General features: G+C 38.1%; 11 protein-coding genes and 1 non-coding gene across 16 annotated transcripts; 6 read left to right on the plus strand and 6 right to left on the minus strand.

Moving 5' to 3' along the window:
• Window positions 1-15,183: 15,183 nt before the first annotated feature.
• LOC125226779 (protein spire-like) lies at window positions 15,184-262,080 on the minus strand. Its single transcript, XM_048130863.1, has 9 exons — window positions 261,639-262,080; window positions 180,433-180,470; window positions 93,854-93,980; window positions 40,710-40,861; window positions 22,329-22,529; window positions 20,322-20,494; window positions 19,335-19,398; window positions 18,512-18,626; window positions 15,184-15,339 (listed from the first exon to the last, which is right to left on the minus strand). The coding sequence occupies exons 1-9, from the start codon at window positions 261,892-261,894 to the stop codon at window positions 15,308-15,310; spliced, it is 1,158 nt and encodes a 385-aa protein (XP_047986820.1). The 5' UTR covers window positions 261,895-262,080; the 3' UTR covers window positions 15,184-15,307.
• Window positions 30,403-30,475, minus strand: Trnas-cga. Its single transcript has one exon. It is a non-coding gene; the product is annotated as a tRNA-Ser (tRNA).
• Window positions 262,081-286,205: 24,125 nt separating the features above from the next.
• On the minus strand, window positions 286,206-315,514 carry LOC125226999 (tyrosine-protein phosphatase non-receptor type 23). The gene is made up of 21 exons (XM_048131189.1): window positions 315,332-315,514; window positions 315,049-315,251; window positions 314,524-314,846; window positions 313,849-314,022; window positions 312,359-312,645; window positions 309,143-309,333; window positions 307,349-307,493; window positions 306,567-306,798; window positions 305,628-305,827; window positions 304,556-304,688; window positions 302,327-302,506; window positions 301,066-301,209; window positions 300,252-300,338; window positions 298,041-299,681; window positions 297,329-297,774; window positions 296,300-296,431; window positions 294,641-294,769; window positions 293,086-293,264; window positions 292,431-292,615; window positions 290,203-290,325; window positions 286,206-288,429 (listed from the first exon to the last, which is right to left on the minus strand). The coding sequence occupies exons 1-21, from the start codon at window positions 315,416-315,418 to the stop codon at window positions 288,218-288,220; spliced, it is 5,433 nt and encodes a 1,810-aa protein (XP_047987146.1). The 5' UTR covers window positions 315,419-315,514; the 3' UTR covers window positions 286,206-288,217.
• Window positions 315,515-317,453: 1,939 nt separating this feature from the next.
• On the plus strand, window positions 317,454-358,850 carry LOC125227212. Of its 2 annotated transcripts, none has more exons than XM_048131470.1 (21): window positions 317,454-317,620; window positions 317,703-317,962; window positions 319,824-319,927; window positions 321,256-321,426; window positions 322,559-322,723; window positions 323,682-323,891; window positions 324,323-324,540; window positions 325,272-325,454; window positions 325,938-326,266; window positions 327,129-327,273; window positions 328,715-328,870; window positions 329,442-329,693; window positions 330,318-330,542; window positions 334,695-334,874; window positions 335,595-335,727; window positions 350,758-350,849; window positions 351,105-351,241; window positions 354,082-354,239; window positions 355,875-355,996; window positions 356,954-357,067; window positions 357,939-358,850. In XM_048131470.1, exons 1-21 carry the CDS (start codon window positions 317,588-317,590, stop codon window positions 358,074-358,076), a joined length of 3,525 nt encoding a protein of 1,174 aa, XP_047987427.1. In that variant the 5' UTR covers window positions 317,454-317,587; the 3' UTR covers window positions 358,077-358,850. The 2 variants fall into 2 exon arrangements, with proteins under 2 accessions (XP_047987427.1, XP_047987428.1); XM_048131471.1 differs by having other exon boundaries at window positions 356,957-357,067.
• A 1,503-nt stretch (window positions 358,851-360,353) lies between these two features.
• On the minus strand, window positions 360,354-373,309 carry LOC125227514 (signal transducing adapter molecule 1). The gene is made up of 9 exons (XM_048131849.1): window positions 373,094-373,309; window positions 370,479-370,630; window positions 368,893-369,118; window positions 368,212-368,505; window positions 367,755-367,862; window positions 366,854-367,029; window positions 362,901-363,096; window positions 361,878-362,013; window positions 360,354-361,102 (listed from the first exon to the last, which is right to left on the minus strand). The coding sequence occupies exons 1-9, from the start codon at window positions 373,134-373,136 to the stop codon at window positions 361,096-361,098; spliced, it is 1,338 nt and encodes a 445-aa protein (XP_047987806.1). The 5' UTR covers window positions 373,137-373,309; the 3' UTR covers window positions 360,354-361,095.
• A 17,018-nt stretch (window positions 373,310-390,327) lies between these two features.
• Window positions 390,328-423,218, plus strand: LOC125227154 (putative mediator of RNA polymerase II transcription subunit 26). The gene is made up of 6 exons (XM_048131376.1): window positions 390,328-390,455; window positions 414,098-414,221; window positions 419,472-419,675; window positions 420,608-420,847; window positions 421,330-421,539; window positions 422,028-423,218. The coding sequence occupies exons 1-6, from the start codon at window positions 390,445-390,447 to the stop codon at window positions 422,187-422,189; spliced, it is 951 nt and encodes a 316-aa protein (XP_047987333.1). The 5' UTR covers window positions 390,328-390,444; the 3' UTR covers window positions 422,190-423,218.
• A 2,811-nt stretch (window positions 423,219-426,029) lies between these two features.
• LOC125227066 (phosphatidylinositol-glycan biosynthesis class W protein-like) lies at window positions 426,030-428,736 on the plus strand. Its single transcript, XM_048131257.1, has 2 exons — window positions 426,030-426,059; window positions 426,568-428,736. The coding sequence occupies exons 1-2, from the start codon at window positions 426,030-426,032 to the stop codon at window positions 427,303-427,305; spliced, it is 768 nt and encodes a 255-aa protein (XP_047987214.1). The 3' UTR covers window positions 427,306-428,736.
• Window positions 428,737-428,949: 213 nt separating this feature from the next.
• LOC125227067 lies at window positions 428,950-435,297 on the minus strand. The gene is made up of 5 exons (XM_048131259.1): window positions 435,276-435,297; window positions 433,704-433,848; window positions 432,564-432,678; window positions 431,969-432,188; window positions 428,950-429,446 (listed from the first exon to the last, which is right to left on the minus strand). The coding sequence occupies exons 1-5, from the start codon at window positions 435,295-435,297 to the stop codon at window positions 429,268-429,270; spliced, it is 681 nt and encodes a 226-aa protein (XP_047987216.1). The 3' UTR covers window positions 428,950-429,267.
• A 420-nt stretch (window positions 435,298-435,717) lies between these two features.
• Window positions 435,718-460,379, plus strand: LOC125227371. 3 transcript variants are annotated; one of them, XM_048131674.1, is made up of 5 exons: window positions 435,718-435,736; window positions 435,874-436,057; window positions 456,851-456,962; window positions 458,505-458,683; window positions 458,986-460,379. In XM_048131674.1, exons 2-5 carry the CDS (start codon window positions 435,951-435,953, stop codon window positions 459,293-459,295), a joined length of 708 nt encoding a protein of 235 aa, XP_047987631.1. In that variant the 5' UTR covers window positions 435,718-435,736; window positions 435,874-435,950; the 3' UTR covers window positions 459,296-460,379. The 3 variants fall into 3 exon arrangements, with proteins under 3 accessions (XP_047987631.1, XP_047987632.1, XP_047987633.1); XM_048131675.1 differs by lacking the exons at window positions 435,718-435,736; window positions 435,874-436,057 and adding an exon at window positions 436,100-436,294; XM_048131676.1 differs by lacking the exons at window positions 435,718-435,736; window positions 435,874-436,057 and adding an exon at window positions 452,572-452,599.
• Window positions 460,380-467,593: 7,214 nt separating this feature from the next.
• Window positions 467,594-477,924, minus strand: LOC125227240 (G2/mitotic-specific cyclin-B3). 2 transcript variants are annotated; one of them, XM_048131503.1, is made up of 8 exons: window positions 477,768-477,924; window positions 477,295-477,555; window positions 476,651-476,937; window positions 475,780-475,999; window positions 474,630-474,884; window positions 469,549-469,704; window positions 468,541-468,715; window positions 467,594-468,100 (listed from the first exon to the last, which is right to left on the minus strand). In XM_048131503.1, exons 2-8 carry the CDS (start codon window positions 477,547-477,549, stop codon window positions 467,937-467,939), a joined length of 1,512 nt encoding a protein of 503 aa, XP_047987460.1. In that variant the 5' UTR covers window positions 477,550-477,555; window positions 477,768-477,924; the 3' UTR covers window positions 467,594-467,936. The 2 variants fall into 2 exon arrangements, with proteins under 2 accessions (XP_047987460.1, XP_047987459.1); XM_048131502.1 differs by having other exon boundaries at window positions 477,259-477,555.
• Window positions 477,925-480,790: 2,866 nt separating this feature from the next.
• LOC125227084 (peroxisome biogenesis factor 1-like) lies at window positions 480,791-507,931 on the plus strand. Its single transcript, XM_048131275.1, has 16 exons — window positions 480,791-480,800; window positions 483,342-483,347; window positions 489,824-489,832; window positions 493,790-494,012; window positions 494,524-494,715; window positions 495,404-496,313; window positions 496,919-497,159; window positions 497,529-497,682; window positions 500,156-500,324; window positions 500,985-501,133; window positions 501,950-502,137; window positions 502,218-502,277; window positions 502,466-502,652; window positions 505,524-505,682; window positions 507,066-507,184; window positions 507,589-507,931. The coding sequence occupies exons 6-16, from the start codon at window positions 495,482-495,484 to the stop codon at window positions 507,674-507,676; spliced, it is 2,346 nt and encodes a 781-aa protein (XP_047987232.1). The 5' UTR covers window positions 480,791-480,800; window positions 483,342-483,347; window positions 489,824-489,832; window positions 493,790-494,012; window positions 494,524-494,715; window positions 495,404-495,481; the 3' UTR covers window positions 507,677-507,931.
• A 2,903-nt stretch (window positions 507,932-510,834) lies between these two features.
• On the plus strand, window positions 510,835-533,540 carry LOC125227148 (C-type mannose receptor 2). The gene is made up of 8 exons (XM_048131372.1): window positions 510,835-510,973; window positions 511,268-511,402; window positions 512,117-512,251; window positions 528,924-529,049; window positions 529,860-529,994; window positions 532,020-532,193; window positions 532,349-532,576; window positions 533,069-533,540. The coding sequence occupies exons 1-8, from the start codon at window positions 510,937-510,939 to the stop codon at window positions 533,221-533,223; spliced, it is 1,125 nt and encodes a 374-aa protein (XP_047987329.1). The 5' UTR covers window positions 510,835-510,936; the 3' UTR covers window positions 533,224-533,540.
• The last annotated feature ends 43,176 nt before the right edge of the window (window positions 533,541-576,716 follow it).

Below are 576,716 nucleotides of genomic sequence, written 5' to 3' on the forward strand. Positions count from 1 at the left end.
TTGGTAAACATTAATTTTGACGGAGTTCATAACACGGACATAAACTCTCTTTCGAATGTCCCTGACTCCGAGAATCGCACGCGAGGTAGTTGTTGATGAGACATCATTTCTAAGAATCAAATGTGGACCATCTAAAGCTTATATATGTATACCTACATGCTATACATGTTCCATCAAGAACTAGAAATCACATGACTATTTATTCGACATAAGCAGGACATTTTTTGTCTAATTAACACTTATGGAGGGGAGGAGAAACTTTAAGTACCTATTACGACTACTTATAAGTGCATATACCTACTGTACGATACGATTTTACGCTAAGTCGTCTCGTAGTAAACATCAAACATACTATGCAAATTTATGCAAAGTTATGTAGAAGTTTATATGATACACATTACGCGATGTCATACATGAGAAATCTGTTTGTTTGTCCGTCTTTCAGGGCTAAACGGAGCTACGAATTGACGCGGTTTTTTTAAGTGGAGATAGTTGAAGGGATGGTAAGTGACATAGGCTACTGTTTGTCCTTTATAACCCCCACTTCCCTAAAACGGGGAGTGGAAGTTTGTACGGAGCATTCAGCAATTTTAGAATTTAACGCGAGCGAAGCCGCGGGCAAAAGCTAGTATGTATTATTATACAGATAAAACCGAAGTTGTCAGAGTTTGTACTTAACAGTCCGTTTGTCTTAGTAGTCCGGTCTGGCTCAGTCGGTAGTGACCCTGCCTGCTAAGCCACGGTCCCGGGTTCGAATCCCGGTAAGAGCATTTATTTGTGTGATGAGCACAGATATTTGTTTCTGAGTCATGGATGTTTTCTATGTACTGTATTTATATATTATATATATCGTTGTCTGAGTACCCATAACACAAACCTTCTTGAGCTTACCGTGGGCCTCAGTCAATCTGTGTAAGAATGTCCTATAATATTTATTTATTTATTTATTAAATGGAAAATTGAAAATGATTAATTTTGTTGAAGAAATATGTGTAAAATTAGCATGTACCTACTTATATTCGTATCATAATCATAAAGTAAATATTAAATAGTTTATGAGTTCTATCACTTGGATACCTATTTACTACTGCAGTACTACCAACATAAAACAATTATTGTAGTCCATGCAATTTAGTCTAGTATGTTCTCAAGTATCAAGTACCGTTAGCAGACGAGCAATGCCACAATAAAGTACCAAGCCTGTTTCTCGACACGTCCTACATGGACCAAGAGTAGGCGGCACAACTGTACCATATGTAGACCTTATGACCTTGAAATTAAGGTTTACCAATGGTTAGTTGCGTTGGTGTTTACACGGACCACTTTTTAATTGTTTGTGTGCTAGATAAACAATTCTTGTGAAATGAGCTGTGTTGTTATGTTTAGCCTATTTAGAGGTATGTATTATATATTCTGCGGTTCAACTAGCGTATTAAATATGTGCTAATCAAAAAATAACGCTTTTCATAACATTTTTGAAGACAAAAAAACTCTGTGATACTGATAAAATAGTTATTTGTTTTACAAGGGGCAAAGTTGTTGTTCGATATTGATACCCACGTGCCGATATTGATACCCGAGTAAGCGAAAGATTCCAATATTGAACCGCGAGCGTAGCGAGTTGGTGTGGTGAAAATGTATTTTAACTACGGTACCCATCTACTTTTCACTAAGAATATAACACATTTATTTTAGTTTATTCAACTTTAATATACTTAAGGTATATAATATCATTATAAAGCTAAAATAATTGGTGTTATTTCACAATATTGTTGACGTATCTTCATTGATGAAACACCTGCGAGCCGTTGAAACGTGACGTACATAAATTTTTAAAGAACAATACATACTTCGAATTAATCAGTCCAAGAAAGGCATTTTATTAACAAGAGTTTAAAAGTCAAATATAAACATTAATCGTCTTTATGTTTAATTTAACCAATATCTTCTTCAATCAACGCAACAAGGCCATACTGTTGTAAATACAAATACGTATCAAACATATTGTAGCACTTGTAGCAAATATTCGCAAGGAAACAATAGCAAAGTCGTTATTGTTGTTGCAACATTATAAAAATTGACATAATTGAACAGTCGCTATGTATTTGTAAATAGTCTACAAATAAAGCGCTGATATTTCTTAAGCCTTTATTATTGTGGCAATTTTGCAAAGTCAGAAATAATAAGTTATTTGGCGATTTGAGCCATACTTGTTAAGTTTATTTAGCAAATACTGTATTTTTATCCCCCGACACAAAAACGACGGGGTTTTATAAGTTTGACTTGTCTGTCTGTGTGTGTGTCTGTCTGTTTGTCTGTCTGTCTGTGTGTGTGCGTCTGTCTGTGGCATCGTAGTTCCTGAACGGATGAACTGATTTGGATTTAGTTTTTTTACTAAATGCATTTGGTTAATAAAACATTTTCAGTTTTTTATACTTTTTTACTTTACTTTCTAGGTGCCATTTGCAAAACAGAAACAATTAGTACTAAAAGACTCAATCTGACTTGATTCACTAAACTATAAATCTTCTCCAAACTTCCAATTAGTCTTTTCTAATTAGCTAAGTGTTGCCAGAAGGTTTTAAACCTATGTCCCTAACGAATAGCCTTAGCTCTATTTAAGTTAGACTTGAAATATGGGGACGTAGAATACTTGTGTCTGTAGGTTATCTGGCTGGAGCTTGGCTAGCGTCCAAAGTTCGAGCACTCTTGGCAAAGCATTAGCAGTATATCAAGGGATTTTATGGTTTTAGCGATGACCCTGGACACTAACGCTAAGATTGGATGTTGGTAAGGTAAGATGGGGTGAGAAAAACACTGGTGAAAGACCAACCCTCTTATTCATCAAAAAGTTACTGTAGTTAAAAAGTTTATGGTCCCTTTCTCACAAAGACATACGTCATCATGTCAGAAAGGGCCATTTTTTTAACTAATCAGGGAGTAAGATTTTTATATACTATGAGCTAGGAAGATTACAAAGGAGTCTATCTCCATATACTACATACCGTACCTACTCCGTTAGCATCGGTCTAAGTCGCTAGAAGTCACTAAGAATGTAATTCGAATTTAAATATCGTTATTATAAACTTTTTATGCGCGCGGAAACTTGAAGTCAACATAGATGAAATCATAACATCCGCGCGGCTGTTGATCTAATAAAATTGTCCTTTGAAAATAAAATAAGGAATTAGTAGACATAGCTTAGGCATAGCTTTCTATACTAGCCGCAAATCGCAAGCAAATGAGACTTATCAAAAAAAGTCCTTCAAAGTGGCAAGCGGAGTTACTTCTAAAATCGTGAAGTCGTGACATGTCCAGCCCGTAAAATTCCTCAGACCCTCTACCACGAGATTTTACATTTTAGAGATACATTACTCGATAGAAAAACCTCACGGAAAATCTTCTTGTCGTTCCCTCAATGCTGAGGATCGTGACATCATGTGATTCTGTTGAAGACTAGGTCTCTCCATAGGCATCTGTTCCTCGCCAAGCGCATGGCCTCGTGCAGTTTTAATTGCATGGACAAGGAAAATGTACCTTCCTATATAAGTTTTCGGTTCTAGTAAGTTAGTGTTTGAAGACGCAGTGCACATTTTGACAGATACAGATAAAAGGCAGTCATTTTACAAGTCAATTTTTAAACTTATGCTATAGACAAAGTTTGCATGCAAGTTTAACATTTTGCTATACATAGTTACTACATTATATATTACATGAATTTCGTTAGGGTTCGTGATGATACTTTACTACGAGTTAAAATAATCATCAGTACTGTAAAATGCCTTATCTAAAAGATATGCTTTAAGATGTTTTAAAAACATTGCATCATTTGGTTGGTTTTTTATATGTAGCGGAAGCAATCATCGCATTATATATTTGAACTCCGAACACAGCGAGCGACCAATTCGATAAATATAACTTTTTGCATTTGCGATATCGAATAACGTATCAAATAAGACAAATTCTCATGGTAGAGATGCTTATAAGTATATGTATACAAGAATATGTATGCAAGTATATGTATAGTGATATTAGTAATCTACAAGTCTACGTATCTAATAGTTCAGTTGAACTACTTGAAGTGTGCTAGAGAACTAGTTGAGTTCAATTTAATCCGATGCAGAACTTTGAGAGCGTTCAGGTACAATCATGCTATCCTTGGAACAGGTAACTAAATCTTCTGTTGCTGTTGTTTGATACTTGAACTAGGTAAATATACGTAGTATTTAATTAGCCTAGGCATATAATTATGTACATAGTACATACAGTCGCGAAGACCTTAGACACTATAATAAAGAGTAGATACTATCGTACAGTATGGCCACTCCCGCTCCCCGCTGAAAGTGCCGCCCACCCCTCTCGGTTACCTCACAGTTACCGCCTGTCAAAAACGCAAACAGTCGACCTGTCATATCTCACACATACAAGCATGGTACGCGTTCACCTACACGACCTTAGAATGTGTGCTAGGAACGCGTGTCTATATTTCTCATATATTTGATCGCCACATCGCCAGTGTCCGAGATGTGCCTTAGACATATGTATTTAGAATCATGAAACTACTAATGCCATTTAGAGACCAGACAGGCAAGCACGGTCGCGTGATAAACGAACTAAACGATATAACGTCAGGCCGTTCTTTTCGTACTATTTGTAAGTGCGATAGGGACGCACCAATTCGATAAAGTTTATCCAACTAGTGTGCTACACCCGCTGCTGATATAGGTGGGCATTTTCGCGAAAAGAGATTAAAAAAAATTGTTACTACTTAAAAAACAAATCAAAAAAATATTTAATAAAATAATTTGATTTGTTCCCTATACATCGAAAGATTTAAAAACTTTTTTCTAAAACAGGTATATTTAATGATTTTCCTACTCAGAATCATCTTCCCTTTCCATCCTACTAGGCGGAAAAAAAAGAGTCCCAAATTTAAATTTTCACTTCGATACTATTTTTCAAACACCTTGTACAGCTGTCACAAAGTGGAAGGTCATGCAAAATAATAGAAAATTTTGGGATCATTTTTTCTCTTGTTTTTTGTCCTAGATCGAAAGGGCTCGTGGTTTTGAGTAGGAAAAACATAAACAACCAACCTTAGAAAATAATTTTTTGGTGATTCTTCTCGCGAAAATGCCCAGGAGGGCGATTTTTTAATCTCGCATACGGGATTTTGTCACTAACTAAAATACCGGCTGAAAACGGTGACTTGCTTATTATTTTCAGTGACAATTTTCTGAATTTGAACGCGTGAGACTCAAAATCGGTCCGCAGGTAAGCGGTAACCTCTAACGAAACATACCTGATAACTGATTAGTTTAATCTAAATTTCCATTCACGTTGAAGAATGTTACAGCTGTCTGTCTGTCCAATTTCGTAACCCGTCAAGGGGGGAAAGGACAGATTGATCACGACCCGAGAAAAAACTAGACATTGCGGTATCACGAATAAAATATACGATGGAAATAGAAAAAGTTTTCACTTCAGTCAGTGTCAACAACATAAGAAGTATGAGGAAAAGTTACAGTAGGCTTTATATCTACGCAGTTATAATCATTTTCTGCTATACCATACCTGACATGAGGTATTTCGAAAGAAGTGCCTATAGTTATTAAGCGTTTATAAAAATAGAACTATAACATAAAATATTCCTACTTATGTGGTTAAACAAATCTTGGACAGCCTGTATTTAATATATTGATTTAGACTAACACGATTTGCACTCATAATTTAAATGCCAAATATAAATGTAAGTGTTTACACGATTAAGTCCCGTTTTGTTCTAAAATTATGAGCCTGTATTTAAGTTTAAAATTTCTTCGAAAATGTTAAGGTTGATAAAAATCAACCATAAGCCACGCCAGTACCTATAAAATAAATACATAAAATGAGAAGTCTTTTCATCTGAGACCTGAGATATCAATCAATACCCACTTGAACACATTACGTGGTCATTACTCGCGATTTCGACAAAGAATTGATCGTTCCGACCTTCCGATCAAATGTCGAGCGGTCGACTCCAAACATTCACTTGCACCATTTACTCAATCAACTGTCAATATGTTATGAAAATTATTTCTATTGGATAATCTATCTATTATTAGGTTCGTTAAAAAATATCGGGCGACTAATTATATGAAATTAAATTAAATTCGTAAGTATCTTAATCGACAACAACCCGAACCCTCCTTGGAACTCGTACACTCCTTTTTGATGTGTACTTAATACAGAAAAAGGGAGTGTACAAGTTTCTAATGGGTTGGCAACGCGCATGTGACACTCCTTGAGTTGCAGGCGTCCATAGGTTACGGTGACCGCTTTCCATCAGGTGGAGTGCGAAAATTTTCTATTAATTATAACAGCAAACCAAAGCCTAAAGCAATTAATTAACAACTACAGCTACAAGACTAACGAAGTTTGTTAGAAATTAATAGTCTGCTTGCTAGTTTAATCAAATAGTTTAATCAAATAAGTTTAAGACTGGGTTATGACAGAAATAGAGATTCAAATATTTCAAATTCAATATACGATAGGTTTTACGTTTTAGAACGTTTGTAAATTATGAGCCCAAAAGAAAGGAAGACTCAGTGCTGACTGTCATCAAACATAGGTATTGTAGCAGTCAAGTTGACCAAACAGTTCATCACATATATTATACATAGTACATACGGCGTGAGAATTGATATGAAACGACATTTAATGATGAGATGATGGGCGATAGAGATATATGGAAGAGGAAGACATGCTGCGCCGATCCCAAGTGACTGCGAAAAGGGTGAGCGAACTATGGTGATGGTATTGATGATGATTGATGATGACGATGATGATCGTGATTATTGATGAACTATTGGCCATTTTGGCCGCTAAATGTGATGTGGACTTGTGGACTGTACTAAGAATTATCACACAATGACAAAAAAGTGTCAAAAATTGCGAAACCAAAGCGGCAGGTGTGCTTTCCATTGTTTTCTCCGTATCGGTGCCCGAGGAAAGTCGGTGTCGAATCTCAATTCGTTCTCGGTTTCCACCAAAATCGAATTAGCGCCAGTTCATAATGACGCGAAACCAAGCAGCTGGTAGAGATTAAAAGGAACAGCAGATCATCATCCTCCTGGCGTTATCCCGGCATTTGCATAGGCTCATGGGAACCTGGGGTCCGCTTCGACAACTAATCCCAAGATTTGGCGTAGGCACTAGCTTTTACGAAAGCGACTGCCATCTGACCTTCCAACCCGAAGGGTAAACTAGACCTTATTGGAATTAGTCCGGTTTCCTCACGATGTTTTCCTTCACCGAAAAGCGACTGGTAAATATCAAGTGAGAGTGACATTTCGCACATAAATTGCGAAAAACTCATTGGTGCGAGCCGGGTTCGAACCCGCGACCTCCGGAACGAAAGTCGCACGCTTGGCTACCAGCGCTTCAAAATGTACAGCAGATAAACAAATAAAAAAACTATTATCGAATAATAAGGTTTGAAAATTACCATAATAACTTTAACTAGTAACTGAAGCTGGTCTGATATGAAATTTCACTTACTTTTCAAGACCTAATATACCCCAAAATTGCCTCCTAATACCAGATTGCCCTACTTCTTCCAAAGAGCACGTGAATTTGACTCTGAAGTGCCAATTCCAAGCATCTAGTACAGGCCCGTGCGGCACTTGAATATTAAATTGAATTTCGTTGGACTAGGTACCGTAGCGTATCTTAGGCACTTTGAAGGATCTTTTTTAAAGGATATTTCAGCACGTATAGTTATAAGGCTATTTGATTATTTATATACTACGCCGGTGGCAAACAAGCATAAGGTCCACCTGATGGAAAGCGGTCACCGTAACCTATGGTCGCCTGCAACTCAAGGAATGTCACGTGCGCGTTGCCAATCCATTAGAAAGTTCTAAGGAGGATGATTGATTTATATTATTTGATTAAATATATATTCAAATTAAAGGAAAAATGGAAAAATACACACCTCCGGCAGGACTCAGAACCTGCGACCAACTGGGTTACCGATCCTGCCGCTTTGACCAACTGAGCCACGGAGGTCTCCGGAGCAGCTAGGCTGGCAATCCAGATGGTCGTAGGTTCGATTCCTGCCAGCGCTGTTTCAGTAAATAATGAGCCACACTCTTAAAAGTTTAAAACATTATTTTGTATTGTATACTTTTTAGTTTTGCGTAACCTATCAGATTGTCGCAAAAATCACCCACAAGATTCTCCTTTCGTTTTTCATCTGATTTTCCGCAGTGCTCTCATTTTTCTCGGCGGTGTAGGAAAACCGGTTTATTTTTAGCCCATTGTCTTACTACTGGGAAATTCTCGTCCCAAGTCAAATACCGAGTGCATAGTTTGCTTAAGGCTTACGGAATAGATGATTGCGTTTAATTAGGGTTTATCATGTGAATGGGGTACATACATTACTTGTTTCCTACATGTTTGATCTAACCTAGTAATGTAACGTCTTGTATCGTATAGGCACTGGTGTGTCATAGGCACAGATGAAGTGCGAAAAGGGTTTACTTCGTATTTTTCCGGAAAAGTTCGTCTTTGTATTGTTTAGAGAGTGTCAGTACATCTTGTACTGAAACTGACTACACATACGAAAGCAAATCTTTTCGCAGTACCTATATCTGTACTTGTTTTCACCATTTTTGATCTAACTTAGTAATGTAATGTCTTGACTCTTGTATCGTATAGGTATTCTGTATTTTTTTATATACCTTGTCGGTGGTAAATATGCATAAGGTCCTCCTAATGGAGAGCGGTCACCGTAAGCTATGCACGTCTGCAACACAAGTGGTGTGACATGCGCGTTGCCGACCCATTAGAAACTTGTACACTCCTTTTTGCTGTGTAAGTACTTATTTCTAAGGAGGGTTCGGGGTGCCGACGAAACAAAGGAGAATAGACGGAACAACGTTTGTTTACGAAGCAGTGCAAATGCCTTATTTATAGTATTTATTTTCATAAACACTGCTGAAAGTTGACAAATACACTCAAGAATTTTCTCGTTTTTCCGATTCATACTTAAAGCACAGTAGGTATAATAAAGAGTACTAGCGTACAGTATGGCCACTCCAGCTCCCCGCTGAAAGTGACGCCCACCCGCTCTCGGTTACCTCACAGTTACCACCTGTCAAAAACGCGCCTCTTTTATATATTTGATCGCAATTGTCCGAGGTGTGATACAATATTTCACGTGTATGATCACTATGATGATGACGATTCAGTATGTAAATCTAAATCGTATATCAATTACCACCTTCCATAATAGACCAATGAACCTTATTGAAAACAAAAATCTATTTCAACACTCACTACAGTTAGGCAAAGTGTTAAACGAAACCTTACACACGCTGTAAAACTACAGAGATAACAGTTCTTTAAAATCAAGGCTATAATGTTCAATTTAGAGTAAATGGGTAAATGTAGTAAATCTTATCAATGCGTAATCAGTTTAGTATTAGTACCCACGTTTACGTCATATCATAAAACTAGAGAGTCCTTTAAGTGATTTCATCACACGTGCGAAAATAATCTTAGACAACTTTGTCAGAAGATGAAAATTTGTACAAAAATACTTACGACTTATCTCCATGGCCAAACTGTTGGTTATACAGACTCCCATGGTCACAGTAAAAGTTAACACTGGTCAATTAAATTTGGAACACGAAAAAAAACTAAGCACTGGCCGTTTTTTCAACCACTGGCAGTATGCAACTGAGTCTAAATTAAAAAAAACACGTCCTAGGGCTGGGATTTCCGTACTGCGCCGGACATTGATAGAGAAAATCCAGTTAGTGCAACCTCCATTAAGGGTTGAAGCCCCTGCAGTGATACACGCACTTGTCACAATCCAATTAAGGACCACTTCCTTAACTTTTTAAATTATTACTTTTTACAAACTTTTAACTCTTTTTTTTTTTAAATATGTCTTCTTAATTTTTTTAAATAGTTTAAGTATAAAATATAGTGAGAATAGCGCGGGCGTACCGCGCGAATGACAAGTACGGACTGCGGTATGGCAAGTACGCGGTTGTATCCAGCGCTTGCCAGCGGTTCTCAAACTATTGACGTGTATGATTTTTAACAAGTTCTGATTTATTTTATTGAGATATAACATAGTGTTATTTTAAAGGGCAGTGTTTATTATTAATACCTACCCCTGAGTTTAGTTATGTTTGTTACAAATAAATTCTCCTATAAAATTTACATTTTTAATCGTTTCTTCTGTCAACACGAGTATGATTACAATACAAATAATGGGTAAATTAATAATTTTAAACTATAACATAACTAATTTCTGCTTTCTTATAATTTAATTATCTCTTCATCAAACAATTATCACTTCAGTAGTATAGTAGCTACAGCTACCTACTTAAACGTTAATGTTAAAAATGGTTTTTACACTTTTAACTAATGTTTCTAACTTTCACACATTCAATTCGTGAAGTAAAATTTAACCGCCGTTCAAAATAGGCATATATTTTATAGTTTGTTTTATCACATTAATGAGCTGACATTAAATTAATTGCTAAATGAATGGTAAAGCAGTTTAGAAAAGTTCATCGAAAAAACACCCATAAGTGAATGAAGACGGATCTCTAATAGTGAGCGTTTCCGATATTGCATCATTAAAAAATGCAAACTACAAAATTAAATAAAAAACAAAAGTTGTCGAACCGCAGTCTATTGAGTCGAGTTGAGTAACTTGCTCGTTGCCGCTCGCCACATTGTGCTCAACACTTTATACTTTTAGTTCAGAACTATGCTTTTTACGATGAACTAGATTTGTTATAGAAAAAATGTATTATTGAACTGATTTCATGTAAGGTGACCTTTAGATACGTAAATGCGTCACTTGGTGAAACCAATGCATCTCTTTTTAACCCCCGACGCAAAAACGACGGGGTGTTATAAGTTTGACGTGTCTGTCTGTCTGTCTCATTATCTGTTTGTCTGTCTGTGTGTGTGTGTGTGTGTGTGTGTCTGTGGCATAGCTCCCGAACGGATAAATCGATTTAGATTCAGCTTTTTTTTTTGTTTGAAAGGTGAGTTAGTCGGGAGTGTTCTTAGCCATGTTTCATGAAAATCGGTCCACTATGTCGGAGGTTTTTCAAAATTTTAATTTTGTGGTTAGGTTATGAAGATACATAATCATAAAAACAAATCATGAAATAACTATTATCATCATCTACATTAAAACTTCGGTGAACATAATTTGACCAAGCGGCTCATTAACTAGTAATAGTATGACAGAATTATGGGAAGTTGTCGAGAAGTACCTAGCTTTATATGTTGGAGTTACATCGAAATTAAGAAAGTCCGTGTGAGTTTGAGAGAATCCGTCCTTAAATATTTAAGTTAATTTGACTCTTCAAGCTGAACCAGGTCGGTCCCTAAAAGCTGAATTAAGAAAAAAACTGTTGAGAAACGCTGCTCTCAACAGAACGTGATATTTTTTGCATATTTTTATAAAATTCTTTAGAGTTCATACTTGACACAGTTACACGTTAAATTAATTATACCAAGCCAACATAAATATGTCTCAAACGACCTACGTGAGCATTTTACCCCAACACACATAGCAGACATTTAATTCCTTATGTACTTTAAAATTAAGCAGAAAAATACATTTTTTTCCTGGTATGCGTGATGGTAGGGTAGATTCAAATGAAATGAAATGAAAAATTTATTGATAACAATGGTAACAAGTCGGTTGTGAAGAGTTTAGTTTGACCAAATACTATATACTATAATACGTGCAGCTTCTGACGTTTCCCATACAATTGAGCGGCAACAATTTTACTAGCGCCATCTAGCGGTTCGAGTTGATCAAAGTAGTTGTTCAGACTTTTATTTGAGTAAATTAAAATAGAAAATGCTATTACTTGATCTACTTTAACATTTTTAGACGGAATAAAACAAAAAAATAAGAATTTGTAATTTTTTTTTATTTTATGCTGTATGAAACTAAACTATTTTGATCAACTCATGCCGCTAGGAGCGCTAGTGTGCCTGTTGCCAACTTTGGCACCGAGCTGCACGTATTAACTCGTAGAGTTTACATTATGGAGTATTTGGTTTGACTAATCTTTTGCATAGTACATGTACACTAAGAGGTGTGTGTAAAATAAGGACGATATTACATTATTTAGCATTATTTACAAGTTTCATTATTTTACTTTGTTATTATGCAACCGTTTCCTAAATTATTGAGAAACGAGCCGCGAGACTGTAATAAAATCCTGTAACATACCCTTTAATACCATTTATGTAGGAGTTCATATTCAAAATGACTTCTCTATGAAATCCATACAAAAATATACATTTTCGAAGTGAAAATCTTTATTTGCTGAAACTAAGATAGCTCTTTTTTCCACAGTATTATCATGTTTATGTAAATACAGATCCTCCCCTTATCATAACCCGTCAGCGCCCGTGACGTCATCGCCGCATTGAAGAGGACTATTATGACTATTATGTATATAATCTGTGGACCCAGACGGCCTGGCGTCGGATCTCGTCTGCATATTGACCTACATTTGTTTGGTCTGACATATCGGCTACCCCGTTTCACTGAGGGCACGTGCTGGAAAACAGCCCTATTTTTAGCAAGCAATTTTTAAATCGTCATAAATACAAATACAATAGAATACAAATTCTCTTTATTGCACACCTCAATACAATACAGTAAAACATAGGAAAGTAGCAACACAAACAAAGGTAAACAACAGGCGGTCTTATCGCTGAAGAGCCATACCTATTACCTATCAGCAGCGGCTGGTCCATACAAGCAGATTCCCACCGGCTTGCCAAAAATTGATTACTTGTAAAGTACCTATTATGTTAAGGTAGGTTTCATGTTATTTTCACCAGCCGCCACTGTTACCTATACTATTCTGAATGGCCCTGTATGGTTCTTAGTCTCACTAAGATACTGAAGATACGGAATAATTGCCAAACTGTCACCTTTTGTGCAAGTCATACTTAATATGCATCTGAGAACAGAGTGAATTTGCAATTCAGGTCATTTGATGAATAAAGTAGCATTTTTATAGTAAGTTACTGCAAAACAATGAAGCAATGTTAACGATCCTTACAAAATAAGTTTCAATTTCATAACCATTCCAATAACGTCTAGATTATCCTTCGGGTTGGAAGGTCAGATGGCAGTCGCTTTCGTAAAAACTAGTGCCAACGCCAAATCTTGGGATTAGTTGTCAAAGCGGACCCCATGCTCCCATGAGCCGTGGCAAATGCCGGGATAACGCAAGGAGGGTGATGATGATGAACCATTTGATGATTTTGTTTGCTTATTAGCTGTATCCTTGTATACCTACTTAGGTTGTTAGGTAGACCACATTGTTAGAGTCAAACAAAGTTGGCCACTATTTTGTTAGCAGATACTATAAATGTGTTATGTAAAGATTGTAAAATCAAGATTTCACAGAAGTGTATCGTTTAAAATAAAACCACATAAAACTTGCAAAGCCTATCTACGACATTAAAACTGCTGCCAACTTTTTTAAATTTATTTTTTTATAAAAAAAACTTACGATTATATTTTAAATTTATCTGCCAAACTGCATAGCAGTCTTAGCATGGTCCGACACTATTAGGGTCAACCCTGAGGATAAGAAGAGTGTTAGTTATATTTATTTTTAACGCATGTACGAGACAGTCATGCATGAAGTTATATTGTTTAGTAATTCCTAAATGATTTAAGCAATGTAACTTTAAACTCAAATCACGCTTATAAATCTAGGCACCCGCCGATTACATTGTTGTGAATAGATCGTCAATAGATAGTAGATTGCGACAGCGCAGTGATATCAGACGATCTAGTTTCGTCACCAGCGCTCAGCGCATGATGCTGTCATATCATGAGACCTGTGTGGTCATCAGACATTGTAACTTTTCCAGCAATTTCGGTGCATTTATGTATCCCATAAAGGGCAAGAGCACATGAACTACTAAGTTTCAGCGCTACTCTTGGCAAAAAGGGGTTGAAAGAAATCCAAATTGTGACATTCAGTGACAGGTTGCCAGCCTCTCGCCTACACCACAATTTAACCCATATCCCACAGTCGACTTCTACGACGCCCACGGGAAGAAAGGGGGTGGTGAAATTCTTAACCACCCGTCATCACACGGGGCATGGTAGTATTTAATAATGGGATTCATACATGTGTTTCTAGGTACATTCTCAATTTTCACTCTAGGTACTTCTTTATTTTACGACATTTACTTTATTTTACGATGTCTCTCTCTTCATTGTATTTTTTTTTTTGTTTTATTAGGATCTTAAATTAGTTATAGAATTTTGAAAATTTTGAAGTAATTAGGATCGCATGAACACACTACTTCAGGCTGTCAATTTTTTTATTATACTAGAACATACATAAATGGTGCCCTAATCACTTCTTTATGATTAATCATTTGTATAACTCGTGAGAAAAAACATTTGAGAACCTTTGGTCTAAATAAATCAAGTACCAGCTCCACTTTGAATATTATCTTGTTCGCACGCTATTGGTATAAGTTTTTCTTAATATATTCATTTTAGATATTATCTATTCAGCAACATCACTGTGATGTAATATCCAGAGTCAGACTATCTATCATCTGATAAGTAACAATCTTTTTGTATCTACGCAATTCTATGAGAAAAATCTGTAATACCATTCACGTTCAATGTAATTCGTATGTGTAAAAATGTACTTACAAAAACTCGATTATTATACGTAGGTATATACTTACTCACTTTAAATTTAAAATATCTCCGTAATGAAGATATTTTAAAATTGACCCTTCACCATTTACCCCGACTAAAAATAGCTTTACACAGGAGTTTCAATTCAAGCATATGCAAAACACTGCTCTATTTCCTAACAAAGAAGATGTATAGTGAAACAATACCGACGACCTCCCGGTCACTTGCTCCAGCATACGCCTACGTCACATCACACGTCACTTTTCTCTCTACAACATTGCTATTATTTCTTCCGCAGGCGCTTTTTACGCGCTTTTTACTCATAGTGGCAATCATTGTAATTCTTCTTCTGTTCTCCTGCCGCTGTTATGCGAATTGCAATTAATTTTAAATACTACATAATATATAAAGTGAAATACGTATATGTTTTTTATTTTTTATTTTAATATGAGCACAAAATAATTTATTAAACTCACATATGTTTTAAAACGCAATCAATACTCTTGAAATTTGTCCAAGTCCAAAAAAGGTTTCACATTTTCGTAGCCAAATAATTTCGAGGGTTGTAAGGATAGGACACTTTGAGGGCTAGGTGACTAAGCTTGTTCTGGAGCGATGGTCTGAAATCAAAACGAACTATGTACACGGGAAAGGATAGAGGAAAGTTTGGGAAACCCTGTCCTAAATCTGTTTTAATGGATACATGACACATGGCTACTTTCATGGTATTTTGAGATACATAAATAAATCGTATATTCATGACCATCGTTGATACGTGCGATTTGTAATAGCATCATTCAATCTATTAATTAGCTACATCTTGCTTTAAAACGGCACAAAATTATATTTAATCATCTGATGATAAATCATAAACCATGCGGTTTAAAACAACTTGCGCGCGCGAGTCCACACTTCAAGTCGAGCTTCATGTAAAATAAAAAAATATTGGGGACATCTTACACAGATCAACTTAGCCCCAAACTAAGCAAGGCTTGTACTATGGGTACTAAGCGAGCGACGATATACGTACTTAAATAGATAAATACATACCTACTTATATATCGTCACTACTTTAAAAAAAACTTGTATCGTCGTCTGTCAATGAAAAGAAAATTGTAGTAAGTATGTATGGAATGCCTATAGACTTACTGCGTTTTAACTTTGAGGAACAGCGTGAGATACGAGATTTTTTAAAAGCAGTGACGATATATAGAAAACATCCATAACTCAGGAACAAATATCTGTGCTTATTACACAAATGCCCTTACCGGGATTCGAACCCAGGGCCGCCGCTCAGCAGGCAGGGTCACTACCGACTGAGCCAGACCGGTCGTCTGTAGGTAATAAATCATAACCCAGGCGGTTTAACACAACTTCGTGCGCGAGTCTACAGTTCAAGTCGAGCTTGATGTATGAATATGAACTCGCACGCGAAACACAAGCTATGCTAATATGTCAGCAGGGTTAGCACATGTTTGGCGCGAGATATACTCCCGTCTTTCAAATTTAAATCATCCAATCCATGCAATCATGTGCTAGGCCTAGTACTTAGGCAGCGTTCCCACTTATGCGTCGCGTGTCTCGGGGCGCGCAAAGGGCGTCCGCGCCACGCCACCTGAGTGTAATTCAAAAGCGTCTCCTCAGTACATTTTGTATAGGAAGGACGTAAGGCGCGCCGCCAAGCGGCGCGGCGCGCGCCCTGCCGCCGCCACGCCACCTGGGGCGCGTCTTACGTCTTTCCTATACAAAATGTACTGAGGAGACGTTTTTTGAATTACACTTAAGCGGCGTGGCGCGGACGCCCCTTGCGCGCCCCGAGACACGCGACGCATAAGTGGGAACGCTGCCTTAGGGCCCTCTCACATCTAGCGTCTCGCGAGCGTAGCGTCGGATCAACTGTATAGAAAAAGACGCCGCGTCGTCGCGGCGTCAGCTTTGCCATACAGTTGGCCCGACGCTACGCTCGCGAGACGCTAGATGTGAGGGGCCCTTACGCACAATGTTGAACTTTGAAGGTGACCGTAACTTTCGTTTATCCTTCTCAGATTAAAATGTTTACAACTTCAACAAGAGCCTAAAGGCTTACGGAGTTGTTAGAAGAAAATAAAAACATGCTAATATTTTTGTTTCACGTCAGTAATGTTGAAACAGGTTCGTTATTTCGTATTCAGCGTGGGTGTGCTGGGGGTTATAAAAATACAAGGTAGTAAAATATTTGATAAAGCTCAGAGTACCTACATTATATTTTCGGAGAATACTTATAAGGATTAGGTGTAGTACAGTCATAATGGAAAATTGATTCTTTTTGCAAGACTGCCCGAAAAAAATAATGTATTATTTCGTACATTTATTACTATATATAGCCAGTTGAACACACGACTACAAGTTTTTTTATACCACGTCGGTGGCAAACAGGCATACGGTCCGCCTGATGGAAATATGTATCAAACGATCACGTAACAGCTTTAACCCGTAAATGCATGAATTTTTCTTTTAACGAGATATGAATATATGTGATAGACAATGGTTTTCTGACTCTGGGAAAAATAATAAAAAAAATATTTGAGATCGATTTTTATACTAAATCAGTGTTAGAATTTAAATAGGCCAAATCTTATTTATATAAATACTAGCTTTTTCCCGCGGCTTCGCTCGCGTTAGAAAGAGACAAAAAGTAGCCTATGTCACTCTCCATCCCTTCAATTATCTCCACTTGAAAAATCATGACAATTCGTCGCTCCGTTTTGCCGTGAAGGACGGACAAACAAACAGACACACACACTTTCCCATTTATAATATTAGTATGGATATCGTTATTGGTAAGTTTTATTAAAAAAAATGACTATTATTAAAAAGGTACACTATTTGTGAAACCCCTATGATAAAATGTTTAAACATAAACTAATTACTAACTTCGAAAAAATCAGCCTAAATCACATACTAAAAATCGCCATCATCCTGTTTTTTTACACTTTTCCGCCATTTCATCTTAATCCTTAAATAATAAATAGTAAATCATTATATTATTTAATTTATTTAATTGTTCATTAAATAGTAATAAATAATGAATAATAATTAAGCAATAAATGTGATTGTGGATAGCTACATATCGAGCCACGGGCCATCAAATATATGATGCATATATACATACATCACCATGCATTTAAGGGTTAAGGTTATCAAAGCAAGTTTTGCCTTATTTTTTTCAGTGCTTTTCTAATTTACAAATTCAGCACGCCAAACAAATATTTCAGTGACGAAACTTGCATGCTAGTTTTCGCAACGTTTAAATAGCGGGTCTATTTAAACGGTCGCACGCTATGCTTAAACCGCACGATGATTTCCCTCCCTCTGACGCTCCGGCTGTGGACTGAGACCAAGGATTCCCCAGACAGGCAAGCACGGTCGCGTGATAAATGATATAGCGTCAGGCCGTCCTTTTCGCACTATTTGTAAGTGCGATGGGGACGCACCGATGCGTTAAAGTTTATCCAAATAGTATTGGTATACAATCGTAACAGAACTGTTAAGAGCTACACACGCATGCATATTTTCATTCACTCGTTCGTTCCATTCGTGCCAGGTCCCGTAGGCGAATGGCATTTCTGCGAAACGATACGCCGCAGAAATGTAGTCTGGCTCTGTCGCGCCAATACGCAAGAGCGATAGAGATAGATAGCTACGAAAGATATATTATCGTGAGCGTTTCGTGAGCGTTTGTTCATTCGGTTATACACACAGATCTTGTAAATCGACCTGTTCTACTTATTCATTTATAAAATAAGTACTTACATAATCTCCTGGAGTAGGGCGTGGGCCTGAGCTGCCTGCCGACCTGGATGGAGGCCAGCAGCTTCTCCCGAGGGGTCGCTTCTCGCCGTGGTGGGGGTAGTTTGCGTTCTGATGCCTGTGCACATGAACATTATAAACATTATTCTCTTATAATCACAGAATAGGTTGTCTGTAGGTACCAAGCTATATACGAGTACTAAGTATAGGAAATGTGTATAATCAAGGATCGGGCAAACGCCAGTCATTTTGAAAACACAACCCTGTTACGTTCAACGGTTATTTCCTAACCCCAATGTAAATGATAGTATGTTTTAGGGTTCCGTACCAAAAAGGTACAAAAGGAACCCTTATTTAATAACGCCGTGGCTTGCGTGGGCGACGGTCGCGCGATGGTCGCGCGACGGCGATGCGACACATACGAAATCAAACCTTATCGATCATAATCATAATCATAATATTTATTTCTAAGAATATGGTAGGTACAATTGAGATGTCGATATGGAAGTATGAGACGCGACGGCGACGGTCGCGCGACCGTCGCCCACGCAAGACACGGCGTAATAATAATGCCCATAGGCGGCATAGGCAATGAATGAAATTTTTAGAATCATACATTTCTTTGCTTATGCCAACATGGACTATTAGGTGCGTTTCAATAATATGCGAATACTATTCTCCCACGTAAGCAGTTACGAGGCCAAAATATACCAAAATTAGACTTCAGTACAGCCCCTGCAAATATCCTGAATGTAGGCATGTGAGAATATGTGCATGGGGATAAGACGATATTTTTGGGGAAGTGAACTCAATATTCATATCTTACCTTTCTTAGTGGCGGCCTACTTCTAATAAATTCGAGAATCATTGCGTGTGCGTCTTTCTTTACACTGTAAAAAAAGAAATCATTTAGTGGCCAGTCCTAATGGATTAGAAAATATAACGCATTTATTCATTTAGACTTAGGGCCCATTTAGACGGTACGAGAACTCGCATACGAGATTTATTACATTGCGGTATTTGATGGCTGCGCAGAATTGTGTGTACCCTCAACAGCCCGCAATGTAACTAAAATCGCAAGCGAGTTCGCACGCCGTCTAAATCAGGTCTTAGTTTGTTTCATACAAGATTTTGTAATGAAGAAATGTTTTAGTCCATACACACAAAAGCAATATAGTTTAGTATTTAAAGTCACACACAGGTCGAACGCGATTAATTAACATTATTTTTACCTTTTTTCCCAACGTTTCGGCCAGGTTGCACTGGCCGTGGTCGCGGACGACTGACGTCCCAGCAAAGTGTCACCGGAGATGTAAACAACACAAAACTACCCGATATTAATTTATATAAATGTAACACATGTATGTCTTTAACAGGGAAGACGGGTATAGATTATCGCCAACATGGGGACCAGTGATTCAAATGTTCAAACCAAAAGATCTATCTTCGGACCAGTGCGCGGATGTTGTGAGTGCTGTGTGTCGTGCGGTGGGAAATAAACAATAACTAAAAGCGGGTAGATTATATTTATTTGTCTACCCCGAACATTTATATAAATTAATGTCGGGTAGTTTTGTGTTGTTTACATCTCCGGTGACACTTTGCTGGGACGTCAGTCGTCCGCGACCACGGCCAGTGCAACCTGGCCGAAACGTTGGGAAAAAGGTAAAAATAATGTTAATTAATCGCGTTCGACCTGTGTGTGACTTTAAATATGTGTACAAAGCGCGAGAACTTAAAGTGTAATATAGTTTAGTATTCGGAGAGTAAAAGAGTTCATTTTCAATTATCATGGTCTTGAGTTTGAACTTGCCTCGGTGGTATCGCGCCGTCAACCTTTCTTAAAGTATATCTCCTGGATCTGATATCATCCATGAGGATCTCGTACGGGGTCAACTCGTACTCGATTGGTGTCCGTGAATAACTGACTTTCTTTAACTTAACACCCATTCTCAACTCTCCGATGACTTGCATCCAAAACCGCGCCTGGAAAAACAAAATAGCAATCAGTTTAATACGATAAGACACTTTGCTATGAGAAAAGCGGCAGGAGCTCAAATTACGGGGAAGAAAATAAACACACTATTATGGAAGTAGTTAAAGCTGGTCGTCCAAAAGTAACACTGAACTTATTTTACCAAGCTCTTACTGCAGATTCTGTTTATAATTTGGGTATAAGCAGGTGCCAATTACAGTTTAGCCCTATTTATTAGGTATTTAAGCTGTCTGACGAACAACTTTATTAATATAAAAAGAAAAGTGACATCTTGTAACATGCATTAATTTTCGTTCACTAAAAAAACAATATTTTATAATATTTTCAAACGTAACACCTAAGAGGGAGTTCAAAGCTATAAATTTAAACAATAAATATTGAACAACGCATCATTTTTATTTGTTTTGTCTACATACTTGAAGGGCTCTCCAAATCCTTCGGTTTGACTACAAACGGAAAGTTGATATAATGTTAGTCAATTTCCACATACCTAATAAAGGAAATAAATTAACAGGTACGAAGTAGGGTCCTTTTATTACAATATTTATAATTATAACTCTGTTACGCATAAGCACATTAAGATGCATTATATTGTGGATTTATCATGTCTGTATTTTTTTGGAATATAATTATGTATTGGAATATTTCACCCCTATGGCAATTTTGCGCATATGGTATGAAATATCTTTACTAAGCAAGTCTAATAACTAACCGAGACATTACTTGGCCAAACTGACATATTGAAAATACCTTTATTTCTTACGTTTTCTCAAAGACATATATAACTCCGTTTAGACAGAAAAAAACGTACCTCAGTACCATACGGAAAAAGGGACGGTGGCCTAGATGGCATTACACCTTTGGGGTACGCTCAGCTAGATGGCGCTAATATTAATATTTGACATTTTAAAACATATCAAGCTAAGAATATGGACCAAATTGTCAAAACTGAGGTTCAAAAGTTTTAAGCCTATGTCAAGAGATGGCAGTCTATGCACTGTGATTACACATTTTACTTCAACGGTAACTCTCTATAATACTCGATCCTCTTTGGTTTACTAAATCGTTTATTAACCATCGATAAAAGCAACTATAATGTTAATTCATTTCACGCCACGGTTAATAATTTAACTTGTATTCAATAAGACCAATAAATAATCAACGGCATGGCTGGCTGGTGAAATTTCCGGGAAAGTCATTAATATTGCGTAGGACACCTAGGCGGCACGCAGCGCATACCAGTTTCAGAGGTATTCCCTTCATTAGGGATACTCAGCGGGTGTAATGTGACGTCAATGATGTCATCACTTTAAAACAAATATTTAGATACTTATGGAAACAGACTTTACACGAAACTAACATATTTTCTGAAATTGAAATATTTTTTGCATTAAATTTGCCGTACCGTCTATTATTTTGAACTTATATGTTACTTTAAGTTCTCAATTATGCCTAAGGTTGCCGTGTCGAAATACGCATATCATTTCTGATCCCTGACATCAAAACCTGTAGGATAACCTATTCATTATTCAACGTTGTTATAACTGTTAGAATTTTGTAACGTATAACAGAAATCTTTAGTTTTGAAGCTGATGCTGATTGATGCCTTGCATTCTATTAATTATATACACCAGGCAGCATGATAAAATATCAGGCCGTCCCAGATGTTTTATCATTTACCGCGCGACCTTACTCGCTTGCCTGTACTCATGCTATAACAGAAGAGGTTTTCATCTGGGGTTCAAGTGGTTCTGTAGTTATTTTTCTGGATTCTAAAGAACTGCTTTTAAAATTTCAAAAGTGTTTGTCTAATTCTCAACTCACCCAATCAGAGAACTGCAGGGTATCCAGGTGCGTGACGGACTCCTCAGCGGCGCCCAGGTCCCTGGCGCCGCCGACGCGCACCCGCGCGAGGAAGGACGCCAGCTCCAGAGCCTCCGCGACCAACGCGCGGCACACAGCGCGATAGTGCGCCGCGGCTGTGTCGCGGGAGCGATGGCCGCCGCCGCAGTGCCAGACGCAACGCTGTAAAGAGATGTTCGCACGTTAGTTAGTATGTAGGTGTACGACAGGAGATCTAATGCCAGAGGCAGTGCTGGGAAGAAAGATGTTCCTATGTTACGAGTGATCTAGGTTTGACGACCAGCGCATGGCACACGGCGCGATAGTGCGCCGCGGCTGTGTCGCGGGAGCGATGGCCGCCGCCGCAGTGCCAGACGCAACGCTGGGGAGAAAGAAATTTCTCTATTAGTATATGACAACCGTCTAGACCAGTGTTTGATCACGTATCACCGAGGAGAGACATGAGACTACATTAGAATGTGACAGGTCTAAGGCTATGCAACCAGCGCTCGGCACATGGCACGGTAGTGCGCTGCGCTGCGGCAGAGTCTGCCTGTGCCCGCCGCCATAGTAAACGCAGCAGAGCTAAAGGAAGACAATGGCAATTGAGGATCAGGACTGTTTGTGTCGTTATTCATCGAGTCAGCTTCAGCCAGCAGTTGCCGTGTCATATCTACGCAGGTTCCCCTTGTTTTGGCATAATTTTACAATCACGAATTCTTTTTGGCATAATCTATATTGGCATAATTCACCTTTCGCATAATCTGTTATGGCATAGTATAGTTACGCATAATTAGTTTAGGCATATTTTTGTTTGTCCGAATATATTTCGTGCATAAAGGTTATTCGCCGAATGGTTTTTATGCATAAATTATTTCTGCATAACATGGTTTAGTCTAAATTTACCACGCAGAACTTTTATCATAGGTAATACTACTTTATTAATGTTGCAGTTCTAACCTTTGTCAAGAATTTGTCTTTGAAATTCTTGTCAAGATGTTGTATTTCTTGAGGTCGCAGTTCTAACCTAACCAAACCGACTCTCTTGACATCATTTAGTATGGGCCGATATTCTGATTTTAACACTTTCGAAACCGGGCTCTACGCGGCGCTACGACATTTTCGCTACATACGGGGAAACCCATGTAATCGGCTACGCTTCTACGAGCGGTGTGCCCGACAGTCGGGTTCTTGGTAGCGAAAGTGTTAATAAATATGCCAAATGCAATTATGTGAATTAGTTTTATTCATTAAAACAATCGGCGTAAACTGAATTATGCGAACTTATTTTCGGACAAAGTAATATTCGTATTATATTATTTTAGATTATGACAAATACGTTTTGTGCCAGATTAACATTCGGCGAAAATCGATTATGCGAAGTCTGTTATGCGAAAATTGTTTCGGACAATTAAAGTTATGCCAAATAGAGGGAACCCATCTACGCATCGTTTAGGATTACAAAAAAATGACTTCGAAACGCTAAGGCTGCGGGATTAGTAAACATTCAAAGCTGGTCGTTTTTAGTAAAACCTGCATGTAAACGTTGATGTTCCCATAGCATCAACTAAGGGTTATTAATCTTTTTCTACTCCCGTGTTGTTATTCGTCATTTACCGTGTCGTGCATAGATCGTTAAAACCCTACATAAAAGATGCCCGCCCCCGGCCGGCGCCCCGCGCGCCCACGCATACGATATAACTCTTACAGCATTGTGAGGATGCCTTTAAGGGATATAGCGGGCCGCGGGGCGCCGGCCGGGGGCGGGCGGCGGCGCGGGGGAGTGCGAGCGACAGGGTGAGTGCAGAAACATTGCAGAGGACAAGTCAAAATACTTATAGGAAACAGTGCGAATTTCAAGAAAGTTATTCTAGAAAACTATTTAAAAGTAAGTGCATGGTCGTAGAAAAAGTATTGTATGCAACGGTGTTTAACTGAGTCAAAAAATACTCGCCTTCGCCTCAAATTGTTACCCACGCCACTCGTCTTTTTTGACCTCATTTAAACGCCTGTTGCATAAAATACTATTTGATTAGATGAGATGCCACAATCCTTACTGAGTTTGTACAGAGGTAGTTGTAATTTGATGTAAATTTTCTCAATTCGCAGAATGTAGACATAGATAATGGATATTATTATTACGCACTATCAGTGTATAATAATTTAACCTAGTGGTAAGATCATTCGCATGCAAATCGACTAATTCAAGCTGATTTCTTGATTGAAAATGATGATTTCGATACGCATTGCAATCCCCATCACCGCACAGACTAATAAAAGACAGATTGCATTACGCTTAATACAGAACCGCTCCAGATAACATCCTTTCAATTTTCATTATAACTTGCCGCAAAATTATGTGGCGATTGGCATATAGCAATATGACTATGCCGCCCGGCTTGCCATTCCTATCAAACTTTAGCAAACTCGTATACCATCAAATCCTTCTGGTTCATTCTCAACTTTACTTCATGGTAGTATAATTCAATTTGCAAAAAGTGTATCAGAGAGATATAAGTGTCAATATATTTGCATGTCTGATTAGAATATTGCTCGCTGCATATCGTTCCACGCATTTTGTTCATTACGATCGAATGGCTTGGCAATTGTTAAACGTATCATAAAATAACAATAAAGACTTGAATAAATTATAGAGGGAATTAAAGAAAGTGCCGAGGCCGCTCGTAATTAGATCTAAGAAACGATATGGGTTACGAAGTAAGTATGTTATAATGAGTAATGGCGTAACGGCAAGAAGGTCTATACCTCTATACCTTGTTGCCATACCATAAAAAAAAATCTACACTATGAGCAAGGACGATTATAAAGGACCAGCAGAGTCCATACTAAATGCCGTACCCCGTTGGCAGCCGTAAATCTATGTCACTAGATGTCACTAAGAGTGTCATTTGAATAAAAATGTCGTTTTTTTTTAAAAATACGCACGCGGTAGTTCAACGGCATTACAAGTGATACAGTGAAAAGTATATAGATGACGCAAGGGGCCCGTGTCATGTTTCAGTCCCTGTTTACAACGCAAGCCATCGTTCTTATTTTGAATTATGACAATCATGCAAAAGAGTACCATACTGTCAAATTTTCTATCTCTTTCATTTTGAGCGTGACGTCAATGATTAGTAATATTACTTTCAATATATTTAAAATTTAGATTTTAATGAGGCCATTTCGAACGGTGTTTATGATAGATATCATGTTGACAATCAATCTCCTGACCGTCTCGCTCATACCAATCCTATCCTATATTTGAACGAGTGCGACCGAAACAGTTGAGTATTATTGAAGATTTTTGAATGTCTAAAATCTTATTGGTAGTTGTCGAAAACCCGCTTTTTCCATAAAGTGTTGGCGCGACGTCAAGTGGGTGATAGGCGTACGAGCAAGTACGCGTTGGATGGTCGACTACTATGCGCAGCGGTTTTTACGCGTACTTACGGTGACACACAATCGAAAAAGGTCGTCGAGCCATAAGTACGCATACCTGCTCGTATCGTACGTTTATCACCCACTTCAGACTGCGTTTCGATCGGCGTTTAGCGACAATGATTATCAGCTCGGCTTCATGGCTTTACGAACCTTAGCTCGGACCATCGAATATGAAACTTATAAACTTCTTTATACACAAGGGTATAAAGAAGTTTATAACCAGGTGCTCCATGACACCATTGCACCAATCTGTCGCCAGCACTACTACACTTCAACGGCCAAGTCACACAACATCCATACTAATATTATAAATGGGAAAGTGTGTGTGTCTGTTTGTTTGTCCATCTTTCACGGCAAAACGGAGCGACGTATTGACGTGATTTTTTAAGTGGAGATAGTTGAAGGGATGGAAAGTGACATAGGCTACTTTTTGTCTCTTTTTATATCCCCCCACTTCCTTATAATGGAGGATGGAAGTTTGTGGAGAGATTTTCGAATTTAACGCGAGCGAAGCCGCGGGCGAAGGCTAGTTAACTATAATAATAAAGAAATCGCAGTAAGGAACTTTATGTAGATTTCATTACTTTTTAGAGATAAACAAGCAGCTCCATCGAGACGGCTATTTTTTACAGAATGTTTTTGGTGGGATATACATAGGCATAGGTATATATCACTAACAAGGTATCTATTGTCTTAGTCCGTTTTCACATTATCCGATCCGATATCGGATGTCGGAAGGATTTAAATGGAAAAAATCCAAGATAGCGCCTGTAATGTATGGGTATCAGTCCTACATCCGATATCGGATCGGATAATGTGAAAATGCATTTAGTCTCATTAATTATTACTTATGTCAGAGTTTCACTAATTATTTCCTTTTATTCATTTATTATCTCAGTTTAGGTTTATACGAGTACCAAACGAGTAGTATACGAGTAGAAAATATATTACCAAAACAATACAAACTATCATTAATTTATTATAAAAACGTAATCCAAAGTGCCACACCTGGCGGCCTAACTATCCGCGTTGTGTCCAAGACGAAGCCTGACCGACGAAGCTAGCAAGTCTCTTTACGTGTTAGCTGAAATACTGTCAAACCATTCACTGTGATTACTCAGATTATTATAAGCAAAATGAACTTTCTGGACAATGGAGATGCATGGGCGCAGTCGAAACCAGCTCGCCCCTTCAGCCGTGTCCCGTTGAAAATCGGAAAGATTCTTTTCCTTAGCACATTTAATGTTTACAAATTGGATTCGCCTTCTGTCACCTAAACTGGTAATTTTATGTATGAGGTCATTGGTCATACAATTATTAATTTATACAGTTATTAATTCTGTATCTCTACTCGCATTGCTGCTGCGATTCTAAAATATTTAATATCCATATTATGAATATTCAATAAATCATACACACACATCCATGTCACATTTGTGATGTGACATGGATGTCAGATGTCACATCTGTTGGCACAATGATTGCGTTTTGTTGACCGTATTTGAGCTCAACATATAGGTTTATTATCACTAAGTATATTATATTAATGAACAACGAAACGGATGTGACATTTTCCTAGTCCACCAACGTCATCTAGTAATTTTATTTGGCAATAATTAGACAACATGCGAACAAACTTAGCCAGCGAAGCGATCACAACTACGTCGAGGCCGACCAAAAAATATAATTTGTAAAAATTGTGTTTTAAGCCAATATTTTGATATTAAAATAAAGTTTTTTGATAGTTATTCATAGTATAATATAAAAACAAGTAAAAATATGTGTGAAAATATGTTTTTTTCCACTCCCGGGTTACGAAACAACGCCATCTAGTTTTAAAGCAAAAACTAAGCTTTTTTCAGGGGTACGCTTTTTTGTATGGGCTATATCAGTCTAGTATTAAATGGTCCTTGCTATGAGGGAATTACAAATTATAATGAACTAGCTTTTGCTTTCACTCGCGTTAGAAAGAGACAAAAAGTAGCCTATGTCACTCTCCATCCCTTCAACTATCTCCACTTCAAAATCACGTAAATTCGTTTAGCGTGAAAGACGGACAAACAAATAGACACACACACTTTCCCATTTATAATATTAGTATGGATTATTATAATATTAAATAGTATTGTCGCTATGTAAGTTTTAAGTGTGAATTGTTTTAGTTTTTTAAGTCTTAGCATTAGGTAAATGTCTTACTAACACTAATATTAGTTCTTTAGTGTTTTAATGTTCTACTAACCATTTATGGACCTCGAGTCTGAAATAAATGATTTTTATTTTATTTATTTAATTTTTTTCTTACAAAGTACAATTTTTAATCCCACCCAAAAACGACGGGGTGTTATAAGTTTGACGTGTCTGTCTGTCTGTGACATCGTAGGTTTCGAAAGGATGAGTCGGGATCGGGAGTGTTAATTTTTAGCCATGTTTGATGAAAATCGGTCCATAGGGGGTTTTATCACAATTTAATTTTTTACAAATGAGTTATAATTCGAAAACGTCCCGTTTCATTTTCGAATGAAGTCTTTTAGATACATAAAGCCTGACAAGTTTTTATTTGACCCTGAAACAGTGTCGCTATAAACCGCTTTCATATGGCAATAATGTGCCGACGTCATATGTAATGGGGACAGCGTGTACTGGTTACCCGTTAATATTTATAGAAAATTAAAACATGGTTTTAGAGAATCAAAATTTAATAAGCAAGGTTTTAAGACTCGCTACTTCTTTTCACATAGCCTAAAATCCATGAATCTTGTGCCTTAATCGAAGTTGTCGAGGTTTATTTTCTTTTTGCGTGGGGCCTTGTTCTGTACTGGTGGCAATTATGGAACGGCTTCCTTATTTCTACAAATATTTTCCACGGCAGAGCTACAGACACCATCAATAAGAACAAAAAATATACCTGAGCTAAATCGAAACCAACTAATCAATACAGGAGAACCGCACTATAAACCGTCAGTACCGGACATGTCAACAACCGATCTCGGAACATTGTTATCGAAATGCTGTGAAATCCTTCATCCTTTTTTGTTGTACGTAATTTATCACGTTCAGCATAATTATTTTCACTTTTTTTTATATTATTTGGGCATATTTGCGATGAAACCGTTAGAAATTTTAAAATATTTACTTCTAGTTTACATCACTGACATTCGATGACTTTCGATGACGGGTGTCGAAAAAATCCTTGCCAGTAAAAGAAATTAGTTCAGCTGAAAATCCGCAACGCGGTGAGGGTCAAATAAAAACTTGTCAGGCTATACATTGTTTCCAAAACGTTCCGCTAAGGCGCGCTGTTTTAAATCTCATACAAAATAGTTTATCGAAAGGTTGAAGTTGTGAAATGGACACTAAAGGTACAGGTAATTCTTTACCAGTTTCAGTAATTATTTAACTTAGTCCAGTTTCTCGTGTGGCCGGATTTGCTCGGTAACTTTACCAAAATGGGTAAATGTCAAAGTGTGGCGTGACACAAACTCGGGAGGCGTAACCGAACGCAAAAGGACTAGTGGTGCAACTTGCATGTTTTGAAATTTCGGTTTCCGGTATGAATGAGAATGACCTCAATACCTTGATATAAATGATGGTATAATTTGTCAATCTCCAAAAAGTGGGCCATTTTTTTGGAGAGGGACAAATCATACCTACAGAAACAAATCGTACATATAATATTGTGTGATTTTTGTCATGCCCATTGGCAACGATGAAAAAATCACAGGCATATGCAGTTGTGCAACGTTTCCAAAAACTTTAAAAACATCTCAGATTGAAAATGTCCTTCAAATCTTTTAACTTTTGTAGTGTTCCAAAGTAGATATCTAAAAACATAATGTAGGCATCTCTGGCATTATGCAAGCATAGGTTTTTAATTATCACAAAACCAATGACGCACAATGTTTTTCTCCGAGAATTTTCCAAACACATGTTAGAATGTCAGTTGGGATAACAGATCACTGCGACGTCAGCGATATTCAGCTCAGATTACAATATGGCTTTTCAGAAAAACATCCTTATGTACGTAGAACCCTGCCTCATTGACACCGTGCTGTATTTATCATAGAAGTAACTTCGACGTTTACTGTGTAAAGGTTCTACAGTGGCCTAGGATTCAAATTGGTTGACTGCACATGAAGCATAAGAATTATTTTCTAAACGAAAGACGCGTATAATTTCGTTGCCAACAGTATCATGTAATTCGTTGATAAAAGAAGAGATTTAATTGCTAAGATAAACTTGTTGGAACTTGGAATATAATATAAGAAAAGCAAATTAATAGAAACGAAGGGGAAGATATTACAAGTTATTCCGTTAACCTTGTAGGGAAAATGGTAGGGAGAAAATTTCTTCGGGTATCCCATATTTTATATGATATGACCGCGGGGGTGGTATGGGTGGTAAGTAATATCTATTAGATGAATAAAATAAAGAATATTAGCTATGTTTTCTTGATCATGAAGATTGTTATTGCCCGATTGGCGACATATTGTAAATACGGAGTTTTATTTTATTAGGAATAAGTAAGTTTTGAACTTTGCGAATATTTTATAAACTGAAATAGATACCATACACTAAAGAAAAAGCGATCAAGCCCACTGGTGGCGAAGCCGGGAATCGAAGCCGGGAATCGAACCCGGGTCTCCAGCTATCGCGGCTGTCGTGATAAACCGCTACACCACCTCGACCGCCGTGGTACCCGTCGAAATTTCTCTAGTGTATGTTATCTCTGAAGACTATTAGGCGCCATAGACCAACTCTAAGGGCGAGCAATTTGTGCTTGCACCTCCTATATGAATCCTTTTGCAGGATTACGATATAGCGAATATTTATTTGTAAAAAGAGCCAAGCAGTGAGCTCTACAAGTTTTGTTTCTCTAAAGCTACTGCCTTAAAGCGAATAGTCAACTCAGATGAGTTCTGCCACATAAGTTGGCAATAGACAATAAATCTATGTCAAAAGGATAATAATAAACGCCGACACCTTTTCAGATCCCGTACGTCATTTAGCAAAACAGTGATCTTTCACAACCACCATAACCCACGCTTCTGCAAGGTGCGACCAAACTGTCAACTACATAAACCAACTCCCAATTTACTGTGATCAATTATAGACGCAATACTCTCGAACTAAGGCACATAATCGCCATTTCACAATAACTTTTATGACATTTACGAACATGAACTGAAAATTCATAATGCCCGTTTTGGAATTTGATGCATGTAATTGTCACAGCGCACCTTAAACGGAGTGTTTGACGCGAAACGCTAAGGAAATTGGTCACGGATTAAGCGCTCGATCTGAGTTAATTGTTTCTTTCGTAATTTTATTAACAATCATTTATTATTATGTGGTGGCGAATAGGCCAATCGTCTTCCTTTTAAGGTTCTTGTTTTAGTTTTAACAGAGTGTGGTATTTATAGCGCTTTTCCTGAAGCTTTTGTTTACACAATTCGATGTAGGCGAGGGTTTACAACAGACGAAACAAGGTTCGTAATAAGATTGTGTAGTTCACAGATCAAAGTTCAAATGGCAGTTAATAAACGGAAATTATTCCTTCAAAATTAATTAGCTGTTGCTCAACAATTGTGTTCAATGATCACAAAGGCGGCAGCCCTAATTGACGCTAACCAAATAACAACAAAGCATTTATGATTCAACGTGTCAAGGCAAAGGGGAGACGGGGGCAACACGGACACTTTCGCAAGTCGGATGTGGACCGAGCGCGGACAATCGACACCCACAACAGCCGGCCTAGCCGAATGACAGTCGTTGATGCTAGACGCCAATCGAAACGCAGCCTGGCTCTGTCGCGCCAACACGGAATAGCGATGGAAATAGCTACGATAGAGATAATATCGTAAGCGTATGTAAATTTGGTTACGTACCCCGGTCATTACCGTGCCTCTGCCCGCTATCTATAAATCTAGAATAAACAGTGACTTATGGCTTGCCGCTTTTGAATTATTTGAACCAAAGTTAAGGAGATATTTTATCAGCATGGCCGACGCGTTTGTCGGCCGATCGGAATGAAATCTCACAGAGCGAGGTGTCGCAAATCAATGTGTAATTTACTGGGACGGGGCCGTAACTAGGCTTAATTGTAATTTATATTTCACTGCGTGAAATTGTTGCCTCCGTACGCGAAAAGACTAAACCGACAGACATTCTTACAAAGATACTCCTATTTCATTGAGCGGAGCTGGAATAATCTTTGCATATTAATTTATTACAGTTACTTATTTGTACGGTAGCTGTGATGAATGGTAGGTGCGTGCTACGCGCACCACTTTTCATGTTCCTGACGGGGATGGAGAAAAACTAAAACTGCTATATTATTGATGAGATGCCCCGGTGACCCACTTTGCCCGCGGTCCCTGGTAAAGGCGTTTGGGTAAAGAAAACAGCGAAGGAAATTGTGCCGGAAAATTTCTTTGAGAATGTGAGAAGGCTTAAATTACATTGGCTTCCACTAACTTTTACTTTTTTCTTTCAATTTTATTGCGTGCCATCCATATCCATTATCCATTTGATCCACGTATCAGTCTCATTTCAATCCATCCAATCGATTTTTTTTTCCTTCTGCAAATATACTGACATAGCGCATAATAGTATTTAGTACTACCTGAGCGAAAATATTTATGAAAAATTTGTACTACTACTAATACTGAGGAGCTCTGGGACAATAACTGGATGCTTTTACTCACAAAGACTTAGAAAATAGAACATAAAACCATTTTTCAACAAATCGAACAATAATCTTGAACAAAGTATATAAAGATTTCATTACACTCAACAATATATAAAGCTTTCCATAGCTGGGCACCGTTAATCAAATAGTTAACTTCGATAATCGTTAATCCGTTACTTAAAAAATTAACTTCGTTAATAGTTAAAGCGATACATTTTGGTAGATTTAACGGAAGTTAAAGTTAATCGATAATCCGTTAACACGTCATAAAAATAGGACTTCAGTGTAGGTATTATGTATTTGTATTTACTAAGTATCCACCAAAAACCATTAAAACACGTGACGCCAATCTGTAAAAAACCGAAACGTAACAATTACGGTCTCTTCGGGCTTTTACCACCGTTGGTTGGCTAAATCCTAGGTTTTACTTCGGAATGGTTAATTATTGGGTCATTCATGCGGTCGCGATCGTGGTGCGTCGGTTCTTCACATTGAGATTTGAGATGACAACTCGATGCTGTGGGCCACGATAATTTAGAAGAGTAATCTAAGGCCCGCCGGACTCGATGCGTCGGTTGTGCGATTTGTCTGTCATGCATGATGATTGCACTCTATTCCCAGGTTAGTGATCGATCTAGCACGCCTAATAAGATTTAGAAGATCTCGAATAGGTGATCCAATTATTGGTCTTTAGACTGTTTATAACCGAAGGATCTGCTTTTACCGATAAATCCTAGGTTTTGCCGTACTACGGGATTTAACAGTAGCAGTCAGAACGTGGTTTTCGCGGCCCAGCGAGCCGCTTGGGGTGCTGGATTAACGATTAAGGGACTCGATGAAATTTAACGGAAGTTAACGAATCCGTTAACAGTTTTTAAAGTTAACTTAAAAGTTAATCCGTTAATCGAAATGTTAACTTCGTTAATTAACGATTAACGGATTAACGAGTTAATGCCCACCTATGAAGCTTTCTAACGAAGATAAGGCACAAGTAAGAACTCAAACTCATACAACATCGTAAAATTTCACAAGAATTATACTTTCTTCTAATACCGTCATACTTAACAAAGCCCTTAAAGAGAGAATTGTGAAATAAATCAAAACCGCCGTAATGATAACACGTAAGTAAATTACTAACGACCGGCGTATCGTCCCATTATGTCCACTTACGCTTGAGATTCACTTAGCAAGAGCATCAAAAGGCCATAAGCTTCAAATCGTAACAGCTTTCCCACAGAAATAAGTATAAACACATACAAGTTACAATGTATGTTTAAACATGCTTAATTTATTCAGGTTTTATAGGAAAGTGCTAATGGGTGAAAGGTTTAGCTGGCACTGGCACGGAACTGACACCTTGATTTAATAGGTAGGTTTTAATAATTGAATACTTACAATACAACAGTCCAAAAACGAACTCCTACAGACTATAATAACGGGAAAAGTGGCTGGAAAAGGGCGTTCGTAGGAAGAAATCGTGGCTACGTAACATCCTTGAATGGACTAGAATCGGGGATGCCGATTTCATTTCATTCATTCATTTCATTTCATTTCATTAACTTGAAAACAATCGACCACGTCATGCAAGTAGGTTAAATCCACATGAATACATCGCATCAAGGACACTTAACTTATGTACGCCTAATGCTATTTTGATACCGAACTTACATAGTAGGTATTATGTGTGAGGCAATTAAAAACATTTTTGCAATATTTGTGTTATCGCATATTTCTGTTCTGACTTATGTATTAGTAATTTACTTCATTTACTTGCTATGTAAAGCTTGAACGACAAAGAGTTCAAGTCTATAAGATGGTTGCTTAAGTTTTCATTTTCATAGTAGAACCTAGTTAGGTAGTAATAAGTTTTAGTGGGCATTTTCCGCATCAAGTATATTTAGTATATCTTTCTGATGAGTCGCAGTTATTTTGGCGATTTCAGGATTTTGAAATTTTACACCAAACAAATCTACACTTACCCCTTTCGCATTCTTGAACGCATTATCATTTGTGTGGCAGCCGCCTCGCCCTTGCACCTGATCTCAGTCATGCAGTGAAAGCAGATGTCATCGCATCGCAGCGCCCACGGTGACGCAATGTAAGGCAGCGCGCTCATTGTAGGGGCGGGGACTGACAGGACCCACGTGATGATCTGAATATTCTAAATTAGATTTACTTATGAGGTCTGGCATACTATACCGGTGTCTGAGGATATTCTTCGAACTGAAGAGCATTCCACTCCAAGAGATGTCCAGTAAAAACTCATGTTATTTCGTGTATTTGAACAATTTTTTGGCGGCCCATGATTATTTTTTTGTCGTCATTCTACCCTCCCAAAAAACTCCCCGTCCTTTTTTTCTTTACAAAATATGCTTTGGTCAGTAGACTGTTTCGTGGATTGCTCCAATAATTTTAATAGTCCAGTCGTTTTGGTTTATCATCTGTACGAGCAGAGCCTCGAATGGTACCCAAAAATCGGGTCTATATTAATTCGCATAACTGAATACTCCTAATATGAATTGGCATACCGTTTATTACGCATAACGTTTAATACGCATATCATTATTTCGCATAACAGATTTCGTATAATGCTAATGCGCATAATGTAAATTGTTATAACAATGAATTGGTATAAGTATAATAAGCATAACTTTGTTTCGTAGAATGTTTAAATGGCATACAAGAAAATTATATTTTCACCACACTAACGGGTAACGGCTTACTTTTCTGTTCGAAAGCAGATAGCAAAATTGCATTTTATCCACAAGAGTGCAAAGTAATTTCATACAAATTTTACCTTGATGTCTTAAGCTAGCTGATAGAATTTTACCTATAAATGATGATTCTAAATCATAAATATTGAAGAAATCGATGGATTTGATTTAGTTTGATGTTTTATAGTCAGTATTTTTTTCGTGTTGGGGTGGTGAAAAATTTGGTTTTCAAACTCGGTGGCAACGTACGAAGGTTAATGTGCCTTGAAACCCTCGCAACGCTCAAGATTCCACTTGTTGAACCACTCGCTACGCTCGCGGTTCAATATTGGAATCTTCCGCTTGCTCGGGTATCAGTATCGGCACGTGCGATCTGTGAAAATCTGAACGATGAAATGATATTATTTAAATACTATCTATTTTCAATTTCTTTAGTAAGGTACAGCGGGGCAAATCTAGACTAAAAGGCAATTGTAACTAATCCATTTTTTCCATTATTACACTATTTCCATTATTCCATTATTACATGTAGGTACCCACTGAACACGCTTACTACATAACTGGTAGACACTCTATTTTCTGAAAAACACTTATGAAAAACGAAAAAACTTAATAAGTAATGTATAAATAAAATAAAGACTCCTTAACTCAAATAATCTTTTTAATTTAAGATTAGCAGATAAGTTCATAGTTGCATGTAGGTATGTTTCTTAAAAATAAACAGTTTTTTTTAATAATGCAAACATTGTAAAAAATGGAAGAAATTGACCAGTTAAATTTCCCCCCCACTCGAGATTTGCCCCGCTGTACCTTACTTACCCCTATTTTTTTCATGCTTAATAAGTGAGACAGAATAAAATTAAACACTCAAAATCGAGCGCTCGAAATTGGAAAATCAGCCCCTGATTGATCCAATCGCTTGCTCCATACTGTTAGTATGACAATTCATTTTAGGATAATTAAAGTTATACGAAATAATAGTATGCAAATTTCAATTATGCAGATTCATTGTTATGCGAAATAAGAATTATGCATTTTTAATATTATGCTTATTCAATGTTATGAACAATTATGTTATGCCAAATCTGTTATGCGAATTCAAATTATGCGAATTAATGATAGGCGAAATAGAGGGCACCCCCAAAAATTAAAGTGATTGTGTTGCCAGCCTGAAGATATAGCTTTTTTTTCTAGAATATTTTTATAGGTATTATAGGTTGTTGGGGCTCCCGCGTTATTGCAGTGCCTCGGCCATGTTTGCGCACGCGCGAACGGAGGGATTCGGCGCGGTGATCCGTCACCGCATCGCATCACTCCAGCGCAGAGTACGCGGGAGCCGCAACAACATCCTGAGGGTCATCAGTGACAGGGTGGACTGCCCCATTCAGGGTCACTGGATACGAACGCACACGCACGTACCGGGTGTCCCTGAGGGCGGCAGATATTTAAATTAAAATAATAATAATAATAATTTAAGTCACTAATATAGCTTAAGTGTTATATGTAATATGTTACTAATAATATTATATGGGCCCTGCCTGAAATAAACACATTTTATTTTATTTTATTTTTTTATTTTTATTTTTTTATTTATTATCGAAAATAACTAAACAATGAGATTCGTAGTCATCAATTGATAACACCCGCTAATATTGGTTCATAACCATCATTTTAGCCGTGAATCTCCCACTGCTGAGCATAGCCCTCCCTTCGTGTACGCGCCACTTATCCCGGTCAAGGGCTAGTCTCACCCAGATGTGCCAAACAGTTTTTCGAATACCGTCCACCCAAGGAGCCAACGGATGCCAGGCGCTTCTTACATCCGAAAGAGGCCACCACTCTGTCAACATTTTGGTCCACCATCACTTAATATTGGTTATACTTAATAAACCTTTTTGTCCGTGTACACTCGCCTTAGCTCATCTTATTCTTACATATTCGGATAAGGATCATCTCGTAAGAGCCGTAAGTGAAAGTTGTATAAAATGGAGAGCGGCTGATATTCCCACATTACGTATCTATCTCGCCCGAATTTATGAGAATTCTTTAATTACCTCCACTTTTTAATGTGTTGTTACAAAAGACCGTTTCAATGTTTATAAGACGTTTATAAGACAACAATGTATTGGTTTGAAAATATTCAAATTTTATTGATATTTGTAAACCATTATTTGTGTATCATCAGTATCCCCTCGTACGTAACTAAGTTGTAGTTTTGAAGAGTCTCTTACAGTTTAAGTTTCAGTGCCAGTGCCACTCTTAGAAAAATAGCGATTAAAGGGTTGAAAGAAAACTAAATCGCCTAAAACAGAAGTTACATAACTATCGAACCTATATCTCACAGTCAACTTCTACGAGACCCACGACGTCACCACACGGGATTGATGGTTAGATATTTTGGCAACTGAGTGTAAATTTAATAATTAATCAAACAATACGTCCAAGTTCAAAAAAAAACGTATCTAATAATTAACCGACCAATAACAGACACGTTAAATTCAATTCACTGTAATTAACTCTGAGGTCTTGTCAGCATGTTGACAAAGTCCAATTAAGATCATAATCATTCAATCGATACATTCATTATGCAGATTCATTGTTATGCGAAATAAGAATTATGCATTTTTAATATTATGCTTATTCAATGTTATGAACAATTATGTTATGCCAAATCTGTTATGCGAATTCAAATTATGCGAATTAATGATAGGCGAAATAGAGGGCACCCCCAAAAATTAAAGTGATTGTGTTGCCAGCCTGAAGATATAGCTTTTTTTTCTAGAATATTTTTATAGGTATTATAGGTTGTTGGGGCTCCCGCGTTATTGCAGTGCCTCGGCCATGTTTGCGCACGCGCGAACGGAGGGATTCGGCGCGGTGATCCGTCACCGCATCGCATCACTCCAGCGCAGAGTACGCGGGAGCCGCAACAACATCCTGAGGGTCATCAGTGACAGGGTGGACTGCCCCATTCAGGGTCACTGGATACGAACGCACACGCACGTACCGGGTGTCCCTGAGGGCGGCAGATATTTAAATTAAAATAATAATAATAATAATTTAAGTCACTAATATAGCTTAAGTGTTATATGTAATATGTTACTAATAATATTATATGGGCCCTGCCTGAAATAAACACATTTTATTTTATTTTATTTTTTTATTTTTATTTTTTTATTTATTATCGAAAATAACTAAACAATGAGATTCGTAGTCATCAATTGATAACACCCGCTAATATTGGTTCATAACCATCATTTTAGCCGTGAATCTCCCACTGCTGAGCATAGCCCTCCCTTCGTGTACGCGCCACTTATCCCGGTCAAGGGCTAGTCTCACCCAGATGTGCCAAACAGTTTTTCGAATACCGTCCACCCAAGGAGCCAACGGATGCCAGGCGCTTCTTACATCCGAAAGAGGCCACCACTCTGTCAACATTTTGGTCCACCATCACTTAATATTGGTTATACTTAATAAACCTTTTTGTCCGTGTACACTCGCCTTAGCTCATCTTATTCTTACATATTCGGATAAGGATCATCTCGTAAGAGCCGTAAGTGAAAGTTGTATAAAATGGAGAGCGGCTGATATTCCCACATTACGTATCTATCTCGCCCGAATTTATGAGAATTCTTTAATTACCTCCACTTTTTAATGTGTTGTTACAAAAGACCGTTTCAATGTTTATAAGACGTTTATAAGACAACAATGTATTGGTTTGAAAATATTCAAATTTTATTGATATTTGTAAACCATTATTTGTGTATCATCAGTATCCCCTCGTACGTAACTAAGTTGTAGTTTTGAAGAGTCTCTTACAGTTTAAGTTTCAGTGCCAGTGCCACTCTTAGAAAAATAGCGATTAAAGGGTTGAAAGAAAACTAAATCGCCTAAAACAGAAGTTACATAACTATCGAACCTATATCTCACAGTCAACTTCTACGAGACCCACGACGTCACCACACGGGATTGATGGTTAGATATTTTGGCAACTGAGTGTAAATTTAATAATTAATCAAACAATACGTCCAAGTTCAAAAAAAAACGTATCTAATAATTAACCGACCAATAACAGACACGTTAAATTCAATTCACTGTAATTAACTCTGAGGTCTTGTCAGCATGTTGACAAAGTCCAATTAAGATCATAATCATTCAATCGATACATTCACGTGTTCGGTCGTGAACGAGTGAATGAAGTTAGCCGATCACGCGCGAACCCTAACGAGACAAGTTCTGTGAAACATTCTGTGGCTAGTGTTAGCCGAAATAGAAACTCGAATCTTTTGAGTCTAATTTGAAGAAATCGACCGGGGTTCTCGCGATTTGTGTTTAAAAAACTTTGGAGTATTTTAATTCTCGAGTCACAATTAAGTATTTTAGAAAAAACATCGTCAAACATTTCGTGGCTTTCATCTTATTCTAAATGAACACCCTGCAAACTAGGGTAATTGAGAAAATCCTTTTATTACTTAGGTAAGTATTTCTTTCTTACTTTCGAGGTCTCGATAATTACTCATACTGAAGTTTCAGCTTGATTCTTGAAGACCGTGACGAAATTAATCGAACCTAAGAAGCAGAAAACCTTCCCTTCGTCCTTCTCCTTCGTCCTTCGTCGTTCTTCGTCGTTTTTTCTTCGTTCTTTCCTTCGTCCTTGAAGTCTTAACCAAGAGACCAACACTATGTACCTATGTCTCCGTTCCGTGAAACAATGTGTGGCATGGGGCATACAATTACGAGTACATTAGGGCATGACACAAGCACATGAAGCTTGTCATGGCCGTGCGATCTGGAATGCAAGTGGCGACGGTTGTGAAACTTTGAGCACATGACGCTTTAATCTCATAATGTAAGTACAGCTTTGTAAATTATAATTGTTCAAATAATAAAGCTGTGTTACTAATATATGCAACTGTCGGAGAACTTGTTCATTCATATCTATGAAGGCACACGGATACCTACCGGCGTGCTGATGATGGATCCACGTAGCACCCGATGCCTTCGTCATTCGTGTCCATCCTCCGTCTCTCTGCATGGCACTCCACCCCATGGCATCACACGACTTCGTCGTTTGTGTAATCCGTGTCCATCCTCCTCCGATGAGCACTTACTATTTATACACACTTCTCAACCACTTTTCTCATGAACTGCTTTCGCACCGGGGCGTAGAGCTTTAAGACCGTTTTCACATTATCCGATCCGATATCGGATCTCGGAAGGATTTCAATAGAAAAAATCCAAGATGGCGCCTGTAATGTATGGGATATCGGTCCGACATCCGATATCGGATCGGATAATGTGAAAACGCACTAACGTCTCAATGCCTCCGTTGTTTATGTCCATCTATAGAGTGTAGACACTCACCTCAACAACATCTCGCAGCACGAACCGCCGTCGCCTCCGGCGGCGTGGCGCTGGATCCGCGTCTCGCTCGATGCCTTCGTCGTCCGTGTCCGCGCGTCCACGTTCCGACGACCTTCAGACTACATACCCAGTCATGCATCTGTAGACACTCACCTCAACAACATCTCGCAGCATGAACCGCCGTCGCCGCCGGCGGCGTGGCGCTGGATCCGCGTCTCGCTCGATGCCTTCGTCGTCTGTGTCCGCGCGTCCGCCTTCTGATGTCTCTGAACCTTCGGATAGGATACCGAGCTCTTCTTCGTCATCTGTGGACAAACGGGAAACTATTATTAGTTTTCAAGACAATTAGGTTGAGTTCCACGAATTGTGGTATAACTCTTAAGCTTTTGAAGACATCTTATTTCTTGTACGTATGTAGGTACTAAAAGAATGATAGCAACAAGAAATAAGATGAAAGTCACATTTTTTTACCCTGCTTTATAAGTAACCCAAACCTTACGAAGAACGTATTTTATGATTATGTTATGGCAATAAACAGTGAAAGCAACACCTATGAATAAATTCCTTCCTGCTGAATGGTTTCATTATTTACCTAACATCTCGATTACCACGTTTAATCTTCCAATTTATCTCACATTTTCCTACCTAATAATCATAAGCAACAACTCAACAAGTATTTAATTACTAAACAACTGAAGCGGCAAACTCCGATGATCTCATTGAGGTACTGAACACTAGGTGCGCCGAATTCTCACTTCAAAACGTACGGAATGCCGCACAAATGTACGTAACTTTGCACTTTATTCCTTACAAGTAAGGCCGAGAAGTGTTTATATTCTGATGTAAATAAAGCGTAAATAATTCCCTTCGGAGCATGAAATTGTAACGTAAACTTGCCGCTTTGCTGGGTGGGAACATTCAAAATTCGAACACTCGCGAATTCAAGTTAACTTTGTAAACAGCGGGGCTATGATGCTTTTAATTTTATCACCTATCTCTAAGGATAAAGCATCCGTCACGCTCTGACCAGTATGTCAGTGTGAGAGTGACAAATATCTTATCCAGCCGATAAGTGATAAAATGGCAAGCATCATAGGCCTGCTGTTCGAAAGGCAGGCATTATGTACATTGAACATGCGGGTCTTGTTTTAGTAAGACCGAAAGCGAAACATTACATATTCAATGTAATTTACATAATATAATATGTATTACGTTAGTATTCATAAGATTACTTTGGCTTGAATAATATAGATAAATGACATCTATCTATTAGCATTATGCTCATGTATATCAAATCTAATATGATTCATGTATTGTGATGATTATAATTGGCGTGGCTTTATAGTATAAGCCTACATATGTATAAGGGCCTTCAGAATCACTAACAGTTGAGAACAAAGCAGTTGCCAATCATCTTGTAGATACCTATGTTAACATATGGTTCTAAATAACCCAAAAGCCTACAATGTTGCACTATCTTGTACGTCATCGCACGTGTGGTCCATTTGCGATGCTCACGATTTAGATCCATCTCAACCATAATGTCATAACCACCTTTAAAAGTTAAATATAGCACCTTTTCAATAGTTTCCTTGTCAACTACAGGCGTTAAATATTACGTCCTTTCGTGATTGGCGTCAAAATTGCGCTTTCTTAGTTCTTACCTACGCACAAATAAAATAAAACCCTAATTTTTTGCCCGCGCTCCTGATTCACCCACACTAAAACCCTGTTTACTACCGGCGTGAAGTTAGCAGCCAAAGTTAGCAGCCGCCGATAACCCGACCAAATTAAGAAGTAAAATTTTTTTTTCACAATTTGGTGCATAAAAGCTACTAATTTGTTCCAAATAACATTATTTATGAAGTAAATATAAAAGAATACACTCAAAATCAGAAAATCATAACATTTGAGCTCGGCTGCTAACTTTTATTATCAGCGGCCAAACAAGTTATATTAACTCATATATTGTAACCTTAGGACTACCTTAAGGGGAAATAACGTGTAATCCGTAAGAAAGACTATACCTACGACAAAAACAAATCTTAAGTGATACCGATTTTCAAGGTGCCAGAAATTAACATAATCAATAAATACCTAGTATGAAACTTTTCCTCATTAAATCATTATCATCTCCATTTAATACGAATAAATAAACCTTTTCTAAATATAAACCGTATATCCAGTGAGTCACACTATACGACAAAAATAAGCCTAAAATGGTACCTGATTAGTAGTAGACAGAAAAATAAAATGAAAAGAAATAACGAGTTTTTGGAATAAATTCGGCTGCTAAGTGATAGCGTTCAAAGTAAACAAGGTACAGCACTACTAAAAACAGATTCAAATAGCCAGTTAGAAGTCAAATAAAACTTATATTATAATGTTGCGAAACCAATCATACACCTAGACCTAAAAATTAAAAGATTAATGAAATAAATTCGGCCATTGAGTGAAAGCGTAAACTGAATGAGGTAGAGTTTCGGCATAAATGAACTATTCTAGACGCAAATCGTATATCTTATTATTAGGACTATACGACAACAGAAAACCTGAAGTGAGACCAAATTTGAAGTAACCAGAAAATGTACATGAAAGACATGGAATTGAAACTATTCCAAATCCCCATTCAAAAATTACTATCTCCAAGTTAAACGGAAAAAGTGAACTTTTTTAGGCATGAAACATATAGCCTATTAGCCAAGCTACACGCAACTACTAAGCCTGATGTGATACCGAATTTGTAGTAGCCACAAAATGTACATGAAAAACATGGAATTGAATACCATTCCAAATCGCCATTCAAAAATTATTATCTCCAAGCTAAACGGCAACACTGAACTTTTTAAGGCATGAAACATAAAGCCTATTAGCCAACCTAAACGACACTACTAAGCCTGTTGTGATACCGAATTTGTAGTAGCCAGAAAATATACATGAAGGAAATGGAATTGAAACTATTCCAAATCCCCATTCAAAAATTACTACCTCCAAGTTAAACGGCAAAAAAAGAACATTTTTAGGCATGAAACATATAGCATATTAGCCAAGCTATATGACACTACTAAGTCTGATGTGATACCGAATTTGTAGTAGCCAGAAAATGTACATGAATGAAATGGAATTGAAACTATTCCAAATCCCCATTCAAAAATTATTATCTCTAAGTTAAACGGCAAAAGTTAACGTTTTTAGGCACGTAATATATAGACTATTAGCCAAGCTACATGACACTATTAAGCCTTACTTGATACCGAATTTGTAGCAGCCAGAAAATGTACTTGAAGGAAATGGAATTGAAGCTATTCCAAATCCCCATTAAAAAATTATTATCTCCAAGTCAAACGGCAAAAATGAACTTTTTCAGGCATGTGACATATAGCTTACTAGCCAAGATACACGACCCTACTAAGCCTTACGTGATACCAAATTTGTAGTAGCCAGAAAATGTACTTGAAGGAAATGGAATTGAAACTATTCCAAATCCCCATTCAAAAATTACTACCTCCAAGTTAAACGGCAAAAAAGAACATATTTAGGCATGAAACATATAGCATATTTGCCAAGCTATATGACACTACTAAGTCAGATGTGATACCCAATTTGTAGTAGCCAGAAAATGTGCATGAAGGAAATGGAATTGAAACAATTCCAAATCCCCATTCAAAAATCATTTTCTCCAAGTTAAACGGCAAAAATGAACTTTTTCAGGCATGTAACATATAGCCTATGAGCCAAGCTACACGACACTACTAAGCTTTACGTGATACCGAATTTGTAGTAGCCAGAAAATGTACTTGAAGGAAATGGAATTGAAACTATTCCAAATCCCCATTCATAAATTATTATCTCCAAGTCAAACGGCAAACATGAACTTTTTCAGGCATGTGACATATAGCCTATTAGCCAAGCTACACGACACTACTAAGCCTTACGTGATACCGAATTTGCAGTAGCCAGAAAATATACATGAAGGAAATGGAATTGAAACAATTCCTAATCCCCATTCAAAAATTCTTATCGCCAGGTCACACGGCAAAAATAAACTTTTTCAGGCATGTGACATATAGCCTATTAGCCAACCTACACGACACTACTAAGCCTTACGTGATACCGAATTTGTAGTAGCCAGAAAATGTACTTGAAGGAAATGGAATTGAAACTATTCCAAATCCCCATTCAAAAATCATTATTTCCAAGTCAAACGGCAAAAATGAACTTTTTCAGGCATGTGACATATAGCCTATTAGCCAAGCTATACGACACTACTAAGCCTTACGTGATACCGAATTTGCAGTAGCCAGAAAATATACATGAAGGAAATGGAATTGAAACAATTCCTAATCCCCATTCAAAAATTCTTATCGCCAGGTCACACGGCAAAAATAAACTTTTTCAGGCATGTAACATATAGCCTATTAGCCAAGTTACACGAAACTACAAAACTTGACGTGAAACCGAATTTGTAGTAGCCAGAAAATGTACATGAAGGAAATGGAATTGAAACAATTCCTAATCCCCATTCAAAAATTCTTATCGCCAGGTCACACGGCAAAAATAAACATTTTCAGGCATGTGACATATAGCCTATTAGCCAAGCTACACGACACTACTAAGCCTTACGTGATACCGAATTTGTAGTAGCCAGAAAATGTACATGAAGGAAATGGAATTGACTCTATTCCAAATCCCCATTCAAAAATTATTATCTCCAAGTTAAACGGCAAAACTGAACTTTTTCAGGAATGTAACGTATAGCCTATTAGCCAAGCTACACGACACTACTAAGCCTTACGTGATACCGAATTTGTAGTAGCCAGAATATGTATGTACTTGAAGGAAAAAGAATTGAAACTATTCCAAATCCCCATTCAAAAATTATTATCTCTAAGTTAAACGGCAAAAGTGAACGTTTTTAGGCACGGAATATATAGCCTATTAGCCAAGCTACATGACACTATTAAGCCTTACTTGATACCGAATTTGTAGTAGCCAGAAAATGTACTTGAAGGAAATAGAATTGAAGCTATTCCAAATCCTCATTCAAAAATCATTATCTCCAAGTCAAACAGCAAAAATGAACATTTTCAGGCATGTGACATATAGCCTATTAGCCAAGCTACACGACACTACTAAGCCTTACGTGATACCGAATTTGCAGTAGCCAGAAAATATACATGAAGGAAATGGAATTGAAACAATTCCTAATCCCCATTCAAAAATTCTTATCGCCAGGTCACACGGCAAAAATAAACTTTTTCAGGCATTAGTCATATAGCCTATTAGCCAAGCTACACGAGACTACTAAACCTGACGTGATACTGAATTTGTAGTAGCCAAATGTACATGAAAGAAAATGGAATTGAAACTATTCCAAATCCCCATTTGGAATGAATTCGGCTGCTAAGTGATTGCGTTCAAAGTAAACAAGGTACAGCTGTACTAAAAACAGATTTAAATAGCCAGTTAGAAGCTTAATAAAACTTACAGTATAAAGTTGTGATAACGAATTTGTAGTATCCACAAAATGTACATGAAAAACATGGAATTGAAACCATTCCAAATCGCCATTCAAAAATTATTATCTCCAAGATAAACGGCAAAAGTGAACTTTTTTAGGCATGAAAAATATAGCCTATTAGCCAAGCTATACGACACTGCTAAGTCTATTGTGATACCGAATGTGTAGTAGCCAGAAAATGTACATGAAGGAAATGAAATTGAAACGATTCCAAATCCCCATTCAAAAATTATTATCTCCAAGTTAAACGGCAAAACTGAACTTTATCAGGCATGAAACATATAGCTTATTAGCCAAGCTATACGACACTATTAAGCTCGTTGTGATACCGAATTTGTAGTAGCCAGAAAATGTACTTGAAGGAAATGAAATTGAAACGATTCCAAATCCCCATTCAAAAATTATTATCTCCAAGTCAAACGGCAAAAATGAATTTTTTCAGGCATGTAACATATAGCCTATGAGCCAAGCTACACGACACTACTAAGCCTTACGTGATACCCAATTTGTAGTAGCCAGAAAATGTACTTGAAGGAAATGGAATTGAAACTATTCCAAATCCCCATTCAAAAATCATTATCTCCAAGTCAAACGGCAAAAATGAACTTTTTCAGGCATGTGACATATAGCCTATTAGTCAAGCTACACGACACTACTAAGCCTTACGTGATACCGAATTTGTAGTAGCCAGAAAATATACATGAAGGAAATGGAATTGAAACAATTCCTAATCCCCATTCAAAAATTCTTATCGCCAGGTCACACGGCAAAAATAAACTTTTTCAGGCATGTGACATATAGCCTATTAGCCAAGATACACGACACTACTAAGCCTTACGTGATACCGAATTTGTAGTAGCCAGAAAATGTACTTGAAGGAAATGGAATTGACTCTATTCCAAATCCCCATTCAAAAATTATTATCTCCAAGTTAAACGGCAAAACTGAACTTTTCCAGGAATGTAACGTATAGCCTATTAGCCAAGTTACACGACACTACTAAGCCTTACGTGATACCGAATTCGTAGTAGCCAGAATATGTACTTGAAGGAAATGGAATTGAAACTATTCCAAATCCCCATTCAAAAATTATTATCTCTAAGTTAAACGGCAAAAGTGAACGTTTTTAGGCACGTAATATATAGCCTATTAGCCATGCTACATGACACTGTTAAGCCTTACTTGATACCGAATTTGTAGTAGCCAGAAAATGTACTTGAAGGAAATGGAATTGAAGCTATTCCAAATCCCCATTCAAAAATTATTATCTCCAAGTCAAACGGCAAAAATGAACTTTTTCAGGCATGTGACATATAGCCTACTAGCCAAGCTACACGACACTACTAAGCCTAACGTGATACCTAATTTGTAGTAGCCAGAAAATGTACTTGAAGGAAATGGAATTGAAACTATTCCAAATCCCCATTCAAAAATCATTATCTCCAAGTCAAACGGCAAAAATGAACTTTTTCAGGCATGTGATAAATAGCATATTAGCTAAGCTACACGACACTACTAAGCCTTACGTGATACCGAATTTGTAGTAGCCAGAAAATGTACATGAAGGAAATGGAATTGACTCTATTCCAAATCCCCATTCAAAAATTATTATCTCCAAGTTAAACGGCAAAACTGAACTTTTTCAGGAATGTAACGTATAGCCTATTAGCCAAGCTACACGACACTACTAATCCTTACGTGATACCTAATTTGTAGTAGCCAGAAAATGTACTTGAAGGAAATGCAATTGAAACTATTCCAAATCCCCATTCAAAAATTATTATCTCCAAGTCAGACGTCAAAAATGAACTTTTTCAGGCATGTGACATATAGCCTACTAGCCAAGCTACACGACACTACTAAGCCTGACGTGATACCTAATTTGTAGTAGCCAGAAAATGTACTTGAAGGAAATGGAATTGAAACTATTCCAAATCCCCATTCAAAAATTACTACCTCCAAGTTAAACGGCAAAAGTGAACATTTTTAGGCATGAAACATATAGCGTATTAGTCAAGCTATATGACACTACTAAGTCTGATGTGATACCGAATTTGTAGTAGCCAGAAAATGTGCATGAAGGAAATGGAATTGAAACAATTCCAAATCCCCATTCAAAAATTATTTTCTCCAAGTTAAACGGCAAAAATGAACTTTTACAGGCATGTAACATATAGCCTATGAGCCAAGCTACACGACACTACTAAGCCTTACGAGATACCCAATTTGTAGTAGCCAGAAAATGTACTTGAAGGAAATGGAATTGAAACTATTCCAAATCCCCATTCAAAAATCATTATCTCCAAGTCAAACGGCAAAATTGAACTTTTTCAGGCATGTGACAAATAGCATATTAGCCAAGCTACACGACACTACTAAGCCTTACGTGATACCGAATTTGTAGTAGCCAGAAAATATACATGAAGGAAATGGAATTGAAACAATTCCTAATCCTCATTCAAAAATTCTTATCACCAAGTCAAACGGAAAAATGAACTTTTTCAGGCATTAGTCATATAGCCTATTAGCCAAGCTACACGACACTACTAAACCTGACGTGATACTGTATTTGTAGTAGCCAGAAAATGTACATGAAAGAAAATGGAATTGAAACTATTCCAAATCCCCATTTGGAATGAATTCGGCTGCTAAGTGATTGCGTTCAAAGTAAACAAGGTACAGCTGTACTAAAAACAGATTTAAATAGCCAGTTAGAAGCTTAATAAAACTTATAGTATAAAGTTGTGATAACGAATTTGTAGTATCCACAAAATGTACATGAAAAACATGGAATTGAAACCATTCCAAATCGCCATTCAAAAATTATTATCTCCAAGATAAACGGCAAAAGTGAACTTTTTTAGGCATGAAACATATAGCCTATTAGCCAAGCTATACGACACTGCTAAGTCTATTGTGATACCGAATGTGTAGTAGCCAGAAAATGTACATGAAGGAAATGAAATTGAAACGATTCCAAATCCCCATTCAAAAATTATTATCTCCAAGTTAAACGGCAAAACTGAACTTTATCAGGCATGAAACATATAGCTTATTAGGCAAGCTATACGACACTACTAAGCCCGTTGTGATACCGAATTTGTAGTAGCCATAAAATGTACATGAAGGAAATGGAATTGAAGCTATTCCAAATCCCCATTCAAAAATTACTACCTCCAAGTTAAACGGCAAAAGTGAATTATTTTAGGAATGAAACCTCTAGCCTATTAGCTAAGCTACAATACAGTACTAAGCCTGATGTGATACCGAATTTGTAGTAGCCAGAAAATGTACTTGAAGGAAATGAAATTGAAACGATTCCAAATCCCCATTCAAAAATTATTATCTCCAAGTCAAACGGCAAAAATGAATTTTTTCAGGCATGTAACATATAGCCTATGAGCCAAGCTACACGACACTACTAAGCTTTACGTGATAGCCAATTTGTAGTAGCCAGAAAATGTACTTGAAGGAAATGGAATTGAAACTATTCCAAATCCCCATTCAAAAATCATTATCTCCAAGTCAAACGGCAAAAATGAACTTTTTCAGGCATGTGACATATAGCCTATTAGCCAAGCTACACGACACTACTAAGCCTTACGTGATACCGAATTTGTAGTAGCCAGAAAATATACATGAAGGAAATGGAATTGAAACAATTCCTAATCCCCATTCAAAAATTCTTATCGCCAGGTCACACGGCAAAAATAAACTTTTTCAGGCATGTGACATATAGCCTATTAGCCAAGCTACACGACACTACTAAGCCTTACGTGATACCGAATTTGTAGTAGCCAGAATATGTACTTGAAGGAAATGGAATTGACTCTATTCCAAATCCCCATTCAAAAATTATTATCTCCAAGTTAAACGGCAAAACTGAACTTTTCCAGGAATGTACCGTATAGCCTATTAGCCAAACTACACGACACTACTAAGCCTTACGTGATACCGAATTTGTAGTAGGCAGAATATGTACTTGAAGGAAATGGAATTGAAACTATTCCAAATCCCCATTCAAAAATTATTATCTCTAAGTTAAACGGCAAAAGTGAACGTTTTTAGGCACGTAATATATAGCCTATTAGCCAAGCTACATGACACTGTTAAGCCTTACTTGATACCGAATTTGTAGTAGCCAGAAAATGTACTTGAAGGAAATGGAATTGAAGCTATTCCAAATCCCCATTCAAAAATTATTATCTCCAAGTCAAATGGCAAAAATGAACTTTTTCAGGCATGTGACATATAGCCTACTAGCCAAGCTACTAGACACTACTAAGCCTTACGTGATACCTAATTTGTAGTAGCCAGAAAATGTACTTGAAGGAAATGGAATTGAAACTATTCCAAATCCCCATTCAAAAATTACTACCTCCAAGTTAAACGGCAAAAGTGAACATTTTTAGGCATGAAACATATAGCATATTAGCCAAGCTATATGACACTACTAAGTCTGATGTGATACCCAATTTGTAGTAGCCAGAAAATGTGCATGAAGGAAATGGAATTGAAACAATTCCAAATCCCCATTCAAAAATTATTTTCTCCAAGTTAAACGGCAAAAATGAACTTTTACAGGCATGTAACATATAGCCTATGAGCCAAGCTACACGACACTACTAAGCCTTACGTGATACCCAATTTGTAGTAGCCAGAAAATGTACTTGAAGGAAATGGAATTGAAACTATTCCAAATCCCCATTCAAAAATCATTATCTCCAAGTCAAAAGGCAAAAATGAACTTTTTCAGGCATGTGACAAATAGCATATTAGCCAAGCTACACGACACTACTAAGCCTTACGTGATACCGAATTTGTAGTAGCCAGAAAATATACATGAAGGAAATGGAATTGAAACAATTCCTAATCCCCATTCAAAAATTCTTATCTCCAAGTCAAACGGAAAAATTAACTTTTTCAGGGATTAGTCATATAGCCTATTAGCCAAGCTACACGACACTACTAAACCTGACGTGATACTGAATTTGTAGTAGCCAGAAAATGTACATGAAAGAAAATGGAATTGAAACTATTCCAAATCCCCATTTGGAATGAATTCGGCTGCTAAGTGATTGCGTACAAAGTAAGCAAGGTACAGCTGTACTAAAAACAAATTTAAATAGCCAGTTAGAAGCTTAATAAAACTTATAGTATAAAGTTGTGATAACGAATTTGTAGTATCCACAAAATGTACATGAAAAACATGGAATTGAAACCATTCCAAATCGCCATTCAAAAATTATTATCCTCAAGATAAACGGCAAAAGTGAACTTTTTTAGGCATGAAACATATAGCCTATTAGCCAAGCTATACGACACTGCTAAGCCTATTGTGATACCGAATTTGTAGTAGCCAGAAAATGTACATGAAGGAAATGAAATTGAAACGATTCCAAATCCCCATTCAAAAATTATTATCTCCAAGTTAAACGGCAAAACTGAACTTTATCAGGCATGAAACAAATAGCTTATTAGCCAAGCTATACGACACTACTAAGCCCGTTGTGATACCGAATTTATAGTAGCCATAAAATGTACATGAAGGAAATGGAATTGAAGCTATTCCAAATCCCCATTCAAAAATTACTACCTCCAAGTTAAACGGCAAAAGTGAACTATTTTAGGAATGAAACCTCTAGCCTATTAGCTAAGCTACAGGACACTACTAAGTCTGATGTGATAACGAATTTGTAGTAGCCAGAAAATGTACTTGAAGGAAATGGAATTGAAACTATTCCAAATCCCCATTCATAAATTATTATCTCCAAGTCAAACGGCAAACATGAACTTTTTCAGGCATGTGACATATAGCCTATTAGCCAAGCTACATGACACTATTAAGCCATACTTGATACCGAATTTGTAGTAGCCAGAAAATGTACTTGAAGGATATGGAATTGAAGCTATTCCAAATTCTCATTCAAAAATCATTATCTCCAAGTCAAACGGCAAAAATGAACTTTTTCAGGCATGTGACATATAGCCTATTAGCCAAGCTACACGACACTACTAAGCCTTACGTGATACCGAATTTGTAGTAGCCAGAAAATATACATGAAGGAAATGGAATTGAAACAATTCCTAATCCCCATTCAAAAATTCTTATCGCCAGGTCACACGGCAAAAATAAACGTTTTCAGGCATGTAACATATAGCCTATTAGCCAAGCCACACGACACTACTAAGCCTCTCGTGATACCGAATTTTTAGTAGCCAGAAAATGTACATGAAGGAAATGGAATTGAAACAATTCCTAATCCCCATTCAAAAATTATTATCTCCAAGTCAAACGGCAAAAATGAACTTTTTCAGGCATTAGTCATATAGCCTATTAGCCAAGCTACACGACACTACTAAACCTGACGTGATACTGAATTTGTAGTAGCCAGAAAATGTACATGAAAGAAAATGGAATTGAAACTATTCCAAATCCCCATTTGGAATGAATTCGGCTGCTAAGTGATTGCGTTCAAAGTAAACAAGGTACAGCTGTACTAAAAACAGATTTAAATAGCCAGTTAGAAGCTTAATAAAACTTATAGTATAAAGTTGTGATAACGAATTTGTAGTATCCACCAAATATACATGAAAAACATGGAATTGAAACCATTCCAAATCGCCATTCAAAAATTATTATCTCCAAGATAAACGGCAAAAGTGAACTTTTTTAGGCATGAAACTTATAGCCTATTAGCCAAGCTATACGACACTGCTAAGTCTATTGTGATACCCAATGTGTAGTAGCCAGAAAATGTACATGAAGGAAATGGAATTGAAACGATTCCAAATCCCCATTCAAAAATTATTATCTCCAAGTTAAACGGCAAAACTGAACTTTATCTGGCATGAAATATATAGCTTATTAGCCTCGCTATACGACACTACTAAGCGCGTTGTGATACCGAATTTGTAGTAGCCAGAAAATGTACATGAAGGAAATGGAATTGACTCTATTCCAAATCCCCATTCAAAAATTATTATCTCCAAGTTAAACGGCAAAACTGAACTTTTTCAGGAATGTAACGTATAGCCTATTAGCCAATCTACACGACACTACTAAGCCTTACGTGATACCCAATTTGTAGTAGCCAAAATATGTACTTGAAGGAAATGGAATTGAAACTATTCCAAATCCCCATTCAAAAATTCGGTATCACGTAAGGCTTAGTAGTGTCGTGTAGCTTAGCTAATATGCTATTTATCACATGCCTGAAAAAGTTCATTTTTGCCGTTTGACTTGGAGATAATGATTTTTGAATGGGGATTTGGAATAGTTTCAATTCCATTTCCTTCAAGTACATTTTCTGGCTACTACAAATTGGCTATCACGTAAGGCTTAGTAGTGTCGTGTAGCTTGGCTCATAGGCTATATGTTACATGCCTGAAAAAATTCATTTTTGCCGTTTGACTTGGAGATAATAATTTTTGAATGGGGATTTGGAATCGTTTCAATTTCATTTCCTTCAAGTACATTTTCTGGCTACTACAAATTCGGTATCACATCAGGCTTAGTATTGTATTGTAGCTTAGCTAATAGGCTAGAGGTTTCATTCCTAAAATAGTTCACTTTTGCCGTTTAACTTGGAGGTAGTAATTTTTGAATGGGGATTTGGAATAGCTTCAATTCCATTTCCTTCATGTACATTTTATGGCTACTACAAATTCGGTATCACAACGGGCTTAGTAGTGTCGTATAGCTTGGCTAATAAGCTATATGGTTCATGCCTGAAAAAGTTCAGTTTTTTCGTTTAACTTGGAGATAATAATTATTGAATGGGGATTTGGAATCGTTTCAATTTCATTTACTTCATGTACATTTTCTGGCTACTACAAATTCGGTATCACAATAGACTTAGCAGTGTCGTATAGCTTGGCTAATAGGCTATATGTTTCATGCCTAAAAAAGTTCACTTTTGCCGTTTATCTTGGAGATAATAATTTTTGAATGGCGATTTGGAATGGTTACAATTCCATGTTTTTCATGTACATTTTGTGGCTACTAAAAATTCGTTATCACAACTTTATACTATAAGTTTTATTAAGCTTCTAACTGGCTATTTAAATCTGTTTTTAGTACAGCTGTACCTTGTTTACTTTGAACGCAATCACTTAGCAGCCGAATTCATTCCAAATGGGGATTCGGAATAGTTTCAATTCCATTTTCTTTCATGTACATTTTCTGGCTACTACAAATTCAGTATCACGTCAGGTTTAGTAGTGTCGTGTAGCTTTGCTAATAGGCTATATGACAAATGCCTGAAAAAGTTCATTTTTGCCGTTTGAATTGGAGATAATAATTTTTGAATGGGGATTAGGAATTGTTTCAATTCCATTTCCTTCATGTACATTTTCTGGCTACTACAAATTCGGTATCACGTAAGGCTTAGTAGTGTCGTGTAGCTTGGCTAATAGGCTATATGTTACATGCCTGAAAATGTTTATTTTTGCCGTGTGACCTGGCGATAAGAATTTTTGAATGGGGATTTGGAATTGTTTCAATTCCATTTCCTTCATGCACATTTTCTGGCTACTACAAATTGGGTATCACATCAGACTTAGTAGTGTCATATAGCTTGGCTAATATGCTATATGTTTCATGCCTAAAAATGTTCACTTTTGCCGTTTAACTTGGAGGTAGTAATTTTTGAATGGGGATTTGGAATAGTTTCAATTCCATTTCCTTCAAGTACATTTTCTGGCTACTACAAATTAGGTATCACGTAAGGCTTAGTAGTGTCGTGTAGCTTGGCTAGTAGGCTATATGTCACATGCCTGAAAAAGTTCATTTTTGCCGTTTGACTTGGAGATAATAATTTTTGAATGGGGATTTGGAATAGCTTCAATTCCATTTACTTCAAGTACATTTTCTGGCTACTACAAATTCGGTATCACGTAAAGCTTAGTAGTGTCGTGTAGCTTGGCTAATAGGCTATATGTTACATGGCTGAAAAAGTTCATTTTTGTCGTTTAACTTCGAGATAATAATTTCTGAATGGGGATTAGGAATTGTTTCAATTCCATTTCCTTCATGTACATTTTCTGTCTACTACAAATTCGGTATCACATCAGACTTAGTAATGTCATATAGCTTGGCTAATATGCTATATGTTTTATGCCTAAAAATGTTCACTTTTGCCGTTTAACTTGGAGGTAGTAATTTTTGAATGGGGATTTGGAATAGTTTCAATTCCATTTCCTTCAAGTACATTTTGTGGCTACTACAAATTCGGTATCACGTAAGGCTTAGTAGTGTCGTGTAGCTTGGCTAATAGGCTATACGTTACAATCCTGAAAAAGTTCAGTTTTGCCGTTTAACTTGGAGATAATAATTTTTGAATGGGGATTTGGAATAGAGTCAATTCCGTTTCCTTCATGTACATTTTCTGGCTACTACAAATTCGGTATCACGTAAGGCTTAGTAGTGTCGTGTATCTTGGCTAACAGGCTATATGTCACATGCCTGAAAATATTCATTTTTGCCGTTTGACTTGGAGATAATAATTTTTGAATGGGGATTTGGAATAGCTTTAATTCCATTTCTTTTAAGTACATTTTCTGGCTACTACAAATTCGGTATCACATCAGGCTTAGTATTGTATTGTAGCTTAGCTAATAGGCTAGAGGTTTCATTCCTGAAAACGTTCACTTTTGCCGTTTAACTTAGAGATAATAATTTTTGAATGGGGATTTGGAATAGTTTCAATTCCATTTCCTTCAAGTACATATTCTGGCTACTACAAATTCGGTATCACGTAAGGCTTAGTAGTGTCGTGTAGATTGTCTAATAGGCTATACGTTACATTCCTGAAAAAGTTCAGTTTTGCCGTTTAACTTGGAGATAATAATTTTTGAATGGGGATTTGGAATCGTTTCAATTTCATTTCCTTCAAGTACATATTCTGGCTACTACAAATTCGGTATCACATCAGGCTTAGTATTGTATTGTAGCTTAGCTAATAGGCTAGAGGTTTTATTCCTAAAATAGTTCACTTTTGCCGTTTAACTTGGAGGTAGTAATTTTTGAATGGGGATTTGGAATAGCTTCAATTCCATTTCCTTCATGTACATTTTATGGCTACTACAAATTCGGTATCACAACAAGCTTAGTAGTGTCGTATAGCTTGGCTAATAAGCTATATGTTTCATGCCTGAAAAAGTTCAGTTTTTCCGTTTAACTTGGAGATAATAATTTTTGAATGGGGATTTCGAATCGTTTCAATTTGATTTACTTCATGTACATTTTCTGGCTACTACAAATTCGGTATCACAATATACTTAGCAGTGTCGTATAGCTTGGCTAATAGGCTATATGTTTCATGCCTAAAAAAGTTCACTTTTGCCGTTTATCTTGGAGATAATAATTTTTGAATGGCGATTTGGAATGGTTTCAATTCCATGTTTTTCATGTACATTTTGTGGCTACTACAAATTCGTTATCACAACTATATACTATAAGTTTTATTAAGCTTCTAACTGGCTATTTAAATCTGTTTTTAGTACAGCTGTACCTTGTTTACTTTGAACGCAATCACTTAGCAGCCGAATTCATTCCAAATGGGGATTAGGAATTGTTTCAATTCCATTTCCTTCATGTACATTTTCTGGCTACTACAAATTCGGTATCACGTAAGGCTTAGTAGTATCGTGTAGCTTGGCTTATAGGCTATATGTCACATGCCTGAAAAAATTCATTTTTGCCGTTTGACTTGGAGATAATAATTTTTGAATGGGGATTTGGAATCGTTTCAATTTCATTTCCTTCAAGTACATTTTCTGGCTACTACAAATTCGGTATCACATCAGGCTTAGTATTGTATTGTAGCTTAGCTAATAGGCTAGAGGTTTCATTCCTAAAATAGTTCACTTTTGCCGTTTAACTTGGAGGTAGTAATTTTTGAATGGGGATTTGGAATAGCTTCAATTCCATTTCCTTCATGTACATTTTATGGCTACTACAAATTCGGTATCACAACGGGCTTAGTAGTGTCGTATAGCTTGGCTAATAAGCTATATGCTTCATGCCTGAAAAAGTTCAGTTTTTCCGTTTAACTTGGAGATAATAATTTTTGAATGGGGATTTGGAATCGTTTCAATTTCATTTACTTCATGTACATTTTCTGGCTACTACAAATTCGGTATCACAATATACTTAGCAGTGTCGTATAGCTTGGCTAATAGGCTATATGTTTCATGCCTAAAAAAGTTCACTTTTGCCGTTTATCTTGGAGATAATAATTTTTGAATGGGGATTTGGAATCGTTTCAATTTGATTTACTTCATGTACATTTTCTGGCTACTGCAAATTCGGTATCACATCAGTCTTAGTATTGTATTGTAGCTTAGCTAATAGGCTAGAGGTGTCATGCCTAAAAAAGTTCACTTTTGCCGTTTAAATAACTTGGAGGTAGTAATTTTTGAATGGGGATTTGGAATAGTTTCAATTCCATTTCCTTCATGTACATTTTCTGGCTACTACAAATTCGGTATCACGTAAGGCTTAGTAGTGTCGTGTAGCTTGGCTAATAGGCTATATGTTACATGCCTGAAATAGTTCATTTTTGCCGTCTGACTTGGAGATAATAATTTTTGAATGGGGATTTGGAATTGTTTCAATTCCATTTCCTACATGTACATTTACTGGCTACTACAAATTCGGTATCACATCAGACTTAGTAGTGTCATATAGCTTGGCTAATATGCTATATGCTTCATGCCTTAAAATGTTCTCTTTTGCCGTTTAGCTTGGAGGTAGTAATTTTTGAATGGGGATTTGGAATAGTTTCAATTCCATTTCCTTCAAGTACATATTCTGGCTACTACAAATTCGGTATCACGTAAGGCTTAGTAGTGTCGTGTAGCTTGGCTATTAGGCTATACGTTACAATCCTGAAAAAGTTCAGTTTTGCCGTTTAACTTGGAGATAATAATTTTTGAATGGGGATTTGGAATAGAGTCAATTCCGTTTCCTTCATGTACATTTTCTGGCTACTACAAATTCGGTATCACGTAAGGCTTAGTAGTGTCGTGTATCTTGGCTAATAGGCTATATGTCACATGCCTGAAAATATTCATTTTTGCCGTTTGACTTGGAGATAATAATTTTTGAATGGGGATTTGGAATCGTTTCAATTTCATTTCCTTCAAGTACATATTCTGGCTACTACAAATTCGGTATCACATCAGGCTTAGTATTGTATTGTAGCTTAGCTAATAGGCTAGAGGTTTTATTCCTAAAATAGTTCACTTTTGCCGTTTAACTTGGAGGTAGTAATTTTTGAATGGGGATTTGGAATAGCTTCAATTCCATTTCCTTCATGTACATTTTATGGCTACTACAAATTCGGTATCACAACGGGCTTAGTAGTGTCGTATAGCTTGGCTAATAAGCTATATGTTTCATGCCTGAAAAAGTTCAGTTTTTCCGTTTAACTTGGAGATAATAATTTTTGAATGGGGATTTGGAATCGTTTCAATTTGATTTACTTCATGTACATTTTCTGGCTACTACAAATTCGGTATCACAATATACTTAGCAGTGTCGTATAGATTGGCTAATAGGCTATATGTTTCATGCCTAAAAAGTTCACTTTTGCCGTTTATCTTGGAGATAATAATTTTTGAATGGCGATTTGGAATGGTTTCAGTTCCATGTTTTTCATGTACATTTTGTGGCTACTACAAATTCGTTATCACAATTATATACTATAAGTTTTATTAAGCTTCTAACTGGCTATTTAAATCTGTTTTTAGTACAGCTGTACCTTGTTTACTTTGAACGCAATCACTTAGCAGCCGAATTCATTCCAAATGGGGATTTGGAATAGTTTCAATTCCATTTTCTTTCATGTACATTTTCTGGCTACTACAAATTCAGTATCACGTCAGGTTTAGTAGTGTCGTGTAGCTTGGCTAATAGGCTATATGACTAATGCCTGAAAAAGTTCATTTTTGCCGTTTGAATTGGAGATAATAATTTTTGAATGGGGATTAGGAATTGTTTCAATTCCATTTCCTTCATGTACATTTTCTGGCTACTACAAATTCGGTATCACGTAAGGCTTAGTAGTATCGTGTAGCTTGGCTAATAGGCTATATGTCACATGCCTGAAAAAATTCATTTTTGCCGTTTGACTTGGAGATAATAATTTTTGAATGGGGATTTGGAATCGTTTCAATTTCATTTCCTTCAAGTACATTTTCTGGCTACTACAAATTCGGTATCACATCAGGCTTAGTATTGTATTGTAGCTTAGCTAATAGGCTAGAGGTTTTATTCCTAAAATAGTTCACTTTTGCCGTTTAACTTGGAGGTAGTAATTTTTGAATGGGGATTTGGAATAGCTTCAATTCCATTTCCTTCATGTACATTTTATGGCTACTACAAATTCGGTATCACAACGGGCTTAGTAGTGTCGTATAGCTTGGCTAATAAGCTATATGTTTCATGCCTGAAAAAGTTCAGTTTTTCCGTTTAACTTGGAGATAATAATTTTTGAATGGGGATTTGGAATCGTTTCAATTTGATTTACTTCATGTACATTTTCTGGCTACTACAAATTCGGTATCACAATATACTTAGCAGTGTCGTATAGATTGGCTAATAGGCTATATGTTTCATGCCTAAAAAAGTTCACTTTTGCCGTTTATCTTGGAGATAATAATTTTTGAATGGCGATTTGGAATGGTTTCAGTTCCATGTTTTTCATGTACATTTTGTGGCTACTACAAATTCGTTATCACAATTATATACTATAAGTTTTATTAAGCTTCTAACTGGCTATTTAAATCTGTTTTTAGTACAGCTGTACCTTGTTTACTTTGAACGCAATCACTTAGCAGCCGAATTCATTCCAAATGGGGATTTGGAATAGTTTCAATTCCATTTTCTTTCATGTACATTTTCTGGCTACTACAAATTCAGTATCACGTCAGGTTTAGTAGTGTCGTGTAGCTTGGCTAATAGGCTATATGACTAATGCCTGAAAAAGTTCATTTTTGCCGTTTGAATTGGAGATAATAATTTTTGAATGGGGATTAGGAATTGTTTCAATTCCATTTCCTTCATGTACATTTTCTGGCTACTACAAATTCGGTATCACGTAAGGCTTAGTAGTATCGTGTAGCTTGGCTAATAGGCTATATGTCACATGCCTGAAAAAATTCATTTTTGCCGTTTGACTTGGAGATAATAATTTTTGAATGGGGATTTGGAATCGTTTCAATTTCATTTCCTTCAAGTACATTTTCTGGCTACTACAAATTCGGTATCACATCAGGCTTAGTATTATATTGTAGCTTAGCTAATAGGCTAGCGGTTTCATTCCTAAAATAGTTCACTTTTGCCGTTTAACTTGGAGGTAGTAATTTTTGAATGGGGATTTGGAATAGCTTCAATTCCATTTCCTTCATGTACATTTTATGGCTACTACAAATTCGGTATCACAACGGGCTTAGTAGTGTCGTATAGCTTGGCTAATAAGCTATATGTTTCATGCCTGAAAAAGTTCAGTTTTTCCGTTTAACTTGGAGATAATAATTTTTGAATGGGGATTTGGAATCGTTTCAATTTCATTTACTTCATGTACATTTTCTGGCTACTACAAATTCGGTATCACAATATACTTAGCAGTGTCGTATAGCTTGGCTAATAGGCTATATGTTTCATGCCTAAAAAAGTTCACTTTTGCCGTTTATCTTGGAGATAATAATTTTTGAATGGCGATTTGGAATGGTTTCAATTCCATGTTTTTCATGTACATTTTGTGGCTACTATAAATTCGTTATCACAACTATATACTATAAGTTTTATTAAGCTTCTAACTGGCTATTTAAATCTGTTTTTAGTACAGCTGTACCTTGTTTACTTTGAACGCAATCACTTAGCAGCCGAATTCATTCCAAATGGGGATTTGGAATAGTTTCAATTCCATTTTCTTTCATGTACATTTTCTGGCTACTACAAATTCAGTATCACGTCAGGTTTAGTAGTGTCGTGTAGCTTGGCTAATAGGCTATATGACTAATGCCTGAAAAAGTTCATTTTTGCCGTTTGAATTGGAGATAATAATTTTTGAATGGGGATTAGGAATTGTTTCAATTCCATTTCCTTCATGTACATTTTCTGGCTACTACAAATTCGGTATCACGTAAGGCTTAGTAGTATCGTGTAGCTTGGCTAATAGGCTATATGTCACATGCCTGAAAAAATTCATTTTTGCCGTTTGAATTGGAGATAATAATTTTTGAATGGGGATTTGGAATCGTTTCAATTTCATTTCCTTCAAGTACATTTTCTGGCTACTACAAATTCGGTATCACATCAGGCTTAGTATTGTATTGTAGCTTAGCTAATAGGCTAGAGGTTTCATTCCTAAAATAGTTCACTTTTGCTGTTTAACTTGGAGGTAGTAATTTTTGAATGGGGATTTGGAATAGCTTCAATTCCATTTCCTTCATGTACATTTTATGGCTACTACAAATTCGGTATCACAACGGGCTTAGTAGTGTCGTATAGCTTGGCTAATAAGCTATACGTTTCATGCCTGAAAAAGTTCAGTTTTTCCGTTTAACTTGGAGATAATAATTTTTGAATGGGGATTTGGAATCGTTTCAATTTCATTTCCTTCATGTACATTTTCTGGCTACTACACATTCGGTATCACAATAGACTTAGCAGTTTCGTATAGCTTGGCTAATAGGCTATATGTTTCATGCCTAAAAAAGTTCACTTTTGCCGTTTATCTTGGAGATAATAATTTTTGAATGGCGATTTGGAATGGTTTCAATTCCATGTTTTTCATGTACATTTTGTGGCTACTACAAATTCGTTATCACAACTATATACTATAAGTTTTATTAAGCTTCTAACTGGCTATTTAAATCTGTTTTTAGTACAGCTGTACCTTGTTTACTTTGAACGCAATCACTTAGCAGCCGAATTCATTCCAAATGGGGATTTGGAATAGTTTCAATTCAATTTTCTTTCATGTACATTTTCTGGCTACTACAAATTCAGTATCACGTCAGGTTTAGTAGTATCGTGTAGCTTGGCTAATAGGCTATATGACTAATGCCTGAAAAAGTTCATTTTTGCCGTTTGAATTGGAGATAATAATTTTTGAATGGGGATTAGGAATTGTTTCAATTCCATTTCCTTCATGTACATTTTCTGGCTACTACAAATTCGGTATCACGTAAGGCTTAGTAGTGTCGTGTAGCTTGGCTCATAGGCTATATGTTGCATGCCTGAAAAAGTTCATTTTTGCCGTTTAACTTGGAGAAAATAATTTTTGAATGGGGATTTGGAATTGTTTCAATTCCATTTCCTTCATGCACATTTTCTGGCTACTACAAATTGGGTATCACATCAGACTTAGTAGTGTCATATAGCTTGGCTAATATGCTATATGTTTCATGCCTAAAAATGTTCACTTTTGCCGTTTAACTTGGAGGTAGTAATTTTTGAATGGGGATTTGGAATAGTTTCGATTCCATTTCCTTCAAGTACATTTTCTGGCTACTACAAATTAGGTATCACGTAAGGCTTAAAAGTTTCGTGTAGCTTGGCTAGTAGGCTATATGTCACTTGCCTGAAAAAGTTCATTTTTGCCGTTTGACTTGGAGATAATAATTTTTGAATGGGGATTTGGAATAGCTTCAATTCCATTTCCTTCAAGTACATTTTCTGGCTACTACAAATTCGGTATCACGTAAGGCTTAGTAGTGACGTGTAGCTTGGCTAATAGGCTATATGTTACATGGCTGAAAAAGTTCATTTTTGCCGTCTAACTTCGAGATAATAATTTCTGAATGGGGATTAGGAATTGTTTCAATTCCATTTCCTTCATGTACATTTTCTGTCTACTACAAATTCGGTATCACATCAGACTTAGTAGTGTCATATAGCTTGGCTAATATGCTATATGTTTCATGCCTAAAAATGTTCACTTTTGCCGTTTAACTTGGAGGTAGTAATTTTTGAATGGGGATTTGGAATAGCTTCAATTCCATTTCCTTTAAGTACATATTCTGGCTACTACAAATTCGGTATCAAGTAAGGCTTAATAGTATCATGTAGCTTGGCTAATAAGCTATATATTACGTGCCTAAAAACGTTGACTTTTGCCGTTTAACTTAGAGATAATAATTTTTTAATGGGGATTTGGAATAGTTTCAATTCCATTTCCTTCAAGTACATATTCTGGCTACTACAAATTCGGTATCACGTAAGGCTTAGTAGTGTCGTGTAGCTGAGCTAATAGGCTATATGTTTCATTCCTGAAAAAGTTCATTTTTGCCGTTTAACTTGGAGATAATAATTTTTGAATGGGGATTTGGAATAGAGTCAATTACATTTCCTTCATGTACATTTTCTGGCTACTACAAATTCGGTATCACATCAGTCTTAGTATTGTATTGTAGCTTAGCTAATAGGCTAGAGGTGTCATGCCTAAAAAAGTTCACTTTTGCCGTTTAAATAACTTGGAGGTAGTAATTTTTGAATGGGGATTTGGAATAGTTTCAATTCCATTTCCTTCATGTACATTTTCTGGCTACTACAAATTCAGTATCACGTCAGGTTTAGTAGTGTCGTGTAGCTTGGCTAATAGGCTATATGACTAATGCCTGAAAAAGTTCATTTTTGCCGTTTGAATTGGAGATAATAATTTTTGAATGGGGATTAGGAATTGTTTCAATTCCATTTCCTTCATGTATATTTTCTGGCTACTACAAATTCGGTATCACGTAAGGCTTAATAGTGTCGTGTAGCTTGGCTAATAGGCTATATGTCACATGCCTGAAAAAGTTCATTTTTGCCGTTTGACTTGGAGATAATGATTTTTGAATGGGGATTTGGAATAGTTTCAATTCCATTTCCTTTAAGTACATTTTCTGGCTACTACAAATTCGGTATCACGTAAGGCTTAGTAGTGTCGTGTAGCTTGGCTCATAGGCTATATGTTGCATGCCTGAAAAAGTTCATTTTTGCCGTTTAACTTGGAGAAAATAATTTTTGAATGGGGATTTGGAATTGTTTCAATTCCATTTCCTTCATGCACATTTTCTGGCTACTACAAATTGGGTATCACATCAGACTTAGTAGTGTCATATAGCTTGGCTAATATGCTATATGTTTCATGCCTAAAAATGTTCACTTTTGCCGTTTAACTTGGAGGTAGTAATTTTTGAATGGGGATTTGGAATAGTTTCAATTCCATTTCCTTCAAGTATATTTTCTGGCTACTACAAATTAGGTATCACGTAAGGCTTAAAAGTTTCGTGTAGCTTGGCTAGTAGGCTATATGTCACTTGCCTGAAAAAGTTCATTTTTGCCGTTTGACTTGGAGATAATAATTTTTGAATGGGGATTTGGAATAGCTTCAATTCCATTTCCTTCAAGTACATTTTCTGGCTACTACAAATTCGGTATCACGTAAGGCTTAGTAGTGTCGTGTAGCGTGGCTAATAGGCTATATATTACATGGCTGAAAAAGTTCATTTTTGCCGTTTAACTTCGAGATAATAATTTCTGAATGGGGATTAGGAATTGTTTCAATTCCATTTCCTTCATGTACATTTTCTGTCTACTACAAATTCGGTATCACATCAGACTTAGTAGTGTCATATAGCTTGGCTAATATGCTATATGTTTCATGCCTAAAAATGTTCACTTTTGCCGTTTAACTTGGAGGTAGTAATTTTTGAATGGGGATTTGGAATAGCTTCAATTCCATTTCCTTTAAGTACATATTCTGGCTACTACAAATTCGGTATCAAGTAAGGCTTAATAGTATCATGTAGCTTGGCTAATAAGCTATATATTACGTGCCTAAAAACGTTGACTTTTGCCGTTTAACTTAGAGATAATAATTTTTTAATGGGGATTTGGAATAGTTTCAATTCCATTTCCTTCAAGTACATATTCTGGCTACTACAAATTCGGTATCACGTAAGGCTTAGTAGTGTCGTGTAGCTTAGCTAATAGGCTATATGTTTCATTCCTGAAAAAGTTCATTTTTGCCGTTTAACTTGGAGATAATAATTTTTGAATGGGGATTTGGAATAGAGTCAATTACATTTCCTTCATGTACATTTTCTGGCTACTACAAATTCGGTATCACATCAGTCTTAGTATTGTATTGTAGCTTAGCTAATAGGCTAGAGGTGTCATGCCTAAAAAAGTTCACTTTTGCCGTTTAAATAACTTGGAGGTAGTAATTTTTGAATGGGGATTTGGAATAGTTTCAATTCCATTTCCTTCATGTACATTTTCTGGCTACTACAAATTCGGTATCACGTAAGGCTTAGTAGTGTCGTGTAGCTTGGCTAATAGGCTATATGTTACATGCCTGAAATAGTTCATTTTTGCCGTCTGACTTGGAGATAATAATTTTTGAATGGGGATTTGGAATTGTTTCAATTCCATTTCCTACATGTACATTTTCTGGCTACTACAAATTCGGTATCACATCAGACTTAGTAGTGTCATATAGCTTGGCTAATATGCTATATGCTTCATGCCTTAAAATGTTCTCTTTTGCCGTTTAGCTTGGAGGTAGTAATTTTTGAATGGGGATTTGGAATAGTTTCAATTCCATTTCCTTCAAGTACATTTTCTGGCTACTACAAATTCGGTATCACGTAAGGCTTAGTAGTGTCGTGTAGCTTGGCTAGTAGGCTATATGTCACATGCCTGAAAAAGTTCATTTTTGCCGTTTGACTTGGAGATAATAATTTTTGAATGGGGATTTGGACTAGCTTCAATTCCATTTCCTTCAAGTACATTTTCTGGCTACTACAAATTCGGTATCAAGTAAGGCTTAATAGTATCATGTAGCTTGGCTAATAGGCTATATATTACGTGCCTAAAAACGTTCACTTTTGCCGTTTAACTTAGAGATACTAATTTTTTAATGGGGATTTGGAATAGTTTCAATTCCATTTCCTTTAAGTACATATTCTGGCTACTACAAATTCGGTATCACGTAAGTCTTAGTAGTGTCGTGTAGCTTGGCTAATAGGCTATATGTTACATTCCTGAAATAGTTCATTTTTACCGTTTAATTTGGAGATAATAATTTTTAAATGGGGATTTGGAATAGAGTCAATTACATTTCCTTCATGTACATTTTCTGGCTACTACAAATTCGGTATCACGTAAGTCTTAGTAGTGTCGTGTAGCTTGGCTAATAGGCTATATGTTACATTCCTGAAAAAGTTCAGTTTTGCCGTTTAACTTGGAGATAATAATTTTTAAATGGGGATTTGGAATAGTTTAAATTCCATTTCCTTCATGTATATTTTCTGGCTACTACAAATTCGGTATCACATCAGGCTTAGTAGTGTCGTATAGGTTGGCTAATAGGCTATATGTTTCATGCCTTAAAAAGTTCACTTTTGCCGTTTAGCTTGGAGATAATAATTTTTGAATGGCGATTTGGAATAGTTTCAATTCCATGTTTTTCATGTACATTTTGTGGCTACTACAAATTCGGTATCACATCAGGCTTAGTAGTGTCGTGTAGCTTGGCCAATAGGCTATTATATATGTTTCATGCCTAAAAATGTTCAGTTTTGCCGTTTAACTTGGAGATAATAATTTTTGAATGGGGATTTGGAATAGTTTCAATTCAATGTTTTTCATGTACATTTTCTGGATACTACAAATTTGGTCTCACTTCAGGTTTTCTGTTGTCGTATAGTCCTAATAATAATATATACGATTTGCGTCTAGAATAGTTCATTTATGCCGAAACTCTACCTCATTCAGTTTACGCTTTCACTCAGTGGCCGAATTTATTTCATTAATCTTTTAATTTTTAGGTCTAGGTGTATGATTGGTTTCGCAACATTATAATATAAGTTTTATTTGACTTCTAACTGGCTATTTGAATCTGTTTTTAGTAGTGCTGTACCTTGTTTACTTTGAACGCTATCACTTAGCAGCCGAATTTATTCCAAAAACTCGTTATTTCTTTTCATTTTATTTTTCTGTCTACTACTAATCAGGTACCATTTTAGGCTTATTTTTGTCGTATAGTGTGACTCACTGGATATACGGTTTATATTTAGAAAAGGTTTATTTATTCGTATTAAATCGAGATGATAATGATTTAATGAGGAAAAGTTTCATACTAGGTATTTATTGATTATGTTAATTTCTGGCACCTTGAAAATCGGTATCACTTAAGATTTGTTTTTGTCGTAGGTATAGTCTTTCTTACGGATTACACGTTATTTCCCCTTAAGGTAGTCCTAAGGTTACAATATATGAGTTAATATAACTTGTTTGGCCGCTGATAATAAAAGTTAGCAGCCGAGCTCAAATGTTATGATTTTCTGATTTTCAGTGTATTCTTTTATATTTACTTCATAAATATCATTTTTGGAACAAATTAGTAGCTTTTATGCACCAAATTGTGAAAAAAAAAAATTACTTCTTAATTTGGTCGGGTTATCGGCGGCTGCTAACTTTGGCTGCTAACTTCACGCCGGTCTGTTTACTGATGTGAAAACTGCAGTGTCCTCTAAAAGTCGAAAATGGTACAGTTTTTCATGTAGAAATTGTATACGTAATTTTGGGATTCTCCTCTACACCCTTAAGCTGTGTAGATGAGGGTTTAGACAGTTTAGGATAAGTAGGTAAGTACCTATATAAGACAGGAAAAAAAATTGAAAAAGTATTTCCTGTATTTTTTTGTCATTCTCTGTCACTTATCTATCAAATAAAAATATAGGCACATATATTATATTTGCAAGACTTTACATTACTGAATAGGATTAATAAGCTCACAAAAGCTTCAGTCTGTCTGATATGTCCTTTCGGAATCAGCAGGAGTTGCGCAAGCGCAAAGCGCCAGCTCTGCCGGCGCCGCGGGCGCATTGTAAAGCCACTCTTGACATTGGACACGGATTGGCAGCTATTAAATGTGTATTACTACCATTGTGATATAGTGCTCGAGCATATTCCATGGCACTTACCCGTTCTAAGTATACTGACGAAACAGTATGGGTGGATTGATTCGACTTAACCGTAGCTACAGAAATGATTTTCCTTCGTATTTATACGGAAACGTTCGTATTTGTCATGCTAGTTCAGCCATGTACTTTTTGTACTGACACTGACTGAAATAGCATGATTCGTTCGTAAGTTTCCGTGAAAATACGAAGGTAAATCATTTCGTACTACATCGTATTTAATTAGAGGAAAAGGTTGTAGATTCGTCAGAATGATACAGATATTCGTCAGAACAACAGACAGCTGTTGTTTTCTTTTACTCCTTTTCATAACGACTCCGATATTTAGGCAGTTTTTGTATAAGATACCAGTTATAAAATCGAGTTAGGGCCTATTTACGGACTGTTGAAGTTATATACAATTCAGCACACCTATTAAAAATACCACAACGTAGTTAATGAAACTAGCATGATTCTCAGCATGATCTACCGGATTTCCCAAATTGTTCCAGAGTATGAAACTTTCCTTTTTCGTTACCGAAAATGTATAAATATCTGGTGTTCAACAATTTCTCCAGAATGCGAACGCACTAGGCGCCTTCCACGAGGATTATTAAAGACCAATAAACGCACCAACGCCCCGTAATAAATACACGTGACTTTCTTTGCGGAACTTGACAATTAAACTTTAATGGCGGCCGGTATGTTTCTCTTTCTAATTAATTATAATATGTACTTTAACTCAGGCTCCCGGCGCCTGCTGGACGCGTGCGCATTTTTCCATGCCTTCCCTCAAAGTTACAGCCCTTACTTGTACTATTATATATTCTGTGCCCTTACAGCAAAATAAAACAAAATAACAGAATAGCATCGATAGCCCTAATCGGGCGTTTCAATACTTGAGTGACCTTGAAATATCTCAAAACGGTGATCTCGAATCATTGGTTGAAATGGAAAACAATCAGAGAAACAGAGACATTGATGTATTTGTGGTTTCCGATACATAAACAGTACATAATAAATGTCAATACCTATATAGTATAGAAAGAAGTAAATGAATAGATAACGATTTTTAGGAGACTACGATTTCATGGAATGAAACAAAAAGCATAAAGTATCTACATATAAATATAAAAGTATACTAAAATACTTAAAACTAAGTATATAGTGTACAAAATATCGTAATACATATTGTAAATAGGAACTGACACGGATGGTGACACACAAGCATTGGTATTTATTTACAGTCAAGAAGTGACAGAAACCCAGACCAGACAATAATTATTCGGTAGTGACTTCATCTGATACCAGGCATTCATACGTAAGCAATTAATTCGATGAAATGTGATTATACAGACATTTGAATTTCTATCAGCCCGTGTATAGCATTTGGAGGTGCTGTCACAATTAGGGTTGTCAAAGGGTCTACCGGGAACACTTAAGTTCGAAAATTAGGGACATATCACTTTATTGGAGTAAAATGGAAAAATTCAGAATGTGAAATAAATAAGTCCTGATACGACCCCTGTTGTGTACAGCAACGTTTGTGTATGAACTGCTGACGAAATGGTTTCTCGTAGAAGAAATGTCACTGTTAACACATTACTTTCTTAACAAAAATCGAAAAGACAGTTAAATTATGAAAAATTCTATATTTCCAGCTATAAACAAATTTCCACAGAAGCCATAGGGATATGATATGATACAAGATGGGACAAGACGAGATGATAGATAGACAGCTTGCCTAGCTAGACACTATGCGGAATCAGGTAAGTATTTCCAATATGTCCATCTATTAATTTCCACATAACACACTTTCTTGACGCGTGGGATATTCCGTCAGCAATCCTGAGGTATCCCTCAATATTCCCGACATATCAAGGCAATTGCAGAAATGCAGACATCGACCAACCCTAGTCATGTCGTGGTTGCATTGCGTCTATCAGACGCACGCTGCGAGGTTATAATGCCCTGGTACTTTGCATGAATTAATCATTGCGACTAATGTTTATGTGGGGTAATAAGGCCTTTGAACATTTTATAAAGGGGCAGTCGCAACTCAATACTTGAATCAGCTATAAATGCTCCTATCATGTTTCTTTATATTATACAAATTGTTGCGTCGTATGTAACATAATGCTTTTATAGTACAATATCTAGTTGTGACTGTTGCGAGCTATTATCCAGAAGGCACTTATCATTTATATTTCTACACCATTTTTTTTTTGTAGGCATTTTGAGAGAATGCTACCTAATGTTTAGGTAAGTCAGCTGGCCTAGTAAGAGACTTAAACATTGGTAAACTTTGTTAGCACCGACCAGACATAACAGTAATCGAACCATTGCAGTTAGCACTAAACTTCTGGTCAATAAATCGAGCATCCAAATACAATGGTTACGGAAACCAAAACAATACGTAAACAGAAATCGTTATCCCCTGGCATTGAAGTCCCGGCGCCAGGCGCTCTCCGCACCGAATAAATCGGCAGAAATCGCCACGACCGAAGCTTGCATAACAAATTTATGTCTATTCATTCACAGTGACTCAGCTATGACTGCGGTGCTTAATCCTCTTGCGGCAGACGCCAGTTGACATGGAGGTTATGAAATTGGCAATAAGAATAGGTCTCGAATGGCCAATATCCATAAAACAAAGGGATTGCTTGGTTGCCAGTTCGAATATTAAATACGATAAAATATGAGCACGGCTTGTTGTAAAACTTTTCTATGAAGACTAGCTTCCACTAAATAAACTCTTCGCGTTCGCGTTTTTCTCTTCATCCTTTCAAGATTTGTTGGTATTATTAGGTTAAATATAATGTCACAGTTTCGTTTTCTTTCAACCCCTTATTTGCCAAGAGTGGCACTGAAACTTGAATAGTTTCACGTGCTCTGCCTACCCCTTCATGGGATACAGGCGTGATTGTATGTATGTATGTATTAGGTTAAAGGGTCCTAACAGTCTTTCATAAAATGATTACAGATGTAGTGCGAAAAGAATTGCCTTCGTATTGTTAAGGAAACGTACGAACGTGTCATGCTATTTCAGTCAGTCTCAGTACAAGATGTACTTACTGATATTGATTGAACTAGCATAACAAATACGAACGTTTCCGGATAAATACGCAGGAAACCCTTTTCGCACTACATCAACTGATTGAAGACTTACTACCACATATTATTAACACAAAAATGTTCTAAATTCGTCTATACCGTCCTCTTAAAAAACATACAATAAGTACTAAACGTTCACAACAATACAACATGAGCACAGGTTGCAGTATCATCTCGAATCGACCATCAAATTTGTCTCGTTTTCGTTTTACGACCGCTCAACTTTACTACTCATCAAAATTGATGGCTCCGTATAATTGTTGTCCGAGTGGAACTAAACACGGTGTTCGTAAAGCGTGACCTTTATTTTCTGACACATATCGCCGACATTGAAGACCATAACACGCGAGCGATGACAGTAGTAATGACGGTGTATTAGAGAACACAAGTAAAGTCAATTAGCGGAGTTAAAGCATTCGTCTCCCGTTTCAAACAGAAGAACCAAGGTCTCAAAAACAAAATGTAATTAACATCCATAAAATCATTTACAACAGTTGCAACACCATTTGTTGATTACCTGTACGAATGCAAAAGCAGTTAGTCGTCAGAAGCAAATAATAGGTCCCGCAACAAAACGATAGTTCTCACATGAGAACAGTTAGCCGTTGTGCGTTGTTCGAGATAAGAGGCTGGGAATGGACGGTGATAACGGGAGGTTGCAGTTGATAGGGTTGCCAGGTCGGATCTTGGCGGGATTTCCTCGATTTCTAACATGTCCTGAAATTGTTTTCCCGACTTCCGGTGAAGAAAATGATTTTCCGGAAAAACTACTTTCCAAAAACAACAAGTTCTGGCGCTCGGAAAGGACGAAAGTTGATTCAATATTTAAGTAAATAAGTAAGTTACATTTTATTACTTACATTAAATTATTAAGGACCGAACCATTAAATCAAGCTGTGAAAACAAATTATACTGAATCACCCATTGACCACAAACGCTGTCAAAACGTCGGCATGTATTGTAAATAGTGCGATATATTCCGTTTCCATAGTTTTTTATTTTATAAGTAGCTATCGCTCTAACCGAAAAAAGTGCCATTTTTAAGCCGGTGGAGGTATCGGGTTGGTAATGATGATTGAAATATTGAATTTTTGTCCTGATATTGGGTTGATTCTATCTGGCAACCCTAAGTTGCAGGGATGCGATGCGGCAGAGGCTCGCGGGCACAATTGGGGAACGTTAGGTAACGGTGCAAACCCGATAACTTCCAATTTTCAGCACGTGTGGAGGAATGCTGATATTGCTGATGTTGTCTGGCAGGATTTTGAAATATAAGCAATTTCAGAGAACCGGTGTATGATGGGTAAGTACTGAAAAGAATATTAAAGTATGAAGAATTAAAAAAAACGTGTTTCCTTTGTGTTGTGTTAGAATAAAGTACTCATAGTTTCTTTGTATATTAATTTTAATTAGTGAAGATTTTGATTTAATGACTTTGAATGAAGTCCACAATAGTCGCGTGCAATTACAATTAGTAATAATGATTGACAATAGAGAAATTAAAATTCACAATGAAATAATATCGTAAATCGTGAACAAAAGAAACGTAAAAAAGACACCCGCTTTCTCGGCTTAGCGATTTATAACAATTTGTAAGATTGTTCTTTGGTCACAATACATCTTATAAAGCGTCTGACAGGGGTACCTACTACCAACTACGTATACTACGAGTAAGTACTTATTCCGCGTATTGACAAAAAATAAGGTTTACGAGTAGGTATATTGCAAGCCCTCTACCGCTAGTTACTCCTAGGGGAGCTTAGATTCGAACCATCAAATGAAGTAAGTATATCGAAATGCACGAATATCTGTATCTACAATTTTATTTTCACTGTAGGGCCTCTGTATTTTCTTGTTTCTTATTACTCAGGTTGTGCTACTAATTATTATAGTTACAAATTAAATTAGAATCACATGTCATAAGACCATAAGCTCTCTCTAACCTACTCTACTCTCTCTGTCATTTGCCAAACACAGACGACCAACTGTGAAACATCCCAAGACATGTAGGTGTCACTCGGTTTTCGTACAAGCGAGGAAGTGTATGAATAATTGTTACATGCATGTATGAATGATGGCGGCGTCACAGAGGTTAATGTGGTACATGACACGGAGATGTAACATAGTCGACAAAATATAAACTTACATGAACCTTGTACCAAAGAGATAAGTTCGACTAAAGTATAGTTTAAAGTTTTGGTGTTAAGTCAGCGTATGAGATTTATAAGCGATGATAGTCGTGGTCGCACTTGAGGTGGAAAACGCTATGATTTGGTTAAGTGTCGAATAAATCAAATATGTGAAATATGAGTGAGTACTGAACATTGGACAAAACTGAAACATTTTCTTGGCTTGACATCATTCATTTGCCGACGTCAAAATGGCTTAGCAATGTGAGAAGCTATACATTTTTGTTGAAAGATTTACATACAATTAGTATTAAGTACCTAAGCGTTATTTGAATTTAACCATGTACCACAAAGTAAAGACTAGCCAGTAGACCAGGAATAAATCGACCGACTGAAAAGAGTTGTCCTACAGAAATCTAAGAATATTAAGCAATAAGGTATTAACGAATGCAGTAACGGTTGAAATTTAGTAGACCCAGCTCTAAGATTTCTAAGACAGACTTTCTATTAGACCCAGAGTTGGTCTTGGTTGGTCTGTCCTTTTTGTTACCATAACCAAAGCGGTCTAAACCAATAAATACTCCGTCGACACCAGCATTCTTTCGACTTCGCCGCAGGGTCAAGCGAGATATTCAATTAAACCGATTTGATTACGGTGCGCGCCCGCAATAAATAACAAACAATGGATTACGCTCCCATAACGGAGGTGTTCGGATCGAGACACCTCCCGGTTAGGAAACGAACAGAGTTCTGGGATGGTTGTAACTTGCCGTGGACTTAGTGGAGTTTAAGTAGGTATACTTAAACTGTCTTAACCTATTTTATTCAACAATCCACAAACTATCTCTACAGGCGCTGAAGTTTATCCAAATTGGTTAAGCGATTCAAGCGATTTCACAGACCGGACAGAGTACTTCGGCATTTATGATGAAAATTTAAAATTAGGGAAGTAGATATAAAGGTAAGTAGGCAAGGAAGCATCGGACGCAGTCATTCGGATTTTATTGAACAAACTATAGACGGCTAATAAAAGCTTAAGTACAATATAATGATGTCGTAAACATTCAGGGTGATGCGTCTAAGCCGTATGATGGTGCACCGTGAGGTCCGTGAGATACGTACGAAAAGTATATTATAAATATAAGCGACGAAAACGAGTACCTAATATTTGATGTCACATTAATATAAATATCTGGGCGACCGAGCTTCGCTCGGTTCTATTTTAATATATCACGTCTTTAGATAAAAAAAAACTCTTATAAATACAAAAACAAAAAAAAAAGACAAAAAACAAAAACTTAATTTCTGGCCGGGATTCGAAACCCTGACACCTACGATCTATCTGCGTACATTAGACCGACCTCGTGCGACTGAGCTAAGCGGAATCGATGCGCGCGCGGCGAAATTAAGGACCATATTTTACGTTTACAAATGCGAAAGAAAAACTCATGAAAACTCGAAAATTCGCGTTTTCCGGGATCTAAGGCTACGCTAGATCGATTTTTCACCCCCGAAAACCCCCACAAAACAAATTTCAGCGAAATCGTTAGAGCGGTTTCCGAGATCGTCGGTATATATAAATAAATATATAAATAAATAAATAAATAAATAAATAAATATACAAGAATTGCTCGTTTAATAGTATAAGATTTTGAGCTATCCGTGTCAATGTCAACGTGTATTTTTTTTTCATTCAAAAACGTAATTTGCTACTGACTGATCAGTACCGTATCATGGCAGTTTCAATGTGTATGTTGTCACTAGGGTGTGCAAACCGGTTAACCGGTTAACCGAAAAACCGGTTAACCGAGACTTTTTGGCCTCTGTTAAAAACCGGTTTTTATAGTCTCTAACCGGTTAATAACCGAAACCGTATTTATTTCTCTAAATTTGGAAAATTAGGCATTAAAAGGTTCAAAAATACGTATTTATTTAATGTTTTGTAATAATAAAGATTTATTCATTACTTTTCATTGACAACATTATTATCTGTTATTTATTTATTTATCGTATAGCTTTTACACATTGGTTAAAACTTATTATATGTAGTTACATTCTGTAATGATTTTATTTTAAAAATTAGTCCCGAGTCTACTCAATTATACATTTTATACAATACAGTAGAGTCCGGTTAGTATATTACGACTCCGCATAGACCTAACGTCCAACCTCTTACAACGACATAAGCACAGGTATTTATTTGGTTTTCGTATGTGATAGTATGAAAGTACATCCGTTTATTACGGCTCCGATTTTAACGACCAGCCGCTTTTTACGACACATTTTACACAGAATCCGTCCGTCAAGTTCGGTTGCAACGACGAGCGACAACGTTTTTAGTTTTACTAGTAAATTGAGGAAACAAAGCTACTTCCACCCGAGCACGGCCCCCTGTCTTGCCTACAACAAGTAGCAAGATTACATTGTGGCCATGTAACTTTTTGAAGTATTGCTTTTAAAATTTTAACAATTTGTTCGCCTCCGGTCTAATCTTATAAGCTAAATAGAACCCAATTTGTATTTTTCGATTGCGTGTAAACTAGCTTTACTTACAAATGATGAGCAAGCACGTATACTAAAAAGGACTTTTTTAACTAAAAAAGTCACAATAAAATAAGGTATTAATACTATGATAATAATACCCTGTAAATAAACCTATTGATTGAAATGTTTTAGTAATAGAGATGTAGATATTACTTTTAATTAAAAGAAATGAAATTCGTTTTGTACGACATCCGGTTAGTACGACACGACGTAATATCAGCGGTCCCTTGAGCGTCGTTGTAACCGGAGTCTACCGTATATTTCAAACTATATTTTTTAAAAGAAAGGTAAAATGGAGATCTTGGTTTTCTTACATCAATTGCTTGTATTACTAGGGGCTCTGGGAGCTGTAAACATGCCTAGAAAACGCAAAACTGGCGAATCACATTCAAACCACACAAGCCTATTCTAGCAATATCCGCATTTACCAAATTTCCAAAAACTGGAATTAACTGGATAGAAATGATCTTCATCGTGCAAGTAATACCTGCTACGATATCATCAACATCAGAATTCTTAAAGGTAATTGTAATTATTGCGTAGTACGGCCATTTACTAAAAATCTTCAAAACCGGTTAATAACCGGTTAACCGGTTTTGAAGGAAAAGTCTCGGTTATTAACCGGTTTTTTAAGTTAACCGGTTTTTGCATACCCTAGTTGTCACCTGTACCTCGTGCCATCTTGCCTATTCAACATTTTATAATAAATCTTCTGAGTCTCTCCCCCTGTTAGAAGAGACGTGATTAGCAAGTGATAACATTAGAAATTAACACGGGACGGGCGGCGTCGTCTGTTGTACTGGTCTCTCACTAACCAGCACCAAGGTATTATACACAGTCAACAACATGAATGCACATAATTTATTAGCTTTGTGTAGTGGCGATCTTTATACGTCGAACTAATGTAGCTGATTGGCAAAAAAGTTGCTCCTGACTGTACATCTTCATACATAAACCAAATGAGATGGTAGGTATTTCAATTCGTGTATATGTCAGGTGTTGTGTGTAGGACATTTGCGAACTCGAGAATTCCTAATCGGATTCTCATGTGGTTTTCTCTTATCAATTATTAGGTAATTCTTAAATAAGTCTTTAGTGTTCTTTACATATCCCGCACCTTTTTTTGGTCTTCTCTGTTTGGCCTAAAGGTTGACTGGTAGAGAATGCCATGTAGCATTAAGTTCGCCTTTTGTAACTGTGCAATAAAGTTTAAATAAATAAATAAGACTTAGGTATAATTTTTGTTAAGGTAACCCGTGTTATACACATACAGAGAAGCAAAACATTACTGTGTCGCTTTTGATATGACCAGTCGTAAACAATGTATGTATTTCAGTTGATAAGTCAATCGGGAGTGGGTTAAGGCATCTCCTTATGAGCCAAGATAATGTAATGTATATTACTAAAGTTTAAAATGGCTATCCAAATAAGTATTGAGCATTATTGATGGGGCTATTTGGTGATCGTACAGTCGTAATAAACTTTTGTGAACACACATTTCGATATGAAGAAGGTAGTTAAATTTCAACTTTATAATCGAAGGGCTTTTTGCAACTCTTGTGAAATATTAAGCACTTTTTTAACATTTTCTGCTAGGTGGACAAAATCCTATGAAGATAAAACTCCGTCTCTGCATTCAGGATATATTTCAAGATATGTATAGTTCGTTGAAAATACTAGTACCTATATAAAATAATAGTAATAGTATACCTACCTCAAACACGATTTCCATACGTATCAAGAGGACTAGAAAAGGTTGTACGAGTAATTAACAAAAAAATCTTTTCATTGATTTGAGTAACGGTCTCATGCCTAATAAAGATTCCAAAACTGATCAAAAGTATCAAAACCAAGGAAATTAAAACTTCAAAGACAATTTTCTATCATCAGATCAGATCGAATTCCCTGTGTTTAATGTTGAAGTGTAGCCGTAAAGAGTAGACCCCCTGCGCAGTTCATCTGTCCGGCTTTCTCCGATACTAATCACAAATTATACGGTGTCATTAAATACACATGCTGCCTGTGACATAACGACGACGTGGCCAAGGCGGCTTTTACTTTTGCCTAAAATGGACAGTTTTATGTGATATGCAAGGCTCGGAAAAGCGCTTCATTTTAAAACGTTTGCCATCATTTTTGAAAAGGAAAGTGACTGAGGAAGTTTTAAAGAATATAACAACTACGAATTAGACTCAGAACTCTCAGAAGAGAATCGCCTGGATAAGCAACCAAATGTTGACTTTGCCAAAAGAACATAGTATGATAAATTTGATAATGTAAACACTTATTGCTTACTGACAGTTTGCGACCTAAATCGACCACTATAGTGATGGAGTGGACCCATCTATAACACATGTAACAAAGAAAGGTCGCCAGGAAGCACTAGTCTTAATTATCATTACGCAAACGCCCAACCAATTTAAATAACGAATTGCCGGAGCAAAGCGTGCGAATCGCAGCAAACAAGCAGATCCACAAAAACATTGTCCGTAAGTGAGTCGACCGTTAGATCTGATATCCGAATATTCATATCATCTCACAATGGGATAGCACTAGCTCGATTCTAATCTTAGCGCGAATGTAAACAAGGTTCAGGAGACTTTTAGTGATGTGCTTTTGTGTTTCCGCGAACGTTATCACGACTGTATCAAGTCGTGGGAATTTCGTGAAGATGGTTTCTTGGATTGTATGGAGAGCTGTAAAATGACTTTCTTAGCTGTGGCCTTGCGGTCGTTAGCAAAATTTGACACACAGATACATAATGTCTTCACAAAGAACTGTTCAGTACGGTGCATGACATTATGTTGAATGATCTTTGTCCCGTAATTCGGATTCGGCTGAGCATCGGGTCGATTAGTTATTATTGTTGAGGTTGCAATTGTGTCTTCATGTTTGGAGTTTTTGACTAACTACAAAATATATGAGGAAAGCAATTTGTACACTAGTATCAACTAGTGTCAACAACTTTCCTTCCTTTCCCATGGTATTTTAATTTGTTGAGGTTAGGATTACACCAGTTCGTACGCTTTGTTGCAGAACGCACTGAATCATATCCAGTTGCACTAGAAGTGTAGCTAAATCTATAAATGGATTGTTGCGGTAGTGAATTTAGTTGCTTATTCTTAATATTGTGTTTTTATTTTGTTATCATTGAGCGGTTCGATAAATAAATTTTGTGTACTTATTGTATAGTCCATGTGTTGTATGTATAGTGTAGTGCAGGCTGTTAGTACATAAATCCGCCGCTGGCGCTAGTGGCGCAACTGCTGCGTTCAGAAAATAATTGTTTATCTGTTTGTTTTCGTTATTATTGTAATTGTAATCCTTGAGTTTGTATTGTTAATTATAAATTTCTGTGGATGTAGGGTTAAAATAATTGTACTTATATGTCTGTTTTTGTTTTTAAATTAATGTGTTATCTGTCGTGGCATCACCAAATGGGCCCTACGGAAGATCAGCGCTGGCTACATGGCTAGCATCATGCTGAGTTGGGTCCATTTCGTGATGAACACTTTTATGTCATTTTGTTCTTTGCCATTTTATGTTTGATGTCTGTACATGTCCGTACATGTTATGTGATCGTCATGAATAAATGTCTTTTATCTTTATCTTTATCTTTAAACTATTTTGTGTACGGTAAAATAATTCAGGCACGCGCTACAGCTACACTTATGTCAAAACCCCTTAGACTGATGCTACTGCTGCTAGACTGATAGTCAAAAGATTCACAAAGTACATCATACTCATCACCACCCTCCCTCTATGATAGCCTCCTAAGCCAGTGAATACTTCTTTGTGCAAATAGGTATATTTCGATCTTTTGTAGGCAGTCAAACGATTACAATTTTAAAAAGAAAACTTTTACTTGTAGGTCTCAAGAGAACAAATTATATATTGTTTTTAAAGAAGAGTTCCACCACCCGCATTATCCAATTTAGAAATTTATAATTTTATATCGATCACCCGACGACGCAAGAGTGTTTTGTCCAACCATCCACAAAATCGTCTACAAAAAGAGATAAACCTGATAATCAGAGCGATCTAAATCCAATCAGAAACACAACCCGTTGTAACCAAATTTCATCGATCACGACCGCCAGATGTCTGATAACGTCGTCGTCGTCGTAAAGTGAGATGTTAATAGTAAACTCAAGTTTCAAAACGTTACAAGTTGGGTGGTATCTGGGGCTCTGCTATTGACAGAATTTAGATTATATTGATTTAAACTAACACGATCTTCACTCATATTATTAAATTAAAACGGGACTTAATCGCGTAAAACTTACGTTTTATATTTAACCCGACGTTTCGGACATGACATTACGTCCGTGGTCACGGGTAGACTGGCTGGGAGTTGTATCAACATCTTCTAGCTGTACGAGTTTTTCGAACTACCCGCACTTGATTGTCATCAGTCACTTTTACGCTAGGGTTGCCACTCTGCCTACATACAACACTCACGACATCCGATGGTATGGGACGGGAAGTTTTCTCACGTTTACACTTGCTAATCACTGGATTCCACGAAGATGAAATCCCTTGCCCTTCATTTTGATTGAAATTACGATGTTTCCTGATTTCAATCGCTTCACGTACTTTCCTGCTATAGTAAAGACGTCATTTGCTAGAGTCAGGACCGAACCACTGGATTGAACTGCATAATCCCAAAGTCCTTTCAACTGAACGTCTTTACTATAGCAGGAAAGTACGTGAAGCGATTGAAATCAGGAAACATCGTAATTTCAATCAAAATGAAGGGCAAGGGATTTCATCTTCGTGGAATCCAGTGATTAGCAAGTGTAAACGTGAGAAAACTTCCCGTCCCATACCATCGGATGTCGTGAGTGTTGTATGTAGGCAGAGTGGCAACCCTAGCGTAAAAGTGACTGATGACAATCAAGTGCGGGTAGTTCGAAAAACTCGTACAGCTAGAAGATGTTGATACAACTCCCAGCCAGTCTACCCGTGACCACGGACGTAATGTCATGTCCGAAACGTCGGGTTAAATATAAAACGTAAGTTTTACGCGATTAAGTCCCGTTTTAATTTAATAGAATTTAGATTATTTGTTACTTTACTTATTTATTTATTGTAGGGCATTTTTGCGTCTTACTGGATTTAAATTACATTATTTCCTTAAGTACCTACTAAATCTTAAACTGAGGTTTATGAGGCCTTACTTTACTTAATAACGGTTCTAAATAAATTGTGGAATATGTACTATCAGCTGCAAAAGTGCACGGAGAAATTATGAATGAATTCATTGATAAATTCGCCACGCATTTTTGCAGCTAATAGCACAAAAAATTGAACAGGAGGACAGATGAGGATAGGACGACTGTACCTGACTACAAAAAGGTAAACGAAGAGTTTAAATGAAATTGAGTAGTACTTCAACAAGAGCGTCAAGTGAGTACTATTTGTTAAATCTAAATTGTCATCATGTCACTTTTTCAAAACCAAAAGCATTCTATAAAAGATTTGACTCATTTGACCCAAGTGTGGATACATGCACCATTGTAAATCTACGCATCATGCCTTTACACACACGCGTGTAGTGTAAGAATCGCATCACTCGATGTCCGATTGACCCGCATGCGATATCAAATCGATACTTTCGATTCGATTCGATTGCCCACTGGTACCTTCGTGTCCGTGAACAGTTACTCGCTGAGCGTGGCCGTGAACTTGATGTTACGATCGTTCGTTAGGCTTATTGGGACGGTGGCAAAGGGCAAATTGGACCTACGCCTACTAAACTCAGTTCCTGGTGGGTACAGTCAGCAAATGTTGCAAATTAAAAGTTTTTACTATTCTCTAATGATATATTATGTATCAATAGTATATCGATAGTATCGATTAAGTTAGGTAAAGATATCGTATACAAACAGAATGGAAACTTTAAAAAATTATTTCTATTTAAAAGTATTCCAGGTTGACAGAAGCTTTGTCGCTTTCTTTAAGTTAAAAGCAATATGTGACGAAATAAAATATCAAACACTTAATATTTTGATATGTTGTAGATTTTGGACGATGTGTCTTATATTAGATAACACCACAGGACAGGACAGAACCTAATTAAACTTTATTGGTTAGAAAATAACTGAAATAAATAACATAAGCATTATCTTGTATAGTTGACTGATAGATGCAGATTTAAACGACAACGAATGAGACTCTCGTGTTGCGCAGTAGCCCTTGCAAAATAAATGTACGAAAACTCATTCAAGCACAGAAACAAGTCACAACGGCTACCTCAGTACGGTGAATTTTAATCAAGTTAGTAGCATTTACTGAAGACTGTACCCGGCAAACTATCGAGTGTCTTCTGTCTGTTCAATCGAGTCCATTTAATTTTGTTTATAAGCGGCACATTTGTGCTAAATTTACGACCAGGAACTACAAATTAGATATTAAAGCTACAGCTTAGGCTAAAAGGTTTCCAATAATATCACTTGGAGGGTTTGACATTATTATGAAGATTGCAAAATCCTCTCGCCAGTTCATGGCTTTAATAGAAGTTATGTTTACCTACCCAACATAGGTGTTTGCATTTCATTTGATTCAAAATTCTTTTGTCAGTAACTTGCTTGATCAATTCAATTGGCTTTACGTAAATGCTGATTTTGCTTCATTCGATTTACTTATCTATATAGGAAGCACAGTTTCCGAGTTGGTACCCTCTAAGAGAAATACCCATTTGCAATCTTGAATACAAATAAGATTAACAGTTTATAAATATGACGTAAACTAATTATAAAAGGTCGGCAAGCCAAGCTCTCGGGTTACTGATGATAGGCATAAAATTACTGGCCGTATAAAACGGTGTGCTCGGACGCAGGCTATTAAAATGCAATAAATCCATCACAGTGTGTATTTCGCCAGACCACAGATAAAATACAGAATGCGTAAACAGTTAATTCCAAGTAGCGATCGAATCTGTAGACCGAAAATCCTGACCAAGCTAGTCTTTACGTATTGTCAATCAGATTATAAATAGTTGGGATAGCTTCGTTCTTGACGGAGATCAAGGCTATGTGTGAAATTAATTCGGCGTGCGTTACGCGCAAATCTAAAATGGTTGTAAGGTTTCTTAGCCGATATACTGCCTGTAGCTATCAATTTACTGCGACCACACGTAACCGTAGTGGTAGGAGAAATTATGAGTCGATTATGAGTCGAGACATCGGTGCAAAAACTCGAAGGGAAAACGTAGAAAATATGACAGGTTAATTTAGATTGAACACTTGTGACTCTTGTGAGAGTCTGCGGATGAGCGGAACGGATCGTCGCATTGTGCGACGGGTGCGCCGGCGCAAGTACGATACAGTAAATGCGTCGAAATACATGTCAGAAATCACTTACAAATGGTCAAAAAGAAATAGATCAAGGAAAAAAATAAATTTCAAGTGCATAGGTTAGTGATAGAACGTCCATCGATATGCGTTTCTTCATGCATGTCGTTACTGACATACGAAATGAACTGTGACGACGTCCCTCACCCTGCGGTAAACTAGCATAAATAAAAGCTATCTGTCACAAACCTAACTTCTCTAAGCATCATAACCACAAGCTTAAAGTGCATAGATTACTGATACAACGTCGTTCGATACGTTTCTCTTCATCGCAGTCGTTGACAGACGACATGACAGTTCATGTCCCTTTATTACCCTGCGGCGAACAAGTATAAGTGCGATCTGTGATCTGTCACAACCCTAGCTTCACGTCACAGGCCTAAAATGCGTAGATTACTGGTACAAGTAGAACATCGTTCGATAAGTACGTTTCTCTTCATCGCAGTCGTTGACAGACGACATGACAGTCCATGTCCCTGCGGCGAACTACTATAAGTGCGATCTCTGATCTGTCACAAAGCTAGCTTCTCTGTCGCATCATGCATGCCGCGAGGTAAAGTGCATAGGTCAGTGATAGGATGTTGGGCGGTCCGGGCGTGCGCTGCTGACAGACGACATGGCTGTTATTGCTAACGCAATCACATCCGGATAACTCAGCTTGTTCCAATTGAAAATTAAATCGAGAATATCTATGTGAGTTCATTCTGCCATGTATTAGAATCGTTTTTAGTATTTAGACACGGGAAGTTACGCAAGATTAATAAATCTGAGAACCCAGGTTAATTTACAACTTTGCTTCATGCCCTTTGAGTTATCGCGGGCGCCGGAATTTAAGTAAAAGAGTACTGGCAGTTGGGAAGCCCGACATATTTACTAACAGAAGAGTTAAATATATTATGTAAAGCGCAGGGTCACAAGTATTGTGTGATATCTGATAATATAGGTAATTGTGAAGATCGAGTCGAACTTATTGGTCTGGAACAACTGCATTGGGTAGCAAGCTATGGGAATACAGAACGTAAGGAAAGTGAAAATGGATAGCCACAATGCATGCAAATGTTCACGTTACATTTTGAGATTGCAATCGAAAGTTGACATGCGAGATAATAGTGTTATGTTCTGTTGAAATTTTAATTAATTTTGTGCAATAGTCAATAATCAAAGCAATTTAATTAATATGTGAAATAAAGTATGTGTGCCAAGTTAGTAATAACAAGTGCATGCTTTCGAATTATATAATTGAAATATTTCGTATTAAAGTGTGTAATAAAATTGTTTGAGTAGGTATATTAATAAAGGTAATGATTTATGTTCGGCGTTTGTTACTATTTATAGCGAATTTGTATAAACATGAAGTTATTACATAATCTTTATAGCCATATAAATAGCGACTCGAAACATTTATGTTGTACTGGCTGGACACATCACTTAATGCACATGCACATTATGCACAAGACTTTCTTGCTCATTGGGCTAATTGGAAGTCTTTAATAAAATTTCACCTACAGATATAACCTGTCATATGGATACAAAAACCAAAATTAATAACAATGTTTTTTTAATATATACTTGAATCTTCGAATTTTTTTCAAGCGTAAATACTTTTTATAAAGGAGGACACTATTCAATGCCTTGACTTGGTCAATCACATCGCATGTCTGATAAATGCAAAGAAATAATTCAATTTAATAAATCCCCGTGTACAGACCCTTTCTTCCCGTGGATATCGTGGGTTAAATTGTGAGCGTAGGCGAGAGGCTGGCAATTTCGTTTTCTTTCAACCCCTTAGTTGCCAAGAGCGGTACTGAAACTTGAGTGGTTTCATGTGCTCTGCTTACTCCTTTATGGGATACAGGGATGATTGTATGTACGTATGTAAATAAGTATATCAAGAACATTAAAATCCAACCAAATCACACGGCATGCGGAACTCTCACGCATCCGGAATGCAATGGGAACATGTCTCTGTATACTACATCATTGTTTTGTGCTTATAGAGCACATTCCATATAAAATGCTAATTTGTGTGATTGTTATCCTCTTCATTAATCGAGGCTGAATATTCTTGTTTCACATGTGAATTGGGTATTGTGGTACATGTGATGTGCCGTGGAAAAAATATCACTTGATTGTAAGTTCTATGTCTATAATATGGTGTTATAATTCAAATTATATAATCAATATACCTAAGTTTTTTGATGGAAAGAGAAATGACAAATAGCAATAGAAATACAAAGATGCATAGATTAGAATTTAACTAGATCAAAGCCATGCGAGGAAATTTGGATAAAACAATCGTCATCTTGCAGACCTGCAAATTTCTATATTTTTTATTCAAATCGAAAAAAAAAAAGCAAAGGAGTAACTTTCGGAACAATGGCTAAAATAACTGACAATAAGTCAAATTAAATAGGCATTGTTTCTAGAAACCAGTCATACTAAATAGTTTTAATTTAAATCCCTAGCGTTGCTATCTAAGAGACGAATTAATATCAAAAAACACAGTAATTACAGTAAAGAACAGTACAAAGGCGAACTTAACCCTTTGAGGGATGTCTTCCAGTTAACCTTTGAGTGAATGAGAGGATAAAAAGAGATGAAGGTGACAAATGCAGCAACATGTACAACAAGGTACCAGAAAGACAAATAATTAAATAAATACACACATAATTTATGGGAATGAACAAATATTACATAAAAAAGGAATGGAGTTATTCTGAGACTAATCCTACCCACTCTAAAATAAATATTTCAGCCTTCTTCTTTTACTTTTCCTAATACACTATTCATAGCTAGTCCTATAATTAAGAGACTACCATTACCCATCCATCGGAAGTCACGAATAATGCGTACTGCTCATTCGATTCACAAAGAAAATAATTACTAAATAAACAGTTCCAAGTCTTACTTTCAAAGATCATAGAAAAACAATAGAACGAGCACAATCAACGGCACGCACTGGTTTAATTGTACGCACTTGTATTGGTTTAAGATGCAACAGGACGGAGGGGTCAAATCTCCATTCAAACGCTCTCGACTGTTTCTTCTTTAGTTTTTGAAGCTTGTTTAAACAGACTTTTTTCTGTGTCGGACTGTCGAGCTTTGTTTGATATTTTTATTTTTAAGGGGCTCATCATTTTTAGAGCTCTTCAAGCATTTTCAAAAATGGCCTAATTGTTGATGCCCAAAGAAAGGTGCGATATTTAAAACTGATAACAAAATTAGCCAACAAAAAACTACAGTCCGACACATATTATTTTATTGTTATTCCGATTCTTAAATTTCGCTCTGCGCAAGGGAACAGACAAGAGCGGCACTACGATATTAATTTTTTTTTCTTCTATAAATCTAATCAGTAACACGAGTATATCCCCAAAATCCCCAAATTTAAAGGGTTTTCCTTTCCATTTCAGCATTCTCGCTCCAGTCGCGTCTTAACAGTACGCACTTGGATCGGTTTAATATTACGCAGCACTGACTAGACTGCAGGGATACAATTAGCCTGACCCCGTTGGGAGTCAAGTGCACGTTCCCACGACTCCCACGCAGACCATGGAGCTTGGATCACTTTCAAACGTTCTATAGATCTGAGAATACATTTTGAATTATTGATACCTTAAACTCATAAAACCTTCAACTACCACAAATCAAATTGTATTATAAAATATGTTTTGATTTGTTTGATTTCTTGGCGGCCGTGTGTTCTAGGAGGGGTCAAGAAGCTAACCGATTATTTAAGCTTTTTTTCGTTCGTTCGATTCATTCAAACCTCAGTTCTTAGGTTTAAAGCTTTTTAAAATTCAGTTACTCCCAATCCCAAGCTTGTATTTCGCCTATGAAGTTATAGTGTTTTTTGTATTTTTTTTTATGTGGGATATGAGGCAAACGAGCAGACAGGTCGCCTGATGGTAAGAGATCACTGCCACCCATGGACACCCGAAACACCAGAAGTGCGGTGCGTTGCCGACCTTTAAAATGGGTGTACGCTCTTTTCTTGAAGGTTTCAAGGTCGTATTATCGGTCCGGAAATACCTCAGGCGATATTTTCATTCCACAGTTTAGCTGTGCCTGCAGCAGGAAGTTTGGAAATTATTCAATACTTAGGTACCTTTGTAGAAGATGGACCTGCCGTTTTGTATAATCTGATTACGATCTGGGCTGTTCTGCGCATGCGTGTAAATCGCCGCCGGCGCAGCCCCATGCTGGGAGCTTGATAGGGCACGTGCAAATGACAACGGTTTGATATAGATTTCATTCTCCGTTAGATTTCTATAGAGTTATAATTGGTTTACTGGTTAACTTTAATGTAATATTTATATAGTGTAGTGAAGTACTATTTAGAATTCTTGTTTTGTGTTTTTGCAGGTACAAGACTGTGTTTGGTGCAATTGACCCTTAAATGGTGTTTATCACAACTATCACAAGTACTGCCCTCCATCTTTCTCATTTTAATTAGATTCATTTATGGTTACCAAAGACATATAGTAACTCCGTATAGACAGCTACAGTCTAAGAAAAAAAACGTACCTCGGAACCATATTATAGAAAAAGGTACGGTGGCCTAGATGGAGTTACACCTTTAGGGGTCGCTCGGCTAGATGGCGCTAATACTAATATTTGTCATTTAAACACATAACAAGCTACTAATGTGGGCCAAATTGTCAAAACTGAAGTTTATAAGTTTTAAGCTTGTGCCAAGAAATGGCAGTCTATGCACTGTGATTACATATTTTACTTTGACAGTAACTCTCTATAATACTTGATCCTCTTTGTTGTTACATAGGTACGCTAGGAAGTTAAAAGGTTAAGTCAGGCTAGAATATAGTCTAATTTTCATGATTATAATCGTATATCCTTTTAATGCCACTATTAATCCAGGGAAAATGTCAACAGCTTAAGAGGGCATTCAACGAAAACGTCGTAATAATGTAAAATTGATAGTTTTAGTCGGCAAAATGCTACACTTTCCGTCATCTAAAAGACTTATTAAGTTCAGGATTCGATTAGGACATCTTCTTAACTTACATGATGTGAGACTGGATTTTTAAAAACTAACTCACTTAATTAATTATGATTTTTTTTCTGGTGCATGTTTAGGAAAACCCGCGAAAAGTGCTGACTTAGTCCGTCTAATTTGTAAAATTTGGATAGTTTTGAATGCTTCAAGTGGTAAATTTGTATTATGTATATCCTGTACTACAATCATCTGAGACTACTTCTTTGTTATAAGGCTTTAGAATAGAGTAAATGAGGATATGATGAATCCAATTTGTTTCAGAAATCACCTCAGAATAAGTGTCAATTTCTTCGAAAACTTACGTGTTTTTGAAGTAGTTTTAATATAAAAATAATCTGCAACGCTTAATCAAACAGATTTTATGCAAAAGTATTCTATTAATTGCAATTTAATATTTTTGACGATTTTTTAAAAATGCCTCCTTATTACCGGTTACGCGCGCTTGCGATGTCAGTACCGCGGCAGAGCTTGTAGAGGCAGGACGTATGTTAGTCCGCTCCGCACGCGGCTCGACGATCGCGAAGTTATTTTGTCATTGTGTGCGGCACCCGCCGTGTCCAAAACCGCACTTGTGTGCGTGTTTGGCTGTACTGTTGCATGTATACTGCGACCGAAAACTTTGATCCTTGGGTTGACGACTTTGGTAACTAACTAATTAACTTGACTAATATTTTTAGTAAGTATTATTTATTATTGAATATCATTTGAGGTTACTGACTCGTCTCAACAAAATCTTTGACAATAGATGGTACTCAGGATCTGATGATGAAGTCAGATGGTAGTCATGAGTTCTCATCAACCAGGTCTTGAAACCATTTCGTGTTTGGGCTCGTTTGATTCGCCTCAACAAGATCTTTGACAAGAGGTGATGGTACCCAGGATCTGATGATGAAGCCGGAAGGTAGTCATGAGTTCTCATCAACCAGGTCTTGAAACCATTTCGTGTTTGGGCTCGTTTGATTTGCCTCAACAAGATCTTTGACAAGAGGTGATGGTACCCAGGATCTGATGATGAAGCCGGAAGGTAGTCATGAGTTCTCATCAACCAGGTCTTGAAACCATTTCGTGTTTGGGCTCGTTTGGTTCGTCTCAACAAGATCTTTGACAAGAGATGGTACCCAGGATCTGATGATGAAGCTGGAAGGTAGTCAAGAGAATTCATCAACCAGGTCTTGAAACCACTCCGTGTTTGGGCTCGTTTGGTTCGTCTCAACAAGATCTTTGACAAGAGATGGTACCCAGGATCTGATGGTGAAGCCGGAAGGTAGTCAAGAGTATTCAACAACCAGGTCTTGAAACTCTTCTGTGTTTGGGCTCGTTTGATTCGTCTCAACAAGATCTTTGACAAGAGATGGTACCCAGGATCTGATGATGAAGCTGGAAGGTAGTCAAGAGTATTCCACGACCAGGTCTTGAAACCACTTCGTGTTTGGGTTCGTTTGATTTGACAACAAGATCTTTGCCAAGAGATGGTAATCACTCTTTTATACTCTGGCGCATCCACTGTCTCAGTGTGTCAACAGTCAACTAAAGCAGGTAGGCGTAGCGTAGAGTTGTATTTCCTTACAAAAAACCAATACATAGATGTGGACCTTCCTGTGCTCCATGCAATTAAAACAACATAATATTTAAAAACCGGCCGAGAGCGTGTCGGGTCACGCTCAGTGCCTACACTGAGCATGGCCCGACACGCTCTCGGCCGGTTTTTAAAGCCGCGTTGGTAAATAGCCGCTCGGCTCTTCCGTAGTTTTCCATATTTTTCAAAAACTACAGAACCTATCAACTTCAAAACAGTTTTCCTAGAAAGTTTATAAAGTTCTACTTTTGTGATTTTTAAATATTTTTTAAATATATGGTTAAAAAGTTAGAGTGGGGGGGGGACACACTTTTTTATTTTTTAGGAGCGATTATTCCCGAAAATATTAATATTATCAAAAAACGATTTCAGTAATTCATTTTTAAATACCTATCCAACAATAAATCATACGTTAGGGTTGAAATGAAAAAAAAAATCACTCCCTACTTTAGGTACGTGTAGGGGGGTACCCTAATAAAACATTTTTTCCACTTTTTATTTTTGCACTTTGTCGGCGTGACTGATATACATATTGGTACCAAATTTCAGCTCTCTAGTTCTAACGGTCACTGAGATTATCCGCGGACGGACGGACGGACGGAGGGACAGACAGACAGACATGGCGAAACTATAAGGGTTCCTAGTTGACTACGAAACCCTAAAAACACATTTTAAATATTAAACTTATATTGACCGGGATATAGACCGTGAATATAAGTCTAATGAAAATAACCGTGAATCATTCAAAAGTCAAAACTCTTACATTTTAAATATAAAAAAAAACTACTTAAAATTAAAGAAAACCGATCTTAGTTCCATTATATACAGAGTGGGGCCTGTAACAAAGGCGAAGAATTGAACTGTAGGCTATTCTCCTTATACTGATCCACATTTATTCAGTGACTTTTAAAAATTATGAAGTCTTTAAATTTTTAATTTTTCATACAAAATAAATATTAGCTTCAATGTACGCCATTATTGTTGTCATTGACGTTGTCTGTCACACTTTAGACTTAACAGAATTCGCAATACATTACCTCTTAGAAAAAACTTTCAAGGGTGATAAAAATCAAAATACAAGTTATTTTTAAAAGTCGCCGAACAAATGTTGATCAGTATAAGTGCGTTTTCACATTATCCGATCCGATATCGGATGTCGGACCGATATCCCATACATTACAGGCGCCATCTTGGATTTTTCTATTGAAATGCTTCCGACATCCGATATCGGATCGGATAGTGTGAAAACGGCTTAAGGAGAATAGCCTAGAGTTCAATTCTTCGCCTTTGTTACAGGCCCCACTCTGTATATGTACCTAGAAAACATCATCATCTTCCTTGCGTTATCCCGGCATTTGCCACGGCTCATGGGAGCCTGCGGTCCACTTTGACAACTAATCCCAAGATTTGGCGTAGGCACTAGTTTTTACGAAAGCGACTGCCATCTGACCTTTCAACCCAAAGGGTAAACTAGACCTTATTGGAATAAGTCCGGTTTCCTCACGATGTTTTCCTTCACCGAAAAGAACCTAGAAAACATATCATATACAAAATAAAATAAAACTAAGAAAACGGATTATATTCATTATACGCGATATAATCTGATTCCATAAATTTATTTCATGAGTAACTATCGCGGTGACAGAAGACAATATTATATACACAATTTATTATATTATAAAAGTTTTTTAATTTATTTCTTCCAAGGCTACACACGTTTTAATAAAAAAAACTGTGATAAGTTTAATAATTAAACTAAAAGGTCAAGTATTTATGCACGAAATCATGTATGCAAATATGTAATATATATGGTGGTGTTTTTACGCAAGTATCAATAATGGTTAGTCCGCAACGCTACTGACGGCGTGGCGGTACCGACCATGAATGCTATCCCTTTCGCTCTAGCCGCACGTAAGGTTTGTTCGAAGAGGATCGCACGCTATGTCTGTACCGCAGGCTACAATCGTTATGCTTCTGGTTATAGTGTGCGTCTGCACACAGGCGCACGCCAGCGCCGCCGGCGTCGAAATGCGAGCAAGCAGATTTTTTGAAAGCGCTCTAAGCGTTCTTAAAGTTTCACATGAATTTTATATTATTTACAGTTGGCACACAAATATTTCTACCTCTTCTACGTTGTACATATTATTTTTTACTTATTCCAGGGTTTTTGCAGACCGTAATGAGTTTTCGGAAGGATCGTGCTGCCGTAAATAGGTTTCCGCAAAAAACGAATGCGTGGCTCGAGACTTTATTAGACTAGTGACTTGCAGTTATTAGTGTCTCCTTAGCGACAAGCATTCGATATGGTTCCATTGTAGGTTTGGTAAACACCCATTGACAGGCCAATGTACCAGGCACACAGTTTTTACAACATTGGGACCACCATTGACTTGATACAAAAACACAGAACGTGTCGAGTTGGAGGAGATTTCATATTTAATTTATTTTTATTTCATATTTATAATTTAAATTTTGATTATTTTGTAACTATTTATTTAGTTCTCTTGACTTGGGTTGGGTATTAGCACCTGGTCTGAGGCCTAAGCCATTCGGAAAGAACACTAAACTTTAAATCTTAGAACAGAGCAGTACCTAAGAATCGAAAAAAAAAACACTATGACACATTTAAAAAGATCTAAATGGAAAATTAGCTGTCATCAATCTCCTTTTCGGCTAATTCACATACATTTAATGTGCAACTTCTCATGTTGCCACTAAAATCGGTAATTATCAGCGAAAAAACTGTTGATCCTGAGGTTGCACCCAAAATTCTGGGTTGTGATAGAAACTCAACCTTCTTTTTCCACAAAAAATCCGGTTTCTGTCTAATACTATAAGTATATAATATCTCCTGTACTTGCTGCCTCGACGATAGGATTACATTGGAGACGAACCGTCTTACTATTTTTCATAGCCACAGGTTCGCAGGCGACGAGAGGTCAACCAAGAGTTCACCAGAGAAAACGGACCACTTATCCAGCCTCAACGGCTCAATCGCCTCTTTGCACCGATTACGCAACCTTTTATTTGCCGGTTATCCAATAAAATTGCCCAGGGTAATTGGAAACAGTAACCTAAATAACCTAATAGACCAAAGGTTGTAATGTTCTGTAATGGAAGTTATTTGGGGCAAAGTTTCAGGTGTAGACAATGGTTTATGTTGCAGAAGTTATGCAAGATACTGCACACGGGGAATTTGTTCAATTTGTAAAAAATGCAAGCCATGTATTATTTAACCCGGAACATACCATTTGCAGAGTTCTTAAAGTTCATTCCGAATAACGTAATGCCACTAATGCCGGTAGCTTACACTCGACACGCTTGTTTTGGTGTCAATGAGATATTTAGACTAGTATTGTTGCAATAACTTGAGAGAGTGTTTAAATATCTTGATTTAAACTAAGAGAGTTTAAACTGAAGTGGTAATAAAATACTCTATAATACACAGACGCGAGATTTTATGTACGTAAGACCAATGCGTAAACTAACCAACCGTAATTTCTCTACCGTTTATAACTAGGAATTTCCAAGTTTAAAATAAACTCAACGTGTCACTTTCACGAACAACTTTCAAGAAGATGAAAATATTAAACTATTTCACCTTATCATCCACATATCTAATTATGAAGATGAAGGGGCCGCAGTTCAGCGCGATGGTCCACCCAGAAATCGCATTCCATCAAGGTACCATACAAGTTGCAAGGATAGAACTGCCTGGAAATCTGGAATACGAAATTTGTGGGCCACATATGATGCCTCAGCAGATCGTCATTTACAAAATTTTACTCTGTGCCTTAGACAATAGACGATAAATAGTCGCTATAGTGTACAGACAAATGGGTCCGGGTTACAATTTGATACGACGAGCGAATTCCCGATTGCTCAGCGCTGAAGAGAACTTAGCAAGGAGTTTGTACTCACCAGGCGCCTCGCAAGCCGTCATATCCGTGATGAACCCTTCAAGGTCTGGCGAGATGAGCCGCTCCTCGTCCTCCGAATGGGTGTAGTCTAGTGGTAGATGGCCAGAACCAGGTTCACCATCAACTGGAACAGATACTGAGGAGGAAGGTACACTCACCAGGCGCCTCGCAAGCCGTCATCTCGGTGATGAGCCCTTCAAGGTCTGGCGAGATGAGCCGCTCCTCGTCCTCCGAGTGGGTGTAGTCCAGCGCATGGTAGATGGCCAGCGCCAGGTTCACCACCAACTGGAACAAAAATACATACTTTGTAAGAATTTGTTATGTACGTGTCAAATTTTGCGAGAGAAGTTAAACATACTTCACATACTCGTACTCGTTCACATTTACATATGTAAATTGGGTGCGAATTGGTCATAATAACTTTAAAATCGGGACTTAAACGCGTATAAATACAAACTAAAGCAATAATGTGCAATAAGTATGAAAATATAAACCAGTTAGGTACCATTGGCCTGAACTGAGGATGGACGCAAGAGGTGACCAGAACTTAGTGTCAAAACAACGGAAGGTACCTAGAATAATTGTGTTTGGGTTGGTTCGATGAGTCTCAAAGTTCTCAAACTGGTTGCCTGTCAAAAGAAAAGTTGTCAAAAAAAAACATCAGCTATAAATCAAAAATAAAATTTTAAACCAAATGAAATAAACTTAGTTGAACTCCGTTGATCTTTTGTCAGTCAGAGAGATTCTATCTACCAATTACGAAGCAGCAAGCGATTTTACCTAAATCGACACGAGAGATCAATTTAGGTAGTTGCGGAAGCCAGCAATTTCCAAAATAACTTCATCTGATAATGAAGTGTTCAGTCTAGCTATCTTTAATTTGATCGTAAATTGCTTTCATTTTGTCTTTTAGCATGTTTTAATCATGAATTGCATGAAACTTTGGCAACGGTTTATAAACCGACAAAACAAAATGCTTTGGGCAAAAGCAAAGACATAGAAATTACAGGGGCACACCTCGGACACTGGAGATCAAATATATGAAAGAGGCGCGTTCCTAACACAGTCTAATCTCGTGTAGGTGAACGACTGAACGCGTACTATGTTTGTATGAGTGAAATATGACAGGTCGACTGTTCGCGTTTTCTATAGGTGGTAACTGTGAGGTAACCGAGAGGGTGTGGACGGCACTTTCAGCGGGGAGCGGGAGTGGCCATACTTTACTATGGTAAAGATAAGTATTTATATGAACACATAATTTGGCAGCACGTTCTCCGACTTTCCGATTTTCAAACGGCAAGCCTTAAAAATAAAACCGATAGCCTATTATCTTCATGTTTTTTGCCAATATTTCTGCGTATCATGTGAGCTGCATCTCATACCTATCGCTTGAAAAATCATCTCACAGGAACGGAGCAATGAAATGTTTTCGGTACTTTTTTTTTCTCATGGCTTTTACTCCTCGCTAATTTAAGCCAGGTGGATTCTGCCAATGTCGTTTTCGGTACTTATTTCGCTGTCCACTAGCCCGTGTCACGTAACGCCATGTTTTTGGCGAATGAAGCCATTACTATCACTACATTACGCGGCGCGTGAGCGGACCCGCCCGCGCGCTGCGCAAGCGCAGGCCTTTTAATGTCACTTTAATAGGGATTTGTCTTGAGAAAATGCATTATAAATAAATCAGCTTGAAATTTGGAACAATAGTATGAAGGTTTCTTAAGTGCCTTGCGTGCGATTTCGTACCTATTCGATTCACTTATACCACAGAATATAAACCTAAGGTTTGTTTTTTCGAATAAACTCACTCATTATATGTATCTAGATTGGCTTGTATTATATCGAATTTTAATGTGTTAGGAGTTAGTTTCTTCTTAGTTATAGTACTCGTAAGTAAGACAGACTATAACATTTTTAGTAGTAAACAATTTCCTTTTGACTTTAATAGAACTCATGTTTGTATTACAGCTTTCAAATCATACAGAATTATACTACGTGGTTACCTATACAAGGTGTTCGCGAGGAACCCGCATAACTTGAACCACGCGTTTCTGAGGCCAAAAGAAAGAAAAAATGTTATATGAATTAGAAATTTTTTCGCGAAAAAAAAATTTTTTTTGTGTTTTTTTTTTACTTTTTTGGACGTATTTTCACATAAAAAGTAATTTTTATCCATAAAGTTGGCAATTAAAATGAGTTTCTTAATTTATTTTTCTAAAAACCAAATTTTTTGGAAGTTTTTCTTGTCACATTTTGACATCTATCAATGACGACTGTGAGACTATGCTCCACAATTGCGCATCAGCGCCGTTAAGAAGACCTTTTCTACTGAGTAACAATACGGAAATGTTTTTTTTAATTGGCAATAACTCTGAAACTAGACGAAATCTAGAAAAGTTTATATGACATTTTAGTCTTAAAATGTGACCAAGAATATGCCGTTAAAGTTATATGGGTTCCTCGCGAGCACCTTGTATAAAACTAATTAATTAACCGTTAGGATCCGTCCATAAAGTCATTACTTACACTAGCGTATGGCTGGATAGTCCGTAATAAACGCCATATTAATGTCGTGTCACTCAAACTTAATTAATTTACGTAGTTTGTTATTCATATTAATATGAATTACCTAATTGCTATTATTATATGTAATAAAGCTACTTGTTTCAAAGTGCTAACAACATACGACCGCACCGTACCAAGGTCTTACCTATTATGTCAATCAAGTTAACATTCGTGATTACCACACGTTACCCCTTTCATACTAATTTAAAAAATTCGCTTAAACACCTGTCGAAAAGTAATGTATCTAACACTTCCCTAATGACATCATTAGATTCATTAGATGAGCAATTCCCGAAAAGTTTGTACATTTCGATCACGTCTCCGATTTTGATAAAAATTGGTAGGCTGATAGAGTCCATGATGCTGAGCAAGATCCACTAGGTTTCCCAAAATGTCCTAGGTTGTTTGTATGAAACTTTCCTTTTTTAGGGTTCCGTAGCCAAAATGGCAAAAACGGAACCCTTATAGTTTCGTCATGTCCGTCTGTCCGTCTGTCCGTCTGTCCGTCTGTCCGTCTGTCACAGCCGATTTACTCGGAAACTATAAGTACTACAGTGATGAAATTTGATGGGAATATGTGTTGTATGAACCGCTACAAAATTATGACACTAAATAGTAAAAAAAAAGAATTGGGGGTGGGGCCCCCATACATGTAACTGAGGGATGAAAATTTTTTTTTCGATGTACATACCCGTGTGGGGTATCAATGGAAAGGTCTTTTAAAATGATATAAAGTTTTCTAAAAAACATTTTTCTTAAAGTGAACGGTTTTTGAGATATCAGCTCTCAAAGTCGTAAAAAGTATGTCCCCCCCCCTCTATTTTTATAACTACGGGGTATAAAATTCTAAAAAAAATAGAGGTGATGCATGCTAATTAACTCTTTCAACGATTTTTGGTTTGATCAAAGTATCTCTTATAGTTTTTGAGATAGGTTGATTTAACTGTAATTTTGGCAGGTGTATAAATTGACATAATAAGTTTATTATATTTGCTGCTACGGAACCCTTTGTGCGCGAGCCCGACTCGCACTTGTTGTTACCAGATTTCTACACATTTTCGGTAACAAAAAAGGAAAGTTTCATACAAACAACCTAGGACATTTTGGGAAACCTAGTGGATCTTGCTCAGCATCATCGACTCTATCAGCCTACCAATTTTTATCAAAATCGGAGACGTGATCCAAATGTACAAACTTTTCGGGAATTGCTGAGATAAGAATAATACGTTAATACACACCTCGCGTTTGACCCGCGACCCGATGACATAAACTCCGGAACAACTCCATTACAAAAATTCGCACCCAAATGTCAGAATCATTCAGTCAGATTGGCGCCATGTCATAACACCTAACATAATCACATACTTTATACGTCAATTATAGATAATCGCTGTTCAAACCTCTTGCACACATGTTATTCTTTAATAAACACTTTGAAAACCAGAAAAAATACACCCCTTCACCTAAAATAATATCTTAGGAATGGAGGTTGTTATTATGCTGGTTTTTTTAAAGCTTTTTGATGAAGAATAACTATCGAAGCAGATCCGTGACTATCAGAGGCAACCAGCGGAAAGTGCGCCTCTGCTATTGTGGCTAATCCCCTTCGATTGTAACTTTTATTACGAGGGTATACGGTTCATGGATGAAGGTGGAAACTCACATGTTGAGCAACTGTAACCGCTCCTGCAACGTCACGCTACACACTCCATTAAATCAGGTTTGGCAAGAAGATTAATGAGAGGAAGCTATGGGAGGATTGTAAAGCTCTGTCTGCATCTGAGCAGCCGCTTCTAAGCAGAGTCGGTCAAAGCACAGGTTGCTATAGACATAGTGATGGGTCGTCGGTAAAATACTCGTTACCAGTATTTTTCCATTTGGGAATATTACCAGTAAAATACCAATCTTACCGGTAATATTACCAAATCCCGGTAATATACAAAATTTTCGATTTTTATGAGACGCGATGGTTATTTTTTTAATTATGCATTACTAACTCGCCACCATAAAACTTAAAAAAAACCCGTAGAGTGCCTCGGGGAGTAAATTACCAATCTTACTAGTAATATTCCCAAAAATACCGAGTAAATTACCAGTCTTACTGGAAACATTCCTTTCCTACATTGTCACCAACTGCAAATATACTTCGTATAATTTTGTGGTATCATGCAGCAGATATATCTAATATTTGAATATTTTGTCCCTGTTCCATAAAATATAAAACTATTTTATTAAACTTATAACTTTGCACACATCAGGCTAAATAGTAGGAAATTGACAGCTTTGGTTAGAAAGGAACCTACCCAAATTAATTTATTTTGACAAAAATTGTACTCGACGATATAAACGTAATTAGATAATTACCGTAAACTGGGGTTACTTTGATACTTGGGGTTACATTGATAAAAACTTCGTTTTTTAACGTAAAATTCTACATATACAATACAATTTTTAACGGCGTTGGCACTATCGATAGTTCCTTCCATTAGTCGCTCTAACGCAGCGAAAAAGTATAGTCGTGGGCAGTGCAAATCACGTGTCAAAATATAAGTATAGTTTATCGCTATCTATCATGTTCAAATAACTTCTAAACTAACTTAGTGGGTATTAAAGTAAAAGGTTCACAGTGAATTGAGTGAGCTTGCTAGAAATATTTTAGGTAATTGTATTAAGTTTCGTGTTAAAATTCAAACTGGGCATTTTATTACTAATTATTTAATTTGTGGGGTGTCTTTGATCACCTGCATAGGGTAACATTGACCATGCTTACACAAAGTTGATTATTGTGTATTATGTCAAGGTACTTAGGTATTGAGGCTGATAATTTGATCTCTTTTTGTGATAAATATTGAGACAATCTTACATAAAGTTGATTTTTCGAAGATGGTAATTTATATGTTTGATCGAAGTAACCCCAAAATAGCATTTAACAGTTGTAACTTTTGTACCGGCGAACAGATTTTTATGTGTCCTTGAGATAAAATACTTCTGTAAGGGGTTACATTCGATTACCAAAAAAAACCTAGTTTTAGTTTTTTTTCTCCGTACATTATTTTATTAGTATTTCTAGATTTTTAGCAGCGAAAGACTAAAAAAAGTTGATGTTAGAGAAGTTTAAACTTTGAATTTGATCAATGTAACCCCAGTTTATGGTACATATCTATTGTAATACAATTGCAAGTCTGCATTAGGTACCCAATAACTTTGTGTTAACTATGTGTGTGTACAGAACAGGTAATGTGAAACAAAACCAGCAAAGTCCGAGTAGGACGGGCGATTTTTTTCTCTCTTTTTTACTCTCATGTACAGTAAGAAGTGAAACTCCATTATCGGACCATTTTTCTACTATTTACAGTTTAACGAAAATTTGTTAGATGACATTTAAGCAAAAATAAAATACTACCCTCTTAATTTTCTATATTTACAATACATAAACTAATCTGTGTGCCTACGGCTGTGTAACCCTGCCTTACCACCTTTCGGTTCTATGGTCCTAGTACTACAGGTGATAGGAAATATGGATATTTGCAGGAAAAATTCTATTATTTCGCCTTCCGGTTCTGCGGCCCTGATACTACAGGTGATCAAAAATATGGTGTAGCTGGGAAAAATTATAAATGAAACTGTTTATACAGACAGACACGTTGCTACAGATGTAGTGCGAAAGCCGAAAGGCTTTTCCTTCGTATTTTTACGGAAACGTTCGTATTTGCCATGCTAGTTCAGACATTGTCAGTACGTCTTATACTGAGACTGGCTGAAATAGCATCTCACGCTCGTACATTTCCGTAAAAGTATGAAGAAATCTTTTCGCACTAAATTTGTAATCTGTGAGTAGCCTCATTTCTTAATTAATTAAAAAAAAAATCAATTTTGAGATGCCTATAATTCTAGTATAATAAGCTCTTTGATGTGATATGTAATACAAACTTTCATTTAAAAATTTTTAATTTTTACATTACCTAAAGTGACCCCTTATGATAGAAATGTATTAATGTAAGTTACATGTCCGTTTTTGGGTCATAAGGTTACATACGTCTATCAAATTTCAAGTTATTCGAATCCGTAGTTTCGGAGAAAATTGGCTGTGTCTGTGACAGACGGACGGTGATCCTATAAGGGTTCTGTTTTTCCATTTTGAGGTACGGAAATATTTTTTATCTATTTTATGTCTATATTTCTCTAAATTACCGCTAAGTGGTAATATTACTAGTAACATTACTGGTAAAATACTCGTTTTAGTAATATTACCGGTAACGACCCATCACACAGGAGCGTCGTGATTGTGATGTCTTCGTCATTTTGTTCTGGGAAGTGTGAAGGTATTGGACATTGTAATTGTACGAGTATAAACATGTCATTTCTACAGTATAAGAGGGAGTTTACAGTGTTTATACTGAGAATTCTACACATTATCATCAGTTTTTGTGTCTAATTTGCGTCAAAGATGCGCAAAAATTCTTCCAACCCTTCTCCTTCACGAAACATAGCGCTCATGTTATTTTGTTTTTTTTTTCACTTTTCACGCGACTGGATCTACATAATCATGTTATTAAACTGTATAATTGTCCTCACGGACTAGACCCCCTGGCCTAATAGCAGGACTGCTTGCCTTCATTTACCTCGTTTAGCTTATTCTGCAAAGCAACTAAAGTACACAATACAATTTCTGCTCTAATGGGAACACAGTCTAATGTGAAATTAAATTATACATAATTATTTTCAATTCGTTCTACAGCCTCTTTTATATGCCCGTGATTGTTCATCTGCCATTGATGCCAAGCTAAACGTAATGGTGCGTATATAATCCCAAAAGGTACACATAATGTTTGGCAGCGATCATTATGTGAACCTGATGAATGGATCTACAACTGTAAATATCACATTAATTGCTTTTAAATTGCTATAATGTGCAAATCATTCGTAGAACATAATTTAAATGTGATTATTAAGATGGAAAGTGTATTAACATTTCATTTGTTACAAAAAACACAATTTGGACCACGCTAAGTGAAAACTATGATCTCATTTTTCCGCGTCCAGTTCTTTTAAAATATGTTCTAGTGAATTCGCTGTTATTTTACTTTAATACGTATAGTTAGCCAATTGTAACCCTAGGCCACTCTACGACCATGTCAAAATGACAAGCAGTAAGAGATTTCTTACAATCTCATTTATAACGTCACTATGACATAGTTCTACAGTGGCCTAGGGTTCCGATTGGTTGACTGTACTAACCAGAGCCGTCACATACGGGATAAAATGTAACTAGGTTAAAAAGGTCTTCCTTAGAGCCGTAGACAAATCAAATCTTTATTAAAAGAAATTAAAATCCTCAACAGTCCTACAATTTACACAATTACAAAATCTCCACTCTTCAAGGAAATCCGTTGTAAAATGCGAAAAGATTTCCCCAATCTGAAACTGAAACGGTACATTTACCTTTGCTAAAATAATAGGCAATTTATATCTATGGGGCAAACATTATGATGAACTGCCTATTATGGAGGTACTATGCCAAATCCACCCCTAACCGTTTAATCCGTCAATAGCCACAGTGCATCTGTTATCGGCGGCATTGTATTCAAATCACGTGTTGCATTGTATTGCGCGAGCGCAAACAGAAACAATAACAATGTCCGATTTACGCGCCTGCGCGCCCTAATGCCGAGTTTACACGGGCTTAGTTACTTAGCACTAGTAATTTTCAGTAACGTCATGTAGATTAATCTTGTATGAATGAATTGTCTGCATGAGCTAATAAACCTGTCAAACAAACATCTAACTTAATTCAAAACATTTTCTAACCTACTACTACCTATTTTATTACCTACCTACTTATAGTTTTGTCAACAGCACATGCTAACAAGTTACTAAAGAGCATAGAGATTTAATAATACATACTAGCTTAGATCAAATTCGAGTTATCTTTATAGTGAGTTTAGCGTTAAAGAAACTGGCAGTGCGTGTCTGGGTTCTACTAACAGGTACTTTACAAGTAGTGTGAACACAACATAACAAAACATGATGCATTGCAAATTGCAATGGGCCCATATTTAATAATAGCATTTATGTAGTATCTATAGAATTGTTATCAGACTCGGAACTGCGCTAAAGTACTAGACAACAACTGCTAAAGATAAACACTGACCTCGTGTAAACCAAACCTTACGTCAACAGACCGTACTCTTATCGGAACTGTTGCATATTACCTTTGTTAACTGTACGGCGCTTGCACAATAAGGACATATCTGTAAACGATATTCTTAACGCTAAATATTGTTCGGAAGGTTCATTGAAAATATGACCTTTTTAAATTATATGGTCGTGATGAGCAAAATGGAGATCAAGATAAACAAAAAGAAGAAAACAAGCAGAAAAAGACAGCGATGAAGTTGTATAAAAGAGCTTGTCCATTCTACAAGCTTTTGGAAACACCAAGTGCGTGCAAGTAAGGATGAGCTTTGCTTTGAAGAGAGGGGAGGTGGTACAAACGACTGTTATACAGAAACTACTTCATACTTCATACTTCATACTTATTTATTCATAAAGCCAATTTACATGTCAACATTATAATATAAACTTAAAATTAGAAACAAAACTTACAGTTCCATGTACCTAGTTTAAATAAAGTTAGTTAATTAAGTACAACATATATTCATTAAGTTATTAATTAGATTTTTTTTAAATTTTTTACATGCCACATTAAACAGACACTGACTTTGTAAGCACCAGGAATTCCCCGTAGGTGTAGAGCGGGTGTTCGACAAGCCACTTTTTTAATCGGTACTTAAAGTTGCACAAACTTGGCGCTTCTGTTATATTTGTTGGGAGGCTATTGTATACGGTAGGTCCCATTATATGCGTCAGTTTATTTGATTTTTTTAATTTCCTACTAATACCTACAAGTTTTGTGGCGTTACGTGTATTATAACTAGAACCTGACCCTTTAGTTTTAAAAGAGTCTAAGTTTCTTCTTACGTATATAGCTACTTGCATGATAATAATTGCCGGCAGTGTAAGGATATTGAGTTTTTTGAAGAGGTCTTTTGCCGGGGTATCGGTAGGCACTCGCGCAATGATCCTGACGGCGCGTTTCTGCATTCTAAATACTCTTTCCCATTGTGCACAGCGCCCCCAAAGCTCCACGCCATACTGTATCAACGCGTGTACCGTGGCAAAATAACAGGACCGGGCTACCTCTGGAGTTACTGTTTTCGCGACACGAGCTAAGGCAAAGCAAGCACTTCCCAACTTGCTACATAACCTGTCGACGTGCAGGTCCCATTTTAAGCCCTGATCAATTTGGAATCCTAGAAAGGTGGTGCAGGTTGTTTGTTGGAGTATATTTACATCAATCTGGACTCTAAGTGGCCTCATAATTCTGCCAGTCAAATTGAAGTGCAAGAAGTGAGTCTTTTTTAAATTCAGGGCAAGCCCGTTACAAACAAACCACCGCGATAGCTGTGCTACCGTTGTGTTCAGTTCGCACTCTATACCATCAAGAGTAGGCGCTGTAACAATAGCAGCTATGTCATCAGCGTACATTAGAATTTCGGCTGCATGAATTGACTCTGGTAGGTCATTGAGAAGTAGGGAAAAGAGAATATTAGATACGGACGAGCCTTGCGCGACACCCATTGTTACTTCTAAGGGATCCGATCTTATTTTCCCACCGTCACTAACTGTTATTTGGGACCTTTCTTTGAGTAGGCTAGTAAACAGAGCCAGCGATGAGCCACTAATGCCGTAGTGCTGCAGCTTCGCTTCTAGTAGAGCATGGTCGGCCACATCGAAGGCCTTGGAGAGGTCACAGCACACAATTGCTACTTGCAGTTGACTCTCCTTGGCGGCCATGATACGCCGGATTAGTTCTCGAGTTAGAGAAGTCGTCGAGTGTCCAGGGCGGTACGCATATTGTCGTTCAGACAGCGCACTCGTATCGACCAAGAAGTTGGAGAGACGGTTACTCAGGCCACTCTCGAGAACTTTTGATACTGCAGGGATGATAGAAATAGGCCGGTATCCATCTATGTCCGCTCTCTTTCCTTTACCCTTAAAGATCGGAGCAACTTTGCTGGTTTTTAACAAGGAGGGCATAACGCCTTCCTCTATGCAGCGGTTGAAGAGTTCCGACATAGCAAACGCGAGCGGTATTGGGGCTAGTCGTAAAAGCTTCATGCTTATGCCAAACACATCAGTCGAGGCTTTTGGTGGTATTTTTGAGGATATAAGACGATGAACCTCATCTGCAGTAAATGGCTGAAGGACTAGGGTCTCTTTCGTAGCAGGCCGAGCAGCACGCAGTTCGCGTATCGCACGAGCAACATCCGCACGCGGAGCCCCGCACGCCATTGCAGCACTCAGAAACCTACAGTTAATCGCATTCATGGCGTGTTTTTTGCTAGGAAATGCTACCCCGTTATCATCTAAAATAACATCAGCGACATCCAACACGGGGCTGTTATTTTTACCGCGTTCCTTGTTTATTACTGACCACAAGGCTTTCGATACATTATCACTTGATTTGATTATTTTATTGTAGTGACTTGATTTGCAGTTTTTCATTAAACTACTATAGTGTAGTTGCATGTTCGATATAATGCCATCAAGAAGCTCACCATTGGGCTGCCTATTTCTTAATGCTATGATATCAAATAATAATGATTTGTACTGTTTCACTTCGGCTGTAATCCACGTTTGCTCTACCTTGTTCTTAATTATTCGTTTTTTAAGGGGGAAACAAATTTCATATTTATTCACTATAATATTTAGAATAGCTGTCGTCAGTCTATCGGCGTTAACGTTTTTTGTAACAATTTCCATCCAATCGACACTGTTAATGGCTTCAGCAAAGCGTGCCTGGTTGCATACAGAGAAATGTCTACAATATGTATGAAATTCATTTACCATTTTTGTGCTTCGTAATCGCAGCTCAGCTTTGATTGCGAGGTGATCACTTAAATTAGTTACTACTGCACTAGCATTTACTGAGCCTGTCGATAAGTTTGAATATAAATGGTCTAAACAAGTTGCGGTATTACTAGTTATGCGTGTATAAAAATTTACTTCATTTACGAATCCATGCGTACAGAGCAAGTCAGACCATTTTTTAAGATTCATATTGTTCTCGCCTAGGCAATTTATATTAAAATCGCCTATAAATATGCAATGTAGCTCTAGGTCATTTATTTTGTCTAGAACCCGCTCGAACACCACAAGAAAGTCAGTTATGCTCACAAGATTAGTTCTATAAATGCAGATTACCGTTATGCCATAATCAATAAGATCCAAAGCCGAAATTTCGCAAAACTGCTCTATGGATAATTGAGTCAAGTCGGAATTTTCAACGCATTTAACACCTTCGCGTGCATATAAACACGACCCACCGTGTAATACATTCGTCCTACAATAACATGATATTAATTTGTAACCTTCTAAATGTACACAACTTAGTTTCGGTAACGTAAGCCAGTGTTCGGTGACCCCAAGATGTCGCACTTCAGGTCGCTTTGCAATAACACTTCCAGGCGTAATGTTTTATTCTGGAGAGCTGCTATATTTTAGTGACATACAGTTATTATGTGAGGTCTAGTACAATTGGGGTTATTCTTTATCAAAGCGTGGCTGTTGCTGCTCGTTGTTCCTGGTGGTACTGGTTGCAGCCTGTTTGCCTTTACGCTGGTGTCTACGGGGACCGCTAGGCGAGCGGTGCTGGTGTTGCTGGTGGGAGGGGCGCGCCCGGCGCGCCCACCGCTGGCTCGAAACCACTCACTTACCACTGTTCCAGTCGGCCAGATATCTGGGGACATGATTTCGTCAAACTTGCTACAGGACACAGTTATTGCAAACGATGCGTAGTGATCGTGTTTCAGATGTAGTTTGTTAACTGTGCTACTAGTATAACCGGTTTTGCGCGCAATGTAGGAACGAATAGCATCCGGTGTTGTGCTGGTCTTAAAAAAACAGGCATGTATTTTTTTAACGCGTTCAGTTGTTTGTACTTCTACGTCCATAGGGCCAGTTCCTGTGACGGCGATCCGTTTCGGTTTCTGTGTCATACGACCATTTTTATATAGAACAGTCCGAAATTCGTCGTTTGTATCTGTATTGTTGCTCTCGAGGGTTGAGACGTCAGGCTCTCGTGATCTGTTTTCGCTGGTAGCGCTTGATTTAACTCTACCTCCGCTGAGCGCCGCAGTTGAGCTAATATTTGGGTCCGGATTAATACTAGTGTCTGGATTAAAACCTGCCGTTCGGCTCGCCTCGGGAGTCATGACGTGCGTTAGTGATCCATTTGCGCTTGCAGCGCTTGATTCAATTCCAACTCCGCTGAGCGCAGCGGTTGAGAAAATGTTTGGGTCCAGATTAATACCTGCCGTTCGGCTAGCCTCGGCCTCGGGAGTTGTGACGTCATGCATTGGTATTGGTATTTCGTCTGCGCTTGCGCCGCTCGATGTCGTTGGGTCTGGAATAATACTTGAAGGTCGGCTCACCTCGGGCGTCTTCGCGGCTTTTGGTGTACGTAATCCGCTAGCAGTTTTAGCGCTTGATTTTGTCGTGGCGCTTTTGCTGTGCGCAGTGGTACCAGCTTTTAAACGTGCTTGACGCATTGGACGCTGGCGCTGCAGCGCTGCCGGGGCTGGTGGAGTAGTATAGGCGGTGATAGACTTACGGTTTTTCGCTGAGATACCCTCCAAACTCGATTTCTGGCTATTTATTGTTTCTGTTTGCTTCAGAATTATGTCATTTTGCTCGCTTATTTTCATTTCTAGTGCACTTAAACGATTTGTCACTGAGTTTAGTGTTTGTCTCAGCTCTAGCATAGAGCTTTCAAGGGCCTTAAAAGGCATTATAATATGGTTAATTTAATTATTTTGCCGAGAGGCGATCCGACGTGCGAGGGAATCAAGTACCCACTACAGAAGGATTTCATCATATCATCATCACATCAGCCTTTATCGCCCACTGCTGAGGATAGGCCTCTCATCTAGTACCTACGCCACTTCTCCCGGTTCCGGGCTAGTCTTATCCAGTGGTGGGTGACCCACAATTTTCCTGATGTCGGCAGAAGGATTTACTACAAGCAAAGATCTCGACGTGCCAGTGACTTCTACGAGACCATTACTCTCTGTACCAGCCAATATTGAGATTAGCTACTCAGCCGGCATCAACCGGCTACCGGCCGGGCGTGGGCGCCAGATTTGCGATTTAAATGCTTGCATAAAGCCGTGGGAAACCCGTGATATACGAGACGCTGATACTCCGATATCGGCAATGCGTGAGGCAATGTGTGCTAGTTGAAAGCTGGGCGATGACAAATCGATTGGCTTTAACAAGAGGGCACGGAGCATTGAGACTATTGAGAGTAATTCGCTGATGCTGGCGTTCGATTGGCACCCGCCGTATTTGTTTAACAATTGTGTGGCAAGCATTGGAATATTAGGAGTGTTTCATTTTCCAGAGGATAGTATACTTAATTAGTTATTGGTATGTGCGAAACATTATCGTGATCTTTCAACCTTTGGTAAAATAAGGCATGGGATCGAATTTTTAGTCATACCCTTGTTTTTTTTTTAAGAACAGTTTTTCTGTTCTCTATACAACTGAGGTTGGAAACTACAATTTGTAATAACCAAGGTAACATCTCAAAGTACTACTACCTATCTATAATTTTATTATACAATAACAAAATATATATTTAACCCGTAACAGTTTTCTACACAAAAGAACGCCATTTGCCAAATCTCTCAACAGCTACATTGTAACATATTTCCCAACATCGCTTTCATTTCAGACTTATTAATATTAGGTTACACCCGATCTCCTTCCCTAGGCTCCATCGTCCGATGACCTCAGGTCTGATAACCCGAAGGGATCAGTAGGGCATTGTCTTGTAAGGAAATTAGGGGCCAGCCGAGCCTTAGAAGGGCCGGAGAAAGTTAGTGATTATTGTTTATGGTAAGATGGCAATTATCTGCGGGTTAAATGGAGCTTAAGGAGTGAATAGAAGGAAAGTGCTGAAGTGTGGACATAAATATCAAAGGATAATCTTGCAAAACGAGCTAGTTCAGCGTTAAGCTGTGTTATAAACACTCTAGACTGTCATAAGAATACTTATCTGTACCATTATCCCTATCATTGGCCTATAGGAGTACAATCATACTCTCATGTGGTCATCTAGGGTCAGTAAAGTAACGAATCAGACTGCGCTTCAAAACTATTCACCATTCTCAAAAACAGTAACGAACTAAAACTATTAGACGGAAACAGATCTTAGAACACGAACAGCAGAAGATACAGCTCGAAGGCCAGAAAAAAATCTTTCGCAAGAAAATAGAAAAAGACAAAAGTAACTTCATTGTCTTTCTGCTGGTATTTCTCATAAGTTTGTACATTAAATTGAATGTTTGCATTTAATTCCTAATACAATATCAACAAATGGAACTCGAGCGCAGCATGCATACTCTCCTATATAAAGCAAACTAACGCATGTCAGGATTGAAATTGGTTTGCATTCGTTCAGGATTTACGAGCCCATTCTGGTAACAGCGGTAACGTGGCGCGTCAACCGACCATAAACACGTTACAGGTAGAAACACTACTCTGACATGTTTTATTACACATCACAACACAACTGCTTCTGGTTTGTGAACTGAGATTTGAATGCGCAGACTGAACAACAAAAATTGTGTAAGAAAAATCAATAATGGGTTAAGTGTTCCCGTTTACAAATTGATTCATATTTATTGCTATTCATACATTTGTCTTGCATGACATGACATATTTACTCTAACCAATGTGCAATGTGAGCAACATTGATCCGCATTTCGCATTGACTTCTCACCTTTGTTACCCGGCTTACATTACTTGCTACTGTTCAGCTGATTTTGCGCAAATGAGATTTTAAAAAAATCATGTATTTTTGAACAAAATTCAGACCATCAATAAAATTGTAGATTCAACCACCAAAATTGTATATCAGATACCTAATCGGGCCTTCAGAAATTTGACACGCAACAAGTTGCTTGATTGCCGATGCGTTCATAAATTGGACGAAAAAGGATTTCAGCGTTTATTTAAAACTAATATTCGCAGCCGACAAAACAACACTGAATAGTTTTAGTTTTAAAACTAGCGGTCGTACCAGGCTACCAGGAAACCGAAGAAATCCAACGACAAATGCAACAAACAGAGTGAGCCATAAATTTCAGTGCGTGCGGAAGGAAGCCGTCACTAGAGCAGAGGAAGGCAATGCCAATACTTATTGATTTGTACTGACACTGGTGGAGACAAGTGTGCTCATGGGAACATGTACGAGTTGCGTAATTTAAACCTGTGTGGAAACTTATTTACTAAAAGTATGTAATAAATGTAGTTCTCTCACTTTGTTTCTCAAATGATATGTAAGTACTTATCTTTAGCGCCTATTATACTTATTACTATTTGCTGTTTATTCATCCACAAGAGATAGGAGTAAATATTGGGTGTATTTGGAGTCAAAACTCATGCAAGCCTGCAAGGACTCTTATATCATAATAACTTATTAATAAGTAAATTTTTAACTTCTGATTAGCAGAAACGTCTGCAAACGATGCCACTAGGCTTAGAATAAATTTAAAAGTGGAAAATGTCTGCCTTGGGTGAGACTTGAACTCACGGCCTCTGGATCAATATTCCAGCGCTCTGCCAACTGAGCCACCAAGACTTCAACCAAGCCAGCGAAATTTTCCACTACTAAGGTCAATGGGACCCGTAGCGACATCTACCGTAAGAGTGTTAAACTTCTTAAACGGCAACCGGAGTTCCAAGTCATATTGGTAATTCACCAGTTACGATGCGCTAACCATGCTAAATTTTTAACTTCTGATTAGCAGAAACGTCTGCAAACGATGCCACTAGTGCGATCGTAACTGGTGAATTACCAATATGACTTGGAACTCCGGTTGCCGTTTAAGAAGTTTAACACTCTTACGGTAGATGTCGCTACGGGTCCCATTGACCTTAGTAGTGGAAAATTTCGCTGGCTTGGTTGAAGTCTTGGTGGCTCAGTTGGCAGAGCGCTGGAATATTGATCCAGAGGCCGTGAGTTCAAGTCTCACCCAAGGCAGACATTTTCCACTTTTAAATTTATTAATAAGTACTTGCTAAAATCGAATGTTGTCATCTGAAGTTGGATTTTATTGGTCTTCCACTAGTAAAAAGTCGCATGAAATGTGTATTTAATTGTTATTATCGTTACCATTGGACTTGAGTGGTATCATGGACATTTTTTTTCTCCATCCGTCGAAATCCTTTCCGTTTGTTCAAAACCTTAATGCCCTTTATGACGCGTCAGATATTCAAGATGCTCTCCAACCAAATTAAATTGGGAAATTCACGAATCAATACATTATTCAGGTCAATTCAGTAACAAATGGAAGTCGGAGCGAACTAAAAATAGGTGGTTCTATCGATTCGGACAAGTGGGTCGCGGGCAATTGCGCTAACGCAATAATGATGGAGCCGCGAGTGTTAATTAATTTGATTTGTCGTCTGTCCGATTCATGTACACAATTCATACAGGGTGGATGGAGAATTATCAACTCATTTTGGAATGTTTGTAAATTAAATCTCAACACCATTTACATAATATGATAATATATGACAACATTTGGTAACCAATAGCTTCAAAATGCGACAGTTTTTAATGGGTAACATGAATCAGTTTGATTTGTTCACAGACAAGTCTGAAATACCTTGTACATATACGTAGGTATATGTAGGTAATAACACTAATCCATATTAATATTATAAATGGGAAAGTGTGTGTGTCTGTTTGTTTGTCCGTCTTTCACGCCAAAACGGAGCCATGAATTGATGCTATTTTTAAAGTGGAGATAGTTGAAGGGATGGAGAGTGGCTAATTTTGTCTCTTCCCAACGCGAGCGAAGCCGCGGGCAAAAGCTACTATCATAATACAAAATAACTAAATAAACAATACCTAAAGAACAAAAGAGTAATTTTGTTTAGATAGAACAGAAAGCACAACATGGTTACACCAAGTATAGATTATAATTCCCGTATACTTATCACAATTCAAACAGCCTGTAAGTACGCGGTCGGCGGTTGAATATGGCGTGAATCAATTTAATTCATTTGACCTGCGCACTATATTGTGTAGCTTGTTATTGTTAATAATTTACCAAATAAAGGACGCAAAACGAAGTGATTGCGAAATTTCTGACTAGTTATTTACATACATATGACATCCTCCCCTTTTAAATTATTACCAGTTTCTTAAACAGTTGTGAAGCGTCATCGTCATCGTGCTCTCTAACGACTTTTTTTCTGTGTGGGCTTGGTTTTCCCAGGCCATGTAAGATGCAACAATATTTATGAAAATCTCTTCAAAGTAGTACATCCCAGGTACTTAATCCTTCTTTCAAAACAAAGTATATCCACTCTCAGAATGATGTGTGTTTCCAGTAAATTTTCATACACGTTTAAAGTGCCAAGACCTTTCAAGATTTCGGCCTGCGCGTGCGATTGTCTTTTGTAATGCTAATTTATTAGCATAATTTGCAAGTACGACAGAACGGAAGCCATTTCTCTTAGTTGCCTTAAATACTGTTTCATAATGTAACAGGCGACGTCATAGTGTGTCACACTCGAACCTCACAGGTTATTTGCGACCATTTTGTTAACGTCTGTAATTTGTTTAAATGCATTTCAAGTAATGGATATTAAGTTTAAGATGTGCAAAATGTACCTGGTTACTTACGTTACTAGGGCTTCCAAAATGATCAACCAAAAATCTGCATATGTTAAAGAATTAGGGAAGGCTTATTTGCCAAACAAAAGGTTCTGACTGTTATAAGTACTGATACTGACACTTGCATACAACGTATAGCAGTCAAGATACCTTAGGAGCTTTATTGGCTATTTCCATATATGAAAATTATATCTTCATATCAAAAAACGTTTGGAAAATTTGCTTGATGACGTGTTGCTGACAATAAAGGACTAAAAGGAGGGCGGGGCGTTAGCCCTACTTGCTAAACACCTTGACGTTTGATCGTCGACACCGACATAATCATAGAGAAAATATTTGCACCGATAATATTTACTCCACTGCTACTCTTGGTTGTTAGTTTACCAAGAAAAATGTCCTTATAAAAAGGACGAACATAACAAGGACTCCTTACAATCCAATCGTTACGACTACAGAATTTTTGTTAGACGAAATGTACATTTTTGCCAACATTTATTTAAACGATCAAAGGGATAACGAGATTAACGAGGCAAAACTGAGTTGCTTGAGAATGATGATTTGTAATGTGTTTACTTCTATAGACCGTTTCAATTTTTGAACTACGGCGCAATTCTTATCAAAATTATTTATTGTATTAGACCCATAAATGAAGATGTTTGTAACTTCTAATAAATCAGTGCATTCCGAATACTGATGGGCTGCTTACATGTACAGTCAACCAATTGGAACCCTAGGCCACTGTAGAACTATGTCATAGTGACGTTATAAATCAGATTGTAAGAAATCTCTTATTACTGCTTGTCATTTTGACATGGTTATAGAGTGGCCTAGGGTTCCAATTGGTTGACTGTACTTACTTCTATCTGTAAAGTTTTGCAAATTTTGCTATACACAATTTACGCGATCCGCAAGCTTTTATCAAGCAAGCGAAAGCGAATAAGTCGCTAAATAAATCCTCAGTCAAGCGCATTGTGCGTAAATATTCAACAGAGCATAGATCAGGCTGTCAGCAGCCCCCGTACAAGGACCGGGAGTCCGGGGACAAGGCCGCCGCAAGTGGCTCAATGGACCACGGGTGCCGTTTTAATGCACAACTTTTCGTCGCTGCGCGTGCAAAATTCGCTATGTGATTTTTAATGATTTTTCGTTTTCAATGCCATTTCAAACCTTATTTCTAAATACATATGCTCCAAAAACAGCGTCGAGCTCATTTCAGTATTACAGGTTTTATCAAAAGTAGGTATGTGATACCCATACATTGAATGTTCTTCCTATAATCGCTAACTGCAATAAATCACATAACTACATTGTCTTCTTATAACAGTACCGTTACCATGGGCTGCCCAAGTGAGAGCCGTATTACTTTACTCAGAAAGTAAGTGAGTTTACGTTTGTTTACAATATATTGTGCCTAACTTCACGCCAAAGAAGCTGCTTCTATCCCTTTCTAAGTTTATCAATAAACGGAGAAAGAACTATAGGCGAATGCTACGCCTCTGGTGTTTACGCGATGGAACTAAAATCATAAGTAAATGTAATTTACCTATCGAAATCTGTCAATATAGGGTCTACTGCAAATTTCGAAACATACGCACTGAGGATTCTTCCTCTTTCACTTTATACTGATAAGAGTAAAAGAGACGCATGTCCACATTTCGATAACTTCGGTATTCGGTAGTAGGCCTCAAACCATAGGCCAAGTCATTCTGACGTGACATTTCTGTCAAGTTATACAAAAATCACACGGAATTTTCACGATTATATTTGCAGTTTTAAATAAAATTATGACTAACATATTGCATTAATTTATAATATTACGTGAAATTCAAGATTAGCTAAAATTGAATAAAAAGATAAACCAGTGAACAAATCAAATAAGGTAATGAGTTATTTTTGGCCATCATATTGTACTATTTGCAATTGAGATGATTATAATGCTCAAAGCAGTTTTTGGATTCAGAAAGATGACGGAAGCTATGATTGAAATCAATATTTCCGAACAAACCCGTATGGTATTCAGTCAACATGGAAGATGGTTCAATTGATATTAATACTGTGGCACTCTGGCAGTTACGCTACTCAAAACCTTAGGGCAGCAGAGGGGAGCAGTACCAATTTATAGGTGTTTTTGTTCCGCGATGCACTTAATGGTATTATTGGCCATGATCATCACAGGTATATGCATAGAAGTGCTCCAATAAAGGAAAAAACCTCAACTCCAAAAAATAATCCTGTTACTAAAATAAAGTATTTCATTAATTGACTTTGTTTATTTGTGATGTTCTCGAGTAGTAAATAAATAGAAATATTTTTTACAGAAAAAGGGTACATAGCATCTTATATAGAATTAGCTTTTGCCCGCGGTTTCGCTCGCGTACTAAAAGAATTCTTATTCAAACATATACAAATAATAAAATTTTCATTTGGATCCGTAGGTTTCTATGCAGACGTTAGACTCATATTACTAAAGCTTGCAGTGGTTGTACAAATGTTACACAGCGACCACAGCGTAGGTAGTAGGTACGAGTAGGTATGTATTCTATATACACTGAGGAAACTACATATTGTATACAACAGAACTCACATAGCTCCGTATCTCGGCACTATTGTCGGTGGGTAAAAAGTACTTTCTCGCATTATCGCTTACGATTACCGATTGCCGACCGATTACCCCTATCCCTATCCCTAACCCTACCCATAGGGGTAGCCCTATCCCTATTAGCGTTTGCTCCCGGGAAATACCGGTACCGAAAGTACCGGGAATTCCCGGGATTTTCAGCCAAGCAAATAACCGGGAAATGAACTTGAAGGCTGTTATAAACCCTATAATTTATGAATTTATTATGCACACTATTGGCGTTTTGTAAATAATTTGTAATTGTTCAAAAATACTTCTTTTCATTCATAAAACATTGTATTGTGTAGTTACTAAATAGTCATAAGTTTAGCATTTCAATATGTGCAATATTACTTTTATGATTTACAAAGTAATTGTTATTCCTGTAATTGTTTCTTCTGATGTATGTTGTATTAAATAGTGTATGTTTGCGCTGATGGCCAAGTTGCCAATGCTCCCAATAAATTTAAAAAAAATTAGCTTTATCAATTTTGACACAAGGACTTAGCTGAAATGTCAATCGTTGACGCTAAACCACGCTAAACCATGGACTTTAAATCTATGCGCTAAACGCCGATCGAAATTCAGTCTAGCTCTGTCATGTCAATACGGAAAAGTGATAGAGATAACTAAGCTACGATAACGATGTTATCATAATCGTTTGTGCATTTGGCTACGTGCCCTGCCAAAAAATTAGATATAATTTTTACTTGTTTCAAAATGCTTTTTCTACTCACTTTTGTATCAAATTATAATCCTCATTATACACCCCATAACGGCCTAATCGCCTTCAAAAGTTCTATATGTCGATGTCGTTGTAATTGATGTTTGATATGTACGTAAACGCTCAATTTTAGGTTTTTAGTTTTCGTTTCACGTCAATTTATTAAATACTTAGCCTGTTACTCAAGAATATTACAAAATAAACAAAGTCACAGAATGAGATACTTTATTTCAGTAATAGGATAATGTTTTTGAAGTTTTTTCCTTTGGTTCACTTCTAATATATACCCACGAGTTATGGTGACTATAAGTACAAGTATTGTGCATTGAGGAACTAACATGCCCATGAATTGGTACTGCCTGCTGCTGTGGGTAATCAGTTGATTCTTAACTGCCTCATTCATTATCAATTTGAACAATCTTCTACGTTGGGTTTGCTGAATACCATACGGCTGGCATGGAAATATTGTTTTCAATAATATCTTCTTTTTCTGAAAGCAACCAATATAATCATCTCAACTGTAGCTAAACAGTACAAAATGATGAATAAATATACCTAACTCATTACCTTTGTAAAAGTATCAAGCACTGGTTTCATCACTGGTTTATCTTTTTATCGAACTACTGACTAACTGCTATATTTAAGCTGTTCTTTAATTTCACGTAATATTATACATTAATACATATTAGTCATAATTGCATTTAAAATTGCAAATATAATCGTGAAAATGTTGTGGGATTGTTATATAATTTGACAGTAATGACACATCAGAGTGAATTGGTGGTTTACTTTTACGTTAGTGACTGTCATGATTACTCACGTAAAGTATTGAGTTTTCACTAGAGACTGTCAAATAGTTCTGGTTCTATTGACTTCATACAATCAGAAAGAGAGCGCCTTAGCTGTAAAGTTAGGAACGTATTAAAAACTCGGAGTAAACACGTTAATAACTTATGGTACCGATGAAAATTTTAGTACATGAGCGTTTCCGCTTGGAGCGCTGTTCAGTTTTTCCATACATTTTCCGTAACTCTCACTGAAAACGTAACGTATTTTTTCACTTAAAAAAGTCATGGTAAGGCTACAGCAGTTTTGGAATTGCGTTTGCTATGTGAATTTTGACACATAACTATATTTTCGGAAATATTGAATCAAGCTTGAATGGAAAGAACTTTTAAAGTGAAACGGGTCTGCGTTGAAAGCTTTCCTAATAATCGAAATTTTTGAAGAAGATTTTACAGTTCTTCTAAAGTCTTCTAGGCATAGTCAGAAAGTGTTTTTGAAGTGGCAGTTTCAAGATTGGATCGAAAGAACTTTTTTAGTGGAAACAGTTGAAATAGGTCTTCAAAGCTGTCTTAAGAATTGAGATTTTTGGAGGAGGGTTCTAGCTTCTTTTAATTCTAATGCTCCTTCTATTTCTAATACCCAGTCTGGTGTTTCATTTTTGGCAGGTGTTTCTGTTTACCCTTGCATCCTTTTTACATTTTTGTTGGCTTTCTTGATTTGCGTTATCCTTTTACAACTCCACTATTAATATAAATACGTTGGCGAAACCACGCATGCGAAACCGCGATCAAAAGCTATCACACTAGACAGTTACACCTACCCGTTCTGTTCATGTGTTCTATACGTATCCGCAATTCTGCTTCCTACACGCCACACATCCTCACTCACCTGTCTTAATATCTTTGTTCGCCACACAATAAAGCGCCTAACAAGACTTACGCAATATGGGATCGCTTTGCTCCAAAAGAGCCTAACTTCATACTAGTTCCGTTGATAGAAAGTTCTTTTCGACGCACGGTACAGCGCCACCTATCGGGAATAGAAAGCTATGCAAATGCGACAGAATGTCGCTTAGCCGACGCTTCCTGATGCAAATAATGGGAAACTTCTGAACGGATCGTTCTGGAGTTGTTCTGCTGTAAATGAAGACTGCTGTAATTGAAACTAATCCTGGCATTGTGGTTACAATTCTCGAATGAGAGGCTTTTTAGTCTACATCTTCGATGGAATAAAATAAGACGTTTAATGACAAAAAGTAATCGTTGGAGTTAAATAAGGTTTACGAGTTGGCTGTTACTTAACAGTGTGGTAATATAGCTTATTATGAATTAGAATCAAAGCTTTTAATGCGAGAAAGGATGTAAAATGCTAACGAACAAGATGTCAAAATCAGAACAATCACCATGTTTAACCACTTGACAGTCCAGCCCGCGCGACCATATTCCGGTCAACCGTCCGGGTTTTTAAGCGACGCGCGCAGCGCGCTGCGCATTCACAACTTTTTACAAAAACGTCTGTATCTTCTAAACTACACAAGGTATAGTTAAAAAAAAAATACTTCGGTATAAATGAACGTACAGTACTTGATATAAAATTATAGTGATAGTAAAATATGTATGATTATATACTATAAATCAAGGTTAAACTTAGGTAATCGAAAAAAAAATGAAGAAATTTTTTATTCGACTATTACTTAAATTACAGGAAATTTTGAGCGATGACCCCCTTTTTTTATTACGTATTAGAGAAATATACTATTTTACCTTTATAATGATACCACAACCAACACATACAGTTCTCATGAAGATATATAAAAAAAATTAAACAAATTCAAAATCAAACACAAACACGCGGAGTTTGACAAGGCACTGCCGAATTTATTTTTTCATTCACTAAGTAACGAGCGTACACTGCCATCTATACTTTTTGTAGCAAACTATGTAGTTAGGCTACGTTATTGTATCAAGAGAATAAGTAAATAATGCCGCAATATTTCGCTAGATGTCACTTTAATCAACTGTGTCTCCATCCCCTCTTTTGGATAGTAAGGTATCGTAGGACTGTCTACCGGAATTTTTTTTTGGATACTATGCTATCGTAGGACTGTCAAGTGGATAAGCTGCATACATGTATATGCTGACCCCTTGCAAAGAAGTTCCAATGTAGAGGGTATACTGAGGCACACCTCGGACACTGGCGATCAAATATATGAAAGAGGCGCGTTCCTGGCACACAGTCTAAGCTCGTGTAGGTGAACGCGTACTATGCTTGTACGAGTGAAATATGTCAGGTCGACTGTTCGCGTTTTTGACAGGCGGTAACTGTGAGGGAACCGAGAGGGGGTGGGCGGCACTTTCAGCGGGGAGCGGGAGTGGCCATACTGTACGATAGTACTCTTTATTATACTGTGACTGAGGTATATTATATATTATTCAGTATCTCTATTGCTTTCTGTTCATGTTTAATATTAAAAATATTCCAATCGTTTTTTTTTACCTCTGCGTTTCATTATTGAATCCTATTTTTTATATGTATTAAATAAGTTAAAAAAAAATTACTATTTTCTAAAGGAGTGATATCGGAACACCCTTTTTCATTAAAACCTAGAGGCAGAGAACCAATTAAGTGGTAGTTTAATTAAAGTTCTATTTAAAGTGCAATCTCGTCCAATATTCCCTGTGGAACGACTAAAATGTTTTTGTAACTAGAGTTTTAATTGAAAAGAGGACGGCTTGCACAAATTAATTAGCTCTGCTAAGTACCTAAGTCTGCTATTATTACATTAGGTATTCATTACTATACGTTTTCAAGGAATTCCTTATAAGAAAATAATTCGTCCAGACCTGTGTGGTGACGGGTTAAGAATTTCACCACCCCTTTCTTCCCGTGGGTGTCGTAGAAGGCGACTATGGGATATGGGTTAAATTGTGGTGTAGGCGAGAGGCTGGCAACCTGTCACTGCAATGCCACTTTCGTTTTCTTTTAACCCCTTATTTGCCAAGAGTGGCCCTGAAGCTTTAGTAGTTTCATGTGCTCTGCCTACCCCTTTATGGAATACAGGCGTGATTGTATGTATGATTGTATGTAATTCGTCCAATGTGTGGCTCAGTTGGCCAAGTCCGTTGAACCGGCAATCCAGTAGGTCGCAGATCCGAGTCCTGCCGGAGGTGTGAATTTTTAAATTTTTCCTTTAGTTTACAATACAATACAAATACTCTTTATTGCACACCTCGATAAAATACCACAATCCATACATTAATATTATAAATGTGAGAGTGTGTGTGTCTGTTTGTTTGTCCGTCTTTCACGGCAAAACGGAGCGACGAATTGTCGTGATTTTTTAAGTGGAGATAGTTGAAGGGATGGAGAGTGACATAGGCTACTTTTATCTCTTTCTAACGCGATCGAAGCCGCGGGCAAAAACTAGTACAAAATAAAGAAGCAACACAAACAAAAGTAAACAACAGGCGTTCTTATCGCTAAATCAAAGAGAGAAATTTGTCGCACAATACAAAACAGACCAAAAATATTAATAATAAGTAAAATACTTATTTTTAATGTTTGTTACTATTCACATCCGCTGCAACTTAAAAGTATCAAGTGAACCGGGTGGTGAGTTGTCGTTCGACACCCCTGCTGGGGTGTGAGTGGCCCCTTCCGCGCTGGGCGCTGTGGGGGCTGTGTCGGGGCGCGCCCCATCCGTGTGGGGCGGTCTGACGCCGTCTTTTTGTGGACGACTCCGACTTGCAACCAGACGACGCCAATAAAGAGTGCATGCGCGTCCGTCGCGAATTGTGTACAATTGAGCGATTGAAGAGATTGGCGGTCGGCGCCCGCGCAACGATTAGGCCTTACTTTCGTTAGGGCTGTCACTACTTTTTAAATATTAGCTGAATTATTTATTTAAGCGTATGGCGTATACTTTAGACAATTAATATATTATTGTATTAGCTGAATATGAGGATTTTATTAATGTAATTTTATAATTAGTAATGTTTTCGAATTACTTCAAGAATCTTCAGGTTACCTAATACGGGTTAGAATATTGGTCTAATCGGAAGACCTGCTCTGAAAGTTGCCAGCAACATGCTGAGATTAAACCATTCGGTGGCACCTTCTTCCTTTGGTGTTTTTTTTTTTGTGTATGTTTTCCTTTTTTTTAGAATAAATAATTTTTATTGTATTCCAATTCATAACATGATTGCCACATCAATAAATTGTCAGTTGTATCTGAGAAGGTAGCTTTCCACCACTTTTATGAAAAAATTAATGTTAATAGAGTCGTTCACCGTTGTATCAACATCGAATTACCTAGCAACCAATTGTTTGTAATAACCGTCTCTGATTGGCCGATAATGCTACAGATAAAAAAAATGTGTTTCAGATGCAGGAAAAATTGGCAGGTATCGCAAATTAGTATAGAAATTGTATGAAGTTCTATTTTTGAAATTATTACTGTTAACTAAAGTCAACTATTGGGTTGGTAAGAAAGTAATGAGCGAATCATAACCAATATTGTAATTTTTATTTAATTTATTATTTTAATCATTTATCAAAAATATAACGGCCTTCGTTATCTACTACTTGTCTCCATCGTTCTGGTAAAGAATGAATAGCATCGGCGAAGAAGTTCTTAGGTTTAGATTAAAAAAAACTCAGCTATGTACTGTCGTAGATGGGCTTGATCATCGAACTTTTTTTCATTCAAGGCATTGCTTAGCGATCTGAACAATGCGTAATCCGTAGGTGCCAAGTCTGGAGAGTACGGTGGATGAGGTATCACTTTCCAACCTAGCTCCAATAGCTTTAGCCGAGTCACTTTTGCAATGTGTGGGCGAGCATTGTCGTGTAAGAAAAAAACTTTAGCATGCTGTGGATGATTCTGACAGATTTTTTGGTTTAAATTTTCAAGCTGATTACAGTATACTGATGCGGTAACAGTCATTCCACTTGGTAGGAGTTCCCAGTGAATAATACCATGAATATCCCACCAAACGGACAGCATAACTTTTTTCGGGTGAGGCTCTATATTTGGTGCCTCTATTCCTTTTTCGTTTGGAGCTAGCCACTGACGTTTGCGTGTGTGATTTATATATAAGACCCATTTTTCATCTCCAGTGATAAGATGGTCCAACCAGTTGAATGTGCGGCGAAAAGACAGAAGTTGTATGCAGATATCGGCACGGCGCGGCGGTTTAGTTGATCTCTATCAAGTTCGTGCGGTATCCAAACACTGTATTTGTAGTTTTTTCCCAACTCGTGTAAATGTGTTTCTATGGTGACATGAGAGCAGCCTAACTCGGTAGCAAAAGTACGACTCGTTAGCCTCGGATCTCCTTCAATTAAGGTTTTTAATTTGGCTACATCAATCTTCACCGGTCGACCAGACTTAGGTTGATCTGATAATGAAAAGTCGCCACTACGAAACCGCTGGAACCATCGTTTCGCCGTGGCCTCAGACACAACTTCAGGAGCAACACGCTGACATATATTACGCACTGCTTCGGCGGCTGAATGGCCAGACTGAAATTCATATAGTAAGCAATGCCTTACATGCACTTTTAATTCGTCCATTTTCTTCCTTATATTAGCTCGGCGACAGCTAGTGAATGACTGACGAGAAACTGTGCGACTCGCCCTTTATATACTTTCGACTATAGAAGATTCTAGAACTCTCTCAAAAATTTTATGTGGAATTCAATCGATCGCTCATTACTTTCTTACCAACCCAATATAATGAGCTTATTATAATTGAGTCGGAACTGCCATAGAGTATCCAACACTGAAAAGTTAGCACTTGCAGTTTAGTCTGTGGTGTCCTAATTGACAGATTACAGTCGACAAGTAGAAAAAATATAGTAAATATTTTTTTTCTTGCCATAGTTATAAAAATAACTTAACATTCCCAGAAAACCCTATTCCCCTATTCCTAGTCCCTATTTTTTTTTCTATAACGTAGTCCAATAAAATCAAGTCTTTAGTGTTCTTTACATATCCCGCACCTTTTTTGGTCTTCTCTGTTTGGCCTAAAGGTTGACTGGTAGAGAATGCCATGTAGCATTAAGTTCGCCTTTTGTAACTGTATATTTTTACTGTGCAATAAAGTTTAAATAAATAAATAAATAAATAAAACCATTATATTACTTTCAAAAGTGCTGGCAACCCTAGCTGTACAATCCGGTGTAGCAGCAGGCTTCACAGTTATCAATGATTGTTTCTCTCGGTGATAAGTGAGCTTCCTAATCAGTGTTAACTGATGCCGAGTTGCCGACTTACTGTTTACTTGCGGTTTATACCATATTAATAACGTATGAAAATTATAACATACATACGACGACCGGTCCGGCGCAGTCGGTAGTGACCCTGCCTGCTGCGCCGCGGTCCCGGGTTCGAATCCCGGTAAGGGCATTTATTTGTGTGACGAGCACAGATATTTGTTCCTGAGTCATGGATGTTTTCTATGTATATAAGTATTTGTATATTATATATATCGTTGTCTGAGTACCCACAACACAAGCCTTCTTGAGCTTACCGTGGGGCTCAGTCAATCTGTGTAAGAATGTCCTATAATGTCCTATAATACAATCACGCCTGTTTCCCAGAGGGGTAGGCAGAGATCACGGATTTCCATTTACTACGATCCTGACAAATCACTTTCGCTTCACACACTTTCATAACGTTTCACATACACGCTCGTCGGTTTCGAGTACTTCTGACCTGGCCTTTTTGCAATATTTCCCCGATTTGAACAAGAAAAGTTCGCCTAGGTCTTCCACTTCCAAATGACCCTTCCACTCTTTTTTTTTTTGAAATTATAAACTGAAATAGATACCATACACTAAAGAAAAAGCGATCAAGCCCACTGGTGGCGAAGCCGGGAATCGAACCCGGGTCTCCAGCTATCGCGGCTGACGTGTTCGACGGCTACACCACCCCTACCGCCGAGGTACCCGTCGAAAAAACAAATAAAAAATATCTGTCTATAAAAAATATTGGGGACACCTTACAAAGATGAACTTAGCCCCAAACTAAGCAAAGCTTGTACTATGGGTATGTATGTACTAAGTAAAGCTTGTTCTATGGGTATGTACTAAGCAAAGCTAGTACTATGGGTATGTACTAAGTAAAGCTTGTACTATGGGTATGTACTAAGTAAAGCTTGTACTATGGGTATGTACTAATTAAAGCTTGTACTATGGGTATGTACTAAGCAAAGCTTGTACTATGGGTATGTACTAAGTAAAGCTTGTACTATGGGTATGTACTATGTAAAGCTTGTACTATCGAAATTAATTCAAAATACGACCTTTATTCTCGTACACACGTTTTCATTAAGTACTGATTATTTAGATTCAGTCCAACGTCAATGCATTTTGAATATGTATTAATTACCTGAAACAAATAAAACAGATTATAGTGATTATGTTCTTCCATCATTGTCAAACATTTCTTATTAAGGTAAAACTTTCACATACATGCATTCCCAAAAAAGAAGTAGACAGAGCACATAAAACTGAGCTTTTTGATCAGTTTTATGTGCTCCGTCTACTCTAAGTTTATTAAGGGTTTGAAAGAAAATTAAACTGTGATATTTTAGACCAACCCAAACAAAATTAAAACCTAAACTTTTAGATAGCATTAAAATCCTAGTATAAATGCATATTGGAAAAAAAGGAACTCTCACTTTCATTTGAGATGATGTAAGGAAAGGCAAGTAAATGGAATCGCCGGCTGACCTGACCTACGCCCTGGGGCGTCACGTCAGAGTGGCCGTGTCCTGACACCACTGTAATTGAAACTTAATATGACGAGTTGACGACTAAGTTCGCAAACGATTCCAACACCAACAGATTATCAAGACTCGATTGTTAGAACCCCCTCAATAAAGTACGCGTAAATAAAAACTGAAATAAATTACACATATGCAAGAAAAAGTGACCAAGGCCTCCAGTGCATGAGGCTGGAATCGATCCAGCGTATTCTGCAATCGTGACAGATGCCTGTATCCTCTCGGCCACCCAGGTCCAAGTTGCTTAGGTCGAAATCATCTCTCATATGAATAGGTAATCTACTATACAAGGACTTATGGCGCCCTGTGACCATCTCTAGAATAGAACGGTTTAATCCCACTCCGTGAAAAAAAAACGGTAGAACGGTATGGTTCTTGCCCCCTATGTGAACAATTTCAGGTGGTTTCATCATAGCGCGAGAAATGAGTTTTTTTATACCACGTCGGTGGCAAACAGGTATACGGCCTGACTGATGGAAAGCGGACGCCTGCAACTCAAGGGGTGTCACATGCGCGTTGCAGATCCATTAGAAACTTGTACACTCCTTTTTAGAAGAACCCCATACTGTAGTTCATCGGAAATACCTCGGCAGGGAGCTCATTCCACAGCAGAGCTGGAGCGTTCGCAGGAGGAACTTCCTCTGAAACCGCACGGTGCGCGACCATTTAGGTTGCAAGGTGGGTGGATGAGGGAGCGGTGCGATGATGAAAAGTGGCCGTTGGCATCATGTCAAACAGTTCTTCAGAACACAACCCATTGTACAGGCGATAGAACACACATAAGGAGGCGGAGTCTCTCCTTAGACTTAGGGGTTCAATACCGCCTGTGAGTTTGGGATCGTCGACAATTCGTGCAAAGCGTCTCTGGATCGAGTCAAAGGGATAAAGCTGGTATCCAAATTCCAAAATATGTTTCATTAGAAGCAAATTTAACTCGTGTCAAGTAGAAAGGTACCTACGGGTAAAGTAAACTTTTACGCATGCATGACATTTGATTTTAGGCAGGCTTGAAGATTATCAATAACATTTTAAACTCAAAATATATTACTTTTATTTCAGTACTTATGTTCATATTTTTTCCAAAATTCTCATGTCTTATGTCGTTTAGTATCCTAATCTAGCTCATCTTGATTATAATGTATACTAGCATCATTAAATAAATATGTTAGTCATATTTTCACAGTAATTTGACGTGGCGTGGGTTCGCATCGCCATTGAAAATACCTTGTAAAAAATTTTCATTACTGTATTATTTTGAATAATTAATCACACAACGAAAACTTTCAAATCATTGTTCACACAAATGCCCAAGCATGTCAAGCTTTTACAATCTCGTCCAAGAACATTCTCGAATAATTAAAAGAACAATCCCATGCATCCTCATTAGAAAACAGAAAACAAGCAGTTACTGGCGGTAATAAAATAATTTCATAGTCGCAGTTCTGTGTACTGTGCACTTCTACAGTATTCAATGAGAACGTAAAATGTTTAACACAGCTTTAGGACAATGTCAATATATTACACAGTATTTTAACTGCCGAAGTTTAAATTTCCAAGGAAAGAGATACTTGCGATACTACTTGTGGTGTTGCAGATGTCCATTAGACGATTCTTCTACTTGTATGCCTCATAGCTACTCGTATAGTAAACAAATGAAAAAAGCATGCTTTGGGGCTTTTATGACAATACACCAGATACACCTAGCGGACTTAATGCCAGAAGTCTTTGTATTTTTGAAACACAATACACTTCATATAACAGTAGTATTTTATGTTTCTGCTAGTTCAAATACTGGATAAACATATATACATTGTAACACATTTATTTATTTTGTATACATGTAACTAACAATACTGCTTGTATTGTTTCCAGAACCAACAAAACTTTCATTCGAAGAAACACGAACTTAAGCGTTTTCACATCGGAAATAGAACTGTAGGTGTAAGTTACCCATTCACTACACAAGCGTTACAAAGTTTCATATTTGAATAGTTGCCCGTTCAATACTGCCACAAATAAAGGTTTAAAATACGACCGGTCTGGCCTAGCGCGTAGTGGCCCTGCCTGCTAAGCCGCGGTCCTGGGTTCGAATCCCGGTAAGGGCATTTATTTGTTGTTCATCACGAACACAGATACTTGTTCCTGAGTCATGGATGTTTTCTATGAATATAAGTAAGTATATCGACGCCTAGCACCCATAGTACGAGCTTTGCTTAGTTTGGGGCTAGGTTGATCTGTGTAAGGTGTCCCCCAATATTTTTTTTTATTGATAAAAGATTAAAAGAAGAGAAACACATAGGTAGATCCATGTGATGATAATGATATGAAATCGATGAGATATCAAATCAACCAAGAAAGAGAATAGTTTAAAACAGGGAAAGAAACAAAAGAAAACGTAAATTATTAATTATATACATCGGGTAATGTAGGGTCGAATTCAGTATATCGATCAAACGCCGAAAATCAAATAGTTATCTCTTCGGTGAGATGTAGATGCCATAATTGGGTCTGTATTTGACTAATTTACTCTTCAATTTAAAACATTTAATAAAACAAGTATCAGCCGCAGCATCATCTAAAACCAGTTGATTAACTAATCGCCATATCAACTTAGCCCGCCAATATCGCTAGGATCACGTGCATTATTCTCAATCAAAGTGTCAAATGACATTTGATTGAGCGATACCAGCGGCCATCAATAGTAATCAAGAGCTGCACAAGACAGCTGCAATTAGTCGGGATAACTTCCCGTATGATCCGGAAAGCATAGCATTTCCATAACTGACACATGAACGACTCATTTGCTACTTTATATCTTAGCTATAAAGGCTGATGGTTGTGCAGATGGTTGAAGAAGTTAACGTACAGGTGATAATTTATTTGTGATTGATTGGAACGAGTAAGTACAGGCCTAATGTTACGCTGCTAGCATTAATAATCGTTATGCAAGTGAGTGCATTGATGAATTAACAGAAATTGTAAACAAATTAAAGGCTCTATTTGTAAATATACACTATTTATACATTTTGCATAATTACTAGGTATACGATTAAACTGAACGGGCGTTTGTGGCATTTCCGAACCAACACGACTTGAAAATGCAAGAGAAGAGGTCTCATCACAAAGGCATGCAACACAAGTTAACTACGTTATGTCCAACCCTTCTGTTTTTAGGGGTGCCCATAGACGACATTAGTGATTGACCACTTTAATCTTCGCGCTTTGTACAGATACGCATATTTAAAGGTTGCGCTGGTCGAAACGTTGGAAAAAAGGTAAAATAATGTTAATTAATCGCGTCCGACCAGTGTGTGACTTTAAATAATGTCATCTCTTACCATCGAGCGATTCGTCTGCTTTTTTTCTCCTAGATATAGCAAAAATATCAAGAACCAAAATTTAACAAAACTAAAAAAAAGTTGTATTACAACGGTCTCATCAACTCATAACCGCGGGGATATTAAACATAATATTCTTTGTAAGTTGCCATTCGAGAAGCTTCGTGCGAATCTCGCTTCTGTTTGACATAAACAGCTCATTGTTATTGAAAGGGCATCTTAATTAAAACCTGATTCATCGTTTCATAACAGAATTAAAGTAAATTCTCTTACTTTCAACAATGTCTTTCTCTGGCCTGTTGATCTTCCCACGACGAAGCGAAGCGAAAGAATATCCGTCAAAAATACTTATGTAATTATAAATCTTGTTTTGAAACAATAAGTTTTATACATATTTGAAGGAGTTTTGAAAGTCATATAATATATGGAGGATACAGTCATCTGATATATCTGAGCGGACAAAGCGTAAGTGCGTTTTCACATTATCCGATCCGATATCGGATGTCGATCCGATATCTCATATATTTACGCCGCCATCTTAGATTCTTTGAAATCCTTTCTACTTCTTATATCGGATCGGATAATGTGAAAACGCACTATAAGAGCGGTTCCGCACTACGTCCGATCCGAATCCCTGGTCATAGCCGTAGAACTTTGAAACTGTAATGTAATGCATGATCTCAATTAGAATCTAAATAATAATAGATTAAGAGTTTTGTTTGTAAAATTCTATAAAAAATGACTGAAATAAACAGTTTAAATTTTTTTTTTTTTAACTAGTTGTATGGTAGTTTACACACTAGATCCGAAGAATGACGGATATCAATCGGACGACCGAGATCGGATATACATAGTGCGAACAGTACCATTTCTATGGGTATGACAGGATTTTATTTTGCACGGATCAGACGCAATGCGAAACCACTCTTAAAGTGTGTGTTGCCATATTTTTGACGACTTTGCCAGCTCCGATATATCAGACGGATGTACGTTTATTCAGATTGTAAGAAATCTCACTGCTTCTCATTTGGACATGGTTGTAGAGTGGCCTAGGGTTGACTGTATAGTATGAGAGACCCAGACTGCGGCCCTCAATGCGATGGACAGACCAAGTGAGGGCTCTCACCGGGTCACCCTTAAATCTGTGCGCGCGGAACGCTACAAATAGAGCAATATGGCGGGAAACCATTAAAAAGGCAACACAACGACCCCAATGACCACGACCACTCTGACAAGGCTATACAACTAAGAAGAATAGTATGAGTTGTGCAACAATAGTTTTAGGGAAATGTGAATGAGATTAATGTTCACTCCTCATTTGCGCGACGATTCATCAAGATCGCGTTTTCCACCTGTTGTCTGTTGTGAATGAGGATTAGATAAGTTTGCAATCACGCCACCATTCAGATGTTCTCATCCGCCTCGAAGCGCTTATTATGTCAGACGTAAATTGTTATGATCCTTCCCACTATCCATACTAATATTATAAATGAGAAAGTGTGTGTCTGTTTGTCCATCTTTCACGGCAAAACGGAGTGACGAATTGACGTAATTTTTTAAGTGGAGATAGTTGAAGGGATGGAGTGTGACATAGGCTATTACTTTTTGTCTCTTTCTAACGTGAGCGAAGCCGCGGGCAAAAGCTAGTTTAGTATATTTGCACTGTAATACGCTACCCGAAATTCATTTCATTTTTTGAATAACGAATTTATTTTATTGTTAAATTTCCTTGTCCTTCATCGGTCTTTTACAAGATACAAGACATTTATTGATTAAAGTCGCCTTCTACGACACCCACGGGAAGAAAGGGGGTAGTGAAATTCTTAACCCGTCACCACACAGGCGACTGTGGGATATGGGTTAAATTGTGGCGTAGGCGAGAGGCTGGCAACCTGTCACTGCAATGTCACAGTTTCGTTTTCTTTCAACCCCTTATTTGCCAAGAGTGGCACTGAAGCTTTAGTAGTTTCATGTGTTCTGCCTACCCCTTTATGGGATACAGGCGTGATTGTATGTTGTTGTATTGATTAAAGTCAATGTTTTACTGTAACAATATTAATACCTACCGTTATTAAAGTTATTATTAACTAAAAATTATACAGTCAGAGTCCACTGTAAATGTGTCCCAAATGCTGGATAAGGGCGTTCGCCTCTTTCTTAACCCATCAAACGCCTTGTTCCAGATCTGTCCCAGACAATTTAAACTGTAACTAACAGATTGAAGGTTATTAATTCAGTAAAAAAACTTTGACAACGGCGTTCCAGGGGTTAATTCGTCCCAGTTTTGTGCTACATCTCTCAAAAAGGGGAATTATCCAGCCATCGTCATTGTGTTCTGCTGGATCCTCAGTTCGACTCGTGTGGCCATTAAGTGGTTACTTTGGTCCACAAGAACGTATTGATATCTGTTACATCCCGGAAGTATTACCTAAAAGGTTACATTATCCAAATAACGAAAGTGTTTCTTCACAAGCGCCAAGAATGTAAACAAATCACGTGTCCGATCTAAAGTAAAACAAATGATCTGTCATTCGCGTCGAACATTTACAGATATCGGCGAATCTATAACCTTAAAGAATATAATAAAGACGCGTCTGTATTGTAATACATATCGCTAATAAAAGAGCCGAAAAGTAATGACAATAATGATTCGACTTTCTAAATGTTTTGGTTCCCATACTTCACCGACTATTAAGTTTGCCGTGTTGGATGTTGTATTGAAAATTTCAATTTGAAATACAGTCATCTTGTAATGTCAATAATGTCATCTATTGGTTTATTTATTTAATTTGAATCAAGTCCAATTTGATAATTAGGTGTTTAATTACACAATCCATACTAATATTATCAATGGGAAAGTGTGTGTGTCTGTTTGTCTGTCGTTCACGGCAAAACGGAGCGACGAATTGACGTAATTTTTTAAATGGAGATAGTTGAAGGGATGGAGAGTGACATAGGCTACTTTTTGTCTCTTTCTAAAGCGAGCGAAGCCGCGGGCAAAAGCTAGTATTTCATAATTTTCTTACCGCGAATTTAGAAATTACGTCCACCTTGTAAAATGTTTTTGAATTATAAGAATTAAGAATCATGCGAAAGGTTTTGAAATAATATGTTACTTCGTAGATATTATATTAGTTATGAGTACGCAATACGCACGAACATCAACAACTAAGGACCAGGAGCATCCACATTTGACAGACACATCATCCATCGTCAAGCAGCAGACGTCTATGGAACTTCCCATACAATAAAATTTAACGAACGGCGACAGACTGTTTGATGCAACCGGCCCTTACTATGCCAAATCGGTGGTAGAACGGTGGTACCAAAAAGTTCAGAATTAATTAGCGTAGCAGAACACCACCCACGAAACAATGCCTGTCATTGTGTTGTGTGTAAACACCTTTATACACACGAAGAGGACAAATCGGTGCATCTGTAACCTATAGCACAAAAGAAGCGGCATGAGCGTGTTGAGCATTAAGCAATAGTTATGCAAATAGTGACATTATTGTATCGGTGGGGAAACCATGTATTGTTGTGTGACTGCGTAAAGTATGGGACTGCAAAAACATACATGGAGTGAGTACTCTTAAGACGATACAGGAGGGGTCAATTCTCCATACAAACGCTCTCGACTATTTCCTCCCTGGTTTTTGAAAATAGCGCTATGATTATTGTTATTTTTATCTGTGTCGGACCGTTTTGATTTTTTTTTATATTCTTATTTTTAACGACGCTAAGTAGAGCCCATCAAAAATTTACAAAAACGGCCTTATTGATTATGGCGCATTAGGATTAGGTGTGGTATTCAAAATTGGTAACAACTAGCCAAAAAAACTAAACGGTCCGTTACAGATTATTTCATTGTTATTCAAATTCTCAAATTTGGTTACGATTGATTAACTTTTGAAGGAGGAAACAGTCGAGAGCGGAACCTTGATTTTTTCGCAATATCTTTTAACTCAGTTGTTCTCAATTGACAATTTATTTTCGATAAATCTAGTTAAGTTTAAATTAGTAGTGTGACTATATAAAAAACACAAATCAAAATATTTGTTAAAATAATTTGATTTGTTCCCATAGTTGCGTCTAGTTAAGTTTAGTTACTCGTAAATATACTAGTAGGTATTGTATATTTAACTAACATTCCCAAATTGAAACGCCTTTCTATGTTAGCATTTTCGCTCCTGTAGCGTCTTAAGATTACGAAATTTCTCTATGATGTAACTTAGTACCCTTTTTCCTGGCAAACTGGAAACGCCCAGGACAGGACGAGTGTCGCGATGAAGAGATAAATAGGGTGATACTAAAGCGATTTGGTTACGCCAATGTCGATATGTAATCAAGTAGGTAGTTGGTTACTTCCTAGATAATAATAGTTTATAAAAGCTATAGTGTAAATACATATGTAATATAAGATTATCCGTCGTGAAAAAACCAAGAATAACGGGAAATTGTTATTGAGAATATAAATGTCAAAATAAGACTATCTCTTTATTATGAAAATTTGTAAAACGCGAAAGCTGGCTAAAGTGTCTGAATTAGGCTGAAGTCACCTGAATCACTCTAGCTTACATCATATATTTTAATATACTCGTAATAATTATATAATGGCGTTGTCCTCCTTCGATTTTGGCAGTTGATTATGATTTAAAAGTTTCCTGTATGACTTGTATTACCTTGGGAAAGACTGGCATGCTGACGTTTTGGCATGGTAAAAAATAAGCCAAGTTAGTCAAACACACTGGTTTGACTGCTAAGCATTATATTGAACAATACGAAATACTTACATGTTTTACCCACTCATATTAATAGCTTCCTTCCTTCTAAAAGCCACAAATGTATGCCAATTTACGTTTAAAATGGGTCAGTGGTAAAACATATATACAAAGTTACTTTCACATTTCAAATTGGACCGTGCAATTGCATGAAAACAAAAAAAAAAACATTTTATTAATAATTTAGTTTTTACCCACTTACCAATTTACGTTTAAAATGGTTCAAGACATACATACAAAGTTACTTTCGCATTTAAAATTGCACATTTAGAATTGCACCGTGCAATTGCATGAAAAAAAAGTTGCATTTTATTGACAATTTTGTTTTTACTACTGAAATAACAATGTACTGTGGAAGAGAGAAGGAACAAGACAATTTTCCAATTGGAATGCAAATTTATTAGATTGTTATCGATCCACATCCGTCAGAAGATACGAGTAAACAACCATTAGAACTTGGCCTGTCAGCTTCCGTGCAGTAATCGATCGCTACTTACTATTCGACCCGTGGGCGGTCGTGTTTCAACCGTCCGCGACATACCGCCCACGACCTGCAACTTTGTGCCAATACTGCGATAACATTCGCGAACGAACATCACGAATCCATCACCCTATCTTCAATTCACTACTTTAATTCCATTAAAATACGACTTATTTGCCGTTGAATGTGTTAATCGTGTAATAAGCTTGTTTATCCCCTAGATTAGATCGCAAATCCAGTAGTTAACATTTTAGGTTAGACAGTGAGAGTTCACTTTCGCCTTCAGAAAATTGGCGAATTTGTGTGTGGGATGCCGTGTGACCGATGCGTGTCCGATTATTCGCTAATCGGTTTGACCCACAATAACTAAACGATTATTATAAAAAACGTGACGAACTTGGCGCTGGCACTTCGTTTTCGTTGATAGCGAAAGTTTGTCAACAACGTCGTTGGCGTCAATTTGAAAAAGATTGAAGTTGACAGTTCCATAATAGTCGTAGGTAAATATTTATTTTAGAGCATTTTTACAACTGTTATTAAATAAAAAACAGTTCATTATAAAACTTGCATATGAGAACTTATTAATTATTCCAAATTAGTCTGAACTGTACTAATTTTATGTTAGCTAATTTATATGGCAATTGCAATTTGCACCTGCGAGGCAATTACATATAATATCACTATCGTCTACCGAAAGTGGAATGATATTGTAGCTCAAAGCACACTAACGTTATAAATCGGGGTTTGACAAAACTACCGTGTCGATAGATAAATGACAGTGTGTGTGTTCTCTAAGTAAATAAAAAAGGTAGGGTAGTCATCATCAGATATTTTTACGCCCCGGACGCTCATAAGCGTCCGGGGCGCGCAAAAATATGTGAACACGCCTTATCGCCTTGAAAAATAGAGACGTGTTCGGATATTTGTGAGCACCTTGACAGCTCTGATATATCTGATAGCGCTTGTATTTAGAATGAATGCTGTTACTCTCTTCATATTTGCGTTATCCCGGCATTTTCCACGGCTCATGGAGCCTGGGGTCCGCTTTGACAATTAATCCCAAGATTTGGCGTAGGCACTAGTTTTACGAAAGCGACTGCCATCTGACCTTCCAATTTCAACCCGAAGGGTAACTAGGCCTCATTGGGATTAGTTCGGTTTCCTCACGATGTTTTCCTTCACCGAAAAGCGACTTGCAAATATCTAATGCCATTTCGCACACAAGTTCCGAAAAACTCATTGGTATGAGCCGGGGATCGAACCCGCGACCTCCGGATTGTCGTACGCTCTTACTGCTAGGCCACCAGCACTTCCTAGGCCACCAGCGCTTCTGAATGAATTCTGTTACATGTAGAAATATTTTTTGCACAACTCGTAAGGCCAATTTTACATGATTTTAGCAGTTAAGTGTTTATGTTGTATAACAGAGAAAGTTAATATGTATATAGATAATCTCTTATTTCATTGTTCGCTGGTCAGATATGATCTAAATCTATTCTCAATTTTTAATTTTGCTCGGAATAAATTATGCACTTAGGTATTGTTTGCGTAACGACTTCGTGTTGATTGAAATACTTGACTACTGTTTCATGCACATCATCTACTTATAAAACTAACAATATAAACTAACAATATATTTAAAACTAAACTTAAGTCTCAGGCCTCTTGTAAAAAATACTTACGAGTTGCTAAAAAGCGTCCGGCAAATGTTTTGTCATTGCACTTGATTGCACACATGATTTAACATAATATAAAATGCATTAAGTACTTATAAGAACAGTTTGTAAACTAAAAAAAATGTTTGAATTTTCACAAAAATGTTGAAGGACAAAACAAGTGAGACTAAACAACTTGAAATACATCAGTTTACAATGTTATGCTTAGGTATGGAAGTTATGTATGATATAATTGACCATAAACTTGATACAACGTTTTAGTAATACCGCTTAAGACTTCTTATAACGTCAGTAGGTAAGTTAAAGGCGTATTTATTTTATTACTCTATTGCATAAATTACATAAAGAAATAGCCAATAGTTAGTTGTCTAGGAAAACATGGCAAAAAAATACTAAGTTTTACCCAAGAAATGGATCAAGATGCGTTAGAAATACAGAGGCATAAATACGTCCAAAAAGTGCGTTTTTATTATATTTAAACTTAATTGCACAAACACAAAAAGTTTACAAATGGCGGACTTAATGCCTAATGGCATTCTCTCCCAGTCAACGGGCCAAAAAGAGACATGTAAAAATGGTGCCAGGAGAAGTATCTAAAAATGACAATTAATATATTGAGTCAAATTACCACGTTAAGTTTACATGCAAAGTGCTACACGTCAACGTCAAGTATGTCGCCTTCAAACCTGGCTAAATCCAATCTGCTTTGAGGTTGAATATATAAAAAATATAATATGATCTGAAATATAATCAACCTTATAGCAGAATGGATTTACCCAGTTTTGAAGTTAAGCGACACAAGTGTGCTGATTCTCTAAAGTCGCCGTCATCGTCAATAGAATTTATGAACAATGTAAACCAACCTTGTAGTCAAAATGTCTTCAATTTCCATTCTAACCCATCAGATACTGGCTCAATTCATGTGTTATTTAATCAATTCATCTCACATTATGATCCTCAACCTTTAAAATAATAAAATTGTGCTAAAATATTGATATTTTATAAAAATAGTTTGTTTACATTGTTGACAATTTCTATTGACGGCGATTTTACTGCCAAATTTGTGCAAAGGTTAGTACTGTCAGAGTCTATACAAATGGGTGTGGGAGGTTATGCGTAACACACTCGTAACAGCACATAATTATGACTACATTTCACCCGTCACCCGCCCCCGGGTTTAATTACTAACTGATTAAAACACAATTGAGCAGAAGAAAGTTCTCGGACAATGTGCCAATGTTACGTATACAACTTTCGTCTGATAATACTGTTATCAAATGCTTGCTTTCTCGGCTATCTCTCATGTACAGCATCAATCGAATTAAAACTGTATTTCTTAATTATAAAAGTATATTTTAATATCATCCTAGCTCATGGGAGCCTGAGGTCCGCTCTGACAACTAATTCCAAGATTTGGCGTAGGCACTAGTTTTACGAAAGCGACTGCCATTTGACCTTATTGGGCCTTATTGGAATTAGTCCGGTTTCCTCACGATGTTTTCCTTCACCGAAATGCGACTGGCAAATATCAAATGACATTTCGCACATAAGTTCCGAAAATTCTATTTTAATATATTGTTACTAAATTATAGTGATGTGCAAGTTGCGGAAAGTTTCCAAAAAAATCTTAAATTTCTTGAAAAATTCACGAAACTTTCACGAAAAATAAAGGGAATTTAAATTTATGAAATGGAAAGTTTCCACCCATACAATTGTCCATACAAATTATGGCAAGTTTCCGAAGTTTTCCTATGTGATTATTTCAGAATTTTGGAAACTTTCCATCGGCACATCAGTTCTAAATAAGATACGAGATAAAGTTACTAGCTAAAGTCTTTAAAAGTTGTTTTATGAAATTGGACTTTAATAACTTGATATTATATGACAGATAGTAGTAGAGATAATTTGGTTTAATAAGGAATGTGTGATAATTAAAATTTGACGTGTAATATGTGATGTGCACTATTATAGAGTTATCGCACCGTTGGATAGTGAATAAATAGTCAATGGGAATATGTGAAAGCCTGTTCGCTAAAAACAAGTACGAGCCACAATAATTAGACTTTAATTAGGAGTACATACGTCTACCTAGAAAACACAAGTATGAATTCCTTTATTTCTACCGTGCTGCACCAAAATGGCTGGAAAAGTTACGATGTCTGTTGATCAATATGTATCACTGCTGTAAAAAATAACACTTCAATTTAGCGAACGCCAATTACTTCTAAAACAGCGTGGGTGCCCCATTATATGCCAAATTTGATAATAACACATAATAACCATTCAACGAACGATTGAAACATTTGAAAGTAAACAATCACAGCGCCCTCCATAAACTCAAATCTATCACCCGGTATTAAGGTTCATAATTTACTTTAAAACTTAAAAGTGTATTCGTGCTTTAAGTGAAATGAACGATCGAAAACACTACTGGCTGTCATGAACTTTCGAAGCAATTTGGACAAATAAATAGTAACATTTTCCAATGTCTGCGTATTATTATGCAAACGGAACGAATGGCGTTAGTTTGTCTTGCACTTAAAGTAAAACAGTAAAGTGCCCTTCATCTATGCTGTTACTTTAAGTTTTAAGTGTAAAGAACAAATACGTGAAGGGTTTTCGTCAAAAAAAAAAAAAAAAATCTACTCATGCGTGCGACGTGCGATGCGTAAATTGTGCAATCAAATAAAACTGTCGTATTCACACAATTCTGACTGTTTAATTAATACAATAAACTTCCATATGGATGTAGATTATTTATTCATCATCATCATCATCATCCCCCAAGGTACGCCATAGAGCCCGGTCTGCTGCTTTATGCATCCAGTTTCATTATTTATTCGAATTTTAGTAAACATTTTGCACACTAGATCCCACTAACATTTCTAACGACCTCCACCATTTTGCTGAAATTCCACGTCAAGGAATGTTTAATTTCGCTGCCATACCTACTCAGAAGATATGTACAATACAATATAATACAAATACTCTTTATTGCACACCTCAATACACGAAACAACATAGCAAGTATAAACAACAACTTAAGAGGTAAAACAAGAGGCGGTCTTATCGCTAAAGAGCGATTTCTTCCAGACAACCTAGGTAGTGGAGAATAATAAATTTAACCTTGTAAGTAGGTGTACTAAATGTAGACTTAGAGGAAATCTAGCACAAACTAGGGCTATGTAGGGCTTTTTCTGTCCCTAAATATCTTACTTTTAGCGGTTCTAGGATTTTAAATTAATTTCTGGTATTATAATGGTGTCAATGGTGGCAGAAACGAATTTAGCATCGTTGAAAACGATACCAAACTTGTCCTAGTATGTAGCTTTCATAATAAAGATATAATGAAAAGTTGAGAATCTGTAAAATATGGCACTGTAGAAAAGCCTAAATAGTACTAAAGAATTGAAGCTGTTCACATCAGTTCCATCGTGGCATCCATAACTAATTAGCTAATCACGATCACCAGAGCAGCAGCGGTTCGTCCATACAAGCCGATTCCCAACGGCTTGCCTAAAATTGATGTAAAGTATCTAATGTTAAGGTAGGTCTCTTTTTGCTTAATATTGCCTAGCAAAAATTTTCACCAGCCGCCACTGCCAGGGATCGTAACTTTTTCAGCAATCTTGGTGCAAGGAATACAAGTATACATGTCCGAAGCCAGCTGGAATAGTTAATTAGGATTAATAGTAACTAGTAACATGAGCCTTAATTGATCATCTACCAAGGAAACACATGTACTCGTATGAATTAATTTATTTCTACCAACATGCTCCATCGAAACTGATTGAAAAGTTACGATCATTGATGATCACACTTTATGTAACATAGAAAGCAAATTTTACACCAAATTCAATGGTTTAATAACTTCCTTATTTACCTGCACTTATTTTATTAATAAAGTGTTTTGATAGTTTCGAAAGTAAAAGTTATAAATCAGTCATTACTTTTTATTAGACATTGGAGGAATGATATAATACAGTAGCTACGAAAAATTGCATTGGCGCTGTTACTTTTAATGAGTTAATAAAATTATAGTCAACATCGTGCTTTTCTATTAAAAGGAAGAGAAGTAATGTAAACATGAGGTTTATATCCAGGCAATAATTAAATTATGTTTTGTGATATTGTCGGCATACTTTCCACGCCAATTTATTAGCTACACAGTTACAGACAAGTATACATATTTACATTTGATAAAACATAAATACATATGTACAAGCGTCAAAGAATAGTCAGAAACAACACAGCTAATTGAATTCGTGATCAAATCAGCGAAGAATACAAAACCTACATATTATTGAAAAACTAATTGATTATTAAATAGAACTCCAATTCATGTTGAAAACTACTTAACCACGTTTATATGTGGACGTGCTAAATCTAACTTAGCAGTTAATAAATCGATTGACCATTTTTTTTATCCAGAATGATTGATCTTCCGAACAGGTTCGACAAATAACACAGCATCCATAAGACGTAAGAACTACAGATACAGATGCACATACGACCTTGTTGTTACGAGTTAAACGATCAAGTCTGTGCACAGTGGCAGCGAGCAAAAAGCTGTAATTAGCTTTAAATCTTACCGATGAGATGAGAGCTGTTCAGTGGTCGTTTTTCCGACTCTTACCAAGTTGTATGAACCAGTTTAAAATGCGATGTTCGACGCAATGATGTGGACGACTAGGGTGAAACTGGTCTTCGTTTTTCCCTCTATTTTAACAGTATACGTATCTTATAAAAAAATTAAGAAATTAAATAATAGGTTCGTTCGTACCTATACGTATTTAGTTAGACTGTCCATGAATAGAATGATATTCGTTAAAATTTTAAAGCGATTTCATATCAGTCACATTTTATGCTGGTGATCGCGAAGCAAGTTCAATAAGGCCAATGAGAATATCTGTCTTGCCGTCGGAAAGTACTGTAATTTGCAATGATTAACGGCGACAAAAAGAGATTAATTTGACGGGAAAGAATTTATTCCGAAATAATGAGGTTGTGTGGAAGTTGAGGTTTTTATTGTCCAAAATCCTGTTTAATTATCTGGGAGGTTCATGGTATAATTGGTGATTTGGGCTTTATTTTGTTGTCAGTACTGTCATTGTATTATATTTATGCTTCAAACTTTTGAGTACTTACCTAGTACCTACATATTGCGTTCCATTTAGAAATAACCCGGTAAAATAGGTTACCAAGTATCAGTGGCCCTTTATAGTTTCTGAACTAGTTGGGAAAAATTATAAGATCTCATTTGGGACATTAAATGCCATACCTACTGTTTTTGCCAGGGTATGTAACTAAAGTATAGCTAGCTGTGTGAACTAAACTTTCGACGTGTTACCCAAAGTTACACGCAAAAAACAGCGATGTACCACATAGATGCAAATAACTCTTTGTACTGTTCATTACACTCTCAAAAGCGAGATGAAAGTGATTGGTGGCGAGAGGAACTCCAAACTCGTGTACGGAGATCTATTTATGTTTTTTTTTACGATAAATTTCACCTTACCATTGTTTGTATTGATGTTTCTCTGATTTGCCGATATGTAGAATCAATCCGTACTTTCTTTTAGATGGACAGGCCAATTCGGACAGATCAGAGTGATGTTTGTATCATTTTATTGAACACAGAGGTACCTGTACCAAATAAGGACCGTGCCTTCCAAAACTCCATAGCATATTGTGGGAATGGGTTCAAATTTTATCTATGAGTACGTTTGCAGCGATTTTGACAACCTCGCCGATTCAAATGTTATTTTAAACGTCAAACTGAAATTATGTGATTTTACTTAACCCTTGTAAAGGCGAGGCATCACAATCGTTCCCAAAGGTCTTGGTCTTGTAAACGTGTTTGAGACGTAGGTGAAATGACTGAAGAACATGATTCAAATATCATTCTGATATTTCAAATTCGAATGGGCTTACAGGGATTCCAAATCAAATATTGCCGGAGCACAATGTAGATTTTTTCGCACTGACATCGCCGGGTCATTGACTCCGGTGATAGTAGAAAGGGAACGGAAGAAATGTGTTCAATGCCATTGTCAGATAGCAATCTTTAATCGTTTGATTCGTTTTGTACGGTTACAGTATTGGTGCTTATGTAAAGCAGTCGTAACTCTGTTGGTGGTATTCACACTTAACGGTGAATAACTTTCAATTTATAACCTGTCATATTTTACAATGATATCGAGTTATTTTAAATAAAAATATGGTGTACGTAAACAAGAATGGGTATAGATAGTAACTTATAAACAGTGACAGGTCTCTTGGCGTCATTTGTAATAAGGTTCATTATTTCAAAAACACGCCCAATTGTCCGATCTAGGGCTCTCGGTCGTGACCGTGTATCGTGAACACGTAGCCGTACGCACGTTGCCGTGATACACGGCAACGGATTTCTGGTTCGTTCGTCACGTGAAAATAAATTACGTGAAATTAGCGTACGTACGTACGTAGATCCGTACGTACGTACGTACGAATTCACGTGACACGCCCGGTCCGCCAGCGGCGTTTCATGAGAGAAGATAAGATCGGATGCAGTCTCTATAAGTTATGAATAAAAATGTAGGTATCGTGAGGTTATATCTTAATTACTTTTGAATTAAAATTTATATTCAATACTGCAGTTCTTCAAATATTAATATGTAATTAATAAATAAATATAACCGAATAAACGATCCCGGGTTTCCGATAGGCTTAATTTAGAAGTGGTTATTAAAATACCAACGATATGGGTAGGTAACCTTTTGTAAGCGTAACTGCTAGATTTGGTAACCGTTTCAGATAAAGTTTCCTTCCCGTCATTTGACTTTTTTACTCTATCCAAAAGTATTCAACAGTTGTAATTCTAAATTCAACTTATTATTGAATAACCACTGTTAGCATTGTCTCTACGCTATAACCGACGCTTCGAGTTCAAATTCAGAAAATGCTTATACTTTCACTAAAATATTACTTTTATGTTAAGGCACTATACCATGACTATACGTGACTAATTGAAATAAACTAAAATTCTAATCTGCCCCATCCAGATTAAATAAAAAAATCCCAAAATGTAAAAATAACACATCGCTCACTTCACTCAGCTTCACGTACAAAAGGCTGCTCGTAAATCTTACTGTCTTTATTACCACGTGGTGGAACTGCACTTATTATTTACAAAATACCACCACAGTAAGATAGCTGAGCTCGTTCGTCAAACAATACTGTGCTTTAAAGGAATATACTATCTAAAAGTATTATTTAATGTACCGTAACTGATAAGAACTGCAGCTGTTATTTTTTTTGTCTTAACCGTGGCCCCGCGCACATGTGTGCATATTTTTTTTTACCTGGAGTAAAATAGTCATCATAGTACGTCTCAAAGATTCACAGAACTTGATCTTTTGTTCATCTACACTGCTGTTTGCCTTGTTTACATTTAAGATTATGTTATATTCTTACCTAGTAGCAAGCTTAAATATTAATTAATTAAAGCCACTTGGTAGGTAAATCACTTTTTATAAAAATCTTTTTCATTTTCATACATAATAAATGAAAGAATAAATGTGCTGCTGTGAAATAATGCTTCACCAGAAATATATGGCTAAGCGTCGTGTTGCTGAATTTCATTAGAACTATTGTCCCGGATCCGTATATAAGTTCACATTTTTGACACATTTGTTTTGATGTATGTTGCGATGTGGCTAAGACGTATCGTTTGCCAAATCTAACAATTAATTTCGAATTGGTTGAATCGATTAGGCAAACAAATAAACGATTTCTATCAACTTACTGAAATGTCATTTGAATCGTAATTACACTCTGCCACAGCACTAGTTTAAAAATAAAAATGAATGATAAATGACATAATAAGTAAATCTTGCGTTATAAATGAATATCGTAAAATACTTACTAACGAAGATCCGCAAAAATGTAACATGTTTTAGATTATGTTTAAAGTAAGCGAAATATTGTTTTTAAGTACTTTATTTTTTTAACCATTATTACACGATTTTACGTTTTGTGGACGCTGTCATGTGTGAAAAAGAGGTTCTTACACTTCTTACAGCTCTGGGACAATATTTACTCCATACTATACTAAACTGTCACCACATACAGTTTTAAGTTAGTGTCGAGTATTTGAGGATTCTGACGGCACATGTCAATATTAGGCCGTAACGTAACACAGCGAATAACGCCATAAATCACTTGATCTTCTCTTATAAAACAAAGTCCCCTGCTGCGTCTGTCTGTGTGTTTGTGATAAAGTCAAGAACAAGAACGGGTTTTCATGCGGTTTTCATTTATGAATAAAGTAATCCTTGAGGAAAGTTTAGATTTATAATTTGTTAAAGTTTTGTTTGAATTGGTTAAAATATGGCGATATTTTCTAATCGAGTTGGACAAAATCCCGCTGGCTGAGAGCTTTAATCGAAAACGCTGCCAAAACCGTTTGAGCTATATCAAAATAATGTATTGGAAAATTGTGTCTCTAATAGGTCTACAAAAAAGTCCGCGATGGCATATATCTATCTTTTACGGATAACTTATTATAACAATTTTTATGATAATCCCCGTGCGTAGCCGGGGAGGGCCGCTAGTTACATGTATTGTATAAAAATCGAAGCAAAACATAAATATAAGTTTAATTCATATGTAAAAAAACTTTCGTGCAGTATTAAGTATAGGTATTAAGTGATAATTCATAGTAGTCATGATTTGGTTTTCTCCCGGGCGTGTTGAATCTACAAAATGTACGATAAGTACCCAACGGAACCGCCACTCGAAGCGCTGCACACGAACATAGGTTCGGGCGGCGGCGTGTCACGGACCGCGGCGTGTCACATGAATCCGGGCGCTAAGGCAAGTACGTACGTACGAGGCACGTACCTTGCCGTGTTCGTGAAATTCGTGATCTTAGTACCGCCGGTGTTAAGGTCACGTAGCTACGGTTCGGCGTGAATCACGTGTATCCAGAGCCCTGGTCCGATCTCTGCTTATACATAATTTCTGGGGATCTAGCAAAGAGGACAATTGTACTCCCACATCAACAAACATTTATAAAAAGCAAAATTAAAAATGTTAAAAAACTCACGAGGGAGACCTCATTCAAAAACCGGCCAAGAGCGTGTCGGGCCACGCTCAGTGTAGGGTTCCGTAGTTTTCCGTATTTTTCTCAAAAACTACTGAACCTATCAAGTTCAAAACAATTTTCATAGAAAGTCCTTATAAAGTTCTACTTTTGTGATTTTTTTCATATTTTTTAAACATATGGTTCAAAAGTTAGAGGGGGGGGGGCGCACTTTTTTTTCGTTTAGGAGCGATTATTTCCAAAAATATTAATATTATCAAAAAACGATCTTAGTAAACCCTTATTCATTTTTAAATACCTATCCAACAATATATAACACGTTGGGGTTGGAATGAAAAAAAAAAAATCAGCCCCCCACTTTACATGTAGGGGGGGTACCCTAATAAAACATTTTTTTCCATTTTTTATTTTTGCACTTTGTTGGCGTGATTGATATACATATTGGTACCAAATTTCAGCTTTCTAGTGCTAACGGTTACTGAGATTATCCGCGGACGGACGGACGGACGGACGGACGGACGGACGGACGGACGGACGGACAGACAGACAGACATGGCGAAACTATAAGGGTTCCTAGTTGACTACGGAACCCTAAAAAGGATAAAATAATTTAAAAAATCCCGACTTGAAGAAGCTCTGAAACAAGAGTTAATCATCAACTAACTATGAACTTAATAAAAATTCCAGAAACAGACGTCGGAAGCTGCCATTGAATGAATTTTGCGGTTTTATTTGTAACATGAATAATTTAGCCTCCCGATAAGTTCAGGTATGACTTTTTAGCCCCGGATACAATAACAGAAGTTTGTAGAAATCAAAATGTAAACAAAATCGGCAGTATTTCCCCTATTTCCCTACTGGCATGAGGCGTCCCGTGACCTGCGCATGAGTCACGCATGCTAATGTCATTGAGAGCAGACGCGCCGGCGGCGGCGCGTGCGCGTGACGGTACACAGAACATATGACACAGAAAATCCACTATTCAGTACCGAATAAAGTACACAAACAGGGCGCTGGAGATGCAACAAGTGCAAAGGATCAATCCTTTTGATACTACGGAACAGTTTGGTTATTCGGGCGGAACTAACTATCCGTTTCATGTCATCTATTTATAGGACACACCTACAACTTGATCTTCTTGTGCTTGTGAAGTCAGTCCTATTCCTATTACTGACAGTGTGACAGTAGTCCTAGCTAGTCCCATAACTCAACGGTAGCGCACGAAGCTTGATTATATGTGGTGATTTTATGTGGTGTTATATTTTGGAATAAAGCTGACTGCAACTTCCATTGTACTAAGTTAAGGACTCTCTGTGACAGTTTGCGCTGTAACGGAAGCGCAGGGCGGCGCCCGCGCAGGTAACGGCTATTGACGCGGCACAGATCGGTGTTGTAACACCGCGTAACGAGGACTTCAATAGCACGACGCGACACAAATTAGGTAACTATGTGTATAGGAGCACTGAAGTCCACTTAGTCGTCGCAAACAAATGTTTTAAATTTAGGTACGAGTATAATATCGGCTTGGCAGAAGCAAAAAGCGACAGCGCCGAAAATAACTGATATATAACTGATAGGCCGTTACCGAGTTACCGTCCGGGGAATCGATAGTCAGTGGGCTTTTGAAGGTGTTAATGATCTTTATTATATGTATTATATGTCCCCTTTGTATTTTTATGTAGAAGTTTTATTGAAGTAACTGGTATCTGAACGAAAGGGAAACTAAGCTTCCATCACTGGTGTTTCCCTTTCATCGAAAAGTTAGCAAATTCTGAGTCATATTGTGTATAGTAATGCAGTTATGTTACAGAAACTTGACTTGGCAACAAATAAGCTGGGCCCACAACACATTTGATATCTAAACCACAAATACGACCGTAGAAAGTACTATAAGTATACTATCCGCACCTGCGCTATTCCGTTAATCTTGTCACCCGACGAGCCTCGAGGCCCTCTGAAGAAGCTATTAGCAAAATTATGCGCCGGAGACCCAGTGACCGCCTTAACTTACCCAAGACCAAAAACGACTTAAATCACTAAGAAACTCTTAAAGAAATATAAGTTTTCGCATGGAAAGTAGTGGAGAGAGGAATGGAAACAATAAATACGGAAAGTAATTGTATGGGAGGTTTTTAATAACCAGGCAGGTTGAGAAATTTCGAGTTCGGAGAAATGATTCGGGGTTGAACTTGAGCGTAAGTAGCTCATCTCTGAGAGATAATTTTGAATACTTTTACTACCGTTTCGCTTCAGATACAGTTTATTAGGCAATGACTCAAAGACTCAATGTCATGGTTAAGGCTGTGTTTTAACCAATGATTTGTTGCGAGATGGTTTTTTTTTAACCAATAGATGCACACTGAGTGAGGAAAACAAATGAAGTGATTCTTGCTCCTACTTTGCAAGTTTTGCAACACGACTTTTGTCAAATCGCAACCTAAGATTAGATTTGCGCAGTCAGCAACAATATTAGTAGTATGAAACAACATTCCAAAGTGAGTACCTGACTTCAAAACATATAAACAATATCTTTACAGTTTGTAAATCTTCATTCAAGACGTGTATATTTTTGCTGCAATTTATTTGTGTATTTATTCAACCAAAAGGTGTCAATGTCAATTACTACGTAATAAGAAGACAAACGGCTTAATCAGCTCGAGTTTTGCCGACGAAACATTTTTTGCGACAATCGGAAGTATGTCAGTCCAATTGAGAATCGCAAGTCAACTTTAACCCACTTCTCTGAAATTGAGCACACATATCTTCACGACATGTCTTCGACCACGATTTGATGCGTCGTAAAAAGTTATATGAGTAATATTTTGCGAGATGATTATACTGCTAATAGATTCTCGGACGTATACTTATATACTTATGATAGTCAACAAAACACATTCTAACCTATTGACCCACGTCAAAGCAAAGACGTGGAAATCGGCCACTGTGTCAAAAAAATCCGGAAGTCAACCACAAATAGCTGGACCAGAAGTGAGACAATAAAATAATAAATATCTATCGAATTATTTGTTAGCTAGCTAGTTAATATACTGGTTTTAGAAAATAAAACTATGCTTTGTAATATGTTACCTGGTAATATTCTGGGAAACATAGCTCAAGAAAGCGACACCCAACTATTTATATTAATTCACAAGAAATGTTAATGAGATCTTTAATCTTTATACTTCGAATCTCTCAGGCTTCACTCTTTTCATGACGTATAATAGGGACTATTCCCTTCAAAACTCAACAAGAATCCCGCATATGTCAACCTGCAGACAATCTGAGACAATGGTAGGCGCAAGTGGCCAAACTGGTCGAGAACCTGTATGTTTGGGCGCTCGGTCACTGGGTCACCGCAAGTCACTGGCGGCAGCGGGCACATACCGATACTATACATTAAGTTAGAGGACGATTCAGAACCCCACAGTATCTCCACCAGACCTGACTGCCTGCACACAATGCTAGCAAGTGGCCAAACTGGTCGGGAAGTCGTCTGTTTGGGCACCCACCCAGCCACTGAGTCACGGCGAGCCACGGGCGGCAGTGCGCACATAAGTCACATAAGATAACGAAGCTACAAGTTTGTGATTATACACGTTAAACTTTCGTGAGACATATTCAAATAATTAATGAATCTACGGTTGTACTCACGTTATTATATCGCTATTGCTGCGACAAGTTTGTGATTCCTTCAGAAACCTGCAGTATCCCACAAGAGTCGACCTGACTATTTGCAGACAATGCTAGAATGTGGCCGGATTGGTCGGGAACCCGTCCGTTTGGGAGCTCGATCACTGGGTCACCGCGAGTCACCGGCGTCAGCGGGTTTACGAGTCTGGCGGCGACATTCAAAAGCCTAGTAATAAATTAGTGTAAGCTCGTACTAAATTAGTATAAATTAAAGTAGATATAAAATCTGAACTTATGATTAAAACATTAAACTTTATATAACAACTGAAAAGTAAATAAACGTCAATCATTATTTCAAATTCTCTTATAAAAATATTAACTTCTACAACACAGTGGTTCTCTTTTTCTCGAGAGAATTATAAAATATCTAGTGGATTTTTTTTCTTTTTACATGTTTTTTGATTCCCAGTGTGATTGAAATCATCCTATTCGTAACTCACAGCGTATGAAAATTCAAAAACGGATCTTGAGCGCTCCCTCAAGTTGTCACGATTTAACTATACTCTCGTTTGTAATATTCAACTTACGCCCTTACGCCATTTTGTACAATGTTGTACAACTATTTATTCTCTTTTCTATTTTTATCACGATAAGCATTGACGCGTGCACTTCCAGTTACTATTGCAATTACAAATACAGCATTTGGACCTCATTGCACACTCGATAACACCCCACGGTTAATTTCAATAATGACATCATCATCTACTCTATTCTCTCCTATATTACTATACAATCAAAGATCACATTACGATGCATCTCAATCCTACAAAGTAATTTTAGCAACAATTAAATTGAGACTATCAATACTGAATTATAAGATTTATATTCGTTTGCATGTTATTTCAATGAATGCGCGGGCGCTGATTTGATCTGCTTACTTCTGCTTGTAATTGTTAATGAAGTAACAGCAACAATAATTAAAGAGACATCAATGGACCTTATGTTATTGAAATAAGATTTAAAAGGTATAAATAAACTAGATGGTGGAACAACGCACGCCATTTAGCAGAAACGTACGGAAAAGGAGTTGATTCCGAAAGCGTAAAGTGAGCTGAGTGGGTCTATTAGGAATGGTGTGGATAGTATAGTTAGTACATTACTACAGAGGCCGGGACAAATGGGTTTGCCGGCCGAAGACTGTTAAGAATCGTTTAAAAACCCCTAGTTTTTAATCCTTTTTCTTATATTCATTTTTGATAACTCATTAATTTTTAATTTAATTCAAATAATAATTGTTAAATAATATATTCAATTTTCATATTCTTTCATTCAAATATTCAATATTGTATTAATTCAAGTTGTCATTACGCATTTTATAAATCATTTGTATTATTTTTAATTCATTAACCATTCGTAATTCATTATTTATTCAATTTGTATTTTTTAAATAAAATATCAATATTGTTTATAATCAAAAATATGTAATTCAAATAATCTCTATGCACAAATTTACCTATGGCAATATTCAAATTCGAATTTGACAGCTTTTAGAGCTTTCAAAAACTTACGGTTTGTTACTGTTCGCTTGTTCCGCCTCCAACGATATTCACAGTGTCACTTTTCTTTGTCCTCACAATTTGCATTTATTCACATTTTTTACAATTTCAAATCCATATCCATGTAATTTGGATTTTTCTATGGTCCATCGAGCCTTCGGAATTGCGAGAGGGCAAGATTGTGGCACCGAGTCGAGCTCCACATATTCAACGGACTTTCTTCAGCGAAGCCGTGGGTCATCCAGGTTGGCGTAGGGCACATCCAGCTACGTGCCAGTTCCGGAGCTGCCACTCATCGCATATAGACGGCCGAGCGAAGCGGATAGGTCTGAGGCGGGCAACCGAACTGAATTTTCGTTCCCCTTTAATACCCCGTATACGCCTATAAAAAAAAAAAACGAAAAAAAAAATTTTTGTATGAAAACGCACCCCAAAATCAAATATTGTCTAGGGCCCGTACCAGTTGCAGTCGGCACGTCTATAAAGCCCCTTATAGTTTTTTTTTAATTGGCTAAATACCTGGATGTTATGTCACAATTATCTGTGTTTGGAAATTAAAAAAGAAGACTTTGCCGGCCTTGGCCTGCAAGGTTTGTATGAAATTCCATTATCTATCAATCGTCCTAGCCGCACCTGCAACGTCACGTCGCTGCCAATTATAAGGCACATAACATCAATATTTCATACCATGTTTGAGAAAAATATATTCTAAATTGGTTTGCAAGTTTGGAATTAAAAGACCGTATTGGAGTTTCCTAACGGGTAATATGCTAAATAATTACTACTCGTAAAATACTGACAAAACACATTGAAGAAACCAAAGTAATACAGCCGTACTATTTGATGTGATGTGATGTTTGCCAACATAATATTTGCTAACATAAGTGTATGAACTATTGAACTATTAAGAATAGACGGATATAAATATAGACGGAGACTATCATAATTCTACAGGGTAGCTATTTATATGTCCATTACATTCATGTAGCTGTTATTACATGCAGCACCTGTTTATATGACACTGCATGGCCTAATAATGCTCTAGTAAACTACTAAGTCAAAGGCATATGAGATAGATGTTATTTAATTTTGCTGAATTTGAAATTATATAGAAAGACCATTAATTAAGTAAACTCGCCATAATAACAACACATGACCTAGGACTACATTAAAATTGCCACAGCTGCTTACATTAGAGACAGGTAAACCTAGTAATGACCTGGTAGACCCCCAAATACATACTCATTATATGTTGAAAGCGAAAATTTCATAGCAAGACTACTAATTAAGTAAGCATGCCATAACAACAACACATGACCTTAAACTGACAACAGTCAAGAATATAAATATGCGTGTACAAAACTTGCTCAAAAATATGTTTCATACCTTTTAGTTCGTCTGCATATGGGACATATATATTGTACTTGACTGTACCAACATTTAAAATGTACACAAAATTAGACATCAGCAATTCAGCAGGTGCGTTCGCAACTGCGCGTCGCATTCCGAAGAATCACCTGCCGCCGCAGCGGCGGGCGTCGCAAAAACGCCATTGTTGCTAATGATACAGCTTACGAGTTACGAGACTTTGAAGAAACCGAGAGATCAAAGTGTTTGTTTTACTTCTGAGAGGCCATAATCAATATCTTTCGTGCTAAAGGGTAAAGACGGGGCGTAATGGGGACCATTCATTCGTGTTGAAATTTCTTATGGAAAGGACTATTAGGTACACACATCGCTGCTAAACAATAAGGACTCTTAACTTTAGCATTGAACACCATATAAACTTATTAAACTGATGCTGACGTGATATTTAATGTGACGTTATAAGGATCTTCCTTCAGTGAACTATACATATAAATTACAGTGTGATAGTACAGTTTAAACAATACCATAAATTCCAAGTTCCAATTGCAAAGGTGCACAGTGCAGTCGAGTAATAGCTTCAATATAATTTACCTGAAAAGAAAACAAAATGAACATAAGAAAAGTAAAGTCAAATTCAAAATTAACGAATACATAAATTATAATTTTACGACCTTCCAAATTGGCGAATAAAATTCATGTTTCACTAATAAAGTAACTAATTAAAATCAGGTTTTAAGATCTATGATACGGTCGAAGTATAATTAACAGCTGACGAAGATCACACTGGAATTGAAGCCGACATAAAAGATTTCTTTGACCTACCAAATAACTTATATTAGAATAAAATAATAATTATGTATAAAATCAAATTAACAAATCTAAATGACATATCATATGTAATATAATCAATGAATGCATCTTTCAATTAAATATTCGAAATTATAACTAGACTGAAATTGTAATAATCTTAATTTAATTGCTGTTAAATAATTTTATTGATGAACGTGTAATATTTATAATATTATTAATAAAATGTCTATGTCTATGTCTATGTCATAGACACGTGCGGCCCATTACATGAAAAAGGTAGTGCCATTAAAGGTGGTTACACGAGCCAGACAAGTTATTAGATCCAGTGAAACATGACCTTCAAACCAGCAAGGAACTATAAGCAATCATAAAAGCCTACTTTAGAACTTCTACCTCTAACATGCACGAGACTTTGACTTTTGAGAACACGTTACTAAGATTGCTGACAATGCTGCTGATTGGTTGACAGAAAATTTATATAGTTTTCGGTTCTAATAAGTTTTGGGGCATTGATCTGCACTTTATTCATACGATGAGTCATTTTCCGTTAAGTTTACACTATTGACGAACGTATTTTAAAGCATCAAATAATCATAGCAGAGGTACTATTCTAGTTCTACAATTATCTCTCCTTGATTAGGCGAGCAATTTGAATAACATCCCATATTACAACATTTTATCGGGACATTGATTACCTGTACGCTAGCCTTAATCCTTATTGAAGATAGTGTAGCCACTTGTGTTATCGTGTTTCGTTTACAAATCAGTTAAGTATTTAACTTCATTTTTGAAATAAAGACATGCCAAAAGTGTTTTGTTAATGTGAGTCACTGTGCACTGTAACATACATACAGTTGTAGATCCTAATTATAGTGGGAACAATCTTTTATCATTTCTACCTAAATCTTTTCAATTGTTTAAATTCTAGCTACACATATTGATTTGTTTCATTGAGAGAAAGGATCATTTGTGAAAACACAAGACTTAGAAGTAAATGTCAAAGTCGCGAAAGTGTCAATAAAACCAAGTATTGAGGACATCGTAGATTCAGAGCTTGCACTTCCAACATTATTAAACAAGTTTCTAATATAACAGAATACTTATAAATTTGTAGGATCGAAACGGTTGCTAAAACTTTTATGCTTCATAAAAACCATAAAGATAATGGAATTTATTGCACGCAGTAAAAAGTAGCGAAGCTGATGCAAGTTACTGTGGTTTAGTAGGGCAATGATGATAAACGATGATAAATAAAACCATTCATTGAAAATACTGTAGTTCACTACATTGTACGTGAACTAGGTAACTAAAACGAAGACTTCATTTGAGAATAGGTCGATTTATGGAAGATTTTCTTAACTTAAAATATTTACTATTGATTGTAATTTGTATTAGAAACTTAAAGAAACAAATAAATTGTATGTACATCTCAATCCGGTGCCTGTATAAGTCAAATTGAGTGCTAATACGGGTTAATATGAGGGCCTTCAAGTATTTCCCACATGTCTAAGATGGTACGATAAGCATGCGCTAAGGAGCTTGTCTAATGGGATACCAAGCGATGGTATCGCGGCGACTACCCAGCAATTCCGAGGAAAGTCCCTCTTTACTCCGAGAATACATAATAATGGAAAGCTGAACGTTGGAAACTGCGCTTGAAAAGGAAATCAATTGCACGATACTTTTTACGATACAAGCGTGCCTCGTTTACAGTGGAAATAAATTTAAACGCGCAACGATCAACTGCTAATATTAGCGTATTAGCAAGAACGCGCAAAAACCAATCAGACACGCTGTTATCACTTCAAAATTTAACGGTCGAACCAAACCGGTCGCATGAATCGTTGATATGTAGATATATCGACATATCAATGACCGTAACCGGTCCCAATGGTTCGTTTTTAACACGCTTTTATTAGGTCGTCGTGTATGTAACTAACTATGTAATGGAATCTGCGGAGGCTAATTTAACCATCTTCCAAGGATCGTAGCGTAATGAAAATTGGCAGCTATATGTAGTTCCGATGACAATACAATAATATGGTACTGTTGAGCAGATCTGATGATGGAGTCGGAAGATATGAACTGGAACTACATGATGGAACATGGTATCATAGCCGTTTTTGGGTTTCTTAGAAAAGTCTTGTAATGAACTTTGACTATAATTAGGTTTCAAGGTCTGATGATGAAGCCGAAAGATATGAACTGGAACTACATGATGGAACATCGTATCATAGCTGTTTTTGGGTTTCTTAGAAAAGTCTTGTAATGAACTTTGACTACGATTAGGTTTCAAGGTCTGATGATGGAGCCGGAAGATATGAGCTGGAACTACATGATGGAACATCGTGTCATAGCTGTTTTTGGGCTTCTTAGAAAAGTCTTGTAATGAACTTTGACTACGATTAGGTTTCAAGGTCTGATGATGGAGCCGGAAGATATGAACTGGAACTACATGATGGAACATCGTATCATAGCTGTTTTTGGGCTTCTTAGAAAAGTCTTGTAATGAACTTTGACTACGATTAGTTTTCAAGGTCTGATGATGGAGCCGGAAGATATGAACTGGAACTACATGATGGAACATCGTATCATAGCTGTTTTTGGGCTTCTTAGAAAAGTCTTGTAATGAACTATGACTACGATTAGGTTTCAAGGCCTGATGATGGTGCCGGAAGATAAGAACAGAAAAAGGGGGGGGGGGCTCGAGGGGGGAAGCATGAAAGAAAGATCAACGTAGTATTTAAAAAAAGTTGGGTTAGCGTTTTCTTGCGACCTTTCAGAGCAAACAAAGGGGGGCTCGGGGGGCGAAGCCCCCCGCATGAAAGAAAGATCAACGTAGTATTTTAGATAAGTTGGGATAGCGTTTTCTTGTGACCTTTAAGAGCAAACAAAGGGGGGCTCGGGGGGCGAAGCCCCCCGCATAAAAGAAAGATGAACGTAGTATTTAAGATAAGTTGGGTTAGCGTTTTCTTGTGACCTTTAAGAGCAAACAAAGGGGGGCTCGGGGGGCGAGGCCCCCCGCATAAAAGAAAGATCAACGTTGTATTTAAAATAAGTTGGGTTAGCGTTTTCTTGTGACATTTCAGAGCAAACAAAGGGGGGCTTGGGGGGCGAAGCCCCCGCATAAAAGAAAGATTAACGTAGTATTTAAAATAAGTTGGGATAGCGTTTTCTTGTGACCTTTCAGAGCAAAGAAAGGGGGGCTCGGGGGGCGAGGCCCCCGCATAAAAGAAAGATCAACGTTGTATTTAAAATAAGTTGGGTTAAGTTTTCTTGTGATCCTTAAGAGTAAAGAAAAGGGGGCCTCGGGGGGCGAAGCCCCTCGCATGAATGAAAGATCAACGAAGTATTTAGAATAAGTTGGGTTAGCGTTTTCTTGTGACCTTTAAGAGCAAACAAAGGGGGGCTCGGGGGGCGAAGCCCCCCCATAAAAGAAAGATTAACGTAGTATTTAAAATAAATTGGGTTAGCGTTTCCTTGTGACATTTCAGAGTAAACAAAGGGGGGCTCGGGGGGCGAAGCCCCCCGCATAAAAGAAAGATCAACGTAGTATTTAAGATAAGTTGGGTTAGCGTTTTCTTGTGACCTTTAAGAGCAAAGAAAGGGGGGCTCGGGGGGCGAAGCCCCCCGCATAAAAGAAAGATTAACGTAGTATTTAAACTAAGTTGTGATAGCGTTTTCTTGTGACCTTTCAGAGCAAACAAAGGGGGGCTCGGGGGGCGAGGCCCCCCGCATAAAAGAAAGATCAACGTTGTATTTAAAATAAGTTGGGTTAAGTTTTCTTGTGATCCTTAAGAGTAAAGAAAAGGGGGCCTCGGGGGGCGAAGCCCTTCGCATGAAAGAAAGATCAACGTAGTATTTAAGATCAGTTGGGTTAGCGTTTTCTTGTGACCTTTAAGAGCAAACAAAGGGGGGCTCGGGGGGCGAAGCCCCCCGCATAAAAGAAAGATTAACGTAGTATTTAAAATAAGTTGGGTTAGCGTTTTCTTGTGACATTTCAGAGCAAACAAAGGGGGGCTCGGGGGGCGAAGCCCCCGCATGTAAGAAAGATCAACGTAGTATTTAAGATCAGTTGGGTTAGCGTTTTCTTGTGAGCTTTAAGAGCAAACAAAGGGGGGCTCGGGGGGCGAAGCCCCCCGCATGAAAGAAAGATCAACGTAGTATTTAATATCAGTTGGGTTAGCGTTTTCTTGTGACCTTTAAGAGCAAACAAAGGGGGGCTCGGAGGGCGAAGCCCCCGCATAAAAGAAAGATTAACGTAGTATTTAAAATAAGTTGGGTAAGCGTTTTCTTGTGACCTTTCAGAGTAAATAAAGGGGGGCTCTGGGGGCGAAGCCCCCCGCATGAAAGAAAGATCAACGTAGTATTTAGAATAAATTTGTTTAGCGTTTTCTTGTGACCTTTAAGAGCAAACAAAGGGGGGCTCGGGGGGCGAAGCACCCCGCATAAAAGAAAGATTAACGTAGTATTTAAAATAAGTTGGGATAGCGTTTTCTTGTGACCTTTCAGAGCAAACAAAGGGGGGCTCGGGGGGCGAAGCCCCCCGCATAAAAGAAAGATCAACGTTGTATTTAAAATAAGTTGGGTTAAGTGGGGTCTTGTGATGCATAGGTTGCAGACGTGCCGCTCACGAGCGGAACCTGCCACCCTAAAGACAGCCAGCGGGCGAGGGATGCATGAGAGCGCCCCCGCCCAATACGCTGGTTCTCGAGTTGGAGAGTGCGACCCTTGTGTCCAGGAAGCGCTCCCACAGTGAGGACCGGTCGGCTCATGGCCCGACCTGCGAGGGATTCTGATCCAGGATGGCCGCTGCGGGGCAGCGGATGCACTTTACAGCTTCCCGGGACCCCGCACACAAAGCGGTGAGAGGACACCGTGGGGTTTAGTGGGTAGGGGGGACTCTTTACAGCCTCGAGCCCCACATAACCGACCGGGTCCACCACCACCTCAGACCCGGCGGTATTCGTAAACGCATTCCCCACGAAAAAAAAACAAAACAAAAAGTTTTCTTGTGATCCTTAAGAGTAAAGAAAAGGGGGCCTCGGGGGGCGAAGCCCCCCCCCCCCCATTAAAGAAAGATCAACGTAGTATTTAGAATAAGTTGGGTTAGCGTTTTCTTGTGACCTTTAAGAGCAAACAAAGGGGGGCTCGGGGGGCGAAGCCCCCCGCATAAAAGAAAGATTAACGTAGTATTTAAAATAAGTTGGGTTAGCGTTGTCTTGTGACGTTTCAGAGCAAACAAAGGGGGACTCGTGGGGCGAAGCCCCCCGCATAAAAGAAAGATCAACGTTGTATTTAAAATAAGTTGGGTAACGGTTTTCCTGTGACCCTTAAGAGCAAATAAAGGGGGTCTATCTTTTACGGATAACTTACTAGGTATAAACATTTTTATGATAATACCGTAATAAGAAGGTAGCCGCTGGTTATTATTAAGTAGCAATTAGCAATAAGTACACGTTAAGCCACAAATGACATGTAAAATCCGCCTACTTGTAATAAATTTATGTATAAATGTTAAAAGTATTTCATTATTAATGACTAAAAAGTATAAAATAAATTAATAGTTTAAAAAACACTATAAAACACGCTTTTATAAATGCACGTAAAAGCCAAAAATAAATTATGGATCGTTCAAGTTGTCTCTATTTGTGAGCTGAAGTTTAAAAACTATGTGCTTTTAATTATAATATTTGATTGTAAAAGCGTGGGGCGCTCGGCTGGAACAGGAAAGACTTTCTTGTAAACAAATACTAATCCGAACTTCCTGGCGAATGAAGTTGCATAAGAACATAACGTTTACATATGCCGCCTAAGGGTTACCAAAAAGAACCAAAGATATCTCGTCCACGAACAAGAACTCTGCATCCTATCACTGTAGACACTTTCCCCTTTTGTACTTTGATTACCGGAAAAAAGCGGCGTTCTAAGTGTCGGTGACTGTCGACTCTCCTTGCTACTAGCGCATATTTTGTCTGAGTTCGACAAACTGGTACCTACTTTGAACACTGACTTTTAATTGATTTGACTGTTTAATGTAGAACCTACTAGTCATGCTGCAACTCCAGTTAGCGCGTCAATATGTGTAACCTCCTTCCTGTAGCATAGCATAATTTGATTTAGCAGCAAGTTATACAAAAAGTCTTTCCTGTTCCAGCGCCCCACGCTTTTACAATCAAATATTATAATTAAAAGCACATAGTTTTTAAACTTCAGCTCACAAATAGAGACAACTTGAACGATTTGGCTTTTACGTGCATTTATAAAAGCGTGTTTTATAGTGTTTTTTAAACTATTAATTTATTTAACGGAAAACTATTTCAATTTGAAACTGCTAACACAAATCATAGTTTTAACACGTTTGGAAGCTCGCTTAATAAGGTTACTAGTTTGGTAGAACTGGTTTCGGAATTATTTTGGTCAACGTGATGATATAGAAAAAGGGATATTATTAAGCGCACAGCAAAAAAATAATCGCCTATCAATTTATCGTCATCAATAATATACTTCTGTACATCAAATTAATTACTTCACTGCAAATAAACTAAATGATTAACAAAACTAGTAATGCAGATTATTCCAAAATACACATCAGCACGACATTACTTTTTTCCTCTAATGCAAGACAATTAAATTCCTTTAGGAACAAAAATACAACAATCTTATCAAAAATACTAATTGCGCAGCAATTTACCCGTCTTCATAGCAAATTATTCAATTCGAAGAGCATACATCCTTTTTTCTTATTTTTTAAGTATTCACGTTCAGCTAATTTAATAATTATTATAGCTACAATATCTTAATTCATTGCATTATTTCTAAGGAACAGAACTGTCACCGTCACGAAAATTAACTTTTGCTAGAAAATTGGGTTAGGTTAGGTTAGAACTGCGACCCTCACGGAAACAAACTTTTGTGAGAAAAGTGGGTTAGGTTAGGTTAGAACTGTGCCCCCCCCCCCTCCCGAGGGTGCCCACCTTGCCGTAGTGGGGGGGCTTAGTAACCGTGGACTGGTCACCCACGGCGAAGCTTAAGAGGTACCCAGGGCCGGCTTGTTGCTGGGCGAGCTGGCCCGAGGAGGATGCTCCAAATGGGCTTGTAAAGCCCACTTGAGACGCATTTGGGAGGACTGCCGTGGGAGGGAAGATCCGGCAGTATGGGATGCCGCTCTGTGCCCTCCCACGGTAGCCGAGGTGGGATCGCAGGAGGAGAGGCGTGATGGTATAGCGGTGCGCCACTCTCCCTACCCCCTGCGACCTTGGCGGGGCCGCTCCGCTGTAGCGGCATTGGTGGGGCCGCAAGGGAAGAGGAGTGCCGGTATTACGGTGCGCCGTTCTCCCTATCCTTTGCGGCTGACTAGGTTAGCGGTGGAACCAAAGACCATGTCCACCGCCGGGCGCCGGAACTCTTCTGGCGCCCATGGAACCTGCGGGTGATGGATCGGGAGTCCCATCACCCACCTAAACGAGGTTCCGAGCTGGAAGGGCCCGCAAGGGCAACGCTGACAGGGTATCGGAGGCCTGCAACCGAGTGCCCGAAACCCCGTCCAAAGAGCGAGCGGCGGAACGCCCCAGGGGGTTTAGTCCGTGCGAGTCGGACATACCCACTGGCTTCTCCCGGGCTAGTGGGATCCATAACGGATTCCCCTGGGTCAAAAAAAAAAAAAGGTTAGAACTGTGCCCAAGGAGGCGGCCATCGTTGAGTCTTGGGGGCAAAGTAATGGTTCAGTGGACGTTAGGGTTGAGCATGAGGTGGAACAACTCGGAGCTGCGCTGATTCGCATCTGCGACGCAGCGATGCCTAGAGCAAAACTTCTTTCGACGAAACGACGGGTGTACTAGTGGATACCAGAACTCATTGCTAGAATTCACTGCCAGAATCAATTGCGAAACGCTTGCGTGGCTGCGCGCCGTCAATACACAAGAAGTAGAAGAAGGCGCATCCGAGTTCAAGAAGAGGAAGATGCTTTTTACGAATTGTACAGGGCCGCTCGTAAAACGCTGCATAATGCTATCGCGCAGGCCAAAGAGGCCAGGGAAGCGCTCAACAGGGATCCATGGGGCAGATCGTATCGGAGCGTAAGGCAAAAGCTCCGGCCCTGCCCCCCCCACTGACCAGCAGTCTCGAGCCAGATCTTTTGGAACGAGTTGTCAGTGCTCTTTTCCTAGAAAGGGGCGGCTTTGTGCCACCAGCTATGGCATCTGGTTGTGCCATACCACCAGACGTGGTTAGAGAGGTACCGCCAGTCACGGAGGTCGGAGGTCGGAGGTCGGCAGCACTATGGGGCGATATGCTGACGGCTGATCAGGTGGGCGCCCGTTCTTCCGAAGGAGCACCAACTTGCCTGTTTTCCACCTATCGGGAAAACGCCCCTGGGTTAGGCACGCAGTGAAAAGGTTTCTGACTCTTTCCTCCATCTCGCTGAGCGCGACTACCAGGGCTCGCCCAGGTATGCCGTCTGGCTCGGGTGCTGTCTTTTTGGAGCGGAGTTTCAAGACAGCAACACTCAGAGGATTCGGGCGCTAGGTCTGGAAGTCGCACTGCACAAATCCGAGGTTCCGGTCCTCCACGGGCCTCGAAATAAACCTCCGGAGGGAGCCCAAATTACAGTGGGGGGAACTTCCATAGCCATCGGGTCGACGATGAAGTACCTGGGACTCGTTCTCGATGGTAGGTTCGAGGAACACTTCAAGCGTCTGGCCCCAAAATTGCTGGCTGCTGCCGGCGCGCTTGGGCGTATTCTCCCAAATCTGGACGGGCCAGGAGGAGCATGTAGACGACTCTATATGAGCGTGGTACGTTCAATGGCCCTCTACGGGGCGCCAATATGGGCGGACACCCTGAGATCTAAAAGTGAGGCCCTTCTGCGTCGTCCTCAACGAGCTAAGTTCTCAGGGTGGCTCGAGCGTACCGCGACAATTCGTACGCGGCAGCTAGCCTACTAGCCGGAAGCCCGCCGTGGGACCTTGAAGCCAAGGTTCAAACCGCGGTCTATTGGCGGGTGACGGCAGCAAGGAGGGAAGAGGACTGGCCTGCCCCTCAAGAAATCCAAAAGTGGAGAGAAGAAGCACGAGAAGTGCTCTTCGAGCGTTTGGAGATCCCGGGAGCTAGCCGGGAACCAGAAAGAAGCGGCCGCTGTTCGGCCCGTTCTAAAAGAATGGGTGGAACGTAAGTACGGCGCACCTTCTTTCCATCTCACACAGCTCCTGACGGGGCACGGCTGCTTCGGCTGGTACCTGTGTGAGAGGGTGGGAAGGGAGCCTACTACAGCGTGTCACCATTGTGATCGAAGAGCAGTGGACACGGCCCAACACACGCGCGAAGAGTGCCCTGCTTGGGATGAGCCTCGCGCTGCCCTGTTCACGGTTATAGGGGTGATCTCTCACTGCCGGCGCTAATATGCCATATGCTTAGCAGTGAAGAGGAGTGGGAGGCAGTGACCACCTTTAGCGTCGTTGTCATGACGCAAAAGGAGGCCGCCGAAAAAGTGCGCGAGCTCAGCGCCGCAGAAGGCCAGGCAGGCGGCGAAGAGTCTTCGCAGAGAGACTGATGCCGCCCTAACCGAAACTTGCGGGTGATGGACCGGGAGCTACATCACCCGCCTGAAGAGTTTCTGTGCTGGAAGGCCCTCAAGCGTTTTAAGGGTACCTTCAGCGGAGTAGGCTGCATGACCAGCCACAAGAGCCGGGCCCGCAAGGGCAACGCTGGCGGGGCAACGGTGGTCTACAACCGTGTTCCCGAAACCCCGCCCAAGGCGAGCGTCGGAACACCCCAAGGGAGTCCATGGGAGTCGGACATACCCACTTGTCTTTCCCGGGCCAGTGGGATCCAGGTTAGAACTGCGACTCTCAGAGAAACAAACTTTTGTGAGATAAGTGGGTTAGATTAGGTTAGAACTTTGACCCTCACGGAAACAAACTTTTGTGAGAAAAGTGGGTTAGGTTAGAAGTAGTCAATAAGTTTTAAGAGAAAAAAACCGCCGCCTTTGGGGTTCTGGTGAAAGCTACTTGCGAATGTTGGATTATGTAGAAATGTGTAGGTATTTTTTTAAACTGCTTTTAATGCTTTAATTATATGATGGCAACAAAAATCAATATACGTATACCGGGGTCTGAGGAGTTTCCTCAATTCCTCATGAATCCGATTATAAGAAATAGAAGCTTGACAAAATTTGACTTGAAAAGTCAATATGCAAAATAAATGTTACTGTTCTGAAATCCATGCTGTTTTTATAAAAATACCAAAGTCACTATAAGTGTGCCATTCAGATTTGAGGAGTTCGGTTCTGACCATCATCTGCAGTTCCACTGCACTAAATGTCACTTTTCTGGACGTAAGTGCATGCTGTTCTTATAAAAATACCAAAGTCACTATAAGCGTGGCGTTCAGATTTGAGGAGTTCCGTTCTGACCATCATCAGGAGTTCCACTGCACCAAATGTCACTGTTCTGGACGGAAGTGCATGCTGTTCTTATAAAAATACCAAAGTCAGTATAAGCGTGCCGTTCAGATTTGAGGAGTTCCGTTCTGACCATCATCAGCAGTTCCACTGCACCAAATGTCACTGTTCCTTACGTAAATGCATGCTGTTCTTTTAAAAACACAAAAATCGCCATATGTATGCCTTGAAAGGCAGAAGAAGATCTGAAGATTTGAGGAGTTCCCTCGATTTCTCCAGGATCCCATCATCAGAACTGGGTTCTGAGAAAAATGGGACCAATCTGTATGTATATACAACCAATAAAAAAAAATTTCAAAATCGGTCCAGTAACGACGGAGATATCGAGGAACAAACATTAAGAAAAAATACAAACTAATAGAGAACCACCTTCTTTTAAGATATTTTAGGCGGCGGTTAAAAAAGCCGTTCTTTTCTGAATGCGCTTTAAATTTTTTTTTTTTGCTGGTCACTTTATGTTGTAATTAATAAAAAAAATGATTGCAATTAGAATAAAATGCTGTGTCATTTAGATTAAACTGCTGTATATTATGTAAAAATAGAAGCTACATTTAAAAAAAAGCGTTGCTATACTGTGCGTTAGTAATTATCAGCGATGCAATCATGAAAAAGCTTTACTAAAAGTTAAAATAGATGCACGCCACGAATATTATTGAAGTGTATTTAGTAATATTTTGAGTTGCAAATTTTGCTGTTCAATTAGTATTTTTGATATGAATTTGGACTATATTTGCGTAAAAAAAGTAATTTTTTTGATTTTCGTTTAAATACCACCCATAGAAAAAGTCGGTTGGTATATTAAAGGCAGTGATTCAATCGAAAGCCGTGAATGGGACTGTAATGATGGGCTTTTCGTACACCTGAATAGCGGAACCTTAATTATACAAATCTCGAATAACAAAAATAAAAAGAAAATTTTAATTTAGTTTGACGGACAGGTACTGTATGAAAAAAACGGAATTGTGTGTGCTCTAGTTTGATTAAGTTTCTGCGGCAAGGAGAGAAAAGAAAAGGGGTTACGAGTGTTTTGATTCTAATTAAGTATTTACATAGATAAGCTGTCGCTTGTATTAATGTATAGGTTGAGCACATGACACTGCTCAATTTTTTGGCCCACTCTTAGTGCCACTTGCACCAACGAAAATGGAGAGTTAAACCGAGGGTTAACCCACCATTTTATATGGAATTTGACAGTTGGCAGCCCACTAACTCTGAGTTAAGTGGCTGGTGCAAGTGGCTCTTAGCAATTATGGATTCAAAAGAAAAAGAAATTGATATTGCAGTGACAGGTTGCTAACCCATCGCCCACAACACAACTGAACCAATATCCCACAGTAGGTACTACAAGACCCATGGGAGGAAAGCGGGAGGTCGAAATCCCGTCACCACACGGGCCAACCTATTCTTATGAGCTGATATTGATGTTTTTTTATTCTAATCAGCTAGCAAAAATTCTAGACAGAAGTAGGAAGTATTTTTGCGGTCTTGTTGGTTCTAGGTGTGGATGTATCATCGTTTCATCGTATTATTGAATTACGACGACCGCAGCTAGCATCGGCTTTCGATTGTGGATAGCACGTTAGGTAAACAAATATTGTATTTCCTAGTGTAACTGTTGTGTTATACGTGTTAAATTGTGGTGAGGCCACATGACTAAACAGCAGTGGCGTAGTGTAGATACAACTCAATTCCCAACGGGTTCCCTAAAATTCTGCAGTATTTGTAGAAGTCCATACAAAACAGATCCCAAAATCCCCTCCGGCTTTACCAACAATAATGTTCACGCGTCGCCACTGCCAAACAGTACATAACACAGTCGTTTAGGTACACATATCAGAAACATTCCTATCATATCCGGATTCATATCGGGAGCTCGACAAAAATCAAAAAATCAAAAAGGTAATCACGGTCTATATGCCGGTCAATATAAGTCATATCAGAAACGTTTGAAATTCTAAATTCTTTTGTAAATATACTTATTTATTGTATATATTTATTGATTGATGTAGGCTTAAGGCGCGGTAGGCCTAAGAAGCGCTGGCTGGACGTCGTGACAGTGGACATCACAGTATAAAACCAGTAATAACTCTTCTTACAAACTTCACGCCGCGCGGTGTGTCCCCCTCCCTCCCCTCGCATGCGGCGAAAACATGCGAAACTGGTGATTATTGGGCTGGACAGTCGGGGCCGCGTTTGCGCGCTGTGTTGACGTGTTGAGTTCGGGAGAAAATGACGTCAGCACCGAAGACATATTTTCGTTACTGTAGTGTTTATGGGTGTATGGAAAGTTCTCAAAATGCGGAAATGTCATTCTTTAGAATTCCTAGACACCCAGAAAAGTAAGTGGTTGTTATATATTTGCAGTGTTAGGTACATTATTGCTTACGTAAATGGCGTAAAAGTGAGATTTAAAGCTAGAATGACACATTAAAATCAATAAGGATTTATCTGTAACGACATTTAGGTAGATGCTGCGATCTATCTAGCTCGAAAGTTTGGTACCTACTTAAATATTGTGCAAACATCTATTCAAACATTTTATGTAAATATGATTTCGTCAGTATTTAAGAAACAAATACGTACTTGAATCTTTATTAGATAAAAAGGTAGAAAGAGCGTTGGTACTAGCATAGCGCCATACACAGTTACTAATACGAGTAGGACAGTAGGTACCTACGTTTCTAGTTCAAACGAATCTTTTTTTTATTGTGATGGATTGGGTGTATTCTAGAGAAAACATATAAAATGAACACTTAAATTAACGCTTTTGCAATTATTGTTACACAATCTACTATTGCGCGTATGAGAGTAATATATTTATAATGATTTTTTGTGTCTTCAATACTGACTAATGTGGTGTCATGACGTGGTATTGTTATACTAAAACCTACTTACAGTTAATAGTACCTATTAGATTTACAACAACTTACATTGTACGAAGTCGATTATAGTAACGTTGTACAACCCTGCGTGACCTTGCGCAGTAGTAACGACCGCGCCGCCGCTGCCGGAGATTAACTACTGATATATCCTTATACTGTGGTGGACATGGAAGAGAACAATCTCACACGGCTCACACTCAGGATGCCGAAGACCGGGTAAAGTGAAGAAGACTGAGCAGGAAAGCGGACCCTGGCGCTAGGCCGGGAAAACGCTAGGTTGAAGAAAAAGATGAAGCTGTCTATTTAATTGTACCTATTGGTGTTTCGATTTCTTTCATTTGTCATTAGTACATTTCATGTCTAATTAATCTCAAGAACTCTATTATCTGCATCTGGATTATTGTTGCCATAACATAATGTTACCAACCTAGACAGTTCAGATTTGCTACTGCTACCAGTTCAAGTTCAAATATCTTTGATATTAAATATAATAACCGTTAAGCAATAATAGCAAAACATTAGATAGCTTATATCGAATAAAGTGTGCAAATGAAATTAGCTCCTCCATTACGAGCTCGATTGTGAACAGGAGCCTATTCAGATAGTAATAACTTGTTACCAAAATGATTACAGATATGCCGGGTAAATAGTGTCCATTTTTCAGAAGGAGAATTTGCGATTTGATTAGACCTATTTATAACAGTTTCATAACAAGAAATGACTATCCGAATAAGCTTCTAGGGCGCGGCAGAACCGTTACAGCATCTGCTGCGGCCCCGATCAACTCTTTATTTACTATCTCCATTATTTATACACACATTCGCGTCAATAAAACCAATAAATGTCATCTTAATTGGAGGCAGTTTATCTTTTTTGGAGGCGGTAATATCTTTACGATGCTTAATGGTCGAATTGCTGTAGGCCATGCGATTTAAAGTTCTGAAGTCCGAAGTCCTCTAACGAGTTCCAGAAAAACTTTTCAACACTTTTATCCTTAATTCAATACCAATTTTACAAACAGGCAAGTAAGTTTGCTTTTTTATTCAGTATTTTATCATAAGGCTGATTTTGATAGCGCTTTTTGTGTCGTTTTTATTTCATATTTTTAGAACCGTAAATATGGAATCCTTTTGTCTTTTATCGTATACGATACTGATGAAGAAGATCATGATTTAAAAAAACACGGTAATCATTATTCAAGCAGGTTCACAAAACAACTCTAAAGCACCACACATTCCATGTTTGAACACAAAGCTATTAGGCCGGACGTCAGGAATCGAGAACAATCAAGATGGGCGACCTGGAAACTGGGTACGGATCGGAACTGGCCGTGGGCCTGAAGGGTTTAAGTTCACAGTGTCAGTGGCGCGCGGGAATATGCAACGCATTGGGTGGACGTTGCGCGTGGCATGAGAACCAAGTGTTTTGGGTACCAGTGTAAAGTGACCTCATTCGTAATGAACTCGCTCAATATCGCTGAATAAAAAGCAGACCTCTTTGAGATATTAAAAGGTAAATATAAAACGTATCGCCTGTTGGTAAGCAAGACTAGCAAGAATGGCTACTTGCCGGTATGTACGTGGTAGGTAGATGGTGGTAAACGGTTTAGCCCAGGAACACAACACAACGTACCTACCTACTAGCATTGTTATTATAAATAACCAAGGTCTTTTGTAAGTTTTATCTACTCCCTTAGTTGGACTGCAGTCCAAAGGAACTCCAAATCCTTGCCCGCAATTTATGTTTCCTTTTTGTTGTGAAGTATCTCGCAGGACTCAAGGACGGCTTACTTTTTCAGATGCATGTCTACTGAGGGTGAAGAAGCATCACCAGTTTGGGCGCGTTTCTTGGCTGGTGAAGACGAGCGCACATCCCTAAATTTGTATACATCAAATTGCTGAAATGAATTATTTGTAATCATCTTCTTCTTCCTCGTTCCCTCAATGCTGAGGATCTCGACCACAAGTAGCGTGTCTCCATTGAACGCGGTCATAAGCCATGTGGACTGCACGATATAGGCTGCCGCCAGTCGACTTCTTCACACAGTCAGACCATCTCTTACGAGCCCCACCCAAAGGACGTTTACCATTCATTCGCCCCAAGATGATACACTTCTCCATATTATGCATTGGTGATCTCATGAGGTGACCGAAAAATCTAAGGGTACGCTCCTGGCATATTTGTAATCATAGGCATAATCGAAGTGCGCTTGTAGATCGGTCGGTTTATCCCTATGACTCGCGTACTCGATAGGCTATAGCAACAATCCAAAGCCGGTTATGGGCGGCTGCCCGAACAGCTGATGGGCAATAACTTTCTTTAACGGTGGCTTCATAGTTGCTATTCTGTCTATAATGAGCTTCGGAGGTGCAAAAAATGTTTCTGGGCACACTTTTTGCTCTGGAACTAATTATAGCAATATCAGGTTTTTGAATTTGTGTTCTTTGTGGTGCAAGAGAGTCTACCTAAGATACAGACAACTACAATGGTAGAAAGGATAGAATCTAACGAATAACTAGATCTGACGACAGATGACATAAAAATATTTATAATATAGATTACAGAAATAAATTACGATATTGCTAATAAAGCTACGGGCCCCGATGAGATCCCGGCAGAAGTATGGAAGTTACTTGGGCCTACGGGATTAGAATGGCTGACTAGACTTTTCAATCTGATCCTTACCACTAAAATGATACCAAACTCGTGGCGTCTTAGCCACTTAATCCCCTTTTACAAAAACAAGGGAGATGTAACGGAGTGTGGAAACTACAGGGGAATTAAATTGACGTCTCATACATTCAAGATCTGGGAACGTATTCTAAATAACCGCATCCATTCGCTGACATCAATATCCCCTAACCAGTTTGGATTCACACCTTCAAAATCCACCACCGACGCCATACAAGCTGTGCGAATAATAACCGACAAGTATCGCCTAAACAAAGAAGATCTGCACTTTGTATTTATTGATCTGGAAAAGGCGTTTGACCGCGTACCACGTATACTCGTAAGGCAGGCGCTAAGGGCACAACACCTACCCGAAATGTATGTACAACTTATACAGGACATGTATCACAAATCATTCACAAGAGTGAAAAGCCCAGCAGGCCTCAGCGAAGCGTTCGAGGTAGGAGTAGGAGTACACCAAGGCTCGGCAATTAGCCCACTACTCTTCAACCTAGTCATGGATCTTATAACCAAAGAAATCCAAGCTCCTCTGCCGATGAATCTTTTGTATGCCGACGATATAGTACTCATGGCTAATACAGCAAGCGAAATGCAGAACTTCTTACATCTCTGGGTTAACACCTTAGAACAAGCTGGACTTAAAGTTAGCCGAACGAAAACCGAACATCTGCAATGCAGGTTTACTGCCAAACATCAACCATCAACGGTGTGTTACCCAGACTCAAAACCGGTACCAAAGGTGACACAGTTCAAGTACCTGGGCTCAGTTATCACAGAAGATGGGACCATAGAAGCTGATGTAGCGCATCGAGTCAATGTCGGCTGGCAGAAGTGGCGCACGCTGTCTGGAGTACTGTGTGACACTCGCATGCCCGTCCGAACCAAAGGCAAGGTCTACAAGATGGCTGTCAGGCCAGCTATTCTTTATGGATCGGAGTGCTGGGCTAGTAGAGCAACAAACGTACAAAAACTTCATACAGCCGAAATGAAAATGCTTAGATGGTCCGGGGGGGTTTCACGACTTGATAAAATCAGAAACGAGTACATTCGCGGCAGTTTTAAGGTGGCTCCCATACCCGAAAAACTTACGGAAAACCGACTCAGGTGGTACGGGCACGTGATGCGAAGAGGCGAAGACTACGTGGCCAAAAAAGCTTTAAATCTCCCGGAAAAAACAAGAGGCAGGGGACGCCGTCCGTCAACATGGTGGACCAGCATGGCCCAACTAACTAAAATAAATAATTTACCCGACCCGACAACCCTCGACAGAATCTCGTGGCGCAAGATAATTAGGAGAGCCGACCCCACCTAAAGTGGGATGGAGCAAGGATGAAGAAGAAGATAGATTACAGAAATAAAATGTTACTGCAAAAACCTGATTTTCTTTTCTTTACTTTTAAACGGCCAATGTCCTTGCTTTGAGCAATCCCATATCCTAATTACCATAATGATCATATAGGACCATATTCAAACTGTTCACGTTTACTTGATCCAGTCAACGGCATGGAAACGGTCAAATTCCGTCGAAAACTGCATTATTGCATTATGCATCTAATGTTTGCTGGCTAATCAATCAGCCTCATTATCATTCCACACACGTCTCATCGGTTTGATTCCCATAGCTAACATACCACGAACAAAAGTAAAGTCGAGTGAGCCAGTATAAGCCACCTGGAGCTGATCTGTTGATGGAGACAATAGGTGACCATAATAACTCTGTGATAACACGGTGTCGAACTGGTGTTTTTGGAAATGCCTTACTGAGTTTTAGTTGCTTGTAGAGGCCGTACAGTCAGAAAATCAGCAATAGCTTGTGCCAAAAATGTAATTTTGGCCAAAAACTTATTAATATCGTTAAATCGATATTATCTATTTTTACCACGCTTATCGTGTAGGAACATTTACGTGCTCCTGAAGATGAAACTTTTTTGCAACGCACGATGAATGGATGGTTGGGTAGACATTGATGGTCAAAGCCTTGAGGATAAGAGATTACGACTATATCGGACTGTGTCAGATAGCAATGGGAAGAAGGATGGAGCGGCATAAACATGAACCACTAACGATCGACCAAACAAAGATAACTACTATGCACCATGGACTACCTCCTGTAAACTGCACAAGTTATAGTTTCAACGCACCCATTCAACACCATTGGTTATTTCATTGAAGATTATTAAGATGTACACCTAAAAACAGGAAAAACGCTAATGTAAGTAACTGAAATAAGGAATGGGAAATAGGCACGGATGTCGACTTGCGGAAAATGCCCAATAAAACTAAATAAGGGATTGCACTTTGCACCCTACTTTTGCAAGTTTAGCGCTGTGGAGAACACTTTAATGTTGTGTGCTTTTTTGATATTATAATCGAATTTCAGGTCTTAAGTGATAGTTCTATCATTTTAGTATTACTTGCATGAGATAGGTAGTTGTGAAGTATTGTGTGAGTCTTCTTAATAAAATGCACTATCTACAGGTCGATCAGCGACTAGGCCCCACCTGTACGCGATAATTTTAGCATTGTTGCGATGTTCGCGGCATAACTGCCGCTAATATTTGCTGTTTGTGTTGCGACTGCTGCAACTGCTAATAATGAATGCTGCAATTGAAATCGTTGGTAAAGCAGTTAGTTTTGGTGTAGTTAATGTTAAGACGTTTGGAGTAGCAATACCTTGCAAGAAATTTTCATTACACCTTACCTTAGTAACAGGCGTAACAGCTCAATGTAACGTAACTTGCATGCAATTGCAGTTGCATTAGGCACTAGTTTTTACAAAAGCTACCTTTTAACCCAGAGTACCTATAAATAAGGCATTTTTGAGATTCGACCGGTTTCCTCACGAGGTTTGACTCCACCAAACGCGACTAGCAACTGTCAAAATACATTTTCGTACATACATATTGAATAACCCATTGAATCGCGAGTTCAAACCCCGGCACGTACCAATCAATGGAAAACCTACTGCTACTCTTTGAATTCTTCGATTATTTGGAATCTATTGCTCGAAAAACATGTTGAAGACAAAACCGTTAGCATCGACTTTGCAAATCAGCACGTATCTAAACATCACTATTTCCACCATCAAACATTCACGGCGTCTGATATCATCGCTCCAGCCCCATTCCAAACTACCAAGTTATCGCTCGCGGAGATGAACCAGTATAAGACAAGTCTTAAGGATCTCTTCGTCCTATGATTTCAAGGTTCTACATACGCTGGTTGAACTAGTCTGCTCTTGCAATTTTGATAACGAAGGTCCAACGGTCGCGAGCGTGCAAATCGCGCGCAACCCACCGCACGCGCTCAACCCGTGTAATCGCTAATCTACGCCCAGATCCAACCACAAGAACCTCATCCTTACCACGTTGGAATAAGATCAGAAAAGCGAACTGGACTAAGGAATTCAAGGATACATCGAGGTGCTGTAGGACCATTGGTTACAGTTCGACCGTGAAATGCTGGTGAGGCATGGCATTCGTGTAAGTTGAATGACATGATAAAGTTTATAGCAATGATGCCGTCAGAGTAAGATATGTGATTTTAATACAGCGTAACTGGTAATGTTTTACTTTTCTGGTACGCACTACCAACTTGTTATTTTTGTTCGGTTCATCAAACTGCGGATGCGGAGCTAACAGTAACCGCAAGAACTCTCTTTGAAAATAGAAGAAACTAGCCTTGACGAATGGAGAAAGAAGAGAGGTAATTACTTCATTCACTCGCGGTACTCATTTGGATCAGCGCTAATGTCGTGATTTTTTTTTTCATCATGATTTAGGGCTAGCAAGCTCCAACCACCTGTAAGTTATGTAGGTACCTTCACGTGTCTTATCGGTTCTCAAACCATCCTAATCAAAGAAAGATTAAATCTCGTTACCGATCAATTATATAATATCATTGTACATATATTATATTCATTAGATGTAAATACCGCTATTGAATTGCCGTTATACATTAGAAGTTTACCGCAACCTTGGTTACGTGAATGTCATCTAATCCGACGTGCTATCGATCCATTGTAAACATCGCAAATAAACAGACGCAAAGAAGATCGTCAAACATTACGTGATTCATCAATGAACCGTTTATATGCATAAACCACTTCATTTTGGTCCTAAATGAGACAACAGTGCAAATTAATAATTATTTCGTGGGTATAATCATTATAAATAACAACAGGTACATACATAATGACATTAATGACGGACAGAATATAAAACTTTAAGGACTTCCGGTTCGGCTGCCATCTTAGTGGCACGTGTCGCGAATAATTTCTCCTTCTTTTGCTCATTAATGTTGTTTAAAGTGTAATATCGATAGCTTATTATGCAGTAAACTAATGTTATAGTGAGAAGCTGATGAAGAATTAATCTCGAAACGCGTTTAGCCCCTTTTTTGTCATCGACGGCCGATAGTCCACGTGCCCTTGTAAAATCTAGCTATCAATTTACAAGTGCCAACTACCGAACAACGTCGCACTTACCCTGACACTGGCAAAATAGTCCCACCAAATGGGACTGAGGCCATTTTTATATATATAAAAAAAAAAAAAACTTTAAAATATAAATTGAGTATTTAAAGACATATATGAGTGAATTTATAAACTCTATAGCAATGATGCCTTCAGAGCAGGTAAGTAGTAAACGTGAAACGCCAGATTGGAAAAAAAATCAAGCTCGTCATAATGAATAATCAAAATCTGCATAATGCAGATTGCAGAGGATTTTAGTATCTTAACAGGGGGAATTTTAGCTAATTAATTGATTATACAGAAATAAAAAGGACCGTTCAAATTTTGCATGGTGACATTTGAGATCATATTATGATCATTAAATGAACAACATTTACTACGGGACCTATGCTGAAATCGCGAAAAAAAAATTGGCTCTTTCATACATATCGACTGTCATAATGCCGCTCATTTCATTTCTATGGAACAGCTATTTTTTTTGTGATTTCAGCATTGGTCCCATTATAAAAGTTGTTCATAGTGACCTCAAAAGTCACTATGCAAAGTTTGAACGGTCCTTTTTATTTCACCGTGTATGACTAGGCAATAATAAATAACTAGTTAGTGTACAGGTCAGTGACATAATGAAAACAGTAAATAATATGACATTGTTATTTTTGCGGCCTCCGAAGAGTCAGATATTGCTGGTAACAGTGTACCTGAGCGAGTACTACAAGTTTTCACAAAGCCAGCAAATTCAAATGCGTTGTTAGGTACGTTGCCAAAGTTGAACTTCGAAGCGGCGTAGACGCCGTAGCAAGGCGGGAGCGCTGAACTTCGCGTTCGCGCCTGCGCCGTGTTAACCTTGACCGTCGTAATGCGTAATCTACCAATCAATGCTCAAGCTCTCTAATGAATGGCACTTAGGAAACGTTTAAAAATAACAAGGATTATGCCTGAATGCCCTAACTAAGCATTGGAGCTTCCTTTTATAGAACAATCTTAGTAAATGTCTAGTTTCACAGAGCATCAAAAAAACCGTAGATCGGCTGTAGTCGTAAGTAGAAAGTCAATATGTGAAATATGAAGGAATACCATTCGCCAGAGAATGCATTTAAGGGTTTTTAGCAAAAACCCACAATTTGGTTGGACATTTACATTTTCTGCTCAGGTACTAACTTAATCAAGACGTAAAACTTGAAATTACTACGTATTCTATCCGGTTCTCACAGGTTTCACGCGGCAGGAACTAAAGTAATATTTCTTCGTGCCACTGATAAAATGCTGGCGCCAAGCAAGTACTAAATACTAACTGCAATAACTTCCTGTAAATAGAAAGTAGATGTAATGCAATAAAAAAATGACCGACGATAGTTCGACGACGACTTGCATGGCAGTCATGGCACGCGCTGCTTAATCTTAGCGGGGCATCGGTGCACCGATAGCCGCGAAACGGAAGCCAATTAACCTGTACATCTTGTTACCATTGAAAAAGAGAAATTAAGAGAAATGTCGGCACGATTCAAGCCTAGTACCCACTACATAAAACTCGCCGAGGTTAAACCAACTTGTTCATCAAAAACCTACGAATGACAGCAAAATTTGGAACAAGGTCAAGAATTGTCTCAGGGAGTTGGCAACGGACAATAGAACACCATTTACGACCAGAAACGTGGGAGTGATCTTTGAGAACCATAGACAAAAGTCAAAATGCAACAATGGCGGATCGTGAAGGAACACTTTCAAGTTGAAGCTCTGCGCCCACAAATCAGAGTAGAAATTTGGTCAACAACTGGAGTAAGGCGATTGTGATTCGCAAATTCGCAGATACCGAATATGGCAGTCAATTCATCAATTAAATGAATTGGCTAGCCGTGACAAATGCATCGGACATTCGTGCGAACGAATTCGGATGGTGATTAGTCAAGTCAGTTGTGGTGATTCATACAGACGTCGCGTGTCTCTGTCACATTAATCACGCTATTGCTGCAACAATCCCGAAAATGCAAAGGCTTTTTGTCATTTAAGTAGCTTCTAACCTAGATAAACACCGTTTTTCACACATTATAAAATATTTGAGAACAAGATAACTCTGTAAATGGAATGCTAATGAATAAAACAGAAGTGTTAATTTATGCTCATAATGCTACTGTAAATTTCAAGTTCCGAAGACGTTAAATCTTAAATCGGATGAAGCTAACTGTTAACTTAATACGTTAATTTATTACGCGGCATTCCATTATTACGATGTTCTCATAAGTTAATGTGATGAGGTATTCCATCATGGAACAATCTAACTGTTGCGAGTACGTGGAACACGGGCCTATTAGTACCACCCTATCAGCTGGTAACGGGGCAAGCCATTACCTTCCACCCATTGGCTACCGAGGGTCCAGATAAATAATAAATACGGTAATCCCAGAGCCGGGAATGAGATCGCATATCGCCATTCGCCGTAACTGAACCTTATCGCTGAAGAAGTAATTTGCCTTATAAGATCGGCCAGCCCTAATGATGCAGCAGAACACGGCATAGCAATTATCGGAACCCAGACTAATATTCAGGTTACAAACTCTTATCTGATTCTTACATTTTTAATTGTGGATGCTGTTTTTTTGTACTCGATCATAATATCAACTTTAGCAAAATAGTGTATAATGTAATCTATGCAACAAACGAATTGATAAATTAACATTTATCTCGGAATTCTAGTTCAAACTTTCGTGTAGATTTTGATGTTGACTAGAGTAATTTGAACGTAAACATTTCACGGCAAAATAGCATTTCTCTTAATGATTTCAGAACTCGTAACATTTACCAATCACAATACAAAAGGGACAAGACTATCTAATCTAGAGAAGCGGTTAAACTGTTGATTTTCTCAATTACTTGTAGTAATTAACTCTACTATCGTAGTTTCAGATGAAGTGAATGATAATAATTAACTATTAAATACTTACCATATATGTAGATTCATTCCAGTTTCATTGTGATCTTTTTTAACCATCCACTAGGTTCGCCGACTTTATATACATATTTTACCGTCGATTAACGGCGACGGTGTTCTTACCTAAGAATTACAAAAACCTACGCCATTAAGTCGATCTCACAACATGACTACTCGACATGCAACCGCGGTATTATAGTAAGCTAAATCCCTAGCCATTTAAACATCATTTGGGACAACAGTCGTGGGACTTCAGTATAATTGTTGAAAGCGAAAGAAAACACGTCTAATGCTGTGGATACAGCAGTTAATTCATTGGGACCAACCGTTACATCGGTTTTGAATACGCCTCTATCGTAAATAATGGAAATGGTGGCCGAAGATTGATTTTCTATGCGAGAAAAATTACTGCCTTCGAACTGCATGAGGTTACGATGGGCGGTGTCCTCAATAAATACAGGTTCCATCTATTTATAGTAGCTTAACAGTTTTTAACCGTATTAGTTATGTAAATTTAAAGGTCATTGTAATAATTTTATGAACACACAGTTTTTCTAGTTGTCATAAAGCTATTAAAGCTGCATATACAATATGAGTAAGTAGTTACAGTATTACCATTGTCCAACTTTTTTTAAAGTGAACTTGGAGCAAAATTGGCAACTCATCAAGTCATCACCTCATGTAAAGATTGGAATACGTATTTTCTAGATATGAAATACGGAAGCTGTTCAATGCAGATAAGCCGACATACATGTACGAAGAAAGTACGTAGAATATGCAAGATGGCCGGCTAAGGCCCATGGGACCCTCCCCACAAATACAGCTCGAAACAATGCGGACGTCCAGTTACCCGCCATTGTTCAACTTCACAACTAATGAGGAATCCAGCGAATTTACATACAAATAATGTGTGTGAAATAATGCATATGTGTACCAGACGACATGGCTACACACGAAAGCGGAAACTAAACTCGGAAGAAAATAATCACAAAAATATATCATAAGGATTGTAGCTAATTGGAAGATATTCTCAAATCAAATAATGTTGGAATTGGAACGTTTAAGTAGACGAAGACAATGAAACAATCAAATATATCTACCCACTCTGACATCTTTTTAGCCACAAATTGAAAGTGATTTATGTTTGTTAGAGAGGCTGTGTCAATTCTATTACGATTGTCTGTCTAATAAAGACCGGACGCAAACAAACAATGCAGATGCGTTCATTTTACAACACTTAATATCTATTAAGTGAAGGTCAAAACCGGCAACCCGTGAACGATCAGATTTGCAGGGACGCCAAACAAGACAAACAAGAACGCAGATGAATTTTCCAAAAAGCTATTGTTGAGAGCGGAAGCAATTCAAACCCGGAAACAGGCACCGAACTGTGATGATATTACCTCATTTATAGTAGATAGTGTTACTAAAGATAATTTGTATAATTATAATGTTAACACTAATGAGTTAATAAAAGTTTTAAATATAAACAGACACAAAATTAACACTGATTAGTCAAGATATGAAATCGATGAGCTTCCGGTTATAAAATTGGAATTGGTAAATTATAAACCGACAAGTGTATTATCTTATCAAAAATTACTATGTAGTACAACTACTGTAAATACATAAAAAAATATGAAACTTAAATTAAGGACGGTAGTGACAATTGATCGTACCAAACAAACATTTGATTGCGGAGTAAACATTAAACCAGCAGATATTGAGGTCACAATTGTCCTACTGTTATTGTTAAAATGGTAAATAGCGTTGTTTCAAATGCTCATGATCTTCCATATTCCAAAACTCGTGACTGCAAAGTTGTCTCAGTTTATTTACGGCGCGCATCAACAATGGCAAGCTTCTATTAATTCACTAAAGGAGGCTTCTAATCTATGTCACGGCTCGCAAACGGGTTCGTAATCGCCGGCTCGTTTGCTTCGTCCGATCATTTCCACACTAAAAGCCCACTTAATGAATAATAACGGTACATTGTCGGCATTATTATATGCATTTATGTTGTGGAATTTTCACTGGAACATTTTCAACTTTCCACGACTTAAGTCTACGCTCTGTGTCAGTGTAATTAAAAGTAGCACTAACAGCTTGTCTTTAATTGGAGTTTATTTTTATCAATGTATATTAATTGAAAGCTCGTGTACTCTATCCATAAATTAAGCACGATTTGAATTGAGCTTCATAAATAATTTATAAACGATTCAAGATTCATTTTAAACCTATTTTATTAATTGGCTCAGTCTTTAGTATTAAAGTCGGCCTTATGTTTATGTCTTTCGCATAACAGCAACATATTGTTTAACCTCTTAATTAAATCTGGCATTCTGATCATTTGATCAGCGATTCGATAAGCATTAGTCTATTAAAAAACTTCCAATCGTAGGATGACATCCGTTTATCTTGTCCAGTATTGTAATCAACAGAAGCTTTTAACTCCGCGATACCGCGCGGCAGCCGATAACTTCGCACGTCCATAATCCGAGATAAATAGCGAGCGATCGATTCACTTTCGCCCGATTGATTCTTATCGCAAAAAGTAGCCGCGCGGGCCCTGCTTCCTTCGCCAGGTTCCTGCTCTCCGACAATCCTCCGGCTCGCAGACCACGCTTTCCTAAACGACAAACTATATCAGAACCGGACTTCCAAGTTTGGCCGGTTAGTATTTCATTCACCGCGGACGATGTGATTGAACCCAGATTGCTAATATCCTTGAGAACTGGTTGCGAAGGAATAGTGTTACATAAAACAAAACAAAAGTCTCCTATTGCGGGCGCTGCCGGCGGCCGCAGCTGCTTGCGATACGGATCTCAACTATTAAAGAGTAATAACCATACGCACATCCTTGCCAGTTCACCATCCTGTGTGCATTAATAAATACGCAGCAGATCCTTACAAACGGCATTATAAATAATTGAAGCGCGATAAAATGTTGACATGTTAGACAGCAGCAGGCGCCAATACAAGAGAAACAGACATTGTTATTGTTCTAGCTAGACACCAATGTCAATCGAAAAATTAGGATGCCTGCGGACCTCCATATCAAAGCACATGTCACGCCTCCGGCGTATAATTCTCCGGGCACTTGGTTAGAGACTAGTATAATACGAATACCAAATCACCCATTCAGCTGTCGACGATAACTAGGCGGATTTCTCAGCCCAGATCGGCCGAGTCGTACATCTATCACCTTGACGGACGGCGGGCGGGAGCGGTCGGTAACTCACGGATGGTACCGTTGCGGCGTCCCACAAGGTAGCCTGCTAGGGCCACTGTCAATTGTAATGGTCAACGTATTCAATGGAGTCTTAAATTTCGCGAAGGAGATTAGGTTAATATCCGCAGCCGGACTTGTGCAGTTGTTTTATATGCAATTGTGTAACGCGTTATGGTCGTTTGTGTGGAGAATATTGACCTCAAAGCCAACGATCTTTTTAGGGTGACTAAAACTGTCGAAAGCAAAGCTTGGAATTTATGGCGGCATGTTAGGGTCCTATATTACACGGGTCGTGTGCACGGATGTGTCCGGGCATATGGTCGCTCGTAAATCGGTTGCATACAGCCTCGACCTCGACCACTGACATTACATCACAAAAAAATATTTAATATTGTTCCGATTTAAATTTGACTCCCATAACTGATTATGAATAAATAAAATTTAAGACTTGTATGTTATTACACCTTTTTTGTGTTCCTTAAATTCGACACGTCGTTAGATTAATGGAAACCACCATGTATATCACTATTTGTTAAATTCGCATCACAGTCCATGAAATTACCAATTGAATAGCAAGCCATTCGTAAAAGCCGTAATCATCTTTCATTCATGATGATGGCATATAATCCAACAATGTTGCATTAATTGAATGTAACTTGATCTTGATAGCTTTGGTTCGTAAAGGTGCAAAACTTGTAATTATACCAGTTAATTGGACAAATTGCATTCCAAGCACTCCGGGGGGTTTGCTGCGTTCCACTGAATTACCTGCAAGTGATACAACTAGTATTCGCAATGCTGGTTCGTGCTCACATGTTGTTGGTATATAAGCAGTATGAAGACAGCAGTTTCATACATTCTTGTTTCAACCATCTTGTTTATTATTAGTACTGAGTTTACTTTGTACAGCTGCCTTATAACAGGTCTGTTTGTAAACATATTTTCAATTTGTCTCGGCTCTTTTATCCCCATCTTGGAATGTTTTATTGGTATTTGATGAAATCCTTGTACTGCGGCTAAAGGAGTGGACATGTTGGACTGCTATAAAGAAAACGGGATTCGGCAGATGTTTCTCAGGAATTTATCAGATGACACGCGCCACTAATGAATTACTATAATTATAATTTACTGTACGTGTTCATGTCCATTGTGAGCTTTTTTATTCGCATGATAGTACTTCCTTAAGTCATAAATAATTTATTTTCATGGTAGACCAAAGTTTTACCAAAGAAATTAAAAATATCAGCTATATTGTCACCACAAAATCAGCTCACTTCAGCATAATGCTGATTTGATACTCAGAGATTTAATTTTGATCCATGAAAATGGCATAATCAATAAAGAAGATATCTGAATAGATATAATCTTTCAAAGGCAATCTAATTTAGTAATTTCAATGCTATTCAGATGTGTAAATTGAAAATAACGTGTATTCAAGTATGTTTGGTATTTGCATTACCATGTCGCGTGTCGGCATTGTCGCTGCAGGCGTGCTCCCATTCATGCGTGTCTGTTGCGACACGATGAGCTTATTAGTGGTCGACAATGGTTCAATGCTAGACCGAAAAGGTTGTGTGATAAACTGACTGATTCTATTACGGGTGGATGATACTTATTGTTGAAGTAAAGAGCGGTAGTTACGATCCCATAAAGTGCAACAGAGATCACTGTGAAATAGCAGAAGCTGTTGATAAAAGTAATAAAGTTCTTGAGAGATTAAATAAATCGGTCCATTGAATTTACACATGATCCTGAGAAATACTTTTACCTGAACTGATAGAAAGGCTTACTTTATTTATCAATTAGATAACAGATTGATTGTGGCTTTTAATCGTTTGTTAATTTCGTATGACATTTCAAACACGACGGTGACAAAGTACAGAAATCATCACTTATTTATGCCGATGACTGTTCATTAGATTATACGAGTAGAAAAATTCGAAAATAAAGATAATTTAAAGAGTTCCACATTTTTTAGATGATATAGGTACATATATAGGTTAGCATCATCATCATCATATATAAAATTATCAAATACATTACAGTAGGTAATTTCTTACTTACTTAAAAATCATTAATCGCTTAAACATTTATTTGGACATTACGGCAATTATGCTAGACCTAATCCAAAATCCAGATACAATATTTACAATAATGTCATTAAAGCTTTACTGGCAGTTACAAAACTGACTCGTTATAGCAAATTCTGAAGTAGCAGTCTCGTTCACAGGCCTGCCACAATATTGTAACATTGTAAACTGACGTGACGGGGGCGGTCAGTTACAGTCACTGGACATTTAATACCCTGTTACAACTATTGAATGGATATTTTAGCCGTGGAATTAGTTATAGTGTCCTGAATTCTGATGAAGTACATAATAATTTGGAAACTGCAAGATTTACTAACACAATAATACTTTTCTTTCTTTGCAAATTAGAAATACAGTATCATATACATAATGTAACTCCAGTAATTAAATTTAAATTTTAGTAATGCTACAATTTTGTAAAAATGCAAACTTACGATTACGTTACGATCAAAGCGTCAATAACATTTCAAAAATTTGTTTACGGGTTTCATCACACCGAGTTCATAAGGTTTGTCCTATTTTTAAACAGAGTAAAGACGACCAATGTCTGGTTCATGCCCAGATATGACAGGCGTAGGTCCTTACCAAATTTCAGTAATTGCAATCGTATGGTTTACAGTCTGGGCACCTAGCCATGCAAGGTTACAATTGTTTTACGCTTCGTATAATTTTTGTAGCTAGCTCAACCTATCGCTCTTCTGTAGTGGCACGACAGAGCCAGACTGCGTTTCAATCGCTAGGGAGCATCAACGATTCTCACTTCAGCTAGGCCGACTTCTACAAAGTACATCTACTAGCATTCCATGAAATAGTCTACCGTTGTCTGGTTCAAACGCGGTATTTCTGGAAACTGGTTGGTGTAAGAGGATCTTTATCTAAGGCGTGCAGAATTAGATACAGAAAAATGGTCGCCTGCTTTACACGCCGAAAAAAAACGCAACGCAAAATACAATGCGTTTGTACGGAACAGCCCATGGCATCCTACCGTTTTTTACAATTTCGCTAACAGTTCCTGCACCTCACCTGTTGTTCCGACGTGACCTCCTCCCGGCTGCTGTCATCTGTAACAAACAGAGGTCGTTAGTGATCGCCGATCTGCTTAGCTGGAACTAGACCGTGATTCAATCATCTCCCTTTGGCTTTCGTCTAATTCAGTGCGTTTTGGTATACAGTTTTAAAACAGTAGTTTTGTATCAAACTGAGTCTCTCACTAAGAGCGTAAACGATACGCAACTTGCTCTATCACAACAATACGGAAGAATAGAGATAATAAACTACAATCTAAGCAACGGAGCGTCAACGCCCGCCTTGGACATTTTTCAGTTTTTTGGACACCACAACTGCTATCTACGTGAACCATTTATAAATAAGATTATTATTTAATCCACTTCCGATTAGAGCCATACAAGTTGTCTAGTTTGTTTCCTTATAAAACTTTACTGAAGTGAATAATTTCATAGGAAATGACGCAGGGTCCCGCAAATCATAAAAGAGCTATAGCTAGTCACCGTAGATCATATGAATGAGGCATTACACATTTATTGAATATTATAACATACATTGATGTTAGCATTTAAAGATGATACGATAAGCAGTGTTGTAAACAACCTTAAACTAAATACGACAGGGTAAAACTAAATGGATCCTTAAACAAAATACTACAGGGTAAAACTAAATGGTACAATGTTGCCGCAACCAAAACATAACAAATTTTGCACCTTGCAAAGCACCTTGAAGTATTTTTGTTAGCTACGGTAAAACGTGTATACTGTTCCATATCCCCCGACTGCGGTGCAGGTTACGCCACAGTCTGATAACTGCGATTCCACGTAACTCCACCGGCAGAGTTCGAGGTCGACGACCCACTCCTTTTTTACTCCACCTGTGATTTTTAACCGACTTCAAAAAAGGAGGAGGTTCTCAATTCGACTGAATGTTTTTTTTTTTTGTATGTATGTTACTCGATATCTCCGAGAATCGTGGACCGATTTTCAAAATTTTTTTTTTGATCGAACCGGTATAACCCCGAGATGGTCCCATTGGCACCAAGTCAGGGTCTGATGATGGGATCCTGGAGAAATCGAGGGAACTCTTCAAATGTTATAGGCACATGTAATGTTTTTAGTCTATTTTTCAAAGGTACACCAGTATTTACGTCTGATGGTAATAATTTTATGTGGCTGAGCTGATGATGGAAGGTCAACTCCTCAATGGTTAGGAGTTTAAGGATAATTCTTTCACTACTGTACATGTATTCGGACTGATACATATAATATCACTAGGAACCACTAAAAATCAACTGAGCTGATGATGGAAGGTCAACTCCTCAATGGTTAGGAGTTAAAGGATAATTCTTTCACTACTGTACATGTATTCGGACTGATACATATAATATCACTAGGAACCACTAAAAATCAACAAATAAATAAACTTTTTAACAAAAAATAAAACCGCCTTCAAAAATAAGCGCGTTACAAAACACGGAGAAACTAAAAAGCCAAAAATAATAAACCTTTCAATTCAGATTTCTTATCGTATTGCAATAAGCTAAACATCCAAATTATAAACAAATCAATTATTTTTGGAGTCGGTACCAGCCTGTGTATGGTTGGGTGGGGCAAACAGGCAATAGCAAGGCGACGAACAGGTCTGGTACCGACTACAAAAATAATTGATTTGTTTATAATTTGGATGTTTAGCTTATTGCAATACGATAAGAAATCTGAATTGAAAGGTTTATTATTTTTGGCTTTTTAGTTTCTCCGTGTTTTGTAACGCGCTTATTTTTGAAGGCGGTTTTTGGCGAGTCCACTCACTACAATCAAATCCCTTTGGATAATGTTCCGTAAGCTATGCGCAATAAGAAAGCTTTTATGAAGACACGGTGTTAAGTGTAGAATTTCGTATGGCGTGTCTAAGTGGGTGCTCCGTTTTGCGCTAATGGAGTGACGTCACAAGGCTGTGTGTTGGCTGTCTACAGGATTTGCGAGGTGTCTACCGCAAGCGTCTGGGAATAAGGACACTTAGACTTGGTAGACAAAGTTTGTTTCTTAACAATATTGAGATCTAAGGGTCGCTTCCGAGGCGGAGATGACAGGTGACGAGTGCATTTTTGCTTAATAAGTGCACACTAAATAATAAACGACTGACTTGACTCGAAGGCGATATTCAAGGGAAAGTAATATTATCTCGACTGTTGAGCTATCATCAAGAACTCCAACTCCAAACTCTCTTATTACCGCATCCATGGCCGCCAGTTGAACTTGTCTGAAAAACCGCTGCATCTTGCATTGCTGCAGATTTTACACCCGTCAGACCTTTAACACCAATTTTAACGTTAACTAGTTCGTTAATTTTTGCAATTTGCAATCCCCGCCTCCGTTCAAAGCTGGGCAACCCCTCATTAACTCCCAGACTAATTGACACTTGAGTGCGAAAATCTAAGAGGAAACAGTATGTTTAATATTTAGAACAAGTAATTAAAGGTTTTGAAAAGGGTCGACACCTAAGGGCGTCATTACGTAAATCATAGCTTTTGACAGTTTTGACCTTGCTTGGATTTAATAGCTCAAACTGACTTCACTGGTTAACATAACATAAAGCAGAGTCGCAGAACACGGAGTGATAAAACATCGTGAAACGCGCGAATAAAATAATTGTCATTCTTATATCCAGCTTGTTGATACAGCGATAAACCTTCAAGTTTAAGGAGAGACTAAACCATTTGTGAGTTTCCTAGAGCTTATAACAATGTGCTATGTTCTGAATTGGTTCGGTAGAATTAAACCTTACATCTTACATCTGATCCAAGACCAGTGACACACCAGTGAGCTGCAAAAGTGCATGGCGAATTTATCAATGAATTCATTCATAATTTCTCCATGCAATTGTTCGACCGTGTACAGTAACACGATCGAGCACTGTGCGGTGTACTAGTATAAGGAATTTCCTGACGCGGATGTTCGTGATATGGAATATGCTTTAATGAAATGTTACCAAGCTTATCATTGAAGTTACAAGGAATTAATACAGTAACTTTGTGCCATCAGGTCAGGTGGGCTATAAGCGCGACGCAGCACCGCTCCGTGTGTTTTCCTCCTAATTTGGACATTTCCACGGCACCTGACCATTAACCTCTGTTTTACGAGCTCCGCGCTTGCGCGGGGCTTCAAAAAGGCCCCAAAGCTTTCGTAATTGGTTTACATTGCCGGCGAATTTGATTGTACATACTTAGGTTGAAGGTGCTTAAGATTAAAGGACTTGTTTTCGCTTTGGTTCATTGTGAGGTTTGTTCACACCAAAGAGGATCGAGTATAATAGAGAGTTACTGTAAAGTAAAATGTGTCATCACAGAGCATAGACTGTCATCTCTCGACACAAGCTTAAAACTTTTAACCCTCAGTTTTGACAATTCGGCCCATATTGTTAGCTTGATATGTGTTAAAATGTCAAATATTAATATTAGCGCCATCTAGCCGAGCGTTCCCCAAAGGTGTAACGCCATCTAGGCCACCGTACCTTTTCCTGTAGGTAGGTACACGTATAAGACTGATAACTGTTTTTACCACAAGTCTACTAACTCCAGGCGTAGGCCCTAGTTATTCAGAGAGGGGCTCTGTCCCGCATAATTATCTAAATTATGGAATGAACTATCGTCAGTGTAATTTCTGGGTCGATGCCGATGCTACCTTCAAGAAAAGAGCTTACCCCTAAATTAGCAAACCATTTTCAACACTTCTGGCGTTACAGGTGTCCATGAGCGATGGTGATTGCTGTCTATCAAAGAATTTGTTGTTTCTGTAACGTCTTACACCACAAAAATGTACCTAGTTTTAAATATGTTTTGATACAGACGTATAAAATATTCATGAACTATTGGCCAGCCTTGAGATCGTAAAGTGGGGCGCCATGAATAATACCATGGAAATTGACATCGTAATGGTACTACATAGTGCAGGTCGAACTGCTAATGATTATGATTTAGATGGACTCTAAATTGCCCCCTTGCTTTATATTTAAGTACTTGTTAATATGCAAATATTTGAAACATAAGTATATAAACACTTAAATAATAAAAAATCTTAGGTTGATGACCCAAATATTTATCCACATGAAATAGTCGTCCATCTGGAGTATCTGGACTACTGACTTTACTGTCGGGTATAAAACGGTTATGTGTCACCGATGTTGCATAAAAACGCAAATCATACGATCGACAATCTAGGTTGCATCACACGAGTAACAAACAACAAAACACGCAGGGACCTATTAAAAATTTTGCATAATGCGCTGACAATTTCAAAAGGTTTTAGTTATATTTCAGTCTACTTCGGAATTTAGGCTCGCTTAAATTCCAAGCCAGCCGTACCGTACACAAATAGCTCCAACAGCATGCCAAACATAGCACGATAATTCATTGCAACTTCGGAATTCGTACCAGCAACACAATTTGACTATACATAGACCATACCTAGAAGAAGTAAGGACTGTTGGGGCAATTTTATCGAGGACAGAAACAAATGCCCCTCGCGGTCCAATGATGTGCTTATCTGCACCAGATGATCGGGATGGCCAATAAATCTGTGGCTTACAACATGACAAACATTGCAAGATAATCCCTGCCTACTTGGGCCGTATTCTGACTGTTAATGAGCTAGACTATATTTCCATTTTGACCAAATGGGTTCAGATGCCGCTAATTAAGACCAACCCTTGAAATAGCCTTCTCATTCTCACAGCCCCTGGAAAGGGAGTGTGAGATAAATAAAAGCACGTAGGTACTTACAGTCGACTACAAAGACATGTATCCATTTTTTCACCTTATTGTATTGTAATAAGGTGAAAAAGTGTATACATATCTTTGAAGTCGACTGTACATCTGCCTACGGTTGGCAGTCTGCAAATGTATGTTCCTTGCACAACTAAACTTAGGAATAAAACCTTCCCATGTTCATGAAAAGAATATCCATTTTCCAGAATTTCAAGTCTGGCATCGTCTGCCCGTCATTAGTGTGCATACTGACTGTTGGACTTGACGAAGATCAACTGAACCCGAAAGATCAATGTTATTGAAAGATTTCCTTCCTAGTAATCAATAGGATCATAGGATGCTGCATAGGATTCTACCTAAAATATCTTAGAAGTAGAAAAAGATAAATTTTCTAGTAAAAGCTCCAAATCACACAACATACGATTAATATCTTAAAGCAGAAACACGCACGAATTCTTTAAAAACTCAAAATCGTAATGTCCGAATAAGGCCTCAAGAATGTACTCGGCTCTTGAACGGCTTCAAAGTTATTATCAGGTCCACAATCTTAATTGCAGAACATTTCGACATCGCTAATCTTTGAATTTTGGTCAAGGGCGCTGATAACTGAACCGTGTTTGTAAATATTACTGAAAAATGTTTGAATTTGATTTTACATCTTTCTTATCAGATTTCAGGGACTATTTAACTCAAACTAATGTGTAAGTGACTAAGTGTCCATAAAATGAAACTTAAGGACGGAATTATTTCTGTCATGGGATTTTTGAAATCTCAAATTTAATAACCTCTTTAAAAGTTTGGAGAAGAAAACAAAAAAAAATATGTTGTAGCTTCAGGATATTTCGTCCTATGTACCTAAGAAATGTTTAAAGAAATGATGGTGCAGAACATTTCAGGTTTTACCGGGCTATCTCCAGGGATCTTTCGCCAGGGAATCCCATAGACAAATGGAATAATGTAACCAGCATTATCATCATCTCAACATAACTTTAGATAAAATAATAGCAATGTTATTAAACCATTTATATGCAATGCATACTCCTGATTTGTAATTCAAAACTCGCAAGCACATCATAATTGAAATTCACACATAATAAGTGTAACATTTACATAATTATTAAATGTTTTCCTCATTACCGTGTAAACCTGAGAGCTTTGTATGAAACTGCAGATTTCTGAGATCAAGGAACATTTGCTTAGAGCATTCACCCGCGCGCGTGACAAACCCATCCTGGCATATCATTATTACACACTACAGATCACTTCACTTAGTAGGTAGATAGAGCATATAATGCAGGTAGCGGAATGTTTCCAAGAATATCGATACGTTCTCCGAATTTTCAAGACGTTTGGACTTGAAGGTTTAGGGCTTAGCGCTAGGGTCCGCTTTCTTGCTTAGTCTTCTACACTTCGCCCGGTCTTCGGAATCCTTTGGACCTTATATAAGACCTTATAATTAAGCTACATTTCAAGTTTGAAATCACAACGGCTAAAGTATTTTTTGATTTACAGCTAGCAAAAATGACGTTTCTAACACATCAGCTACTACGGTTACTAAGGTTTAAGATCAAAGACGCTGTCTTTAAGCCCGTGGCTTACAAATATATTTATTTCCAACACGTGATGAATGGAATCTTGGTAAACCCTTTATGCGGAGTCTATGAAAGATCTGTGGTTGTGTTACTCACAGTTTACTAACTAAATACATAAGTAAATATACACACGACATCTACCCTTAACTCAGCCGGATTAAGCTTAAATTTCAACGATTCTACAAGTTTTTCGGTACATCTCTAAATAGGCCTCGTTCCGCTGTCCGATTCCACAGATTACAGCAAAAAGCCAGTCTTACAGTTTTGCCAAAACGTTTACGTGCCTTATTAATTTATAGTTCAACGCACCCGGTATTTGCTTGTTTCTGAATGTAATGTGTAATTTGATGTCTGCAAGAGCAAATATAATGTGTGCTGCACCGCAACGTCCGTATGAATAATCTGCAAAATTTAAGACAATGTCGTGACAAGTTTTTAAACAGTAAATACATAATAAGTATGTAAATTTGCAAAATCATCTGATGATGTCTTCTTCTAAAGAACAACAATGACATAGATTTTTGAGCAACAACGACGGGTTGGTAAGGAAACTGCGCACCATAAGAAGGGTCATACGACATATTTGCCACTGAATTCCATCTCCTATTCAAATTCAAATGTCGAATACAATATGCCATAAGAACTCCGACATATTTATAAAGGAGAAACGCCGAACAGTCGGTATGACATACAGAAGCATTTCTTCCCAAGCTCACAACGCTCCCTATTCATTAAGCAAATTCTCAACGCCCATGAACTTCATGCATGTTAACATTCTATCTTAACACAACCAGACTAGAATAGTCCATAATCAGGTTCTAATAATCACATGAAGGCAACGTGCCGAGAGCAACTCCTAGATAACCTACCAGGAATGCTTTGCTTCACGCCGGCTCCCTTATCTATCCATAGATATTCATATCGCGTTGCATACTAAATGAAGTATCTTATTTTAAATACAACGCCACATAAGCCTTTTTTAGAACAGGCGCATTTATAGGTATTCGCGGGACAAACCACTAAATTCTGCCGTGTGAGAAACCATAAAGACATCGATCGTAAGTCTGTTTTCGATCATCCAAGCGCAAATTCTCTGTGGTTCCTAATATGTTATGCCTGCTGATTGCCACGTCAGTAATATCCCATTCCTATCTAGATTGTTCCATTTCTTGGGATCATTCGACGACAAATGTCAATGATGTTCGGAATGCTTACTTGGGGCAAGCCTTAGGCTAACCAGAATAGGTGTGCTCCTAGGTGCACCCATATCCCCATTCTTCATTCCATCGTCATTATTTTATTTATTTATTTATTTTAGGTAATTACAAACATAAATCTCTAATTAATTTACATAGTATCGTTAAACCAATAAGGTTTGTCTCGATACCTATTCCATTCCGCGGTAGATGTTATACAATGCAACAATCATATAATTATGTAGGTATTCTATTCATTATACATACTCGTATTATAACCGTATCATCTGCGTGGGAAACGAATACGTCCTTATCGTTTTCAAGATTTTTAATTTTTACGCCAAATTTTATTAATTGAATTTAGCTAACGTCATTATCACTCTCTGATAAATATGGGTTTCTTTCGTCAATTTTGGTTTAACAAAAATTAGGGAATCAATGTTAATCATTCGGAACTGTTAAATAAAAAGGTACTAGTACTAAGTGTAATCTGAGTTTATTGTTTTACTGGTTGACCTAGCAGCTAGCTAGCCAGCTATCTAAGCAACACGAATAAAATCAGGGTCCAGCGTAAAATCGTAATGGGCTCACGTAGTCGCGTTCAGAGGCACGCGCGAACGCGATGCGCGTAATCAATTCAAACGCGTATACGCGTACTGATTGGCTACGTTTTTGTGGTGCTTACGGCGTTCCATGTTTAAAGGGTCCAAATATGCTATAAGGGTTAGTCATGTGCGATCAAAGATTTTCTTATCAGAATTTATATTTTAATGTCAGATGATACGGAACTTGAAACACAGGGATCCTTCTGTAATAGAAAGACACAATTTTATATTTAATATTGCGAATATGATTAGTAATTATTATTTGATATTTTATACGGAGCTAGATGAGTCAAAGGGGCGGTTCTGATATCTGCGAATGGATGTGTCGTTTATGGACTCGTGTATGAGACAACAATTGATAAATAAAATGTTTTTAAAACCATTAGAAACCCACATGTCCAGTTTGTTTGCAAAAATACCTTATTCCGAGTACGTCTAGGTACGACAGCTGAACTGAAGGCGGAAAATTAGAAACATCAGAATAGCAACCTGGATGAAAGAGATAGCATCACACGCAAAATCTTTACCAATAATAATAATTAGATAATGCTATGGTGGTCGCTTTTTTTTTGGGACCCATCTTGTGGGGACGAGTCACCGTCTACCAGAAATAAAATTGGATACCGTTTTATTAAGCAGGCGTCCGGATTTTTATCCCATAGCACAGTATTTAGTCCATAACTTTCATCCAATAGCCCAGTTCATTTTAGATTCCATTAACTCTCAAACAGTCCTTACACCATGGCGCGCGGGTGTTGCCTCTGCGTGTCCCATGATACGGGCAAGGGCAACATCCGCTCGGTGTACCCCTTACATTTCACTTAAGTGTCAAAAGGGACTCTACGCGTTGGCTTCGGCCCCGCGTACGCCTCCCAAAGGTCCGGAACACCATTGTTCCGTGATGGGAAGGACATTAAATACTCGTAATAATTGAAGAAAGATGTAATACACTTAACAGATTATCAATGTGCAAAATCAACGTAATTTTCCTTGTAATAATTATCACAGATCTAACAAACACTGAGTAATAATTCTAATTTATTCGAGATATCAACAATAATCTGTGATAGTATAATGGCGTTTCCATGTACCGTTTTATCGCGTCTATAAATGGATTATGTATCAGCAATATCAGCATCCTTGTTACGCGTGATATTGCATATTGTTACTATTGTTAACGTAAAATCACTATCACTAAACCTTATTAATGTGTTTGTTTGTATGTCCGTGATAAACTCTTAAAACTATGAACGGATTTTCATACAGTTTTAATCTATGACTACACTGAGAGAAAATACAACCAGTTTTCATGTTCGTTCAACAAGTTTTTTGGTTAAAATAGCGCCTACGTGCTCTTTGGTTCAAACAACAAGCTACTTGTCATTTGAATCGGCAATATATTTGAATCAACAAGTCGATTTTATAAAAACAACCTGACAAATATTGTTTTAAACATACGTTTGGCTGATTCAAACGGATAAACCGCAACAAGTCGAACTTATTAAATTCACAATGCAAATTTCTCTCAGTGTAGAGTGATTCTTGAGTTTTGAGGCAGGTTTAGGTATATATACGTAATTTGTTGAGGTTGTGATTTGCTAAGAGCTTTAATCGAAAACACCGCCCGTGCCGTTTGATATAACAACACAATGAATGGTGATTTTTTTTTCTCTTTGATAGGTCTACAAAAAACTCCCCGATGACTTAATTATATAGCTTTTAAGAAAACATTACTACCTAAACCCGTTCTATAGATTATTCCCCGTGCAAAGCCGGGGCGAGTCGCTAGTTTGTTATAAATCATATATCCTAATCTATATAAATTGTTTTGCGGCGACTTAATAGAGGAATAATTAATATTGCTAACCCAAATACCAGTACGAGCTAAGTCGCTCCTTTGCAATTTACACAAGTCTTTTGTTTACACCTAAAGAACTGTGCCTATGCCTAAATGTGCACCTAACTAGGTGATCTGAAAGAAGCAAAGCAAACGAGATGAGCGTGATGGAAGGTGATCACCTGTTGACATAAGCAACAACTCCAGTAGGCCTAGCACATGATTGCCGCGAGAGTATGTGACCGCGAGATAGATAGATAGATAGATAAATGATTTATTGTCACAACATGGTCGTTACAATCTATACCTTATGATATATCTGAAAATTATATGTAACCTATACAATACAAGGAAATTTAACTTACAATCTAGGTATTCGTGACAAGTGGACAGTCTCAGCTACGTGCTGGAGCCTCACCTTCCGGCGTGGTTTCAGCGCTGATTTTCTGCCTGCCCGGGTTGAGGCGGTGACACAAGACGACTACTAAGTACTTACATATTATTTAAAAAAAAACAAGAATGCAAAAATTTAAGTTTTCAGGTGATGAAGATGACAGGTCTTTGTCTAATTGTATTAATGACTCATAAGGACGGGTAGTCTCGCGGCAACATACTCTCGCGGCAATCATGTGCTAGGCCAACAGATCTCCTTCTTTCCTATATAGAACGGAAGAAGATCGGACTGGGGGTTCTGTATTAAATCCACCTGTCGCAAGTTCACAAGTATTTTTAGGGTTCCGTAGTCAACTAGGAACCCTTATAGTTTCGCCATGTCTGTCTGTCTGTCCGTCTGTCCGTCTGTCCGTCCGTCCGTCCGTCCGTCCGTCCGTCCGTCCGTCCGTCCGTCCGTCCGTCCGTCCGTCCGTCCGTCCGTCCGTCCGCGGATAATCTCAGTAACCGTAAGCACTAGAAAGCTGAAAATTGGTACCAATATGTATATCAATTACGCCAACAAAGTGCAAAAATAAAAAGTGGAAAAAAATGTTTTATAAGGGTACCCCCCCTACATGTAAAGTGGGGGCTGATATTTTTTTTTTCATTCCAACCCCAACGTGTGATATATTTTTGGATAGGTATTTAAAAATGAATAAGGGTTTACTAAGATCGTTTTTTGATACTATTAATATTCTCGGAATCTCTCCTAAAGAAAAAAAAAGTGCGTCCCCCCCCCCTCTAACTTTTGAACCACATGTTTAAAAAATATGACAAAAATCACAAAAGTAGAACTTTATAAAGACTTTCTAGGAAAATTGTTTTGAACTTGATAGGTTCAGTAGTTTTTGAGAAAAATACTAAAAAACTACGGAACCCTACACTGAGCGTGGCCCGACACGCTCTTGGCCGGTTTTTTTGCTATAAAGTTACGGATCCTACCTTGAATTTCCCTATATACGTTAACTTAGTCGACCTTAAGAACTTATCAAAGCCTCACGTCACAAGTAAGTATTTATAGCGCGTCGTATTATCGACACCCAATGTTCATCCGTTTGAAATAGAATTGATGTGGATGTCAATGTTATCCGGTCAACTTTATATCATACGAGTACACAACACAGTTGCAAGTAGCATCAATGTAATGTACACTTTATCATAATAGTGATGGGTAGGACATCATAATAAAATGAGTTTGTATGAGTACCTCATTTTCAAAAATGAGGTGTTACAATGTCTTACTTCAAATGAGGTGAGGTACTGGTACATAAAATTTTACAATCGGCGATTTGATAGACTCAATCGGGCAACAAATTCTAGTATGTATATGTATACTATGTAATAACATCCTTTATACCTATTAAATTTTATTTGCAAATAAATGTTAAGAATAGAACTTGAACAACAGAAGACTGAAATATTATTTAAGAATTCCAATTGTTATAATAAGAAACTACATAAAAAGCAAATCGAGTTGATGGTTCTATGAAACTTTTATTCTATTTTAGCTGTTGATTATTGTTATTTATCGTATGTTATATTCTTGATATCATGGTTTCATTTACAGTTTAATAATTATATATGTCAATTGAAATTGTAACCTTAAAAACTGCATATTTTTAACAAACGTCAGTTCATATTGTTTTCTAATTAGATACCACTTTTGCGTAAAAAGAACCAACTTACCGCTGCGGATATTCTAACAGCAATATTATAGTAAATTAAATGAACACCAACATTCTCTACGCCGCCGCCGATCATACTTTTGCACGTAAAAGACACCAAAGCAGAGCCACAAGCGTATTAAATCATGTATAAAATATCACCATTATTGTATTTTGGTGTATTTATTAGTAATATCACTGTATGACACAAATAAATTTGCCACTGAACTTTGGAAACAACAAACAACGTTCACAACTTACTTTTTTCTGTCTGTGTCAACTGACAACGTCAACTGTCTAGGAATTACGTTTCGTTTCACGACTCACGTTTATTATTTGATAATGTTGTCAAAATGTGTACATATTTATAAACAATGTTATTTTTATTAACAATGTTTATATACTCCGCGTCATAAATACCTTTTTATGGATAATATTAACATTGTTGTCTCAAGGAAGGCTATAACTATAACGTAAAAACAAAATAGAAATTTCTCTTCTTTATCCGTTGAACATGCAATGCGATATGATGTTAAATATTATCCACCTTAAAATATTTTCAAACTTTTAACTCAGACAAAACAACCAACGAAAATTTAACTGATATATTATAGAAATAAGTAAAAATTGCAAAAATAAAATAAACATTTGTCACTAAGAAAAAGGAGAGAAATTCAAATTCAGTGAGACGCTAACTCTTCATGCTTACAAAGTTCATATTTGTTGCATTTAAAATAACAACTACACCTACATAAGAATATAAATTAAAAAAAATTGAATAATTTAAATAATATTTCGGTCATTAATCCTGTAATGTTGTCAAGCAAACTTCATAAATGCACATTTTGAGTCGTCCTTGGTATTCAAAACGCTTCGAAAACAATTATGTCAACGTCCAGTATAAGAGAGCTCCCTTATTACAAGTGACAACAGTCATACAAATCTGTTGGTCCGATAGGTCACGTTAAACTGGTCAAGTCGGTAGCTCAAGTAATAGCATCGAAACTATCGAATGTCGAAAATCGCGCGCCATTTGGCGAGATGCTTGGATCACAACGACGCAATATGTATGAAAGCTTGCGGCGCTTAAAACTGTTTTCTTTCGAGTCACGTGTAACGTATTTTGGCGAGGCAAATTTTGAGGTATAGCGCGTGTCTGTCTCACTCACTCTTACGGTAAACCTAACTAACTGTTTCACTTGGTAATGTGACATTGTCGCGATGAGGTCTTCCGGTACAAAGCGATTTCCGGTACAAATCTATCGGTGGACCTTTTGTCTCGGCAATAAAGTTTGTAGTTCGGTGACAGCCTTTGAGGCTTGAGGAGCGCGAGGCGCGCGTGTGACAGATGAGTTTTTGAATGATTTGAAGTTTGTATGTATTTGTGTGGCATGAGGTGTTTGTGTAGTGTCGACTCTCGCGAGGGAGTTTGAGAACCGCGAGGCGCGCGTGTGACAATGAGTTTTTGAATGATTTGTGTGGCATGAGGTGTTTGTGTTGTAAGACTTGCGCGCGAGGTTATGAGTTTTTACTCATTTTTGAGGTGAGGTGAGTTGAGGTGTGATGTAATACATTTTTTCCGTGTGAAGTGCTGCGACAAATCAACAATATGAGTGGTACAAATGAGGTGCCTGATGAGTGAGGAACTCAACACTATATCATAAATAAATATAATTTCAGGTTCTAGGGTCGTGATCGATGCTTCCATGCGGTGGCTTTGCCCATTGGGATATACATAATTTTTAAGAAAAAAAAAACCGCCTTCCTTTGGGGTTTTGGTGATAAATACTTTCAAATGTTGGATTATGTTATCAATTCGTCTGTATATTTTTTAATGTTTGTTATTCGATATCTCCGTCATTTCTGAACCAATTTTGAAATTTGGATGATTCTGAAGTACTTACAGATGAGAATGATTATCAGAACGGAACTCTAACCAGGGGCGGCTCACTCTTCATCAGCAGTTCCACTGCACCAAATGTCACTGTTCTGGACGTAAGTGCATGCTGTTCTTATAAAAATACCAAAGTCACTATAAGTGTGCCGTTCAGATTTGAGGAGTTCCGTTCTGATCATCATCAGCAGTTCCACTGCACCAAATGTCACTGTTCTGAACGTAAGTGCATGCTGTTCTTATAAAAATACCAAAGTCACTATAAATGTGCCGTTCAGATTTGAGGAGTTCCATTCTGACCATCATCGGAGTTCCACTGCACCAAATGTCACTGTTCCGTACGTAAATGCATGCTGTTCTTTTAAAAACACAAAAATCACCATATGTACCTATGCCTTTCAGATTTGAGGAGTTCCCTCGATTTCTCCAGGATCCCATCATCAGAACTGGGTTCTGAGAAAAATGGGACCAATCTGTATACATATACATTCAATCAAAAAAAAATTTTTCAAAATCGGTCCAGTAACGACGGAAATATCGAGGAACAAACATTTAAAAAAAAAAACAGACGAATTGAGAACCCCTTCCCTTGAGATTTGGAAGGCGGTTAAAAATGGAAAGAATTGCCGAAGACCCAATCTTCTCAAAGACAAAAAAGTAGCGTAAATACTACACACTGAGAGAAAATACAACCAGTTTTCATGTTCGTTCAACAAGTTTTTTGGTTAAAATAGCGCCTACGTGCTCTTTGGTTCAAACAACAAGCTACTTGTCATTTGAATCGGCAATATATTTGAATCAACAAGTCGATTTTATAAAAACAACCTGACACATATTGTTTTAAACATGCGTTTGGCTGATTCAAACGGATAAACCGCAACAAGTCGAACTTGTTAAATTCACAATGCAAATTTCTCTCAGTGCAGAAAGTGAAGCACCGAAAAGAATGAAAGGGATATGAATGATGAGTAAATCTCAATTACGTGTTAGTTTGAATAATGATTGATCAGGACATGTGTCGGCATTGGTGTTCTGTTCTGGGAAGTGTCTGTCTGTCTGTACGTCCCACGCGGTACGCGTCTGACTGGCTACTACGCGGAAATATGGAGAAATGTCATGATTAACAAACAATAAAGTAACATTAGGTGTCTGAATAAAAAACCTACGTTTAGTGATTATTTATGAATGACTTATGTTGACCGGGATATAGACTGATTAATACCTACCTTTTTGATTTTTGTCGAGCTCCTGATATTTCGACACAGTTGATCATGATGCATGTAACTGCGTTGAAATACCGGGAGCTCGACAAAAATCAAAAAGGTAATCACTGTCTATGTATATCCCGGTCAATAAAAGTCTTATGAAACTAACCGTGAATCATTCAAATCTCATATTTATTTATGAATGGTTTTAGTACTGCAAAACTCTTTGCTGTCCACCGCGGGTAATAATGGTACTGTTTATTTTGACCTCATTCACTTCAATCATTCTTTGACAACCTTCTAAGTTCGTTCGTTCGTTCGTTCGTTCGTTTGAAATACCGGGAGCTCGACAAAAATCAAAAAGGTAATCACTGTCTATGTATATCCCGGTCAATAAAAGTCTTATGAAACTAACCGTGAATCATTCAAATCTCTTATTTATTTATGAATGGTTTTAGTACTGCAAAACTCTTTGCTGTCCACCGCGGGTAATAATGGTACTATGTTTATTTTGACCTCATTCACTTCAATCATTCTTTGACAACCTTCTAAGTTCGTCTACAAAAGGTCAAAGGCAAGCATTTCATCGATATCAATACACTCAATATTGATTGACGCCTTAAGTCCGGTAGCGTTGCGTCAGTGGCCCAGTTACCCAAAGATGGTGAAAAGATAAGGTTTATTTACGTTTCTGATGAAGCAAGGTCGTGCTATTGGAAACACATTTGGGAGGTAAGTAAGGATACTGATTGCGATGCATGTCGCAACGATAAGGAGAATCCATTCATCGTTAAATTCAATTTGATTTTACCAGATGGAACTTATGGGGATCCTTGAGGGAGGCCTCCGATCAACTGTAAACTCTTTTTGAATGGTGACATTGTTTACTAACCTTAAAATTTGATTGTTTAAAATTATGGAGTCACAAATTTGTGCTGTTTAAAGCACAAGATAACGTAAAAAGATGACTAAACATTTGGTGAGGATCAGGATACTTTTTGCACAACAAAGGCTAAATCGATTAAAGTCACTGAGTGTTCGGCTTATTAATGTACTCGTAGGTGGACAGTAAAGCTGTGTTTTGAGTGGGCAGCAGGAATAGGAAGTGAAAAAAAGTTCTGCACCAAGTTTTTTTTTTTTTCTCTTTTTGGCTAGCCAAGGCCAACATTGCCAACCATCTACAAACAAGACCAGAGTCTGGGGAAGCTTATGATCCCTAGCCGATTACGATCCCTAGGCGTACGGCAAAGAAGCGTAAGCATGGACATTGGACACAATAATATGACCACACGATTGTCGACAGAAAAACAATAGACTAAAGCCACATCATAAGCTAGCATTCACCTGAAGACGGATTAAATAAATAAATAAATATTATAAGACATTCTTACACAGATTGACTGAGTCCCATCACGGTAAGCTCAAGATGGCTTGTGTTGCAGGTACCTACTCAGACAACTACAAATACTTATTTATATACATAGAAAACATCCGTGACTCGTCAGGAACAAATATCTATGCTCATCACACAAATACATGCCCTTACCGGGATTCGAACCCAGGATCGCGGCGTAGCAGGCAGGGTCACTACGCGCTTAGGCCAGACCGGTCGGCAAATTGACTGAGATTGGTAATGGTATTGACTATTGATAAGTGAAGTGTGCACAGTCGTCCTGTCCCGAGTTTTGAGGATAAAACAAAGAAGGAGATATCTCGCGCGCTATTTATTCATGCACTGAGAGAAAATACAACCAGTTTTCATGTTCTTTCAACAAGTTTTTGGTTACAATAGCGCCTACGTGCTCTTTGGTTCAAACAACAAGCTACTTGTCATTTGAATCGGCAATATATTTGAATCAACAAGTCGATTTTATAAAAACAACCTGACACATATTGTTTTAAACATACGTTTGGCTGATTCAAACGGATAAACCGCAACAAGTCGAACTTGTTAAATCCACAATGCAAATTTCTCTCAGTGTGGTGTGATGAAAACTCTAAGGTCAAACCTTAGAGTTCTAGTAAGTAGACTAAATAACATTAGTCTAATACCAAATGTGCCTCAGAGAGCGGTGCGCTTTCTGAAACCATCGAGATCGACCTTAATCAGTCCATTTCGAGCTCAAACAGCGCATAGATATTATAGCTTACGCCCATATACGTCACAATATCCGGTAGGTGAATATCTATATCCATTATCAAGCTTTATTATTATTATTAGGCAGTATTGGCGCAACGCTTTCCCGCCATTTTGCAATGCCAAATAACGTATTATCGATACGATAGCAGTATCGCTATCAGTTAATTAAGGATAGTTTCGATCAGGTAAGCGTACGATGGATATCCTAATAGAATTAACTGGAAGGAAACTTTCATTAAGTCGGGTAAATTTCACTATTACGGCAAGAATGTTAACTAAATAGTTGAGCTGGAGACGACACATTTGCATGACAATGGGTTTTTCAGATTGGCAGTGACTGTCGAACGAATGAATTAACTCTTTGCAAACATCACAGTGTGGAAATGCCATAATCTTCCAGGCCTTGTCGCTGCAAAGTCTGCTCAGGCTAACTTCGGCAGACAATTTCCCGGCGCGATTTTCAAACTTAAAAGATATCTTAAGATATGTACTTCAGATATTAGCTCTAGATACGATACTATATATTATTATAATCATTTGTTTTGTCTCCGCTGTATCTTTTTTCTGTATCTCTTGCTGAGGTGTGCCAATAAAGAGTATTCTATCTATCTATCTATCTATATGAATAGGATATGTACATTTTCGAACCATTAAAACCGTTAATGTGACACTGATATATCTTAAAGTTCGAACCGGTCCTTTCCCTTCTTACTCTATTAATCCAATCAGTAGATCCAATATGGATCTAGTGAGATTTTTTTAGATCCAACTTCGGGCCGTTAGATCCAATTTCGTAACAGACTTCGATACATATGCTGCTTGACAATATCACACTTGCAAATACTTGATTCTACCTAGGCGGTGCACTTTACATCTGAAGCACTCACATCATTACAGGACATTATCATTAATTTACTTTTACACCCGTATTTACACGAGCAAGTCACGTACCAACATGCGTTTCAGATTGCTTACATTTCCACATCGCATAAAAACTTCTCTACAAGGGAAACTATAGTAAAAAGTGTTATAGTTGTAGCTCGGAAGCTTCGAAAGTTAATTGATAGTAAGTGGGGCAGATTGGAATATAGGGCGCCTGGGGCGCGGGCTTTCTACTATCTCTCGGTTTACTGTTAATTTAATATACTTGGGATATGGTTCTTCATGAAGTTATAATGTATATTTTCTATGTATATAAGCATCAGCAGCGGCTGGTCCATACAAGTTGATTCCCACCGGCTTGCCTAAAATTGATTACTAGTAAAGTACCTAATGTTAAGGTAGGTTAGTGTTGCCTAGCAGAAATCTTCACCAGCCGCCACTGATAAGCATGAATTTATTTTATCGATATAAACATGTATGTCGTCGTGGCCTAGCAGCCATAACATAAGCTTTGCTTAGTTTGGGCTGGGTTGATTTGTGTAAGGTGTCCCCCAATATTTATTTATTTATCTGAAATGTTCTGAAGTTAGCATTCATTTTTCAGAAGTAATGGTTGGCGAGGATTTTACAACGTAACTTTTCAGTTACAAAATTTACGCATTTTTTGGTGACTTTATGAGTACTAGGCAGGAGACCTGAGTTTTCGAGTTAATTTGTGTATCGTGTAATAGTGTTTATCGCAGTTTTGTATTTAGTGCCCACATTGTGAAATCGCTTATTATAGGGCCATCTGTTTGCTCGTTTGCCTGTTATAACATCATAAAAATCAGCTTACTAGTCCTTAGTGTAAGATTATCCAATAATCGCAAACTTGAAAATATCATTGAGATAGATGTCTATGAAACAATAGTCCTGTGTATCCGTCATTGACCTAACTCAACAAAGTCGGTATAAACTACGATTTAGAGCTCTTGTAACATAACCGTTATTCTTTCCCATAAAACAAAAGTAAATATGAAATTCATAAGCTTCATTAAACAAAGGCAGCTTAAACACAATCTCCATACAAAAGGCAAATATTCCAGTATAAAGCTGTGACTGCCTTGTTTACGTAACAAACAGCCTCCCACGCTCACAGCAAACGAACACATTTACGTGAAAATGAATGGAAATGTTATTTTAATTAATTATGAGATTATTTTATTTTAAGAGCTGGCAACACTTTCAAGCGCCGGCGTCGCGATGCGCTATCACAGATAAGAAAATATGTAGCGCTATAAAGGGCCACAGAGTAAGCAACAGTGATGAATAGTCAGTCAAGCCATTCCCGTCACTAGAAAAAAAGCGGCAAGTTCATACTTAGAACTCATATTTAGACCATAAGAATTTCCGCGCCTATTTGTTTTTCATTTGTTCCATTTTTAATGCCAAGGTCTTTGTATCAATGAATATTTTTCTCTTTATTTGACTTCATTGATCGACCATACATATACTTTGCAACCTGATCCATGCAACAGTGTAATGTAAATTATTTAATTAAAATAATGGCAACCCTTTAAGCGCCGGCGGCGCGCGATGGGTTATCACAGATAAGGTAATTAACAAGCAGTATGGACGGACCACAGAGTATGCAGCAGCGGCGAATAGTCGGGTGTAGTGGGGTGTATGCTAGCTATTTATTTTCCTGTACGTTTTCATTGAACGGTCACTTAATATCCTGATCCTTTTTTACACGGAGATGTGCGAGAATACGTAGCGCAGGCTCTAGTCGTAAATTTTCGGTTTAAAGACATTTTCCACATCGCTTGCCATTATATCATATTATTCATATGAAGATATAAGCAAATTTCTCTCCATGGCAAGTCAAAAACAAAGTGGTGCCTTGTGGACTACATTTTGACCCAAACGTGACGTTTTTAATCCAAAGATAGCATTGGTAGTCGATATGATCGATTCTATATTGAAGCTATTATGAAAATGGCACATATTATGATGGTAAGCGGTAATGAAGCCTGCGCCGATGATGCCTGATGGTCACAGATAAGATAATGAACTAGTGAGAGGTACAGCCACAGACTATGCAAATGAAGCACGGCTCAATGCTGATATAAAAGATAATGTGGACTGTTTGGCTTTTGTGTGATATGGCTTAATAAGCCTACTGGTTCATATGATAAGATGCGTTACAGAAGGTTGAGCTTAAGTAGGTATCAGTACCTACTGCAATAGTAGCATTGATAATTAACACGTTAATCGATTACACGTTAGACTACAGAAAAATACAGAAGTAATAAATAAATTATTGATAATATTTTACTGAATACTGACACTAGTCTTACGCTGATCGACATTATCTATATCACATTCTTGACTTTCACGTGATAAAGTTTGCATTTGCACTAATGTCGTTCAGAATATTCGCAACATATTCAAATCCTCTTATCAGCACTATCAACAGCCAGTAAAGTATTTTGAAGATTGAAAATAATCCTTAATCGGTAGTTCACAGCTTAACGCAGTAATATATCCTGTAGTAGATATAAGATATCACCGTAACGTGATGAGGGCAGGCCGGGTCAATCGTGTTGGAAATCTCCGCAAAAGTCCGATTAAGTAAAACGCGCCGCCGCGTGCAATCCTAACTCGCAGAAACAAAGAAAAAGATAAACGGCGCAGCCATAGCCGACGAGCCCGCGGCGCTCAACGAAATCGAAATTTGAACAATATCGAAGCGCGGATAAGGACATGTCGTGAAAGTGAGACCCGCGCAAAAAGTCGCGACACGACGCCGCGCCGACTGACGCACATTGTTGTGGTCGTCCAAAACGAGAAGTGACTCTTAATAACCGTTTAGAAAGTCGTAATTTTATTATTGCCCCCGACAATTTTCGGCCGAGAGGTGAAAAGTTCACAATTGCTAGAAATCCCCAGCTTCCGTGCTCGGCACCCATTAGCGACAGAGCAAACCGTATCGCACCCGATCGAGGCCATCGGCTATGCGCTCACTTCGAACTATAACTTTGCCAAAGAAACGCAATCTTAGAAAGCGAGATTGCTGATTATTATGGTTAATCACATGGACTGACAGACCACGTGAACGGTTTCACCTATTAGTCCGAAATACTCTCATCCGAAGGTCATAATTTAGACGCGATAAGTCCAAACATTCCGCCGGAGCCGCCTCCGAACAATGGGTCGTGAACAGAAAAAATGATGTATAATTTGGTAGTAGGAGAGCACCCATTCGCCTCGCCGAAGTCGTTCACATGGAGATTGCTTTCAATGGCGAAGTGCGATCACAAATGGCGGCCGCTTATCTTCGTAACGAAATATGAAATTGGTAAAAAGAAATAAATCACGAACGTCACAATGGGTGGTGCGATGAACACCGATACAGATAGTAATAGAAAAGTAGAAAGCACGAATCCATCACGGAGGCGTTCCGAGACGAACGTAATTCAAATGTTTACCGGAAATGTTAGTAATTGTTCGACTAATTTATTCAGTTTTGAATAGAGGAACGGGCAACAAACAAAAGAGCATGGATGTAAACACTGCGACAGGCGTGAAACGCAGTGTGGTGTGGCAACACCAGCGTCCACTCGGTGCTTAAGCAGTGCGATGTTCAGCATATTACCTCCCTGAGCATAACTTTTGAATAACAATGAAATTGCACGGAACAATGTGCCTTAGAAAAATGTTTTCCATACACTTATCGAAGACAATAAGCAGCATAATTTTGTGGAGAAACTGAACTCAACGAATTGAGAAGTTTATATCCGAAAAGAAAGTGGCAATGTAATGAATATAGAAAAGAAAATAATACCTCGTTGAAACAGTCCGTCATCTTGACATTTCTATTTCTCATAATACGAGGCTGGACATGTGGGCATGCTATTACTGTATTAGATTAGATTCCATATAATAGGTTATTACTGTGATGTTGTCAGTTTTAGTTTAGATTTACTCGGTCAGCGAGTCCAGTATTAGGCTGCGGCTGATTCATACAATCATGACCATTGCAGGCTCGCTATATTTCTCGGATAGCACATATTAATTTTCACCGTAATAACAGTTCAAATTATCTTATAAATGCATTAGCTTATTTAGTAAATTACAGTGAAGACAAAATGTTAAGTACCTACCTAAACTTCGGAAGATGGTTCTATTTCTAAAATAGTTGAACTCGTGTTCTATTAGAGGCGGTTTGAAGATTGAAGCCGTTTTTATGCGTTTAGCGTTTGTAAGCGAATCGACTGTATAAAAACGCTTATATGGTCACCTGATGAGGATTCTATTTTAACATTTTTATCTTATTATTTACATAATTTCAAAAACGGTTGATTGAAAATTCGATAAAAAGAAAAGCGTAGGTTCTGTTGGTGCAAAAAAAAAATTAAGAAATAAATGTGAGTGTGTTTAGTAAAACGTCCTACTTAATGTCTTTTAAAGGAAAATGCCAAGGAAAAGTGTCCACTGTCAATTAGATGCAAGTGATGCAACACAAGAGTAGATAAGGAATGGGCACACGGCAGTTGACACAGGATTAGCAATGAGAAGTGTAAACTCGCGGTTGTGTGCAGAAAGTGACAAGCCGACAACAATCCCACTTTTCTTCAAAACCACTATTACCATTATAATCTTATATCATGTTAAGGTCTCGATTTTACTTAATCCTTTAGCTCGGAATTCCCCTTAAATCATGAATGGAATCATGAAGATAACATTATTTGTATAATAATTGTTCATTAGCAAGTGTAATTGTTGTAAGAACCGTTTTATCGAACTAAGTGAAGTCTGTCTCGTGTAGTAAAATCTCAAACTAAACATACTTTACACTTCTGACAGCAAAAGCAAGCAAACACGCAATTCTATTTATAAGCTTTTAACAGCGACATGACAGCCTGCCGCGGAAACGTTTCTTCGGCACGTAATGAACATTTTTGTTGCAAGGAGAAAACAAGAAATGCAAAGCTGTCAAGAGAGGCGACGAGTCTTTTAATTTAATTATTTTAATTGAAAGGCGCTGTGTAGTTACAATCGCTAGCAAAGTGCGTGCTAGGCAAACGGTCAGAAGAACCGTCAGTTATGTTCTATGATGATTGTTAATATCCTCGAGGCCAGTGCAACACTGGTCGGGATATTTGTTTGACTCTTACTCCGGGCATGCAAAGGAAACATGCGGCCTGAATACAGTACTACACGTCTTACTACGCGCGCTATTTCTTCTATTTTAATGAGACGGGAGGAAAACCAAGCTACACGACATACCATTTCTTCATATGTAAATAAAGAACCGTTGATTCATATTAGCTTAGCAAGGGACCCAAAGTAACCAGAGTAACGTTCTTCGAGGTGCGTAACTTTAATGAGTAATCATAGTTCAAGCTTAAACTGGTAAGTGGCACACGCACTGTTGTTATTGAATTAAAGCGCAGCTCAGGAATGCCATTTCCTAGCCCGACTTGTGAGAGTCAGTAATGAACTTAGACTCGCTACACGCTCTCAATCAAAATATCTTTCGTGAAAAGAGAAATTAACACACTCTTTCTATTAACGTTATATGTAAAACGCCAATCATGTTGACGCGCACTCCGATGTTTACATTGCAACCATTGTCCATAACCTTAGCTTAAGTGAAAATGACTAATCCGCGTTGATAGATGACTTTTGGAAGTCTGTTTACGTTCTGTACAGATGTAGACAGAGAGGACAAGGCGAGCATAACGTGTGTAAAGAGTGCGACTGCAAATAGATGGTAATGAGTAATAATATGACCATGTCTCTCAATTTCGTTCGCAGCTCAAGTGGCTCTCTATTCGTTTTCGTCGTAACTCTCACGTGCTGTCCCTTTTGTATTCCATTCTTTTTAACCCAACGACTCCCCGCTATCTTAAGAACCGTTTCAGATATCTCCGTTCTGCTCGGTCCTCTCAGAATTTGCTTCTTTCCGTTCCGTCGTCCTCGTCTAAATTCTATAACAACTCCTTTACATTTCAAGCTGTGCGGCTTTGGAATTCCCTACCCCTAAATATTAGACGCGCTCAATCTCCTACTTCTTTTAAGATACTTCTCAAGCTTCACTTTTTATCTGATCATTGATCAATGATACCTTGATAGACTTATGTCCCCTATAGCTGGCATGTAATTTGTTATATATATATGTATTTGTATGTTTATGTATTGTATTTTATTTTTATGTGTGTAGTATATTGTTTTGCGTAGTATAGTTTGTGCTAGATTTCCTCTAAGTCTACATTTAGTACACCTACTTACAAGGTTAAATTTATTATTCTCCACTACCTAGGTTGTCTGGAAGAGATCGCTCTTTAGCGATAAGACCGCCTCTTGTTTTACCTCTTAAGTTGTTGTTTATACTTGCTATGTTGTTTCGTGTATTGAGGTGTGCAATAAAGAGTATTTGTATTGTATTGTATTGTATTGTAATGCGCGAAACGTGTACATCGCGAAACAGAAGATGCTGATAATTATGAAGAAGACTCCATACAGAATGTAAGGCCTAAGCAGCGGCGTGAAGAGTCAAATTTCGCTGGGAAAGTTGCGAGTGCGTTGCAAATGATAAGTTGGCCGGTTAAAGCAGAAATGTTTATTCAAGAAGAGCAATGTCGCGTATTTATATGGATTAAAGAGAGCGTTAGATAGTCCTGGCTCAGGAGCGCTCTATACAATGAAAGAAATCACAGATCGTAGAGATCTTTACGAGCTTCTTTTATACAAATGCTGGTCATAATCGTGTGACATATGCGTAGTCATAAACGGTGAACTGTTACGTTTGACAAATGCCAACGCAATAAAACGTTCCGTTTTGCATGCTCTTGTTACAGCTTTAACATTTCACTTTCGCTTCCTAAATGCCGTTCGGGTTTTGCGGAGCCACGGACTCCGCGTACATCTGACCGTAAAGGGGCAACAATGGGGTTATAAATAATTCATGGGATGAGCACAAAGGCACCTGCGCCGGCGCACACGGGAATGAGGGGCGTCACGGGTCGCCGGGACTCCCACAGGGCCCAGCGGCCGTATCGGAAGAGTGCAAGGCCGTGGGTCAAAAGAGCAATTTATTCTTTCAAACAATTGACACGCTACTTAACAATGAAATTCTCAGCCACTAATGTGTAGTGTAACTTATCAAGGAGTAATTATCAGAACTGGACAAAAGCATTCACAGACGCTTTCTTTATGGAAAAAGTTCGTTGTGAAAAAATATTTCTGTGTGGTCAGATTGTTAACAAACAACAGCCTCCAATTGAAAGTCTAATATCGTTAGAATAGTACACGCAAACTGTAGTTACTTATAAAAGTCAAATTTAGCAGCAATATATCAAAAGTTTTCATGTTTACCGGCCATTCCGGCTCACAGTCGATAAGCTAAGAGTCTGGTATTTAGAACACTGGAGCTAGCATGCGACATGTGTAGTTATGACACTAGCTATTCAAAATAGCCCCAATGATATAGCGAGTACGGCGACAGATGGATGACGATCCCAATTCGGTCGACTAACATTCGAAATGGCATTCCGCGAAACAGTGTCAAGTGCAATCGGAGAAGCGCGTGAGAGTGATACCAGAATGTGGGTGAGCACAAAAACATCGTAACTCATGCGTTGGTTTATTTCACAAATTCAATTATTGTGCAGTGAGAACGCGAAGATTGAGTGTCTGGAAATGAAATTTGATGCGTCGATCTTAATGGGTCAAGCTATCATGTGCCATTCGTTCTGAGATAGCGATACTTTCTCAAGTGTATATTTATGCTGATGCATTTGTTGGGGCCTTTCAAGCGATGCTTTTTGATTTTACTATTTATTTCATTCACACGTGAGCTCTAGATGAGCACGTCACAATCGATGATCGTTCATTCATTAAGTTACAATTAACGTTTACTTTCTTTTTCTTTCGAGGACGTTTGCAATTCATAAGAATGCCTTTCGGTTTTAAAACAGTAAAATATTAAAGTGTTTATTTATTTTGCTTAGTGAGACGTTTCACGGAGAATAAAAGCGAGCCTCGGGCGTAGCGGCACTTTGGCATTGGCAATGAAGTTACATCACGTAACCACGGGCTGCCATGACGGACCGTTTGATAGCTTCTGGTTTTATTTCAGTTGGTTCTATTTGTTCCATTAAGACTAGTCTTAGGATAGCTAGTGTTTTGTTTTTAAGACCGTAGTTGAATCGGATTTCGACTGTTCAAAATATCTATCATTTTGTTTATCAATTCATACCTAACTTTATAAACTCCCATTTGGCAGTTATTACCTAGCCGTGCAATTACAAAAACTCTGCTATTTATTCATACTGTTGCATTTAGATATGTTTTACTCGAAACTTTGTTCTTACTATATTGAATGGACTTTAACATTTGCTCAAATGCTCATATACATGATATACATTCTCCGTTGCACATCATTGCACATTCTTCATCACACTATCTCTAACTAATAGTTTCTAGTTCAGGCCTATCAGAAAGGTCGCAAGCTATCGAGTATTTATAGAATAAATTGATAACATAAATTATATTAACCGCTGCGAGATATTTGTACTAGCTATTAATGTTAATGCTAAGGGGTACCTAATTGAAATATGTTTGTCGTATATCTTCGCTTGTGCGAGTTGACTAGCTGCTTCAGGTTATAATCTTATAATGCAAATATACACTTCGCTACTCATTCATAATGATTAACAGTTGATGCTCTCGATATAAATTCGGATACACATAGTCCAGATTATAGATAAGCTACTAAATATAAGAAAAGTCTAGAAATGAAAAGCGTGCGTATCATTAAAATATTTCTATTACCTTGTTTCTTTCTGCCTAAATTTGGAGCAGCCAATTACTATGGTATGAGCCAACAGCTACAGGAGTCCCAATACCTGAAGACCCTGATTATTCTGAAACATTTTTTGCGATAAACACGAATATAAAACCACGATCCAATCGCGCGACCGACATGATCGGTATGTCATTACCGACAACGCTACGTGGCCAATTTGACACAAAAAAATGGAAAATTCAATTAATCGAGTACTTTATCAAACCTTTCCCACACCTGATCTAACAAGCACCTCTCTCTCAAAGGGCCTCAAGACAACAGTCACCGTTACGAGGCCGACGAAAGTAACACAAGACTGCTGTTAATTGAGGTCCGCCGTCCAGATAATCACGAATTAAAACGAAAATCGACTATAGGCAGTTTACGAATGCGATTTTAATGGAGCTTGCGACACTTGGCGAAACTGGGGCGATTTTCCATTTTGGTGGTAAAGATAATGTGTGAAACGTGATACGAATTATAATACAAATGTAGGAATTCTACTATTTTTAAATACTGCTGATTTGCTGAGCTGCAAAATTACATGGACTCATATAAGGTGGTGTCTGGTTGTAAAAATCTACTCAGAATCTCATAATAGTCATAATAGGCTAGTTTCCTACTAGTCAAATCAGCTTCTTTTTAAGAACTGTAAAAAACGATTTGAAATATCGAATTACTATGAAATACTGAGGTCACGGTCAATTCATTTACTTTATATCTTTCTCTTTGACTTATTAAATAGAAACTATGTTTAAACCATATTTAAACATAACTATTGTACATATATTTCTTCTAATTATGTGGTGCTTTATTTCGTACACTGCATAAAATATTTTATTTTAAGTATAGGAAACTAGCCTATTTACATTAGCAACTAACCTCATTATGAAGAAGAAATTCTACGACTATGAGAGCATTCTTATTCTTAGACCTACTTACAAAGCAAAACGGCTTCGCGCCAATACCATGAATGAAAATAAATAGGTCAACTTATCTAAAAGCCATTGAGAAAAGTGCCGTTGGATGAGCACGACAGGTTACGCATCAAGGACTGCATCTAAGAAACAGTCGGTGGTTATCAAAAGGTCGTTGACATATACCCTTGGTACTGTTTTGTGTACTTTACGAAGAAACCACAATACGAAGGTTGTACTTCAGTAAGCGTGGCACCGACTTAGATGTCATTCCCTTTCTATTGCAAGAATCCAGCATAAGTCTGGCCTAAAGTTAGTCACAAAAACCAATGGTCAAAGATGTTCCAGAACTGGTTTCCACGAGTCGCTAGCTCGGCGATAAGTGACAAGTTGTCATGGGCGATTGGAGACGCGACAAAAAGGCGGCAGCGACTGATGTGGGTGCAACTAGAGATTCTCGACGCGATATGCCGCTGGCTGCATCTTATGGTTATAAATTACAGTTTCTCGGGATAATATTATTTAGAGCACGTCTTATGCTTCCGCTAAGCTTATCGTTTTTTCAGTCATCCTGTTCATACTGGAATTACTGGACTATGTCGCGGACAAAATAAAAAGTGGTGTTTTAGAAGTAAATGAAGATAGTTGACAATTTCAAAATTGGGAACCCCTGATCTAGTGGTTACGTAATTTGTAGTCTATTCAAGTGTTCACACCTCAAAAGAATCCTGAGTAATCCGTCTTTACCGTGACTAGTATAGTAGGCTACTGGCCACCGAAAACATAACTTTTTTGCGTATTTAAAAGAAGAGCTAAGTCTGTGCTTTTTACTTCTTTCCCTCTCTAATCAATTATATATGGAGTGCGAACTATCTCCTGGTCAGACCAAACGTGAAAAATAAAACACGATTTGCTTATCCAAATACATACTTTCTACGGAAACATCTGAAACACTGTGTCCACGATTCAGTTCGTTGGACCGCGAAAATTATGACTATGATTTTATGAGCATCGGTATAATTTAGCGTGATTACTGATTAGTGTAAATTGTTTTTCATACTTTTGATATTTCACTATTTTGTTGCAAGTATGCTAGCTCCCTATTGTTACGTACAAGCCTAATTTTCTTTCTTATTAATAAAACTTGATACCTATAGAGAGAATTCTTGATTTTGATTTATTATTCTGCAGATGTTTGTTGCCGTTGTCACTTCTACGTGTGTTAAATACCTACGTAACTGCTGTAGGTAAGTTAGTAATGCTAACTACTAAGAATATGAAAGGTTTTTACAAAATGATCATAAATTTAACGAAGTCATACAGTTAGCAGCGATTTGAGAGCCTTGCCAATGCAATATTATTTTACATGTCAAACTTCGATGAAATTCTGTCCCTTCACACAAGCGGAGCAATCAAATTAGCTTGGTCTGACTATGCTACTATTTTAGAGGCATTAACCCATCTATTTTACAGACAATAGAATAGAACAACAAAAAGTTGAGACCCTTTTGCAATCGTAATCCTTATGTCACACTATCAATTGTTTACAAATAGCCGTGACCTTCAGGCTTCGATAACCGTTGTAGGGGAGCTAAGCAGACGTCACGCTACGTCGGCCATTACCCGGCTTCAGTGATGTAACGGTCGCCGAAAAAGAAACGACATTGATTTTGAATTTGGAACCTAAACGGTTCGGTGGAATCGCTATGAAAACAGAAGAATCGAGAAAAAAAACCATCCACCTGTGACGTGACATTGATTTTGAATTCCGAACGAGAACGTTATGAAAACGGAAGACGTCGCGGACAAAAAAAGTAACAGTGACATTGATTTTGGATCTCGAATTCGGACGGTTGAATGGAGCTGTTATGAATCGGAATAAGTGGAGAAATCTTGAGATCTCAAGGGAAAGGAAATGTAAAGTGAGGATTTTAATTCGAATAGAGTCGTGAGATCTTATGCCAAACTCATAACATGATGTATAATTGAATGATGTGATTTACATTGCAAGATTTAGGCCCAGAAATGCCATGTAAAGATTATGTTGACCTGCTTTGTTGCTCGATATACAATTTCGGATTACTTTAATCTCAGACCTTGAGTCTAAATTTAGAGACGATTTTAAGATTTTTTCTTACAAGCAAAATGCCACAAAATACAATGCCTAAAAAAGCCTACAAGGATTTATATAAGAATTAGAATCCAAAATGAACCATGAAATTACTCGAAGAGGAATGTCACTCCTTAAGCGTTATAATGCTCCCCTAAGCGTTGAAACCATCAAGGGGCAAGTGGCGAGACCAATCGGATTACACCCCGATACATCCCAACTAACAAAAATTAGTCTTATAGTGGCTTATAATGCCAAAAATAGTACTCTTATAATAACCTTGTAAACCCTTTACAAGAGGGCATTTGGGCACACCTTATAAGGCCAAAAACCTTATATCCCCCTTGTAGTTGCTATATTATTAGCTTTCTTATCTTGTACGTGCTTTATTATGGCATGCAATAAGAAAGTTAACCTTATAATGGCAAGAAAAGTGCTTTTAAAAGGCTAATGTACTAATAAGAATCATATTTAAAGCTTTAATAAAGGCAATTATACTTGTAAGAATCATATTCAAAGCTTTAATAAGGGCAATAGCTCTTGTACACGTTTTGTGATCATCAGGTATAAGGGAGTAAAACTCATAACGGCGAAACAGGATGCTGTTTTAAAAGTTTATTGTGCTTTTCGTAGTGATTTATGTGTACATCATCATCAAGTCATCCATTTTGCAAGTTAGTAAACGGTAAGTTAACTTTTACATATTACAATTATTTGCTTATTTATTATGAAAACTGTGTGGGAATCCAATTTCATGGTGAAATGTGATATAAAATGTGTTGTATTATTAATGCGCCCTTGTATTTCAACGGTTTTGTACTAAAAATGCGGTTAATTAATTTTGACATGTCTTGAGCAAGGCTGTTATAAGAGTAAAAGCAGTAAGCACATCATTTACAAATACTCTATAAGAGGAAAAACTTTATAATAGCCACCGGTGTTACTTATGATTCGCCATTTTATATATCTTTAGGGTTCCTTCTCACAATTAGTGAAATCCCGAACCTTACCATCTAGTTAAATATTTGTAACGGATACCAGTTAAAAATTCATAACGTTATCGTTAGAGAGCAGATTTCAGGTAGCGATTTAAATATTAATATGAATATGACTCGCATACAATATTTATTATTTTTTCTACACACGAAAAAATGTATGGGAACATAAAAGTAAAACCCTTTTTGGATGCTTTTGTGAATATTGGGCAAAAATTATAATGATAATAAATAAAAATAAAAACAATATTTATTTATACTTATTTCTTTAATATTTCTTCTGCGCATTGCACAGTAAAAACTTCTATTATGGCTCAAAGAATATAAAAATGAAAATAATTCGCTTCTTATATATATTTAAATTGAAAGTCCATTATTTAGAATAAAATACTTTTTTTTAAATGTAGTTTGTTGAAAAAATAACATTAGTTTAATCTAATTATTCAGTGAAGTTTGTGGTGTGCGATGTAGGTAATAATAATAGATTATAAACCACATGACATGTATTTAAAAAATTGCAATAGTCATATCCATATTAATATTTAAATCGCTACCTGAAATCCGCTGTCTAGTTATCATGTACTTGGCGCAAACCTTTGAAATTGCATTTTTGTTCGAAAGACCGTTCTTTTTAAACCGGTATTTTGGGGAACGCTTTGATAAAGGTTTGGTTCGATTAACCGGCATAGAACAAAATAAAACCGTGTAGTCCGCAGCATGTCAGGTAATACTGATATTTTCAATATTTCATTAGGAAGTTATACCTAGAATTTTCAATTTAAAACAAACTTGTGCTTCGGAATATTTAATCTTCTGGTGCCTTATTTTATTACTTCCTATTGATTTATTGTAAATGCTGAGTCAAATACTCTATTTGATATTTATTATTATCGTTATTGTTACAGAATCTGTGGATGAGATACATAGTCAGCCGTTTTTAGTGACGTGAAGATGACAACTCTTCTCCTCCTCTTAGTAAGTAAGTGCTATTGAAAACCACAGACGATTTCAGTACCGCCATCACAATGGACTTTGTGTCGATAACTATAAACAGCCTAGCCTAAGACTTCAAATTTTTTTTTTATTACAGATGAACTACAAAACGGCACATATTCTGATGGAGAAAATCAGTCACAATCATTACTTACACCCAAAAATAAGCCCGGAGTGGTGGATCAAAAAACATGCAAAATGGAAGAGGACGCAGGAAATAGTTTAGGTTGTAAGAAAATCACACCAAACAAAGATGGCGCTGATAATTCAAAACAAGAAAACGAAAATCAATATATCTTTTGTGAATTTGATGAAGACCTCGATAAAAGAAACTACTTATTATTTTGGAAATTTACTGATAGGTTAATTACAATTTCTACCACCGTGTAGGCGCTCTGAAGAATATATTAATATTTTGAAGTATGTAGACTCATTGAAACAGCAACATCGTGAGCAATAGAACTGAAAATATTAATCTTATAAAGTTACTTGTATCGGTTTGGTTTCGTTGCACATAAATAAATATCTTAAAAACAGTGAGTTTGTCTTTATTTGTCCTCAATTTTAATCTGTCTTAGTCCCAAAAGGACTACATATAAAATCGGTTTCTTCTTAAAATAGCCGAACATTGTATTCACTTATTCAGATCGTCCAACATTCACAATGATAATCCGCAATAAAAGATTTTTTTTTTATTTCAGACCAAAGTCCATAAAGTAAGGAATACACTTTTGGAACTTATTCTAATAAAGTTAATCTTAAAAATTAATATTAGTAGGTACTGATGGATAAAAAAACTGAGTGCCTTGGTAATAGTCTCTTATACGCTCAGTTATGTATAATTGGCCACATCCGAGTACATGCTAGTCTGGTATAACCGGTGGACACTCTATTTAATAACGTAAACATTGTAAAACATGGAAACAATGGACCAGTTACATTTGCCCTCCAGTCGAGATCTGCCCCGCGGCCCCGCTGTATATACCTTAACATTTTTCACCGCAGAGCTACAGACACCCTAAATAAGAACAAAAAATATAATTATTAAGCTAAATCCAAACTCAATTCATCATTTAACGATATACCTGTATTACTGTCACTGCTGCTTGCCTGCATATTCTTATAATTATTCCATAATGGCATCCTCTACGGAACCACTAATCGATAAGTTGGGATCAGATTGTTCACATTCGCTGGATTTTCAAAATGACGAATCAAGTTTTATAAAAACTTTTAATACGACACTTTCAAGAATAATGCCTTTATAATTATTGTTTAAGAGAAAATGTATTGCTTTAATTCTTTTAAACACTTTATAAAATGCTATAATTTGTTTGCTGGATAGACGTTTTATAATATGCTCCTATGAGGCATAAAGCATCATAGTTATCTTATGCATTACTTTTATAAGAATAATGGGCCATAACAAAAGCTTTTATAGTGCTTTGAATATTATACAGCGAAAAGGCATTTTAAATGGCTTCTATAAGAATACATATTTTTAAACCCTTATTGCAGTCATATAAATTGGACTTATTAACGTGTACATGGCCAAGTTATAAGAGTAAATGTACTATTGGCCAAATCCTCTTATAATGAGCTACTATAAGAGTAAATATTTTTAAACCCTTATTGCAGTCATATAAATTGGACTTATTAACGTGTACATGGCCAAGTTATAAGAGTAAATGTACTATTGGCCAAATCCTCTTATAATGAGCTACTATAAGAGTAAATATTTTTAAACCCTTATTGCAGTCATATAAATTTGACTTATTAACGTGTACATGGCCAAATTATAAGAGTAAATGTACTATCAGGCCAAATTCTCTTATAATGAGCCACTATAAGGAACTCTGGCATAATGAATGCTATTTTAAAACTACTATGAGTGTTTAGCCCTTATAGATTGATTTTATAAGGATATTTTGTTTGTTGGGATGAGGTTAATGGGACGTCCTATAATCACCGCATTAGTGTAATGTCTGAGTGCACGCTCATATTGGGCGTACAACGGGACGGAGCGTGCGGCGTGCATGTCAAACAATTGAAGCTGATACAAGTGTCCTGAACTCCCGAGTAGTCCCGCGTCGATGCTGCATTTGGTGGACGCATCACGCTCGTCGGCCCCGCTGCACGCCCCGCGAGCATCCACTCAGGCCTCACGCTTATCTTACGGCTCAGCCACGACATTGGTCTAAGCGCGACAGCGGTGAGCGGCGGCTATACATTGAAGCGAGATACAGCGATGGGACTTTTCATTCGCACGTATGGCTGCCGCTCACCGCTGTCGCGCTTAGACCAATGTCGTGGCTGGGCCGTTATGGTTATTAGCTAAGACGATTCAAGTCTTTAAAAGTTATATCAATTCGACATGGAGTCCTTCAAGATTCTCAAAAGAAAGATCGGGTTGTCAAGGCTGGACAATGCTGAAGTGGCTCCTATGATGTTGCTTATTTTCCTGGGCGACGATTCCCACTTCCCAAGTGTTTGCTAACTATCACTTAACAATATTACTTATTCTTTCCAATCACATAAAACTGACGTATTCTAAGTCGAAACTTACTTCAATTGCTTCATGTTTCACTTTATACGGAGCAGCATCAGTGCGAGTGTTGACGGGCCGACAAAATTATAGTTAATGTTAATACTATACCATAATTTCTACCAGTGCAAAACTGAGTAGTAGCTTCAACATGGGTTACACTTTACCTGAAATAAAGAAAAATCTACAATAAGTTAATGTAAAAGTAACTACTTAATATACACAAAAATCTAAAAAAGCAAATATTTGTTCCATATTTGAAGGTTCTGGAGATGTGTGCGAAGATGGAATCAAGCTACCGGCTACCTATTATGCTGTAATATAGGTTGAACCATAGTTAATAATTTATATATGCAATACAAACCTGATTGCGATAACAATAGATAAAATGTCAATCAATCAAAGCTCATGAGTCATTACCCCCCAGCATTAGGACATATTTACCCTTTCGAGGTAATTATGACACCAACAATGCCCTCACAAAGTTGACAAGCCATGATTTATCGGCACGCTTAATTGCTCTTACAAAGACACCGCTTTATTGACGCCAGCGGCATTTTCAAGATTAGCTGATGCGAAGACCAAGACAAAACGAGTCCTTACATTTCATATACTTACTATGTAAAAAGTTAGTAACTTTTGAATGAAACGAAATGAAATGAAATAATTATTTTCCAAGTAGACATATTACATGCGCATATGATTATGAACGTCAAATAAAGCTACGCCGGCTCTAACCCTACGCTTCAGCCTCGAGATTTCAGTCCCCCCTCAGTTGGAGGGGGGTATCCACTATGGGACCGGCAAGAAACTCGGCGGGCAACATCTTTTCAAAACACTACATCTTATAATTAACATGCATTAAATAACAAGATACAATTTAACATTATTTATTATTATTTATTTATTAACACACAAATAAACAGTTTACATTAGAACAGTGTCCCACAAAACAGTTTTCACGGTTTGACTGTGGGATCGAGCAGTCTCTACTCTCTTACATTATCACTATTATCATGTATATATAATCAACATATAACATGCAAAAGTATTCATCAAAAAATATTAACAGATTAGGTTAAGGACTTTTGGAGGTTTGGTTGATTTTCATTCCTCTTATTTCCCAACAGCCAGTCTAATCGAAATGGCAATCGTTGACACTAGACGCCCGATCGAAACTCAGTTTGGCTATGTCGCGCGACGACGACGATATTTATCGTAAGCGTTTGTGCATTTGGCTACATATAGGTAGTACCATAGAGAAAAAAGTAAGGGAAGAGTTGTATCTCCATAGATCAATAAATGCGGGTTATTTGTATAGGCATAGTTAAGTGACATCTAGCAACAATCACGCGTCAATCACTCGTCAAATAGCTTGAATTATCATTACCACTACTCGATATTAGGTGGCAACTGTGTCTCGTCTGCCAAAAATTTAATATTAGAACAGTTTACAACTTATATTACAAGCAGAAGGAATTGAAAACAGAATACTGATTAATACTATTGTAATATTAGCTAAAAATTGGTGAGCATTAGACTTTTCGTTCGTCGCGACATCTATTGACAAGTAGCAGTACTGATAATCTACGCTAGTTGACGCGTGATTGACGCGTGTGTCGCTAGATGTCACTTAAATAACCCGCATTTACATTTTTTTGATATATGGAGTTACAACTCTTCCCTTACTTAATCCTCTATGAGAGTACCCAGTAGGCCTAGCACATGATCGCCGCGGGAGTATGTCGCCGCGAGATAGATGACACGTCTTCTTCTAACTGTATTAATGACATAAGGACGAGTAGTCTATCTCGCGGCGACATACTCTCGCGGCAATAGGAGTGTTGTAAGAGCCTGGTTTAAATTCTTCAAATCTGCACGTTCTTGTCGACCACAGCAGCACGTGATCCTCGGTGCACGCGGCGTGTTGCGGTCGACACCCGAGCCACCGCAAGATCATCGGCTATGAGATCTTTACGTAACCTGACCAAAGGTTCCTCCTATACAGGCACACCTCGGACACTGGCGATCAAATATATGAAAGAGGCGCGTTCCTATATAGCACACAGTCCAAGCTCGTGTAGGTGAACGCGTACTATGCTTGTAGGAGTGAATTAATTATGAATTATGAATTATGAAATACTAGCGACCCGCCCCGGCTTCGCACGGGTACTATACCTACATGTAAACCTTCCTCTAGAATCACTCTATCTATTAAAAAAACCGCATCAAAATCCGTTGCGTAGTTTTAAAGATTTAAGCATACATAGGGACATAGGGACAGAGAAAGCGACTTTGTTTTATACCATGTAGTGATAACAGGCCGACTGTTCGCGTTTTTGACAGGCGGTAACTGTGAGGTAACCGAGAGGGGGTGGGCGGCACTTTCAGCGGGGAACGGGAGTGGCCATACTGTACGATAGTACTCTTTATTATACTGTGCTACAGGCTATAAACTGAAGCCTTGTAAACTTTGTCTTCCTTGAGGAACTATCGAAGACTAGGGCAGCCCTGATTAGCAAAGGTTTATTCTTTTACATAATTAATTATTAAAACATACAATACATCAGGTGGTACATTTTTATTATTGAGTAGCAATTACCACCTGATGTATACCATGTTTATCGCAATAAAAGTCATTCATTCATTCATTAACTCATAAATTAATTTCAAAAACACCTCCTCACCCTCGTAGTAGTAAATATATCATACAAGTTCTTCAAACTTCCTATGGCATTGTTCTTTGGGGCTACTTTGTACATGGATTCACTTTAATTGAATTAAAAGATACAATTAAAAATTCAGCCTTATTGCTTCTTAGCCGGAGTCATTGCTAAGTACGCTAGAAGACCCATCAAAGCTTCCACCCACCAGCAAATTAATCATTAGGTTAGGTATACTAACTTGTGTTCATCTTACGACAGAGCATGTCGTATCGATTGCGATTGTCACGATGTTTTACAACTGCTACAAGAATTACAAGTTGGGTACAAGTAAGCGTTTTGTCTCCTTTGTTGAGTCTTACGAAATCGCATCTTCCTTTTATTTATTCGCGATCGCTGCGATTATAGGAATCAGGTAGCTTGTTGACCGGTTCACTATTATACAATTATACATGTCAAGTGGCATATTTCACCACAGTGTACCTATATTATTCCTTTTCTAAAAATTCAAGTAGGTCATCATCATCCTCCTTGCGTTATCCCGGCATTTGCCACGGCTCATGGGAGCCTGGGGTCCGCTTTGACAACTAATCCCAAGATTTAGCGTAGGCACTAGTTTTACGAAAGCGACTGCCATCTGACCTTCCAACCCGAAGGGTAACTAGACCTTATTGGAATTAGTCCGGTTTCCTCACAATGTTTTCCTTCACCGAAAAGCGACTGGCAAATATCAAATGACATTTCGCACATAAGTTCCGAAAAACTCATTGGTGCGAGCCGGGGTTCGAACCTGCGACCTCCGGAACGAAAGTCGCACGCACTTACCGCTAGACTACCAGCACTTCAAGTAGGTACCTGTAGTTTTTAATTAATTACTTGGAGTTTAAATTTATCCCCTATCCTTTATCCAGAATCTCAGTTCAAAGGACAGACGCGTCGTGAAGGTAAGAAATACCTATAACTAATGAGGTATCTTTAATTAGAATCTGCCGGCACCGTTATGTCATTACAAACGAGTATAATTTTATCTACACTTCCCTGAAGATAAAATCGACACTTTAGCCGGCTCGGCGTACGTTTTAAATATTGCTCATATTCTTGGTTATTTGCATCTCTTCAACGTTATATGCGAGAAGAAATGGTACATTTACTAATAATTCATACTTATATATCGTCACTACTTTTAAAAAATCGCGTATCTCACGCTGCTTCTCAAAGTTAAAACGCAGTAAGTCTATATGTATTCCATACATAACTACTTACTACAATTTTCTTTTCATTAACAGACGAAGATACAAGTTTTTTTAAAAGTACATACATACATACAATCACGCCTGTATCCCATGAAGGGGTAGGCAGAGCACATGAAACTACTCAAGTTTCAGTGCCACTCTTGGCAAATAAGGGGTTAACAGAAAACGAAATTGTGACATTGCAGTGACAGGTTGCCAGCCTCTCGCCTACGCCACAATATAACCCATATCCCACAGTCGCCTTCTACGACACCCACGGGAAAAAAGGGGGGTTTTTAAAAGTAGTGACGATATTTAGGTAGTTTGAAACTCCACTGAAAAAAATGGACTACATCAGTGGATTTACATACTGAGAGAAATGAAAACCGACTGCATAAACAGTAGTATAGTAAGTTACGTACGTTAAAATCCGATTATACGGACATTTGGCGGTTTCTTCTGGCAGCTGTCAACATAATATTCAATATTAATCGGATTGGTAAACTCAGTAAGTACCTAAATAATGCAACGCGTAAAATGGAGAAAGTTATATGCAAATCAAGAGTCAAGAGTATTGTACGCCAAATTCTGGCAGATTGTGATGTTACAAAATACTAACCCTATCATCATTTATAATTATAACCACTCACATTCGAACAATAAATAAATTGAATTGAATGTAATAGTATCACAAAATCATTTAAATTATCCCTGCAAATGAATTTATTTCATTCTGTTACATGAATTTTCCGTACAGCCAGGAGAGCGTATACTGTAGTCCTACTAAATGGCCGAAGACCGACTATTCGACGATCGCATCTTGGCATTGTGCCACAGTCTAGTTGTGTGTAAAAAAAATTGAAGAAACCAAAGCCATAATGGACCGATTTTCATCAAACATGGCTAAGAACACTCCCAACTAATCCAGCATTCAAACAAAAAAAAAACTAAATCGATATCGGTCATCCGTTCGAAAGCTACGATGCCACAGACAGACACGTCAAATTTATAATACCCCGTCGTTTTTGCTTCGGGGGTTAAATAATAATATCCAACTGTTTAATAAAATATCAAAGAGCTGTGACACATGACAAGATAATCATATCATGCCAAATATTTAGAAGTTTATTTTCTCCGACTGCATTTTTAAACCGCATTGTCATCTTCACGAGTAGGTCAGACGACTCCAAAAGTGGGTGAAAACCAAGCAAGCAAGATTTAAGACCAAGTGAATTTGCTATAATATTTTCAGCCCAACTTGAATTATGTGGTACACTTTATTGGAATCTCGTTAAGAAAAATGCATATTCCGTGTTTATTATTTGGTTAATTTTAACTCTTATTACAGTCACGTAGAATTCCTTTTGAATTGTCGTTGCAGCTAGAATTTTTCTTGATTGGTACATTTGTAAATCAAGAGCGTTATCAAATAACTGTAGTATCAAGTTTGGATAAAATAAAGACGTAATAAATATTCAAAGAGGAATGAGATGCAAATTCGAAGATTATCCGTAACACGTTGAACCGGCTGACAGATAACACTGTCAACTTCGTTAACAGGTTGATCAACGTCAATGCACGCCCGACCACATCATTAAAGTAACTGGAAGTTCGTAAATTTTGTTACAATAATATAAGATACATCATACACTGATGGTCAGACTTTTGGTCCGGCATCAATCGAAAAATAACCGAATTTTGTGATCGTATTAATCAGATGATTTAGAGTTTAAAAAAAACAATGTATTGTCTTCCGGTTACCTTCCGTTTTATATCAGGTTAAAACTACTAGTGTAATCGTTAAAAGGTGTTACTACAGGCACGTACACTCCAAAACATTTCATGTATTTATGACTGCATCAAAGTTAAATATAAATAATCCATCAATTTGTGAATGAAGTGACATATCTGAGATGTCACGCTCTTGCTCTCTATTTTATTTTTAGATGGCGTTATCGCTTATCATTATCGAGTTATGCTCGAGCTGAACAACATTATTAATCTTGGACTTCAATGACACTTAAATAAAATCAAGTGAAGTCTATACAATCGAGTTCACAACACCAAACGTTTAGTGTAAGACTGGGACCATCTCCGAAATCGCAAATAAAAATGCTGAGTGTTGAAGACTTTGTAGATGAGCAAATGTCGTTTTTTTTCCTAGAAGCGTATGTCTTTGTACGATTTATAGGAATTAGAGGTTGGTCTATGTCAATGAGTTCATCAAAATTTCGTAAAAATCATGTTAAAAAATCATAATATATTGTAAGTACCGAGTTATATTAGATGTAATATTCTGTTTATTTCACGGAACAGTCAACAAGTTGTTTTTCAGTTACACAAGACGCAAAATCCTCCCCAAGGTCCAAACTTTCCACCGCCCTTCCTGACGTCATAACAACGCAAACGCCCTTTCTGACGCAAGCCACTTGACAGTCGTATTTAGGCAATAAATAAGGCTAGGAATACACAGTAGGATCGCCCACGAGCAGTGCAAGGCCGTGTGCACACCCACGCCTAGAGAAAGGTATTGTCATTGTGGGTTAAGTATCTATGGATGTCCTGAAGGTGGTAAGTAGTAAGTACGTATGGATGTGAGACATCATATTGCGTTGTAGACGGTGAAGTGTATTGTGCACTTGATGGCATTTGCGAAGATCGGTGTAACGTGGGCTGGGGCTTTTGCACGTCTCGTTTGATGGACCAATTGTACTTTGATTATGTACAGTCGGAGGCAAGTCTGTCAATGTACATGTTTCGTGCCTTAGTGCCTGCTTATCAGACAGTACTCGTTTATCTAGAACGTGTCTAGAACTGAGGGGTACAATCCGTTGTCATATGGGAATTTCATATGAATGATACAATGAATGAAATATAGTTACTCACACTCCCTGTTTTCGAGTTTGATTTATTCGTGTGGTTACTTACGGAGTTACGTATGCCGCGGCATAACGATGACATAATTTGTGGTGGTCTCATAATTTTAATCAAAGTCTTTATAATCATATTAATGTAAGCAATTTAAAAATATTTGAAAGAATGATAAAAATTAAATTATTAACCGTCTAATGACTTTGTTTTAACTCTAAAGTCCAAACTCCAAACCACAAATTGACGGAACAATACAAAAAAAAAACAATGAACACAAATGGACTTTGATAAGACGAGCTGAAATCTTCTTTCTTTAACGACCTGTAGATGTTAAAATACTAAAATGATTTATTTTTAATGTTAGAGTCAAAGTCTAATATAAAGGTCAATAGATAACACAAAAATCAAAGAAGCAATTAAATTAATCTGCCAGTTAACAACCAAAAATTTCCACTCTACGTTTGAAAAGCGAAAGAAGAAACACCAGATTCCTGAAATAAGACGAAAGTCAGGCAAACAATAATCAATTAAGTTTTCCAACTCATTTAATTGCAAGCGTAACATGATCAGACGAGGCTTTAACTACACAACGGAAATAAGTAATAAAAATATAAAGATAATTTATTTTTATCAGTCATATTACAATGCGCGTATGAACGTCAAATAAATAAAGCCACGCCGGCTCTAACCCCTATATGACGCTTGTCAACAATGCATAAACCGTCACATACATTGGGACGTCCCTGATCTACATATTAGTCACCTATTCGAAAACCATTTTATATTCTCTGGAGTTTCATCAAAGCACTTGTTTACTTTGTATAACATGATCAGACACTAAAACCACACATCAGCCGGGCCAACAGATTGACAACAATGCGTGGACATTGTGACGGGCGAGTCGGCAACCGTCCCTGATCCACATCGCAGACGCCTATTCGGACACCGTTTATATTCTATGGACTTACTCGCTGCACAGTTGCACAATGCTGAAGCTCAAGCAATTGAATTGAGAAAGAGAATCATCAGCATAACTGACACGACCAATAAATGTTTCTTGATTACCGGGTTTTAAACAAAATGGAATTAGGAATTAATAAGTCAGATCATAATTGGAGATCAAGATGGCAGCTTCGGCATCGCAGATCACAAACGGTCTCGAGGGAAAATAAAAACACTATTTATGTTGCTCATCATACAATATGCAGCATTTTCTAGGGTGTCACAGATTGCATATGCAACACGGCTAAAGAGAGGTCGAATGTCCAAATCCAAAACACAGGTTATGGTAGGAGATCAGATCAGACCAGGCAAATAGGCATTGCAAAATCGACGAAAAACGAAATTCGTAAGAACTTCGTAACCAATGTTTAAAGATATACTACTATGATAATATCATATTATGCTGGTTGGCTTCGCAAGTACGCAGTTATACTCGCGTAGCCCTAGCCACAGGATTCTGAATGGCTACGCGTCTCGTGTTCAATGACATCTGACAGCTGGCCGTGGCGTGCGCGGGCGCCGCTCAAAAGCGGGCTACACACCGTCACGCCAATTTTACCAGTTGCTAGGCAATTTAGTTAACATATTAAGAAATTTTGAAGGCACTTAGCACCAATACTCGATTGGCTACTTCAGCAATTTTTGACTTCTGCCGAAGATCTTTTAAAATTCTGCGGTGGCAAACTAATTCTGACAATTCTCAGGATTGTTCTTAAAGCTCAAAAGCGGGCTACACACCGTCACGCCGAGGTCACGCCAATTTTGATTTGCCGTTTGCCGTCTCGAAGAGCGTAATTTCTACGGCTTTACTACACACCATAAATAATTCCATAAAACTTGCTCGTGAAGCGTGTGTGCCAAAAATCAATTAAACCAACCAACGCTGTAAGTACTTCAGTCCTAATTAATCCTAAAGGTGTAATCGACTTTACTTATGTTATAATACTTCTAATATTTCATCGAGCATTCTAAGAAAATTACCTCTAGTTTTACTCATAGTTGTTATTTACAAATTACAAGTATAATGTTTTTCCTAGTCTACTAAAACTGTCCTTTTAAAGCAGTACCTACCAATAGTACTTATTCACAATGCACTTATGATAGGCTATCTGCTGGAGTTATGTACTTGATGGTCCTCAATGTCGTTAAAACATCAACCACAACCATCCACAAGTACTTTACTATCTTTAATATGTAAGGATACCATCTGATGCATTACTGTTTAAAACAAATCACACTTGGTCGTCAAAGAGAGAAACGATATGAAGATAATAAAGTTATCGCAAAATCACATACATACGGATAATAATCTAACCTGCTAAAAAATGTTGAAGTGAACGAAACGAGATATACAAACGCTTTATTTTTCAATCAGTTTTAAATGAAAAATGGAGAAAGTTACATCTCAGTAGGTACTCGAAACCTGCGACCTTTTGTAACACCGATTTAAACGGTGTTTCATCCCTAGCAGACGTTTCTGTTAGATAAAAAAAAAGTTTAGCAACGAATCAATCTCATGAATGTGCCATCATTAATCATTCTGAGCGCGTGTATAAACGTCTTTATACCTGTAACCTGTATCAATTTCGCCAGTCAACCTAATATCGGTCTCTTTCTCAATAATACGATATGAATGAGATAGTTCACCCGTAAAGATGAGTTGCAATAGATCTCGACCTATTGTTGTCTGATGAACAAAATACATGGCCAAAATTATATCTTATTCCGTTGCAGAGAGATTGAAGAATGATCCGTTACCTGTGCCAACGATATCGTTAGAAAAACATGGTACCTACCTCGTTTAAGATGCAATTCTTATGTCGAAATTGCAAATGAAATATCCGCTCATATTTACAATAGACTAGAATTTTATATTGTTGAATGCGAACTACCTCATTATCATCATCAGCCCGCTGCAGTCCACTGCTGGACATAGGCCTCCCCCAAGGTACGCCACAGAGCCCGGTCTGCTGCTTTATGCATCCAGTTTCCGCCGGCCCCCCTATGCAAATCACCCCGCCATCTAGCCAGAGGGTGTCCCACACTACGTTTACCAAGACGCGGTCTCCACTCCAGAACACGCTTGCTCCAGCGGTTATCGGTTCTGTGACAATTGTGGCCAGCCCATTGCCACTTCAACCTACTAACTTTCAGAGCTATGTCGGTCACCTTGGTTCTCTGGCGGATCACTTCGTTCCGAATTTTGTCCCTCAGAGACACTCCAAGCATAGCTCTTTCCATAGCACGTTGAGCGACTTTAAGCTTGTCGATTAGCCCCACCTTGTGAACTACCTACCTACTGTTTTTTTTTAAAGAAAGTTCGGACATTGTTTTTATAAAACTGCATAGTTCTTTATTTTAAATTAAATTACGGGCAAATTTGTTTATTTCAAAAGGCGTTATCCGGTCCAGAATAACCAGGACATCACCAAATAAAATGAATATCACCATGTCTTAGTAGAACAGTAGGTACTTATACGTGAGTAATCACGCCTTGGTCAACAACTCAACAAATTTACTTGTGACGTTTCAGCAATCTGAGACGAAGGTTGCTGATAAAGTGATAGCTGATAAGATGGAAATCAATCTTGATAAGTAAGTGATAACAATGCAGCAATGCACTACATGTCAGTATTCTTCCTCAGACTTTAGAAAGCACAATTTTATGCAAACTAGTCTCTAAATATTAGTCATTGTATAACTGATTTGCCAAGGATATAGTAGGTTTGATAAACCACACAGTAATCAACTGATATTATCTTTTGATTGCAATTTATTAGGTTGGTAGGTGTGTGATTAACTAATCACACACCTACCAACCTAATAAATTGCAATCAAAAGATAATATCGTTTGATACAAATGTCAAATCCCCCAGCATTCGGACAATCAGATCAACAAGTGTCAAATTTATGCATTCAAAGCGACTTTATGGGCGTTTCAACTTTCAATATATCCACCTGACATTTAGTACCGTGCGACTGTATTGTCACTATTGTCAGTCATTCATTTGTCTAATAGTTGTGGTTGAAAAAAATCAGGACAATGTGGCAGTAAAACAATAAAGAACGGGAAGAACGCCATAAATCGGTCGGAGATACCTTTGTCGCTTGTGCCGTTCTCACGCGTCCGTAACTTTTATGTGTACCTGAATAGGCCATTACGTAAAAGGACTAGCCTCGCAAAAAAAAACGAAAAAGTCTTTCTACATGAAGCCGTATCGGCGATCGCCCACAGATTCGCTACGGTGCAAATTTACGCGCACTATTCCCACGGCATAAATTCGCTCATTTCGCTCGTTACATCCCATCCCATCATCTAGAGATTCTAGAGTAAAAAGAAAGAGCGCCCGAGACGTTCCCATGGACTCCTAGATTGTTAAGTAACTAACAATTTCATTAAATCATCCTTCACCAACAGGTTCTTTTCATAAATAATTGTTACTTAACCGAGAGCCCGTGGAGCACCTAAGGGTATCGTTTATCCCGATGATTAAGATACGAAAATACTCGACCACAATGGCATCTATAACTCATAAATGAAAACATCATTCCGTGTTACATAACATAACCGAAACGCACTTATTATAAGTGTTCGATTTTCAAACGGCCGTCCGAAAGTATACGAAATGTCATTGTTATCATTCTGAACATCACTCATTTTAATTCGGTTTAGTCGTGGTACCATTGCCGGCTCAACTGAGTCACTATTCTTAAACCTTTTCTCAACAGTCATAAAGTCTATCAAAGCTAGATGAGGTTGTTGCAAGTACTCGTGGTTCATCAATTTATATAAATGGCTCATTACTCGGTAAACACAAAACTATTGCACAACAAGGTCCGGGGTCGACGGACCGTTTCCCAATATCAATTGCGGGGTGTAATTTTTTAACCGATGCAAGTGCATCACGATTAAATAATTATGCACCGGCCGTTGTGCAAGTGGTAGGCGTATTTGGAATGGTAAATTATGATATGAAGATATCAATAAGAGCTGCGGCCGATGAAGAAGAATCAACTTGTAAAGAAATATGAAATAGGTATGAAAATAAGAGTAACGCAAACATGTCATTAGACATGTGTATGCTCAGAAACTGGAGTCAACTACTCTAAATATGTACTTATTCTCGACATCATCACTACTTTGAAAAACTCTGTTAGACAATTACTTTCTCAAAAACTAAACACACTAGCTTACCTACTCTATAATAAAAGCAAATTTATTTTTTGTTGGCAAAATATGAAATGATTTTTGATTAGTGACCACCCAGGGCGTAGCACATTCATACCTACCGAACAATTGAATAATGATAATACTTTTTAAACTTCCGAATAAACCACCCAGGATGCAGACCTTAAGAGGATTTCAACAATAAATCCAATAATTTTATTAAAGTCGTTGATAAACACCAACTCATTTCCGTGTCCGATTATTGCGAAACCAAATTTCCAGAATGTCTAAAGGCTGAATTGCATAATGAAATAACCGATCTGTCACAGAACTCACAGATAGCGTACCTCCGAAAGGAAAGTGAAATGTGAACAATTGATCTGTCCGAGGACTCGAGGGTTCAGAAGCGAGATGACATCACTAAGAATGACAAGACTTGCCTTGAAAGGAGTGAGTTATGAGAAGTGTTACGAGTTGAGACGAGATGACAGCTACCGAACCGAAGAGAATCTCAGTGTGGGATCGTATCACTTGAGGAAATTTTCGAAAAACAAATCTGCCAATTCCATTTGTTGTCTCCTTTGCTCCGCTAGATCACAATGATATTGCTGTCATGTCCGCCACAGTGGAAGAAATCATAAAATACCTACACAATGTAGGCCCGAACTACTTCTATCCCCGTGTAAAAGATTCATAACATTTTGGAACTAGTGACTTTTTAGGTTACCGGTCCAATCCGCTCTTAACCAGTTAAGCTACTGAAGCTTATCAGAATCTTCCATTTCTTCCTTTTTTGTTCATCTTATCTAGCTTAGGAAGGTAGGTATAATTAAAAGCATGACTTGGAACTTATCTACTTATAAAAAAGAAAGTGCCGTCCTAATTATTATGTCAAAAAATCTCCAGCGATTGTCAGTGTCACTTTCTTTCTAACAATATCATCATGTCCGTCAATCCATATCTAGGAATCAATAATGAAGCCATCTAATATAATGACGTTATTTTTCGGAGAACAATGGCCATTTCAGTGGCTTATCAAGGAAAATATATTGTTATGTATATTATTCAAATGCCAAATGTAGATATGTAAATTACCGACAGATAACATATCGGAAACAAATTGCTTGAGGCTTGAAGCATAAACAATATATATTTGAAGATAATTTTATATCTATCAACTGTGCCTTAGTTACCACGATAAGTTAATTTATACGTTACAAGTATTTATTATTTTACATATATTCATATTCATTTATTTCGTAAATGCACAGATACATTACACGTCAACAGTCACGCCGCGCGCCGTGTCTTGCGTGGCGTGGGCGACGGTCGCGCGACAGTCGCCGTCGCGTCTCATCGCATCGTCTACTTCCATATCGATAAGGTTTGATTTCGTATGCGTCGCATCGCCGTCGCGCGACCATCGCGCGACCGTCACCCACGCAAGCCACGACGTTACAGTTTATATATACAAATTTAGAATAATGGTATATAGACAATGTTTACAAAGGTACAATCATGAGAAATAATAAAATTATAAAAATAATAAGAATAACAATTGGATAAATAATTACATTTCGAGTATATCATAAGTTGACATAACCTTTTACCTAGGTACCTATTTAAAACAACACCTCTCAAATATTTCTAATGAAATGCGCGAAATTCTAATTTTCTAGAACACTTCGCGACTGTATTTTGTCACTTAAAATATCTGCCAGACTATATAAGCAAATTGCCACAATAAAGTACATATTTTGAAGTGGGAGTATAATATGAATATCGAACATTGTAGCACTGACCATGATTTATTATTATCAGCCTCAAAAGGTCACAATAGTATATTATATAACGGTAACGTTATGAAGGCTATAAAAGTTGAGTACCGCGGTTAGGTCACGAGGCTTGCCGAGTGGCCTAAGTAAGGTACGAGACTTTTATAGCCTTCATAATGTTACGATTGTATACTATACTTTTTCTACCACAGCCAAATAAATACCTATTCGAGAATAATAAAATGGGTTGCTTACCTACTTCATATAATGAATGGGAATATTTGTGTGGATCTTAACTATTATATTCTGTCCACAATGTTGATGACGAGAACTTGTTGCACAATTCTTCAAAATATGCCAACAACGCGGTTTCAGAGAAAGTTGAAACATTTTTTTGCAATTTCCATTTCAAAACAATCATAACATTTTTGGTGCTCCTTATCCGACTTTTCAGGTAACGAATTGTCAGTCACTTTGATCGCCATAGCCTTGATTTCTTCGGAAGTACATAGTTCACCAGAATCACTTATAATTACTTAAGTTTTTGCACAATAACGTCGAATTAAAATAAACTACACAACACTAAAATACTAGTTCAAAAAGTTTACAAATGTCAAACATGCCATAGACAAGAGAAATAGAAAATAAGCCGGTTTTCAATTACGAAAAATGTGGTTGCGTTGAAGAATATTTAAATGTCGAATGTAAAATTATTTGATAAACTTATGATTTTTACCTTTGTTTTGCAATATCTAATATGTAAAACGCATTTCAGTTTATTTTTTCATCTTGATTTAAATTATGAACCTTAACATCATATTATTTATTAAAAGTTACAAATGAAAACATACCTGATAAATTGGAAGTTGTGTTTTAAAAAAAAATTAACAGAACTCCTATATTCATATGATTACTGCTAAGCAGTAATCATATGAACCTATAGACAAATAGACTTTCTTATCGTTACTCAAATGAACTTAATTTGGATACCGCTGACAATAATCTAATTGGCAGATTTGAGTGCTGGCGTAGAAAAAACTAATTATACGAAAACAGATAAGGCCTGTTACGCAAATAATAAGGTGCGAAGTGAACAGGCGTGATAAGAGTGATAAAGAATTAATTCATTCGCGCTAATTGAAGCAATAAGTTTGTGTGCGGTCGAAGTCAGAAAAAAAAAATTTTGTGTTTGCGGTCGAGTCAGAACACTCAGAACTCAGAATATCGAGCGGTCAAAGTGTCACGTTTTATCGGAACCGATATCAACATTTCAAAATAGCGTGTATGGGAGTTTAATGCATCAGAATTTATTAATAAATGCATTGTAATAGATTTTAAATTTTCAAAATTCAATTTTAAAGTAGGTCATAGGTATAATGGTACTAGCCATGATAAAGGGCGTGCTTTACCAGAAATCCCGCTCATTTGTATTAATTATCAGAAGCTGATATATAAGATTCAGGCTTACATAAATAAGGTCCACTTGCAAGTTGCACCAACCAGTTAACTCAGGGTTAGTGGGCTGTCAATGCTATCATCTCTGTCAAATTTCATATAAAATAGTGGGTTAGCCCTCGGGTTAACCCTTTCGTTGGTGCAAGTGGCCCTAAGGGAATTAAATTCTTTAACACTACTAAAAGGAAGACCTTGGTTGCTCTTTTTGCATTCTTATTTACCTATATTTAACTCTTTAGATTTCGAATAATTTATTCATATTCGGCATTTCTCTTATGATAATAATTGAACAGATAGCATCAGATACCCTTTTAACATGTCCTAAATCACGAACAGGAAATCAAATTGGAAATCAATCATCGATGTACATAATTAAGAAGCTCATTCATGATCACTAAGTAAACACATTAAGCCCCGCCCACATCGCACCCGAAGCAAAAACAGGAACGCATCAATTTCTGATCCATCATCGTGCATCGGCTTTCCCCGCTCATTAGTGCGTCTAGAAAAATGTCTGCTTAACCAGGCCTAGTGTAGCTACTATGTGTTTTTAACATGCTACGCGATATCGAGAATCTCGCGGAAAATGGCAACCATTGTAGAGAAAACTAGTGTATATGTACAATCAACCAATTGGAACCCTAGGCCACTCTACAACTATTTCAAAATGACAAGCAGTAAGAGATTTCTTACAATCTGATTTATAACGTCACTGTGACATAGTTCTACAGTGGCCTAGGGTTCCAATTGGTTGACTGTACATATCTGTGTGTCATATCATCTAGACGCACGCGAGTGACGCGAGGATAGGGACTACCCTGCCAAAGTACCTACCCATTACGTTTGCCGCGTTACCGGCGTTAACGCGTTGAACCGCCATGGATAACATTGCATCAGGAAGGACCTGTCTCCCGCATGTCTCACCCTGCTTCCCCGAAAAACATACCTTGGTTTCCGTACACTAGCAACTGATGGTCTCCACTGCAAGGGGGATAAACAAATAGTTCGCAAGGACCTCGTACAGGTTGATTCACGAAAACTGGCACAAATAAAATGAACGAAACTTATTTCTTTTTTTATATGCCATATGGCTTTCACTCCTCGGTCTTTTTTCCGAGGTGAATTTTGCAAATGACGACGTTTCTCAACAAATGTGTGAGTGGACACTACATCGGTATACAGAGGTAACTGTCAAGAGCCACTATTTGACGCATATTTTCATTCACCCATTCGTTCCATTCGTGCCACCTCTTGTGAGTTGACCTGTACTTTACCCAAAAATCTCTAAGAACTAAACATGACATAGATATTCCGTGATGTACTCGCTATCGAGTAACAAATTAAAGACTTGTGATAACCACATAGGTAGCCTAGCCACGAGGAAGGAATCCTAATCGACAGCAATTACGAGACGTCGGCAATGTTGGTATGTGTTGTGACTTGTGAGCATTTATAAAGGGAAAAGATAGGTAATGTTCGAAATAGGTATTAAAGAGTAAATAATTTTTTCCCCTCACTATAGCGAGGAAACTACAACGCAAAAAATGCGTTTATTACTGCTTCCAGTATCAGTAGTTCCACAGGTGGTAAATCATCTTTATTACTAGATTCACCTACTTTTATCAATTTTAAAGCAGTTAATTTGACTTTCAAATTACTTTACCCACTAGTGGATAAAATGCGTTTTTACCCGCTGGTATTAAAGGACAAAAGACGTGTTTCCGAGCTAATGAGGGGAAAATATTTGAGTCGAACTACCCAAAGTTTTATATAGTGTTGGTGACAAATGGCACGCGTGTTTAGACTTACATGACACTCGAGTTAATAGTGTAGAGCATGAAAAATATTTGATATTAGGGCATTTCTCAGGAGGCGCGTTTTTACGTGACCGAGGCAAAAAACGTCAGAACGGACTGTTCTAAAAATCTGAATTAAATCAGGCATAATCTTTAGCCTTTGTTCTATTTGGTACACCTTAACATTATTTATTTATTATTTGTATGATATGAGTAATAAAATATTAAATGCGAAAAATGACCGTCGGTGGGCGTGTCCCGCACTCAGAATTTGCAAAACAAAAAATCATAACTCAAAATGGAGTTGTTTATCGCAGTTGTTATAGATATTCACGTATAAGGTATTAGTTAACCTATCATATTTTCTGTATAAAAATAATGTGTTAGCTAAACTCATCGAGTAAAGACAAATTTACCATGTGTCCCGGGGTAGAGACTGATTTCGGTGTAATTTTTTAAACATGATATTACTCTTACAAATTAGTAGATCAGGGACGTAGTAGCATAAATATAGTTAGTTTTAACTATGTTTTAACTATTCAGTGTAGAGGAGATGCAGTACCGTTTTATAAAGGGGACTTTTTGACGATTTCTCAGTCGTTCGCTGGGTTTGGTCCCATGTTTTTTTTAATTCGGTGGATCAATTTACTCCCACAGTTTAGGTCCATTTGTCGTTATGTAAGGTACTAACAAATCCTTGAAAGTATGTTATTACGTCATTATAACATCTCCTCTGTATCATGCATGATATTTCAGTTATCTCCAAAAAAGCTATAAAATTTGATATCAGTGGAGTTGATTTCCGTGGTTTCGGTGGATTTTTTGACCACCGATATCAAAAAAAGTGACCACCGACTTCGATTGCCACATTATAAACTGATTAAATGTCCATTATTTTCTAATATTTCATACTTAAATAGTAGGATATACCTTGTAAAAACATAGAACTATGTTTCTAAGCAAATTAAGCCACTCTATGGGTACAAAATTCTCTACTCGATAATGACTAGCATATTACCATGTTAAATTTAGCAAAATTGCGCGATTATGAGCCTTTTTATATGACCTGTCATCGAATTAAAATGAAAAATATCATTAAATTGAATAAAAAGTTATATATTAAGTTGAAATGTGGAATAATGTATAAAAAAATTGAATTCGGTGGGGCAAATTGATTACAGTGCCCATACATAATTTCGGTGATTTTAAAATTTCAGTTTTCTTACAAACTATAAGGTTCTAATGGAGGCCTCCACCACCAATATTTTTTATATTTAGGCTAGATTTTAGTAAATTGACTGACGTATCAATAAAGTAGTAATTTAAAATCAGCACCGAAATCAGGCACCGAACGTCATCCCTGAGAACCGCCCATTAGAGGTAGCTGGCAGTCGAAAGTGCCCCCACTTAAATATTTCAATGAGAATTTAATTGTTTAGACCGTATAGTATAGATATTGTGGGATAATTGTGTCGCTTAACTTCAAAACTGGGTAAATCCATTCTGCTACAAGGTGGATTATCTTTCAGTTCATATTATATTTTTTTATATATTCAACCTTAAAACAGAATGGATTTACCCAGGTTTGAAGTTAAGACACACAATTAATGTCTAACTTAATTTCAGTCTATTTAAATATAGTAGGTACGGTTTAAGGTATATCAACCTCGCGATTTTTCGTATCAACGATTTAAAATATTAAACTACTAAAACGACTCGATCATTTGTACAAGTTTTAAACCAAATACTCTAGACTTAGGTAAATAATTGCTGAATTTAAGACTAAACGAGTTATTAATGTGAAACAGCGTGCCATACTTAAATCAGGTTTTCTGAGATAAATAAAAATATCAAATCTAATTAATCAGGTCGATGACTTATCAAGTCTAATAAACAACACAATTCAAATATCATTAACACATGACTCATCTCGAAAGTATCGAACAGTAAACCACAAATAATGAAACGGAGCCGATACTTTCACGAAAACCATTAATATCTTCGTACCGCTGCATTTATTTTAGTCTTAAGTTTCGGTGACAAGTGAGAACAAAAATACAAATGAGAATGTAATGTAAACTCATTCGCGTCCCAATTTTAATAGAAAACTAAGAGACCGATTCGGTTTAACTAATTTGATATAATTTTGATCTTATTTTGCACAAGCTGATTATACCAAATACCACACCAGCCTGATATGGATAAGATATAAAGAAGGTGTGCCGTCAATTATGATGCAAAAGGGTCCTTTTTTTTAGGAGGGGAAAAATGCATTACGCTTACCACTCGGGTGCGAGGAAGAACCCGAGTGGATATCTATGTGTTTGGATTGCCTATTAGGAGGAGTAAGTAGGAGGTCACAATTCTATCGCTTCAGCTTATAACACTTGGAGGCCTTGGTCACTTTTTCTTTGTTACAGTTTACAATTCTATCACCCGTAATGGAATATCGCCCAAGTGGGGACAAAATAAAATTAATAATATTTCATGCTTGAGTTTTGCCCGACTATCACAAAGACGATTGTCCTATCAAAACCACTTAAAATTGTTCAAAAATGGTAAACAAGAAACGGTTTTACTTTCTAGAACGAGACATGACTGGAAGAATTGAAAAATTGTAACGCGCCGACAATTTTATGGATATTTCACTGGATTACATTTCAATATTTCAAATTGAGCCTCGGTGTAAATAATGGTGTTGATGCCCGTATAATTGGTGTTATAACTAAGTTTTGAAATAATATTTCGATATTATCGATATTCTTCGCTAAATTAGACGTTATTGTCGGTCGCTATAAACAGTACCTATAAGACCAAGAGGTCGAATGGTACCAAGAGGTCGAATGGTAAATACAAGAAAAGAAAGTGAATTTATATTAACAATTGCGATAAATAAAAGCAAGATAAGTGTAACTTAATAACTTTACTAGTCTTTATATTGAGGCAGGTTTACCATACATTTATCACTAAACGACGAAGTAGCATCTAACTTTTATGTATCGTAATATATAACATCTATGGTCAAAATAACACATCAATCCTGCAAGATTATCTTGATATGATCGACAATCTTTCAATTTGTTTAATTGGCCATCTGTTAAACTGCATGTTGCCTACCAATTAATTGTCTAACTACAATATCAATTTGTAAATACAGTAGAACCCGCTTAAAACGATTCTGAGGGGACCCAGCCAAAAAAGCGTATTATACGGGAAATCGTATTAAACGAGAAAAAAATGTGATTTTTCATCGTAAACTTTTAAATATGGTTACTTTTTCTTGGAGCATTAATGCTTTTCTTCTTATTTTTGACATCACTGAACCAAAGATGGGACAAAGAATTCAGAAACTCAACACCGTCACTCAACACCGCAGCAGTGATAATGAGCGAAGTGTATGTAGGTAGGTACGAACTATCGCACTAACCGCTGAGTTAGGACGACAAATTACAAATTAATCTTTACGGGTGGCGGTGTCGCCAGAATCGCGTAATTAGTACAGTACAATTAGTTCCGATTATTGTCACCCGCATAAATAAACTTGTAAAGTAATGTAAGGTGGGTGGTTTTAGATGGTGTATTAAGCGGGGACGCGAGTCGTATTAACCGTGAAAAAAATGTCTGAAAACGAGTCTCAAATTGTAGGGACCGGCGTAAAATGGCGTATAATGCGGGAAATCGTATTAAACGTGATTGTTTTAACCGGGTTCTACTGTATTGCCACTATAGAGCACATAGTTGGTCAGCACATCGCGAATCCGCTTAAGGCCTGGGTGTAATCCAATTTAAAAGCCATTGCATCGCACGTGCATCGTCTCACAAAACGAATCTACATTACGTGTTTCCAATTGCTATCTAGATATAGGCACAGAGTGGAAAGATAAGTCGGGCCCAGGAGGCCGATTTTTGAGTCTCACTGTCACTAAAATACCGGTTGAAAACGGTGAATTGCCTATTATTTTCAGTGACAATTTTCTGAGTTCGAACGCCGTGAGACTCAAAAATCGGCCCCCTGGAGGGAACCTACCTTAAATCCGCTGGCTTTACTTAAAGGAGACATTCCTTTATTTTTTTGAAGCAAAACTGCATTCAATGATTTTCTAACACTCGCCTGCTTCGCACAAGACACAAACTACTCTTAGGTACTACTAACTAGTAGTACCTAAGAGTAAGCCCCGCATGAAGTTTTAATTCACATAAGTGCCTTGTTCGGAGCAGTTATTTTCAATCCTGCGCAACTTTAATCCTTCGAGGATTTCGCAGTGCAGCATTGTTGCATTATTAAAATACCCAATCCTTGTTGCAACTAGAAAAAGTTGGAAGTAAATAATAAATTAGGAGAACGAAAATAGTTTAGACATTTTTGTCAAATAATACCCTGGGAAACTTTTTTTCTATGTAAAATCTCGAATGTTATGGAAACAAGTGAAACACGAGTGAGTGATATAACTAAAACAATTATTGATGAATTGATGACGGAATAACTACAGCTAATAAACATGGTGTTCTCAAAAACGTTTGACCGGTAAATCGGCAACTAAATTATGATTGCTAAATATTTGAAATGTATTTCATCATGAGTCACGATGAATGCTAACAAATCGGACAAACAGAGAGATAGGTTATCGGACTGACGAAAATAACTACTATGCAAATAATAATGAGATTTGTTAGGTACAGAATTACAGATATACCTAATCTACACAACACACAATGTCAGTGTTATATTTAAATGTTTTAATGTAACAATATGACGACCGGTCTGGCGCAGACCATTACATTGTCATGAGAATGTCCTATAATATTTATATTTATTTATTTATATTTAATATACATATACAAAGAGCGTTTATGTTTATAACGCAATGGACCATTTAATTATGGTTTCCTGTAGAATACGGACAAGAAATAGTTATTTGTTATACAAGGGGGCAAAGTTGTATTTTAACGCCGAGTGTGGAATTGAAAAACGAGCAAGTGAAAGGATTCTATAGTTGAACCACGAGCGAAGCGAGTGGTTCGAGAATAGAATCCTGAACTTGCGAGTTTTTTAACACGCGAGAAGTAAAATACATTTGCACCCGAGTGTAACACAAAACTTTTCCCCTTACACTATAGCGAGGAAACTACAACGCAAAAAATGCGTTTATCACTGCTTCCAGTAGTTCCACAGGTGGTAAATCATCTTTATTACTAGATTCACCTACTTTTATCAATTTTAAAGCAGTTAATTTGACTTTATTCAAGGTCAAATTACTTTACCCACTAGTGGATAAAATGCGTTTTTACCCGCTGGTATTAAAGAACAAAACACGTGTTTCCGAGCTAGTGAGGGGAAAATTAAATTATTGCACTAGATACACTACATAGTATTAATACAGACTTATAAAAAAATGTTATTTATCATGCAATGCAGAAACGTCTGCGAGCGATATTAGACATACATACTTATATTTAAATTAAAGTAAAATGAAAAAATCACACATCCGGCAGGACTCGAACCTGCGACTTATGGCTTTGCCGGAGCCATCCCTCTCACCAACTGTGAATTTTTCCATTTTTCCTTTTATTTAAAAATATGTAGTAAGTCTACATATGAATGAATGAAATCTTCTATTTATGTATGTATGTATGTATGTAAACACTTTATTGTACATAAGACAAGTTAGGACATAGAAATACAGTATATAGTTTATATAGTTTTAATTCATTGACAAGAAAGGAAGAAAGGAATTAATTTTTCATAAGTATATATAGAAATACCCTTTTTCGTATAGCAAAAGATGAATACATTTTCTTTGATCGTCCGTCAACGTAAAGTTTCACCCCAAACCCTCGCCTAAAATTAGCAAACGTGACCCTGAGTGACCTTTTATAGACTGTATTTACGTCTTGGACAATATAACAGGGAAACAAGGTACACGTTTAAAAGTGTTCAAAAATTCTTCACTGTTATATCGGTTAGGTATATGAATGATCGTACCTATGAGCATGACCTATTGTAGTTATTGGCATTTGGCTGCTTTAGGGACCATCCACACTCATGCGTTGCGTTGCGGCGCGCCGCAACTCCGCCGCGGAAATTAGACGAGCGGAGATGAAACCTTGAAAAAGCCCCAAACCTTGTAGACGGAGAGCTGGCAGGATTTTGGAGTAGGTCCTTGAGGCAACCTGGAAAGGTGCTCAGATGCTTCTCTGATCATAGCCAACATCAGGTCTGCAAGTCTGGCAGCTGGGGAGCGGGGCTTTATCGAGCTATGAATTTTTAAAGATTTAATTTTTTGAGGCCCAAAAAAGGTGTTTGAGGCAACCTGGAATTATTAAAAAGTGAAAATAGAGTTCTTCAGAAGTCGCATAGTATTTATGCCAGATCATTTGGCCGGGTCCTTCACCGTGCCAGAACGGTACAAAGTGGTAAAAAAAAAAAATTCCAAAAAAGGTTCTTGAGGCAGTCTGTCATTTTTATCAGTGAAAGATGAGGGTCTAAATAGCCATGGAAAAATAATGCCATGACATGAGGTGGGGTCCGTACCCTGCCATTCGATCTTGAAAGTCATTTTCTTAGTTTTTCGTAAATAACTCTTAAACGGTGGCCCACAGCAAAAAAATATGTTAAACAGAAAATATCTACATAAAATTTCCTACAAGAAAGGTTATGTACGTTTTTTCGATAGGATCAATATATAAACGGATAATTTAGTAAGTTTAGTTTTTTTGATCGATTACATGCTCCGTTTTTCGTCAATACCTCGTAAACGGTGGCCCACAGCAAAAAATTATGTTAGACAGAAAATATCTACATAAAATTTCCTATAAGAAAGGTTATATAACTTTTTTCGCTAGGATCAATTTTTTAGTTGGAAAGTATTTTTAAATAAATATTTTAACCGTTTTTTGTTGATAACTCAAAAACGGTGGCTCACAGTCAAAAATAATGTTAGACAGAATTAATCTACATAATATTTTCTACAAGAAAGGTTCTATAAGATTTTTCGCTAGGATCAATATTTTAGTTGGAAAGTATTTTTGAATAGATTTCATGGGCCGTTTTTTGTTAATGACTCGAAATCGGTGGCTTACAGCCAAAACTAATGTTTCACAGAATTAATCTTCATAATATTTCCTACAAGAAAGATTCTATAATATTTTTCGCTAGGATCAATATTTTAGTTTGAAAGTGTTTTTACAACTTCCCGGACCGCCGGCGAGTCGATCAGGGACGCTCCGGGCCTTAGGCCCTACGCGGAGCTCGGCCTTCTGGTCCAAGAGCTGGCAGGATTTTGGAGTAGGTCCTTGAGGCAACCTGGAAAGATGCTCAGATGCTTCTCTGATCATAGCCAACATCAGGTCTGCAAGTCTGGCAGCTGGGGAGCGGGGCTTTATCGAGCTATGAATTTTTGAAGATTTAATTTTTTGAGGCCCAAAAAAGGTGTTTGAGGCAACCTGGAATTATTAAAAAGTGAAAATAGAGTTCCTCAGAAGTCGCATAGTATTTATGCCAGATCATTTGGCCGGGTCCTTCACCGTGCCAGAACGGTACAAAGTGGTAAAAAAAAAAATTCCAAAAAAGGTTCTTGAGGCAGTCTGTCATTTTTACCAGTGAAAGATGAGGGTCTAAATAGCCATGGAAAAATAATGCCATGACATGAGGTGGGGTCCGTACCCTGCCATTCGATCTTGAAAGTCAATTTTTTAGTTTTTCGTAAATAACTCGTAAACGGTGGCCCGCAGCAAAAAAATATGTTAAACAGAAAATATCTACATAAAATTTCCTACAAGAAAGGTTATGTACGTTTTTTCGATAGGATCAATATATAAATGGATAATTAAGTAAGAACGTTTTTTTTAATCGATTACATGCTCCGTTTTTCGTCAATACCTCGTAAAAGGTGGCCCACAGCAAAAAATTATGTTAAACAGAAAATATCTACATAAAATTTTCTATAAGAAAGGTTATATAAGTTTTTTCGCTAGGGTCAATTTTTTAGTTGGAAAGTATTTTTAAATAGATATTTGGGCCGTTTTTTGTTGATAACTCAAAAACGGTGACTCACAGCCAAAAATAAAGTTAGACAGAATTAATCTACAAAAAATTTCCTACAAGAAAGGTTCTATAAGATTTTTCGCTAGGATCAATATTTTAGTTGGAAAGTATTTTTAAATAGATTTCATGGGCAGTTTTTTGTTGATAACTCGAAATCGGTGGATCATAGCCAAAAATAATGTTATACAGAATTAATCTACATAATATTTCCCACAAGAAAGGTTCTATAACATTTTTCGCTAGAATCAATATTTTAATTAGAAAGTATTTTTAAATAGATTACATGGGCCGTTCTTTGTTAATAACTCGAAATCGGTGGCTCACAGCCAAAACTAATGTTACACAGAATTTATCTACATAATATTTCCTACAAGAAAGGTTCTATAACATTTTTCGCTAGAATCAATATTTTAGTTGGAAATTATTTTTAAATAGATTTCATGGGCCGTTTTTTGTTAATAACTCGAAATCGGTGGCTCACAGCCAAAACTAATGTTACACAGAATTAATCTTCATAATATTTCCTACAAGAAAGGTTATGTACGTTTTTTCGATAGGATCAATATATAAATGGATAATTTAGTAAGAAAGTTTTTTTTAATCGATTACATGCTCCGTTTTTCGTCAATACCTCGTAAACGGTAGCCCACAGCAAAAAATTATGTTAAACAGAAAATATCTACATAAAATTTCCTATAAGAAAGGTTATATAAGTTTTTTCGCTAGGATCAATTTTTTAGTTGGAAAGTATTTTTAAATAGATATTTGGGCCGTTTTTTATTGATAATTTAAAAACGGTGGCTCACAGCCGATAATAATGTTAGACAGAATTAATCTACAGAATATTTTCGACAAGAAAGGTACTATAATATTTTTCGCTAGGATCAATATTTTAGTTGGAAAGTATTTTTAAATAGATTTCATGGGCCGTTTTTTGTAAATACCTCGTAAACGGTAGCCCACAGCTAAATAAAATGTTCACGAGAAAAAATCTACATAAGATTTCCTACAAGAAAGGTTCTATACGTTTTTTCGCTAGAATCAATTATTTTAGTTGGAAAGTATTTTTAAATAAATTACATGGGCCGCTTTTTGCTGATAACTCAAAAACGGTGGCTCACAGCCAAAAATAATGTTATACAGAATTAATCTACATAATATTTCCTACAAGAAAGGTTCTATAAGATTTTTCGCTAGGAGCAATATTATAGGTGGAAATTATTTTTAAATAGATTTCATGGGCCGTGTTTGTAAATACCTCGTAAACGGTGGCCCACAGCTAAATAAAATCTCCACGAGAAAAAATCTACACAAAATTTCCTATAAGAAAAGGTTACTGCAGTTATAGGTTACTACAGTTTAAATCCACATCCACATCACTTTTGTCTGAACTCATTTTGGAATTTGAAAAGCATAGGTATTTGATAAATCCGAGCAAATATAGGTATAATTTTTTAAATTTCCGCGCTTTAACTTTTTTTGAAATCTTCTTCATCTTGTCCGTACATGTTGTATAGGGTAACAAAAGAGGAAAGTAACAAAAATGTATGGAAATTCTGCAACACTTTTTGTCTCCCAGTGAGATTGAAAGTACTCGTGATTCTGAGTACAATTGACCTAAAATTTCCTAAAACAATCAAAATTTTTTTGTTGTCAAAAAAAAAAGAAATACTCGCGTAAGGTCTGGAATGTACAGTCAACTACAAAGAGATGTGTCCATGTTAGTCTTACAAAAGTAAACTTTCATTTGCATTAATGAATTACCCTTGGTTCGTGACATTTCTAGTAGCCATCAAACCTTACATTATCATCGACTCGTTTAATATGCAGCAATGATGTATCCCACTACGTTTCCTCTTAATTTACACATACAAACCTTTTTTATTACCTATCTCTGTGTATTGACAAATAAAGGTAAACTCCTAATGTTAAAAAGAAATGTATCCAATATATTTAAATTCAGAACAGAATCCAAACAAATGATCTTCAAATTTGAATACAAAAATTTCTTCTTTACGTAGTTTGTTAAGAGACAACAGGAGCGAAAATCCTAAAATGGAAATGTCCCCCTTTCGAATAGGGAATATTTGTTAAATATACTCTTGTTATTTATTAACTAGGTTTATAGAAAACAATCGAGGTGCCACTCTCGACTATTTCGTCCTCTAAAACTTAATCAATCGGAACCAAATTTGAAAATCTGAATTTTTTTATACTACGTCGGTGGCAAACAAGCTTACGGTCCACCTGATGTAAAGCGGTCACCGTAACCTATGGACGCTTGCAATTCAAACAGCGGCACATACGCGTTGCCAAAATGTCTGTTGACAGAAAGGTATGTATAATTTTTTTCTTACATGTCAACAAGAAGTTCTACTTTAAGATAATATTATTTAAGAATTACAATAAAGGCAGGAATCAAAGGAAAAATACATAATGTAAAACCTCTTTTTATCGAAAAAATGGGGAAGATACGGAAGGTTATTTAATGCACCATTTAAAATAAATCTTAAAATGTCAAACTATGATTACGTCGTACAGCACGGGAAGCATGGTCGCGCGATAGACGATAAAATAGCAGGCCGTCCCTGTCGCACTATTTGTAGGTGCGATAGGGACGGCCTGATATTTTATCGTCTATCGCGCGACCATGCTTCCCGTGCTGGGTACAACAAATAGGATTGTGATCATTTATTACCCCAAATAACATATTTAACAGCACAATCACGATTCTAAACGAGTTATCCCACTACAAAATTTGAAAACGTCTTCCGAAAAAACTGATTTTTTTTAAGTATAAAAAGACATATTTTAAAATATTATCTTATGATTAACTAGCTTAAAATATGTTCTTTTAGGAACATTATCAGTTTTTTTAATAATATAGTAGTATAGTTTCTTTATAGTTTTGAATGAAAAATGTTACATTTTGCAAAAAACGCTCTTCTTTAGGAATAAGGCATCTTAACTTAACCTTGGTTGATTCCGTTTCGCGCTACTTAGATAGAGGGATGCAGGTGGACGTGCTGTACTTTGATTTCAAAAAAGCCTTTGATCGCGTAGATAACGACGTACTCTTAAGCAAATTATGCAGCATTGGTTTCTCGCCAAAACTGCTTTGCCTTTTTGCTAGTTATCTACGTGACGTGATAGACGGAAATATGTGCAGCACGGATGCTTTGTGTCGAGTGCCTACCCCACCCGTTCCGGGGTCAGTCAGGGCTCTATTCTGGGTCCTCTGCTCTTTGGTGTTATGGTCAATGATCTGGCCTTGGTGCCTAAGCATGCGCAATGCCTACTCTATGCTGACGACCTGAAACTAATTTACAGGGTCTAGGAAGATTCTGACTTACAATCTTTACAAAGTGATATTGATCGGGTTTATGCGACTCGGCGACTCGGTATACATGGCGATCTGTTTCGCTGGATAAAATCCTATGTAGAAAATAGGACTCAGGCTGTTGTTTTGTCTGGATATACATCACAATACAAATCTATAACTTCTGGGGTACCATAGGGCTCTCAATTCACTTGGGCCCCTTACTATTTATGTTATATATAAACGATATCACAGAGTATATACAATATTCAAACATATTACTGTATGCTGATGATACTAAAATTTTTAGAGTAATCAAAAATGTTTCTGACTGTGACCTATTGCAACAGGATTTACTAAATTTTGAAAGGTATTGCTTGGACAATAATTTATTTTTAAATAATGATAAATGTAATATAATTAGTTTCTCAAGAAAAAAGAACAATATTGAGTATCGTAATACACTTTGTGATAAAATGTTAAGTAGAGTATCTGAAATTAGAGACCTTGGTCATCCATCGCCCGTGTCACATCGATACGGGACTTGGGGGTTGTTTTAGGTTCCCACCTTAACTTTCATGAGCACATGACAATGCTTGCTGCAGACTGTTACCGCAGGCTTGGGTTTGTTGTCCGCAACGCCAAAGAATTTGACGATCCCAGGGACATAAAGCTTCTTTATACTGCCCTCGTGAGAAGTAAGCTTGAGACAGCCTCAGCCGTTTGGAATCCCCATGAAGCGCCCTACATCCTGCTGCTCGAAAAGGTCCAAAAACATTTTTGCGTTTCTTTTATAAAAAAATGTACGGGTATTACCGATTCTTGTACCCAACAAAATTCCTTTTGGGGACGTTGGGTTTCTTCTCGTTAGAAGTTAGGCGTAATGTCGTGCTGATGTCTGATGCATGTGGTATTTTGAAGGGGGAGTCAGATTGCCTGGTTTTAGTATCCCAGCTGGTACGTCTATTTGTTCCCCCTGTGACGAAATATGCTTTTCGTGAATGTAGGCACCCCCTACTGGTGGTGCCGGCCGCTCGAACCGTGTTTTGCCGCAAGTCACCGCTAGTTCTTGCACTGCAAATAGTGAATGAGTTTTTAGACGTGGCACCTAATGTTGATATTCTTGCAAGCAGATGGGCGTTTATACGTGACGAATGCATGAGGTTTTGTGTGGGATTGGATGCTAGGCCTTCATCTGTTATTTATTAGTTATGTTTTGGTATGTAATGTTTTGATTTTGCTGTTTATTTAATATTTAATTTTGTGTTACTTGTTGTAATGTTTATTTAAAATTCACGGTGCTTTAGTTTTGTATACTGTCATACTGTGTAATTTTCTTTGTGTAAATAAATAAATAAATCTATTTAAATATTATTGATCCTAGCGAAAAAACGTACAAAACTTTTATTGTAGCAAATTTTATGTTTGTTATTCCCGTTGAAGATTGATTTAGCTGTGGACCACCGTTTTCGAGTTATTTGCAAAAAACGGCTCGTGTAATTTATTTAAAATACTCCTACTAAAATATTGATCCTAACCAAAAATTTTATTGAACATTTTATTTAGCTGTGGGCCACCGTTTACGAGGCATTTACAAAAAACGGCCCATGAAATCTATTTAAAAATATTTTCCAACTAAAATATTGATCCTAGCGAAAAATCTCATAGAACCTTTCTTGTAGGAAATATTATGACGATTAATTCTGTATAACATTACTTTTTGCTGTGAGCCACCGTTTTTGAGTTATCAACAAAAAGCGGCCCATTTAAAAATACTTTCCAACTAAAATATTGATTCTAGCGAAAAAACGTATAGAACTTTTCTTGTAGGGAATCTTATGTAGATTTTTTCTCGTCAACATTTTATTTAGCTGTAGGCCACCGTTTACGAGGTATTTACAAAAAACGGCCCATGAAATCTATTTAAATATACTTTCCAACTAAAATATTGATCCTAGCGAAAAATATTATAGAACCTTTCTTGTAGGAAATATTATGAAGATTAATTCTGTGTAACATTAGTTTTGGCTGTGAGCCACCGATTTCGAGTTTCTAACAAAAAACGGCCCATGAAATCTATTTAAAAATAATTTCCAACTAAAATATTGATTCTAGCGAAAAATGTTATAGAACCTTTCTTGTAGGAAATATTATGTAGATAAATTCTGTGTAACATTAGTTTTGGCTGTGAGCCACCGATTTCGAGTTATTAACAAAGAACGGCCCATGTAATCTATTTAAAAATACTTTCTAACTAAAATATTGATTCTAGCGAAAAATATTATAGGACCTTTCTTGTGGGAAATATTATGTAGATTAATTCTGTATAACATTATTTTTGGCTGTGATCCACCGATTTCGAGTTATCAACAAAAAACTGCCCATGAAATCTATTTAAAAATACTTTCCAACTAAAATATTGATCCTAGCGAAAAATCTTATAGAACCTTTCTTGTAGGAAATATTATGTAGATTAATTCTGTCTAACATTATTTTTGGCTGTGAGCCACCGTTTTTGAGTTATCAACAAAAAACGGCCCAAATATCTATTTAAAAATACTTTCCAACTAAAAAATTGACCCTAGCGAAAAAACTTATATAACCTTTCTTATAGGAAATTTTATGTAGATATTTTCTGTTTCACATAATTTTTTGCTGTGGGCCACCGTTTACGAGGTATTGACGAAAAACGGAGCATGTAATCGATTTAAAAAAACTTTCTTACTTAATTATCCATTTATATATTGATCCTATCGAAAAAACGTACATAACCTTTCTTGTAGGAAATTTTATGTAGATATTTTCTGTTTAACATATTTTTTTGCTGCGGGCCACCGTTTACGAGTTATTTACGAAAAACTAAAAAAATGACTTTCAAGATCGAATGGCAGGGTACGGACCCCACCTCATGTCATGGCATTATTTTTCCATGGCTATTTAGACCCTCATCTTTCACTGGTAAAAATGACAGACTGCCTCAAGAACCTTTTTTGGAATTTTTTTTTTTACCACTTTGTACCGTTCTGGCACGGTGAAGGACCCGGCCAAATGATCTGGCATAAATACTATGCGACTTCTGAGGAACTCTATTTTCACTTTTTAATAATTCCAGGTTGCCTCAAACACCTTTTTTGGGCCTCAAAAAATTAATTCTTCAAAAATTCATAGCTCGATAAAGCCCCGCTCCCCAGCTGCCAGACTTGCAGACCTGATGTTGGCTATGATCAGAGAAGCATCTGAGCACCTTTCCAGGTTGCCTCAAGGACCTACTCCAAAATCCTGCCAGCTCTCCGTCTATTCGGCCTTCGCTCGGATAATACCTAATTTAACAGGTCGACCGTTGCGTATGTATCTACCGGCATAATTACTTGTGTGGCGTCGAAACAGGGTTCATTATTGGAAACAGATGTACTGTCTGTAGGTAGTGTATATCTAATAGGTGGATTGTTATTTAGATATTAGAATATTAGATAAGATGGAGCGCATCGCCAACAAACTGTTTTACAGTTTGGCGAAACTTTAATGATATGCTTGTGTACATTGTCTTTTTTGTTAAATAAATAAAAAAAAAAAATCTATTTAAAAATACTTTCCAACTAAAATATTGATTCTAGCGAAAAATGTTATAGAACCTTTCTTGTGGGAAATATTATGTAGATTAATTCTGTATAACATTATTTTTGGCTGTGGGCCACCGATTTCGAGTTATTAACAAGAAACTGCCCATGAAATGTATTTAAAAATACTTTTCAACTAAAATATTGATTCTAGCGAAAAAACGTATAGAACCTTTCTTGTAGGAAATATTATGTAGATTAATTCTGTCTAACATTATTTTTGGCTGTGAGCCACCGTTTTTTAGTTATCAACAAAAAACGGCCCAAATATCTATTTAAAAATACTTTCCAACTAAAAAATTGATCCTAGCGAAAAAAGTTATATAACCTTTCTTATAGGAAATTTTATGTAGATATTTTCTGTTAAACATATTTTTTTGCTGTGGGCCACCGTTTACGAGGTATTGACGAAAAACGGAGCATGTAATCGATTAAAAAAACTTTCTTACTAAATTATCCATTTATATATTGATCCTATCGAAAAAACGTACATAACCTTTCTTGTAGGAAATTTTATGTAGATATTTTCTGTTTAACATATTTTTTTGCTGTGGGCCACCGTTTACGAGTTATTTACGAAAAACTAAAAAATTGACTTTCAAGATCGAATGGCAGGGTACGGACCCCACCTCATGTCATGGCATTATTTTTCCATGGCTATTTAGACCCTCATCTTTCACTGGTAAAAATGACAGACTGCCTCAAGAACCTTTTTTGGAATTTTTTTTTTACCACTTTGTACCGTTCTGGCACGGTGAAGGACCCGGCCAAATGATCTGGCATAAATACTATGCGACTTCTGAGGAACTCTATTTTCACTTTTTAATAATTCCAGGTTGCCTCAAACACCTTTTCTGAGCCTCAAAAAATTAAATCTTTAAAAATTCATAGCTCGATAAAGCCCCGCTCCCCAGCTGCCAGACTTGCAGACCTGATGTTGGCTATGATCAGAGAAGCATCTGAGCACCTTTCCAGGTTGCCTCAAGGACCTACTCCAAAATCCTGCCAGCTCTTGGACCATTGGCAAAATCCAAAGGCCTTCCAGAAACATTTCCGCAGTGGCGTTCAGGCCTCGCCTTATCTCCAACAAGGGACAATTCAAGAGCACTTGACCCTGACGATGACGACCGATCGGTGAAACTGAGGTCAAACGCAACACTGTTTAAAAATAATGTGAAAGCTTTTACCATTTTTTTTACCAATAATGCTATATGGAAAGTGCAGGTTATTGTCCGTTACAATAAAACAATCACTGTTATTCCACTTTGACTAATATAAACCACGAAAACCTGACCTTATAGTTCTTGACGCCTATAAAGAAATGAGGATCGCTGGTTTTCTGAGGCGTTTGCAAAGGTAATACAAACCATGTTTTAAAGTTGGTCGTGTGCACGATTTCCGTGACCCGTGCGCTCATCACAATATTCACAATACAAAACTAATTTGCTGAACACTAAAACGACGTATGTCCTATAAACAATGGCATAACATGAGCTGTTCCAGAATTACATAATTTTATTATCCTTTGATGTACACTGGTTGTTAAAAGTGAAGGATGTTAACGCAATGTCGTGTGAGGCGCGTAATGTACTTGTAGTTTACAATTTGTTCCCTTTATAAATAAGGACTTTACAGTTCCTATTTAAATATTCTATTGTGTAAAGAAAGGATTAGTATGAAAACAAACAATAGATGAAGACAGCCGCAGGCTACAATAGTTCACGATTTCAATAACTAGTAAGCTCTTTATAAAAAAATTGCCAGTTTACGAGTAGAACATTGTTTTGGAGTCGCATTGTCTTGCTTAGGCACTTTATCTGTCGTAAAGTTATTCGCTACGCGCTAATTACATTGTAAACTTACTATTTGACGTTCCATTCTTTTCTCACTTAACGAATGAACGACCAGCGATGAATGAATGATCAACCTCGTAAGCACAACCGCCAGATCAGACTGAAATTGAAGTATTTCAATTTTTTTCTTCTTCTGGATGTTGACTTCTTGACGCGCCCTTTTTTGTTTTTTGTTTATGATAAATTAACTGTAGTAATGTATTTTTTTTTTAATATTTTTTATACACAGCGTTGTAAACAGTACTGCGTGGTAAATGCAGTAAAGCCACAGGTTGTGTCCTTGAAGCGAGGTTCGATCGATGCGGCCCGGAAGAAGACGCCCTGTGGCCCTGCGCCGCAAAATATCTGTGATATCATTGAGGTATATGTACTACGTACTAGAGGCGACGCTGCTAAGAGAATTTTTTACACACCCCACTGCGGTCCATGGACCGCAACGTTGTCAGTCGTCACCAGGCCCTTGCAGTGCAGTGACGTGCCGTGATGCATTTACTTTCCACGTGAATAATGCGTTCTTGTGTGCTTAAAAATTGTTCTAATCACTCGAAAAAATCAAATAAAAGTCAAGGTGTGACATTTCATCGGTAAATTAAACAAAAAACTCGTCTATAATATTTTAAGATTGAATATTCTACAAATACGCGAGCGGGAGCGGGACTGCCGCCATTTTGGTGACGCAATCAAAGACTAACCGCGCAGATGTGCCATTTACATTGTTCCTACTAATGTGTTTCACCTCTAATATATTTGCGAAATATATATATTTCTATTTGGAAAATGATTAGGTAACTAATTACTACGTCATGAATTATGTTACTATAATATAAAAAAAGTTTATTTCTTTATTGATTGTTAATATTTTTTGAGTGAAATTGTATTTTTAGCACGCTCACTTTTTGCAGTTTTCTTTGATCTGATCATGAAAAAAGGGAACAATGGATACGCTTTGTCCAACACATATATATGTTCATTCATTGTATTTTAAAGAAGAAGATAAGTACAGCACAATTATATTAATTTGTATTGTTTAAGTTGTAAATAAATAAATCATTTTGACTAGACTAGCCGTATTTTAAAATATAAAATTTCCGTTAGGCAGAATATAATAATAATGTGTCACATCTGATGGTGGACCTACTCTATGCGTAAATTGCCGCTCCCCCCACCCCGCGCATTTGTCAGCATGTGCAGTGTTTTCGCTTGGCAACGTCGCCTCTAGTACGTAGTACATATACCTCAATGTGTGATATCTACGTATTGCATTAAATATGTAAGGCAATATGACGTCACACTTTTTATCTACTTGTTACGGAACTGACGGGAAGCTTAAGGTTTAAATCGTATACCTACAGTGAGTTGCAAAATTGCAAGGAGAAATTATGAATGAATTCATTGATAAATTAGCCATGCACTTTTGTATCTCACTATACATAAATACATACTTAAGTATTTTAACCTTCAAAAAGTTTTTTATTTGCAGCGCTCTAATGCAGATCTACCTCTAAATAAATGTATTACTCGTATTCATCAGAAGTTCAGAACCAACAGTTTTTATCTATTTATCTAATTGGTTTATGTATACCTAGGTAATTAATTTTACATTTTAGGTACCAATTTAGATTTAACGGTTTTTCACTAAACGATAACTTTATCGTGCATCCATGAATTACTCATTAAACAAACAAGTCACGTTACTAACCAGAATGAATACCGATCGATATTAAATAAACATAAAAAAGTATCAACTTAGCACCTCTGCCTATTTAACTATTGACACACGGCTTCAGAGCTGACAAAGCAAACGCTACCACGAGAATGTAACCCAAGTCCCAACCATCCTTACCTGGAGGTATTCTAAGAATACACCTAAGAAATACAAAGATATTGTGACTTTACCAATATTAAAATAGGGTCTAGAGTAAAAGTAGGCTTTAAGAAGTGCGTCCCTATTGTTGCGGCAAGTTATTAGAAACTTATAGACGCAAATGACACTGAGACTAGTAATTTCTTACACCTCGTATTTCTATCATAAATAACCCAATAAAATACCTTATTATATACTGAATAGGTGCATTATTTCTAAACAAAGCAGTGGTTAGAACGGATATAGTTAAAAAGAGGATCAATTTTATCGGCATGGCAAAAAGGATTCCGATGTCAATAGGTTTTATTTGATTCCGTCAAAGAAACCGTAGATTTTTTGCTAGACGATGCACCATTATTAGAATTTATAGAGAAGACACACCGGTTTGGAGGTAGACGAACTTATTAGTAAATGGAAATTTGGGATTTTTATTGCGGAAAGGAACGATTAGGTATGTTGTTTTGGTGATGTTGCTAAAATCGGTGACTCGCTTATTAAAGAAATAGTGAAAGATTGCGATAGAAAACTATATTAATATACATAATATGCAGTATAATAAAAAACAATAGTTAATAGACTGTCTAGACTGTCTGCATTAACCTAATTATGTTAACATACAAATTTTCGCCTCAGGGACTATATCTATTAGTTACTCCGTTAAATAATGATGTATGTCAGGTAACGAAACTAAAAGTGACACAAAGAAATTATTTTCAAAAAATAATAAATAACTATCACACTTCTTTTATTAAAAAATACATTAAGTAACACGAATTGAAACACATGATTACTCATGAAATAAAACTATCACTCTTTTTACATCGCAGTACCATTTAAAGGGTTCCAAATCACTTCCAAATCATAAATAACGATCCCAAAAAAAAAAAACCGGCCAAGTGCGAGTCGGACTCGCCCACCGAGGGTTCCGTACAAACTTTCTTTCAAACTACCTAGTAAAAATAATCTCATATTTTCATATAACTCTAATGACTTGACTAGAAGACAAAAGTATAGGCACTAATGAGTATTATTGTGTATAGCGCCATCTCCCGGTCAATTTGCTAACTAATTTTCGCGACCTGGTTTTTCAGAGATAATTTATAATGTTAACCGATTTAAACAGTTTTTACTTTATTGGACAGAAGATGGTTTACGTAACATCTCGTATTAATTTGAAGTATATACATCCGCAAGGGTGGGTAAATTGAAAGTAAAAATCTGAAAAGTTTTTTGTGAATTAAAAAAAAGTATTCAAAATACAAACACGATTATATTTTTCCTGTAATATTTAGCATAAAACCAATGTTTACTAAAATTTTCATAATTTTTCGTTGGTAAACTTCGGAGATAAGGGGGGGAACGGTATTTTTTTTTTTTACATTTTCTTCAAAATTCTTTTTTTTCCACAACAAAAAAATTATAAAAAATAGCTTATTTACGTTCAATTTGAGCTCTTTCTAACGATACCCCACTTGACCTAGTAACTTGAAATTTACAGTTTGCCCCCCTTTCATTTTGGCCATTTTCTACAATTAAAATTAATATATTTAAAAAAATTATACTTTCTATTTGTAGAGGTTTACAATGTTCATAACTATTCCAAATTTCAAGTTGATAGCATTAGTAGTTCTCGAGATATTTAGGAATGTGACAGACGGACAGACAGACGGACAGAGTCGCACCATAAGGGTTCCTGTTGTACCTTTTTGGTACGGAACCCTAACAAAGTCGATAATGAAAGACCCTTTATCAAGGTAGCAGAGAATAACATAGCAGTTTATAGATTATAAAGTTTACACACAACAAGGAAACCATTTTAGAGCAACAATGAACCGTAAACCGTAAAGTTTGAGGTGCGATTAAACTGGAATAGATCTTTATCGTCGATAATCTGACGATAGTTTATCAAAACGTGTGGCGGTATCGATTTTCTCACAAGATTTTGTAATGTTTGAGACACCAGTTGTTTTTAGAGCAAATACGTAGTAGGTACATTACGATACAAGTGCGAAAAAAGTTCGAAACGAGTGGCGATAAATTAAAACACGACCGGAGGGAGTATTTCAAATCGACACGAATATCCTTTTTGCACGTGTATCGTACGACGTTTCTCAGTACAGATGGTCCTCCGAATGAACCACTTCTCGCACTAGTGCGTATAAAAGCACCATTTGTATTGAAAATAATAATGGACACGGGGGCAGAGTCAAAATAGCAATCGTACCTATATCGATAAAGTCAACGAAAAAAAAATACTATGACAAATTATGAGACTAATGCAAAATGAATTATAGATTTATAAAACAGATGTATGATGATATTTATTATATCATCCATCATCCAACTACACGTCTTGTAATTACATATCAACTGTAAGTACCTAATTAGATTTAATCAGATTACATTTATAATTAGAATATTCTAAGATAACAAAATAGGTGTCTCAGATATGGAACACCTGTCTATAAAATATATTAGCTGTACATTTGAAAATCCTCTGTTTAAAGAGCTCGAAAATATCCAGAGTTTAGACATATTGCGGACTGTTTAAAAAGTTATAACCTAACCGCAAAATTACAATTTTGAAAAAACCTCCGACCGCGACATAGTAGACCGATTTTCAAGAAACATGGCTAAGAACACTCCCGACTAACTCAGCTTTCAAACAAAAAAAAACGAAATCTAAATCGGTTCATCCGTTCGGGAGCTACGATGCCACAGACAGACACTCACAAAGACAGACAGACAGACAAACACACAGACAAACACACAGACAGACACGTCAAACTTATAACACCCCTTCGTTTTTGCGTCGGGGGTTAAAAACAAAACTACTAATGTACTATCGCGGTTTACGGATAATTTTTGATCCCATTTAGTGGTTGAAGAGTTTCGGCAATTCCCAAAACTCTTCAACCACTAAATGGGATTGAGTTTCGGGAATTTCCGAAACTCTTTAAGTTGGCAATTTCGCAATTTAGGAAACTTTGAGGACGCATCGATCGGCTTATTCATGAGTCATGGTAAATATGGTCAATATTATGCATTGGTCCTATTTTCGGCTAGTAACAGAAGCTCCTAAGAGGATCGGTCATCCAGCCATATCTTGTCAAGATCACACGATTTGCTTTTTTCCACCAAAACATTAAGTCAGATGTTTATCTCATCGATCGATCACTTTCTTTGTTTTACGTTGCAATTTACGTCACAGACCTTGAAACTTTCCTTGGCAAGTTTTATTTGAAGGTTCAAAACTATAGCGTGATTAGGGTAAGTTACGTAAATTTAATTATCAGTCACTTAGGGGATGAAAAATGAGTTCTGTGACGAGTTCACGGTCGTTTTTACGGAAAAACTTAACCCTTGTAGGATTGGTCGTTCGTCTGTGTTTGTCTGTCCGTCTGTCCGAGTGTCACAAGCGTCACAACCCATTTTTCATGACTGAAATAAAATACATCTCTAAACACAGCGTCTTCAATCATTTGTTAAAAGTTATTTAATTCCGATATCGGTGTTTCAATTGTTGGCTACCATTAGGTACTTAATGATCTTGTATTTTGTATACATACATATATTGTATAATGTATAATCTTATCGACTGTCACTTTTCATGTCTGATACGAATTTGGCAATTGCCTATTGACAACATACAAACTCTAAAGCAGAACTTTTACTACCTACATAAGCCATAAACTTAGTCACGCAAGATATTTAATTCTCTGCTAACAAATAAGTTTAGTAAAATTAGTAATAACGGCGGTACCGCTGCATTGCAGGTTAAGCTTGGCACGATACCCTGAAAATACGACAAAAACGTACACAAAAACATTGAATTACCTTTTTTTGTCACATTTTTCATGTAACTTTTTCCGCCAAATAAAAGAGTAGCGTATCAAATACCGGACAATAGATCGTGTCATTCAAAAGACGCGCGCCTTTTCTCTCCCAATTTCATGTCATTAAAGGTTAGATTTGAACAAACTACGTGTCATCGTGGATGACACGATATATACAAGTGACGTCGTTGTAAAAACAAGTGCCGATCATAATCTAAACATTACACTGGAACCGGTACATCATTAAACGGGCTGTGATAGAAACACGGTTGAAGTAATTTCAGTATATTGACTTAATGCACAAATATGGGACACCTACGAAAATGTTACTGTGAACAGACTTTACATGTTGTCAAAGCGAACCCCAGGGGGCGTAGCAGAATGGAATTTCTGCGACGCGAAACGCCACCGAAACGCTGCAGAAATATAGTCTGGCTCTGTCGCGCCAATACGCAAGAGCGATAGAGATAGATATCTACGAAAGAGATATTATTATCGTGAGCGTTTGTCATTCGGCTACGCACACAGGCTCCCATAAGCCGTGGCAAACGCCGGGAAAACGCAAGGAGGATCATGAAAGAGATTTTACATAAGACACAAACTAATAAAGCCACAAACCACTTGATTTAGATAGCATTGTGTTTATTCCGTGGATAACATATTCGGAGTGATATGACCAGTCAAAGTATTTTAGAAATACGTTGCTATACAAACAACCAGTCAATGCGATATCTATAACACGTGTTCATGTAAACTGCATTGTTTATATAGGTGCCAAAATTTATAATACTTTTAAAATATAATATAAAGTATCTACATAAGTACACGCTATAAAATTTTCTAATTCTGAAAGAAAACGCAAAGATTGCAAAGCCCAAAGCAGCTGACGCGGCGGGCGATTGTGAATCGGAAAACTATCTCAAATTGAAATGGTACTATAAATAGCAGATTAAAGAAAAAGATAAAAAGTAACTATCTATTTAAATTGCTCATTTGAACCATGCCAGATGAGCAAGTATGGCAGCCATACCAACCAAACCTATCCTACCATTACTATAATAATAATCGATAAACAAGATTTCTCTAAAAGACAAACGACAATAACTATCAGATGCCGATAAATTCTAAGTACCTATCATGAATATCATGATACTGATTATAGTTCCACTGTGCTAAAACCATTGAACCTATAACTAATAATAGACTTTCGAGGACCGAGACCCATTTCCCATAGATGGCGCATCTCAAGAACAATATACAAGCAAAAACCCACAGAAAAGAGTTAATAGATTATAGTCTATGTATTCTATGTATTCACTTATTCACTATGTATTCTGCGAGTCGGTTGTCAACCAGTGTAAATGATGAACTCTGGTTACGAAGAAAGTAGAAAGAATTGAGAGGTCTTTTAATGCTGGTTGTTAGTAGACCTGTAATAGTTTTTTGCCGCATCTGCAGTTGCGTGAAGGAAATCTCTACTATTCCATTCAAATATGACGCAGTGACAAAGAGAATAGTAAAGACTTAAGACCTTTCGGTATTGAGTGAGAAAAGTGTGGAACTGTGTGTGATTGGATTCTGGATTCTCATGAGATCTAACTTTGCATGGTGATAAATGAGTTTTTAGCTCTGGGAAGTCGTTAGTTATGTGATCACGGTTTGGTGAAAAAGTTGATTAGATAGGTATACATGGTGTTATTTGCTGCGGGACAATAATTCGTTAATTCGTTAAATGAATTTTTTTGTCGGTTGATAATCAAAAGTGCTTAGTAAAAATGTGGCAGTGTTCATTGAATTTGGTGTCCCCTAAAAATATCTACAGGATCAAGCAGAGTAAAAAAAAAAACACTTTAGTAAAACACATATCGATAACTAGCTTTAAAATATGTGTTTTTGCTCTCGAACCTCTGTCCAAGAGCAAAACAGTTTACAGTAGGTACATATTGTACATCTTGAGCCTCTACTCTAGATATGGATGTGGTTGATATCGAAAATAAAGTTGGTCCCCGATAAGTACATTTGTAGAACAAATTATGCAAATTAAAGTATCCCTTTTAATTTCTTATCCTCCACATAAGAGCTAAAAAGAAGTAAAGAAACCTAACCAACCTGATGAATATGCTGTTTCCATTAACAAGTCTACATTTGCCTATCACCCTGTCACCCGTCATTGTCACTCAAGGTTTTTGTACTTTTAGTGTTTATATTTAGACACGTAATTTATCTGTACTATTCCTGCTTTTACATTATTCCTATCTTCAAGAAGAGGTTATTTAAATTTACCGTGTTAATGGACGTTCACGGAATAAGTTTTTTCTGTCAACATTTTCGAGCATCGAAATGGCATAAAAAATTCAACTCATAACATAACAGATCGAACACATTCGTGTCTTTTAAGGAATCGCTCATCCAATCATACCTACTTCATTTGATAACACAAATACCTAATAAGATAGAAGAAAGTATCAAAAAGAATGTGTGTAACACTGACCCTGGCATACATCGAGGTTATACAAATAAGTAAACCTACTACGTCTGTCCAAGGCGAAGGATTCATGTCCTTTCTAGTACAAAACAGATACCTAGTTAATCCGGAAATGACATTTAAAAAAACGATGTAGCTTCTAAAATTACCTGTTTCTTTCAACTTAGATAAACGTTTTGGTGATGACAAGCGAAGGACAAGTGAGACGAAATTGTGTTTTTAAGTGGTTTTTGTTTTTAATAGTCATTTCCGTGCATTACGCCGTACCTTAATTATGCCGTACGTAGCGGACAGGTTCGTATTTTTTTTACGATATAGGAAGATTAGGAAGCAAACCCGCAACACCAGAGGGGTTGTAAGTGCGTTGCCGGCCGGCATTTAAGATGCTCCAAACTCTTTTCTTGACGGTTTGAAGGTCTTATTGGTCCGGAAAAAACGCAGATGACTCTGAGAGCATCTTCCCATAAGGTACCGATCCGAATTCGGGTGTGTGGTGGTAAGGTGAGGGAACAATAAAGATGGCGCATTTAATGTGTAAGATTAAGATATCGGTCCTTCATCCTGGTATCAGATCGGATATAGCTACGTGAAAACGGTCTAAAGCTTCCATATTCTCATGATTTCAAAGCTGGGCATCCCAGCGCAATCAATTACCTTTTAGATGATGCAACACTGCACCTGCCTAAAATGGGTCACTGTGTAAGCGCCGGCGAATTGAAATTGCAACAATAAAAGCAAGTAGGAGTGGCGGATCGGTGTCAGGCCTAGATACAGTGATGTCAGTGATACATGGAAACTGATTTTATTTTAATAACTTGATACAGTTTTAGTATAATTTTGATACAATTTGAGCCGATTTGCCGATTCATTTGATACGGAAATCGTCTCCACAAATCTAAAAATAGTTAGTATAAATGTCTGTATTGTCGCCAATATAACTTTTTTTTTTCAAATTGCTGTTAAATTATGTATTTTTGAACTGTGGATTATTTTAATTGTGTTTGGACCTCATATTGTCTGCAATAAACGGATTTAATATTATTTATTATAGTTATTTGAGTTACGTTATAACAGGTTAATCGTATTGGTTGGTGGATTGGATATGCAAAAATACTGTTTTTCCACGATAACTATGTAGGTACCTACATATTGCATACCAAAAATCTTTGAAATTTTCTATCTCTTTGGAATTTTTAAGGACTAGTATATCCCACCCGGCTACTTAAGTGTCTTTAGTACTTTGTCAGTACCCTAATGGAGCTCCCTGTTATATAACAGCATTAACAGCCCAGTGTGGGAGCACTTTAAAATTATCATATAAACACAGTTCAACTAAATTACTGAAAATGAAAACTTATCAAATCGTGAAAACAGAAACGGCTCCCAGTCTAGTTACACAGCACTTGATACTAATATCACGCAAAATGAGCTTTCAGGATTAAATTACGTGGGAACAGTAGGTAGTAGGTACATCATTTGAAGAACTAAACTTTAACGCAAAACAAGCTAATATAAACGCAATAACTATTAAATAACTGAAGTTTACACAGGTAGTACAGGTACACGCTGTATATCTGAAGAAGTTAAATACCCTGTCCACCTGATGCTTAACTTCTGGTACTATTGTAGTATATTCTGTGCTTCTAGGCAAACTCAATTGTATGTTTGCTTATTGAGTATCTATGTATAGTAAATTAAATAGGTATTTGGTATCTGTACGTCCACGCAGGGTTTGACGAATCACGATTGATTGCTGGAAAGCTGCCTGTAAGTATGTAGGTGCCTTATGTATATGTAAGACATTTCTTTTAGGTAGGAAGTTTAACAATACTGTCATGAGTAGAATAGGTAGCATTTGTATCTTCATTAAATTGGTTTTTGTGGATACCAAGGCGTGTTTATCAGAGTTTTTGCCATCAATTTTAAATTACAATAAAAGCGTTTGCTTTATGTAAAAGGGGATCGGTGTCAGACCTAGATACATGGCACTTGATAGTCTCGATACTCGCACAATCGCTCGAAATGAGCTCTCGGGATTGAATTACGACGTGTGAATATTTCGTATTACTTATTAACATTGTAGGCTTGGAAGAACTTGACATGGAAAATGATCAGAAACAATATAAGGTCTGATTTGGGTTTTTTTACCGGTTTGGTTTGATTACCTAATGCAACCGTGGACTGGATAGACACTTGCCATCGTGAGATTGTAAAATAAACAAGATTGTGCTAGTTTAAGTCCACATCCCCATACGCTAGTTATCGTCCACAAAGCTCGTCAGACAAACAAATATAGCGAATAATTTATTAAATTTATTATAATTACTACTTATAACATATTTTTTTTTGTAGTTACCTGAGTTGATTTGTTTAGGGTTGCAACAAGTGCAGCGATAGAGGTATTGACATTCAAAAATTTCGTTAAATGGGCGCAATCTAACGTTGGACAGAAAAGTACCGCGTACTGCGTACGTGATATTCGCCTAATTGATTATGATTATCATTAATCCTGCAGATGATCACCGGCAAACAAGTGCCAAACGACATGCGGCTCTTATCAACAGGTAATCACAGAACTGATAACGGGTGGACTTCGGTACTCTCGAGAGGCCATTACGAAACTTTTACCGGCTAAAATGTAAATATACATTATTATTTACACTTTATCGAATAAGTCGGCAGTTTCTTTAAAAATTTAAGCTATTGTCCGGTAATATTTGGTGCGGATTTTTATTTAGCCACATTATCGACGCATTTTTGCGATATCGTCTTCGGACTTTGTTGCCGACCTAACTGTAAGATCTCGAAAAGATTTCTAAGTGGTTATTAATTATCAATGCAATGGCATTTTAAGCAGGAATTTAAATACCAAACGTAAAAATAAATGGCAATGCATACAGTACACAATTGCACCGGTACCGGTGGTAGTTGTTTAATTTCACCCACCGAATCAGTTTTGACTGCCTATTTATTTACAATTTATACCGGTGGGTACTATGACATTTATAAGACACTTCAACTAGTCGAAGTAAACAATAGCACCCTCGTATTTCAAGATAACGTTTGTTCCAGTTAATCTACCGACTATTATGTTTGTTGTAGTCATAAATTTCGCTGTTAATCAGAAACTATCAATCATACTACAAAGAGAAACGGATGTTTCGGAAGATACCTAGCCTACTATGCACAATAACATAAGTAGATAAAAATATGTTTGTTTAAATAGTATAAGAAAAATTGCCATACCCTACCAGGGTGCCATGTGATCCCGTGTAGGTACCTATACCATCAACAACACAACTTTGTAACAACTTTGTATACCATGGTTTGCAATAAATGATTATCTTATCTTATCTTTAGACTTATATTGACCGGGATATAGACCGTGATTACCTTTTTGATTTTTGTCGAGCTCCCGATATTTCGACGCAGTCCGTTTTTAACCGACTTCAAAAAAGGAGGAGGTTCTCAATTCGACTGAATGTTTTTTATTTTTATTTTTTTGTATGTATGTTACTCGATATCTCCGAGAATTGTGGACCGATTTTCAAAATTTTTTTTTGATCGTACGGGTATAACCCCGAGATGGTCCCATTGGCACCAAGTCGGGGTCTGATGATGGGATCCTGGAGAAATCGAGGGAACTCTTCAAATGTTATAGGCACATGTAATGTTCTTAGTGTAGTTTTCAAAGGTACACCAGTATTTACGCCTGATGGTAATAATTTTATGTGGCTGAGCTGATGATGGAAGGTCAACTCCTCAATGGTTAGGAGTTAAAGGATAATTCTTTCACTAGTGTGCATATATTCGGACTGATACATATAATATCAATAGGAACCACTAAAAATCAACAAATAAATAAACTTTTTAACAAAAAATAAAACCGCCTTCAAAAATAAGCGCGTTACAAAACACGGAGAAACTAAAAAGTAAAAAATAATAAACCTTTGAATTCAGATTTCTTATCGTATTGCAATAATCTAAACATCCAAATTATAAACAAATCAATTATTTTTGGAGTCGGTACCAGCCTGTGTATGGTTGGGTGGGGCAAACAGGCAAAAAGCAAGGCGACGAACAGGTTTGGTACCGACTACAGAAATAATTGATTTGTTTATAATTTGGATGTTTAGATTATTGCAATACGATAAGAAATCTGAATTCAAAGGTTTATTATTTTTTACTTTTTAGTTTCTCCGTGTTTTGTAACGCGCTTATTTTTGGAAGCGGTTTTTTCCGTGATCATGATGCATGCAACTGATGCAACTGCGTCGAAATATCGGGAGCTCGACAAAAATCAAAAAGGTAATCACGGTCTATATCCCGGTCAATATAAGTCTAATGAAAATAACCGTGAATCATTCAAAACTCTTATCTTATCTTATCTCAGTACAGTCAACAACACAGCTGTGTATACAGACAAAGTGCCAAACATATGTATACAGAACTTTATTACCTGTACATAAAGGTGTGTATACATATTTTTGGCACTTTGTCTGTATACACAGCTGTGTTGTTGACTGTACCATACCTACCTATCGATTTTCCAAAAAGTAAACATTAAAATGGGTATATTTTTTATACATTTTACAAGTCAAACTCACGGCTTAAATGAGACAAGGTTTTGCGGACTTACCTCCAGGTTGTACCAGCGTATTCGGATGCACGTAGCCATCCTTATGCAGCAGCACGTGTCTTGGTTCCGTCACCAGGTAACAAGTGTTCCCATCAGCCAGACACTTCTGGAAGCACCTCGCCGCCTGGTAGGCCAGCGCCCAGGCATGCTCCTCGCTTATGGTCGAGTTGAACGCCTGCAGGATCTGCTGTAGCGAAATGCACTCTGCAGCGTCCAGCGCGAATTCACCGCCCGAAACGGGCCCTTTACGCATCATGGTCCTAGCCGAAACCCATCCTTAATAACATAAATACACTGTTAGCACGATCACTGTTGATTTTTATTTTATTTATTCAATCACACGGGAAACGCGAATGTCATGCTTAGAAACGTCACTGTCAATGGGGTGGGCGCGATGTAGCGCGCTTGCGCGGAGTGACCGTGACGTGCGTGTAGTCGCGGCGATAGCACGGCGAGTACTGGCGGTGGCGGTGTCGAGTTGTCGAGCGTCGGAGGACCGGAGGCTCGAGGGCTTCGCCGGGACGAGCGGAACTCACTTCCTACAGTTCCTACTCCGATACGGGATAGGGAGGGTTAATGTTGCCCTTGCCCTTGAAATCTGTTTACTTTATACCTTTTAGCCAGCCTCATTTCAAAGGGTAGGGGGAAGTTTTTCGGAACTTGTGCGAAATGTCATTTCGATGGCGAAGTGCCATGAACTCCTAACTAAGTATGAAAACCTAAGTAGTTGGGAGTTCAAGGTACTTCACCGTCGATTTGATATTTGCCAGTCGCTTTTCGGTGAAGGAAAACATCGTGAGAAAACCGGACTAATTCCAGTAAGGTCTAGTTTACCCCTTCGGGTTGGAAGGTCAGATGGCAGTCGCTTTCGTAAAAACTAGTGCCTACGCCAAATCTTGGGATTGGTTGTCAAAGCGGACCCCAGGCTTCCACGAGCAGTGGCAAATGCCGGGATAACGCAAGGGGAGGATGATGATGAGGGGGAAGCATTCATTCTATTCTATTCAATATACTCTATGGGGAGAAGCGTAAAGGAAAACAAATTGTTATGAAAACTTTTGGACAAGTAGTATTTTTCGAATTGAAAATTTAGTACCTAATTTTAATCTTACATAAATACATACATACAATCACGCCTGTATCCCATAAAGGGGTAAGCAGAGCACATGAAACTACTAAAGCTTCAGTGCCACTCTTGGCAAATAAGGGGTTGAAAGAAAACGAAACTGTGACATTGCAGTGACAGGTTGCCAGCCTCTCGCCTACGTCACAATTTAACCCATATCCCACAGTCGCCTTCTACGACACCCACGGGGAAGAAAGGGGGTGGTAAAATTCTTAACCCGTCACCACACAGGCTAATTTTAATCTTTCTATTCTTTTATTGTCACTTTTATTTTATTTCGGTAAGCGAACAGAAACTCTTGAGGTCATTGACCTTTTGTGCCCGCGATAACCCACGACACGATACCTAAAATTCCTAACAGAGTGCGATTAAGTAAGTAAACATGAAATATGAGGTGTCATTTCATTAATCAAAATCTTATAAGTTTCATCACAGAATATATAATAGTACAAGTACAGAAGGCCCACAGTGCTTTGATGTTTACGAAATACCGCCTGTTTAAATGCCTACAAAATTCTTACAAAGAAACGAGCCGCACGTGCGCGGCGTTCGGCGATAGGGTTGCCTATGGATTAAAACGAATTAATACTCAGATAAAATGTTATATTATTATATTCATGTCGGGTACTTTCTAGGTATATATACAATATTTATATATTTTTGTTTAAGTTCCAACATCACAAGCCTTATGGAACTTTTCCGTGGGACTTAATCAGTAGTAGGTCTGTGTAGAAATGTCCTATGGTATTCATGATGTCTATTTAACTAAGCATTATTAGCAGGGCTCGGATTATTTTTCGCATGGTAAGATGAAAGAAAACTATGGAGTCGATATTAAAACTAAACTTTAATTCATATTCATACTCATACTCACTAATTTCCTTAGTCCCGTAATACTTTTGTCCCTTGTGCAGGTTGACAGATCGAAAATGTTAATCGAAAATTAATCTTACTGAATGTAATTAAAATTATTTATGTGGTGTGATTTGGGAAGCCTTTTGCTTGGTAAAGGGTTACATTTACCCTGTAACTATATCAAATTAGTTACTATTTTGTTTGGTTCAGACTACTTTGTTGCGGTAAACGTAATGCTAAGTACTAGCTGATTTATCAAAAATCATTTGCATGTCAATGTCATGTCAATCATTCACGACGCGATGTGTCACTTAATTATTTATTGCAATCGGTGCGTGCAATAATTACGTAAATAATTATGTCTGATCCGCAAGTTTCTGCAATTTTATACTGGATAAAACCTTACAAAGATCTAAAATACGATCATGAGAAATGTGTTACTAGTACTTAGCATTACGTTTACCGCAACAAAGTAGTCTGAATCAAACAAAATAGTAACTAATTTGATATAGTTACAGGGTAAATGTAACCCTTTACCAAGCAAAAGGCTTCCCAAATCACACCACATAAATAATTTTAATTACATTCAGTAAGATTAATTTTCGATTAACATTTTCGATCTGTCAACCTGCACAAGGGACAAAAGTATTACGGGACTAAGAAAATTAGTGAGTATGAGTATGAATATGAATTAAAGTTTAGTTTTAATATCGACTCCATAGTTTTCTTTCATCTTACCATGCGAAAAATAATCAGAGGCCTGATTATTAAGCTATGCCACTCGCGGACATCGCATATGAACCTTAAAAAAAAACTCGCGACGTAAAGTAACAATAGAAAGTGCGAACGTGCATTCCGTGAAAACGCGCGCCACCCCTGAGTAGGCCGCGAACTCGCGGCCGCCAGCATGTACTTGTAGCACGGCAATAGAATCGCGGAGTGAACCGCCCCTGGTTTCATTCAGATTCAGACATCTCATTCCTGCACCCATATTCCTATTAATACCTACACTGACTAGCGACAACTAACGTGCAATTTAGTAATATAATATAACGCTCCGCGCCACAGAGAACCTCCTATAGAGTGGCAGTCTTGTATATTTGGTTCGCGATACGAGTCACCACTGTTTGGGGTGTGAGGAGCGGGCGGGGAATGTGTTAAGCGCGCTGTGATTGGCCGTTTCAAGGACGGCGGGCAGTCGCGCCAGATGAAAAGGGACAGAAGTATGACTGTCCCTCTACTGACGCGTAAGTGGCCAATGTAAGTTGACCTATGCCGGCTCTGAATAAATTATAAATATGACTTATTTGTGGAATGTAATGCCGTCTGTTTTTAAATTTGAGCTTCTTGTTACCTTTCCACACCATTTCACACTACAGGTGGACATCTTTAAGGCATCAAAATACCCTTTTCCAATTTTTTTGTGCGAAAAACACGCGCTGCTTTCGGGTCTGTTACTTGGTCGATACTGATCGGGCACGGCGAGCGCCCGCGCTTATATCAGTGCAAATCATCGATTTAAACTTCCCTCATCGATTTAAACTTCCCTAGATACACTATCGCCTACAAATTCGACACTCAAAAGTGTCCGATCGCTTAGTTGCAAATGTGTGCGTCTAGTTGACAAACGAAAACTTCGCAATGTAGTAAACACTACTTAAATTTTTTTACAAAAATAACGTTATTTCTTAGTACTTAGAGTTCAATTTCAAATGCAAGCAATTGGCGGTTATGACATAAATGAATGTGATCATCGCGAAAGCCATAAAATTTTATGACCGCAGATCGCAGGTGTGCATATTTTTAAACAAATCTACGTCTTATTGCAACCAACATAAGTTTAATTTCGTTCGCGCTGCAACAATCTAAACGCCATTTTTAAATTGGGAACGAGGATGGACAGAGGCATCATGGGAGTCGCGCTATGAGATGAAAGGCGAGAATGAGGAAATTTGCGGTATTTTTGCGAAAAACTGTTTAAAAAAAAATATATGTGTGTGTGTGTGTGTGTGTGTGTGTGTGTGTGTGTATGTATGTTTATAAATAAATAAATAGACTAAGCAAAGCTTGTACTATGGGTACTAAACGACGATATACATACTTAAATAGATAAATACATACTTATATACATAGGATACATCCATGACTCAGGAACAAATATCTGTGCTCATCACACAAATAAATGCCCTTACCGGGATTCGAACCCAGGACCGCGGCTTAGCAGGCAGGGTCACTACCGACTGAGCCAGACCGGTCGTCTAATATATATAACATATGTGTGTGTGTGTGCGTGTAGTGAGTGTATGTGTAGCGATTATGTGAAGGTAAACAGTTGAGGGATTGTATGTGGTGTGTGTGAGGGATGGTGCACTTGGAGAATATGAATTAAGTAGCTATTAAAACAAAGAAGAATTGAATGATGACATTAATTTATTATTCTACGTAATTTCTTTCAAAGCTTTGTGTGGGTAAATCTTCTCTCCGCTCCTCAGCTATAATCTTGCGCCATTTTCCTCTTTCAACGTCTTGTTTTGGGAATCTGGAATAAAAACCTTTTTTATTACTTAAAAACGAAATATCTGGGCAACCGAGCTTCGCTCGGTTTTGTTTTGTATCCTTGACATGTGTCGCCATCTAGTTCAAAAATGAATAGTACCTACATCGAGCGAAAGAATTCTCAGCCTTAACAACACAACTACTCCACACGAGATGGCGCGCATTTCGCCACAAAAACTCAAATAGTGTATTTTCTATTCGTTTTAGCCTTGACCTGTGTCGCCATCTAGTGTTTGCAATAAATAGTACTTACATCGACCGAAAGAATTCTGTCTTAACAGTACAACTACTGCACACGAGATGGCGCGCGAAGAAAAACGCATGAAAACTCGAAAATTCGCGTTTTCCGGGATTTAAGGATAAGTTAGATCGATTTTTCACCCCCAAAAACCCCCACATAACAAATTTATGCGAAATCGTTAGAGCGGTTTCCGAGATCGTCAGTGTAAATAAATATATAAATAAATAAATAAATAAATAAATATACAAGAATTGCTCGTTTAAAAGTATAAGATTTGCTATTCCCGGGTTGTTTCTTTTTATAATTAAAGTAATTTATAAGATATGTATTAATATTATTGAATTGAAATCATTTATTTCAGACTTATTGGTCCATAATAATAAATAAATACATACACTAATAATATGAAATAGGCTTCTTTTACAAAAAATATAAATTAGCGACTCCATCATTCCATTTTTAACTATGTTCCACCTTATCCATCTTTTGTCGCCGTCCGCTCATTACTAGTATAGCGCGAGAGAAAGAGACAAACTGCGTAAGACCAAATCAAGGAATTTACTTTAATTATTCTAGAAAATAAATGTTTTTAGTAAGTTAGGAAGCCATTTTGGCCACAAATGCATAACATTATAAAATTATTAACAATTACTTACCGGAAATACGATACGTCATCCTTTTTTAACGTATATAAGGTGTTATTTTTGCACTTTTTTACGGAGCACTTAGGCATGTTGCCGACACGGCGGATGAAGCGCTACTGACCGCCCAATTGTGCTTAGAACATTTTCAAGCACAATTTGCTGCGGACACATTCTAAGCCATGATGGTGCATCTAGGTAGTTTAGATCGATGGTGCAAATACTAGGAAGGCTGGCCACCGCGAGTCGTCTTGTAATAGATGTCTATAGGGGTTGGTCTGTGCTCCGCGCACACGGATGCAACAGTTGCACGGCGACATTTTTTGTCTCTGTCGCGCGTCCAAGGAGTGACGACAGAGACAAAAAATGTCGCCGTGCAACTGTTGCATCCGTGTGCGCGGGCCCTAATAAAAATGGAACTGAACCATCCCGAGAAGAATCTTGATATGATAACGCGATTCAGATTTTTTACCACACGGAACAGCACCATCTCGCTTTCACTTTGATTAAATAAAAATTAACTAAGGTCATGGTCCTGTTAAAAATCTTGATAGCGCGCAATGAGTAAATAAATGTATATTTATTAGGTCTGTGACAGCGCGCGATTCAGAAAAATACACCGAACAGCGACATCTATTGCATAACTCTGTAAAGAAACTGGTGCCGTGCCGTAGCCGAATGGCATTTCTCCGACGCAAAACGAAAACGAAACGCCGCGAAAGGTAGTCTGACTCTGTCGCGCCAATACGCAAGAGCGATAGAGATCAGTCTTTGGAAACTCTTATATAAGAAATGATTGTATGGCGTTCGGGTTCTCAACGTGTCAACATAGAGACATCATAACACATTACTGGCAACACTGGTTATTTTGATGTCATAATTGTCAACCAGGCCATAAAAAAAAATAATTCATAAATGTCATTATGGCGGCATTTCAAATTTAATTTTACTTCAATTTTACAATCTTTTGTCTTTTTATTTTATAATCATATTTTTTTTATTTTATAAGTAATCTTATGTAGGTATGAATCACACTCATTTGTAACTCGTTGCTGTAAAACAGTGAAATGGTTGGCAAAAGCCGATATTGTGAGATTTGTGGAGTGAGAGAACGTCTCCGGGGAGGATTCTTTGCTTGCTTTCCTAAAGATGAACAGCGGTAAGCCAAAATCATTTAATCAAGATAGAAAACTTCTTGACGTAGGCCCTTGGTTTTAAACGTTTAGGGATTTACATAATGTGCTCGCGTGTAGGTAAGAATTTGAATGGCGGCATTTTGTGAACATCAAAGGAGTGAGCCTCCTGTACTTTTACTAGGTACTTATTATATATTCCGTAGTACTAGTTGACTACGGAATCCTAAAAAAGCTTTCTTCACAATGTTCTCCTTTGTTAAAAATGATTGTAATGGTGGTTGATCCCAATTTTTATAATTATATGTATTATTGCTGGCATGGTTGATATACGAATCAAATTATAGCTTTCTAGTAGGTACTAGTCACTGAGCTAGGTCTGCAGGCCGACAGACAGGCATGGAGAAACTATAAGGTTTTCTAGTAGACTACAGAACCCTAAAAACCCTGGATCACTAGGATATTCTTCAACGAAGTTATTTAATTTATATGTTATCTTTAGTTGATTATTTATTTCAGTATCCCCCTCAACATACACTTTTACATAAAGAGTGTTTTTTTCAAGTGGGACAGTATGGGGAAATCCGAAAGTATGAAAGATACAAAGAAACTGTCCTGTTGTAAAAACCTACACCTATAAAATAAATGATCGAAACTAAACTTGCTTACAGGTGTAAAACTTGGGTTAGACAAGTAGGAAAAGAAGATCTTGTTCATATACCGATAGAGAAACTACATGAAGTTCGTCATATTTGTGGTGATCATTTTGCACAGAGAGACTTTGGCAAGACAGGAAAAAGACTAAAGAAGAGAGCCTATCCGAAGTTACATCTTTCAGCACCTCCGCTAACAGAAATCCAGTTAATACCATTCCCTCAACATATTGCAAGCAAACAAGGTAACTATACCTTCTAGTCTTACTTATCCTTCTGTAAGTTATGCCTGACTGGTTGGCGGTAGTTGGTAGTAATTAGTAAACCTGCCTGCTAAGCCGATGGCAGTGGCGGTACAGCCATATAAGCCCAAAAGCCGGGCTTGCCCTAACATTTTTAAAATCGCGCGCTAATATTAGATATTATTAAGTTCTCCATAAGTGAAGCTCACGGCCGACCGACCATACGGTACAGACCACAGCATGTTGCCATGTTTTGCCGTGGCGCTAGTGCAGCGCGGAAGAGCACGTTCACTACGTTCAGCTCTCAGATGAAGGATACTATAGATTTGACACAAGGGTACACCCGTAAGGGACAGATATAGAATAATGGAGCGAATTTAAGAATCACTTTAAAAATGGCTGACAGTTTACCATACACAACCTACGTAATTTGGGCGGATAATAAGCTTGACAAGTCACGTCCTTATTGTTTGCCACAAACTCGTTTGTGGCAGCGGCGGAAAAGTGAAACTATGACAAAGACAAAAAATAACATTTTGCTCTCTGTCACTCTTATTATAATTTGTATGTGACCATCTCGTTCTGTAGTGGTATTATTATTTGGCTGTCTAGTCTATAGTATCCTTTGTTTAAGGTTCAGCTATATCTTGCTCGCTCGCACTCGTTGGCTTGCAATGGGGCTTGCTCTTGCATCCTTTTTTTCCTAGCTTTTAGCCTACATTCTGCCTAGCAACTTATATAACTATTTGTAGGTATATATAGAACATTTGTTCCACGATCCGGGCTTTTGGTATGAAGTGAGGAACAAGATTGAGCGCGCGTTTGATTGACAACTTCAAGTGTATTATTATTTAGTCGAAAGTTTTATTTGCGTTAAGTGAATGTGCTCTTCTTCGTTTTCTTGTTATTAAGTGTTTAATTCGTTTAAAAATCCAATTGACAATGGATGAATTTGTTTCTTGTGACGGTGACAAATGCGTGGTACACATATTACTCGACGAAGGCAAGGTAAAGTAGTTAAATTTTGCCCAAAAACGAGACATTATTTCCGCGCGAAAACCAACGCCCGGCTTGTGTATTTCTCAGAAAAGTGCGGCGCGTAATAGAACATTTTGTAGGGCTGTGAGTTCGAAAATTGAAGATTAAGTAGTTAGATATTGCCAAAACGTACCTTTCGGCTTGCCTCACTTTGAAACCCTAGGCACGCCACTGGCGGATGGTCCTGGGTGCTAATCCCGGAAAGGGCATTTATTTGTGTGATGAACACAGATATTTTATGTTTGCGAGTCATGGATGTTTTCTATGTATTTGTATAATATATTATTTATAATATTGTTGTGAGTACCTACCCATAATACAAGCCTTCTTGAGCTTACTGCAGGACTTCGAGTCAATTTGTGTAAGAATCCATACTACCTATACCTATTATAAGTGGGAAAGTGTGTGTGTTTGTTTGTTTTTCCGTCTTTCACGGCAAAACGGAGCGACGAATTGACGTGATTTTTTAAGTGGAGATAAGTGAAGGGATAGAGCGCGAGCGAAGCCGCGGGAAAAAGCTTGTGTGTCCTATAATTATACCTATAATAACGTATACAACGTTCTATTATTACTTACACGTTGCAAATTATGTTCAGTTTCAGATGCTGTACATCGACTTGATCAAGAGGAACCTACGCACACTGGAACTTTAAATGGTAATGTTCATACTTTTTCATATTTGGTAATCTACTCCAAAGATTTGGTGTGAGCACTAGTTTTATGAAAGCAATGCCACCTAACCTTCTAACCCAAGGGCTAACTAAACCTTATTGGGATTAAGTAGTCCGGTTTCCTCACTGTGTTTTCCTTCACCGAAACGCGATTGGTACTTAATAAGTACATATATCGAATGATATTTCGTACATACTCGTTATTTCCGAAATACTCATTGGTACGATCCGACAGGAATTAAATATGTAGCACCCGCGTGCGAAGCTTTCTCGCGTGCTGTGCTTAAAGAATGGGAAGGTAGAGGATATTTTTTACAAGCTGTGTGCGTCAAAACGTAGAAGCTAAATTTGACCCACTATCCGATTTCTGATTGATCTGAAATTTTGCACACATGTGTAAATCACGTGACATTGCAATATTATGGTATCATGGAGCTGATCTGATGATGGAGCAGAAAGGTGGGCATAGGAACTCTGTTATGAAACGTCGTATCCCCACCGAGTAAGGGTTTTTTAGAAACTACTCGGAGAGCAGTAGATGACTGTGAAAGAAAGGTACAGTCGTCGATAAAAGCTTGTGCCAAAAATGAAATTTTTGCAAAAACTTTAATCATATTTAATGATCATCTAGTTACAACATTTGCTCCGTAATTTTCATTGGATCACACTTTTCAGATATTAGAGACTGTAAAAACTATTAACAAGTTGCAAATTATGTCCAGTTTCAGATGCTGTCCACCGACTTGATCAAGAGGAACCTAATACGCACACTGGAACTTTAAATGGTACCTAATGTTCATACTTTTTCACCGACGCTGAGAATAGGCTAGTTTCCTAATGGTCAAATCAGCTTCTTTTTAAGAACTGTTGAAACGATTTGCAAATATGGAATTACTATGAAATACTGAGGAGTGATGTCACGGTTAATTCATTTACTTTATATCTTTCTCTTTGACTTATTTAATAATAATCATGTTTAAACATAACTACTGTCCATATTTTTCTTCTAATTATGTGGTGCTTTATTTCGTGCACTGCATAACATATTTTATTTTAAGTACAGGAAACTAGCCTATTCGACGGAAGCGGTTACCTACTCATATAATAATATTCCGTCGTCTGTGTATGTATGTGTGTGAACTTTCGAGTTTTTCACATTGTAAGAATCACAATGGCGGTTTTTTACGTACCTAGGTATGATAAACCGCTCATAACTTTAATGTCATAATCATGATAGTCGCGGGTTGAGGCTAAGTAAAGCGTTATTTTAATTTAAGTGTTGTTTGATTTTAGCTCCAGTAGCCGCGAAATGCCACCGGCTTACAGACGAACTGCCTGGGCCTAGTAGGTCTTCAATAGTTCCTGAAATACAAAAAAGAAAACAACCTTATCGAAACACCGCTGGTAAGTATAGGTTTAACCGACTGTCTGTCATGACCTTAAAATAACTCAGAGGGTAGGTACTTATGCGCTATTGGGACAAGTCAGGTTTCCTGACGATGTTTTCGTTCACCGATATTTTTAAAAAGATAATTTAACTTCCTAAAAAGTCGCAGGTTTTTACCGCTGGGCCACCAACCGTCCCAATATTTCATTTAGAAGAGTTAATGCATGGTGTAGCGGAGAGTGTGATAAAGCGTAAGTTCGTGCTGTCGGGATAGCGAATAGAGTTTGTGGACGGGGGCGGAGTTCTATGCCACTGATAGGGCGAACTTTTAATGAAATGAGAGATAGCATTGGAAGGGTTAGGAATTTGGCCGCGTATTAAAGAATAACTTTATGAGAGCTATATTTCTCCTGCACTCTAGGGAAGTGTATTACTTATACCATCCCAAAGACGTAAAGGGTGGGATACAGATGTGGATCGTACCCTTAGAGTTTACGGACAAGAAAGCGTACGTACAAAAGTTTTTTGCATCCTCTCCAACATAAGAGTATACTGATGTTCATGGGGACTCCATAAAATAGCATTAGATATAAGCCGACTTGTAAAGGGCTACTGGCATTGCACTTGATCGTGACGAGAAAAACGTAATGAAGTTTTGTAGTTAAGATACGTCTACTGCTACACTCTGCTATACAATCCAAGAATTTATGCAGGATGATCTACTATGACGTTAAATAATACTACTAAACGTTAGACCAATTTTGCCCTCCCCAACCTTATTCTGATTTATAAACACTATTTAATTTCAGACCCAATACCCGCCAAGCGTCCCCGTTTGGTGAACAAGTTGCCTGGATCCAGTGTGACTTCTGAAGATCGAAAATCAAAGCAAACAAATTCAGAGACAGGTAATATTATTTTTATCTCACTAGTTTAAAAAAAACCTTCTATGAGAGTTAAGATTTTATCAATAATATCGTCACTACTTTAAAAAAAACTTGTATCTTCGTCTATCAATAAAAAGAAAATTGTAGTAAGTATGTATGAAATGCATATAGACTTACTGCGTTTTAACTTTGAGGGACAGCGTGAGATACGAGATTTTTTAAAAGTAGTGACGATATATTATAAATATTACACGTCCATCAGTTATTTAACAGCAATTCAGATTATTACAATTTCGTCTCATTACAATTTCAAATATTAAGATATGGGTATATTATTAAACAATTATTTTATACTATTTATAAGTTATTAGGTAGATCAAAAAACTCTTTTATGTCATAAAAGGAGTAATTCTAAGAGCTATTTTCTTAACTTTTTTAAAAATTGGTAGGTACTGCCTGCATTTTTTATTTCTGCTGGGAGTTTGTTGAAAATTCTAGGTCCTACGTAAAACATGATTTTAGACGACTTAGTCAGTTTGGTAGTATGAGTTTGGAGTTGATTTTTCGAACCCTGTCTGGTGCGGGTGATTTTTTTGAACGGTTATAATGTGTCCAAATTTTCATTGAAGTGTTTTGCCACCTCATAAATGTACTGAGTAGGCAGTGTGAGAATATTGTTCTCTTTGAATAGGTAGGTTCTAAGCCGGAGTACTAGTTGGAACATAAGATATAATGCGCACAGCTCGCTTTTGTAGAATGAAGACACGTCGCCATTCGGCCGCCGTAGCCCATAATTCTAAACCGTAACACATAACTGAGTGGAAAAGTGAGGAACGGTGACGAACGGAGTTCTTTGGAGGGTAAGACTCGAGATAGTCGACCCAAGGCATAGTATGCGCTTGATAGTTTACCACATAATATAAATATAAATATTATAGGACATTATTACACAGATTGACTGAGGCCCACGGTAAGCTCAAGAAGGCTTGTGTTGTGGGTACTCAGACAAGGATATATATAATATATAAATACTTATATACGTAGAAAATACTTATATAATAGATTATCATCTATGTGTGCGTCCCATTTGAGACTGGAATCCAGTGTGATGCCTAAAAATTTGCTGTGTTGTACTTGTGGTAGTGTGGTGGCATTACGACAATGGGCAATAGCCTCCATTAAGTTAGTAAATATCTATAAGGAGTTGATAGAATCGTCCCACGATAAGTGTGCAATGAATTTCACAGCCTCGCCAGTGCAGATGTTATTTTAAACGTCAAACTTTGATGAAATTATGACGTTTACTTAACCCTTGCAGAGGCGGGGCTATTAAAATCTATGCAGACTTATCGTGGGACGATTTCTACAGCTTCCATTAAATTGGGAAGTGTTGGTTATGGGCGACGTAGCCTCTATTAAATTGGGAAATGTCGGTTACGGGTTTACATAGCCTCCATTAAATTGGGAAATGTCGGTTACAGTTTGACATTGCCTCCATTCAATTGGGAATTATATCTGTTATGGGTAAGGTACACAAGTATCGGGCAGTAAAGCAGCAATGTCTCTAGGTGTTAGATGTAGGTAGATTATACATTGTATTAATATATAAGATTTAGTTCATCCACAAGCAAGTCATCATCAAATATGTTCTTGATAGATGGCAAACTAACAGTCAGTAACAATACTAACAATGCTCATCAGTGCGACTGCAAAATCAATTAAATTTAAATCAATTAATAGATTTTAAAGCATTGATCACCTAGATGTTCAGGAGCGAAGATACAAAGGAAAGGGGAAGATCATCCAGACAGAAAGAGAGATGATGCTGAGCTGTTTTTGGGTGTCTTAGAAAAGTCTTGTAATGAACTTTGACTACGATTAGGTTTCAAGGTCTGATGATGAAGCTGGAAGATATGAACTGGAACTAAATGATGGAACATCGTATCATAGATGTTTTTGGGTTTCTTAGAAAAGTCTTGTAATGAACTTTGACTACGATTAGGTTTCAAGGTCTGATGATGAAGCTGGAAGATATGAACTGGAACTAAATGATGGAACATCGTATCATAGATGTTTTTGGGTTTCTTAGAAAAGTCTTGTAATGAACTTTGACTACGATTAGGTTTCAAGGTCTGATGATGAAGCTGGAAGATATGAACTGGAACTAAATGATGGAACATCGTATCATAGATGTTTTTGGGTTTCTTAGAAAAGTCTTGTAATGAACTTTGACTACGATTAGGTTTCAAGGTCTGACGATGGAGCCGGAAGATATGAAATGGAACTATACATGATGGAACATCGTATCATAGCTGTTTTGAGGTTTCTCAGAAAAGTCTTTTAATGAACTTTGACCACGATTAGGTTTCAAGGTCTGATAATGAAGCCCGGAGATAAATACATTTACATTATACATTTCGTATCATAGTGTATTTGCGCTTGTGAGAAAGGCCACGTAATGAACTTTGAACGTTACGTTTTCAACGTTATAACAAACCTATTATTGATCAAAGCGAAGCGAGGGCTAAGTTAGTCATAAGTCATAAGCATTTATTGCATTCATATTTAAGTCTTAAGTAATTAGGTACATAATATGAACCCTGCAAGGGCGCAGCAATCTTAACCTAGGTGCTTAAAGGAAAGGGGAAGATCATCCAGACAGAAAGAGAGATGATGCTGAGCTGTTTTTGGGTGTCTTAGAAAAGTCTTGTAATGAACTTTGCTACGATTAGGTTTCAAGGTCTGATGATGAAGCTGGAAGATATGAACTGGAACTAAATGATGGAACATCGTATCATAGATGTTTTTGGGTTTCTTAGAAAAGTCTTGTAATGAACTTTGACTACGATTAGGTTTCAAGGTCTGATGATGAAGCTGGAAGATATGAACTGGAACTAAATGATGGAACATCGTATCATAGATGTTTTTGGGTTTCTTAGAAAAGTCTTGTAATGAACTTTGACCACGATTAGGTTTCAAGGTCTGATAATGAAGCCCGGAGATAAATACATTTACATTATACATTTCGTATCATAGTGTATTTGCGCTTGTGAGAAAGGCCACGTAATGAACTTTGAACGTTACGTTTTCAACGTTATAACAAACCTATTATTGATCAAAGCGAAGCGAGGGCTAAGTTAGTCATAAGTCATAAGCATTTATTGCATTCATATTTAAGTCTTAAGTAATTAGGTACATAATATGAACCCTGCAAGGGCGCAGCAATCTTAACCTAGGTGCTTAAATACTACTAGGTACAATAGTTTAATACTTAACTACTACAGTACAATAGTGAGATTAAATTATTTATCACATTCCAATCAAATAGACAAATTTTGGTAGATATATATTGTAATATACATACATACATACAATCACGCCTGTATCCCATAAAGGGGTAGGCAGAACACATGAAACTACTAAAGCTTCAGTGCCACTCTTGGCAAGTAAGGGGTTGAAAGAAAACGAAAACTGTGACATTGCAGTGACAGGTATTGAAAGAGAGATTGAGAGATATTGTAATATGTATTATATAAACATAAAAAAACACCCATTACTCAGGAACAAATATCATCAATCAAATAAATGCCGTTACCGGGATTCGAACCCGGGACTGTAGCGTTATAGTTTTGAGTAGATTCGGACCGGCAGGATATCAGCCCCCACTTTACATGTAGGGGGGGGGGGTACATATTGGTACCAAATTTCAGCTTTCTCGTGCTTACTGTTACTGAGATTATCCGCGGACCGACGGACGGACGGACGGACAGACATACATGGCGAAACTATAAGGGTTCCTAGTTGACTACGGAACCCTAAAAATATTTTTGGCTTTTATATTTTTCACGTATAAAAGCGTGTTTTTCTAGTGTTTTTTAAACTATACATTTATTTTAGATTGTCAACCTATTACTATAGTAGAGACACTCTTTGAGATGATAATTAAATGTATCTTGCATAAAGAAATGCATAAAGAATTGCGAACGTCACAATCACAACTTTAACGGTGACTGCCGTTTTTGCTAAATTTGTTCTGCGCTCTCTTAATTCGACTGTATTATGTAGTTGGATCCGTGAGTTGGATTACCAACTTATACCAGGTTAAATGACTTGTTTTTTTTAATCTATTTAATCTTGGTTACAGATTGCGACACGAGAGTTAAGGAATTACTGAAGGAATTAAAGAAAGCTAAATCTAGCATACGATCACTCAATAAAAACGCAAAGTTGATAAAAAACTTGGAGTCGCCATTCCTGAAAGAAATTGTTACTATGGCAATCCAAAACCAAAATCGCAAACCTCGAGGTCGCCGATGGACAACAAAATATAAAATCTCCTGTTTGTCTATATTTAAGAGGTCTCCAAAAGCATATCGATATCTCCAACATTTGGTGCCAATACCTAGTATTAAAACGCTACAAAATATTTTGAAGAAAGTCCCAATGGAAGCTGGCATCAGCAAGCAAGTATTGGAGTTTTTGCAGAAAACTGCGGCAAACTTTAAAAAGGATAAATACTGCTCATTACTATTCGACGAAATAGCGATAAAACCGCGACTAATTTACAACGTAGGGAATGATAACGTGGACGGGTTCACAGATTTGGGCCATGGTGAAAGGAGCGGCCTGCTAGCGGATCACGCCTTAGTATTAATGCTACAAGGCATACGTAGAAAGTTCAAGCAACCTCTGGCATTTTACTTTGTCAAAGGTACAATACCTTCGGAAAAATTAGCTGCAATAGTAAAATCAACAATAAAGGTTATAAACGAGATAGGATTTAACGTGCTTGCCACTGTCTGCGACCAGGGTCCAACAAACATGGGAGCGATGGCAATACTAAAGCAACAATCACCTTCTGAGCAGGGCCCATCCATCCAAAATTATTTCCATGTAGGTGACAGAAAAATATATATAATTTATGATGTGCCTCACCTTTTTAAATCGATCAGAAATAATATCTTGAAATACGGGAATATGGAAATGGGCGGCATTACCTTAAAATGGAACGTTTTGAGAGAAATAGAAGAGATCAATAAAGTCAATATGCTTTATTTGACGAAAATAAGTCCCAACCACGTCAACCCAAAATACAGGGCAAAGATGAAGGTGAAATATGCCTCACAGGCTTTAAGTAATTCGGTGGCAATCGTATTAAAGATGCAAGCTTTGCTTGAGCAAAACCCGTCAAAAAAAAAGTTCTCAACGAGTCAGGTGAGAACATTCAAAGACTGGACCAGCTGTTCGATTATACAAATGGTCCATCTGGACCAGATGATGTCAAACGGGGCATAAGGGAAAATGTATCCAAAAAAACAGATCATATTAAAAAATGGGCCGCTTGCAGAAAAATGCTCGAAACCGTTAGCTTTTTTAGTGATAATGGCATTCGAGCCACAAATGTGAGGTGCATTCATGGATACCTTACAACCTTATGCTCTTTAAGAGACATTTGGTCCGAAGTGCAACGCCTCGGTTTTGAATATTTAAACCTTAGACAGTTAAACCAGGATTCACTGGAAAATCTTTTTGGTGTTCTAAGACAGCACAGCCCCACAAACAGACATCCCACAGTTTCCTCATTTGTGGCAGCTTTAAAAACCGCAATTCTTTCGGGGATGTCTGCTCCGCACAGCCGTGGTGCGAACTGCATGAAAGACACAAACAATTTGCTGTCCGACTTACATGACATAGTTTTTAAATCTACGTCGTGCAACTCCGAAAACAAATCTAGCGAAAAAGCTAGCGAAGATGATCACAAACAACATCCAGGATGCAGTAAAGATTTCGGATCTTCGTTCACTAAAGATGACCCGGAATCCTTAGCAATTTTACTCCATTTGCCGGACGATGATGATGAAGATGAGACTGCGAATGATCTGTTGACAATCGAAGGTCAAGCAGTTGTATATGTTAGTGGGTATTTGGCTATGGTCGTTTTAAAAACACACAACTGTGAGAAGTGCAAGGAATCTCTGACCGCCGCGAATCGAGATGATCCTTCGTTAATTTACATACAACTGAAGGAGTGGTGGAAGGATAGGCCCTCTTTAACCTATCCAAACTGGAAGGTTTGCAAGTTTGTGTCAAACTGCGTCAACGTGTTTGAAAAAGAAATTGTGCCTATTCTTCACACAAACAATATAGCTAACCAAGCAATTACGTTCTTCATGGCTAATGGGGATGGCTCTTTTATAAGTTGTGACGAACACCGCACTCAAATTTTTCACAAATTGATAGTACGGCTGGCCGTTATGTTAATAAGACGACAGTGTCAAAGAATTAATATTTCGTTATCTGCTCAAGAAGAAAAATCTGCTGACACGTACAAAAAAGCACAGCAACACGGAGCCGCTAGATAAATATTTGGTATCAAAAAGGCGGTGTCCCAAAAAGGACCCTTTCCGAGTTAGTGAGGAGAAAATAATAATATATTGGGTTGGTAAGAAAGTAATGAGCGAATCATAAATAATATTGTAATTTTTATTTAATTTATTATTTTAATCATTTATCAAAAATATAACGGCCTTCGTTATCTACTACTTGTCTCCATCGTTCTGGTAAAGAATGAATAGCATCGGCGAAGAAGTTCTTAGGTTTAGATTAAAAAACTCAGCTATGTACTGTCGTAAATGGGCTTGATCACCGAACTTTTTTTCATTCAAAGCATTGCTTAGCGATCTGAACAATGCGTAATCCGTAGGTGCCAAGTCTGGAGAGTACGGTGGATGAGGTATCACTTTCCAACCTAGTTCCAATAGCTTTAGCCGAGTCACTTTTGCAATGTGTGGGCGAGCATTGTCGTGTAAGAAAAAATTTTAGCATGCTGTGGACGATTCTGACAGATTTTTTGGTTTAAATTTTCAAACTGATTACAGTATACTGATGCGGTAACAGTCATTCTACTTGGTAGGAGTTCCCAGTAAATAATACCATGAATATCCCACCAAATGGACAGCATAACTTTTTTCGGGTGAGGCTCTGTTTTTAGTGCCTCTATTCCTTTTTCATTTGGAGCTAGCCACTGACGTTTGCGTGTGTGATTTATATATAAGACCCATTTTTCATCTCCAGTGATAAGATGGTCCAACCAGTTGAATGTGCGGCGAAAAGACAGAAGTTGTATGCAGATATCGGCACGGCGGTTTAGTTGATCTCTATCAAGTTCGTGCGGTATCCAAACACTGTATTTGTAGTTTTTTCCCAACTCGTGTAAATGTGTTTCTATGGTGACATGAGAGCAGCCTAACTCGGTAGCAAGAGTACGACTCGTTAGCCTCGGATCTCCTTCAATTAAAGTTTTTAATTTGGCTACATCAATCTTCACCGGTCGACCAGACTTAGGTTGATCTGATAATGAAAAGTCGCCACTACAAAACCGCTGGAACCATCGTTTCGCGGTGGCCTCAGACACAACTTCAGGAGCAACACGCTGACATATATTACGCACTGCTTCGGCGGCTGAATGGCCAGACTGAAATTCATATAGTAAGCAATGCCTTACATGCACTTTTAATTCGTTCATTTTCTTCCTTATATTAGCTCGGCGACAGCTAGTGAATGACTGACGAGAAACTGTGCGACTCGCCCTTTATATACTTTCGACCATAGAAGATTCTAGAACTCTCTCAAAAATTTATGTGGAATTCAATCGATCACTCATTACTTTCTTACCAACCCAATATTATTATCCTGTGAATATTTTTATATATTTATTAGGATACTAGCTGTACTCGCGACTTCGTTCGCGTAAAGTCTTATTTATAAGTAATTAACTGGGAATGTAAAACGCAATTTGTATGGGAATATAAACATATAAACCCTTCTTTTTACCCCTTTAAATCAAAAAGTTACTTAGTTATTTTTATAGATATTAGCTGTACCCGCGACTTTTGCTAAACATTGATTTGGGAAATGAAACTATTGCGAAACGATTCTTGGCAAGTTGAATCTTGCAAAACGTTTTTAGGGTTCCGTAGTCAACTAGGAAATAAAAATGAAAAAAATCACAAAAGTAAAACTTCATAAGTACTTTCTAGGAAAATTGTTTTGAACTTGATAGGTTCAGTAGTTTTTGAGAAAAATACGGAAAACTACGGAACCCTACACTGTGCTTGGCCCGACACGCTCTTGGCCGATTTTATTGGGAAAAGGGCAGAATACCGAAAGAAAAGTACCGATACAAAACTGAATGCACTCACACAGGAACATTTCCATCATCATTTGTACAGTCTGCAGCAGAACTTGCTAAGCGGGCTCACAATGAGCTTTGGCACGACCTTATCGTTATTAAGACTATAACGCTCGCTTGCTTAGCTACTTCTGATGCTGACTATATTAGGGCACAGAATATATAATAGTACAATTAGGGATAGATAGTTTAGAATATGCTACCTAAGGGCTAAGCAAATTCTAGCCATCCACTATAGGGCATTTCTCAGGAGGCGCGTTTTTACGTGTCCGGGGCAAAAAACGTCAGAACGGACTGTTCTAAAAATCTGAATTAATTCAGGCATAATCTATAGCCTCTGTTCTACTTGGTACACTATAAAATTATTTATTTATTATTTGTATAATATAAGTAATAAAATATTAAACGCGAAAAATTACCTTCGGTGGGCGTGTCCCGCACCCAGAATTTGCAAAACAAAAAATCATAACTCAAGATGGAGTTGTTGATCGCAGTTGATATAGATATTCACGTATAAGGTGTTAGTTAACCTATAATATTTTCTATATAAAAATAATATGTTAGCTAAACTTATCCAGTAAAGACAAATTTACGATGTGTCCCGGGCTAGTGACTGATTTCGGTGTAATTTGTTAAACATGACAGTACTCTTACAAATTAGTAGATCAGGGACATAGTGGCACAAATATAGTATGTTTTAGCTATTTTTTAACCATTCAGTGTAGAGGAGATGCAGTAGCGTTTCATAAAGGGGACTTTTTAAAGGTTTCTCAGTCATTCGGTGGGTTTGGTCCCATGTTTTTTAAGATTCGGTGGTTCAATTTACTCTCACAGTTTTAGTGCATTTGTCGTTATGTAAGGTACTAATAAATCCTTGAAATGATGTTATTTCGGCATTATGACATCTCCTCTGTATCATGCATGCTATTTCAGTTATCTCCAAAAAAACGATAAAATTTGATATCAGTGGTGTTGATTTCCGTGGTTTCGGTGGATTTTTTGACCACCGATATCAAAAAAAGTGACCACCGACTTCGATTGCCGCGTTGTAAATTGGGTTTTGTTTATTATTTTCTAACATTTCATACTTAAATAGTAGGATATACTTTGTAAAAACATAAAACTATGTTTGTAAGCAAATTAAACCATAGTATGGGTACAAAATTCACTACTCGATAATGACTAGTATATTACCATGTTAAATTTAGTAAAATAGCGCGATTATGAGCCTTTTTACATGACCTGTCGTCAAATTAAATAATAAATTATATATAAAGTTGAAATGTGGAATAATGTGTAAAAAATTGAATTCCGTGGTGCAAATTGATTACAGTGCCCATACATAATTTCGGTGGTTTTAAAATGTCAGATTTCTTACAAATTATAAGGTTCTAATGGAGGCCTCCACCACCAATATTTTTTATATTTGGGCTAGATTTTAGTAAATAGACTGATGTATCAAAAAAGTAGTAAGTAAATAAAAATCAGCACCGAAATCAGGCACCGAACGTCATCTCTGAGAATCGCCCTATACTTGTCAGTTCTAATACATAGCTGTAAGAATGTATGCGATGCGCCTTCACCACCACGGTTGTGTCGTCAGCAAACAGTACCGTCATGCCTTCGGCAACAGAGGTAGGAAGGTCGTTTACGAATATTAGAAACAGGGTATTTCCAAGCGCAGAGCCTTGTGGTATGCCCAGGTCTAACATGCCGGCTTCAGAGTTAATGTTCTTGCCTTCTATTTTGACCTTAACCCTTGCAGAGGCGGGGCTATTAAAATCTATGCAGGCTTATTGTAGGACGATTCTATAATTTGTATTTTACATCACCACACCATTGTAGTAGTGCAGATTATTAATAGAATTAGGTTGTTTTGGTGTAAGCTGTAAGCTGTTAGTTTGGTTCTATATCGGAATCCCTAAACGTTTAACGTGTGTTTAGCATTATACAGTTAATAGGTACTTTTTGTAACTGAGGCAGTTGAAAATGAACATTGATCAGTTTACGAATAGTTTCAAATATCTAAGTCAAATTGTAAAACTTAAACAAATTGATTTAAACTAACACGATCTTAAACATGTTGTACTATCAAAAACAGGCTAAGTGGGTGTGATAACACTTTTCTGGAATTAGCAAACCTAATAGTTATCAATCAATGCCCCTTAGTCTATGAAGCCTTTGTGCAAATTTTCAGCTTTTTAAATCAACATCTTCAGCCTCCGCATTAGGTTTGAAATTTTGAAAATCTCATAAGTACAAACCTGAAAATTCAACTTTCAGATAAAAAAATTTCGACAGAATTATGTTTAGTATATGTTATTGATACATATAATTATAAGAAACTACCAAAAATTGCCAAAATAGTGTCAAAACCGCCAAAGCTTGCCTAGTTTCAGTACCTACATTGGCCAAAATAGCCGCTAAAATACTGAACATTTGCGATTTTTAATGCTATTTTCGCAACTTTTGGTAGTTTCTTGTAATAATATGTATCAGTAATGTATACTGAACATAATACTACCGAAAAAAATGTTTAAAACTGAAAGTTGAATTTTCAAGCTTGTATGAGATTTTCAAAATTTAAAACCTAATGCGGAGGCTGAAGATATTGATTTAAAAAGCTGAAAATTTGCACAAAGGCTTCATAGACTAAGGGGCATTGATTGATAACTATTAGATTTGCTAATTCCAGAAAAGTGTTTTTCGCTCCAACCTAGTGTATGTACATCAAGAAATCCTGGTGCGGTATAGGTACTTCAGGAGTTAGTGCTAGCAATGTGCCAAATGTGCGCCAAAATGCGGGAAATGTGCTCTTTAAACTCCAGAGATACTTATAAGAAATTAATGATACCCGCCATTCTGACGTAAGGTCGGCGGGTGCAATTTCAGTTCTAGCTAATGACTGCCTACTCAAGGGTGAAAGTGCTGCCTATGGTTAGTGCTCGCAATGTGCTTCCACATGTATGAAGCACAAACTAATTCAGAGAGTCGTTCGAGAGTAATATGGAATTGAATAAATATATCTATAAACGCCTGCTGAAATAAAATAGATCACTTTTTTGTGTAAAACGCGTATTGCTAGCACTAACCCTAGGCAGTACTTTCACCCTTGAGTAGGTAGCCATTAGCGAGAACTGGAAGGGACCTGACGTCAGAATGGCGGGTATTATTAATTTCTTAAATATCTCTGGAGTTTAAAGAGCACATTGATTGAATTTTGGCGCACATTTGGCACATTGCTAGCACTAACTCCTGAAGTATATCGCACCAAGATTGCTTGATGTACACCCGCCATTCTGACGATCATTTTAGGTAGGTACCTCTTAATCGAAAATCACATAATTTTGATTGTAATGATAAATATTAGACAATTTGTTTAATAGTTCAATAGTTCTTTATTTGCATACCATATAATTTTACAATAGGCACATATTATATGGACCCTGAAAAGGGTATAGCAAGAGTTGATACTTTACAATATCTTGTATCAGAAGTACTTAATAGCTAATTAGCTTATACTTATTATTTATTTATCCTAAAATGTAAAGAATATATGAAAATTAATAAAAGTTATATAAAGCTTTACGGGGCTTTCATTCATTCAATCATTTTAAGACAATAACACTAGGTTTAGGGCAGTATTTAACAACCTCATTTATGGGGCCCTATTTATCGCTTGCCTTTTCGGTTGTAATCGGTTCAGAAAATCACTTTTATCGATTTTTCACATCACTACTTCATAAAACCTTCTTGATATGATAATGCTTAAAGGACTTGCATCCAGGCCATAAATGTTATTTAAAAAAATGATATGATAATATAGCAACATTTTATTTTCCTATTTTGCTACAAGTGGAACTCGAGTGCAATACAAATCGTTCGACAGATACTTACTATGAAGTTCCGTCTCTTAGAACGTAGTGATTATATTCTCTTTGATAGAGATAGATATCTTCGAGCGTTTCGTTTCGTGAGCGTTTGTGCCATTCGGCTACGTACCCTGGAACTGGGGTCATTAACTCATTATCCCGAGAAAAATCTTAATAGCGCGATTCAGAAATTTGAATACACCGAACAGCGACATCTATTGCACAGCTCGGTAAAGAAAGTAAAACTGGGGTCATTATCCCAAGAAAAATCTTAATAGCGCGATTCAGGATTTTCAACACATGGAACAGCGACATCTATTGTACTACTCGGTAAAGAAAATGAAACTGGGGTCATTATCCCAAGAAAAACCTTAATAGCGCGATTCAGGATTTTCAACACATGGAACAGCGACATCTAGCGTTCAATTTGTTAAATAAAGATTAACTGGGGTCATGGTCCTGCGAAAAATGTTAATAGCGCGATTCAGAAATTAGCATACATAGAACAGCAACATCTATTGCACAACTCGGTAGGCGACATTATCCCAAGAAAAATCTTGATGGCGCTATTCAGAATTTTGTACTATATGAAACACCGCCATTTTAGAGTTCGCTTCGGTAAAAGTAAATAGGAAATGCACTACCGAGACTGGAGTCGTTATCCCAAAAAATATTTTTAATTAATTCAAAGAACAGTGAAATGTAACTTATGGAAAGCGGATGGAAATTTACCAAAAATGGAGCAAAAACTTGGGTCTTTACGGCATCCGTAATTAAGGGCCCATTTACAAGGTTCGTGAACTCACATGTGTAATTTGATTGGAGTGCGGTACTAAGTCATAGTAAAGTATGCTATTTATAGTTCCCGCGTTAAAGCCTTGGTTGTTCTGAGTTTCTGACCCGTCGCGGACGACGTATTGTATGCGGCGTCATCGTTTGTGCTTTTTCGACGTATTGATCGGTATAAGTACCTAATGGAAAGGAACAAACGATTGTTATCGGCTTTTCAATTTCAGTGAACGTTTATGAAAAAGGGGTACCTGCGTCATGAATCAGGATTGAATGCAAGAACAATATTCAGTCATACATTTATTTGATGAACTATAAAACATTACATACAAACAATAGGTACATTGTAAACTGGAATATTTTGGTAAAAATTTCGATAAGTCCATTAATTAACCAGCGTTGTACATTCAACTTTTTTATTATTCTGAGATACTATCTACGTTGATCAATGACCATACAATCTTTAAATATAATAAATGTCGCTAAACTAAAGTGATTTATCTATAAATTGTAAACCTTTTAATAAGGCTTTTTAGAATTACTCGACTGAAATATTAAAAACAAAAACTTATAAGTGGTTTTTAAATGCATTTCATAGTTGTATGGTTATAAAATGTTGTAGTTTACATATAAATTTCAAATCTTTTGATTTACGCTAACGATTTTTAAACCTATATTATACGCACATCTCACAATTACATCACGGTACGTGTGACAAGTGTGACCAAACATTAAAAAGATACTATTAAACATTTATTACTATTTTTAATATCCATAACCTGTTTAAATTTGCATTTAAATATTTTATGATTTATGAATAGTAATTTTAACCTAAAATGACGTTACATACTAAATTTAAACAACAATAACTTACTGATAGATGAATACTAAAATTATAAAATAAATACTTTAGTTTCTTATTTGATATTGGTCTAGAAACGACACTAATGATTTTAATATTGATGATTTCACGTGTATCGATTTAATTACATTTAATAATCTTTTTATATTGCTTTCACATACATTACTGAACGTCTACTTGCCAGGGTATTGATTTTGACAGGGATAGATAAAATGTATTGTAAAATTTCGATGTGCATTTACATATTTATCCCGGATTATATTATTTTCCTCACGCAATTTCGTCAACAGATCTTTCTCCAAGAAGTGCAAACCAAAAGTACTAAATATTTATAGTATTGGTTGCGCTTAGAAAAAAACAACTTTAGTATTATAGGATAAGATTCAAAATTTGATGTTATAAACTATTTTTCGCATTAGTTATCTTTAGTTCAATTCGCCTCTTTATAACCTATTCACCTACAACGAAAAATATTAGTGAAAGGAAGTATATTTACTAAAAGATAGCAAGTGCTAAAGATCAGTAAGGATATACTACAATAATCTATTAAGGAAACTAAAATACGATTAAATAATTTAAAAGAAAATGTGAAAATATACCTATCATAATTATCATTAATCGAATAATTTATCACATTTAAAAACCAACCTCTCCATACCGCAATACAGTCCAAATTCGAACAGTCTTATTCCTTAATTTACGGGTCGAAAATTGATGGAATTATTTTAACTACTCTTCTATAAATTTATATGACTTACGATAAAACGTACAATATTTAAATATTTCATATAATTTAAATTATAGGTACAAAAGTAGGATTCTATCGAGTGTCATGTCTTTCGTTGAGGATTTTCTCGATTTTAAAATAGCTACAACTAAAGCTTGGCAAAACGGTACATTACGATACAAGTGCGTAAAAAAGGAAGTAGTATCGTAATGTAGTATTATCATAGCAATACTTACTGTTCACATACAAAAGTGACTCAACAGTTGTCACATGCAAAACAGTTTACATTGTTACGGCGATCTATTATACTCTACTCCTTTTTTACCAGGCTGTAATGTATTGACATTAGCCTATGAAGACTTTCCGGTAATCGTTCATATCGATATCCGGTTCCTAAAAAGAACTTAACTCCAATGATTACCCCCTCAACTTTCTCGATGGCTATGGAGCTTGAAGAAGAAATAAAGTCTAAAATCGATTATTTCATCTTCAAGGTCCATAGCCTCCATCAGGGGGTCCTTCATATGCCCATTCTCGGGAGAACATAGTTCTTCAGAGGTAGCCGGTTTGGATGTAGGTAATACGGATGTCCAGGTCGAATTAATATCTTGACAATAGTCCAAAACAATACCAATACAATAGTCGTAAATTGTCCGCGTTCTCAACTAAAATGAACCTTACTACAAGACATCGAAATCTAAAATACATTTATTTCTTCTTCAAACTCCAGAGTGGGTCGAGGAAATTGAGCGGGTCCTTCATATCTCCGCTCTTGAGGCCGGGCGACTGTTTCATCTCCTCGAAGGATTCTCGCGAGAACTTGGTTCTCTGGGAGGAAGGGGCGGGGGTGGTGGGGGGTGGCGGGAGCACGGACGCGCCGGTCGGGACGGAGATGGCTTCGCCGTTGAATGATGTCGTACCTGAGGAAGGAAGAAGTTAGATGTCATATGGCCGCTGTACACATGGGGCCAACGGTTGGTCCAACCCTTGGTGGAACCCCTTGGCCGAGATAAGAGTCGCTGTTTACACATTGGTGCCAACGTGTGAACGCAGTTGGCCATTGGCGCCAAGATCCTTTGATGTGTGGACAAAAACCGACACCAGTCGGTTGGCCGGCGCTAGCGCCAACTGCCAACATACGGCCAAGTAGCCCTCTACACGCTTGGCCAAGGGGTTCCCACAAGGGTTGATCCAACCGTTGGCCCCATGTGTACAGCGGCCAATAAAATCAACAGGGAAGGTACTCGTTAACCGCGAAGCACAATACCATATACTTTCAAATTTAAACAATGACAGAGGCTAGAGACAGAGACTACATCATGAACTCCTGATCTCTACTGGCAAAAGCGAGTAAGCAATGAGCTATCGTATAGGAACGAACAAAAGGTGGTTGCTTCCGCCGTGTCAAAGACATATATAACTCCGTATAGACAGATAAAGTCTAAGAAAAAAACGTACCTGAGTACCATATAAGAAAAGGAACGATGGCCTAGATGGCATTACACCTTTGGGGTACGCTCAGCTAGATGGCGCTAATATTAATATTTGACATTTTAAGACATATCAAGCTAAGAATACGGGCCAAATTGTCAAAACTAAGGTTCAAAAGTTTTAAGCCTGTGTCAAGAGATGGCAGTCTGTGCGTTGTGATTACACATTTTACTTCGACGGTAACGCTCTATATGGCACTGGTCCCACCGCGAGCTAGTAAGCTATGAGCTATCGGCTATAAAAACGAACAAAAGATAAGCACCCCCGTGCGAATAAGAGACACGGCGATATTGATAGCTCACCGCTGGGCACAGAGAACCTCCTATAGAGTGGCAGTCTTGTCATATTTGGTTCGCGATACGAGTCACCAGTGTTTGGGGTGCGAGGAGCGGGCGGGGAATGTGTTAAGCGCGCTGTGATTGGCCGTTTCAAGGACGGCGGGCAGTCGCGCCAGATGAAAAGGGACAGAAGTATGACTGTCCCTCTACTGACGCGTAAGTGGCCAATGTAAGTTGACCTATGCCGGCTCTGAATAAATTATAAATATGACTTATTTGTGGAATGTAATGCCGTCTGTTTTTAAATTTGAGCTTCTTGTTACCTTTCCACACCATTTCACACTACAGGTGGACATCTTTAAGGCATCAAAATACCCTTTTCCAATTTTTTTGTGCGAAAAACACGCGCTGCTTTCGGGTCTGTTACTTGGTCGATACTGATCGGGCACGGCGAGCGCCCGCGCTTATATCAGTGCAAATACTAGGAAGGCTGGCCACAGCGAGTCGTCTTGTAATAGATGTCTATAGGGGTTGGTCTGTGCCGCTGGGCGAGTAACTGTAAACATCGCCGTGTCTCTTTTATTTACACGGGAGTGATTATCTTTTGTTCGTTTTTATAGCCGATAGCTCATAGCTTACTAGCTCGCGGTGGGACCAGTGCCTAATACTCGATCCTCTTTGGCCGTGTAAACAAAGGAGAGAGCGAGGGATTTACAGTTTATCGCTCGGCGACAACCTGTAACTAGCTCGCGCTACCATCGCGTCTCTTTTCTTTACACGGGAGCAACTATCTCTTGTTCGTTTCTTTCGCCGATCATCGATTACTCGTTTTTGGTGGGGTCAGTGCCTTATCGTACTTTTGTCTGACATGTTACAGTAAGTACACTGTATTTAGGTGTTCCGAAGAGGGCTGAATCAACTTACCAGAACAAAGCACTCCTTGCACGTAGAACAGCGCCGTCCTATAAGCATCAGCGAGGAACTTGGTGTCTTCTAGCACGTCAGTCCGGTGCTTGTAGAGGTTCGCACATGCCGCGTCCAGCGTATCTGGGGATTTAATATAAAGTTATTTTAGTTATCTTTTATTTGTATCAGTTCGTTTTTTTTATTCATCATGTATAATTTTTCTTTTTTCTAGATGTACTTTGACACTTAGAGACTCTATACATCTCTAACATCTCTTATTAATCATAGTAGCTTTGTACTTTGTATAATTTATTGAAATGAATTTCCATAGAGTAGGTACCTAGTCTGTTAATTTTTTTTTTATGAATACTTTTGCTTATTAAATTGTATCTTGTTTTTTAATGCATGTTAATTATAAGATGTAATGTTTTGAAAAGAAGTGGCCCGCCGAGTTTCTTGCCGGTCCCATAGTGGATACCCCCCTCCAACTAAGGGGGGACTGAAATCTTCTCGAGGCTGAGGCGTAGGGTTAAAGCCGGCGTAGCTTTATTTGACGTTCATAAGCGCATTGTAATATGCCTACTTGGAAAAAATAAATATTTCATTTCATTTCATTTCAAATACTAATTAGAAACTGCTATTGCCAACTAACTAGAGTTATTTATAATTTGAAACTGACTTGGTACAAAGTCAATATTTCTGAGACGGTTCTCGAAGGTTTCCGAGAGGATCTCGTCCACGAGGAGGATGATGGCAGAAGTAACTCACCGCACAGCTGCGGCTGCCCCGCGCGCACTTGGCACGCGAGCGCTACAGTCAGCGCGAGCAGCGCGCTGCGCCCGCCGCCCGGCCCGCACTGCAGCCAGGCGCCGCTGAGCTGGTTGCTGAGACGGTTCTCGAAGGTTTCCGAGAGGATCTCGTCCACGAGGAGGATGATGGCAGAAGTAACTCACCGCACAGCTGCGGCTGCCCGCGCGCACTTGGCACGCGAGCGCTACAGTCAGCGCGAGCAGCGCGCTGCGCCCGCCGCCCGGCCCGCACTGCAGCCAGGCGCCGCTGAGCTGGTTGCTGAGACGGTTCTCGAAGGTTTCCGAGAGGATCTCGTCCACGAGGAGGATGATGGCAGAAGTAACTCACCGCACAGCTGCGGCTGCCCCGCGCGCACTTGGCACGCGAGCGCTACAGTCAGCGCGAGCAGCGCGCTGCGCCCGCCGCCCGGCCCGCACTGCAGCCAGGCGCCGCTGAGCTGGTTGCTGAGACGGTTCTCGAAGGTTTCCGAGAGGATCTCGTCCACGAGGAGGATGATGGCAGAAGTAACTCACCGCACAGCTGCGGCTGCCCCGCGCGCACTTGGCACGCGAGCGCTACAGTCAGCGCGAGCAGCGCGCTGCGCCCGCCGCCCGGCCCGCACTGCAGCCAGGCGCCGCTGAGCTGGTTGCTGAGACGGTTCTCGAAGGTTTCGAGAGGATCTCGTCCACGAGGAGGATGATGGCAGAAGTAACTCACCGCACAGCTGCGGCTGCCCCGCGCGCACTTGGCACGCGAGCGCTACAGTCAGCGCGAGCAGCGCGCTGCGCCCGCCGCCCGGCCCGCACTGCAGCCAGGCGCCGCTGAGCTGGTTGCTGAGACGGTTCTCGAAGGTTTCCGAGAGGATCTCGTCCACGAGGAGGATGATGGCAGAAGTAACTCACCGCACAGCTGCGGCTGCCCCGCGCGCACTTGGCACGCGAGCGCTACAGTCAGCGCGAGCAGCGCGCTGCGCCCGCCGCCCGGCCCGCACTGCAGCCAGGCGCCGCTGAGCTGGTTGCTGAGACGGTTCTCGAAGGTTTCCGAGAGGATCTCGTCCACGAGGAGGATGATGGCAGAAGTAACTCACCGCACAGCTGCGGCTGCCCCGCGCGCACTTGGCACGCGAGCGCTACAGTCAGCGCGAGCAGCGCGCTGCGCCCGCCGCCCGGCCCGCACTGCAGCCAGGCGCCGCTGAGCTGGTTGCTGAGACGGTTCTCGAAGGTTTCCGAGAGGATCTCGTCCACGAGGAGGATGATGGCAGAAGTAACTCACCGCACAGCTGCGGCTGCCCCGCGCGCACTTGGCACGCGAGCGCTACAGTCAGCGCGAGCAGCGCGCTGCGCCCGCCGCCCGGCCCGCACTGCAGCCAGGCGCCGCTGAGCTGGTTGCTGAGACGGTTCTCGAAGGTTTCCGAGAGGATCTCGTCCACGAGGAGGATGATGGCAGAAGTAACTCACCGCACAGCTGCGGCTGCCCCGCGCGCACTTGGCACGCGAGCGCTACAGTCAGCGCGAGCAGCGCGCTGCGCCCGCCGCCCGGCCCGCACTGCAGCCAGGCGCCGCTGAGCTGGTTGCTGAGACGGTTCTCGAAGGTTTCCGAGAGGATCTCGTCCACGAGGAGGATGATAGGAGAGCAGACGATTCTGTGGATAAAAATGTATTTATTGTATTTGTAAGTGTAATCTCGTTTTGGTGTCTGCTATTTATTCAAGATTAAAATGACTGTCAAAGGTCTTGATCATTCGGCACAATAGGGATGACGACTACATGAAAAAATGGCAATTTGTTTAGTCCATCAGTTAGATCGTCCAAAAATATTGAACACATATGTTTCGCTTTTTCTAATTAATGAAAAAATACAAAGATATAGAGCATCAAAGTTCCGGAGTGGGGGGCTTGTGACGTCACTTCAAAGTAAAAATCGTACCTAGGCGTCACGTCACGCGAAACTTCAACACAGTGCGTTGAAGTTTCGCGTACCGTCGTAACTTTTCGTTTACGAGAAAAAAGAAAAAATACGTGTCTAAAATTCTTTGATAATCTAACCGACGAACAAATTTTTTTAGTCGTCTCGCCCATAGTCACATCCTAAATTATAAAAAACGTCACTTACTTGGCTGGGAACACGCTGATCTGATAATGGTTGACTTTATGCACAGTGCTTCCGTGCGTCACGGTTAGATTCCGTTCAGTCCAATGTACATTGCATGTGACGTCATCCAGTACTATTTTGACACCGGGCAGGTCTAGAGATTGGCCCTTTGCTGTTGGCCAGTAGAATTTCCCTTGCATCTGGAAAAAATATATCAAATATTTTTATAGTTATTTGTTATACAAGGGGGCAAAGTTGTATTTTAACGTCAAGTGTGGAATTGAAAAACGAGCAAGTGAAAGGATTCTATAGTTGAACCACGAGCGAAACGAGTGGTTCGAGAATAGAATCCTGAACTTGCGAGTTTTTTAACACACGAGAAGTAAAATACATTTGCACCCGAGTGTAACACAAAACTTTTCCCCTCACTATAGCGAGGAAACTATACAACGCAAAAAATGCGTTTATCACTGCTTCCAGTAGTTCCACAGGTGGTAAATCATCTTTATTACTAGATTCACCTACTTTTATCAATTTTAAAGCAGTTAATTTGACTTTATTCAAGGTCAAATTACTTTACACACTAGTGGATAAAATGCGTTTTTACCCGCTGGTATTAAAGGACAAAACACGTGTTTCCGAGCTAGTGAGGGGAAAAAGATATTAAGAGGTAAATGGTTACAAAAAAGGACATCATTTTTGATGGTTCTAGAAGAGCATTTCTTTTTTTTTTCCACTTTTATGAAGTGTGATATTTTTGAAAAAAAATATGAAGCTTTTTCAATCCTAGTAGTTAAAAAAATTGTCCAATACGATTTTTTCTTATTTTGTTACCATTTTACGTGTTGTATGGGGTAACAAAAGAGGAAAGTAACAAAAATGTATGGAAATTCTGGGACACTTTTTGTCTCCCAGTGAGGTTGAAAGTACTCGTGATTCTGAGTACAATTGACCTAAAATTCCCTAAAACAATCAATTTTTTTTTAGTGGCAAAAAAAAAGAAATGCTCAGAAACGTGTGTCTAGAACCTGTGAAACCGATTAGTGTCTAGATCGTGATATGTAATGAAAGTAATAATAAAATACACCCGTATTTGATATATATAAAAAAAAGAAGATACCCATCTTCGCTGTGTTTTGACCCAGACAACAATAGCCTAACCACAAAATTAAAATTTTGAAAAAACCCCCGACCGCGACATAGTAGACCGATTTTCATGAAACATGGCTAAGAACACTCCCAACTAACTCAGCTTTCAAACAAAAAAAGTAAATCGAAATCGGTTCATCCGTTCGGGAGCTACGATGCCACAGACAGACACACACACCGACAGACAGACAAACAGACAGACAGACAGACACACAGACAGTCACGTCAAACCCATAACACGCCGTCGTTTTTGCGTCGGGGGTTAAAAAATAGCAATCGAAGATGTCAAATTTCGTCAGTTCGATGAAAAGCAAATTTAATTTAGGGGAATAATTAGGCGCACTAATTATTCCCCTAAATTAAATTTCCGCCTAATTATTTACTTTTATTAATATTTACTTTAAGACCAGATGATAAATTTTCTTACCTCAATTTCGCTCAGCAAGCAAACGACTGATGTGATTTTATTCTCGACCACCGCCTTCCAGAAAACGCTGTAGCTCCTCTCTTCAGGCATCGAGGATATCACCAGGGGAATGCACCACGGAGACAGTTGCTGATAACAAAAAAAAAGTAAATGCGTACACCCGTGTAGTGACGGGTTGAGAATTTTACCACCCCCTTTTTGCTTTTATAGTATTAAGGTTTATTTAAATTTCAAATTGTAATCCATACTAATATTATAAATGGGAAAGTGTGTGTGTCTGTTTGTTTGTCCGTCCTTCACGGCAAAACGGAACGACGAATTGTTGTGATTTTTTAAGTGGAGATAATTGAAGGGATGGAGAGTGACATAGGCTACTTTTTGTCTCTTTCTAACGCGAGCGAAGCCGCGGGCAAAAGCTAGTATGTAATAATGTTTTTTTTTTTTCTTTTAATAATTCATTTGTAAATTATGATTTTATTTTATTTATAATTACTATGGAATTGTTTTATATATTAGGATCTAGTACTATTAAAATGATATGCATGTACTTGATGTACCATTACGGAATGTAATATACAAACACTTAATTTGCATGTGGGCTTTATGTCGACTGAATACTGATTCTGTATCTATTTTATAAGACCTAAATTGTGACGTATTCTAGCAAATAAACATTTCTATTCTATTCTTTCTTCCTGTGGGAGTCGTAAATTCGACTGTGGGATATGGGTTTAATTGTGTCATAGGCGAGAGTCTGGACACCTGTCGTCAATGTCACAATTTCGTTTTCTTTCAACCCCTTTTGCCAAGAACGGCACACTTGAGTAGTTCCATGTGCTCTACCTTCCCTTTATTTATTTACTAGCTTTTGCCCGCGGTTTCACTCGCGTTAAATTCGAAAATTGCGGAATGCTCCATACAAACGTCCACCCCCCCCCTTTTAAGGAAATGGGGGGTTAGAAAGAGACAAAAAATGGCCTATATCACTCTCCATCCCTTCAACTATCTCCATAAAAATCACGACAATTCGTCTCCCCGTTTTGCCGTGAAAGACGGACAAACAAACAGACACACACACTTTCTCATTTATAATATTAGTATGGATTAACCTCCTTATTCATAAACGTACACTAAAGTTATCGTGTCGATAAAGTTCGTTTGTCCCTTTCTATCACACCAACACGTCGGAAAAGGACAAACGAACTTTATCTGCTTGATAACTTAACTGAACGTTTATGAATAAGGGGGTTAATCTTTATTGAATAAAGAAACACAATGTACAATAGGCTATACGGCTACGACTTTTTGGGAATACGGGCGTGATTGTGTGTGTGTGTGTGTGTGTGACTGTGTATCAAAGAGGATCGAGTATTAAAGAGCGTTACTGTCAAAGTAAAATGTGTAATCAATCACAGTGCATAGACTGCCATCTCTCGACACAGGCTTAAAACTTTTGAACCTCAGTTTTGACAATTTGGCCCATATTCTTAGCTTAATATGTTTTAAAATGTCAAATATTAATATTAGCGCCATCTAGCCGAGCGTAGCCCAAAGTTTCTGTATGGTTTTGGGGTACGTTTTTTTCTTAGACTTTATCTGTCTATACGAAGTTATATAGGTCTTTGGTGTGTATTTATTAATAAATGAACTGTATGTTACCTTATAATATGAAGCGTTGATATAAGCGTTAGGGTCACTCCTGAGCGTTAGACGCGAGTCGTCATAGGGCCCGATGTTACCACTCTTGTATTGTTTCGCGATATTCTTTGATCGCGTCATGTTTTCTTTATTCTGTATACATTAGAAAAAAAATCATATTAGAAGATTTGGTACAATCAAAAAAGTATCATACAATACAAAACTTGAACTTGTTCTTGTCAAAAGTGGATTTAGGCAGTTTTTTTGACCAAAAGAACAGTCTACTGAAGGATTTAGAGGCATTTTTTTCAGCTCTTTTTATTATAATAGGCTCCTTGACGTATTTTAAACGTCTGTCTTATATGAATAAGTACTGTCCAATTAACCGAAATAATATATTACTATATTTTATTATGACCTAAAAACAGCAAAAATTGTTAAAGTATACTTTTACGTAATCAGGCGAAAACAACATAGTCAGGCGACCTGTCTGCTCGTTTGCCTCCTATCACATAAAAAAAAAAAATTGTCATGTTAATTTATAGATTATCTGTGCATCAGGTCATTCTATTCGAAAACTCTGACTTTTGAGTGTGAGGCATAAAGTTCATTATGTCAGTGATTGTTTCGACATGAAGTTCCAATTCGACGTGACTACATCGCTGACAGCGTGCAGCGTTTTCGGTGGCCAAAATAAATAAATAAATTACACACATTTTTAATAGAAAATATTTAGTCATCATACACTTTTAATACCCAAAATCTATAAATATTGTTTTTTTATGTCAAATCATAAATTAAATATAACAAGATCTTGTTATATTTAATCTATGGTCAAATACTACAGAAGACAATCATTTATTGTGCCAAATTCGATATGAGTCTAGTACCCTTGTTCCTCGTAGATAACCAAGTTTGATTAGCTGCTCTCGTGCAAGTGCTCGCGTGCTACCTCGACAGTTTGCCGCGCGAGAATATTGCCTCCCTATGTATGGACCCGTCTATCGACCACAAGAAAATATTAAAAAAAAAAAAATTGCAAATACTCACTTGTAAATCTTGGAACGACTTCCATTTGGAGTCCAAAAGCGTCAATCCGCCCGGCACTTTATTAGTCAACGAGTCAACTAAAGCCTGGAGTTTCTTCACTTCCTGCGTAAAGCTATTTAGTAAACTAGGATCCGAAAACAGGTCTCTCTTAGCCGGTCTTTGTATTACCTCTTCTTTTGGCACTGGTTTAGGAGTTGGCTCAACTTTAGGCACTTGTATCGGTTTTTTTATTGCGCTTTCTGATATCTGTGGCACTTTTATTTGAGGCGTTAGAGGTGTCTGCTCGACGGAGAAATCTATGTCTGATAATAAGTCGAAAACTGAAGGCTCAGGAGCCATTTCAATTTCTTCTTTTATTGGTGTAGGTTCTTCTACTGGAGGACCTTGGATTGGCTCTGGTTTTGCCTCAAAAGTCGGCTCCGGTATTTCTTCCTTAGGTGTCGTGGCTGAAATAAAATGGAAGTTAAAATAAAAGATATTTTTAGATTTAAGTGATTTATTCATATAGAAAATGATAATTACATTTTGTTTTTGGTTTCAGCTACTGGTATTACAACTTAAATGCAAATTTTAATCGTTTTATTTAACCCGTTGAACGTCACGAACTTGTGCAAAATCTCGAAGGTTGATTAAGCTTTAGCCGCGCGCGTCATTTAACATCTTTGGTAGTAAAAGGGTTACATTAAAATTACATTATATTATCATTTCTTACCTTGATTATTACTAAAGGTGACACTAGTGTTGTACTGTTCCCCCGACTGCATATAAGTCGACTGATTTACATTGGCACCATAATTGGTAGTCGTTACTTCAGGATTAGATACCATCACTTGTGACTGGTTAGTATTAGTGATGTATCCATACGGGGTGTTGTAGTAAGTCTGGTTATCGCTTGGCTGTGGTGTTTGTGGGGTCTCTGAAGGGGATTGGAGAGTTTCACACGCCCCAGCGCTTGTGTAGACTCCTTGGGGGTTCCAATTTGGATCTTTTGTATTCTCTATATTCGGTTGAACGTAGCTGGCATAAGAATTTTGTGATCCATAGTTGTAGTCATAAGCGCCTGTTCCTGGGTTGAAGTTGTATCCAGGATGATTTTGATAGGTATGCGCGTAGTTCACATTCGATGGGTCTTGGTGGTAGTTAGAACTCGGTGGTGCTTCTTGGGTAGGGGTGGGGGTGTAGCTCGGCTCGTAGCTTTGGTATTTGGGGTAGTTTAAAGCTTCGCCGGTGACGTGGGATTTGATTGGTTGGTCGAAGGCGTCTATTTGGGACAGAGCTGGGTTTGGTTCCGGCGGGTTGTACGTAGACTCGATGGAAACTGGGACATTAGTGACTGTGGTGGTAACGTATGCTGTGGTATCAGCGTTTGTGTATGTGGGGTAGTTTTGTGATGATGTTTCATAGCCTGTTGTGTAATTATATTGCTCGGAAATAAAAGCAGACACATTAGGAGCAGAGTTTGGGGTATACGCAGCACCTGTGGAATTGGCTGCGTAAGTAGATGAAGAGTTAGGGGCGTACGTAGAGCTGGCAACGCTTGCGGTATATGAAGCAACGGAGGCAGGTGCGTAAGTTGCCGTAGAATTGGGTGCGTAAGTCGAAGCCGAATTGGGTGCATACGTTGAAACTGCGTTGGGTGCGTACGTAGACGCAGAATTAGGAGCGTATGGCACTTCGCTGTATGGATAATTCAAAGTGTTATAATCAGTACTTTGCGTAGAATTAGTATTAGTATTGTTTTGTTCAGCGTTACTGTATGTAGCCATGTTAGGGGTGGCTGCTTGTGGGTAGTTAACGCTATAGTAAGTTTGGGAATAATCATTACCGAACGTCGATGGTTGGTAATCTTTAGGGGCTGAAACTTGCATTTGAGAGAAGTTAGCTGTCAAGTCCTGTCCTGAATAAGTCATTGAAGGGTTCTCAGGGATTGGTGCTATTTGATTTTGTCCGTACATATCGTAGATGTATGGAGTGTTAGTTTGGCTAGTGGTTGGCGCGCTGCTTGGTACGCTTTGGCTATTACTTGGGATATTAGAGTTAGCTTGGCTATGCATAGCGTAGGAGGTACTTTGGGAATCTGTGACTATAGTCCCACTATCTTGCGAGCCAGAATAGTATGGGTTGGCATATGTTTGTGGGTTAGTCATTTGGTGTGAGTATTGGGGAGGGGTGTAGGCTGAGTAGTAAGGGTTTTCCTCTGGTTTTTCATATCCTTTGGAGCCGTAGGAGAAGTTTGAGGGGGTGGAGTAAGGTTCAGGTTCTTGGGAGTAGGGAGCGCCGTAGCGGGAATACTGGTTCGGCATCATTTGAGGCATCACACCGTCTGGGAGTTGCATTTGAGTTGGGTCGGTTGCTGCAAAAAAATAAAGTTTAGGTATAGCCCAACACCAAGGAAGTTAAAAAGTTATGACAACTTTGTAAGGCTAATGAACACTGTTTTCAATGATATTTGGGTCAATAAAGTCACTGTCCAAGGCCCTAAGTCACGCAGCCCCGGTAGGCCTAAGAAGCGCTGGCTGGACGTCGTGAGAGCGGACATGCAAGAGAACAATCTCACACCTCGGGATGCCGAAGACCGGGCGAAGTGGAGAAGACTGAGCAGGAAAGCGGACCCTGGCGCTAGGCCGGGAAAACTCTAGGTTGAAAAAAAATTGGCTCACTAAACTGTTAATTCCCTTCCAACGTGACTTTTGACAATATTATTTCATGATATGATGGCTCTTTATTGGTCCGTTTTAATTTTTGTGTTAAAGCAGAACATTAGGTAAAATATTGGGCAATCGAACTCAACTTAGTAAATATCTGTGACATATCACATAAGACATGGATATTACACCAAAGTTATCCAAGTAAACATTTTCATGGTAGATAGTACGAGACTATATTATGTAAGGATAGTGCACGTGAATGAAGTTTATTATACCTTCTGATCCAACAGGAGCTGGCCTCACGGAGGTTGGGTATATCGACTCCGGGTAGTATGCTTCTGGTGGTAGCGTTTCTGGTTGACCTGAAAAATGTAACAAATTAGTAGGTATATGAATATTATTAAAAAATATATATATTGAAAAGTAATGATACCTGCAGTCCTGCACACTGCAAGTTACATACATATGTATAAGACGGCATGAAAAATATTATTATAAATATAGGTAAAGTAGCGTCAGAGGGACTTTATCGCTGATTCATTTGCGGTAGGCTTGTGTAGTACATGTACTAATAGTACAAAAGACGCGATTCCCTGCACTGTACTAGACCGAACTACTTCCAAATGATTCTGCTCTCTAGGACATTTAGTACACTCACACACGCGCAACAGAATGGAAGCAAAAAGAGTGAAGAGCCGAGGAGTGACAATGACAGTAAAGCGATCCGTGTGATCCGACCACAACCGAACTAGAACCGAGTGAACGCCATAACGGCCTATCAGCTCTCGGCTAGTACGAGCGAGCGTTACTGTACGCCATATGCACAATTTGTCTCTCGCTCTCTCGGTGTACTAGTGTACTAAATATCCTAAAAGAACGAACTAGTACACTTCAGAGATCGTACTAGTTGGGAGCGATCTTTTCAGTGAACGAGCAGGCACAACTCTACCGGCCACGATATTGGCGTGAGGCGGCAGTAGCGAGTGGCGGCCATAGGTTGGAGCGAGACACAGTCCCCTTAGACTAATGTCGTGGCCAGGCCGCAAATACTGGCCGGGCCGTTGAAGAATCAATATTTAATGGACTGACCTGTGCCTTGAGGAGTCTTGGGCAGTTGTCTCTTCTTCATATAAGGAAGGTAGTCCTTCAGTTTGAGGCCGGAACCCTCGCTCCGAGGCTCTACACTCTCAGACCTCTCCATTCTTGCTGGCGAAGACGGTGCGGGGGTCGCCGCTAGAAACAAACATTCTGTTATTTTATGAAGAGATTCCATAAAAGCGGGCCGACTTAACTTACTAGCAGCAATGCTTTAAAACCTATGGAAAGCTACCTCCTAACCAAGAAAATGTTAAATAACCTAACCACAAAATTAAAATTTTGAAAAAACCCCAACCGCGACATAGTGGACCGATTTTCATGTAACATTGCTAAGAACATTCCCGACTAACTCAGCTTTCAAACAAAAAAACTAAATCGAAATCGGTTCATCCGTTCGGCAGCTACGACGCCACAGACAGACACACACACAGACAGACAGACAGACAGACAGATACGTCAAACTTATAACACCGCGTCGGGGGTTAAAAATGGAAGTCAACAATAAAAGTTAGAAATAGGACCAACGAGAGAAATGTAAAATCACATTTCTTTACACCTGATACTTGCTGAAGATCCACAGTATCGACTCGTATCAAGCCAAGCCATGACTGACGCTGTATTATTTAAGAAAATATGTACTTGCGTTACCAAACTTTACTGCCCTTATTGTTCTTGGCAAGCAGTGATTCTCTTCCTCGCAACCTCGTCAGTAGTTGGTTGACATTGTGGCTTAACTTCTAGCACACTAGCGCGATATTAGCCCATCGCGTTTTCGCACTTACAGCAGGGTTAACACATGATTGCCGCGAGATAGACTACCCGTCCTTATGTCATTAATACAGTTAGAAGAAGACATGTGGTTTATGTGAAAGGGACGCATCATGCGATTGTGCTTGCCTGCTAGTTACGACCTTCATTGATAAACTACTACTACTGGCCTTAGCATCTATTTCAGACGATTTATGGTGCAATGTCCGAGAGACATCGCTTTTGATGACTAAAGAGACCAATGCGAGAGCGACATATTTTACCACATAGCTGAAAAGGGAAGTTTGCAACCGATTGCGACGTTTCGCTATGGTGTCTTTCCCTTTTGTCAGCAAGTGCCGCAAATCAGGTCTCATCGACGAACTTGCGACCATCTCCGACGCACTTTCGCCACTCCGTCCGCTTCTCCGCAAGCTTCTCCCAGTTTTAGTAACCTTTAAAATCGATTACCATAGATAAACTAACAATAAATATTTCAACTCACCTTTACTACCCTTATTGTTCTTGGCAAGCAGTGACTCCCTCTCCTCCTCCTGAACTTGGCAAGTTCCTCGCAATCTCGTAAGAAGTTGGTTGACGTTGTGGCTCAACTTTTTGTAGAACTCCAGGCCCTTCTGGCATTTGCCAAGCAGCTCTCCGTACGTGTCGTATGATGTTATGAGGGCTGTGAAAAACAAGGAACAGGGGGGTTACCATGACGTGCTAAAGCCGTTCAGTTTAGGTTGAGAGAGAGGGACGGAGCTATGTAACTGCTATAGCTGTGTCCCTTTCTCTCAACCTAAACTGAACGTCTTAAGTACGTCATGGTAACCCCCCAGTATGTAAACCTATGAGAGACAAGGAAAGAGAGCGGGCGGCTGGTCTGCTCGTTTACAGCCTATCATCATCATCCTCCTTGCGTTATCCCGGCATTTGCCAAGGCTCATGGGAGCCTGGGGTCCGCTTTGACAACTAATCCCAAGATTTGGCGTAGGCACTAGTTTTACGAAAGCGACTGCCTTCTGACCTTCCAACCCGAAGGGTAACTAGACCTTATTGGAATTAGTCCGGTTTCCTCACGATGTTTTCCTTCACCGAAAAGCGACTGGCAAATATCAAATGACATTTCGCACATACGTGAAAAACACATTGGTGCGAGCCGGGGTTCGAACCCGCGACCTCCAGAACGAAAGTTGCACGCACTTACCGCTAGGCTACCAGCGCTTCCGTTTACAGCCTATATCATTGAAAAAATTGTGAGGGACTCCACTCCGCGCGGAAGAAGTGAAACTTCAACATAAACAACTCCAACACAACATAAAACAAACAACATAACCTTGAAAATATTTTGTCTAGTGACCATCACATTTTTGCGTTTAATTAAGTCCATTTTTTTACTGTTTTAAATGTATTATTTACATTTCTATTTGCTCAAATTATTGAAAAAACAAACATAAACTCATTTTTCATCACCCTCACACACTAAATGTGCTATTGCAAGCAGGCGGAGCGTGAGTAATAGAAAAATCGTTCTCCCAAGGGAGTTATGAAATTTTTAGCACTGTACTTAACTTTTTTACATCTATTTACATCGATGTAGGGAACAAATCAAATTATATTGCTCGCCCTTAGAGTTGGTCAAAGGCGCCTAGCCTTCAGAGATAACATACACTAGAGAAATTTCGACGGGTACCTCGGCGGTCGGGGTGGTGTAGCGGTCGAACACGTCAGCCGCGTTAGCTGGAGACCCGGGTTCGATTCCCGGCTTCGCCACCAGTGGGCTTGATCGCTTTTTCTTTAGTGTATGGTATCTATTTCAGTTTATAATCTATTTACATATTTTTTTACACTGCGAGTGTGATGAAAAACATTGTGTGATTTGTGTGTAACTCGGGGAGTATGAATATTACAAACTCGAGTCTTTAAATCGCTCCGGCCTCGTTAGTAATATTCAACTTCCTCCCCTTATTGTCTTCGGTTACCGCGATAGTTACTCATGAAATAAAACTATGGAAACGGATTAAACCGCGTATAATGAATTTATAATTCATCCCGACGTTTCGAACACTTTACAGCGTTCCTCCCCTTGTTGCACAATGTACTAGCACTTGATCTAAATATAAAACACACACATTACAATTCATTTCTGTTCTGTCACTGACCGAGTGAATAAGTGAATGAATGAATGGAATGAGTGAGTCGTTGAGCGTAACGACACTGACAGAATGTTACGCGCTGAGTGAGCGGCATTTCACGCAACGTAACAATGACTGAGTGTTACGCGCTGTCAGTTGGAAGTCGCAATAGAAGATTCACTTCAAAAAGAGAAATGCAAAGTTCAGATGGTGCAGTCATTTTTCAATGCAATGCAACGTAAACATTTGTAGAGCCAAAGCACACCTCGGACACTGGCGATCAAATATATGAAAGAGGCGCGTTCCTAGCTCACAGTCTAAGCTCGTGTAGGTGAACGCGTACTATGCTTGTATTAGTAAAATATGACAGGTCGACTGTTCGCGTTTTTGACAGGCGGTAACTGTAAGGTAACCGAGAGGGGGTGGGCGGCACTTTCAGCGGGGAGCGGGAGTGGCCATACTGTACGATAGTACTCTTTATTATACTGTGGCCAAAGCGTGTCCAATAGTTTTGCGGTCTCAGGGCCCATTTACATGGGGCGTGAAGTCCATGAATATTTCCATTTACAATTTTTACAAACAATAGAACAGGAACTGACCGTTAATAATGCTCTCTCGCTTCCTCAGCAAGTCTGATAGCATGCGTCGCGACTCTCCGTACGAAGCATATAGCGAAGTCAGGCGGTTGATGATGTTCTCTTGAGCCGCAAGGTTCGTTTCTATTATTTTCACCTGAAAAAAAACAGTAAATTATAAAATGTGTTGAGAATTATGAAGTCGGCAACGCAGATGTGACGTCATCGGCAGCTACTGCGGCAGCCAAAGAGCTGACTAGCTAGTCACGCTACATCTGACCTATAAACTATACTTAGAATACCAGCTAAAGGGTTCTATAGACTCTAGACCTGTTCGGCATGTTTAGCAAGCTCCTGAGCGAACAGCTGATCTCTTGGTTTAGAAGCTCGCGAGAGGGCCGTAGATGTGACGTCAATGACGTCATCGGCAGCTACCGCGGCAGGTAAAGCGCTGACTAACTAGTCATACCAGCCTATAAACTGTCCTTAGAATTAATAACCATAAAGGTTTAATGAGCCACGAGGATGATTGGCGACAAGAAGCTAACGGCCAAGCTACAGTCTTTGGCCCATCGGCGGAAAGTCGCCAGTCTGTCGGTGTTTTACAGGTTGCACTTCGGGGAGTGTGCTGAAGAGATACACGAGCTTATTCCACCGTCCCCATTCTACCATCGGACTCTTAGGGCCGGTTGCATCAAACCGTCTGTCACCGTTAAAGCGTTCGTTACATTTTATTGTATGAGAAGTTCCATAGATGTCTGCTGCGTGACGATGATGTGCCTGTCAAATGTGGTTGATGCAACTGGCCCTTAGACGAACGGCCGGTTTCTATCCTTACTTGGTAGATATTCCGCGAATTCGCACGAAGCGCTTTGCTTCTTCTTTTCTTATGCGCACTGCCAAGGAGTGGAATTCCTTGCCGGCGGCTATATTTCCGAGCTCATATAACCCGGCGACCTTCAAATCGAGAGTGAACAGGCATCTTCTGGGCGAGCTCACTCCATCGTAGATCACGTCTTTGCCTTTGGCTAGTCTGTGGCCAAGAGTAAGCCCATTTATAATATAAAAAAAAAGAAAAAGACCCTAAAGTATTTACCTGCGCATCATGCTTAGCCAACTCCTGAGCAAACAGCTGATCTCTTGGTTCCGTAGCTCTCGCCAGCAACGCAGATGTGACGTCATCGGCAGCCACGGCGGCACGTAAAGAGCCGACTAGTTGGTCGCGCTGCGCTTGCATGTGGCGCGCTTTGCCGACGACGCGACGCATTTCCGTCATCGCTTCGCGGTCTAGGCCCTCTGTGGATGGAAACATTATTATATTAAGTTACTCTTCTTTTTAAATAACCTAACCACAAAGTTTGCAAAAAAACCCCGATATACTGGACCAATTTTCATCAAATTTGGCTAAGAAAACTCCTGACTAATTCAGCTTTCAAACAAAAATACAAACGAAATCTAAATCGTTCATCCGTTCGAAAGCTACGATGCCAGACTTGTCAAACTTATAACACACTAGGTTTTTTCATAGCCTATAATTATGTCCCACTGCTGGGCAAAGGCCTTTCCTTTCTTCCGCCACCCATCACGATTTGCCGCCTGCTCCTACCAGTCGCTGCAAAATGCGTCGAGGTCATCCCGCCAGCTTTTCATTGGTCTACCTCTGCCCCGGCTCATCGGTGGTGCCGTCGGTAGCCAATTTGGTTGGACTCGTTGGTTCTTGACCCTATGTATATAGGTATCTCTAGTTCACTTACCAATATTATCAATAGTAGGAATCCTACTCTGCAGTACATCTAGGGTACCGCCAGCTGCCTTAAATTAGCTATATGTAATGTAGAACTTGGTTGGACTCGTTGGTTCTTGACACTATATAGGCCTCTCTAGTTCACTTACCAATATTATCAATAGTAGGTATCCTACTCTGCAGCACATCTAAAGGTACCGCCAGCTGCCTTAGATTAGCTATATGTAACGTCAGGACTTGGTTGGACTCGTTAGTTCATGACCCTATAATAGGTCTCTCTAGTTCACTTACCAATATTATCAATAGTAGGTATCCTACTCTGCAGTACATCTAAGGGTACCGCCAGCTGCCTCAGATTAGCTATATGTAACGTCATAGCCTTATGTAGAACTTGGTTGGACTCGTTAGTTCTCGCGTGAGCCTCTTGGTATTTGTGGAACTCTCTGGATAGTTCGGTTTGAACTATGGAGGGTGGGCGAGGTCCCATCACTTTTTGGAATTCTTTTTCTTTTAGAGTCTCTTCCTGGAATTTTAACAGATTCGTTATAGTTTAATTTATTGGTTTATAGGTTTTTTTATTCTTATTAGTTTAATGTACTTTTAAAGTTAGATATGTTATATAAGGCCTAGTTACTCGTATTCTTCGGGTGGGAAGGAGAGAAGGGCAGTCGCTTTCGTAACAACTAGTGCCTACGCCAAATTTTGGGATTAGTTGTCAAAAGCGGACCCCAGGCTCCCATGAGCCGTGGCAAATGCCGGGATAACGCAAGGAGGATGATGTTATTGTGTTATTTTAATATGTTTTATAGATATTAAACATGCTTTTATACAGATACGTTTTTTACTATAACATGGGTAGTTTTCTGTGCATAGGAGGGGCATACTGACTGTCAGTATATAGGTAAAACTTTTTTTAGATATTTACCAATCTACATTTTATTTAGACTACGATCATATTGGCTGTTGTTTATCCGGTCATCCCTAGAAGGGCTTCGGATATCCCGCGGAGGACAAATTTCGGCTAATATCTATAATAACGAATTACATTACATACATAGGTATTAGGTACCTACCTGAATGAGTGTCTTGATTTCAGCGAGTGAGTTTTCTACGTCGCTGATGATCTCAGCGAGGTTATTCATAGAGTCCACCAGCGTTTGAATAACTTCAGTCTTGGCGTTCATAGCTGCGCATCTGTCCACTATCTCTTGAGGGATCCTGTTGATATTGATGGTTTGTAAATAAATAGTATGAATTCGGATACACAATGTGTATGTGTTGTCACATGGCGTTTCCCAGTCGGGCAAAGGGAAAAGTGTGGGAAAGCCAGGTACTTACATTAATAAATGCAAAATGTTACCAAGACTAGATAGAGAACTGACAAGTAACAAAACTAATAACTATACATATAACTTCATAATATTTCAGTAGTCAAATATGTACTTTTATTTTTTGTCTACAGCTGTCACGGTTTTTGCCACATCTTTTTGGAACCCATGGTCTCTTTGTCTATTTTTACTATGTTTAATTATGTCTATTATTTCCTAATATAAACAAATGCGTATGACAGTGCGAGCGCGCACAGAATACATTATAAAACTATTTTTAATCTTATTATAGAGCTTATCTTAAATATGTATACAATATTCAGTTTTGATGGTTTACGATTGCCCTATCCTTACATTGTCATTGTCAGTCTGAAGAAAAGGCTAATGACCTCAAAGTATCTCTTAGATAAGTAACGTTAGCATTATCATTGACATCGGCACTCAAACAAAACTGACGGTGCTCAAGTGAGTCACTGATCCAATATATTGCGCGGTAGAATGAAACCTTACTAGTGAGATTGCGAGAAAACTTACTAATTTGACTAAGCAATTCGTTGATTTATAATGAGATCAACATAATTGTTGGTTAGTAAAATTTAGTTTTAACATTGTTATGAAGCTCAGATCAACTAGGTCTTGAAAAAATAATTAACGATTTGACATTCCTCAATTCTAAAAATATCTAGGCTGTGTGTACATCACTGGGACGCAGGCAGGTAATTTAACAGAAATGTTTTAAAAATAAATTGAGTTGTTTTACTTGTCTTACTAAACAAGTGTTATTATCGACATTTTAAATATGTATGTTAGATATTGGTTTGCCTGTTGACATACCTACCGTTCTTTGCATAAACTATTAGAACTATTAGAAGAAAGGTGCTTGTTCAATATCAAGCACGCGCGTTTTCCACGGCCGAGCAACCTGCCTCGGCCAAGGCACGTATACATTGAACTAGAGATGGGCCGAATATTCGGTATTCGGATTATTCGGCAAGTTTTTCAATGTTCGTATTCGGCCGAATAATTCGGTTGCATTGCCGAATATTTACCGAATAAACAAAGTAAGTAACTAATGAAAATATTATGTATTCCGTTGAATAATAAGCTCCTATTTTAGTAGCTTTCTAAGGAACTACTAAAAAGAGATAAATTGCCTATGAGTCACAATATAAATACAAAGTTGAAAAAACCGTAGTTTAAGAGTTGAGAAGAGTTCAGAGTAGTTTTAACTAAGTGTTAGTTAAATTTAAATACACTAAATCGTAAGAACATATCTAGTTCTAGTAACATATGTAAACATTATCAATCATTTTAATAGTTTCAATCTTAACACCCGCTCTCTAGATATGGCGTAACCGAATATTCGGCCGAATGTTCGGTTCGGTAATAGCTGAACCGAATGTTCGGCCGAATATTCGTATTCGGCAAAGTCCATATTCGGCCCATCTCTACATTGAACCTTTGCCGAGCACTTTGCCTCGCGACCTACCTCGCTCTGTGTGGACCCAGCTCATGAGCTACACAACAATTTCTACTCACTTCTGGTCAGAATCCAGCACTTCAAGCTGATCGAGCTGCAATGAGGACATGAACTCGGTAAGCTCAGTGTTCTTGGCTTCCACTTGGCCGACCACTTGCCGGAGCAACTTGGCCTTCTCTTCAGAGTAGACGGAGGATGCCTCGTGAGCGCCCATTGGGATCAGGCGGGAGAATATGTCGGGGCCTGATACCTGTGTATAAAACAATAAAAATTAGAAATAAATATGATACTATCTAAATATATAAAAGAAGAAGCTGACTGACTGACTGACTGACTGACTGACTGACTGACTGACTGACTGACATATCAACGCACAGCCGAAACCGCTGATCCTAGAGATCTCAAATTTGGCACGTAGGTTCCTTATATAGTGTAGAGGAGCACTAAGAAAGGATTTTCCAAAATTCACCTCCTAAGGGGGTCAAATGGGGGTTCAAAGTTTGTATGGGGAAACAAGATTAGTTTGACTATTTTATTCGAAACTTCACAGGAAGTTTCCTTAAGACATATGACTGAATACGTGTTTCAGGCTTTTTGAAAATTTAACCCCTAAAAGGGTGAAAAGGGGGTGATAAAGTTAAAAAATCAATATGGGTATCGTTTTTATGGTTTATCGGGTCGCTGATCACGATAAATACAACGTTTTTAAAATCTAACGAGGCGGAAGTGAAATACCTTCTCCCCTGTTGTGGTGCAATGGGGTTTAAATATCAAAAAAATATATAAAAGAAGATATTGCCGAACCGCTGGTCCTAGAGATGTCAAATTTGGCACGTAGGTTCTTTATATAGTGTAGATGAGCACTAAGAAAGGATTTTTCAAAATTTGCTTCCTAAGGGGGTCAAATGGGGGTTCAAAGTTTGTATGGGGAAACAATGTTAGTTTCACTGTTTTATTCGAAACTTCACAGGAGGGATCCTAAAAACATATGACTAAAGACGTGTTTCAGGATTTTTGAAAATTTAACCCCTAAAAGAGTAAAAAGGGGGTGAGTCAAAAAAAAAAACAATATGGGTATTGTTTTTATGATTAATCGGGTCGCTGATCACGATAAATACAACGCTTTTAAAATCTAACGAGGCGGAAGTGAAATATCTTCTCCCCTGTTATAGTGGAATGGGGTTTAAATATCAAAAAAAATATAAGTAAAAGAAGAAACTGACTGACTGACTACCTGACATATCAACACACAGCCGAAACCGCTGGTCCTAGAGATTTCAAATTTGGCACATAGGTTCCTTATATGGCGTAGAGGAGCACTAAGAAAAGATTTTTCAAAGTTCTCCTCTTAAAAGGGTGAAATGGGGGTTCAAAGTTTGTATGTGGAAACAAGATTAGTTTGACTATTTTATTCGAAACTTCACTGAAGGATTCCTAAAGACATATGACTAAATACATGTTTCAGGTTTTTTATAAATTTGACCCCTAAAGGGGTGCAAAGGGGGTAAAGTCAAAAACACAATATGGGTATCGTTTTTATGGTTTATCGGGTCGCTGATCACGATAAATACAACGATTTTAAAATCTAATGAGGTAACAAATAAATTTTCTCCCCTGTTGTTGTGAAACGGGGTTAAAATATCCAAAATAGCCATAAGTATAGGTTTAGTTTTTATCTTTACTTCTGGTTCAAGACATTTCAAATTGACACGGAAATTCCTTAGAGGAGCACTAAGAAAGGATTTTTCAAAGTTCACCTCCTAGCATGATAATAAAACAGGGGCAAGGACAGGGACAGGGACAGGGACAGGGACAGGGACAGGGACAGGGACAGGGACAGGGACAGGGACAGGGACAGGGACAGGGACAGGGACAGGGACAGGGATAGGGATAGGAATAGGTATAGGGGAGAGACGAGGGCAGGGACGGGACGGGGACGAGGTCGGGGACAAGGATAGAGATAGGGACGGAGATAAGAATAGGGATTGGGGTCGGAATAATCGGTCGGCAATCGATTTCTAGGCAGTGTAAAATGCAGGTGGCTCAGTGGGAAGGGATTAGTATTGAAGTAGGCTTCGGCGAGTATCCTGCATCCGTAATAAATATTACATTACCTACTGCGTGTTAGACTAAGGAATGAAAAATGTATTGTTATTATTTTGTAGTTTTTATATTATGTGGATGTCTACCGTCTCAAACTCTCCCTCAAATGCTCAAAGGTTAACTGGAAGAGATCCTTTGAAGGGATAAGTTCGCCTTTGTACTGAAACTTTTTATTTTAAATATTATGTGCTGTATTCTTTTCCTGTACAATAAAGTGTTTACTTACTTACTTACTTGCATTCAATGTGCTATAAGAAGATCGTTGTTTGCTTGCCTTTTATATGTTTACGTTTGCAATAAGTATAAGCAAAATGAAAAAAATTGTAAGCGATAATGCAAGGAAGTACTTTTTACCCTACCGACCATAGCGTCGAGATACTGGCTATGTGGGTTGTATGCAGTTTCCCCAGTATAAATATTTATATAGGTAAAATACATACATATTCGTACCTACTACCTACGCTGTGGTCGCTGTGTAACAATTCTACAATCATTGCAAGAATTTCTTTTAAAACAATAGTAATATGTGTAAGGTACAGTCAGCCAAAAAGCAGTGTAAGGTTCTTGGCTGACTGTACAGCAAATAGATCAGTTACAATGGCCCCCAGTCGAGAATTGCCCCGCTTTACCTTAATCGAAATAATCGCGGACAGATGTACCTACAAAGAAACCTACGGATCCAAATGAAAATCTTATTTTTTGGAAACGTTTCAATAAGAATACTTTTATTACGCGGGCGAAGCCGCGGGTAAAAGCTAGTTTCATATAATTATATTACACATATGAAAAAAGACTGTTGTAGCCTCTGTCTCCTTCAATATAAATTAAGACAAGAATGATAGATCAATCAGACTATCAATAATGCAGTGAGAATTAACTTTTCAACACTTCCATTTGATGTAAAAGGTCTAATAAGGGCCTTTAAACCCCCGTCTTATTAGCGGCGTCATCATTGGCGCGCTTTTTATTCCAGAAAAAGTTAATTTCCATTGGTATATCAACGGCAATGTGTGTCCGTATCGATGTAGTTGTCTGTCGAATAAGCGGCGGTCTGACCGCGCGTCGACGGCGCGTTAAAAAATGCGGTGTGGATAGACCCTATCATTTCCATTTTCCACAAAACTGCTGTCCACGTTTCTGTAGTGTAAAATACAAAGGTAGACATTACATACCTCTGGATCATTCAAATTGACCGGCAAAGCCTTAACCAAGCACACCGGCTTCATATCCATCAGCAAATCCTTCTCCGGCACCTCCTCATGATAAATAAACTCGTTCTCATTCTTCGCCGCTTTCCTCTTGCCCTCCACCACATCGTTGGTGAACGTTAGGGCTTCCTTGGTGACCTGGACCGGTTCTACGTATTTGGCGAGCTTCTGGGCTTCGGCTAGCTTGTCTACCGCGAGTTGGTAGAAGGCTACGCGTTCGCCCATCTTCTGTTGTTCTTCGGCGTTCATTCCTTGAGATAAAGAAGAGGAGCTTAAAAATTACACTATTGAGCTTATAGAATACTAGGTTTGGCTTTCTCGCGTTAAATCCGAAAATTGCGGTATGCTCCATGCAAACTCCCCCCTCCATTCTAGGGAAGTGGGGGGACAGATAGGGACAAAAAGTAGCCTCAAGTAGCCTCATCTCTCCATCCCTTCAACTATCTCCACTTAAAAAATCACGTCAATATATCGCTCCGTTTTGTCGTGAAAGACAGACAAACAAAAAGACACACACACTTTCCCACATATAATATTAGCAGGCTTGTCCCACTCGCGCGTGTAGGTATCGAACTGTAAGACCCCTCGCGAGGGGCAAATCAGTAGGGCCTCACGGGCGAGCGGTGACGCACGCGCGAGAGTTGTTCGTCACATAGGTACCTACGTACTCATTCGACCGCTGTCACAGAATTGATATTTTATCGTGATCGTATTATTATTCGAAACCTCATTTTGTTTACAAAAATAAGTAAAGGGCGGAATTATTCAAGGCCTTTGAGTAGGTAATATCAGGCCTGTTTCAATTAAGGTTCTTATTTTAAGTACGCCTTAGTTACACGCGAATTCATTAGAATTAAACCTACATACCACTAAGACATATCTTAGGGTTTTTCGAGCTAAAGTAAGGCAATATAAAAAGGTAGTAATTAAATATTAAGATTATATTATTTTTTTAAAGGAGACAACCTTATATCGTCAAAAAAGGTACGAGTTACGCGATAGAAAGAGAGCGCACTTCTACTTGAATATAATTGTAGGCATTTAGCGTTGCGCGGTCGGAATTTGAAGTTAATAGTATCGTAGCATGAGTCGTTATTTCTTTAAACAGGTTTTTTGAGAGGGCTTTCTGTATTTGTACTAATATGTATTCTGTGATATTAGTATAGTATATGGATACACGTTTGCCCCGCCTAGCGAGTCACACGACGTGCCTCGCTTTGTGTGGACCCGGCTATTGGTTTAGTTAGAAATGTTAGAATAGAAGATTGACTGTTGTCTGCCTTTTATTTCTGTCTCTCTGTGTTAGTACTTTATTTTAGTGTATAATATTGAGTCAAATAAAAATCTTAATTAAATGTTTAAAATAATCATTCATCGTCTTAAGAGATATAGCACTGTATTTGTTGCTCACTGGTGTTGATACATTGAGTACTTGAACTGTGTGCTATACTTACCTTGGTATAAGCATACAATACAGCTAATATAAAATGATTTGAACGACAGGAACCGATGCCAGAAGTTGTAGAGCTTGCCGCCGATTATTTCATGGACATTCTCGGAGCCTGTTGATGCTCCAAGGTGGTTCAGGCAGTTTCGGTAGAAAAACATCACCTGGGTTGCCACAGCACCTGATAATTTGGATAAATACATTTTTTAACAAGTTGTGAAGCAAAAATTCATGCCTTATAGTAACCAGGAAAAAACCAGCAGGACTCACAAAAAAAAGATCAATCAAATTTTAGAGGTATTAAAACCAAGATGCATAACTTTTTGGAGTTGAACTATTGCATGTAATATGATTTATTTGGCGCCACATAGTGAAACTGAACTGAAATGTAATGTATCAACTTATGTATGCCTATGTTGGACAAATAAATGATTCTGTATTCTGACTTTGGATGTATTGTATGTTGGACAAATAAATGATTCTGTATTCTGACTTTGGATGTATTATTTGACTAAAAACTCAGTATTCAAAAGACTTCCTTTTATCTGCATTTTATCAGTGCCAATGCCAAGTTCAAACAAGATTTGTTTTGGAGCAAAAGAAAAACAAAGAATGAAGCAACTTTTTCTCCTCCATTATAACTTTTATATTGCTTTAAAATAGCAACATTTGAATGTCTTACCTATAACACTAGGTTTCCTAGTATCCTGAATACTCTTCTCAAGTATACACTCCTGCGCTTGAGCAAAGCAGATCTCCTGCAGCAGTGTCATCATTTCCGGTGACACATCCAACCCTGTTGGCTGCGGATACTGTTCCTTCACCAGCTGAAAGGCCCATGCCGCATTTTGGAAGTGGGTACATGCCGCTTTGAGACTTTCCGGAGATGTACGGGGTTCTGAGGCCCCGAGTTGGGTGTGGAGAGCCCCAATGTTGTGCAGTATACAAGCCATTTCGAAACGAATGTCTGCTAGGGGACTACTCATGTTTGCATAGAGGTCTTTCCTATAGAAAAATATATATTTTAATAACACAACTAAGTACTTTTTACTGTCCTTGTGTTTTTCATTAGTGCTATAATGTAACAAGCTTTACACATACGTGTTAATCTTGACAGCAAAATTCCATAAAATCATCTAGAAAAATCATTGAGTCATTGTCCTTGTAAACAACTTAGTTAACTTATCTAGATAAGTACTGAACTTACCAGGCAAACGTACAAGACGCTGGTTGCCCTTTAGCCATCGGAAACCTGCTCTGGATGGCTCTGAGTTGGCAGAAATATCTGTATAGCGCGCTGAGACCTGCGGCGTCAATGGAAGGCCTTACGGCGGACGACCGCAGGCTTTCCAGCTGATGCATCTCATTGCTATAGCTCTCAGGGTCTTCCCTGTACGCATCCGCAATGTACTGAAACGATTAATCATCCGTGAAAACAAAGAAATGTCTCTAGAAAGCACTTATCACGACAGTTTACACTTAGCACTGACCTGCTTAAGTTTCGGCCCAAAGTGTGTGGTCTCCGGACTCACTTTAAGCTCGAAACTCAACAACGGCAACTTGGGCACCGCCTCCATTGTTTACAGGATTGTTATCTGGCTAATTACATGAAAAATCACTTGGAAAACAATTTCATCACAAATTAGTTTAGAGCTGTCATTTTTTTGTTTGATTGATTTAGGACTGAATGAATGGCTTGAATGATTGAATTGATCGGGTCAGCAGATTTATTCTTGTAATTTATTATTTATCTGTGGCAGTGTTTGCTAGCGACACCTAGTGGTTGACTTTTAACTTTTTCTTATAATGTAAAAATATAAAATTACCCAAAAGAAAAAGGCTTTGTAAAGAAAACATCAAATATGATATTACATTGTTCTTCAAGGAACCATGCTAAGTTAACAGTTGCCTAAAGGTCATACATATTAATAGGCTTAAATTTACACTTGTTGGCACCGTCTGAGTTATCAGACAACTTATTACACTTGCTAGACTCTAACATTTCATAATATAAATTTGCTGCACACCAGATGCTTAGATTAATAACACCAGATAGTGTGTCCGAACATCCTAGAGTGCAGCCATGCCAAGTGTGAATTTTTTTCGCACTTGTGTGATTGTATCCGAACGGCCCTCGCAGTACTCAATTTCAAGTCGTTCTAAAAACATCTCCCGAAAAAAAAATTGTTTTGCGAGTAATATTGTAGTTTGTGTCGAGAATGGATGTTATAACACAACATATAATAAAAATAAACCGCCCGATATTACATTCCACGCGAAAGTATAGAGTTTAATGTGATATTTTTACGAAATCGTAAATACTAAAATTGAAATTTTTGTTGTCCGCCATTTCTTATAAATGTTGCCAGTCCAATGTTTTTTTTTCCGCCAAATGATGTTTAAAATATAAGTAAGAAGAATTTTAGGTTCTCTGTATTTATTTATTTATTTTATTTATTTAGGTAATTACAAACATAAATCTCTAATTAATTTACATAGTATCGTTAAACCAATAAGGTTTGTCTCGATACCTATTCCATTCCGCGGTAGATGTTATACAATACAACAATCATATGTATATTTAAAGAAATACATTAAAAAAAAAATTCCTAAGTTTTCTCAAAGACACAAATTTTGTTGTTTTATCGAAATTCTAATACTAGCTAAGTATTATAGCATAATGTTTCTTCATTTTAGATTTCTGACTAATCTGCTTCTGTCTGTGCAACGTACGAATGTCATGGTACTCGTATTTCAGTCAGTCTCAGTACAAGTACTGAAATTGACTGAACTAGCATGAGAAATACGAACGTTTCCGGAAAAATACGAAGGAAAAGCTTTTCGCACTACTACAACTTTCGATATATGCCTGTACGTTGGAGCTAGAAAAGAATAATTCTTTCTCGCTCCCACTTACAGGATAGTAATTGGATGACTTTGGTGCGGCAGGGTCCTCGTACGGTCATGTGTTAGCACTATAATAACACTCCCAATTTAATTGTAGATGTTAAAAACAAATCAATAGCATAAGTAGAACAGTTCTTAAGATATTTAGAAATGTGACAGACAGACAGACGGACAGAGTCGCATCAAAAGGGTTCCTGCTGTACCTGGTTACTTCAGATGCTTAATAGGTAACCAAACAAAAATTTATTTGTATAGGCACACAATATGTTTATTTTTAAAATAAATTCATTTCAACCATTACTTACAACATTTCCATGGAGCACACACTAAAAATTATTAAGTAGTAATTAATTATTATAACCAAGTACAACGACTTTGTAAAAATCCCAACTTTGAGAGTAATCATTTTTCTCTGGCAACATTTTTTATATGCATGTGTGCGTGGAGTGAGCGTAAAACAGGCGCGTTCCACGCACACATCGATCGGGTTTTGGCTTCATTGTTGGCCGATGAGTTGTACAGAAACTAGTATTCTATATGTAATATTTCTATGACCAGATGTATATTTTCATCTCAGATTTTACGGATATTAACCTCCTGACCTTAGCGGATTTATGATTATCTGTTTCACATACATCGTTCGTTCATTCGTTCACAAACTTCATCAATCCATGAATCCATTCATTTCGTTCACTCAAAATCGCCATTGAGTGCTTTGATGTGGCTTTGATTGACGCTGATTTTCTGCCTATGAATACTAATTTTAAAATAGGTGTCCTTTAATTTCACTGTATCTTTCGCTAATGCATACTGCATAGTGCCTGGAAGATATCCTTGCGATGAAGTTAAAAAAAATGAAGGTGGACTCAGAGGTAGTTTCTTCAGAATCCTTATCACTTAAAAGCCGACAAGCCCCTTTCGGCGTGAAGTTGTAAACAAACATTTTTGTTTTAGGAGGTGAGTCCTGTGCCTGTCCCTCAGCCGGAGATAATTGAAGCTGATCTGTACAAGCGTACTTACTATGGGCCTGATGTCCCGACGTTAGAGCTCGAGTGTTGGGAGGAAGAGCTCTCGGAATATCAACTGAATGCCTATAAGAATGCCGACGAGGAGTATAAGAGCATTCAGACCAAGATTGACGATTTGGTGAAGGATACCGGCGGACAGATTGTGTACAACGGCGACCAGTTTACTGCGTACCAGTTGCTTGGAAAGTGAGTAGTCCTTGTTATTTGTATGGTTAATTCACTCTTATCTTATTTTATTTGTATGGGAAATCCAAAGGGTGTCAAGCAAATGTACTTTCAAACAAAATAAAAGATACAGATTGTTGGTGTGTATGGATGTGAACTGCAGTGTGAATCATAATGATAAATGAAAATCTGGTTTCTTAGTTTGATCTCTTGAAAAGGATCAGTGATGTTCTGCATAGACAATACAGTCAATTAGAAATACTATTTGAACAACTTTGTATACCATGGTTTGCAATAAATGCTTATCTTATCTAAGATACAAGCGAAAACATTAGAAGAATAGTCTTTCTCTGGTTATTTTACTTTTAATAAAGTGCTTTAAAATATTTTGAAAATAATAGGGAACTTGACTGTAGCTAAAAAAAATATTTTGTACCATGCACAAAATAAAGCATCAGATAATTACATATAAGAAAAACATGAACAGAAATTATTACTAAATCGAATTTCTATTTAATAAGTCAGGTAGAAATATATAAAGTAACTGAGTTGACCGTGACATCACTCAATTCGATTTCATATAAATTCCATACAATTATCTCTGGTTTTTTTAGTGTAGTAAACAGGGTTCGAGGATATTATATCAATGGATATATATCAAGATATATATCCGATATATATCTAGCTAGGTTTGACGATGTATATCAATATCTGATATATATAATTTTTTCGATAGTACAAAAATGGTTTTAAAAATGTAACATTGATGCATTGTTAAAAATATACTTTTTTTGTGTTTGCTACTATTTTTAACCGACTTCAAAAAAGGAGGAGGTTCTCAATTCGACTGAATGTTTTTTTTATTTTTTTTTTTTTATTTTTTTTTTGTATGTATGTTATTCGATATCTCCGAGAATCGTGGACCGATTTTCAAAATTTTTTTTTTGATCGAACCGGTATAACCCCGAGATGGTCCCATTGGCACCAAGTCAGGGTCTGATGATGGGATCCTGGAGAAATCGAGGGAACTCTTCAAATGTTATAGGCACATGTAATGTTTTTAGTCTATTTTTCAAAGGTACACCAGTATTTACGTCTGATGGTAATAATTTTATGTGGCTGAGCTGATGATGGAAGGTCAACTCCTCAATGGTTAGGAGTTAAAGGATAATTCTTTCACTACTGTACATGTATTCGGACTGATACATATAATATCACTAGGAACCACTAAAAATCAACAAATAAATAAACTTTTTAACAAAAAATAAAACCGCCTTCAAAAATAAGCGCGTTACAAAACACGGAGAAACTAAAAAGCCAAAAATAATAAACCTTTCAATTCAGATTTCTTATCGTATTGCAATAAGCTAAACATCCAAATTATAAACAAATCAATTATTTTTGGAGTCGGTACCAGCCTGTGTATGGTTGGGTGGGGCAAACAGGCAATAGCAAGGCGACAAACAGGTCTGGTACCGACTACAAAAATAATTGATTTGTTTATAATTTGGATGTTTAGCTTATTGCAATACGATAAGAAATCTGAATTGAAAGGTTTATTATTTTTGGCTTTTTAGTTTCTCCGTGTTTTGTAACGCGCTTATTTTTGAAGGCGGTTTTATTTTTTGTTAAAAAGTTTTTCTACTAAATTTTATGTTTTTAAAATCTATTAAAAAATCTATTATGTTTTTAATAGATTTTACCATGTCTAAATTAGTTTTCAAGAATAATGCAACAAAATAATAAAATGCCTTCCATACAAAATGGATATATATCAAAGTTGATATATATCATAAATATCTGATTTTTTGATATTTATTATAAATATCAGATATTTTCGAACGCTGGTAATAAATTTACTGATTCTATGAATATTTTACAGACAACCTGTGCTGAAGGATCTGGAGCGGCAGAGTGCCGAAATCATCAGGTCCAGGTCTCGCTCCCTGTCCATATCCAAAGAAGGAACTAGGACTAGCAAGAGAGGTAAGCGTCATAAAACTAACTTTATGAATGCTAGGTGGCAAAGGAATATGTCTGAACGCGATAATTTAAATGAAATAGAACTTTGACAGATTCCCAAGTAACTCCCTCCCTATTGTATTGATATAATTCTTGACAAGACTTTTTGCTGACATTCACAATTCCACTGCAGTCTATTGTAGTCAAATGGCTAAACAGACTGGAAAATTATTAGACAAATGGATTATGCCCTGGTAAACTGTCAGTAAGACACACTTGAGGTTTATGTTTGCATTTAAATTTTATTTCGAATACTGCTAACTGCCTTATGAGGGCAGTATACATTTAACACTATCATAGTGTTGATAGACAGTTAAGAGGGCTTTCGTGTTAAAAATAGTGAAATCGCAACCGAGCGCTTGATCATACTGTGTGTGGTATCAAATTAAAGGGCTTTGCGAGTAGTTTATAAATATATATCACATTATAGGACTTTTTCTACTTGGTCTAACAAAATATGAGAATATGTCCAAAAGTGGTAATAATTGTACCGGTGAAGGATCGTTTTCAAAAAATTGGCAAAAATCAATAATAGCAATTTATAATCACTAAGGCATAATAGCAATTTAAGTAAACGTTGCAGATTAATTTAGTACAAAACTTACTTCGATGTGATGTATATTTTCAAAGAAATTGTCACTTAATTTTAGGTAATTTCTGAAAAAAATTGAATTCGCCTTAACTTAAAATAAAAATCTAGTCTGAAATGATTGTGGTACAGGATATATGAATTATAAATTTACCCGTTTTAATATTCAAAATTGTCCAAATTTTACAAATAAGATCGACTGATTCAGCTCTATACGTGCGTTTTTCTAAACATGCATTAGAGAAAAATTCATAATTAATTTAGTGAGTTAGTTTTCAAAAATCCAGTCTTATAAAAATCAAGATAATAAGATGCTCTAACTGGAACTTGAATTAAATAAATCTATTGGATAACGGAAAGTGTAGTATTTCACCGACTAAAACTATCAATTTTACATTCTTTTGACGTTTTTTTTGAAAGCAGCCTTAAAATAAAATGTTATGGAAGAACACCTGCCTGTGACACTTAGGGCTGCAGTCAGCAACGGTCGGCCGGCCGGCCGGCCGAGGGAATTTTAAGCTTTATCTACGTATTTAAAAAGATCCAAATCACTTCAACTTAAACAGGTCTGCGCGTTGAGTTCTGTTAGTCATTGGTCTTTTTAAATATTTAGATATAGTTTAAAATTATTTCACACTAAAAGTGCTCATTCCGGTGTATAATAAAATTGTGGTTTAACATTAACATATTTTGTTAAAATCAGGTCGCCCCAAAAAGACCAAGGAAGAAGACCGAGACTACTCCCCGTCTCCCGACAGAGACGCCGAGCCGCGCCACAAGAAGAAGAAGAAGGATAAGGAAAAAGAAAAAGACAAGGAGAACAAGAAAGACAAGGACAGCACTAAGACTAAGGACAAGACTCTTGCGCCCTCCAGTAAGTATAATTTAAAGATTGATTATGAAAGTGGAGTATTTGGACACATCAAATACATATCCCTATATAGTGGTAATATCGGGCTGTCCGACTGCGACACGGATATATGTTTCGTCACTTATAAAATGACCAAACAGAACAAAACCAGTATTGGATCTGTGCGTACGTGTCCCTGTGAATTACGAAACAAATTATTGTTTACAACTTTATAATGGGTTAAAATATCGAAATCGATAAACCTTCCTTATGCACTACCTCATTCCTAGTGCCTATTATTTGACCTTGTATCAGCCAATGGGAGTGCAGTGAGAGGGGATATGAGCAGCTGCGAGTTGGCGGAATCGTTGTCGAACAAAATGAAATAACTCCTCATCGAGGACATACCTGTTTTCGGGTATGCCCTCGATGTTTAGACATTACTCATACTTTTTCATAATATGTACTTTTCACTTTTATAAGAGCATTTTGGACTAGTGTTTCACAGACTCTTAGGGCCACTTGCACCAACGAAAATGGAGGGTTAACCCGAGGTTTAACCCACCATTTTATATGGAATTTGACAGTTGACAGCCCACTAACCCTGAGTTAAGTGGTGCAAGTGGGCTTTATTTACATTTTGGGTATGGAAATGAGGGGCAGGGTATTAATGCCCAAGAAGACAAATGATTATAAATCTCTTCAATTTAGGACCTTCTAATTGTAAGTAGGATTTGAATCAGATCCTTAACACTAATTGAGATGAATTTTAGTTGACCTTGAAAATAATTATTCAGCTTGATGATAGGCTGACTGAGGTCACAGATTATTAATAAGTTACTAACGTAACAGATTTTTCACTTGCCCGCAAAACGACAAATACCTACGCTTTATTTAACTAATACTAATAAGTTACTACGTAAAACTAAGAAGAATGGTAGGTACGTGCCACGCGACTACACAGGCGGGCGCGTGTCGCCCCTCGGCCACTTGTTCATTCGAATGAACGGCTAGCGTGTAGGTACTTAACGCGCGACCGCGAGCGAGTGACGTAGGCCTGCTGAGGTGGAGTAACCTCTGTTACATTACAAGTATTGTTCCAATCAAAAATTTTTGTAATTTTGGACACAAAATGATGACACCATTTTCCCATCAGATGTCCACAGTGTGGTCACCAACGTGCGTCCTTCTGAAGCGACTGCCATTGGAGGCCTGCTCACCGGCAGCGCTACTAAGACCACGGCCATCGTTGATCTCACCAAGGACGATGGCAACAAGAATGTGGCTGACTCCAGGGAGGTGTCCTTCAATAAGCTGCAAGGTAAGATACAAATAATGTCATTAGGCAATACAAAACTAAAGTTTCCTACCTTTTTTATCATGGTTCACCATTTAAGGCGCTTAATTCAAAATAGACGCGCAAGAAACATTCATTAATTACTTTAGGGGGAGGGAAATAATTCTCAAAAACCAATCGCGTAATTACTGGATGCCCCTAATGAAAATTATGTGTTTGAAAAGTAGGCCGGTGTTGTCGGGAAGTTTTCTTAGTCTGAAAATCGGCAATTTCAAATTTTATTTTCGACTGTATAGTAGTACTAGCTTTTGCCCACGGCTTCGCTCGCATTAGAAAGAGACAAAAAGTAGCCTATGTCACTCTCCATCCCTTCAACTATCTCCACTTAAAAATTCACGACAATTCGTCGCTCCGTTTTGCTGTGATGGACGGACAAACAAACAGACACACACACTTTCCTATTTATAATATTAGTATGGATTTAGACTGTGAAAATCTATTACCGTGGAGAATTCTGGTAGGACCTTAATCTTCTTCTTCCTCCTACTCTTATCCCACGTTATGTGGGGTCGGTACAACATGTCTTCCTCTTCCATTCTCCCCTATCTTTCGTCATCTCAACACTCACATCTTTCTTTCTCATGTCCTCTTTCACACAATCCATCCATCGTTGTTTGGGTTTACCCCTCCCTCTCCATCCATCAATATTCATCTCCAACATTCTTTTGCCTATATGACACTCATCCCTCCTCATTACATGACCGTACCACGCCAACCTGCCACTCCTCATCTTTTCCGTTATAGGCGCAACTTTCAAACTTATATACTCATTCCTGATCCGATCCATTCTGGTCACTCCACACATCCATCTCAACATTCTCATTTCCGCTACGCTTTCATCCTCCACCTTTGTCGCCCAGCATTCAGATCCATACAATACAACAGGTAGGACCTTAATATGACATTCATTTATTTTTCGCAGGCAAAACCTTCCCGTCCCTGGTGGTTGTCGCGCGTCCCTACCTCCGCGCTAAAGACACTCAACCGCCCGCGGACCGCTCGGCTCTCGACAGCAAAGTGAAGTCTGTGCTCATGCATACACCCATGAAGTTCACTGAGTGGCTGATCCAGCAGGGTCTTGTGCGATCAGAGCAGTGGTGCGTGATACATCAGGGCAACAAACTGAAACTTGGTAAGTTTGGATACCTAACACTAGGCGCTGGGGACAGCCAGCTTATCGATTTCTAGTCACATTTTTTTTACGTTTACCTAAGATGCTGATGTAGGAGCGAACTTTCAAAAACCACAGACAATTTTATCTTACCTCTCTGTGCTCATCATTATTACATACATACATACATACAATCACGCCTGTATCCCATGAAGGGGTAGGCAGAGCACATGAAACTACTCAAGTTTCAGTGCCACTCAGTGCCAGTGGCAAATAAGGGGTTGAAAGAAAACGAAACTGTGACATCATTATTATTGCTATTTATTAAAATTATATTTGTTTTTACAGTCTGGGCTCCATGCAGGCTTGACACAGATCTGTCAGATGGCAATTCTATCTGTAAATGACAATCGAACTAGTTTCTTAAAAGCCATAATTATTCTATTTTCCAGGAATGTACTCCGACGTGTCCAAATTCCCATTCTCTGGTGGCTACGTCTGGATCTCCGAGTGCTGTCCTACACGTTTCGTGTCCGTATTCTGCAGTTCCATCTTCGAAGGGGCCACCTTCCCTCCCAGCGTGCTTCTGAAGCTGGTCTACCACTGGGCCTGCCAGACTAATGTGCAAAATGTTGTCCAGTGGGTCAAAGTGGACAATCTCTATGTCAAGGTCAGCTGCATTTATTCGCAATCTTTTTAATACTTCTAGAAGCTATAAAAAATGGCAAGACGCGTGAAATGTATCAGCTCGCGAACTAGCTCTCAGTCTATAGTGGCTAAGTCTAGATTTCCGAGCGTTGCCCGACTCGCTTCGTGTTCGTAATCTGCAGAATTCGCGTGCGTGCTTCTTAAGTTGCTTTACCATTGGGCCTGTCAGACCAATGTGCAGAACGTTGTGCAGTGGGTCAAGTGGACAATCTCTATGTCAAGGTAAAGTATCAAGCTTTTTAACTCAATCTCCATATTGTCCATGTCTAACTTGGGACAATTTGCGAACCTCACCGACGGGCCTTAGGCCCGCGGCTCGCTTTTACACTATAACTATTGTTCTGTGTGGAAGCATTGCCTATCCGCAGCTCGGCTTGCGGCCTCGCTTGCTTGGAAGCCTTCTGCCTTTGGCCTTCGCATGTTACTGTGGGGGCTGTAGGGAAATTAGAGCTTAAACACGACCCAATAGTAAAAGTGTCTTGAGAATCTTTCCTTTACGGAAAGAGGAAATGTACATCAAAATATTACCACAAATAATTTTAATGGGAGCTACATGTTTACAAGTTTACAAGTTATCTCTTCATTTAGACAGAATGGTCATTGTAAAGCTCCCTGTTTTAAAATGTGTCCAGCCGTGGACAACTTTTGATTGAGATAATTAATTAATCTAATAACTATTTTAATTTTTCCCAGGGTCTGTTCACTTGGCTACGAGCCGTATGTACATCCGCCATCCATCAACACATGAGCTTGCTCGGCGGCGCCGGCAAGAAGGTCGAAGTGGGCGTTATTTCCCTCGGAACCACCAGCCATGACGGAACCCAGCGCCAAGTCAAAGTGGAGGTTCTAGGTGTACTGGATCCTGCTGATAAACTGGTGAGTGCTGGGTAAAAGATATCATATTGTATTTTTTAAACTGAAGCGGGACTTCACGGCGCAACATTTACGTTATGTTTATACATATGCTGCCGATGTTTCTAACGTGATATTACATTTGTGGCCACGGGTAGATAGCGCATTCAGTTTTAAAAAATATGATCGTACAACTAGAGAACAAATAAAAATTATTTTATTGAATATTTTTGATCCTGGCTCAGCCACCAGTGGGCCTTGCCGTTTTTTCTTTCGTGCGTGCGTGTGTTAGTTTTAATCAACATAAAGAAATTGTGAAGCTGTGAAGCGCAATGGGCTTTTTTCCTGCAAAGCAAGAGTTAAAATTATAAAAATTTGACGGCAGTAGTCGTAATAAGTCGGTGACTCTTGAAAATATTTTAGCAGTAGCTACTCATCTCTATTAAGGACTTTAATTGAAGGTAGTTATTTCAAAGACACCAAATTGAGCATGCTATTTAATTTCAGATCCGCCTCCGCGCTGTCGAACCCCTAGCCGAACACGAGAAAAACTACAAAAAACGCTTCCAAAAAATCCTCGAACCCCTCGTCACCTGGGTCCATCCTTCCTCGGTCATCCTGACTGACTTAACCGTAGACAAGGGCACCCTAGTCTCCATGGGCTTCAAGAATGTCCACCAATCCTCATCTCACACGGACACCCCAGCAAGGAACAGTAACGCCAACATCATGGAGTATCTGCGGAGGATCGTGCCGAGAATGTTCCAGAACACGCTCTCGCTGCTGTCCCGGCAGATCATACAGCAGTTCCTGGACGAGCTGGTGTGGAGGGAGAGGTGAGTGCTATCCCTTTCGCACGGATAAGATCGTGATGATGTAACCATAAGTAGCATAACATAAATGCCTGGCGGGCGTATCATAGTAATCTGTCTTGTTCTTCTGTATTTGTGCGACAGACTGTTGCAGATTACTTACTCTGTCAAACAAGTCTGTCAGTAAATAAGAACAAAGAAAACTATATGCATCCTTTTCTCTAGAGAAAAGGATACCTATAGTTTCCCACGTGGAGGTGTTTGATATCCACCAATCAACTTAGTGTCCCGGAGCTGTAAGTTCACATTTTGACACATGACAGCGTCCACAAAACGTAAACTGGCGCGACCTAATGAAATTTTAAATAAAATCCTGTAATAAGATTTATAAAAATCAAGTACTTTAAACATAATCTAACACTTGTTACATTTTTGCGGATCTTCGTTAATGAGTATTTTATGATATTAATTTATCACGCAGGATTTAATTACGTCATTTATCATATATTTTTATTTTTAAACTAGTGCTGTGGCAGAGTCTGCCATTTCGATTCAAATGACATTTCAGTAAGTTGATAGAAATCGTATATTTGTTTAAGCGCCTCCTTGTACATAGGGCCTAATCGATTCAACCAATTCGTAAATAATCGCTAGATTTGGCAAACGATACGTTTTAGCCACATCGCAACATACTTCAAAACAAATGTGTCAAAAATCTGAATTTACAGCTCAGGCACAATAGTCGAAACTGTTCCCACTAGCTCTAAGTGATTCGACTAAGCCGATGCTGATTTGTGGATATCAAACACATCCACATGCGCATCTCTGGTGGAAAAGCACCCATATCCTTGGATACAATATCATTATTTGTGTAAAATTTGTTCAGGTTCGGCATCTCGCCTGGTCAAGCGTTCGACAACATCGTGCTCCACATCGCAGAACAGACTAAATTCGAGTCTAAGGATGCTATTACAGTGCGACTGAACAAGATCGCAGCTAACCCATTCAAGAACTGGAAATATCCCAACAAGGTACTGATCTACGTGTTTTTAGAGTATTTAGCTTAGCAGACAAGCCATTTCATAGCAGATACGTTGTAGACATGTGTAAGTAATGCGAGTAATATCACAAATGTGATATCACTTGAACACGTAATATGGCATTACGTATCACTCCGAGAAATCCACCATCACCTCTAGCATTACGTATCACCCGAACGCAAATGTCGGGAACTACTAAAACAGTGCGCGTAATGTTTACTGCCCCATGTGAAAACTGTAATGGTGTAACAACTGAGAGTGAGATGTTTGAAAGCATCACTTATTACACTTATTACTTTCTTATTTCTTATCCCGCTCTCGCGCTCACACGCGCCGCACTAAGCGCTCGGTCGCTCTCGTAACTCGTTCTAACCATCAAAATATCATACGATGCTTTCGGCTATTTCCGGAAGAGTTCGGAACACGCCACTCAGCCGAACGCGGTCGCGTTTACGTAGTTGCAAATTTCGCTTGCGAATATGATTTTATAACAGTCCAAAAGATTTAAAACTGTAATGCGTCCTCATAGAGCTTATTTTATTATTATCATTTCTTATAATCTTTTTGTGGATGCGGGTAAACAGAGTAATTTTGTCTGTGAAATTGGGCGCGCCGAAAACAAAACATTATTATTATTGTTGTGAAATGTTTAGTTGACGCGCTAATAATGTATCTAGATTTCTAGATGTACATTACGTACATGTGTGGTAGTGGTATCGTATGATCCAGTAAGTATAAGTATTAAGTAACCATTTGCAAATTTTATAAAATATACATAATTCACGTAGCGGTGACAAAAAGCAACATGTAATGGAACTACGCGCTGATATGAGATGCGTAGCCTTGTTGATATCTGTGATGACTGTGATGGTGCCATCTCGCGCGCTGTTCAAGGTCGGGTAACGTTTCGAGTGATGTGTGATGTGACATCACAGTGAGATGTTACTTTCTCGGAAAAGTGATGTGATATGGCATTACATTTTGAAGCACTGTTTCGCGCATGTCTAATACGTTGCTAACATGTTAACCAAGTGACATTTGAAGGCTAAGGCAAACAAAAATATAAACAGAAAAATATACTCCTGGAAACTCTTGTAAAGCCAAATGGTTAAAACAAAAGACCTTCCAGGTAACAGACTTAGACAGTTGACAGTAAACTACATACATACAATCACGCCTGTATCCCATAAAGCGGTAGGCAGAGCACATGAAACTACTAAAGCTTCAGTGCCACTCTTGGCAAGTAAGGGGTTGAAAGAAAATGAAACTGTGACATTACATTATTTTGAGTAAACTATTTTATTCATAGCCATAGGTCCAGCTAAAGTTGTTTATATGTCTCTTAAACATTCTTTACTGTATTTTAAAATGATTTGAATATAATTGAATAAATACAATTAGTATTTTTCTAAATAATGTGACATGTTACTAGAAATCAAAGAACACAGAAGAAGCATCGACATCCGCAACAGAAGAAACTGGGCGCAGTAAACGCGGACGCAAAAAGAAGGAACCGTCTCCTGAACCGCCACCACGCAAGAAGAAGAAGGAGAAGACTCTTTATGTCCCTGATGATGATGAGGAAGAGGTTAGTACATATTTATAGGACATTAGCTTTTGCCCGCGGCTTCGCTCGCGTTAGAAAGAGACAAAAAGTAGCCTATGTCACTCTCCATCCCTTTAACTATCTCCACTTAAAAAATCACGACAATTCGTCGCTACGTTTTGCCGTGAAACGCGGACAAACAAACAGACACACACACTTTCCCATTTATAATATTAGTATGGATATAGGAACCTTCAAATGGTAGATCTACATATAAAGCTATGTAAGGACAGGACAATCGATATCGTTAGTAGAAGAAACTGGGTGCGACAAACGTGGACACAGACGGACGGAACCTTCTCTTGAACCACCACCACGGAAGAAGAAGAAGAAGACTATACATAAAATAGCTTTATCCTGTTATATTTCACTCATGCATGTATAGTATAGTACGCGTTCACCTACACGAGCTTAGACTGTGTGCTAGGAACGCGCCTCTTTTCATATATTTGATCGCCAGTGTCAGAGGTAAAAGTGTGTGATACTTGGTAACCAAGGTTAATGGTGTTAGGAACTTTTATTTTTCTTCCCACTCAATATTGTACTGTTTCAGATCCCACTCGCCCTCCGCCGCACCAAGATCAAGCAAGAGCGGGACCAGAAGAAAGAGAAAGAAAAAGAAGAGCCAACCCCCCGCTCCAGACGCAAACCTGTCCGCTCCTACATCGATGATGACTTGGATGACATTCCGCTGAAGAATATCAAGAAGGAGATGAAACCGGAGGAGACTGTGTCGATGGAGAAGTATTACTTCGGGCAGATTGGTGGGCAAGGGTCGGTGGAGAAGGTTGCTATTTCTGTTGAGGTGAGTTCCTTGTTTACTCTAGAAGTAAACCTGTCCGCTCCTACATTGATGATGACTTTTTTTTATTATTATAAATGGGCTTACTCTTGGCCACAGACTAGCCGAAGGCAAAGACGTGGCCTACGATGGAGTGAGCTCGCCCAGAAGATGCCTGTTCACTCTTGATTTGAGTTCCTATTCACATTAGTTGTATACATTAGTTCTTCGTTATTAATAACGTCAGTACAACCGTAGATTCATTAATTATTTGAATATGTCTCACGAAAGTTTAACGTGTGAGTTCTTTATTTACAGTGCTGGCTATATCATACACTATTTAAAAGGACCCGTGGCGGGCCGGATATGGTCCGTGGGTACGGGTTTTACAATTCGTCTAGGACAGTGGAGGGTAAAGTACGGACTTTACCCACCACTGTCCTAGACGAATTGTAGATTATTAATGCTGCGTAACACGCAGAAGCGTCGGAAGACTCCTGTAATCCTGTCAAATGCCAAAAGTTTCGGCTATAAATCTGCTTTTTGAACTCGTCGCTTGGCAATGAAGGAGGACCCTATTTATGCTAGCCCTTACAATTAAAACATGATTATTTATCAGTTTATTGATGCTTTCTTTTCTATCCACAGTGCCCAACATGCCACGACGATTTCAACAACAACATCTCTCTGATGGATCATCTCTTCCTCCACGCTATACCTGCACCAACATCAGATCCAGACTCTATTGCCCAATGTTCCTACTGTCTAACGAGGTTCGCGACTGATGAAGAACTCACGGCACATCTGAAGAAGGAACACCCAAGTGATACGAAGACACCTGACTTGTTTACTTACGCTTGTCTGATTTGTGAGGTTAGTTTCCATCTCGCTTCTATAGGATTTTGCACGACATAACCAGTCTCCTAACTTCTGAAACCATTTATTGCAATACATAAAACATAAAGTACACATGAACACACAAGAAGTTACTTAAGAGGCCGTCAATATCAAAAAGTAGAAAATCGTAAAATTGGTAGTTTTCTACGTCCGGTTTTAGTTTCAGTATATACTTATTGATAAGAAAAGCACTTGTTTTAAACAGCGCGTATTCTTATCTACAAAATCAGTAGTTAACATCAAGGAAATGTTACTCCCTGAATTAATTATGATTTTTTTCCTGACGCTAGTTTAAGAAAACCCGCAAATAGTGCTCACGTCTGAGTGAGCTGAGCTCAATTTTGTATACTTTAGGCTGATAAAATTGATGTTGTCGCATTACTTATATCCTAAACTAAAAATTCAGTAGTTTACATGTGTGTTATCATGCTACTAAAATACAGTAAATGGAAGTTAAACGACATCAATATTTGTCTAAAAATACTTCGAATCAAATGGCAATTACTTCGAAAACCTTTTAGGCAAACAAAAGGCTTTCTTGATAATTATAAACTTTAAGTATGTGTATACAAAATAGTGTGTAATACAAATCAGGAAACACTTCCAATTTTAGATACATACTTACTTAAAGTTGTAACTAAAATGCGGTCGGCCCCTGTCGGCATCTTCATAAACTTGAATATGTACGACCGTGTTTTAGTTTTAAAATAATGTTATTTTATAAGCTAGATAACTGGACTACAGAATTATTACCTTTTCATATTTTTCCTTACAAAGAGAACGAATAAAATCAATGTTGAATACACTAGAAGAAACAAGTTCATCTATTTGTATAGGGGCCGAGCGTGTCAAATTTTGTACTGAAGTTGTTTCTTGCCTGTAATTTTAAATATGTCTCAGGCTCTTGATTGTTCATAATTTTTGTGTTGTTGCAATTGAATATCACGTAACGAGGCATTTTTTATGTTTTGATTGACTTCAACTTACAAAAATTGACGCCCGAAAGCTGCAAGCTGCGATTAAAGACGGACAACTCAGTGGATTTCACTGAGTTCATTTGACACGCTAAGTAGATACGTTTGCTTGATCTATGGTATATATGACATCTGTGGTTGAATATAAACTTTCGTAAATTTTCCATACAAACGTCAAAACTGCGAACAGATTCTATTGAGTCAGACGCCCGATCGGGCTCGTTCGGAGTGGACGTGTCGCCAAATTTGCTCCAATGACATTTGTTTTTGACACTGGAAATCATATACGGATACAAAAAGATTGCCAGTGCTATGAATGTATTCAAAAGTAATAAGGTAAATAAATATCGTCACGTCTAAAAGAGTCTCAGTTTAAAATCGTTTTTTTTTGTGTTGTTTACTACTTATTATTGTTGAGAAATAAAAAAATATATGTAACTTTAATACAATGATAAGAAATATAGGTATTTTTTGTCTTCTAAACTTTATTAAAATGAAAGAGTTTTAAAATTAATTTTAATTCGTTGGACTTAATTTTCATTATACTGGTCACATTATTTAGTGAGTCAGTGTGTGTAACATTCTCTATCGCGAAGAGACATTCAGTGTGGCGTATGAAAAAACTAACAGAACTAATCATTATAATTATATTCTATAAACGATTATTTACGTAAATGGCGAAATTATTAATTGTAATAATATATTATCTTATCACAAAATTGTTCTGTATGACTTACCTTCTTGCGTTCAATATAATTTTTAAATGGTGTTTGCACACGGGGCACGTAACCTTAGATTCAGACAACTTTAACTAAATTTTGAAAATTATTATTTTAATGAAGAATTCTATATATGGCAACAATTTTACATGTAAACTGACTGTCAACCTCTGTTCATACATAACCTCAACCTTTGTCTCAGTGCATTTATAACGGATGTTATAATGGCTAAACCGATCAGGAACAGTGAATTATTTTAATTCATTCGGAAAAGGGTTTTTTAACCATTTATAATTAGAATAAACGAAGCACTGTTTTTTACACCAGAGTTGTTTTGATTTTATATGGTGTTTGCACAAATTTATTTTGAAAAATAATCGGAGTCAATTCGTGTGAGATGGTAACACTAAATTGACACTGTCCGCAATCTAAACACGCGGCAGCGTGTCAAGCCAAGTTCAAGTAACCGAACTGGCAGACAACATCGTGTGTAATATTACACGAAATATTTGGAGCCTCTATGGGCGTCCTCACCACAAAAACTATTTCACATAAACGTCTTAAATTTGGCTCTTATATTGATATTTGTGACATACATATTATGTCACAGTTTCGTTTTCTTTCAACCCCTTATTTGCTAAGAGTGGCACTGAAGCTTTATTAGTTTCATGTGCTCTGCCTACCCCTTTACGGGATACAGGCGTGATTGTATGTATGTATGTACATATTATGTGCCTGTCGTGATTGTTTCACCGGATGGTCTGATCGGAAGATTAGACCATTTCGTTGGATCTCCTTCTTGTTTATGTCTTATTATTTGTAACGTTTATTTTGTGTGTGTGTTAACGAATAAATTAATTATATTCTATTCTATTATAAAAGTTATAAGAAATGATATTTTATGTCATCAATTGTCATAAAACATTTTGAGGACTGCCATTGAACTTGGCACCCGTTTAGATCTCACTGCTTTTGTCGTTGACGCCAACAACCAAGGCATATATAATATTGAACTTGGCTCATATTTCCCTTTTTTGGTTTTGATGGGATTTTAACGTTACAACTGATCTTCAGTGAAACTATAGACCTGTCTTAAGTTCCTCTCACTTAGGTCACTGACCTCTTCCAGTAAATTGCGGTAGTGTGCGAAAAGTATGTTGGTGAGTGTGACGTGCGTTAGTGTGTGTAAATGGGGTAATTTGACAGATACTGAATTTTTACCCATCGTGACGGGCTCTTAATAATAAATCTTATTCTAAAGACGGACACACGAAATCTTAAAATTAACTAACTTACTAAGATTTACAACTAAACATAAAACCACACAAAACAAACTAAAACTAAAAACTATATATAAAAAACTTCTCCCAATTCATCTCCCTCCGGGAAACCCCCCAATATGCTGGCTACATTCCCCCTCTGAATCGCCAAACTTATTCTCTGGGCAAAAAAAGTCTCCTAACGTGTTTACTCTGTGAGGTTAGTTTTGATCTTTGTTTTTGTAATACAAACCAAAGAGCCACCAAAGAGGATCGAGTATTATACAGGGTGGCCCATTCAAATCGGTCAGTATGGGAAAGTCTGAAACTGTAAGACATACGAAGATTTGTTCTTAGGAACCATGTCACCGATTTTGATAAAAAGAAAAACTGCATTCATACAATTAAAAAAAAAAGTGTACCCAGCTGGGGAATCGAACCCGGTTGTTTTGAAAAAATAAACTTACACTATTTCTATTCAGATATCGTTTGTGTAGGTCTTAAGCAGTAAATATCTCTAAGAAACATAATGTCTAAAATGAATAAAATACATTTTTTTCACATACTTTAATTTATCATAGTAGGTGTTCAAAGTGACCACCGTTACAATATTCAGCAAGTTCACTTCATCTTTACAACAGTGTACAAAAATAGCTATAACACCGTTGAATCGTTACCTAGACGATTCAACGGTGTTATCTAGACGTTCGTTCGTTACCTAGACGTGTTGAATATTGTATTGAAAAAGACGGTGGTCACTTTGAACACCTACTAAGTAAAATGTGTAATCACAGTGCATAGACTGCCATCTCTTGACACAGGCTTAGAACTTTTGAACCTCAGTTTTGACAATTTGGCCCATATTCTTAGCTTGATAATATGTGTTAAAATATCAAATATGAATATTAGCTTCATCTAGCCGAGCGTTCCCCAAAGGTGTAAGGCCTAGGCCACGGTACCGTTTTCTCTAGGGCTTTGAGGTACGTTTTTTTTTTTAGACTTTATCCGTCTATACGGAGTTACATATGTCTTTGGTAATAACAATGTCGATGCTACAACTCCATCCATGTCCATGTTATAATAACTATTACGTTTTTAATAGAGCAACAAATTACGGAGTAAATACATGTTACTTTCAATTGTTTTCTTAACGAAAATTGTATTTATTTCCATCAGGTCCGGTTCGCAGCCGTCCTTACCCTCGCCACGCACATGCAGAAGACGCACTTGCCCCTCGAGCTGCCGTACAACTGTGATGCGTGCGACTATCGCGCATCGTCGCAGCGTCGCCTCGCCGACCACTACCGCACCAAGCACGCCAAGCACCACTCCGTTCAGTGCCCGCACTGTCTCAAGGTCAGATAACATGACACATTCAGACGCATTCATCCTATGAACTAATCTATAACTGACGCTTGCGGCGTTGTAGCAGCGTAAGAAGCATGCGAAGCACCCTTTCGTAAAGTATCCTCACTGTCTCCAGGCAGGCAATTATGGTCGCGCGATAAATGATAAAATAGCAGGCCGCTTCTTTCCGCCATTGCCCTACGCGACAACATTTCCATCGCCATCATTTAGATGGCTGGCAGTCCTCAACTGTGCGTTTCTCCAGAAACTTCCTGCCCCGCACAGCTAAACTGAGGAATGAATTGTCGCCTGCGGTATTTCCGGACCGATACGACCTTCAAATCTTCAAGAAAAGAGCGTACACCCATCTTAAAGGCCGGAAACGCACCTCCAACACCTCTGGTGTTTCGGGTGTCCATGGGCGGCGGTGATCGCTTACCGTCAGTCTCTGTCTGCGGCATCATAGCTTTCGAACGGATGAACCGATTTAGATTTCGTTTTTTTTTTGTTTGAAAGGTGAATTAGTGGGAGCCATGTTTGATGAAAATCGGTCCTCAATGGGGTGGTTTTTTAATTTTTTTTTATGTTGGTTGTGATAGATTTGGCATAAGCTTATGCCACTCTGCTACATTACTATGTCAAAAGCGTAGAAAGTGGGGAGTTCTTCCTGCTGTATGTGTTTTAAGCATTACATAATTGAATATTATATTAAAATTTTGTATAACGCAGGTGATTCAAGTGTACGCCGATGATCACGAGCTGACCGCCAACATCCTTCTGTTCCTTGACCATCTGCAGCAGCACCAAGACAAAGAGTTGGAGATACGCTGTAACCGCTGCGTGCTCAAATTTGTGCATCTTGGTAAGTTGGCAATAGGGAACTTGACTGTTCTTAAAATAAAATATTTTATACCATGCATGAAATAAAGTATCAGATAATTATTAGAAAACCATTGATAGAAGTTATTTTTAATCGAATTTCTATTTAATAACTCAGGTAGAAATATGTAAAGTAACTGAATTGACCGTGACGTCACCAAATACTATATACTATAATACGTGCAGCTTCTGACGTTTCCCATACAATTGAGCGGCAACAATTTTACTAGCGCCATCTAGCGGTTCGAGTTGATCAAAGTAGTTGTTCAGACTTTTATTTGAGTAAATTAAAATAGAAAATGCTATTACTTGATCTACTTTAACATTTTTAGACGGAATAAAACAAAAAAATAAGAATTTGTAATATTTTTTAATTTTATGCTGTATGAAATTAAACTATTTTGATCAACTCATGCCGCTAGGAGCGCTAGTGTGCCTGTTGCCAACTTTGGCACCGAGCTGCACGTATTAAGAGGGGGTAGAGCAGGGAGAATTTTCAGAATCTGTCAAATTACCCCATTACACACACAAACACCCTTCACTCACACTACCTCAATTTACTGTGAAAGGTCAGTGACCCTTAATTTTTTTTAAGAGTGTTATTTTGAGTTTGTAGTCAACTACTGACCTCCTTTGAGAAATTAAAACTGTAAAAAAGGTAGCATACAAGAAGACAGAGAAAAAATACGCATCATCTAGCTTTCCTTCTCTGTTCATGTCTCATGTGACTTAAATTTACCTAAATATGTAGATAACGTTCCTTATTCAATTGATTGTTTATCTAGGTGTATTTCAAATTACTTTGCACTTCATTTTGCGTTACTTTTCTATACTTAGATTAAAAATCGTCAGCCTGCCTATCCCCGCAAACATTATTCAAAGACGTGTGTGAAGGGCTAAAGGCCGATACCTCCAGGCAGACAATTATGGTCGCGTGATAAATGATAAACCATCAGCCCTATCACACTATTTGTAAGTGCGATAGGGACGGCCCGATGTTATACCATTTATCGCGCGACCATGATTGCCCTGCCGGTCTTCGGAGGCCTGTGCTGTGCACATTACGTATATGCGGGGTGTATTAAAGACTAACAGATAGGTACTTTATTCTTTTTGGTCGTTAGGTTTTTTATCAATTTATCATTTATTTTGATACAAAAATAAAGTATGTGTATAAAATAAAAACCTAATGAATAGAGTACAGCTAGCAGCAGTCATGTCAGAGACACAAAGAAAGACAGGGAATATCGACGCATATCTTATCTTATCCAATACTGCCATCGGCATCTGCATCAGACTCTTGATCTTACCCAATTTCCGAGTCCCTTCTCTTAATTTCAGTTCCTTGAGTTGAAAATGTTGAAACTCATACTTAGTATTAAATAAACCACAAATACATATAAAAGTCACAATATAATTTTAAATTATGGCTTAGGCCCTGTACCAGTTGCAGTCGCCACGTCTGTAAAGCCCCTTGTAGTTTCTTTTAAATGGAAAAATACCTAGATGTCATGTCATACACATCTGTGATGTAACTGAAAATTAAAAAACATCGCTTAGAGATAAGGTTCAAATTAGCATGGCAAAAAATACAGTGCAGTCAAAATACCATCAAAATACGAAAAAGCATATGTCAATGTCAATATCACTGCCGTATGCCGTATTTCAGGCCATAAGGGCTGTTTTCTCAAATATGAAAAAATCTCAAAAGCAGAACTTTAAATAGTATTTTATGCAACAGGCGTTTAAAGGAGATCAAAAAAGACGAGTGGCGTGGGTAACAATTTGAGGCGAAGCCGAAAATTGTTATTAAGACGCCACGAGTATTTTTTGACTCAGTTAAACACCGTTGCATACAATACTTTTTCTACGACCATGCACTTAGTTTTTAATAGGTTTCTCGAATAACTTTCGTGAAATTCACACTGTTTCCTGTATTTTGACGCAAAGGTTTGCACTGTCAGCTCAGCTGCCCAAAGCCTTCCCGCGCACGCGCGCCGTATCGTTATAAGGCGTTGCCATGGTTACAGAGCCAAACAATGCGTTTTCAGTTTTTTCGATACTGCGCGCATGTGCGGAAAGCCGGCGGACACTGGCTTTGAGGAATAGACTTTTATGTAGGGTTTTAAAGATCTATGCACGACCCTGTAAATGACGAATAATAGTTCGGGAGTAGAAAAAAGACTTTCTAGGAAAATTATTTTGAACTTGATAGGTAGAACAATTTTTAAAAGTTGTACAAAAAAAATCTGAACTAAGTTTGTAACTATATGAAAAGCATTTTTTATCTTAGATTGCATATTTTATATACATATTATCGTAACGAATTTTCTTTCAAATAAAAAGAGAATTATTAGAATAGGTTGACGGTGTCTACCGTAAACTGGGGTTACATTGACCAATTTGGGAATTTAAACGTAACGTAACTAAGGAAGAAAAAAAATGGGACCATCAACTTTTTCAGTCTTTTCCTGCTAAAAAGCTAACAAGGTAACAAAATAAGTGATATCAGGATTATTGTTTTCTGTCACAATGCCTGCACGTATGAAATGTTTCTTTTTAACCCAGTGGTTGACTGGTAGAGAATGCCTTAAGGCATTATGTCCACCATTTGTACTTATTTTTTTATGTGCAATAAGGAATAAATAAATAAATAAATAAATAAAATAATGTACGCAGAAAAAAAACGATGTGATCAAACATAAACTGACATTGGGGTTACTTTGATACACTATATATTTTTTTTAATGATAATCGAATGTAATCCCTTACAAAAGTATTTTATGTCAAGAAAAGATAAAAAAAAATGGTTCGCAGTCAAATATTACAACTCTTTAACGCTATTTTGGGGTTACTTTGATCAAGAATAAAAATTAACATCTTCGAAAAACCAACTTTTTTTGCAATTATTTCAATATTTATCACAAGAAGCGATCAAATTATCAGCCTCAACAAGTACCGTGACAAAATCAGACAATAATTAACTATGTGTCATTATGGTCAATGTTACCCCATGCAAGTGATCAAAGACACCCCACAGAGTAAATCATTACTTAGTAGTAAATACCTAGTTTGACTTTATGATACAAAATTCAATACAATGGTATAGCTAAACACATTTCTGGCAACCTAATATTCACTGTGAACCTTTTACTTTAATACCCACTACGTTAGTTTATAAGTTTATTTAAACATGAAAAATAGCAATAAACTATGCTTATATTTTGACACGTTATCCGCACTGCCCACGACCATACTTACTTATTCACCGCGTCAGAGCACCATCTAACTATAAAGGTTGGTTAAGGGTTATCATAATATGTGTAGATTTCATTACCGACCACTCATAACATATTTAATCCTTATTTTTTGGTAAAATAAATATAATACGCTCGTGACAGGTCATATTTTGTTCGCAATCCGAAAGAGTCAACCCTTTTCCCTATTCACCCCTTCCCGACCCTATTCACTCCAACGTTAGGGTGAGCGAAAATTACTAAATAAAACGACATATTTTCAAAGACAAACCGAAGTTCACACTGCCGGAAGATTTTTTTGTGTAAAAAATTAGCATGGCACATATAAAAAAACGGCTATCGACGTTCAAAAGTCGGTTTTGGCCCAATTCACCATAAATTACGTTAGTTATACCCGTTCCGACCCCATGAACCCAAAATCTTCAGAAAACGATGTACTATGTAGCCCAATTTTATTTGGTATTTTGGAGGTAACTAGTAAAAATAATTTAGTTTTACAATTGTGCGAAAATAAATTCTCATCTGGCCGGTTTTTTTAACCTGGCCTGGTGGCCTAGTGGTAATAACGTTAGCTGCGTAAGCTGAAGACCCGGATTCGATTCCCGGCTCAGCCACCGTGGGCCTTGTCGTTTTTTCTTTCGTGTATGATATCTATTTCAATATATGTATGTATGTATGTGAACACTTTATTGTACATAAGACAAGTTAGGACATAAAAATACAGTATAGTTATGATGTACAAAGGCGAACTTATCCCTATAAGGGATCTCTTCCAACCTTTGAGCGAATTGAAAATGTATTATTTATATAAACTTGAAAAAGAACAAATCAAAAATGATTCAATAAAATAATTTTATTTCTTCCCTAGTTGTATAGTTTCATACTTATGATTTTTATTTTAAAGTAATCCGTCTATATTATAGCAACCATGGGTGATTTTTGCGGACTTAAGTAGAAACGTGGAGGTAGACAGAAGTGTGATTAACATTTCTAAGTGTTAATTTCTTGTATCTAGTCTAACTACGAAGCAATACATTGACGTATAAATTGCGTCCATATACAGAGAGGTCATTCATAAAAATACCACTTTAGGTAAGTTATTGTATACAATGTGACAATCATTGACCACACATCCCAATTCACCCCTCTTCCGACCCTAATCAGCCCCTTCGTAAACCTATTCACCCCTTTGCGACCCGATTCCCCCATTCCTGATCCCATTCACCCTCAGGCCGCGGATATTTATTCATCCCGTAAAAATTCCCCAACACAGTTGCATCGCTTTCTTCATGAAAACCATTATAAAAATGAAAATATGTCTTATGATTTTCTGTTATACATAAACTTTAGAAGTGTATACACATTCAAAAGGATAATGAACGATTAAAATGAGTAAAAATCCAATAAATTTGAACGTCAACTTTGACAGACATGAAACTGTAAATAAAAATGTGTGGCTTGCACATTTTCACTGTAATTTTAAATATGTAACACATTTTTTTTTAGTAACATATTGTGTATAATACTTTTCATTCAACAGATAACTGTTATTGGCCTAAGACTATGTAAAAATACCTATGTAAGTTGAATATTTACGGCTGTTGTCCTAAATACCAATAATAATAATAAAAAAAAAACATAATATATTATTTTCCTACTTTGATTGCGGAAAATAGAAGGAATATGTCAAGAAATATAATAACATTATATACCCCCGGAACCCTTTTCACCCCAAATTACGGTATTTATTAAATTGTCAAGAGTGAACAGGCATCTTCCGGGCGAGCTCACTCCATCGTAGGCCACGTCTTTGCCTTTGGCTAGTCTGTGGTCAAGAGTAAGCCCATTTATAATTTAAAAAAAAAAACCGGCCAAGAGCGTGTCGGGCCACGCTCAGTGTAGGGTTCCGTAGTTTTCCGTATTTTTCTCAAAAACTAATACTGAACCTATCAAGTTCAAAACAATTTTCCTAGAAAGTTTTTATAAAGTTCTACTATTGTGATTTTTTTCATATTTTTTGAACGTAGGGTTCAAAAGTTAGAGGGGGGGGGGACGCACTTTTTTTTCCTTTACAAGCGATTATTTCCGAAACTATTAATATTATCAAAAAACGATCTTAGTAAACCCTTTTTCATTTTTAAATACTTATCCAACAATATATCACACGTTGGGGTTGGAATTAAAAAAAATCTCAGCCCCCACCCTAATAAAACATTTTTTTTCATTTTTTATTTTTGCACTTTGTTGGCGTGATTGATATACATATTGGTACCAAATTTCAGCTTTCTAGTGCTTACGGTTACTGAGATTATCCGCGGACGGACGGACTAGGGTTGTAAATAGAAAAAAAACCAAATGTTTTTTTTTCAGAATTATGAAAAAAAACATGAAAAAAAACCGAGCACCTTGGTTTTTTTTCTAAATATGGTTTTTTTTTCAGATAAACAAATAATACGACAATAACGGTTTTTCGTGAGTTGTAACGTGTTTCAATAACAATAACGTACATTTTAATTCAGTATACAAACGTTTATTGGGGAATCCCCGATGCGGCGTGTAGCGTGGAGAGGCGGTAGTGTTGCCAACAGTAAATAGTGATAACTACAAACTACAGATTTCGTAAATGTTACTTTTATAAGACCAGAAATTAAAGTTATTTGATTAAATTCGTTTAACCCTTAATTTGGCAGACATAGAAAGATTAAAAATACCGTTTTTTTTTGTTGAATACTATTTTTATGGGTCACTAGCTTTTACCCGCGGCTTCGCCCGCGTAATAAAAGTATTCTTATTGAAACGTTTACGGTTTCTTTGTAGGTACATCTGTCCGCGATTATTTCGATTAAGGTAAAGCGGGGCAATTCTCGACTGGAGGGCCATTGTAACTGCCCGGTCCGGTTTTGGCTGACTGTACCTTACACATATTAATATTGTTTTAAAAGAAATTCTTGCAATGATGTGGAATTGTTACACAGCGACCACAGCGTAGGTGCGAATATGTATGTATTTTACCTATATAAATATTTATACTGGGGAAACTTCATACAACCCACATAGCCAGTATCTCGACGCTATGGTCGGTAGGGTAAAAAGTACTTCCTTGCATTATCGCTTACAATTTTTTCCATTTTGCTTATACTTATTGCAAACGTAAACATATAAAAGGCAAGCAAACAACGATCTTCTTACAGCACATTGAATGTAATAGTTTACGGATGCAGGATACTCGCCGATGCCTACTTACTAATACCTTCCCACTGGGCCACCTGCATTTTACACTGCCTAAATATCGATTGCCGACCGATTATTCCGACCCCAATCCCTATTCTTATCCCCGTCCCTATCTCTATCTTTGTCCCCGTCCCCGTTTCGTCCCTGTCCCCGTCCCTCCCCTATCCCTATCCCCGTCCCCGTTCCCTATTTTTATCCCTATTTCTATCCCAATCCCTATCCCGATCCCGATCCCGATCCCTATCCCCACCCCTACCCCCCCTACCCCTACCCCTAACCCTACCCCTATCCTTATCCCAATCCCTATCCCTATCCCTATCCCTATCCATATCCCTATCCCTATCCCTATCCCTATCCCTATCCATATCCCTATCCCTATCCCTATCCATATCCCTATCCCTATCCCTATCCCTATCCCAATCCCTATCCCTATCCCTATCCCTATCCCTATCCCTATCCCTATCCCAATCCCAATCCCAATGCCTATCCCTAACCCTAACCCTATCCCTATCCCTATCCGTATCCCTATCCCTATCCCTATCCCAATCCCAATCCCAATCCCAATCCCAATCCCAATCCCAATTCCAATCCCTATCCCTATCCCTATCCCTATCCCTAACCCTATCCCTATCCCTATCCCAATCCCAATCCCAATGCCTATGCCTATCCCTATCCATATCCCTATCCCTAACCCTATCCCGTTCCTGCTGTCCCTGTCCCTGACCCTGTCCCTGTCTCTGTCCCTGTCCCTGTCCCTGTCCCTGTCCCTGTCCCTGTCCCTGTCCCTGTCCCTGTCCCTGTCCCTGTCCCTGGCCCTGTCCCTGTCCTTGCCCCTGTTAAATTATCATGCTAGGAGGTGAACTTTGAAAAATTCTTTCTTAGTGCTCCTCTAAGGAACTTCCGTGTCAATTTGAAATCTCTTGAACCAGAAGTAAAGATAAAAACTAAAGCTATACTTATGGCTATTTTGGATATTTTAACCCCATTGCACAATAACAGGGGAGAAAATTTCTTTTCCACCTCATTAGATTTAAAAACCGTTGTATTTATCGTGATCAGCGACCCGATAAACCATAAAAACGATACCCATATTGTGTTTTTGACTTTACCCCCTTTGCACCCCTTTAGGGGTCAAATTTTCAAAAAACCTGAAACATGTATTTAGTCATATGTCTTTAGGAATCCTCCTGTGAAGTTTCGAATAAAATAGTCAAACTAATCTTGTTTCCCCATACAAACTTTGAACCCCCATTTCACCCTTTTAAGAGGAGAATTTTGAAAAATCCTTTCTTAGTGCTCCTCTACGCCATATAAGGAACCTATGTGCCAAATTTGAAATCTCTAGGACCAGCGGTTTCGGCTGTGTGTTGATATGTCAATCAGTCAGTCAATATCTTCTTTTATATATTTAAACCCCATTGCACCACAACAGGGGAGAAGGTATTTCACTTCCGCCTCGTTAGATTTTAAAAAACGTTGTATTTATCGTGATCAGCGACCCGATAAACCATAAAAACGATACCCATATTGATTTTTTGACTTTATCACCCCCTTTTCACCCTTTTAGGGGTTAAATTTTCAAAAAACCTGAAACACGTATTCAGTCATATGTCTTAAGGAATCTTCCTGTGAAGTTTCGAATAAAATAGTCAAACTAATCTTGTTTCCCCATACAAACTTTGAACCCCCATTTGACTTCCTTAGGAGGTGAATTTTGGAAAATCCTTTCTTAGTGCTCCTCTACACTATATAAGGAACCTACGTGCCAAATTTGAAATCTCTAGGACCAGCGGTTTCGGCTGTGTGTTGATATGTCAGTCAGTCAGTCAATATATTTTTTTGATATTTAAACCCCATTGCACCACAACAGGGGAGAAGGTATTTCACTTCCGCCTCGTTAGATTTTAAAAACGTTGTATTTATCGTGATCAGCGACCCGATAAACCATAAAAACGATACCCATATTGATTTTTTGACTTTATCACCCCCTTTTCACCCTTTTAGGGGTTAAATTTTCAAAAAACCTGAAACACGTATTCAGTCATATGTCTTAATGAATCTTCCTGTGAAGTTTCGAATAAAATAGTCAAACTAATCTTGTTTCCCCATACAAACTTTGAACCCCCATTTGACCCCCTTAGGAGATGAATTTTGGAAAATCCTTTCTTAGTGCTCCTCTACACTATATAAGGAACCTACGTGCCAAATTTGAAATCTCTAGGACCAGCGGTTTCGGCTGTGCGTTGATATGTCAGTCAGTCAGTCAGCTTCTTCTTTTATATATTTAGATAAGGAGCTCCGAAAAAATAATGAAAAAAATCATAATCTTTCAGTTTTTCAGGAAAATTATGTTCGGTGTGGCGAACACTGCCAGCTAATCAAGAATTAAAAGTGTGAAATAATTTGCTACATAAATGTTAAGAAACATACAAATTTTTCGTAGAAAATTAACATAAAAGTATTGTCTGCACTTTGTGTGCCCTTTTTGTACTTTGTGACCCCGAAACTAGACCTCCTTCGTAATGTTGACACCGAATATCCCGGTACTCTTGGAGACGGTAAGGGGAATGTCCTGGAATTTAGGCGCTATGTTATGTCAAATGGGGTTTTATATGCGGAGAATGTGCAAAACTTCTTACTGGGGTCCAACTAGACGAGATTATGTTTACTCCACTCGGATACCTGCTCAAGAGAGGCATCGATTTGAGATACAAGTTGCATTCTGCTTTCTAAAACCTGCTCACGATAGGCATTTGCACGACCTGTGTACTGGCTATCACCTGTGCTGTCATCCGCATAGCAATAAATATTGCTAGTTTCTAGCTTATCATAGATATGAAGGATGAACAGGGTCGGTGATAGGATAGATCCTTGGGGTACACCTCCGTTAATGGGCCGGATTTCTGAGTATTGATCGTCGATGAAAACTGAAATGCTTCGCCCAGGTAGAAAGCTGGTGACCCACGTGCAAAGCCTCTCTGGGAGCCCGTACGAATAGCTTGGGGAGATGCGTCTTATGATAAACTCTATCAAAAACCTTAGGTAGCGATATCTAGGCTAACTGCCAGTACATCTCCCTTGTTCTCAATGGCGGTGGCCCAACTATAAGTATACCAAAAGATCACCAGCGCCACGACCATGGCGGAAGCCGTATTGCCGGCCACTATAATCTGATGTTCTTCAGGTACGCCAAAAGCTGGTTATCCACTTACTTCATTGCCTTGGAGAGAAGAGAGGTTCTCTCATCTGGGCCCCAATGGGCCGACAGTGTGCAGGGTTTGTGCGATCACCCTTCTTTGAGGTTGGATGGACTCAAGCAGTCTTTCAAGATCACGAGCATTTACCTGAGCAGTATGAATGCCAAAAAACCCGAATTAAAACTAGGGTAAGCTCCGCAGCGCACGTTGTCAGCACAATAGTTGGAATACCATCAGGCCCATTGGACTTATTGACACCGAGGGCAAAAAGTGCACGCGCCTAACTACACTTTGAGTGAAGCAAACCTCGGATGAGAGTATTGAGAATTTTTTACTTGAATGAATGATGATGGATGAATCTACTCTTAGAAAGTATTTTTGGGGAAGTGGGAAGACTCATGAGGAAAAGGGGTCTGAATCTTCGCTGTAGGACCTTCCTGATGCAGATCCATCGCGGTTCAACACGGTAAAGCAGCAAGAACACGGGTAGGTACTTTTGCATCGGGATGTGCGTAATTAGGTTAGAGTTAGCTATTCATTTTTTTTTATTAAGACGTCATATTAATGTAATTAAATTTACTTTTGTGCTCTTTTGTGAAATAAATATTTTGGTATAAGGTCCACCGATTAGTTGGCAATGTTCGTCACACCGAACATGCAACCCTGGAATTCAAACACTGCGTAGCTGGCGGTGTTCGCCACACCGAACATGCAACAAACCTACTATTTCACTGTGAAGATGGCAGTGTTCGGTACCACGAACATGACTTTTTAAGTGTCACTGTCACTAAATTAAGACTTACACTAAACTAGAAACTCTTTAGTACGATTAATTACCTCATTGGTAACCGATAAATGTCGTTTTTATTAATGTGACACCATAAAAATCTAATATAATGTCCTAAATAACTTGATGATACTTCGCGGTTGCCGTCTTGCCGCGATTTTGCGTGCACTACTGACATACGAATACTGTGACAGTAATGAATTAATTTTCTACCAATTAAAACAATACAAAGCTACAATTTGAGTCGAAAGAAATATAAACAAAGATGAAAATGTGACCAGTAGATTTTTTTGAAAGGTATGTTCGCCACAGCGCACACTGTCCAATTAAGGGTTAATAATTAACATTAAGTCTAAAAAACCGTATAAAAGTATTAACTACTTTGCAAATTTTGAGATTTCGTACTTTAGAAAAAAAACATACTCCAGAAAAAAAACTGTTTTTTTTCACGGTTTTTTTTCATGTTTTTTTTTTCAAGCCAGAAAAAAAACCGTTTTTTTACAACCCTAGGACGGACGGACGGACGGACAGACAGACAGACATGGCGAAACTATAAGGGTTCCTAGTTGACTACGGAACCCTAAAAATTGTCATTATGTAAAATCTCGGAAACTACGAAACCCTACATTGACGCGCTCTTGGTCGATTTTTCGTCTTAATGCTATGTAAGAGATAATAAAAACCGGCCAAGAGCGTGTCGGGCCACGCTCAGTGTAGGGTTCCGTAGTTTTCCGTATTTTTCTCAAAAACTACTGAATCTATCAAGTTCAAAATAATTTTCCTAGAAAGTCTTTATAAAGTTCTACTTATGTGATTTTTTTCATATTTTTTAAACATATGGTTCAAAAGTTAGAGGGGGGGGGACGCACTTTTTTTTCCTTTGGGAGCGATTATTTCCGAAAATATTAATATTATCAAAAAACGATCTTATTAAACTCTTATTCATTTTTAACTACCTATCCAATAATATATCACACATTGGGGTTGGAATGAAAAAAAAAAAATCAGCCCCCACTTTACATGTAGGGGGGGGTACCCTAATAAAACATTTTTTTCCATTTTTTATTTTTGCACTTTGTTGGCGTGATTGATATACATATTGGTACCAAATTTCAGCTTTCTAGTGCTGACGGTTACTGAGATTATCCGCGGACGGACGGACGGACGGACGGACGGACGGACGGACGGACAGACAGACATGGCGAAACTATAAGGGTTCCTAGTTGACTACGGAACCCTAAAAATTACACCTCCCAATTTATAATAAGTTTTTTTGCAAAAAAAATATTTTCACCACACCAACTGGTAAAGGCATTCTTTGCTATTCGAAAACAGATAGCAAAATTGCATTTTATCCACAAGGGGGCAAAGTAATTTCATGCAAATTTTAACCCGATGTCTTAATATGTCTGCTAGATTTTACCCTATAAATGATGATTTTGAATCAAAAATATTGAATAAATTGATGAATTTGATTTGTTTTGATGTTTTATAGTCAGTATTTTGTTCGTGTTGGTGTGGTGAAAAATTTTGTGTTTCACTCGGTGGCAAAGTTTGTTTAACCTTCGTGCCTTGATACCCTCGCAACGCTCAAGATTCCACTTTATGAACCACTCGCTACGCTCGCGGTTCAATATTGGAATCTTTCGCTTGCTCAGGTATCAATATTGGCACGTGCGGTTAAACAACTACTTTGCCCCCTTGTAAAACAAATAACTATTATTGCTCTCCGAGACATTTTTAAAAACCCCTGACTCAATGGGTATACGACGTTTCATAACAGAGTTCCTATGATCACCTTTCTGCTCCATCATCAGATTAGCTCCATGATACCATAATATTGCATTGTCACTTGATTTACATAGGTGTGCAAAATTTCAGCTCAATTGGAAACCGGAAAGTGGGTCAAATTTAGCTTCTACGTTTTGACTCAAACTAACATACCTACTAACAAGGCAAGTTGAATAAAAGCTTGTATAAAGGCTCGTTTTCGTGAACTGTCAAATCACCTCATACAATTTACGGCTGTAAGGCAACCAGGTAGGGTTTATTATTGCACTTTAATTACATATTAATGATTTCTAGCCCGTAAGATATAATATATATTTGCTTTAACAATGGATAGATATTTATGCGGGTGAAAGTGTAATTTAGGTTTTTATAAAGAATCAAATATTTTTAAGCGACCCGATCAGATATGTATGCGGATAAGGACCCTCCCACATCTACCGTCTTGCGATCGTAGCGTCGGGCCAACTGTATGGTTAAGCCGCGCTGACGCGGCGTCTTTTTCCATACAGTTGGCCCGACGCTATACGCTCGCGAGACGCTAGAAAGAGAGACGATGTTTTTGCCGGTCACGGAGCATCACAAATTTTTGCCGGGAACATGTCGTCATATACTTATGTTATGGCCCACTATAGAAAATCAGATATTTTTGCACGGCTGTTCATAGTCATTTATGCTGGTCACCAGCTGGTGTTCCATGAATATTTGGTTTAGTTGAGTGGAGAAGTGCCATTCAAAACAAGCGCTTTGTAAACAACTATGTATTTAGGTGATTTATAATTATTATTGTTTTCAACTTACGGTTACGTGTTCGCGGTATGCACAGAGTAAATCTTTAATGAAATTGAGTCATTTTTTTATATACACAATTAAATTTGAACCAGAAGCACTATACCTATACCCGCTCGCATTCCCCTTTTTTCTATTCTAAGTAAGAATCGATTAATACGTATCTGAATATGTATGAATAAATTAAATTGTAATTGTTTACATACAACCTGTGAAGTTTGGTTGACAAAATTTGACGTAGGTACTGTCATATATATTTTTAAAATGACGTACTGTTAATACCAGCGTAATGAAAATGTATTCCAATGAGTAAAACAAAACATTAAACTTTTTTCAATTTAACCGAACTAGAATGAAATCATTTATACTCATTCGGTTGTGTTCGTTATTTTCTTTGATAATGTGATATATTTTTATTTATTTTTTATGCACAAGCCATGCACCTTTAAATTTTAAATGAGATTGGATCTCCACCTGACATATTTGATTTACCCTATTTATTTTGAGCACAGTTTTACACTGGTATGGTTTTTCGTGTACGTACACTATTTTCTGTCAAAATATTTGTCAAATTTAATTGTCAACGCGGAGCGACCGGCGACACGTCTGCCTCCGACGAGCCGCTCACGGCATCTAATCGAAAGGAGAATTCTGACAGCAATGGCGAATGTATGGAAATTTTACGATAGTTTAAATTTAAGGTAAAATTTCTTTGTTGCCTTTGAGAGGAAAAATATAAAAAACCTCAAAACTTCTAGTCCATTTATCTGGCTTTTAGAATCACTTAATGTTATAACTAAAGTATTGAATTTTTTTAACAAAGTTTACTAAACGGCGACATACGTTTTTCTCATTTTAGGTCAACTTTGCGTGGGTTTATTTATTATACCTTTAATAATTAGAGATTCTGAATAGTCAAAAGTTGTAGACACACTCTTTAAGATAATAACTCCATTTATTTTATTTCATTTCATTTAGAAATGTGAGCAGCATTTGTTAAACGCCGAATGCACTTTTCGAGGATTTCGTACGACCCCCTCTTAACTCGTAGAGTTTACATAGTATTTGACGTCACTCAATTCGATTTCATATTAATTCCATATTAGCAAATCGTCCATATTCGTTTTGAAAGTTCTTAAAAAGAAGCTGATTTGACTGGGAGGCGAGTAGCCTATTACAGTCTGGCAAAATAGAGTTGTAGTTAATAGGGGCGCCACCGTATATGCGTGGTTTTGCATGTGGCAACTATTCTGACACTTATGTATGAGAACAGTTAAAGTTTCCGGCCATTTTAATAGGGAACTTGACTGTAGTTAAAATAGAATATTTTGTACCATGTACCAAATAAAGCATCAGATAATTATAAGAAAAACATGGACAGAAGTTATTTTTAAAACCAATTTCTGTTTAATAACTCAGGTAGAAATATATAAAGTAACTGAGTTGACCGTGACGTCACTCAATTCAATCCATACTAATATTATAAATTTGGAAGTGTGTGTGTCTGTTTGTTTGTCCGTCCTTCACGGCAAAACGGAACGACGAATTGTCGTGATTTTTTAAATGGAGATAGTTGAAGGGATGGAGAGTGACATAGGCTACTTTTTGTCTATTTCTAACGCGAGCGAAGCCGCGCGCAATAGCTAGTTTCATATAAATTCCATATTAACAAGTTGTTCAAATTCGTTTTGACAGTTCTTAAAAAGAAGCTGATTTGACTAGGAGGTAAGTAGCCTATTCCTAACTCAGGTCTCTTAAACACTGTTGGCGGGCAAGATCTAGTCCGCGCAAACATCCTAATTTTATTGTCTTAAGTAAAGGATGGCTGAAAGCACGACTCATGCACAAACTTTGTGTGTGAACCAGCCTTAACGGATGTTATTGTAGTAGCCAAAACATTAAAATAGATTCCTCTTTGTATGACTTATCCGTTTACCTGCCATTTATATCGTTTTTGTTTACAGGTCAGTTGAAGGAACATCAAGTGCGCGACCATACCACAGTTGAGAACGCCATTCCACTCTGCTCCGAAGAGCATCTCATCAACAAGCCTAAGGTAAAACACATACAAGAACCACCGATTTTTGTATAGATTCGGTTTTTTATAGAGCTTTTCATCACTGTCGTTCTACTCACGTCTTTTTTATAGATCTCACTGGAGAGACAACTAAACTTTTACTTAAGTTTAGTTGTCTCTGCAAGGATACGAGTATGAAAAGACGCAATGTAAGTTACGATACATTGTGACCATATCCCATATGTGCAAATCCGAAGTCTAAAGTAGACCAATAACCTGTACGTTTTCCCTTAGACCAAGGCGCGGCCACCGGTCAAAGATTCATCCAGCCATACGATGAGCGCGACATACGAAGACGTAACCCTGGTTCTTCCTGACGGTATGATCTGTCGCGAGTGCGACACAGCTCTGGATAGCGACAAGCATTTCCTGTAAGTACTATTTTTTTTAAGTAAGTAAATATTCTTTATTGCACGATTTTAGCATTTTACATGTAACAAAAAAAATTTACAGAATGTTGAGTGAGAGTATAACTAGGTAACAACGTTTTGGAAAAACGTTTATTTACATGTAGGTGGGTTTTTATTTACATGTAGGTACACAATTTCACAACGAAGCCTAAGTGTCAGTGCGTTTTCACATTATCCGATCCGATGTCGGATGTCTGACCGATATCCCATATATTTACGCCACCAACTTTGATTTTGCCTTTGTAATCCTTCCGACTTCCGATATCGGATCGGATAATGTGAAAACGCACTAAGGCCTGAGTGAACCCTCATATTGGGCGTGCAGCGGGACGGCGAGTGCGGCGCACATATCAAGGCGTGTCTCGATATAATAATAAATAATAAATAAAATATTAAATATTGGGGACACCTTCCACAGTTCAACTTAGCCCCAAACTAAGCAACGCTTGTACTATGGGTGCTAAGCGACGATATACATACTTAAATAGATAAATACATACTTATATACATAGAAAACATCCATGACTCAGGAACAAATATCAGTGCTCATCACACAAATAAATGCCCTTACCGGGATTCGAACCCAGGACCGCGGCTTAGCAGGCAGGGTCACTACCGACTGAGCCAGACCGGTCGTCAAAAATAGCGCGGCTGCCGCGCGAGCATTGTTCGACCGCGGCAAATCTGTGTTTTGGCTCGCGAGCCACTTTTGGCACCATCTTGGACTATAGCGCGGCAGCCTCGCGCGGCAAGCGATCCAATGTTCGACGGGTTTGTACTCGCCAACCATGGACGCACCACGTCATAAACGTGCAGCAGCTGCATTTATAATTATTTATCATATTATTCACAAGAAACCAAAACTTTGATTTGTTGCGATATTCACTACATTTACTGTTCCATAGATACTGTTTAGAACCGTATAATTTAATTAAAGTACGACACTTTTCATTGTCCATGTTTGCGCCGCGCGAGCCAACTGAAATATACAAACATCCGTCCCAACTGCGCGCGAACACTCCTTTGCCGCGCGTTCAAAAACCGACAGTGAATGGTTCGTCGCGCGGCACGTTCGAGCGAGCCAATGATCGATAGTTTGCCGCGGTATATCGGGACGCGCCTTCAAACTATTGAAGCTCGTACAAGTGTCCTGAGTCGGCGCTGCATAGTTTGTAGAGGGATGTTACGAATATTTGCATTCGCATATGCGAAAGATTCGTATTCTTTTAAACATTTGCATTGACATTCGCATTCGCTTCAAACGATGCGAATGTTTTGCGAATGCGAATATGTGCAAGTCGCAGCTTGTTCCTTGCCCGCGCCGGCCGCTCCAATTGCTACTTGTCGACTGTCGACTCGCGCATGCGCAGATAGCTCAAATTCGTACGGCGTGAAGTTCGTACTCGGCATTTTGACCAATAGTAAGCATTTTTACCTAGCGGGTTGTTGGTGATTGCTTGGTTTTTATTTTGGTTTTTTATGAAATTCAGCGATATTCGCATTCGCACATTCGCATTCTGAATATTCGCATTCGCATTCGCGAATGTGACACATGCGACATTCGTGACATCCCTAGTTTGTACGCACGCTCGCTCGCTCCGTTGCACGCCCCGCTGAATGCCCAATATGAGCGTGCACTCAGGCCTTATGGCCCCTGTACACACATGGCCAACGGTTCCACCAAACCCCTTGGCCAAGTGTGTAGAGGGCTACTTGGCCGTAAGTTGGCAGTTGGCGCTTGCGCTTGCCGGCCAACCGATTGGTGTCGGTTTTTTGTCCACACATCAAAGGATCTTGGCGCCAATGGTCAACTGCGTTTACACGTTGGCGCTTCATTCAGTTGGTCGTCACTGTCGTCAGCCGTCAGAGAAGACGGTAGTGAAATATTTACGAAAATAATAAGTTTATCTATGTCAATAATAGTGTAGATTTTAGGAAATAAAATAACCTTGCAAATGTTTAATGTATTTCCTAAAAAAGATAAATGTTCTTATCATAATATTCAAAAAATTGTTAATATTTCAAATAATTTAATTTTACTACGGAGTTATTATTTTTTAATCAAATTTTTCTGTCAACGTCTATGATCTAGAATTTCCTAGCCTTTTCCATTCCACGTCCATCTTTCATGAAGAGCCAATGCCAAGTGATTGGTTCGCCAATGTGTAAACAGCGGCTCTTATCTTGGCCAAGGGGTTTCACAAAGGGTTGGTGGAACCGTTGGCCATATGTGTACAGCGGCCATTACACTAGAGCACAAGGGTTGCCACTTGCCAGTGTGCCGAACATTATTGCTGTCAGTTAAACGCAAAAGAGCATTTCTTTTTTTTTTTTGCCACTTTTATAAAATGTGATCTTTTTGAAAAAAAAAATGCTATTTCTACTCAGAATCACTAGCTTTTTCAATCCTAGTAGTTAAAATTGTCCCATACGAAGTTTTCTTATTTTGTTACCATTTTCCTTACATGTTGTATGGGGTATCAAAAGAGGGAAGTAACAAAAATGTATGGAAATTCTGGGACACTTTTAATCTCCCAGTGAGATTGAAAGTACTCGTGATTCTGAGTACAATTGACCTAAAATTCCCAAAAAAAAAAACAAAAAAAAAATGGCTAAAAGAAAAGAAATGCTCAAAACATAACAGTAGTGAATAACTGGCTTACAATGGTAATTTGTAGGCAACTTCAAAATCAACGGTTAAATGACGGATAAAGTTGGCTATACGTTGCAGCTCTGGTGTAAGCTCTCATACCATTGAACATTTTGAACTGTAATACAAATAATTGAAACGTTTTTTACAGTGGATCGTCATCCTGCACCAAGTGCTCATTCACGTCATCGTGCTACCGAGCAATGCTCCGCCATAGTGGATACTGCGCCGGTGCACACTCGTTGGAAGACGCGCCGCGTGACGCACCCACTGATCTGCACTGCGTCTGCTCCTACACTACTCGTGTCGGTGAGTGAGAGGGTCCGCTATCTCCATCCTGCTCTCACTCGTGGTATAGAGCAATGCTGCGCCATAGTGGATACTGCGCCGGTGCACACTCATTGGAAGACGCGCCGCGCGACGCACCCACTGATCTGCACTGCGTGTGTTCCTACACTACTCGTGTCGGTGAGTGAGAGGGTCCGCTATCTCCATCCTGCTCTCACTCGTGGTATAGAGCAATGCTGCGCCATAGTGGATACTGCGCCGGTGCACACTCACTGGAAGACGCGCCGCGCGACGCACCCACTGATCTGCACTGCGTGTGCTCCTTCACTACTCGTGTCGGTGAGTGAGAGGGTCCGCTATCTCCATCCTGCTCTCACTCGTGGTATAGAGCAATGCTGCGCCATAGTGGATACTGCGCCGGTGCACACTCACTGGAAGACGCGCCGCGCGACGCACCCACTGATCTGCACTGCGTGTGTTCCTACACTACTCGTGTCGGTGAGTGAGAGGGTCCGCTATCTCCATCCTGCTCGCACTCGTGGTATAGAGCAATGCTGCGCCATAGTGGATACTGCGCCGGTGCACACTCGTTAGAAGACGCGCCGCGCGACGCGCCCACCGATCTGCACTGCGTATGTTGCTACACCACACGCGTGGGTAAGTATTACAAAATCAATTCTAGCTTCGTAGACTCGCAACATCTGAAGCTGGATCGATGTGTAATGTAAAATTACATGAAATATCAGCGACAACTGTGCATGCGCGTTAAGTTTCGACAAGTGATGGACGCGGGCGCGAGAGTTACATATAATGCTTGTGGCACCGTCCACACGGAGAATTCCTGTTATTTTAATACTCGATAGAATACATCACGCGGTACTGTATTCTAGTGACCGTCTGAAACGGCTAAGAAAAGTCGTCGACAAATCATGTTCTTTGTCGACGACTTTTCTTGGATCTGTATGATTAATTAATCTCGCGATTTAGTATTTCATACTTCTCAGCACAGGCTGGTTTTAGTGTCACGCGGACCGTCCGCGCGACAAATTTGTATGAAGTTGATGTCGTCCGATGGCCGTTGGGGCGGAAAGGTTCTCGAGTGGCGACCGCGTACCGGAAGGCGAAGCGTGGGTAGGCCCCCCACAAGTTGGACTGATGACCTGGTGAAGGTCGCAGGAGTCCGCTGGATGCGGGTGGCGCAGGACAGGTCATTGTGGCAATCTTTGGGGTAGGCCTATGTCCAGCAGTGGACGTCTTTCGGCTGATATGATGATGATGATGATGATGTTGTCGTCCGCGCGGATCCGCCCGCGCCACTCTAAGGGCCAGTTGCATCAACCACATTTGACAGACACATCATCGTCACGCAGCAGACGTCTATGGAACTTCCCATAAAATAAAATTTAACGAACCCTTTAATGGAGACAGACGGTTTGGTGCAACCGGCCCTAAAACGCTCCCTGAACTTAATGCATATTAGTCTGGTGAGGATCGCTCCGCGCGGTCGGTCCGCGTGACCCTAAAACCAACCTGAAATGTGATAAGTTTTTATTGCGTATAAAAACAATTTTCTATGATTGAGGAGTCGCTCCATCGCTGATCTCACGATCCATCAATCTTGACAAGAAATTTTAAATACGTTTTACTTTATTTTAGGCACTGACATGCTGACCCATTTGCTGAGCTGCGAGCACAAGACCGCCTACATCTGTGAGGAGGCGGCCAAGCTGAACACCGTTCGCGATGACCTCGCGCCTCGCCTGGAGGAGCCCGTTGTTGTGAGTACCCCTTTTCATCGTCATTTTAAAACAAGAAAGTCAGTATTTAAAATTACAAACGGGACTTAATCGCGTATTACTATGTTTTAAACACTTACCTCCGACGTTTCTAGGACGGCATTGTCCCCGTGGTCTCGGAGCAGACTGGCTGAAGTTGACATCAACATCTTTTAGCTGTACGAGTTTTTCGAACTACCCGCACTTGGTCCTGGTCCCACTTGAACAGTTTGTGCACTAGGGATGTCACTTTGTCGACATACAACACTCACGATATTCGGTTTTTCTACCTGCGATATTTGTTTTCTTGTTGTCCCGTTCGCAATTTTAAATATGTGTAACAATCGTGAAAGTTTCAATTAAGGAAAGTTAGTTTCGAAAAACGCGAGGAAATAGAATTGGCTCGTAAAGTCGCGCGTTCTTCGAAGCAACGCAATCTCTCGCTGGCGCGGTCTTGATAGACGATACATCGGGCGTGGAACACCTACACAAAACGAATTGATTCCTTGATTGAATTACCTCATGAAATAAAACTATGAAAACGTTATTTATTTATTTAATCAAAAAGTAACACAGCATTACAGTTTACACCAAGGCACTGTGAAACTACAAAATACAAAACAAGACACAAACGATAAATAATACAAATTAAACATTAGATTTGGGCGACGAAATAACAGCGTGGCTCCGTTGCGTCGTCTGAACCGCCGAAATACCACACCCTTGGCCAGAAGTCTGCGCTCGCGATGGTGTCCTGCAGCGGCCGCGGCACGCGCACTACAAATGAAGTGAAGTGCACGTAGTGGCGCGACTGCAGCTGGTGCACCCTCAGCGTGTAGCCAGCGCTATATCGCGTCTTACCTCAGTTTAAACGGAACTCTAGTAGTTTTTTTTTTGCTTATGAGCAGCGGTTATTTTTGAGTTGATTTATATAACAATGAATGATTGTGTACCCCGCAGCAGCATCAGCCAGCGGAGAGCGTCCCCGCGCCGGACTACGCGCCGCCCTCGGTGCTGAACACGCAGCTCTCGCTCGACGACCTCGCTCCGCCTTCCGTCTTGCAAACTGACCAGGTAACCACCTATTATTAAGTACTAGCTTTTATCCGCAGCTTCGCTCGCGTTAGAAAGAGACAAAAAGTAGCCTATGTCACTCTCCATCCGTTCAACTATCTCCACTTAAAAAAACACGTCAATTCGTAGCTCCGTTTTGCCGTGAAAGACGGTCAAACAAACAGATACACACACACTTTCCCATTTATAATATTAATATGGATTTGGCCTACAGATGATCCTGTCCTATTGACTAAGATCCACTGGTAAATTGTAAACGTCATCATCAATATTGTAGACTTATGATGACAGTCGAGCTGTCCAAAGTTAAAGAAAATTCCTCCCGAACATGGCCTCCGTCTGTATCTTTTAATCTGTGGACTGATTGTGTTAATTTGAATCACATTGTGCCAAGAATAATCCCATTTGTAGATACTAGCTTTATGTAGTGTAGTTAGGTAGTTACAGTGTCGTCGAGCTCAGTCGAGATGCATTCGACAATAGAGTATGTGCGGAAGAGAGAGGCTTTATTTATCACATTCCTGAGCATTTCTTTTTTTTGCCATTTTTTTTATTTTGATTTTTTTGGGGTTTTTAGGTCAATTGTACTCAGAATCACGAGTACTTTCAATCTCACTGGGAGACAAAGTGTCCCAGAATTTCCATACATTTTTGTTACTTTCCCCTTTTGTTACCCCACACAACATGTACGGAAAATGGTAACAAAATAAGAAAAAACCGTATGGGACAATTTTTTTAACTACTAGGATTGAAAAAGCTAGTGATTCTGAGTAGAAATACCATACGTTTTTTCAAAAATATCACATTTCATAAAAGTAAAAAAAAAATGCTCTCCTCTACTGGGTTGATATTTTTTATGTACTATTTTCAGCACGAACAGGAGCTCCTGAAGGACGCGTACGATCGTCCGCTAGCGACGCCGCGGCACGAGGAGCCGAGCTACAGCCTGGGCGACTTCGAGCCTCTTCCTCAAGAACCCCCGCCGCAGCCAGACTTCGAGCAGCTCTAGAATGTTCCCCACTGGCTGTCTAAAGTATCTACACTAGTGTCATGTCTCCAATCAGAGACCACACGATACACAGATGTAGTGTTTTTACGGAATCGTACGAACGTGTCATGCTATTTCAACCAGTCGCAGTACAAGACTTACTGACTTTGAACTAGCATGAAAAATACGAACGTTTCCGGAGAAATGCGAAGGAAAAGCCTTTTCACACTACATCTGTAAACACCCCTTCACCGATGGAAAGCCACATTACGAGTCTGATTTTTATATCCTACATTTTAAAAAGTGATTATTTCGTCACTACTTTTAAAAAAACTTGTATCTTCGTCTGTCAATGAAAAGAAAATTGTAGTATGTATGGAATGCATGTAGACTTTGCGTTTTAACTTTGAGGAACAGCGTGAGATACGAGATTTTTTAAAAGTAGTGACGATTTGTCGCATCGCGGTTTCATAAAAAGTAATGTGTAGAAATCATGAAAGATTCAATTAGAGTTAGTCCACTTTGTTAGTAGGCATATGGTGACAAAGTTGAAAAAACTTCATATAAGCGAAATTTGAGTTTTTTTGATGAATTAAGTTGCAATCTAAGTCTAAAAGTAAAGTACAGAGGTACCAGCTTCTTCGGAAGAGTGAATATATTATTTTTAAGCAATATTATATTGTGACATACATTATGTTTTAAAAGGAATGGGACATTATGTTTAAGATTATTGATAAGTGTCATGTCATGTGAAATACCTATATTTTAAACTTACAATATATGATACTATGAAAATTCTTTGTTTTTTTTTTCCCTCGATAAAATACAATATTATTTGGATCTCGGTTTACAATACTCTTTATTGCACATCTCATAGTTTACAAGTAATGCACAAGAAACAAAAATAATTATTTTCAAAGATAAAAAAATCCTCATAGGGGATGTGATAACTAGTATGTGTCAATGGGAGCATATTATTATTTACACGTTAACCCTTCAACCCTCACTATGGTCTCTGGTCAGGATTCTATTTTAGAATGCCTGGTTCGTATTCAATTAACACCTTATGTTCCTCCTTTGGCCTATAAAAGAGATGCGATGATATCGCGGGCGAGTTATAGTTCATCGCCGACCTAGCTATGAACTACAAATCGCTCGCTCTCTCTTAAGCCCCATTTAGATGGTACGAGTTTCTCGCCTCGAACGTACGATTATCGAAGTACGAGAAAAAATATCGTATCATGTAAACTATGCGTACGATATCGCACGAAAGGGGGCGATAATCGCCTTGCCTTTGATATTTGTATGTCTCCGTGTAAACAAAACACATATGCGAGAATCGTATACGAGTTTATACGCTACTCAGTCGAAATGAATTCAGTAGAAATCATGTAAAACATGGTGTTTTTATATTTATAGCTACCTCTCAGTAACTGCTAAAACCAAAAATAAATTTGGCTTATTAATATTATACAGTTAATGTTTACCTACTGACATTTTACCCCATATATCTATGGGGCAAAATGCCTACTATAATTAAAAAAAATGTTATTTATATTCTATGTTTAATAATATCCTAAACCTAATCGCAAGTGTCGCAACCAAGATTTTATTAGCTAGGTAACGCTACAGTCGAAATCATTATTTTCCCTATTGTATATTATTGAGACCTTCATAAATCATTTATAGTATTTTTAATATTATTGGGTACTATTCATCTTAAATTCAAATAAATCCAAAGTAAATTATACCCAATATTATAAAAAAGCATATAATATCATATAAGTTTATAATTAATTAATTAGCAACTAGGCACGCAAGTTGACAGGCAAAACTCGTATGAAAATCGGTTCGCTCCGATTCGTACGATAATCGCACGTTCGAGAAAAAATGTCATACGAGAACCGGTTTAGACGAGTCGAGAAATGTTATGGAAATATCTCCCGAAAATTCTACTCTCCGTCTAAACTATTTCGCCTGACGATAATCGCCTGGCGAGTCTCGCATACGATACTCGTATGCGAGTTCTTATTTCTCGCACTAATGTAAACGTTTTCGTACGATACTCGCCAGGCGATTATCGCATACGATAATGTCATACGAGTTTCTCGACCAAGACGGGCGAGAAACTCGTACCATCTAAATGGGGCTTTTTTACACGGGAGCGACTGTCTTTTGTTCGTTTCTATTGCCGATAGGTCATAGCTTCTCGCTTTTGGAGGGACCAATGCCTTTGTGACACAATCTATCTGTCGTTAGGTACATTTTTTGCTACTGAGCTAAAATAAAACAGTATCATAATGATAGTCTTTTATTGCATGTCCATTATTATACACAAACTTGCTTACAGACAAATTTCGATTAAAATATTTCCATCAACAACTCCGACAATTTAAATATAATCTCTAATATTTCTTACACGGGAAATAAAATAGCTTTATTCGAATGAATTTATAGCCAGCATTTGTCATCGTTATTCTTTAGATATCTAAGGCACTGGTCCCACCGCGAGCTAGTATGACATAAGTTATCAGCTATAAAAACAAACAAAAGATGAGCACTCCCGTGCAAATAAAAGAGACACGGCGATATTGATAGTTCACCGCTGGGCGAGTAACAATAAACTTCACCATATCTCTTTTATTTACACGGGAGTGATTATCTTCTGTTCGTTTTTATAGCCATAGCTCATAGTTTACCAGCTCGCGGTGGGACCAGTGCCTAACTGCGTAATTTCAAAACAGACTGCAAGAGGCAGTGATCCGTTGACAATTACCTTAAAGTTGTCTAAAATTTGACAAATAGGCAGCCACAGCTCTGCTACCACCGACATTTAAAAAAAAAACGATATATCAGGAACTGTCATAAATACATCCGAATAGTCTCATATACATTTTTTTAACTAACCTAACCCTTTAAGGTACAATCAGTGCGCGGAGGCACGGAATGCGATTTGCGACTAACGTGCGACTTGAAATAAATACGGGTACAAGATTAACAATAGTCGGTAAAGTAAAATCGTAACAACGCGGCCGGGGTCTCAGCACCTGCAAATAAATAGTGAAATTAGTATCAACAGAATTCAAAATAGGTATTAAAAATTTAGACGGTCAACCAAATCTTGGCGCGAAATTCAAATTTTTTATGAGATTTGAACTTTTGCCCTACATTTCAATTATTTTTTAAGAGTTATGGCTCATCGATGATTTCGCCAATGTTAAGATCCTCATGAATGACCTTCATGTCAAGGCATGCGTTTTATGAAGCCAATTGGCCACTGAGCGCCACATCTTTCAAATTAGATGCCTTTTTTGGTTGACCGTCTTTCTATTCAACAGATTTTTTGCACATCAAGGATTTTTATCAATAGAAACCTTTTTAAAAATGCGGACATCATTCGTATCAATTTATTCGTTAATCCATTAAAAAATGGCGCATACTGATAAAGTAGGTTTGCCCGAGAGGTATTTCTTACAGCGGTCGTATTTGTTAAGATGGATAGGCTCATTTACAAATTCTTTTCTTTTTTTGTTAGCGGTTTTACTGTCGGTCCGGGTTCCGAGCGGGCCCTCCAGTCAAGAGTTTATAAAAAGCTTTATTTGTTCCACACATACTTAAAACATTGATGAGAAATAATTAGCGATAGGATAAAAACAAAATTAACTTAAAAATTAATATGTGGGCCCCTTTCGGGTAAAAGAGTTTAGACCCCGAAATCCTTGATAGAAAATTTCACTCTCGGAAACCGCGACTAAGTTTGGTTTGCGCATTTTATTGAAGTAATAGAATAGTTATATGTGAGGGTGAGTATGAGGTATGTACCTGGGCTGCGGCGGCTGCGCGCCGGGCGGGAGGTGCGCGTGCGCGTGCGCGCCGGGCGGCGGGGGCGGGAAGTAGTGCAGCTGCTGCAGGTGCGGCGGCAGCGCCGGGCCTGGCCCTGGCCCTGGCCCCGGCACGCCTGACAATATTATTCCGGTTATTTACAATTTTAAAAATGAAATAGGTATGATGCGCGCCCTATGTTTTAGGGTCCCCCCACATCTAGCGTCTCGCGAGCATCGTGTCGGGCCAACTGTATGGAAAAAGAGGTCGCGTCGACGCGGCGTCAGGCTTTGCCCATACAGTTGGCCCGACGCGACGCTCGCGAGACGCTAGATGTGGGGGGACCCTGAAAATCAGCGCTGGACACCTGTTCAGCACATGCTGAGTTTCGTACCCATTGCCATGCTTATGTTATACCGAATTTATTATAATTAGATTAGATAAGTTATAATATAATATAAACAAATGTAATGTAAAGTAATCAATAAATTAATCATAGTATACTAATATTATGTTTAGTAAAGTTTAAGTTAATTTTAATTGTAACTTGTTTAAAATGTAAAATATAATGTACCTACCTAGTTCGTGTATTGCATGTGAATTATGGCAATAAATGATTTTCAATTTTTTTTAATTTATATTCCATTATAAAAGTACGCTGAGATATATCTGTAGGTATTCAAGATTCTATGATTGTACCTACAATAAAGTGTGTCAATGATTATGCCCGTCGAGCATATCATAGACCAAAATATAGTCCTGTAGCCCAAATCTCGAAGCGACGAGTTCCAAATTAGAATTGATGATACTCGCTGTCTAATATGAAAAATTGAAAACAGACTTCCACACTCCTACTAACTTTTAACATTAAGCTGTAAGAAATGGGCCACAGGGGTCAACAAATACCGGAATGCGATCCTGATCGGATTTCTATTGTTCTGTCCTGCAAAACGAACCGCAATGGTTATTTTAAAATTCGAACAATCTAATTAGTAACCCTTGAGATAGATAATAATAAGTTACCTGGTGGTACGCCAGGCGGCACCCCGGGTATATGAGGCTGCGGTATGTTGTAAGGCTTGAGGGGCTCCCTCATGAGATGATGGTACAGGTTGAGCGCGTCAACGAGTTCTGCGGAGAGCTGCGTGAGGCGCGCGTGGCGAGCGTCGGCGCGCTGCAACGCTGCGTCTACAACTCCAGCTTGACGGAGGGCTCGGGCCTGAGGACAATTATGGGCCCATTTAGACGGTACGAGAACTCGCATACGAGTTTTATTACATTGCGGTATTTGATGGCTGTGCAAAATTGTAGGTAACTTCAACAGCCCACAATGTTACTAAAATCGCATGCGAGTTCGCACGCCGTCTAAATCAGGCCTATTAGTGAAATAAGAAACACACAAGCAAACTCGTTTTCAAACGACTGCTCCGCAAGCATTTTCCGACAGAAGAATTCAAATAATGTTCACCATCAATATATATGTAATTGACAATGTTTCAAAATTTTCAATGTCCCTAAATCGAAAACCATTTCGAGATATACGTTTGTAGATCACATAAATCATTTTTTAAATTTTTTTTCCGCATTTTTAGTATAAAAAATCTTAAAAATAGTTTAAAGGGGAAGTGACGTCAAATAGCTGATTTAGAGCTGCCACTATATCAAAAAAATCTTCCAGTTGGGATGTCACTTGAGTTTGACAGTGAAACTTATCACAGTTCGTAGCAAAGATATTAAAAAAATCATGGCTTAGTCTATGATTCGTAGTCATTCACTAGTGGTTGACAGTGACACTTGACAGTCAGACATACCGGACTGTTTAAGCTGACTGTTAAAACTTTTTTTAGGAATGATTTTGTCGTTTTCTTAGGTGTATGAAACAACACATGTGACGTCACGAAGCTGTGTCTTGACGTTTGTAACTTACGCTCTTTCTGCTCGAAGCAGTAATAAAAAGGGAATTTCTCATTAAAATAGCAGTTTTTGGAAAAATAAAAAAATACGTGTATCTTTTAGTATTTGAGTTCTTTCAAACCAAACAATAAAAAGTAGTACTCAAAAATATGAAATGTTGCCAATTATGTATATTAGTCTATCTTTATATAAACTTATACACCGTGTTTCACTTAACACTAAAAACCTGAAAACAGTTTGTTCAGAATCGAGAGTAGAATCGATTGAGCTATATCTTGATGGGGGTAATATTTTTATTTAAATTAGTATTATTAGTTATTTTTTACGTGCCCAGTGCCCATTCTATTGTACTCGTAATACAACATTGTGTATATCGCATTGCTAGAGGTTGTTTACCTTTTTTCAGTATTTAGGGGTATTAATACTGGCTGGTTACTTGGACGATTTTTTTTCCGCTACTAGTTTGACGTTGTTTGTCAGTTTATTAATCTTAATGTTTATCATAAGTCATAACAAATTGAACTCGTACCTAATTACAACCTTGTCATTTTGAATATTGAATTTATTTGCTTACTGCGATTACCTGTCCAATTTGAAGTTTACTGTGACAAAGATTTAAAGTGTTTTACAGTGACATCTTAGCTGTCTATTGGTAAACCTTATGTTGTTGTAGTAACGTACACAAATAAATAGTCTTATGGTTTATGATGGTAGTTAGCAATTATTTTATTGAGTGTAGAGCTAAAAGTCAAGTAGAGCTGTACAGAAAATTAAAAATTCAATTAAAAAAAAAGTAACGATCAGATTAAAAGATGAATACTCTAGATGAGTTTAAAAAAATAAAAATCAGCTGGGGTGTCTGAGGTTTTGAGTGATACCGGAAACACCGTGTATAAGTATTAGTATTCAACCTTAGTTTTGTATTTCTGTTTGATGTCACGATTATATTTGTCTCTGGTTGCTATTATTTCTCCTGCACCAACATATATGTCTCTGTTTAACCCAATGGTTGACTGGTAGAGAATGCCTTTTGGCATTAAGTCCGCCATTTGTACATGTTTCTTTGGTTGTGCAATAAAGTTTAAATAAATAAATAATTATAGTGAGAACCAAGGCGCTGTTAAACTACAGTAACCCCCTTATTCAAACGTTAACTAAAGTTATCAAGCCGATAAAGTTCGTTTGTCCGTTTCCAACGTATTGGTGTGATAGAAAGGGACAAACGAACTTTATCGGCCTGATAACTTTAGTGTACGTTTATGAATAAGGGGGTAAATGTATAAGATAAATACGAAATAAAAACATGAAACACAGATCAATATTAAAATTAATAGGTTAAACAATTTGCTTTGGGCGGTAACAGCGTAGCTCCGGAGTGCGTCGTTTACTGATGTGCCGACGGAAAGTTTCGAAATTTCTGAAATTTTCACATAGGAAAACTTCAGAAACTTTCCATTCTTAGTATGGACAATTGTATGGTTGGAAACTTTCCACGTCATAAATTTAAATTCCCTTTTATTTTTCGTGAATCTTTCGTGAATAATTCATGAAATTTAAGATTTTTTTGGAAAGTTTCCGCATCTTGCACATCACTAGCGTCGTTTGCCCCGGTGTATGAACATTATTGAAGTTTAGAGATCGGGACACTGAGACATATGGCTTTTTAAGAGTCAGTGGCACCAAATTGTCTGTCACTATTAACGCGTTATATCATAACATAAAACATACAAAACCATATTGTTAGATCCTTCAACTGTGGTAATGTTTGGGCTAATAATTAATTTACGGTTTTTCTAGATAAATGTCTAATTCAATTACCCCAAAATATGATACCATAGCTTAACATGAAGCGTACGTAACCATAGTAACATAAAATTTGCTTCAACCACGTCAACTGCCAATAATTGGATTTGTTAACTTAGCATAAGTTACCCCAAAGTATAATGCCATTAAATGATGATTTTGAACAGAAATAGGAGCGAATAACTAGTTCAAGTGCCAAATTGGCACTGCTAACTAAAATAAGTGTGTCCCAATTTGATTTATCATACATTGACTTTGACTTTGATTTTGGATAGAATATAATAACCAGTTTCTAAGTTTACCTCATGCAGATAAATGTCTAACTAAATTACCCCATAATAGAATACTACTACAGCTTAACATAAAGTTGGCTTCAACAACGTCAACTGTCAATAATTGGATTTCTTAACTAAGCATGAGTTACCCCAAAGTGTAATGCCATAATTTACCAAGAAGTGCACGTAACCATGGTAGCATATGTCCATCATGAATTTAAGCAGATTAAGGAGATAACAAAGACAACCGAACCGAAACCACCGAACCGTTACCGAAACCATTAATTTGAGATAAAGAATTTAAGTGGCAATTTGATTTACCTCATGCCTAGCGAGGTCTTCCTCCCCCGGAGCCGGGGCTTCAGGGCTGGCCTCGTGCAGAGCCAGTAGAGCCGCGTCTAACGCCGCTTCGTCTAATTCCGGCTCCTCTTCCTCCTCTTGAATAGCACCGGAGGAGGTCGCGAATTGAACGCTTCCACCTATACGCTACTCTTTTGTGACGCTACGCTTTTTGTTGATAAATGTCTAACTAAATTACCCCATAATATAATACCACAGCTTAACATGTAGTTGGCTTCAATCAGGTAATAATTGGATATCATAACTTCTACTCTTTCTAAAGCTACACATTTTGTAGATAAATGTCTAATTAAATTACCCCAAAATATGATACCATAGCTTAATATTAAGCATACATAACCATCGTAACATAAAGTTGGCTTTAACCATGACATGTACTGAATAGAAAAAGGTGTTGATATCTACTATATGTAGATATTAGGAACTAAACTAATAAGATAGTCAACTGCTAATAATTGTTCTATACTAAGCATAAGTTACCCCAAAGTATGACGCCATATCTTACCAAGAATCACACGCAACCATGGTAGCATATCTTAAATCATGATTTTGAACAGAATATAATGGTAGCATATCTTAAATCATGATTTTGAACAGAATATAATAACTAGTTTTTAAGTTTACCTCGTGCCTAGCGAGGTCTTCCTCCCCCGGAGCCGGGGCTTCAGGGCTGGCCTCGTGCAGAGCCAGTAGAGCCGCGTCTAACGCCGCTTCGTCTAATTCCGGCTCCTCTTCCTCCTCTTGAATAGCACCGGAGGAGGTCGCGAATTGGACGCTTTTGCCTGAACGCGACTCGGCTTCTGTGGGAGAATCATTAACAGTAAATACCCGCAAAATTTGCAAGAAAATTTATTAATTTTAGATTAATTTATTTCGGCGTTATTAGCGAAGTTTGATATTTAACTGTAACTACATGATTTAGTTGCCCTCTTTGGCGGTTAAGGGACTGTGTAAGCAATATACCTCTAGATCTTCCCTTCTAGCTATAAAACTCCCGTGAGGCTCAAACAAATATTTTAAGTATCTTTTTCTTCTCTGTCCACGTTTGTTGAGCGAACACGTCTTACACGTCATAAATGTAATTATTTTTTTCTTTTTACAAGCTCTTTATTCTTGCCTTGTTAGTATGTTAGTTTGGGTCAAAACGTAGAAGCTAAATTTGACCCACTTCCCGGTTTCCGATTGAGCTGAAATTTTGCACACATATGTAAATCACGTGACAATGCAATATTATGGTATCACGGAGCTGATCTGATGATGGAGAAGAAAGGTGGTCATAGAAACTCTGTTATGAAACGTCGTATCCCCATCGAGTAATGGGTTTAACGTCTCCGAGAGCAGTAGATTGTTGGAAGAAAGGTAGAGTTGGCGATAAGCTTGTGCCAAAAATGAAATATTGGCAAAAAAAACTTATTGATTAATTACAACATAGTAAAAGTGTAATTAACGTCGTTACTCAAGTCTCTCCGAATAATAGAGATTCTTCTTAATTATAATAATGACAAATTTATCAATCAATACTAACTTGGAGCCGGCTCGAGGTCGGCGCTGACGAAGTTGGCGGGGAAGAGCCCCTCGCCGCGCTCGTTGCTGCCCTTCCACCAGTTGGGGTCGCTCGCGTCCGTCACCCACACTGAAACAAACGTTTTATTTACCTACACTTGGGAGTTTATTAGGAATAATACTTACTCATACTCATTTATTCATAATATTCTTAAAATATTACATGTCAACAACAGGGAATAAATTATTTTGTATCATCAATTCAAAACATATTTGTAACATCTATAAAATTAAGAGTCAATATTACTCCTGGTTAAATAAATAAGGAAGGATCTCAATCGTTTGTTGCATTCATTTAGTATAATTCTAAGTAGATTTTTCTGTAGGTTTTTCTCACGCTGAGAATGTCGCCTGGGCCTCTTTTCAAACCTTTTTTTTCTGCAGAACAAACGTCGTACAGGACACTAATTAATACTAACCTATCTCTCCAGCCAAAAACGTCAGCTCATTGTCCTCAGCCGCCTCAAAATCATAAAGCGCGCGCACTTTCCTCGGCGCCGACGCGGCGGGCGCGGGCACCGGCGCGGGCGCGGGCGCGGGCGCCGCGGCGTCGTCGACCCGGGGGTAGAGCGCGCCGCTCGCGCCCTGGCCGCTCTCGCGCAGGGAGAGCTCGATGGCGCGCGCGAGCTCGTCGTGCTCGCGCGCCGCGGCCGCCGACGCGGCGGACTGCGCGGGGGCGGCCGCGGCAGGCTCGGTGGTTTCGAAGTCGTGACCTGGGGGACAGAAAGCGCCATTTAACATTCGGTGCCGACAAACCTAGACCGTTAAGATTACGTTCCGAACCGGGATCGTGACATAAAGCACCCGATATTCGGGAATGTCGGGATCGTGCATTAAAACACAACATGACAAAAAATTGTAGCCGGGGCGAATGTCTGCCACATTATAATGAATTTCAGATACAGTGAAGACACTAAATCGAGCTGAGGATCGCTTTCAAACTCATTTTTAACCCGTTTCCTCAGCAGCGCTCTTAATCGGCGCAACAAGCGGTTGAGCGCGAGCTAACAGGCTACGGAACTCGAGCAGAAAGTCGCCAATTGCGACTAATATTTTTATACTATATAAAAGGCTTTTTTGCGTTAATATGACAGACTGACCTTCAACACGTAGCTTCAAATACAGCGAAGGCACGAGATCTAACTGAGGATCGCCTTTAAACTCATTTTCAGCCCATTTCCTCAACAGCGCTCTTAGTCGGCGCGCAACAGGCGGTTGAGCGCGAGCTAACAGGCGACGGAACTCGTGCAGAAAGTCGCGAGAGGCGACCTCTAGGAGGAAATTGCGGCCGCAGTTGGAGACGCACGCATCGAGGAGGGTCGCGGCCTGGAAGGAATACATGAATGTAATAGTGGTGGTAGCCGGGTCCACGCTGACCAAGCAGCCTCGCAAGACAATGTCCGAGGTTTTGAACATTTTTGAACAGCTAACTGAGTCCCTTCAGCGCCAGCTCGCCATTTTGTCGAGCAAATTGGCTCGGGTGAGGCAAACGTGCACGCAAGGTTGGTCGGTCAGTGAGGACCCGGCTGATAACTGTAATAGAAACCAGGCCTGAGGCCAAGCGTACATTTTTTGGCGCTATGTATAGTTTCGTAGTTATCTATCGCTCTTTTTTTCCGCATTGGCGCGACAGAGACATTGCGTATCGGTCGCTGAGAAACGTCAACGACTGTACATTAGGCTAGAGGCCCAGTAGCGTCATACTAGTGGGACTGTCGATTTGTATAGGAATACCGTTTAAAATATTTTTTCTACTCCCGAACTGTTATTCGTCATTTACAGGGTCGTGCATAGATCTTTAAAACCCTACAAAAACGTCTATTCCCCAAAGCCAGCGTCCGCCGGCTTTCCGCGCATGCGCGCAGTATCGAAAAAACTGAAAACGCATTGTTTGGCTCTGTAACCATGGCAACGCATTGTTATAACGATACTGCGCGCGTGCGCGGGAAGGCTTTGGGCAGCTGAGCTGACAGTGCAAACCTTAGCGTCAAAACAGTGTGAATTTCACGAAAGTCATTCAAGAATACTATTAAAAACGAAATGCATGGTCGTAGAAAAACTATTATATGCAACGGTGTTTAACTGAGTCAAAAAATACTCGTGGCGTCTTAATAACAATTTTCGGCTTCGCCTCAAATTGTTACCCACGCCACTCGTCTTTTTTTACCTCCTTTAAACGCCTGTTGCATAATAGTTATTTGTTATACAAGGGGGCAAAGATGTATTTTAACGCCGAGTGTGGAATTGAAAAACGAGCAAGTGAAAGGAGTCTATAGTTGAACCACGAGCGAAGCGAGTGGTTCGAGAATAGAATCCTGAACTTGCGAGTTTTTTAACACACGAGAAGTGAAATACATTTGCACCTGAGTGTAACACAAAACTTTTCCCCTCACTATAGCGAGGAAACTACAAAGCAAAAAATGCGTTTATCACTGCTTCCAGTAGTTCCACAGCTGGTAAATCATCTTTATCACTAGATTCACCTACTTTTATCAATTTTAAAGCAGTTAATTTGAAATTATTCAAGGTCTTATTACTTTACCCACTAGTGGATAAAATGCGTTTTTACACGCTGGTATTAAAGGACAAAACACGTGTTTCCGAGCTAGTGAAGGGAAAAATACTATATTAGTGTTGTTTCCCGGAAAAAAGCCTTTTATCTATAATTTAAACACATATAATATACCTTTAGTTGCACATGAGGGTCAGTGTGGGCCAATCGCCTAGTGACGGCGCGGAGGCAGTCCCTGGACGCAGTAGCCCCGGCGCCCGCGCGGTCGCAGATCTCTAGGATCAGCGCCCAGTCTTCACTTGAGTTGTTCTCGTTTGTCGCCTTCTCTGTAGTTAACATTAAACAAATGTTGTTAGAAATCGAAATAAGATGTCATATATTAAAGAAAAAATGACGAGAACCACCAGTGGTGAAGGCCGGATTCGAACCGGCGTCTTTTAGCCATCCGGGCCAAACGCCATGAACCCCTAGGCCACCTCGCCACAGCGGAAGCCGTCGAAATTTCTCTTCTATATGTCATCTTTGTAAGACTAGGCGTCTTTGACCAACTCTAAGGGTAAGCAGTAGGTGCTTGCACCTCCTATACGAAACCTTTACAGGTTTACGATATAGCTAGAGAGACTGGTGCTGCCATCTATACGCAACTATGGGAACAAATCAAATTATTTTAACAAATATTTTGATTTGTGTTTTTTATGTAGTCACACTACTATATATACTCGTAAATTAAAAATAGAAATAAGATGTCATATATTAAAGAAAAAAAATATTAAAAAAATAAAAGAAATATTTGTTAAAATAATTTGATTTGTTCCCATAGTTGCGTAAATGTTGTTAGTTTAATATATCAAATGTAAACCATTTATACTTTAGCCAGTATTGAATAGTATACAATAAAATTGTTAAATATTTTTTTCAGTACAGATGGTGTTTTTTTTTACGCAATAGTGCGAGAAGTGGTTCATTATATGCCAGGTCGAAACTTCAGAGGCTCATCTGTACTGAAAAACGTCGTACGATACACGTGCGAAAAGGAAATTCGTAACTCGTGTCGATTTAAAACATTCCCTTCGGTCGTGTTTTAATTTATCGCCACTCGTTTCGAACTTCCTTTTTTACGCACTTGTATCGTAATGTACTATTTTATTGCTATAAAAATATGAAATTCTGATATTATGCATTTTACTGCAACTGCATTTTCTGTATCGTCTAAATTAGTTCAGCTGCTTAAGCATGAATAAGTAAGTCTTTCCAATGCAAAAACAATAGGGTGTTATAAGTTTGACCTGTCTGTCTGTCTGTGTGTGTGTTTGTCTGTGGCATCATAGCTCCCGAACGGATGAACCGATTTGGATTTAGTTTTTTTTTTGTCTGAAAGCTGAGTTAGTTGGGAGTGTTAAACCATGTTTCATGAAAATCGGTCCACTACGTCGTGGTTGGGTCTCATTTTGTGGTTAGGTTATTATATCTAATAATTAAAAAAAAAGTGTATAGAGTATACTAATATGTAATAATATTTTTCCCTTTAGTTACTTCATGACTCATCAGTATATCAGCTAACTAATGTACTTAGGTGATTCAGGTTATCTGTATATATTATAACAAGTATGATTCATTATTTATATATTGTAATAAGATTTATGATAAGGTAGAAGATAATTTATTTTTAATAAGTGTCAATTATATTAGAATATTGAACTTTTCAACATCTTTGCCGCAGCAACTAGAATGACTCTTACTTAACCATACTTTGGATTAAATGTGGTACCACAATCACTACACCATAAACATCATTTATAGTAATTTAGTTTTACTTTATTTGGTAGCCAAACAAGTCACGCTATTGTTACTTTTGAACTTGAATCTAAAGTATGATAAAATTAACAGTTATGTTATTAGTGAATATGTCAATACATTAGGTTCTTTATGACGACACTAATGGCCCCATTCGAGTTATGCGCGGATCCAGGGGAGGGGGGGGGGTTGGTCCTGGGGGTCATGAGGCCCCCCCCTGGAGCCTAAGTTGGCCATACAAATAGAACTAGATCTGTGCTTGATTCGAGTACAGTTATGTAGAAAGTGCTCCTTAACCTAAATAAGATCTTTTGCTTTTTATCCTTCCATTTTTCCTAACCATAATCATTATAAGTACCTACAGAAAAATTAGAAAAAATAAGCAGAGGAGGTTCAAACTCACAAGTATGTTTAGTCTTAATTTAAAGTTTAGTTTTAATGTAATTTTATATATGTAGCTTTTTACTACCAAATCAAGATGAATTGAAAATCTATGCAGTTTCCAATTTATAAATAGAACCCAAAGATCTTGTGTATCCCATTTTATTGAGTTCCTTTGAAACTTTCAATCAATTCAACTAATTAGGTATACTATTAGTATATAATATTAACTGCTGCTATCAGTATAAAATGTAAGAATTCATATCAAAATGTTAAAACTGCCATAAAATTATTGCATAATTATAATCAAAAGTGCAACAGATTTTCAATAACCAGTATGACAGGAAACTAAAAATGCATCATATTACTGTTGATTTTAATGTTTGCTGGTATATCATGATAAAGTAAATTGAACTTAGATAGAATAAACTTCTTTATTTCATTCGAAAGCAGTGATGCAGAAATACGAAGGCTAATTGTGCGGTTGCTAGGCACTGCCTCCCGTAGAGACAAAAGTAATCAAACCAGCTTGTTGTGCAAGCAGTAGCTTCGCTCCGCGTCACGCCGGGCGCCGCCTAGCCAATCTGATTACTGATAATTAACAAAACACGTACCGACATCTTGGTCGAAAGGCGATGAGTTCCCGAATATCCCCATTGTTTTCTAGAACACTGTCGAACCACTTCACATCAAGTCGTGTTTGATCACTCCGCGCAAATCATTTAAAACTAACCGAGCTGAATGTAGAACGGCTGATGATGAACAACGGGATTTAGGAGAAAACAACAAAACAATGAATCGCTTCTGTGACAACAGAATTCATTGACATTACTGATAATGACAAACACGTACGACTTTGACAAGTGACGTCAATGCTGGTGTTGCCAAAAGAGAAAAATAAGGATGCGTTCAATATTTACATACCGGAAGCGTTTTCATTAAATTTTCAAATGACTCGGATATCCGTCGTAGTGTCTTGTTTCTCAAGAAAGTAAAGAAAATAAAATATTTTGTCTATAGTTTTGATTTTTAAATTTTTCACCACAATGACAGCGCCAAGTACAAATGGCAGCCATCCATCAAAACTGTAAAAATTAAATGTTATAAAAATCATTACAAAATTGTTACGCGTTGTATATTTAATATGGAAATGGAAATAGAAGTCGAACATCAAGATCAAAATATTAGAAAAATCGAAGATGTCATAGACTTACAAAAAGCTAAGGGAAACTACAGTCCTAGGCAAGTGGCCTTTGCTCTACCTTCGGAATCGGAGAGCACTGTGTCTGCAAACGTAGCAAAAAGTTTAGAAACTGGGCTATCAGATTCGAAATCTAAATGTAGTAATAAGAAACAATTCAAAAAGGCTGCTCGGCAAAAGGGGCAAATTCCTGACGTAGTTTCTTGGCCCAGCGATTCTGACATCACTGTTCTGAGGATGAAGCTCATGGACGCAACGAACCTGAAGGATAATGTGTCCAATATTGTAACAGGTGACGGTCTTCATCAGCCTGATAGTTCTTCTATGGTTAACCTGGCAACACTGATACTCCAATCCCAAACTCCTTCAAAACATAGCGTCTTAGAAGAGTACTTGGTACCACTGACTTCTTGGGGAGAGAAGAATGCTGAAGCTAAAGTTTGCTTTGATAGAAAAGAGCTTAATGAAGAAGTGACGGTTTTCCGCACTGTAACGGACGAAGCACTGTCTTTTATCAAAAAGAAATACATTTCTTCTGAAGCTCTCAGCTCAAGGGACAGCGCTTATTTTGTAAATAGACCTAAAAGGTGCAGGATCGCTCGATTTTTCCGTCTCTACTTTTGCCCTTGTTGCTCATGCCTTTATGAAATAGAGAGGATGCGACAAACATCATCAGAAGCCTGAAATAATATTAAGAAAACTCTTTTATGGAATTGTAGTTCGGCAGAGTTATTCGTTAGTAGTTATTTTTATACGTACACTATTTTACCTTGTTGTTTATTTGAATGTGACTTTACTTTTGTGTTGGCTTTACAGTATGAAACGTACCAAACAAACGCAACAAAGTTTTTTACTAATACATTAATTACATGATTGGTGAGATGAATCGACCCCTCTATGAGAAGTAAGTATAGGTAGTAGTTACGAGTTCGAGACAGCAAGCGCTACACCAATGTGGCTGCTACCAGTCCACCGCTAAACTTCGTGACTGCGGCTGCTTTACTCACTGAGGTTTGAGGTTGAGCCAAAATGTGGATAGAACTAATTTTCCGTTCTTAGACGGCCTACGGCGACCAATACCGGTTTGTTCGCAAGTTGTGGTAGTTTTTCTCATTTACTCCAATTGGGGTGTAATTAAGGTAGTGGCGACAATAATTAGCTTCTAGAAGACTAATAGCCATCAGTCCCTAGGCCTTAGTACAACTTACGCCGGAAACCACTAAAGAAATTTTGATTTTTCATTTTTCTGGGTAAACCTTTAGCTTAGGATGCGATGTGATTTAAGGTCAAGATAATGCACTCCAAGCTCCTGTGCTTACTTGAATTCATGGCCACAGCAGAAGCAATTAAATATAGTCCACAAAACAGATTTGAACGCCTGTAAGTTTACAATAGCAACTTAAATTTTACTGGATGTGGGTTTTCTACCGGAACAACTTAGCCTTGAAACATCCATATCGTTCTTTTTTGGTTCCGCTTGACTGGTAACATCAGCATTTTTTTTCCTCTTTTCTATAATATTGCCTACGTATCTATTTAGTTTACGTAAGGTTGAGAGCTTGAGTGCAGTCAAATTAAGTTTTCTATTGAACGGGGGCTATAGCAAACACCAAGTTTTGTACAACCTAGTGATAGTGATGATCATAATTATGCGTCTACAGAGTGGGTACATACCAGAAACCCTTTATTGAGACGATTAGGACGCAGTAGCAAGGTCTGTCTGTGACATCGAAAGTCTCAAACAGATACCCGATTTCTACAAAGTCCAATATAATTTACACAATTCTAGTTTTAGGTCTGTATTAAATTAAATTTGTATTTACTTTTAGGATAATAGCAATATTGTAAATCATGTACATACTAGTTGCATTAGTTAATATTAGCAAATATTAGCTTTAGATTTTAATATACCTACTTTTTAACACGCTTTTATTAGGTCGTCGTGTATGTAACTAACTATGTAATGGAATCTGCGGAGGCTAATTTAACCATCTTCCAAGGATCGTAGCGTAATGAAAATTGGCAGCTATATGTAGTTCCGATGACAATACAATAATATGGTACTGTTGAGCTGATCTGATGATGGAGTCGGAAGATATGAACTGGAACTATATGATGGAACATCGTATCATAGCCGTTTTTGGGTTTCTTAGAAAAGTCTTGTAATGAACTTTGACTACAATTAGGTTTCAAGGTCTGATGATGAAGCCGAAAGATATGAACTGGAACTACATGATGGAACATCGTATCATAGCTGTTTTTGGGTTTCTTAGAAAAGTCTTGTAATGAACTTTGACTACGATTAGGTTTCAAGGTCTGATGATGGAGCCGGAAGATATGAACTGGAACTACATGATGGAACATCGTATCATAGCTGTTTTTGGGCTTCTTAGGAAAGTCTTGTAATGAACTTTGACTACAATTAGGTTTCAAGGTCTGATGATGGAGCCGGAAGATATGAGCTGGAACTACATGATGGAACATCGTGTCATAGCTGTTTTTGGGCTTCTTAGAAAAGTCTTGTAATGAACTTTGACTACGATTAGGTTTCAAGGTCTGATGATGGAGCCGGAAGATATGAACTGGAACTACATGATGGAACATCGTATCATAGCTGTTTTTGGGCTTCTTAGAAAAGTCTTGTAATGAACTTTGACTACGATTAGGTTTCAAGGTCTGATGATGGAGCCGGAAGATATGAACTGGAACTACATGATGGAACATCGTATCATAGCTGTTTTTGGGCTTCTTAGAAAAGTCTTGTAATGAACTATGACTACGATTAGGTTTCAAGGCCTGATGATGGTGCCGGAAGATAAGAACAGAAAAAGGAGGGGGCTCGAGGGGGAAGCATGAAAGAAAGATCAACGTAGTATTTAAAAAAAGTTGGGTTAGCGTTTTCTTGTGACCTTTCAGAGCAAACAAGGGGGGCTCGGGGGCGAAGCCCCCGCAAGAAAGAAAGATAAACGTTGTATTTAAAATAAGTTGGGTTAAGGTTTTCTTGTGATCCTTAAGAGCAAAGAAAAGGGGGGCTCGGGGGGCGAAGCCCCCCGCATGAAAGAAAGGTCAACGTAGTATTTAGAATAAGTAGGGATAGCGTTTTCTTGTGACCTTTCAGAGCAAACAAAGGGGGGCTCGGGGAGCGAAGCCCACCGCATGAAAGAAAGATTAACGTAGTATTTAAAATAAGTTGGGATAGCGTTTTCTTGTGACTTTTCAGAGCAAACAAAGGGGGGCTCGGGGGGCGAGGCCCCCCGCATAAAAGAAAGATCAACGTTGTATTTAAAATAAGTTGGGTTAAGTTTTCTTGTGATCCTTAAGAGTAAAGAAAAGGGGGCCTCGGGGGGCGAAGCCCCTCGCATGAAAGAAAGATCAACGAAGTATTTAGAATAAGTTGGGTTAGCGTTTTCTTGTGACCTTTAAGAGCAAACAAAGGGGGCTTGGGGGCGAAGCCCCCGCATGAAAGAAAGATCAACGTAGTATTTAAGATCAGTTGGGTTAGCGTTTTCTTGTGACCTTTAAGAGCAAACAAAGGGGGCTCGGGGGCGAAGCCCCCCGCATAAAAAAAAAGATTAACGTAGTATTTAAAATAAGTTGGGTTAGCGTTTTCTTGTGACATTTCAGAGCAAACAAAGGGGGGCTCGGGGGGCGAAGCCCCCTGCATAAAAGAAAGATCAACGTTGTATTTAAGATAAGTTGGGTTAGCGTTTTCTTGTGACCTTTAAGAGCAAACGAAGGGGGCTCGGAGGGCGAAGCCCCCGCATAAAAGAAAGATTAACGTAGTATTTAAAATAAGTTGGGTAAGCGTTTTCTTGTGACCTTTCAGAGTAAACAAAGGGGGGCACGGGGGCGAAGCCCCCGCATAAAAGAAAGATCAACGTTGTATTTAAAATAAGTTGGGTTAGCGTTTTCTTGTGACCTTTAAGAGCAAACAAAGGGGGCTCGGGGGCGAAGCCCCCCGCATGAAAGAAAGATCAACGTAGTATTTAAGATCAGTTGGGTTAGCGTTTTCTTGTGAGCTTTAAGAGCAAACAAAGGGGGGCTCGGGGGGCGAAGCCCCCCGCATAAAAGAAAGATCAACGTTGTATTTAAGATAAGTTGGGTTAGCGTTTTCTTGTGACCTTTAAGAGCAAACAAAGGGGGCTCGGGGGGCGAAGCCCCCCGCATAAAAAAAAAAGATTAACGTAGTATTTAAAATAAGTTGGGTTAGCGTTTTCTTGTGACATTTCAGAGCAAACAAAGGGGGCTCGGGGGGCGAAGCCCCCGCATAAAAGAAAGATCAACGTTCTATTTAAGATAAGTTGGGTTAGCGTTTTCTTGTGACCTTTAAGAGCAAACAAAGGGGGCTCGGGGGCGAAGCCCCCCGCATAAAAGAAAGTTTAACGTAGTATTTAAAATAAGTTGGGTTAGCGTTTTCTTGTGACCTTTCAGAGCAAACAAAGGGGGGCTCGGGGGGCGAAGCCCCCCGCATGAAAATTAGATCAACGTAGTATTTAAGATAAGTTGGGTTAGCGTTTTCTTGTGACCTTTAAGAGCAAACAAAGGGGGGCTCGGGGGGCAAAGCCCCCCGCATAAAAGAAAGATCAACGTTGTATTTAAAATAAGTTGGGTTAAGGTTTTCTTGTGATTCTGCTCTCTTTTAGCGAGCACGTCCTCAAAGAGAAAGAGGCAGCGGAGCGCGAACGGGAAGCCCAGGCCGAGGCACCCCCGATGCGCCGCCGCCGCACAGGTTGCAGACGTGCCGCTCACGAGCGGAACCTGCCACCCTAAAGACAGCCAGCGGGCGAGGGATGCATGAGAGCGCCCCCGCCCAATATGCTGGCTCTCGAGTTGGAGAGTGCGACCCTTGTGTCCGGGAAGCGCTCCCACAGTGAGGACCGGTCGGCTCATGGCGTAACTCAGCTCGGCGAAGCCCCCCGCATGAAAGAAAGATCAACGTAGTATTTAAGATCAGTTGGGTTAGCGTTTTCTTGTGAGCTTTAAGAGCAAACAAAGGGGGGCTCGGGGGGCGAAGCCCCCCGCATAAAAGAAAGATCAACGTAGTATTTAACATCAGTTGGGTTAGCGTTTTCTTGTGACCTTTAAGAGCAAACAAAGGGGCTCGGGGGCGAAGCCCCCCGCATGAAAGAAAGATCAACGTAGTATTTAAGATCAGTTGGGTTAGCGTTTTCTTGTGAGCTTTAAGAGCAAACAAAGGGGGGCTCGGGGGGCAAAGCCCGCCGCATGAAAGAAAGATCAATGTAGTACTTTAGACCAGTTGGGTTAGCGTTTTCTTGTGACCTTTAAGAGCAAACAAAGGGGGGCTCGGGGGGCGAAGCCCCCCGCATGAAAGAAATATCAACGTAGTATTTAGAATAAATTGGTTTAGCGTTTTCTTGTGACCTTTAAGAGCAAACAAAGGGGGCTCGGGGGCGAAGCCCCCGCATGAAAGAAAGATCAACGTAGTATTTAAGATAAGTTGGGTTAGCGTTTTCTTGTGACCTTTAAGAGCAAACAAAGGGGAGCTCGGGGGGCGAAGCCCCCCGCATAAAAGAAAGATTAACGTAGTATTTAAAATAAGTTGGGATAGCGTTTTCTTGTGACCTTTCAGAGCAAACAAAGGGGGGCTCCGGGGGCGAAGCCCCCCGCATAAAAGAAAGATCAACGTTGTTTTTAAAATAAGTTTGGTTAAGGTTTTTTTGTGATGCATGGTCGCAGACGTGCCGCTCACGAGCGGAACCTGCCACCCTAAAGACAGCCAGCGGGCGAGGGATGCATGAGAGCGCCCCCGCCCAATACGCTGGCTCTCGAGTTGGAGAGTGCGACCCTTGTGTCCAGGAAGCGCTCCCACAGTGAGGACCGGTCGGCTCATGGCCTGACCTGCGAGGGATTCTGATCCAGGATGGCCGCTGTGGGGCCGCGGATGCACTTTACAGCTTCCCGGGACCCCGCACACAAAGCGGTGAGAGGACACCGTGGGGTTTAGTGGGTAGGGGGGACTCTTTACAGCCTCGAGCCCCACATAACCGACCGGGTCGCCCACCACCTCAGACCCGGCGGTATGCGTAAACGCATTCCCCACGAAAAAAAAAACAAAAATAAAAAGTTTTCTTGTGATCCTAAGTGTAAAGAAAAGGGGGCCTCGGGGGGCGAAGCCCCCCGCATGAAAGAAAGATCAACGTTGTATTTAAAATAAGTTGGGTAATGGTTTTCCTGTGACCCTTAAGAGCAAATAAAGGGGGTCTATCTTTTACGGATAACTTACTAGGTATAAACATTTTTATGATAATACCGTTATAAGAAGGTAGCCGCTGGTTATTATTAAGTAGCAATTAGCAATAAGTACACGTTAAGCCACAAATGGCATGTAAAATCCGCCTACTTGAAATAAATTTATGTATAAATGTTAAAAGTATTTCATTATTAATGACTAAAAAGTATAAAATAAATTAATAGTTTAAAAAACACTATAAAACACGCTTTTATAAATGAACGTAAAAGCCAAAAATAAATTATAGATCGTTCAAGTTGTCTCTATTTGTGAGCTGAAGTTTAAAAACTATGTGCTTTTAATTATAATATTTGATTGTAAAAGCGTGGGGCGCTGGAACAGGAAAGACTTTCTTGTAAACAAATACTAATCCGAACTTCCTGGCGAATGAAGTTGCATAAGAACATAACGTTTACATATGCCGCCTAAGGATTACCAAAGAGAACCAAAGATATCTCGTCCACGAACAAGAACTCTGCTTCCTGTCACTGTAGACACTTTCCCCTTTTGTACTTTGATTACCGGAAAAAAGCGGCGTTCTAAGTGTCGGTGACTGTCGACTCTCCTCGCTACTAGCGCATATTTTGTCTGAGTTCGACAAACTGGTACCTACTTTGAACACTGACTTTTAATTGATTTGACTGTTTAATGTAGAACCTACTAGTCATGCTGCAACTCCAGTTAGCGCGTCAATCTGTGTAACCTCCTTCCCGTAGCATAGCATAATTTGATTTATCAGCAAGTTATACAAAACCTCTTTCCTGTTCCAGCGCCCCACGCTTTTACAATCAAATATTATAATTAAAAGCACATAGTTTTTAAACTTCAGCTCACAAATAGAGACAACTTGAACGATCTATAATTTATTTTTGGCTTTTACGTTCATTTATAAAAGCGTGTTTTATAGTGTTTTTTAAACTATTAATTTTTTATGATCTCGTTCCCAGATTCATACTTGGAGAGTGCTATGTACTCCTTAATTGTCATTTTGTATCAGACTGAGAACTAGAGGATACGATACCGAAGCACGAATTCAAATTTGAGATTTTTAAGTCTTTATCGCCGTCGCGCTGACGGGGGTGGAACCCACAGCTGCCCTGTGTGCGTGCGCGCGGCTCACGCCACGCACATAGCACAGCCGCGTCCGTCGCCGGCGCAAGTAGCTACTCGCGCTCGAGCGCTCTCTATATTTCTCTAGTTTCGGACTTCTGATGCGTAATGTTTTGGACTCCGCCGTAAAGTATACTAAGTGTACTGATTTGACTAAAATGCAAATTTGTAATGTTTTAAGTATTGTAAAAACAGTTCTTTATCTTATACATAATGTGATTATCTTAGAAGAAATCATGTTAGCGAAATAAAGTTATTCGGTATGTAAAAAGCTAAAACCTTTTCGATGTCAAAGAGAAGCCATATTATAGGACGTACAGTCAACCAATCTGAATCCTATGTCATAGGCCATAGGCCACAGTAGACCTCGTTCACAGACTTCACAGTAAAAGTAAAACTGACTTCTATAGCAAATAAAGCACGGTGTCAATACGACAGGGTTCTAGAGTGGCCTAGGATTCTACATAATCGGTTGACAGTATCTACCTACCAAAACTTCATGTGAATCTTATTCATTATTTTTTGCACATGTTTGACAGAAATGACAGCGTAGGAAAATTTAACTAGGACAATTTGGTACCTATTATACTTACCAGACACCAGATTATATTCCAAGAGTGTACGTAATTAGAACTTTTTAGCAGAATTCTAATAAAATATCTGCCAAACAAAATCTTATTGCATATGCAGCATAAGGACCTTTTTTCAGATGGAAAGCTACATATGCATCTTATATATATAATTTTCTAGGGCTGTAGGTATACATATTACCTATCTAGCATTAGAAATACAAGGCTTAGCACAGAACAAGACCAACCATTAAAATGCTTAACTAATTTGCCAGCTAAATTTAAACCTAGGTATCGGTACTTAAACGTATAGATACTTTTGATATTTTTATTATTTAGAACTTATTGATACTCTTAGAAATTTTATGTACATTTTATAATTAGATAAGTGTAAATGGGTCAACAATTTGGGTCCATGTGCAATTGTGCATTAAGTAGGTGCACATGGACCCAAATTGCTGTATGTATGAAATAAGGCCCATCAGTTAGTTATCAAAAATTAAGGTATTTCTTACATACCGAATTAAGCGTAATTGTGTCGCTTAACTTCAAACCTGGATAAATCCATTCTGCTATAAGGTTAATATATATTTTTTATATATTCAATTTTAAAGCAGAAAGGATTTAAGTACCCAAGTTTGAAACTAAGCGACACAATTGATAGTATGTATCTAGGAGATATTTTCTTTACAAATACAAATCGTATTATTTAAGAGCGCTATGATAAAAGCACGTCGAAATAAAGTAAAATTGACAATATTTACCGATGAGATTGTGCTCTGTGTGTAATGGTAAACATTATTAATATGAAAAGTAATTGTTTCAGTTAGAGCATCTTCACTTGTTCACTATTTGTAAAATTTATCTATCGTCAATTTCGTCTTACTCTTTAGTTGTGAAACATGGGTGATAAAGGAACTGACACACAAGCTGAAAGTGTTTGCCAATACGTCCTTCCGGTCGCCGGAAGGAAAAGAATAAAAATATATGGATATGTATATTATAATATTTATCCCGTAGGACAGCAGGTAACTCCAAACTACTTTAATTAACTACCTAATTTTAAATTAATTTTTATTAAGCAGAAACGTCTGCTAACGATTCTAAACATTTTTATATTAAAGGAAAAAATGGAAAAATTTACGCTTCCGGCGGGACTTGAACCCGCACCATTTTTGCAATCCGTGCAATGCTCTTACCAATTGAGCTACGGAAGCCACGCCGGACTTCGCAAATCTTTCCATGCCTTTCCTTTTGTACACACGTCTTGGGGTGACGTCTAGCGCCATCTACCGACAGACTATTACATCTTGTAACGGCACTGGAGTCTCAAGTTATATTGAGAATTCACCAGTAACAATGTGCTAACCCATACTAAATTAATTTTTATTAAGCAGAAACGTCTGCTAACGATTCTAAACATTTTTATATTAAAGGAAAAAATGGAAAAATTTACGCTTCCGGCGGGACTTGAACCCGCACCATTTTTGCAATCCGTGCAATGCTCTTACCAAGACGTGTGTACAAAAGGAAAGGCATGGAAAGATTTGCGAAGTCCGGCGTGGCTTCCGTAGCTCAATTGGTAAGAGCATTGTACGACAAAACGAAGTATTTCCACACGGGTGAAGGAACACATAGCGGATGTCAAGCACCGTCGGCAAAAGTCTGCAGTCTCTGAACATGTCATGGATAAAGTCAATCATGCTATAAAGTTTGATAAGCCTCTGGTTCTTGCTAAGGAGAAGCGGTATAAGGTAACGGCGGCTATCAACGCGGGTGGGCCATTTTATTCAAAGTTGTCCACCCCGAAAAAAGTTGATATGAAAATGAAACCGATAGAAATTTATTAAAAGCTATTTTTATAGATTCATTAATAAATAAATTTATATAAAATATAGAAGGTTCACTTGACTTTTAAGTAATTAATGAAAAAAATATGTTTTTGTTGAGTTGAGGGGAAGCGAGTGTTCCGTTCCGCAACCAAATTTAATCGCAGATAATGTAAATATAAAAGGTTTGGGAATTTTACAATATTTTTATTATTCATTCTAAAATAAGAAATGAAGAAATTACACTTTCATTTTCACATAAATGCGGACTACTATTTTTTTAAACCCATATATATATCCGTTCCGTTACTTTCAGTACAAAATAGAGGAGAATTTTTAAGATTACTATACAGTTTCACAAGTTTATAGGATGCCATCACTTGTAATCAATAGTTTAAACGTTACTATTTCAATATAAAATAACGGAAACGTAGTTTAATAACAAATTGTATTTAATTTTTGCAAATAAAACTATTTGAAACATGGGACAGTAACGGATCTGACTGTATGGGTAACGGATGAAAGCTAAGGTCTCGTCTACACTTGAACGTGGGTACCTAAGACCTCCAAAGCATATCGCGAGTAATGACTAAAACAACCGGAGTGTGTAATCCGTGATTGATTACCATATTTTAGATGAGTTAGTTTTAATCCCATACGTTTTTCTTTTATTTCCCGCAATCAAATGAAACTAAAACATCACATTAAAACCACGTGAATACCGCTTTATACTTCCATTCCGATACGTTTTTCTTTCCGCCTATACGAAACCAACGATCTAGTATCGGATCGGTAGTAACGGAACGCTACCTCCGGCGATATTTTACTTAATTATCTATTAAATAATCACAAATCTTGTTTTTAATTGGCTTATTTGGTTTCAATATTAGTACTTTGTTTTAGGAATCGATGTTAAAAGGTTGCATATTACGTATTTACCCGCAAATTTGGTTTCGGGAGGTGGAATGAGAAAATGTTACCCCTGAGTACGAGCTACTTTGATGCGTGTTTGGCGGCAACTGGCAAATGCAAGATGACGGTATTGAGTAGTTTTAAATTAATTTTGCCAAGCTGAATAAAATACTACCAAATGTTAGGAACTTTCTTTTAATTTTAACAGGCATTCTGCGGTTTCGGAATGGAAAATTCCACAATTACCAGATTCCGTCTCGGCAAATTATACTTAATTTTAAATAGTACGTTTATTTATTAACATGAAATATTTTATAACATAATAGCGTATAACTCAATCTTTTCAAATTATGCCGTCATCAATATTTAGTACAATTAGTTATAGAATAAAATCCATAACAAAAACGATATTTGACGTGGGACAGCAAAAAATTGCCCATTTTTTATCACAATTTTTAACAAATACATAATTATAATAAAAATTTAAATGAATATTGTAAATTACTGTCAACTAAATTTGGGTTCGAATAAAAAATAGTCTTCATTAGTTTAGACTCTTTAAATACGCTAAATATTATATCAAAAGTATGGGACAAGCCAAAAACGGGGTGGACAACTTTGAAAAAAATGGCCCGGGTATCGAAATCGACGTCCATTACCGCCACATTTGCAAATACGCATTTTATAGGCAAACCGGCCAATTTCCTAAATAAAGTTACTCACACAAAGGAAGCCTGTTTAGTTGACTAACGCACATATAGGCGCTAGAGAGTGTGAATGAAAGAAGACACTCGCTATTTGACAGTTTTTGCCACGGGGCCGCAAGAAGAGGTTGTGTCATACTGACGCGTGACGCTAAGCCTAAGTGAACTCCAATCTCATTTAGTAGTTTACGTAATAATTGTGACAAATAGGTGAAAGTTATGCATTTTAAATTGTTGTTAATAGTTTTCTACATGACTTCTGAGTACTTTTTACGTATTGTTTAGCCTGGAAATGTGTTTAAAGTGGAAATTAAAAGACAGCGGTGAAAGGCGCCATTTTGTGAGTAGATTCTATTACTGTGGTATACCACAGTAATGGTTAAAGTAGTGATATTAGTTCTTTATGCTTTATTTTAAGTATATGTGCTCGGTTATACAATGTCTTACAGTTGTTTCAATCTTGATCTATTCACGCTATCAAAGAACTATTTACGTGGTATGAAAAATATTCAACAAAACCTTAATTTTTAGCAAAAACTTCATTACTGATTTCGTAGTTTCTATGAAAACCGTTAATTTGTCAATTTTTTTAAACATTGCGATAAAGTCTGATGTTTACTTACCAGTTATGTAAACTTGGTTTTAATATAAAGTTGCAATATTTTATTTTGATTTGTAATGAAAATACATCTGTATGACATTGTTTTTATTGCTCGGAATTAGATTTTATTATACTCCAATTTATGCCTATCACCGATGGTACGATCGGATAACCCTCGGTAATGGAATATATAAGAATCTATTACCGATCCATGCAATATTTGTTTGGGTCGGTAATAGGTTCCTAAAGAAGTATCTATTACCGAGCGACATATTAGTCTTGTATCAAAATATGACATTTAGAGTACCGTAAGTACAGATTTCTTAGATGAAACTGAGTCTTCTGTGGGTATTCATAAAGGAAGATAGTATAGGTATATGTATTTGTCATAATTTGTATATTCAACCGTCGGTATTACGCTCCGAATTTTGAGATGGGTTTCTATTTACCGATGGCAGAAAAACACTGTCATTCATACCCTCGGTAATGAAATCTCAATTCGCGTTAATAGAACCGCAGCCTGTTCATTACCACGGTAATAGAAAATTTAGGTATGCTGGCTTCAATAATTATTTTATGACATATAATAAACTAAAATCATCCAAAAACTCTTCAAAACTAATAGTTCAATAAATACTCTTCCATAAAAAAAATATTTGTGGCCGTTAACGAGCTTTGATACCCTTAATTTTTTGGAATATTTTGAAATCTTCCTGAAGTACCACGTTAATAGGCGCCATTACCTTATACCCAGAATGTTGCGCGAGGCCATTGAGATCAAGAAATATCCAAACTTTAATAGAGAAGATGGCTTTACTTTACCACCGGCTTAGGATCCAGTAGTTCATCTGATAATGGAACAAGCACGACGAAGACTGTGAGGCATTTGTGTTCGGTTGTATGGAGTGGGACATTTGCAGTTTGTTTTTGTAAATTTTGTGTAGATTAATTGATTGCTTTTTTTTTGTAACATAGTAATGGTAAATGTTTTGAACATTGTATAACTAGCTTTATTAATAGTGTGTGAACCTGCCTTAGAAATCTATTTTATTTATAGTCGTGGTTCGTTAATATTTCTTATATGTAGGTAACTTTTGCACATTGTAATTTTTCCTCAGTCACCCGTTGACCACGAGCGCTGTAAAGTGTTCGAAACGTCGGGATGAATTGTAAATTCATTATATACGATTTAATCCGTTTCTATAGTTTTATTTCACACCTAATTTTATCCATTTAAACTATATAGTATGAAATAAAGTATGCCAATGTTGTCTGCATTGACCTTAATGCACCACTTGCTAGGACTCGGACCCTCTAAATTTAGAGCACCATAACCTAAATGCATAGTCCTGAATAAATGTGTTTTAGACGACAGACCGTAGTATAAATACTTATTACAAAAATTGATGATTGAATTCATGAACACAATGTTTACACCAAGTTATAAAACTTAAGAAGTGAGCGATGGGCCTTATTTAGAGTAGTAACTATTTAGGGCATTTTTTGATTATATGTCTGCGAATAAAATGTACAAAACGGTATGACTGATAAGACTTAGAAGAAATATAAGGACTGGGCCTTATTAAGAGCAGGTACAGGTACCTACCTGAACAAACTGTGTATTACTAAATAAGGCCCATCGTTTTTTAAAATATTTTTAAACATGAATTATATCATTAATATTATGTTTGTTTTTATTGTATGTAAATAAGAACATATAATATAACTACTTACCTAATTGGTGTTGGGCAGAATAGTAATAAATAAGCAATGATGACCGAATACCAAATTTTTGGCAAAGTGGCTGAAAAGACCGAATATAAAATACCGAATACCGTTGCCTAATATTCGTGGAATCTATCGTAAAATACAACATAACTTTATAATTGATACTAGTAAACCAATGACGAGAAAAGTTATGCATGTATAAAATAAACCTATGTATGTATGTAATTGTTACGTACCTATACTTATAAAAATATGGACTTAGTATTTCCACAGAATATATACGTATTTCTAACTAAAAAGTTCGTCAAACACGGTATGTCGATATTTCGACGTAGTATATCGATAACTTTTCACATCACTAGATTATCGACATTAGATGTCGAGTATTACCCATCACTTTATTTTAGTGTACGTATTTAAAAACTTAGCCCCGCCCCTAAATTTGGTGCGATAGGGACAACTGCAGCTCAGTCGCGAAATCCCGCGTAAAACCCGCAAAAATCGAGGTTCCGCTCTCGACTGTTTCCTCCTCCAAAACTTAACCAATCGATACGAAATTTGGAAATCAGAATGACAAGGAAATTATCTGTGTCGGACCGTTTCGTTTTTTTGGATAATTTGTCTCAGTTTTGAATACCACTCCTTTCTTTCTGGCAAATTCAATTAAGCCGTTTTTGCCAACTTTGAGAGGCTCTAATTCCTTTTAAAACAAAAATATCAAAAAAAGCAAAACGGTCCGACACAGATATTGATAATGAAAACCTGTGTTGAAAAAACCATTGATCTAGCTTCAAAAACCAGAGAGGAAACAGGCGAGAGCGTTTGTATGGAGAAATGAGGGGTATCGTATCGTCTTAAGCTATTCAAACAACTGTGTAAGATGTAATACATATGATGTGGATGTACTGTAATAAATAAACAATAAACAACACAATAAATCGAATTCATAAAATATTTTATCAGCAATGTGGTCGACAAATCATACTATGCCTAGAAAAGGGTTACTCTCACAATCAAGGACCTCGGACGGTAAACCGGACGCCCTTGTGGGTAGTCTGCATTCTCGCCATTGTTCGTGGCTGATTCATTTCGGCTTTATGCAGTCTGAAATGTTCGTATTGAGAATGCAGCGCGAGTTGCCAATGGATTTGATATCTTGGTAGCCTCGGAATAGGAATCAAGTGACGTGAGGGTTTATCACCAACAGCGTAAAATTTGAAAAACGTTTTATGCCTATGTCGTTCGTTTATACAAGATTAGATTAGTAAGAAAGAGTTCATCGGGATCAGGAGAGGTTGAACGGCTTCTCTTCCTATTTATGTGGAATAGGGTGCCTAGGTACTGCCTAGTCAAGGCGCCAATAGTTTTTCGATTGTGAGTATAGAGACAGTTCCCTCGATCTTTATTTTCATGACAGGTACAGTAAATTAACTCATTAAGTATTAGTAATAAGTAATACTTAATCAAGTAATACTTGTATGATTTACGTCCGATATTAAAATTACAAATTACTTTTTTCCCATCGGTTCCATCAAAATAACTTGCCTGAACCGTGCCTAATTTTCATAATTAAATATTTATCTAAATATAGTTCGTTGAAATTACTTTTTGATAAATTAAATTGGTCTATCAATTGCCTTTATACGCGCGCCGTCATGGCATCAATTCGAGGCATTGTGCGCGTTACCTAAGTGTCTAACTTAGTGTTAAAAGACTAAATTGAGCAAATGTTAGCTAATTTTCTTTGAAACCTGAACGCCTTGTAATTTGTCGTATAACTAGATTGTCTGTCTGTCAAACCTTTTTACTTACAACCCAACCCAGAGGACACGTGTTAGCGCATGACCACGTAACTTTGCACGCTCGAGTCATTAACTCGGTTTACAAGTAAGTAATTATTCGATTTATTAACGTAATCTAAAATCAGTGTTTCCACCTGTAAGAAAATACTTATACAATAATTCTGGGCTACTGACATAGATTACCATATTGGGCGATCCAGGACTCCGCAATCTCGGTACGGGTTTAATGTGTTATCTTATCAATGTAGGTTTTTAGTTAGAATGTCATTTCGATTAAAATTTCCGTAAAATCACATGTGCCGACGGAAAGTTTCCAAAATTCTGAAATTTTCATATAGGAAAACTTCGGAAACGTTCCATACTTTGTATGTACAATTGTATGGATGGAAACTGTCCATTTCATAAATTTAAATTTCTTTTTATTTTACGTGAAAGTTTCGTGAATTTTTCAAGAAATTTAAGATTTTTTGGAAAGTTTCCGCAACTTGCACATCACTACATGTAAATGTAATTAAATTTTATAATCGCTCGAAATGCTTTGAGTGCTTCATGAATTTTAGGGCTAGTACGGTTATAACATAACTCTAGATATTAGATAGGTACCTTACCTACTTACAATAAGCCGTTCGCCTTCGTCACATAATTAGATATTTTAATATTTTATACTTATAAGATACTTATATCAGTATTTGATTGAAAATAAATCGTCTTCGTCTTATTAATGTGTTTTTTTAGATACTTAAGGTACGTAGGTACCTACTCAATACTGGTCCTTACAGGATGCGCAGCTGGAATTGCGCTAAAATAAGGACGAAGTTAAAAGACATCCAATTTATCAGTCATGATGCACCCTGGAAAAGTTGCGATGCCTGCTATAGGTAAGTAAAGCAGGTAATGTCAATATTGAAAATTATAAACAGTCGTAACATCTCGTAATAACATTTTTCACCCGATCATCTGCGTACACAATTGGCGCGAAAACTTTCGTTTTCTAAGTTCAAACCATCAATCGATTCGCGATCGAATCAAAAGCGTCTGTTGACTTAACACTTTATTTGTGTTTTACCGAATTAGTTCGATTCGATCGACTCGCCCCACGTTGAAAATGCACTTATAAAGGCTGGAGAAAGCACTGCGCTCGCAGTCTCCGCTTAACCACCACGCGAACCGTGTTCCCGCGCTTTTTTGACGTTTATTTTTTTTAATTTAAACTTTTTAATCAGTGTTGCAATTCCACGGATTCGCTTCATCACATTAAAATGGATATAAGGTAATATTTAGTTTTAATTGTTGTATTTAGGAGGCGTGTTTTGTGACGGTACTTATTCTTGTAAACATGGGATGCTCTATTGTTGTAAGATGTTAATTTAGTTTCACTGTATTGAATGGAGACACTGTTTAAGTGCCGCCAATAAAACATAAAGATCCAATTAGCTACACTCAGCTAATAATTAATTTTTAGTGCTAATACTTTTGTACTTCAAACCCGTCTAAATAATTTAATTTTAGTTACTTATAATATTTACTCGCAATAGGATAATAATAATTGATTAAATCAAATTATGATTTTATCATAAGTATGAAATGGTAAATTAAAAAAAAAACTATTTTGAAAAACAAATTATTTTGTGTAAATTATTTTCTTTGGGATTCGGATTAAGGAATAGAAAAATCACATGGTTTATATTAGGTATTTGACATAACTCTTATTAAATAAATATGTTAATTTATCAAATTATCCAAAACAATCATCCCTCCCCCCACTAAAACATAAGAGATGATCTACTCCCGTATTAAAGGTGAACAACTCACTTACAAGTTACAACTCCTGTAGTGTATGTCCATTAAAGACTGTAACGAGATGAGATTCGACTTTGCCTCTATATTTAAAAAGAAATACGACAGAGAACCATAAAAAGAACACGCTAAAGATACATCACATTACATAACATCACAATCAGTCATTAATTTACATTTTAAATTTAAATCCAGTTCATCGCTTAAGCCGAGAAAGCGATTGTTAGCTCTCGGCTAGTCGCTCGCGATTTTAATACATTAAGTAATATAATGTAATATGCCGGTCATCCACTTTCTCCGGTAGCGAGTTATAAGATCGCGGAGACCTGCTGTTTGCATTGGTCACGGCTTGTTTACATGTTCATTTTATTTTCTGAAAACAAATAATCCAAGTGTATGACCGTTTCTTGAATTCCGGATTAAGAAGTATTAAAATTTCAAGCTCTACCATGAATACCATGATGAATATCGTGACAAGTAGGTACGCGGCTAACATCTTGACCACTAGACCACCCGGCTAAGGCACACTGTAATAATTATTAGCTACGAGAATGGGGATAGAGGGTCATTGTCAAAATAAAATTTGTAGTCACAGTACATTGTCATGTCTCTACAGAGACCAAAACTTTTAGAACCTCATTTTTGACTCATATCCTTTACTTCATATGTCTTTGTCATTAGTCTGTCATAAAACTTGAAGTCTCGCAACCATAACTACCTACTACGCCATCGAAATGGAAAGTGATCTGGCGGGTGCGTCAGCAAAACTTGCGTACGCGCAGGTCAATTCGAACCTACATTTTGTCATCGAAATAATATCTGTGCAATTTCAGAAAATAGTGTACCTTGTTAAGAAAATTTATTCGATGTAAATTTTTTGACGTTATTATATCGGAAGACTGTGTGTAGTGATGTTTTCGTTATTTTTCATATGTACACGAAGTTCGTACATTTCTGTACCTTACTTATACGTAGGTACATGTTATAACAAGGGAAAAGTACAGTTGAATTAGAGTATCATTTCAATAATTTTAATAGCAAATTTAAGTTTTAATTTGCCTCCGGGATAGTTAGTATACTTTGTACTGTAATTACAGCTTGCGCAGTTTTCCACTCTGTTGACGCATATGTATACTACTTCCAACCTCAGAGCAAAGACATACGGTGCAAAAACTATACAATTTAATATAAATTGGTTCTGTAATTGAAAAGCTCAGGAACCTTATGTAATCCGAGATTCCGTTACAATTTAAACTTCCTTCGTTCCTTGATTGAGGATATCTTCGGTAATGATCATCATAATTTTCCTTTCAGTAGACTCTCACGCAAGAGCATTCGAAACAGCGATAAGGTATCTGTACACTATTCCGGGATAGTAAAATGTGGTACATTATTCCGGGATACTTTGGTTTTTGTCGCAAAATAAGGAAACTATCAGTAAAATCTTAAGTTAATGCAGTATTTAATTAACTATAGATCAAATAGAACCGAAAAAGTCGATTTTCGGATATTTATATTATCTTTTGAAGCCGTGAGGTACCTCCAAACGCGTCAGTCGCAACCACGCAGTGGTTTCTATGGGCGTGTTTGACGGTGAGCTTAACGCGGCAGCGGAACTTCGTAAGGGTTTGCTGTGATGATGGTAAGTTTATTGATATTAAATTTGTATCATAATTATCTTATAGTTATTAAAAGACATTTATATCATCTTTTCAAGTTAATTTAAAACATAATTTTATTAAAATACCCGCTCCCGGAATAATGTACACCATTTTGACGAGGTGTACATAATTGCGGGAGTATCACGGAATAACGGAAACACAGTCCGTAATGTTTTTGTGTACTATTACTATTTGCGGTTAAGTATATTTATATATTTAATGTAAATACATTAAGTAAAGATTACAGATTATAGTGACATAATTACGGTGTATTTTTTAGATTTAAATCTGATAATTGAATACGAAATGTATACTCATTGAGTAATACGTGCGAAATATTGGACTGTGGCATCAACATTAAATTTGTTTAATTTCATAAAATTAAAGCAAAAGGTTTATTTATTTCAATGTTTTGAGTATAATTGTTATATAATCTTCCAATATACTAAGAAAAAAAATCTTGTTTATCTTTTAATATAGCCTTTTTTTGACTGCCGTAATTAAGTACACGACTTTATATGAGTGTATCTTATTCCGGTATACTTATATAAAGTATATTAAAATATATAAACTCATAAAATAAGGTACAGAGACCCGGATATTATGTTTTTAAACTTCCTTAGTTAGCTAAAAAGCTTTATACCGCATATTGGTTTGTCCGTCAGTCAGTCTGTCTGTCTACGATTTAGCTCAATCATCATTAGTACTAGAAAGCTAAAATTTACATGAGGACAATACATAATAGGATAGACATATATAAATATAAAATAGTACCTATTTACACCGATTTCATCAAACATGGCTAAGAAGATAATACTAACATACTTATCTAACACAGCAAAAGGGAGTGTACAAGTTTCTAATAGGGTGGCAACGCGCATGTGACAATTTTTGAGTTGCAGGCGTCCATAGGTTCAGGTGACCGCTTTCCATCAGGCGGATCGTGTGCTTGTTTGCCACCGACGTAGTATTAAAAAAAAGAACACTCTCGATTAATTCAGCACTTTCAAACGAAAAAAACTAATCAAAATCGGTTCATCCATTCGAAAGCGATGCCTTAGACAGACAGACAGTGAAACTTATAACACCCTGTCGTTATATCATATAATCGTTATACCGTAAAATATCATATTTCCCTTCCCATTCCAGCCCACCAAAATATTGCCATATATAAAAAATACACTCTGTATAAACATTTATCAAAACGATATGTGCATTATATATTTATGTAAACAGTATTTTTAATTCGTTTCTTTACATTATGCTTCAACAAAGTGGACTTTAAAGATATCCCGTAATAATGTACAACGACTCCCGGAATTAAAGCCATACCAAAATTGTATCCCGGAATAATGGGCAAACTAAGGGTTTAGTAAAACAACGGTAATTTCTATAAATTAGAAGTTACGATGCAAAATAGTGTCTTAAATCGATCGTAGAAGACTTATCCTCAAAATAAAATAGTTAACACGACTAGAAACTTCGCATTTTTGTTTCAATCCTCACTTAAAGTAGGAAACGTCTTAAGTTCCCGTAATATGGGACAGTTACCTTACAGAAATTTAATCATACAGTCGCCATCAAATTATCTGACTAGGTACACACTTATCTACAGGTGTAGCGCGAAATGGTTTTCCTTCTTATTTTTACGGAAATGTACGTACATGCTAGTTCAGTCAATATGTCAGTACTCAGTACTTCTTATACTGAGACTGACTGAAATAGCTTGATAAGTTCGTACGTTTCCGTAAATATACGAAGGATGACCATTTCGAACTACATCTGTAACACCTTAGCAATAGAGACGTGTTCAGATATAATGGCTACTGTACAGTGTACAGTGTACACATCTTACTCAAAAATATGTCCTATAGCATCTTAGTCCGGTGTAATAAGAGCGTAGTACCATATTTATGAAACGATTATTTCGTATTTTTGCACTTGACTGTACACTTCGTTTCACGAAAGCTGGCACGTATGGAATAAACGAAACTTGATTATAAGTGCGTTTTCACATTATCCGATCCCATATCGGATGTCGGACCGATATCCCATACATTACAGGCGCCATCTTGGATTTTTTCCATTGAAATCCTACCGACATCCGATATCGGATAATGTGAAAACGGACTAAGAGTGACATCTGTCAAGTTTCCATTATGTTGGTTAATTTGTCACACACACATGTATAGTTATTTTCATTCTCTTATTAGTTCCATTCGTGCCACAGCCAGCCCTCCAGCCATGAATGAGTCAGTTTTCATATTTATCTGTGCAATTTCATGCTAATGTCGTTGAATAGAAACGCAAAGCAATTTAATACATCCGGTTCCTGTAATTCAGGATCCTTGGATTGGCTCAGGATACATTGGATCTCTCAATAGTGCGGAAACATTATCCGTATTTCCTTGTCTTCCGGCCATTGAGGATTCGTTGTTTTCTACGATTCTCTTCTCTTTGACCTTTACGAATTGATATCTGACGTATTCGAACAAGGCTTGTACGATGTAAGTAGGACGATGCTCTGTTTTGTTAACCCCCGACGCAAAAACGACGGGGTGTGTTATAAGTTTGACGTGTCTGTCTGTCTGTTTGTTTGTTTGTCTGTCTGTCTGTGTGTGTGTGTGTGTGTGTGTCTGTCTGTGGCATCGTAGCTCCCGAACGGATGAACCGATTTCGATTTAGTTTTTTTTGTTTGAAAGCTGAGTTAGTCGGAAGTGTTCTTAGCCATGTTTCATGAAAATCGGTCCACTATGTCGCGGTCGGGGTTTTTTTCAAAATTTTAATTTTGTGGTTAGGTTATTTCTTCTGATATTTGTTTCTTCAAAAACAAACATAATGCTTGTCACTGACATCCATGTCGTAACTAGATCTAATGTTCGACTATATGAAAAACGCGAATCGGACGATGTATGTTTAAATAGTATCGAAATGCAACGTCATTGATTAGAAAGAAAGGAAGCACTTGTCTACATGCAACTTCGATGCATTTTTATATGAGAGAATACATAAATATGACAGAAATTTTCACATGGAAAATTGGAAATGCCGTACTAATAATTCATTAGATAATTCGATAGCTAACGAATGATAGCAGAATTTCATTGTTTTTATTTATTTTTTTTATCTCCGAAAATGAGGCTTTGACTGTCAGTAACTCAATAGGTAGGTATCCTAAAATAATTGTTTAGATTTAGAGAATTTCCAGACTTTAATTAAACTATGACTTTGTTTACAAATTCCATTTCATACTTCGATTACGTTAATCCCGTTTGTCACTGACCTTGAACAAATTGGAATGTGCAATTGTTTTATTAGTTCCCAGCGTGCGCGCATACAAATTCGCGCACGCAACCGCCGCCATTTTGCAGGAAACCGCCGTTTTTCCAACACATGCGGACATTTGACTTGGTAATAGGAAACTCGTAAATATATTACATTTTGGTTTATAATGACAAATTAGTAACGTTTTACTGGGCAATTATTGTGTCCGTTTTTTTAACAGGTAATTTTGACTCATTGGCGTTAATTGAGTATTATTATTTTTAATTAGGAGTGTGTTTTAACAATTAAAACAAAATGTAATTAATGTAGGTATTTAAAGCATAAAATAGTTAATAAGGCATTTTTACATGTTGCTTACTTCGGGGGATCTACTAATGTCATTTCTTAAAGTTAGCTGGGGGTAACTTTTTATTTTTCGACACATAACAATTAGATAGATTTACAAATATCAATTTTGCCCGTGTCACTTTTATGCTCTGAGGCTTAAATGAGCACGATTGTATCACATACGATGATTTCTATTTTGAGTTGAAAAATCCACTGTAGGTATTGCATGATACTGGCAGGTACTCGAATTTCATTTATAATTTCAGCATAATCGCGTCTACATAAAATTTGCAATATCATCTACGCCAAGTGTTTATACAGATACATAAATTTACATACAATTGTTACGTGTATGCAGATCTGTTACACATAACCGTAATAGATACACCCGGTGTAACAAATTAGTGTTAATTAACGGCTTTCTCTTAATCTTCCATATTACATACATAAAGATAATTGTTACAAGTTTATATCGCATAACATGGTCATTAGACTAGAAATGTTTTATTTTATTTATATTATAATGTCGGACCGATATCCCGTACATTACAGGCGCCATCTTGGATTATTGCTATTGGAATCCTTCCGACATCCGATATCGGATCGGATAATGTGAAAACGGACTAAGGCGCGCTATCGAAAACAACTCATGAATTTTGGTGCAATGTGCAATTTTTAAGGCAAACGACCCAATTTGTCGATATGGGGTTAAGATATTGGAATTAATAGTATTTTATGCAACAGGCGTTTAAAGGAGGTCAAAAAAGACGAGTGGCGTGGGTAACCCTGGCGCTATGGCGCTCGCACTCCCCGCGCCGCCGCCGCCGCCAGCCCCCGGCGCCCCGCGCACACACGCTATATCCCTTAAAGGCTACCTAACAATGCTTTAAGAGCTATATCGTAAGGGTTGGTGCGCGGGGCGCCGGGCGGGGGCGGGCATCTTTTATGTAGGGTTTTAACGATCTATGCACGTCACTGTAAATGACGAATAACAACACGGGAGTAGAAAAAAATGTATAATAATAGGTACCTATTTATTGTTGAAAGAAAACAAGTACATGCATTAGCTGGGCATTTTCGCGAAAAATTCGCGAATTTCTGTTTTTCCCTATGGTTGACTGGTAGAGAATGTCTTAAGGCATTAAGTCTGCCATTTGTACTTTTTTCAATTGTGCAATAAAGTTTTAATAAATAATAAATAAAAAAGATTCAAAAACTTTTTTTTCTCAAATAGGTAAATTTAATGTTTTTCTTACTTAGAATCACGAGCCCTTTCCATCATACTAGGCGGAAAAAAGCGTCCCATTATTAATTTTTCCACTTCGTTACCATTTTTCAAACACTTTGTGCAGCGGTTACAAAGTGGAAAGTATGCAAAATAATAGAATATTTTGGGACCATTTTTTTGTCTCTTGTTTTTAGTCCTAGATTGAAAGGGCTCGTGATTCTGAGTAGGAAAAACATAAAATTTTCCTACCTTAGAAAAAATATTATTGTGATGCTTCTCGCGAAAATGCCCCGCTCACATCTGTATTCTCAAAAGGGATAGACAGAACACATAAACAGCTCAAGTTTCATTTACTTAATAGGCTTACCCACAGACTAGCCAAAGGCAAAGACGCTCAGGGAGAGTAAGCTTAACCTAAGGGTTGAAAGAAACCTCATACCTTCGACGAAACGAAATTTGCTCACGAGTGTAAGTTAGTTAAATCGCGACGGCTTGCTGGAGCGATTTAGGGACTCGAGTCTGCAATATTCTTACGTCCCGAGTTACACACATTTATCGTGGGAGTATGATAAAAAGATATACGAGTAGAGCGTTCTGTAATACCTATTAGGTACTAGCTTTTGCCCGCGGCTTCGCTCGCGTTAAATTCGAAAATCGCGGAATGCTCCATTAAAATTTCCACCCCCCATTTAAGGGAAGTGGGGGTTAGAAAGAGACAAAAAGTCGCCTATGCCACTCTCCATCCCTTCAACTATCTACACTTAAAAAATCACGTCAATTCGTCGCTCTGTTTCGCCGTGAAAGACGGACAAACAAACTTTCCCATTTATAATATTAGTATGGATTTAGTATTAATAGTATTAAGTATGGATATTCCACCGAGTTTTCCATACCAAATGTAACTACATCCCAAACGGTTCAAGTAGCCACATTAACATACTAAAGGAATTATTTCACACAACCACTCAGTGAGGAAAGGCAAGCCCCAGACGTATTGCACAAGTGTTCACTCTAAATTAGCCTTAATTGTTATGGCAGTAAGTGTCATGTGTTCATTAGGTTAGCATAGCTAATGGCGGGTCACACGTGTTGTTATAGGTATTGTTTGAGGAGTTGGTTAATATTTAGGTGTTGTTACTAACTCACATATGTAGGTTTTATATGAGTCAGGAGGCAATTTCGAATGGGGGACAATTTAAACTGACAGTCTTTTCAAGTTTTATACTATTTAACTTGAGTTCCATATGTATAGATCCAATTAAGATACATGCCATATAATATGGTCACATTGGTCACATAAAAATATAAAATATGAAAAAAAATTGTTGAAATTACCCGCTAGTCGAAATTACGTCGAGTGACTAGATTAAAGTAAAGATATTTTAGAAAAATTACAAAGTAATCAAAATAAACTTTCAATTAGAAAATGGTTTAAGCACAGGGTTTAAGTATTTTTTAGGAGTACAGTCGCAATATTGTCACGACAAACTATCTGTAGAAGTATACCTATCACATCTCAGCATAAATGCATTATTCTCTGTCGAGAAAAAAATAACTTGTGACAAGTCATCCGACACAGTGTATTTGGATGACTCGCCCAAAGAATTGAAAACGAAATATTCAACTGAGATAATAATATAAATAACATACATCAGAAGGATCCTTATGACTCCGTTGCAATAAGGCCGTTGTTCTCTGAGATTCCAACAGAAATTCAGATAAAAGATCCTTATTACTAATGAAGCACAGGGATCATTCTCTGATGGAAAGCTGGATATTTATCTTTCGAAGTATTTGTGGGTGGTCTTTCAACTAAATGCAATGAAATGCACTTTATTACGGTATTAGTATCGATGTTTGCAATCTTGTCCCTTTATTTAAAGGTTCAATAACTTGGCCTTTATTTTATTTTTTTCAAAAATGTCGTGTTTGATGAGGACATTGAACTAAAAGCTGGTTATAAATTAAGTTAAGAATTGGTTACTAAGCCCTGTGTAAGTGTAGATGATATCAAAATGATATAAATTGCACATAATCTTTTACACAATAATGTGATATAATGTAATTGCACATAATGCAAGTGCGAAGTGTTACAAAATTTGCAATAAATAAAAGTGCACAGACTTGAAAATCAGGTCGAAAACATAATCGAGATAAGACCAAACATTTTAATTGGCATGCCACACTTCTGCACTTTTTCCCTCGGACGGTACGTAAGAAATGCCTCAATTTCGTTCAAAACCGGTAAAATCATGTCACCACTCGGAAGGCCGGCTATGCTTTGCTTATGCGTTTGCCACTTATGCCAGCCGATTAAGGATTATGCGCAATGATTATTCCGACGCCGCGCATGGACAATTTAACATCCAAAACTGTCAGTGTCGCTCAAATGCATAATGCTCGCAATTATGTACCTAGTCCACTACATAACTCCTGAAAGCAAACGTTTTTATCAAAGTGAGACATGTTTAGGTATTTTTTGTTGCCAACACGCATACATAATTACATACCAATTAATAATAGTTATGTAGGTACTTATGTAGCATTAGCAATCGTTTCATTTTTAGGTAAGCTTAAGAACGACTAGGTAATCGGTAATCCTGTTATTAATGCGCTAATTGATTTCATTTTAACTTCTCTATCGAATAATAGATACATGTCGGTAGTACCTTACCTACCTCTGCACTACCGGCCTAGCACTTTGCTATTCGGCTGGCGAATACGCGTGCCCAGTGTGGCACCGCTCTACTCACGCAGACCAAGTTACCTCGGCACTCAACAACACCTGCCGTATAATTACCGGATGCGTTAAACCGACCCCGCTCAATAAGCTATACCCTCTGGCAGGAACTGCGCCCCCGGAAACCCGCAGAGAGGTGACATGTAGAGTTGAAAAATCGAAGCAGGAACAAGACTCAAGACATCCCCTGCATGGCCACAAGCTACCACCGCCCCGCTTGAAGAGTCGTAGGAGCTTTATGAGGTGTACGGAAGCCATCCGAACTCCACCACCTAAGAAGCGACTTGACCAATGGGAAAGTACCCGCGCCCCTCCCGACGACTACGTCCGTCCCGCCGAACTGCTCCCCGCTGGGCATAAGCCATGGCCGATCTGGAAAGCCTTGAACAGACTGCGCTCCCAGGCCGGCCGCAGTAAAGAGAACTTGCTGAAGTGGGGCGCCCTACACGGCTCAGATACCCAATGCTCATGTGGGACGGCTCCACAAACGATGGAGCACATGCTGTCCTGTCCAGCGTGCCCATTCGACTGCTCTCAACAGGATCTTCGTGATGCGACAGACAGGGCGATAAATGTCGCTACCTTTTGGGCCCGCACAGTCTGAGGCCATCGACACGAGAAGAAGAAGAAGACCTCTGCATTGCTATTGCAACGTGGAGCTGCATAATGCAAAAAGTGATTTGTATAGTTCAAATACGCATCCATGCATGTACTCTGGCAACTTTACGGAGCTAATACAAATAGTTGTATTATGTTATGAATCAATCAGAAGTAAAACCTACTTACTAGGTATTATGTCCACAATTCTATGTATATGTATAATTAGGTAGATACTCTCTTGTTAGTGGGCATTTTCGCGAGAACAATCACCAATTTTTTTTTTCTGAGGTAGGTGAATTTTATGTTTTTCCTACTCAGAATCACGAGCCCTTTCGATCTAGGGCAAAAAACGAGAAAAAAAATGGTCCCAAAATTTTCTATTATTTTGCATACTTTCCACTTTGTAACCGACAACCGTCGTACTAAAGTGTTTGAAAAATGGTAACGAAATGGAAAAATTAAATTTGAGAAGATTTTTTTACCTATAGTAGGATCGACAGGGCTCGTGATTCTGAGTAGGAAAAACATTTACATTTACATTTACGTATTTAACAAAAAAAAAGTTTTTGAACCTTTTTTCGCCAAAATGCCGTAATAAGGACTGTTCAATTGTTCCACCAAGAAACTCTTCCCTGAAGGACAATTTGGAGGTTTCCCTGTCGGAAATGCTCAACGCTGGCGGATATTTCAACAATGATGGAACATCTATATTATCTACTTCTTGTTAAATTGTTGTTAAACGTTTAGATATCCGAAACATATTCGCGATTCCGGTTTTCTATGTCTTCCTGGATAATATACGATTTATAGATCCGGGCTTGTTAATGTTTAGCTGGACGTACTTTCAACTTCGTTTTTATTGGCAAATGTGATTTCAATATCACCTTAGTATTGTATGATGTTCAGAATAATTATTGTGATTTTTTTTTTTTTACATTGGTGACTAAATATGGGCGACTTTTTTTGTTTCTTATCAAAAATTTAAACAAAACTTTCCGTATACTTTAATGTAAATATGATTGTGATCCTGGTTAGGGTCTCGGACATCATCGTTTATTCCATACTAATATTATAAATGGGAAAGTGTGTGTGTCTGTTTGTTTGTCCGTCTTTCACGGCAAAACGGAGCGACGAATTGTCGTGATGTTTTAAGTGGAGATACTTGAAGGGATGGAGAGTGACATAGGCTACTTTTTGTCTCTTTCTAATGCGAGCGAACCGCGGGCAAAAGCTAAGTAGTAAATAATAATTCTAGTTCTTTAATTTAACTTTTCACTTTGATTGTGGCCAAATTAAAATGTCAACCCAAAATAATTAATAGTAGTTAACTAGTTATACAATAGACACAAGTTCATAGTTCTGTTCATGTCATACAGCTCTGTCCTTGACTCTAAACTGAACACTATCAGACTGATCTGCCCATTCATCGATTGTATTACCGTGATTACTTTTATTCTAATGAATGAAAGCAAACCCGCTTCCCCAAGGTTCATTGCCTAACGTCGCTCCAGCGCGTGCGGATCCGAAGTACATATCTATTGTGGATCAAATTATATTGCGAAAGTGTCAGTGTCAACTGCTCATTAGATGTGATCGTAGGTCAAGCGAATTAATTAACCCTTTGTGTTTAATGATAGTTATCGATTAGTTTATTTTAGTTACTTTCACAGCATTATGTCATATGGTATTTTACTATGGGGCAGTGCTTCAGAGATAAATACCATATTTGTTCTGCAGAAGAGGGCTATTCGAGCAATATACAAAATGAACCATAGAGACTCACTTAGAGATAAGTTTAAGGACATTAATATAATGACAGTGCATTGTCAATATATGTATGAGAATATTATGTATGTACATAAAAACATTTGTAAATTTAAGAAAAACTGTGATGTACATAATATAAACACTAGAAATAAGCATAAGCTTGCAGTGCCCTTCACTCGGCTCCATAAAATTAAAAAATCATTCATGGGTAATTGTGTAAGATTTTATAACAAACTTCCTAATGCCATCACTGAACTGTCTTTTAATCGATTTAAACATTATGTAAAGCGTATACTGATCTCTAAAGCCTACTACAGCACACAAGACTACATGAATGATGAAACACTGTGGGATACAAGTATTGCTGAAAACCATTAATTATATAGCTTATTAATGATGATATTGATAATTCAATGTATTTTTACACAATTTTTTTTACATTTAGAATTTATTCTAGAAGTTTTTATACTAGTATTTTTTTATACAATTTAGATTGATATCATTTTATTAAATCAATGTAGTTTTAAAACAATATTGTTTATTGCACCAATAAATTGCTCTGATATTTAGAATAAGATGAATATTGTACACTGTTGACAATTTAAAAGTGCTTATTGTAAGCCTATTTGAATAAAGAATATTTTGATTGATTGATTGATTGGTTAAAGTTATCGTAGCTGACTAGCGCTTATAGTCAGGATTGTGTACCCGGGTCTTTAGCTAAGAGTACCTATCTACAATAGTGGACGCTCTTCTTAGGCGAAGATACGCACTGCACTGTCAAATTGTCAACCGTTGTCAAAGTTGTATAGACCCCAGTGTACAGTCGGAATGATTCCGGAATCACAAATTATCACATTAGAAAATTTAGGAACCACCTAAAATTTTTATATGTAGTCGTCCGAACTCCGAAAATACGTATTCCATTATTTTTTTTCTGAAATTTCCAAGCAATTTGAAACTTTCTAGAACTTGCACATCTGCAGGCATCTTGGAAGGCCGAATATTTCTGAACTTTTTGAAAATTTCTACAAGTTGCACATTTGCTGCATCTCGTTCATCAACTTAGAAGGTCAAATTCATTACTTATATTATTTTTTTGTTTTTACCTGAAGATGTCATAATTAACGCCTTTTAAGTGTGTCTTATTACCACGTAGTAGGTAAGTGACTTACAAATGTCTCACTTTATTTCAGCTAGATGTCGAAATGTGATATTGTGCTAAAAGCAGACTTTGATGTCGCTAAGTAAAGCGACCATCATTCACTTACACAGCTAGGTATTTAGATATAATGTATACTTTAACGTACCTACACAATAGAACCTTGCGTATTATTATCAGTATTATCATTATCACCTATATGTATGTAATGTGTAGATGTTTGACGACCGGTCTGGAGCAGTCGGTAGTGATGACCCTGCCTGCTGCGCCGCGGTCCCGGGTTCGAATCCCGGTAAGGGCATTTTATTTGTGTGATGAGCACAGATATTTGTTCCTGAGAGTCATGGATGTTTTCTATGTATATAAGTATTTATATATTATATATATCGTTGTCTGAGTGCCCACAACACAAGCCTTCTTGAGCTTACCGTGGGCCTCAGTCAATCTGTGTAAGACATGTCCTATAATACTTACCTAATACTTACCTATGTAATGTAGTAATGAGAATATTCATAAAAAAATAAATCATTAAGTACTTTAAGTAGTCAAAAATACAGAAACTTGATTCAAACCTACATACAAATTAAACTATAAGCTCAAATCAAAATATTAGCTCTACTGTAATTAACATAAGGTACTCGTTAAAACAATGACATGTAATCAATTGTTTTGTAATTTGGTACAGTCAAGGTAATAAGTATAGATGCAGACAACGTGCCACAAATATGTATACACAACCTTAAAGTATAATCTACTAGATTTTTCCCGCGGCTTCGCTCGCATTGGAAAGAGTCAAAAAGTAGCCTATGTCACTCTTCATCCCTTCAACTATCTCCACTTAAAAAATCACGTCAATTCGTCGCTCCATTTTGCCGTGAAAGGCGGACAAACAAACAGACACACAAACTTTCCCATTTATAATATTAGTATGGATAAAGTTCCAGCATCTATATTGAATAACTTGGCTGTACGCTGTGACATAGCAACTGTCATTCCTGTTACATGATTTTAAACCTAAACTTATTGTAATAATGTAGAAATTATTATAAATCAATTATTTGGTTCAAGCAGACATGTCTGTTGAGTCGGACAAAGGTCGTTAGGGGTCAATGACCCATTGACAGATGAAAGCCGTATTTGTTTGTGTACAAGTACAGTTATGTAACGCGTACCTAGAGTAGGTCAATAGGTACAACTTGTTTTAAATGGTGGGACGTGACATGGCTTTCGTAAAAGTGGTAAATTGGAAGCGATTTGACAAGATTGACATTTAAAATTTAGATGAATTATGTTGTAAAAGATGTACAACCATAGGTCTTGATATAAGGAAAATTATACATTCGACTTAATTTGGAATTTTGGAAGTATTCAAAATTTATGTTTAATAAAAATAGAATAGTTTATAAGTTAAACAACGTAGCTACTTCATCTCCATAGTAAAGACATAAACGCGCAAGCTAACACTAAACAGAATTATGTTATCATCCCTCTAAATCCCGCGAAGGTAAATTTTTTCCCCTCACTAGCTCGGAAACACGTGTTTTGTCCTTTAATAGCAGCGGGTAAAAACGCATTTTATCCACTAGTGGGTAAAGTAATTTGACCTTGAATAAAGTCAAATTAACTGCTTTAAAATTGATAAAAGTAGGTGAATCTAGTAATAAAGATGATTTACCAGTTTTACCACCTGTGGAACTACTGGAAGCAGTGATAAACGCATTTTTTGCGTTGTAGTTTCCTCGCTATAGTGAGGGGAAAAGTTTTGTGTTACACTCGGGTGCAAATGTACTTTACTTCTCGTGTGTTAAAAAACTCGCAAGTTCAGGATTCTATTCTCGAACCACTCGCTTCGCTCGTGGTTCAACTATAGAATCCTTACACTTGCTTGTTTTTCAATTCCACACTCGGCGTTAAAATACAACTTTGCCCCCTTGTATAACAAATAACTATTGTTCTTGTAAGTATTCTAAAATAAACTTTGAACTTTTCAGAGGAGAACAAAATTGAAAAACAAAAAAGTTTATGGGTTCTCAGGAGTAGTAGGCATGAGGTCGATATCATTAAACACGGTTGACTTGATGCGCTTCTGCGGCGTTGAATCCATAATAAAATGTAGGTCAGTATCCATACTAATATTATAAATGGGAAAGTGTGTGTGTCTGTTTGTTTGTCCGTCTTTCACGGCAAAACGGAGCTACGAATCGACGTGATTTTTTAAGTGGAGATAGTTGAGGGGATGGAGAGTGACATAGGCTACTTTTTGTCTCTTTCTGACGCGGGCAAAATCTAGTAACTTATAAATTCATTACTACGCAGAGTATGGCTGGTGAAAAAGAAACATCATATTTTAAACGTGAGTGAGATGGCCTGAGATGTGCCTGCGATTAAGAGGATGCGGTAGCGAAAATGCTAAAATGGAAAGGAGCCCCCCCTTTCAACTTGGGAAGTTTAGTTAAGTATACAAGTGTTATAACTAGATAGCTTTTAAGTTTAGTCTTAGTTTCTTATATAATTATGTAAATATGTTCATGTAAATAAAGAGATATTAAATACTAGATATATACTTATCGAAAAAAAAATTGTCCATTAAGAACAACTCTGTCTGTGTGTGTTGTCTGGAAGAGATCGCTCTTTAGCGATAAGAACGCCTGTTGTCTACCATAGTTAATTAAAGTTATGTGATGTAATCTTGTTATATTGGTGAACAATAAAGAATATTTGTATTGTATTGTATTGTAACTCAGTCAAAAGATATTTCAAAAAAATCTTTAAAATCGAGGTTCCGCTCTCGACTCTTTCCTCCTTCAAAACTTAATCAATCGGAATGAGAATCTGAATAACAATGAAATAATCTATGTCGGACCGTTTAGCTTTTTTGGTTAATAGTTACCAATCTTGAGTATCACACCTTTTTTTGCGGCACAATGAAAAAGGCCGTTTTAGGAAATGTTTGATTGGCTCTAGAATCTTTAAAAAGCAGAATATCAAAAAAATCAAAACGGTCCGACACAGATAAAAATAATAACAATCTGTGTTGAAATTATTGCTCTATCTTCAAAAACCAGGGAGAAAATAGTCGAGAGCGTTTGTATGGAGAATTGACCCCTACCGTACCGTCTTAACACCAAAATTAGATCAGATTGAGGTCTATTATTAACAGTCGATAATATATATATGTTATCTTATTCATGAGATACTATTGAGCGTAATTTGCTTCCTACAGCACGCAGCAAATAGTCATTACGATAAATTACATAATGTTTGATGACTTGAGCAAAATGTAGGCAGCTCTCTAGTGATAATATATAAGATTAGAGACGCAAAAAAGGTGTACCTACACGGTTTTCTGGCACATAACATTCATGACTGGACGTTGTCGTCGAATGTTTTACGTCATATTAACAGGTAACTAAAATGAATGTCATGTTTTTTTTTAAATACCAATCCAAATTAAAAATACCATCAAAGTAACCCCAAATTTTCCTAAAGCCACCCCGGTTGACCGTATCTAAGAAAACACATGAAAATTATCGAGGAAACAAAAGCATAACGTCTAAAACGCTTAAGGTACCTATCTGAAATAATTTATATGTCGAAGAAACATAAATAACAAAGAACGGGCTTTTCTTTAGTTCTAAAACGGTTTGAAGTTTAACCAAGTATTAGGTATTAATTTTTTGACCTAATTATTTCAGTTAATCATAATTACTCCGTGAATATTTATATCGAGTCTGAGATCGGAGCCACATGTGGTCGCCAGTCACTGACCACGTGCATAGGTGCGCCGGTAAGGGTATGTACACACCGACCATCCTTTGATAAAACCAAAGACCTATATAACTTCGTATAGACCGATAAAGTCTAAGAAAAAAACGTACCCCAAAACCATACAGAAAAAGGTCCGGTGAGCTAGATGGCGATACACCTTTGGGGTACGCTCGGCTAGATGGCGCTAATATTAATATTAGACATTTTAAAACATATCAAGCTAAGAATATGGCCCAAATTGTCAAAACTGAGGTTCAAAAGTTTTAAGCCTGTGTCGAGAGATGGCAGTCTATGCACTGTGATTACACATTTTACTTTGACAGTAACTCTTTTTAATACTCGATCCTCTTTGATAAAACATAGAGCAAAATTAATACAATCAGTATCTCCACATTTGTCTCTTTGTTATTAAGTTTTTTAACCAGTATTTTTTCTATCCAAATTTTAGTCAAGCTTGTGTATTTTTAATTGATTTGTTAAGGACTGTTTAGTTAAAATAAATCCAATCATCATAATTATTCTTGCCTTTAATACCCTTTTAATCGGCCGGCTCGATCGGCACTTAAAATAAATCCAATGTAACAGCTAATTTTTGCATCTCATAACTCTAGGCTCCCAAATCGGCCGGTCGCGTGATAAACGATATAATGTCAGGCCGTCCTTTTCGCACTATTTGCAAGTGCAATAGGGACATACCAATGCGATAAAGTTTATCCAACTAGTTTGCTACGCTCCACCCGCAGGGCTCATCCAATATTTGCAAACCTTAATCTCGGTTAATAGCTATAAGGGTTACAAAATACCCCGTGTTACCATTTTACCACCAACTGGTCGGTCCACACCCACTCATTATCACATGTATATGTGGAGCAAGTGACATGCCACACCACACATTAGGCATACTTCACGTGGTCGTACCAACCGGATCCGAGCGGGCTACATACCGAGCAATCGATTCGGACAGCATTTTGGCGTAATTACTGGCAGCTTGTGACCTTGGTGTACTGTCGTAATGTGATGTAATGAGTAACTTGTCTTATTTAGCAAGTAGATCATCGGATCATCACAACATAATTATGGGTTGCCCACAAATTAAGTCAACTATTCGTTAACGGCCTCTCCGAAACGCTTTAATCGCAGGCTTTAATCGATACCATAGCCTGCGATTTAAGCGATTGATTTATTTGATCTTAGCCAGCAATCTAAATCACACGTAGACTATTAATTATATTTGCATAGCCTATTAAAGCTTTTACGAATGGAAATTAGGTACTATGTCTGTTCTTTCATTATTATTCTTTCATTGAACTTCACCGGAAGTAATTTCTAGATGATACATAAAATTATTCTTGCAGTCTATAAGTAGGTACTTTTGTTAAGACGGCAATTCTGTCAGCCTATTATGCTTCCAATTTTATCACTTATCTACTCGTACGTGGATAACACACCCGGGTCGTCAGTTTCTGGCAAGCATGTCTGTGTGAGAGTGACAGCCGGCGTATCATGCTGCCAATTTTATCACTTATCCACGTGGATAAGACATCTGTCACTATCACACTGACATACTTGCTAAAGCGTGACGGATGCTTTATCCACGTGGATAAGTGATAAAATTGGCAGCATGATACGCCGATAGGTGTCTTATCCACGTTGATAAGTGATAAAATTGGAAGCATAATCGCCCAGCTGAAATGGCCAAAAAGAGATCATTTGGCTATACCTACTCTATAGTAGCATGATCGAAATATTTGAAATTATTACACGCAGCCCTTCATGAATATTAAAATCAAGACTAGACAAGAAGTTTACAGCTAATTCCGAGTTGAAACGGCTTTCTAAACTAAACACGAGCCGAATGCGTACAACACTAAAGTAACCGCGCTCAATGATGCCAATTTATACACATTTGCGCTAATATCTGTGGGAGATAACTTCAGATAAGTAACAATGTTACAGTATGCGTGTTTCTCATTTATGGATTGTGATTTTTAAGTTGTCTCACGGCCGTTACTTTGGCGTTTAGACCCGTGCAAAGCATAAAGTTTTTCTCATAATGATCTTTGATGACCCCTAGTATATTAAGTCTACCTGCACAGTGCGAGAAGTCGTAATCGATTTTAGATACATTACGGACTATTGAGTAGGCCTTCCCCACTGGGCACACTGGGCACGTGTTCAGGATCCCACGATGGATTGAGGCCATTTGGGGCTCCCTGCCCCTCTATTACAATGGTCATAGGGGCCCCATTGTCCTAATGTGCCCAGGACCATCATCCAGGTCCTCTAATACAAACTGCTCAACAGTAGGTATGGTATACGAATCATGCTTAAAGCTGAAAAACGCAGCCTCATATCCCTACAATTATTTAAACCTACTGTCCATACACCAGTACTGCGGCAAACCTGTCTCCATAAGCTGCGGTTACACAACCGTCGAAAGTGAAATCTGAGATAATGTCGCATCCACACGCAGCTTCTGTTTGCACGTGCGACCGTGTGAATGCTCTCGTTATTTACTTACGATGTGGTATCCCGGAAGGGTTGAAAGAAAACTTTAGGGGACAAATCATGTTATGAAATAAAATTACAGTCATTACAGATGTAGTGCGAAAATTTTTCCTTCGTATATTTTTTACGGAAACGTTCGTGTTTGTCATGATGGTTCAGAATGTTCAGATAATGTCAGTACACCTTGTACTGAGACTGACTGAAATAGCATGACACGTTTGTACGTATCCGTAAAAATGAATACGAAGGTAAAGCTTTTCGCAATACATCTGTATTACACCCTGTTTACAGTATTTAGAAATTAGTCGCATTCATGCAGTCATGACTAAGTGCGTTTTCACATTATCCGATCCGATATCAGATGTAGGACCGATATCGGCGGCCATACATTACAGGCGCCATCTTAGATTTTTTCCTTTGAAATCCTTCCTACATCCGATATCGGATCGGATAATGTGAAAAAACGGACTAATACTCAACACAGCAACGGATATGACGGCGACCCGAAGTAATCTATTCCCGTTTTTTTTTCGAGAATGGATGGGAATTGGCGGATAACTGGAAATAGACTCACATAATTTACAAGTATCTATTCAAGATAGTGCGCTTGCGCTTTTGTATAGGTAATTTAGCAGTGCTCACTGGTGTAAAGTTGTAAACCTAGTTGCAATGCAACACGTTCATTGTTGTGGAAGAGGGTTTCTCGCAATACCAGCGATGAATACAGTAAATATTACTAAGTGGTAAAAAAATATTTATGTTCGTTATAATTTTTCGTTTTCTCTCTTCTTTGTAACCATTGTTCTCTAAGTTCTGCCTCTCATTGATAGAAAACGCCATCGAAACTTTTCATAGAATGGCAGAATGCCTATCATCACCATACATAATTTTCCTTTCTTTTGACCTTTTTTTATGTTTCGGCGGCGGATCGTAAAATCCGTCTGATTGAAATTCCGAGGTTGTGAAACGTAAAAATCATTGTATTGTTTCTAAAGTCGACGGAAACAGACAGCAATAACAAAAATTTATGAAGCGTCACCCTCCGGGCATCTTCACTTACTAATCATGCAGTTTGGTCTAATGAAAGCTCCTAGTCAGGACTTGACAGGGGCTCTTCAAGAGCGGGCCAATTACAATACGCAGCTCATATTTACCACGGTAGGATACACACACGATAGGGTGACGCTGATTGTCACCATTTACTTACCACAAGAAGGAGCTCGAAACTTTCTACGAATTACCTGCTGGAGCGCCTTTATTATGCTTAAGTGATTAGTTGGCACCTTTTACTTGAAAACGACATTATATTGTCATCTTGGCTAGGCAAGAACTCCCAGAAACACCCAGCGCGTGACAAGCTGCGCCGGCGCGTCACGCCGACCGTTTCATTGTCAAGAGCCCGGCAATGTCAGCCGTTAATTAATCGTTGGGAAACGCCAAACTGGCTGGCGAAACGCTTAGATTTTGGCTAGTACGCACTTGTATTTGTCAATTTTTTTTTTGGGTGGTAATGCCAACCAAGGTAAGGTATAGCGCTAAGTACACCGTATGTGCAATCTTATCCTTGTAGGTGACAATTTAAAGAATGCAAGATGAAAATACTAAGGCCTTACCTTTTCATTATCAAGTACATACCTACTAGGAAAATCATTTATCTAAAAACGCCAATCGAAAAATAAAATTTATATGTACAAACTTATCTTGAATTAGGATATACATACGAGAATGACGGACGGTGCAGAAAATACGAACGACATCATGGAAAGAAATCCATCCGGTATACCACGGTATACAGTATGTCATTTGCTAGGTCTAGTCTAGGTCACCTAAACTCGATGTACTTAAACTAAGCACGACAATTACGCTTGTAACTTGCTTTTACATTATACAAAAGATCGTAGGCAGGTCCGTGGGTATAGCCAAAGCCTTGGCTCGCCGAAGGATTGGGAAACTATCAGAACCAATTGTTTGCTAATTACATTTTAAATCATGTTAGCGATGCTGTGAACAGTTTTTGTGTCATTGCCTCATTAGGCTATTAGGATCAATGATTTGACATTAGAAGTAGGTAGATTAGTTAGATAAGAACATTAAGTAGACTTGAATTACAAAGAGCTAGTATCTCTACGAGGACTACGAGTCTATTTTTTTTAAATAATATTATAGGACATTCTTACACAGATTGACTGAGGTCCACGGTAAGCTCAAGAAGGCTTGTGTTGTGGGTACTCAGACAACGATGTGTATAATATATAAATACTTATATACATAGAAAACATCCATGACTCAGGAACAAATATCTGTGCTCATCACACAAATAAATGCCCTTTCCGGGATTCGAACCCGGGACCGCGGCGCAGCAGGCAGGGTCACTACCGACTGCGCCAGACCGGTCGTCAAAATGTATAGTAGAAATTGCTTACTTGGTTCCGTGCGGAGTAATAATTATGCTTTAACAGATTGAAAAACAAGAAATGGTTAAACAAGTGGAAACTGCACTATAAATCGCTTGATATCTATTCGTATAATCTACATACATGTCCATGTTTTCTTAAAACACTTGACATTTAGTTACAAACTTCGCTTCGATGAAACTGTATAAAAAAACATCGTGACTGCGAAAATTGTTGTGACATTTGTGACACACCGTCTCGCAATGTTTGGTCTTTGTGAAGTTAACCTTTACTTTGTTTTCTACTTTTACCGGTAGTTGTCAGATTTTTTAACTCTAGTCGTCAAATAGACATTTTTATTGAGGAAAATAGGCTGCTTTATCTATGAGACCATTTAACCAGATCATGTGACAAGTTGACAACTAAATTGGTTTTAATATTACGGTTATAGAATTTTCTGCCTAAAAATTAGTTGTTCGATTTGTAAGCTGCTACTAAGTAGCATGTAGACACTGTGACATTGCAGACATTTGACCTTATTGACGATTTTCTTCTTGAAAGAATGCAAAATTTACTCTTTGCATAATTTAAGCAAACAAACTTGAATCAGTTCATAATCATAACAAAGGAATGGTTGCTGAACCGTGTCTTAATAATAGCTTCTGAATCATTTCGCAGGTCGATTATCAAACTGAATCCATTCATCGATTAAAAATAAACTATATAATACCGAAGTGTGCCAACCAGATCATTTCAATCTTTGGTCACGGGCCAGATACCAGACGATATTACTGTTAAAGACCTGCGCAACGACAGCCAATACGCAAGTTTCTATTTCACGAGTCAATGCTTTTGACGGAGAAAGCACTAGAATGTTCAGTTTAGAAAATATGAGCAGAACACCTATTAAGAGTGTTAGCAAAAAGACAGTTATGTAAGGAGATTGTTGTCGATAAACAACCCAATTTGCAGCTTTTTTCGACGTAGGTATAATTATGGCTCCATAAATACTTGTATGCCGCGCCCTGGAGCGTTGCCGCAACGAAGTAACACCTCACATTGCTTTCTCCATTCCAAAAGAGCACATGTTCGTTCAAGCGTCAAATATGTGTAAGACCTTCTTGGTACACATCAATCTTGCCTGAGGCACTAAGTAGCCCATGCTCTTGAGTAATTCAAAAAACAGGCCTTTTCGTCTTTAATGAGATACAGATAAAGTTGCCCCCGGATTTTCCCAACGGCAATGTTAAGTTGCTGTCACCTGCTGGCCTACAAATCGTTTCTTCATGTATGGACACCGAGTGCGTAATTCCCGCTACCCGTTGACATTTTGGTTGATTATTTTGTTAAGTAACAGCGTTTTTATGAGATCGTAATGAATGGTTATGGTTGTATTTGGATATGGCAAACTGCATAAGAGCATGGCAGATGACATCATACGTGTAAAGCCTGACCAGAAATATAAGACTACGCGCCATGTTGCGGAATTTCATTAGAACTATCGTCTTCATACTATACTGAACTGTCACCCCATACATCTGAATAACATCGCCCTCCTGACCTTGAGAGTCGCTGGTCAAAAAGTTTATAAGAATTTAAGGAAATACTATAGTTATTTTTGCAAATTTGGTCTTCTAAGTAACCCCAGTGCTAAAAGATGATTTCCTTGGTTCCAGGTGGTGTTTATTCCTGGCGCTGGTGGCGCTGGCCGCGCATACGCACGCTGCGGAGGAGGAGGACCGAGTGCCCGACATGGGCATCGAGGACGAAGAGGAAGACGAAGTCGCTTTGGATCAGGAGGTAGGTCCCTTTCTTCCTACCTTAAGGAAGGAATTCCTTAACTAACAAGGCTCTGCGATCCAAAAAGGATTTTGGCCTCCAAAACAAGAGTACGCCACTTATCCCGATCCTGCGCAGCCTCCTTCTAAAGAAATTCCTTGCAAAGTAAAAACCGGCCAAGAGCGTGTCGGGCCACGCTCAGTGTAGGGTTCCGTAGTTTTCCTTATTTTTCTCAAAAACTACTGAACCTATCAAGTTCAAAACAATTTTCCTAGAAAGTCTTTATAAAGTTCTACTTTTGTGATTTTTTTCATATTTTTTGAACATATGGTTCAAAAGTTAGAGGGGGGGGACGCACTTTTTTTTCCTTTAGGAGCGATTATTTCCGAAAGTATTAATATTATCAAAAAACGATTTTAGTAAACCCTTATTCATTTTTAAATACCTATCCAACAATATATCACACGTTGGGGTTGGAATGAAAAAAAATATCAGCCCCCACTTTACATGTAGGGGGGGTACCCTAATAAAACATTTTTTCCATTTTTTATTTTTGCACTTTGTCGGCGTGATTGATATACATATTATTACCAAATTTCAGCTTTCTAGTGTTAACGGTTACTGAGGTTATCCGCGGACGGACGGACGGACGGACGGACGGACGGACGGACAGACAGACATGGCGAAACTATAAGGGTTCCTAGTTGACTACGGAACCCTAAAAATGAATAAAAACAAATACCTAAGTATTATGTCATCCACACAACGAATACCTAAAAATGTCGTCGCCAAGGGTTGCTGACGCGACGAGCTGAATGTTGGAGCACTGACTGCTTCGCAGATGACATACAATATACAAATAACATAGTAATAGATGGGGACACAAACCCAGGACCATCAGCTAAGTAGGCAGCGGTCACTATTTATCACGCCAGACCTATAGTCATCAAGATTTCCCGTTACAACTATTTGACAATTTGTTAAGGTTATTAAACATCTTGCAGGTAGATAGATTTGTTAATTCCACTGGTTCTAAGTAGGTATATTATGTGGCTGGCTGTACAGTGTAAGTACAAAGCTATTTTAACATGTAAATCACAACATCCTTGAGCTCATTTACCTTATTATGTCTTCAATGCAACTAATATCCTCAATTAACTTATAAATAAACACATCCCCAACCGGAAAGCCCGTCTCCGCCTCCGTCCCATTACATATAACTCCGATAGGATCTACCACCGTATCCATTACACATCTTAGATCTTATACGTATACATTGATAAACGTTTGTTCTAGTTTTAAACTTCAAAGCGATTGAAGTTAGGTGCAGAATGGCTGGAAATATCTCGTTGGTCTACTCCTTTGTTTTTAAAAAGCGATATATTGCGACACGAAGACAGGTGTGTTCAAGCTTTCAGATTTGGAGCGATATCGTTAGAGTTTCGCGATAGTAGTTCTTGTGTTACAGACGAAGGGGCTTATTTTACTTGGTATGTAATAAAGACGGGGTGCTTTCGATGCTGTCCATTGGATAGTAGGAATTTATTCGAAACCAATTAAGCTAATAGGTTATTTGTTACGTGTATTGGAAGATATGGTAACATTGGTAATGGTAACGTTTACCATATAGGTATGTATATTGATAGCACACGGGATCTCTTTGAGCTAGAATGGATCTAGAGAGTTATCATAGGATACGGTCGTTTTCTATTGTCCTGTTGGGCCATAACATAAAGAATAACAAATGAATGAAAACAAAAGCTAATAATTAAATTGTAAATATATTACAGTTGAAAGGTGGATGAGTTCAGAGTATGGGAACAAATATGTGACGGGCGAGTGACGGGCCTTAGGTACCTACAGTAACTTAGCAAATGTAAATCCGAGGTTTTATTCATCTGTCTAGCAGGGCCATATTTAACAATTTGATGAACATTACGCATGTGCCTTGTCTGCTGAAGGAATTTAAGAATTGTGTGCTATTTTGTCAGACTTTTGCACTTGGTTTGTTATGAGAGAAAATGTTTGTGCAATGCTTCCAATGTCAAGTTGCTTGCACTCTCTAGCTAGAGGGTCAAGAAACTCGTGCGGTATCCGTTTACATGGATAGACGTGTTCAATACGAGCATTAAATAAATTATCTGTTTTCCCGGCAAATAGGTAGATCGTGACCGAAAACACGGGCACTATTTTTTTTCTTTCAGTTCAACGGCCAGCACCAGTGAAAGTAGAGAGTAAACTCATTATGTTTTAATCATCCTTTTTCAATCGATTTCTGAACGCGAAAGTGGCGCCATGTTGACAATTTTTGGCGGGAAAGCCGACATTGTGCGTGGTTTCATGGGTCGGTGAGCAAAATTGATCATGGTGAATACAATGTTTCTTTTTTTGTTTCCCAGGTCTATTATTGAATTTTTTTATTTTATTATTACAAGAACCAAGTGCTAGAGCCACGCATATTCGCTTTCGTTAGGTGTTCGCCGGGCATAAAAAAAAACAATATATGTGAATGACTTAGTGCGTTTTCACATTATCCGATCCGATAGGACCGATATCCCGTACATTTAAGCCGCCATCTTTGATTTTTGCCTTTGAAGTCCTTCCGACATCCGATATCGGTTCGGATAATGTGAAAACGCACTAAGGTACCAAGGTTATCAATATCAATATGATAATCGTAGTAAGTACCTAATACCTCCAATACAGGATACTAGTGTTAATAAAAGCTTGTCGCCGGTATGATCCAGTTCTTACATAAGTTTGCGCAAACGCGTGAGAATGCGACGCGCCTGCGCTGCGTTCCGTAACATATACCCGTTGTTTTATTTACTTATGATTATAGCGAATTAGCTTAGGGTTTTACTAATGACACTTTGTTTCAGTATATGAAACTGTTTATTACTGTTTTATGAGGTGTTTATGGGCTCTCGTCACTTATTGCAATTATCTGTAAACTATTGACTTGCTATTGACTAACTTTATATGAGATTTGTCTTCGGCTACCGCGATAGTTATGAAATCAAACTATGGAAACTGATTATTTCGCGTATAATGAATTTACAGTTCATCCCAACGTTTCGAAAACTTTACAGCGTTCGTGGTCAACGGGTGATATCATGACTTAAACGAGAATAATAGAAACCTTTAACCTTCTTGGGAATATCAAGTAACTTGGACTAATCAGGTCAAGAAGATCAAAAAGTTGAGTAAATTGTAAGATTGTGCGGGTTACCATTAAATGATAAGTAAGTACGCCAATATACAATTTATTTGTACCGTTGAAACTTTAGGAAGAACATACCGAGTTAATGCAAAGTTAGCATGGTCAGAATTATTACATCTATATTTTCTGCAGACCTTTCTCCTATACTCTACTGCTGCTAATGCTAAGAAGGATACATACAATAAAAAAAAAGAAATATGACTCTAGATTAGATAGAGCACTCAAATATTTAACTCAAACTGCTTAGCGATCTCTACATTTATCGCGTTATTTATTCATACGCTACCATTGACACTGAATGTATGTACGTATCGTTAAAATTGAACTTAATTTAGGTAACCGTTATGTAATGGAATTGATTATATTGTTGTGCTTAATCAAATATCGAAATACCTTTTAGTAATTGAGAGCAAATAATTAAGTGTTAATGTGAACCACATTTCTATAAAAAAGTCAATTAAAGAAAACAATTTGGGTCACGAGTAGGTAAGTAGTTATGTGAAAAGCACTGAAGCTTTGGTAGTTTCATGTGGCGTACTAGAAGAGAGGCCTATACTCAGCAGTGGGCGATAAAGGGCTGATATGATGATGATGTGCTCTGCCTACCCCTTTATGGGATACAGGCGTGATTGTATGTATGTCTGAACCATATTTCTATAAAAAAGTCAATTAAAGAAAACAATTTGAGTCACGAGGAAGTGACGTGAGTGCGTGAAAAGGAAACCTACTTGCGCGGAAGAAATGAATCTTCGTTATGTGTTGTTTTTCAAAATTCGAGTTGGCAACACTGAGCGTTAAATATTTAATCCTGTCGGAAGTCGCATCGCATTAGAGGTTTCACTTCAATAATAGGGGCGCCACTGTCGCCAATATGTATGATGTCAATCCCTCTCCATCCTAGCAAAGAGGAAAATTGCCCCGCAGAACAAAATTCCCCTATCCGAAAAACAATTGAAGGATGAAATAAAGAATAAAGGATTCGTAGTTAGGAAGCGGGAAGCACGTGCCGGACGACATATCGCGTTACAAACGACAAACCAGTGATATAATGACGTCGTCTCGCACGACCGCGTACGTATTATGCGATATGCGTCAGGTTGTAACATTGTCGGACGTTCTGTAATTATTATAGGAATTATATAACTGTTGCGGTATTAAGGAAATTAGTCGATTGAAAATTATTGGCTGCGGGTGTTGTCATATACTTAATTGAATGTATTGATATTGCATCAGTTGCATTGCATGGAGTAAGAGTTAACTAAAAAGTGTAGATGACTAGTTGACTACCTACGTACTTCAGTTATCTGCTTATTCTTGCATTGCAAGCAAATCTTCTTAGGTTTTTGCTTAGACTATAAAAGGATGAAAATTCTAATGCTTGTTTAAAACTGAAATAACAAATAACCTACTTAATTAATTATTAAATTAATTACCTACATGTAATGTAATGTATTATGGTAAATTTTATTAATGGCAAAAATATGTAGCCCTGTCCGCGGATATGTGCAATGCAACAGAGCAAGAAATAGGCATAGGCTCACACGATTATAGGAACTGGAAATTACCTATAAAAATGCTTTTTATATGTTTCGAAAGGAATTTTAACTTGTGTTAATTAATTTTATAAACACATTACTCGTATATTACGCTTGCTGTTTGTAATAGCAACTTAACAATTAAGTACTGTAATATATTTTTAACTTTTTCATTGACACGAAAGTCACGAAGCTCACGAAACGTTACGGCGTTGATAAAAAGAGCAGACATCTAAGTATTTAACTGGGTTATTTTATTCGAGACTCTACTAGAGTACTGTTGTTCTTTCATTCTCGTATCGTTTACATACACCTTTACTGTCCATATCTTGTAATACGAACAAAGTGAAGAAGGACATTCAATGAATAAAACGCCTGACACATTATTAAGAGCAAATACCGAAACAAACTTTGACTCAATCACTCGTACGAATTATCTTTTACAGTATATTTATCTTCAGAATTGAAACTACTTAAAAATACATTATTCACCGATACCATTATCTTTTCCAGGAAACTCGGAATCTCCGGCCACGCGCCTACACTCCCGGCGCCTACTCCAACACAGTTCCTACCGGGTTCAGACCCACGCCGTCTCTAGCTGAACTGGCTGGATACCAGCAAAGACCACAGCAACAGGAGCAGGAAGCGTACATCCTGCAGAGACAACAGCAGTACCAAGAGGAGAGACCCCAGAGGCCACCGCCTCAACGCAAGGTAATATAAGAACACATTGGTTTTCCAAGTCTAATATACTCACTGTTGACTCTGTTGAGTTTTATCAGAAGCGTATAGAGGTTTGCCACGAAGAATATTCTTAATGGTTACAGACTCATGCCATTTAACCTAATAGGTATACCAAAAAAAATTGTGCCCCAATTTCCAACCATTAAAACATTGAGCTCCTTGGACATTTCCACGTTAAATCGAACCCATCAAACATATCCTACTCCTACTCCTATTTGAGAAGTACATATTTCTTGCGATATTCATATTTATGTATATATATTTATATATCGTATTTTATTTGTGTATTCGTATATGTAGTTTATTTCATAATATTATTTAGTATTTATGTAGTTTATTTACTTGTGGACATTATTTTGGTTTATTTCTGACCTTTATTGTACTTCTGTAAGTTTGTCTATCTTGCCTACTTTAATGTTCCTCTCATCTAATCTAAGGTTAGCTGGAAGAGATCCCTTATAGGGATAAGTTCGCCTTTGTACCTCTGTTCCTGTAAACTGTATATGAATCTGTTGTACACAATAAAGTGATTACTACTACTACTACTACATATCGTCACTAATTTAAAAAAAACTTGTATCTTCGTCTGTCAACGAAAAGGAAATTGTAGTAAGTATGTATGGAATGCATATAGACTTACTGCGTTTTAACTTTGAGGAACAGCGTAAGATGCGAGATTTTTTAAAAGTAGTGACGATATTCTAAAAAGCTATCATTTGTGAAAAGCTTTTTGCTTTTAACTCTGCTATAATACAATATTGTGAATGTCTGTCTAGTGCACATACTTCAACAAAAATTTAGTGAATATTTCGATACTTTTTGGAGCTACTAGTTTAGTCAAGTAATAATTTCCTAACACGATCATAACCTATATACCCTCAAGCAAACTTATTTTTCAACAGCCCCAGCAACAAGACCACCGTCAAAAGCTCCAGCAGCAGCAAGAAGCAGAAGAAGAACTCGAAGAAGAGAAGGAAGAGCCCGACCGTCTCCAAGCCCTGCTCCAGCAGTCCAAGTTCGACTGCGGAAACAAGCAGTCCGGCTACTACGCCGACGAGGAGCTCAACTGCGAGGTGTTCCACTACTGCCAGGACGCCGTCAAGCACTCCTGGATCTGCCCTGAAGGATTCACCTTCCATCAAGTAAGTAATTCTAATTCACTCGATCCGCAAAAGGAGGCTAAACAGATAAGCCAATACAAGAAGTAACCACAAAGAAGCAGGATCAATATCAGGACGTCGAAAAACCAAAGACAAGGTCTCGATTACTGGTTTCTGGGGTATTTTCTTTTTTAAGGTTAATTTGGGTACTACACAGAAAGTTCCTCAGAAGCTGACCATCCGTTGTGTATCTTTCCAACCAAATATATTTACAAATCATCGGCTAACATGTGTGGACAATGATAGAGCTACCAAGTGCATCATTTATCATAGAATTCTAAACCATATTCTAAACCATCAAAGAGTAGACTTTAATATAATGGTTCTAACTAAGTACATGGTTCTTATAATATTCTTCTTTAAAGGTTCTTTGAAGACTCCAATCTACCCCCAAGTTGATATTTGCACATTCTGCTATAGATCTACTCTTATATTTATCTAAAACTAACTTCACCTCATTCCAGGTCCACCTGATCTGCATGCCGCCAACCCACGACAACATCTGCCAGAAATCCTCGAAGTACCACTTCGTGAACGAGTACCTGTACAGGCCGATCAACGAAGAAGAGGTCCAGCGGAAACCCAACGTGTCGCTGAAGTACTCCGACCGGTATTATCCCGCTGAAGTGTACAGGGACGACCGGTATGAGGGAGATGACGAGTCTGAGGAAGAGGTAAGGTTTCCACTTAAACGTGTTCAGGTTTTTTTAGATGTTATAAAGTAGAAAATTGCATTATGACGAATTGAGTCCAATAGAGTCGCACGCGGAAGCGTAATTATTGCTATTAGATATGATGTCTCCTTCTTCTGTGCTTTATTAGTTATCATCATCTTTCTTGTATTTGCCACGGCTTATGGGAGCCTGGGGTCCGCTTTGACAACTAATCCCAAGATTTAGGCTAGACACTATTTTTACTACGACTGCCATCTGAACTTCCAACTCGAAGGGTAACTAGGCCTTATTGGGATGTTTTCCTTCGCCGAAAAGCGACTGGCAAATATCAAATGACATTTAGCACATAAGTTCCGAAAAACTCATTGGTACGAGCCGGGCTGCAAAGGGTCGAACGTGACCTCTGGATTGAAAATGGCACACTTTTACCGTTAGGCCACCAGCGCTTTTTCTTTTGTCCTACAATACAATATGAATATTTTTCCCAGGAGGAAGCTCCCCGCCGCCATGCCCCACAACAGCAGCTGCAGCAGCTGCAAGCGAGACCGTCGCCGCGGCCGCAGCAGCCGCAGGTGTTCCGCTCCGCCGAGGAGGTCAACATCCCTCTAGTTCAGAGGCGCCCGCAGCGCCCATATGACTTCGATTTCTAAACCGCCTGGTGGCCAGAACGTAGAAGAAAAAAATTGCTGAGGATACATTAGGTAGTTAAAAGGAATTCCTAACTTGACTCTAATTAAATAGCCTAAGTAACAATGATAAATTCGGATAGATAAATAGATAACAGACCGTCAGATTTTAGGTGCTTTTTTTACTCTTACTAAGGGGTCATTAGAGTGACAAAAAAATTGCCAAGTTCGGTGTTCGCGGTTTTAGCCCAGCAGGGTTAGCACATGATTGCCGCGAGAGTATGTCGCCGCGAGATAGACTACCCGTCCTTGTGTCATTTATACAGTTAGAAGAAGACGTGTGATCTATCTCGCGGGGCGACATACTCCCGCGGCAATCATGTGCTAGGCCTACTGCTGTTATTTGACCATAATTCAGCAACTATAACACTGCTACTTAATGCATTTTTGCGTAGGTAGTTGGTAGGTAGTGTTGTGTTGATGGCTAGTAGGATTTCCAGAGCACCCAAGGATGCTTCTGTAAACGTAAATCCTTACTTTTATAATTTATAAAAAGCTACGTATCCTCAGCTACTTTCTAGTTCGGTTGGTTAGAAGGTTTAGAACCTTATATCGCTGATCGAACATTCTAGATTCCGTCTTACCTACCTAAAAGAATGCTTCACGTCAGCGATACAGGGTATTTTACTGTAAAATAATACACGCGAACGAAAACAAAAAAGCGTTGGAAGGTACAATGTTAGGAAAAGTAATCTCAAAGAGGTAGTACAGTACCGGGTTTTATTGGTTAAGACTGTATTTCACCCAATCTTGGAATATTTTAAGTTCGCAATTAGAATTTAAGTGCCTCAGCCACATTATAAATAAATCCCTCACTATATCTCCTATCCGTTATTTTGTACAGCAAAAGCGTCAGTTGATATTGATACATCACTGCTAGGGTTAAATCTTATTTATGTTTCTGTACGATAAAGTATTTGTTCGTAATAAGTTACAAATTAGGTTTAAGCTAGTCTTTATGTAAGTTTTAAAATAAAAACAATGTTTTAATAACGCCTGCTTTTATTCGAAATCCTCCTGAGCCCTCAATGAGGTTATGACAGATGGCGCCACCCTATTAGTCCATTGCACAGATAAAGAATTTAATATGTGAGAGCGAGAAGATGATATGTTTTTTCTCTCTCTCACACACACACACATATGAATGACAGTGACATACATAATTATGTGAGAGAGGCACTTGCATAGGCGCTGCCTGCAATAAAATGTCAGTGTGCCTCCTTCCTCATTTGAAAATCCGAAAAAGAAAAGAGAAAAAGGTTGCATTTTAGTTTTAACGATAGGTTTGAATACTTTGAATATGCAATGATGAGGCATTGCCTCGGAAGGGTACTTGGTCACTACTCTAACTTGGAAAAAAGGATTAGAAATTAACATCGACTTACAATAGGGACTGAGCTCACACTTTTTTGCCATACTAAATAGAACCTTATCACCGGCGCATAAAGGCGTTCTTGACAGACTAGCAAAAGTATGTCCACATGAGAGGGTCAAAGTTGGGGCTGGTGTCCCTCTCGCACGTGTGACCAGTGTTAAAAAATTACTATAGTAGTAGTATTTTTACCTGTATGATAACTATAGACCGTCAACCAAATCTTGTCACTAGAAAAAGGCGGCAAATTTGAAAAATCGCGGGCTAGCAACACTAGTTTTGAAAATCGGTGGAAATTCGCGTGTCATTTGTATCTTATCTGTGGAAATCTCCACCCTACCAAAAAGAGAAATAACTAGCACATATCCGTCCCTTTTTAATACATTATCTAATTCGTAAGGAAGGAGCGAGCCCCTTGAAAAAAAAAATATCTGTGGCTGTTCGACGTACATTGCTGGTTTTTGTTCGTTTGAAAATGAAATGAAAATGAAAATGAAATATTTATTTTTCAAGTAGGCATATTATAATGCGCATATGAACGTCAAATAAAGCTACGCCGGCTCTAACCCTACGCCTCAGCCTCGAGAAGATTTCAGTCCCCCCTCAGTTGGGAGGGGGGTATCCACTATGGGACCGGCAAGAAACTCGGCGGGCAACTTCTTTTCAAAACATTACATCTTATAATTAACATGCATTAAATTTTCGTTTCATAGGGATAGGGTAAGGTGGGCAACAGAGAACCAGTGGTACACAAGGAACCAACGGTTTTATTCGAAAATGCGACGTTGCCAAACTGCACTGCGAACATAGGCACGCGCCGCTAAGGTTCCCCCGCTCGCTCCCCAGTCGGCGGCCGGTCCGCGTTGAAATTGCACGTGTAGTGAAGTATTTTGTGATTTTGGACAAGAAAACAGAAAAAAATTAAGTATTTAGTTTTTTTATTTTCTCAGAATGTAGTTATGTTTGATTTATCTAATTAATCAGTTGTGCGGAGTGACTATTTCTCTATCTTTTTGACATTCACTGATGCGGCTTTCTTGTGCCGTTTATTTTTTACCGAATTTAAAAAGTGAAAATGTATATCTAGCACACATTGAACCACAAGGCTAGAGTACTCAATGAACCAGGAGGTTCTCTAGGTAATTCTCTAGTTAGCCTTTGGAAGGTCTATTTTGTACAACTTTTGCCATGTTTAAGAGTTAATATAAATATATCTAATATAACGTTACTATATAGTACAAAAATATATGATAATACATATATTATTTAAGTTTTTTGAAGTGCAAGACTTTATTTTTCATATAACGAAGAATATTGTGACGGTTACATTAGTAAACTACTCTTAGTTTAAATAAATAAGCATTTTTGACATTGTAAATGTTGTATTTATTAAATTGCCCCATATTTACCTAAATCAGTTTGTATATTTTGCAATTATTTATCAAAAACTATGCAATTATATAATGGTAGGTTCATTGTGTACTAGGCCGGTTCATTGAATACATAGTACCGGTTCAGTCTGTACCAGAGATTGTACACAATGAGCCATTGTTCATCTTTTAAAAAAACTAAAATATCTCGACTTCTATTCAGTTTTATTAAAAAATAATGATGAAAATTTAGAGCTAGATAAATAACAAATGCACTGAATAAAAAAAAATTGAATTTGGACCTATTATGACCGACTTATTAAGATTTAAATTTTTGGTGGCTCATTGTTGGCAACCTCACCCTACCATACTTTAGTTTGATATACATTGCTACTGCCAAAATTTGGTTGACAGGCTTTAAGTTTATAAACTTCTTAAATTATTTTCGTATTATATCGAGGCAAGGGTATTAATACCTTGTAACGAATTGGTAAGTCATTATTATGAAGCCATAAAACCAAAAAAATGCGCAATTATTAAAAACCTTTAATTGGGTATTAGTAGATTTGGTAGTAACTTTGAATATTGACTGGTATCCCCAAATGATGACAGTGATGACGTCATTCAAATGATTTTGATAGTGGTAATAAGTGCGAGAGGGACACCAGCCCCAACTTTAACCTCTCATGTGGACACACTTTTTGGCCTAACTACTCATTCTGGTTTAATTATAATTCTGTGGAAATTAAAAAGTGCTAATCGTCGTGTCATCCCTTTCTTATCACTACATTTGTAAAACGAGACGACACGACGATGTTGCCGCTCTTGCCAGGCTGTACGTTTGCCTCGTGAAATGGATCGTACATTGATGACAGCTGACACTGACGTCTGACAGTGACAGATGATAGTTGTCAATGTTGTCATAATTTTGGATGGAACCTTGATTTTATCTTGATTGCCGGCACGGCAACTTTATTATGGATCAGTTATCCATAAGTGAAGTGAAAAAGTTGAATAGTGTTGAATACAAACACTACCATGAGTCGTTTATGCAGAACAACCATGGATCTACAGCGCTACATACGTGCTTTTGTATATTCTTCACCATCCAGTGCTCCCTATATTGCTGTATTGGACACCGACGGACAGGATGGCAGCAGTATTTTTTAGAGTTTATCGTCATAGTTCTACCTCTTATAGCTGTTCACACTCTGCTAACAGACTATCTCCTACATTTAAACATTCTTTTCTTTTGTTTATTAGTACTTGAATATGTAAAGAATTATTCTAAAATGTATGTTGTGAAGTCTTTTAGTAAATTAAATAGTTTTGGTACACAATATTTACATTTAGTGTGTATCATCAGGGCTTTGACATATCTTATAACTGGGTTCTGTATATTAGCTGTTGATTTTAACTGTTTTCCAAGATATTTAGCAAAGACTGAGCGCTTCGGATATAGTTTAATGGATACTGGGGTAGGATTGTTTGTATTGATAAGTGGTATAGTGCATAAAGATTTGAAGAAAGATAACCTGAAAAGTATTCTTTATAGTAATGCTGTGTTAATTTCAGTGTTATTGCTACTAGGTGTAGTTAGATTTTGGTCTGTAAAGCAGTTAGATTATCAAGAACATGTGACAGAATATGGAGTCCATTGGAACTTCTTTTTACTTTAGCTGTTTGTAAATTTCTATCAACATTTCTTTTATTCTCTTCAAACAGAGCTTTATTCTTTAGTGTTCTGATAATATTTGTACATGAAGTATTATTATGGTACAGTTTACAAGATTGGGTGTTTGGTGATGAACCCCGCAGTTCCTTGTTATCTGCCAACAGAGAGGGTGTCTCATCTTGCCTTGGTTATGTCTCTATGTATTTATTTGCTGCACATTTAAAGACTGAGCTGAACAATAGGAGTGTCACGAGGATTAGGTTACTATGTAAAATGTTTTTGGGGTCTGTATTGGTTTGGACCATGTCACAAGTACTTCATTTATACAGGCCTGCATCAAGAACTTTAGCAAATGCAGGATACTGCCTATATCTAGAGGCAGTGTTTTTAAGCATCAGCGCTTTCATGTATATCATTGAAGTGTTGTTCCAAGATCTGGAAAACAAATTGTACTTCGAGTTGCCGGAGATTTTAAAAGTTGTGAACTGGAATGGACTGATATATTTCCTTGTATGTAATTTAGCAACAGGAATGATTAATTTAAGTATGAGAACACTTCTTGTCTCTACAAGTATGGCTATTGTTATTTTTGTACTGTATATGGCATTTTCACTTGTAATTACTAGTTGTATTCAATCATTATTTAAACAATTTAAGAGATGAGGATTCATTAATAAACATATTTGGAAATAAAGCTTTGTATATTAACAGATAAGAAAATATGACATTGAATATAATTTCTTGATATAGATATACAATGTGATAAAACTATTTTCTACACACATATTATGTTTGTAAGGATAGTTATACTTAAATAGTTATTTAAAGTCTTGAATTGTCCAAAAGTTAATACATTTTAGGTTATTATAACAGAAAAATTAAGTAATTTATTTACTATTGAATGCTAACTGTACCTAAAAGTAAATAAAAATATAAACCCATAAATGCTTTTTTCAATGTCAAACTAGGTTTTTAATTAAAAAACCCTTCAGAAATAACATAACTAAACTAAAACAACTTAAAATATCTCACTCAATATTTTTTCAAAAGGTTTCAGTCTTAAAAATCATTCTATTGAAATTTAATTGTGGTGTCTGGCTTTTATAAACAGAAAAAAAGTATAATGCAGGTCAGGGAATAGCCAAAATGTTTTATGGTTGTTGGTTAATTAATAGTAATTATAGTGGACTCCTTTTTGAAAGAATGGCCGAGGACTGCACAAAACCGGGAGGAATGGAAAAAGCGGGGGGAGGCCTTTGCCCAGCAGTGGGACATATCGCAGGCTCTTAATAATAATAAAATAATTGTGGACACCCTGTTTACGATTATAAGTGATATAACATGTGAATTGTGACTATTGGCTATGTGCTGCCAGAAATATCGTAATAAATGAAATTTCAAACCACACTAGTAAGAGAGAGGTAGATGGGTAGTTTAATGTCAATAATAATATTTCCAATAAACACTACTTAGCTGTACTATTCTCTCTAGCAATTCTACACATCTACAGTATAAATATGTATATTCTATCTTTGATAATAATAACACTACAGTATAACAATAACTATGGATCGGGCAAGCTCTTCAATATTAAAATTCGTCTAATTACAAATTATTTACAATATAATTTATAAAAAACTAACTTTCCGATAATAGATTGGATTATAAAATCTATTTCATCTATAGATGTAATAATATAATTCATATAATTTTCTAATTTGTATCATGTTTCAAAAAAAAGTGTACTTAATATGTCGCCAGAATTTTGTTCGCCAGTGTTTTGTTGAAATTCGCAAATTATCTATATTTCGTAAAAATATAGTAAGTAGGTACAGGGGCCCATTTCTTGAAGCTACAAGTTACAATTTACAAGTGGTTGTCAATGTCTAATATGACAAGTTGGAATGAGACTTCCGCTTGTAACTTGTAACTTTCAGTTTTGAGAAATGGGCCCCAGATCGTTTCACGAAAGCCAGCACGAATGGAATGAAAAAAAAAAACTTAAACTGTATGAGTGACACAGCTATCTAGGTAAGGCCCAGTCTACATTACAATGTACATAGTTGTTGCAATCTAATTTGAATCTTCCATGAACCAAATAAAGTAGAATTTCCATTGTTACATTGCTTTTTGAAACAAACGAAATTCTCACCAGGTTCAAATTCAAAATGGGAAAACTAACTATGGTGGACCTTACGAAGCTACAGCACATCTCGGACACTGGCGATCAAATATATGAAAGAGGCGCGTTCCTAGCACACATTCTAAGCTCGTGTAGGTGAACGCGTACTATACTTGTATGAGTGAGATATGACAGGTCGACTGTTCGCGTTTTCGCGATATCTGTGAGGTAACCGTGAGGGGGTGGGCGGCACTTTCAACGATAGTACTCATTATTATACTGTGGCTATAGGTAGGTACCTACAGTTGTACCTGTCAATCTAGAGCCAACGTTTTGTTGGTTAATCTGTCACACAGTCATTTGTTTTCATTCAATTATTTGTACCAGCTCTTGTGAATTGATCACTAACCTTGCTTGCTTCTGAAATCAGGTAAGACTGTGAGTCTTAAGACCTTTCATTATAGTATAAATATTAATTTGTCCATAGAGTGTCCATGTGACTGCTAAAGTTTAGTATACAAGGGTAAACTGTTGCTCCTACAATACCACTGGCAGAACAGTTTGACTATACAAGCGAGAGAGTAGCATAGAACGAGTACCAGGAACGCAAGGTAACCGAAGAGGTAGGGGAACCGCTGGGGAGACCAGAACACGGTGTAACGCAGGCGGGTGTTGCCGTGGTCTGAAACAGTACACATACATTTTAAAGCACTGAAATCACTAAAAACAATAACCACAAAATTAAAATTTTGAAAAAATACCCCGACCGCGATATCGTCACTACTTTTAAAAAAACTTATTTGTATCTTCGTCTGTCAATGAAAAGAAAATTGTGGTAAGTATGTATGGAATGCATATAGACTTACTGCGTTTTAACTTTGAGGAGCAGCGTGAGATACGAGATTTTTTCAAAGTAGTGACGATATAGTAGACCGATTTTCATTAAACATGGCTAAGAACACTCCCGACTAACTCACCTTTCAGACAAAAAAAACTAAATCTAAAACGGTTTATCAGTTCGGGAGCTACGATGCCACAAACAGACAGACGTCAAACTTATAACACCCCGTCGTTTTTGCGTCGGGGGTTAAAAATAGACAAATACAGAATGACCCCCTTATTCATATAACCTAACCACAAAATTAAAATTTTGAAAAAACCCCCGACCGCGACATAGTGAACCGATTTTCATGAAACATGGCTAAGAACACTCCCGACTAACTCAGCTTTCAAACAAAAAAAACTAAATCGAAATCGGTTCACCCGTTCGGGAGCTACGGTGCCACAGACAGACACACACACAGACAGACAAACAGACAGACAGACAGACACGTCAAACTTATAACACCCCGTCGTTTTTGCGTCGGGGGTTAAAAACTGTCCTGATTGTGTTTTGTCCCTTTCTCGCAAACACAAAAGCCAAGAACAACAATTATTAGCTAATTCAAGTTTATAAAGCGTTTATGAATAGCACCAGCCAGAAGTCAACATATCGTATACGTAATATAGTACGTTGCTCCTGGAAAGTTATGTATGAAAATGTTGGCATAATTAATGGAAGATTTTTTTTTGATTGGGATATGTACATTATAATGCCTATAGGCCGAAGTTATTTTTCATCAACCCTCCCCATCCCTCCCCCCTCTGCGTCACCCCTCTTCCCCCCCCCCCCCTTAAATAGCCGAAAATGCGGTTTTTCGCGATTTCTGACAAAACCATTAAAGATACAGAAAAAGCGTGTAGGAACAAAGTAATCCTTAATAAATTTACTACAAATCATTCATTGACACTTTGGTTCTAGCACTTATAGTTTTCGCGTGATCCATCACGAAAGTTGATCCTTTGCTGCAATTTTCTTTAGTGAATGTTAAGTTTTCTCCCAAATTGCTTACGAAATCTGTTTGATATTACTAAAATATTATAAACTGAAAATGAATTTCAGGGGGAAAAATCACTACCATGGGTGGGACTTGAACTCACGGCTTCTGGATTGATACTCCAGGGCTCTACCAACAGCTACCAAAAGCTCATCCCCAGTCATCGATATATTATATGGATCAATGGTACTCCTAGCGACTACTACCGTGAAAATATTACGTCTTAAATAGTTAATGGAATTCCAAGACGTATTGGAAATTCCACCCATGGTAGTGATTTATCCCCCTTAATTTTATTTTAGTCATGAGTTTACAATATTTTAGTCATATCAAACAAACTTCGACGATTTCGTAAGTACGAGTATTTTGGGCGAAAACTTAACATTCATTAAAGAAAATTGCAGCAAAGGACCAACTTTCGTGATGGATCACGCGAAAACTATAAGTGCTAGAACCAAAGTGTCAATGAATGATTTGTAGTAAATTTATTCAGGATTACTTCGTTCCTACGCGCTTTTTCTGTATCTTCAACAGTTTTGTCAGAAATCGAGAAAAACCGCATTTTCGGCTCTTTAAGGGAGGGTAGAGGGGTGACGCAGAGGGGGGAGGAGTGGGGAGGGTTGATGAAAAATAACTTCGGTCTATAACGTACATATTTCAATTAAAAAAAACCTTCCATTAATTATGCCGTAATTTTAGCTAATTTCCCCGTACTAATAGAGAAGCAAATGTCGGACATCGTATCCCTGATCCCTTTACTAAACCTAAATGTATTATTTGAACTTTAATGGTTGTCAACAGAGTTGAATATTATATTCGCTTTATGACCTTTACGTCGTCAGCTAAAACAGCGTTGATACACGAAAAATAAACAAATATTAAATTAAAATTAAATTGATCATCGTCATCGCATCCCAAAATCTAGATTTTGTTCATATAATTGTTTATACAATGGTAAGTATTGTCCTTAAATGAAAAATTTATGGTCATTTCCCGCGGACGCTCCGGCTGTGGAATTAGCTCCCTGCTTCTTCAATAAAGGAGTGTACAAGTGTCTCTAAGGGGTCGGCAACGCGCATATGACACCCCTTGATTTGCAGGCGTCCATACTCCATAGATTATGGTGACAGCTTTCTATCTGGCGGACCGTATACCTGTTTGCCACCGACGTGATATATAAAACCAAGTTCGGTTTTGCGAGTCATTTAAGAGCCCACCAAAACCAAACCTCAGACCACACGGACTAACAAGGAGTCGCCATAGCCGGATACGGTTTGGACGACGATGATGATGATATTGATGATGATATAAAAAAAATGTCACGCACCTAAAACTGCCGCCCCGTATCCAATCTTGCTCGTCCCCATTCTATACGAGCAAGTCGGGACATATATCTCGTACAGATCAATCCCAAAGCCAATTTCCAGTATTTCGTTGTCATAGAACTGATGAATCTGGGTATTTTCGAAGCGCTGCGTTTGCGTCATGTACTTGGATTCGTGGTCGTGCGCGCAGAAATATATGTCTGGACGGTAGTGTTTGTTTATCTGAGGAAATAGAAATCATTTTAAACATGAATAATAGGGGTGGCTAAAATTGTCTCAGAAATCTTTTCATGTAAGTACTAAAGTAGGCTTACGAAATAGGTTGTACTAAAGGACAGGAGAAATTTAAAAGGTACAGCACTACTTTTTTTTATGAAATAGGCAGCAAACGAGCAGACGAGCCGCCTGATGGGAAGCAGTCATCGCCGCCCATGGACATAAGCAACATCAGGGGAGTCACTTATGCGTTGCCGACCTTTGAGAACCCTAAATACCTGCTTCTTGAAGAACCCCATGTCATAGCGCAAGGGGAACACCTCAGAATAATAAATAATAAGCAATAATAAATAATATTTCGTAATGAAAATAAATATTTACCTCTGTGACAAACGAGTGTCGAATCAGCAACGGATAGTGTGAGACAGCTATCTTGAAATTATTGTCTGTCTCATTCTCCGGCACTTTGGGGTATGCGTGTGTGATGGCGTTTATCCTGAAAATAAAATTAAAAAGATTATTTCAATTTCTATTAAAAAATACTATAAAGTAAATAGATTTTCTTTTAATTATATCTATTAGTTCTATTACATATAAGCAAATTGGACAAAGTTGAAGGCACAACACCTCAGGCCTTTCCTCCTACTAGATTGTGTCCAAATTCTCACACCTATTTATGCAATAATAATGTATACTAGCTAAGGGGTAAAATACAAGTGACACTCAAGCGACGCGGCGCGGGCGTGGCGCCCAGCATCGCTTGAGGCGCGTCTTACGTCTTCCCTACTTATGCTGAGGCGGGACCATTTCGTGGTAAACCCGTCATACATTTTTTAATATTAATTGTAAAATTTATGTATGTAGATAATTATGTGTTTACCATGAATTAAATCTTGAATCTACCTCTATTGAATCTTATATATAATGGACTGTGTTTTTTAAATTACACTCGGGCGGCGCAGCGCGGGCATCCGTTCCGCATCTGACGACTTGCGTCCCTTCTTTTAGCCTTTAGGTCACCAGACCATCTACACTTTTACCGCCAGCTTTTTCTTGTGGATAAGTTTAGAATGGCAACAGACTGGAAGCAGCAGAGTTGGAGTTGCTGATACATACAATCACGCCTGTTTCCCATAAAGGGGTAGGCAGAGCACATGAAACTGCTAAAGTTACAGTGCCACCTTTGGTAAATAAGAGGTTGAAAGAAAAAAAAACTGTGAGTTGCCGATGTAAATAAATAATAAATTAGGCACTGGTCCCACCGCAAGCTAGTAAGCTATGAGAATAAAAACGAACAAAAGATAAGCACTCCCGTGCAAATAAAAGAGACACTGCGACGTTTATAGTTACTCGCCCAGAGGTGAGCTATTAAAATCGCCATGTCTCTTTTGCACGGGAGTGCTTATCTTTTGTTCGTTTTTATAGCCATGGGACCAGTGCCTTATGTACTTACTGTAACCAAACTTCAATAAGAAAGGCTATTTTTATTTATTATCTAGCTTAAGTCAAATAAACAAGTACCTGTAGAATGAAATATCTTTAACTCCGACTGCCGGATTCTGGGCAAACACCTTTTGGAACAGCTTCACCTTGTCCCACTTGATGGGCTCATTCTCTCCTCCAATGTCATTATCTCCTGGTACCCAGATTTGCTGAAAAGGCAAAGCTAAAATTTGAGATCTAAAAATATCTTTTCTCAAACATGCAATGAAATATTGTCTTTACGTTCCTTAAAATGGGCTGGGAAGTGGTTTACTGACGATTCGCCAAAAAACGTTTCCCAAAGTTTCACATCCCAAAAACTATTATTTCCAAATTATCATTTCCCAAATAAACGTTTGGCAAAACAACTTATCGCAAATTGACATTTAGCAAAACTTTTTTTGGCAAGTATGTATGTATGTAAACAACTTATGTACATAAGATTTTAAAACTTTTTTTGAAATAAGTATTTGTTTCCCAAAATATTTACTTGGTCAAATTTCATTTTACCAAATATTATTTAGTCAAAGGTATTGTTAGGCAAAATTTCCATTTCCCAATATATTGTAATTAAATGGTGCACTGGAAATTTGTTTGTTGATTTTATACTATGTGTCGATGATTTGTGTGAAATAATGTGTATGTTGTACCTACTTTTTTTCCTCCTGCTGCAAATGTCAAGGATGACAATTTCACTTACATGTCCGGATACATTCTATTAATAAGAAACCTTATGTTTTCAAGCCCATTATGTTCTATTAATTTTTAATTACCTACTTTAAAACGCCATTTGCTCACTGTCAACCTAACACGCTCCTCCTCGCTTCGCTCGTCGTCGCACCTAAACTGACCCTGTCACACACGAGTTTTCTGTTACAGTACTAATAAAATTATTACATTACATTTATGCCTTGTAATATTTATTGTCAAACGTGGTTTTGATAGGTGTAATTTGTAGAAACATTTTTTGACAAAAAAATAGTTGACAAAATAATTTTGTCCAGTAATATTAATTTGACAAAAATAAAGTTGAGCAAACTTTTCGTGTCCAACTAAATAAAACTGCCTTGGGAATAAAACTGAAATTATCATTTGACAATTTTAAGTTAAATTTGGCAAAAAAATCTTCGGTAAATTAAATTAATCCCGTAGAAACGGAAATGCAAATGCCTAAGTATTTTCTAAATTTGCGATGTGAAATTTTGACCAAACATGTTTTTGGGATATAAGTTTTGCCATTAAAAACGTTTGCGAAATAAAGTTTTGACTAAATAAAATTTGACTAAGTAAAATTGTGCCAAAATGATAATTTGACCAAACAAAATCATTGCGAAACATACATTTGCCAAACAATACTTTGGGAAATGAAACTATTGCGAAATGATTATTGGGAAATGAAATTTGACGAAACGTCTTTTTGGCGAAACGGCAGGACACCGTTCTTCTAATGTACATTGCCTTTGGATTTTGATGTCTGTTTTGTAATAATGTTCATCAAATAAGTCTGTATGTTAGTAAATAATAGCAGAATCTAATTGAAAACATTACAAATTTGAAGTAATAAACTATAAAATCAAATCAAAGCTCCACAGGTTTAAACGTTTCGTTCACATGCTTCATTTTGGAATGTCATGTCGATATTTTTTATTTTTCTTTCTTTAAAAACTATACTTGATTTAGCTAACGTTCAGAACGAAACGAATAATTATCTCAAATCACTAAAATTTAAAGAAGGAAATAATTATGTTACTCGAAATCTACGTTTTATAAAATAAATGTAATCGATTCTATCGAGTAACAACAAAACGTAAGTTTGACATTCTTTGGTTGCGTTCACAAAAATTAATATAATTTTAAATGTTTACATTTTAGAATATGTTAAATTGTTTGATTTAGTTAATCGAATACATTGGTATTTGTTAAATCTATACTTCAATGTATTTGGGTAAATATAATATTTATATTTACTACGAACTATCAAATGACACAATGTTTTCTTTGCCTTATGTTATTTTTTTGAATATACCGACAATAAAAACATTTGAACGCTCCTCTTTGCGGCGAATTGACAGGTCAGCTTCAAGCCACTTTTTAGCTTCTCGAGTAGAGTATTTAGTTTTATTTTGTGTTATCATTTAATTTGATTATTAAAATGTATATGTTTATAGACGCAATAGAGCTATTAGATGAATTATAAGTGCACTTGCAGTGTTACATAAACTAGCGCTCGGTGGTTCCGATGCATACAACTACATAATACGTCAGTGAATAAATGGTGGCTAGATAATGGATGTGGATGCGCCGAACATATTGAAGCGGTGCAGCAGCGCACCGTTGATCAATGAGGTGGCGTCTACGGCTGCGACTTCGCCCACGACGACGACAACGCCTAGGTAAAGCTTCGCCTTGTATAGCACTATGTGGCGAGCCACTGCCTATTTTTGACAGCTGCTGAGGTCGGCCGTGGGTGCCGCGCCGTATCGAGCGCTAACACGGGCGCGGCGGTGACTGCATCGTGTTGTTTTGATAATTTAGCAAACAGTCATCAGTTTGCAGTATCATATTGCAGCAACATGCATGTGGATTGTAGCTAGTTGGCTGTCATTGGCAGGGGCACTTATTATTTAGAGGTGAGTGCATTGCTTCACTATCTTACAACTCGTTTCATACAGTATTTAGTAGCTAAGCTTGCCTTGCTCAAGCTGTAATAGTTGTAATCATTACCAACATGCTGTTTTGAGTAGAAGAAGTATTAAATAGTAAAGTAGCAAGTATCCATACCTATTTTAAAAGTCATTTTGATGCCATATTGAAGTGTTATTCTTATCACACACTCCTTTCTTTTCTCTTATCTTGTAACTTATGTATCTTTAAAATACCATAAATGTTTTTCCTAGGAAAAGAAGGGCAAAGCTATCTTTGCCAAATGAAACAAGTCAGGTCATTGTGTCATGTAATATGAACTAGGTAGCTGCTATGATAAGTGTGTTTTTAACAACAACACTGACCTTAGCTTTGAGAGTGAAAGTGGTGGAAAGTGATATGATATCAGCTAGATTTACTTTACTAAGAATTTACAAATGTGAGTGCACAGGAAACATCCCACTTTGTCGATTGCTATAAAGCTGCTTTGTCAGTTTATTCATATAAAGATACAAGTAAATCTCACCTTAATGGTAACCAAAAAAGTGGGATGTTTTACTAAACACACTCACAAATAATAATGTTTGATTTATTGGGTACTATGGAACACATTAGTTATTGTTTAACAGATTGAATAAATATACAATATAATTACTCAGCTTTCAAACAAAAAAAACGAAATCCAAATCAGTTCATCCATTCGGGAGCTATGATGCTGCAGAGAGACACACAGGCAGACACACACAGACAGACATGTCAAACTTATAACACCCCGTCGGTTTTGTGTGGGGGGTTATAGATGAGCCTTAAGTCTGATTCACCATTATATCAGAGAACCATGTTTGTTTTGTGGTCCCTTGGTATAGTAACACTAATAAATTTGTAAGTGTGACAGGGGGCCATCACAGATATTAATTATGAGTAACTTGCCCAATAACATATACTCGTTTTAAACTGGAAAGACACATGTTTTTTCTGTGGCAGCAAACTTTGTTATTGTTTTTATTTGAATTAATGCAGTCGCCTACAATAAATTTGCTACAAATCAAGGGCTGTAAAAATTTTATGCAATGTATTTGTACAATTTTAATTTTATATCAATTAAACAAATTTCAAATTGTCATATATGTGTAATGTTGTGGGTAGTCTCTTTTACTTTCTATGATAAAAAGTAACTGAAGGTACTTCACATAGGGCCTGGCCACATGGGCGCGTTGCGGCGACGCACCGCAAAAATTCTGCGTTGCGTTGCCGCGCCGCCAGTTTTTGCGGCAGGAAATCTGCGGCGCGGCACCGCGACGCAAGAACTCGCGGTGCGTCGACGCACCGCAAAAACTCGCGGCGCGGCACCGCAACGCAGAACTTTTGCGGCGCGTCGCCGCGCCGCCAAAACTGGCGGTGCGTCGCCACGCCTCGATAACTATACACAGTGCAGAACTTCACGATCAGTCTTTATCCAGACATGGATCCCATTACGCGCATTCTGCTCTTGCTCGTATTACGGAGGCGCTTAAAAAAAAGGAGACGAAAAGAAGATGCTGGGTCAACCCATATACTTGTATATAAAATGAATAATGACGGAACTCATTTTGAAAGGAAATATGCGGCATTAAAAAGACAAGTGAAGTGAAGTTCAAAGAATATTTCAGAATGACAATAGCAAGTTTCGAAGAACTGGTCTTTAAAATCTCACCTCGAATAAAAAAACATTATATATTTAGAAAACCTGTCGGACCTCTGGAGATGCTGAGATTAACTAAATATGCCGAATACCGAATATTTACCGAATATTCGGCCCATCTCTAATGTGGACAAAGGACGAAAGGACAGCCTTATAGACAGCAGGCAGGCAATTATGGTCGCGCGATAAATGATTAAAATATTAGGCCGTCCCTATCGCACTATTTGTAAGTGCGATAGGGACTAGGGACGGCCCGATGTTTTATCATTTATCGCGCGACCATGATTGCCCTGCAACTTCTTATTGCTATCGGTGTCGAGTGCTTATCCAAGTTAGGTATCTATTTTAAATATGACGGTGTAATTGTGTGCAGTACAGTACCTACAAAAAAAATGGTACAGAAATTAAAAATAATTACAGTACGCTGAACCAAAATAATATATTACTTACAATACTATATATCATATCATTTTCCTCAGAGCATTTTTCCTGTCTTTGTGTATACTACCTACGGTTGGCAACCCTACGGCCGTTTTCACATTACCGATCCGATATCGGATATAGGAAGGATGTAAAATGTAAGATTTATGCGCTTCCAGGTTTTTATTTATGTATTTAATAGATCATTATTACTAAAAAACGATATAAAACGCAAAAATTGCGGATTTAATGCAGATGGCACTCTCCTAGAACAGTTTTTGTCCGAGGCACCACCGAACTGCCGATATCGGCAGGACGCTTCCGACATTTTTGGCATGCCGGACCCCCCGCCAGCTGTCGGCCGATAATATTTGTGTGTGTGCGTATATAATGTAGGTGTAAGTTTTTTTATCTTTTAGTAGATATAGTTAAATGTAAAATTATAAATATTTATTTTACTTGCCGGTCTTGAGTATTTTTATGCTCGTTATTTTAATTTTACAATAAAATATTTGAAATATAGTGCTTATAATTATTAAATATAAAACTTTTTAAAATTATTTTTTGATACAAAATCATACTTCATTGATTTGGAACAATGCGTTTTATCGGACCGACATCCGACACTATCGGAAGCGTTTATCGGATGTAGGATGTCGGTCCGACACCCGATTTCGGATCGGATAATGTGAAAACGGCCTACACCGCTCAATGTGGCATTTGCACGATACAGCAACGTGCCGCGGCGGCCGGCCGTGTCGCAGTTGTTAGCTAAGCTACCCTTGTGTGCGTGCGTGATGACACGATTCGCTGGTTGTTCTTTTAGGTATTTAAGTATTGGGTTGGTAAGAAAGTAATGAGCGAATCATAACCAATATTGTAATTTTTATTTAATTTATTATTTTAATCATTTATCAAAAATATAACGGCCTTCGTTATCTACTACTTGTCTCCATCGTTCTGGTAAAGAATGAATAGCATCGGCGAAGAAGTTCTTAGGTTTAGATTCAAAAAACTCAGCTATGTACTGTCGTAGATGGGCTTGACCATCGAACTTTTTTTCATTCAAGGCATTGCTTAGCGATCTGAACAATGCGTAATCCGTAGGTGCCAAGTCTGGAGAGTACGGTGGATGAGGTATCACTTTCCAACCTAGCTCCAATAGCTTTAGCCGAGTCACTTTTGCAATGTGTGGGCGAGCATTGTCGTGTAAGAAAAAACTTTAGCATGCTGTGGACGATTCTGACAGATTTTTTGGTTTAAATTTTCAAGCTGATTACAGTATACTGATGCGGTAACAGTCATTCCACTTGGTAGGAGTTCCCAGTGAATAATACCATGAATATCCCACCAAACGGACAGCATAACTTTTTTCGGGTGAGGCTCTGTTTTTGGTGCCTCTATTCCTTTTTCGTTTGGAGCTAGCCACTGACGTTTGCGTGTGTGATTTATATATAAGACCCATTTTTCATCTCCAGTGATAAGATGGTCCAACCAGTTGAATGTGCGGCGAAAAGACAGAAGTTGTATGCAGATATCGACACGGCGGTTTAGTTGATCTCTATCAAGTTCGTGCGGTATCCAAACACTGTATTTGTAGTTTTTTCCCAACTCGTGTAAATGTGTTTCTATGGTGACATGAGAGCAGCCTAACTCGGTAGCAAGAGTACGACTCGTTAGCCTCGGATCTCCTTCAATTAAGGTTTTTAATTTGGCTACATCAATCTTCACCGGTCGACCAGACTTAGGTTGATCTGATAATGAAAAGTCGCCACTACGAAACCGCTGGAATCATCGTTTCGCCGTGGCCTCAGACACAACTTCAGGAGCAACACGCTGACATATATTACGCACTGCTTCGGCGGCTGAATGGCCAGACTGAAATTCATATAGTAAGCAATGCCTTACATGCACTTTTAATTCGTCCATTTTCTTCCTTATATTAGCTCGGCGACAGCTAGTGAATGACTGACGAGAAACTGTGCGACTCGCCCTTTATATACTTTCGACCATAGAAGATTCTAGAACTCTCTCAAAAATTTTATGTGGAATTCAATCGATCGCTCATTACTTTCTTACCAACCCAATACTTTTAGGTGTTTAAGTACTTTTAGGTATTTAAGACGCTACAGGAGCGAAAATGGAAAGGAAAGGGAGCCCTTTCAATTTGGGAATTTTAGTTAAATATACTAGTGTTATTAACTAGATTTATCGAAAAAAATTGTCCATTCAGAACAACTCAGTTAGAAGATATTGCGAAAAAATTCTTTAAAATCGAGGTTCCGCTCTCGACTGTTTCCTCCTTCAAAACTTAATGAATCGTAAGTGCGTTTTCACATTATCCGATCCGATATCGGATGTAGGACCGATATCCCATACCTACATTACAGGCGCCATCTTGTATTTTTTCCATTGAAATCCTTATGACATCCGATATCGGATCGGATAATGTGAAAACGGCCTAACGGAATTTAATTACTAACAAAAATAATTGATTAGTCTATAATTTGGATGTTTAGATTATTGCAATACATTAAGACGCTACGGGAGCGAAAATGCTAAAATGGAAAGGACTCCCCCTTTCAATTTGGGAATTTTAGTTAAATATACTAGTTTTATTAACTAGATTTATCGAAAAAAAAATCCATTAAGAACAACTCAGTTAAAAGATATTGCGAAAAAATCTTTGAAATCGAGGTTCCGCTCTCTTTTCCTCCTTCAAAACTTATTTAAACGGAACGAAATTTGAGAATCTGAATAATTTAAAATGAAATAATCTGTGTCGGACCGTTTAGATTTTTTGGACAATTGTTACCGATCTTGAGTATCCCTTTTTCGAGCCATATTGAAAAATGCCGTTTTTAGAAATTTTTGATTGGAGCATTTTTTAAAATAAGAATAGCAAAAAATATCAAAACGGTCCGACTCAGAAAAAAAAATAATAATCTGTGTCGAAAAAATCATTGCTCTATCTTCAAAAACCAAGGAGGAAATAGTCGAGAGCGTTTGTATGGAGAACTGACCTGTATCGTATCGTCTTAAGAAATCTGATTTCAAAGGTTTAGGTAGGAAATCTAATCATCAATATTATTGCAATGTAAAATTATTTTTTCTTTTTTCTCCGTGTTTTCTAACGCGCTTATTTTTAGGAAGTGGTTTTTTTTCATGGTTTGTTTAAGGTACACACCGACATGTTGTAAACATTTTTTAGTTTTTCGTAAGTTAGTCGTTAACGGTGGTCTACAGCTAAAATTGATCTACGACAGAAATGATCTGTACATATTAAAGTAAGTAGGGAAGAAAACCGCCATGCTGAAGTGTATTTGTGCATGCCACGTCTGGTCTGTCGCATGCATGGTGAGACGACTTGGACGCCTTTATGAGTGACTGCATGGCCGGAAAAATAACACCAGAGGAAGTTGAGGAAATCAAGGGGAGAGGCCTTTGCCCAGCAGTAGGGCACTATAACGGGCTAATTAAAAAAATCTGTACCAGTTTAATTTTAATCTATTTTTAAGAAAATTTCCTACTAAAATGTAGATTCTAGCGAAAAAACGTACCTAGGTTTTTCCAGTTGAACATTATTTTTAGCTGCAAGCCACTATTTACGATTTAATCGATTGAAATAAAACTTGCCTACTAAATTATCCATTTGCATATTGATCGTAGTGAAAACACGTACGAAAACGACGTACGTTTTCTGTTTTACTTTTTAAAGGCACAGGTCACACGTTTTTCATCAAATTTAAATATATCGTACCGTTTTAGTTTTTTGGCTAATTGTTACCAATCTTGAGTATCACTTTTTTTGCGCCATAATGAAAAAGGCAGTTTTTGGAAATTTTTGATTGACTCGAGCGTCTTTAAAAATAAAAATATCAAAACAGATGGAACAACACAGATAAGATTAATAATTAATAACAATCTGACTGGGAACAAATCAAATTATTTTATTGAATATTTTTTTGATTTGTTATTTAATAACCTATCAATAAAATTAAAATTTTGAAAAAACTCCCGACCGCGACATAGTGGACAGATTTTCATGAAACATGGCTAAGAACACTCCCGACTAACTCAGCTTTGAGACAAAAAAACTAAATTTAAATCGGTTCATCCGTTCGGGAACTACGATGCCACAGACACACACACACAGACAGACAAACAAATAGACAGACAGACACGTCAAACTTATAACACCCCTTCGTTTTTGCGTCGGGGGTTAAAAATAGTCTTTCGCTATATCGTAATGCTGCAAATGGATTCATATAGGAGGTGCAAGCACTAATTGTTGCCTTGGGCCTTGTCGCTTTTTCTTTCGTGTATGATGTCTATTTCAATTTATAGAATAATCTGTGTTGAAAAAATCAGTCTACCTTCAAAAACCAGGGAGCAAATAGTCGAGAGCGTTGGTATGGAAATTGAACCGTCCTGTATCGTCTTAAAAATATAATCGATTGTCGATTTAGCCCCGCTCCCCAGCTGCCAGCTTGCGGACCTGAGGTTGACTATGATAAGAGAAGCATCTTAGCAGGTTGCCTGCTCCAAAATCCTGCCAGATTTACGTCCATAGTCCATAATAGTGCGTAATTTTATTTTCACGAATTTATCGGATTCGGTTCGGACGTAGTTCGAAAGCGCTCTATTTTTAATGTAGGTACCTACCTATCGTCATATTCAGATAGAACGAATATTTTCTTTACCTATGTATTTACAAATTGTCAAATCTTTTGGGAATTACATAAAAGTCATAAAATTATTTATTTAATTAAATTTTGAAAAAACCCCCGACCCCGACATAGTGGACCGATTTTCATGAAACATTGCTAAGAACACTCCCGACTAACTCAGCTTTCAGACAAAAAAAATCAATCTAAATCGGTTCATCCGTTTGGGAGCTACGATGCCACAGACAGACACACACACACACAGACAGACAGACAGACAGACAAACAGACAGACAGACAGACAGACAGACAGACAGACAGACAGACAGACACGTCAAACTTATAACACCCCTTCGTTTTTTGCGTCGGGGGTTAAAAATATTATTTAAATCTACCCATCGATGTACCCATTGCGGAAATATAAATTAGAGAGGCACTCCATTGTCAATAAACCCTTAATTGCATGATTTTACTTTTTTTAACAATTTACAGATATATGACACCATGGGCATATATACCATGCTGAGCACTGGAAAAATAATGAAAAAAATCTATCACCATTTTTTTAATATGAAACAACGTAACTAAAAAAAAGATGATTTTTAATAGCATTATTGAAAAATTCGAATATTGCTTAGTATTTTATCGTGAAAAACTGTACTAAATCTACTATTGATTCAATTTTCGTGATGCTTGGAAAAAAATCCATCACCAAGTAAAGAAGGGTTAAATATAAACGACACGAAGTTTAATTCGAACACAACAGTTCACAATTGCGAGCGGCGGCAACGGCAACGCACCGCCAGTTTTGGCGGCGCGGCGACGCGTCGCAAAAATTCTGCGTTGCGGTGCCGCGCCGCGAGTTCCTGCGGTGCGTCGACGCACCGCGAGTTCTTGCGTCGCGGTGCCGCGCCGCAGATTTCCTGCCGCAAAAACTGGCGGCGCGGCAACGCAACGCAGAATTTTTGCGGTGCGTCGCCGCAACGCGCCCATGTGGCCAGGCCCTTATATTCCTATGTAAGTCGTGTCGATATGTGCTCCCTAGCATATTAAATGTTATTTACAATTTACCAGTGTTTTATTGGACATAATAGTGGCGACGTACGTAAAGTGAATGTGATGTTATCAAGATGTCAAAACAATCAGTGAAATTTCATGAGTTTAACCCTAAAACAGACTGTTGGGAAAATTACCTGGATAGGTTAAACTATTGTTTTGAAGCCAATGGTGTTGAGACGGACAGTGCAAAAAAGGCCAATTTCTTTACAGTTTGTGGCTCACAAGTGTTTGAAACATGTTTGGCGTTAATAACTCCCAAAAAATCAAGTGATGTGACATTCAGTGACATTGTGACTATACTAACTAATCATTACAGTCCGAAGCCTAATGAAATATCAATGTCATATAAGTTTTACAAGCGAGACCAAAAACAAGGCGAAAAAGCGTCGGAATATATTACGGCTTTGAGGAAGATTGGTTCGTTTTGTAATTTCACTGACTTGGAACGGATGTTACGCGACCGTCTCGTGTGTGGTATGAACGATCATAAATTGCAATATGAACTATTAAAAAAGAATAATCTAAATTACAAAGACGTGGTTGATGCGATACTTTCATCCGAGAGTGCGGAGAAAGATGTTCGTATGATCGTGACAGGTAGCTCCGTTGCCGAAGATTCCACATCAGCGAGCGTGACGCCTGGCGCCAGCGACTCGGCGGCGGCGTCCACTGCGCCGGAGCCCATGGACGTCAACGCGGTACATTCCAAGCGCATTTCCGGCGGTACAAGCACCAGGTTGTGCTACAGATGTGGAGATAATCACGGAGGACAATGTCGTTTTGCTAATGCAATCTGCCGTTATTGCAAAAAGAAGGGACATCTGGAAAAAATATGTCTCGCTAAGAAAAAAGGTGGTAACAGGACAGTTAACTATACACACACGGAAGAAAATTCAGATGAGTACATCGGAGGTATCTACAATGTGGACTTGGCTGCAGACAATCGCGTACCGCCGTTCGACGTGGTGGTGACGCTGAACGGCGTGCAGCAACACATGCAAGTGGACTCGGGCGCGGCCTACTCGCTGCTGAACGTGCGCACGTGGCGCGCGCTGGCGCGGCCGCCGCTGGGGGCGCCGCCGATGGCGCTGCGCACCTGGACGCGAGCGCCCCTCGACCTGCTCGGACAGGCTACTCTTCGTGTGCAGTATAAGAACATTGATCGTGACTTAAGTATTTTTGTCGCTAAGGGTAACGGTCCTAACCTTATAGGCCGTGATTGGTTTGCACCGCTTAACTTTTCACTAAAACTTGACAATGTATTAAACGTAGACATCGATCATAATACAGATTCGATCAATGCGAGACATAGTGAAGTTTTTAAAGACGGATTAGGCACTTACCGAGGGCAACCGATGACCATTCACGTGAAACCGGGCGCGACGCCTAAATACATTAAAGCGAGACCGGTACCATACGCTATCAAAGATAGAGTTGAGAAAGAAATTGATAGATTGGTTCAGGAAGAGGTACTTCGCCCGGTATCTTTTTCTGAGTGGGCGACACCAGTCGTACCCATTATAAAAAAGTCTGGGGACATTCGATTGTGCGGGGACTATCGCAGCACGGTAAATCAAGCTACAGAATCGGATACCTATCCGATGCCGACCGCTAATGAAGTTTTTGCCACCATCGCAGGAGGCAAGTACTTTTCAACACTAGACTTGAATCGGGCATACACACAGGTAACTGTGGACGACGCGACGGCTAAATTACTTACTCTGAATACATGCAAAGGTTTGTACTCGGTTCATCGCCTAGCATTTGGAGTCAAGGCGAGCCCGGGTATTTTTCAGCGTTTAATGACGTCATTGTTAGCTGGAATCCAGGGGGTGGCTGTCCTCATAGACGACATCATCATAGCCGGTCGCACCCTCTCCGAAATGTGGCAACGTCTGGATGAGGTGCTCGCTCGTATTGGTAAAGCTGGACTTCGGCTGAACCGCAACAAATGTAAGTTAGCCAGACAAAAGGTTGAATTCCTCGGATACGTCATTGATGCTCAAGGTATCCACCCGGCGCCAAGTAAAGTGGAAGCTATTGTGAACACACCAGAACCGCAAAATGTACATGAACTACAAGCTTTTCTTGGCCTTTACAATTTTTACGAGAGGTTTATACCACATAAAGCGACGACGCTTGAGCCTCTTCATCGGTTGCTAGACAAAACTCAAGCGTGGAAATGGACAGATACCGAACAAGCGGCATTCGATAAAGCAAAAAATCTTCTGACATTTGATATGACTCTAGTTCATTATGATTTGCACAGACGCTTATTATATTGACATGTGACAGCTCGGAATATGGCGTGGGCGCAGTACTAGCGCATGTGATGGACGACGGTCAGGAGCGCCCTATAGCCATGAGCTCGCGGACGCTACATATTCACGAAAGGCGTTATTCTCAACTCGACAAAGAGGCGGCAGCGATCATGTTTGGCATTCAGAAGTTCCACAATTATTTGATTGGTCGTTCTTTTACAATTGTGACAGATCACAAGCCGTTGCTTGGCATTTTTGATCCGAAAAAGCCAATGCCGGGTATGATATCACCGCGACTAACGAGAATAGCCCTTGCTTTGACCGCACACAGTTATGAAATAATTTACAAGCCAGGGCCCCAGATCGGACACGCTGATGGACTAAGTAGATGGCCACAGCCGGTGCCTGACGAAACAGAACAACATCTCAGCGAGATTTTACTTATAGCAGACACACCGGTGACTTTCCTTTTGATGCTGATCAGATAGCGAAGGAAACAAAAAAAGATACTACGTTGGCAGCAGTCATGAATTACATATACCGAGGCTGGCCTGCTAAAATAACCAACAACGAGTTACGGCCGTATTGGCTTCATCGTACGGAATTATAGTGTTGAGTTCCTCACTCGTGAGGCACCTCATTTGTACCACTCATATTGTTAATTTGTCGCAGTACTTCACACGGCAAAAATGTATTGCATCACACTTCAACTCACCGCACCTCATTTTACTCGCTTGTGACAGTCGCAACACAAACACCTCACGCCTCACAAAGCATTCACGTACTTCAAATGTCACAAAAACGTCAAAACTCATCATCCACACGCGCGCCTCGCGGCCCTCAAATACTCGCTCGCAACACAAACACCTCATTCCTCACAGATCATGCACATACTTCAAATGTCACAAAACGTCAAAAACTCATCATCCACTCGCGCGCCTCGCGGCAGACGCGGCCCTCAAACTCCGTCGCGAGAGTCGACACCTCAAATGAAGTGATCAACCACACGTTCAGTTATCGAACTACAGACCTTATGGCCGGGACAAAAGGTCCACCGATAAAATAAAATGTATCGTTTGACTCGTTTGTACCGGAAATCGCTTTGTACCGGAAAGACAGAAGAGGCACTGTGACAACAACACTTCAAAAATCCTTTCAAAGTGAAACAGATAGTTACGTTTACCATAAGAGGGAGTGAGACAGACACACGCGGGCTCCAAATTTGCCTCACCAAAAATACGTTACACATGACTCGAAAGAAAACAATCTTATGCGCCGCAAGTTTTCATACATTTTACGCCTTTTTGATCCCAGGATAGTTAACTTGCTCGCAAAAATCGCGCGAAAAATCAGACGATTTCGCGTGAACCACATCTTTTGTCTCTGTCGCATTTGTGAAGTCATGAATAAATGCAGCTGAGATGCAAAATGTTGTTTTTCGCGGCAGGTCTTCATTTTTGAATTTTTTGATAGCTATTATTGTGCTAACACATTGACCAGTATAACGTGATCTACCGCAGCAATAGAGTTTGTATGGCTATTGTTATGTGTAATCAGGGAGCTCTCTTAGACTGGACGTTGAAATGGTAACTCAAGTGTTTTGAATATTCGGAATACCAAGCATACCAACACAGAGGACCAACCACTGAGAAGATGCGTTTACGAAGCTTGCTTAAAAACAATTACAAGATTACTGACCGAAATATAATATAAATTATGTGAAGCATGGTAGTTTAATTAAGTATTTAATCAGTAATAGAAAGAATAATTCATTTCTTAATTCAATAGAATGATAAATAAATCCGACACGAAACGTAATTCACAGGCGGTTGACGTTGACAGTAATGACAGTTTACAGAAGAAAAGTTAGTTTGTACGTACTTAGTTGCATTAGCAATATTTGCATAAAGTTTAGTTTTGTCCTACAGTGATAATACTAATAAATGAGCCAAAATGTAATAATGGTGACAACTTTTACACAATCAAATATACCTGTGATTCTGCCTTAGTGTCATTTGTGTGCAAAAAAATAGTGAAACTGAACTGAAAAGACTTACCGGCGTCGCGAATGTTGATGGTGTTTTTAATTACTATCATATTGCTTTTAAAACACATGGAGTGGTAGGTTTGTTATTTTTATGTAAAAGTGGTACTAATTATAAAACAATACGAACTTTAGTTTGTTTTAAAACATGCAGTTTTATGGTAACTATGCTAATCAAAGTATGTTATTATTAAGCTGTTAATAATATGAAACCACTGTAATTTGTAGCAGTAATTTAAATGGAACAAACTGTAAATAATATTATTCAATGGCAAAATTAGACCCAGTTCCATAAAAACATCAAATTAAGTTGTTATGCAGGCCTCTATGACAGTCCTTGAAATATTTTTTAATTTTATCTATTTTCTCTTGTTAAATGTTCAAGTACTCATTATGACTAATGAGATTTAGTATGTATAAAGGATATTTACCTAGTACACAACTACACATACTAGTTTTTGTTGCCGATGGATTTTGTCAAACAGCCGATGCTAGAAATTATATATATATACAGATCAGTACCTCACCTCATTTGAAGTAAGACATTGTAACACCTCATTTTTGGAAATGAGGTACTCATACAAACTCATTTGAAATTGATGTCCTACCCATCACTACGGAATTATCTCTACAGGAGGACTGTATACTACTAGGCTGTCGAGTGGTGATTCCTCCGTCATTGCGTAAAGCAACACTACAAGTACTTCATAGTACTCACAATGGCATCGTGCAAACAAAAGCTCTGGCAAGGAGTTATGTTTGGTGGCCGCAACTCAATGAAGAAATTGAAAAGCTTATTGGAAACTGTTCCATATGCTTGGAACATCGGCACATGCCACCTAAAACCAGTCACGAATGGGTTACGCCTACAAGGCCGTGGTCTAGAATACACGTGGACTTTGCGGGCCCCTTCCAAGGAAAAGTTTTTCTGATAGTGGTGGACTCTTATTCTAGATGGCCTGAAGTGTTCATAGTCCCCAACACAAGCTCGGCTACAGTCATAAAACACTTGCGTGGGTTGTTCGCAACTCATGGTTTATGTGAAACTATTGTGTCCGACAACGGCACAGCGTTTACATCGGTGGAAATGGAGCAATTTCTTCACGCTAATAACATAAAACATGCTAAGACTGCGCCTTATCATCCTGCCACAAATGGTTTAGCAGAGAGGATGGTTCAGACGGTAAAAAACAAATTGAGGAAAATGAACAACTTACCGTGGGACGTGTTGATAACTAACATGCTCCTATGTTTGAGATCCACTCCTTGCTCGGCAACAAACAAAAGCCCTGCTGAACTACTGATGAACAGGAGATTACGTACATTGTTGGACGTGATTCACCCCAATAACATAGCTAATAATAAAGTAGAACAACAAATTGATCGAAATGCACACGTGAAACGAAGGAGACTAATATCGGCCAAAACGTTATGTACAGAAATTATGGAAAAGGCGCTAAATGGTTACCAGGAAGAGTAGTTAGTAAAGGTGGACCATCGAGCTACCAAGTTGAAGCTACGGATGGTTCATTAGTTAATAGACACATTGATCAACTGATTAAAACTACAGTACAAGACTCTAGTGTAACTGACAGAGCTTTACCAGAAGAAGAAATAATAAGGGAGAAGGTACACCATATGAAGATTATGAGGACAAAGGTATCGATAAGGAGGATTTAAGTGATTCTAATAATCAGGATGAGACAATTATTGAAATACCCAGCTCTGATCAATGGGCTGCTATGCTGGGAATACCGCCAGTGGAAACAAGCCAATCTGTAGGGAAAGTCAATAAGAAAGCTAGATCACATTCTAAGGCTCCTTACGATAGACCAGGGAAAAGTAACAACTAATCAAAAACAATGATCGGTTTAATATAGTGTTACCGGAGATCGAGAAAAATGATTAATTTAATATAGTGTGAAGTTTGATTGTCTATTTAGGTCAAATCTATTTTTGTTATTTTGTTACTTACTTGTACACTTACTTAGGGGGGTACAGCGCCGGCCCGTGCCGCCGATCAGGGTAGAGCGAGTTTGAGTTTCGGCGCCCTTGACAAGAATTTTCACTACGCAGGAAAAAGGCGCGAGCGTAGCGAGCGCGAAATTTTTTTCATACTAAGTAATGCCGTAAATTTTTTTCATACTAAGTAATCATCATACAGAGTACGAAAGGGACAAAGGGTTGAACTTTCTCAGTCGAACCCTAGTATAGTTACGTGGGGCTGAACGTGGATATCATGTACCTACATAAAATAACAAACAAAATGGAGTACTATTATAGTGGCCAAGTCAGGAAAGCAGACTCGAAATGAAAACGCGACCGAAGAATTTTTCCTAAGTAACTAAAAGAGAACTGATATAAGTAGTGAGCGCGAGCGAAGCGAGCGCGATTTTTTTTCCTATTGACGCAATTTATTAAGACTCAACCCGCTAGCGGGGAATCTGCGAACTTTGAAGCTTTAATCTCCTGCAGAGCTGCGTCTTTGGCATATTTTGGGGTATTTTGACTTCACAGGGCGCCTATGTTCCCGACTTTTAGGCCTAGTATTTTTTTATAATACTAATACTATTATTTTTGTAATACTAAGAGTTAATTAAGAGATTAACTGCGGACTCTATCGTCACCGTCGGGATGCCCATTTCGGTATTTTGCCACTAAGTGCCCTTCGGGATCTTAGTGCTTTGAAGTTCGCTCATCTTCTCCTGTGACACACAAAGTTGCGCCTCTCTGAGACGTTTCGCGCCTTTGGCTTTATGAGGAACTCCGCTTTGGACTAACGGATAGACTCATATGTTTGCATTTGGATAGCGACGTAACTTTGTCGTTCGGCCACACAACAATGTGGTTCGTCAAGGGAGAATCCTCCAATTACGGCGCACTAGCAACAGCACCCTGAGTGTTGGTATATGTTGGCAATGTGGTGCAACTTTCCACTTAATCTGAATTACAAATCTAGATTTTCAATAGCTGGATTCATTCCCGACTCTTCTCGCTATTTTGTGATATGTGCGCGCCCACGCAACGTATATTTTTTTTGTATGGATTTTTCCACATTCTCGATTTTGGCGCCCCCTTACCATGTGGCGCCTAGAGCGGCCGCTCCACTCGCTCTACCCTTAATCCGGCCCTGGGGGGAGATATGTCATATATGTGTAATGTTGTGGGTAGTCTCTTTTACTTTCTATGATAAAAAGTAACTGAAGGTACTTCACTTATATTCCTATGTAAGTCGTGTCGATATGTGCTCCCTAGCATATTAAATGTTATTTACAATTTACCAGTGTTTTATTGGACATAATACAAATTAATGTGAAAGATCCATAGACAACCTGCCACTTGAAGGGACAAGAGCACTTCACTTATTTAAATAATATCTTGGTTCTGTTTTATTATTCACATCTTTAGATAAAAAAATACTTATAAACACAAAAAAAAACTTTATTTCTGGCCGGGATTCGAAACCCTGACACCTGCAATGGGCTTGCAAACATTAGACCAACCTCTTACGACTGAGCTACGCCCAGCCGATGCGTGGTGGGCGAAATTAATGACCATATTTTGCGTTCGCGTTTTCCGGGATCGAAGGCTAAGCTAGATCCATTTTTCGCCCCCGAAAACAGCCACATAACAAATTTCAGCGAAATCGTTCGAGTGGTTTCCGAGATAAATATACAAGAATTGCTCGTTTAAAGGTATAAGATATGGATGTACTCACGTTAATACATATATAGCATTTGGCAACATGTTTCGACTCATATGGAGACCTCTCATCAGGCATGAGTGCTCACGACACTCGGTGCATTATATGACTTGACACGTGGTGCGAAACACGATATATTAACGTGAGTACATCCATATATTTAAAGAATACCTATGCCTCACGAAAGTTTAATTTAACATCTATAGCACACAGTACCGTCTAGTCACATATTCTGAGTTTCATATTATTGTGTGACTGTATTGCTTTGGAGACCTAGACTGGGAAGCCAGGTTCAGGTTCCAGGTGGCGGGAAACCACGAGCCAGATGGTCGGACGACATCGAAAAGACGGCAGGGCCGACCTGGCACAGAACCGCCGCATATAGAACGGAATGGAAATCCATGAAAGAGGCATATGTTCAGCAGTGGACTCAAATATGCTGAGAAGAAAAAGAAGTGTGAGTGTGACTGTACAATGTACGAGTGCCTTCAGCACTGTATAATTAAATTCAATTCATGAATTCAACATCATTTATTTCACATAGGCTTACAGTGTAATACAACCAAAACGCTTATATGGTAACACACATATTATGTGTTCCGTTCTACGTCGGAGATCTTGACGAGAGAGTGCAACGCCTTAGTTGACCGATAGATGCCGCTGGCGTCTATAATGAAGGAACACATTAAACACTTAACCCATTGTGTCTCAGGTACTTAATGCCTATAAAGAATTTCCTTCCAATTACGCTCATTATTTTAATGAAGCTATTACAAAAACACCTGATATAATGGAAGTTATCTCCACGACAACAGATTACAATGGCATTTGCCTCATTTTGTCTCGAGTGACAGGCCTGCCAACACAAGATATTGATATCTTATTTGCAATGCTATCTAATGCCACTGAAACTGTGATAAGTTATGCAAAGGCTGAACAAAAGATTATAATTATGCTTTGTTCAAAACCATTTTGAAGCAATTTACACATTCCACAGATTCAATTGTATGATGTTAAATGCAAACCTTCTCATCCTTGTTCCATCCCACTTTAGAGGGGTCGGTTCTCCTAATTATTTTGCGCCACGAGATTCTGTCGAGGGTTGTTGGGCCGGGTAAATTATTTTAGTTAGTTGGGCCATGCTGGTCCATCATATTGGCGAACGGCATCCCCTGTGCCTCTAGTTTTTCTGGGGGATTTAAACCATTTTTTTAACCACTAAAGTAAAAATTGTAAAAAACTATCAACTTTGTCAACGAAAGCTCGCTTGAAACTCGGAAAATAATAATAACCAGGAATTACCTTATTTTGTGTAACAATATTTTATCATACTTTTCCTCTCTGGGTTTTTACTCACGCAGATTTCCATAGATGACAAAGTCTAACATGACAAATTATGTTTTGCGAATTTGACTAATTTTAAATATGACTTAAGGAAAGCGAGTATGTGTTGAAAACTGTATTTTATTTTTAGAGGTATAGTTCGATCAGACATATCTGAGTGGCCGGGGCGCGCAAAATAATATGAACATGCCTTATCGCCTCTAAAATAGCCGCGTGTTCAGATATTTGTGAGCGCGTTATTTCTCGTTCTGCGGGTAAGTGAAGGATCTGTTAAGTAACTTATAAATAATCTGTGCCCAAGTAGGCCGGATATCAGAATTGTGACGTAAGTGCGTTTTCGGCACTAGGTACTTAATAATTATCACTCATGTGTCTTATTAAAGACTTCCAACTACACCTACACATAAATATTTACTTAATGATCTGGCTTACTTAATATGGTGTTTTAGCCCTCAGTGGCGAAACACATCATCAGTAGGCTTAGCATAGGGATATATCTTAGCCCGCGAGATAGACTGACTATCCGTCCCTCTCTACTCAATAAGGTTAGAAAAAGAAGAGTAGATACTTCATCTTGCGGGTTCCAGTTCAAGTTCCTTGTTGACTCGCTCGCTCGTTTTGACTTTAAAATAGGATGTCGTGGGTTCGAATCTTGGTTTGTAACAACTTTTCCGCATTAGATATCCTTGCTGAGACTGGCTTCCTTTTTTCTCAACCCTCGTCAGTGCAATTATATACACTTGGCATCACGCCACGCACAAGACCTTCTCCTAACCAAAACGTCGGAAGGTTTCTAACAATAACATGGCTGATAAGTCGTTTCGTATCTAGGCTGCTAGTGGATAAAACTCGCGGTCTTATGGCGATGTCGTAAAGTCTATAATGGTTCGTTTATTTGTGTTGATCATGTCGACACGTCTTGGTACTTTATCTGAATGGATATAAAATATATATAATGGGACGTAATGCAGTTTAATATTCTCTTCAAGAAGCGTATTTTCTGTTACTTGAGACTTTGCCCTGGCGGACTTTAGTCAATAGCGTTTTAGCACAGAAAAAAAAACAAGTATTAACAACTATACCTACTATTCTTTTATACTTAGTAAAAACATAAAATCTCTTTCTTGCGAGCTGGAAGTGTTTTTTTTTTACAAAAACGTTATCAAACAAGCGTGTTACGTATACTACAGTACGTATCATGTTAGAAACCCCTAGTAGCAATGGCTGTGTAGGGTCTAGACGTAAAAATATTGGCTGTTCGAAATGCGCAGTGGTAAGAATATATTCGCGAGAGTTCAGAGATACAGGGTGTCCACTACTAAACCCAAAAAAAATTCCCTGACTTTTCCCTGACTTTCCATGACCATTTAAGAAAATTTCCCTGACCAAATTTTCATTCTATGATGACATTTTTACCACTTTTTCTTAGTGTCGCTAAAAATGGAAAAAGAGCAGTTTTTTTTTCTGGAATATGTTTGTCTTCTAAAGTACGAAAATCAAAATTTGCAAGGCAGTCCATACTTTAAAACCTACAGTTTTTTTTATGTCAACATTAAACTTTAATTTCTGGTTTTATAAAACTAACATTAATAACGAAATCTGTAGTTGGTAGTTATCGCCATTTACCTTTGGCTACGTACGATACGGCCCGTGCACTGTATCAGGGTAGGGCGAGTGAGTTTCGGTGCCTTTGGACATCATACGTTAGAAAAAAAATTCGCGAGCGTAGCGAGCGCGAAAATTTTTCTCCTTTTATCCGTCCCTGGGGCTGATAGTAGTTAATTATTAAGTACATAACATAGCAAACAAAATGGAGTACCTAGGTACTATTAGGGCAGAGTCAGGAAAGCAGGCTTGAAATGAAAACGAGATTTCGAGCGTAGTAAGTGCGAAACATTGACTAAAAAAGTAAACGCGAGCGAAGCGAGCGCGAAATTTTTTCTCTGTTGTCAGCATCGGGATGCCCATTTATGTGTTTTGCTACTTTGCTACTTGCCTTTAGGTTTCCAAGTGCTTTGAAGTTCTCTCATCGTCACGCTTATTATCCTCCTATGCTCCTTTGACTGATACAAAATTGCGTCTGTAATACGTTTTGCACCATTGGCTTTATGAGGAACCCTGCTTTGGATTGTCGGATAGATACTTAGAATTTGGACAGCAACGTAACTTTGTCTTTGTCGTTCGGCCTCGCAACATGGTTCGTCAGGGGCTAGAATCCCCCTTTCACGTCGCCCTAGTAAGAGCAACTACCATATGAATGTTGTACATAGTGACATTGTGGTGCAACTTTCCAGTCAATAATATTTATTGGACAAAAATAACACTTAATATTTTACAACCGAGTATCCGCCCGCACTTTCCAGTTAATCCGAATCACAATAACTGAATTTATTCCCGACCCCCACGCTATTTTGGAATATGTGGGTGGGGCATGCATTGTAAAAAAAAAAAATCTGGATTTTTCCACGTTTACGATTTTGGACTGGATAAATTAAGGTCAGCTAGAGCATGAAGATATCCCACATTAGCAATCACTGCGATCGAGGCCAAGTACTATATTTGTCAAAAAAAGTCTAGAGACAATTTTAAGTTGCCTTAAAATCACTACCAGGAATCCAACTTTGCTGTCACGGATGTGGCCAACCCAAGAAATCATATAATTTTTTCAATACTTTTTGATTTTTTTTCTTGGAGCCAAATTTTTCCCTGACCTCCAAATTATTTCCCTGACTTTCCCTGACTTTCCATGACCACTATGAGCTTCCCTGACTTTTCCCTGACTTTCCCTGACTTTCCAGAAAGTGGACACCCTGGAGATACGAAACGTCCACCAGCACGGGTAGCATGGTCGCGCGATAGACGATAAAATACCAGGCCGTCCCTATCGCACTATTAGTAAGTGTGATAGGGTCGGCCAGATGTTTTATCATTTATCGCGCGACCATACTTGCCTGCCAGATATCATTTGAATATTTTTGACCCTCAGAAAATTTGATTTATAATTTCAGATAACTAAATGTGTTCCATACCTACTCGGTAGGGTGCCGCCAGATCGCCACATTCATGCTAAACATACCTATTATAAAAGGATTCAATGTTTTGACAAGAGAGAAATGCAGGCACCTCACAAACATGGATTATTTTCTTCAGCTGTCAAACTAGAACTTTTCCTCACAGTTTACACATTCAGCCGGGTCCACACAGACCGAGACAACTCGCGAGACAATTTCCTCGCGCGGCAAACGTGCTATATACCTAAACGTGTACGTGCCTCGCACTGTGTGGACTCGGCTATTTCCTAATGAGTCTTTTGTACTAATAGGGGAGAGTCAATGTACTTACTACAAAATGTTTATATTTTCAGGAGTACGTCGATCTTCAGCAGTTTCAGCATGTTCTCCAACAACAACCTGAACCTGCGTACGCGACGGCACAGTGGCAGCTTCAGCCCTTTAGCCACACCACATAGCCCTAATGTAAGTAACTTACCTACCTATAGATGGTCAACCAAATCTTGGCACTAAAAAATTGCGCGAAATTAAAATTATCTATGGAAATTAAACCTTCGCCCCTACATTTTCAATCAATTTTTAAGTGTTATGGCTCATCGATGATTCCGCCAACGTCAAGGGTTAGGAAGGCACGCGTTTTATGAAGACAATTGGCTGGTGAGCCCTACATTTTTGACCGTCTATATTCATAAAACTTGTTTAAATCCGCCTATTTCTAACAAAACTGAAAGTCTGAGGACGAATTAGGTAAGGATAAAGGTCATGTTAATTTAAGGTCAATCAAAGGGTAGATAAGGAGGTAGGGCTTGATTGTTAGGCGTTTCAGAATAACACAACTGGTTTGTTACTTGTGGGGTTTGTGGGAACCAGATTTTATAGTACTCGATATGGATGAAAGTTTTTAACTCACGTGCGCTTATAAAATTCGGATGTACTGACTGAATAGACCGGTTAATAAATAGATTTGTTGGGCATTACTAATTCGGCCAATATTATTTATGAACGTAGTCTCAATATTGACCCAAATTGCTAGTTTCGGAAACAAGTGTCGTAGCGCAAAACTGCCTGATGGGCTGACCTATTGACCTCAATATAACACATGCCTTCTTGGATTTTAGTTTGTTAATATGTATGTACTATGAAAATGTATGCGGGTATGATAAATGACGAAGTACAAATGTATTTCAATAACGTTTAAAGTTGCATATTTTTTGATTGCATAATGAAATAATATTCGCATTAGTCAGAGTAATTACAATATTGCCTTATAAATACTAACCCTGTAAGACAAAGACAGTACATACCTACCTATTGCGCAATAAGAGCTAGTAGTTAGTTATACTTGATTGCGAATTTGTCAAAATTTAAGTTCACATTTAGCAGAAACATCAATGTCACGTAGCAGAAGACTCTGGAAATTCTCATACAAAAAATTTTGCGAACGCAAAATTCTGTAACGGACGGTTTAGTGCATCCGTCCCTAATTAGGTTAATAGTTATTTGTTATACAAGAGTGCAAAGTTGTATTTTAACGCCGAGTGTGGAATTGAAAAACGAGCAAGCGAAAGGATTCTATAGTTGAACCACGAGCGAAGCGAGTGGTTCGAGAATAGAATCCTGAGCTTGCGAGTTTTTCAACACACGAGAAGTAAAATATATTTGCACTCGTGTGTAACACAAAACTTTTCCCCTCACTATAGCGAGGAAACTACAACGCAAAAAATGCGTTTATCACAGCTTCCAGTTGTTCCACAGGTGGTAAATCATCTTTGTTACTAATTAGACTCACATACTTTTATCAATTTTAAAGCAATTAATTTGACTTTATTCAAGGTCAAACTATTTTACTCACTAGTGGATAAAATGCGTTTTTACCCGCTGGTATTAAAGGAGAAAACACGTGTTTCCGAGCTAGTGAGGGGAAAAAAATAATTAAAGTGTGTGTGTTTTTATACGCGGCCAAGAAGTTATATACCTACCCATTCATTAACTAGCGTGTTATTTCAGAATTGCTGGGGTCCCCGCGCGCCGCGCGTCAACCAACTGCGCTTGGAAGAATGTGCAGACGTCAGCAACACGCGGGAGGTGGCTCACGAGAGAGAGGTTCACTCCGCCATGCAACTCGGACAGTCCTGTGAAGACTTAACGTTGCCCGGGTTGTCAAACTCACCTACTAGGGTCACGAGGTAAGATAGTTGAGGATGACAGTAGGTTAGTTTAGGAACACAGTTACACTGAGAGAAATTTGCATTGTGAATTTAACAAGTTCGACTTACTCGCGAGACTCAAGCCGTCGGGCTGTCTACCAACTTCAACTCCAACTTACCCACTAGTTCTAGCCAGTCCTTCCATCAGCTCAAGAATACGAAAGCTACCTAGAGCCCAGAAGAGATTCCTTTTAAACTAATAGGCCCCGTCTCTGCCCTGGCTAGTCTGTGGTCACGAATGAGCACTTTTAAAATAAATAATAACAATGTAATTTCCCCAGGTTACCGCAAGTGGTATCGCCGTCGCCGACGCGCAAGTACATGACGCGTCGGAGTCTGTCGCCCATCGCCATCCGCGCGTCCAGCTTCAGCCCCGTGACGCTGCGCAAGCGCCGCGGCGACGAGCCCGACTCCCCCCTCCCCAAGCGCATGTGCGACCGCCTCACCCCCTCCACGCCGGGCACCCCGGGGACTCCCGGCACCCCGGGCACCCCCGGCACGCCCGACTCCGACTCCCTGGAGTGCACGTTCCGCCCGGTGTCGCCGCGCGTCGCCATGAGCGAGAACCATAAGAGTGAGAACACTAGCTAATAGATTGTGGGGGCCCGATGTACGGAATGCGAGACTTGACCGGCGCGTTTCCAGAATTTGTGATTAGGAATACTTTCAAAATTGAATTATTGTATCGCATTCTATACGATTACCTACTTCTAAAGTTGAGTTTGAGTGTAAAATAACTGGATATATTATAGTGCAAAAAGATTTTCCTTCGAATTTTTACGGAAACGTACGAGCGTGTCATGCTATTTGACTCAGTACGAGACGTACCTACTGACGCTGTCTGAACTGGCATGACAAATAAGAACTTTTCCGTAAAAATAAGGAAAAACTTTTCGCACTTTATCTTCTGTATTTTGTGAGCGAATCTAGCACTAGGTACTATTTATGCGAATGAAATTCTAATGGAGACATGCCGGATTTTATGCATCATATTCAATGCAAACGTACCCAACCGATCAATCATTACAAAACACGTATCAATTATTAATTTTACCATAACAACTTTGCTTTAAAATACCGTTTCATAAATTTTGAATCACCTCATTAGTGGTCGAATTGGTTCGCGTATGTATGAATATTTTGCATAAATATGTCGTCAAATTTCGTCAACAGGCGGTGGTAGTGTAAGGTGTAATATTGTATAGGGTTCTACGCGTTATCCAATATTCGTAGGCTAGACGGATCCTAAATAATAGGTACTACGTTGTTGTGGGGGGTTAGGGGCCATCCATAAAAAAAAATCTACCAGAATTATTTTAAACAATCGTTTGTATAGATGCGCCCGTTCACAACTTCTAAAGTTTGAATTATTAAGGGCCAATTTTTATTATGATACCGATTGTTTTTATTACAGTATGGCTTGGAGCTAAATTTTGTGTGGAATCCTGGTATTCTTTTTCGATATTCGTAAATTACAAATAAATAAATGTGGCTATCGGTGCAAGTGATAATGTATGATTTCACTATAATTATTATTCACTAAGTAGTAGTAGTAGTAATACACTTTATTGTACAAAGATAAGAACACACACAGTAAAGAAAAAAAGAACACACACATCATTTGTACAAAGGCGAACTTATCCCATTAAGGGATTTCTTCCAGTTAACCTAAGTAAAAGTCTGAATGTCTCAGCCCCCACGACAGCGCAGTCTCTCAACAATTATCTAGGAAATGTAAACGTAGCTTTTAGGAAACGGGAGCCCTAAATAGCCAAAGCATCCAAAACTTTATTGTAAATAGTTAGTCGCGTTGCTATATTGAACGCTCTGTATATAATTTATTGTAAGTCTTAGCTGTTATGTTGAAGTATTTCGAAGGTAGGTTGGTTCGAATAGTTTTTGTTGTCCATACAGGGATCAGGAAAATTGAATGTCGGTTTCAGCAGGATTTAAAAAGGCAGATAATAAGTAATTTTGATCTTCCAAATCTAAATGGGTTTTAAGTGTAAGGCCTGAGTAGGGTTGCAAAAAAACGGTTTTTTTTCTGGCTTGAAAAAAAAACATGAAAAGAAACCGTGAAAAAAACAGTTTTTTTTTCTGGAGTATGTTTTTTTTCTAAAGTACGAAATCTGAAAATTTTGCAAAGCAGTTAATACTTTTATACGGTATTTTAGACTTAATGTTAACTATTAAACGAATTTAATCAAATAACTTTAATTTCTGGTCTTATAAAAGTAACATTTACGAAATCTGTAGTTGGTAGTTATCACTATTTACTGTTGGCAACACCACCGCCTCTCTACGCTGCACGCAGCATTGCAGCGCTGCATGCAAGCAGCATATTGTTATTGAAACACGTTACAAGTCACGAAAAACCGTTATTGTCGAATTATTTGTTCATCTGAAAAAAAACCATATTTAGAAAAAAAACCATGGTGCTCGGTTTTTTTTCATGTTTTTTTTTTCATAATTCTGAAAAAAAAAAAACATTTGGTTTTTTTTCTATTTGCAACCCTAGGCCTGAGTGCACGCGCTTATTGGGCGTGCAGCGGGGGGCGTGCGGCGTGCATGTCAAACAGTTGAAGATCATACAAGTGTCCTGACTGTCCTGAGTCCACGCTGCTTAGATTGTTTGTCACTTTCCGACGTATTGGTGTGATAGAAAGGGACAAACGAACTTTATCGGCTTGATAACTTTAGTGTACGTTTATGAATAAGGGGGTAAGGCATTTTTAGATCTGCTGAAACGTCATTCTTAGTTTTAAACCCAATTTCTCACCGGTAGCGTTTAGTACCTTAGTTCAGCGTCTTGTGTTCTCACATGAAACCATATCTTATAGTAATTTGTATTATAACCATAGAATAGTAACGAATTGAATAGCCATTTTGCACCAGAGACTCTATTCTCAAACTAGTCTAGTACTCTTGATCGCGGCATAGACGCGAGCGGTATGCGGTGATGTAATACAAAACAGTTTTATTAGATATAGATTCTAATAAAACTGTTTTGTATTACACATTATATTATTACATTTGTATTGTGTCGCTCGTAGTGGAGGAAATGTATAGGAATGGAATGAATGGATCCGTTTCGAACCGTGGCATCCACCTTGTGCGACCAGTCCGTAGCCTTATTTCCGTACAAATCTACAAATGTAGAGGAATACATGATTAATTGATTATGGTTTGTTATTTTCAGACTGACTCACCTCTGAAATAGTTAATAAGAATTTAAAAAAAAAATTGGTTTTTAATTTTTAAATGATTATATGAATGGAACTGATTGGGTAGAAGATTGACCACAATATTTTTATTTTACTTTATTATCACTTGAATTTTAATGTATGAAGATTACAAGATCATTTCTGAGTGCGTTTAGTAAAACGTCCCACTTTTGTCCACTGTCGATTGCTATAAAGGCGCTTTGTCAGTTTATTCATATAAAGATACAAGCAAATCTCGTCTTATGATAAGCGACAAAGTGAGATGTTTTACTAAACACACTCACATTTATTCGTCTCTTACGAATTAGTATATGGCTTGAGAATAGGGTCCAAACTACTTGTATTTCGTAGAAGGTGCATTTAAGTACTAGTGGAACTTATCGAACGATCTATATAGCGTTATAAAATTACAAATCTCATTATAATATTGACATGTACCAGATTGAAATACGATTCAAATTGATTAAACCAATTTATGAAACTGTAATTAATATTGGGCCATTTTATTAAAAGTTGTCCATCCCACTTTTTTTGGGTTTCGAATTTTTTATGTGGTTTCGTGGTGGTAGAATAAGAGTAAAAAAGTGCCCCAAGGTTTTCTCCCCATTCCGTTACCATTTTTTCCTACATTTTGTATGGCGGTAACGGAATTGAAGGTTTGAAAAATGTATGGAAATCATGGGACATTTTTTTTTACTTATCAGGATCGAAAAACCGAGTATGAATCGCGTAAAAAATACCAATGTTAAAAAAAAGTGGAGTGGACAACTTTGAAAAAATAATGGCACATGAATGAAAATTAAAATAATTTGTACTTTCATAAGATAAAACAGTTTATAGATGGCGAATAGACATAAGAATATGCGTAAAGTAGTACGAAATATCAGTTCCCTGCATAAATGTTCCATAACGAAGGCCATAGAATGTGACACAATCTTATTTGTAAGCGTCACATATTTTTGCCGAATAGTAAAATAGTATTGTAGGTGACTGTAACAATTTACCACTGAAGTAGATAACAGTAAAAACGAGAATCAAAACTTAAATAATATGTAATCCTTCCTTGCGTTATCCCGGCATTTGCCACGGGTCATGGGAGCCTGGGGTACGCTTTGACAACTAATCCCAAGATCTGGCGTAGACACTAGTTTTATGAAAGCGACTGCCATCTGACCTTCCAACCCGAAGGGTAACTAGGCCCTATTGGAATTAGTCCGGTTAAATAATATGTAATAACTGCCACAATTTCTTTTCGTTGGCTACTTGCCGCTTTATTATTTTGTACTACTTTACGCCATATTGCTTTTGGCTATGGTTTGGATTGTGATGAAGTTAAAAACTACAAGTTTCTTACAGAGGATATCCACGTGTTTAATTGTCACAATAGATGTCTACCTTTCTTAACTTCTTTGGCGCTTGCTATTTATTTAGCAAGAACTTTCAAATGAGATAAAACTACTAAATCAGCTTTCAAACAAAAAAAAAAGAAATCTAAATCGGTTCAACCGTTCGAAAGATGCCCCAGACAGACAGACACGTCAAACATACATTTCGTAAGTTTTTTGCCGGGGGTTAAAACAAGAGTTAAACACTTACGGCTCAGCTACGATATTGGTCTAAGCGCGACAGCGGTGAGCAGCGGCCATACATTAGAACGAGACACAGCGATGGGACTTTTCATTCGCACGTATGGCTGCCGCTCACCGCTGTCGCGCTTAGACCAATGTCGTGGCTGGTTGGTTAGGATCAGCATATCAAAATAGTGGCACCCATTGTAAAAACATTTGAGTCTTTAATTTCATCGGTAAAGTGCATTTTTATTGTATGTTGTACTGTGTATATCATGTTTCGTGGAATCTGTTAACCCCACCCATGTGAATATTGTACATGTGTGAACTTTATTCCTATGCCGTAAGAGCGGGTTTACCCGGCATCTGAAGATTTTTGTAGATTTTGTAAGTTGTCAGCATCAGAGGTACCATTGTTTTCGAGAGTGATTAAATCACATCAGGAAATAGTTTGTTGTTTTATTTACCCATTTAAGGCACGTGACCGCTTCAAAAACTCGAAATTCTGTGTGACGTAATATGTGGACGGCCCCATGAAGTACAACAACTTCTCTACGGCCGATAGTCCACTATCATATCGTCACTACTTAGAAAAAATCTCGTATCTCACGCTGCAACGCAGTAAATCTATATTATGCATTCCATACTTACTACAATTTTCTTTTCATTAACAGACGAAGATAAAAGTTTTTTTTAAAGTGGTGACGATATGTTTATCATAGAAATATGATCATAGGTTTGTATGCCTCAATTTTTCTCCAATGTGAAGAAAAAGGAGGGCATGATGCCTATGATCATATTTCTATGATAAACATATGATAGTGGACTATCGGCCGTAGAGAATCACCTTATTTATTACTGCTACTGGCCATCTCTCAATAGCTGGCCCCCTTTCACAAAATTAGTGATGTAATTGACAGTTACTGGCCAGTGTCTGATAACTGGCCACACTATCATCTTGCCGCCCAATGTGCAATGAGATGTACATTTTGGTTCAATGGAATAAATAAAGTAGCATTTCTTTTGGGTCTAAAATTTTTGGAACAAATGACACAACTTTATTTAAAATGTAACTAGAATCAAAATTTTCTAGCAAAATTTTTGTATGGTGGGCGTTACGGCTATACTAATAACCTAACCACAAAATTAAAATTTTGAAAAACCCCCGACCGCGACATAGTAGACCGATTTTCATGAAACATGGCTAAGAACACTCCCGAGAGTCCCGAGTCCCGACTTACTCAGCTTTCAGACAAAAAAAACTAAATCCAAATCGGTTCATCCGTTCGGGAGCTACGATGCCACAGACAGACACGTCAAACTTATAACACCCCGTCGTTTTTGCGTCGGGGCTTAAAAATGAATTCTCTCAACCTATAAACAGTTCATTTTTTCCATAGTATTTCTATTACTGGCCAATTTCTAGAAGCAGTAGGCAGTTAGATATTGTTACTTGAAAATGAAGTAGTCAGAGTTACCAAACCAAAATCACTTTATTTACAAGTTGGGGTTTTACATGAGTTTTGTATAATTAGACGACAAATGATATTAGGTAAAAACAGCATTAAAATTGAATTATTCTAAAACTTATCATTAATGAACAACATTATTATTATAACATTCCAATATTTTGTACTCTTTAAAATGTGATAAATTACAAAACATACGACAAATGTTGTGAATAATCTCACAATAATTACTATGTAAAGTTTATTATTAAAACATTACAAAAATCCATTATTAATAATTGTTATAATTAAAAGAGTATTAGCAAAGCTTGCCAAGTACATATTTTATATAAAAATATTTGGACACCTCCGTGAGAGCTTGGTCTGGTCTGTTACCTTGGAGTTGCTTTAGTCTAGTCTAGTATTTAAGCGTACAATTCCTAGGATGACGCGCGGGCGGGCGTAAACTTAATTGCAAGTAAACTTATTCTATAATACCAATTTGTATGTACACTAAAACGCATATACCTACGTATTTATTTACTGATATTTAGATAATTGCAGTGTAGGAATAAATATATAATGTTAAATGAAAGTTTGTAGAAATAGGTAACATCAGTAATAGTTGTATCGGCGGATCAGTATTCATACAAATGGGATGATACACTAATGAAAATAGTTCCGCCGCCCAGTGGCCTCCAAACCTTAGCATATTTTAGTATCTACGGCTTCAGATTGCATTTTGCAATTTATAAAAATCACTCCGAGTTAACTAAAATTTACTATAGGAAGACAATAACACTGAATAATATTTATAGAAGAATAAAGCGGAAAAACATTGGAATGTGGGTACTATTATTAGGTATAAGTTTTTGGTAAAATTCCATCTACTTACTGTAAGTTTGTGCGGGAAGGCGGACAAGGTTGGCACTGATTTTGGTTTTTGATTTTTTCAAACAGTTTGAGACAAATTACAAAGAAACTTTTAGCTTCAACAAGTTTAACTTAGTTTCAATTTGCGCACTGTGATCAGATTTTTGCCATACACACATATGGCACATTAAATAATTATGTAACTCTTCCAAAAGAAGGTAAAAAAATACCTTAACATTAAAAAGTGTCAGTCTTTCTTTCGGTTTTTTTGTTCTCTTTACGAAAAAAAGATTGTAAATAAACTTTGCATAAAAAGCAAATATTATAGACTTTAAAGCGTTATAACAGTTCGCATTTTGTCATGCTCCCGCTTAAATGTAAACCTTTAAGTTAACGCTAAAATTATCCTACGCTCGTTACCAATTCTCTATTCAACCATTCCGATCAGAGCGGCTTCGACGGAAATAGAGCGATATCAAATACTGTTTTTTGTCTCAACTCTCTTGAAGCTACTCAGTTCGGAAATGTTTGCCTCGGGCAGTGAGCGGCCGCCGGTCTACATTACAAGTATACATACAATTATCATCATAACGAGAACAATTTGTCTATAATTAATTGGTCAGATCCTATTCTAGTTTTAAATAGCGTTGTGGCACCTTACTTTAGCAAACCGTAACAATGCGACAAAGCTATTTACAAAACAACTCGCGTAAAGTCACCGTTCCGACGTTTCGAATGCTTACTGATTTAAATCTTACTTCTAGCCGATCTGTTTCTGTACTGTACAAATGGATTGAATTTCACTGGAACCATTCCGAACTGGTTTTTTACAAGTACTGTAATGCCAGTCGTTTAATAACTATCGGTTATTTCAATATTGCATCTGTATTCTCTAGGAACAAATAAGATAAGAATTTAAAAAGTCAGGCTGTTGAACAAGCAAAAGAACTGTCATTATGTTCATTTCCAAAATCGACGTTTTATAATTCGCTAAGAAAACGTACATTTCCGATAGCCATTAAAACTGGCAGTCTGACTATTCAATAATAGCAGTAGAATATATCCGGATAACCATTGTTATATCGCCCATTTAGGCACTGGTCCCACTGCGAGCTAGTAAGCTATGAGCTATCGGCTATAAAAACGAACAAAAGGTAAGCACTCCCGCGCAAACAAAAGAGACATGGCGATGTTTATAGTGATTCGCCCAGCGGTGAACTATCAATATCGCCGTGTCTCTTTTATTTGCGCGGGAGTGCTTATCTTTTGTTAGTTTTTATAGCCGATAGCTCATAGCTTACTAGCTCGCGGTGGGACCAGTGCCATACAGTCCTATTTATTATCTAGGCTAAGGCACTGGTCCCACCGCGAGCTAGTAAGCTATAAGCTATGGGCTATAAAAACGAACAAAAGATAAGCACTCCCGCGCAAACAAAAGAGACACGGCGATGTTTATAGTTATTCGCCCAGCGGTGAACTATCAATATCGCCGTCTCTTTTATTTGCGCGGGAGTGCTTATCTTTTGTTCGTTTTTATAGCCGATAGCTCATAGCTTACTAGCTCGCGGTGGGACCAGTGCCTAACAGTCCTATTTATTATCTAGGCTAAGGCACCGGTCCCACCAAAAGCAGGGGCGGCTCACTCCGCGAATCTATCGCCGCGCTACAAGTACATGTCAGCGGCCCATTCATTGGCGACGACCTTCGCGCGGTGCAATAAAATTCAATGTTGGCTGCTCGCGTGCGGTCCGTTTGTTAATGTAGGTAAGAATTTAAAATGGTGGCATTTTGTGAACATCAAAGGAGTGAGCCTTCTGTACTTGTACTATTATATATTCTGTGCTAAAAGCGAGTAAGCGATGAGGTATCGGCGATAAAAATGAACAAAAGATAGTCGCTCCAGTGTATATAAAATAGCCGCGATGTTAGCTCTCTCTTTTACCAGTGCCTATGATACAAGCTTTATTGAAAATGATTTAGGAGTTTAGGATTTACTTATCAATCGACGATACAAGAGTGGTCCACCCGGCAACATTCTCCAGCCAAAATCGTCCGGCCACACATATCAAAGCAAGCGTACCCACCTGAGCAGATGCAGTAGTAAGGTGCCGGGGAGTCCTCAGCTGCTGAGCGCGGAGTCGTCGAGGAGCGGCACCTTGGCCACCTCGAAGAAGATCGTGTGCGAGTACTTGTTGCGGACGGTGCTGATGGCGGACTTGGGCTTCTTGTGTAGGGACGCGTTCTGTTCGAGGACTATGGGGAGGATCTCCTTGAAGGTGTAGCCTGGAATGAGAGAAATATTGGTTTTAATTGAAAAATTATCTAGAACTGTAAACTGAAATAGATATCATACACGAAAGAAAAAATGACAAGGCCCACTGGTGGCCGAGTTCGATTCCCGAGCTGAAGACCCGGGTTCGATTCCCGGCTCGGCCACCAGTGGGCCTTGTCGTTTTTTCTTTCGTGTATGATATGTACTTCAGTTTATAATTTATATATATTAGTGTGACTACTTGAAAAACAACAAAACAAAAATATTTAATTTGATTTGTTCCCTAGTTCTCTAGAACTCCATCCACATTTATATAATCCGTTACCGTTAAGCAAGAAGCCGTTCTCTTGAGAGTATTGTAAAGCGTAGTCTAAAGTCTTGTAAACACAGTTCACGGCAGTTCGTGATGATCCAGAGGCCGTCTGTATGTTCATTGATAGAAGTGTTTTACCTGTGTAATACTCTAGTGTAGGCGTCCAATGTCCGAGTGATTTCATTCGCAGCGCGATGTAAAGAGCCGCCGCCGCCATTTTGCTGTCCGAGTGTTGTACTAGCGCGTAGTCTAGTAGACACTGTTCTAGTACGAAGCGCGCTAGGGTCAATGTAGGCATTGACAGACGCGCACACTGTAAATGATAAAAATGATAAAAAATGTATAAATTAGACCTAGTAAACAATTATCTATAACATTGTAAAATTCGCAATGGTACAGGCACTTCTGACGTTGCGGCGACGTCGACGCTGCGCGCCCGTTATTGTGACGTTGAGTTTCGAAAAATGCCACCTTGTCACGTCGACGCTGCGAGAACTCCGCTACGCGGGCGTAATTGAGGGGGCCTTTTAATCGTTTAACAGCAATAGGGACTAATTTCTACAGGAATTTCCGATGAAATCTTCCTTATTGCTGGTGAAGCATAAGAACCTTTTAGGTATAATGAAACATATCATTAGTCTACTGACCCGAGCGTAGCGCCGCAGGAAGCGGTAAGACAGTGGTACAATCGAAGTCATCTTGAGCAGTTGACTGAGAGTGTAGGCGCCATCGCAGATGTATAGAGTCGATACAAGGCCTAGATGAATATATCGTGAGCACAGTGTACTGACCCGAGCGTAGCGCCGCAGGAAGCGGTAAGATAGCGGCACGCCGAGATCGAAGTCCACGGTGCGGAGGATGGTCATCTCCATCTTGAGCAGTTGACTGAGCGTGTAGGCGCCCTCGCAAATGTATAAGAAATCATTACAAGGCCTAGATGAATATATCGTGTGTACGGTGACCTAACCCGAGCGTAGCAGGAAGCGGTAAGACAGCGGCACGCCGAGATCAAAGTCCACGGTGCGGAGGATGGTCAATTGGTCATCTCCATCTTGAGCAGCTGACTGAGCGTGTAGGCGCCCTCGCAAATGTATAAGAAATCATTACAAGGCCTAGATGAATATATCGTGTGTAAGGTGTACTGACCCGAGCGTAGCGCCGCAGGAAGCGGTAAGATAGCGGCACGCCGAGATCGAAGTCCACCGTGCGGAGGATGGTCATCTCCATCTTGAGCAGTTGACTGAGCGTGTAGGCTCCATCGCAGATGTATAGGAAGTCGTCTACTAGCGGGGGGATGCGTTCCTGGAAGTAATTGTTTATCTTTATTGTCACAACAACGGTTTTTTTTAATGAACATGGTATTTTGATCTGACCAAACAAAGACAATGTTTTAACAATACAATAATGCATAAAATAACACCAGCCAAATGCGAGATCTAATGATTTACTAGCTACCACAATTACTAGCCGGGTTTCGTAATATCCAGTGAATTTAATTTATCTACGCCACACTAAGTAATACAAAAATGATAGCTAGCGGGGTTGTGGACTGTAATGACTGACGCAAAATGATGAAAACACGTAATAAAGCACTTAATTTTAATTATTGATATTGGTAAACAAACATAAGCTTATTTATAGTTTCGTCACACAAGGCAGACTGACTGACAAATCAATCATATTTCATAACATGAGAACAGTTTTTGAAAGTGACATAATTTTAAACTATTAAGGAGGTCGCGCACCAGCCAGTCGCCAACATACCTAATTTGACGACATTACGTGTTAGAATAAAATAAGGTAATTAATGAAATAATTTAGGTTACACGACGCACGAACTCGCATACGATTTTAGTTACATTGCGGCCTGTTAAAGGTTCGATGTTCCAATCAATTAGCGCAATGTACTGAAACTCGTATGTTACCAGTTGTTTTCACATCGTGTAATTATCGTGTGTCATACATAGTGTGCATATTATTGAGATAATATGACGAGAATATCTACACGGTTTTTTTTTGTATTCCTTTAAATTCGACACGTCGTTAGGTTCATTATCAGGAACCACCCTGTATATCACTTTTAGTTCCCTGTATATCATTTTCATACATCTAAATATATAAAAGAAGAAGCTGACTGACTGACTGACATATCAACGCACAGCCGAAACCGCTGGTCCTAGAGATTTCAAATTTGGCACGTAGGTTCCTTATATAGTGTAGAGGAGCACTAAGAAAGGATTTTCCAAAATTCACCTCCTAAGGGGGTCAAATGGGGGTTCAAAGTTTGTATGGGGAAACAAGATTAGTTTGACTATTTTATTCGAAACTTCACAGGAAGATTCCTTAAGATATATGACTGAATACGTGTTTCAGGTTTTTTGAAAATTTAACCCCTAAAAGGGTGAAAAGGGGGTGATAAAGTCAAAAAATCAATATGGGTATCGTTTTTATGGTTTATCGGGTCGCTGATCACGATAAATACAACGTTTTTAAAATCTAACGAGGCGGAAGTGAAATACCTTCTCCCCTGTTGTGGTGCAATGGGGTTTAAATATATAAAAGAAGATATATTATTGACTGACTGATTGACATATCAACACACAGCCGAAACCGCTGGTCCTAGAGATATCAAATTTGGCACATAGGTTCCTTATATGGCGTAGAGGAACACTAAGAAAGGATTTTTCAAAATTCTCCACTTAAAAGGGTGAAATGGGGGTTCAAAGTTTGTATGGGGAAACAAGATTAGTTTGACTATTTTATACGAAACTTCACAGGAGGATTCCTAAAGACATATGACTAAATTATACATGTTTCAGGTTTTATGAAAATTTTACCCCTAAAGGGGTGTAAAGGGGGTAAAATCAAAAACACAATATGGGTATCGTTTTTATGGTTTATCGGGTCGCTGATCACGATAAATACAACGATTTTAAAATCTAATGAGGTGGAAAAGAAATTTTCTCCCCTGTTGTTGTGCAATGGGGTTAAAATATCCAAAATAGCCATAAGTATAGCTTTAGTTTTTATCTTTACTTCTGGTTCAAGAGATTCCAAATTGACACGGAAGTTCCTTAGAGGAGCACTAAGAAAGGATTTTTTAAAGTTCACCTCCTAGCATGATAATTTGACAGGGGCAAGGACAGGGACAGGGCCAGGGACAGGGACATATCCCTGTGGATCTCCCCATAGGGATAGGGATAGGGATGGGGATGGGGATAGGGATAGGGATAGGGATAGGGGACGGGGACGGGGATAGGGATAGGGGAGGGACGGGGACGGGGCAAAGATAGAGATAGGGACGGGGATAAGAATAGGGATTGGGGTCGAAATAATCGGTCGGCAATCGATATCTAGGCAGTGTAAAATGCAGGTGGCTCAGTGGGAAGGAATTAGTAAGTAGGCACCGGCGAGTATCCTGCATCCGTAATAACTATTACATTCAATGTGCTGTAAGAAGATCGTTGTTTTGCTTGCCTTTTATATGTTTACGTTTGCAATAAGTATAAGCAAAATGGAAAAAATTGTAAGCGATAATGCAAGGAAGTACTTTTTACCCTACCGACCATAGCGTCGAGATATTGGCTATGTGGGTTGTATGAAGTTTCCCCAGTATAAATATTTATATAGGTAAAATTCATACATATTCGTACCTACTACCTACGCTGTGGTTGCTGTGTAACAATTCTACAATCATTGCAAGAATTTCTTTAAAAACAATAGTAATATGTGTAAGGTACAGTCAGCCAACTCAACGTCATGTTCAACTCTAACGTCAAGTCGGTCCTCTTGTACGGTTGCGAAACATGGCTTGTGAGAAAGGACATCACCAATCGGTTGCAGGTGTTTATTAACAAGTGTCTCCGGCGCATCTTGGGTATTTACTGGCCGACAACTATTTCAAACGCTAGATTGTGGCAGCTGACGGGACAAAAGCCCGTAGGCCAGAAAATACGCGCACGGAAGTGGCGATGGATAGGGCACGTGCTACGCAGAGCAGATAACCACCTGTCCAAACAGGGTCTCTGCTGGCAATCACCTGGCAGTAGACGGTCGGGACGGCCTTGTACCACGTGGAGGCGGTCAGTGGAAAAGGAGGCTGGCGCAAGTGGACTAGGCTGGAAGGATTTGGAAGTAGTCGCCCAGGATCGTGAAAAGTGGAAGATTCTTCTGAGAGCCCTATGTCCCTAGTGAGGGATAACAGGAATACATCATCATCATCATCATCACAGTCAGCCAAAACCGGACCGTACAGCAAATAGATCAGTTACAATGGCCCCCTAGTCGAGAATTGCCCCGCTTTACCTGAATCAAAATAATCGCGGACAGATGTATTACCTATAAAGAAACCTACGGATCCAAATGAAAATCTTATTTTTTGTAAACGTTTCAATAAGAATATTTTTATTACGCGGGCGAAGCCGCGGGTAAAAGCTAGTTATACATAAATGAATTTATTAGTGTGAGAGACCCTTAAGAATAACATACAAGTTAGTGTCAAGTGATTGAGGGCACATGCCAAAACAAATAACATTAGGAATTGGTAAAGGCCGTGACACACGCGTTCAGCAATTATCTTTATATTTTTTAATAACTAGATAACCGCAAGAGTTAAGACGCTAGTTTCTTAGAAAAATTAATTGCATTTGATGTAATGAATCTTCCCTTAAAGTTAACGGAATTCAATAAAAACAGGGTGTATATGTGTATTTTTAGTCCACTACATTATGCATTTCGTTTGCAAATTCCATTCGCCTTAACAAAGCCAATTCTACAATACTAATCAGTTGTCATATATTATATGACAGCTTTTCCCCAACCAAATGTCAAGGCGTGAGATTTTTACCAAAGAGCTAAGTATAGCAGCTGAGAGCTTAGGGTGCATACGCAATGAATACATTGTCAGTCTGACCTTTCAGGGGTGAGGGGTGCCATTGTAAGACGGACAGATTCAGAGCAATGCATGGGTGGTTTTCAATTTGGGGTTGGGGAGCAAATATAAATTGAGTCTTGAAGACGTTGCAATTTGTATTACTTATTGATCATTTGTAGCACTTATGTTGCTGCAAGAAGGTTTAAATTAGACGATGGTTAGAAAGAGGGAAGATTATTTATGACACGTGAAAGTGTGTAAATAATTTGTCAGATATTTCCGGTGTAGATGAGAGTTGTTGAGGAAAAAGTATACAAAATGAAAGAAAGAACAGAACTAACAACGAACTCTACATTTACGTAGGTTTTGGTTTTGACAGTATGAAGCATTAGATAATAATGTAGATACAATAATACATTTAGTGACAACGCGTGCAACGAGCTACGCTCGTAGCCGATTGAATGGGTAACGGCGTATGTAAAACCTAAGAACTCGATAGCGATTCAGCGGCATTGAATCTGCTTTCTAATCTACGAGAGACTAGTCAGCCACGATCGTACGTCTTAACGGAAATAAGTAAATAAACTGCGCTTTTCAGGATTCATAACTTTGATACGAAATATTTTACCGATACTTGCACTAGGCTCGACTTGGTCTTCTGACGCTAGTGGCCTATGTTCACTCGCGCGAGAGACTAAGGGCCGATTGCATCAAATCGTCTGTCATCGTTAAAGCGTTCGTTAAATTTTATTGTATGGGATGTTCCATAGACCTCTGCTGCGAGACTATGATGTGTCTGTCAAATGTGGTTGATGCAACTGGCCCTAAGTCGACATCCGCGCCCTGTCAATCCGTGGCTATGGGTCTACAAGGCTCAGAAATCAAGCAAAAGATCGACCTGTGTAGACTATACACTATACAAGACACTTTGGCTCTTCGTCACCGAAACCTCATGGCCAAGGGCCGTCACCAGTGTCACCACCATAAGTCGCGTTGCAGTGCCCTTCACAGGCCGATCTTTTGAAGGATTCCTGGAGCCCAAACAGTTTGCCCTTCTTGATAGTGCTTGGTAGTTCGTAGAAGAGCCGGAATACCCACGCGCTGGTTCAGCACTAGACATATTTTATTTTTAGCCTAGCCTAGATTAGTTAAGATAAGCTTGTTGTATGCCCTCACAGGGCGTCATGAACTGACCTACCTACTGCATTACACCTGCATTTTAATGTATGTGCATGACTTTACAATGAATAAATGAAACAGAAATGAAAAACTATCAAAAAGGCATGTTGAACATGGAACATCTCACACTGCATCCATTACATTGCCTGTTACAATAAAATAACTTAAGACTTACGTCAAACTTCGAAGCAACGAAGAGCGCTGAAGCCCCAAGCAACTGCAGCTCCTCCTTCGTAAGATGCTCCTTCTCCGACTGCTTCATCGAGGACTTGGTCAGGTACAGGTCCACCAGCTTGACCGCCAGGTACAACGTCTCGTGGTTCAACTCAAAGCTTTCTTGGACTTCCACCATCCAGTCTACGAGGAGGGCTCGCATCCAGGAGGTGATGCCTTTCATCCGGGTTAGGTAGTCGTCTACTGGGAATAGGCGCTGGAAAAGTTGGAAATGTTTGTGTTGGCAATGAACATAGTATGCAAATATCTGGGCGACCGAGAGAACGCGGTTCTATTTTATTGTATAACGTTTTTAGATAAAATAAAACTTTATTTCTGGCCGGGATTCGAAACCCTGACACCTGCGATGTGCTTGCGAACATTAGACCGACCTCTTACGACTGAGCTACGCCCAGCCGATGCGCGGCGCGAAATTAACGACCATATTTTGCGTTTACTAACGCGAAAGAAAAACGCATGAAAACTCGAAAATTCGCGTTTTCCGGGATCAAAGGCTAATCTAGAGACTAGATCGAGTTTTCACCCCCGAAAATCCCCACATAACAAATTTCAGCGAAATCGTTAGAGCGGTATCAGACATCGTCGGTATATAATTATATAATATAAATAAATATACAAGAATAGCTCGTTTAAAGGTCTTCTTATTTGTAGATTGTAGAGGCATGAAACGTAAAATAATTAATTCTTCTTTCAAAGAGTAATATGTTATTGCAGGTGACTGTACAGAAAGGTGTCTATTACAATAGTACCTATGCAAACGACATTTTAATAAATGCTAACAAATGTGCGCAACGCTAACGCCTATAAGCCTTCTTGAAAAGAATCTTATATAAAGTCTCAGGCCAAGCAGTGTTTCAAGCCTATATCCTAGTGCCACAAACAGTCAATGTAGATGTGCCTCGGACTAGCAATGTGCGCTTTTTGAGCGACCAATCTGCCTGAGCCAGGTCTACATTGAGTATGCGCGAGGAAAATTCCACACAACACTGTTCATTCAGTGGGTCTGGGTATGAGAAAAAAAAATATTGTGGTGGAGGTATGAGGCAAGACTGTCCAAAATATGAATAATACTAGAGTATAGCTACACTTACCTCTCTACCTTTTAAATAATTGAATATATCCATAGCGTATTGTGAAACTTGGAACACATCGTTCCAGTTCTCCTTGTCAAAATCGGTGACACCTGCAGGGGCCTGATGCAAATCCGTCTCTTCGTCCAGGGATTTGTTGACTGTGCTGTCATCTAGGTTGACTTTGTCTAATTTCTCACTTATCGCCTTGCATTCCTCTTTAGTAGGGTCTAAGGGGCTTCTGTAAAAGTGTAATGCGGTGAGAATAGAGATTTGAAGAAAAATTTGTTGAATTTTTTGTCTTGCTCTATTTGATGTGATTAATTTATTGATTCTTAGGGCCCATTTAGACGGTACGAGAACTCGCATACGAGTTTTATTACATTGCGGTATTTGATGGCAGTGCAAAATTGTATGTAACCGCAACAGCCCGCAATCTAACTAAAATCGCATGCGAGTGGGCACGCCGTCTAAATCAGTCCTTAATTCATCAGAGTAGGAACATAATTCTTAATGAGGTCTTTATAATAATACTGACAGCAATTTTTTTATCTTACCAAATTATTGATAACAGTATTGCGTTAATGATAATTATTTAAGTAAGTCAAGGTCTTCCTACTCACAGAACAAAGTTGACAAACTTTACAAACTATTAACGTCTCGTGCCGCAAATTTTTTTTTTCATATGGTTTTCTCTTATGCGGATCTGCATTCCGGCACACGAGAAGTTAATAATTAAGAAGATTTTGATTACCAAGCGCTACAATTGACTGGGTAGTAAATTAAATTTATCCATTATTTTTTCTGAAGTACAACATAGAGTTGAATTTTAAAATCTCAGTGAAATCTTCAGTGAGAAAAAAAACAGACACATAATTAATTAATATCTTACATATTTTCTAATGCAGTCATATACAGTGATGGTTCTCCAGAAATATCACTTCTCATTGATTTAGCAGAGTCTGAGTTTGAAGAGTTGCTCTGATTCTGACTCTGATTTTCTTTCAAAATCTTCTTCTCAATGTTTTTGAGGATGCCATTCTGTGCCCGAGTCGCCACAGGTTTGGGAGGGTCCTTAGCAAAGTGCTTCTGTACCGACTCTAGGGCATTGGTGGCTGCTCTTTGTAGCTGTTTTGTCTTTGATGTTTTGCCGTTCACTGTGACTTGGGGTTTGATGTTCTAAAAATAGTTTTAATATTGAAAAGTGTGTAAAAACTACTTGATATGTGTGTTATTTGTGGTTATAAAGTAGTAAAATAAAAAAAGCATATTTTGTGAACTTTATTTCAGGTCAATCAAGAACTTTGGCACTTTGAAAATTTTGGAGGGAAAGTTCATTGACCTCCGTAAGGATGTAAATATAGCCTTACCTTAAAAGCATTAAGTCCGATCGTTAGTAATCTACATCCTCAATGATGTTTAAACACAAAAGAAGTCAAGAAAACCAAGAAATTGAGTACCCTCTCTATAAAAAAATAACACAAGCATATTTTGGTTAACCTTAAGTGTAGGGAGCATTTTAGACTCCACTGTGACCTTTTTGAGTGGTGCAGGTTTGTCTGGCGCCGCAGACTTGTTGAAGGCGTTGGTGAGGTCCCCGAACGCCGCTCGCTTCGCCGTCACATCTTTCAGGGGACTGTCGGCCTTCCTCTTGTTTGGCATCTTCATACTGTCTTTGTAACTTTTCAGAGTAGCCATCTGCTTACTCCTCGTCGTGATGCCATGGCTCAGGATGCCGTTCAAGTTTTCGTTGACGCCGATTGGCTTCGATGCCAACCTGGTTGGCGCCATTACGCACTGAAAAACAGCAACTAATTCACGTGCACTGCTTCAACGTGGTATTTAACACTAAACACGCAAACAGCTTAATATAATAGAACACGTATGATAAATGTAAACAAGGCTTTCGAAAATCTCACGTCTAACCGTCTAAAAATGGAGGCAAAACAAGCGAACGTCGCCCGTTGAGACAGCGTCAAACGGTTATCTAACGATTTGTGAATACTCACGTTTCTAGACGGCGGCGGCCGTTGTGTATTAGTTTAATAGTTATTTACGGAGTTGCACGTCCCGATTGTTAGCTAAGAAATGTAAAATATTATCTAAACTTAACAAAAGTCCAGCCTGAAACCGGACTGAACTCCGACAACCACAGACAGAAACCGTTGCTTTAAAATTCTATTGGGCATCCACCTGGCCAATGACAGAAAAGCTTGTGAATTTGCGCTTCAAACTACGTAGCATAAAAAACATAGCTACATGTAGTTTCATTTTCAGCAAGAATTTATGCAAGCTACAGCTGCTCACTATGTAAAATATAATAATTGTAATGAACAAAATACACATTCAATTCATATACATTGTTATCAATTAAAAACAAAAAGAACATTTATTTTCTCTTTTATTTTCTTTTTCTTTTTTTTTTCATATGTCCGTGTGACGAAACGTGACGGTACGTTCAAACTCCACCCTCTAACTTTAAGTTAAAAAAAAACATTTTTCAAAATTTTCCTTATTCGTACTTTCTGTAATGAATATTCCAAATTTTAGTAGACAAAAAACTTTTGTTTTAACTAAATTACAAGATTGTGCGTTTTAAAGGAAATAATTTATCACAATACGTTGTTTTAGTACAAATGGGAAATTACGTAGTAACAGAACGGTCTTTGTAGAGCCAGGGTGAAGTGATTCCCCTTAAATTGTTGTTATTTTAACCATGTAGCTAAAATGGTTAAAGTTAAGCGTACTTGTTGTAAATATTCATTAAGTCGACTAGTGAATTCACATGCGATTCTAGTTACATAGCGTACTGTTGAAGGTACAAATAATTCATAAATACTAGCCTAGTTTTGGATGTATGTATAATTATGTGTAGATATATGACAGATAAGGACATCTGGCTGGGAAAAGGTGGACTGTAAATAGCGACCTGCTTTTATTTAGCCCAATATTCTGAAATGGTAACAGCGAGCTTCAATCCTGGCTCCTTAGAAATCATTTTGTTTTTTCAAAAATTTTGTGTACCTACATGCATTCTGTTTTGGTTTATTCTTAAAATTTGATCAAAATCATTTGAAGTCATCGTTGTATAGAAGGTTTATCTTCTTCTTATTGTGTCAAGGGATCATAAGTTCCAAACTAAATAATATTTTGCCAATATCTTGCCACCTGAGGTTTATGATCTTTTTTCGCCCGGAGTCATTCAGAGCAATAACACGCATTTATCATCTCCGTCTAAATAAAATAAAATGTATAGCGTGTGACACTGGCTTTACGCCTAACGCGTCTCAGAGAGGCGGCACGAGTCAAGAGAGAGATAGACGACTCCCTAAGAGAACCAATCGAGGTAGACCCCCGGCTCGCTTCCTGACGGACTAAGCCGCGGGTCAACCTTAGCTGGTTATTGTGTGCAACTAGCTTCGTTCAAAACTCGTAGCGGCTGGCAGCGCGGCGTTTTCGTGTGACAGTGGCCGTTGGCTTTCACTCGAGAACGCACGCGTATCCGCACGACCCTTTGTCTAATTTTTATTGTGTTAGAATGTTTAAAGTTAAACTGTTGTGTTACTTTAACTAAAATATAGCTTGGATTCATTAAACCGTTGTTGTTACTTTAAAACGTCCCGCTATATTCTGGCTGCCCAACTTTGTGGGTCTGGAACGTTCTCGATGTGGGTGTGTTACACTAGTTATGTATAACTACGTATAGTGTTTTGTGACTATTTTTGTGTTGCGTTTTCAAAATGTCTCGTGGACGTCGAGCTGGTAGACACTCGTTGGGGACGCATAACGATGACTCTGATGCTGACAACAACATCACGATGAATCAGGATGCTCTGACGGCGATGCTCACGACCTTGCAACAGACTCAGAATGAGTTTTGCCAGCAGTTGTTACGTGAAGTTCGGTCTTCTACCCCGTCACAGGCCGACGCCACGGCTGCTGCAGTCGCCGCGGCCACCACGTTTGCTGCGGTAAATGGAAATTTCGCGCAGTGTACGGCGCGTTACAGCGGCAGCAAAGACGAGCATTTAGAAACTTTTATTGACAGCATTGAAAGCTACAAGTCCTGCATGCACATAACGGATGAAAATGCCGTTCGTGGTTTGTCTTTGTTATTAACCAAAGACGCAGGTATTTGGTGGCAAGGAGTAAAGCTTGAGATAAGAACATGGGAAGACGCAATTAATAAGTTACGATGTGCATTCGGCGAGCGCCGTCCTCCCTTTGTCATTTACACGGAGCTGTTTTCTATGGTACAAGGTGAGGAGACCACGGAATTGTTCGTCGCAAAAGCAAGGGCCCTGTTAGCTAAGCTCCCGCCAGAGGACCTAAGCGAGCGGGTCCAGTTAGATATGGTGTTTGGCCTTTTGGATCGCCGTATACGTAAACGTCTTAAAAGAGAGAACATAGATTCGTTTGCTACCTTGTTGAAAAACAGTCAAAGCATAGAAGACGCTAGAAAAGAAAATCATGTTCCTGTTTCGAAGAAAAACATCGTTCAAAGCGATCATCAAGGTTCGACGGCGAGCGTTTCTCCGAATCGCGGCGGAAGGTCGCGCGCAAGTGGCGCGAGCGACGTTGCCACTCCGCGCGCCGCCGCCTCCTCTGTCGACAGCAGCGCTTCAACGTCGCAGCGTTTATATTGCGTATATTGTCGTCGCGGCGGTCACAATAAAGACAAATGTGAAAAGCTAGGTAAAAGTGAAAAAAGTGATAAGTGCGTAGATAACAAAGTTGTTGATAAGGTTAAGAGCGCTATGACAAAAAAAGGCGATATATTGTAAAATGCACAATATTTATCGACAAAATTGTACACTTTACTCATACTAAAAGACAGTGAAAGTACTTGTTTCAGTTAGAACATCTTATTAACTGTCGGTTAAATAAAAAACATATGAAAAAAAAAGCTTTTTCAATTAGTAATGATTGTTTTTCTGATGCTCGTTTAGGAAAAACCGCGTGAAGCACAGAATTCGGAGCTCTTATTATGTACAATTTGATAAGATCACTCTCATAAATGAGGTAAATTTAAGTTCCAAATATCTTGTACTTAAGGCCCATTAAACAATATTTATCATTTAATCCTTTGAAATTGAGAAATTGAAAGTAAAACGAACTCAATTTTGTCTTGAAAATACATCAAAACAAGTGATCATTTCTCCGAAAATCTACATGTTATCGAAGTTATTTTAGTATATAAATAATCTGCACAATGTGCTTAAACTGCTGTTATCCATTTGTCGTTATAATATTTTATCATGATTTTTTGCCAATTTTTTGAAAACTAGCCTTCCTGTCGCTATTTTACCGGCGACGGACGCCTGCGATTTCAGTGCCGCGCCGGAGCTCGAGGAGGTAAGACGTATGTCGCTTTGGTCTCCGAGTTTTCATCGCAAACGTCGAGAATATTTATTGTTGTGTGGGTCGGACGCCTTGTTTCTACACGGGCTATCCTCGCATTGTGTGTGTGTAAACAGCGACCAACGAATTTGATCCTAGATCCGTAAATATTTGCTTTTGTAATACTTTGTTATGTTTAAATGTTAAAGTATTACAACGTTGTGATGATAAAAATGTGAAAATTACAATACGGTCAAGATGATAAGACACATCAAGATGGTACTCGGGATCTGATGATGGAGCCAGAAGGTGGTCACCAGTACCAGTGAACCATGTAAGTAAACGACTTCGTGTTTAGGCTCGTTGGGTTCGTCTCAACAAGACCTTTGACAAGAGGTGGTACTCAGGGTCTGATGATGGAGCCAGATGGTGGTCACCAGTACCAATGAACCATATAACTAAACCCAGAGATGGGGAAATCGTAATCGATTCCGGATTACACGATTACTTGATTTTACTTTGTAATCTGACACTACTGGGTGTCAGATTACTTGTAATGTAATCAAGTGAAACGGTAAATTACCATTACATGTAAAGGAATCACTAATCATCTATACAATCATTACTATTACCAATAATTCGGAATCATAGTCGATTCAAAATAACTGAAATTATTGACTTGATTACTTTCAGATTACGAATATGTAGTACCTCAGATTGCTGACTGTCACTTTGACACAAAAGTCGTCATGGGTGTCGTAAAATAGGTTTTAGGAGGTGCTGATTCCAAAATTAATGACTAATGTTCAATCTGACATTGCTGACTGTCACTCTGACACAAAAGTCGTCATGGGTGTCGTAAAATAGGTTTTAGGGGTGCTGATTCCAAAATGAATGACCAATTTGGAATCTGACATTGCTGACTGTCACTTTGACACAAAAGTCGTCATGGGTGTCGTAAAATAGGTTTTAGGGGGTGCTGATTCCAAAATTAATGACCAATGTGGAATCTGACATTGCTGACTGTCACTTTGACACAAAAGTCGTCATGGGTGTCGTAAAATAGGTTTTAGGAGGTGCTGATTCCAAAATTAATGACTAATGTTCAATCTGACATTGCTGACTGTCACTCTGACACAAAAGTCGTCATGGGTGTCGTAAAATAGGTTTTAGGGGGTGCTGATTCCAAAATTAATGACCAATTTGGAATCTGACATTGCTGACTGTCACTTTGACACAAAAGTCGTCATGGGTGTCGTAAAATAGGTTTTAGGGGGTGCTGATTCCAAAATTAATGACCAATGTGGAATCTGACATTGCTGACTGTCACTTTGACACAAAAGTCGTCATGGGTGTCGTAAAATAGGTTTTAGGGGGTGCTGATTCCAAAATTAATGACCAATGTTCAATCTGACATTGCTGACTGTCACTCTGACACAAAAGTCGTCATGGGTGTCGTAAAATAGGTTTTAGGGGGTGCTGATTCCAAAATTAATGACCAATGTTCAATCTGACATTGCTGACTGTCACTCTGACACAAAAGTCGTCATGGGTGTTGTAAAATAGGTTTTAGGGGGTGCTGATTCCAAAATTAATGAGCAATGTTCAATCTGACATTGCTGACTGTCACTTTGACACAAAAGTCGTCATGGGTGTCGTAAAATAGGTTTTAGGGGGTGCTGATTCCAAAATTAGTGACCAATTTGGAATCTGACATTGCTGACTGTCACTTTGACACAAAAGTCGTCATGGGTGTCGTCAAATAGGTATCCGGAGGTGTTTGAAAACTAATGACCAATTTGGAATCTGACACTGTTGACTGTCACTTTGACACAAAAGTGATCATGGGTGTCTTCAAATAGGTTTTCATGGGTATTGATCTCAATATTAATGATCAATTTGGAATCTGACATTGCTGACTGTCACTTTGACATAAAAGTCGTTATGGGTGTCGTCAAATAGGTTTCCTTTCCAGGGGTACTGTGCAATGTCAGGTTCCAAATCGGTCATTACTTTTTAAATCATTTCATTAATTTTGGAATCAGTGCCCCCTAAAAACTATTTGACTACACCCATGATTCCTTTTGTGTCAAAATTACAATTAGCACTGTGAGATTCCAAAATAGTCGTTAATTTTGGAATCAGCACCCCCGGAAACCTTTTTGAAGACACCCATGACGACTTTTGTGTCAAAGTGACAGTCAGCAATGTCAAGATTCCAAATCGGTCATTAATTTTCAAATCAGCACCTCCGGAAACCTATTTGACGACACCCATGACGACTTTTGTGTCAAAGTGACAGTCAGCAATGTTAGATTCCACATTAGTCATTATTTTTGGAATCAGCACCCCTAAAACCTATTTTACGACACCCATGATGACTTTTGTGTCAAAGTGGCAGTCAGCAATGTTAGATTCCACATTGGTCATTAATTTTGGAATCAGCACCCCTAAAACCAATTTTACGACACCCATGACGACTTTTGTGTCAAAGTGACAGTCAGTAATGTCAGATTCCACATTGTTCATTAATTTTGGAATCAGCACCCCCGCAAACCTATTTGACGACACCCATGACGACTTTTGTGTCAAAGTGACAGTCAGCAATGTCAGATTCCACATTGGTCATTAATTTTGGAATCAGCACCCCCTAAAACCTATTTTACGACATCCATGACGACTTTTGTGTCAAAGTGACAGTCAGCAATGTCAGATTCCACATTGTTCATTAATTTTGGAATCAGCACCCCCGCAAACCTATTTGACGACACCCATGACGATTTTTGTGTCAAAGTGACAGTCAGCAATGTCAGATTCCACATTGGCCATTAATTTTGGAATCAGCACCCCCTAAAACCTATTTTACGACACCCATGACGACTTCTGTGTCAAAGTGACAGTCAGCAATGTCAGATTCCAAATCGGTCATTAATTTTTAAATCAGCACACCCGAAAACCTATACTCGTGGTATATGCACTTGAAATGTGAAAGTGAAAATGCTAGAATGACATGTAAACCACGAAGTTGTATTGTCATATTGTTCATTGGTATTGGTGACCACCATCTGGCTCCATCATCAGACCCTGAGCACCACCTTGAAGTAATTAGAATTGTATTTGTCTTATTTTATCATCATATTAATATAATTATACTTTACTCTAATACTTATCATATAACAAAAGCAAATATTTGGGATGGGATCTACTTTTATAATTATTACTTTAATTTTTTAAATAAATTTTAACATAATTGATATTATTTCGCGCTATATTCTCGTATTTTCGTACAAAATAATGTTTATTAGAAACCAAAAGTTTATATCGAGATAGTAGATTGTGGTTGTTATCAAAATTCCATAGAAAGGATCAAGATTGTTTTGTCCATTATTGTAGTGCGAGCGAGTGATAAGACGTGCTAGAAAGGGTCGGCATATTGGGCTCGCGCGGCGGGTAAAATACCTAATTTCGCCCGACGCCGAAATGTTATAACGCTCTTAAGTGTTACGGTTGCGGTGCACCGAACGTTATTCGGTCAAAGTGTTCAAACTGTAACTCTAAATCGCCTAAATCCGGTTCGGGCTTGTCGTTTTATGCGGTTGATATCGTCGACGACGCCGCTGCTCCGCGCAAAGGCGCGTCGAGCGTAAGCGGCGCCTGCGCGTCGCAACCTGCACCGCCGCCCGACGGTGACGGCGCGGCTTCGCGTGCACGGCACGGCGAAAGTCCCGCCGCACGGCGAAACTTAAGTCCTGCGCGCGCCAACGAGTACTCGCGAGAGCGCGATACTTATGCCGCCGGTTATGAAGAGTCGGCGGGCGCTGCGGATGCGCCGGACACCATTACCGCGCCGATTGTTAACCCTTCGCCTGCGCACTGTAGTAGAGGTAACCCTGCTCATGCAGTGGGGAATTTAAATGTTAATGTTAAATCTGTTGATTGTAAAACCAGTGTTTGTCAAACTTTTTGTGAAGAGGTCGGCGATGTTAAAACTTCTCGCCGTCCTATTTTGAATATCAGTATACTTGGTGCAAATGGCACTGCACTTGTAGATCCTGCGGCTAAAACTAGTGTCGCCGGTCACACGCTGTACGCTTTCTTGTTGAGTAAAGGACACCCATTAGTGTCGTCGACGCGAATTGTTAGGTTGGCCGACGGTGTCAGCAGCGAAAGAACTGTGTTCACTGCAGAGGTGGAGGTGACACTTAAGTACAAAAAGGGAAAAGTTAAATTTGTTATTTTCCCTGAGTCCGTAGCAAATGAGTCGCTTCTAGGAATTGATTTTCTGAAAAGTTTTGATATTGACATTCACTTTGGAAAAGAATTTTGGTACTTCGGTGATAACATTGGGGAAAAATTTAAATTAGAGTTTGAAAGTGTTTCACCTCCGACTCTGTGCGTTGCTGCGTTAGAGGCGTTAAGGGACGACGAAGCCACATCACTTACCGCCCAACAACACGGTTTGCTTGCCCAGTTGCTCACCGAAAATAGTGACCTGTTTGAGCCAGGGGGAGGACCAACTCCTTTTGCCGAGCACAGGATTGACACAGGTGACCATCCACCTATCGCGGTGCCGCCTTACCGTGTCACGCCGGCCAAAAAGGAGCTGATGCGCGCGGAAATAGAGAAGATGTTGGCGGACGACATAATAGAGGAGTGTGAGTCTCCATGGACTTCTCCAGCTCTCCTAGTCCCCAAGGCTAACGGTAAGGTTCGTTTCTGTGTAGATTATCGTAAACTGAATGCTGTTACCAAAACAGATGTTTACCCAATGCCTTTGATTGACGAGCTAGTCCAGTCAACGAAGAGAAACTGCTACATGAGTACGCTCGACATGCGCAGTGGATTTTGGCAGGTGTCTGTCAGGCAGGAGGACCGCGATAAGACGGCGTTTGTGTCACCTTTCGGTACGTATCGCTTCAAACGTATGCCTTTTGGGCTCAAGAACGCGCCGTCCACGTTCCAGCGGCTCATTGACAGGCTTCGCTCGGGTTCTTCTCTACAGAACGTAACTGTACTCGCGTACCAAGACGATCTGCTGGTCATTTCAGAAGGTTTTGATCAGCATCTTGAGGATCTTCGCGCTGTCTTCGGAAGATTGCGTATGTTTGGTCTGCGCGCTAATCGCGAGAAGTGTGTCTTTGCACGTGAAAAGGTAAAGTACCTAGGTCATATCATCTCGCAAGACGGTATTTCGCCAGATGACGACAAAATCCGTGCTGTTTTGGAAATGAAGGCCCCTTCGTCGCTGCGCCATTTGCGGACCTTCTTACAGACCTGCTCGTGGTTTCGTAAGTTTATTCCTGGCTTCTCCTCTGTAGCTGAACCACTAACGCGCCTGTTGAAGAAGGATAAGGTGTGGACGTGGGGTCCGGAGCAGAAGAAAGCCTTTGAGGAGATGAAAAATAAGTTAACATCAGCGCCAATCCTCATACAGGCTGATTATCGGAAGCCATTTGTCCTGAGAACAGATTCTAGTAGCTACGCCCTTGGTGCGGTATTGCTACAAGGGGAAGGTAAGGACGAACGGCCCATAGAATATGCCAGTCGTTTGCTCACGCCAGCTGAAAGAAATTACAGCACCGTTGAGCGTGAGGCTCTTGCAGTCATGTGGGCCGTAGAGCGATTCAGAGGGTACATTGAAGGCCATCCTGTCGTCGTAGGGAGTGACCATCAGCCGTTAAAATGGCTACTTACCTTGAAGTCACCATCAGGAAGGTTGGTTCGATGGGCATTAAAACTACAGGCTTTTAACATACAGTTCGAGTACACTCCGGGCAAAGCTAATGTGGTCGCCGATACGCTCAGTCGTCCTCCTTGTGAAGAGGAAAGTAGAGATCAGTGTGGTGTGTGCGCGGTCGTCGTAGACTTACCTGCCCGCAGCCCTACAGACCTACGACGTGCTCAGCTTGATGACCCGGATCTGGAAAAGATTATAGTAGAATTAGAGAGTACATCAGATGCTGCAGCCGTTGGAGCAAAGCGTTGGTCTGAAAGAGGATACTTCATGCAGCAAGGCGTCTTGTACAGGTACAATCCCGATGTTGATAGTGAAGAGCCGCAGCTGGTGGTTCCTGTGTCACTGCATCTCGACATCTTGAAGGAATGCCACGATTCTCCATTGTCGGGGCACCAGGGGATTGAAAGGACCTTTCACAAGATCTCGCAACGCTTTTTCTTCCCAGGTATGCGTCGTATCATCGCTGAGTACATAAAAAGTTGTGTACCCTGTCAGCGATACAAAGCGTCTAATGAGAAGCCGTCTGGCCTTCTCCAAACTCCGGTTCTTAGTCAACGCAATGAGGTAATAGCTATCGACTTGTTTGGTCCTTTACCAGAAGGCGAGAAGGGAGAGCGCTGGATCCTCCTGGTAGAAGATACTGCCACACGATGGGTGGAGCTTTACGCGCTACAAGAAGCTACCTCCGAAGCTTGCGCGCGTACTCTTGTAGAAGAGTATTTCCTCAGGTACGGTTTCCCACGCAGGGTAGTCTCGGATAATGGGGTCCAGTTTGTCGGGGCGGTCATGCAACAGTGTATGTTTGTCCTCGGCGTCAAACAGAGCCTCATCCCACTGTACCACGCTGAGGCGAATCCCGCCGAGCGCAAGAATCGCGATCTTAAAACACAGCTTGGAATGTTGGTTGGAAACGACCATACGTCGTGGCCAACGAAGCTGGGTGTGATTCGGTTTGCTATGAACAGCGCCGTGTGTCAAGCCACTGGTGCTACTCCGGCATACCTAATGTTTGCACGTCAGATGAGATCTCCTATAGAGGTTAGTTATGATTTAAGAGCCGTTCTTGATAAGGAAAATTTTGTTCCTCAGATCACGCCATATCTTCGCTCGTTCATTAATTCTCTGTCAACAGTACGTGATCGAGTTGAAACTCAGCAGGATAGGCGTAAGGAAAACGCTGACAAGTCTCGTCAGCCAGGTGATGTATTTGAAGTCGGGGACAATGTCTTGATTACGTCACACGTTCTTAGTAATGCAGGAAAGAATGTTTCGGCCATTGTCTAAAGAATGTTTAAAGTTAAATTTATTCAGCGACAACTATAAATGAATTTATTAAAGTGAACCTAAAGTGCAGTGCTAAACAATTTGTTTTGGCGTGACGAACATAGTGCAAGTTATCTTCAGATTCGAATCTGTGCGCGGCCATTTGTTTCGCATCGACATTCAAGTCAAGCTCCCGCTTACACGCACGACAAATGAAAGGGATGGCCGATAACGCACAGCCCGTCGAGTCCGACATCGAATCGAACGAGGTTCCTGCGCCTACCGCCAGCGTTATGATAAGAACACCGCCGCCGTTAAAATATCCATCAAACCCAGATCTTTCGACAACATTAATGGAAACCCGGAAGCGTAAATTTGATAACATGTGTGCATCAAATCTACCGCAAGAAATCGGTGAAATTATTGACCGAAAGTTCTCGGACATACAGACCAATATAACTGCGACTATAAACACGGCGCTGTCGGCCTGCCTGGCAACAGAACTCGCTAAAATTACAGCGTCATTAAATGACATCAAATTAGACATAAACAAACTTAATACAGATAACACTGTCATCAATCAAACTCTTGCGGAAGTTAAGACCCGAGTAAATGATATCGACTCATCTTTACAGTTTGCCAGCTCGCGTCAGGACTCGCAAGAAACCAGACTTAAAAGCATAGAATCGAACGTGTCAACTTATCAGGAACAATTTAGCCGCATACACACGCTCGAATGTACTATTGACAAAATGGAACAACAGGCAAGATCGAGCAACCTGGAGATATGTAACATACCAGAGAAACGGGGCGAAAATCTACTTAATATACTGAATGTTATCGGAGCTGCCATAAGAATCACATTCGCACCCAGTGATATCGTGTCAATCCACCGGGTTCCGCACGCCAACCCTAATTCCACCTTGCCTAAAAACATTATAGTGCGTCTTGCATCAGTTACATTACGTGACAACGTTTTGGCTGCGTTCCGTACCGCCAAGGGTATAAACACGACTCAACTAGCTCTTAGCGGCCCCTCGCATAAAGTATACCTAAACGAGCATTTAACACTCAAAAATAAGTTACTACTCAAACAAACTCGCGAGACCGCCTCGAAACACGGCTACAAGTACGTCTGGGTGAGGCATGCATCCATCTTAATGCGGAAAGAAGACACATCTCCTGTACTCGCCATACGAAGTAACCTTGACCTACTTAAATTATCAACGACGAGTTCCTGACCTAATGAGACGCGTACAATTTTATAATTATTCTCACGGGGGTTTGATACAAGACCCATTCTGTGAAAGTTATGTAATTATACTAATTACCAAGTGCTTATGCCTACTAATGAACATTATATATATATTTTTTATTACCTATTTTACTACAGCTAACCAATTAGCATTGTTGTATGTATCATCACCTTATTTCAATAATTGGAGCGGTCTATTATGTAAGTACCTGAGCTGCGCGGGACTCGAAATGTACCTAATATCTATTCTTGATAAGATATACTTTACAATAGATACATTAGATACCATAATACTGTTTAATGAAAACATCTATTACCTGTTGCAATTTGATTATGGATAGTAATTATTCTGTGTATTATCAGAACTGTCGAGGCCTAAGAACAAAATTAAATACTTTGTATATGAATATTCTTTCACATGACTACGACGTAATTATTTTAACGGAAACCTGGTTATGCCCAAATATAACAAATAATGAGTTTATCGATAGTCGTTATGCAGTTTTTCGATGCGATAGGGATTGCGCGGGCAGCGGGCGCGGCATCGGTGGTGGCGTGCTCGTGGCCGTGTTGCGGGAACACCGCGCGGCGCGCGCGCGCCGCTGCCCTCGCCGCCTGGCCGCCCCGCGCTCCCATCGCTGGTAGATAACGTCATTGTTGAAATACCAGTCGGTCATCACACAAAACACGTCATTAGTGCGGTGTATATTCCACCGCAGCAACCATCATTAACGTATGAAATACATTTCGAACAGTTACAAGAATTGTTTTTAGAAACTAACATAAGTAGTTACTGGATTGTCGGTGATTATAACTACTCATCGCTCGCATGGCAAGACCAAGGTAATTATTTGACCATTTTATCGAACGAACACGTGTCGCTTCGAGAAAGGTGCCTTATTGATTTTATCGACCTATTTAACCTTTATCAATATAACTTATGGCGCAACACAGGAGGTAAAATTCTAGATTTATTCCTTACCGGCGATTCCAACTGTACAGCTTTTCGGGCTCCTATCACTCTTGTTCCTCTAGATGACCATCACCCACCATTTTATATTATAGCACCAATTACGAATCAAAACAAAATAACTGCCCCGCAATTAAAATATAAACATTGTTTTGACAAAGCCGACTATACACTTGTTAATAAAGATCTTGAATCAATTCCATGGGCTGACCTCTTCAACAATTTATCGGCAGATGGTGCTGTGACTTTATTTTATGAACGTATTTACACAATAATAAAACAGTATATACCATATAAAAAAATAAATACCGGTAAGTTTCCCCGATGGTTTTCTCCCTCATTAATACATATATACAAAAATAAAAACCAAGCGTGGCTAAAATGGAAAAAATACAAAAATCTAACCGATTACGAGACCTTTTCCAAGCTTAGGAGTCGATTTAAAGCCGAATCACATAAATGTTATAATAAATACATAAACAATGTAGAAAACAGCATACGAGGCAACGTAAAATACTTTTGGACTTACATTTCAAATCGTAACCAATCTTCCGAGATACCCAATACTATGTCATATCAAAACGTACAATCCAGTGACTTATCAGAAATTTGCAACATGTTTTCGGCTTTCTTTCTCTCGGTGTTCGAACCTTCTACAGTAACTGACGATCTTGACATAATTGAAAATAATCCGACGTCTCATATTAATATGCACACTATACACATATCTTTAAGTAATGTTATCCAAGAATTAAATAAACTTGATGTATCTAAAGGTAAAGGACCGGATAATATCCCTCCTATCTTCCTTAAAAATGTTTCAAAGTCTATAGCTATACCACTTACGATTCTATATAACAAATGCCTAAACGAAGGAGTTTTCCCGACAATATGGAAAACAGCAAACATTGTGCCAGTACATAAGGGGGGTTCCAAACAGCTTATCGAGAATTACAGACCAATATCAATACTGTCCACACTGTCAAAGGTTTTCGAAAAATTAGTGCATAAAAAAATTTACCCAAATATACATAATCAACTAATTTCAAATCAACACGGCTTCGTTCAACGTCGTTCAACTACCACTAATCTTCTTGTCTACACAACGTACTTATTTGAAAGCTTAGACAATAATACACAGGTAGACAGTGTCTACACTGACTTCAGGAAAGCCTTTGACAGGGTGGACCACCAACTGCTCTTAGAAAAAATTGCTTTCAACGGGATTCGTGGCAACTTGTGGCGTTGGTTCAAATCGTATATCACAAATCGCACTCAAAAAATTACCATTAAGGGACACGAGTCACACGCTACTACAATAAGTTCCGGGGTCCCACAGGGGTCCATTCTGGGTCCACTGTTGTTTGCCATATTTATAAACGACATAATCTCTTGTTTTAGTTATTGTAATATTTTGCTTTACGCAGACGACTTAAAAATATATCATACTATTTGTAATAACGATGACTGTGCAAAATTTCAGCAAGACCTAGATCGCTTCTCTGACTACTGTCATGCCAATAAACTTAGTCTAAACATGGATAAATGCAAACTTATAAAATTTACAAAAAAAAGATTTACTATAGATGATTCATATTACTTATGTAATACTAAATTAGCCATAGTTAATTCCATAAGAGATCTCGGAATCACCCTTGATTCAAAGCTACATCTTGACCAACATATAAATAATGTAACTAGTAAAGCTTTCAAGATGTACGGCTTCGTAATGCGCTCTAGTTCGGAATTTCGTCACCCGAGTACGTATCTACATTTGTTTAAATCATTAATTCGCTCTCAACTAGAACATAACGTAGCTATTTGGAACCCTTACTACAATAAATATAACGAGGCCCTCGAAGCAGTTCAAAAGAAATTTTTAAGAACTATGTACTTTCGTTGTCACCGCAGTAGATTATCTTATCCAGAACTATTAAAGAAATATCGAATGTTAGATCTAAGTTCTAGACGCTCATTACTGGAATCATTGGTATTACATGGCATCTGCAATAATCAGTTCGATTGTATCGCTCTCAACAATAAACTCAGCTATAGAGTACCCAGCCGCAGTAGGCAGCGCGAGGCGCGCCCTCACCAGCTGTTCGTCACCGGCCGCTGCCGCACGCATGCTGGTGAGCGCGCCCCTCTACGCAGACTAGTTAATACATATAACAAAAAATTCAATCATGTAGATATCTTTGGTAGCAGCTTAAGTGTTTATAAGAACCAAGTTACCAAGACTTTAACGCACCCTGTAGAATAAATTATTAAAGTATTTCAATTTTTTGTTTATGAATAACGCCATAGTACTTGCACTTGCTTCTTATAATACATGTACCCACCTTTATACCTTTATACTTACTTTTTATTAATAGGGTATTACCTTTGTAAACACGTTTTTATTTTATTTTTATGTTATTGTTAACACTGAAAGTCCTTAAGACTGTAGGTGAAGATTGATCGTGTCATTCACAAAAACACATGCTTGCTAAAATCTAATACTTAATAGATAAACATTCATATGATTATATGCGTTTTCGTGAGTGAAGCGATCTGTAGTTTTTGCTCTGAATGTAAATTACTTTATACTAATTAGCGGTAAGCGGTGTGGGCCACACATATTGTAAACGTTGTATTAATTAATGACTTACTAAGCACATCTTGTAGTGGCTGTTTGTTTACCCCAATAAATAGAAAAAAAAAAAAGTTTTAATGTGAGGTCAATGTCAAAGTCCAAAGGTTTCTGTTTTTGATTATTAAATTTAACGGTTATCTGTATGAGGATTTGGTAAGAACTGAAATAATTATCTCAGATAACTCTAAATGCAAGAACTCTTACCCCCCGTAATATTTTGGTATATTGTCACTTAACCACTAGAAAAAGCCAAAAAAAAAATCAGTGTTATAACACCTGTTAAATAGGTTAAATAAGCAGAACTTTTATTTTTCTTTCATTTTTATAACTTAACTATTAAAATTTAAATCCATTTCAAGGTATTTTTGCTTTCTACTTTAAATAGCTTCAGTATGGTAATTTCCTTGTAATTAATCATAATTGTATAGTAACAATATGACCTGTGTCACACCATAAATTAAATATAACAAGATCATACCATCCCATACATTATAATGCGACCGTAAGCGCGTTCGTAGGCGGTCGCATTTTAATGTATGGGATGGTATGATCTTGTTATATTTAATCTATGGTCACACTGAATGTCTCTTTTATAACTTTGAGACAATCTAGGTATCTGAAAGGATATTTTCTGTTAGGATGTGTATATTCCCTTCTCATTAGTATTGCAGAAAAAAAAAAATAAAAAAAAAATAATGGATTCATAAATTCATCAGCCTGTATCAAGTGTTATTTCATGTCCATTTTTAGTACACTTTGTAACTGAAACTATTCTCGTTCGTAATATTATTGATAACTTAAGATTTTGAAGCAGTTTTTTATAAAAAAATTTCAGGGTCAAAGCATCCAAGTGATCTTCAAAGACCGCCAGCTCCTCCTATGGGTGGTCTACAGCAACAGCGTGTCCGACGGACACCTGGCCTGCAACCCGATACACGGACGCCTGCTCGGCTTGGACGAGGGGACGGAGGTGTTTGTGTCTCCGTATGGGGACGTTAAGGTGCTGGATGAACTGTATGTAGATACAGATAGTCCGGATGATCAGGAGATCTTGGTAAGTTATATTGAAGTATTGGATTTAGATTTAAATTGTTTATAAGTGAGTATTGATTTGGTCTGTTTATGTACAGTTAAAATAAAAAGAAGGTCAGTCTGAGGAAGACAAAATTTATTGCAGAAGAATTAATGTTTAAAAAAATATTACCTTCCTAATAGCTTCTACCAGTGTTGGCCGAATTGGCCATTGACCTGTACAATTTGAACCGTAAATGGTAACGGACTGTTACATTTGATGGTTTAATAATGGTCAATAAATAATATTCAATTGCATTAATGTTTCGTCCTACACTGGCTTCTACTGTTTAAGTATCAATGAGTACTTTGAATTTCTCTGCAATTTCCTTAATTGATACGTACATTAACCATATACAATGTCCCTTGGCTTTTTAAGTTGGAAATCAAATGTTTAACCTCACTTTAAACCTTATTTTATTAGAAACTTGATAACATGGACAGTTAAAAGGTTATTTTATTTGCAAAACACATTAAGAAAAATACAATTTCAGGAACATAACGCAGAACTCCTCCAGCTCCGAATCCTTGACCAGCTCCGGCTGGTGGTGTCGGGGCAGAAATGTGTGGTCTGGATCTCCGTCTCTCTGCCCATCATCTTCACCCCCAAGCAGACCGGACTGCTGGTCAACCAGTCCAGGATTATTGTCAAAGTAGACGCTTTCAACACGCTTCATCACAATTCGGTAAGAAGTTCTGATCTGATTTGTTATTTAATTAAGTAGTAGCAACTTGACACTGGCGATCAAATATATGAAAGAGGCGCGTTCCTAGTACACAGTCTAAGCTCGTGTTGGTGAATGCGTACTATGCTTGTATGAGTGGAATATGTCAGGTCGACTGTTCGCGTTTTTGACAGGCGGTAACTGTGAGGTAACCGAGGGGGTGGACCGCATTTTCAGTGGGGAGCGCGAGCGGCCATACTGTACGATAGCACTCTTTATTACTTTGTGCTAATAGTAAGTGGGGGAGGGGGCGTGCTAAAAAAAGTTTGGGAACCCCTGCTTATGTAAATCAATTGCGCTCTTACCTCGTTTTGTACGAGCATGCTAATTATGAACATATTGGCGATATTTGAACGTTGAAATAAAAGGAGTAATACAATCCATACTATAATATTATAAATGGGAAAGTGTGTGTGTCTGTTTGTTTGTCCGTCTTTCACGGCAAAACGGAGCGACCAATTGACGCGATTTTTTAAGTGGAGATAGTTGAAGGGATTGAAAGTGACATAGGCTACTTTTTGTCTCTTTCTAACGCGAGCGAAGCCGCGGGCAAAAGCTAGTACCACAGTCATATAAAATACAAGGATTTCGATAGGATTAAATATGTGAAAATAATGATTTGTATTTGTGTTAACATTTCTATTTACAGGTTCCAGTACAAAACACGCCAAATATAGCAAAAGAAAAAGAAAACCGCTTCAACAACATAGGAATCATCAACCAAGGAATGCTCCGGCCATACCTAAACCCTCCAAAAAGGTTATACCTCCGAGCTTTGCCGATAGACAGTGATGGCAAAAGAAACTTGATACATCCATACACAGTCTTTATGCACGAAGACTTATTAGAACCTAAATATTGTGATAGCACTATAATTTTAGCTACAATGAGAAATATACCTTCAATAATCCAAGATGATGAAATTAACCATAGAGAAATCAACGATTTATGCGTTGAAATTGTTCCCGTAGACAATATAGTCTTCAGAAGTCTATGCCATGAAGTATACAATAGACATATACCAACAGTACTTATACCAAAATCTTTAAATGCTATTATTAATATTGAAAATGGAATGAGAATGTCATTTACTATAATAGGGGAAAATATTGAACAGCCAGATCATGTAGATATAATAACTTATTCTGAACAATCACAAAAAGAAGATGAAATTATTGAGAAGTTTAAAAAATGTGTAATAGAAAGCACACATTCTGGTAAAAAGTTTCTGATTAATCATGATATGCTAAAGCAGAATCTACAAGTCAGTAATGGATTTCTTCAGTTTAAATTGAAGCCTGAGAAAATCAAATATACATTGCTGAATTCAGAGTCGTTTAGGCAATGTACGGTGTCAGCAAAATGCCTTAGCGATACGGATTTTGAGTTCCCAAAATTGGCTTCGTCGAGTATTGAGTATGATTGTAAGAATTATTGTAGAGGGTTGAAATCTACGGAGGATTTGGTGCAGAAGGTTGTGTCGCATCTATTCTTTGAGATACATAGGGAAGCGACGTTTAAAGATGTCTCGGAGATAAAGAGCAATGTGCTTGTTACTGGTAAGTTGTTTAACTAATTATTAGATATAGATCCATACTAATATTATAAATGGGAAAGTGTGTGTGTCTGTTTGTTTGTCTGTCTTTCACGGCAAAACGGAGCGACGGATTGATGTGATTTTTTAAGTGGAGATAGTTGAAGGGATGGAGAGTGACATAGGCTACTTTTTGTCTCTTTCTAACGCGAGCGAAGCCGCGGGAAAAAGCTAGTACTATATAATTGAAGCCAGTTGTAAACTTCTTGTAAACATTACCAAAATAAGATGGAACTAAACATAACTAGAACGAATAGACTTTGACCACGATAATTTTGCTGAAAATTGACCTTAAGCAAACGTAAACCTGAGCTACAAACTTTTCATATCACTTGACATGAACGCGTGGTTCGACTTATTGAGATATTATATCTATCATAAAAAAGCCTTCAACCAGTTGAGAGTAAGGTACCAATGTTTGCCTAATTATATCTATTAAAGAATTTACTTTATCTGGTGTAATGGTTCTTACTTAATTTACTAAAAAGTATAAAAACTTGGTCTTAATGGTCATACAATTTTATTGGACTAAAACCATACTACTATAACCTAAAACTAAATTTTTTACAGGCCTCAACGGCACAGGCAAATCTGCCCTCTGCCACATAGTCCAGAAAGACCTCACCATCTGGTCTCACATACTCCACTGCCGTTCTTTAAGGGGCCGCAAAGACATTCCTGAGGCCTTAAGCCGGGCTATACTGATGTGTCAAGAAAGAAGTCCTGCAGTATTGATCTGTGATGATGTGGATAGCTTGGTTCCTCCAAATTTGGAAGGGTCTTCACCGCAAGATATTGCTTATTATCAGAGGTAAGACCAAAGTGTAATGTTAGTCAATAAAAGGATATTTCGGAGGTCTTAAGCCGCGCTATACTGATGTGTCAAGAAAAAAGTCCTTCAGTATGATCTGTGATGATGTTGATAGCTTGGTTCCTCCAAATTGGGAAGGGTCTTCACCGCAAGATATTGCTTATTATCAGAGGTAAGTTACAGAGACACTCTGGTAACTTACCGAGTTTGCGGACCATGAAGTTTGGCCCAATAGAACTCAATGTCGTATGCACTCCGTTGACAGGTCATTGCAAGTGAGCCTTGTGTACTTGTACTTTTATATATGTTGTGATATTGCTGTGTATCGTTTGTCTATTATTAAATAATCACAACACGTTGTTGTTACAGATTAGCGGTAGTAATAAAGCACCTACTACAGAATTGCTCAGGCGTCGTCGTGTTACTAACAGCGACTAGCGTCAACGAGTTACACCCGACGCTTCGCCAGTTCGGAGGCAAGCCGCTCTTCACTGCACATTTCAATATACAGGAGTTACAACAGGTATAGTATAAGTAATAAAGCACCTACTACAGAGTTGCTCAGGCGTCGTCGTGTTACTAACAGCGACTAGCGTCAACGAGTTACACCCGACGCTTCGCCAGTTCGGAGGCAAGCCGCTCTTCACCGCACATTTCAATATACAGGAGTTACAACAGGTATAGTATAAGTAATAAAGCACTAACTACAGAGTTGCTCAGGCGTCGTCGTGTTACTAACAGCGACTAGCGTCAACGAGTTACACCCGACGCTTCGCCAGTTCGGAGGCAAGCCGCTCTTCACCGCACATTTCAATATACAGGAGTTACAACAGGTATAGTATAAGTAATAAAGCACTTACTACAGAGCTGCTCAGGCGTCGTCGTGTTACTAACAGCGACTAGCGTCAACCAGTTACACCCGACGCTTCGCCAGTTCGGAGGCAAGCCGCTCTTCACTGCACATTTCAATATACAGGAGTTACAACAGGTATAGTATAAGTAATAAAGCACTTACTACAGAGCTGCTCAGGCGTCGTCGTGTTACTAACAGCGACTAGCGTCAACGAGTTACACCCGACGCTCCGCCAGTTCGGAGGCAAGCCGCTCTTCACCGCACATTTCAATATACAGGAGTTACAACAGGTATAGTATAAGTAATAAAGCACTTACTACAGAGCTGCTCAGGCGTCGTTGTGTTACTAACAGCGACTAGCGTCAACGAGTTACACCCGACGCTCCGCCAGTTCGGAGGCAAGCCGCTCTTCACCGCACATTTCAATATACAGGAGTTACAACAGGTATAGTATAAGTAATAAAGCACTTACTACAGAGCTGCTCAGGCGTCGTCGTGTTACTAACAGCGACTAGCGTCAACGAGTTACACCCGACGCTCCGCCAGTTCGGAGGCAAGCCGCTCTTCACCGCACATTTCAATATACAGGAGTTACAACAGGTATAGTATAAGTAATAAAGCACTTACTACAGAGCTGCTCAGGCGTCGTCGTGTTACTAACAGCGACTAGCGTCAACGAGTTACACCCGACGCTTCGCCAGTTCGGAGGCAAGCCGCTCTTCACTGCACATTTCAATATACAGGAGTTACAACAGGTATAGTATAAGTAATAAAGCACCTACTACAGAGTTGCTCAGGCGTCGTCGTGTTACTAACAGCGACTAGCGTCAACGAGTTACACCCGACGCTTCGCCAGTTCGGAGGCAAGCCGCTCTTCACTGCACATTTCAATATACAGGAGTTACAACAGGTATAGTATAAGTAATAAAGCACCTACTACAGAGTTGCTCAGGCGTCGTCGTGTTACTAACAGCGACTAGCGTCAACGAGTTACACCCGACGCTTCGCCAGTTCGGAGGCAAGCCGCTCTTCACCGCACATTTCAATATACAGAAGTTGCAACAGGTATAGTATTTAGTATACATAGTATACATACTAATATTATAAATGGGAAAGTGTGTGTGTGTTGGTTTGTCCGTCTTTCACGGCAAAACGGAGCGACTAATTGACGTGATTTTGACGTGACTCGTTACTACGGGCTGCATGCACGAAAAAGTAGACGTCATTGTCCCGTTCCGCAAGCGAGAGCGCGGCACGGTTGACGTTGTCACGTCAAACTACCGTCCGTAAACCGACTTTACAGACAACCATTTTTTAAAGTAGAGATAGGTGAAGGGATGGTGAGTGACATAGGCTACTTTTTGTCTCTTTCTAACCCCCCATTTCTAAAATGGATGGTGGAATTGTATGAAGCATACCGCAATTTCACTTCACTACACATTTCAATATGCTGGAATTACAACAGGTATTGTATAAATATTCTTAGTAAACACACACATGTATACAGTATACACAATTACACATACATAAGCAGGTATACGCTCGCAGGCACATACACGAATATTGATTTACAGGACAAGTTCACAACGTTTTTGATATTGGAACTTCTGACGTGTGTAGGTATATGTCTTATAACATGTATAGTATAGATATAGAGAAGTTTGCATGCCACATTTTATATTCAGTCTTAATACAGTCGTATACGGAAACATACATGTATTTCATTTAATCTGCTCCACACGACATGGCGACCGTGACAGGACCGCAGCCGTCCAGGTGTGGAGGGTTATATTTCATAGCTTATATTTTAATCTAAAAACCATCGGAACTGTCATTAACAATTTCACTTTCACTGCGGTGCAAGTCTGAAATACCTCTTTCGCAGTAAGTGCGTTTTCTCTTTATCCGATTCGATATCGGATGTCGGAAGGATTTCAATAGCAAAAATCAAATATGGCGGCTTAAATGTATGGGTGATCGGTCCTACATCCAATATCGGATCGGACAATGTGAAAACGCACTAAGGTTCATTGCGAGTTACACTTGTCGCCGCAAAGAAGGTGTTAATGTCCATTTATTTAAAAAGAAATTACTAACGTATGTAAGCGTAAGGTACACTATATGTTTACTTGTTCCTTTTTAGGAGGAAAGAGTGGAACTTTTCAAACATCTAATCAACAATAAGTTAAGGGAACAGTTCTTAGTGGAAGAAGATGATTTCACAAGGTTGGGTGCCGCCACCGCCGGGTTCAGTATACGGGAGATCACTGACCATTTGAATAAGAAGATATTTCAGGCTGTTAAGAAAAAAAGTAAGTATGAAAGACTAGCATTAAAATTTAAACTTACGCGCGTCCAAGACGTAAAAAAACGCGCGCGGAATCAGCCTTCTTGAGTTGAGACAATACTCTAATACTCAATTATAGTTTGAAATTATTCATGGTTAGTTTCACTAGACCTACTTGTAAATTGTCTGGGATAATCTAATATTCACGTTGACGTTCACGATTTACGACCAAAAGTTATAAATAAAAGCAAGGGCGGCTCACTCCGCGATTCTATCGTCACGCTACAAGTGCATGTCGGCGGCCGCGAGTTCGCGGCCCATTCAGTGGTGACGACCTTCGCGCGGCGCCATAAAATTCAATGTCGGCTGCTCGCGTGTTGTCCGTTTGTTAATGTAGGTAAGAATTTAGAATAGCGACATTTTGTGAACATCAAAGGAGTGAGCCTTCTGTACTTGTACTATTATAATATATTCTGTGATAAAATTGTGTTTCACCTTATCATCATCAGTACTTGTCATCAGTTTAGGATAAGTCTCAAAATCTCTTTTTAGGGTTCCGTACCAAAATGTTTCAAAAGGAACCCTTATAAGACTGTTCGTCTGTCTATCTGTTTTTATATATTACTTTTTGAAGCGTTTTTGTATACACTGCTGCTTTATACCAATTTTAATGATATTGTTACAGAATCTCATCCATCGGAACCCATGCCCCGGCTAGTAGAAAGCGCGGTAGCGTCAGAGGAGAAAAATAAAGAGTTCGACATTTGGGAGTCTGTGGGGGGAATGGAGGGGGTTAAGCAAGAGCTCACTGAATGCATCTTCTGGCCTCTTATGGTAAGTAAACTAAGTAACTTACCTTTTCAGTTCCTGTCGAAATTATTTTGTGTACCAATCTACTTCAATTTAAAAAATATAGCAAGAAAAAAGTCTAGGTGGTTAACAAAGTGACAATTTACAATTTTACACAGTTAGAAGAAACGTTGTCATAAGATCTACTAAAATTACTAATATTAGCAAATGGTACATTTTGTAAATTACTACGTACCAGTGACGTGGCGTGAAAATTTTCATTGGTAAAGCCGGAGGGGTTTACGGAATCTGTTTTGTATGGACTTCTACAGATACTAGAGAATTTTAGGGAACCCGTTGGGAATCGAGTTGTATCGACGCTACGCCACTGCTACATACGTTAGGTACCTATAATACAATGAAATCAAGACTAAGTAATATTTCTCCTGGAAAACCGTCACTAACTTAAAACTAGTATGTCTATGGGTGTGGACTGTGACCACAAAGTCTAAGAAAAAAACGTACCACAGTACCAAACAGAAAAAGGTCGGTGGCCTAGATGGCATTACACCTTTGGGGTACGCTCAGCTAGATGGCGCTAATATTAATATTTGACATTTTAACACATATCAAGCTAAGAATATGGGCCAAATTGTCAAAACTCAGGTTCAAAAGTTTTAAGCCTGCGCCAAGAGATGGCAGTCTATGCACTGTGATTACACATTTTACTTCGACAGTAACTCTCTATAATGCTCGATCCTCTTTGACCTAAACAAATCGATCGATGCTATGCCGATTGGTGTTGTAACGCCTTACAAATTTATTTTCCATTCAAATTTTATAGAAAAAGTTTTTTTGCAGTACCCGGCCCTGTTCCCGTCTCAGTCATGTGGAATCCTTCTATACGGGGCGCCAGGAACCGGGAAATCCCACATCGGATCCAGTCTGGCCAGACTTCACAACATGAGTCTCATTGTGGTGAAGGGACCAGAACTACTCTCCAAATACATCGGCCAGAGCGAGAAGGCTGTCCGGGACGTGTTCGACAAGTATGTTGTATCTCTCTCACACTTTTCTCACACATAAGTTTCAAGAATGTTCAGTTTATATGTTTACCGTTTTTTTACAGAGCTGATATGAAGCGGCCGTGCATATTATTCTTCGATGAGTTTGACAGCTTAGCACCCAAGTAAGTCTATGTTACTGCATGCAATACTCTACCAGAGTGGATAATTTTTTTATAAATACTTGAAATAGACAGACATATTTGTTTAGAAAATTACACTGGAATTCTGAATCAAATTATTTTATAAATAGATGAATATGCTTCAAATAGTATTATTACCTTGGTCTTTTGTGAAATATAATACTTTTCAGACGAGGACACGACTCAACAGGCGTCACCGATCGCGTAGTAAACCAACTGCTAGCGCGACTTGACGGCGCCGAAGGCGGAGCGCGGGGGCCAGTAATCGCTGCGACCAGTCGCCCCGACTTAATCGACCCTGCGTTACTACGACCAGGGCGATTACAGAGGCACATATACTGTGCGCCACCTGAACAGGTACAACTAGCATCAAACACTACTCTTAATCTTGTTAAATGGGATGGGACATGACTCTACGCCATGGTGAACTATCTATAGCAGGACACGATGGCAGGGACCAGTAATCGCTGCGACCAGTCGCCCCGACTTGATCGACCCTGCGCTACTGCGACCAGGTAGATTGCAGCGGCACATATACTGCGCTCCACCTGACCAGGTACAGCATCAAACACTACTCTTAATCTTGTTAAATGGGGACATGACATGACTAGACGCCGTGGTGAACTAACTATTACCACCCAGTGACTCAGCAATAGGGGCCAGTAATCGTTGCGACCAGTAGCCCCTACTTGATCAACCCTGCGTTACTGTGACCGGATAGATTGCAGCGACACATATACTGCGCGCCACCTGACCAGGTACAACTAGCATCAAACACTATTTTTAACCGACTTCAAAAAAGGAGGAGGTTCTCAATTCGACTGAATGTTTTTTTTTTTTTTTTTTTTTTTTTTATTTTTTTTTTTGTATGTATGTTACTCGATATCTCCGAGAATCGTGGACCGATTTTCAAAATTTTTTTTTTGATCGAACCGGTATAACCCCGAGATGGTCCCATTGGCACCAAGTCAGGGTCTGATGATGGGATCCTGGAGAAATCGAGGGAACTCTTCAAATGTTATAGGCACATGTAATGTTTTTAGTCTATTTTTCAAAGGTACACCAGTATTTACGTCTGATGGTAATAATTTTATGTGGCTGAGCTGATGATGGAAGGTCAACTCCTCAATGGTTAGGAGTTAAAGGATAATTCTTTCACTACTGTACATGTATTCGGACTGATACATATAATATCACTAGGAACCACTAAAAATCAACTGAGCTGATGATGGAAGGTCAAGTCCTCAATGGTTAGGAGTTAAAGGATAATTCTTTCACTACTGTACATGTATTCGGACTGATACATGTAATATCACTAGGAACCACTAAAAATCAACAAATAAATAAACTTTTTAACAAAAAATAAAACCGCCTTCAAAAATAAGCGCGTTACAAAACACGGAGAAACTAAAAAGCCAAAAATAATAAACCTTTCAATTCAGATTTCTTATCGTATTGCAATAAGCTAAACATCCAAATTATAAACAAATCAATTATTTTTGGAGTCGGTACCAGCCTGTGTATGGTTGGGTGGGGCAAACAGGCAATAGCAAGGCGACGAACAGGTCTGGTACCGACTACAAAAATAATTGATTTGTTTATAATTTGGATGTTTAGCTTATTGCAATACGATAAGAAATCTGAATTGAAAGGTTTATTATTTTTGGCTTTTTAGTTTCTCCGTGTTTTGTAACGCGCTTATTTTTGAAGGCGGTTTTATTTTTTGTTAAAAAGTTTATTAATCATGTTAAATGGGGAAACAAATCTAGACGTCATGGTGAGCCAACTATTACCACCCAGTGACTCAGCAATAGAGGCCAGTAATCGCTGCGACTAGTCGCCCCGACTTGATCGGCCCTGCGCTACTGCGACCGGGTAGATTGCAGCGGCACATATACTGCGCGCCACCTGACCAGGTACACTAGCATCAAACACTACTCTTATTCTAGTTAAATGGTGACATAACTCTAGTAGACACGGTGAAGGAGAACCAACTATTACAATCCAGCAACAGGGACTCACGTCAATCGTTGCGACCAGTCGGCCCGACTTGATCGACCCTGCGTTACTGCGACCGGGTAGATTGCAGCGGCACATATACTGCGCGCCATCTGACCACGTACAAGTGGTACAACTAGCATCAAACACTATTCTTAATGTTGTGAAATGAGGACATGACTCTCGACGTCATGGTGAACCAACTACTAGCCTGACTCGACAGCGAAGGCGGTGCGCGGGGGACAGTAATCGCTGCGACCAGTCGCCCCGACTTGATCGACTTTGCGTTACTGCGACCGGGTAGATTGCACCGGCACATATACTGCGCTCCACCTACTGCGACCAGGTACAATATCAAACACTATTCTTAATCTTGTTAAATGGTGACATAACTCTAGACGCCATGATGAACCAACTATTACAATCCAGCAACAGGAACTCAGTCAATCGTTGCGACCAGTCGGCCCGATTTGATCGACCCTGCGCTACTGCGACCGGGTAGATTGCAGAGGCACATATACTGCGCTGCACCTGACCAGGTACAACTAGCATCAAACACTACTCTTAATCTTGTTAAAAGGGGGAAAAATCTAGACGCCATGGTGAACCAACTATTACCAACCAAAAACGCAGCAACAGGGACCAGTAATCGCTGCGACCAGTCGCCCCGACTTGATCAACCCTGCGTTACTGCGACCGGGTAGATTGCAGCGGCACATGTACTGCGTTCTACCTGACCAGGTATTGAATCAAACACAACTCGCATTTTGTTAGGTTAAAATAAAAACTTGATCAGATGAACGCGTGGTGATGCTGATGACAGTAATATTTTTGACGGCTGGTCTGGCTTAGCGTGTAGTAACCCTGCCTGCTAAAGCCGAATCCCGGTAAGGGTATTTATTTGTGTGATGAGCACAGATACTTGTTCCTGAGTCATGGATGTTTTCTATGTATATTATATATATCGTTGTCTGAGTACCCACAACATAAGCCTTCTTGAGCTTACCGTGGGACTCGGTCAATCTGTGCAAGAACGTCCTATAAAATAAAATAAAAAATGGTTGCGACCAGTCAACTTAATCGACCCTGCGATCTAGTTCAGTTTTAATTTAAGTGTTTAGTTCTCATTATACGCCTGCCTGGTACATATATTAACATAAAAGTAACGAAGTTATATTGTTCTAACATATTTCTTGTCTTGTTTAACATATAGTGTTTCATGTCCGACAGAACGACCGCTTCGAAGTGCTAAAAACGCTGAGCAAAAACGTAGTCATAGAAGAAGACGTGGACTTACGACAGCTGTCGGAGGTTACCGAAGGCTACTCACCAGCGGATCTCAAGAGTTTACTCGTCACGGCACAGCTAGGCAGTCTGGAGAAACAGTTGGTGAGTGTAACGTCGTTACTAATAGGCTAGTTTCGTACTAGTCAAATCAGCTTCTTTTTATGAACTGTCAAAACAATTTCTTAGTATGAAATTACTATGAAATACTGAGGAGTGACGTCACGGTCAATTCGTTTACTTAATATCTTTCTCTTTGACTTATTAAATAGAAATTACGTTTAAAAATAACTACTGTCCATATTTTTCTTCTAATTATGTGGTGCTTTATTTCGTGCACTGCATATTTTATATTTCATTTTAAATGTAGGAAACTAGCCTATTGCAAAGAGGATCGAGTATTATAGAGAGTTACTGTCAAAGTAAAATGTGTAATCATAGTGCATAGACTGCCATCTCTCGACATTAGCTTCAAACTTTTGAACCTCAGTTTTGACAATTTGGCCCATATTGTTAGCTTGATATGTGTTAAAATGTCAAATATTAATATTAGCGCCATCTAGCCGAACGTTCCCCAAAGGTGTAACGCCATCTAGGCCACCGTACGTTTTTCTCTATGGGTTTGAGGCACGTTTTTTTTTCTGAGACTTTATCCGTCTATACGGAGTTACATATGTCTTTGCTAATTGTTATAACATTAAAATTGTATAGACATTTTGATCTCAGCAGGCACTCTTTTACTTCTTCCCCTTTCAATTTTAACTTTACTTTTTTATTTTCTTTTGTCTGCCTGTAATCTTCCCGGTTTCCGATACAGCTAAAATTTTGATTGCACATGATTGTAGGTAAGTCGGATTGACAATGTCATATTGTGGTACCATCAAGCTAATCTGATGGAAATAGGAGGTGGCCATAGAAGTTGTCATTGGCCTTAACGTCTATTACAAACGGTTTATGGTGTAACATTCGAGAGGCACCGTTTTTGGTGACTTAATAGACCGATGCGAGACCGACATAGTCTACCGCAGGACTGACAAGAGAAGTTTGCGGAAATCGGCGCTGAAACACCTTGGCGTCCTGTCTCTTATCAGCAAGTGCAGCAAACCATGTCTCATTTGCGCCACTCCGTTCGTTGCTTTGCGACCCTCTCCCAGTGCTGGTGGTCAATATGAAAAGCAATCATGTCCCTCTTTGCGCAGTCTTTAAAACGAAGCAACGGCCTTCCAACGCTACGCTTTGCATTCGCAACAGCACCAAGAAGAACACGACGAGGTAGTCGAGAGGGTTCCATCCTGTGCACATGCCCTAGAAGTAGTAAACGCAACGTAATTGTGATTCTTTCTCCTCCTTGCATTATCCCGGTATGTGCTACGACTCATGGGAGTCATGAGAGCTTGGGGTCCGCTTTGGGAAAGTAAAGCCTGTACAAAAATATTTCTTTATTTGTCGAAAATTGTCATAACGACTAAATAAAAACTGTTGTTTCAGTTGAGCGGGGTAGAGAAAGACTTGCAATCAGTAGTGGTGAGGAAGACAGATATACAAAGCGCATTGTTGGAGACCAAACCTTCGCTTTCCAACGAGCAGCGGGTCTTCTACGACATGATGTAAGTTGCATCTCTTATTGCTATTTTAGTAGAAACCAGAATCTTTAGATAAACAACTAAAAAAAAAACTTAAAACAACTCTTAAAACAACTCTTTCCCATTCGATAATGATAAAGATATTTAGATACGTTTCTATTTTCTTTGTATCTTTATACTGTTTTTTTTTAAAGTTTCACAGTGCTTTAGTTTTACTATTATGCGGTATAATCATTTGATTAATAAATAAATATATATAATCCCAATAATAAAGTAGTTAAATACTCTTTTGACCCCACTAGAGGATGTCTTGGGATACAATCTATCTTATCTAAAAGTCATCTTTAAGTGTATATACTCTCACTAAATGTTCCGCTCTTATCCCGTATCCTATCTTATCCGTATTGATCCTACATGTGTTGTTACAGATACAAAAGGTTTAGAGGCGAGAAGCTATCCGCAGACCAGAAACAGATGTCGAGGCAGTTGGAAAAGCAGAGAGTCACCTTAGCTTAGTCAACGAATCATTGGTTACATAAAGAGAGAACACTGTAGGAAAAATATGTGGTAGCAAGGTGAAAACAGAAATTCAGCGTCTTGGAGCTTATATAGATATGTAGTTGGAGAAGCCCTTAATCCTTTATTGCATACCAAAGAGGATCGAGTATTATAGAGAGTTACTGTCAAAGTAAAATGTAATCACAGTGCATAGACTGCCATCTCTTGACACAAGCTTAAAACTTTTGAACCTCAGTTTTGACAATTTGGCCCATATTGTTAGCTTGATATGTGTTAAAATGTCAAATATGAATATTAGCGCCATCTAGCTGAGCGTTTCCCAAAGGTGTAACGCCATCTAGGCCACCGTACCTTTTTCTCTAGGGCTTTGAGGTACGTTTTTTTCTTAGACTTTATCCGTCTATACGGAATTACATATGTCTTTGTTGCATACAAAGCCATTTAACTATAGCGGATTTATACATATACAATACAACTATATCGACAGCTATTGAATTTCAAATTACAACAAATATTTTGTTAATTCATGCGATAAAGGCTGAACCAATGATTCAATTAATTGTTTATGTATTATGTAAAATGAACAATAGTTAGGGAAAATCTGAGAAAGAAATTCGAATGGAAAAGTTGGTAGTTTCTTAGAATGAAAAAAAGTAGAAGTCTGAGAAAGCGAAGTGAAAAGAAAAGCGGGTAGTTTTTTTAAATGAAAAAATTCCAAGAAAAATCTGAGATAGCAAAGTGAAAAAAAAATGTTAGTAGTATTTTAGAATGAGAAAATTCAAAGAGAAAGCTGAGACAGCTTGGTGATGAAAAATGTTATTGGTCTTGGTGATAATAATATGTTGTTTCTTAGAACGAGAAAATTCAAAGAAAAAGCTGAGACAGTTATATGATAAGAAGTTAAGTTTCTTACAACCAGTAAATTCTAGGAAAAATCTGAGATAGCTAGGTGATAAGAAAAGTTGGTATTTTGTTAGAGCTCACATGTCAGCGAAAATTTTGCTGTGTTTAATTTTAAATCGCTATTTTATCTGTGGTGCAAAGTCTAGTCTGTAAGCGAAGTTATTTAAGCGCAAATGTATTGTTATAGGTGATTTGTATATATTGCAGTTATTTTTTATTTGAATTATTTATTGTTGAATAAATTATATAAATTGGGATTTTATAAACTTTTCTTTACATTTTAACTAAAACCAGTAGTCAAGTTTTAGTTTTTCAAATAATTGTTTGTATGAAGCCTCGTGCGCAACCGATATATGATTTGAACGCATCGATTTCAATATTTTTTTATGCGATGGAGACAAACCAGCAGACAGGTCCTCTGATGGTAACCGATCACTTCCGTCCATGGATACCCGAAACACTAGAAGGGGTGGAGGAGCGTTGCCGGCCTTTAAGATGTGTATTACGCTCTTAACTAAGGCACTGGTCCCACCGCGAACTAGTAAAATATGAGATTTATTATTTATTATTCAAAAAACATGCAGTACACTTTTATGAATTTAATATATCTCGCCAAACTAAGACGTTTGATGGCCACCTATCGGCTATAAAAACGGACAAAAGATAATCACTTCTGTGTAAACAAAAGAGACACGGCGATGTTTATAGTTACTCGCCCAGCGGTGAACTATCAATATCGCCGTGTCTCTTTTATTTGCACGGGGGTGTTTATCATTGAATATGACATGATTCACTTTGTACTTTTAGCCATGCCTGACCAAAACAAAGAAGTCCCGTTTTAATTTAATAATACAAAACAAAGAAGTTTCATTTCAATTATTAGTAAGTGTATCATTATCACTGTTTGTTTTTACCACTATTATCGTATGAATGGACATATATCTGTGTAAACTCGCAACCCCTCGTTTCGGAGAAGTAACGAACGATTGACGGAAAGTTCATAAGATATTGCTTATCAGTTATTATCACTATAATAGTGTAAAAAAGTCATTTTCCGCTGTCTGTTTCTGTGTAACTAATCTATGCCTATTAAAATCTAATTTTCAAACTACGCTACGGTTTTCAACCCTTTCATTATTGAAGTCCGCGTCCGCATTACTATTAACATTTTTCGCGTTACACGAATTCGCGTCTTGGACAATTAATGGGTTAATTGATAAAGTGATTCAAGAGGAAGGTTTATATGTATAGATATCTAATACAGAATGTAGTGCGAAAAAAACTTCCTTTGTATTTTAATTTCGGAAAATAACATGACAAGTTCGTACGTTTCCGTAAAAGCACGAAGGAAAATCTTTCCGCGCTACATCTGTACTTGTGCGAAACCGGGGCGGGGCGGGTCGCTAGTAGGACAGCATATGCATTTGTATGAAATATTATTAACTCAGCAACCTTCAAATCAAGGGTGAACAACTGAACACCTTCTGAGTCTACCTGAATATTTCAGTAGGGTAACTGTTATATTGCTCAACCCAAAACTTTTATGAGAAATGGTGATGTCACAGTGGATTCCCGCTACAACACATCACCCCTAATTTATCTCGTTAATATAACTTATTATTCATGCGTAAATACCTATGTGCCCTGATAACCCGCGAGAATGTAGCTTACTCCCGTCCCGCCTTGCGAGATAAGAATTCTAAGTAGGTAGGTATATTTGGACAGAGGTATTTCGCAATTTTTATTTTTTAGCAATGTTGTACCTACTTAGTCACTTAGTGCACTTAGTTTCTTGGAGGTTTTACCTGACTACGAAGAAAATATTATGTACCTATTATCTATCGTGATCGTGATGGGTGGCGGAAGAAAGGGGAGGCCTTTCCCCAGCAGTGGGACACAATTATAGGCTAGCAAAAAAAAAAACACCTAAAGAAAAAACCGAGCAGTTCGATTCGATTTTTTTTACAAGCTGAACATCTGCAATCGATGACAATTGAGTGGTACAGTCGAAGACCAACCATCTGGAAAAGTTGTGAAAAGTTTCAATAAAGTTGGGAAATTTTGAAATAAGGTGCACTGGGACAATACTGGGGGACAATTTCAATTAATCGACATATACCTACATATTTTCTGTAGAGTATTTTTTGGCTAGACTTGGGCTTTCCCAATCCGTAGTGCAAGTCACAACCGTCAATAATATTGACGTAGGTATTGATTGATAAGTGTTCGCGGGTATATAATGAGAGCGCAATCTTTTTGCAACTATATTTCGAGAGTTGTCGCGTGAAGTTTAAGTTAATTAAATAATAAAGTTAAGTTTTAAAATAAGCAGAAAAATAAATTATCAGTTTAAAATGATTAAGTTTACCTTGATATTTGTTTTATTCACAGGTAAGTTATTTATTTAAAAGTTTAAAGTTACTTATCTATTTTTAAAAGCATCCCTGCAGTGCATCATAAATATCATAATTATTTTTATGCCCATTGCAATTAATTTAAACATGACAAAATAATTAATTTTTGGGACTCTTAATCCTAGACCACGATCCCTGCATGGTATTTGTAATGACGAAGTGTGAAAAGGTATAAAAAATTCAATAAGGCCATCATCACACTCTGTTTTAGGAAACGTGGAGCAGAGTTTACATTAAACAAATCCTATCCATAGCCATACCTATTTTGCAGGGACTTTATATGTCGCCGGCGTCCCCATTTCTTCGTACTCTGGTTACGAGTACAACGCAGAGGTAGACGCGTGGCTGCGCCTGCGCATGGTACCAGCCAGCTGGGCAGCAGCAGGGATGAACTGTTACCTCGAAGGTATGCCTTTAACACTTCTAGTTGAACTACCAACCTTGGAGGGACACTGTACGTAGCTGAAGTCCCTGTTTCTAGATACTTTGATTACGATTAGGTACTTACTGCGCAGAAGCGAATATGGAACTAGTCAGCTGTTACGGCCCGGCCACGACATTGGTCTAAGCGCGACAGCGGTGAGCGGCAGCCATACGTGCGAATGAAAAGTCCCATCGCTGTGTCTCGCTCCAATGTATGGCCGCCGCTCATCGCTGCCGCGCTTAGACCAATGTCGTGGCTGAGCCGTTACCTCGAAGGTATGCCTTTAAACAGCCTTGGAGGGACATTGAATGTAGCTAAGGTATACCTGTTTCTGGGTACTCTGATTACGACTTTAGCGCAGAAGGATGCGCCTGCACTTGGAGCTGTAGGCGTGGAATTGCCGACGACCGGTCTGGCCTAGCGGGTAGTGACCCTGCCTGCTAAGCCGCGGTCCCGCGTTCGAATCCCGGTAAGTAGGTACATTTGTGTGATGAGCACTATAATGTTTGTTCCTGAGTCATGGATGTTTTCTATGTATATAAGTATTTGTATATTAAATATATCGTTGTCTGAGTACCCACAACACAAGCCTTCCTGAGCTTACTGTGGGACTCTGTAAATCTGTGCAAGAATGTCCTATAATATAATTGTTATCTCATACTGTTCAATTATAAACTTTTAAATATTATATTGCAGGTGGACTCCTCGCATCTCCGACAACCAGCGCGATGGCCAGTGTGATGACAGCCATGATGGCGGAAAAACACCTGACTTACAGCTTTACAGGAATTAACTCTATAGGAAGCAAGAACAACTTTTCGTCACTCGACGGTAAATATACCTACTTAGACTGTAGGACACTGTAAGTGGGGTAACTGCTATAGGTACATTTATAACACTTTCGTAACTAACGGCCCAGCCACAACATTGGTCTAAGCGCGACAGCGGTGAGCGGCAGCCATACGTACGAATGAAAAGTCCCATCGCTGTGTCTCGCTCCAATGTATGGCCGCCGCTCACCGCTGCCGCGCTTAGACCAATGTCGTGGCTGAGCCGTAAGAACTTGCCTGGTAGGCACTCTTGAACTTTGCTCAGATTGGGGCTTGGCGGTTATGTCCGATTTCTGACGTAGTAGGCAGTGAATGCGTTAATTGGTCTGTCCTAACAATCGGAGAGAAATATGGGAAAATATATGGCCGTTTTCACATTATCCGATCCGATATCGGATGTAGGTAGGATGTAAAATGTAAGATTTATGCGCTTCCAGGTTTTTATTTATGTATTTGATAGATCATTATTAGGTACTAAAAAACGATATAAAACGCAAAAATTGCGGATTTAATGCAGATGGCACTTTCGTACAACAGTTTTTGTCCGAGGCACCATCGAAGTGCCGATATCGGCAGGACGCTTCTGACATTTTTGGCATGCCGGACCCCCCGCCAGCTGTCGGCCGATAATATTTGTATGTGTGCGTATATAATGTAGGTATACGTTTGTAGTAGTGTGCGTGACAAAAATTTCGTCTATTAAACAGCTGTTAATGATGAATTTCTGTTGAAAAAAAAGATTGTAATTCATTCGGTCCGAATTGCGGATACTAATTTTTTCATGTTTTAGTAGATATAGTTAAATGTAAAATATACTTCATTGATTTGGAACAATGCGTTTTATCGGACCGACATCCGACACTATCGGGTGTAGGATGTCGGTCCGACACCCGATATCGGATCGGATAATGTGAAAACGGCCTTAGGTAATCTTATGGAATGTCTAACACAAAACATACTTAGCCGTTGGAACAAATTTACCTCCATAAGATTTAAATAATGAGGACAGCACCACTGTAACTAGCGAATAAGGAAATTTAATATTATCATCAGCAGCTTAGAGCCGTTGTTTTATTTTGTAATATTCTGACTGACCAATTATTCCAGGAGTGCCACTTTCGTCTATCCCGCTAACCTGGTCCGCCGATCAGCCGGACAATGCTAACTTGGATGAGGATTGCGTAGCGCTGACGGGTGCGGGCGAAATGGCTGATGTCAGTTGCGAGAGTATGCTCCCGTACTTTTGCCGCAAGGAGAATAGATGCGGCCCTGTGAAGAACGGTGGGTACAGAGACTATAGATTTAAACTTGCAATTCCCTTTTGTTCTATCAGCTGGGCTACGGATTAGCCGGACAGTGCTAACTCGGATGAGGATTGCGTAGCGCTGATGGGCGCGGGCCAAATTGCTGACGTCTCGGAATTGATGCTGCCTTATTTCTGCCGTAAGGAGAATAGATGTGGCCCTGTATAAAACGGTGAGTACAAAGACATTTCAAGCTGGAATTCCCTACCAGTTTATCAACTGGTTTATCGTGACAACAATCCTATGTCGTACGAAGACTGCGTAGGCGAAATGGCTGACGTCAGTTGCGAGAGTATGCTCCCGTACTTTTGCCGTAAGGAGAATAAATGCGGCCATGTGAAAAACATTGGGTGCAGAGACTATAGATTTAAACTTGGAATTCCCTTTAGTCTATCAGCTGGGCTACGGATTAGCCGGACAATGCTAACTCGAATGAGGATTGCGCAGCGCTGACGGGCGCGGGTCAAATTGCTGACGTCAGCTGCGAGAGCATGCTGCTTTATTTCTGCCGTAAGGAGAATAGATGCTGCCCTGTAAAAAACGGTGAGTACAAAGAAATTTCAAGCTGGACGAGCGATTTTTGGTCTTTGAAAGATTCCGGAAGAGAGATTCCGCTTCGATATGTTCGGGGAGACCTTTAGACGATGACTTCGTGGTGTTGACAGACGCGGCGAAATGACTGACGTCAGCTGCTCGAGTCGAGTAACGGGTACTAGTGCCGCCCTATGAAAAACGATTACCTATCTTTCTTTTTACCAAATGGGCCCTAGAATACTCGCGCTGACCTCACAGCATTATGCTGAGTTGGGTCAATTTTATGAGTTCTTCTGTTTTTCGTTGCTTGTAGGTCTCTTCGTACATGTTTGTGACTAAATGTCTTGTATCTTTCAGGGTACGATTGGGAGCCCCGTACGGGCAGCTGCTACAAGTTCCACCACGTAACTACCACCTGGCGGAAAGCCCTAGTCAAGTGTCACTCCGAGGGCGGCCATCTTGCCATCATAAACAGTGCCATCGAGTCAACGGTGCTCAAGGAGCTTTACGATGAACGCCCTAATGAAGTGATCGTTGATGCTACAGAACATAAACACGCGTTTATCGGGTTCAGGAAGTATGAGGATGACGAATGGGCCACAATTTATGGTGAGAATCTATCCTTATATTTTGAATGCGAACGCGATGCGGTTTAAGCGGGAAGTACTTACGTAATTAGTACCTAACAATTGTTAACGGGCATATTTTACTGTCTGCTACCAATTCATAATTTCAAACTTAAACCGTTTAACCGTTAGATGTGGTATCGATCTATAATGTTAATACAATCAAGTTAATCTCTCAATTTAACAAATTCGCAAAAATCTCGCCGATACTGTGAAACATCCCCTTTTATACCACGTCGGTGGCAAACAAGGATGCCTGATGGAAAGCGGTCCACTATGTCGGTTTTTTTATTTATTTAAATGTTGTGGTTACTGCTGAGCATAGGCCTATCTTCTAGTACGCCGCTTGTCCTGGTCCTGAGCTAGTCTCATCCAGTTGTGACCCGCAATTTTCCGGATGTCGTCCACCCAACGAGCTAACGGATGCCAAGCGCTTCTTACATCTGTGAGCGGCCACCATTTTGTTAACATTTTAGTCCATCTGCCATCACTCTGCCTAGCAACATGACCCGCCCAACTCCATTTTAGGTTGGTAATGACGAAACCCACGTCTAGCTTATTGTAGCTATTTAATATTATTGACAGGTGACCCTCTCTCCGAAGCCGGTTTCACAGTATGGAACAAGGATGAACCTAGCAATGTAGGGTACAGAGGAGCGGAGCTCTGCGGGTCAATCCATCGGAACGGACTGCTCAACGACGCACCGTGCGAGGATAGATCCGCCTTTATTTGCGAGATTAACCCTTAAATAATATAGAATATAAGCAGATAGGCACCAAGATATTTCTTCTTCTTTTTTGTTTTTGTTATATTATTGCTTAGTATAGGTAAATATATCATCTGTAGGTACGTATCCTCTACTGTCATGCTATGGGAATTTGAATGTATTATTGAGTTGGGCAAACATTTTTTTTCATAATTTACCTATTATCTCTGTGAGTGAGACCCTGTATACATATAGCGCTGTTGGTTTTCCATGTAATAAAATAAAATAAATAAATAAATAATCAGTATTTTGATGAGAAAATACTGTTAAATTATATCTAAACTTTGTTATGATATACCTACCAAGTAGCACTGGATAGGACCGTTTGTGACGGTGTTTCATCACCCTGGATGCACTCTATTTGGTGCAGTGCAGCATAATTTTAATAGCAGAGTAGTATTATAATTGTAATATAAAATAAGTTTGTATTAGTTAATTATAAATATAGCTGAGGTATTTGATTAAGTAGATAGACTGAAAACAGAGGCAAACTTTTATGAGTAGATATTGAGGAAAAACGTCAAAATACTCTATTAATAATAAAAGGTCAATTATATACTGTAAACTTGCAAATACCGACAGTCATTTCGATTCGACTTATGGTTTAGACGTGAACACATAATAAATAAAACAAACTGAAAAATTAAAAATTCTTTAGGTTTTATAAAAATGTTTGCAATATCGTGTTTTATTTTAATCATGGGTGAGTATTATATCATGTAATATATTTGTTAATGATGACTGTTTAATATAAATACATTAATAGAAACAAGATAGGTTATTTATTTTTCGGTAAAGCAAGTACCTAATCTAGACTGACCCCTCAAGTTTTTTTTTTAATTTACTTATATTGTTTGTAGCAGCAGTATTTGACCGTTTTGTAACATAAAACGTTTAATTATTATGTTACAGTAGTTTAAGATTTAGATTAGGTATATAAGTATAGGTATACTCGTATTATGTTTATACATACATTGCATTGCACATGGATAGTAACTTCTTTCATATTGTGTTTTGTATTCGCTCATTGTTATGGCTATAACATAAAATAAATGAATTTTCACCACACCAACTGGTAAAGGCTTTCTTTGCTATTCGAAAACAGACAGCAAAATTGCATTTTATCCACAAGGGGGCAAAGTAATTTCATACAAATTTTAACTCGATGTCTTAATCTGGCTGCTAGATTTTACTTATAAATGATGATTTTGAATCATAAATATTGAATAAATTGATGGATTTGATTTATAGTCAGTATTTTGTTCGTGTTGGTGTGGTGAAAAAAATTTTGTTTCACTCGGTGGCAGTTTGTTTAATCTTCGTGCCAGATACTCTCGCAACGCTCAAGATTCCACTTTTTGAATCACTGGCTACGCTCGCGGTTCAATATTGGAATCTTTCATTTGCTCAGGTATCAATATTGGCACGTGCGGTTAAACAACTACTTTGCCCCCTTGCAAAACAAATAACTATTTCTTTCTTTGTTGCTTGACGAAGATCATAAGTATCATAACTGATGCATATGTTACTGTAAACAACTAAACAGCCCGAAGTACGGTAAAACCTCGGTTTTACCGTACTTCGGACTGTTGCCGATGGGTACAAGCCCAATGTGATAAATATTTGTTGTTACTTCGGGCTTTTACTGACATTGATTTGATAAAACCTAGGTCTTACCACGGCGGTCGGTAAATGTTGTATCTGGCAGAAGTTTTAGGGAAATTCTATGAAGAACTTGTACGGCATGCTCACCGGCAGAACCACATTGTCTTTCGGAAACATAAACGTATCAGAAAATATCTAGGTATAAGATATCTATCAGGGATGTAACGGATGTGGTTTTAACGGAACCGGAAGCGGAAGCGGAAGTTTTGAATTTAGTTTAACGGAAGCAGAAGCGGAACCGGAACCAGAAGCGGAAGATATAGATGTTAAAAACGAAATGAAAAAAAAAACCGGCCAAGTGCGAGTCGGATTCGCCCACCGAGGGTTCCGTACAAACTTTCTTTCAAACTACCTAGTAAAAATAATCTCATATTTTCTTATAACTCTAATGACTTGACTAGAAGACAAAAGTATAGGCACTAATGAGTATTATAGTGTATAGCGCCATCTCCCGGTCAATTTGCTAACTAATTTGCGCGACCTGGTTTTTCAGGGATAATTCTTTATAATGTTAACCGATTTAAACAGTTTATACTTTATTGGACAGAAGATGGTTTACGTAACATCTCGTATTAATTTGAAGTACGATATACATCCGCAAGGGTGGGTAAATTGAAAGTAAAAATCTGAAAAGTTTTTTGTGAATTAAAAAAAAAGTATTCAAAATACAAACACTATTATATTTTTCCTGTAATATCACTATCACTACATAGTATAAAACAAAGTCACTTTTTCTGTCCCTATGTCCCTATGTCCCTTTGTATGCTTAAATCTTTGAAACTACGCAACGGATTTTGATGCGGTTTTTTTTAATAGATAGAGTGATTCAAGAGGAAGGTTTATATGTATAATAACATCCATTAAATAGTGGAGAAGTACTGTTATTTTTGAGGTTTCTAATGTGATGTCGTAAATAATTACATGCGGGTAGATTATATTTATTTGTCTACCCCGAACATTTATATAAATTAATATCGGGTAGTTTTGTGTTGTTTACATCTCCGGTGACACTTTGCTGGGACGTCAGTCTTCCGCGACCACGGCCAGTGCAACCTGGCCGAAACGTTGGGAAAAAAGGTAAAAATAATGTTAATTAATCGCATTCGACCTGTATGTGACTTTAAATATGTGTACAAAGCGCGAGAACTTAGTGTTATCTTGATAAGGGATAGGGATAGCGATAGGGATAGCGATATCACTACATAGTATAAAACAAAGTCGCTTTCTCTGTCCCTATGTCCCTTTGTATGCTTAATTCTTTGAAACTACGCAACGGATTTTGATGCGGTTTTTTTTTTTTAATAGATAGAGTTATTCAAGAGGAAGGTTTATATGTATAATAACATCCATTAAATAGTGGAGAAGTACTGTTATTTTTGAGGTTTCTAATGTGATGTCGTAAATAATTACATGCGGGTAGATTATATTTATTTGTCTACCCCGAACATTTATATAAATTAATATCGGGTAGTTTTGTGTTGTTTACATCTCCGGTGACATTTTGCTGGGACGTCAGTCTTCCGCGACCACGGCCAGTGCAACCTGGCCGAAACGTTGGGAAAAAAGGTAAAAATAATGTTAATTAATTGCTTTCGACCTGTATGTGACTTTAAATATGTGTACAAAGCGCGAGAACTTAGTGTTATCTTGATAAGGGATAGGGATAGCGATAGGGATAGCGATAGCCATAGCGTTAGCGATAGCGATAGCGATAGGGATAGAGATAGGGATACGGATACGGATACGGAAACGGATACGGATACGGATAATATGGGTATCGTTAGAGGGATACGGATAACCGGTCGGCGGTCTCTTACAATCAAAGTGCTCTAAGACGATCGTTGTTTGCTTGCTTGAAGATTACGTTTGCGATAAGTATAAGCAAAATGTAAAAAATTGTAAGGGATAATAGAAAAAAGTACTTTTTACCCACCGATCATATAGTGTCGAAATACGGGCTATGTGGGATGTTTATAAAGGTTTCCCCAGCGTATATAGAATTACCTACGCTGTGGTCGATGTGTAATATTTCTACAATCATTTCAAGCAAAAGTATTATGTGCAATCGAAATAATCGCAGATAAATATACCAGAGAAACCTAAGGATCCAAATGAAAATCTTAATGAATACTTTTATTACGCGGGCGAAGCCGCGGGTAAAAGCTAGTATAGTATAAAACCAATGTTTACTAAAATTTTCATAATTTTTAGTTGGTAAACTTCGGAGATAAGGGGGGGACGGTATTTTTTTTTACATTTTCCTTCAAAATTCTTTTTTTTTCCACAACAAAAAAAAAAAAATTGCTTATTTACGTTCAATTTGAGCTCTTTCCAACGATACCCCACTTGCCCTAGTAACTTGAAATTTACAGTTTGCCCCCCTTTCATTTTGGCCATTTTCTACAATTAAAATTAATATATTAAAAAAAATTATACTTTCTATTTGTAGAGGTTTACAATTTTCACAACTATTCCAAATTTCAAGTTGATAGCATTAGTAGTTCTCGAGATATTTAGGAATGTGACAGACGGACAGACAGACGGACGGACAGAGTCGCACCATAATAAGGGTTCCTGTTGTACCTTTTTGGTACGGAACCCTAAAAATACCACATAGGTATAACATAAACCAAAACTACTTAAATTACCTAGAACTTTTAGGTGTTTACTGTTTAGCCTGTAATTAGCAGTTTGTAATCAGCCTTTAGGCCCACTTAGGTTTTAAAAACGAAAAGAAAAGTTACCTGATATTTAATCTTAAGTATATCATTCATTACAATCCAAAAATTTAAATTACTTTGAACTTTAAGATGTTTAGTTGTTTAGGTAATCACTAAAAATCACACAAGAATCCTTTTAAACCTTTATTATGCCGTAAAAGGTTTTAGAAACGAAAAGAAAACTTACTCGTAGGTAGTATAATACAATCCAAAACTAACCAGTAAAAATTATATGTGTAATTGTTAGCACACATTAAATTTTTTAATTAAATGGAGTGATTATAAAAGAAGTAAACTGTATTTAATAAACAAAAGCTTAGCAGCTTTATCTCCCGGCAGTTTGCTTCTAAGGGGATCGTAGATAAGCCCTGCACCACTGAATAGTTGTTCACTCGCTACTAACTAGGTGGACAGGACAAATATTGGCGCGCAATGGAATGAAGCGATTGATGTTTAGTATCGCAGCACGTGGCAAGCGGAGAGATGAGCGAATGACAGGTATAGACCTGTTGGTCTTTGAAGTACGCCGCTCATGTCCCACCGTCGCGCTAGGTTCCGACATCCGCTATAACTTCCGTTTGAAAAATAACAGAACCGGAACAGAAGCGGATGTGTAAAACAAAACGGAAGTTCCGCAGAAACGGAAGCAGAAGCAGAGCTCCGTTACATCCCTGATATCTATACAATTCTAGGACCATTTGGAAAATTCTATCTATACGCCTAGTTTTTGTGTAAATCTAATTTCAAAGTGGTTCTGCTACAGAGCTTCCTCCCAGTTGAACCACCAAGATGTTATTTTAACTACACATGCTATTAACACGTATAGTCGTATACCACATCAAATAATTATATGTTAATTCTATATTTGAAACTAGGTTTACACAAAAACTCTAGGAATATAGAATTTTTTCAAATGGTCCGAGAATTTTATAGATATCTTATAGATATTTTCTGATATGATTAGGTATGTTTCCGAAAGACGATGTGGTTCTGCCGAGGAGCATGACGTGAACTTGTCCCGTTTATATGAAGCGCGTTTCGGGCTTTTACAGTAACATACCTAACACATAATTATTATTATACGTCCTAAATTACACACAAATTGTCCTTAAATATATCCACAACAATTTTTTCCGCTTGGTGGCTATTTCGAGGTATGATTTTATTTGCATGTCCAATAATTTAAATGTGGTAGACTATATAATTGTAAACTCCATACTAGAAATAAACTTAAGGCCTTTACGCAACTGTGGAAACAAATCAAATTATTTTGCAAATATTTTGATTTGTGTTTTTTTAAGTAGTCACACTACTATAAATATAAATTAAAAATCGAAATAAGATGTAATATATTAAATAAAAAATGACGGACACCACCCGTGGCGAAGGACGGATTCAAACCGGCGTCTTCAGCAATCCGGGCTAACGCCATGAACCCCTAGGCCACCCCGTCACAGCGGAAGCCGTCGAAATTTCTCTTCTATATGTCATCTTTGTAAGACTAGGCGTATTTGACCAACTCTGAGGGCAAGCAGTCAGGTGCTTGCACCTCCTATACGAAACCTTTACAGGTTTACGTTATAGCTAGAGAGACTGCATGGTGCTGCCATCTATACGCAACTATGGGAACAAATCAAATTTTTTGACAAATATTTTGATTTGTGTTTTTTAAGTAGTCACACTACTAAATATAAATTAAAAATCGAAATAAGATGTCATATATTAAAGTAAAAAAAGGGGGTAGGGGTTCATGGCGTTACCCCGGATTGCTAAAGACACCGGTTCGAATCCGGCCTTCGCCACTGGTGGTGTCCGTCATTTTTTCTTTAATATATGACATCTTATTTCGATTTTTAAGGCCTTATAAATAAAATACTTCTCATGGTGTTCCCAGAAGAATGACCATATTGCCATGTTGGAAGGCAATTTTGTCCTTTAAGCAAAATACCACTGACTGACTCTACGTACATCAGAAAGCTATCTCAAATGGGTGGGTAGAACAGAGTAATGTATGGCCACTTCCGCTCCCCGCTGAAAGCGCCACCCACCCCCTCTCGGTTACCTCACAGTTACCGCCTGTTAAAAACGCGAACAGTCAACCTGTCATATGTCACTCATACAATCATGGTACGCGTTCACCTACACGAGCTTAGAATGTGTGCTAGGAACGCGCCTCTTCTATATATTTGATCGCCAGGGTTACCTATCAAAAAGTCGAAAATTGTAATGTCGATTATTAGTAGCCCGAAAACGCTTCCCATTTTATTAATTGGCCGAAGTTTTGTTTGCCTGAAAGTACTTTTCCCCTATTATTACTTTCCCGATTCTTATTTCGCTGTAATTTTGTTTTGCTTATGATTCGAATCAACACTTATTAAAATTCCTAAGAATCATTTGACAACTACTTTTGGTCGCGTAAAGTTTTTATTCCGAAATATTATTTAACCGCTATATCAAAAGCTCGAAATTCGAATTAACACTTATTAAAATTCCTAAGTATCATTTGACAGCAATTATGTATGGCGTATAGTTTTATAATTCGAAATATTATTAAGCCGCTATATCAAAAGTTCAATAAATCCTTAATTTTCTAACAAAACTTTGTTCCCGACCCTCACGGTCGCAGTTCTTACTTGACCTATGAGTCCTTGCCATAAGAGTTTGTGGCAAAGGTTTGTTTCTGTAGCGTCGCAGTTCTAACCTAACCTAACCCACTTTTTAACCGACTTCAAAAAAGGAGGAGGTTCTCAATTCGACTGAATGTTTTTTTTTTTATTTTTTTTTGTATGTATGTTACTCGATATCTCCGAGAATCGTGGACCGATTTTCAAAATTTTTTTTTTGATCGCACGGGTATAACCCCGAGATGGTCCCATTGGCACCAAGTCAGGGTCTGATGATGGGATCTTGGAGAAATCGAGGGAACTCTTCAAATGTTATAGGCACATGTAATGTTTTTAGTGTATTTTTCAAAGGTACACCAGTATTTACGCCTGACGGTAGTAATTTTATGTGGCTGAGCTGATGATGGAAGGTCAACTCCTCAATGGTTAGGAGTTAAAGGATAATTCTTTCACTACTGTACATATATTCGGACTGATACATATAATATCACTAGGAACCACTAAAAATCAACAAATAAATTAACTTTTGTAGGAACAGTATAGCTATGTCAGCTCATATTCAAGTACGTGCGCACCGCGATATGAGCTGACTAGCCAAAAGCAATATCCTTTCAATGTGAGAACGAGACGCCAGTCTCACTCCGACCATTGTAACGTTAACTGGTTATTTTAATATACGGAGTTAATTATAAAGTGCTTATTATTCCACACCAATATATCACCCCTTATAAGATAGAAGTGCGGACAAATAACTTCTAAAGTGACTCAGACTTAAACACTGGACTGCATTTTTTAGTGGACACAGGTGCTGACATTTCCTTATTACCAGTGCAGAACAAACAACGTGCGGGTGAGTGCTCTGATCTAAAACTGTTTGCAGCAAATGGCTCAGAAATCAAAACATACGGTGTTAAAGTTTTAACGTTAGATTTAAGGTTACGTAGACCGTACAAATGGGAATTTGTTATAGCCGACGTTAAACAGCCAATACTGGGAGCCGATTTTTTGAGTCATCACAAGTTAGTAGTAAATTTAACTGATCGCAAATTGCATGATCTGGTGACTTTTCTTAATATAACCGCACCGACCGTACGTAGCAACCAACCAACTATTAATACTGTCAATGGTAACCACCCGTATCATGATTTGTTATTGCAGTTTCCTAGCATAACAAAGCCACCGACATACAAGGAAACACCCACACACAATGTGGTACACCATATCGAAACGACGGGTGCACCAACATTCGCGCGGGCTAGACCATTACCACCTGACAGGTATAAAAAAGTTAAGGAGGAATTTCGTCGTATGCAGGAGTTAGGCATTTGTAGGCCTAGCAAAAGTCAATGGGCCAGTCCTTTAACGGTTGTAACAAAAAAGAACGGCGAAATTCGCCCTTGCGGTGATTATCGTGCCTTAAATGCACAAACTAAGCCTGATAGATACCCAATACCGAGATTACATGATTTTACGTTCATATTGGCAGGTAAAAAGATATTTTCCAAGTTAGACATAAATAGGGCGTATCATTGCATTCCAGTAGCTAAACAGGATGTTGAAAAAACCGCCATAATTACCCCTTTTGGGTTATTTGAATTTCCAGTAATGTCATTTGGGCTTCGATGTGCTGCTCAAACGTTTCAGCGTTTCATGAACAGTTCAGTTCTGGAAGGTCTCGACTTCTTGTTCAATTACTTAGATGATGTTCTTATCGCGAGCGATAATGAGGCGCAGCATAGGGACCATCTTAGACTGGTTTTCGAGCGTTTCGACAAGTACGGCATAACGATCAATTTAGCCAAGTGTAGCTTTGGACAATCGAAGCTGGAGTTCCTAGGACATGAGGTAACTACCACGGGCATTAGGCCGTTAGAGGAGAAAGTGCAAGCCATAGTCGACTACCCAAAACCACAGAACGTAGAACAATTACGTAGATTTTTAGGAATGCTAAACTTTTATCGCTCTCACGTCCCTGGAGCAGCGAACATGCAGGCGAAACTCGACCGATATTTAGTTAACGCGAAAAAGCGAGACAAGACCCCTATAATTTGGACGAGCGAGACCGAAGAGGCGTTCGAGCAATGTAAAATGGGCCTTAAAAAAGCCGTTACGTTGTCCCACCCTCGGTCCGACGCAGTCTTAGCCTTAATGTCTGACGCGTCAACTACGTCAGTAGGATCAGCTTTGAATCAATTGGTTGACGGGAAATGGGAACCCTTAGGTTTCTTTTCAAAAAAATTGACTAAAGCTCAAAAAAGTTATTCTGCATATGATCTCGAACTATCAGCTATTTACATGTCACTGAAACATTTTCGTAAATCATTCGAAGGTAGGCCGCTGATAATTTACACGGACCATAAACCCTTATGTAGAGCATTCGAAAATATAGGCAAGAATAATAACGAAACACCAAGACGAACAAGGCAACTATTGTTCATTAGCGAATTCAGCACTGACATCCGGCACATAAGTGGGAAAGAGAACGTTGTTGCTGACACACTCTCTCGCATAGAGACCATTGTTTGCCCCACATCACTTGACTACGCAGAACTCGCCGACGAGCAAGCAAAAGATGAATGGTTAAAAAACATGACGCAATCGGATCAGCACGACGGAAATAGCAATATAAAATTAAAACTAATAGCGATACCTACATGTAGTAAATCTGTCTATTGTGAAATTTCTTTAGAAGAAGCAAGACCGTATTTACCACAAAAGTTTAGACGTACAGCATTCGAAAGTGTGCACAACTTAAGTCATCCTGGAACGCGTGTTACTCGTAAGCTAGTTACAAAGAAATTCTTTTGGCCTAGCATGAACAAAGACGTAGTTAATTGGGCAAGATGTTGCATCGCTTGTCAGAAATCAAAAATTAATCGTCACACGATGTCTAAATTAGGAACGTTTGAAGATGCCGACCGTATGACACATATCCATGTAGACCTAGTCGGACCCCTTCCGACATCTCCACATGGAAACCGTTACCTAGTTACAATAATAGATAGGCGTACATGTTGGCCGGAAGCATTTCCCATACAGGATATGACAGCAGAGGTTGTAGCCAAAACTATATTCGACGGTTGGATCGCACGTTACGGTTGTCCGACCAGACTTACGACAGACCAAGGACGCCAGTTTGAAAGTAACTTGTTCCGCGAGCTTATGAAACTGTTAGGCATAGATAGAATTAGGACCACACCGTTCCATCCCCAGAGCAATGCTAAGGTGGAAAGATTCCATCGCACCCTTAAAGCAGCCCTTATGGCTAGAATGGACAACGGCTCTTGGGAAAACGAATTGTCTACTGTGATGCTTGGCCTGCGTACCGCAGGACGTAGCGATAACGGCGTAAGCGCCGCAGAAATGATGTTCGGACGGGCACTACGGTTGCCCGGAGACTTTTTCAGCACACAGTCAAACGAACCTAGCGATCCTTGTAGTTTAGTTGACAACATTCGCGATACAATAGCTCAATACAAACCGATAACTATTGGTTCTCGCAATAACCGTACTCTATTTGTTCACAAAGAGTTGCAAACTTGTGAATATGTTTTCGTACGAGACGATACCGTGAGGAAATCTTTACAACCACCGTATATGGGACCATTTAAAGTTTTAGAAAGAGACGATAAAGTATTTCTCATCCAATTTCAAAATAGGCAAGCTCGCATTTCAATTGATAGGTTGAAGCCAGCTCACGTTTGGAATGATGACGTCAACGATAGCGTGAACCTACGTAAGGTAAGCGACTCCACTACAACGCAGAGCGAAAGCGAAGCTAACTCGAAACCGCGGACCACTAAAAGTGGTAGGGTTATAAATAAACCCGTAAGGTTTTTAATCGATGAATAAGAGAACGTGACATTCGGGTCCGCTACTGTGTTTAATTTAGCATCTCCTGGATGGAGCCTGGACCCCGGGAGCAGGAAGTTTTTTCCTGTTTTCCGAAAAGTAGCATCGGTAGTTTATCTCTCGAGAGGGAAGACTACGTTCAGACTCATTACACCGGTATAATCAGTTTCAAGTCGGACTCTGCAACATGATGTTCCGCACCCTAGTTAGGAAATCAGATACTTTAAGTTTTAAGTTGAACTTTACGTCAGTAACGGGACTTATATTACATACGAACGGTCAAAACAGACATTATCCGTCTTATTTATCATAGTAAGGCAATGATGTGATGTTGTTTTATAGCAAAGCATAGCGGTTACAGTACTGGCTGGGTAGCGTTAGTCATGATGTCGTAATTGTTTACGTTATGTATAACAGCATAAAATGCTGAAGAGATTGTATTGTGAAAGTATGAACTTTGATCACAGAATTATTTTTGTACTAATTTAAATGAATTTTGCAATGTATGTGTTACTAATATATTGTCTTATAAATATGTATTTGTGTCAACTATAAGCAATTGTCGTAAAATATTGGTACTAACAACACACAACGTGTGTCATATATTTATCGTGTAATAAAAGTAAATTTTGAATATAATTAAAATGGGCTATGCACAGAGCAAAGAGGATGGTTCACATAACAGTATTGCAATTGCTGAAGTCCATAGTGTTACTGGACAAGTAGACACGAAATTGAATTATTTTGGAATAATCCTCATAATTATCTCAGTAATATTGGCACTGTTTCTCTTGTATTTCATACAGTCCAAATGCAGACAATGTATAAGAAGTTGGTTACTAAAAGCAGTAGCTAGAGTTCAGCCAACAGCAGTCGTAGTGCACAGGGAACCAGCCCAACCCCAACCGAAACAACAACCTGTGATTTACTAAGTGAAGTGTTATAAATAAAACAAATAATTCAGTGCTATCAAAATGATCAAGTGTATTCAGTATATAAATGAACATGTTTATAAAAAAAAAAAAATCAAACATTTTTGTAATAAACTTAGTTCTAATATCTAATTATAGTTGTGTAACGTAATCATATAATACAACCTCCATTGTGTAACATTGTACTCATATCGCACAGCTGCGCGTCACGCTATGTCAGCGAAACGCGCACCTGTCCGATAGCTGAATAGCCACAACATACGAAACATACAGGGTGTAACAAATATCAGATACTATTCAATTGTATGTAATTTTTTTATGTAATTTTTTTTTCTTCCCTAAGGGGGAAGTAATGTAGGAACAGTATAGCTATGTCAGCTCATATTCAAGTACGTGCGCACCGCGATATGAGCTGACTAGCCAAAAGCAATATCCTTTCAATGTGAGAACGAGACGCCAGTCTCACTCCGACCATTGTAACGTTAACTGGTTATTTTAATATACGGAGTTAATTATAAAGTGCTTATTATTCCACACCAATATATCACCCCTTATAAGATAGAAGTGCGGACAAATAACTTCTAAACTTTTTAACAAAAAATAAAACCGCCTTCAAAAATAAGCGCGTTACAAAACACGGATAAACTAAAAAGCAAAAAATAATAAACCTTTGAATTCAGATTTCTTATCGTATTGCAATAATCTAAACATCCAAATTATAAACAAATCAATTATTTTTGGAGTCGGTACCAGCCTGTGTATGTTTGGGTGGGGCAAACAGGCAATAGCAAGGCGACGAACAGGTCTGGTACCGACTACAAAAATAATTGATTTGTTTATAATTTGGATGTTTAGATTATTGCAATACGATAAGAAATCTGAATTCAAAGGTTTATTATTTTTTGCTTTTTAGTTTCTCCGTGTTTTGTAACGCGCTTATTTTTGAAGGCGGTTTTATTTTTCTAGCACAAGTTTGTTTCTGTATGGTCGCAGTTCTAACCTAACCTAACCCACTTTTCTAGCATAAAAGTTTGTGTCTGAATGGTCGCAGTTCTAACCTAACCTAACCCACTTTTCTTGCTAATGTTTGTTTTTGTGAGGGTCGCAGTTCTAACCTAACCTAACTCACTCTTATGGTAAGGGTTTGTTTCTGCATGGTCGCAGTTCTAACCTAACCTAACCCACTTTTCTTAGCAAGTTTGTTTCCGTGGGGGTCGCATTTCTAAGGAAAAATGACATTTCGATGTCGCGTAGCATCGGATTTATGAAAAGGTGGGATAACGAAACGGTTGTCAAATGATAAAATTGGCAACCATTCTTCTGGTTATTAGTTTCTAGAAAATTATATTAGGGAAAATGACATTTCAATGTAACGTAGCATCGGATTTATGAAAAGGTGGTTAACAAATTGGTTGTCAAATGATAAAGTTGGCAACCGTTCTTCTGGTTATAGAGTTTCGGGAAAACGATAATGTGGCATAGCAAACTAGCGACATTTTAAAAATATGGTAAACAATGTATTTGGATTATAAAAATTCTGTCAACCGTTTTCGGACAAGTGATAATCGGACAAAGGATTTTCGAAACATCGATAGGTTACCGATCGCCAGTGTCCGAGATGTGCTTTAAGTTACTGCTATGATTGACAGGACCGTACTACGCTGCTAGTGCGTTTACATCCGAGTACGAGTACAGGCCAGAAGTTGACGCATGGCTGCGTCTGCACATAGTACCCGCCATCTGGTCTGATGCTGGCATGCGCTGCTACCTCGAAGGTAAGTATCTATAGTATGTATCTGTATGAAACAGTAGGAAACACGCTTTGAAAGTCTAGAGAGAAAGTCTGTACTCTGTAGTCTAAGATTAAGCTGGTTGCTTTATAAACAGTTACACACTGTTAGCGAACCTTAAGTGGGGAATTGGCGTGGGGAACCCTCCTCTACCTTATGAAGTTGAAACTAGGTCCGTGACGTCACAGCGCACAAGTTTTTTTACAAAAGTTGATGTAGCCGGTGATCGTAGAGCTAGCGACTTTGGAGTACCTGCAACGTATCATCATTATCGTTGCTGTCCAAATTGGGTAGGTAAAGTTTTTTTAAGATAGGCAAATAATATTTTTTTTTTATAGAATACGTTATACCGATCACGAAAAGGTGGCTCTCTTATTTTTATTTCATATAATTTATTTATTATCTTTTTGTAAGTTTATACTGAAATGACGTTTGTGAAATTTAATAAATAGCAGATGAGGTGACAATGCCTTTGCGCGTGCTGACTTGTAAAAAATTATAAAAAATAAAAAACATAAATGACAGCTAAGTGACACTGACAGTTGACATCACTTTTTTTTTCTAATTTCATACATTCAGCACGCGCAAAGGCATTGTCACCTCATCTGTTATTAATTTCACAAACGTCATTTCGGTAACTTAAAAAAAAAAACGAAATAAAAATAAAAGAGCCACCTTTTCGTGATCGGTATAACGTATTCTATAAGAAAAATATATTATTTGCCTATCTTCAAAAAATTTTACTTACTCAATTGTCTGATGCCTTCGATTGTACTATTCAGTGTAAATTTACAGGCGGAACCCTGGCCTCTCCGAATACCAAGGACATGTTGCAAACGATGTCGGTCATGATGGCCAAGCACAAACTGACTCGCGTCTTTACCGGAATAAACTGCATCCCGTCTAGTGGAAACTACAAATCTCTTGAAGGTATGCTTTGCTTATTAAGGCATTTGTGAAAAAAAATCTCCATGTATACCTAAATACGTATGAGTAGGTACAGATGTAGCGCGAAAAGCATGTCATGCTATTTTTTTTTATTTTATTTTTATTTCATGTTATTTTTTTTTTTTTTTGTTATTTATGGATCAATAATGGATCTGAAATAAACGATTTATTTTTAATTTTTTTAATTTTTTAGTTAGTCTCTGTACAAGACGTACTGTCGACACTGAACTAGCATGACAAAAACGAACGTTTCCGGAAAAATACGAAGGAACACTTTTTCGCACTACATCTGTATAGTCACCGGCATAAATAAGTGATGATTTCTATACCTTGTCACATTAACGTCTTGTTTGAAACGTCATGCGAAATTGTCAAGCAATTTAAAGCGACAAAGTACAGAAATCATCACTTATTTATGCCGGTGACTGTACTCACTCATGTTACTGTTATATTTTACAAATACGTATTTTTAACTGCTGACATTCCACTCTATGGTCCAAAGGTGACAGTTTAGCACTTAATTGTAAATTTACACACAACTTGTGTGACACAAGGAGACAATAGTATATAATATTTAGTATAGTGCTACATATGTTATATTGTTTACCACCACTGTAATCAGTTTGACATATACTCAGAAATAATTTTTAAGAAAAATAATTAAAAAAAAACGCCGCTTTGGTGGTTCTGGTGAAAGGTACTTCCGAATGTTGGATTATGTAGAAATGTGTAGGTATTTTTTAAAACTGCTTTTAATGTAAATCTTTGATTATTTGATGGAAACACAAATGAATATACGTATACCGTTAAGGTTTGAAGAGTTTCCTAAAATCCTCATTAATCCGATATCGGATTATAAGAAATCGAGCTTGACAAAATTTGACTTGACAATTCAATATGCTTAACAAACATAACAAAGAGAACAGATCTCCTAACAAATAAATGTCACTGTTCTAAACGTAATTGTATGCTGTTCTTATAAAAATACCAAAGTCAATATATATGTGTGCCGTTCAGATTTGAGGAATTCCATTCTGATTATCATCAGCAGTTCCACTGCAACAAATGTCACTGTTGCGAACGTAAATGCCAGCTGTTTTTTATAAAAGTACCAAAGTCATTATAAGTGTGCTGTTCAGTATTCAGGAGTTCCGTTACGACCATCATCAGCAGGGCCACTGCACCAAATGCCACTGTTCTGAACGTAAATACATGCTGTTCTTATAAAAATACCAAAGTCACTATATAATAAGTGTGCCGTTCAGATTTGAGGAGTTTCGTCCTGGTCATCATCAGCAGTTCCACTGCACCAAATGTCACTGTTCCGAACGTAAATGCATGCTGTTCTTATAAAAAAACCAAAGTCTGTGACACATAGTCTGTTCCGAACGTAAATGCATGCCGTTCAGATTTGAGGAGTTTCGTTATGATCTTCATCAGCAGTTTCAATGTATCACATGTCACTGTTTTGAACATAAATGCCAGCTGTTTTTTATAAAAATACCAAAGTCATTATAAGTGTGCTATTCAGTATTCAGGAGTTCCGTTACGACCATCATCAGCAGGTCCACTGCACCAAATGCCACTATTCTGAACGTAAATACATGCTGTTCTTATAAAAGTACCAAAGTCACTATAAGTGTGCCGTTCAGATTTGAGGAGTTTCGTCCTGGTTATCATCAGCAGTTCCACTGCACCAAATGCCACTGTTCTGAACGTAAATGTATGCTGTTCTTATAAAAACATAAAAATCACTATATGTATGTCTTTAAGATTTGAGGAGTTCCCTCGATTTCTCCAGGATCCCAACATCAAAACAGGGTTCTGATAAAAATGGGACCAATCTGTACATATGTATATTATAAATTCAATCAAGAGAAACAAACATTAAAAAAAAAACATACAGACGAATTGAGAACCAGTCGTTGAGATTTGGCGGCTTCGGGGAGATTATCCATGAATATTTGGGAATAATTATAAACTTTGCCAAATTCAATTCGTTACCAGGAGTACCGGTCTCTTCTATCCCATCGGGTTGGATCCCCGGTCAGCCCGACAACGATAACATGGACGAGGACTGCGTGGTGCTGACGAGAGATGGCAAGTTAGCTGACATGAGCTGTGAGAGCTTGCTGCCATACTTCTGCCGCAAGGAGAACAAATGTGGCCCAGTGAAAAAGGGTAAGTTTTAGACTAAATACCTACCTGAAAACACAGTGAATAATTCTCACTGTATAAGTAAGTATGTACCTCTAAGTTCCTTCATCAGTGATATATGGTTTTACAAAACAAGTTATGTATAGCTAGTATGTACCGCTAGTTTATAATACTTGCAGGATATCAGTGGGAGCCTCGCACCGGTAGCTGCTATAAGCTTCACGGGTCTGAGAAGTCTTGGCGTAAGGCCCAGACCGCGTGCCACTCCGAAGGCGGCCATTTAGCCGTCATCAACAATCAGATCGAGTCCACTGTGCTTAAGGACATTATGAATAAGAAAAATGAAGAGAGGCATGCCTTTATTGGCTTCATGCAATATTATGACAAAGTGTGGGCTACAATAAACGGTGAGTTTGTTCTTTGTCTTACACCTCCGGTAGCTTATCTCACAGAAGGTGCAAAAAGGACGGACGCGATAAGCTGTAGCACACTAGCGTACTAGACCCGTTGGTCATCATCGGTCAATTAAAGGTAAGCGTCCACAGACCCGCATCGTACGCATCAGGCGCATCGCATTTAGTATTCTTTGTATAGAAAGTCACATAAGGGCGTCCACCGATCCGCGCCGCACACACCGCAACCTCAGTGGACGAAATGCGATCCGATGCGTACGATACGGACATGTGGACTCACAGAGAGTCCACTGAGCTGTGCTGATAGACATTAAGGATGTGGCATGGCATCCAAGAAGTGGACATGCAATTACAATCTCAACACAAGGCACGGGAGCATTGTCGTCACTATTTGACTATAAGCTGAATCTTGGCAAAAGCCTCTATGACTTTACCTAATGTGTTGTTTGATGTGGCTGTGACAGATCCATGTTTCTTTTTCGCCAGGTGACACGCTCTCTGAGGCAGGTTTTACAACGTGGAACAAAGGCGAGCCAAGCAGCCCAGAACTAGAGAAGTGTGGCTCCATCTATCGGAACGGACTGCTCAACGATGCCCCCTGCGATTATAGATTACCTTATTTGTGCGAGTTTACCCCTTAATATAATTAGCTTGAAGAAAACTCTGTACACTATACTCTGTACACTCAGATTAAAAAAAAAGTATACAAATAATTTGTACATTTTCGGGTAGTTACAACATTTTGTTGGTTAACCAACCAAATACGAAAGCGGATCTGTCACTGTTTTAACCTCCTTTTTTGGTCGTGTAATCTTTTCATTTGTCCTCAACTAAAGAGCGTTTTGAGGGTAGATTTTGTTTACATACATACATACATACAATCACGCCTGCATCCCATGGAGGGGTAGGCAGAGCACATGAAACTACTCAAGTTTCAGTGCCACTCTTGTCAAATAAGGGGTTGACACGTTGACAGAAAATGAAACTGTGACATTTTGTTTACATTGTATGTGGTATTTTGTTTACATTTATTTAAATAGCTAAATATAAATAATTTATTTATTTATTTCTTTATTTATTTATTCCTTAAATTAACATTAACAGCCTAGCTAAACATGTCAATCGTACAGGAGGGTATAAACATGAATAATCCTGGTACACTTTTATAAAATAGTGTGGCGGAACATAGAGTACATAATATAGTAGGTACTCACACGTGGATCGAACTTGGAGTAGTTATAGACTCCAAGTGACGGGCGCTGATCGCAAGGAATTGCGGCTCCGTGCTGTGAAACATATCCAGTTTGCTGTCGCTGGCCAGTATGTCATTGAGAAGGGTTAAAGCGTGGTGCAGTGGTGAGTGCGACAGAGCATGGGTGCGTGCCACCGGGATGGCGAATAGAGTCTGTCGGCGGGGACGGAGTTCCAGACTTATAGATATTAATTAATATGCCGAAAAACATGAGATGCCGAACGTTCTCGCTAGCATGTCGTGTAATGCATGTAAAAATAACTAACTATACATTCTATTATTTATGAGCACAAGTTAGTATAACGAACTCTATACCTACCTGGTACTGACTGTAGTTAAAACGTATCAATGCCAAACAGTAGCTTTTATAACTATGGTCCTTGCGGATCCCTATGGCTCCACCATTTTGAACAAAAAAGCGATAACTGACTAAAATTCTGTTACTTAATATTGCCCTAATTTCTGAGAGAAGTCTGTTGAGAAATGCGATCCGCTATTAAGGAACCCTCATTATTTACGACTTAACAGACGTTCGCTACAAAACTTCATAACAGCAACACATTATGCAGTTTGGAGGGGTGTAAATACGGCTTAATTCATTAGGCGCTCGACAGACGAGCTAAGTGTAAACTAGGCTTAAGCACTTACAAGATGTGGTTGATGTAGGGATGCTGGAAGTGATTTCATAATATCCGCCCATTCGAATTTTAATATCTTATGAAAAAAAAAGTTTGAATCAGGCCTACGGCAAATATTAGAAATGTTAGTGATCGGTTGTGTGTTTTTCAAATCCAATCCATACCTATCCTATTTAGAGCTAAATAATGCTTGACGTATATTTAAGATCGATTTAGTCTATACATACAACTATTTTATATTACCTTTCTTTCGATAAATACGTATGTATCATAAGTACCTTAAATAAAGGTCTTTTAGGGACTAACAATCATTCCAAAAATACATATGTTTTAATAGGGGTATTGAAGGATCTTCCACAGCTTCCACGAGGGACAAGAAAAGCTAAATAATAATAAGAGTAAAAAGTATGTAAGTATGTATTAGTGAAACACTTTATTGTAAACACACAAATCAGGAAAATTTAATATATACAGATCATTTGTACAAACGCGAATTCCTCTTTAACCCCCGACGCAAAAACGACGGAGTGTTATAAATTTGACGTGTCTGTCTGTCTGTTTGTGTGTGTGTCTGTCTGCGGCATCATAGCTCCCGAACGTATGAATCGATTTAGATTTAGTTTTTTTTGTTTGAAAGCTGAATTAGTCGTGTTCTTAGCCATGTTTCATGAAAATCGGTCTACTATGTCGCGGTCGGGGGATCAAAATTTTATACGATTTTTCAAAGCGAAGCTCTCATTCACAATATCTTCTGTATGTATACAAGCTTTACAATGCTCAGAGGCGACAGTGGGCATTGCTGTGGTGCGTGTCTCGCTTGGTTGCACGCGCATGGCGTTCGGGCTTTCGTACGCACCCGCACCGACGCAGGCTCTGACCACAATCGGTCGTCTGTCGCGTTCTGGTGTCTGGTACTCACTCGTACCTCGTACTCGACGTCCGGGTACGGGAGGGATAAAGCGATCATGCACCTCCAACCACCACCATTACAGTTCACAGGCGTCGTGTCCGCTTCCCGCCATACACATCCCTGAATGCTGGCAGCCGGAATTGCACTCTGAACTAGGGATGTTACGAATATTTGCATTCGCATTCGCATATGCGAAAGATTCGTATTCTTTTAAACATTTGCATTCGCTTCAAACGATGCGAATGTTTTGCGAATGCGAATATGTGCAAGTCGCAGCTTATACCTCGCCCGCGCCGGCCGCTCCAATTGCTACTTGTCGACTGTCGACTCGCGCATGCGCAGATAGCTCAAATTCGTACGGCGTGATTGGCGTGAAGTTCGTACTCGGCATTTTGACCAATAGTAACCATTTTTACCTAGCGGGTTGTTGGTGATTGCTTGGTTTTTATTTTGGTTTTTTATGAAATTCAGCGATATTCGCATTCGCATTCGCACATTCGCATTCTGAATATTCGCATTCGCATTCGCGAATGTGACACATGCGACATTCGTGACATCCCTACTCTGAACACACAAGCATCGCATAGAATGGAATTCCTGCCCATATAATAATCCAACTGTGTCACTATATCCACAATGAGATAAGCCTCATGTAAATTAGTTAGTGGTACTTGTAAATTTGAAACCATTTCTAGTTTTATAAGCGAGTTAGTATTAAAATTAAATGTTTCATTGTTACAAAAGACATTTGTAATTACAAGTCATTTTTTGTATACGCATTAAGTAATAATCAACTCTCTTGGGTGTCATATCCAGCGCTCCTTTAGCTCCGACCCGCGAGTTTCCCCGCGATCTAAATTACGTGGCAAGTTGGCGCTAATCGGGCGCAAGTTTTTCAATAAACCACCGCTACGCTCGCGCTGCCGCGTTATCGCCTGATTTACACGCGCCGCGATACGTCCGTGATTTACATTTACATAATTTAAAGTTATGGATTTATGTTTATGTCTAACAAATAAAATATGCCACGGCTCATGGCAGGTATCATTTTAATAATTTTAATAAACGTTAAAGTTGGTTACTGATTTTGATGGAAGAAACATTACTTTTGACTGAGACAGAGCTAATTACTAAAATTCAAACCTATCGCATCCATATCTTGTTTCTTAAAATAGCTGCATTTAAGATTCCAACAGCGTTATTTATAATTTTGTCATACGAGTATCTCATCATCATCCTCCTTGCGTTAAACCGGCATCTGCCACGGCTCATGGGCACCTTGGTACGAGCCAGGGTAGTACTTAGTGTATGTACTTAGTATTAAATTGAAATAGATATAGATACCATACACTATAAAAAAGCGATCCAGTTTAATTGAAATGCTTTAAATCGGATAAAAACGCTATTAATTTTGTGAATATACCGGGAGTATTAAAATGAGGGCTAACAAGTTTGTATGGAACACCGTATTTGATCGGTCGTTAACTAAAGTTAATTTTACCTAATCTTGAATATTGATAAATTTGATATATGTACAGTCGCCATCAGATATATAAGAGCGCCCAAGGTACTCAAAAATATCTGAACACGCCTCTATTGCCTAGGCGTTAGAGGCGTGTTCAGATATTTTTGAGTACCTCGGGCGCTCTTATATATCTGATGGCGACTGTACCTGCTACCTAGCTACTGTGACGTGTAAGTGCGTTTTCACATTATCCGATCCGATATCGGATGTCGGACCGATATCCCATACATTACAGGCGCCATCTTGGATTTTTTCTATTGAAATCCTTCCGACATCCGATATCGGATCGGATAATGTGAAAACGGTCTAATTATTGATAGGTAAGTACCTATTCTGGTAAGTACCAGGGATGTAACGGATGTGGTTTTAACGGAACCGGAAGCGGAAGCGGAAGTTTTGAATTTAGTTTAACGGAAGCAGAAGCGGAACCGGAACCAAAAGCGGAAGTTATAGATGTTAAAAACGAAATGAAAAAATACCACATAGGTATAACATAAACCAAAACTAATTAAATTACCTAGAACTTTTAGGTCTTTACTGTTCAGCCTGTAATCAGCAGTTTGTAATCAGCCTTTAGGCCCACTTAGGTTTTAAAAACGAAAAGAAAAGTTACCTGATATTTTATCTTAAGTATATCATTCATTACAATCCAAAAATTTAAATCACCTTGAACTTTAAGATTGTTTGTTGTTTAGGTAATCACTAAAAATCACATAAGAATCCTTTTAAACCTTTATTATGCCGTAAAAGGTTTTAGAAACGAAAAGAAAACTTACTCGTAGGTAGTATAATACAATCCAAAACTAACCAGTAAAAATTATATGTGTAATTGTTAGCACACAATTAAATTTTTAAATTAAATGGAGTGATTGTAAAAGAAGTAAACTGTATTTAATAAACAAATCTAAGGGGAGCTTCTAAGGGGATCGTAGATAAGCCCTGCACCACTGAATAGTTGTTCACTCGCTACTAACTAGGTGGACAGGACAAATATTGGCGCGCAATGGAATGAAGCGATTAATGTTTAGTATCGCAGCACGTGGCAAGCGGAGGGATGAGCGAATGATAGGTATAGAGATAGACCAGGGATGTAACGGATGTGGTTTTAACGGAACCGGAAGCGGAAGCGGAAGTTTTGAATTTAGTTTAACGGAAGCAGAAGCGGAACCGGAACCAGAAGCGGAAGTTATAGATGTTAAAAACGAAATGAAAAAATACCACATAGGTATAACATAAACCAAAACTAGTTAAATTACCTAGAACTTTTAGGTGTTTACTGTTCAGCCTGTAATCAGCAGTTTGTAATCAGCCTTTAGGCCCACTTAGGTTTTAAAAACGAAAAGAAAAGTTACCTGATATTTTATCTTAAGTATATCATTCATTACAATCCAAAAATTTAAATCACCTTGAACTTTAAGATTGTTTGTTGTTTAGGTAATCACTAAAAATCACATAAGAATCCTTTTAAACCTTTATTATGCCGTAAAAGGTTTTAGAAACGAAAAGAAAACTTACTCGTAGGTAGTATAATACAATCCAAAACTAACCAGTAAAAATTATATGTGTAATTGTTAGCACACAATTAAATTTTTAAATTAAATGGAGTGATTGTAAAAGAAGTAAACTGTATTTAATAAACAAATCTAAGGGGAGCTTCTAAGGGGATCGTAGATAAGCCCTGCACCACTGAATAGTTGTTGTTGGTCTTTGATGTACGCCGCTCATGTCCCACCGTCGCGCTAGGTTCCGACATCCGTTATAACTTCCGTTTGAAAAATAACAGAACCGGAACAGAAGCGGATGTGTAAAACAAAACGGAAGTTCCGCAGTAACGGAAGCAGAAGCAGAACTCCGTTACATCCCTGGTATAGACCTGTTGGTCTTTGATGTACGCCGCTCATGTCCCACCGTCGCGCTAGGTTCCGACATCCGTTATAACTTCCGTTTGAAAAATAACAGAACCGGAACAGAAGCGGATGTGTAAAACAAAACGGAAGTTCCGCAGTAACGGAAGCAGAAGCAGAACTCCGTTACATCCCTGGTACTTACTACTTATTGACGTCAAATAACTTTCGAGCGACATATTCAAATTAATTAATAACCACGCGCGGCGGCGGGCGGGTGGTCTAGTGGTGAAGACGTTAGCCGCGTAAGCTGAAGACCCGGGTTCGATTCCCGGCTCGGCCACCAGTGGGCCTTGTCGTTTTTTCTTTCGTGTATGATATCTATTTAAATTTATAATTTTGGAAAATGACGATCCTTATTGGGGGACACAATATGATGATTTATTATTAATATTATTCCTGTTATCTCTAAGTTTTTAATTTTATGACGATCATGATGGGAATTCTTATATTTTTGTACAGAAACGCAAACTTATATTGTAATTTTTTTCGTGAAATAAATCATCTATCTATCTATCTATCTATAGTAGTGTGACTACTTGAAAAAGAACAAATCGAAAAATATTCAATAAAATAATTTGATTTGTTCCCTAGTTGTAATTAAAAACCGTTTGTACAGTCATCGGCATAAATAAGCGATGATTCATGATGATGTGACGTGTAAATTATTATTTATGAATAAATGATTGAATTGAATTGAATTGATTTCTGTACCTTGTTACATTAACGTGTGGTGTTTGAAATGTCATACTGAGAGCATTTCTTTTTTTTTGGCCATTTTTTTACTTTGATTTTTTTAGGGAATTTTAGGTCTATTGTACTCAGAATCACGAGTACTTTCAATCTCACGGGGAAACACAAAGTGTCCCGGAATTTCCATACCTACATTTTTGTTACTTTCCTCCTTTTGTTACTCCTCACTTACGGAAAATGGTAACAAAATAAGAAAAAATCGTATGGGACAACTTTTTTAACTACTAGGATTGAAAAAGTTAGTGATTCTGAGTAGAAGTAGCATAATTTCTTTCAAAAATATCACATTTCATAAAAGTGGCAAAAAAAAAAAGAAACGCTGACGAAATATTCAAAATATTAAATGCGACAAGGTACAGAAATCATCACTTATTTTTTTTTTTTTTTTTTTAATTTATTTCTAATAACACTATAAAGATGCTTACTGCTACAATTTCGCCAAACCAAAGTTTAACGGCGAGGTTATGCACTCTTATATTAAATACTTATAACTATTCATTAACATGCACCATCAGTTAATACAAAACTAACCACTAACAGTTGAATTTGGAGGACACGTAACATGTCAACAGATCCAGTCATATCCTATGCTACAATCTACATTAGGTATGTATGCACGTAGGTTGTTTACATCTTACGCCGCCTCCCAAGAGCATAGTATACTAAAGCTACTTATTGATTAATGTATCTATGTTCTTTAAACTAACACTGAAATGATCTAAATGAGAGTATCTAATAGGAACTTTTTTACTCTGTTTTTAAAGACTACTTTACTACTACTATTGTTACATGATTCTTCAAGGAAAACATTGTTAAAAATTCGGGGTGTCAGGTAACTGCGCGTTCTCTTCCCGTAATAGTTACTAGCCAAAGGTTCAACATACTTTTGAATAGTCGTATCTCTTAAACTACGCCGGTGACTGTACTTTTCTGCGATGTGAAACGCCACCGAAACGTCCGAAACGCCGCAGAAAGGTAATCTGGCTCTCTCGCGCCAATATGCAAGAGCGGTAGAGATAGATATCTACGAGCGTTTCGTGAGCGTTTGTGCCATTCGGCTACGCACCAAGCAGGGTTAGCACATGATTGCCGCGAGAGTAGGTATGTCGTCGCGAGATAGACTACCCGACCTTATGTCATTAATACAGTTAGAAGACGTGTCATCTATCTCGCGGTGACATACTCTCGCGGCAATCATGTGCTAGGCCTACAGGATAGACAACCGCTAAGTCGCGAGTCGCTGATGGGAAAACTTTTATCTCCAAATTAACTGAAGATGGAACAAGATACCATCACACTTCGCCGTACTCGATGATTAGTTGGCTTAGGTTGAGCATCGAGTTTGTAATGAATACTAAAATGATAATCATTTAAATTAATAACCAAATGTTTTCATGGACTTAACTTGTAGTACTTACGTAAATTTTATTCGGAAAATATAGTCATGACTCTGAATGTGTAATAATGTTAAGGTGGCTCGCCTAGGTTACCCGAAGCTCAGGCTGCGTTAGATGGCGTTAATCTGCAAATTACCAGTCTTATTTTTTTTTGTGGAGTCGTACAGGCATTTATATACTTTCAATTATGCTTCGCGAACATTTAGTATTAAAATTGACGTATTACAACAAACATTCAACTTCTCATTGTAACGTTAATCCCCTCAATGTACATAAATTTACTATTTTACACTATTTTTAAGTACCACTCACACATACAAACAGTGTTTTTGTATCCCTTCTAGTCGATAATTTCACGCGGTGACAGCTTGTTTAAATAGCCTTGCGGTAAATACGTGCCATCGCATGATTTGCATGGAAGTACTGGGTTCGAATCCAGGACTTTTTCTCTTTTTTTTTTAATACTACGTCGGTGGCAAACAAGCATACGGTCCGTCTGATGGAAAGCGGTCACCGTAACCTATGGACGCCTGCAACTCAAAGAGTGTCGCATGCGCGTTGCCGCCCCATTAGAAACTTGTACACTCCCCTTTGCTGTGTGTGCACAGCAAAAAGGAGTGTACAAGTTCAAAGGAGGGTTTGGGTTGTCGACGACTCAAAGGACAATAGACGGAACAAATTAGTTCCGTAAGTCCTCCCGTCGTCAGCACCCCGCACCCTCGTTGAGCTCTGGCAGCCTTACTCACCGGCAGGAACACAACACTATGAGACACTATTTTTTGTTTTATTATTTATACATAAATGTATATGTACTCGTACAGTAGTTACTGAGCGTTTTCCACACAAAAGATTAAAAACCTATTCTCTTACATGGTAATAATTTTTGGGTTCGTCGAACTCAGAATTTCTAACATAATTATCCTAATCTGATATTTTAAAAAAATCCAAAAAGTATAGATAAATTTTAGTTTCTAAACTACGATTCGAATGATTTTTTTTTCTAATTGTTTATTTTCGATGGAGCAAGGGTATTCAAATCGCTTTTTAAATCTTAAATTAGTAAATGAAAATGCAATAGTTAACTGAGTAACGTAATGCTTTAAAAACTCAAGTGGACTTTTTTATCTAAGGAGTAATTTCGAGAACGTCTTTGCCTTTGGCTAGTCTGTGGTCAAGAGTAGGGTATGCAAAAACCGGTTAACTTAAAAAACCGGTTAATAACCGAGACTTTTCCTTCAAAACCGGTTAACCGGTTATTAACCGGTTTTGAGGATTTTTAGTAAATGGCCGTACTACGCAATAATTACCATTACCTTTAAGAATTATGATGTTTATGATATCATGTCGCGAAGGTCTACAGCTCCCAGAGCCCCTAGTAATACAAGCAATTGATGTAAGAAAACCAAGATCTCCATTTTACCTTTCTTTTAAAAAATATAGTTTGACATATACGGTAGACTCCGGTTACAACGACGCTCAAGGGACCGCGGATAATACGTCGTACTAACCGGATGTTGTACAAAACGAATTTCATTTCTTTCAATTAAAAGTAATATCTACATCTCTATTACTAAAACATTTCAATCAATAGGTTTATTTACAGGGTATTATTATCATAGTATTAATACCTTATTTTATTGTGACTTGTTTAGTTAGAAAAAGTCATTTTTAGTATACGTGCTTGCTCATCATTTGTAAGTAAAGCTAGTTTATACGCAATCGAAAAATACAAATTGGGTTCTATTTAGCTTATAAGATTACACCCGAGGCGAAAAAATTGTTAAATTTTTAAAGGCAATACTCCAAAAAGTTACATGGCCACAATGTAATCTTGCTACTTGTTGTAGGCAAGGCAGGGGGCCGTGCTCGGGTGGAAGTAGCTTTGTTTCCTCAATTTACTAGTAAAACTAAAAACGTTGTCGCTCGTCGTTGCAACCGGACTTGACGGACGGATTCTGTGTAAAATGTGTCGTAAAAAGCGGCTGGTCGTTAAAATCGGAGTCGTAATAAACGGATGTACTTTCATACTATCTATCACATACGAAAACCAAATAAATACCTGTGCTTATGTCGTTGTAAGAGGTTGGACGTTAGGTCTATGCGGAGTCGTAATATACTAACCGGACTCTACTGTATTGTATAAAATGTATAATTGAGTAGACTATATAGTCCCGAGTGGACTAATTTTTAAAATAAAATCATTACAGATAATAATGTTGTCAATGAAAAGTAATGAATAAATCTTTATTACTTATTACAAAACATTAAATAATTACGTATTTTTGAACCTTTTTATGCCTAATTTTCCAAATTTTGAGAAATAAATACAGTTTCGGTTATTAACCGGTTAGAGACTATAAAAACCGGTTTTTAACAGAGGCCAAAAAGTCTCGGTTAACCGGTTTTTCGGTTAACCGGTTAACCGGTTTGCACACCCTAGTCAAGAGTAAGCCCATTTATAATAATAAAAAAAAATATATATATATATTTAGCGAGGGTATTAAAAGTTGTGTTTTATATCTCAACTTAATAAATAGAAAATGAAAATGACAATAAAAAAATCAATACGTTCTCTAAGATAAAATTGATACCTTCGGCTCTCTATTCTTGCTCGGTCAATAAAAAATACGAAACTTATATCCAAAAAAATACAAAAAGTTTATAGAATCCTGGGATCCGAACGCAGTTTCACGGCGTGACAGGCGACTGTTCACCAACGACGCCATTACATAACACGCTGTTACCGACGAAATTAGGCTATACATATATAATTATTTAAATATAAATAATAATGTCAAATCCATAGGTACTAATATTACAAATGGGAAAGGGTATGTGTCTGTTTGTTTGTCCGTCTTTCACGGAAAAACTGGAGCGACGAATTGACGTGATTATTTAAGGGGATTTGGTTGAAGGGATGGAGAGTGACATAGGCTACTTTTGTCTCTTTCTAACGCAAGCGCAAGTTGAAGGGATGGAGAGTGACATAGGCTACTTTTGTCTCTTTCTAACGCAAGCGCAAAAGCTAGTACAGATCGGGTAGCATGGTCGCGCGATAGACGATAAAATATCAGGCCGTCCCTGTCGCACTATTAGTAAGTTCGATTATAGGGACGGCCAGATGTTTTATCATTTATCGCGCGACTATATTAATTGCCTGCCTGGACCAGATTATGTTTATGATAATTTGATGATAATTATTATTTGTAACCATTTAGTTAATATTGTCTTCAGTTACCGCGATAGTTACTCATGAAATAAAAACTATAAAAACGGATTAAATCGCGTATAATGAGTTTAAAATTCATCCCGACGTTTCGAACACTTTACAGCGTTCGTGGTCAACGGGTGACTGAGGAAAAATTACAATGTGCAAAAGCTACCCATATTCTTGCATGCGCGGATCCAGGGGGGGGATCATGGGGGTCATGACCCCCCCCCCTGGAGCCTAAGTTGGCCATACAAATAGACCACGTGACCCCCCCCTGGGGCCCCGGGCCTTTACCACGTGACCCCCCCCTGGGCACGAAGCTGGATCCGCGCTTGTATTCTTGCTATTATATTCTTGTTTACCATTTAGTTGTTGAAGAAAAACATTCACACAACAACAACATAGGTCAACCAGCTCAGTAAATGCAAGGAGTACAGCACATTACTAATACTATGCCCACACTATGACTTATGTATAATGTATTATACCAGACGTGTAATATTTTATTTTATCAACAAAGGCATAAATAATAAAGGATTGTATTGTATTTTTGTATGAAAATAAAAAATAGGAAAGCAATATAGTAATAGTCAAATATTCCATTAAAAAAATAAAAAATACTTAATAAATCCATAAAAGTTCAAATGATTAAAAAAAAAACTTCGGAATCGAACCCACGATCTTCTGCATCATAGTCGGTCGTTTGACCGAGACGCCATTTCGATTTACATTAGCAGTGTCGAAATACACGATATGTATCTTTGTTGACAAAATGCGTCATTATTTCTGAGTCTGCTTGAGTTAACTAAACCCCCAATATCTTTAAATAATTACTTGTCAAGAGCCAAATGTCACTGATGACAATGTCAACTAAAAATGCGCGAAATATGACGGCTCTGTGTCTGTACACAAAATTTGGCACGCACATTTACGTAAAATTAATAAAAAATTCACATGAATTTGTTCATGATTTCTGTATGAAACAATGTATTTCATTCACTACCGCGACGACGGATAATGTATAGTAGATGTATGCGCATATTTTTATTTAGTTGTAGTGTGCGGTGACTAAATAAATGGTAGATGTTTTTTGTATGGAAAGCGAGCCACCATTACAAAAATAAAACATTAATACACACTAAGGGTTGATTTTTTCACACAGTTTTCATCAAGCATTTTCCAAAACGGGATACAAGTAAGTATTAAATATTATGCATTTATAATCAATTTAGTTTTTGACAATTTAAAAACTGGGACAACACCGTCATCGAATGACTGTAAAAAAACACATAAACTTAAAACGTGAAACAAAACTACGGAAACGTATTAAATCGCGTATAATGAATTTAAAATTCATCCCGACGTTTCGAACACTTTACATAATTCGTGGTCAACCGCCCGTTGTCACCCGTTGACATCCATAGTTTTATTTCAGGAGTAACTAACGCGGTAACTGAAGACAATATTAAAACGTGACTTTTTGCTACCGTGAAAACGAAAACCAATGAATGGAAGACCTTTATAAATGTAAATTGTATTAGGCGTCATTTTACATATTTACATTATTTACCAACGGTCAGTTCTGTTAAGCATTGAAACATAAATATGAAATTCAAAAGCGCTTCAATGGCGGTTCGTTTGCGACTTCCGAAGTAGTTAGAAAATGGGTTTGCTCGTTTGTGTTTATAAGCTATATTGAATGGAATTTACACATTTATTGCGTTTTTGTAGCGTTCCTCTCGTAGCCAAATTAGGTGTTTTTCGGCTTTGTAGAGGAAAACGATTACGAACAGGGGCCCGATTTTTGAATCTCAGCCATTCGATTTCGTGAAATTCGTTCAATATATCTCCACTACTAGCGATTTAAATTCTACTAACAGAATCGAAAACGAGTGGTCATTATCACTAGTTAACCCCCGACGCAAAAACGACGGGGTGTTATAAGTTTGACGTGTCTGTCTGTCTGTTTGTCTGTCTGTCTGTGTGTGTGTCTGTCTGTAGCATCGTAGCTCCCGAACGGATGAACCGATTTCGATTTAGTTTTTTTTGTTTTAAAGCTGAGTCAGTCGGGAGTGTTCTTAGCCATGTTTCATGAAAATCGGTCCACTATGTCGCGGACGGGGGTTTTTCAAAATTTTAATTTTGTGTTTAGGGTTCGTTCTCAAAAAAGTGGCACCGTCAGGGTAAAGTGAATGGAAAAAAATGAAAATGGTTTTTTGTACCTTTTTGGATTTAAATATGTTTTTGAGTGCATCAATGATACGGAATTTGCGGGAGGGAACGAAATAGTCGTAAAAACGTAGAAGTTATGGCGAGTTGAAATTTTAGACATACAGGAGAAAGTGAATAGACAGGGTAGCAGGGAAAACGTGGCAGGATAAAGAGAGTTTGAATAAAAAAACAAGTTTACCACTAATAATTCAACGTATATCGACTATTATGATTTTGTTAGGATAAAATTTTTTTCTTTAAGTAGAAACAAAAGCAAAAAAAAGTATTTTTTTTAAACAATATCCATTATTTTTTATTCAAATCAGTTGAAGTACAGTAAGTGATATCTGATTATTGTTTTCTGTCACGATGCCTGCTCGTACCAAATGTTTCTTTTTGACCCAGTGTTTGACTGGTAGAGAATGCCTTAAGGGATTATGTACACCATATTGTACTTTTTTATGTGCAATAAAGAATAAATAAATAAGTACCTATAATCACAGTCTTGTAAAACAACAAAGCACATATCATGATTCACAATGTGAGTTGTACTTGTGCGTGTAATGCCTGAAATGGCTTCCCCAGTGGAAGAGTTGGTTCGTCTCCTTGATGTCTCCTTGGTAACAGATGTCAAGATAATGAGGTCAGTATTTAAAATGAGGGCCACTATAGGGCCGGACGGGACGGCGTGCCCTGGCTCTTTAAACACCTTGGAAGTAGATTACGTGGCCACATTGACGACTGCCTCCGAGAGAGTATAAATTCTCGTTGTAAGGTGGGCAGACTGTGCCTTTCGAAAAAGGGTAGTCCAGCTGACTGTCCCTTAGGATACCGTCCCATTGCCCTCCTAGATGAAACTGGCACGATGTTGAGCGCATCATCGTATGTCTCATCTACTGCTGTGCACGCATTTTGGAAGACACGTGCCCAAACATCAGAGATCGGGTTCTGGGAGGAGCGATAGACGCAATTGATGCGCTGCATAAATACAGCGGTCTGGTAGCAGAGAAAAGGTAGGGAGCCATCGCAGTATCTCTTGACATTGCCAATTACTTCGGCTCTCTTCCTTATGTGGTAATAAAATAGGCGCATTGCTTCCACGATGCACCTTTATATTTGAAGATCATCATTCACCATAGGGCATTACCTCGCAGATAGAGAAGTGCTCAATGAATCAGGAGGAAGATGCCTAGAAAGACGAATGGAGTGTGGTGTTCCTACCGGCTGCGCCATGTAAACGTATAGGGACAGGTCCATGAGGCTACGTGCTCAAATCAAGACTGACTTCTTTATTCTTCTTCTTACCCACATGCATATTCATAATAATCATAACCTACCCACAGTTTTCCACAGGGGTCGGTACTGGGTGCCTGCTCTGGAGCATTGGCTTTGACTTGGCTATAAGAGTAGACCAACTTCTCCGCATGATCACCATTTGTTATGCCGATGACACAATAGTAGCCGTGAGGGGAAGAAGGTACCAGGATAATAAGGAGAGCCACAGTGGCAACTGAGCTCACAGTTGGGCGCATTAATTTGTTTGGGCTTGCGGTGTTACTTGCTACGACCGATGACGTGGTTTTCGAGGGAAAGGTTGGCTTCTATCCGATGAAAGTGATTGCTGCCGACCTAGCCAAAATGATAATCGTCGACGATCGAAATGTAATCTGGTTCTGTCGTGCCTATATGCAAGAGCGATAGGGATGTTGCCCGTTGACGGTGAGGCGGTCCCTCTTACGCCCCAAATTAAGCTTAAATTCAAACCAAAATTGGTACTCCGAGGAACATTTTATCAAATTGGTTCCTAGCCTCGTCGGAACTGCTTCGGCGCTGAGTAGACTATTGCCCAATATCGAAGGACCCAATGCCCCATATCGGCGCTTATATGCGAACGTCATCCGCAGCGTGTATACAAAATTTCAACTCAGTCGGTTGAACATTTCTGCTTCAAATTGGGTTGCAAGATTTGACCTCAACATACATACAAACATACATACATACATACATACATTGCAAGTTAGTAAAAACCATGTCAAAATAGCTTTTTTTACTTGTGTTTCTTTATCCTGTCAACAGTCACTTTACCCTGCAGAGTGATGGCAGGATAAAGTTACACAGGATGTAGTGAAAATCCGATTAACTAGATATTATCTCCGAAACTGTTGATAATACAACTGTCATAATTTTAATATAAATAGTTATACTTCAATACAACATTAAAATGTTATTAGTAAAAAGAACTGCCGTATTAATATTTTACAATAATCATGCCAGAATAAAGTGGACATACCTGTTACAAACTCCGAACGTCACACTTTGAAAACTTCTAACCACAAGACCGCAGCACCTCACACACAAACCTTTACACCAGCGGCTAGAACCATACTGGCTACGTGTTTTACGTATATTAGGGTCTCAATAAGACTTTCTGTGTGTGAGTGAGGTGCAATACCACGGACGCACAGGATATAGAGAAAATATCGCTGGACAAACTTTGAACGTGAAAATTTGTGTTCAAAAGTAATCGAAACATCCCGTGCAACGTATATTTAAGAATATAGTAGTATATTCTCTACAAAAAACGATATTTTAATATCATACAACTGCAATTCAATAATCTATAGAGCAAAAACTTGAGCAGTGTCGCGTTGTGACAAGGCAGGGTACAGTAGAAAACGGTCTTCTTTATTTTTTTTTTACAAAAGTATTATATTTACAGAAAAAATATGTTTTGGCCTCGATGTGTCACGTTAATGCCTACTTATGAAAATTTTAATTATATGTGAAAATTATATATTTCGCATACTTTCTATTCAAAAACGTGATGGCAGGGTACGATGCCACTTTTTTGAGAATTACCCTTAGGTTATTTTAAAATTACTAGCCGTCCTTTTTTCAAAAATAGCGTTTTCCACAGACTTTCGAACGGCGAATTCGTGCACTCGAAATTTAAAAATCGATCCCCAGATAACACGGCAAAGAGGAATCGGCACTCAGGTGTCCAGTGACTCGTATTTTTTAGGGATTTTCACATTATCATCACCATAATTTCAGCTTTTATCGCCCACAGCTGTAGGTATGCCACTTATCCCGATAGAGCTAATAGTTACGTTTAGGGCAGCCAACACTACCTTTTAAAAATTGAAATGAAGAAAATATGCATGTGCATCCATCGTGCACAACAAAAATCCTTTAAGTACATACCTACATACATATGTATTTAATAAAATATTAAACTATGAAATTATTACACACTAGCTTTTGCCCGTGGCTTCGCTCGCGTTAGAAAGAGACAAATAGTAGCCCATGTTACTCGCCGTCCCTTCAACTATCTCCACTTAAAAAATCACGTCAATTCGACGCTCCGTTTTGCCGTGAAAGACGGACAGACAAACAGACACACACACTTTCCCATTTAATATAATTTAATTTATTTTTAACTTCTGATTAGCAGAAACGTCTGCCAATCGATGCCACTAGGCTTAGAATAAATTTAAAAGTGGAAAATGTCTGCCTTGGGTGAGACTTGAACTCACGGCCTCTGGATCGATACTCCAGCGCTCTGCCAACTGAGCCACCAAGACTTCAACCAAGCCAGCGAAATTTTCCACTACTAAGGGCAAAGGGACCTGTAGCGACATCTACCGTAAGAGTGTTAAACTTCTTAAACGGCAACCGGAGTTCCAAGTCATATTGGAAATTCACCAGTTACGATGCGCTAACCATGCTATTATTATTTTATTTTCCCATTTATGTATCTTGATATATGCTCTAATTATTTATAAATAAATACTTATCTGTGGTTTAATATAATATTAGTATGGATTAAACACAGATGTAAACTAAACATTATAAAACAACACAAACATGCTAAAAACAAATGAACATTGATTCAAACATTTTTAAAATAAAATATTCCATCAGTAATGAAGCTCACAAAGGCTCTTTGTGCAAAAATATAATAAAGTTGGAGGTGAATTAAGGCCCTTGTCGCGAAGAAAGCGTTTTTATACGACTTAAAGTAATTATTGTGTTTTTGTGAAAGAGTTTGTTAGCGTCCATTCAGGGGAAGACACGGTCGTCGGCGGGGCGCGGACTTGGGCGAGAGATTTTATTTATTTTTATTTATTTCGCCATCTTGGAAACATCATCTTTATTCGTTTTGACTGATGAGGTACATGCATTTTATTTGCAAGATTAGCAATGATTTCTTGCTGAAGTTGACTAACACGTATGAATATGAACACCTTAGTGTACCTTAAATAAGACAATTTAGTGTTTTATACGACTTAAAGTAATTATTGTGTTTTTGTGAAAGAGTTTGTTAGCGGCCATTCAGGGGAAGACACAGACGTCGGCGGGGCACGGGACTGGGTTTTTTTTTATAAACTCCCATCTTTATTTTATAAAAACTGGTTTTACAAGATTGTCAATGTGTTTATGGTCATGTTAAATGTTTGTACTTTTAAGTAATTATTGTTTTTAAATTATAATATTTAAAAAAATATATAAAAAAAATATTGGGGACACCTTACACAGATCTATTTAGCCCCAAACTAAGCAAAGCTTGTATTATGGGTTCTAAGCGACGATATACATACTTAAATAGATAAATACATACTTATATACATAGAAAACATCCATGACTCAGGAACAAATATCTGTGCTCATCACACAAATAAATGCCCTTACCGGGATTCGATCCCAGGACCGCGGCTTAGCAGGCAGGGTCACTACCAACTGAGCCAGACCGGTCATTGACATTGGTTTGAATAATTATAATATTTTCTCGACTTTCAATTAGTCCAAAACGGATTCATCAGTGTCTTCACTAGGGAATACAATCTCGACGAGATTGGGCCCAGGCGAGAACTCGGGAATTCATGAAGCCAATCTCGCGAGATCTCGCCAAATTCGAGATCTCGCGAGATCGGCCAGTTTATGGGTTTATTCTTGTAAATAATTACAATATAGTAATGAATAATGATAAAAATAACAAGAATGATTGGTATTATGTAACAAATATTTATCCTACAAATCTTAATATTTATCTTTTCTTTCATATGTGTAATTTATTTCGGTTTTAATATTTATCTTGACTATTTTTTCATATTTTATTAATGTATTTTACTTTGTTTAACATAAATTATGTACCTCACAACTCACTGTATATTTTTAAGAACTTTAGATTATCATGTAAGAAAATGAAATGAAATTATTATTCACGAGTGAGTAAAAAAACGAAGCGTGCCAAAATCGGAAAATTCGAATTCGTTGCCATGCCAACCGTAAACAGTACACAGTAGAGACTACTTAAAAATTGCTCAACGTATCGCTTTGTTGATAAAAGGATAAAAATTTAACATTATAAAAGTCAAGGTTATCCCTAACATCATTAAACACACATAAAAACATTAGCTATACTCAATTATGACTAGTTGGCTACTATTAAAATATATAAAAATATTAGACTACCAATACAATACATAAAAATATTAGAATACCAAAACAAAAAATCCGGACTGGCGCAGGAGAGGAGGTAAAATATTTATTAGAACCGTAACCGTAATATTTATTAGAACAGCCCGAGTGCGGCCCTGCGCCACTCCGGAAAATTTCTTGTTTTCGCCGAGTTTTCTCAGCTTTTCTCCGCGTTTTCTTTTCCCTAATTAGCTCATTCACGCGGAGCGCGAATTATCTTGTTTATTGAACGCAGTTTCATATTTCTTTGGATGGTATACACAGGGGGTCAATGAACTTTGACTTTCTGAAATGTTTTTTCTTTTATATTTATTAAAAACCGTATAAAATTACCCCCTTATTCATAAACGCACTCTAAAGTCATCAAGCCGATAAAGTTCGTTTGTCCTTTTCTATCACACTAATACGTCGGAAAGGGACAAACGAACTTTATCGGCTTGATAAATTTAGAGTACGTTTATGAATAAGGGGTTAGTCTATAAGTCTAAATTCGTATGAGCATTTTTTATAACAAATAAATAAATTAGGTACTTATTAATTCCTTATATTCGAGGGTTTATTGGTGAAACCCGAACCCGATAAGTTGAGCAAACTGTTTTATGAAATTCGAACTATGTGCAATTTCCACAATCAATGTTTGTTATTTCAAAGACAAATTATCTCGATTTATCGGGTTTCAAGTAAACCCTCGATATATGATTAATATTAACAAAGTAGCGATGGCCTTTAGTTTCAGCGCCAGCGCTCAAATGAAGTTGTTACTTAAAAAAAAAAAAAGGAAATAAGTCGCATGCATACGGAGTTTCGGGACAAGATTGACTGCATTGGATGTTCCGGTTTACACGCCATACCTAAAACTTTAATGTAACTAGTACGCTCATCGGCAGTCGTGTGTTTACTTCTAAATCAAGTCAGTATCAGCTAATAACCTAACCCCAAAATTAAAATTTTTCAAAAAAACATGAACACTCGCGACTAATTCAGTTTTCAAGCAAAAACAGCTAAATATGAATCGGTTCACCCGTTCGGGAGCTACAATGCCACAGACAGGCCTACACACCAACAGACAGACACGTCAAACTTATAACACCCCGTAGTTTTTGCATCGGGGGTTAAAAAGTCTCTGAAATTCACTAAATACCTATCACAAAAACAAATGCATTATTTCACCAAGCTTCCCAATACCCTTTCTCCACCGCGACAAAAACGCGACAAAAACGACAAAACCTCGTTATCGCCACCCCCATTATATCGCTTATCGCGCATCCGCGACACTTCCCTTTTTCTTTACGGTCACGCCTTGTCTTATCCCCGACGCCTAACCACCCACTTACACCGTGCCATTCACAATGTCGTCCGATTTTATCAAATCTCACTTTGAATACCATGAGAATACAAACCAAATCACGCGACTTTGTTAATGACACTAGCTGTATAACCAGTCTAAACATGAAATCCCGTTACTCATACTTGGCTCAGGCATACGGACCAACTAATACTGGTAGTGAAGAATGGGCCACTTTATGCGGCCAGTTTGAGTTAGAACCCTGATTATTAATACTTGATTCGGGGTAACAGACAAAGTAGTAATGGTTAGAATGAAAAGGTGCAGATAGATGATACGTGTTTGTTTCCTTGAGACGTTTTCTCGTAAAATTTGTTTATGAAAAGAAAAGGTCTTTTCTGCTCTTGTATTTATAAAGTCACATAGGTACAAGGACAGATTCAGATTTTTATTCATAAAAGACAATATTTTACACGGCTTTATATTTTACACGGTGCTGTTACACGGGCAACACAATAGGCTACTAGACTCTTATCGAATTTGGCACAAGAAATGATTGATTCCTGTAGTATTTGACATAAGAAACCAATTTTTATGAATTTTGGGTATTAAACGTGTATGGTGGCTACGTATTTTCGATTAAAAATGTGTGTAATATTTTTTTAACTTTGGCCACCGAAAACGCTGTCAGACGTGTAGTGACGTCATAGAACCTAACTTAACTTAATGTCGAGTCAATCACTGACATGATGAAATTTATGCCTCATAACTTAAATGTCAGAAAATTTTGAGTTCAATTCGATTTACGTCATGCGCAGACAATCTATAGATTAACATGGCTAATGATGTTTTTGCCTAATTAAGTTAAAGTAAACTTTATAAATGTTTTTGTGGTTTTCAAGTCGTAATAAAATATGGTAGTATTTTTTCGGTTCATCGGACAGTAATAAATAATATAAAATAGACTTTAAAAAAGGGTCAAGTAGCCTATTGTCAGCAATTCAGATACCTACCTCATTGCCCTCGTTTGTTCAATACGCATTATACGCACCAACTAACAGTGGAGCAAACGCGGCAATGATATGTGAATTGATAGCAATTGTGTTGCCCGTGTAAAAACACCCTTAGGAAAGTATGTATTAAACTAGGTACCTCATTCTCTGTTACAATAAAATGTACTTAATATCATTATATTTTACCTGCATTTATTTTAAATATTACATTGTGCTTTGTTGCGTCAATATTGAAATAAATAAAATCTTGTTTGCTAACCTCGCCTATCGTAAAGAATGGGTAGATGCGACCATAATGGAGTCTGATAAAGCGTACAATGCCTTTATTCAGCACTTTATATGGAGAACTTAAGTATGTTGTAAAATTTTGGTGCCTCTGTCGTTTTAACCCAACTTCAACAAGAGAAGATTTTAAGTCGAATCTTTTGTTTGTGTCATACCTAATCTTTTAGTGGTTGTACATTTTTAAATTTGTCATTCATCGTTAATTCGCTTCTACTCATTTCCTCAAAGGTTGACTGGAAGAGATCCCATTAAGGGTTACGTCCGTCTACATTGTATATTACTGACTCTGTAACTATGTCTGTTTTGTTTCCTTTATGTAAAATAAAGCTTATACATATATACATACATCTTTACTTATGCCTACTTCAAAATGAGTCAATTACCTATACTAGCTGTAACTTTTTGGGATTAATAAAATTGTCGGAATCTGGATTTTCTAAAAAAAAAAAAAATTGTGTACAACTTTATATTGAGTAGCTCCATTGTTGATTGAATATTATTTTTTGCTTGCATACTCGTATTGTATGTAAAGTACCTAAACATACAAATAATAACGACTTATTTTTCGTTCTTATCTTTGTTAGCTTTATAACACTGAACGCATTGTACCATTATAGCCCCGCCTTGTACACATAAAGATTTCTGAAGCACACAATATGCCTCAAGTACTTTATTTACTACAATTTGTAATCAAATTTCGCTCAGCATATTAAAATCTTAATAACGCAAAGCATTAAGTCCGCCTTTTGTACTGCAAGATTTTCTTTTGTGCAATAAAGATTAAATAAATAAATAAATAAATAACGCACTTTACACAATCGAGTGTTCTCCATTCGCGGTTTTAATAAAACATTAATTGACATGTATTAGGGGGTTTTCACATGGACCGATCCGATATCGGGTGTAGTCCGTGTAGTATTTATTATTATTATTTGTTAATGCACAGGCAGTTTAAAGCTGATACGTACGTCAATGTCCTGATGCACTTGTGTTTGTACATTCAATATACCTAGTATTTTATGCAACTGGCTTTTAAAGGAGGTAAAAAAAAAACGAGTGGCGTGGGTAACAATTTGAGGCGAAGCCGAAAATTGTTATTAAGATGCCACGTGTATTTTTTGACTCAGTTAAACACCGTTGCATACAATACTTTTTCTACGACCATGTACTTAGTTTTTAATAGTTTTCTTGAATAACTTTTTCGCAGTTTCCTGTATTTTGACGCAAAGGTTTGCACTGTCAGCTCAGCTGCCCAAAGCCTTCCCGCGCACGCGCGCCGTATCGTTATAACACTTATAACAATGCGTTGCCATGGTTACAGAGTCAAACAATGCGTTTTCAGTTTTTTAGATACTGCGTGCATTCCCGGAAAGCCGGCAGACGCTGGCTTTGGGGAATATACTTTTATGTAGGGTTTTAAAGATCTATGCACGACCCTGTAAATGACAAATAACAGTTCGGGAGTAGAAAAAATATTTATCGAGTCTGTTTTTAAAAGAGTTCACTGTGGGTGCACTGATTACTACGGTTTCGGGCAAACTGTTCCACACTCTCCTCCTTCAATTGCTCAAAGGTTAACTGGAAGAGACCCGTTAAAGGGATAAGTTCGCCTTTGTACTAGTGATAAGCTCTTTTTCTTGTGTGTTGTAATATTTTCTGGCACAATAAGGTGTTTTACTACTACTACTCTCACTCTGCGCTACTCTTTCTAGAATCTTACATATGTTGTCAGGTCGTGGGGAAGCCAACTTAGCGGTACGCACACTACAAAAATGATTGTGTCTATACATACGCAAGATTGGTAGAGAATGCTGTTTGACAGTACAGTCAGTTTTCTTGTAACCTTCCACATAACAGATGTGGATGTGGATGAGAAAGACAGCCTCATCACATATGTTCTTATACCTATACCACCTTAGGGACATACAGTCTGCCTGGCGCTGGGTAGTACTTATTTAGTCTCTGTAGGCTATGGACACCTGAAATTAGTTCCATGAGCGTTGTGGGTCTTTTACAAATCTTTTTGAAAGAAACTCATATTGTAGGCCCTTATCAATATGACATGAATCGGGTATTCTTTGTTATTTATTTTTTATTATTAATAATAAAGAGAGATTAAGACACATGGAACAATACAGAACATACAATCGTCATTCTATGTACTTCCAATTTCCAATTCAGCTGATATCGGATCATGCAATGTGAAACCGCTCTTACAGTCTCGAGCAAATTACAAAGAGCGTTCCTTCACCTTACGTACATTAGGCGGAGGGGGCGAGACAAATTTTTGTTTTTCGCCAAAGACAAGGAGCGAGATATTCAGACTCGGCGCGAGTGAGCGAGACAACCGTATGCACACATTTGCCTTTGTCAAAGAGCAAAAATAATAGAGAAGTCGTTTATCTCTTTTTATGGCTCACGCTATCTCGCGCTATTATGGCGGACAATTTTGGCGCCAAAGAGAAAACTGCTTATTACTTCTTATTCTTGAGCGCTTTGGCGAATGTTCTTATTTTAAAATGGGAATTGGAAAGTTCTAGAACGTTTTTGCGGTTAATTTGCTTTTGATGGCGTTTGAATAATGAGGTGGATGTTTCTGTTTGTCAATTATTAGGTAAAGAGATGCAGGATGCAGGAAAATTCCGAGTTCCGAGACATTCATTTTGGAAAAGTGCATTATTACGTTTGTGTAGCTAAGGATATGCTCTCTTTGAAATTGTATTTGTATTGAAAAATATTTCCTACAGTAAGAACCATTGTTGCGATTTTATTTTGTTTTAGCGGCATGTTTAACTACAAGCGTCATACTTAAAATGTAGGAGGAATTTTCTATTAATTCGATAGGAAGAAATTGAGCAGACAGTAATCATCGCAATCAACCCACACATCATACAGATATAAGTATATATGTATCGGGACGAATGGACCCGAGTGAACGACTTATAGGGATTTATTTATAACTAATACGTATAATTTGTTATGATTTTCATCTGGTTTTGATATGGCCATGGCCATCGCATACTCTGTGAAGTAGTACTTAGAGAGGCGTGTCAAAGTTTGGTTAGGCACCCAGGAAAAATTACAAAAATAATCGAAAATTTGACAAATTTAAGGTACAAAAATTGACATAAAAACCTATACTAGCGCCATCTGTAAAATACTTCGAAGACTAACCAGCATTGTTACATAGAAATCGGCCTCTTATTTATTTTGAGGACAATAGGCATTCTAACATTGTCCTGAAGTTTTTGTTCACAGCTTTGGTCTCGTTCTAGTCAGTAAAAAGGAGTTAGTCTTTGGAAAAGGTTTTATTTCACACTTACGTCTTTTAATGTACAGTGGGTTCTGCTATCTCAATTATCCGCATTTAATTTGGTGGACAATGATTATGGACTGAACAGTTTTGATGCTTTCGAAATATTTGGTGTAGGTACCTACTATACGATTTTCATTTTCATAGAATTTTATGTAGAAGAAGACATAGAGAACTAATTATAATTATATTATGTCAGATGTTAAGTACCAACTTGACAATTTCTTCAATTTTTTTATGATTTTGTTTGTTTGTGCAAACTATTAATAATGATTTTAAATTTTCATGTCAAATGCGTCGCTTACGTCAGTACAAATACATGGACAAAGTGCTAGCGCGACAGATACATTTTTAATGTAACTATAAAGTTAGAATGTAGGTACCAGGCAGGCATGCACTATTCGTAAGTGCGATAGGGACGGCCAGATGTTTTATCATTTATCGCGCGACCATGCTTCCACTACTGATACCTTTAAATAAATAAATATTGGGGGACACCTTACACAGATAAACCTATCCTCAAACTACGCAAGGTTGTACTATGGGCGCTACTACTCGATGATATACAATGGCACGTATTTAACCGGGCGACTAAATAACCATAGAAATGGGTATCAAAAATAATAGTTTGGCGACAAAAATGGGGCCTCAAATTATTTCAATATGAGGTAGCATTTTAATGTCATTACGGCTACGGTTTATTCAGACGCGAGTACCAACTATTTATTTGGCAACTGAATTATTATATTGGAAACAATTTAAGAGATACAGTTTAATCGGAAAACGGCTATCTATTAATATAAAATATACAGTTCTTTTAAAATATGTATATAGAAAATTAACATAAAAAGTACATTTAAAATTTATACATCGGCACTCATCACCTGAGCTGTCATTTTAATTAAAAAAAAGAATTCTTATAAAATATAATGGTCGACAAAATATTATACTTATGGGTAAGAAATTAGGTATTTGGGAGTGCTGGCAACTTCGACTCTATACAATGAATTTCACTTTTCATGACGTTTACTCTATCGAATCTAAGGCCGGTCTTACGCAGTCTTAACATCACTCTGAAAGATTATTTTTTTTGGTAGGAATACCTTACTCAGAAAATGCCTTTTCATAAATCGTTCCGTAGATTTTATAATATCGAATCTTATGCTGGCATAATGTTAATGAGCAAAATAATCTTCTAAATTAAGAGTATTTCCGTAGATTTTTATTTGCATAATATTTAGGCAGTAAAAAGTTGTCCATCTTCTTCCTATTTCTGTTTTGATAATGAGTCTTGTGTGCTGGGGATGCAAGATACCTAACACTCCTCCTCGCTTCGCTCGTCGTCGTACCTAACGGTGCCTCTAGGACAGTATTTCATTTCCTTTTTGCTATAGTTGTTTTGTTCATACAAAGTACCTAAGAATTATGCCATAGCAAATTTGGTAGGACTTATATAACTTATATTCTACTAAAAAATAATCTAACCCTAACCCACTTTTCTGCTAGCAGAAAATAATTCTGCTCTTGTACCTCTAATATTATACTATACGATTATGACGGTATTTTTTTTTGAAATACCATGTCGGTGGTAAACAAGAATACGATCGGCCTGATGGAAAGTGGTCACCGTAACCTATGGACGCCTGCAACTCAAGGGGTATCATATGCGCGTTACCGACCCATTAGAAGGTTATACACTCCTTTTTGCTGTGTACTTATTATAAAATGATATGGTACGCGTTCCCTTATAGATATATTTAAATAGGTACTACTCGTGATTTGCGGGTCGCAAATACGATGTTTGAATAGAATAGAATAAACATATATTCGTGAACACAGGCAAGACAAAATACACATAATAACAAGAAGACAGAAAGGAATGAAGTGCCACGAAATGGCCTCACCTCAGCGTGTTGCTTGTGACTTCCAGCGCTGATCTTCCGATGAGACCATCGGTACGTAGCTACCATCAACCCATTTTCATAAAAAAACGATTTTATATGTGTTTTTAAAAAAACATACTTCCCATTATTTTTTTTAGTTGCCTCCGCAATTTAAATACTACTTTAAACGATGAGCTAAGTATAATTATTTAGGTGCTAACATCTATATGACTACAAATATTAAAAATCTTACGCTTTACAATGGTTTACTGACGATTCGCCAAAAAACGTTTCCCAAAGTTTCACATCCCAAACTATTATTCCCAAATTATCATTTCCCAAATAAACGTTTGGCAAAACAACTTATCGCAAATTGACATTTAGCAAAACTTTTTTTGGCAAGTATTTGTTTCCCAAAATATTTACTTGGTCAAATTTCATTTTACCAAATATTATTTAGTCAAAGGTATTGTTAGGCAAAATTTCCATTTCCCAATATATTGTAATTAAATGGTGCACTGGAAATTTGTTTGTTGATTTTATACTATGTGTCCAAGATTTGTGTGAAATAATGTGTATGTCGTAAATACCTACTTTATTTCCTCCTGCTGCAAATGTCAAGGATGACAATTTCACTTACATGTCCGGATACATTCTATTAATAAGAAACCTTATGTTTTCAAGACCATTATGTTCTATTAATTTTTAATTACTTTAAAACGCCATTTGCTCACTGTCAACCTAACACGCTCCTCCTCGCTTCGCTCGTCGTCGCACTTAAACTGACCCTGTCACACACGAGTTTTCTGTTACGAGTACAATACTAATAAAATTATTACATTACATTTATGCCTTGTAATATTTATTGTCAAATGTGGTTTTGCATGGTGTAATTTGTAGAAATATTTTTTGACAAAAAAATAGTTGACAAAATAATTTTGTCCAGTAATATTAGTTTGACAAAAATAAAGTTGAGCAAACTTTTCGTGTCCAACTGAAGCCTTGGGAATAAATCTGAAATTATCATTTGACAATTTTAAGTTTAATTTGGCGAAAAAATCTTCGGTAAATTAAATTAATCCCGTAGAAATGAAAATGCAAATGCCTAAATATTTTTGAAATTTGCGATGTGAAATTTTGACCAAGACATGTTTTTGGGATATAAGTTTTGCCATTAAAAACGTTTGCGAAATAAAGTTTTGACTAAATAAAATTTGACTTAGTAAAATTGTGCCAAATGATAATTTGACCAAACAAAATCATTGCGAAACATACCTTTGCCAAACAATACTTTGGGAAATGAAACTATTGCGAAATGATTATTGGGAAATGAAATTTGACGAAACGTTTTTTGGCGAAACGGCAGGACACCCTTTACAATACTAGGTGCCAATTATTATTTTAGTCGCCAAAGTATTGTTTAATGTTCCTCGGGAATATTTTTGTCGCTTGAAATTTGCTGCCGTTTTTTCAATAATAATGATGCTTAATATTTGAGGCTCATATATTTTTTTTGTCGCCACAATATTAAAACACAGCCAAATTATATTATTGTATGCCCGACTTAACTTCCCGTTTAATATTTTAGTTGCCCGGTTAATTATATGCCATATACAATTATATAGATACAATACACAGATACTTATATACATAGAACACATCCATAACTCAGGATCAAATGCTCATCACACACATAAATTTAATGCACTTACAGGAATTCGAACCCAAGACCGTCGGCTTCAGGCAGGGTCACTACCGACTACGCCGAACCGGTCGTCTTTTTATTTAGACAATATGATGTCGATATGTGCGTTCGTACTGCCTCCATAGTTCGGCCATTTCTACCATATAATTTTTAAAGCACCAAGAACTGTTGTTCCCTGTTCATTCTTCACCGTAAATTAGGGCGCAAATGGATTAAAGCGGTAAGTATTTATTTACCGCCCGGTAATCTCAGATCACGCGCAAACAGAGGGGAAATTATACGCTTTGTGACCAAGTTTTGTATAATTTGCGGGTACAAGTCGGTGGTGACAAACAATTGTTACATTTTTAAATGAAAATTGTGTATTTTTATTTTATATTCGTTTCTTGACATTTTGTAAGCTAAAATACGATATGTAATCCACACTAATATTATAAATGGGAAAGTGTGTGTCTGTTTCTTTGTCCGTCTTTCACGGCAAAACGGAGCGACCTATTGACGTGATTTTTTAAGTGGAGATAGTTGAAGGGACGGAGAGTGACATATTCTACTTTATGTCTCTTTTTAACCCCCCTCTTCCCTAAAATGGAGGGGTGGGGGGGAAGTTTGTATGGAGCATTCCGCAATTTTTGAATTTAAAGCGAGCGAAGCGAGAAACATAAATAGAATGAATTATTATTATTTTTTTTATTTTTTTTTTATACTACGTCGGTGGCAAACAAGCATACGGCCCGCCTGATGTAAAGCGGTCACCGTAACCTATGGACGCCTGCAACTCAAACAGTGTCACATGCGCGTTGCCACCCCATTAGATTATTGTTCTAAAACAGTGACCCCCTTGATGAATTGTTCATTCCACCAGATCTATTCGACTAGATGCAAGTATGGTTGATTGGGCTGTTAACTAATTGCTGTAGCGAAGGTCTTAAAATGCTGTTTCCCGCAATAATAAAAAGAAAAAAAATTAAGCCACGATATATTCTCACTTAATTATTCAAACGTTCGTGAAGATCAAATTCTGAAATAACATTATGAGAAAGTCAAACCTATTTCGACTACATGAACTGCATCTCATCATAATGGTTAATTTAACAATGGTTTCTCCTTGATAGTAAAATAATAAAAAAAGGGTGGTGCTAAAGAGTAATCAACCTTGGCTGCTACACTGCTCTCAATGAGCCTCGTAGCCATACAGAGATTTTAGATGCTTATCAGATGCGATTAATTCACAATGCCTATACAAGAGTATAAAAACCCACAGACCAGAGACCTCGGACCTTCAGTTCGAATCTGTCAGTTGAACATTGAAGGCGTAAGTAAAGCCAAATGTGAATATATGTCCAAACTTGCCCTAGATTATAAAATTGACATCATAAACCTCCAAGAAACACACACTAAAGACGATCAGGACTTCCAAAACAGGGCCCTAATCCCAGGGTATACGCTCATCAAAGCACTGAACCATCATTGCCATACGATTAAATAAATAAAATAAAAAAGTAGTATGGGTAACTTTACGTTTGATTTTTTTGTGATGTGACTTTGATTATCTCTTGAAAAAATTTTTAAAACAATCTGTTCTTCACTTAAGGCAGCATAGTTTTAAAAATTGAGTAATATATTCATGAAAATTACAGCTAAACCCCCTTTATTCTGACTCCATAACAGAAGCGTGAGGCCATTTACCCCCACCAATAGGGGGCAATTCGATTGGCGGCACCAGACAGCCTCCATTTTGTGCAAATTACATCAGTCCTCGCTTCTAGCTCAACCTGTGTGTGATGTGTTCTTTAAATTTGATTTGGCAGAATGGGGATCGATTCACAGCAGGTATGGAAGTATTGGTTGAGGTTGACAATCAGGTTTTATCTGGTGATGGAAAAAAGGAGCCGACTACATGTGTAGGTAAGGTATGTATGTGTGTGCTAGTACGCCTAAAATGGGTTATTTCCTTATTTCTTAACCTAACCAATGTTCCAGAATAAAAATGAGTTTAAGTCTTTACTCTGAAACTTAATTAATACCTACATCTTTTTAAAGACTCTAGGACTTATAACTCCTGTAGCTGTTTGAATGATTAATTTATCGTTTTCTTTCGTACGTGTTCAATACCTACTTCTACTTAAAAAAAAACGAAACTTAAAACATAAGATACACACACCCTGACACGAAAATTTAAGAAATTAAAAGTCAAACATGATTTAAAACCCGCCCTATACAATTACCAGATAGCATCTCAATCAAAACTCAAAAGTAACTCAAGAAATCAGTCATAACCACTCAATAAACACTCGCAACCAATCATTATTCCCACTTAAAAATAAAACCCATTAAAATCATGCGTATAAAATGTATGGAATGAGTTCCTAGTGAAGTAATGGAATGAAAAAGTAGATTATCGGACAAATTGAAGCAAACGCCGCTAATGACACTCGGCCGTGTCAACAGGCGTTAGAAAGAAATTAAAGAATGGAGCGGCAAGCGTGAGTCGGTCCTCATTTTCAGGTTATTTGAACACATTCAGCAGGGTTAGCACAAGGCGCGAGATTATGTCGCTGAGCGACATAGACTATACTCGTCCTTATGTCATTAATACGATTCGATATAACGTGTGACCTATGTCGCGGCGAGATACTGTCGCGCCAATCATTTGTGTATATCGAGTATCGACTATGCTTTTGAGGTTCTCTGTTGGTAGGCGCTTTTCGATACATACGCATTTTACCCCGTTTTCGTAGCGCTCGCAGCGCGTAGCACGCGCTGATCCTGAATGTGTTTCATGAACAGGCACCAGTTCGTTATCCTCTTCGAAGGATTTGGAAGGGGTTATTTGTAAGTCTGGTATCCCTTTTAAGGGCTTTCTTGACTATTTGGCTTTGCTTATCAAAGGCGTTGTTCTTAAAACTCATTAATTTGGCTTTTAAAATTGACAAAACAGTTTACCATGATCATGATGCATGCAACTGCGTCGAAATATCGGGAGCTCGACAAAAATCAAAAAGGTAATCACGGTCTATATCCCGGTTAATATAAATCTAATGTAAAGTAACGCAAATTATTTATTTCACGAATAAAATTGAACAGTTCATCTCCTTTTAAGTACCCCATTTAATTGTAGGGCACCTACTCATACACCCACAGGAACATATTTAGACAGGTCGTCCTTATTGTATTACATATTACATAAGATAGACCTGCAGGGTTCTCACGACAGTACGGACCCCTGCTCGCCCGAAGGCATATCGCACACTGGCAGTAAATTAGTTTGTACAGCCGACAATCTCCAGGGCAACCTATGTGACATCGAAGGTACAAATGGATTTGATATATGTAGTATGTGGCGTCAATTTATCGCCACTCGTTTCGAACTTCCTTTTTTACGCACTTGTATCGTAATGTACACTGTACTGTGTACTATTTCAGTACAGATGGTTCTTTTTTTACGCACTAGTTTGAGAAGTGGTTCATTGTCAGGTCGAAACTTCGGAATTCCATCTGGACTGAAAAACGTCTTACAATACACGTGCGAAAAGGAAATTCGAAACTCGTGTCGATTTAAAACACTCCCTTCAGTCATGTTTTAATTTATCGCCATGCGTTTCGATCTTCCTCTTTTTCGCACTTGTATCATAATGTACTATATTGACGTCCATTTCTTTAAATGAGAAAAGTTGGCATAAATGGTAAAATTACATTATAAATTAAACCACGGGAAGAATCGATTCGATCGGAGTGAAATGTAGAAAAAAGTCAGAACCACTTTATATTTTATATCCGTAATGAGATCTATATAGCGTTAACTGATTATGTGTTTCTACTCGATTCGTCAAAATGTTTGAATTTCTAAGCCCGTTTTCCAATGCATTTGTTTTAAATAAGCTGTGATTCCAAAACGTCCCGCTCGCTTGAAGCACTGTTCAGAATCTCATCGAATGAACAATAAAATTAAGGCTTATATTCCATGAATTGCAAGTCAACAAAAGTGCATTGCATTTTTTTAATAGAAAAACGAATGCACGAATGTATGTTTTCCCCTCACTAGCTCGGAAACAAGTGTTTTGTCCTTTAATACCAGCTGGTAAAAACGCATTTTATCCACTAGTGGATAAAGTAATTTGACCTTAAATAGTCTATTGTCATTTTTTCTGCTTTAAAATTGATAAAAGTGAGTGAATCTAGTGATGGCGACGATGCCGATGATTTACCACCTGTGGAACTACTGGAAGCAGTGATAAACGCGTTTTTGGCAAATTGAATTTTTGCGTTGTACTTTCCTCGCTATAGTGGGGGGAAAAGTTTTGTGTTACACTCGGGTGCAAATGTATTTTACTTCTCGTGTGTTAAAAAAACTCGCAAGTTTAGGATTCTATTCTCGAACCAACTATAGAATCCTTTCACATACTCGTTTTTCAATCCCGCAATCGGCGTTAAAATACAACTTTGCACCCTTGTATAACAAATAACTATTGTAAATGCACATAGCTTTGAGCAGCTATTTTAACTGGCCACATTTTGACCAGGACTCGCAGTCAATAATTCCGTTAACTAAATGTTAACTAAGACACTGTCTTTGCAATATATGTAATATTCAGCGACAGTTGATACAAAGACAGAAGACTTCCCTCTGTCGATTACAACAGTTGATAAGTTTAAGTGTATGCATCTTTTGCTGAAGTATTTGAAATTGGTGCTAAGACGTGTACGTACTCCTGTAGATTTTAGTTTAACACTATTACTTCACCTGCTACTTCTAATTTCAAATCTCGCAATCAACTCCACAATTCATTGCATTAACCCAGCGAATTAGGCACTGCACAAAATGCAATCAGTTGCAAATCTCAATTTCCGGGCCAGTGTACCCGCCATTTCTTACGCTAATAAAACCTGCAGCGGCCGACGTGTTCTCCTGATGAACGCCAAACGTCGTTATGACAGCGCGTCGCCATTTAACGCCTATTTGGTTCCAATTTCAAATCTGGCGCGCTCCCCTGCGGTTCCGGACGCCGAATGGGGCATAGATAATGCCGTTTTGTTTTAAGTGTAAATGACTTTGGCTGTTCAGCCGGAAAGTTATGGTTGCTAGTTTTTGCGAGTTTGGGTTTTTGAAAATAATGAGAATCATTTGGATAACTGTCAGAAAAGTGACTTCACCTACTACGAGAACACTTTTCTGTCCGTTAAAGCTTGAATCATTTGAAGGTTATGCAAGTATCAAAATGTAAAAAATAGAATAACCATTATTTGATATGCTAAGTAGATTAAACTAGACAGAATATTGCTTAATGACTTTTACTGGTTAACCCCCGACGCAAAAACGACGGGGTGTTATAAGTTTGACGTGTCTGTCTGTCTGTCTGTCTGTAGCATTAGCTTAAAAACGACACAGTGAAAAAAAGAAGACGAAAAATTTTGACAAATATTATCATAATTGGTTGTTGTCTTTTGTTTCAATCGATATCTTTCGTAAAAATTAATTGTCTTTTTACAAGCTTTTATTCAACGTGCCTTATTTAGTGTGCGTCAAAACGTCAAAATTTGACCCACTTCCCGGTTTCCGATTGAGCTGAAATTTTGCTCACATATATGTAAATCACGTGGCGCAATGCCACATTATGGTATCATGGAGCTGATCTGATGATGGAGCAGAAAGGTGATTATAGAAACTCTGTCATGAAACGTCGTATCCCCATCGAGCAAGGGGTTTTTAGAAACGTCTCGGAGAGCAGTAGATGACTGTTGAAAGAAAGGTACAGTCGGCGATAAAAGCTTGTGCCAAAAACTTATTTTCGGGTGCGAGAAGTGTGGTTCATTATATGCCATATAATGAACCACTTCTCGCATTAGTGCATAAAAAAACACCATCTGTACTGAAAACTTATTTTCAATTGATAGCTATCCACAAGAAATATAAAATTCAAATTCTTTTACTACAAAACTTTACAAGTCGCAGTTTTTAATCAATATTGGAATTTTAGGCAGACAGACATGCAGCTGCGGAACGGGGCCAAGACTTCAATCTGTGGAATTTAAATAAAAACCCCGCTCTCATCAGCGTTTGGCGTATAAACCGCTCACGTAGGAGTTTTATCCAAATGAAATTTGGATAGACCGCTTTGTGAATGGACAAATAGGAATAAAAATGGTTAGGTTGTGGGCAAAAAGGAAAATGAAAGAAATCAATATGGCCGGGCCGAAACTGAGGGGTGGGACTGCTGCCAAGAAAATTGTTTTTATGAAGCTGCGGTTCCATTTGTTGGGAGTAATGGTACTTGATGGTAAGTATTGTGGAAGGTAATTTTAATTCGCTGATAGAACTGAAGGCAACTTTTGGGTAATCTGTCAAAAGTGTAATTTTTATGAAACTAATTAATCCTATTTTTGGGAATCTCCACTGTGTAGTTTTGCTGAGGTGTGCCAATAAAGAGTATTTTATGTACATACTTGAGAAAATGTACCTACATTTATCATTTAACGTTGGGCCAGAACATTTAATCTAGAATAAGTCATCATCCTCCTTGCGTTGTCCCGGAATTTGCAGCGGCTCATGGGAGCCTGGGATCTGCTGTTAATTTGGTGTTGGCACTAGTTTTACGAAAGCGACTGCCATCTAACCTTCCAACCCAAAGGGTAACTAGGCCTTATTGGAATTAGTCCGGTTTCATCAGGGTTTAAACCTATGTATAACACCTAAAGAAATTGATGTTTGTTAAAAAGTAGACTTCTAAATTGTCGATCGAATGAAATACGCTCAACTTTTTGATGTGGCTGTACATTAAAAAAGCGTTTATTCGCAAGGCCGGTAGGTATATAAAGAAGTTAAGTGAAAATTGTGAGTAAATTGCAATTAGGCCGACCGGCGAGGCAATTTTTATCATTTTCACAATATCTCCTCTTAATCTGCCGGTTGATGACAGGAAAATGAGTTTTTTAAGCTATTTCTCTCTGTCATTAAATCATAAATTAGAGGGGGTTTAATATAATTTTAAAATTCAATATATTTTTCCGTCGTGGTTCTCATTTTCATTATACTGAGTAGGTAGATATATTTAATTTTGTAGCAGTAACTTACAATATCCATGCCTAAATATACCTGTAATAAATGCGGAACAGCTCCAACGGCATCCTAATGATGTTTGTAGAGAAGCCTGATTCTCCAATTCATTGCCATATTAATAATTTAATGATAAAATAATTCCAATTAATTTTAATTTCTTAGAATTTAATTATTAACAATAGATTATAAGCCACTATGTAACTAACCAATAGATCGTAGTAATCTGAATAAAGAAATTACATTATTATTATTATAAATCACTTTATGACCAAAATAACATAGGCCCTTGAGGCATTGTATTACTAAGGATACTGACAACATTTCCTTGCTGTATCGCAATGCTGTGCAAGGAAATTGCTAGCTCTTCGATCACCAGGGTACGTAGCCGAATAGCACAAACGCTCACAAAACGCTCACGAAACGAAACGCTCGTAGATATCTATCTCTATCGCTCGCGCGTATTGGCGTGACAGAGCCAGACTACTTTTCGCGGCGTTTCGTTTTCGTTTCGCGTCGCAGAAATGCCATTCGTACGTTACATTACGTCAACAAAACGCTTCGCGATTTCTATGAAAAACTTGTGGGCGCTGGACTTGTGAGTTTCAACTCTAAAAGGTATAAGTGGTATTTATAACCGAGTCTCTTGTTAAAGTCACACACGGGTCATGAAAACGCGATTTGCTCTTGTACCTACATACTTAATTCTTATTTTATATTCTTACACGTGAACCGGTATCTCAAAGACAGTAAACATCATCATCATCATCATCATCCTCCTTGCGTTATCCCGGCATTTTGCGTGTGCTCATGGGAACCTGGGGTCCGCTTTGACAACTAATCCCAAGATTTGGCGTAGGCACTAGTTTTTACGAAAGCGACTGCCATCTGACCTTCCAACCCGAAGGGTAAACTAGACCTTATTGGAATTAGTCCGGTCTCACAATGTTTTCCTTCACCGAAAAGCGACTGGCAAATATCAAATGACATTTCGCACATAAATTCCGAAAAACTCATTGGTGCGAGCCGGGGTTCGAACCCGCGACCTCCGGAACGACAGTCGCACGTACTTACCGCTAGGCTACCAGCGCTTCCTAGTCTACCAGCGCTTCTCAAAGATAGTAAACATCGTCATAAAATCAACTCCTTTATCTCAAAACTGTTCAAAGACCCCATCGAACATTTCGAACAAGCCTTGTTTGCCCGACAGGCGCACCCAATACTCATTATACAACAAAGGACCAACCAGACTACCGCCGATAACTTTTATTTGCTAGTACAATAATCTTTAGAAAGGAAACGGTTGACGATCCGGCGCGATAGTGTCACAAAGAAGCTTATTTCCGCTCAGGCTACGGCCATGAAAAACCACATTATACTTACCCTTAACAAAAGAAAAACCACTCCATTTTCAACCTTAGCCTTTTCACTTAAAGCGTTTACACCCTTTTGTGTGTCGGCGGGTATTTGTCTAGGTGTATCGTGAAAATAAAAACTGAACAAATATCGCGATAAGGTTTTGTAAGGGCGCGAGGTCGACATTCAATGATGGAGGAATAAATATTTGTTGTTGTAATTTAATACTTGTTGGTGTTTGTGCCTACCCTCTAGTGGCATCTGTGAGGTTGCTAGTACGACCATGAGAGCCCTTGAGAGAGTGTTCATGTCGGAGAAAAAAAATAAAGGCAAAAGAAATAACATTTTTATGCCAAATGCCATTTTTATTTGACGACCGATCTGGCGCAGTCGGTTGAGTCCAAGCCTAGTTACCCTTCGGGTTGGAAGGTCAGATGGCAGTCGCTTTCGTAAAACTAGTGCCTACACCAAATCCTGGGAAAGCGGACCCCTGGCTCTCATGAGCCGTGGCAAATGCCGGGATAACGCAAGGAGGATGGTTTAAACGAAGGCTTTATGATTTACTGGCCAAGGAGTATATACTACTTATTTTTCTGTTCGACGGAGCTGAAAACGGGTATACCTTCGTTTAGGGCAACGGCTTCAAATTTGACTTTTCCTGCAGGAGGATAGAAAAATCTTTTTTATACGGCATTTTAAAACAACTTGCCAGTCTGTCTGCCCCATCGGCCACAGAAAACCGGCAAAAACCGACGCGACGCGATAACAGCAGACAAAGGACGCTAGTGTCGCCCACAAAGGTTCGTTTGCGACGATTCTTCGCGTCAACTTGATAAAGGCTTTCATTTGTGGGCCAGTAATTGATTTAGTATTGTTTGTTTCAGTGACAATTAGCTTAGGGTGTTTCTGTGAACTTATGACTTAGAATTAAAGTCTTCTTTTGATGTTTATCGCAGTAAAGTATTTCATTATTGCATTGAACAGACGCATAGTCATTTGATGACCCTATCGAATTTCTAAAAAAACCCTTTGTGTTTGGTTACTTGTATGTCACCATCAACAGGGCTCTTCATCCACACACGTTGCAACCTAAATGGTCGCGCATCGTTCGGTTTTAGAGGAGTTTTCTCCCATGGACGCTCCGGCTGTGGAATGAGCTCCCCGTCGACCTGCCTATTTATTCCCGATGGGGTTTAATATGGGGTTCTTCAAAAAAGGAGTGTACAAGTTTCTTATGGGTCGGTAATGCGCATGTGACACATCTTTAGTTGCAGGCGTCCATATAGGTTACGATTACTGCTTTCCATCAGGTGGACCGTATACCTGTTTGCCACCGACGTGGTATAAAAAAATGTATGCCTCAAATGCTTCATGGATGGCTCTTTAAGTACTTGTAGACTTGCGATAGGCCAGCGTCATGAGTATGTTTAACTAATATGGCTCTGCGATCCAAAGAAAATCCTGGCCTGGCCTCCAAAACGAGAGCACGCCACTTAATATCCTGCGCAGCTTCCTGCCAATTATCAGCTTGCAGCTGACACAGAGCCACCATCACACTATCTTCCCAGCGGTATCTGGGCCGACCCGCCGGGCGGCCACCAGTTGGTCTTCCCAGATATGCCCTCTTAGTAGCCCGATCCTCTTGGTGGGCGAAGCAAATATCCCATGATATTTGCTTCGCCCACCAACTCCTCTATTTCAGCGTTTCTTCTTATCATCCATGTGCCGTCATCTCTCTTGCACGTGCCAGGATTTTGCGATAGATCTTTCTTTCCGCTAACAGGAGCTGACTTTCCTCTTTTTGTGTTAGTGTCAAGGCTTCACAGGCATATATTATGTATGTTTAAATGTAAAATAATATTTAAGTAGGGACTTAATTATTAATCCTTATAGGTATGCAGTAACATCTCGATATATACATATAGGTTTTTTTTTAATGTAAACACATATTACAAACTTTCAGACGATACGATTTGTTTTATCGGATCTATAAACAGACCACTTGTATCCATTGTTCAAAAGTGGCCGCAATAAATACCTACAAGTGGCGAGCATAGGTATGGTATGGTTAAGCTCCATACAAAACGTCCCTAACCGAGCCCTAATACCTTTTTATTCCCGGGCCCGGCCGGTCAAGACGATGGTGGCTTACTGGAAATGACTAAAGTTGCGGCAAACACAAAGTTGGAAAGTATTTCGAGGTTTTCATAGCATGTAAGATTGTAGGTATAATACCTACTAAATAAATAAATAATTGATGCTGATACGCAATAATGTGTTATCCCACATGCATTTTGCAATAAGATGTCAACTCAAAAATTTGACGATTAAAGATGACATTTTATTGCAAAATTCATGTGGAATAACACATTATTGCGTATCAACATCCCTATATCATGAGAAGTTTCTTAAAATGTCCACGTGGAAATTTCAAAATTTAAGCGATCGATTTTTATAAGATAGACTGCTGCGTCAAACGCTTGCGAGTTGCGCTCATGTAAATTTTGTGTTATCCTGGCAAAAAATCCTCGGCTCATGAAAGTCTGTGCGGCTCGCTTTGGCAAAAACTTACATTAGGATTCAGGATTTTGTGTAGATACTACTTTTTAGGAAAGTTTGCCATTTGACCTTCCAAAATCAATTGTAATTTCGTACATACGTTCCGACAAACTTACTGGTACGAGCAGGGGGCTGAACCCGCGACCTTCGGATTGAATGTTGCATGTTCTTACTGTTTGTTGTTGTAATTTCGAATACGTTACACGCTGCATTTTTTGAAACAAAAGAACCTCGTTTTTTTATTTAGGTAACTTTCAGACGGCTAATTAGTGTTTCTAAGATTTGTTTATGTATCAGCAACTTCAAGTGCAGGAGCCCTAAAGCTAAATGAATAAAATGCTCTAAATATTTTCAACTAAATACGAGAGCAAACAGCAGGGTTAGCACATGATTGCCGCGAGAGTATGTCGCCGCGAGATAGACTACCCGTCCTTATGTCATTAATACAGTTAGCAGAAGACGTGTCATCTATCTCGCGGTGACATAATCTTGCGGCAATCATGTGCTAGGCCTACAGTTCTATTAGACTTATATTGACAGGGATATATATAGATCGTGACGTGATTACCTTTTCGCCCCTTGCTTTTTTCCGTTTTTTTTTGTTTTTATATCCCGGTCAATATAAGTCTAATGAAAATAAGCGTGAATTATTAAACAATTCTAATTATGTTATTATCAGTTCTTCTAGCACACATATCTCCCTGGTCAGAAAGCCACCGGATATACAACAGGCGCTCGATCCGATTAGGGCTCCACACTCATGAGGTCTTTGTGCGTTTTTGTTGCGACAGTTAATCGCAGCGATTGTGCGCCGTCGCGCGGAAGGCTTTGCCGTCTCAAAGCGAGGACAATATCGAAATCGGTAATATGCAAAGTATTATGCCTTTTTGTGTTTGTGTTTAAAGGGTTTTCAGTCAATGGGTGGGGTGTAAATGCAAAGAGAAAAGAAAAATAAATAACTTTTTTTATAACACCAGATGGTGGCATACAAGTATACGGCCAGCCTGATGGCAAGGAGTCACCGTAACCTATGGAGACTTGGAGGGTTTACTGGCAAGTTGCCGACACTTCTATACAATCCTTTTTTGAAGAACTCGGATCCAGTTTCTAATTGGTCAGCAACGCGCATGTAACCCTTTGAGTTGCAGGCGTCCATAGGTTACGGTGACCGCTTTCCGTCAGGCGAACTGTATACCTGTTTGCCACCGACGTGGTATTAAAAAATACTGTGGATCCTCGGAAAAACCTCGACGAAGAGCTTCCTTCATATTCGGAGCGTTCGCGGGAGGAACTTCCTCAACGCACAGCGCGGGGTCATGTAGGCTCCAGTGTGTGAGGAATTGAGGATAAGCATCCAGTCGATGGCGAGCGGTGCGGTGTTACTCGTAGAAAGTTACCATAAAATTGTCCAGAAAAGAGCGTCTTCTTACAGGCCGGCCACGGAACTCCAACCTAGGGTTGCAAAAAACGGTTTTTTTCTAGCTTGAAAAAAAAAACCGGCCAAGTGCGAGTCGGGCTCGCGCACAAAGGGTTCCGTAGCAGCAAATATAATAAACCAATAACTTAACCAAAATTACAGTTAAATCAACCTATCTCAAAAACTATAAGAGATACTTTGATCAAACCAAAAATCGTTGAAAGAGTTAATTAGCATGCATCACCTCTATTTTTTTTAGAATTTTATACCCCGTAGTTATAAAAATAGAGGGGGGGGGACATACTTTTTACGACTTTGAGAGCTGATATCTCAAAAACCGTTCACTTTAAGAAAAATGTTTTTTAGAAAACTTTATATCATTTTAAAAGACCTTTCCATTGATACCCCACACGGGTATGTACATCGAAAAAAAAATTTTCATCCCTCAGTTACATGTATGGGGGGCCCCACCCCCAATTCTTTTTTTTTTACTATTTAGTGTCATAATTTTGTAGCGGTTCATACAACACATATTCCCATCAAATTTCATCACTGTAGTACTTATAGTTTCCGAGTAAATCGGCTGTGACAGACGGACAGACGGACAGACGGACAGACGGACAGACGGACATGACGAAACTATAAGGGTTCCGTTTTTGCCATTTTGGCTACGGAACCCTAAAAACATGAAAAAAAACCGTGAAAAAAAAACAGTTTTTTTTCTGGAGTATGTTTTTTTTCTAAATTACGAAATCTTAAAATTTGCAAAGCGGTTAATACTTTTATACGGTTTTTTAGACTTAATGTTAACTATTAAACGAATTTCATTAAATAACTTTAATTTCTGGTCTTATAATAGTAACATTTACGAAATCAGCACGGGAAGCATGGTCGCGCGATAGACGATAAAATATCAGGCCGTCCCTATCGCACTTACAAATAGTGCGATAGGGACGGCCTGCTATTTTATCACTTATCGCGCGACCATGCCTGCCTGTAGGCCTAGCACATGATTGCCGCGGGAGTATGTCGCCGCGAGATAGATCACACGTCTTCTTCTAACTGTATTAATGACCAGAGGGCGGAATTGCTCATGGCAAAAATCAAACGTCAATAGAGTTGGAATGTTAAATTTTATCGACATTTTCAGCTATCGATAAATTCAGTTTACTTTTACATTTCTGACTTTAACATTAACCTCTTTGATTAGCTATTCGACCATTTGATTTTGACCTCTTTGATTAGATTAAAAGTAAATTGAATGACATTTAATTACCATTTCTGTCACTAGTCCTTTTGAAACTAATTCACGTTTGAAAAAAATGGTTAATCCAAAACGAAAAACAGTCAACAAATGGATAAAAAAGTATCCTTGTCGTACTTACGTCGAAAACAACTCAACAATATACTGATAATTTCAGTGTAATCGATAGACGATAGAATTCAACGTTCCAACTCTATTGACGTTTGATTTTTGCCATGAGCAATTCCGCCCTCTGTTAATGACATAAGGACGGGTAGTCTATCTCGCGGCGACATACTCTCGCGGCAATCATGTGATAACCCTGCTGTAGTTGGTAGTTATCACTATTTACTGTTGGCAACACCACTGCCTCTCCACGCTCCACGCCGCATCGGGGATTCCCCAATAAACGTTTGTATACTGAATGTTTATCGAATTAAAATGTACGTTTATTGTTATCGAAACACGTTACTACTCACGAAAAACCGTTATTGTCGAATTATTTGTTCATCTGAAAAAAACCATATTTAGAAAAAAAACAATGGTGCTCGGCTTTTTTTCATGTTTTTTTTCATAATTCTGAAAAAAAAACATTTTTTTTCTATTTGCAACCCTACTCCAACCCTGTCCCGTGGGCGGCGGTGATCAGTATCTGTGGTGGTGATCAGTGGGGGGTGATCAGGTTTACCATCAGGCGTCTGCTAGTTTGCCTCCTATCTCATAAAAAAAATCATATTGCTGTTTTGAATTATTGAAAGAGTACAAAAAGAGGCAAAGCGTGACATTGTCTAAACGCGTATATCGCCCGCGCTAGCCTATATCCTGTGGGCCCGGAAGCGCGGGCATCCAGGCGACAGTTCTCAATATTTTACTCTTATTTACCGATATTATTTATGTGTCTTCCCGGCCGCTTACCCGGATTGGGTATTGTGACACTGTTTGTGTTTTTGGATAGGAATTGAACTGAATAGAATGAAATAGTCGATATTGTTGTGTTTTTCGATATTTTGTGCATCTTTACCAAGGAAAACTTTTTTCACCACACCAAAGGCTTTCTTGATTCTTCGAAAACGGCTAGCAAAATTGCATTTATACAAATTTTAACTTGGTGTCTAAGCTGGCTGGCAGAATTTACCTATAAATGATGATTTTGAGTCATAAGTATAATGACCTGTGTGGTGACAGGTTAAGAATTTCACCACCCCCTTTCTTCCCGTGGGTGTCGTAGAAGGCGACTATGGGATATGGGTTAAATTGTGGCGTAGGCGAGAGGCTGGCAACCTGTCACTGCAATGTCACAGTTTCGTTTTCTTTCAACCCCTTATTTGCCAAGGGTGGCACTGAAGCTTTAGTAGTTTCATGTGTTCTGCCTACCCCTTTATGGGATACAGGCGTGATTGTATGTATGTATGTATGTATGTATGTAAGTGTAATACTCTTGTGGATTAAATGCAACTTCGCTATTCGTGTTCGAAGAATATTTAGAGACTTTACAAGTTGGTGTGGTAAAAAGATATAAACCACCACTTTGAACCCTCCAAGGAAGAAAAGTGTTCTCTCCGAATTTGTGATATTATTATGAAAAAGTCTTATTCTTAACACACACACACACACACACACTTCTCATGACCCAAAACCACGAAACTGTAACAAAATCCTCAAAAGTCACAACTTTCATTGGAATATTAAATCGTGTATAAACTGCGCCGGGATCGAACCTGAACCCTTTCATTCCGATTCCG

Source organism: Leguminivora glycinivorella, chromosome 6, assembly GCF_023078275.1.
Source record: "Leguminivora glycinivorella isolate SPB_JAAS2020 chromosome 6, LegGlyc_1.1, whole genome shotgun sequence".
Lineage (NCBI taxonomy): Eukaryota > Metazoa > Arthropoda > Insecta > Lepidoptera > Tortricidae > Leguminivora > Leguminivora glycinivorella.

What these genes read in the sequence shown, in the direction of transcription:
- LOC125226779 (XM_048130863.1), bottom strand. Translation starts at nt 261,894, where the DNA reads ATGATGCGTAAAGGGCCCGTTTCGGGCGGTGAATTCGCGCTGGACGCT. An exon ending in AGGTCACGTCGGAACAACAG is followed by an intron (nt 93,981 to 180,432) that starts GTGAGGTGCAGG and finishes TTTTTGTTCCAG; the next exon opens with TTGGTGGTGAACCTGGCGCT. An exon ending in GACGGCGCGATACCACCGAG is followed by an intron (nt 19,399 to 20,321) that starts GCAAGTTCAAAC and finishes CTTTTTTTACAG; the next exon opens with TGTAAAGAAAGACGCACACG.
- LOC125226999 (XM_048131189.1), bottom strand. Translation starts at nt 315,418, where the DNA reads ATGGAGGCGGTGCCCAAGTTGCCGTTGTTGAGTTTCGAGCTTAAAGTG. An exon ending in TATTGTATGCTTATACCAAG is followed by an intron (nt 312,646 to 313,848) that starts GTAAGTATAGCA and finishes CTTTATCTCAAG; the next exon opens with GAATGAACGCCGAAGAACAA. An exon ending in ACCTACTATTGATAATATTG is followed by an intron (nt 305,828 to 306,566) that starts GTAAGTGAACTA and finishes TTCCATCCACAG; the next exon opens with AGGGCCTAGACCGCGAAGCG.
- LOC125227212 (XM_048131470.1), top strand. Translation starts at nt 317,588, where the DNA reads ATGAAGTTAAAAAAAATGAAGGTGGACTCAGAG. An exon ending in GGGCAACAAACTGAAACTTG is followed by an intron (nt 323,892 to 324,322) that starts GTAAGTTTGGAT and finishes TCTATTTTCCAG; the next exon opens with GAATGTACTCCGACGTGTCC. An exon ending in TGGATCCTGCTGATAAACTG is followed by an intron (nt 325,455 to 325,937) that starts GTGAGTGCTGGG and finishes ATTTAATTTCAG; the next exon opens with ATCCGCCTCCGCGCTGTCGA.
- LOC125227514 (XM_048131849.1), bottom strand. Translation starts at nt 373,136, where the DNA reads ATGGGGATATTCGGGAACTCATCGCCTTTCGACCAAGATGTCG. An exon ending in CGACCTCGAGCCGGCTCCAA is followed by an intron (nt 367,030 to 367,754) that starts GTTAGTATTGAT and finishes ATTCTCCCACAG; the next exon opens with AAGCCGAGTCGCGTTCAGGC. An exon ending in GCCGCCTGGCGTACCACCAG is followed by an intron (nt 362,014 to 362,900) that starts GTAACTTATTAT and finishes TAATATTGTCAG; the next exon opens with GCGTGCCGGGGCCAGGGCCA.
- LOC125227154 (XM_048131376.1), top strand. An exon ending in GGCCACCGCCTCAACGCAAG is followed by an intron (nt 419,676 to 420,607) that starts GTAATATAAGAA and finishes ATTTTTCAACAG; the next exon opens with CCCCAGCAACAAGACCACCG. An exon ending in ATGACGAGTCTGAGGAAGAG is followed by an intron (nt 421,540 to 422,027) that starts GTAAGGTTTCCA and finishes TATTTTTCCCAG; the next exon opens with GAGGAAGCTCCCCGCCGCCA.
- LOC125227066 (XM_048131257.1), top strand. Translation starts at nt 426,030, where the DNA reads ATGGATCTACAGCGCTACATACGTGCTTTT. An exon ending in AGCGCTACATACGTGCTTTT is followed by an intron (nt 426,060 to 426,567) that starts GTATATTCTTCA and finishes AGGTGTAGTTAG; the next exon opens with ATTTTGGTCTGTAAAGCAGT.
- LOC125227067 (XM_048131259.1), bottom strand. Translation starts at nt 435,297, where the DNA reads ATGACATTCCAAAATGAAGCAT. An exon ending in AAAGATATTTCATTCTACAG is followed by an intron (nt 432,679 to 433,703) that starts GTACTTGTTTAT and finishes TTTTATTTTCAG; the next exon opens with GATAAACGCCATCACACACG. An exon ending in ATACGGGGCGGCAGTTTTAG is followed by an intron (nt 429,447 to 431,968) that starts GTGCGTGACATT and finishes GTACTGTTTCAG; the next exon opens with ACCACGGCAACACCCGCCTG.
- LOC125227371 (XM_048131674.1), top strand. Translation starts at nt 435,951, where the DNA reads ATGGATGTGGATGCGCCGAACATATTGAAGCGGTGCAGCAGCGCACCG. An exon ending in ACGACGACGACAACGCCTAG is followed by an intron (nt 436,058 to 456,850) that starts GTAAAGCTTCGC and finishes TTATATTTTCAG; the next exon opens with GAGTACGTCGATCTTCAGCA. An exon ending in TCACCTACTAGGGTCACGAG is followed by an intron (nt 458,684 to 458,985) that starts GTAAGATAGTTG and finishes TAATTTCCCCAG; the next exon opens with GTTACCGCAAGTGGTATCGC.
- LOC125227240 (XM_048131502.1), bottom strand. Translation starts at nt 477,549, where the DNA reads ATGGCGCCAACCAGGTTGGCATCGAAGCCAATCGGCGTCAACGAAAAC. An exon ending in ATTATTTAAAAGGTAGAGAG is followed by an intron (nt 474,885 to 475,779) that starts GTAAGTGTAGCT and finishes CAACTTTTCCAG; the next exon opens with CGCCTATTCCCAGTAGACGA. An exon ending in TCGTTGCTTCGAAGTTTGAC is followed by an intron (nt 469,705 to 474,629) that starts GTAAGTCTTAAG and finishes AATTACTTCCAG; the next exon opens with GAACGCATCCCCCCGCTAGT.
- LOC125227084 (XM_048131275.1), top strand. Translation starts at nt 495,482, where the DNA reads ATGCTCCGGCCATACCTAAACCCTCCAAAAAGGTTATACCTCCGAGCT. An exon ending in GAGCAATGTGCTTGTTACTG is followed by an intron (nt 496,314 to 496,918) that starts GTAAGTTGTTTA and finishes AATTTTTTACAG; the next exon opens with GCCTCAACGGCACAGGCAAA. An exon ending in TTTGACAGCTTAGCACCCAA is followed by an intron (nt 502,278 to 502,465) that starts GTAAGTCTATGT and finishes AATACTTTTCAG; the next exon opens with ACGAGGACACGACTCAACAG.
- LOC125227148 (XM_048131372.1), top strand. Translation starts at nt 510,937, where the DNA reads ATGATTAAGTTTACCTTGATATTTGTTTTATTCACAG. An exon ending in GATGAACTGTTACCTCGAAG is followed by an intron (nt 511,403 to 512,116) that starts GTATGCCTTTAA and finishes ATTATATTGCAG; the next exon opens with GTGGACTCCTCGCATCTCCG. An exon ending in ATGTGGCCCAGTGAAAAAGG is followed by an intron (nt 532,194 to 532,348) that starts GTAAGTTTTAGA and finishes TAATACTTGCAG; the next exon opens with GATATCAGTGGGAGCCTCGC.